Genomic DNA, 576716 nt, shown 5'->3' on the forward strand with positions numbered 1-576716 from the left:
GGAAGCAGGTTCTTAGTTTCCCAGATGAGGAGTCCTAACCACTGGACCACAGAAGCCAGCAATTAGGGCAAAGGTCCCTAGTCTTGCCTGCCTCCTCAAGAACGAATTCAGGAGAGGAGGCAGAAGGTAAAGAGTAAAGTAAAGAGTTTACTGAGAAGAAAAGTACATGCAGAAATGGGACAGGCGAACTCAGAGAGTCGCACCTTTGGCAAGTTGAAGCCCTTTCTAAGGGGGCAGGTTTCTGGGTCTCTGTTTCCCTCAGGCCAGTCATCTTGCTCTGTGCCCCCTCCCCTGGTTAATTTGTCTCAGAACCTGAGCTGTACATCCACACTTTAGACAAGAAGGATCTCGAAGCGAAGGCCTCTGGAAGGAGCAAGACTCATTATGGTCTGGAATTATCCCGTGACTTTTGACTCCAAGGAGCCTTTTGTGTACTGTCCCCCTTCCCCTTTGTTCAGACAGGGTTTTTGCCTCTTATTCCTTGCCAAGATCATTCCCTTGAGGTGTGTACGAGAGACAAACGCCGGCTATTTACCCTTGTTTCTGTTGTTGCTTCCATTTCTGAGGACAAACAGGGCTGATTGTGCGTTTCTAACCTGGAGCCCGTCTATCTCCCACCTTGCTTCCTCCCTGTGTGAGTACAGGTTGACTAGCTAAGGGACGGCAGTTTTCAGACTGCCTTTCAGCCAGAGGAGACTGTGAGACTAAGTTCTGGCAAAAGAGATATAAGAGGAAACCATAGCAGCTGAGCTTATAATAACTCTTCTTTATTTATTTATTTTTTATTGAAGGATAATTGCTTTACAGAATTTTGTTGTTTTCTGTCAAACCTCAACATGAATCAGCCATAGATATACATATATCCTCCCTTTTGAACCTCCCTTCCATCTCCCGCCCCATCCCACCCCTCTAGGTTGGTACAGAGCCCCTGTTTGAGTTTCCTGAGCCATACAGCAAATTCCCATTGGCTATCTATTTTACATATGGTAATGGAAGTTTCCAAGTTACTCTTTCCACACATCTCACCCTCTCCTTCCTTCTCCCCATGTCCATAAGTCTATTCTCTATGTCTGTTTCTCCATTGCTGCCCTGGAAATAAATTCTTCAGTACCATTTTTCTAGATTCCATATATGTGCATCATAATATGATATTTATCTTTCTCATTCTGACTCACTTCACTCTGTGTAACAGATTCTAGGTTCATCCACCTCATTAGAACTGACTCAAATGGATTCCTTTTTATGGCTGAGTAATATTCCATTTCCAAAATATACAAGCAGCTCATATAACTCAATGCTAGAAAAACAGACAACCAAAAGTTGAATCAAAAAGTGAGTAAAAGACCTAAACAGACATTTCTCCAAAGAAGACATACTTATGGCTAACAAACATTTGAAAAGACACTCAACATTGTTCATTACAGAGAAATGCAAATAAAAACCACAATGAGATATCACCTCACACTGGTCAGAATGGCCATCATCAAAAAATCTACAAAGAATAAATGCTGGAGAGGGTGTGGAGAAAGGGGAATGCTCGTGCACTGTTGGTGGGAATGTAAATTGATACAGCCTCTGTGGAAGATGGTATAGAGGTTCCTTCAAAAGCTAGGGATAAAACCACCATATGACCCAGCAATCCCACTCACAGGCATATACCCTGAGGAAACCAGGGTTGAAAAAGACACATGTATCCCATTGTTCATTGCAGCAGTATTTACAATAGCTAGAACATGGAAGCAGCCTAGATGTCCATTGACAGATGAATGGAAAAAGAAGTTGTGGTACATATACACAGTGTGATATTACTCAGCCATAAAAATAAGCAACAACTCTTAAAAGAGAGAAGACACAGCTTTTATTTTTCTCCATTCATCCTGTTTAGAATATGCACATGATAGCCAGCATTCAAGCAGCTACCTTGAACCAAGGGGAAAATAGTCTAAGGACTGTGGAACATCAAGATGGAAGGATGCCCACAGAGCCATCATATTTACGGCCTTTCTGAATTCTTTTACATGAGTGAGAAATTTTAATCTTGTTTCAGCCACTGATATTTGTGGGGGAAAGACTCTATTATGTTGCACTTAATACTAAGGCTGCACCTACCTCACAGGGTTTAAAAGAGGGTCCAAGTGTAAAACTTGTGGAAAAACATTGATTCATAATTTATATGCAACAAATGTCATTTCCTTCCCTGTCTTCCTCCCATATACTTGACTAGGCAGTGCCTACAACAATGTACTCCAGTCTTTCTCAAATTATTTAATGTTCTGCAACCTTCTTGGTAACAAATATTTGGAAAAGCAAGTTGCAGCATGGTCTCATCTCTGAGGGTGGAGGACCACTGCTGTGTGGATTAGGACAACCTCAAGCACAGGAAAGGGAGATGCACCTTTGGATAGCCCGTCTTCACAATAAAGGTAATTCAAGAGGAGGATATGCTTATGGAAAAGTTAAGCAACTACAGACACAAGAAGCAGTTGAGTTACAGTGGGATCCATTACATACCCATCGGGTTTCCCAGCGGGCACTAGTGGTAGAGAGCCAGCCTGCCAAGGCAGAAGACTCAGACTCAAGTTCGACCCCTGGGTCGGGAAGATCCCCTGGAGGAGGAAATGGCACCCCACTCCAGTACTCTTGCCTGGAGAATCCCATGGACAGAGGAGCCTGGCAGGCTACAGTCCATGGGGCCACAAAGAGTCAGACACAACTGATGCGACTTAGCACAAATACCCATTGGTGCTTTCAGCTGGAAGGTTCAGACAGGGAGTTTCCTTTCTCAATGGAATATGAAGCAAGAATGAGACTATTACACTATGTCAGGAATTCTGGATTTTTCATAACATTCAACCCTTATAGCAACAAAGCAGATCAGGTTATGATTCCCCACTTGTTAGTAAATGAGGCTCACCCAAGACAAGTAGAGCTAAGATAACAGGTGATGTACATCAAGATGCAAATCAGGAATGCAGGATTCCTAAATCCATGCTATTTCTTCTATATCCTATTCTTAACAAGGACCCTATATGAGCAAAATTAGAACAGCTAAACAGCAGCATCACTGTGAACCCACCTAACAGCCTCTGATGGAATCTGAGAGGCACTTGCCACTCAGAAACCTCTGCATCCTTGGCATCCCCCTTTTCCACGGCTGGAGGTGTTGGTGCCCCAGGCTGGACTCTGCACTGCAGGCACTTTGACCCTGCCCACTGAGAGAGAAGGCGGTGTACCGCCTTACTATCCAAGCAACACCTACAACGGGATAAGGAAGAAGGGGCAGGGAAGCCTATCATTTCAGAGGAAATACTTAGGCGGGGGTGGTTTATCCATGAGGACCACCCTGAGTAGAAGAGGACAGTGTCCTGCCTCCTTGCCTCCTTGATTTGCTGTGAGAATGCAGCCACTGGCATATGTCACTCAGCTCAAAGCAAACCTGTTTCCCCATCTCTGGTTCAGTGAAGGCTGCTCTCGGACCATGACGTGGACTCACTGTGGGGAGCAGTTAACTGAAATACCTCTCCCACCCTCCCTCACCTCCATGCTCACTGACTTCAAGCAGCTCCAACTTGCTGTTCTGGACTCACGCACACACTTGGGGACTGCTTGTCTCTCTTTCACTCTCATCCTCCAAATTTCTTGTCCTCTTTGCACCGAGTTTTCATGGCAAGCTTCCTAAAGCTCATATCCAGCTGGGTCTCTCATGGGCTTAAAAACATGCCCAGCCACCACGCTCCCCAGGAATGTCAGCATGACATTTATAGTCTGTCCCTGATTCTCACAGCTCCCCTCGTCCCCAGCTCTCCACTGCCCCACTCTCCCTGAGAATGGGTGGGCCTTGCGTATCCCATCACTTTACAAGCTTCTTCCCCAATCCTCCTGAGCATTCCTACTCATCTCTTGTCTTCTGGGAGTGCTTCCTTTTCTACAGCATCTTCTAGAATTCTCCAGTGGGAGTTTCTGTTCCCTTCTCTCATCCCACCTTCTGGGGGTCCTTGATTATAGCACAAGTCCCTTCACGTGGGTTGTACAGATGTGCTTGGGCTTTTTTCACTACCCCTCCACGCTGATGTCCTTCTAGTCAAAGCTATGGTTTTTCCTGTGGTCATGTGTGGATGTGAGAGTTGGACTATAAAGAAAGCTGAGTACCAAAGAACTGATGCTTTTGAACTGTGGTGCTGGAGAAGACTCTTGAGAGTCCCTTGGACTGCAAGGAGATCCAACCAGTCCATCCTAAAGGAAATCAGTCCTGAATAATCATTGTAAGGACTGATGTTGAAGCTGAAACTCCAATACTTTGGCCACCTGATATGAAGAAGCGACTCATTGGAAAAGACCCTGATGCTGGGAAAGATTGAAGGCGGGAGGAGAGGGAGATGACAGAGGATGAGATCGTTGGATGGCATCACTGACTCAATGGACATGAGTTTGAGTAAACTCCAGGAGTTGGTAATGAACAGGGAGGCCTGGCATGCTGTAGTCCATGGGGTCACAAAGAGTTGGACACGACTGAGCAACTGAACTGAACTGAACTCCAGGCTGATGGGTTTCTATGTCTCAACATCAGCCCAATGTTGTGAGAAAATGGGTGCTCAGTAAATTTTTGTTAAAGTCAGTAAATTAGAAAGCACGTGTGTGTGTGTGTGTGTGTGTGTGTGTTCAGTTGTTCAGTCATGTCCGACTCTTTGCAACCCTATGGACTGTAGCCTGCCAGTCTCCTCTGTCCATGGGATTTTCCAAGCAAGAATACTGGAGTGAGTTGCCATTTCCTCCTCCAGGGGATCTTCCTAACCCAGGGATTGAACCTGCATTGGCAGGTGGGCTCTTTATCTCTTTACCACCTGGGAAGCCCAGAAAGCATGTGAGTTGATCTCTTGTCAGTCTGCATACTTCTTATAATTGCTATATATTTACTATCTAATAGTTGGGAATAAATATGCATTATATCATTTCTCTAAACAAAATAACTAAATCAGGTCAGTTTAATACAATCTATAAATGACAAATTTGAAAAGTGCCTCTCTCTTTATAACCTAATTTGAGACAACTACTGGCATAAACGTAATGCAGTTTGAAAATAACTTCAAAGTGGCCTACTTTCCCCATAGGGGAAGTTACAGGATCACACATAGTAATCTTTATTTTCTTCTAAGTGATGAATTTGAGCATCTTGACAACTTTGCAAAAAAAAAAATAATGAGAAAGGCAGAACCAGAGTAGGAAAGAATGAAGTGAAGTTGCTCAGTCATGTGCAACTCTTTGTGATCCCATGGACTGTAGCTTACTAGGCTCCTTTGTCCGTGGAATTTTTCAGGCAAGAGTACTGAAGTGGGTTGCCTTCTCCAGGGGATCTTCCCGACCCAGGGATTGAACCTGGGTCTCCTATATCACAGGCAGATACTTTACCCCCTGAGCCACAGGAAAGGCCAAGAAAGAATGGGCAATACTGAATTGCATGATTATGCCAGCCATGACAAGGCTAGCTCACTGCTACCTCCAGGAGAAACATTATCTTAATGAGACCTGGAGTTGTTGTTCAATCACTAACTCGTGTCTGATTCTTTGTGACCCCATGGACTGTAGCACACCAGGTTCCTCTGTCCTCCACGATCTCCCTGAGTTTACTCAAATTCATGTCCATTGAGTCAGTGATGCTATCTAACCATCTCATCCTCTTCTTTTGCCCTCAATCTTTCCCAGCATCAGGGTCTTTTCCAATGAGTTGGCTCTTTGCATCAGTTGGCCAAAGTAGTGGAGCTTCAGCTACAGCATCAGTCCTTCCAGTGAATATTCAGGAGTGATTTCCTTTAGCATGGACTGGTTTGATCTCCTTGCAGTCCAAGGGACTCTCAAAAGTCTTCTCCAACACCACAGTTTAAAACCATCAGTTCTTCAGTGCTCAGCCTTCTTTATGGTTCCAACTCTCACATGCATACATGACCACTGGAAAAACCATAGCTTTGAGGACAGGGTTGTAACCATGAGAAAAACTATAAAAGAAGAAATGCATGTATTTTTATTCATTTATAATTGCACGAATGTTACAATTAATATTGCCTTTCTATTACTGCCAGTATGACAAAACAAAAACCTATACACCAGTTTATTTTTAGAAATCTACACTGCACAAAAAATAAGTATGTCAAATATGTATCCAATATGTCAACTTTGCTTTTCTCCTTTTATTGTATAGACTACGTATTAAAAATGCCAGAGGGAAACTTGTGGAAATAGCATGGAACTTCTTGTCGTTAACAACTCTCTAGGCAATGTATATGTTATTCCATCTCTGTATACCTTCCAAGGGGCAGAAACTCCTTTTGAAAAAATTCACACGATTAATGGCAGAATCTTTACTGAATTTACTCCAACCATGGGTTTTTAATTTTAATCCCATCAACCACTTCAAAATGGAACTAAAGTGCTGGTCTATTATCAGGAACTGTCCTTTTGTTGTTTGCACCGAAACCCACCTTCTCCAACATACAGCTCTTCTCTGGTGATAACTGTGAGATGCATATTATCATTTTACAGACAAAGAAACAGCAGCGCTGAAAGGGTACGTCTCACAGCTTGTACATTTTGTACATTTCACAGCCGCTTGTACATTTCACAACCACTAAACAGAGGGTTGAGGATCAAACCTAGGCAGTGAGTGTGAAAGTCGCTCAGTAGTGTCCGACCCTTTGCGACCCCATGGACTAAACAGTCCATGAAATTCTCTAGGCCAGAATACTGGAATGGGTAGCCTTTCCCTTCTCCAGGGGATCTTCTCAACCCAGGGATCAAACTCAGGTCTCCCATAATTGCAGACGGATTCTTTACCAGCTGAGCCACAGGGAAGCCCAGTGACTTGAAAGTCAAGTTCCATCAAGGACTCCAGGTTTGACACCTACGTGACATATGTCACAAGTCATCCGACACTCAACACACTCTGTGCAGCTCCCACTGTGGACCGAGCCTGTGCTAAGAAGGACACAGCTGTGAGCCCACACAAGGGTCCTCTCCTTTGTGGAGATTCCCCTCAGTCCCTGGCGTGCATGTCTGCTCAGGCCCTCAGTCGTGTCCAACTTTTGTGACCACATGGACTGTAGCCCACCATGTTCCTCTGTCCGTGGGTTTTCCCAGGCAAGGATACTGGCGTGGCTTGCCATTTCTTCCTCCAGGGGATCTTCCTGACCCAGGGATCGTGGATTCTTTACCACTGCGCCTCCTGGGAAGCCCTTTGGTCCCTGGCAGACAGCGTTAATTAACAGTGAGCTTACTCCTAGCCAGGAAGTGGTTTCATCACACTCACCAAAGCAGCACTGTCAACCAGGCAGAGAGGGCACTGTGGCATACCCAGACGACACTGTGCCGCCTCCTGAGGGGGGATGCGCAGACTAAGGACCAGAGTCATAGAAACAAATAGAAATGAATGTGACAGGGCTTCTGATCCATTTAGCAATGCCATCCTCAGTAGTGGCATGTTCATGTCAAGGAAGGGCAAAGACCAAAAGAAGCATCTTTAGTTCAGGATATTTCTAGAAAATGTAGCACATCAATTCCACCTCTTCTACCCACTGAACTGTTAGAGTTCCTTCAAAGTGATAGCTTACGGTGAACAGTGTCAGATTCGTGATCTCCGAAGAAGAAGGTTTAGCTTCAGGACCAGGGACCAGGCTTGATCACTCAAGAGCTTTTCTGTAGCAGAGTTTTATTAAAGTATAAAAATGGACAGAGAAAGCGTCTGACACAGACATCAGAAGGGGGGCGGAAAGTGCCCCACTCGCTAGTCTTTAGCAAGCAGATTATATACTTTTTAATTAGTTGTTACAGTAAATCAAAAGAATGTCTCAAGTTTGTGAAAATTTTACCAGACCCACTCCCACAATTTACATTTTAGGAAAACAGGATTAGAACTTAACAATAGAAAGATTCTACCAGACTCACTCCCATAATTTACATTCTAAAATATCAGGATTAGTCAGAAGATTTTCAGGAAGGAGAAATTATCCTCAAGCAGGATACAGGGTTGTTATATAATCCCTAGTACAGAGTTTAAACTGAGTTTGTTGTGTAATCATCAGTTCTGGGCTTCAAGAAAACCATTTTATGTGACTAAGACTAACGAATGTAGACAAAAAAATGTTTGTCCTTTCCTCTTCCTTGAGAATTCCATACCCCTACCTCCTCCTCGAGAACCCCAGATCCCTCTCTCCTCAGGGACCCCTGGACTTCTTATCAACCTGCCTATGAATTGACTCTCTCAAAAGCCCTTCCAGTCCAATGTCACCTCCTCCTGGAAGCCCTCCTGGATTCTCCAGCCAGTTTGTCTTCCGTGATCCTGAAATACTTTGTCCCACTAAGTGTTTTTCATAATTATCCCTAGTTAGTTAGCTGGATATATGGTGCCACTGTGAGCACACTTAAATCTAAGATTATCCTGGAATATGACCACTGCTGCTGAATCAGCTCTTGCTGCCGTGTTAGCCATGCCCTGGCCCTGCTCTGGGAACGTCTAAACTATGGAAATGAAAGCAGACACTCTTACCAGCATTCTAATAACCCAGTTCTCACCAGTTCAGGGGGTGGTGTGTGAAGCTGAGTAGTCTTGCATCTCCACTGTTGCTATATTTTCTGTCTTGGGTGTATCTATCACCCCATCCTCCACAGTTAAGACCTTGGGAAAGGGCCACTTCCCTATATTCAGTAGTTGCTGGGCACTGCTAGTGTGGCTCAACACTCTGAGCCCCTCACCCTATGCTCAGCTCTCAGAGCTTCTATAAGAGAAAGAGGGTTAACTTTCTTGCTCTCTGATCACTATTGTCTTCTTTTTGCCACTGGCCATTTTCTCTTGTTTTTGCAAGATTTTTGCATCATTAAGCAAAAGATCTTTCCCATTTAAATTCATGTTATTTCACGATTAAAAATCTCTGTCCCCTACTAGAAGGAAAGCTTCATGGGGCACACATGTTCCTATTTGTCCTCTGTTGTACCAGCATCTGGGTTTCCCATCCGGGCTTCCCAGATGGTGCAGTGGTAAAGAATTTGCCTGCCAGTGCAGGAAACGCAAGAGACTAGGGTTCGATGCCTGGGTCAGGAAGATCCTTGGAGAAGGAAATGACAGCCCACTCCAGTATTCTTGCCTGCAAAATTCCGTGGTCAGAGAAGCCTGTCAAGCTACAGTCCATAGGGTCACAAAGAGTCAGACATGACTGGGCATACACACACACACACACACACATACATACACCAGCATATGATGTACAGTGAATGCTCAATAGATGTTTGTTGGATGAGGGGATGGAAGGCTGAATGGATGGATTTATCTGTCTACACCAACCCTTGACTTTCACAGACCAAAGTACTATGGAACATTTGTCTTGAATTGATTCTCTCTGTCAGAGGCTCAGATGTCCACTGGCCCTTATATTTAATTTCTGCTCCAGAATTCCAGTCCCACTTTGAAACCTTTGCCCAGGTTTTCCATTCCTCTGGTGACCTAGTCCTCAAGTTACCTGTTCACCCTCTTTTCCAGGCCGTCCAGAAATTCCCTGGCAGCGGACAGACACTCTTTAAACAGCAAGATCACAGCATCTACATTTTAGTTAAACACACCCTCCCGCCCTCCATTTTCAACCACTCCAGGGACTACACTAATCATTGGCAAACACCCTGAAGAGTGTGGTCTTCTTAAAACGAGTATTATCATCATTAGCCATCATCTGGTGGGTAAATTACAGGCAGAAGATACAAGTTTAAGAGGTTGAAAATATGGTTGCTTTCCAAGGGTTAAACTAATTAAATCAATACATAATAGGAGGTGACAGAAATGACTTTGAGGCTCAGGGGAAAGTCACTCCACCATGGCCTGGTTATAATATTAACACATCTAAAAGGAAGAGTGAGGTAGAGATGGAAAACAGTCTGTGGGTGAGGGCTGTCTGCAAGCTCCCCCAGCCATGTCCAGCAGCAACCCTAATTCCTATGTTTAATGCTTGATTTTTGCCAACTCTGCTATTTATACTGATTTAGCACAGTGGTCCTCAGACTGACCAGGCATCAGAATCTTGGAAGGCTTTGTTAAAGCTCAGATCTCTGGGCCCACCCTGGCATTTTCCAGGCAGCACTGTAAGGGTGAGGGGTGGGGAGGGAGTCCCCAAGAACTTGACATTTCTCCAAACTCCCAGCCTTTGTTGCTGTTGCTGGTCCAAGAATGCGCTTTGAGGACCACTGGCTTAGGTAGATGTTTGGCCAGTGCTTTGGCAAAACTCAGAGAGGCTGCCCGGCTGCATTCAGCTTTTAGAGTTTAAATGAAATCCTTTCCCAGCCACACCAGATACCGTAAGGATGACATAATCGACATAAATCAAATACAAACTAGTTACAGGCCCTATAAAATGGGAAGTACTTATGGGCTTAGAATTTCAATTTCAACCCCTGTAAGGCTGATTATTTACCCCCAAGCCCTGATCCTCTCACTGTGATTACTGCCACCTGGTACCTAGTAAAATCTGGATATCAGCAAATTATTTAGAGGATTTCCTAGTATAAACAGTAAAAAGAGTAGTCCAGATTTTCAATTTATTTATTTAGTATTTATCTACTTTGTTGTTGTTGTTTAACATCCGCGACCCCATGGACTGTAGCCCGCCAGGCTCCTCTGTCCACAGGATTCTCCAGGCAAGAATACTGGAGTGGGTTGCCATGCCCTCCTCCAGGGGATCTTCCTGATCCAGGAATGGGACCTGCTTTTCTTACATCTCCTTCCTTAGCTGCCGGGTTCTTTACCACTAGCACCAGCTGGGAAGCTCCAAATAAAGTGTTATATCCCATCAATAACTCTTCAACATCACTTTGATGCTTTTAACTGCCCAGCTTAACTTCTTCACATTTTTTCAGAGAACATATTGACGCTAGATAAGTCAGCCTCTTACCAACCTAAGTATACCCTGCTCCTTAACAATAACGATGTTTTATTATTATAATGAAAGTAAACGGGTATTGTAGTGTGCTTCTGTTAGGTAACGTCCTTAATGAATCCTCCCCAGAGCCCAAGAAGTAAGATACGATTTCCTTCCAGTTTACTGGTGGTAAATCTGAGACTTTCAGAGTCTAGAAAGACTTGCCAGAGATCATGTGGCTACATGAGTGGCAGAGCTCAGATCTGCCCCATCCTCTCTTCTCAGTCAGAGTGGCAAGCCTCTCATTGTTGTATCACACGAGAATCACCTGTACAGACTTTACAGAAGCAAGAGCCAGAGGCAGAGTCTGGTTGAGGAGGACAGGGAGGGTATCAGCCCCGCTGGCGGCCCGGCTTGCTCCTGGGCCCCCTGTGACCTGGAGCCAGGCACGTCCTTCGTAATTCACGGGGCCTGTGGTTAAGGAGGCGGCAGCCCACACGACTTCTAAGGTCTATTCCAAACCTGAAGCTTACATTTCCCCTTCTGGATTGTTATTAAAGACCTTTCCAGTTCACCCAGACAGAAGACCTTCATTCAGTGGGTTTTCCCTGCCTCACTCCCTTACCTTCCATTCTCCAGCAGAAGACACCTCACATCTGTTTACCATGCATTCCATCAAAACATAAAGGCATATATCCAGTGATGCTCCACTATTTGGCAATGATTCAAAGATCGTTTTCATCTTTCTCTACTTTTTTTTTTTTTAATCTATATGCCTTTTCTTTTGAATGTATCACTAAATTTCTTCCACGAGTTTGACCTAGCCTTTTCCTCAATTTTTACCCCGCCCCCAAGGTCTCGGTGAGGGTACTGATCAATCACATTGTAAATTTCTAAAGGAAGGATGACCACTTACTGTTCATTTCTTCTCCTACATTGAGTCTAATCATAGCCCAGTTTCTACCAAAGACTAGCTAAGATGCTGTTTGTTTCAAATGTACTGATTTCTCAAAGTAAGCTGAAAGAGGGGGATGCCAGCCATCGATTTCTATCTCCCAAAGATGGTTTCGGGACTTATTTCCAAACTAGATATCTGCCATTCTAAGTATTTTCATGGATTCGCTTTGCCATTTGGCAGCTCTGAACCTGAAATGCTTCTGTCACTTCTTCCCTAAGTGCTTGTCATCAAAGGTCAAAGTGAATACGGGACTGGAGGGAGGGGGTGCGGAGGAGGATGGAGAAAAGAACATTTCATATCAACACTCAGATTTGATGTACAGTGTGTGTGGCAGGATCCAGGAGGTAAGGACGCTGCCAGCTGAGGTTCGAGATTCCAGAGGAAACAGCTGTTTGGAGATTAGAAGAACAAAGGAAGTTTCAGGCCGGAAGGAGAGCAGGAAGCCACTTCAGTTCCTCTGAGTGTCTGTTGTAACTACTCCTCCTACCAGGCCTGTGAGCCCTTCTCTCCCTGTTCCCTGAGACAAATTAATGTGGGGGAAAAAAAAATAAAGCAGCACACAAATTTTTTATTTGGCTAGGTTTAGGCTAATGGTCCCTGATTTTTGCAAGCTCAACTCACAACCCGGTTGCTTTGTGGAATGGGCCCCGCTGCCTTGGTAGCAGGTCATAAAACATTTTTAAAAACAGCTCCCTATGGTGAGAATGAAATTTTTGTTCAGTGAAGACGTTGCATTTTAAACTCTCTGCCACCCACGTACAGCTTTAGACTTCACCTACACATGTCTCTCCCTCACATCTGTTTTTCTTGTCCCTCTTAATAGAATCAAGAATCCTCTTAAAATATCAAGTAATTAAAGCTCTTCATGGGTGAACTCACCCATTGAGAGGGATCCTTTAGTATATGAAAAGGTGGTTCCATCAAATTCTAAATTTGTTTAAAAAAAACCCAACATATTAAAATATTGTTTTTCTGAGTTTTGCTGTAAAAGAACTACTGTAATTTGTTCCAACACTACATATATATATATATAAAATATATATATATTTTTTTTTCCTCTTAACTTGATGGCTTTATATTTCCAAGCTAATCTGTGGGAAAATTCCAGTTGACCAGAACAAGTTAGTGAGTGCTGAAATAACTCCCTATATTCATTTTTTTTTCTTGGGTTCAACTGTAATTTGTGTTTGCAGATAAATAGAGTGAGAAAGCAGGACTAGGAAAGTGAGAAGAAATGATGATAGGAAACAAATGGAGTTGCCTTTTTTTTTTTTAATTGCCTCCCTGTTACTTGGGTGGGTGGGTTGGTGGGGGACCCTCCTAGACAATACATTCAAGTCCTTGTCTGCTAATCGGGCTGTGATGTGTTTGACTTTAATTTGTGCAACCAGCCCCCCTCTCAGACCCTGTGCAGATGCCATGTCCTTTTAACATCAGCAGCCACTGGCCTCATTCTCATCCTCTGAAACATGTTCCCTGGAAGAATCTTACAACCAGCCAGAACGGGGAAGCAACCCTGAAAAATTCAGGCACAAGCAAATCGGGCTTGTGTTGAAATATGTAGCCAATTTTACTTTCAGTGAGACGCTTTCATTTTCCTCATTTGGGGGCTTACATATAAACAGAGAGTATGTTTAAGAAATAACTGTGGAAGGGAACTATATTTAATACCCTATGACAAACCATGAAGGAAGAGCATATAAAAAAGAATGAATCACTTTGCCATAGCCCAGAAATTAACACAACGTTGCAAGTCAACTGCACTTCAATTAAAAAAAAAAATTAACAAGGTAAAAATAAAATAAAAGCCACAGTCAGGAGCGATTTAATACCTGCTCCTGATGTGTGCATGCACAGTGTGAAGTTTCCACTTCCTGCAAAAGAAAATGGCAAGAAGGGGGACTGCCTCGGTGATCCAGTGACTAAGACTCCGCACTCCCCATGCGGGAAGGCCAGGGTCAATCCCTGGTCAGGGAACTAGATCCTGGGTGCCACGACTAAGACCTGGGGCAACCAAATAAATAAATGAATATTTTTTAAAAAATGGTGAGAAGGACAATTCTTTCACTGCCTTTACTGACGAGGAACCCAGGTGGATATTTTAAGATAATTCCTCAATTACAGTCAAAAGAAGGATGAATACAGGGAAATTGATTTCGAGCTATCTGTGAAAGAGCCCCAGAATAGAAGTCCATGTTGGTTTTCAGGCAATGACCAGCATATCAGAACATGCATTTGTGAAATGAAAATATCTCCTGCCATATCAATAAGAAATGTCACAGCCACCAGTGATTTCTGGCCTCCAAATGTGAGTGAGGGCTCCCCAAACTGCAATCCAGCCGATGCTGCCACCCTCCACGCTGACTGCTGAGGAGCTGGGGGAATGCAAGAAGCAACCATCTGCCACTCCTTAAGGTAAACATGGAAACAGGATTTGACCCCAGATGCCTGGAAAATCCCACGGGCAGAGGAGCCTGGTAGGCTGCAGTCCATGGGGTTGCTAAGAGTCGGACATGACTGAGCGACTTCACTTTATTTTTTTCACTTTCATGCATTGGAGAAGGAAATGGCAACCCACTCCAGTGTTCTTGCCTGGAGAATCCCAGGGACGGGGGAGCCTGGTGGGCTGCCATCTATGGGGTCGAACAGAGTCAGACACGACTGAAGTGACTTAGCAGCAGTAGCAGCAGCAGCTGAGGTGGCTAAGAAAGGAATGAATTCAGTGAGCCCAGAGGCTTGAATCCTCCCATATGCAGAATGTTAAATTCCTTAACTTGATATCTGATCTTTGGTGTTCAGACTGCTTGCTCCCTTTGTTGCAGACTTGTATATAGCCTGACTTCCTCCCTTCCTCCTTGGAGCAGTTTTCTCCGAGCTACTGAGATGCTGTCTCCTGGGCTCAGAATTCTAAACATTACCACCAAATAAAATAACTCTCTACTTTCAGGTTGTGATTATATTTTTTTGTGAACACATTCTAAAGTCATCTTACTCCTCTCAGGTGGATTTGACTTTTCTCCTCTTCCAGTGACTTTTCTCTTTAAACGCAAGGCTAACTAGAGTCAACCAATTGTTGGCAACTCTGATGCTGCATCAAGGTTGTAGATTGCTTTGGTTCCTGTAAGAGGTTGAGCAAAGAAGCCAAAAAAGGCGGGAGCGGGGGCAACCCTATGAGCACTCTAAGGGACTTCACATGCCATCTGGTCCTACAGCAGCATCTCACAGAGGAAGGGACGGAGCCAGGGAAGATGGAGTGGCAGTCAAAGTCCCAGCGCTGGACTGCGGGGCCAGGCTGCACCCATGCAACTGGTAAATCTGCCTTTGCAGGGCTCAAAGTGCCTTTCTCAGTGGGTTTCCACTTGTAGGTTCTCTCTGATGGGAAAGGAGGCTGAAACTACCAGTCAAAGAGTCAGATGAAGGAGGGCAGGAGAGATTGGAGGGACGAGGTGAAAGAGACACCAGGATTGCAGAGAAGCCTGTGTCCGGAGTCAGAGCCAGAAGGTTAGGCAGGGAAATCTACGTTTCCACTCTCCCTACTCTTTTTCCCATGATTACTTACAACAGCGGGAATTGGTTAACCTACATTTTGAGGCTTTTTTTTTTCCTTTTTCCTTGGATAGCAATAATTGGTTGTGTCAAGATGACTACTCGAATGACAATGTGATTTCAATGAGAAAAAGTTGCAGAATAAACTGTAATTATTTGGACAGTCATGTGATCAGGTTTTCTTTTCCTTGTCACATTTTAAATGATTTATGAAGTTACATGTGGGTGTCTGCTGAAGAGGTTACTTAACACGTTTTAAAGTCATTTTCTCTTATTCTTTTCCATTTCAAGTGCATAACAGTTTGGGGGGGTGCTTTTTTTTTCCCCCTTCACTTTCAGTTTGGTTTAGATAGAATAATAGGCCAGTTAAGCTAATTTAAACTCCGATGTCACTTGCTCCTAACATTAGCCATCTTAAAAAGTAGCATTTTTCTTTGTCAAGTATTCTGACATATGCGTTATTGCACCTAGCAACACTTTCACTACAGTAAATTACTTGAAGTGTTAGACCAGTAAAGATAGTCTCAGAGAGACTCAATTCCTAGTTTAAAAAAAAAAAAAAATTGAGAAAACAAAGTAAGTACATCCCCTTCTGAGAAGCAACATGCTACTTTGCATATTAAAGGTTCTGGGAAGTTCTGCATTTAATACAGCTCTTTGACAAAATTTAAATCAGCATTTCTCAAACTTTTTTGACCCAGAGTCTTTTGAGTTTCTTGGGCTTCCCTTGTGACTCAGCTGGTAAAAAATCCACCTGCAATGCAGGAGACATGGGTTCCATTCCTGGGTTGGGAAGACGCCCTGGAGAAGGCAAAGGCTACCCACTCCAGTATTCTGGCCTGGAGAATCCCATGGACTGTATAGTCCATGGGGTCACATGACTTTCACTTTTCACTTTCTCTTCAGTTTCTTTAATCTTACTAACATTGTGAGGGATTATGTTGTACCAGAAACACTTTGGAAATATGCTGATATATTTAGCTGATATATATTTAGCTGATATATACAAAATTCAGTTGTATAATGTTGATCCACTATCTTCCGCCAAACAAGAAAATCTAATGAGAAAGTGAGGACACCAGGGGTGAATGTTCCAAAAGCTGAAATACACGGTTTGACCATGGGAGGAATCACAGCTTTAAAGGAGGGCTCTGAAAAAATTTTGCCTTGAACATATTTTAGAGAGGTGTGAATCTGACGTAGTTTAATGGCAATTCTCAATACCCATCGAATCCATACTCTGCAGCTCCTAAGTCTTGCTTCGTAACAGAGCATTCCTGGATTCAAACAGGTCCTGCTACAGTCGATTTTAAGTGGCAGCTAGAAGAGTCGTTTATAATCAGTACACTTGGAGTTCAGTACCTGAGATGCTTGTACTGGTTAGAAAGGTCAAGTAACAAGGTTATGTGTATGAGCAAGCCGCAGTAAGGTCTTTGAATGGCAAGGGGATTGTTTCCCTTTTATCTTTTATTAAAGGGGATCAGGTGTTTGCCCATAAGAATTGCACTCCAAGCAACATGCAGTTCTATTCTGGAATATGCCCATAAACTAGAGATATGTCTGTTTAAATAAACATAAAATCATGAATATCCTACAGCCAAATGAAACAGTGGCATTTAGGAGTAGAGGCAGACAAAAACCCACTTACTTTACTTACTTTTTTTCCCCTTCCGGAATGAATGACTTAACTTTGAGATTATCTAGATTTTCCCAGAAAAAAAGAATGAATAATCACATACATCCTAATATTTACATGTGTCGCTCGGTACATTTTCTAATTTGCATCCTGCAAAAGAGCACATAAAGAGAGGATTTTTTTTAATTGAAGATCTTAAATATTGTCCCTGAAATGATATAAAATTTATCGACGAATTCAAGTCAGCATTCTTGCTCGGAATACTACGTATTCTTTACTTTTCAGTCCTCAGTCTCGCTCTCCTATTCTTCAAGTCAGACTAGAGGGGAATTATTTGTTGCACTAGCCTTGGAGTTCTTGTATCTACTTATTTTGAAACCTTTCATTTGTTGCGACAGCTGCAAGGTGTCCCTTCAAGGATTTTGCTTTTTTGATTTATACTTTTATACACTCAAATCTCAATTGAGATATCCACGCTTCATTCCATTTTCTGACCTTACACTATCAAGCCGGAGTGACCCCCAATCTCTTAGGACTGGGCTACATTCCAAACCAGGTTACGGAAGCACAAGGGCAGAGAATCAAAGCCACACATCACCCCGGGCCCCAAGGAGACACTTCTTGTAAAGCCGAGTGAAGGCCGGCCAATCAGCAGACCTCGTTTATTCACCCACGTGAGAATTCTCAACTCTCCACCCTTTGAACTTTTGACATTATTTTTGAGTGTGTGTAAGCCCTGTTTATTCCAAACACAAAAGACAGACAGATGCTCAGTTTGGCATGGAAATTGGCTTCATGGAAATAAATGTTCTTTCTTTTCCGATCCCTTTTTTTTTTTCCTGGTGGGGATGGATACTGCCTGACAAGCATGGTAGTTGCTGACATATTAGTGACCCTCCCTGCATCTGTTTCTGGCTATTGTTCTCCTCATGACACACCTGTCATTGTGCCCACGCAGTGAGGCGTTTCAGATAATAAAAACCCCTCCGAGCCTGGTCAAATGGACGTGGTAGTCAATATGGCTGTGTGCTAATGTATCTGGAAATCAACTGAGCATGAGTGCCCGAGCACTCCCCTGCCCTCCCAGCCCCCGTGTCAGCAGGACCGTGTTCACTTAAATGCTGTCTTGGTCAGAGAGGGAATGAGACTAGAATCCACCTTCCAACAGAAACCTTTTCAAAATGCTTCTTTCTCCTGAACACCAGGTTTGATTTTCGGCAGTGGGAAGGTATTGCTGCTGCTGCTGCTGCTGCTGCTGCTGCTGCTAAGTCGCTTCAGTCGTGTCTTACTCTGTGTGACCCCATAGACGGCAGCCCACCAGGCTCCCCCATCCCTGGGATTCTCCAGGCAAGAACACTGGAGTGGGTTGCCATTTCCTTCTCCAATGCATGAAAGTGAAAAAATAAAGTGAAGTCGCTCAGTCGTGTCTGACTTCTAGTGACCCCATGGACTGCAGCCCACCAGGCCCCTCCATCCATGGGATTTTCCAGGCAAGAGTACTGGAGTGGGGTGCCATCACCTTTCTCCAGGGAAGGTGTTAAACCTGCTTAAATACATATTTTAAAATATTCCTTACATTGATGTAAGAATGCAAATTTGAACTCTGCATGATGCATCCCTGTTTGTTATTGAGTTGCGGACATGAATGTTGAGCCCTGGGTACCATGCCTAGATGTGATGAACATTCAACACATTAAGTTGTTCTTTTTGTGATGGTCACAGTGAGTCTGATAACACCCCAGGGAATGAAACATCTGTTTATATTCATGGTTCACATGGCTCCTGGGGACGAAGTGATTTGCTCGCTCACATCACACCTCCAGTAAATGGAAGAAGCTGCTGCCTCCCACGCATGACAGGTGGGAGGTGGTGATGACATCTTTACAGTGGAGAAGCAGGGATGAGCACACTTCTTTGTAGTGTAAACCAGGTCCATGGTCCGTTTATGGCAGGCTAGCAAACAACTAAATGACCCCTAACAGTTGTTTAAATAGCAACTCGAGTTTGGGGACAGGTTATGTCTAAACCCCAATTTGTATCCTATTGAAGAGCCACCCTCCTCTGTGAATGAGATCAAGATTGGGAACAAAGGGAAATAGCACCCTCTCTCTTTTTAGAAAGAGGTTTGTGAATGTTGTGTCAGTTGAATTGTTCCATTTATAAGGCCTTTGTTTTTCCTTACTGTGAAACTCTTAAGGACACTCCATCGCCCGGTGCAATTCAATATGACTGGAGCTCTCAGGGGTCTTGATCTCCACGTACAGTACACCACAGGAGTGATTTATAAACCACAATCCGAGAGCATCCCAGGAACAGGAATGAATTGAGGCTTCTAAGTGAACACAAGTACTATGAATTCCAGTGTTAGACCAGCACAAGAAGTGTCCCTAAACTCATTTCCTGCAAGTGAGAATGAGGATGTGGTTGGAGGGAATTAGGGGGAAAGGCAAACCCCATAAGGAATGAGGTTGGTACCCAATTAGCTTCTTTTCATATTATGGGTTTAGGGAGGCCAAGTAATCCCAAGATGGCTCCAGTCATTTTCACGTTGGCAAAGAGGAACAATATCTCTTTATAACAGTGTGAGGTCGGAGGGAGAAAGGGCAGAGGAAGGAAAGGAGGGAGCTATACGCAAGAGGATTGCAAATGCTCGGAATTCCCTGGGCATGAACATTCTTGCAAACAAAAAAAAAGGAAGAAAGAAAAGATATTATAAAATTAATAACTTGAATGTGTGATCAATAAAAATAGTTATCCTTGCACAGTCCATTTTTCATAAAGCACTCAGTGGCCTGAAAGTAATTTTTGACATGGATACAGGAGCAAAGCACTTGAAATGCACAATTATCCCAAATTTTCTTTTTTTACAAAAGACTTTCCTGTTCAAATCTCAGTGTGTTTTTTCTTCCTGTCTTCTCCGCTCAACCGTTTGGTCTAAAGACAGTCAGGGAACTAAATATATATTAATTAGAACTCTTGGGGCTGGCATCAGTGAGATACAATTATACCAAACGGATGCCATTCCAGGCTCTGATAGCTTCATTTAAATTCCTGAATAAAACATGAAATATCTTTAATGAGAAATGAATATAGTTGTCAGTAGGGAGTAGTTCTGATACTGTTACTGGTTGAGATGGAGAAGATGAAGATGTAATGTGAATACCTCCCATTTTATATAAAAATGATGGTTGTTAGAAAAGACAGATCCCTCTTCGGAGACGTCATGTGTGCAACAACAACAAAAAAAAATTACAGAGCCTAACAGCACAATCTCCTCTCAAGGAGCTGCAGCTTCTGTGAATCTGCCGACACAAACCCGCTCTGTCACCAGGAAAAAGGATCACCTCCAGCAGCATCGGTGAAAATGAAGATGTGCAGCTCCAAAGAGCAGGTCACTTCTTCCTTGCGAGAAAGAGTTGGGTGTGATTTCACAGCCAGCAACATTCTGTTGAGAGCAAAAGAGCCCCAGGCACATGAGCATTTATCTTCAATCTCTGTCTTCCAAGATAGCCACTGCTGGAAACAGAGGGAAGTGGGTTCTTGAAATCACAGTCCAGGAGATAAGCTCTGCATGGCCAGGCCTTTTGGATCACAGGCCCTGGGCAGCCCAGGCCTGAGCCCCAGGCTCCAGAGAAAGCATGTTCTTCTGTTGGGCTATGGCTCGTGTTTGCTTCTCCTCTTCCCAGGGGCTTCCCTTTATTCATCTTGTCTTTGATCATTCAAATAGCAACATGCTGCCTTCCATTCCATTCGGACTACACCTGTCTTAATTCCAGGTCAACTTCAAGCACCTTAGAAACATGACCAACAATGGTCGGTTCTTGGTCCATGTACCATTGAAATGGGAGGGTCAGTCTTCAGACTGGGAGACTGGAAGACAGGAGGGGCAGAACTGGCGAGCAGTTGGTCTGGAGCCATAGAGGAAGAGAAGGATCGATAGTGACTCTGCATCACCCATCACAGTGCTGAGCTACTTTAAAGGACAAACAAAATGCCCCTCTGTTCTTTTACTTTCTAAGAGACAGACATGATACAACTCTGTCTTTACAAAGTAGATTGAGGCCAAGTGAAGCAGCTAGGATGATAGGTTGATAAAGAGCTTGTCTTCCTGTTAATTTGTGCAGCGCCCACTGGACAAAATCAATGGGTACCCACGTACAAAGTGCTACAGGGAGGTACTGAGATGAACTGGGCTGGGTCATCGCCTTTGTCGGACTTCTCGTTGTTGTTGTTTAGTTGCTAAGTTGTGTCCGACTCTTTGTGACCTCATGGACCGTAGCCCACCAGGCTCCTCTGTCCATGGGATTTCCCAGGAAAGAATGAATACTGGGGTGGGTTGTCATTTCCTTCTTCAGGGAATCTTCCCGACCACGGATCGAACCCACGTCTCCTAAGTCTCCTGCATTGGCAGGTGAGTTCCTTTGCCACAAACCCTCCCTGGGAAGCCCTGCAGCAATTTACAAACAATGCTCTTGTATACGAAGGCTCTCCAAGATCTGCCCCTCCCATCTCTGATCCATCTCACCCTGTAAGAGTGGAGGCTGCGATGCTGCCTTTCTAGCCGAGTTCCCAGATGATGCTGGCTTTGCTGGTCCCAATCCAGACTTTGAGTAGGAAGGATCTAGCTGGCTGAGCTCTCCAGACTCTTCCATGCCTCCAGGTCTTCAAGCCATCACTCTCTCTACCGAGACTGGCCTCCTCCCCTATCTGCCTCTCAGATGTGGCTGTGCTCTGTGCAGTTTTTCAACACTTCTCTTTCACTCCCAGGGACCCCAAGAGTCCTAAGGGCATCTTCTGCATCAAGTATGTATAACCACTTTTTTTTTTTCTACTTTTTGACTTGACCATTACTGCCTCATCTGCTAGGTTGAAAACTATCATTGAAAGAAATTATGCATGTTATGAGTCTAAGTTAGTGCCTGACACATAATAAGAGTTCAAGCATAAAAGCAAACTCATAGATACAGAGAATACAGTTGTAGTTGCCAGGGGGATGGGATGGGGCATGGAGTCAAATGGGTAACGGAGATCAGAGAGGACAGAGTTCCAGTTACAAAGTAAGCCATTCCTATGTCATGTGCAGCGTGGCAACTAAAATCGGTAATACTGCACTGCATATGCAAAATTTCTGAGAATAGATCATAAAAGTTCTCATCACAAGAAAAAGAAAATTCTGTAACTATGTATGGTGATAGACTTTAACTAGACTTATTGTGATTATTTTGTAATGGATACAAACATTGAATCATTATGCTGTATACCTGAAATTAATATAATGTTATAAATCAATCATAGATCCCAAAAAAAGTGTTCAAATAAACATTTGTTGACTAAATGGATTAAAAAAAAATAAATGACAAATAGATAATATAACCTGTTGAGCTTCTCTAGGTTTATACTTTCCTATGTAAAATACATCTAAAGATTTGTCCTGTCTAGGCTGGTATGAAACCAAAAAATCCGGATAAGTAGAAAAAACACATTAAATTTTATTTTTGACTTCCCTGAGACCAAATAACCATTTGGCTAATATGCTTTTGCTTTTCAATAGTGACTTTTATTTTTCCAAAATTGATTGAATCTATAATTTGCTTTGATCTTGCCCTTTGTTTTTAAGCCTGTTCTGTATGTGTCTTTTTGTTCAGGGATGGATCAGTGATAGTAATAACAGTCCTAGCTAACTTTTCCTGAGTTGTGCAGGAGTATTTCACGGGTGTTAGTACAATTCATCCTGTTCAGTTTCCACACCCCCATGAACAAAGAAACAAGAGAACTGGGAGGTTATTGTTCCTACCCAAAGTGCACTAATGGCCTAGTCATTATCTCTGCACAAAACAAGGCAAGAAATATGAATGATAAAATTGCATAGCATGAGCTTGAATTGATGTGGGGACAAGTTCCCCTGTCCTGACTTGCTGAGGCAACAAGATAGAAGAACCTTGGCTTCAAACAGTTCGACATAAAATAACATATATTTTAGGGCTTCCCTGGTAACTCTCTCAGTAAAGAATTCACCTACAATGCAGGAGACCCAGGTTCGATTCCTCGGTTGAGAAGATCCCCTGGAGAAGGAAATGGCAACCCACTCCAGTATTTTTTGCCTGGAGAATTCCATAGACAGAGGAGCCTGGTGGGCTACAGTCCATGGGGTGGCAAAGAGTCAGACATGACTTAGCAACTAAACAACAAAAATAACATAGGTGTTTAAGCATTTGTCAGCCTGGTCAGGAGATTGGGAAAGCTTGCATCTCATCCCAACATGTGACTCCATATTGTTGTCTCTCTCACAGGGTAAACGCAGGGTAACTGGGTGGGTCTGGTGGAAACTGTGCTTGTCTCGCTACCGGTTGGTTTGGCCTTGATGTCCTAAAGTCACCCTGCTCTGGCCGTTCTGGCCTTCCTCCCCCAAGGCTCTCTTCTATGGCAGCCTCCCTGACTCCATTGGATGCAGCTGGGCGTTGGTTTGTGGGTGCAGACCAAGGGGTCCCTCTGCATCAGTGGAGTGCCCAAAAGTCGCAGCTGCCCCCACTGCTTGCCATGTTTAAGCCAACATGGCTTTAAGACCCCCGCACATTCCCCTGTTACCTGCATACCCGCTGGGGCAGAAGCCGGCTCTGCTTGGCTCGGTATATTTATGCATGCATGTTCACTCGCTTCAATCGTGTCTGACTCTTTGTGACCCCATGGGCTATAGCCCACCAGGCTCCTCTGTCCATGGGATTCTCCAGGCAAGAATGCTGGACTGGGTTGCCCTTATGCCTCTGCCGTACATAAATATCACCCAACTCCGTACCAGCAAGACCGTTGGTCATGTAAAGTCTGACCATGACAACGGCTGTCATGTGCGTGCACCCTTTGTGATCAGCTGGATTCTGGTCATGGATTATCCTACTGGACCCTCAAGGAAACGAAAGACACCTTATGATCTGACACCACCAATTTCTACAGATTCCTGTCTCACTTTGTCTCCACTGAACAGTATTCCTCCAGCCACGCCAAACAGACTCTTGCATGCTCACATGTGTCCTATTGAGGCACCATTTTACAGATGAGTAGACTGAGGTTTGGAGTGAGAAGTAAGATTGCATAGTGAGAAGGTGACCGAAGTGAAGATCAAAGGTTCACTTTTAACTACCCTTAACCTATAAATTATACTACCAGAGGACCAAAAAAAATTTTTTTTCCAATTTTTCCCTCTTCCAAACACCAGGAAAGAGCACGTTCAAGGCATTCAGTGTTTTGAAGGACTGGGTTTGTGTATCCTGGTGTCTGTACATACCTCCATTAAACAGGCACACTGGGGACCCTAGGGGCGGCTGCTGCTGCTGTAAACAGTGGTCTAGACAGGAAGCAAGAACAATGTATGTCCCCCATTAATGAACACTTAACCTTCCGATTTCAGCAGTTTGGGCTGGAGCACCATGAGCTGCAAAGTTGCCTGTTTGGGGTGTGCGACCTCTGACTACAAAACGGAAAGTCTTTGCAGGAAGCTGTTGCCCATCTTAAGGGTTTTCCCTATTTCCTCCTCCCCTACAGAATGGAAGCCTGTGGTAATGGGGTTGAACTGCAGAAAGTAGGGGTGAAGACAGGGCTGGGACTAGGGAGAGGTGAGGGAGGTACTTGTATTGGGCATAACATTCAATAGATGCCCCAAACCGAGGTAATCAAGATAAGCAGTATTTTCATGCAATATTTCAAAAATTCAGAATTAATGCAAAAATCCATGACGAACAATCAAAATTGTAACTAAACACAGGATCAGTACTACTAATTTCCCCTTTTGTATTGGGATCCAAAATGGCTCTGCATGGCCCTGGGTAGGGATGAAATTGGTGAAGGAAATTTAAATTTGAGGTGCTTATAAAATCTTGACTAACAAGGCACTTTCTGACTCAGACTCAGTCAGAGAAGGCAGAAAATGCAATTATCTGAGTTTTTTATTATTATTTTTTTTTCTTTTGAGGTGTCACTGTTTATAAGAAGGAGGCAACTAATCTTTTCTCCCCAGAGCTCTGGCATAGACATTCTGGGACTGCAAACCTCCCCACCTGCCTGTAACCTTGAGCAGAACCTAAAGCTTCTCTAGTCATCACTCCTCAGTGAATAAAGCACCTGGTCACTTTCGAGTAATAAAATCTCTAGCCTAGGACCCCTTCAAACTTTCTTGCTCAGTGTACTGAACACCTCTCTGTCTGGCTGAGAATTCAATCCCTGAGCGGGAGAACTTGCGTAGGAAAAGAAGTCAGTGTCAGATTTTCCTCTTCTCTGAGCCACTGTCTCCTTCCCTTGCTGTTTTTGGTTTTGGACTCTCCAGGGATAGAACACAGAGGGGAGGAGAGGGGAGGTGTGGGAGAAGGCTTCTAACTTGGGGACAGTTGAAAGCCAGCATCGATAGCTTTTAGGTATGGCAGAAACCAGATATTGAATCTTTTTCTCATGGAACCACTTGGGGTGGGGGTCTTTGGGCTCCTCCTTGTTGTTCATTGTCATTTTTTAAAAAATTTAACTGCTCTGGGTCTTTGTTTGCAGCCCGTTGGCTTTCTCTAGTTGCCACAGGAGGGTTTAGTTGTCCTGAGGCATGTGGCATCTTAGGTCCTCTACCAGGAGTGGAACCACGTTCCCTGCATTGGAAAGCAGATTCTTAACCACTGGACAGCCAGGGAGGTTCCCTGTTCATGATCTTTAATCCCAGTTCCCTTGATATGGCCAAAGTTTCCTTCAGATGGACACTTAAGTCAACCGCAGTCCTGTTTCCATGGTTCCGCTCCCATAGTCCTCTTGGTTGGAGCTCTCCCAATAGGACTCAATCCTGCTTCCTTACAAGAGACCCTCGCCATACCTTGAGGATTTAAAGCTTGTGGGCGTAGCCAACCAAAGAGCACAGGCACCTCCCAGTACACCCTGGTCTCTTAGCTCTAATGCTCCTCAAGAGAAGCACTACATGTGGCATCCATCTGAGGATCAAATACATGTCCCCACTTCTAACACCCACACATACCCGTCAGTGGGCACAGGACAGACTTTCCAAGTGGTTCTCCTAAGGTACCTGCCAATCAGTCCAAGTGAAAGGAGAGGACACGGGCTTCCCAGTGGCTCAGCAGTAAAGAATCTACCTGCAATGCAGGAGACACAGGAGATGCAAGTTTGATCCCTGGGTGAGGAATATTCCTTGGAAGAGGGCATGGCAACACAGTCCAGTATTCTTGCATGCAGAATCCCATGGACAGAGGAGCCTGGAGGGATACAGCTCAGGGTTTCGCCAAGAATCGAACATGACTGAATGAGCATGCACACACACAAAAGGAAAAGACACACCCTCCTCTAAAACCGTGAGGTTGGGAATCACAAAGAGCAGACACCACTCTCTCTAAAGAAATTATTCAGTTTCCCAAATAATTCTTAGTTTTTTTCTTACATAGTCTAGAGCTGTTACCGTAATGTCACACCAAAAAGTCACATCAAAGATGTATTTTTAATTCTCCCTAAGCAATACAGGAGAACTCGTATATGGCTGAATTGTTCGCTTTAAACATAAAGTATAGGCTAAAAACAAGCACAATTCAATGTGGCATTATTAGAAATGGTGTCTTTCCTAGATATAGCGTGACCTTATACAGTGAAAATGATCACACACACACACAAACCTGAATACAAATGGAAGATATGAAAAGTTTAACACCACGTCATGTTCTCAGATCATGTGGGGGTAGTTTCTCTCAGCCAGATTTATGGATTTTTCTCTCAAAGCTAACATCTATTTGTTAATTTCTGTTCCTATCGCCCTCAGGCAAGACTCTGTCAACTCATGCCTGATCTGCTATGCACTGAGCCTCCAGCCTAGTCTTCTTGAATGTAGGTCACCTCCCCTCTTCTAGACCACCCTGGACACCTCTGCCTATGAAATCTTCCTAAAATAAAAGGTGATCCTGCCTTTTCCTTCTACAACCATCAATGGCTCCCTAGCACCTACTGAATAAATTTCGAATGTTTAGGCATGTTTTCCTTCCGTGACTTCATTTCTTGTTTCCTATATACAAAATAAACCTATCCAATCCAAATTTACTGTGGTCCCAAACAGCCACAATTTCCAAACTACACACACAATAGGTATGTAGTAAATGTGTTGAAGAAGGTTCTAAGTGTTCATGTTATTAAAAGATTATTGAGAGGGTAGTACTTAATGTGTAAAAGGTATTTAACAATGTCCATGAGTATAACTATCAGCTCTGGGCTCAACAGAGGAGTCAGTCTGCTTTCAAGCTGACTCGGTGGCTATTGGTGGGATTCAGTTCCTCGTCAGATCTTACACTGAAGGCTCAGGTCCTTACTGGCTGTTGACCGGAGGCTGCTCTCTGATCCTTGATGAGTGAACTCTCCATAGAGCAGCTCCCAACACGGTAGCTCAGCTCATCCATGTGAGACACCCAAGAAAAGCCTGGAAGAGAAGGTGAGCAAGCCAGAAGTCACGGTCATTTCTAACCCAGTCTCACAAGGACACCGCATCACATGTGCCATCATCTGTCCATGGAGAGCTAGGCAATAGGTCCAGCCAAACTCAAGGGAGGCAACTGCACAAGTGCGTGTGTATCAACAGATGGGAGATCACTGAGAACCTTTCTGGAAGTCTCCTAACACAGAGATCAAGGAAAAAAGACTACTGTAAACGCCTAAACTATACAAATTGAGTAATTGAGCAGGGCACTTAAATCAAGATTTGGTACACAACACTTTGGTGATGGAAGGGAGAAAGACAGAGGGGATTCAGGGGGATAAAGAAGTCAATGAAAGTTTGTTCAGCACATGGAGGGCATGAGGTTAAAGTGAAGATTGACTATGAACTGGGACGTTGCTGCTGAGATGCTGAAAATAGCCACACTGAAGAAGAAAATAAAATTAAAACCAGAGAGTGATTTTAGGGGGAAAGGCATTTTGCAAAGACTTCTATGGTGAGAATCACACACCTCTCACAAAGGTTAGTGCTGAGAATTCAGTGAGATGATGGATCTGAGATGCCCTGATTTGGCAGCAATCAGTGGCAGCTGGCAGTCCTTTAACGAGCTTCCCTGGTGGCCTGCATGGCTCCAGTCTGAGGACCCTGCTTGGAGGAGCAAAGAACCAGCAGAGTGCGGGGCCTGTGAAGATGCAATGAAAACCTTGTCTCAGTGGTCCTTACACTGGAGCGAGTATCACAGTGTCCTGGGGCTGTGTCACAAAGCACTCTGCTGGTCCCCACAACCAAGTTTGGGTTCAGCAGGTCCAGGGTGGGGGCTCCAGCCTTGAAAGATGGTAAGTGAGGAAGATATGCATTCATTCTGCCCTCGTGAATTTCTAATTTATAACTTGCAAGGCTTTTCTTCTCCTGTTGAGGAAAAGCTGTTTATAAACCCAGCCACCTCGAGTATAAGACACCTCAGAGCTATTAAAACACAGTAACGAATGCCTTAATTAGGGCAGGAACGGGGACTGTTGTAAATCTCTCCGGGTTCCCCTGAAAATAGCTTCCCACACTCATGCAGCCAAGAGTTCCTTTGCACTTTATAAACATTCCTGGAACAACAACATTAAAGCCCTCTAAAAAAGAGATTATAAACATTAAATGCTATTTATGACTCTCGTGATAGAAACTACAGTCAAATTCATTTTAATATCATCACTTAATAAATGTACTGCAGGTTTTTCTCTTCCCCTGTAAATTATTTCAAAGATCTTCAAAATACGAGTTCAGAAATAGGGTAAACTCAGATCCTGCATCACAAGAACTGGGGGAGGTACAAAACTCAACCACCTCTAGACCCTTCCTGCCCTTTCCTTGCCACCCCACCTTCAGGAGCCCCACACTTAGACCGTAAAAGGCAAACTGGAAGTCACCTGACAAAGTTCACTTCCAATCAGGCCTTTGTGTTGTGACCTTCTCTGCTGAAACATGCTGCCCTCTAAAATCTGCTGGGCCTCTACTGTTTCTCCCGCCCAACATTTCACCTGACCTGGTTTTCTTCCCAGAAGAGGAAAGATTTTGTATCAGACTGGGAGCTAAGGAAAGTTTCCCAAGAGATACTGATGGCAGCCTGGAGTGACTTGCGAGGAATAAGAAGGCATCTCTCAGGTGCTGAGGGAGAAGATGCGTGGTCCAGGCAGAAGGGAGAGCCTGGGTACAGACGCTGGAGGCCCATGAGGCATGTAGGTGCCCTGGTAGCACGTGTTGGGAGGTCAGGGAAGGGCTGCACAGTCCTGTGGAATTCTCACCTTTCTCTTAGTAGAATGTCTGGGTCACTGGAATAGAAATTTTTCTCTAACAAGAGTCTTCATTGCTTCCACCTCCATCCCTAATACAAAGCATGACACACAGAAAATGCTCAATAAATTTGTATTGAATGAGGGGCCCGTGGAACAGAGAAGATGGAGAGAATTGAGTCACAAGACGCTTGAGGCTTCCCTGGTGGTCCAGTGGTTAAGAATCCACCTGCCAGTGCAGGGGATTTGGGTTGGATCATTGGTCGGGGAGCTAAGACCCCCCGTGTCACAGAGCAAGTAAGCCTGAGAGTGGCAACTACTGAGCCAGGGCCCCGCTGCGAGCCGCAGCTAAAGAGCCCGCTCGACACCGTAAAGTCCCATATGCTGCAATTAAGGCCCATCGCAGCCAGATAAGTAAATCAATATTTTTTTTTTTAAAAGAAGATGCTGGAGAACCACCCTTTACTACCCCTCTCCTAAGAATAATCCCTCGCTCTTTTTTCACCCTAATTCACCTGCCATGAAGGGGCAATAGTACTAACATCATGGGAAAAGCCAATTCCCAGAGACAGGGTATGTGACGGAGGAGGAACCCACAGCGGGCTTGCCCCCATGGGTGTCAGGGCTGGCGGTGGGAACTCTCACTTTTTCTCCGGGCCAGGTTCACATCTGCAAGACAGCCTCTGCCTCTAACAGCTACCTCAGAGACCAGACAGGAGGCATTAAAAATTAAACACCGCAAGAGTCTATCGACTTTCAATCTCGAGTTTATGGACAAGAAAATGCTTAATGACAGGTGGTCTCTGTAACAGAGGTGGCCTCTGAGAGACATTGCTCTTGATTTTATTTTTTAATTAACTTTTGTTTTCAGTATTTTGTCCCTTTTTTCTGCTCCTGCTGGAATGATACATAAATGATAAAAGGCTCACCACTGCTTCTAGAGCAGCCCAGGTCACCTCACCGCCTGGCTGCGAGGGGGGAAATCTTTAAAGATCACTCTGTCTCAGAATTCTAATGTTGCCCAGTGCGCACACACATCTCATAATACGGCCCCAAATGAGGTTCTGAAAGCTAAAGAGTGCAGTACTTCACCGCTTCGCACTGACAGGCTCCTAATTACCCATTCTGAACCCTGGGAAACAGTATTCCTCCCAGTTAAGGATCACTACCATCTGATGCAAGACACATGAGTGAGTCGAATGTATTTTACTCAGCTATCAAGGGTGCAGGAATAGCAAAACAGATACAGTCCATGTCTTATGATGGGACAGTAAGATGAATATACTCTGACTTCAGTAGGGTCATGATTGAATTATATCTGTATATACATACATATACACACAGACACATATATAATACAGTCATTAAAAGCAGGAAGCAAGACATATCTCAAGGTCACTGCTTTCTCAAGACTGTGAGCTCATCTGATTCCCACGGTCACCCTGGGAGACAGCAGACCCATCCTAGTCATTTCACAGAAGTCAAAGCTAAGACTCAGAGAGATTGAGTAACTTGTCAAACGCCTCTCAACTCGTGAGTGTCGGGGCTGGGATGTGAACCCAGGTAGTCTGACTCTAGAGACTGTACTCTGAACTCCCTCACACATTGGAAGCATGTGGGTGTGCCCTGGAGAATAAAGGAAGGAGAAAGAAAAATAATTTGGGAAATGTAGCAAGAACTAGATTATGCAAGATCTCAAATGCCACCAGAAATCATTTGACTTTCATTCTTCATGTGTCGAGGAAATAACAAGGTTTGAATGTGAGATCTTTGAATAAAAGGACTGACAGTCAACTTTAATTCTCCAGTTTATCATTTTCTTACTATCAAAAATATACACACACACACACATTTGTTTGTTATGTACATATGTCTCTTCCTTTGCCTCATGAATAGGTTGTATCCTGATGCACCCTCAATGCCTGGCACATATAAGGCCCTTAATGAGCGAATAAGTCAAGGACACCAGGTATAAAGTCCCAATGCCACCCCACGCCTGGATCATCTGAATTCTTTGAAATAAACACACACCAGGCTCCCTACACAGCTTTCCCACAGAAATAGTGATCAAAACAACCTTCTGGCCTTGGATCTATCCAATTCTACTCATTGCTCACCCAGATTTGGACTAGAGATACCCTAGCCTCAGGTGTTCTGGTCCTCTGATTACAGGCTGCCTCTTTGGGTTATATATTTTATAGGGACTCCTAGCAAAAGAAGTCATCCTTGCCTATCTGCTGTTCAGTCTCCCTTTAATATTTAAAGTTGTATCACATAGTCTTATTTAAACAATAATAATAAAGGGAAAAAAATCCCAAAACCTTACATCTGAACTCACCCAACCTTGCTCACTCTGACCCTCGCTTCATTGCCTCTTCCACATCCTCTGCATTTAGTACAGAGCACTTAACCTTCCACAGGATATTTTTATGCTCCATTTTCTGTGCCATTATGAAAGGAGATGAAAGTAAATGGACTTGACTTTGGATGGGTGCTGGCATCATCCATGGATGTGCTTCCCCACCCTCCCTACTTCCCAAAAGGGAAGCACAGATGCAAAAAGAGTGAGGGGTTTCCAAATTAAATGCGTTTCAGAAAGTCAGGTAGGCAGGAACAAATGCCTTTGGTTGGGAATGCCAAACTAGGAAAGCACCTCCAGCTGACCCACACAGACAAGAAAATTTACTTAGTATCAGAATAGAGCAGGACAAGACCAGGTTAGCTGTCTTATTTTTTCTCCCTGGAGGTCTTGTACTTCTCGTTCCTATCACTTAGCACAATAACTACTTGTTTAATGCCTCCTTTCAAAGGCATTGTTATGGTTACCTATGCTCATGTAAACTTGAAGCTTAGAACAAAACCAGGCATTTGTTTGGCTCACAGATTGCGATTCAGGACAGGCTCATCAGCAACAGCGCATGTGAGCCCCCTACAGGGTCCGTAGTGTTAACTCCGCTGGAGAGTCAAGTTCCAAGATGGCTTCCTCAGAGCTGACAGCTTGGTCCTGGGGAACCAAGTCAGAGCTGTTGGCTGGGAGTCCCCAGTTCCTCTCTGATGGGCCTCTCCAGGAGGCCATTCACAACGTGGTAGCTAGTTTCTAAAAGATAGGAGGTAGAAGCGGACAGTCTTTTATGCCCAAATGCTAACTGTTGTGGACTGAATTGTGCTCCGTAGCAAAAGATGTATTGAAGTCTTAGCCACCAGTTTCTCACAATGTGACCTTATTTGGAAATAGGCTCTTGGCAAATATAGTCAACTTAAGATGAGGTTACTCAGGTGGACTTGAATCCAACATGGCTGGCATCCTCACATTAATAAAATAGGAAATCAGGGATTTCCCTAGGGGTCTAGTGGTTAAGAATCTGCCTGCCAGTATAGGAGACACAGGTTCAATCACGGGTTCAGGAAGATTCCATGTGCCCTGGGGGTAGCTAAGCCCATGCACCACAGCTACTGAGCTCCATGCCTCACAGCCTGTGCTCTGTAACAAGAGAAACCACTGCAGTGAGAAGCCCATACATCGCAACTAGAGAAGAGTCCCTGCTCACCACAACTAGAGAAAGCCCGTGTGTAGAAAGGAAGACCCAGTGCAGCCAAAACTAAATAAATGAAACAAATTAAAAGGGACACAGACAAGCACAAAGAGACCACAATGTAAAGACACACAGGGAAAATGTCTTGTGAAAGTAAATGCTGAGAATGGAGGATTGCATTTATAAGCCAAAGGCTGGTTGCAAACCACCAGACACCAAGGTGGAGGACTAGATCTCTCCCAAAGTTTTCAGAAGGAACCAACCTAAGCCAGCCGTTTATCCTGGATTTCTAATCTCCAGGGAGTACATGTCTGTTTTTAAGTTAACGGTTTATGATACTTTGTTACAGCAGCTCCAGGAACCTATACACTGACATGGAATTACTACTGGTCAAAACGATCAGGGACAGCCCAGATTCAGAATCTCAGAGTCAAAAAATTCTTGGCCATCATGAATTTTGGCCTTTGTCTTTACCACAAGACACTGAAGCAAAGGTCATGGTTATCTTGATTTCTGATGTTTTGCATGCATGCTCAGTCACTAAGTCGTGTCTGACTCTTTGCAACCCCTTGGACTGTAGTCCCCCAGGCTCCTCTGTCCATGGGATTTCCCAGGCAAGAATCCTGGAGTGGGTTGCCATTTCCTTCTCTAGGGGATTTTCTTGACCCAGGGATCAAACCTGCATCTCTTGCATTGGCAGGCAGATTCTGTACCACTGAGCCACCTGGGAAGTCTTTACCAGCACCTAATATGTAAGTAGTGCACAATGAATATTTGTTGAAAGAAAGAAAAGGAAGAAAGTTTCTATGCTTTGCTTTTCTGACTCAAAATGGTCTAAAGCTACCCTTCTTTAGTGTAATATTTCTTTCTGAAAAATCCTTCCTTTCATTAAGCAGACAAAATGGGACCACTGTTATCAGTGGAAGCTGCTTCATTTCTGCATTCCAAATCACAGCATTTCAAAGAAATATCTGACCTTTCTTCCTCTGAGCCCTTGGCCACTGGGTGTGAATAGGAAAGGGGGTTCAGAGCCTGGTCAACATCTTTAAATATTGAGAAACTGCCAGATAGTCATACTCACACTACGTTTATAGTTCCTTCTGCAATCATGATACCAAGGAATCTTTGTATCCTTTTGAGCAGATCTAATTGGAAAGCCAATCATCTGCACACAACAATGCCAAAGTCACCTTCAGCTGAGATCCCCATATGATGGGGCTCAGAACTGACCTTTATGCTCCACAGTTCCCAGAATTGCAACAAAACAACAAAAAAAGAATCACAATAATAAGAAAATTAAGAGGAAGAATATTCATTGACTGATGCTGAAGCTCCAATACTTTGGCCATCTGAGGCAAGAGTCAACTCATAGGAAAAGACCCTGATACTGGGAAAGATTGAGGACAGGAGGAGAAGGGGACAGCAGAGGATGAGATGGTTGGATGGCATCACCATGGACATGAGTTTGAGCAAACTCTGGGAGATGGTGAAGGACAGGAAGCCTGGCGTGCTGCAGTCCATGGGGTCGTGATAAGAAGGATGCAACTGTGCGACTAAACAAGAGAAGGAAGAAAGAAGAGGAGGAAGAAAAGAGAAAGAAGGACAAGAAGAAATAGGAGCAGGAGAACAGTCACCATGATGACCTTACCACCTACCTGATATTTTATGTCGGAGAGGGCAATGGCACCCCACTCCAGTACTTTGCCTGGAAAATCCCATGGATGGAGGAGCCTGGTGGGCTGCATTATTTAATTACCATGAAAAGCCTGAAAAAAGTGAAAGCTTTAGTCGCTTCAGTTATGTCTGACTCTTTGTGACCCTATGGACTGCAGCCTGCCAGGCTCCTCTGTCTATGGGCTTCTCCAGGCAAGAGTGGGTAGCCATTCCCTTCTCCAGGGGATCTTCCTGACCCAAGAAGGAGTTAAGCTCATTATTAAATTACCATAAAATGTCTCTGTCATAGGTATTCTTCTCCCTGTTGTCCAGCAGAGGAAACAGGCTCAGAGGAGTTACAAACTTGGACCCGGCAAGCACACTAGAGAATGGTGAGTTTGGGATTCAGATTCAAGTTCAAACAACTCTGAAGCTTGTGCTTCTCCACACTACCCTGAGCCACCCAGGCCAAGTGGATGGACTAAACCTACCACCACCAGGCACTGTGCAAAACGGAATGGCCAACACAGGAGGAGTTATCGAAAGGCACCTGTGGCGTAGCAAATGTGATGGAAAACTTAGGATTTGTTCATTGTTTGAAGACACTCTACCTTATCCTCTGAAATCAAAGAAGAAATTTTCCCCAAAGCGCATGAAGTCCTGCTGTACAATTTCATGTCAATTCACACACACACTTCCTCACTCGGTGCTATTCCTCTTAAATATACCATTGGCACTTTCTTAATAACTGAGGTCTCCTGGGGGAAATCACATGAAGTGTATCCGTTTCTATTTAAGACTGACAAAGGCAGGAGGAGAAAGGGGACCCTGACATTCCAGTAGCCTGCCGGCTGCCTTTTCCGGGCCAGCATGACTGGACACAATGGCTCAGGTTCGAGAAACGGTATTCATTATGTTCCCCTTGGCTCTCTCGGCTTGATGCTTGAGGCCTCGCAGTCTGGAGGAAGAAGGAAGCGGGGAGAGGGAGGGATTGGAGACAGGAGGACATCACTGATAAGAACAAAGGCCCAGCAGACTCCGGAAGCCCATGCACCAAGCAGCCAAGAGGAGCTGACTTCCAGCAACATGAAAAGACAAGTGAGAAGAGGATTACGGGAACTTCCTTTTCTTGCCGTGTGGCCGGGTCATTAGGGTGTTGTGGTTGCACAGCAAAGACTCGTTAAAGCAATAAATAAAACCACAATCGCTACAGCTAGGGGTTCTCTTTTCCAGCATGGTTTGCTGAGAGAGGCTGGGTGCCTGTCTCCTGCCATTGGCTAGCGGTGTTCCGGCAGCCAACTTGCCAATCTAGGGCAAGTTGAATTTAGAACAGCCAAGGAGATCAGAAATCCCTTTCACTCTTGTTATATTGTACAGAGATGAGGGTGAAGAGAGGCGCAGGTATTTAAGTATTCAAGAACAAGAATGGCCATTGGATCTTTCTGGATTATAATGAGGTCTCAATTTAGAGTGAAATTCCACCCTGATAGCCCAGCTTTCTTTGGGATCTATAGAAATGTCCTCTTCAAGGCTCTCACTCAAGAATCCCTGGGTGCATTTTCGAAATGCTCCCCTAGGCGGTCCGTGCATTTGAATTAATGAAAGAGACAGAAAGAAGAGCTGAAAGCAGGTAATTCAGTACAACCAGTTGACACATTAAAATGCCTTACTTCTCTAGGAACTTTTTCTGAACTCTTCTAAAATGCCAAACAGCCTCTTCTAAGATAGATACAAATAGCCCTACAGTCTCAACAATACAAGATTATAGGAGGATTTAATTCTAAATTGTCCATTTCTGAAAGGTACGTCTGATCAAACTTACAGTCTGATGACGGTAAGAGTCATCCAGGCTCTTCTCAATTATCATATAAATGCATGTCTCAAGCGTATTTGTTATTCCAAATCTTCAAATCACAATTTTTTCCCCAGCAGCACCAAGTGACATCCAAACTTTTCAGCCTGTCCTTGAAGAACTTTCAAGTTCAAGTTCTGGCCTGTCCTAGCTTTCAAGTCTTTCCCTAAGGGCAATCACAGAAACTAATGGGGATTTATCATTGTCTCCAAATAGGTCAAGAGTGTCTGCTTGGTGGAACCGCCTTCACCCTGGGACCCATCTCTACCACTCTACCTCATGGTGCTGACCCAAGGGCTAAGAGCATGAGTTTGAGAATCAGGCAGATCTGGAACTTAATTTTTGTCTCACTGCTTATCAGCAAGGTGATCTTAGGCAGAAAGAGTACTGACTTAGTTCAAAATGATAATAAGAGTATTTATATCATAGAATTCTTGCAAGGACTTAATGTGAAAATAAATTAAAAGAAGTCGGCAGAGCACTTGGCATAACGTAAGGATCAAATAAAGTGAGGTTGTTGTTCAGTCGCTCAGTCGTGTCCGACTCTTTGCGACCCCCTGGACTTCAGCACGCCAGCCTTCCCTGTCCATCACCAACTCCCGGAGCTTACTCAAACTTATGTTCATTGAGTCAGTGATGCCATCCAACCATCTCTCCCTCTGTCGCCTGCCTCCTGCCCTCAGTCTTTCCCAGCATCAGGGTCTTTTCCAATGCTTTTCCAAAGCGAGGTTATTGTTGCTACAAGTATTACTACCTGCAGTTGTCAAAATTCTTCCATCCAATCAAGACCCAAATGCAACCTCCAAGATTACTTCAGTTAAAAGCAACCTCTTTCTCTTCTGAGCCCCTAAATTGCATCTCACACAGAGTATTTAAGGTCATTATTTCAGTACAATAATAAAACTATCTGGTGCTTGGTGGTGATGGTTTAGTTTGCTAAGTCCGGTCCAGCTCTTGCAACTCCATGGACTGTAGCCCACTAGGCTACTCTGCCCATGGAATTTCCCAGGCAAGAATACTAGAGTGGCTTGCCATTTCTTTCTCCAGGGCCTCTTCCCAACCCAGGGATCAAAACCTGCATCTCCTGCATTGACAGGTGGATTCTTTACCACTGAGCCACCAGGAAAGCCCTCATTTAGAGCTTATATATATGTTAATCATGATGTTAAGCATTTCACAAACATTTGTTTGCATTCACTCCCCGCCAGAATTCTGTGAACCGTGTACTGTTATTATCCCCATTTTACTGATGAGGTACAGTGAGATGAAGCTATTTGTCTCACAGTTGCACAGCTATTTAAAGGGAACACTGGGATGCGAAGCCATCGACGCAGGCTCCGGGGCTGTGCTCTCAATTGGTATGTGCTACTTCGTCTCTGCTTCCACCTTATCAGGCTCCAATGAGCGTGACAGCCTCACTCCGGTCCTGGCCCTGTAATCTTCTGGAGAAGGAAAGGAGCTGAATTAAGGACTTGGCTTCAAACTCCATTGTAGCCACTGGATAACTCCTGGTAAAGAATTCGACTGCCAATGCAGGAGACATAAGAGACACAGGTTTGGTCCCTGGGTCAGGAAGACCCCTTGGAGAAGAAAATAGCCACCAACTCCAGGATTCCTGCCTGAGAAATCCCATGGACAGAGGAACCTGGCGGGCTACAGTCCACAGAGTCGCAAAAGAGTCAGACACTGCTAAGTATGCACACATGGATGAGCTGTGAGATTCTGGGCAGATCATTTAATATTTCAAATTTTTTCAAATTTAAATTTCATTTGCAAACCTGGAAAGTGGAAATTCTTAAAAGATTAGGAATAATATATATCAAACATATAGTATCCACCATACGGTAGGTACTCAACTAATATATTTTGTTAATATGTTTGAAGACTTTAGGTAGCAAGAATCATATTTTATATATTTTTTTATATCTTGTGAATCTCAGAAAGAATCCCATATATTCCCTTGCACAGAACAGCTCAGTGTACATTTTTGGCCTGAATAAGTCAGTGGATAAATCAATGCCTGCATGACACAAAGAGTTCTAGAAGAACATGGAAAATGGTGGGTTTTCCAGGTACCTGCAAACCTTACTAATGAAATAATACACATTGTTTCATGTGGCAGTGACATTTAGAGTTTCCCCTAATATAACAAGGGGTCTCTCCAACCCTGAGGCTGCCCTAGTTCAAGGCCAGGATCCAGTCTGAGATTCAGGCAAAGGTAAAGAGCACCACCTACTGAGCAGTGGTTTTCTGTATTCCAGAAGGCCACAATGTGAGCTCAGCAAGGCCACGTCCCAGCACTTATCTCCAAGTCTAAACAGAGCTTAAGCGAAAGCTACGTGATTGTGAAAAAGACAATGTCTCCAGGAAGCAAAGGGTCGTCTTGCTCACTCTGATGTCTATGCTGTGATGGGCCATTGTCAAAGTGTGTCAATGACTCTGGGAGGCAGGCAGCCCCGTGGCTCTGATCTTAGCCATCAGTGAGGGACCACATGGAAGTTTTGCAACACTCCTTTGCTGCCTAACGGCTGCACCTTACTAAGAAGTATAACTTTGTACAAACACTGACCGAGGTCACTGAGTCTTTTCTGAGGACTAAGGGTATTTAACCAAAACGTTCAGCAACACGATGGCCTTGGGTAAAGGGACATGTCACCATTGCCTGAAAATCTCTCTTCAATGAGTCACAAACAAACAACATTGGATTCTGACGTAGTTCTCTGTTCATCTCTTCTGCATCTGCCCACTTGCCTGCATGTCATTAATTAACGCGGAGAGGGGAAGAACCCAAACTTTAAGATCCTTTTATGTTGGACTTCCTACTCCCAAATCCCCTGAAGCATCCGCAGGTCCTAGCATATGTGTGTGTGCATGCTGTCACTTCAGTCGTGTCCAACTCTTTGGGACCCCATGGATTGTAGCCCGCAGGGTCCTCTGTCCATGGGATTCTCCAGGCAAGAATATTGGAGTGGGTTGCCAGGCCCTCCTCCAGGGAATCTTCCTGACCCAGGGATAGAATTCACATCTCTTAAGTCTCCTGCATTGGCAGGAGGGTTCTTAACCACTAGCGCCCCTGGGAAGCTCCCCTGGTATTTAGTAGATATTCTGTAAATGCCTGGTGCCTGGATGAGTGAAACTCACCAGCTCTCTGGCTGGAAAGTGTGAGGGGTCATCACACACTTGCCTACAGGCACTGCAGGAACCACACGGGCAGATCCCCTGGGAATACCACCTGACTTCTTTCTTTTCAGTATCTCAGCCTCTGGCTCCACTTCTCTGTCTCTACATTCTATGTATCGTGATCCTAGTGAACATCAGGTGTGAGACTTGGGGACAAAGATAGCCCTGAACCAGGTTCATTTCACTGATTTATTCCCAGTATCCCAAAAAAATGTTATAGAATGCAATAAGTCCTCAATGAATACTTGTAGAATGAGTGAGTGAATGCATGAATAAAAGGACTAGTGAAGAGATCCTTCACAGAAGGAAAGATGAGGGAGAGAGAGGAGCAGGTAGAAGGAAGGGAAGAGGCAAGGAGAACAAAGAGACGGGTGGACCTCTGGGGAGAAGGGAGGCAGGGCGGATGTGAGAGAGAAAGCCAGGATGTTTGTCTGCAGCTTGGCCAGGAGAAACTCTCATCCCTACTGCCTCTGGTTCTCTACCTGTCGAGGTCATCCCTTCCCCAGGCCTCCTTGGATCTCCATCCTCAGGGGAACCCCCCCTCCCACAGAGGGCTGGGGACCAACCATTCTCTCCATACCACCACCCTATGGCTAAAGCCCTGCTTTCCAGAGGGCCACGTTCTTTCTCCAGGGCTTCCCCGGTGGCTCAGCAGGTAAAGAATCTGCCTGCAATGTAGGAGGCACAGGAGATGCGGGTTTGATCCCTGGGTCAGGAAGATCCACTGAAGAAGGGAATGGCTACCCACTCCAGTATTCTTGCCTAGAGAATTCCATAGACAGAGGAACATGGCGGGCCACAGTCCATGGGGTCGCAAAGAGTGGGATATGATTAAAGAGACTAACACACACATATATATCTTTGTGTATATCCTCTTGTGGCTCAGCTGGTAAAGAATCCGCCTGCAATGCAGGAGACCTGGGTTCGATCCCTGGGTTGGAAAGGTCCCCTGGAGAAGGGAAAGGCTACCTATTCCAGTATTCTGGCCTGGAGAATCCCATGGACTGTATAGTTTATGAGGTCGCAGAGAGTCAGACACGACGGAGTGACTTTCACTTTCATATATATATATATATATATCTCTCTTTGTTCTTTGTCTCTGTCTTGCTGTTGCTACTGGTGGTGGTGGTTTAGTCACTTAGTCGTGTCTGACTCTTTGGGACCCCGTGGACTGCAGCCCACCAGGCTCCTCTGCCCATGGAATTTCCCAGGAAAGAATACTGGAGTGGGTTGCCATTCCCTTCTCCAGGGGCTCATCCCGACCTAGGGATCGAACCCGGGTCTCCTGCATTGCAGGCAGATTCTTTCCCAACTGAGCCACCAGGGAAGTCTTTGTCTCTGCTACTTTCTGCCAAACTGCTGTCTCCTTATACGTGTCTTGGTGACATCTTAAATATAAAACAACTGTGCCTTTCCTTCCCACTCCTCCCCTGAACCCAGGCTAAGATCCTTGGTCAAGGCTCTCTACACCACTTATTTCAATCACAGGATTGCAGAGTTCTTCACGTATCACCATCTTCTCTGCTTTGATAACATTGTGAAGGCCAGAAATACAATGTTCTGCACATACTTGACCTCACTGACTCTCCCTGGAATGTCCAGAGAAGTCATGAGTTCCTGGGTCATTTGGAAACTCCCTGAACTGTGCCCATCAGAGTGGCCTGGGCTCTGGGATGCGGGGTGAAGGAGGGGCTTGAGAGGGAAGGTTGTTAGGAAGATTTTGTCTTTGTGCCTCCCTGTGATACAGTCCGAGCTGACAGATAACTGGCAGCTCTCCCTCCCTGGAACCCGGCTTACCAGGCTGAGCCGCCCAGACAGCAGTTTAACCCGAGGGTCAGAGGGCAGCCAGGCGTTATCTACCAACTGGCTGCCTTCCTCCGCCTCGCTGAGCTCCGCCTTCCTGTACAGACACTGACAGGAGGGGTCCAGCCTCGGGGCTCCCCGGCAGGAGTCAGAGATGCGAAGAGCCTTTCCGACCTCCACTCCCATTTTTAAATGAATGAAACTCAACACAGATTCCTTATTAATAACATATACCGGAGGGTACATCCTGAGACCCAGGAGATGAGAGTGACAGCTCGTCAATGTGGGGTGTGCATCTCACACACACACACACACACACACACACACACACAAGTGTGCGTATCAAAGCCATCTTGCGAATCCAGTTGATTAAAGATGAGGATTGAAATGCATCTTAATAACCAGAAAATAACTTACAATCTAACATCTTGATTGTACTAGATTTCAAAGGGCAGCAAGATGTGTTGAAATGCACATATCTAATCACCAGTGGAATTAACAGATTTGCCAAAGTTATGCTTGAGAACATTATGTGTAGCTGTAACACAGCATAATCAAATTCCCACTTAATTTTATTAATGTTAAAATTCAGACTATTTGTACATGACCCTTTTTTTTTCCCCTCATTTTAATTTGGGGGTTCTGGAAAAAGCACGTTTAGATATTTTTAAAGCAGAATCACATGCATTCAGGACACATGATTCACTTGAGTGAGAGCATCCCCCACTCTGTTGTTTAACCTTGATCTCACAGACCAAGTCAGGTCTTTGGAAACCAAGTTGGGAAGCTACAAAAGCCTCGGGCTCCTAGTTCAGGAACTTGTGGCATGCATTCCTTTGGCTGTTTTTCTTTCTTCTTCCTCTGTCTGCCCACCACTCCCAGTCTGACTGTCAGCAATGTTTACACGTTCAACCCATTGTCCTTCGCCTGCTGGCAGGAGCCGGGGCTCTTTCCCTCTCCCTCTGCAGCTGGCCTGGCCTTGCGTCTCAGAAACACACATCCCAGAACACGCCTGTCACTCACCTGAGCCCTCCCTGGAACAGAATCCCCTTCCTGCTGTGCATCAGGTCCACCCTAGCTGGGAGGGGGATAGACACAGAGCAGAGGGTGAATTTTAAAACAGGAACTCACGTGACAAAAATAGCATCAGAATTTTATTTTTACAAAATAAGAAAGAAGGGATAGGAATTTGAGTAACAAATAGTCCGATGGTGTGGTAGTGGTTTTATTTAATGTACACTGCAGTCAGGCACATAGAAATCAAAATATTAATCCATTTATTGTGACTGGGCTTAACATCCAGGTCACTGGTTATGTGGGGTAAGTGAGGGATCCAGAGAAGGGAGGTGGAGGATAGGAACATGAAGGGAAAAAAAAGATGAGTCTTACTTCGATCACGTAGCAGAGTTTGAAACATCACATATAAAATAATCTCAAGATGGTCACACCTTTAGAAATGCCATTTTTCCTGTTCACTGGAGAACTGTTTCTTGGAGACAGAAGCTTTGGGTTCAAGTCTGCTTTTGTCACTTTGTAGCTGTGAAACGTTAGTGAAGAAACCTAGTCTCTTAGAGCCTTGAAAACGGCCTCTATGCAATCATAATAATTATAATGCCAGTTATCTAGAATTACTTCAGTAATTTTTTGAGAAGGATGATATATATCTTAGCACTCTGCAAAATATAAAGCCATACATATAAGGTGCTATAAATGTGTTATGTTTATTATTTAACATAATTCTGGATAAATGTACTTTTTTCACATTTTAAAAAATAGCATGTCTACATGATCTTCTTTTCTGCATAATGCCACCACAAGAGTCCTTTTTATTGCTACCATTGGCTGTTTTGACCTGAGACTTTGTAATTAACTTTTAAAAAATATTAATTTGACTGCCTTGGGTCTTAGCTGCAGCATGCAGGACCTTCGTTACATCCTGTGGGATCTTTCATTGTGGCCCATGGACTCTCTCGTTGTGGCCTGTGGGCTCCAGGGCTTGAGGGGCTCAGTAGTTTCGACACTTGGACTTAGTTGCTCCAGGGAATGTGGCATCTCAGTTCCCCGGTCAGGAATCAAACCCACATCCTCTGCATGCAAGGCAGATTCTTAACCACTGAACCAACAGGGAAGTCCCATAGGCAATATTTTATGATTGGAACACACAAAAACCTATTGGGATTTGGGACTGTCCTTCAGAATCATTCACACTGAGCTCTAATACCAGTCCATCCACCAACAAACTGAGCGACCTTGGCTCTTCCAAATAAGCTCTCCATGTGTCTGTTGTCTCAAAAGGAAAGAAGGATAATGCTCACTGCTTTGCTGGGGGATTACAGATAATGCAAAGCAAGCTGAGATGTAGAGACATTTTACACTGGTCAAAAGTCATATAGATATAAGTATTAGAAGCCAAATTTAAGTTGGTTCAAGGGAATTTATTGCCTCAACTCACTTGGAAGTTGGGTTTGGACACAGCTCCATCCCCAATCTAAAGCTGTATCATCAGGTCTTCTCTCTCAGCTTTGGCCCTCTAGTGCATTGGTCTCACTCTTTTCTGCTATAGGTGGCTTCTTCCTTATGGCCAGAGGCTGAGTGCAAAAGGAAGAGTCTTACATGTATATTTCATAACCCACTTAGTGGAAGGAGAACATTGCTTTTCACACACACATAAATATACAAACACGTGTGCTTTCATCCTTGGCCGTCCATCTACAGATAGATATCTATAGGCAAATAGGTGGATAAATAGAGAGACAATGGATAAGTAGATAAATGAAGAGAGAGAGAGAATAACTTGAATCCTATGCTCATTGCTTTGATCTGGAACTGTGCAGACTCCTGTGATGGAAGGTCCCGTTGAGTCATATAAATTGAGAGAAGAGTCAGTTCTCCCCAAGAGAAAGGGATATCAAGCGGACAAAACATTGCACATCCCCTACCATTCACCCCATGGCTACTCAGAATTCATGTACCTGCCATTTTACTTTATCTAGAACCATTTTCTTGAGGACAGGAACAACTGCAGCCCACTCTTCTCTTTTCCAAAAGGAGTCTGCACAAGGTAGATCCATTGCTTCATCTTGCTCAAAGGATCTACTCTCTGGGTGATACACATTCATTTTATTGTTTTGTTGTTGTTGTGCTCAGTCACGTACTACTCTTTGCTACTCAAAAACTGTAGCCTGTCAGGCTCCTCTATTTATGGGATTTCCCAGACAAGCATACTGGAGTGGGTTGCCATTTCCTCTTCCAGGGGATCTTTCTGACCCAGGGATCAAACCCACCTCTCCTGTGGCTCCTGTATTATAGGTGGATTCTTTACCCACTGAGGCCCCTGGGTTAGTTGGGTCCAAATGTGGAGGCCTCCAGTCTGGTAATCCGGGATAACTAAAAAATAAAATCCCTCTTTGAAGAAGGCAAACAGCACTGGTGCACAGGTCATTACTGTCCTTAAGGCTTGCTCCCAGCACCTGTAGATGAGGTCTTAGGCAATGGGCTGTACCGTGACTGTGAGGAGGGTCACATCATCCATCTATGACTATACCTGAGAAGGATAAGAGGGATCAGTCCCTTTAGGGGACTGAAGCACTTCAGCAGCAGCCATTTTCATTTAGTTAAGTTACCAAGACTGGGAGATTACTCTAGAAATGGAGCAATTGCAGGTCCCCAGTTGCTGAGTTTGGACTTTTTCTGGAAACACACTGCCTCAGCTTGATTTCTGGAGTCTTCTGGCTCTAATAAGTAACATCAAAAATCTTGTTGATTGTGTTTCTTGAATAAGTAGCCCACATTTGCACATGTCTCCTAGCAACATAACTGACGCTCTGGCCATCCCTCTCGCTTTCAGCTCACTGACTCCCTTTGTAGCTTGGGTCTCAGGATAATATAAAACATCATCTTCAGGGGGGTAAAGCAGGGCTAGCCATTACCCTTCATTCGCTCTCCTCCTCCTGGCTGGATCTGGTGGCCAGCACTTTATAGGCAGGGACAGCATATCGGCACATAAATTTAGGGAAATACATGGAGATCAGCCTTCCCAAAATTCTTTCTGGTGTGTCAACCACCAAGGCTGAATATGTTTTCCAGAACTTTCATTACATGTATGTTTCCTTTTGGGGTGAACGACAAGAGTTTCCTGTGAGAAATTACAAGTGAAACAGTGGCCATTCTGCAGCTCACACTCGGTGGTGGCGACCCACTGACCCTCCCTATGTGCCATGAGGCAGTAGCCAGCCAACAGGTTCAGCCTCCTCATGGATCCTCCAGGAACTTCTCTGATTCCTGGGCTGTGTGCATGGTTAGCTCCATGAAGTAGGACCCGCTTCTGCAGGACTCCATATCCACACCCACAAGGGCAGAAGCAACCAGGAGTCACACAGGCTACAATCCATCCTTGTGAGCTCTAGCTCATGACCGAGGGTTCCTGACTAGTTTGGCTCCCCTCATCTGGAATCCCCCCATCCATTTTTCCCTCGTCCTTTTCCCATGGTCATCAAGCTCCAGCAGCAGACAAAAAGGCCACAGGCCGCAGAGATCGCAACTGTGAATGGTCATATCATTGTACTGCTGCTGCTAAATCGCTTAAGTCATGTCCAACTCTGTGCGACCCCATTAGACAGCAGCCCACCAGGCTCCCCTGTCCCTGGGATTCTCCAGGCAAGAACACTGGAGTGGGTTGCCATTTCCTTCTCCAATGCATGAAAGTGGAAAGTGAAAGTGAAGTCGCTCAGTCATGTCCGACTCTTCGCGACCCCATGGACTGCAGCCCACCAGGCTCCTCGGTCCATGGGACTCTCCAGGCAAGAGTACTGGAGTGGGGTGCCATTGCCTTTTCCATATCATTGTACACTCCTCTACAAATATGTATCTACTAATATAGCTATCTATCTTAGTGGATCTACTTCTGATTGAAGCCTGACATTCCTTTCTCCATTCTAACTTTGCCCTCATTCTTTGTCTTTGATCACCTTTCACCCTGGGTTGAAATGTTGGCTTCTGCAATTCCAAAGGTGCTTGGCGTCCCATTCATCCTGGTTGCTGTTCACAGCACAGTGAGCCTCAGTTGTAACTCTGGACGCACTGCCCTCTGCTCCCAGAGTACTGACCTATGGGATTCTTCCATTCACCTGGAGAAGATGGCCATTGTTAGCCAGAGTTCTACATCCCTCCAGATTACCTGGGACTTTGAATTCCACTATTTCCAGCCATAAGGCTGTGTGTTCATATCAATGGAAACAATGTCTAGGTGCTTGTACTGAAGCTTTATGCAAATGATGGCTTGCAACCTAGGACAATGGGAAACTTCCAGTTAATCTTAAAAGAAGATGCTCACATGGTTGCTTTGAATGTTTTGTTTTCCATTAAACCACACGGGTTCTTAATTCCCTATTATGACCACTGATTGAAGTGTCATTACACTTGAAGTAATAAGTAATCCCTTATTAATGACATTAAGTTCAAATAGCTACTATCTCAACAAGCCATAGAGGGAATCTGTAGGAATCAAGGAATATACAGTCATTGTCTACAAAAATAGATGGCTTAATCTCCCCTTTGGGTTAGTAACTGACCTCAAGACCCTACATTAAGTTGAACCACAGGAAATTGCCTTTTTGTCAGTAACGAATCAGATATTGGCAATCACATTTGTTAACCTAACATAAAGTCCGTTAACCTAGCGTCTATAATTTGAATGTTTGTAAGAAAATAAGACAAGGAAACAACCAAAAAATAGCTCAAAGTTTGAGTGAAAAAAATAATTATGAAGAAGAAAAGCATCTCTACTATCAGACAGATAATTTAAGGAGGACAAAAATAGCAATACAAACACACACACACACACACACACAACCATTTATATTCCCAGAGACCAAGGTTAATTGTGAGGAAATTAAGAAAGTTTATTCTAGATTTTCAGCAAATTAATTTAACCCCAACATTAGTCTATTTCTTAAGACATTTACCTGCTTAACAGCAAAGCATATTCTCATCATACTTCCTAATAATTTAGCTGTCAGGATGACCCAAGGGACAATTATATGAAAAGATTCCGAGCACCCATACCATTGCAACTCAACTGGAACGCAGAATAATTACAATCCCTCCTTTATATTATTTTAAACATACATTTTTTAAAAGTCTGAATTTAGAGTGCAAGATTTATTGACTATCTCTCCCATCCTAACTTCACATCCAACTCAATGCAGCACATATTGTCAACTAACTCTCGCTTCACTCCAAGTTCACCCTTCTGAGTGAAATAGAATGGATGGTAATGGACTGAATGGATGGCAAAGAGACTTTAGTTACGATGCCAGAATTATGTGATGTGCTTTTAAACAGGTACTGCGTATGTAGTCGGAGAAGGCAAGGGCGCCCCACTCCAGTACTCTTGCCTGGAAAATCCCATGGATGGAGGAGCCTAGTAGGCTGCAGTCCATGGGGTTGCTAGGAGTCGGACACTTTGACTTTTCACTTTCATGCATTAGAGAAGGAAATGGCAACCCACTCCAGTGTTCTTCCCTGGAGAATCCCAGGGACGGGGGAGCCTGGTGGGCTTCTGTCTATGGGGTCACACAGAGTCAGACACAACTGAAGTGACTTAGCAGCAGCAGCAGCAGCATAAGTAATGGGCAAGTGGTTTTGTTTGTTTGTTTGTATTCCAAAAGAAATAGAAATGAAAAAGAAGAAAATGATTCCATAGCCATGGGCTCAAAAAGAAATTATCAAACCAGAATAACTAAAAGCCATTTGAATCTTCAGCTGTCATGATGGAGAAGCTCAGACAAGACATAGGGAGGAAGTCTGGTGGTGAGACAGGGCTGGGGAGGAGGAGAAAGAGAAGAAGGAGGAAGAGGAGAAGGAGGAAGAAGGGACCTCTCGCCTTCGCTGGACCTCAACTAGAACCAGGGCTCTCTTAGGACATGATCTATTTCCCAGGGAGGGGGTTGCTGACTGCCACGTGGCATCTCAGCACCCCAGCCAAGCAAGCTGGGGTTTAGGGTAGTGTCCCTGAGCCAGGGGGTCTATGAGAGTACATGGATGCGTGGCAGAGAGAGTTAGTTTGAGTAGCCAAGGAGAGTGTCACTGCAGTTTTGGGAAACTGGGCAAGACAGAGACAAGGAAACTGAGGCAGAGGCACAGGGGATATGTCTGTGGGTGCCTGTGATAACCACTTGTCATTAAATAAAGGATTTGCATGATGTAAAAAAATAAAAAAGATCATTTTCTCACTTCATTCCACCAGCCGTCACCCTTCAAAAGTACTCTGCTGCCTTCGGTTCTCCCCATTCATTCGATGAAATTCAGGGCAGGGCTCATGATTCTTCTAGCCACACCCCCAAAGCATTCTTCTGCCACATTACTCACTAAGACAGTCAGTGATTGGCCAGTCCAATATAATAATCAATATTTTGAACTTCCTCAAAACTTTCTCCACTCCCCAAGGCTGCAGCTTGAAATTAATAAGGTGGTATGTGATCAGTTTCTTCCCTCTGCCAGCTCCTCTCCTGAGATATGATTCCTTAAGATATGAGTCCAGTCCCCTGCTGCCTGCAGGCAACTACCCACCAACTGGCTCCCACCTGGCCCAGAGTGCCTACTGTCTGCTGGAGGAAGACCACTTCCCAAGCTCTCCACTCTGCTTCCCTAGCTGCTAAGGCCAGACTCACACCCTCAAGATTTTTTTTTTTTTTTTTTTTTTCCAGTTGAACCAGGCAACATAGGCTTTAGGCATGTATGGCAAATCCTCCAAGAGATCTTGACTCACTCACCCAGCTCGAGTCCCTCGAGAAGGACAGCCAGCCCATGTTTGCCCATCTCAAACTTCTCCTGTCTGGCTCTCTCCTACCTCTTCTATTAACAGGGGGTGGGTAGACAATTATAATGACTACCAATGGCTCAGCAGGTAAAGAATCTGCCTGCGATGCAAGAGACACAGGAAGAGCAGGTTCCATCCCTGGGTGGGGAAGATCCCCTGGAGAGGCAAACAGCAACCCACTCCAGTTTTCTTGCCTGGGAAATCCCATGGACAGAGGAGCCTGGCTGGGTACAGTCCAAAGGATCATCGAGAGCTGGACATGACTGAGTGACTAAGCATGCACGCATGCGCGTATGCACATACACACACATACACACACACACACACACAGAGTTATAATCCCCAAACCAGTATTCACTTTCCTCCTTTAGAAAATCTGTCTTAGAAGCTCTAGAACTGTTACTGATCAGGGTTCTTGACCTCCTTAATCAATAGAAATTGATAAGAGGCCAGACAAGTAATTCAGGCAAAACTTTATTGGAGACCCTGCTGTATCAGAGCAAAGTGAGAACAAGAAACAGGTTTCCTGACTTGCTTGGTCTCTGAGAAAGTGGGGCCGTGGGGCTGAGGGTCAAGCTGGTCCCTGACATGGGGTGAGGGTAGGGGCAGGTCCAGTGGCTTGGCTGGAGGCATGGATTTGTGGTCTACCTACCCCTTCGGTGGTGCTGAGGCAGGGGCCGTCCACAGTGCCCCGCTTTTGTTCCTGACATCCTGTTTTTGCTCCCAGTTCTTCAAAAGTGGCAGTTGGACATTTTGGTCTTTCTGTATCTTGCTGTCCAGAATTTGCCCCAAATGCACATGCAGTCTGTTACAGTTTCTTTGTATTTTGTTGCTCCAGAAGACGTTGGTCCAGGTGCAAGCATTGCAGCAAAGGGTCCCAGGTTCCAGTCTGTCTCAGAACCAAACTTTGTAATAAGGAGTAACTGGCACTCAGGATTGAGACTGCACCATTTTATCAGCCTGAAATCTGAACTCATTTGTAAGCGTGAAGATGGATCTACCACCCAGTCCATATCTGTGTCTAAAATGAAGTTTTATATCCTCCTTTTAATATCTGAAAACATTCTTCTGCCATGGTCCCTTTTGAGGAAGCATTTGGTTCAATACGAAATTCGATCACATTTATTTTTAATGACCTAATTATGGTATTTGAGCCCCGAGGTCTGACTGTTGAAAATTAATATTCCTCCAAGTGCCCTCCAGTTATTTCCTGGACCCCTTGAATCACTCTGTTTTGTAGTCTCCATACCACACCAGGCCTGCTCCCCATTCCTCCCCCAGCTGTCCACACCCGCTGTCCATCAGACCTCAGTCTGATCATTACTGCTCATCCTGGGACCTCGACACAGGATGCCAGATGCTCTGGAAGCTTCCACACCTTGGTTGCCAAACATCACTGTGTTCTTGAGACAGACTGTGACCTGGAACCTGGGACCCTTTGCTGCAGTGCTTGCACCAGAACAAACGTCTCCTGAAGCAACAAAACACAAAGAAATTATAAGGGACTAAAAGTAACCTTATGTATGTGCAGTTGGGGCAAATTATGAACAGCAAGATACAAAGAGACCAGAAAGTTCAACTGCTACTTTTGAAGAGCTGGGAGCAAAAGCAGAGTATTATGCATGCCCACTGCACACAATACCACCAAAGGGGTGGGCAAACCACCTAAGCCATCCCTCCAGGCCAACCCCGGGACATTTGCCTACCCTCACCCAAGAGGGAGCTAGTAAGCAAGGGAAATTATTACTTGTTCTCACTCCCCGCTGCTGCAGTAGGGCCCTCCCCAGGGCCTAAAGTTTTGCCTGAATTTCTTGTCTGGTATTTTGTCAATTTCTACTGATTAAGGAAGCCAAGAACCCTGGTCAGTAACATTCTAAGCAGAGATGGGGGAATAGCCTCTCTGACTGGGCACCGACAATCTGACTCAGACAGCCCACCTTCTGCCCCTAACAATTCTACCAGCTTCGAGCCATGGCCTTCATCTGAAATCTCCCAAAATATTTCATCAAGAACAGCTCCTTCAGTTACTCCCCATGTTGTCTTCTGAGAGGGCTCTACTCTAGCTCTAGAAGCTGGGAAAGTGTCAGGATTTCAGGTGGGGTGATCTGAAATGTTAGGGTTGGGGAATAAACTTTAAATTGGCTTTGGAGGATGGAGTAACAGGCCTGAAGATGGGGTTGGACTAGGAACATCGCAGTGGTTGCAATCACTCAGTCACTAATCGAGAGGTCCTTTCTCTGTTAGGTGGTGTTGTTGTTCAGTCATTAAGTCATGTCTGACTCTTTGAGACCCCATAGACTGCAGCACAGAGTCGGACACGACTGAAGTGACTTAGCAGCAGTAGCAGCAGACTGCAGCACGCCAGGCTTCCTTATCCTTCACTATCTCCTGGACTTTGCTCAAATTCATGTCCATGGCATTGGTGATACTATCTAATCATCTCATCCTCTGCCGCCCCCTTCTCCTTTTGCCTTCAATCTTTCCCAGCATCAGGGTCTTTTCCAATGCGTCAGCTCTTCACATTGGGTGGCCAAAGTATTAGAATTTCAGTTTCAATATCAGTCCTTCCAATGAATATTCAGGGTTGATTTCCTTTTGGATTGACTGGTTTTGTCTCTTTGTAGTCCAAGGGACTCTCAAGAGTCTTCTCCAGCACCACAATTTGAAAGCATCAATTCTTCAGTTCAGTTCAGTTCAGTTCAGTTGCTCACTCGTGCCCGACTCTTTGCGACCCCATGAATCGAAGCACACCAGGCCTCCCTGTCCACCACCAACTCCCAGAGTTCACCCAGACTCACATCCATTGAGTCAGTGATGCCATCCATCCATCTCATCCTCTGTCATTCCCTTCTCCTCCTGCCCCCAATCCCTCCCAGCATCAGAGTTTTTTCCAATGAGTCAACTCTTCGCATGAGGTGGCCAAAGTACTGGAGTTCAGCCTTTTTTATGGTCCAGTTTTCATGGGTTAGTAGGCATGGCTTAACCAGTTCCATCCCTGATTTTTTTTATGCCATTCCAAAAAGAATATGCCTGCCAATGCAGAAGACACAAAAGACACGGGTTCTATCCCTGGGTTGGGAAGGTCCCCTGGAGAAGGAAATGGAAACCCACTCCAGTATTCTTAGCTGGAAAACTCCGTGGACAGAGGAGATTGATGGGCTACAATCCATGTGGTTGCAAGAAGTCAGACATGACTGAGCACAGCACAGCACAGCAGAAAATGGCGATGCTCCCTAACTGGTATACATTCAGATATCTCATATCTAGGTATGGGGGCATTTGGATTGAGACTGGGTTCATAAAATTTGGAAGTTCTTACTCTGCTTTTCCATGCAACATCCTGGAAAGAAGGTACCATTATCAGATTCTCTCTCTCTCTCTCTCTCTCTCTTTTTTTTTTTGGATAAAGAAGAAGCTGAAGCATGGAGAGCCACTCATGTAGCTAGCATGTGACTGACCTGGGATTTTAACCCTTGCAGCCTGATTTTTAATATCCTATTCAGTAAAACAATTACCATGCTATTCGCCAGGGATGAAAAGATAACAAAGATTCTTCCCTTTGAGTTCAGGGTCTAGTGAACTCACATTTTTCTACCACTGGAGGGTGATTCACTGGAAACACACACTAATCTTAATGAATAAGAAACAAAAATTTGAGCTTGTGCAAGTTAAGTCACACTGAGTTCCTGCAGAAAAGCTGCCTAGTAACCAGGACTGTAAGATGCTCTTATAATGTATTGTTGTCTGTGGCATTTTTATCTAAGCTGAGAATGTCCTCAATCTATTAGAAATGCTGCCCTGGGAAAATTTCTAATAACTATCAGCATAAGAGTCAGTTAGATGGGCCTCAAATTGAGTCCAGTTGGAAATATTTTGGCCTCATGCCGTGATTTGTCCCAATGTCATGACCTTTCTCCTGTATCAGACATCTAATAAATCTGATCTTTAATGTCATATAATCACATAAATGATTAACCTTTAATCGAGGTTGCTTAATTCTGAATCCTAGTGAATGCTATTTCAAACTTATCTTGTCCAAACTCTATCCACAAGAGTGAAAATATTCAGCCCTACTTGACATCTTACAGGAGAGAAGAGGCACTATTTCTCCTGCCTTAAGTAACTCTCTAACCTCCTAAGAGGAGCTTGGGGCAGGTCTCCCTACACCTTGGGCACAGAGAGCACAGACAGAGGATGTCCCAGCACGTTCTCTGCTCAGGCTACAAGCTTGTGGCAAGATGGAGTGAACTCTCCCCTACCTCCCTGAGGAGGGCTTTCTCAAAAGGTGCCATTGCCTCCCATTCTCTGCTTAACCCACCGGGGTTTGGGATGCTGAACCTCTTCTGCAGCAGCCAGGAGCCCTAACACTGACCTTGTCCATGGACTGCGTAGAGCACTGGGGTCCCAACAGGAGTTCTGAGGGTATGCGGCAGCAGCGTGCTGTGTGGATCATGAGGATCTGGGGGCCTAACCTGGAGTAAATGACTGGGAGAGACAGCACGATTGTACTCGAGGACCTCAGGGTTCACATGTTCTTCACAGTGGTGAAGAGCCTCTGGCCACAGTGCCTTGCACAGGACCTGTGCTTCTGCTCCTCTACTCCTGTTCTCATTCTGTCACTGGTTCATTTGATCTTCCTCCTCTATTCTAGGCTGGCACAAAAGCATGCATTGAACATGCCATGGAAGAACACGGCATCCACCCTCATAAACCAAATGTTTTGCACAGCTGAAATCAGGTGGCATGGAGTAAAGAAAAGGGATTGGGGATGGGAGGTCGGGACCAGGCTGGACATTTTTGGAGATGGTAGGGAACCATCATTTTTCTTTCTTCCTGGGGATGATGGAACACCCCTGGTCTAGAAAAATGCCCAACATTGCTCTTCTGCATTCGACACAATGTATTAAAAATGTAAATGTTTCTGCACAAGAATAATAGATGAGTCCATACTTGAGAAGCACTTATTTCTCATTTTTAAATACAAAGGATGTCATTTTAGAGATCACTAGATATATATGATCATTTTGTGTATCAATTTGACTAGGCTGTAATCCCAGTTATGCAATGAAACTCTTATCTAGATGTAGCTGTGCAGGTATTTTGCAGACGTGATTAATATCTCTAACCAGCTGACTTTATGTCAAGGAGTTCATCTTGGATAATGTAGGTAAAACTGATCCTATCTCTTGAAAGGCCTTAAGAACAAAATGTTCTCCCTGGGGAAGAAGAAAGTCAGCCTGTGACTGTGGAGATAGCTCTTTGAGAGGACTTTCCTGCCTGGTCTTCCTGACTGCCAGCCATTCAGATTTCAAACTAGCCTAGCCAGCTCCATCAATAGCATACGCCAATTCCATGCAATAAATCTCTTCATAGACGTGCCTATCATACAGGCCCTGCATCTCTGATGGAACTCCATCTGATACAGTAAGCATCAAATTAACTTTATTGTTAAGTTGTATTGTGGCCTTGAATTTTTTATATCATTCAACATCATTTTTGTTTCTTCCTCCCTCCTTCCATTCATCCAATCCCTTCTCCTCCTCTTTCTCGGTCTCTGTCTTCTTTTCTCTCTTTCTCACTGTCTTCTTTTTTTGACCCTGTAGAAAAGTAGCAACTCTTGAGAGGCAAGTCATGTTCCTTTCTGGTCCCAAAGGACATTCTCTATTAAACTATATGGAATAATCTAAAAACATCATTCCCAGGTCTTTCCATGACTTCTTGCAGCTTAATGTGATCTCACATTGCTATTTACCTGAAAATATCAGTGTCAATCCAGTCTTTTCTTTGCCAAAGTTCACAAGGAAAGAGCATAGACAGGTTCTCACCTTTTCCAAGATCATCCTCACCCCTGAAGGACTGAGTGCACTCCTGAGCTTCAGCCTGACTTTGAGGGTGATGCTGAACGTGGCCGATGTCCTGGGTGACCATTATCTGGCTCACCCTTGCTGGGTCTGACCCAGCAGATCCACAAATGTCTCATTGACACCATGCTTGAAATTACTGTACTTTAATGGACACCAGCTAATCCAGCTGGGTCCTGGGAGCCAGACCTTGCCCGTGAGCCCTCAGGTCCCACCACTTCAGGCACAGACCATGAGCTTCATCCCAAATTCTTCCTCCCACAAGCTTGCCTGAGGTTTTGGAGCCATATCACCTCAGTTCCTAAAACCAGACTTTCATAAATCTAAGACACATATATTTTTACAACATTTCTCAAATCAGAATTCATCTTATTATTAAGCCGTTTTGTCTCCATTTTTTACTTTTGTTTTTATCCATTTGTTTTTCCACTCCCCCAACCTTCCCTCCTGCCCCGCCAAAAAAATCTATTATCATACTGGTTCATTTACAGTCAAAAGTGTCTAGGAATTGACACTTCTGCAAGAGATAAGGGGATCTGTAATGAGGGATACCCCTGTCCTGGCGTCCCAGCAGCCCTGACATAAACAGCCCCTAGCTTCGTGAGTTATTTTGATGAGCCCATCCCTGGTCGAGGTCCCCTCAGGTCCTCGTTAATGCAAGGAAACTTTGACCTCAGACCAGCATTGCAATTCCCCTTCTCTCTGCTTAGATTTGACAAACCTTCTTTTGTCGCTCTGCGTCAAACCACAGCCACACATATAGCACAAGTCTTAACTCAGATTAGGTATTACAGCGGCCTCTCTCCCGAGTGTCTTTATAGTCTTTCACAGGGAATCTCAGCATCTGTGTAGACACTTAGGCTAAAAGCCTTGGCTTGTTGGCATTTCTATAGATCTTGTATGTCAACTCCCCATATCAGCTCCTTGAAGCTCTCTGCTTTAGACCGTCACCATTCAGTAGGGATACAGTGACCACATAGCTTATTATTCAAATTGGAACACTCTAAGAGTGAAAAGGAGAGCTGTTAATTCTTCCAAGATAACATGGATACATCAGAATATTACTGGGTAAACTTGGATATCTGCAATCTCCTCAAGTATCAGCCACACTGGATAGACAAAGACTCTGTCCCCAGCCACTTCATTGAATCCTTACGGTCCACTGATGGGGCCTATTGCCCTTGGATTAAAGGTTTCTCTTTGGTCCTCAAAGGTCAGCAAAGATGTTGTGGCATCTAGTAAATAACATGACTATTGGTGTCCGAGGAACAATGATAATAAGTAACATTAACTGATCATGTGGGCTATGTACCAATGAGCTAAGTGCTTGAAGTGTAAACTCTCATTTGAACTTCATCACAAACCCATGAAATATGTACTTACTCTGTCTTTTGCAGATGAGGAAACTGAGGCAGAGAGAGGCTATGCAATTTGTGCAAGATCATTCAGATAGGAGGTGATGGAATCAAGACAACACCCAGAGACTGGTTCATAATATCCACTCCTCTCTCTTCCCTGCCTACTGGAATCCTTTCCTTCTTGAGGGTTATTTATCTCAGCAGAAAATGAGAAAAACTAGACTGTGAGAATGCTATCTTCAGAAGGGGGCTGAGGATGTGGGTAGGACTCAGAAAAACAGGTGTCTCCGGCTACACCAGAGTTGCACAATTATTATAGGCTTTAAATTATCTAGAGCAGAGGTCAGCAAGCTTTATAAATGTTCTAGATTTGATGACCATGTAGCCTCTGTTGTAACCGCTCGATTCTATTACCATAGCATGAAAGCGACCACAGGCAATACACAAATGTAGATGTATTCCAATAAAGCTTCATTTACAGGCGTATACCATCAGATTAATGGGAGACCGAAGCAGAAACTTCCAACAGCCAGTCTCTTTGGGTAAAGGCTTCAGGACAAAGTTGTCTCTGAAACGTTTCTGAGAAGAGGTCCAAGATAGACATCCATAAACGTGGTAGGGACAGGGGTGCCAGACAGGCCAGGGGGCGAATGGCACAGAGGGGATCCCGGGTGTGCAGAGGGTCACCTACTTCCTCTGCCTCTCCTTCCACCCTGTAGGAAACCCCAGTACCAAAACAGGCCAGCTGTGGGTGTGGAAGGAGAACGTTGTTAATCCTCTATGGCCCAAGAGAACTTCCCTTTGAATTTCAAATATTCCAGCAGCAGCTTAGAAATCAGACTCCACTCTCAGGAAGACACAACATGGCTAGAGCTGAGTGATGACCACAACTCCTCCAGCCAAATGACCTTCTAAGGAGATGGTGGAGGGGGTGGTTGAAGTGAATCAGCAGCTAAGAAATGCACTTTGCAACAGGGGAAAAATGCAGACCAAACAGATATAAATGCTACATTCTTACCCTCTCAGTCTTGAGGCTGAGACATTTCCAAAGGAAATGGGAAGGGGTTGGGGTGGTGGAAGCCAAGGAAAATATCCTTGCCCCATCTGGGAATCAGGCAAACAGCAGGCTCTGAGGGAGGGCAAAAACTGCAACACTTAATCCCACTCCTTAATCCCCCGCTACCACAGTCAGTTCTTTCTTGCCCCAAAGAGAGAAGCACCAATGAGTAAACATCCTCCAGCACCAAGGAAGCAACAGATGCCAAGCAAGGGTCCAAAACCTATGTGCAAACCTGGTGAGATTTGCCACCAGAGTAGGAGTTAAACGCTTCTACTTGAAATCGTTAATGAAAAGGGAGATTTACAATCAGAATCTTTGTAGATGAACTAGAAATGGATCTAAGTGCATCTCCATGTGTTTTCTCAACAATTCCTTCAAACTACAAGATTGAATCAAGGAAATTTAAGTTGTTCTCATAAACTTTCTTGGTTCATTTTCCTCACCAGAGGCTGGTACCGGTTTCTTATTTAAACTTTACAGGTATCTCTAAACATGCACACATTATGAACGGCCTTTAAAAAGAAAAGCAAAAACAAGAAACAGTATGCTTTATACCAACACCTCTTTCATTTAATAATATATTTTGAAGTTCCTTCTATAATACTTAATCTAGAACTGCCTTTTTCTTGTTTTTTTTTTTTCTTGCCTAGTTTTCAACTGTATGAATATGTCATAATTTGTTTAAAGTCCTTTATTTATGGCTATCTTATATTTTTACAGGCTTGTATAGACACACACCTAAACCATCCCTTCTGTAAATATCTTTGTGCCTATATAAATTCCTTTGTGCTTTTGTTAGTAGTATAAATTTCAAGAAGTCAAATTCCTGGATCAAGGAGTATATCCAAATATAGAACCGAACTGATTTTGCTCAGTTTGCCTCTTATAGTTGTACCCCTTTTTGTTTTCATCACGAGAGTCTGTGTTTTCCTTGACCTTCTTCAACCTCGAAATTTCTGATCTTTGCAAATCATACCTAGTAAAAGTTTTCCCGTCGTTTTAATTTGCATTTTTCTTATGGTACGAGTTACTGGCTGAGCAACTCTCCATAGGTCTAATAGTCGTGGGCACTTCATTTTCTGTTGGTTGTTTAAGTCTTGCTCTTTTAAGCTAAGTCTTACCCTTAGGGTCTTGGTCTTCCACTTTTGATTACCCAGACATAATATGTTAAGAAAGGCAGCTTTGAGTCTGTTATGAATTGCAAATATTTATTTTCCACTTTTGTGGTTTCTATTTTCTTTTGCTGGTCTTGTATTATTTTCATTTGATGGAGTAACTTTTGACCTTTATCTGTTTATGTTTATTGTTTTTTTCTAAAATCTGGGATTTTATCATTCTTAGAAGAACCTCCCCTGTGTCATAAAAATAAATTCCCCATGCTGTTTTCAGCATTTTATGGTTTTAGTATTTACTCTTAAAATTCTTATGTATCTAGAATCTATTTTGGTATAAAGTATAAGATGCAAATCCAGCCTTTTCCTTTTAATCCAGATTAGCATTCACTCTTCCTTCAGTCATTTGTATTTTGTTCACTAACATAGACTTCATTACACAAAATTCCTATATGCATTTCAGCTACTGCCAAACTTTCTGTTCTTCACACTGCCCTAATTATTATGATTTCTTAAGATAATAAGTGTGATGTCTAGTGTCGCTAGTTCGCCATTATTTTCTTTGAAAATTTTTTTTCTGAAAATTCTATTTATGTCTTCTAAATGATATCCTAGAATTTTTTTTCTGTAAAACAGGCTCACAGTAAGTCTATTTCCTGAATTCATGCGTGTTTGAAAGTGTTTTCCTGTTACATTTATGCAGGAATAACACTTCATCGCTGTTGTTTAGTCACAAAGTTGTGTCAGACTTACTCCATGGACTGTAGCCCCCCAGGCTCCTCTGTCCATGGCATTTCCCAGGCAAGAATCCTGGAGTGGGTTGCCATTTCCTTCTCCAGGGGAATCTTCCTGACCCAGGGATCAAACCTGCATCTCCTGCCTTGGCAGGTGGATTCTTTGCCAGTCAGCCACAAGGGAAGTTTTAATAGTACTTTGCTTGGATATAAAATTATATAATCACTTTTTCTTTTTTTCTTGATGTTATAACCTCTACTCTAATCTCCTGTTATGCATATTATATATACATATATGATAAAAAGTCTTAAATTTATATTACATTTTTGTATGAGCGATGAGGGGTTTGAGAGACAGATGGAAAGAGAATAAGAACTCTTAGGCCAGTCTGACTTTTGTTCTTTTTAGGAATTAGATTTTTTTTTTGCTTTTCCTTACTTTCTTTTTTTTTTAAATTTTATTATTATTATTATTTTTTACTTTACAATGTTGTATTGGTTCTAGCTGGAATTAGATATTTTTAACTGGTTTTCCAAAGACTATTTCTTTATCCTTGAAATGCAATAACTTTAGCAATATATATCTTACTGTTCCATTATTCTGTTAATTTTTTCACCTAGACACTATTTCTTAAATCTATAGCTCCAGGTGTTATTTTATTTACAGAATTAAAAATACATTTCTTTAAATAATTTTCATTTGTTTCATTAACTCAGCTTTCTATCTTGGAAGTACCAATAATACATGGACTGGATCTTCTTCTTTTCTTCTTATTGTCTCCCTAGGCCTTTTACCTCTTTTTTTATAAATTTTTCTTTTATTTTGTCTATTTTAATCAGCTACCACTTTTTATACCTTCACAAAGGCCTCTTTTCCTTTATATTCTTGGCAAGGTGACCTTCATTTCTGTGAGAGTTTATTATCTTTTTCTTCATGTCACTCCCAGAGTTTGCCAGATGAATGTTTTACCTCTTCCTATTGCCTGGCCATATCTTCCCTGAATACCTAAACCCCTTCTTGATATTCCTTTTTTTTTTTTTTTAAAGGACCACAACTTCATTAGAGCCAATTATTACTGTTATTGTTGTTGTTATTTCATAACAATATATTTTTTTAAAGTTTTCATATTCTTAAATGTTGTGATATTCAGGTAGAAAAAAGGGAAGACACCTTTACTATTTTAAAATCATCACCGCCATTTGTATTTCTTAATCATACCTTTATTTTTCCATTGATTTGACAAATTTGTATAAGCTGTACTATATGCTACATATTATATTAGATTCTATAGAAATAATTACAAAAACATAAAACTTTTTATTGTACAGACCTTATTTGTATACTACCTAACATAGTTTGTCAATAACTAATATGAGAAAAAATATTACTTGTAAATTTATGATTTTATTTGAGCTTTATGGTAATCTTATCCCTTCCTTCCCTATTCTCTTTCTTCTCAACAGGGAAAATTCATACATCCCAAGAATAAACATTAGTTAGATAATTAAATTAGCATTATATGATCATTGTAGGCAAGAAAACGAGAGGAACTTTCTATGTTCTCATCTTTCAGACCAAGTAAGAAAATGATACCCAAGATAAGATCCTAGTTTAAGCTTAAATAAATATGCTTCCTTGCCAACAATATGTTAAACTTCAACATCAGTGATCATGCCTTTCATTATCAATACAAAACAAATCATCCAAAAAAATTAAAAAACAATCCCCACCATGCTCTGCCTCTTGACTGCATGTTGTGCTACTTAATTCATGCCATCCTTTGACCCTCTTTTAACAGAACCACACATTTGCTTTGAGATTTATCTCCAAACTTTTGATAACAAAAGGCAGTGTCTTCGTATGTCTAAGAGCATGTAAACTATAGCACCATTACCAGAAAGTATAGAGACAGACTTCAGAAGAATGGACTCTCCCAATTAAATGTATGCAATTGACTGGATATGCTGGCAATTTATCGAAAAAATTAATCGGCCCGCTATGTGACATTAAATAGCCTTTTAACAACAGTGCACTTAGATCCCACACCAACTCGAACAAAATAAATAGCACTGAGTTGCCTAACAATCAAATAAGGATTTGTCTTCCATTTCAATTTAAATTACTCTGAAAGATAAGCAAACCTAAAAAGCTAATGGAGGAATAAATCCCTATCTATTATATTCTATTTGACACATATGTAACCCCGGCTGTCTTTGGGAAAATAAAGTCACGTTATTTATTTGTATTTTCCATAGACCAGTCATTAAGGCATTCTTAGTAAATAGCACTAAATGGAATACAATAAGGTTATAATATTGTCACCAGTGGGAAAGAAAGGGAGAAAAATGGGATGTTTCCAGAGAGAGGGACACTTCTTGTGCTGTGAAGGATGAACAAGAGTAAGACGGGGGGATATGAATTGATATTTGGAGATAGTAAAGAAGACAATTGACATAACTCAAGCCACATGGCTTGAAAAATCTTCATGAACCAAAGACCAGTTTATTCACCAAAAATGAAGACATTCATAGTGGGAGAGACACAGATGAAAAGAAGAGGGGAAGTTGCCTTAATAGTCACTGGAACAGGCACCGTGACGGCCATATGGATGGAAGGAAGATGATATGGAAGGAAGGTGATAGCAGTGACTACCCCGTAAAGTTATAGCCAGGTAGTGACTCAATAAACAATTTTTTCTCTTCCCCATTGTTTATCAACGCACACACACACACACACACAATAAAACTAGAAGAAAAAAAAAAGCACAGAGGAAATTAACCTGCAAGTTGGAAATGGCAAACAGTCAGGTGGGCATGAATTAGTAGATCACTGCCTTGATATGAAGGCCGAGAAAATAGAAGTGAGTAAAAGCAACATGTGTGATAGGGTAAGAGAAAAAGAAAGGATCAAGGGGTTCAAAGCACTGTAGAAGACAGTCATGCTGTTCCCACACCTCTCCCTCCCCGTTCCCTGTAGGAGAATTATATACTCTTGCCTTTGGCGATTGTCTAGTTATTCATTACCTGCCTCCACCTTTGAGACAAGTACAGTTCCACTCCAAGGATTCCCTGGGAGATCAGCTGGTAAAGAATCTGCCTGCGATGCAGGAGACCTTGGTTCGATTCCTGGGTTGGGAAGATCTGCTGGAGAAGGGATAGGCTACACACTCCAGTTTTCTTGGGCTTCCCTCTTGGCTTAGCTGGTAAAGAATCCATCTGCAATGTGGGAGACGCAGGTTTGATCCCTGGGTTGGGAAGACCCCCTGGAGAAGGGAAAGGCTACCCACCCCAGTATTCTGGCCTGGAGAATTCCACGAACTGTATAGTCCATGGGGTCGCGAAGAGTCGGACACCGTTGAGCAAATTTCACTTCACTTTACTTCACAGTTCCACTCCACTGATGTCAGGCCCAGCCATGCGTGTGACTTAATGTGACTCAATGTGATGTGAACAGGCTTATCCTATGCCATCTCCCGAAGACATAAGAACCTTTATTCATTTGGCTCTTACATTTTCCCCTCTACTGTACGAATAATATGTCCCAGGGTATAATCCAGATAGGGGCCGCCTGGACCCTGGAATAAGACATGAAAGAGAGCCATAACAACCTACAGACAACATAAAAAGAGGATCGTTATCTTTTCCTAGGATAGGATCTAAGAATGAGAAGAGTATCAGCAAATGAGTAAGAGCAGTTTTGGTGCAGTGGCTTCACAGATGACAAAATAACTAGAAGGTACTGATGTGCAGGTAGCATCTAAAGACCTCTTGAGAAATGTGACCAAGAAGGTGAGTAAAGTGAAATGGTGGTAGCTAGAGTGATGTGAGTTTCAAGGAAAGGTTCTAGTTTTCATGCCTGAGTTTGTTGATGTGAGAGCAGCAAGCAAACTTATCATCTGATGATGGGAAGATGATTAAGATATTGGGCAGAAAGAAAATAATAACATAGTGCAATTCCTGGGAGCCAACACTTGGGAAAATCTTCCTTTGATAGGATGGTGAGGTGTGAGCTGACAAGGGAAATAAAATACTTGCTAGATGATAATGAAAGCCCAGTTGAGGTAGGTTATTAAAAGATTATTAATCCATAATGATTGTAATCTGCTTAACTGTGTGATTTTTTCCCCCAGAAAGGCTTAATTTTTAGGATGGATGTGAGATGGAGGATGTGTGCTCATCTTCTCCTGCAAGAACTCCAAAATTACAACTCACTGCTGAACAACCATCCACAGGAGAATGTTGCTGCTGCTGCTGCTGCTAAGTCGCTTAGCAGCTAAGTCCGACTCTGTGTGACCCCATAGACGGCAGTCCACCAGGCTCCCCCGTCCCTGGGATTCTCCAGGCAAGAACACTGGAGTGGGTTGCCATTTCCTTCTCCAATGCATGAAAGTGAAAAGTGAAAGTGAAGTCACTCAGTCGTGTCCGGCTCTTAGCGACCCCATGGACTGCAGCCCACCAGGCTCCTCTGTCCATGGGATTTTCCAGGCAAGAGTACTGGAGTGGGGTGCCATTGCCTTCTCCGAGGAGAATGTTGGATCACACCAAAAAAAGAAACCCCATATCCAAGGACAAAGGACAAGCACCAGAAAGAAGGTAGAAGGAGTGAAATCACATTTAGAATTAAACCCCATACCTGCCAGAGATGCTTGAAGGGCCCAAACAAAATCTTGTGGCCACCAGAAGACCCCACAGAGACTGAGCCAGACCTGCTTTTGAGTGTTTGAGTGTCTCCTGGGGAGGTACAGGTCAGCAGGGGCCTGCCGCAGGGCAGGGGCTCTGGGTGCAGCAGACCTGGGTGTGACATAAGCCCTATTGAAGGAGGTCTCCATTAACCCCACCATAGAGCTGCCTGAACTTACACAGGACTGGGGAAACAGATTCTTGGAGGGCACAAACAAAACCTTGTATGCACCAGGACCCAGGAGAAAGGAACAGTCACTCCACAAGAGACTGACCCAGACTAGCCCATGAGTATCCAGGAGTCTCCAGCGGATGCGTGGGTCAGCGGTGGCCTGCTGCAGGGTCAGGGGAACTGAGTGCAGCAGTGCACACATGAGACTTTTTGAAGGAGGTCCCGTTATCTTCATTACCTCCACCATAGTTTGATATCAGGTCAAATGACAGGGAGGGAACACAGCCCCACCCAACAACAGAAAATTGGATTAAAGATTTTCTGAGCATGGCCCTGCCCATCAGAACAAGACCCAGTTCCCCCATAGTCAGTCTATCCCATTAGGAAGCTCCATAAACCTCTTATCCTTACCTGTCGCAGTGCAGTTCAGTTCAGTTCAGTTCAGTCCCTCAGTCATGTCTGACTCTTTGCAACCCCATGAATCGTAGCACGCCAGGCCTCCCTGTCCATCACCAACTCCTGGAGTTCACTCAGACTCATGTCCATCAAGTCAGTGATGCCATCCAGCCATCTCATCCTCTGCCGTCCCCTTCTCCTCCTGCCCCCAATCCCTCCCAGCATCAGAGTCTTTTCCAATGAGTCAACTCATTGCATGAGGTGGCCAAAGTACTGGAGTTTCAGCTTTAGCATCATTCCTTCCAAAGAAATCCCAGGGCTGATCTCCTTCAGAATGGACTGCTTGGATCTTGTTGCAGTCCAAGGGACTCGCAAGAGTTCAAAAGCATCAATTCTTCGGTGCTCAGCCTTCTTCACAGTCCAACTCTCACATCCATACATGACCACTGGAAAAACCATAGCCTTGACTAGATGGACTTTTGTTGGCAAAGTAATGTCTCTGCTTTTGAATATGCTATCTAGGTTGGTCATAACTTTTCTTCCAAGGAGTAAGCATCTTTTAATTTCATGACTGCAGTCACCATCTGCAGTGATTTTGGAGCCCCCAAAAATAAAGTCTGACACTGTTTCCACTGTGTCCACATCTATTTGCCATGAAGTGATGGGACCAGATGCCATGAACTTTGTTGCTGAATGTTGAGCTTTAAGCCAACTTTTTCACTCTCCTGTTTCACTTTCATCAAGAGGCTTTTGAGTTCCTCTTCACTTTCTGCCATAAGAGTGGTGTCATCTGCATATTTGAGGTTATTGTTATTTCTGCTGGCAATCTTGATTCCAGCTTGTGCTTCTTCCAGTCCAGCGTTTCTCATGAGGTACTCTGCATATAAGTTAAATAAGCAGGGTAACAATATACAGCTTGACGTACTCCTTTTCCTATATGGAACCAGTCTGTTGTTCCATGCCCAGTTCTAACTGTTGCTTCCTGACCTGCTTATAGGTTTCTCAAGAGGCAAGTCAGGTGGTCTGGTATTCTCATCTCTTTCAGAATTTTCCACAGTTTATTGTGATCTACACAGTCAAAGGCTTTGGCATAGTCAATAAGGCAGAAATAGATGTTTTTCTGGAACTCTCTTGCATTTTTGATGATCCAGTGGATTTTGGCAATTTGATCTCTGGTTCCTCTGCCTTTTCTAAAACCAGCTTGAACATCTGGAAGCTCATGATTCACATATTGCTGAAGCCTGGCTTGGAGAATTTTGAGCATTACTTTTACTAGTGTGTCAGAGGGCAGACAGAATGAAAACACAGTCACAGAAAACTAATCACACTGATTACATGGACCACAGCCTTGTCTAACTCAATGAAACTATAAGCCATGCTGTGTAGGGCCACCCAAGATGGATGGCTCATGGTGGAGCGTTCTGACAAAACGTGGTCCACCGGAGAAGGGAATGGCAAACCATGTCAATATTCTTGCCTTGTGAACCCCATTAACAGTATGAAAAGTCAAAAACATAGGACACTGAAAGATGAACTCCCCAGGTCGGTAGGTGCCCAATATGCTAGTGGAGAAGAGTGGAGAAATAACTGCAGAAAGAATGAAGAGATGGAGCCAAAGCAAAAACACCTAGTTGTAGATGTGACTGGTGATGGGAGTAGTCTAATGCGGTAAAGAGCAATGCTGCTTAGGAACCTGGAATATTAGGTCCATGAATCATGGTAAATTGGAATTGGTCAAATAGGAGGTGGAGAGAGTGAACATCGACATTTTAGAAATCAGTGGACTGGAACGGGTGAACTTAACTCAGATGACCATTATATTTACTACTGTAGGCAGGAATGCCTTAGAAGAAATGGAGTAGCCATCATAGTCAACAAAAGAGTCCGAAACGCAGTTTTAGGGTACAATCTCAAAAACAACAGAATGATCTCTGTTCATTTCCAAAGCAAATAATTCAATATCACAGTAAGCCAAGTCTATGCCCCAACTATATTGTTGAAGAAGCTGAAGCTGAACGGTTCTATGAAGACCTACAAAAGCTTCTAGAACTAACACCCAAAAAAGATGTCCTTTTCATTGTAGGGGACTGGAATGCAAAAGTATAAAGTCAAGAAATACCTGGAGTAACAGGCAAATTTGGCCTCGGAGTACAGAATGAAGCAGGGCAAAGGCTAATAGAGTTTTTCAAGAGAACTCACTGGTCATAGCAAACATCCTCTTCCAACAACACAAGAGAAAACTCTACACATGGACATCACCAGATGGTCAATGCTGAAATCAGATTGATTATATTCTTTGCAGCCAAAAATGGAGAAGCTCTACATGGTCAGGAAAACAAGACCAGGAGCTGACTGTGGCTCAGATCATGAACTCCTTATTGCAAAATTCAGACTTAAATTGAAGAAAGTAGGGAAAACCACTAGATCATTTGGGTATGACCTAAATCAAATCCCTTATGATTATATAGTGGAAGTGAGAAATAGATTCAAGGGATTAGATCTGATAGACAGAGTGCCTGAAGAACTGTGGGTGGAAGTTTTTTACATTGTACAGGAGACAGGGATCAAGACCATCCCCAAGAAAAAGAAATGCAAAAAGGCAAAATGGTTGTTTGAGGAGGCCTTACAAATAGCTGAAAAAGAAGTGAAGCTAAAGGCAAGGGAGAAAAGAAAAGATATAAGCATCTGAATGCAGAGTTCCAAAGAATAACAAGAAGAGATAAGAAAGCCTTCCTCAGTGATCAATGTGAAGGAATAGAGGAAAACAAAAGAATGGGAAAGACTAGAGATCTCTTCAAGAAAATCAGAGATACCAAGGGAACATTTCATGCAAAGATGAGCACAATAAAAGACAGAAATGGTATGGACCTAACAGAAGCAGAAGATATTAGAAGAGGTGGCAAGAATACACAGACGATCCGTACAAAAAAGATCTTAATAACCCAGATAACCACAACAGTGTGATCCCTCACTTAGAGCCATACATCCTGGAATGAGAAATCAAGTGGGCCTTAGGAACCATTACTATGAACAAAGCTAGTGGAGGTGGTGGAATTCCAGTTGAGCTATTTCAAATCCTGAAAGATGATACAGTGAAAGTGCTGCACTCATTACACCAGCAAATTTTGGAAAACTCAGCAGTGGCCACAGGACTGGAAAAGGTAAGTTTTCATTCCAATCCCAAAGAAAGGCAATGCCAAAGAATGCTCAAACTACCACACAGCTGCACTCATCTCACATGCTAGTTAGGTAATGCTCAAACTTCTCCAAGCCAGGCTTCAACAGTAAGTGAACTGTGAACTTCCAGATGTTCAAGCTGGATTTAGAAAGGACAGAGGAACCAGAGATCAAATTGCCAACATTTGTTGGATCAACAAAAAAGCAAGAGAGTTCCAGAAAAATATCTATTTCTGCTATATTGAGTATGCCAAAGCCTTTGACTGTGTGGAACACAACAAACTATGGAAAATGCTTAGGGATGGAAATACCAGACCACCTTACCTGTCTCCTGAGAAATCTGGAGGTATGCACATCAAGAAGCAACAGTTAGAACTGGACATGGAACCGACAGACTGGTTCCAAATCGGGAAGAGAGTACGTCAAGGCTGTATATTGTCACCCTGATCATTTAACTTACATGCAGAGTACATCATGCAAAATGCTGGGCTGGATGAAGCACAAGCTAGAATCAAGATTGCAGGAAGAAATATCAATAACCTCAGATTGCAGTAAGCAAAGAAGAACTAAAGAGCCTCTTGATGAAAGTGAAAGAGGAAAGTGAAAAAATTGGTTTAAAACTCAACATTCAGAAAACTAAGATCATGGCATCTGGTCCCATTACTTCATGGCAATTAGATGGGGAAACAATGAAAACAGTGAGAAGATAGTTTATTCTGGGGGACGGGGCTCCAAAATCACTGCAGATGGTGACTGCTGCCATGAAATTTAAAGTCGCTTGCTCCTTGGAAGAAAAGCTATGACCAACCTAGACAGAATATTAAAAAGCAGAGACGTTACTTTGCCGACAAAGGTTCATCTAGTAAAAGCTATGGTTTTTTCCAGTAGTCATACATGGATGTGAGAGTTGGACTATAAAGAAAGCTGGAGCACTGAAGAATTGATGCTTTTGAACTGTGGTGTTGGAGAAAACTCTTGAGAGTCTCTTGGACTGCAAGGATATCCAACCAGTCCATCCTAAAGGAGATCAGTCCTGAATATTCATTGGAAGGACTGATGCTGAAGCTAAAATGCCAATACTTTGGCCACCTGATGTGAAGAACTGACTCATTGGAAAAGACTCTGATGGTGGGAAAAATTGAAGGAGGGAGGAGAAGGGGATGACAGAAGATGAGATGGCTGGATGGCATCTCTGACTCAATGGACATGGGTTTAAGCAAGCTCTGAGAGTTGGTGATGGACAGGGAAACCCAACATGCTGCAGTCCATGGGGCAGCAAATAATCAGACACGACTGAGAGACTGAACTGAACTGAGATGGAGAATGTGAGTGATTGGGTTCACCTGGGTTGGGATTATGCTCTTGCTAAATGGACAGAGAGGGAAGAAAGATAAGCATAATTACCAAAGATTGTCTGCCTTAATGGAGCAGATGCTCTAAGCTGGATGCGTGCAAACTGGATAAGAGAAGCTGATTGATGGAGAGAATGTGGAGAGATCAAGATTGACACTCCAGGTGTGATAGTGTTGTAGTAGAGATACTTGGGCAGAGGCACGTGGAGGTTAAAGAGTTACCTTGGGGAAATGTCTAGACATTTCTATTGGTGATTTCAGAAATGGTGTAGTTTCTGCTAGTAAGGCTCAGGGTGAGAGAATGGAAGTGAGTGGCTGAGTTAGGGAGATGAGATCATTGGAAACGACAATGTCAAGATGAGAGGCTAGGATGGTCTTTGGTTAAAGGGAAGGAATTGAGATGGAAAGGGAGACTGTAGACAAGTTGCCCAAGTTTTCAGTGATTAAGGAGGCGTGACAAGGAGGATAGTAAAAGTTTGGCAAAAATAAACAAATGGGACCTAATTAACCTTAAAAGCTTCTGCACATCAAAGGAAACTATTAGCAAGGTGAAAAGACAGCCTTCAGAATGGGAGAAAATAATAGCAAATGAAACAACCGACAAACAACTAATCTCAAAAATATACAAGCAACTCCTACAGCTCAACTCCAGAAAAACAAATGACCCAATCAAAAAATGGGCCAAAGAACTAAATAGACATTTCTCCAAAGAAGACATACAGATGGCTAACAAACACATGAAAAGATGCTCAACATCACTCATTATCAGAGAAATGCAAATCAAAACCACTATGAGGTACCATTTCACACCAGTCAGAATGGCTGCAATCCAAAAGTCTACAAATAATAAATGCTGGAGAGGGTGTGGAGAAAAGGGAACCCTCTTACACTGTTGGTGGGAATGCAAACTAGTACAGCCACTATGGAGAACAGTGTGGAGATTCCTTAAAAAACTGGAAATAGAATTGCCTTATGATCCAGCAATCCCACTGCTGGGCATACACACTGAGGAAACCAGAAAGGAAAGAGACACGTGTACCCCAGTGTTCATCGCAGCACTGTTTATAATAGCCAGGACATGGAAGCAACCTAGATGTCCATCAGCAGATGAATGGATAAGAAAGCTGTGGTACATATACACAATGGAGTATTACTCAGCCATTAAAAAGAATACATTTGAATCAGTTCTAATGAGGTGGATGAAACTGGAGCCTATTATACAGAGTGAAGTAAGCCAGAAGGAAAAACATAAATACAGTATACTAACGCATATATATGGAATTTAGAAAGATGGTAACAATAACCCGGTGTACGAGACAGCAAAAGAGACACTGATGTATAGAACAGTCTTATGGACTCTGTGGAAGAGGGAGAGGGTGGGAAGATTTGGGAGAATGGCATTGAAACATGTAAAATATCATGTAAGAAACGAGTTGCCAGTCCAGGTTCGATGCACGATACTGGATGCTTGGGGCTGGTGCACTGGGATGACCCAGAGGGATGGTATGGGGAGGGAGGAGGGAGGAGGGTTCAGGATGGGGAACCCGTGTATACCTGTGGCGGATTCATTTTGATATTTGGCAAAACTAATACAATTATGTAAAGTTTAAAAATAAAATAAAATTAGAAAAAAAAAAGTTTGACATGGGAACAAAGAGAGGGATATATAGACAAGCCAAGAGCCTCAAAGATTAGAGTCTTAGGGAGAAAGCGAGGAGGACAATCACGTAAGAGCAGCAGTAGGGAGAAGGAGGACTCACATCCACAGCAGACCCTGATGTCCTACTGGGTGGAAGAATGCTCATTTTGCTTTAATCATTATTTTCTCTTACCCGTAGTCCTATGCCAATGCTCTTTCTGTGTGACTTAGCTTTAGCCTACTGCAGGCAACATGCCCAAGCCAGAAGGATCCCCCATCAACTTTACCTCTTGCCTCGTCATCTCCCGAAGTAGGCGTCTACCCCTGCCGCTGTCCCCAAACTGCTCTTACTCAATCAATGGCACTCTTCCCATTCTTAGATCCCATTCAAATCCTCTTTGAATGTTGCCTTCCCAACATGAAGGAGTCCCCTAACTTGCAATCTTTCAAGAAGGCAAAGGCAGGAGGTGGCTCTGCTTCCTGTTTATCAGCTACTGAAGAGGTCACTTCAATAGCACCCTCCAACTAGTGGATTATAAAATGGTGGTTTGGGGAATGAGGTTACCATTGCCTCTGGGTCCTCAAATTTGCAGCCTAGATACAGTCCCTGAGTATGAGGTGGCCTAACTTGGGGAATGTGCTTAATATTTCCTCTACTTAAGAATCAATTTAGTTGCTGATTAAAATGGAGGTTGCCAGGGTCCAATTCCAGAGACTGATCTAACACAACATTCTAAATCAATGATACTTCAATAAAATAAAATTTGAAATCCACCTTCCAGCACAAGCTCTGGGGCTGTATGGTCATGGGTGAGTCATATCATGTCCCTGAATCCAAGTCTTCTCACATGTACAACTGCTGTGTGTGGGTTAGACATAGGTTACATGGCTTATCACAGTAAGCTTCATCCAACCATCTGAAGTTAGAGAGAGCTTTGTTTTTCTCTCATAGCCAATAAAAATGGAGGAAGGTAGGACAGGGTAGATATGGCAGCTCCATGAGAGGCAGAGAACCTAGTTCCTTCCATCATCTTCCCTACTATTCTAGTTCTGGTTTCCATGACTTCTGGAGCTCCAGTCCTCATAAGTGAATTGAATTCCAGAAGAATTAGGAAGCAGAGTAGTATAGAAATAAGAAAAAAGGAAAGAAATTATCAGTTATACCTGAAAAAAATGTTTAAAGCTGAAATTTAAAGAAAAAAGGAAAACAAAAATGCCTTACTATTACATTTAAAGAAGTCTTTTAAAGTTACCAACAACTTTTCATAGTACCTTTTATTGGCCCAGCCAACTTGCAAAGAAGGCTGGGAATATAGGCAATATTTCAGATGACACAGAAACCAGTTACAGGTTGAGATTCTTTCACTAAGGAAGAATGGAGACAGGATATTGGGGAGCTAGCCTTATTTGCCCCATGGGTGTGATATCACTGTATTAGTTTTATGGGGCTGCTGTAACAAAGTCCCACTGACTGGACAGTTCCATCAACAAAATGCATATCTCACAGTTCTGGGGCTGGAAGCCCGAGATCAAGGTGTCAGCGTGCTCAGTTTCTCCCAGGAGCTCTAAAAGAGAATGTGTTCTTTCTCCCCTGGCTGCTGGGAGTTTGGTAACAATTTGTGGTGCTCCTTGACTTGTAGATGCATCGCTCCAATCTCTCCATTTATCTTCACAAGGTGTTCTCCCTGTGTCTATCTGCACATCCAAATGACCTAATGACCTCATCTTTGATAATTTGATAACCTGCAAAAGAAGGTCACAATCCATAGGTACTGAGTGTTAGAACTTCAATTTCTTTGAGGGAGACACAACTCAACCCATAAAACCTATTTAATAATAACCCTGAGATCCTGTGACTCAGCCTCTCTAATCTATCCTCTCTACTTGCTCCATAAATTTCTCCTTGTCCGGTCCTGTGGTATTCATCTCTATTTGCTTGCCATCCTTGATTCCTGGTTCTTAAAACTAGAAGCTCGGGGACTGACCACCTCTTTTTATTCCTTTGTGTGCATTTCAAAGGCTCAGACTGAGCTGGTCTTCATATCCAGCTTCTCACCTGCTTATTTCTGCTTCCACACACCCCTGTCCTAGATCCTAATGTCCCACTTGCATTTATTAGTCCTCCACCTTCGGCTAACCTCCCATCTGCGAACGCTGATTGCTCAGACTCTCGCCATCCTCAGACACCTCTGCCCCCTGGCACTACTGTCTGTGGTACTGCCTCACAGCTTGCCCTGCTCAAGCCTTACCTGACTCAGCACAGAAAAGGAGAACATCAGGCCATTGTTGCTGGGCAGGAGTATTATCATTTGCACCTGATAAAATAGCTCCCACTGGAAATAAAATAATCTTCACCCATGGTTTCCCAAATTGCCTACTGGGGTGGATTATATTGTTTTCAACATCAGAGGATGGTCTCAGGTAGGGATTAAGAAGCTGATGGACACCACAGCAGACCATATCCAGCTTTGATTCACACAGTTTCTGGAAATAAGGGATTGGAAGGAAAACAGGGAAGCCAAGAGAATCTATAAAGAAAGAAGTGACTCTGAATTAAATATTTCTCAATTTCTTGAAATCAGTACCAGTTGCTTGTTAAACATTAAGCAGAGAAATCTCCATCTGACAGTTACAGGAGTATTATTAGGGGAGGAGAGGCTGGTTTTCTAATCTCTGACATGGTGGGAGGGGGATAACAGGCCACAGAGCTGGGATAATTTATCAGAGGGGGGAAAAAAAAAAGCAGTGGTTTCCAGTAAAAGGTTCACAGATGCTGCCTTCTAATTAAAAATTTTTAATTTTAGAGTACAATTTTACAGTCTCTATATCTGCAGATGAATGCCTCATACCACATGGTGTCTCCCAGCGTACTGTGAAGTGAAAAGCCAGGGCAGCTTTCAATGGCTTATGCCTCACTCCATTCCCCTGATCTTCTGCTTCATGCTGCCAGAAACCAAAGAAGGGGAAATTAAATTAAAATAAAACACTAGGTGTCCTGTATGGATTTCAAAGTTATGTGGGCGAGGGAGATTGTGTTCTTTAAGATGGCAGAAGTTTCACAGGCTGCCTCTATTGCTTCTGAGGATTAAGGAGTCAATAAATGAGCCATGAGCCCAGGAAACAAGCATGGTGTTGCCAACCTCATCCAAAGGGAGGCTGCTTAGACAAAGAACAAGAAAAAGTGTGGGAAATTCATAGCGTCTTTCATCCTTGATCAAAAAATACATTTTTCCCTGAATCCACACATGACCTTAGTACTGTCAAGACTACACTCCAATAGCCACTAATAACTGATCAGATTTTGCAACTTAGACTGAGTGCATTTGTCATCCTTTGTCTAAGAGTTTGTTTTATTGAGGAAGCAAATTGGGATCCTGGGAATTTTAAAATGTGAAGAAGAGATCTAACCACCTTCCCATAGGATATGAAATAAGAAGGAAGTTAATACTTTTGAAGTGTTATTTTCTGTTCCCTACAGTAAGAATGCCAAATTGTCCTGAATACAAGTCATTATTTGAGATCACTTGAGAAGTGGCTTTGAAAATTATCTGGAGAAAAAAAATTACTTTGACATTTTTTTAGCAGTGTCTACCATGGTCGTGGAGGAAGAGAATGGTCTCTATCCAGAAAGAGTTATTCCTAAGTTTGTTGCATCATAAGAAGGGTATAGGCTCATTTGAAAAGACCCTGATCTGATGCTGGGAAAGATTGAAGGCAGGAGGAGAGGGGGACGACAGAGGATGAGGTGGTTGGATGGCATCATCTACTCAATGGACATGAGTTTGAGTAAACTCTGGGAGTTGGTGATGGACAGGGAGGCCTGGCGTGCTGCGGTCCATGGGGTCGCAAAGAGTCAGACATGACTGAGCAACTGAACTGAACTGAAGAAGGGTAGGAACCCAAGTTACAATTTAGATTGAGGATTTCAGACTAAGTCAAAGACAGAAACTCTTGACTCTGGTTTTTTGATTAGTGTCAGAGTCCCACCAAAAAACCCCATGCACATACTTGTGAAGAGGCTGAGTCCAAGAAAATTAGATTCCTAGCCTAAAGCCACTTACTTTCCATCCTCGATTCACAGGGACTGATAGTTAGGACTGAGCAGAGAAGGCAGGTTCCAATACTGGATCCTATCAGAAGCTAAAGTCTAATGGATGTCTCAATTCAGGGCACCATGTTAGCCATGGCACCCAGGCCTTAGTGATCTCCTTTCTCAGCTGGTCCTCTCAACCCAGGTTAGTTCTTACTGAGCCTGCAGCCAGTTGTGACAATGTCATGTTGGTCTTCAAACTTAGAAACTTTGTTAGGTTATGTCTTATAAAATATTTATTCAATAGAAAATGCTAGGTACTACATACCTCAGACACCCTTAAGGGAAACATTGGAACACAAAAAAATTTAATTTGACTTTGCTTATTTCACTTATAAAACAAAATATCTGTAGTCAGGTCTCTTACCATGATAAAGGTTAGTGAACAACTGTGGCAAGAGTGGATATCCTTGTCTTGTTCCTGCTCTTAGAGGAAATGTTTGAGGTTTTCACCATCAAGGATGACAGTTGCTGCGGGTTTGTCATATATACATGGCCTTTATTATGTTGAGGTATGTTCCTTCTATGCCCAATTTCTGGGGAATTTTTATCAGAAATTGGTGTTGGTTTTTGTCAAAAGTTTTTTCCTTCATTTATTGAGATGATCATAGGGTTTTTATTCTTCAATTCATTGATGCAGTGTATTGCGTTGATTGATTTGTGGATATTGAAAAATCCTTGCATTCCCTAGGATAAATCTCATTTGATCGTGGTATATGATCCTTTCAATGTATTGCTTGCTGGATTCAGTCTGCTAGTATTTTGTTGAGGATTTCTGTGTTTATGCTCATCGGTGATACTGGCCTATAATTTCCTTTCTCTGTGATATCTCTGTCTGGTTTTGTTCAGGGTGATAGTGGCCTGATAGCCATAAGCATGGAAGTGTTCTTTCCTTGACAGTTTTTTGGAAGAGTTTCAGAAGGGTTGATGTTAACTTGTTTCTAAATATTTGATAGAGTTCACCTGCGAAGCCATCTGATCCTGGACTTTTATTGGTGGGAAGATTTTAAATCAGTTTCAATTTCAATACTTGTGATTGGTCTGCTCATATTTCCTATTTCTTCCTGGTTTAGTCTTGGACGGTTGTATCTTTCTAAAACTTTGTCCATTTCTTCTAGGTTGTTCATTTTATTGGCTTATAGTTGCTTGTAGTACTCTCTCAGGATCTTTTGTATTTCCGTGGTGTCCGTTTTCATTTCTAATTTTATTGATTAGAATACAATTAGGTCTATCTGGTCTAACGTGTCATTTAAAGCTTGTGTTTCCTTGTTAGTTTTCTGTCTGGATGATCTATCTATTGGTGAAAGTGCGGTGTTAAAGTCCTCCACTATTATTCTGTTACTGTTGATTTCCCCTTTTATGGCTATTAGTTTTTGCCTTATCCACTGAGGTGCTCTAAGTGGAAAAACTGTATCTGTAAATAAATTTAAGTGAGACCAGTTTAAGATAGAACGTCAAATGTCACTTAGCAGTATAAAAGTAGCTAAAAATTAAATGTTTCAGTTTTCCCTCTCTCTCTCTTACCTGGATAAGTAAGAACATGAGTTCATCAAATTGATAGATTTCAAGCTACTCATTAGAAGTTCAGAATGGGATAGCATTTATGATATTACTTTGATGCCAGTTAAAAATACTGGCCAAACTTCCTCAAAAGAAAAGAGGATTCACTAATTTTAACTTTACTGATTTTCTGATCAAGTTAACGTGTACATTTTAGTTTGTTTTGACTCAATGTATCCTATAAAGAGTTTTGTATTTTTTCCTTAATGACCATAAATAACAAGCAATTTCTAGAAATAAATTTCTGTAAGAAAATGTCTCAAAATTATCCCCTCATAAACTCAGATATATCTTTACTTTCTTGCTCTCTTTAACGCTTACTTTTCATCATTCTGTCCTTGAGAATTCCAATAATCCAATAATTAGGCTGAGACTCTACAAGGAAAATTACATATGTATTAGTTTATTGATTAGAGTTTGTCATTTGGTTTCCAAAGAACAACCATTCTAAATGGTCTTTCAAGGTTTTGAGAGATAACTGACCTTCCTTACTTATATAGTCCAAAGACCCCATGGCTCTCCAAGGAGCAGCATAAACTAATAGTTCTAATGAGGACAAGAGACCTGAAATGATCAGGACATTTCAATGCCAAGTTGCTCTAATCATCACATGAACGTGTATACTGAGTTTCCAGCCCACAGATCAGGAGGATAGCCCCAGGTGTCCCTCTGGGGGTCTGATGTAGGCCAAGAGGAGAGGTCCACTCATCACAAGTTCCACAACACATGACAAAGGAGGTGACCAATTATTAAAATGAGAAATCCCCTAAACTGAGGTAGCTTTAAGCCACATGGCTTAAAAAAATGATTTTTCCCTGGAAATAAAACTCCTATGAATCTCACTGTGGAAACTTTCCAAAGTACAAGATAATGAGAAGCAAGTAATAAAGCTAATCATCTAGAAAATCTAGAGGTTTATCTGACACAACCAATTTTATCTTTTTTTTTTTTTTTTTTGCTTAATAGTTATATAACCATGAGTATGTGATCATATGGGCTTCCCTGGTGGCCCTGGTACTAATGAATGGACCTGCTAACACAGGAGATGCAGGACACACAGGTTCGATCCCCTGGGTCAGGAAGATCCCCTAGAGGAGGGCATGGCAACCCGCTCCAGTATTCTTGCATGGAGAATCCCATGGACAGAGGAGCCTGGTGGGCTACAGTCCATAGGGTCACAAGGAGTTGGGCACGACTGAATTGACTGAGCATGCATACATGTGATCATATGCTACATACAGTTTTATGCTTTTGTATTAAAATGTTTTTGTGTTTGTATTAAAATACTTCTGTGTTGTCAAAAATTCTTCAATTTTAGTGGTGTGTATTTGCTTATAAGGATATGGCATAATCTTTCATTCCTGATAAATATTTACTGATTACTGCTACATACCAGGAGCTTCTCTGATGGCTCAGATGGTAAAGAATTTGCCTGCAAAGCAGGAGACCCAGGTTCAATCCTTGGATTGGGAAGATCCCCTAGAGAAGGAAATGGCAACCCACTCCAGTATTCTTGCCTGGAAAACCCCATGGACAGAGGAGCCTGTTGTGCTACAGTCCATGGGGTTGCAGAGTCGGACATGACTAAGCAACTAATACTCACACTCACTCACATGTCAGGATGTATGCTAAACCCTAATAATATAGCACCATACATGTTTCTTATACCTAAAGATCTCCACTAAATAGCCATGAAGGAGGTGTGCATTAATGGATGATTCAAGGACATATACATACATTTATAACTAAGAGGTATAATGTAGTAAATGTACACTGGAACACGAAAGTGTGTGATGGAGGAATTGACCTAATTAGGAAATTTTCAAAAATGAAAAAAAAGTATTGAACTGATATCCAAAGGATCAAAGTGAAAAGGGAAAAAAAAAAAAAAACCAACCTGTTCCAAGCTGAGTGAAGGAATATGTTGTCAGAAGCCAATTGACAAGAGAGGTCTTGGAACATCTGAGAAGCTGAGAATAATAAAACTAAAACCCAAATGAGTAAATGATGAGAGACGAGGCTAGAGAGAGAGGTGGAGTTCACACCAGTTAGATCCTACAGATCCTGCCGAGAATTTCTTTTCATTCTGTGACGTGTGTTTAGACTGCTAAAGGCATCCATATGAGGAGGTATGGAGATGGAGGTGAGAAGATTTGAGTTTCAGAAGGATCACTCTGTCTTGAAGAGGATGGGCAGGAACAAAAATGGAAAGGGTCAATTAGAAGCCAATTTCAAGGGTTCATAAAATAGACTGGGTATCCAAGGTGGCTCATATTATAACAGAGACATGGAACTAACTAGAAAGTGTGGACAGAACCACGTAGAGTCAGGGGTTTGTCAGACACTGGACAGAGGAAATTGGTCAACATTGCCCAACCCTCTTGAATTCAGTTAATCTCCTGAGCATCTGTTTCTGGGCTCACAGATCTTTGGTGATTTATACTCATCACTTCATAAAGTGTCAAATCTGGTGGGTATTCACTAATTCTTGAATAAGTAAATATGTGAATAAATAAAGTTTTTCTTATGTAGAAGAAAGGTGAGTCCAGAAGACTGGGACTTATCCGTACCTATTTCAGTGTTAAGTAACTTCAGAGCTCCAGAGTGCTTACCTAGAAAATAAATATAATAGTGCCTTCCTTACCAACTTATTAAATTATTATTGAAGATATGAGAAAATGAGATACTTATTGGCATATAAGGATGAATTGTTTGATGAATATTAACTTTTTGTATGCTTACTCATTGGCTGGGAAGAGCTCATGGGAAGTGTGGTCCTGGTAGGAACAGGGCAATGGCCTTCAAAATACAGCAGCTGGGACTCTTGACAACTTAAACTCCATGAAATTGAACATCAGAAGGCTCGCTCTCACAGCCATCAAATTTACTTAGAGTATCTACTGACACTTTTAACTCATCACTATGGGCCAGCAGAATTAGTTTGTTGGGATGAAATTAATCCCTGAAAGTTTCAGAGAAGATGTGAACAGAATGAGACCACAATGCAAACCCAAAATGCCTTTAGCAGGCAATTCCAGAGTTATGTTAAATTTCCATAAACATAATTTTCTTCCTGAAAGTTTGAAGTTTTGGTCCAAACCATTCCACAAATACTCCTTATTCGTGGTCAGTTGTTCTTGCAATGGTTGTGCCACAGAAACACATTACTGCAATTGATATACCTCATCACAAGAAACCAAGAATAGATCACAGCTGACACAATGGTAAGACAGTAGAATGTAAAACACTTGGCAAAACCAACTCAGTTAGCTTTAGGTAGCACCTAGAGCTAGATTCCTTCTTGTAAATCTACTTGATAGAAAATACGCGTGTATGCTAACTTGCTTCAGTCATGTCCGACTCTTTGCAACACTATGGACCATAGCCCTCCAGGCTCCTCTGTCTGTGGGATTCTCTAGGCAAGAACACTGAAGCAGGTTGCCATGCCCTCCTCCAGGGGATCTTCCCAACCCAGGGATCAATCCTCCATCCCTTACATCTCCTGCATTGGCAAGCAAGTTCTTTACCACTAGCACCACTTGGGAAGCCTGATAGAAAATGCCAAGTATTTAATGGTTTTAGGTATCTGAAAGAAAAATGCGGTAAAAAAAAAATTATGAAAAAAGTGAAGTAAAGTTTTTGAAGTCATTCTTTGGAAGGAATGATGCTAAAGCTGAAACTCCAGTACTTTGGCCACCTCATGCAAAGAGTTGACTCATTGGAAAAGACTCTGATGCTGGGAGGGATTGGGGGCAGGAGGAGAAGGGGACAACAGAAGATGAGATGGCTGGATGGCATCACCGACTCGATGGACGTGAGTTTGAGTGAACTCCTGGAGTTGGTGATGGACAGGGAGGCCTGGCGTGCTGCGATTCATGGGGTCACAAAGAGTCGGACACGACTGAGCGACTGAACTGAACTGAACTGTACTAGCAATATCTATGATGACCATTCCAATAAAATTCAGAAAGGTCCACACTTCCTTACCTTAAAATCAGTGAAGTAGCAGCACCATGGGGAATTAACTGATGTTTCAGGTGAAGCTGACTGTCAGGCTTATTGCTGGTGTTGGCATATGGATACAGCACAGCCGTTCAGTTGGCATGTATTGCCTTCTCACAGAGGTGATCTAATGGGCGTTCTGTACCAACTTTCCCTGAATCGTCAAGTCATACCTGAGCGGAAGAGATGAAGAGAGGACAAGTACATGAGATGGGACTGACCTCCCGACATCCTCTCAAGTTGCCAGAAAGACGGTTATTTAAAATACAGCCGGGGTATGCTCATTTCAGCCACCCCCTGCAATAGGAAGAGCAAGTCAATACATCAACAAAATGGTTCCAATATGGTAATGATATTCCACATTCAGTAGCTCAAACAAGGACTTGTTTGTAACCAGTCAGACTTAGAAGAGACTGACTTAAGTTCTTATTTTCTCTCTGTGCTTTCTTTATACAAAAGACGTTTTCATTTAAAAAAATAAATAAATGAAAAATCTCAAACCATGCCCCTTAATTTCCCCTCAATAGACCCTCTACTTTTGGAAACTAAAAAAAAAAAAAAAATTAAGAAGTAAGGAAAATTGGGAGGGGGAGAATGAAGATAGAAGGAAAAAAAAGAAAGGAATAAAGGATGGATGGACAGACAGGAGGAGGAAGGTAGGGAAGAAGGAAGGAAGGAAAAGAAAGAAGAGAAAGACTGCTTTTGTAAAACTTCCCCGGGTATTTATATACCATTTTGTTTTTCATTCACACGAGGGAAATAACAAGAGGTCCTCTGATGAATGTTACAGATCGCCATGGTTACGGTTCAGAGATGCGGCAAAAAGCAATTATGGTAGAACAGAAGAAAGAAATGCACCTCTTTGTCAGAATTTCATAACAGCTGTAATAACACTAGAGCACCCAAATGAATGTAAAATAACTGAAATATTGTGGCATGTTAAATGCCAGCACATTAAAAAATTGTATTTCAATGTCACATTATTTAAAACGACAGGAAGCATTAATTCCAGCTGCACCAAGGAGCTTGTTAAGAGATACAGGGGTGGGGGGGGCGGGTAATCCAGCATCTACACAGGGAGATTTCCACACGATATATGAAACACAATTCTGTTTGGAGAGAAAAAAAATCAGGAATGTAAAAGAGCAAATTTAATCTGATACTCAGAATTAGTCTCTAATTCTTCATTATTGAGTTAAGCTCCCTCACCCCTGCCAAATCTTCTACCGAGTTAATCACCTACCCTTTCCTTGTACTGTGAGCCCCAAATATTTACATCAATTAAAAACTTTCCTGCTGAGGAATGTTATACCCATTTTATAGTAGAACTAAACGAGGCAATGATGCTCAGATCATTTACACTCATCCTTAGAAGCGGGACGTGTGAATGAAATCTTTCTGCAAGCAGCAGAGTTTAAGGATGCCTTTAGTTTCTGGGAGAGAGAATTCTTTAGATGCTGGGAGAGAGAATTTCATCTTGAATAGCTCTAAGTTCCTAGTTTTGAAATATTGGTAACAAAAGATATAGGATCTAACAGTTATGGGAAACTATCTCTCTATTGAGTATTCTTCAAGTATCATTCCCCTCAGAGTAAAAAAATTAAACAAATGAGACGTGCCTCGGTCACAAATATAGATTGCTCGGTTCTTCTGATACTCAGCCTGCTACTTCTTCTAATTAGAACCTGCGCTCACTGCCCAGCTCATATGCCGTCAGAACCAGATTCAAAGTGAGTCGTGCCTTATATTTCAGTGGCCAAATAGGATGGATATTCTCAACGATCTAGTCACTCTAGATATGCCTGTGGTGTCTTATAATATTAACTGGGCTATAAGACAAATGACTGTCAATAGGATCAGTATGAAATCAACTTCACCACAGAGAACATGTAACTCTTAAGAGTAGCTATTACATATGAAATGATTTAGTTTAGAAAGTTAATGTTTTCATACGCCTTACCAGGATTCTCTTTTTTTACTAGAATAGAACTTTATTTGTGGCATCAAAATTTTTTTAATGAATTTATAAAGTATACAATAAATTTTCATATATTAGTCTGTATATATTTTCCCATATGTGAGGATTTTTAAAACATCGAGTGGCTTACAATCAAAGCAAATTGTTTTTTTAAACTTTTATTGGCATATAGTTGATTGCAGTATAGCTGATTTACAATGTTGTGTTAGTTTCAGGTGTATAACAAAGTGAGTCAGTTTTGTGTGTGTGTGTGTGTGTGTGTGTGTGTGTATGCACACACTCAGTGACACTCTTTGCAACCTCATGGACTGTAGTCTGCCAGGCTCCTCTGTCCATGGGATTTTCCAGCAAAAATACTGAGGAGGGTTGCCATTCCTATCTCTATTCCTTTTCAGATTCTTTTCTCATAAGTATTATTACAGAAAGCTGAGTGGAGTTTCCTGTGCTATACAGTAGGTCCTTGTTAGTTACCTGTTTTATATATAGGCGTGTGTATGTGTTCATCCCAGCCTCCTAATTTATCCCCACTCCCTCCATGTTTCCCCTTAGGTGAGCATAACCGGGATTCTTACAACTCTGTGACTACTTTAGGGAAAGCACTGGAATTCCTCTCCAGGGGAATGGCTCAACTAAAGCTGAATTAGCAGCCACGTGTGGCATCAGAACCCACCCCTCTCTGGTACTGACTGCTCAAGACCTTTCCATCGCACACCTCAAGTGTGCCTCAGCCTTACACACAGAGTGCTCAGTCTCTCCAGCAGAATAACATTGACTACACATAATTAAATTTTAGATTTTTTTTTAGGTTCCTGATCTGATGCCTGTTGCTGTCATACAAACTACCACAATGATTCTTGATTTAAAATAACCATTGTATCATGCTCAGGGGTTGCATGGGCCAGGAATTCAGCAAGCACACCATGGGGATGACTAGTTCCTTACCATCTGGGGCTTTGACTGAGACGACTTAAGGTCTGGCATGGAAGGGGTTGACTTACTGCCTAGGACTGGAATCATCTGAAGGCTCCTTCCATTACATTGTCTGGTGTTCAATATGGAATGACTCAAAGATTTGCCATTTGGGACTCAGCCTCAGAACTTATATTATACTCTGTTGGTTTGAGGTGTGTTTGTGAGATGAGACAAGACACAGAACTTCTCAATGAGCAGAAATGTATAGGAATTCTGTGGTCATTTTAAAACCACTGCAGCTTCTAACCAAAATCAACTTCATCATCTTTGGATACATGGTCTTGACAAAATTGCTAAAGGGAATTCCAAACTAATGGCTCACTGGAATAATTAAACCCAAGATTGTATGTTGTATGGTGGTTAAAGATGTTCACATTTACTTCCAATACAAGTAGAATAATTTTTGAAACAGTACAGAGAACTTTGGGGAAATTATAAAGCAGGTGAGTTAGTATTAATGCTTCTGGAGAGACATAGGGCTGAGGGTGAGTGAGGGGTTCTGGTTGTTCCAAGTGGATCATATTTGTTCACCTCTGCACCGTCACCCAGGCTTCTCTCGGTGGCTCAGCAGTAAAGAATCATCCTGAAATGCAGGAGCTGCAGGAAACATGGGTTAAATCCCTGGATTGAGAAGATGCCCTGGAGGAGGGCATGGCAACCCACTCCAGTGTTCTTACCTGGAAAAGCCTATGGACAGAGGAGCCTGGCAGACTCCACAGAGTCACAAAGAGTTGGCCATGACGGAAGTGACTTAGCACTCACACTGTCACCCGTTTTAATGGGAAGGGTTTTATCAGCCCTTCCACAGAGCTGCTAGTCTTCATGAAGGTAAACGTTTTATTATCTTTCTTGTACAGATAAAACCAGTGAGAGAAGTGACTGCCATGTGATAGGGCCTGGAGACACCCTTCTATCCAGGCCATAAATCTAATTTTCCAAGGTTTTGCCCAAGCTACTTCTTCCTATGTTCCTAGAGTAAGGTTTGAAAAATATAAATTAAAACTCAACCACATTAGGTTTGAAATTCAAGGAAGACTGATCTAAGGGTACAGATACTTATGTAAACTTTAATTGAGATACAGGGAAAGGCCCAAATCATTGGTTTGATGCTTTTTCATACAGTGAACACAGGTGTGTAACCAAATGCACATCAAGAAACAGAACTGAGCTGCCGTATGATCTAGCAATCCCACTCTTGGGCATATATCTAGAGAAAACTGTAATTTGAAAAGATACATGCACTCCAGTTTTCATAGCAGCACTGTTTACAGTAGCCAAGGCCTGAAAGTAGCTTAAATGTCCTTCAACAGATGAATGGCTAAAGAAGATGAGGAATACGTATACACTGGATACAGAGCCACAAACGGAATGCAATAATGCCATTTGCAGGAACATGGATGAACCTAAAGATTATCAGGCTAAGTGAGGTAAGGCAGAGTGAGAAAGACAAATATGATATGATATCACTTACATGTAGAATCTAAAAGATGACACAAATAAAATTATTTACAAAACGGAAACAGACCCTCAGACATAGAAAACAAACAAACTTATGGTTACCAAAGGGGAGGAAGGGAGGAGTAAATTAGGAGTTTGGGATTAGCAGATATAAACTACTGTATGTAAAATAGATATACAAGAAGCTTCTACTGAACAGAACAGGGAACTATACTCAATATCCTGTAATAAACCATAATGGAAACGAATATGAAAAAGAATGTGTGTGTGTGTGTATATACACACACACACACACATATATATATATACACACACATTCTTCTTCATATGTATATACATATTTCAGAAAATATATATTTTTTCAGAATATATATATATATATATATTCTGAAACTAACACAGAATAACCAGAAACTAACACAATGTTGTAAACCAACTACACATCAACTTTTTAACAAGAGAAATGGAACTTAATCATCACCCTTAACCCCTTCCAGCCACCTTCTTCGCCCAGGTGGTGATACGGCATGTGCTCTTTTTTGGTCTGAATTCTTTATAGACCTTACTACACTTTCAAGATTCATCTAACTTCCTAATTTTCCCCTAAAACTCCTTAGCATCTTTACATTTCATGTGTATTACATTTCAATGCTTGTCAAAATGGTTTGATGAACTGAACATGTGACCAATATTATTTAATAATTCAATACTGTGTTTTTATTGGTTTGTTTGTTTTCTTCTTAAAGTCAATATGTATGGAGAAAATATTGCATTCTCAGAATAAAATGGAAGGTCTGAGTTTCTTTGCTACAATAAGCCCTTAACTGTCACTATGACCTTGAGTAAGTCACCCCCCATTTCCATTCTTGATCATCTCTTCAGAAAAGTCAGTATAGAAATATGTAATCCCCAATATTCTTTCCATCCTGAAACCATCTGCTGTTAAGCTATTCACACTAATTCCATGTTATCATACTTTATATCTTTCTGAGTTCCCTACACTGTTCACCTGAAACTATCACAACATTGTTAATTGGCTAAACCCCAGTACAAAATAAAGTTTTTTAAAAAATAAATAAAATGCAGAACAATGCTAAAAAAAAAAAAAAAAGCCAATATATATTCCATAAGTTCCCTCTTCTCAAAGAGATGACTATTCTGGGGGGGAAAAAAATACCTTGTAGAGACATTAGAATATTTGCAAACTGCAACATATAAAATATGATTGTTTGCTGTCCAATAAACAAATGTCCATTGATCGATGAATGACAACAAAATAAAAATGCTAATAATCTAGGCAAATGTGACAGTGTCAGTATAATGACTGACTATGTCACTCCTTGGCGTTGATTCCTTTCTGAGTTTAGCCGAATAGACTGGGGAGAGGAAGCAGTTTGAGCCTCTGCCCCTGGGTGCCTACTGAGGGCAGGAGTAGGATTGTCACAGCTTCTGTCGTGCTCTGGGATACTAGAGTTTAAACAGGGAGGTGGAAAACACTGGGTTTTCAGACCAAGCTTTCATTTTCGAGTGCTGGTGCCTCATCACTTCTTGTTTGCTGTATGCTCCTGTCGGATAAGTGGGCTTGAAAAGCACCTTAATTAGAATTGAGGGTTGTACTGTGCCAGAAGGCAGGGACAGCAGGCTTTATGGTGGGGACCAGACTCATCAGAACACTGGGCGGACTTGAGGGGTTCACTGGGGAAATAGACTTTAAGTAACACAAACTCCTTCTGCGTCTCTCCTGCTTCCAAAATCTATTAATAATTTCCCCCTTTTTTAATATCTGAAGGGAAAAGAATAATAACTGTTTTTTTTTTTTTCCTCCAAGAAGAAAGTCAAAAACCTTAGAATTCAGAGAGCATAAACCATCCTATGATTCCAGAGGTAGTAAGTTAGAGAAGCAGAAGGAAATATTTGTCTGCTGGATGGGAAATATTAGATTGTTGGTATTTCAGAATCCCTGGTGTCTCAGCTGGTAAAGAATCTCCTGCAATGCAGGAGACCTGAATTCAATCTCTGGGTTGGGAAGATCTCCTGGAGAAGGGAATGGCTACTCACTCCATTATTTTTACCTGGGAAATCCCATGGACAGAGGAGCCTGGTGGGCTACAGTCCATGGGTTTGCAGGAGAGTCAGGTACAACTTATTGACTAACCATCACCATAAATCTAGGTACTTCTTCAATTAGCACTACAAAAGTCAAAGTGTTAGTCGTTCAGTCATGTTGGACTCTTTGGGACTATAGTTGGTCATTAAAGAAGTTTCCCCCCACTGCCCCCCAGAGCTTCCCTCCTAGCTCAGTCAGTAAAAGAATCTGCCTGCAGTGCAGGAAACCTGGATTCGATTCCTGGGTCAGGAATATCCCCTGGAGAAGAAAATGGCAACCCACTCCAGTGTTCTTGCCTGGAGAATCTCATAGACAGAGAAGCCTGACAGGCTACCGTCCATGGGGTCACAAGAGTCGTAGTGACTAAACCACCAAAGAAGTTTTCCTACTACGTCTATACTCCTTATTAAGACAGATGCTTCCTGATACAAGGACCTGCTGCTGCTGCTGCTAAGTCACTTCAGTCGTGTCCGACTCTGTGCAACCCCATAGATGGCAGCCCACCAGGCTCCCCCGTCCCTGGGATTCTCCAGGCAAGAACACTGGAGTGGGTTGCCATTTCCTTCTCCAATGCATGAAAGTGAAAAGTGAAAGGGAAGTCGCTCAGTCGTATTCGACTCTTAGTGACCCCATGGACTACAGCCTACCAGGCTCCTCCATCCATGGGATTTTCCAGGCAAGAGTACTGGAGTGGGGTGCCATTGCCTTCTCCATATACAAGGACCAGGTGTCTCTTATTCTCTACTATATTCCCAGCATCTCTGATGACTCATGTTCTCTCCTCCCTGGTGGTGCTCCACACTTTACTAACTAATGATTTATATTGGTTGATACCAATCCTACAGAGATGAAAGAAAATACACTGTAATTTTCTGAGCAACAAGTTGTTCTATAGTTAATTGAGTAAACGTGTTTTAGAGGGACAATGCCCGAGGATGCTCTATTGAGGGACTTTCTTGGATGAACCAAAATATGTGTTTGACACCTCATTTTAGGAGTACTTTGGAAACCATTTTTGAAAAATAAGCGCTAGGTTCTGCTTCCATGTCACCAATGTATTTTGATTGTCTTGCTCTTATATTGAACAATAGAAGTTTCCAAGATGTCAATATACTGATTAGTTGCTACCTCAGGGTAATAATTATTAATGAGGGAAGTGAAAGTTGGAAAGGAAGCAGTAAGGTGAAGTAGGCCTCACAACTGCAGTGATGAAAGAAACAAGAGAGAAGAATCAAAATGCGGGGGGCTTTGACTGACTTCCTGCTGGTTTGGGGAGAAAGGAACCAAGATGTAGATGAGGGTCGGCTGGCTCCATGTCAGAGAGTTCCGAAGGTCTTTGATCTGATTTTGTCCATGGTGAAAGTGAAAAGTGTTAGTCACTCAGTCATGTCCTACTCTTTGTGACTCCATAGACTGTAGCCCGCCAGACTCCTCTGTCCATGGGATTCTCCAGGCAAGAATGCTGGAGAGGGTTGCCATGCCCTCCTCCAGGGTCCATGGTAGGTGATTCTGAAGAGAGGAGAAAGGGGTTCATGAGGGAAGCTTTGGTGAGGATATTGGTGAGTTTGATAGGTTTACATATCCCTACTTCCCTCTTTCCATCCCCCTTCCTTCACTCCCCCTTTTTTCTCTTTATCCTTTGCATCCTTTCCCTCCTTCCTTCCTACCATCCCTCCTTCCTTCCTCCATGTTCCCTTCTCCCTCTACTTCATCACACCCATATCACTTACATTTCCCTCTAGTTCCATGTAAAGTTGTACGTGAAGTCCACGAAGGAAGGACCTATTCTATATGTAGCTTAGTGCCTATACCAGGCCCTGCACAGAAAAAGAACTCAATACTGTTCAGTGGATGGGTAATTTCCACAGAAAGCAAGGTGGCTGTGCAATTTGAGGCAGAAATTAAATCTCAGGGGGCAAAATCCATCCCCTCTTATGTTAAAAGCAAAAAATCTCATTAATAATAAATAGCTATTCCCCAGATACGTAAACATTCCTAACGCCTACAAAATATGAACAAGCTAGTCTTGTTTTCTCTAGTCCCAGTTTAAATATCATTATTTTTCCTCATGTTGGACAAGCATCCAACATTAGGACTGAAGAGGAACTGTGTTCCCAGTGGCTTCTTCCTTCCATCGAAAAGTACAATAAGATAGGTTATTATTCAGGCCACTAAGCAAATACGTTGAGGAAGTAACATGCTAAATGATTTCTCTGAAAACATGAGTGGGAAGAGGCTCTTTCTGCCTCCAGCTTTCATTGGTTGACTCCTTGGCCAAGGTTTACCATTTAAGCAAATATAATTGTTTACTTACCACTGGCTTTCCAATTCCATCCAAAGAAAGAGGGTAATTTAATAAAGGAAAAGTGGGTCTGCCTCTCCAGGTCCCTCTATTGACTGAGAACACATAGAGAAGAACTGAACTGAATGGTCCCTGATAACCATCCTAGTTGATTTTAACAACATTGACTTGATGGACTTCTAGTAAAAAGGGCACAATAAGCATCAACGTCAAATGCTTTTTCAACTTTTCCTCTTACTCAAACATTGAAACTGCCTTTGCTACCTTCAGGTAGAAGGGCTAAGAGAATTCAAACAGTGATAACTGGTCAGTGCCATTTGTGTTTCTGGATGAAATGCTGTGTCTAGTAAACATTTTCAAATCTTAGGCTAATATTTTGAAGCTTAAAACACACCAGAGAACATCCACATCTAATTTTATCTAGTTGCTTCAGAGTTTCTTAAAAATAACATTGGTAATTCTCATTTTTGACCATCTTCATTTGTTAGCCCCTATTATATTCCTCACAAAGAAAATTTCAGTCCTGTGCCTGAAAACATGTGATGGAATCCATTTACCATTTAAGCACCTACTGTTGGGATTTCCAGGTTGTGCTAATAGTCAAGGACCTGTCTGTCAATGCAGGAGACATAAAAGATGCAAGATCGATTCCTGGGTAGGAAAGATCCCCTGGAGAAGGACATGGCATCCCACTGCAGTATTCCTGCCTGGAGAATCCCCATGGACAGAGGAGCTGGGCGGGCTACAGTCCACAGGGTCACAGAGTGTGACTCGACTAAAGCTACTTAGCAGACACATGCACGCACCTATCATTAAACAGCAATTACCTATGCTCATCCCAGTCTTGAAAGAGAAATGGCGTAGAGGATGTAAGAGAGGATTAAATTCATAAAAAATGAGGGAGGCAATACTAAAATCGACTTGGTTATAGAATTTTCAGATCAGACAATGGATTTGTCCCATAATCAATGAGAAATCATTTTTATAATTCTAATTCTGTGAATTTGAAAAACTACCTACACTATAGGTAGGGTGTCTCAGCATCCCAGTGAGCTAGGACCTGGGTGGTTGTCACTAAATGTTCTCCTTTTGAGCTCCATATATTTTCTGCTTCAAAGAGAACAAAGAAAAAAAAGCATACATGTAAAGAAAACCCAAAGACTGAGAAAAAATATATAGAGAGAGAAAGAAATCTAATACAAGTGTGGCTACAGTTTCAAGGGAACAAGGGATTGACAATGGGAGGACTGTTGATTTCTGATGCAATGTAAAGAAGGTCCTCCTTCCCAGCTGTGGAGAGTGCCGTGACTGACTAGCTGAGCACACACTGCCCAGGAGGTCTGTGTCTGGATCCACGACTGACAGCTGAGCTGGAGCAGGTATCATCATGCCCTGCCCAGACCTGAGTCCTCTCCGTTACAAGACATGCCAACGGCATCCTACCCAAGCATCTATATCCATGCTTCTTCCCAGGGCTTCCTCTTGGGAAAATTCCTGGGGATTGAACACCCCCTAGGAGAACCCATGGACAGAGGAGCCTGGCAGGCCATGGTCCACAGGGTGGCAGAGAGTCGGACATGACCGAAGCGACTCAGCACACAGAAGTAGTTTAAAGTCAGTAAGGAATGGGAAGTTGTGTGCAGATACTCCAGTTTTGTCCCTCATCTCCCAAATGTCCCTGGCAAGGTGGAGTTCCAGGTGTTGGCGGCTCATGCATGCACCTCACTGTCCTTCTTCTTCTGGATCACGCTGCCCATCTACTCTACTGGTGCTTCTTGGAAAACCATTTGCTCCTTGTCTCAGAGGCAGCTGAGCCCAAGACAGTGAAGCTAGTCAAAGACAATGACCAAGTTGCCCTCTCTGCTTTCATAACAATACTCCTGATTCCTTACTTAATGAGCTCTTGGTCTGACTAGACATGACCCCACATGGCCCCACGATCATTCTAAGACTGTGTTGACTTCTTCCACCATCAGCTCTCCTAGCCAGCTTTTGAGGTCAGGAATGTCACACTCCAAACAGTTCTATGATGATGGCAGAATCATACAGTCATATTTTCTCTCTTATCCTCCTCCTATATAATTTTGTTTTGTTTCCAACGGAGGTTAATTAAGGGCTAGGAAGTACAGAGAAAGCTTCATGAGCATGAAATATAGTCAACACATAACTGACTACACTGATTCATCAGCATAACTTTGTGTCAAAAGAAATGGTGGTTAGACTGAATGTTTGTCTCTCCCATCAAATTCATATGTTGAAACCTAACCCCCAAGGAGATGGTACTGAAGGTGGGGCCTTTGGGAGGGTATTAGGTCATGATGGTAGAATCTCCCTGAGTGGGGTTATTGCCCTGAAAAAGGAGGCCCCAGAGAGATTCCCCAACCCCTTCTGATACGAGGACATAGGAAGAGACCCTGTCTATGAACCAGAAAGAAGTGGAGGAGCCTGCTTGGCTGCAGTTCATGGGGTCACAAAGAGTCGGACATGACTGAGCGACTTCACTTTGATTTTTCACTCTCATGCATTGGAGAAGGAAATGGCAACCCACTCCAGTGTTCTTGCCTGGAGAACCCCAGGGACGGGGGAGCCTGGTGGGCTGCCATCTATGGGGTCACACAGAGTCGGACACAACTGAAGTGACTTAGCAGCAGCAGCAGCAGCAGCATAATGCATGATCTCTGTCTTAAGTGAGCCAGAAATTTAAGAGGCAAGAAAAAGGGGAAAAAAACAAAAAAACTAAATGGATGAGACACAAGGAGTATACTATGAGGAGCAGACTGTCTCAGTGGCCCTTAGCTGTGTTCCCACAGATCATTCTTGTTCCCGAAGATGATCAAAAATGCTAACTGTTGAAATCATATATAATCTTATTTTTACTAATTTATGGACAAGATTATGTTACTGGATACATTTTTATTTTTAAATTTTACTCTCTTATTTTTCTACTATCTTTGGTATCTAGTACTACTTGATCATTCTAGACTTAAGTATATAGCAAGGATTCTTGGCATTTTTTCCTTCATCCGACAGTTACGTGTACGATGCCTGCTACATGCGAGGCACTGTTTAAAACACTAAACTAGGGACTTAACCTGGCGGTCCACTGTATAAGAATCCACTTTGTGATGCAGGGGACGTGGGACGTGGATTCAATCCCTAGTTGGGTAAATAGATCCCACACGCCTAGGAGTAACTAAGTCCTATGCACCACAACCACTGAGCCTGCGTGCCGCAACTAGAGAGTCCATGTGCTGCAGCAAAAGATCACCCACGATGCAACAAAGATCCTGTGCACTGCAACTAAGACCCAATGCGGCCAAACGAATCAATAAATTTTAAGAAGAGACTGGGCTATAAAGGTGAACAAAATAGACAAGGTCCCTACTTCTAGGACATATTTATGCTATTTGTGTGATGTAAAATATTAAATATGCAAAACTAGTAAGTGAGCAAGATGATGGTAAATAGTCACTGCTGTGGAAAGAAATGAATTAGGGCAATATGACAAAGAATGACAGGGGTGTTGGCCATTTAAACTGGGTCATCAGGGAATACCTAAATGAAGTGACAGTGTTTGAAGTAAGAACTGAATGAGTAGAAGAGGCCAACTACGTGAAGCTCTGAGGACAGGCATTTTCTAGGCAGAAGGTGGAGCAAGCAGAGAAGAACTAGAGTATCACTGAGCTTGAGGAGTTTTATGATCATCAGGAAGAACTCCATATCTGAAGCTTGATGAGCAGTGGCAGAATATCCAGAAATGAGATCATGGAGGAAATCAATGCTACTCGAAATGTGGTCCCCAGATTCGTGTTGGTCCAAGAAGTGTTTGCTACTAATTCATGAAAAAAAAAAAAAAAACTACAGAAATTATGAGTAAGTATTTAGAAACTTTATTTTATATTTGACCAAAAAAATATTATGCTTATTGAACCTAAAGTCATAGTTTCCAAAGTGTGGGCTGACATGTCCTGAAGGTGGGGATGGGGAGAAGGGACAAGGAGGGGAATCAGTCATGGGGCACCATGGAACGTTTCAAAATCTCAAGGAAATCACAAAAAGACTCAGCATCCAGCTGGACACTGCAACATCAGGGTCAAAGCATGCCGCATTTCCCAATTAACTGGAGCTAGGTTTCTTTGGATGGCGTCACCTTTGCAAAGCTGGCTTTTCAACAGCTGCGACATCAAGCAAGCACTGTGTAGAATCAGTGTGGAAGGGTGAAACTGATGGTGATGGCAACCTGATCTTGAGGGATGTGTGGAGCTGGGTCGTGTCCCACTGGTCAGTGGTGAGGATTATTTCAGAATCAAATACAAACATTCTTTTTTCTGTCAAAACCACATGTATTACTATCTTGCATGACTACTAAGATGTCAGGACATCTATTCAAACCAGATTTAATTGTCGATTATGCAACCTGGGCACTGGGATTTTCCACAGCTCCCTGGTGATGGTAATGTGCAGGGGAAAAGGAGTACTCTGAAAATGGGTATAGGCTAGAGACAGAAAACACTCTAGACTGAGACTGTTTTGGAATCCCAATCCAGAAAGAGTCTTGCTCCGACAGAAATCTGCTTCTGTAGCAGATCAGTGACTCACGCAGGGAAAGGCTGGAAAGAGGACCACGATGGGAGGTTCTGCCGCCCTTTGCCGCAGGGAGACTCTACTATGGGATCTACTATGGAGCTACTCAGAGTACGTGTCTGTATAATGCAGCCTCCCTCGGGGGGCCTCGCAGAAATGCACAACATCAGGCCCCATCCCAGATCCATTAAGTCAGAGCCTGCATTTTAACAAGATTTTGAAGCAGTTCCTATGCATGTTGAAGTTGGAAAAGAACTGGTTTATAAGCCACATGCTGATTTTATGAAACAAACCCACACATGTTAATCAAGATAGAACCTCTGAAGGAGATGTCCATCCATTTCAACTTAGTACCTGCACCCTCCCACTCTCTCCCTGATCCTGCTGGTCAGAGGAAGATTCTATCACCATCTCCTACCATGGGAATCTTTAGCTTTGCCCCATCTACTGGTCCCTTTCACAGTGTTTAAAAGACCTAAAGATTCACCCCATATCTTTAAGATATTCCTTTTTAACCTTGACCTTGCAGGTTCCCTCTATTACCAAAAATCTCTTTCTCAAAGCTCTGGGGAAAAGTTGGTGATGCTGAAAGCTCAGCTTCTCTGTGCACCTTTGCTGAATTGAATCTTGGAGACAGAGTTTGGGGTGAAGTAGAAAAGGATAGCTTTATTGCTCTGCCAGGCAATGTACACAGGGAGCTCCTGCCTTGAAAAACTGTGTGTCCCAACCTGGGAGGACTTGATTAGGAGTTTTATACTTCCTGGGGTTGCAAAGAGTCTGACACTACTGAGCTGACACTACAGAACTGAACTGAATACTTCAAGGGTGGGGTTGCTGATTAGGTTGGGGTGTGTGCAGAGTCTTAGGTAGTCAGATCTCCTAATCCTAATGAGCTTCTCTGGCTCCTTTAATCTTGCCTCAAGTGGTTTCTTCATTGCTTCTTTCTTGATTCAGTTCAGTCACTCAATCATGTCTGACTCTTGCGACCCCATGGACTGCAGGATGCCAGGCTTCCCTGTCCATCACCAACACTCGGAGCTTGCTCAAACTCATATCCATCAAGTCGGTGATGCCATCCAACCATCTCATCCTGTTGTCCCCTTCTCCTCCTGTTTTCAATCTTTCCCTGCATCAGGGTCTTTTCCAATGAGTCAGTTCTTCACATCAGGTGACCAGTTTTGGAGCTTCAGCTTCAGCATCGATCCTTCCAATGAATATTCAGGACTGATTTCCTTTAGGATGAACTGGTTTGATCTTCTTGCTTTCCAAGGCACTCTCAAGAGTCTTCTTCAACACCACAGTTTAAAAGCATCAATTCTTTGGTGCTCAGTTTTCTTTATTGAATTCCCTCATAGCTCAGTCAGTAAAGAATCTGCCTACAATGCAGGAGACCCTGGTTCAATTCCTGAATGGGAAAGATCCGCTGGAGAAGGAAATGGCAACCCACTCCAGTATTCTTGCCTGGAGAATCTCATGGACAGAGGAGCCTGATGGGCTACAGTCCATGAGGTCACAAGAGTCACACATGACTTAGCAACTAAACCACCACCAGTTTTCTTTATGGTCCAACTCTCACATCCATACATGACTACTGGAAAAACCATAGCTTTGACTATATGTAACATGAAATTAAAAACTCTTACTCCTTGGAAGGAAAGTTATGACCAACCTAGATAGCATATTCAAAAGCAGAGATATTACTTTGCCAACAAAGGTCCGTCTAGTCAAGGATATGGTTTTCCCAGTGGTCATGTATGGATGTGAGAGTTGGACTGTGAAGAAAGCTGAGCACCGAAGAACTGATGCTCTTGAACTGTGGTGCTGGAGAAGACTCCTGAGAGTCCCTTGGACTGCAAGGAGATCCAACCAGTCCATCCTAAAGGAGATCAGTCCTGGGTGTTCATTGGAAGGACTGATGCTAAAGCTGAAACTCCAATACTTTGGCCACCTCATGCAAAGAGTTAACTCATTGGAAAAGACTCTTATGCTGGGAGGGATTGGGGGCAGGAGGAGAAGGGGACGACAGAGGATGAGATGGCTGGATGGCATCACCGACTCGATGGACATGAGTTTGAGTGAACTCCGGGAGTTGGTGATGGACAGGGAGGCCTGGCGTGTTGCAATTCATGGGGTCACAAAGAGTTGGACACGACTGAGCGACTGAACTGAACTGAACCTTTGTCTATAAAGTAATGTCTCTGCTTTTTAATAAGCTGTCTAGGTTGGTCATAGCTTTTCTTTCAAGGAGCAAGTGTCTTTTAATTTCATGCCTGCAGTCACCATCTGCAGTGATGTTGGAGCCCAAGAAAATACAGTCTATCCCTGTTTCCATTGTTCCCCATCTATTTACCATGCAGTGATGGCAACAGATGCCATGATCTTAGTTTTTTGAATGTTGAGTTTTAAGCCAGCTTTTTTACTCTCCTCTTTCACTTCATCAAGAGGCTCTTTAGTTCTTCTTCACTTTCTGCCATAAGGGTGGTATCATCTGAATATCTGATGTTATTGATATTTCTCCTGGCAATCTTGATTCCAGCTTGTGCTTCATTCAGTCCAGCATTTCACTACTGATGTACTCTGCATATAAGTTAATTAAAAAGTTTCCTTCTCTTGATTAGCAACTATTTGATAATTTGCCCTTTGGAACTCAAGGAAGGTCATGGAGGCTGGAATCTTTCCTACAAGAAATGGGGGACAAAAAGAGGCCTTTGTATCCAGGTCCCACTCAGTTTCCTTGACTGCACCTGTTAACAACATGTTATCTTTCCCATTCCTCAACTCCCTGACTTCACTCTCATCACCTCAACTTCTTCTCTGCTCTTAACTGTCGATGGCCTCCTACTTCTAGAACACCTTCTCCTACACTGATTTCTTATGAACTGTTTCATTCTTGACCAATCCTCCCTACTCCAACTTTAAGAAACACTTTCAAGTCTTGACTTTGATGACCTCTTCCTACCTCTCTGCTCTAACACACCATTTTCTCAGCAGAAGCTTCTTTCTAGCCCTATCCCTGGTCTTCTCCATAGTTTCCCACCAGGGTGGCCTTCTTACCTCATTGTCTGCATTATCCACTGGGACCTCATCTCTCTGTGAATGCATCCCTATGTCTCCACCCCAGATCTTAATCTTTCTCATCAGAGAGTCCTATTTGATTGTTGTCCTTGCAACCTTCAATCAATGGATGAAAAATGAAACTCATTTTCTTTTCCCATCCCATCCACATCAACCCTAGCCCACCTCTGATGTCCCTCGTGTTAGTGAAAGTCATCACCACACACCTATTGCACACACCATTGATCTGTAGCCAGCCTTGAGCCTTCTCTTCCTTATTCTCTGTATTCAGTCACTGAAGCCTGTGCTTCTATTCCTTAAACTGTTTCAAATCTACCTTTCTCTCCACATCATCACCCTTCAGGACACTCTCATCTCTTGAGTCGCTCACTTTGACAGCCACCTTACTGATATCCCTGCCTTTACTTGTTCCCTCCAGGTCATGCTTCCCATTAACCTCCACCAGTTCAGAGTGGTGCTTCTGGAATGGAAATAGTATCATCTACTTCTTGGATATCCGATGCCCAGAAGATAAAGTTCAAACTCCTTGGTATGATTTCCAAAGTCAGTTGTGACCTGGCCTTTCAAGCCACATTGTAAGTCTTCCTCCAGTACGATGTGACAGGAGACATTTCAGATTTTCTCTTATTCTTTTTCATTCTCTCTCCCCATCCTCCCCTCAGTCCTTTCTACCCATATTCATATATGTATATATTTTTTCAATAAAATGTAATACATATAATCTCTACCAGCAATATTCTTCCCTTCTTTGTCTCTGGCTAATTTCTATTCTCCTGTCGTGTCTTAAACCTTACTTCTCTTTGAAAGTCTTCCCTGACCCCTTAACACAAATTTAGGGGTTTCTTTAACTACACAATTTCCATAGTCAACTTGCATAACACTTATTTTGTTGTGTGTTTAATTGTCCCCGTGTGGGTAAAGATTGCGTCCATCTTTCTCACTATTTCTTCTGATACTGAGCACGGTTTCTAGTGCACACTAATGACATAGTATTTGATGTCAGATCTGACATTTATTTTGTACTTATTATGTACCTGATGCTCTTCTAAACATACTATGTAAATTTACTCATTTAATCTCACAACTAGCCCTTGAAGAGTCCAGTATTATCCCCACTTAGGGAAGGGTAAACAGCCACAGAGAAGCTAAGTGACATGTACAAACAGCTAATAAGTAACAGACCCAAGATTCAGATACAGACAGTCTGGCTACAGAGACCATGCTCTTAATGTTGATTCTTGATGAAACATCTGAGGATAAGTGAAGGGGTGGGAGTCTAGATAAAAGGTAGAGGGGTTAAATTTACTTCCCCACACCAGATGGCAGAGATGGGCTATAGCTACGGATGCCCTTTGAATCTTCCGACTCCAAATTTTATGCCTTTAGTGACTGTTCCGCACTGTCCCTTATATTTTTAATTGTTTTAAAAGCAAATGCAGTTTTGCTCTCTGTGGACACTGTTTTAATAAGCCTATTTAAATATTCATAATTCAAATGCAGAATCCCCTGCTGCAGTCTCCCATGAGTCACAGACTTCAGTCCGTGGCCTCTGCTCTCTCTGTACAGACCTGGTGAACTGGCTGGCCACCCATTTATGCCACTTCCTGTCTGATCAGACTCTGAACAGACTGCTGAGCCAGGGGGTTATGAGAATCTGTCATTGCTTCCAAAATATTAATTGGATGGTGATATTTTTGCTCAATAGACAGCTGGTTCATAACCTCACTGGGAAAGTGCAAAATGGTGATTAAAAAAAAAAAAAAAGTGGCTCAATTCTAGGAGAAATGAGAATGTTTCAGAATATCTCAGGAGTTAACTGAGCTGCTGATTTTTTTTTTTTTCTCTTCATTCTCTCAAATGCACATTTACTGAACATCATTCAATCCTGGAACAAGATGTTTGAATTCAAATCTGTGACTCTCAGGCATTTCTCAAACTTCTCCTGTATCCTCATTGAAATCAAATGTGGAATTCAGGTCCTACATTTTTTATCCAAAGTGTGAAGTGAAGTGTTCTGTCTGACTCTTTGACACCATTGGTATAGCCAGCCTGCCAGGCTCCTCTGTCCATGGAATTCGACAGGCAGGAATTCTCCTTCCATTTCCTTCTCCAGGGGATCTTCTCCATTCAAGGATGAAACCTGGGTCTTCCACACTGCAGGCAGATTCTTTACCGTCTGAGCCACCAGGGAAGCCTTTCTTAATTATCTTTGGTTTGGAGGTAAATTCTATTAAATTTTATATTCTTAGTGTCCACATTAATGCCACTTACATATCTTTTCCCTGAATAAACTCTGGAAAGATAGAAAGAAGAAAGGGAGGAAAGAAAGAAAGAAGGGAAAAAGGAAGGAAGGAAAAGTTTATCGTAAACCCTCAAAGGTCTTTCCTTTCTTTGTGTGTGTCTGGATGTGTGTGTGTGAGGGGAGAGAGAGATTGATTTAAGGACTTGGCTCATACAATTCTGAAGGCATAAAAGCTATCATCTCCAAAATATGCAGATCTGGCAGACTGCAGACTCAGGGAGTGTCAGTGCTGCAGTTTAAGTGTGAAGGCAGTCAGCTGGCAGAATTCCTTCTTGCTTGGGGGAGGTCAATTTTTTGTTCAATTGGGACCTTCAACTGATTGGACGAGGCCCACCCAGTCATGGATGGCAGTTTGCTTCACTCAAAATGCACAGATATAAGTGTTAATCTCATCCAAAAACATTCTTACAGAAACATCCAGAATAATATTTGACCACATAGGTGGGCACGATGGCCCAGTCGGATTGACACACGAAATTAACCATCATAGGTGGTATTCTCCAAACCCACCTCCTTTCCAGAACATCAGAATGTGGCCAAGGTTGGGAACAGGGCCCATTGAAGAAATACTTAGTTCAGATGATGTCCTAGTAGGGTAGAGAGGCCACCAGTACAATACGACTGGTGTCTTCCAGAGAAGAGAAAAGGGACTTCCCTGGAGATCTGGTGGTTAAGAATCCACCCTGCAATGCAGGGGACGTGGGTGAGATCCTTGGGTGGGGAACTAGGATCCTATATGCCACAGAGTAACCACACCTGCATGCCACAACTGAGTCCGTGACACAGCTAGAGAGTCCATGCACAGCAACAAAGATCCCACATGATAAAATGATGACCCAGCAAGCCGCAACTGAGACTCAACGCATCCAAATGAATAAATTAGCTAAAGTATAAATATTTTTTTAAAAGGAGAAGAGAAAATACAGAGCCAGAGATGCTTTGGGAGAACACTGAAAGTGTTAGTTGTTCAGACATGTCCAACCCTTTGCAACCTCATGGACTGTAGCCCACCAGGCTCCTCTGTCCATGGGATTTCCCAGGCAAGAATACTGGAGTGGGTTGCCATTTCCTTCCCCAGGGGAACTCCCCCACCCAGGGATCAAACTCAGGTCCCCTGCACTGCAGGCAGATTCTCTACCATCTTAGCCACCAGGTGTGATGACAAAAGGCAGAGATTGGAATGAGATGTCAACAAGCCAAGGACAACCAAGGATTTCTGGCCAGACCAGAAGTTAAATGATGGCAGGAAGCAGGTTCTCCCCTAGTGCCCGCAGAGAGAGCAGGGCCCTGCCAACCCTTGACTTCAGACTTCTGACCCCCAGATCTATGGGGGACTACCTTTCTGTTGCTGCAGGCCACCAGGTTCATGGCGCTTTATGATGGCAGCCCTAGGAAACAGATTCAATTGCTACACTACTATATATTAATAGCTTAAAGTGTGTAAAGGTAAAAAGTCTGTTTGAGGATGAAAGTAAATAAATCATTGGGATTTTCTCTCCTAAGGGTGGGGACGTAGGGGCATGACCCCTAACTGAGATGAGCTCTGGGACCTGTAGCGTGCAGACTGACAAAGCTGGGCTCCAGCAGAAAAGCCCCGACAGGAGAGGGCAGACAGTGAGATGGACCAGCAGGGTCATCTGCGAAAGGAACGATGCCAACTGATGATGGGAGGGGCAGACACCTTAGTCACTCTCTCTTTGATGCACGTAGTTGTTTTGGAAAGCCTTGCAGGGGGGTGTCTCAGAGTCACTCACAGGAGCCCAACGACACCTCCTGCAAAATCAGGAATACGAAAGAGAGTGCAAGCAGAGAGTCAGAGGGGTGGAGGGGAAGAACTGGATCCGCTGTCACTCTGGAAGGGAACAGGAAGCGTCAGATGGCAGCCAGTAAATAAGATGTTACAGAGAAGCTTGAAAAGCCGGGTTTCTTCTCCTTTGTAAAGACTCTGCCGGCATCCCATGAAGAGGCTCAGTGACAGACACATTAAAACACCATTAAAGTGTGAAATAGAACACAGTGTGAAAATAGATTTAACCTTCACAGCGTATCGATCGCTACCCTGCGCCATGGCCAGGTTCTTGGACAACTGTTTTATAATAGGTTTTACTTATTTTTCCTGTTGCTATTCTGACTTCCTCTGAGGAGGATGTGATTTCTGAAAGCTCCTGACAGCGGAGAGAAGCAGGCTTGCTTCTCGGGGAGCATCTGGCCTTGGAGTGCTCCCACCTGTGGCTCCATGAACAGAGACCCGTGAAAGCGAGGGATGATTCTGGGGTGGCCGCTGGGGTGGCAGACACCCAGGCCTGAGACGGGGAACATTGCCAACTTCCCAGGGAGGGGAAAGGAGGGAGCGTTGGGTCCATACAATTATAAATATGGCAGGAGTGGGCTACCCACATCTCATGTGATTTAATTTAGGCACCCAAGGATGATGGACTATTTCTGCCTTGTAAGATGGCTATGTTTGTTTGTTATTTTTTTTTCTTCAGAGTGTGTATACACACACACACACACACAACTTTTTTCATAATAAGCAAGAAAAGAGATTCAGTTCCCTATGACAAAAATGATCAAGGAGCTATAACTCTTTAAATAGTTTTCTGAATATTTTTTAGACCCACAAGAGAGGAGGTGAACGAGGAAGAACATAAGGACAGTAAAACCACCTACATTTCAAGGAAACATGCATATTTCATTTTTAAAAGTTATTCTTGATTGTGTTTCAATATTACCTCTGTTTTATGTTTTAGTTTTTTTAGCCTTGAGGCATGTGGATCTTAGCTTCCTGACCAGGGATTGAATCTGTACCCCCTGCATTGAAAGGTGAAGTTTTAACCATTGGCCCACCAGGGAAGCCCCTTATATTTGTAATGGCTCAGGGGACTCAGCAGATGGGAAGAGGCATTTGTATCTCAGAATTAATAATCATAAGCTCAAGTACCCCTCTACGTGGGACTTGTAACAGTGCTTTTCTTCAGCCATCTTATCTGTAAAATGAATATCTAAGGAATAGCCCTTTCTTAAAGTGTAGCAGAATCAGAGAAAAATTGTAATGAAAAGAGCAGTATGTGGCAAAGCATTCAATACACTTGCATTGTAGGCCATGGAATACCAAGGAGGCCAATACTGACTGATGCTCTCTGGGGCCCACTAGACTACAGCTCCAAAAAGGTGGGAAAACTACCCATGAGGCTTATGGAAAACAGTTTCGAGGTTCCATAAAAAACTAAAAATAGAGCTATCATGTGACCTTGAAGTCCCACTCCTGGGCTTGTATCCGGAGAAAAACATGGTCTGAAATGATCCATGCAGCCCAGTGTTCATTGCAGCCCTGTTTACAACAGCCAGGACATGGAAGCAACCTAAATGCCCATCAACAGAGGAATGGAAAAAGAAGCTGTGGTGCATATATACAATGGAATGTTACTCAGCCGTTAAAAAGAATGAAATAATGCCATTGCAGCAACATGAATGGATGTAGAGATTGTCATCCTGAGTGAAGTAAGTCAGACGGGCAAGGAGAAATATTGCACACACCTCTTATATGCAGAATCTAAAAAGAAATGATACAAATGAACTTATTTACAAAACAGAAACAGACTCACAGACTCAGAGAACTAACTTATGGTTCTCGGTGGGGGTCGGGGGGTGGGTGGGGGGAAAGGGTAGTTAGGGAGTTTGGGATGGACATGTACACACTGCTATATTTAAAATGAATACCCAACAAAGACCTACTGTCTGGCACAGGGAACTCTGTTCAACGTCATGCGGCAGCCTGGATGGGAGGGGAGTTTAGGAGAGAGTGGACACAGGTGTGTGTGTGGCTGAGCACTTGAAACTATCACACATTGTTAATCAGCCATGCTGCTGCTGCTGCTGAGTCACTTCAGTTGTGTCCGACTCTGTGTGACCCCATAGACGGCAGCCCACCAGGCTTCCCCGTCCCTGGGATTCTCCAGGCAAGAACACTGGAGTGGGTTGCCATTTCCTTCTCCAATGCATGAAAGTAAAAAGTGAAAGTGAAGTCGCTCAGTCGTGTCCGACTCTTATCGACCCCATGAACTGCAGCCTACCTGGCTCCTCTGTCCATGGATTTTCCAGGCAAGAGCTTAGAGACATGACAATTACCTATCCCATTTAACTGATGTTGTTTAGAATTCTTGTGTAAATAATAACTGCTAAATTAAATATAAATGAAGAATAACAACTCTAATAATGAAGGGGATTAAAAAAATGCTGTAGATCATATGATTTTCTAAGTAAAAAACTCAGTAAGATCTACTGAGGTCATTAAAATAATTGATTTAAATATATTTTCAATTAAAAAGTATATACAAAATACCAGTAATTTCCTGTATGAGAAATGTATCTGCTTTGGAAATAGAATAAGAAAAAGAACCCTCTCCCTCCAAAAAAGAGTGCATCCAATTGGGACCATAAATATTAAATAAAGTGTGAATAATTCTTATAGGAAATGTGTGGAACTCACATGAATAAAACTATAAAATATTATGTCATGTTCGCATATTGAGAGATTAATATTGTAAAGATCACAAATCATTCCAAATAATTTATGAATGTAATAAAATTCCAGTAGGATATTTCAGAGCATGAAAAATATCTTCAAAAAATATTATGTGGAAGAGTAAGTTGGGTAGATAGCTTGGGACTTTCTAAGACTGACATCGGTTGACATGACCATCATATGTCAATCATTCATTAAGTGAATACTTGATTGTGTATTTTGTTTAGGGGATGAAGGGAGAGAATGGGCATGTTTCCTGAGTTCAAGAAGTCTACGATCTAATGGGGATGGGGGGGAAAGGTAGTACAAAAAATAATGACACAAATATTATGAATAGTTAATTACAAGTTGTTTGAGTGAACTCTAGGAGTTGGTGATGGACAGGGAGGCCTGGCGTGCTGCAATTCATGGGGTCACAAAGAGTTGGACACGACTGAGCGACTGAACTGAACTGAACTGAACTCTAATGCATGCTTTAAAAGAAAGCTGCAGGCGTGGAGAGGCAGCACCTGGTGATCTGTTGGTGTCCTCCAAACCACAGGACACCACTCACTTTGGCACTCAGATGGTGTCACTGGCCTGGTGTGTTGCTCGTGCAGCCTGAAACATCAGTCTTACTGGTGAGAGTGGTATTTAACCCAGGTCAAGGGGTGGGAAGGGCGAGAGTTACTAGTAGAAAGAAAATGGTCTTAAGGTCCTGTCATGTAAAGATCTGGGCACAGTCAAGAAACGAAAGGGGTCCAATGTGGTCAAAACGTGGAACTCCAGAGCCAGACACAGGGTAGGCATGGAGATCATAGTAAGTGGGGGCCATGCGTCGACCATGTAAAATGGAATAAAGGCTGACTGCTGTGACCGTCTCCCCAAGGGCTCTGAACAGGGAAGCACATGATGTAATTCATGGTTTAAGGAGTTTATTTTTATTCCAGTTTGTGAAGAATGGTTTGGAATGGATGAAGAATGGACACAGTGAGATTAAATAGTGGACTATGCAGTAATCCAGGAGAAAGGTGGTAGTATAATTACCCAAGGCGAGGGCACTGGAAATGGAAAGGAAAGGATTTGATAAATATTTTGAAGATAGTGTTCATGAGAACTGGTGACTGAATGGGAAGTCCAAAGGCCTACATAAAGTTGATATAACTTACAGATGTTCATGGGTGTAAAGAAGACAAACTGATTGTTGGAACAGAACAAAAAAGCAGAAACAGATACATAAGTATTATACAATAAAGTTGGCATTTTAAAATAGTGGGAAAGAAGGGATTATCCAAAAAAATAAATGTAGGCAATTGATTAAATTTTAAGGGGAAGAAAGAGAGAACTGAAGAAAGTGGAGACGTTTTGCAATTTACACCAAATAAAAACAAAGCATTTGAGGCACTAGAAAATAATATAGGTTTGCATTTTTACTGCCTTATCTTACTTCACTTTTTTCGTTTTTGCTTTTGGACCTCAGCAACAAACATAATACATAAATACCCCTCAGTTCATGGCTCACTACCACCCACTGGCCTGTACAATATGCTCTCTTATTTTTTAATTCCTCCTCAGCCATCACTCCCATCTTAAATTCTTGGCTTCATACTCTCCAACCTCATAAAGTACCCACTCTAAGGTTCTACATAGAGTTAATGAGTAATACAAATGTTAATACATGAAAAGCCCATTAGAAAATATCAACCACTTTGTAACCAATGTTACAATTCTTAATATCAATGAATACTAATATTAAATTCATTACTAAGTTTTCCAATCCAAGAGTATACTTTATCTCTTCATTTAATCAAACATTTCTTTATGCTCTTTATTTCTTTTAGGATTTTTTCCATAAATGCTTATTCATTCTGTGTTAGTTAAAACTCTAGTCACTTTGTAGCTTGTGTTGATATTTTTTAAAAATCTTGGCTTTTATTTCATTTTCTGATTATCCCCAGTATGGAAGAATGCTACTGATTTTTTTTTTTTTTTTTTTTGCTACTGATTTTTAAATTTTATTTTTATGCTGAATTTGAAATAATCTTGGAGTAGGGAGAACTTTTTGTTTTTAACCCCTCACCCCCAGCACAGTGCCAAAGGCAGAACACATAAGAAAAATGTTTGCCAAGAAAACCTATTGAAGTCAAAATCATATGATAATTTAGGCAAAAAATTGCTACATATATGACAGAAAAGGAGCTTATACTCTAAATATATAAGATGTTATGACAAAACAAAAAGTAAAAATTGTCAAATATGGGTAAAGACCATGAAGAAACAATTCAAAATGAGAAACTGAAATATCTAGCACTTGAATTAATGTTCAGTTGTGCATGTAATCAAGGCCTGCAAATTAGTAGAAGACAGTAGTTCTTCACTATCATATCAGTAGTCAAGATTCGAGTCCTAGTGAAAGAATCTAAACACGATGTAAATTATGCAAAATGGGAAATCACTGGGTCAGTTCACTGGGAATATGGGGATGATTCTATCTTGAGTTCCGGGTGGAGCCAAAAGCTCATGGCTCACAGCTGTCACCTCCATTGGATTTTATTCCATAGGCTGATGTTGTCCACTTAGAGGGCAAGATTGCTGCCAGTGGCTCCTTCCAACCTAGCAAATGGAAATAAAAATCAAACAGTTCTCCTGAATGCCCACATATGAAAGCAAAGAAAACTTCTGATCCTGATTCATTCCTTCACCTATGCTGAAGGGAGAGTAACACTCTACAGACAAAAGGAAGCACATGAGAGGGTATTTTCCAATTCCTCAAAATTTAAAAACCACAGACTGTAATGAACAAACAAACAAAACTGAGTACACTGATTGAATGTGGAGAATGTCAGCTATGGATGATGCACTCTCTCTCAGGCACCAGGAAGACCTCATCACACTGAGCGTCACTGCCCACACCACTACCAAGGACCTGCAGGCTGGCTAGCGTGATTTGCTTGAGACCCTACATCATGGTCCTTGGAGAGCAAAATTGTTTGCAGAAAGAGAAGAAGCAATTCTATTTTGCAGGACAAAAGCAAGCATTACACAGGTCTGAGATGGGGAAAGGAGAAGGATGGTGGATCCAAACTCTGCAAATGTAAGTTTCTCACAGTGAACAACGTGGTGTGTGCTGAAGGTTAGTTATGAATACCATTTTGAGTAAGTGAGAAGCCCCTCTCACTTTTATTTTTTTGCCCTACCAATTGATAGCTTGGCAGGTTTATGGCCTGTGTCCTTTAGAAATCCCACCACACAGCTTAGAGATTTCATTCAGCCAAAAGGCAATCAGTAGCTCAAAGGCCATTCAGGGCCTCTACTGCAAAACGAAATGTTTTGTTTCAAGAAAAGTACAAAACACCAAGTAAATTGAGCCTACAAAGGGATGATCTAAAGACTGCAGAGAGCAAGTTAATGAAATTCCATACTCCCTTGGAACTTTTCAGAAAAGCTGAATTCCCTTTGACAACAAATCTGCCACCTTCTAAATTGAAAGACCTTCAAATGGGAAATGGCACTTGCAACTCTGCCTTGAAAGATGAGGCCTCCCTCAGGTTTGGAAAGTTTCTCTGGCCATATGGTTATCTACCTCCTGCTTTGAATGGGGGACGTCTGAGCACATAGAAAGAGAACTGACAAGTTGGTAAGAGTCTGCTAAGTCATAAAAGGAGAGGAGTCCTGGGACCATCTTCTTTCCACTGGTTGGCCCTGGACTTGGAGTTCCACGGAGGGTGTCACAGTTCCCTTAAAAGAAATTTACTAAATGTCACCTGCAGGTAAACACCCTGAAGGATTGAATATTATTTTCAATTTTCTTATTGGAAAGGCAGAACTACCTTATACCTCCATCATTTTGTCTTCATAACACCTAGCTACAAGACTTGGCGGGTAGCAGACTCTCATAAGTGTCGACCAGCTAATGGAATGCTATGCTATGCTAAGTCACTTCAGTCGTGTCCAACTCTGTGCGACCCCATAGACGGCAGCCCACCAGGCTCCCCCGTCCCTGGGATTCTCCAGGCAAGAACACTGGAGTGGGTTGCCATTTCCTTCTCCAATGCATGAAAGTGAAAAGTGAAAGTGAAGTCGCTCAGTCGTGTCTGACTCTTCTCGACCCCATGGACTGCAGCCTACCAGGCTCCTCCATCCATGGGATTTTCCAGGCAAGAGTACTGGAGTGGGGTGCCATTGCCTTCTCTGGCTAATGGAATGAATGAACATAAATGAATGACCTATATCTAGGCAGTGCTCACATTCCATTTAGCTTCATTCTGTTAAAATTAACATTCCTACTGTATGTCCACCTGCAAAGCCTCTGAGTTAGGTGAGAGGGTACCACAATTCAAATAGAGATGAGGTGACTATACGCATTGTTAAAATATAACGTGGAGGAACATAGGTGCCATCGGAAAGGACCAAGCTGATGTATGAGGTCAAAAGCTGACAGGCTTATGCACAGTTATGGGGATCAAAACACTTTCTTAAAAAAGTGAGATAAGCATACATTAATGCACATATGTGGAATCTAGAAAAATGGTATAGATGATCTTATTTACAAAGCAGAAATAGAGACACAGACATAGAGAACAAACATTAAAAGACACTTGCTCCTTGGAAGAAAAGTTACGACCAACCTAGAGAGCATATTAAAAAGCAGAGACATTACTTTGCCAACAAACGTCCATCTAGTCAAAGCTATGGTTTTCCTAGTAGTCATGTATGGATGTGAGAGTTGGACTATAAAGAAGGCTGAGCACCGAAGAATTGATGCTTTTGAACTGTGGTGTTGGAGAAGACTCTTGAGAGTCCCTTGGAGTGCAAGGAGATCCAACAAGTCCATCTTAAAGGAGATCAGTCCTGAATATTAATTGGAAGGACTGATGCTGAAGCTGAAATTCCAATACTTTGGTCACCTGCTGCAAAGTACTGACTCATTGGAAAAGACCCTGATGCTGGGAGGGATTGGGGGCAGGAGGAGAAGGGGACAACAGAGGATGAGATGGTGTTTGGATGGTGTCACCAACTCAATGGACATGAGTTTGAGTAAACTCTGGGAGTTGATGGTGGACAGGGAGGCCTGGTGTGCTGCAGTCCATGGGGTCACAAAGAGTCGGACACAACTGAGAAACTGAACTGAACTGAACCTGGGGGAAAGCGGGGGATGAATTGGGAGGTTGGGATTGACACATATGCACTATTTTTTTAAATACAGAGTTTAATCATCTTTTTCTAGAAGCTAACAGCCTAAATGTTCAATAAAGTAATTTTTTTACTCAATAGAAAGAGCATGATGTTGAGAAAAAAGGCTAACAATATTTCTTACACATTAGCAAATGACAGAGTCTAGTCATTTGGAAGAATGACAGGTAGCACTTGGGGCATCCTACAGACACGTATACACTATTGACACTGTGTATAAAATAGACAACTAACAAGAACCTACTGTCTAGCACAGGGCACCCTACTCAGTGCTCTGTGATGACCTAAATGGGAAGGAAGTCCAAAAAAAGATGGGATATATGTAAACATAGAGCTGATTCACTTTGCTGTTCAGCAAAAACTAACACAACATTGTAAAGCAGCTACTCTAATAAAGATTAATTTAAAAATACATAAATAAAAAATAAAGAATTGTGATATGGGAAAAAACACTAAAAATAACTTATTGCCAATAAGAGAGAGAGAGAGTGGAGGGTCTGCTAGATGCAGGCAAGCAGTGTGTTTAGGATTAAAAAGCAGTGAAGTTTGAATGGAATCAAACACATTTCTAAGGACTTAACCTATAGCTCAAATGGTAAAGAATCTACCTGCAATGGAGGAGACCAGGGTCTGATCCCTGGGTTGGGAAGATCATCTGGAGAAGGGAATGGCAATCTACTCCAGTAATCTTGTTTAGAGAATCCCATGGACAGAGAAGCCTGGTGGGCTACAGTCCATGGGGTCACAAAGAGTCGGATACAACTGATTGACTAATACACACACACACACACACACACACACACACAAACACATTGCTGGGAGATTGCTATTATGTGGGACTGGAAAGTTAGGTTGGAGCCAGGTACCTTACACCAACATGCTTCACTTACTGGAAAAGAAAGTTGATCATTTGTGTTATTATTGCTTTTTAAAAAATTATTATTGCTTATTTATTGCTCTATTTTTCATACTGGACTACAAGTTCCTTGAAAGCATGGACTAGATCCAGTTCCTGCCTGGCAGGAATCTCTATATGTATGTCTTCTAGTCCATACTTGTTTTTTTATTTGCTTAGTCGTGTCTGACTCTTTGCGACCCCATGGAAGGTAGCCCTCCAGACTCTTCTGTCCATGGGATTTTCCCAGCAAGAGTACTGGAGTGGGTTGCCACTTCCTTCTCCAGGGGATCTTCCCAACCCAGGATCGAACCCATGTCTCCTGCACTAGCAGATGGATTCTTCACCACTGAGCCACCAGGGAAACGTCCTAGCCTATAGTTGCTCAGTTACTAAGTCTTGTCCACCTCTTTGCGACCCCATGGACTGCAGCAGGCCATGCTTCCCTGTCCTTCAAAGCTCCTGGAATTTGCTGAAATTCACTTCCCTTGAGTTGGTGATGCTATCTAACCATCTTATCCTCTGCTCCCCGGTTCTCCTTTTGCCATCTCTCTTTCCCAGCAACAGGATCTTTTCCAATGAGTCGGCTCTTCCCATCAGGTGACCAAAGTATTGGAGCTTCAGCATCAGTCCTTCCAATGACTATTTAGGGTTGATTTCCTTTAGGATTGACTGGTTTGATCTGATCTCCTTGAAGTCAATCCTAGTCCATAGAGTTGCTCCTTATAGGGAGAGTCCTTGCCCAAGGCAACTGCTGAAGAGACTGCATTGAAGAGAACTGTTTAGAGCAGCGGTTCTGACCCAAGTCTCTATCAACACCCCTCCTCAGGGAGCAGGAAGGAAGCCAGCCACTCAGATCCATTTCCTTTCTTTGTCTTTGGCATCACCTTCCCTGCTGAGAATGGGGATTTTGTTTGCTCCTCTTCACCCCAAGTCTTAGAGGAGCAGGCTATGCCCATGTTCAGGAGGCCTCTGGTATCCAACACTTTCTGGGGCTGGCTGGAAAAGCCTAGTTACTTCTGGGGTTCAATATGAGGAAGCCCACTTGGCCTCATTCTTCAACAGTGGTATTAAGTATCTATTTTTATCTCCATTTGTTTGACTCCTCCAACTATTTCTTGGTGGTTTCTGAATTCAGGTGGAAAAGAAGATATGATAGCCCTCTTCATTGCTATCAAAAAAAAGTTTGTGTGCTGGAAAGAATGAATGCATGATTTATTTACTGAAGCCCAGTGGATGCAAGAGGCATCAGAGTCACCACACTGTCACTCAATTGCTCTGTCAAGGACCAGCTATGACCTCGTGCACTTGGTAATTGAATCTTACTGTGACATCCTTCTCCATGGGGTCGCTATGGGTCGGACACAACTGAGCGACTTCACTTTCACTTTTCACTTTCATGCATTGGAGGAGGAAATGGCAACCCACTCCAGTGTTCTTGCCTGGAGAATCCCAGGGACAGCGGGGCCTGGTGGGCTGCCATCTATGGCGTCACACAGAGTCGGACACGACTGAAGCGACTTAGCAGCAGCAGTAGCAGTGACATCCTTTGGGTCACCATTAATAGATCACTTACTCCTTCTTGCTTTGGAATATTTGATTATTTCCTTTTTCTCTTCTTTTATGTAAAGGCTGTTTCTCAATTCCTGGAAATAGTCCCATCACCTTTTACTCTTTGAATACCATTACCTCTCTTTCCCCACCAACACCACTTCCTACAGCTGTTACCTCAGTGACGTCTGGTGCCCATTTCTGAAGCCAGGAATTCTAACAATCCTTGAAATTAAGAATAAAGGAACTGATTGTTCCAGCATGGCCAGCAGCACAGGGACACACCTGTTACTCAGAATTTAGTGTTTGCAGTTTAGAGACCAAGCCCTTGTGTTCCTACTTCTTCCACATACTACTCACTGGGTGAATGTCATACTTCCTGGATTGAAGACCAAGAAGGTTCCTTTTCTGTTTTTTTAAAACTCACATTTGACTTGGATTTGTTTATTGCTACTTCTAAAAACTGGACATTGCATTTTATCAAGTACATGGCAACTAAATAAACTGACCTGCATTTCAAAGCATGTGTTTGAGGGTTCAAGTAGCTTTCTGAAATTGGATGGCCATCTCTAGTTCCAAAGTTTCTTTAAAAATGATGAAACCCGGGATCACTAGGAGTAAACTAAGCTGCAGGTTGGGAATATGACTGAAAAAGTGAAAAAGATTAAGAGCTCAGTTTCTACAGATGTCTGGATGGAAGTGACTGAGCATCAGCACAGGATTTTTTTTTTTAAGAGGCAGGTAGAGCCCACTGAAAATGGAAAAACAATTAAAAATATATTGAAAGTAGAAAGAAAAAGAGAAATCATTTCTAATTAATTCTGGTGCCCTGCTCAACCCCAGCCTCTTTGTAATCCTACTGGGAACATCTTTATTGATCTAGGGGTCCTGCAGCAGACTTCTGATGCTTATCTCAGCATAAAAACAGGCTCTTGTGATGAGCAGTGATTTAATTACATGACAATCACCATTAACAATGCATGGCGAATACCAAAAATACGCAGAGCAAACCTGGCAGTGATAAATGCAAAGAGGTGCCATTGACTTTCAGTCAAGTTTCTGGCTAAAATTCCACTGATATCTCTCTCATAGGAAAGAATGATACTCAGTGACTTGAAATATCTAAGAACTGACTTCACTGGTTCCTTTTTAGGTAACAAAAAGGAGGTTTAAATTTTAAAATATTAATTTGTATTATGTTAGTAAAACCTATTTCTAAAACCTGTGAAATAGACCTAGAGTTAAACTTTTCCACACAAATACGAGGCTTTAAAAGGCAGATAATTTATCTTTTCTTAGATCCTCAAGACTCACTTAGTTTTTAAGTCCCTAGTCAGTATTCAAAAATTATGGATGGAACTAGTGGAAATTGAATACATTTTCACAATAAGTATCCATTCAGAATAAAAGTTGAAGTGTCTTCAGATACATACACCTTGGCTTTTAGATATGTCAAAGCATGAATTTTAAGTCTAGACACACTGAAAACAGGAAAATACATTCCATTCTTTGTTACTATACTCAGTTGGATTAATCAAAGCTAATTATTAGTTTAGAAAGATTATATCATAATGTTAATTGATAGTTTGTTTTACAGCATTTGAGCAGATAAATATGATAAGGGCCAAAACTTTGTGCTTAATCAGGTTTCATAAAATCTTATTAACTGTTTTATATATAGCAGTGTGTATGTGTTAATTTCAACTCCCAATTTATGCCCCTCTGCCTTTCCCTTTTGGCAATCATAAATTTGTTTTTGAAGTCTATGATACAAATAAATTCATTCGTATCATTTTGTAGATTCCGTATTATAAGTGATATCATATAATATTTGTCTTTATCAGCAAGGACATACTGGAGAACTCTACTCAATATTCTATAATAACTTACATGAAAAAAGAATCTGAAAAACAACGGCTATATGTATTTGTATAACTGAATCACTTTGCTGTACACTTGAACTAACATAGCTTTGTAATATAGCCCAATATAAAATAAAAATTAAATTTAAAAACTCTGATTAATTGAACATGATAGAATTACTCAGCTGTCATGAGAGGTTAATAACATGAAAGCCTAGTACAGATGAGAGTAAACAAACAAGAGCTGAGAGAATGGAGGAAGAAGCTTTGCAGATGAAACCTGAAGAGAAGCGTCTCAATGAATGGAACACAGCAGTACCAAGGGGGAGAGGAATGCTGGACAGGAGAGCGCACCAGTGGGGTCATCCACAGCAGTGGAGTGGAGAAGGGAATTACTTTGCCTTTGGCATCCTTCAAATAGCTCAGCTTGGAGCCGACAGGGTATTAAGGGGCATGGGAAGAGTGTCAAGGAAGAGGGAAATTCACAGAAAGTTTAAACAGAGACACACCAGCATGATCTCAATTTATAAGCTGCTGGTTTCTCTTTTGAGAATACATGAAATTTCTAAAGAGAGTTAAGGTAGCACATGTTCTGGAGCCAGACTGGCTGGATATAAAGTTCAGCTCTGTTTCTTACAAGCCATGTGACCCTGAACAATTTCCTTAACCCTCTGAGCTTCTGTTTCCTAATGTGGGGGTAATAATAGTACTACTTCACAGTTCTTTTGAAGACCAATTAATTATCATGTTTAAAATATTTAGACTAGTGCCTGTTAAGTGTTAGCTATTAGTGGCATTGACATTTACAGTGTGGTATCCGCAAGCCCCGGAGAAGGCAATGGCACTCCACTCCAGTACTCTTGCTTGGAAAATCCCATGGACGGGGGAGCCTGGTGGGGTGCAGTCCATGGGGTCGCTAAGAGTCGGACCCGACTGAGCAACTTCACTTTCACTTTTCACTTTCATGCATTGGAGAAGGACATGGCAACCCACTCCAGTATTCTTGCCTGGAGAATCCCAGGGACGGGGGAGCCTGGTGGGCTGTCATCTCTGGGGTCGCACAGAGTCAGACACGACTGAAGTGATTTAGCATAGCATAGCATTGGCAAGCCCAGAACAACGTTTTCCTGATTCTGGAATTTGGGAAGACTCACAATCTATAACGGAACCTGCCTACTTGAACTAAAGTGTACTGCGGCCAGGCACCCTGTTCCCAGATTCACAGAGATTTCCTTTCAAAGACACATTAGCAGAAGAAACCCACAGCTCTTGCCTAGAACAGTCAATCCAATATTTCATTCCAAACTAAGAAGAATCAAAAATGAATCCACAGACCCATGAGGAAAGCAAGCAATGTGACAGAAGGACTGACATGGAAGAAATAGATGACTCAGGAAGACAGATAAAAATTCAAATTAAAAAAAGAACATTCTACTGTCTTCAGGTTTGACAAGATGATTTTTAAAAATAGATGGCTATGAAAAAAATTCAGTTCAGTCTCTCAGTCATGTCCGATTCTTCACCACCCCATGGACTGCAGCACACCAGGCTTCCCTGTCCTTCACCATCTCCTGGAGATTTTCAAACTCATGTCCATCAAGTCGGTGATACCATCCAACCATCTCATCCTCTGTCATCGTCTTCTCCCACTGCCTTCAATCTTCCCCAGCATCAGAGTCTTTTCCAATGAGTCAGTTCTTCACATCAGGTGGCCAAAGTACTGGAGCTCCTGCATAAGTCCTTCCAATGAATATTCAGGACTAATTTCCTTTAGGATTGACTGGTTGGATCTCCTTGCAGTCCAAGGGACTCTCAAGAGTTTTCTCCAACACCACAGTTCAAAAGCATCAATTCTTTGGCGCTCAGCTTTCTTTATGGTCCAACTCTCACATCTATACATGACTACTGGAAAAACCATAGCTTTGACTAGATGGACCTTTGTTGGTAAAGTAGTGTCTCTGCTTTTTAATATGCTGTCTAGGTTGGTCATAGCTTTTCTTCCAAGGAGCAAGTGTCTTTTAATTTCATGGCTGCAGTCACCATCTGTCGTGATTTTGGAGCCCAAGAAAATAAAGTCTCTCACTGTTTCCATTGTTTCCCCATCTATTTGCCATGAAGTAATGGGACTGGATGCTGTGATCTTCATTTTCTGAATGCTGAGTATTAAGCCAACTTTTTCACTCTCCTCTTTCACTTTCATCAAGAGGCTCTTTAGTTCTTCTTCACTTTCTACCATAAGGGTGGTGTCATCTGCATATCTCAGGTTATTGATATTTCTCCCAGCAGCCTGATTCCAGCTTGGGCTTCATCCAGCTGGCATTTTGCATGATGAACTCTGCATATAAGTTAAATAAGAAGGGTGACAATATAGAGCCTTGACGTACATTTAGGTAAATCTTGTGAATTTGCTAGGCAGAGATTTCAGAGATTAGGAGTAAAAATTCCTTTAAAAAACTAAGCTAATGAGAAAAGGAAGAGATTGTCGACAAAATCTGAATTAGTTAGCTAGGGAGCCCATTTCATGTCAGCCACTGGACTCAATGCCTTCAGAATTAATTCCAAAGGGAGAATTACTGTAAAAGCAGCACTGACCTACAACCTTTGAACCCTGGACAAATGTGAATGCTAAATAAATACATTTTCAGAAGGTAAAGGGCTAAAATACTTTACCTTCTGCATATTCTTTCTTAGAAAGCATTTTTTCTAGATGTATTTCAGCATACGAAAGAGAAGGACAGGGAGCCCAGGAACCCATAGGTAGGACGCAAGAGAGTAAGGAAGTGTTTGTTGTCTCTGGTAGGAGGCAGTTGTAGGTGTGGGAGAGCAAGGCAGGTGAGGGTGGGTGGGACAGTGGTGTTCTAATTCTAATCTTATATACAGAGGAGGGGAAACCCTGACTGAAGTTAACAGAACATGAAATCCAGGCAAGTAGTTGAAAGGATTAGAGAAAAATGAAGTTCATTTATAAGCTGGAATTACTTCACAATGCAGAAATCTACATATTAAACATAGATTATTCTAAATTAGCAAAAAAAGTATCATTTCTAATAATGATTAAAAAATACCTTGCACTTTTCCAAATTGCTTAAACAGCTGGCATCCCTCTCTTACTTCCTCTCTCCCCTGCTCTACTCTTTATCTGCGTGAAATCGCTAGTTTTTATCCATACAAAAATCTGCACTTTAAAAATTTTAATCCACACAGAAATCCAAGGCACAGCAAAATTATCTGACTTCAGTTCCCATAGCTAGGAAGTTAACTTTTCTCTTGGTCCAACATTAAAAACAAATCCTCCAGGATACTAATCCAGGCTAAATTTACATCCAAAAGGATAGTAGGTGGCAAGAGTGTATGCCAACGGGGGACCCTTCATTCATCAAGTACTAAAGTGCAAAAATGCACAAACTCACCTTTGTGGCAAATGATGACTGACGTAGTCCTTCACGTCAGTGTGAAAAACCTATTGATACGTGATGAATTCCTCGGGCGAATGCTTCTCATTAGCCTGACCTGTTGTCTATTTGCTGAAAAGCATATGTGCATTCCCAAATGTGCACACCTAACTTATATGCAGAGTACATCATGAGAAACGCTGGGCTGGAAGAAACACAAGCTGAAATCAAGATTGCGGGAGAAATATCAATAACCTCAGATATGCAGATGACACCACCCTTATGGCAGAAAGTGAAGAGGAACTCAAAAGCCTCTTGATGAAAGTGAAAGAGGAGAGTGAAAAAGTTGGCTTAAAGCTCAACATTCAGAAAACAAAGATCGTGGCATCCGGTCCCATCACTTCATGGGAAATAGATGGGGAAACAGTGGAAACAGTGTCAGACTTTATTTTGGGGGGCTCCAAAACCACTGCAGATGGTGACTGCAGCCATGAAATTAAAAGACGCTTACTCCTTGGAAGGAAAGTTATCACCAACCTAGATAGCATATTCAAAAGTAGAGATATTACTTTGCCAACAAAGATTCGTCTAGTCAAGGCTATGGTTTTTCCTGTGGTCATGTATGGATGTGAGAGTTGGACTGTGAAGAAGGCTGAGTGCCGAAGAATTGATGCTTTTGAACTGTGGTGTTGGAGAAGACTCTTGAGAGTCCCTTGGACTGCAAGGAGATCCAACCAGTCCATTCTGAAGGAGATCAGCCCTGGGATTTCTTTGGAGGGAATGATGCTGAAGCTGAAACTCCAGTACTTTGGCCACCTCGTGCGAAGAGTTGACTCATTGGAAAAGACTCCGATGCTGGGAGGGATTGGGGGCAAGAGGAGAAGGGGACGACAGAGAATGAGATGGCTGGATGGCATCACTGACTCGATGGATGTGAGTCTGAGTGAACTCCGGGAGTTGGTGATGATGGACAGGGAGGCCTGGCGTGCTGCGATTCATGGGGTCGCAAAGAGTTGGACACGACTGAGCGACTCATCTGATCTGATCTAATCTGAATAGCTCTTCGGCAGACTTAGTTCTCTGCAACTCACTAATATTAATAGAAAACAGACTCAGAGATCAGGCTCAGAAAGAAAAGAAAATCTACGAGTTGCCGTTGCTGTTTTTAGGTTTCAGCAGATTCAAATCTGCCTCTGCAACTCACAGCTTAATTGGTATTTCAATTATTATACAATTTCTAGCTTTATGGTTTCTAGTTCTGACATAATCATTTCCGAGTGTGAGTTAGAAGGAATTTGACTTTAAATATACTATTAATTTAAATATACTATCAATAAAATGATCAATTACTTCAATCCAATCATGGCCCAAATCCAGAGAGGAAAATTTCCCAAACCAATCAGTTTAAATTTTAGTTTTAAGCTTCTTTTTGACAGCTTGTTCCAAAAGAATTATGTAATTATGATTGCTAACTTGTAATTTTCTGAATTTATAGGAGACAAGTCTAACATTGATAATTGAAACTGAGAATTGGGGAACTATGAACCCAAATGACATCTAATGATTAGTTTCAATGTCCACTTTCATTGAACACTGAGGCAGTGTTTTTACAAAACCAGATTGGCTAATCCCATGCCAAGAGCTTAACATAATGCAAACATTTTATTCCCTGTTCCAGTGTTTAGGTTCTATTCCTAAATATTTCATCCTATTGCTTTAGCAGAGAAACTGCATTAGGGTGTATTGCAATTTTGCATTCAATATTTCAACAATTAGCATTAGTGACAAAGTAAAGAATTAGAGTTTGGGAGTTTGGCTCTTACTCCGCTGAGATGAGCTTCCTATCCAGGCCCCACTAAGGTAGGAGATACATGGGCTCCAGGCTGAACACTTTCCCCGCTCTGTGGACAAAACCTCCAAAATAATAGAAACTCCATAAAAGCAGGATGATGAAGGAGGCTGGGCCCTGCCCAGGTAAGAGATAAAATACTACATATTTCTCATTCTCAAAGTTAAGGAGACCTCCCCGACTACACATGTGTAGAAAGGTTCCTCAGAGGTTAGAAACGGTGGGGAGGCATCACTTGTCACTTCATAGTAAGTGATGTCAACTACCCATGAGCCTCTTTACCAGAATCCATCTTGGCTAAGAGATACATGCGCACACATGGGGATTTCCTGAGGTATTCCAAAGACGGCCTCAAGACCAGCCAAATCAAAATGATTGGCCACAGGAAACTCAGAGGAAATGGCCCACAAGACTCTCTCTAGGTCCACTCATGTGCCTATCCACCTAATAAACACTGCTCCTCCTAATAAACACTTCACTGGTTTCACTACTTCCCATCTCTGTGGGAATTTTTTTCTGCAAAGCCAAGGAGCCAGGACCTTGTTGCTGGTCTAGTGGATAGGATTTGGTGCTCTTATCACCATGACCGGCCTTAATCTCTGACCGGGAACTCGAAGCCTCACTTCAAGCTGCTGCGGGCCAAGGCCACTTGATTTCACTACCAAGTAAAAGAATTTCTTTTCTGCTAAATTGTTAAATTTAGGGTGGATTTATCTTCCTTCCATCCTTTCCCTCTGGAGCTGAGTATTCACTGGTCATGAGGCTCCTTAATGGAATTTCACAATGAAAAATGCTGTTGTTCAGTCACTAAGTCATGTCCAACTCTTTTGTGACCCCATGGACTATAGCCCACCAGGCTCCTCTGTCCATGGGAATTCCCAGGCAAGAATATTGGAGTGGATAGACATTTTCTTCTCCAGGAGGTCTTCCTGACCCAGAGGTCAAACCTGCATCTCCTGCATTGGCAAGTGGGTTCTTAACCACTGAGCCAACAGGGAAGCTCTGTGATGGAGAATACCTTTGAGATAAACAAATGCCCATGACTCTCTACAGAGCCTAATTATTACTACTAATAAAGTTTTATATTAAAGTTTATTAAAGGGCAGATTCAGGTCAGGAACATGGACTTTCTGATTCCTAGTTTGATTTTCTTTATATCAATTCATGCTGCATTTGGGCCATTATTAAGGAGGTTGTTCCATTATACATGGGATGTGGGTTTTTTCCACACACTATTGTTTTTCAGTGATACTCTGAATAAATCAGGAGTGTGATCATGTCTGTACGTGTGCATGCATGTGTAAATGTACAGGTGTAACAAGTATAAGAAATTCTGTTTTGAAAATAAGTATACATGACAGAATCTCCAAGAAAAAAAAAAATAGAAATGTACTCTTACCCAAACTGGTTAATTTATAGTAGAAAACCTTAGTGGATGTGATAGGCAGATTAACAGCACCTCATGAATATCTACATCCTCATCTCTAGAACCTGAAAATATGTTAGACTACATGGCAAGTGATTTCAGATTGCAGATGTCATTAAGTCACTAATCAACTGGCCTGAAATATGGACATTATCCTAGATTATCCAAGAGGGGCCAAAAAATTTACAAGAGTGAGTCCCTAAGAATAGGAGAAGGCCTTGGAAAACACATCAAGAAAAGATGGCAGAGTGAGAAAAACCCTTCCCAATTTCGCTAGCTTCAGACACAGAGGAAGGGGGACTTCCTTGGTGGCCCCAGTGGTAAAGTCTTCACCTTCCACCGCAGGGGGTGTGGATTCAATCCCTCCGTTCAGTTTAGTCGCTCAGTCATGTCCGACTCTTTGCGACCCCACGAATCGCATCATGCTAGGCCTCCCTGTCCATCACCAACTCCTGGAGTTCACTCAGACTCACGTCCATAGAGTCAGTGATGCCATCCAGCCATCTCATCCTCTGTCGTCCCCTTCTCCTCCTGCCCCCAATCCCTCCCAGCATCAGTCTTTTCCAATGAGTCAACTTTTCGCATGAGGTGGCCAAAGTACTGGAGTTTCAGCCGGAGCTAAAAATCCCACTTGCCTTGAGGCCAAAAAGTCAAAACATAAAACAGAAGCAATATTGTAACAAATTCAATGAAGACTTTAAACTAGGTCCCCATTTTTTAAAAAATCTTTAAAAGGAAGGATGGAAGAAGGGGTGCAGGAGCCACAATGCTGGAACGGCCTTTAGTAGCTGGAAAAGGTAAGGAAAGAATCCATCCCTAGAGCCTCCAGGAGGAACCCAGCCCTGCTGAGCCCTTGACTTTAGCCTAAGTGAGATCATTTCAAACTTCCAGCCTCCAGAACTGTAAGATACATTTGTATTACTTTAAGCCACTAAATTTATGGTCATTTGTTACAGCAGTCACAGAAACTAATACAACAGGACTCTCTTCGATGCAACTTAGCTTTTTTAACCTAGCGAGGAGACACTACACCGAAATTAAACCTCACTGAATATTTCTGCTTATCAGTCAGACTGCTTTCTTAATAACTCTAGGAGACTTTACACTTCCAGACAGTCTCACTCTGTTATTCTTTTAACTGATGGTAAAGGAAGGGAGAAAAATAATCTGGGGTATATAGTGTTTAGCCAATTTCCATAAAAATGTTTATCTCTGTAAATAGTTGTTTTGCTAATTCAGCTAATGTGTTATGGAATTTCAGTAATGTGTATTTTCTGTTACATATGAAATTTGGATATCTACATTAGAATACACAATATGAAAGCAGTTGTTTATCGTTTCTTGCATATTTGCATCATCTTCCCTCATATTATAACAACTGGCTATTATAAAGAAGATGAAAGTGATTCTTTGTTTTCTCAGATTCCTATTTTCTTTCATTATAACAAGTACTCAAACTTCCTGCTTTTACATAATTTAACACACAGTGATTAAGTTTACTAGAGCTTTACAATTTTTAAAATTGTGAAAACTGGGTAAACTATTTAGAACAGCCCTCCAATAGTTGTTGCTGTTTAGTTATTAAGTCGTGTCCGACTCTTTGCAACCCTATGAACTATAGCCCTTGAGGCTCCTCTGTCCATGGGATTTCCTATGCAAGAATACTGGAATGGGTTGTCATTTTTATCTCCAGGGGATCTTCCTGATTCTGGAATCAAACCCACATCTTCTGTGTCCCCTGCATTGGAAGGCAGATTCTTTACCACTCTGTTGTCTCTACTTTGAGTATACAAGTCTATTAAGGTCTTATGTACACTAGGGAACATGCCAGAGGGAATTATTTTTTAATGAGAAAAAGAAATATAGATATATAGATAGATCTTTACATATATGGAGACGGCAATGGCATCCCACTCCAGTACTCTTGCCTGAAGAATCCCATGGGCGGAGGAGCCTAGTAGGCTGCAGTCCATGGGGTCGCTAAGAGTCGGACATGACTGAGTGACTTCACCTTCAGTTTTCACTTTCATGCATTGGAGAAGGAAATGGCAACCCACTCCAGTGTTCTTGCCTGAAGAATCCCACGGACGGGGGAGACTGGTGGGCTGCCGTCTGTGGGGTTGCACAGAGTAGGACACGACTGAAGTGATTTAGTAGTAGTAGTTACATATACAGGTAGCGTACATATAGATACATTGAAATATGTATATATATATATGGAAGACTACATACATAATTTTTAATCTATAGACAGATACAATTTTCTCAAAGCATTTCATAAAGACATGCAGAAAAACTGCAATAGCATAATCAAAGCTCATGCAAAACGTCTCATCCAAACTAGATTATGTGACATCCTCATGAACCCCAAAATATAAACGAGTGAAGACAAACTACTGATAGCTTCAAAACCTACGTAGTGTCAACAGAGGAAGCACAGGGTATCTGATGGACCTGACATCAAAAGAACATCCAAACAGATACCCTGAGACATAGGGCAGGCAATGCAAAGATGGTAGCTGAAACTAGGAAAGACTTTGCACGCTCCAGTTTTGAGGTGAGTACATGATAAACTCTGAGGGAGCTGGAGCTGTCTGGGTACTATGAACTCTCCAATCTCAAAACTAATAGAAGAGCTTCCTTCCAGAACAAAATCTGCTAGTGAGTCAGAAACCTCTATGAATGAAAAACAAAATTGAGTGGGACAGAGGCCAATAGGGTGAAAGAAAGAGGTTTAGATTCCAGACATCAGGAGGAGCAGAGGCAGCAGAACTCAAATTGCAAAGTCACATCTTTTTAATCTCTTTGGACAATAGCTGCGAAGCTATCCTGACCCATGTCCCCACATAAAAACTTCAGGGAAAATAATTCTAAGTAAAAGTGAACAATAAGATGTCAATTTATATCAACTTGGAAAAATTAGGCATGATGAACCAACCTTATTTCATACTACATGTCAAACTAAATTCTGGATTGACTTTAGACTCGAGGGTGAAGGTAATTCAATAAAGGTTTTCACAGGCAAACCCAGGAAAAAATCTTCATGACTTTGGAGTAGAAAAAAATTTCTTTTTTTTTTTTTAAACCTTAATCTACTCAGATTTATTTTTTAATTTTAAATTTTATTTTATTTTTAAACTTTACAAAATTGTATTAGTTTTGCCAAATATCAAAATGAATCCGCCACAGGTATACATGTGTTCCCCATCCTGAACCCTCCTCCCTCCTCCCTCCCCATACCATCCCTCTGGGTCCTCCCAGTGCATTAGCCCCAAGCATCCAGTATCGTGCATCGAACCTGGACTGGCAACTCGTTTCATACATGATATTATACATGTTTCAATGCCATTCTCCCAAATCTTCCCACCCTCTCCCTCTCCAACAGAGTCCATAGGACTGTTCTATACATCAGTGTCTCTTTTGCTGTCTCGTACACCGGGTTATTGTTACCATCTTTCTAAATTCCATATATATGCGTTAGTATACTGTATTGGTGTTTTTCTTTCTGGCTTACTTCACTCTGTATAATAGGCTCCAGTTTCATCCACCTCATTAGAACTGATTCAAATGTATTCTTTTTAATGGCTGAGTAATACTCCATTGTGTATATGTACCACAGCTTTCTTATCCATTCATCTGCTGATGGACATCTAGGTTGCTTCCATGACCTGGCTATTATAAACAGTGCTGCAAACATTGGGGTACACGTGTCTCTTTCCCTTCTGGTTTCCTCAGTGTGTATGCCCAGCAGTGGGATTGCTGGATCATAAGGCAGTTCTATTTCCAGTTTTTTAAGGAGTCTCCACACTGTTCTCCATAGTGGCTGTACTAGTTTGCATTCCCACCAACAGTGCAAGAGGGTTCCCTTCTCTCCACACCCTCTCCAGCATTTATTATTTGTAGACTTTTGGATCGCAGCCATTCTGACTGGTGTGAAATGGTACCTCATAGTGGTTTTGATTTGCATTTCTCTGATAATGAGTGATGTTGAGCATCTTTTCATGTGTTTGTTAGCCATCTGTATGTCTTCTTTGGAGAAATGCCTATTTAGTTCTTTGGCCCATTTTTTGATTGGGTCATTTGTTTTTCTGGAGTTGAGCTGTAGGAGTTGCTTATATATTTTTGAGATTAGTTGTTTGTCAGTTGCTTCATTTGCTATTATTTTCTCCCATTCTGAAGGCTGCCTTTTCACCTTGCTAATAGTTTCCTTTGATGTGCAGAAGCTTTTAAGTTTAATTAGGTCCCATTTGCTTATTTTTGCTTTTATTTCCAATATTCTGGGAGATGGGTCATAGAGGATCCTGCTGTGATGTATGTCAGAGAGTGTTTTGCCTATGTTCTCCTCTAGGAGTTTTATAGTTTCTGGTCTTACGTTTAAATCTTTAATCCATTTTGAGTTTATTTTTGTGTATGGTGTTAGAAAGTGTTCTAGTTTCATTCTTTTACAAGTGGTTGACCAGATTTCCCAGCACCACTTGTTAAAGAGATTGTCTTTAATCCATTGTATATTCTTGCCTCCTTTGTCAAAGATAAGGTGTCCATATGTGCGTGGATTTATCTCTGGGCTTTCTATTTTGTTCCATTGATCTATATTTCTGTCTTTGTGCCAGTACCATGCTGTCTTGATGACTGTGGCTTTGTAGTAGAGCCTGAAGTCAGGTAGGTTGATTCCTCCAGTTCCATTCTTCTTTCTCAAGATAGCAAAAATTTCTTAAGCAAAATACAGAAAGCACAGATAATTTAAAAATCAATAAATTGTATGGCATCAAAATTTAGAACTTCTATCCATTAAAAGATACCATTGACAAGTCATAAAAGGCTGAAAAGGCAAGTCATAAACTGGAAGGACAATGCTCACAATATATATCTTTGACAAATGATTCATATGCAGACTATGCATAAAGAAATTCCATGAGACAATAAAAGAAAATCAAGATAATTGATTTTGGAAAAAATGGCAAAAGAGTTGAATAGACACTTAACAGAAAATAATATCTAAATGTCCAGGAAGTATATGAAAATTGCCCAACCTCTTTAGGTATCAGGGATATGCAGATTAAAACTACAGTGAGCTGCAACTGCATACACAGCTGATGGTTAAAACAAAAAGGGCAGAGATACCGTGTTTAAGAGAATGTGAAGCCACCAGAACTCTCTTACAATGCTGTTTGAAATGCAAACAGGCACACCCACTTTGGGAAATTGCAGGTATCTTCTAGAGCTTGATTTGCATATCCTATGACTCAGTAATTTTACTAGGATATTTCCAACAGAACCTATACTGACTTGATATTACATTTTGAAATACCCCTAGAAAACCCAACATGTAGAGATTTTTCTGGTAAGACTACTGGACTTCCAAGGAAAAATACAAGGAATAGTAAATCAGACTGATATACTTTTCAACAGCAACTTCCATGTCAGGAGGAAACAGATATTTAAATATAATAGTAAAAATCAATCAAGTATTAAAAAACAAGACAAAGAGTAAAAAAAGAAAAAAACAACCCCCAAAACATGGGTGAATTCTTCTATGACCTGTGAATGAGGAAAACTTCCTTATAAGTCTGGAAATAATATGGAAAACAATAGATAAAATGATTTTACTAAACATTAAAACAATTTTTGTGTGTAAATGCTGTTGCTGCTGCTAAGTCCCTTCAGTCGTGTCCAACTCTGTGCGACCCCATAGACTGCAGCCCACCAGGCTCCCCCGTCCCTGGGATTCTCCAGGCAACAACACTGGAGTGGGTTGCCATATCCTTCTCCAATGCATGAAAGTGAAAAGTGAAAGTGAAGTCGCTCAGTCGTGTCTGACCCTCAGCGACCCCATGGACTGCAGCCTACCAGGCTCCTCCATCCATGGGATTTTCCAGGCAAGAGTACTGGAGTGGGGTGCCATTGCCTTCTCTGTGCGTGTAAATGACACACTTGGAAAAATATTTTCAACTTATATCACAAATGAAGGGTTAATTGTTGCTGTTGTTGTTTCTCAGTTGCTAAGTCATGTCTGACTCTTTGCAAACCCATGAACTGAAGGGTTAATATTTCTGTGTAATTAACTTGTAATAATATTAAAAAAAAAAACAAAATCTCTGTATAAAAACAGGCTAAAGAAATGATCAGACAATTCACAGAAAAATAAATGCAAATAGATATTCAACATATGAAAATCATTTCTCACAATAAGAGAAATGCAAATTAAGACTAAACTAAAATAACATTTCTCACTTACCAGATTGGAAAACTTGAATTTAGTTTGTCAATCTTTTAGGATGATGAAATTTGTATGCAGATCATATATACCTGAGAAATCTGTATGCAGGTCAAGAAGCAACAGTTAGAACTGCACATGGAGCAACAAACTGGTTCCAAATCAGGAAAGGAGTACGTCAAGGCTCTATATTGTCACCTTGCTTATTTAATTTATATGCAGAGTACATCATGAGAAATGCTGGGCTGGAAGAAGCACAAGCTGGAATCAAGATTGCCAAGAGAAATATCAATAACCTCAGATATGCAGATGACACCAGCCTTATGGTAGAAAGTGAAGAAAAACTAAACAGCCTCTTGATGAAAGTGAAAGAGGAGAGTGAAAAAGTTGGCTTAAAACTCAACATTCAGAAAATGAAGATCATGGCATCTGGTCCCATCACTTTATGCAAGTAGTTGGGGAAACAATGGAAACAGTGACAGACTTTATTTTTGGGGGCTCCAAAATTAGTGCAGATGGTGATTTCAGCCACGAAGTTAAAAGACACTTGCTCCTTGGAGGAAAAGCTATGACCAACCTAGCCAGCTTATTAAAAAGCAGAGACATTACTTTGCCAACAAAGTATGGTTTGTACTTCAAAGCTATGGTTTTTCCAGTATTCATGTATGGATATGAGTTGGACTATAAAGAAAGCTGAGTGCAGAAGAATTGATGCTTTTGAAATGTGGTGTCGGAGAAGACTCTTGAGAGTCCCTTGGACTGCAAGGAGATCCAATCGGTCCATCCTGAAGGAGCTCAGTCCTGAGTGTTCATTGGAAGGACTGATGTTGAAACTGAAACTCCAATACTTTGGCCACCTCATGCGAAGAGCTGACTCATTGGAAAAGACCCTGATGCTGGGAAAGATTGAAGGTGAGAGGAGAAGGGGACAATGGAGGATGAGATGGTTGGATGGCATCACCGAATTAATGAACATGAGTTTGGGTAAACCCCGGGAGTTGGTAATGGACAGGGAGGCCTGGCGTGCTGTGGTTCATGGGGTCACAAAGAGTCAGACACGACTGAGCGACTGAACTGAACTGAACTAGGATGATGAGCCCAGGGGAAACAAGCATTGTCAAATATTACTTGGGAGAAGACAAAATTGAAAACTGTATAGAAGATTTAGCAATAACTAGCAAAATTACATACATATTTATTTTTTTTATCAATTAAACATCTAATAATCTATCTGAAAGAAACACTGGTAAAATTATAGATATGCAGAGCAACTCATTATAGGGTCATCTGTAAAAGCAATAGATGGAGAAAACCAAATAACTATTACTTGCTATATCTGCAGGTGCAAAACAGAAGAGAGAATATATAATATTTATATACTGCAATGGAGTGGTTTCCAGAACATGTTTTCCAGTGTAAAAAGTGAGTTGGATAAAAGTGTTTAGTAGAATACTAATTCTCTAAGAAGGAAGGAGAGGAGCATATGTATGTGTCTGTGTGTGCTCATGTTAAAATTTTTTTAATCCAACAAATGAGATGGAAAGAGGAAAAAAAAATTACTTTGGGAGGAAGGTGATAATACTTTGTTTTGTAGATTTGATTTTGGAAGAGATTAACTATTTTACCAATTATAAAACCAAATTAAATTTTAAAAGCAATCCCTGAAAGAAATAAAACAAATTAACTTACATGTGTATCCAATTGGTGGCATAATTCCAGAGAACTATTCTATGTAACTTAAAGACAATAATTTAAAGAACTACAAAAAGCTACATAAATAAATAATTACCTGTAATAATATTATTAGTGGTAGTGCTGGTTTTCTTATTCTGAGACTGCTGTGTTGTGGGATAAAGAGCATGCTTAATTTTGTAATGTTCTAATTTACATTAGGTATAATTGAAAACTGGGATTCTCCATAGAGGGAAATAAGACATAGAAGGAAGTTTAAAGAATTTAAGTAAAGACCCTGTAGTTGGAAGTATTAGCATCAGTTTATCATGTATTGTATTCGAAAAATTATTTTTTCGTATTGAAAAAGGCTAGAAACAATGAGAAACTCAGCTGTACTGAGCAATTTTAGTATCCAATGTGATGCTTAATTTTATGTCATCTGACTGGGCCACAGGCCACCCAGATGTTTGGTGAAACATTATTTGGGGTGTGTTTTATTTATTTATTTGTATTTTGGGCTGCGCTGGGTCTTCATTGCTGTGCTCAGGCTTTCTCTAGTTGTGGAAAGAGGGGCTGCTCTCTGGTTGCGGTGTATGAGCTTCTCATTGAGGTGCTTCTTCTGTTGAGGAACACCGGCCCTACGGTGCGCATGCTTCAGTAGCTGCGGCTCTCAGGCTCTAGAGCAGCGGCTCAGAAGTTGTGCTGCACGGGCTTTGTTGCCCTGCAGCAGGTAGAATCTTCCCAGACCAGGGATTGAACCCATGTCCCCTGCATTGGCAGGCAGATTCTTGACCACTGGACCATCAGGGATGTCCTATCTTGGGTGTCTTTGTAAGAATGATTTGGGATAAGATTAACATTTAAAATTGGTAGACTGTAGTAAGCAGACTGTTCTCCCTAATGTGGGTGGACTTCATTTAATCAGTTGAAGGCCTGAATAGAAAAAAAAAAAAAAAAAAGCTAACTCTCCCTGAGTAAGGGGCTTCCCTGATAGCTCAGTTGGTAAAGAATGGACCTGCAATGCAGGAGATCCCGGTTGGAGTCCTGGGTCGGAAAGATCCTCTGGAGAAGGGATAGGCTACCCACTCCAGAATTCTTGGGCTTCCCTGGTGGTTCACACAGTAAAGAATCTGCCTGCAATGCAGGAGACCTGGGTTATATCCCTGGGTTGGGAAGATCTCCTGGAGAAGGGAAAGGCTACCCACTCCCGTATTCTGGCCTAGAAAATTCCATGGACTGTATAGTCCATGAGGTCGCAAAGAGTCGGACATGACTGAGCAACTTTCACTTTCCCTTTCCCTAAGTAAGACAGGATTTTCCCTACTTTAGTGCCTTTGAATTGGAACATGGCCTTTTTTTCCTGTCTTCAGATTGGACCTGAAACTGTTCTTTCTGGGATTTAAGCCTGCAAGCCTTAAAGTGGAACTACATTATCGGTCCTCCTGAGTCACCAGCTTGCTCACCTGTGTCACCAGCTACTCACCCTAAGGACTTACCAGCCTCCATAACTGTCTGGACAAATTCTTTATCTTTATACATGTGGGAGCGCATGAGCATGCGTGCGTGCGCACGAGCGCGCGCACACACACACACACACACACACACACACACACACATCCTATTGGTTCTTTATCTTGCAAATCCTGGCAAGACACCCAGACTATGGTCCTGAAACACCATTTCCTACTTAAAAAAAAAAAAAAAAAAACCAGCACTTTTGGAGAAATGACTGATTCTAAGGCCTTAGTAAGGTAGGTGCTGGGTTTAACGTAGTTCATCATATCAGATACCAAGAGAAACTATCAAAAAATACTGAGATCATGTCAAAAAGAATCAGAAGCCAACTTAGATCTCATTAACACTTTGTCTATAAGGATAATAATAGAAATAAAAGGAGAAAAAGTGGAAGCCATGAGAGATTTTATTTTCTTGGGCTCCAAAATCACAGTGGACAGTGACTGCAACCATGAAATTAAAAGATGCTTGCTCCTTGGAAGGAAAGCTATGACAATCCTAGACAGCACATTAAAAAGCAGAGACATCATTCTGCTGATGAAGGTCCATCTAGTCAAAGCTATGGTTTTTCCAGTGGTCATGTATGGATATGAGAATTGGACTATAAAGAAGGTTGAGCACCAAAGAATTGATGCTTTCGAATTGTAGTGCTGGAGAAGACTCCTGAGAGTCCCTCGGACAGCAAGGGGATCAAACCAGTCAATTCTAAAAGAAATCAGTCCTGAATATTCATTGGAAGGACTGATGCTGAAGCTGAAGCTCCAATACTTTGGCCACCTGATGTGAAGAACTGACTCATTGGAAAAGACCCTGATGCTGGGAAAGATTGAAGGCAGGAGGAGAAGGGGGTGACAGAGGATGAGATATTTGGATGGTATCACCAACTCAATGGACATGAATTTGAGCAAACTCTGGGAGATATTGGAGGACAGAGGAGCCCGGTGTGCTAAGAGTTGGGCACGTCTTAGCAACAGAACAACAACAGGAAAATAAAGAGGAAACACTTGAATTTCTTATAAAAATTTTACTATTGAAGAGCCAAATAGGAGAATAAGGGATTCTGTCACTTGAAGTACAAGCTGATGAATATAGGAGAAACACTAGATGTAAAATATTTCCGTATGGTAGCCCTAATGAAGTAATGGATCTAGATTTATTCATTGCTAACATGATATGGCTCTTGATGGCAAAGTACAGCGGCACTATGAAATGACATCAGAAATCATCAAACCTTATTTTGTGTCAATCAATAGTAATGCTATCAGCTAGGAAGTTCTGGGAGCTCTCACCTTGGCCCATGGTGGGTCCCCATAGACATTTCCAATGTGGTGGCTGGACCAGCCCTTGTGATTTTTATTTTCATTGCAAGATGCCTGCAGACATCAGGAACAACCATCAGGGAACTTTGAAATAAACAAGATTTATTACTCACAGTTCCTGGAGGGTACACAGCATGCTTGAGGCCATACGACAAAGTCATGGGGAAAGAGAGAAAAGAGAGAATGGATCTAGAAGTTCTGCGTTTAAGGGGGTCAAGGGTGCGGTGTCTAGGGTTTTGCGATTTCACTATTTATTGGTGAATGCAAAACATAAGAGTGGGAATCAAAGTAGAAGGAAGGAAAATCAGTCACCAAAAAGGTCTGTTATCTGGGTCAACAAGGAATTTCTAGATGAAGAACTTCATGGGTGGGGTGGCCTGGCTCTTTACATAATGGTTAGTTGATAATGTGTCTATTCAAGAGCCATGTCTTTGAAGTGGGTGCATTTAATATCAGTCACTTAGATTACACCTTGACAGTCAAAAAAAAAAAAAAAAAGAACCTAATTGTCAGGCCCTTATACTACAAACTATATCTGTGACCCCATGGACTATACAGTCCATGGAATTATCCAGGCCAGAATACTGGAGTGGGTATCATTTCCCTTCTCCAGGAGATCATCCCAACCCAGGGATCGAACCCAGGTCTCCCACATTGCAGGTGGATTCTTTACCAGCTGAGCCACAGGGGAAGCCCATATCTGAGAACATCTCTTTGCAATTACCATCTATAGAGACTAGGAGGACAGAGAACAAATTAAATGACACCATGAGGATGCAATCATCTAAATTCAGATGATCAGAAAAGTTATAGAGCAAAAGGTCAGTTTCTTTAACAAATTGAGAGAAAACATACAGATTGGAGACATACAAGCTTAAAAGTGATTTCAGAGACATATGAACAATGAAATGTATGAACTTACTTGGAATCTGATTCAAACTATAAATAATGTTTACTGTAAAGCAATTAATACTAATATTATTCTTCATCTTGAACTTCCCAGCTTGCTTGTAGTACCAATCAAAGAAATAATTTCCGTTACTTTCAACTTTAATTTACACTAAAATATACAGGTTAATTAACATATTAATGTTGTCTGTTGCAAGTTACTTCAAATCTCTTTTTGGGAAAGGCCATAGAGTATTAAGTAAACATTCAAAATAAACTAGGGGGTAGTCATAAGGTACACGTATTTATAGCTTAATAAATCCTTAATAAATACAGCCAAAAGTTTTCCAAAGTAATTGAACCAATTTACACTTCTACTAGAAGAGGTTGATAGGAGCCAGGGAGAAATGGGAAGAGAAGCAAGACATTTGGGGCTCCAGGCTTGGGGAGGATGTGGATTTCAGAACTCCTAGGCAGTGAACCTACTGGGTAGCAGTTTGTACTCAGAAGTTTCTCTCAAATGCATGAGTCCCCACAGAGGAGGAAAGACAGAAAAGAGCAAGTGACGGCTCACACAGGAGGGGCCCTTCAGGACTTAGGTCCTAGTGGTGTAAAGATCAGAATATACCAGAGGGCCACACATTTTGCCAGCCCCCCCTCCCCTCCAATATGCCAAACATTTGGCAATATCTAGAGACTTTTTCTGGTTTCCCACACCATACGGCATGTGGAATCTAAGTTCCCAATCAGGGATTGAAATTGCGCCCCCTGCAGTGGAAGAGCCAAGTCTTACCCACTAGACCACTGGAGACATTTTTGACTGTCAGATTTTAGCAGAGTTGGGACATACCATAGGCAACTCACTGTCACAAGCCAGGGATGCTGCTCAACATTATGTGTACACTCTGTAACCAAGAAGTATCTGGCCCCAAAGACCAATAGTGTCAAGTCTGAGAAATCCTGCACGTACCCCTGAGGGCAGTCACGAAAAGAGGCACAGGAGAGGCTTCTGGGGTGCCGGCAACGTCAAGTTTCTTGACCTGGATGCTGGTTTCATAACGATATTCAGTTAGTAAAGATTCATCAAACTGCACCATTGATATATGCACATTGAAAAGCAGAGACATTACTTTGCCAACAAAGGTCCATCTAGTCAAGGCTGTGGTTTTTCCAGTGGTCATGTATGGATGTGAGAGTTGGACTGTGAAGAAAGCTGAGCCAAAGAATTGATGCTTTTGAAGTGTGGTGTTGGAGAAGACTCTTGAGGGTCCTGTGGACTGCAAGGAGATCCAACCAGTCCATTCTGAAGGAGATCAGCCCTGGGATTTCTTTGGAAGCAATGATGCTAAAGCTGAAACTCCAGTACTTTGGCCACCTCATGCTAAGAGTTGACTCACTGGAAAAGATTCTGATGCTGGGAGGGATTGGGGGCAGGAGGAGAAGGGGACGACAAAGGATGAGATGGCTGGATGGCATCACTGACTCGATGGACGTGAGTCTGAGTAAACTCCGGGAGTTGGTGATGGACAGGGAGGCCTGGCGTGCTGTGATTCATGGGGTCGCAAAGAGTTGAACATGACTGAGCGACTGAACTGAACTGATATATATATATATATACATACACATGTAAGAGTAGGCTCAGTCACTCAGTCGTGTCTAACTATTTGAGACCCTATGGACTATAGCCTGCCTGGCTACTCTGTCCATGGGATTCTCCAGGCAAGACTACTGGAGTGGGTTTCTATTTCCTCCTCTGGATAAGCACACACACACACATATACATAGGTATGTATCCTAATTTAATAAAAGCATACAATATGTGCCTGACACTGATGAGTTTCTGTATTCTTTATTCAAAAACCCCATCATTTGGGTTTTATTATTTCTAATCTAGGAATGGAGAAATTGGGGCTCCAGGAAGATAAATGTGTTTCTCAGAGACATACAGTAAATTACCACCATAGTACCCAGCTGTGAACTTGAACTTCTCTCTTCCTAGCTCCAGGTCAATGAGATCACCCAAGCCAATAATAATCAAATGTTAATGAAAGGCAGTTGGAGGAAGCAAAGTGGTTTTCATTTGAATATAGTCCAAATCTGGTCTCAACCAACCCTCTGAGCTCCCTCCACTCCCATTTTAAATTGCCTGTTTTAGAATCTGTGAAATATTTGCTGCCTCTGAGTCAGAAAATGGACAGCTGTAAAAGAGAGAAAGAGAGCAAAAAACAGATTAAATAAGGTAGCAGTTGTATAGCTTATCAGGACGTTGGAAGAGAAGTGCAAAACGATAAAGTTTAAAACTCAATGGCAAGTTTGAAGAGAACATGTGCATCTCATTCATGTTCCCATAGGACTATGAATAATCGAAATCTAGGCTGAAATCTAAGGGTTAGGAGAAAAGGGGGCATAAATTATTAAAACGAATGAGACACTATTCATTTGGAAATCTTTCACAGGAACAGTCAATATGAATACGTGATAGAAATGGCCACCTTGACCAAGTTACCATTTATAAGAAACACAGGAAAGAGCTGTCAAGTAACCTTATCCTTCAAGTCAATAGTCCTAAAATGACCCAGACCTCAGAGCTTTCACCACTGCCCCCTCCTCCCAGCCTCCTAACCAGGACCTTTCAAAGTGGTTCATGTAAAATCAAGAACTGAAGCACAGATCAAAACCCTAGGCCTAGACAGACCCTGTTAATTATGCAAAATATCTTTGTAATTGACTAAAACTATGATTTCTAAGTGCCTTGAATATCAATGACCATCAAGAAACAGTAGCTACTGGGATGTCTGTAATGACCCAGGGTTTTAAAAGCAAATTTACTACTATCAATTATGAAGCTTCAACTTGAGGATATTCAGTGAATGGAATTATCTGGAGAAGACCATGAGGTCTGTTTGCTATTTAAAATCAGTATAGAAGATTCAGTGGTATTTCACAAAGCTCCAATTTTAAGTTTAATTTGCTGAAAAAAAAAAATACAGACTGATTAGTTAAAACCAATCACTTCTTAAGACCGTAATTGCGATAAATGCTCCTGGATCTAGTTTAAAAGAAGTGTCTGATCAACTGGACTGAAGGGATCAATGTTACATGCTAACCTGTTCAAACACTTTTATTAATGCTTTGGAAGAGAAAAGAATATTCAGCACAAACATTTCAGATGATTATAAAATGGACTATATATAGTACATTATATATATATATATATTTTTTTTTATGCATATATATAGTACTGTGTCTGACTCTTTGCGACCCCATGGACTGTAGCCTACCAGGCTCCTCCGTCCATGTAATTTTCCAGGCAAGAATACTGGAGTGGGTTGCCATTCCCTTCTCCAGGGGATCTTCCCAGCCTGGGGATTGAACCCAGGTCTCCCACATTGCAGACAGACACTTCAACTTCTGGGCCACCAAAGGAGGTGTATATAGTACAGACGATATGAAAAAGAAGAAATAGTAATTTTTATATGATAAGGTATTTTTTCCAAGTGAGTCATAAGCCAGGTAACACTTGATTGGGGTAAAAGTTGCTGTGCCAAAAGGTGTCAGTAAACATAGGCAAGGGCAAAACTTTCGGAGTTTGAGACGACAGGAACCTGTGTACTCTCCCCAAGTAAGCTCAGCTCCGTCCAGATGTGATGGTGTTGCCGGACTAAAGCACCTGTCCCTGACCATTCATGTCCAACCCTTTCTCCCATCAGAGGCGGTGCTTCCCACTTGTTATACCAGATTCTCGTCTAGCAACTTCCATGCTGGGTGCAGCCCCACATGCAATGTAAATAGCATATAGGTGATTCATGCCTCGAATGAAAAAAAAAGTCTGTGGTCTCCCTTCAGTGTGCCAGGAATGTCCCACTGTTCTGTTAACTCTTCCTCGCTGGACTGCTTCTCTAAGTTGCGTGGGCCTTCTGGGGATAAAAATGCCCAAACAGAAGTAAACTCACCTCCAGCCTTTGCCGGGCAGATGCACACTGAGTCAGTTAGGGCAGCTGTTTATTATGCAGGCAAACAAATGATGTCATGTGTTTTCACTTTTCCAACCAGTTGTTTTGATCTAATAACGAAAATACATGGGTGATAGAAGCGTGCTGTTGTAATAAATTAAATGAATGGAAAACCAATTGAAATTTTAGGATTTTTCAGCCTATAAAACATTTCCCAGAGAAAACCTGGATCAGAAGTGAATGAGTCGGATTCTGGCAACGAGCAAGCTACTGATTTTGGGCTCCTAGAAAAACACTGCTGCACCCTGAGGTTTCAAACCAAGCAAGAGACAAACTTCCAATATTTTGCCTGAAAACACGATTCTTGGATTCTTAATTGGAATCTTTGGGTCAATTTTTGGAGATATGTAAAATTTCACAAATAAGTGTGACTATATGTGTGTACGTACATACATATTGAAGGAGTCCAGAATATACAATTGTGACACACAAATTATTTTGAGCTGAGAGCATTTGAAAATCAACAGATGAAATTTTTTCCTGAACTCCTTTATCTGACTAAAAGCAGAGACTCCCACAAAGAACTGAATTCTTTTAAATTCAGCCCAAGAGTACAGAGAAGGCAATGGCAACCCACCTACTCCAGTACTCTTGCCTGGAAAATCCCATGGACAGAGGAGCCTGGTAGGCTGCAGTCCATGGCGTCGGTGAGGGTCGGACATGACTGAGAGACTTCACTTTCAATTTTCACTTTCACTTTTCACTTCCATGCATTGGAGAAGGAAATGGCAACCCACTCCAGTGTTGTTGCCTGGAGAATCCCAGGGACGGGGGAGCCTGGTGGGCTGCCGTCTATGGGGTCGCACAGAGTCGGACACGACTGAAGCGACTTAGCAGCAGCAGCCCAAGAGTAACATAGGAAGGTAGACTCTTATCACCACGGACAACGGGAAGACACCTAGAGAGACATTGTCCCAAAACCATCCTGTCTCCCATCCCTCTCTTCTACTGAGGACCCATCTATTTTTCCTAAAAGTCACTAGTTTTCCATATACTATCCCTTCTTCCCCCCCTCTAACAAGTCATTTACCTTCCCATTTTACATGCCTTTCTCCTCCTTCCCTTCACCCCTTAAGATGGTGTTTAAGCCCCCCATTTTTTTTCTTTTCATATTTTCTTAATTTATTTTAAAATTTATTTTTAATTGGAGGATAATAGCTTTACAAGATTGTGTTGATTTCTGCCATGCATCAACTAGAATCAGCCCCACATGTCCCCTCCCTCCCTCCCACCCCTCTAGGTTGTCACAGAGCGCCAGATTTGAGCTCCCTGCATCATATAGCAAATTCCCACTGGCTGTCTATTTTACATATGATAATGCATATGTTTCAATGCTACTCTCTCAATTCGTCCTACCCTCTCCTTCCCTGTGTCCACAAGTCTCTTCTTTATGTCTTAAGCCCAGACTCTAACTGCCCACTTTGAGACACATTTCTTTGTGATCTGCCTTTTGTGCACACATGGTTAAATTCTGTTCTTTCTCTTGTAAATCTGTTAGGTGAGTTTAATTTGTAGGCCTCCAACTATTGAGCAAAGAAGGTAAAGTTTTCCATTTCAACTATATATATATATATATATATATACACACACACATATGTGCATATATATGTATATACACACACTCTCAACTGTATTATTGATTTCTATCTTCTATATATATCTGTCAATCATTCATCTCTCTTTCTTCCTATGGGAGAGAAGACACGTAGCCTTCCTATGGAACCAAAAAAAAAAAAAAATTCCATCATCTTTTTTCTCATAAGCTTTAATATATAAAAGAGGAAGAAAAATGAATGATTCATATAAGAGATGTCCTAGGATGCCAGGCTCAAGGAACCTGAGTACAAGCTGTAAAAAGGTTAAAATTTGGGGAACACAGGATCCTGCAGTTTCATGGGTCAGTTTGCTTACCGACTCGATGGACATGAGTCTGAGTGAACTCTGGGAGTTGGTGATGGACAGGGAGGCCTGGCGTGCTGCGATTCATGGGGTCGCAAAGAGTCAGACACGACTGAGCGACTGAACTGGACTGAACTAAACTTGCTCGTGTAAAGTGACTTTTTAATGATTCAGCATATGATCAGTTAGAAGCCGTTCTTAGTACTCCTGTTTATAAAGATTCAAAAAAAAATTGATGGTTGATTTAAGGTGAAATTGAATATTCAAAAGCAAAAAGATTAGGTAGAATAATCTTTGTCTTCTTTGGGTTTATTGTTCAAAAGGACTCTCAACTCTTAAACAATTTTAAAGGTTTATTGAAATAGGTTCTTTTTGTGTTTAAAATATTTTAACAGTGATTGGCCTCAGCTTTTTTCATTGTAAATTAGGGATAAAATTGTCATGCTCCATTGTTTTTCTTTTCTTTTTAGGAAACATGTAGGAAATTACATTAGTCATAGGTTATAGCTCAGGGAATTTCACAAAATGAACAAAAAGTTCATGTAACGAGAGCTCAAAGCAAAGCAACTGACCAGTAGCATCATTCCAGGAGTCCATTCAGTCACTATGCCCATAGCTTTCTGACTTCTAACACCACAGAATGTATTTTCCCTGTTTTTGAACGTCATATAAATGAAATCATACGTTGCTTTTGTCTGTGCGTGTGTCTTGTTTTGTTCAACAAAATGTGAAATTTATCTATGTTGTTGCATGTAACATTATTATTTATTTCATTTATCTATGTATTCCATGTAGAGTCAGTCACAGACTATGATTAATTCAGAGATTGCATATGCATGTATATATATTTATACATACATATAGACTACATATGTATGTCTGCAGACTTTTTACTTTGGAATTATATAAATACTGCTGCTGTGAGTATTTAAGGCATGTCTTTTATTAACAGGCACATGTCTACTGGTTGTACACCTAAGAGCAAAACTGGGGGAAAGGTCATAGGGTACGCATACAGTTAGCTTTAATAGATACTCCCAAATGGTTTTCCAAAGTAGTTGTACCAGTTGACTTTTCCATCCACCAGCAAGTATGAGAATTTTTTTCACATTCTTAACAACACTTAATATTGACTTTTCCATTTTAGTTATTCTATGTTCACTTGTATCATTTTGTGATTTCAATTTGCACTTGTCTAATAACTAATGATGTTGAGCACCTCTCTATATATTTGCTGGCCATTTAGATAGGCTCATTTACACAGTACCTGTTCAAGCCTCTTGCCCATTTTTCTACTGGGTTATCTGCCTTTTCATTGCAGATCTTTATGTGCTCTGGACGAGAATCCTTTGTCAGATTACAGGTAGAGTTTGCACATCTCCTCCCACTTTGTGGCTTATCTTTGCACTCAATCACATTTTTTGAGGAAAAGATTAATTGTAATGATCAACAGTTTAACAGTATTTTCCCTTTATGATTAGCATCTCATCTCCAGTTGAAGAAATTTTTGCATATCACCTAGATGTGAAAATATTTTCCTACATCTTTTTCTGAAATCTTTATTTTGCCATCCACTTTTGGCTCAGATGATAAAGTGTCTGCCTACAATGCGGGAGACCCGGGTTCAATCCCTGTGTTGGGAAGATCCCCTGGAGAAGGAAATGGCAACCCACTCCAGTATTTCTGCCTGGAAAATCCCATGGACAGAGGAGCCTGGTAGGCTATAGTCCATGGGGTTGCAAAGAGTTGGACATGACTGAGCGACTTCACTCACTTTGGATCTGCAAACTCATATGGAATTGATTCTTATAAATTGTATAAGGGAGAGATCAAGATTCATTTTATCCACATGGAAGCTAAAATGACCCAGTATCATTTTTCAAAAAGGTCTTTTCCCTACGCACTGCAAATATGTTACCTTTGACATAAATTAGGTCACAGGTTACCAGATATGTGTGGGTCTACTTCTTGTCTTTTCTACTTTGATCTACTTGTCTACCTTTGTGCCAACACCACATTGTCCTAGTTACAATGGCTTTGTAATACATCTGGACATCTGCTAGAGTTATTACCTGTAAGATTGCTTTGAATATTCTTGAACTCTCACATTTCTATATACATTTTGTAGTCAGTGGGTTAATTCCTGCAAAAAAAATTTTTTTCTAATTTTTATCAGGCTTATATTCAATCTATTGACATCTTAATATATTGAACTTTTAATCCATGAATCCCTTCATTTGTTTATCTTCCACCCCTCAATTTTTTTTTTCAGTGTAAAAGGCCTATATATCTTGCACAATTTTACATTTATGTACATAAGGGATTTTGGTCATTTTCCATTCTTGTATCATCTTGTGTAAGGGGATGACGAGTATATCAGCCTCATAAAATGTGTAGAAAAGTGTAATCTTTTTTGTTATTTTCTAAAACAGTTTACAGAAGATTGGTGGTGTTTTTTTTTTAAAGTAAGTATTTAGAAGCATATAGTAGTTGCTTTTTAAAAATTATTAAATGGGCTATTACATCTAAAGCACTTAGAAAGTATCTGGCAGTTGATAAGTGCTATAAAATGTTAACAATTCTGATGTGCTTGACCATCCATTTTCCCCATGTAAATCATTACATTAAAATGCCAGAACAGAACGGCAGGTTTTATACAAGGAGACCTATATAAAGAGGTAATGTGCTTTAAGCCATTCTTTAGAAGTCACCCTTGACTTCTACTCAATTATCAATTGACTACTCATAATATTTTCAGAGAATATTCTATTTCAATTTTTCAGCCATTTTTTTGCTATAAGAGCTAGATTAACGGCTTAAAAGCTCCATATTCAGAAAACTAAGATCATGGCATCTGGTCCCATCACTTCATGGGAAATAGATGGGGAAACAGTGTCAGACTATTTCTGGGGGCTCCAAAATCACAGCAGATGGTGACTGCAGCCATGAAATTAAAAGACGCTTACTCCTTGGAAGGAAAGTTATCACCAACCTAGATAGCATATTCAAAAGCAGAGATATTACTTTGCCAACAAAGGCCTGTCTAGTCAAGGCTATGGTTTTTTCAGTAGTATTGCTTGGATGTGAGAGTTGGACTGTGAAGAAAGCTGAGCACCGAAGAATTGATGCTTGTTTTGAACTGTGGTGTTGGAGAAGACTCTTGAGAGTCCCTTGGACTGCAAGGAGATCCAACCAGTCCATTCTGAAGGTGATCAGTCCTGGGTGTTCTTTGGAAGGAATGATGCTAAAGCTGAAACTCCAGTACTTTGGCCACCTCGTGCGAAGAGTTGACCCATTGGAAAAGACTCTGATGCTGTGAGGGATTGGAGACAGAAGAAGGGGATGACAGAGGATGAGATGGCTGGATGGCATCACCGACTCAATGGACATGAGTTTGAGTGAACTCCGGGAGTTGGTGATGGACAGGGAGGCCTGGCGTGCTGTGATTTATGGGATCGCAAAGAATCGGACATGACTGAGCGACTGAACTCAACTGAATACTACATAAAGAAGAGGTGGGTTTTGACAGAACATAATTTTAAATAATGAATATAGTAAACTTCGGAGAAGGCAATGGCACCCCACTCCAGTACTCTTCCCTGGAAAATCCCATGGATGGAGGAGCCTGGTGGGCTGCAGTCTATGGGGTCGCTAAGAGTCGGACACGACTGAGCAACTTCACTTTCACTTTTCACTTTCATGCACTGGAGAAGGAAATGGCAACCCACTCCAGTGTTCCTGCCTGGAGAATCCCAGGGACGGGGGAGCCTGGTGGGCTGCAGTCTGTGGGGTCACACAGAGTCGGTCACGACTGAAGTGACTTAGCATAGCATAGCATAGTCAACTTCAGGGCTTCCCAGTCTCGATGGCAAAGAACCCACCTGCCAATGCAGGTGATACAGGTTTGATCATGGGTTGAGAAGATCCCCTGGAGAAGGAAATGGCAACCCACTCCAGTATTCTTGGCTGGGAAATCCCATGGATAGAAGAGCCTGGTGGGCTACCGTTCATGGGGCCGCAAAGGAGTCGGACATAACTTAGCAACTAAGCAACAACATAATCAACTTCATCTCGTGCTCATGAGGAATTTTTTGTAGCTGATGCATATACACTAAGTTCATGACACATGCAATTTTTTTTCTTATTACAGTCTTCCTGTAAACTGTCTTTCATTCCCAATCTCTATTCTCTCTCCCTTTCTTGCAGTGAAACTTTCAGAGTTACCTCCATTCAGTCTCCATATCCAGACATCCACGCATGTTAATCCCTATCTGGTATCTCCTCCTACTACTCCACTGAAAAGACTCATTGCCAAGGTCCTCTCAACTACCACGTCATTTTAAGCTCATTATTCTGTCCTCAACCTACAGGATCTCAGTGGTATTCAGCACTATGGACCACGTCTGCTTTCTGGAAACATGCTCTCACCTCATATTCAATGACAATGTGCTCACTGCTTACCTATTTAATTCTATTCTATTTACAGTCTTTGCTAACTAAAGATTATATATATGTGACTATGAGTGTTGAGTTCAATCTCCTGAAGCATGTAACTTCATTTTCTATGACTGCTGGTCCTTAAATGTACCTCAAGTACCATGCATTTCTTCTTTTAGGTCCATTTTCATGTATCCAGTCACCCCTTAGACATTGCCATTTGGAGGCTTCTCAAGCATCTCAAATTCAACACTGTCTAGCACTGGGCTCCTGCAGTTCCTTCCCTGGCTGCTCTTGTAATTCTTTCTTGGTCAAAGGCAAGACCATCTTCTTAGATCCAGAGACAAGAGGACCAAGCACCATCCTTGATCTACCTACTCTCTCCCTCACCCCATAGTCAAGAAACTGTGAAATCCTGCTCACTTTAATCTCTTCTCTCCAATTTCACTTATGTATTTTTCTTTTTCTGGTACTGTCATTTGAAAGTCCAGCGTACCATCAGCTTATACACAGCCCTGCAACTGGCACTTCTCTGGGCATTCATATTTACTAATGTACCCACTACAGCCAGAATGCTCTTCTTAAAAGTTGAATCTGAGAATGTAATGCCATGATACTGCTTAAAAATATCCGTTTAATGTCTGGCTCTACTAAGGGAAGGTTCTCTGTTTCATTCAAGTGTATCATCAGCATTCAATATGTTTGTTCAATGATAAGAGTCAAAAATTGAGCTTAAGAAGAGAACCAAGAGAGCTTTGATTCATCTACAAATAAACATTATATTTCCCATTGACACGGAGGTAAGGACTTCTCCAAATATAAGACATTACTTAATTTAAAAGCTTATAATTAACACAGCCAGAGTTTATAAATAATGTCATAATCTAAGCTGTGTACTTAATGCAAGAAATTATTTCCTGGGATAGACCACACTAAATTATCCAGCTCAGCCCCCTGAGAATCACACATGAAAGGGCAGAGAAACAATAGGTCTCTATAACCTGATCTGTTAATCATGTATTTTCTAAGTGTCTATTAGGTGCCAGGTAGGATGGGCTACCCAGTAGAGGAAGGCAGGAGTTAAGGTCCCTGGTAATTAGGAGTCATGGCAGAATACAGCAGATGCCAGAAACACGTAAGACGAGGGGGTGTGAACAAGAACGGTGGCCTCTAACACAGCCAAGAAACTAATAATAAAGCATATGTGGGCACGGGACTTTTGAATGTTTTGAAGGCAGGTAGAATTAATCTGATAGAAACTGGGGAGAAAGTATTTCAAGGGAAAATACTAGTCTGAATGAAGACTGACCTGGCGTAAAGTAATTGGCACAGTTACCTTGACTTGTGAGAGCTTACAGAGGCCTCAGATTGGGCACAGGCTTGGGTGGTTGTGATCAGAAATGGACAAGATAACTTGCCAACACTAGATCTACCAGATTGTATAGGTTGGGAAACAGGAAAAACGCATGAGGACTGAAAAAAAAAAAGATGCCAAGAAAGATGCCTTGGAGAAGGAAATGGCAACCCACTCCAGTATTCTTGCCTGGGAAAACCCATGGGCAGCAGAGCCTGGAGGGTTATGGTCCATGGGCTTGCAAAAGAGTCGAATACAACTTAGATCTCAGCAACAAGGGGCCTCCCAACCTATAGGATGCCTGTGCCAGTAACGGAAATAACAAAGCTAGTAGGAGGTTGTGGAGTTCGGGGTCCTGAACACATGAATAATGCTAAATTCCTGACCTGCTGAGGAAGAGATGCCCGTTAAGACATCCAGGCAGGGCAGGGGATGGGCTTGTGAGCTCGAGCTTCTCAATGGGCTTGAGAAGAGAACCAGGAGAGTTTGGTTGGGCTTTCAACATTCCTACTAAATTATGTTTAATTATCACATGATGAAACCATAACCCATAAATCTTATCTACAAGGCATCCCCAAATCTTTCATATGTCATTTGACTACTTGTATGAATCTTAACATTTCACTTGCAGATAACATTCATTTTTAGCATCCCATTACTACTTAATCAATTAACAATTGTTTTCCATACAAAGTTATTAAAGGTTGATTCTGTCCTTGCTTTTGCATCTCAGCTGCTATTTGTGTCCTAAACTCAATGCTGAAAATTCCAATCGGACTACAGAAGAAATAAGTCTAACTAATGACGCCTTCTTTTCGGGCGAATTATTTCATTTTGAGATTCTATAGAAAAGAGCAACAATAAAGTATTGGTTCCACTTTTGAATAAATAAGGGGTTATTTTGCTGCTGAAAGTTTTCATTCAAATGACTGATCAGATCTCACGTGTCTGTTTAAAAACGTCTGACTTAGGTCATTACAAAATGACAGACTGTGATACACTGGGTGGTAGTTGGGAGTGAGACAATGAGGCATTGTTTACACAGAAGATTGAGTAACTGGTTTCACAAAAGAGGTTCTTGGATATCTATTGTATGTACAACTCAGAGATTTACTGGAGCTTTTATAATTTCTGCAAGGTTCTTTTTCAGCCAGCTTCATTAACTTGAAGTAAATCAAATCATGCAGAAATCTGGCTCAGCGAGAAAGCAACCCAGGAAGATAGAATATGAAGAAAAACAGACACGGGATGATAAGGTTTAGAATCTTTGGCATTTTTCATAAACATTTTGTTTGAAGATTATTAAATTACAACCCAGAGAGAGAGAGAAAAAAAAAAACACACACAGTAAAACTCACTATTGAATCGGATCTTTTTACTTCAATTTTTCTTTACAATACATATATTTATAGATATATACATATAAAACTGCACATACAAAGTATGTGTCAACAAAATATAGTCTTTACAACTTAAATATCATTTGAACAGAAAGATATTTGCATTCATTTTATATATGCACAAAAACTGGGATATTTACTTGGAGGAGGTTACAGCGAAATGGTAAAGTATATACTCAAAAAGACTTTGGGGATTGTACCTTTCTAGGAATGGGGTTCTGAGATACATGTTTTTATTGTGTGTAGCTTATTTTGCTTAGGAACAAAAGATCCACGTGGATTGCTACAGCATTTTTACTTTCTTAAAAGTGCAGGCAAGTGATTCATTCAGATCAGCAGCCACATTCACTGGTCCCTTGCTCCTCAGTCTATCTTTCTAAATACTCTCAGAATTCACTCCTTCACCCCCTCCCCCTCTTTCTCAAGCTATACTACTGAGATTACATTTGGGAAATAAGCAAAAAGTAACATCAGAAGAAATGGCTATTTGAAGCACCCAAATGTTTTCACTGAGTCCTTCACGTTTTGGGCGAATGATCGCTCCGAACTTTCTAGAGCATCCATTGCCAGCAGTGGACCAGGAGGCAGGCTGGCATCCAGCACCAAGCAGCTTACTGAAATTTTACATCTAGGTCTTTACTTGTTATGGCTGAAAGATCCCCAAAGAACTGGGATGATCCAGGTAATAATTTTAAAAAAAATCTATTTATAATATACATTATTTGAGTAGATGGTGGCTATCAAGGACTTGTTAACTCAGAGGGGGGAAAAAAAAGCAATCATCTGAAAGGAGGATGGGGGTGCGAGCGAATGTAACTGAATCTTGATGCGAAACTGTTAGAGATGTGAAAACAAGTTCAAAGTCACGCTTGCATCCAAGTGGCATCCTGGCTGTTCTTAAGGAGGGTGCTGAGACCCCTGGAAGCTTGCTTTAGTCTCCTGTTAGAAGAAGGGATGTTAGTCTTTTACAGCCTTTGGAGTGTTTCCTTTCACTGGGCTGACTCCAGATGCAAAGTTGATTACCCCTGCACACGGATGTGCCCATGGGCACGTGCATCTATGCCATGAAGACGGGGAGGGTAAAGACAGGGCTCAACACGGCACGCGTTTCAGAAAGACACCACGGCTACCACCGAACAGCAGAGAACACCGGTCTTGTCAGTCCAGCACGCCGTCGGCTGCTGGTGTCCAGAGTCAGGGTGTGTCCTAGAGCGCGCCGCGCTTCTTCCGAACGGGGCTCTGGCTACTGCCCGGCTTCAGCTCCGCGTACTGCACCTGTGAAAACAGACAGACGTGACGCTGGCGGGTAGGTAACCCTAGCTCACCACAGCGTGTTAATGGCTCCCCGAGGACACCGCACGGCAAAGGAAGGAAGGTTCAAAGGTAATGAATCATTTTCTAAACACAGGAACATGGAGGGATTAATTGCAGGAAGGATTTGAAGAGTCATGCATCATTTCTTGAAACCAAAATATTAAAAGCAGATTTTTCTAATGAGATGCATGGGTTTCTACCTGCTCTCAGGGCACTGCTAGATTTCAGTTCTCTGTGTGCCCGTGTTCGACCAGGAAAGGGGTTGATAACGGCCCCTTGGGAATGTTTATCTTAGTATATGATACAGCAACTTACTACAAATTATTCATTTAAAAGTATCTAAAATCTTGGGGAGAAAAAACTTCTGCCAATTATATCCATTTCTTTTGCCAGAGAGGGAAAGAATGTTGAAATGGATACCAGCCCCAGACTAATAAAGATTTCTCTTAAAAATGGATTTCATTTACAGTATAATGGCTAAAACATCTGCGACAAACATGTGCACGTGGGGAGTCCCCAGTGGCAAACTGCCTATTGTGTTAATAGCAAGTGTTCTTGGAGATACACGCAGATCTCACTGGCTTCCTGGGCGCTTCCCTCGAATGCTCTTTTGTTGCATCCTCAGTCTTCATGCCAACGCCAACTGGATGACCTCGCTGAGGGCTGGTCCCCAAACTGTGCATAGACAGCCCTTAGGGGGGCCTTGCTGGGAACTTCCTTTCTTCAAGGACGCAGGCACAAACACACGGTGTGACCCAAGTGAGGCTACGTTGCAATCACATGGCTTTGGTGTGCGGGCTCGGATAGGCTGACTGTGGAATGGCTTTGTGTAAAGTATTGTATCACAGACCACATGTGCTCACTATTTTGAGTATTTGTGCCAAATTCCCCAAGGACATCCTACCCCATCACATAAGCTGAGCTTGGTGGAAAGCAGATACGTGAAAAAGGCATGCTTTCCTTAGAGCTGTTTTGTGAAGGTCCCCCAGGGGATGATATGCCTGTCAATCTTCAAGGCACAACAAACAGGGGCCAAGTTCCTATTTCACAATCCTGTAATGTAATGTTAACCAGTAAATTCATATTAATATATTTTAATAGATAATTATATCATTAAATGGTTAAAGGAAAAAAAATAAAAAAAGCAACACAGAGTCTATTTTAATGTCTAGAACTTAGGAAGGGGAAAGAAACTCTCCGAGGCCTGTCAACCCTACATCTCTGCACTCCACCCAGAGGTGCTGGGAAATGAATTATGGTACTGCAGCCTGAGGATGGAATTGATGTTTGATTCTCTCACATAATAACAGATCGCCTCTTTGATCGTCCTGATGGTATTTCATGCCACTGTCTCCCCAACTACCTATTCTATGACCTCTGTTCTCCACTAGAAAGATCTATACCTGTGCCTGCCCTCCCCTCCTCTGGGTTACCACCAGCCTGATGCCTGAATGAGGCTGCTCTACAGACTTTCTGGTGCTGTTGTCTTGCTTCATCTCTACATATCCACAGAAACGGGACTAAGGGACCATCACCCGTGAGTAATGCTTCTGATTAATCTCAAATTATCGCACGCCGTCTCTGCCTTTATGTGTACTAGAGTAAGTGGGAGCTCTGTCCTCAGCATCTCTTAAGTCTTCACACAGGAGGGGAGAGGGGGGAGGCCCGGGAGAGATAATGGGGCAAAGAAGGATCAAAAGAATACTCCTCTTGTCCCCTACTTCCTGGAGAATGCCTGCCATCCGGAAGAGGAGGAAAATGCGCAAACCTCCCCCCGGCTCTGGGTTTCCTGTGTTCCCACTTGCTGAGCCCATCTGACCTCTTTGAGGAGGCAAACAGTCAGAAAAAGGACAAACCTCCCCGCACTGCAGCCTCGCAGTGTGAGTTCCAGATCATTCTTAAGTAGCTCTTTTTCAGGATAATTTTCCCCCATCATCTCATGCTTTGGACAAAGGTTTTGCTGGCCACCTCTCTGCCAGCCAGGCCACTTGAAGGCTTTTCTGATTCGTTATCTCAGTGCCTCACACAAGCACAGCCCCCTACTCTATGGCTCAGGGGCGGGGTGGGCAGGCCAGACTTTGGGGTTGGGGCCCCAGTTGGTGGTGGCTGTTCATTACGTACCTTTTGAACATCAGATGGTACCCTGGAGAGGAAGTCCAGAAGCTCGTTATTGTCAATGGCATAGGGGTTTCGAAGCTTCTTAGTGAATTTGTTTATGCCTGGAAAATAACATATCAGGAGATCTCTTTGTCTGTTGATCTCTCTCCATTTGTCTACCCATCTTTAAAAACTCACCCAACTGGGGGACGAGAAGCATTCACAAGTACAAATTAGTGTGAAAATAATCACTGGATCTCAAGTCATGCACCCGTTGCTGTCATGTGGAATCATTCAGAAATGTCTTTTCTTGGAGGGGGAAGGGGGGGATCGTTGGAGAGGGGCTGTGCCTTCTTCAGCTGTGAAAATCCCATTACAGTCCCAGCAGCAGGGCGGCAGAAACACACACTAAAACTGTGGAGCTCATTGGTTTTTTTGGACAACGCTGATTAACAGCCTCCTCGCCTAGGAAAACGAATGTCCCAGATGGGAAAAGGCCTTCATTAGCCCAAACAAGTCTCTGCTTGGGAGCTGAGGACCAGAGGCAGCAGTGGGAGCTGGAGGGCGGGAGTTGTTTTTTTTGTTGCTGTTAAAAAGAACCCGCAAGAAATCTATCTCCCCCCTTCCAACTCATTTTCACAGGTTTTCCTTCTCTCGCTGCAGAACAGAACTTGACATGTTGGTCGTACTTTGATGCTGCAGAAAACTGTGAAAAGTTATTATTGGAAAATTATCTTACTCTGGTTGCTAGCTTAATTTATGGACCACAGCGCTGGCGTGTGGGTTTGGCTAGGCCATGGAGTCATGCTGATTCAGGACAATGGTAATTAGAAGGGGATGAGATGTTTAAATCACCAACTCAATGCACATGAGTTTGGGTCAACTCTGGGAGTTGGTGATGGACACAGGGAGGCCTGGCATGCTGCAGTCCATGGGGTCACAAAGAGTCGGGGACAACTAAGCGACTGAACTGAAACGTTTAAGCTGTCCTTGGTGGGGGCACCCGGGCGTGTCCAGGACAAGCTCTGCCCAGAGGTTCCCCAGAGGGAGGCACCTCTCCACCAGCTTGGTCTCCTACTCTGCTCCTCGGAGCTCTTTCGAGGAGTAGGGGTGTGCCTATATAGCTCATGTACTATGATCTTTTCACCAAGTGTCAACTGCATTTTGTGCTGTGTTTTAAAAGCAGAAAGACAAGGTGGCCTCCTGAAGTCTGGCTACAGAGTGCTTGCTTATCAAGGACCGTAACTAAAGTCCTCGTCAGCCCCCACAATGCTGAGTGCTCCTGTGTGTTCTCCCACTGGTGCCTATGCCGAAGTCAAGGTAAGATTTATCTATTCAACAGTCCACAACACAGGAAAGGCTTGACATTTCGCTTCTTTCATTAAATATTACTTTGCTTTCATCTAAGAACTGGATTTTCTGCATGCCATTATTCCTGACACAATGCCGAAGTCCTGGTGGTTTCTTTAAGAGGGTCAGATTTACATCCACGTGGCAAATGGAAGCCAGACATGTTCCTAAGTCAAGGGTGGCTTGTTGCCTGGGCCGGGGAAGACTTCCTGCGAATAACCCACTTTTTCTCAAGTCAAAGCCTCGCTGTGCCTTCCTTTTTTCTCTGCCCCCACAGCCAGCTCCGTGTTTCTAGCTAAAATTTCCCCCAGTGTTCCTTTAAAATGCTCTCCACTGTGTTATTCTAAAGACATTTAATTGTAGCACGGGCTTCTTGGCAAAAGAAAACAGACAAGGCAAAATGACGAAGGGAGACAAAGACGTATTGAGAAGAGATATATCTTCTATTGTTAATTATATATAGTGTGAGCATCTGGAGTCTTTACAATGAACAGCCAGGCAGGGATAATATCACTGCTGATCAAAACACTGCATTCTTAGTCACTGAGAAGATTATAAACCTGCCCAGTAGCTCAAATACACCAATAAGGGCAGAAGGAAGTCCACAAAGCACTCCGACAGTCTCTGTTTGAAAAACTTTGTTAGGCTGAAAATTATAAGGAATTCAGACTGCATGCTACAAAACCACACCTTATCTTTTTAAGGTGTCATAAGCTCAAATGTCAGCAATTCTACCGTATTATCTACTGTGTGAAAGCGAGTGCCAACATGGCAGCAGAGATCGCATGGTCATCTCTGAAGAGCTACGGGGCAAGTAAGAAGGGCTTGGGGACAGGCATAGCTGGGTCCCGGTCTGGTTTCACCACGTATGATTAGCTGCGTGGTTTCAGACAACTTAATCTGTGTCTTAGATTTCTTATATTAAATGTTGAATAATAGAGGCCTGCCTTACATAGTACCATGCATTGAGAGGAGAATCACAAAGCATTCTAAAATCTGGAATTTCACCACAAGGAAGAGGGCTACCATCATTACTGTATATGTCAATAAGCCAAGAAAATAAAGAAGGTGGTGATGGCAGAGTATTTATACTGGCAGCATGTTATCACACACCCAATTTGGAAGTTGTATCTTTCTCTAGTAGCAGGTACCTTTAGATTTTTTAATCTAAACAATACAAACAGAGCATATATGCTGTGAATTTTTATTCTGTTTTCTTTTAGACAAAGAAAGAAAGTGGAATTTAAATTCCAAGGGATTAACATTTGGGAAAGGCTTTATCATTTAATGACCATAGATAGAATAGATCAGTAGATTGGAAAGACCCCTCCAGTTTAAAAAAAAAACAAAAACCCAAAACGGAGAATGAGAGACGAAGAACTACATGGCTGCTTTGCACATGTGGGGTCAGTAGGGAATAACCACTTGAAACTGAGTTAGATACAACGTTGTATGAGTGGCTGGCTTGTAACCCTGACTGCAATATATCGGTGGGGGTGGGTGAGGGGGGCAGAGGGTCCTTGCTTGCTCCTGTGTCAAGCTCTAAGTGTCTTACATGTAAGATATATTGTGCTATCAAATGGAGATACAAAGTTAATAAGTCATAGTTTCTTTTAAGATGCTCAAAATCTGCTTGGGATGTTCTAAATCTACTTGAGAAAACCAGAAGTGGCTCAGATCAGAACTGAAAAGCTACATTTAGAGCATCTATGATGAAGAACAGAATGGAAAGAATATGGGAAACCTTCCAAAAGATACAGAAAACCTATGTGGGATCTAATCCTCAAAGGTGCCTTGCCTTCTAGAAATACATATAACAAATAAATTACTGAAATTCAGCACTGAAAATTTAGTTTCCTAGAGAAAATTCTAGATATTCCTCTAAAACCACTTTTAACTTAATTTTCAAAAATTATACTCCCAAATAAGAGAGGTGGCAGGCTCAAAAAAATGCCATCTATGAGATCATAGGTATTAAACTTGCAGACTTATCCACTCATAAACTATTTGCAAAGTACTCACCAAAGATCTATTACCTTTGTGTAGCTTCCCTAGGAATTACATGGTAAAAAGGACACAAAGTATCTTGTCCTTTAAAACCTTACAGTGAAGTTAGTGAATCAAGGAATATTCCACATGGTCATCATGAAATTAGGCTATTTTCATAGGCTTATGTTAAATAATTGTGCTACTTAAGAAATATTTATATAAAAATGTTATTTGGATGTAAAGAATATGGAAATATAGTGGAATATATTCTAGAGGAACATAGAGTTAAATAATTTTGTTCCAAAAGATTAAAAACAGTGAACAAAAATTTTGAAGATTTTTATCTACCAATTTTAGGACTCAATGAAAATGAGTAAGTAACTTAGAATAAGAAATAGTCTTTTTTTTTTTTTTTTAGTCCTTCAGCTGTGCATTTATAACATGAATCGTATTCAAAGAGAAAAAGGTCTTGCCTCATATTAACTGGGCTGCTCACAATGAATGTCAAAATAAATACAAACATGTATGTTATATAATATAGGTACATTCAACGTATTTGTGATCACACTATACATGGATACAAAATATCCTTATTAAAAACATAATATAATATCATAATATAGTCTTCCTTGGTGGCTCAGAGGTAAAGAATCTGTCCGCCAATCCAGGAGATGTCAGTTTGATCCCTGGGTTGGGAAGATCCCCGGAGAAGGGAATGGTTACCCATTCCAGTATTCTTGCCTGGGAAATCCCATGGACAGAGGAGCCAGGCAGGCTAAAGTCCATGGGGTTGCAAAAGAGTCAGATACATAACTTATGGACTAAACAACAAAAATCATAATGTAAATGTATCATAAAAATACATCATAATGTAATATAATTTAATATCATCATATAATCATTTTCCCCTCAAACATAATTTTTACTGTGTACCTTGGGTAAATTTACCATAATGTGCTTAAATCATTTCTCTATTATTGAACATTTTTGATTATTTTAAATTAATTTACTACTATAAACAGTTTGGCAATGAACATTTTTTTTTTCATTTCCATCCTGAAAAACATAAAGAAATAGTCTTCTGAGCCTTAATAAGATTAAAGGGAACAACAGCAATTCAAGACATATAAAGTTTCCTTCTACATGCTAAATTCTCTGCCAAGAATATGATCATGTAAGAGATGTGCAAAGGAAAGCCCTGGGTCTGTGCTAGCTAATAACTAACTTGTCTTGCAAAATAATAAGTCCTAGTAGGATGGCAGACGGAGAAGGCAATGGCACCCCACTCCAGCACTCTTGCCTGGAAAATTCCATGGACGGAGGAGCCTGGTGGGCTGCAGTCCATGGAGTCGCTAAGAGTTGGACACGACTGAGCAACTTCACTTTCAGTTTTCACTTTCATGCATTGGAGAAGGAAATGGCAACCCACTCCAGTGTTCTTGCCTGGAGAATCCCAGGGACGGGGGAACCTGGTAGGCTGCTGTCTATGGGGTCACACAGAGTCGGACACGACTGAAGCGACTTAGCAGCAGCAGCAGCAGCAGCAGGATGGCAGAATATATTCCATGATAGTACAGCAGGTTTTAGATAATGAGAAGAGGCAAGAGATAATGTGATCGTCAAGGCTTTTGACTGTATTATCTATGGTAAACTCATCAATAAACTATAAACCTCTGTCTAGAATCTAAAACTAACAAATGAGACAATATAAAGCTCAAAGGATTACTTTCAGTCCAGGAGAGCATCATAAACTCGATGCTATTTCATAATTTCATTCACAAACTGAACAATAAATAGAACAATGTCTCATTAAGTGATGCAAAAAGTTGACATTGAAAGCTGTCAAGAACTTGGAGGATAAAACTAGAGGTCAAAGGGATTAGGAGTAAATTGAAAGAGGGATTGGAATCCCGAAATGTACAATCTAAGGAAGAAATACAATATAGTCTTCTTTGTCTAGGGTGAGGTGCAGGAAAGCATTCTCTACCAGAAGGATGAAGAAATAATGGGCAATGGTGTTTACCAAGCTGACCATGCTGTCGTCTTACATCATCTTAAAAATGAGGAAAACACTGATCCAAAATGACTGTAATTTTGGATCAAATTCTCATTAGGGACAGATCATAAAGAGTTTCAAAATCTGTGTTTTAAATGTGGAGAGTAAACGGACTGAGAAACTAGTACAAAAAAAGCAAGAAAGAATGAGATTATTCAGTCTACAGAGATAACATTCAGTATATGAGTATTCAGGAAAATACTTCTTATAAAACACATATTCCTTCTTAATCAATGGGCCCCTGAAAAGCTCCATGTTCTCTTTCCTAAGGGTCAAATATGGGTCAATGTAAAGTGAAAAACACAACAGAGGAACAAAACTAGGCATGGACATAAGAACTTTCTCAAATGGTGAGCATCACCTAGTATTAAAATGGACCCCTCAAGAGGAAGTTAGAAACGCTCTTCCTTTTCTTGGACTTGTTACAAAGGAGAGAAACTTCATGTGATAGAATTTTCACTTCCTGGACAAAACAGAGAATGAATGGATTATGCTCTGTTTCTGAAATGTTATGAGTTATTCTATTTTTCCTATGACTTTTCCCATCTCTTCATGTCCAGGTTTGGCCTTTCTCATCAGCAGCATTCTACCTTTGAGGGTTCTCTTTGGAAATGATCTACAACTAACGGTCTTAGAAATATCTTATAGCTCCCCTCACCCTGGCATTTGCAGGCTTTCAGCTTTTGCTTCAAGAGGAATGCATCTCAACACACATATTTGTAGCTTCCCTGAACCTCTTGACACCTGCAGATCCCTAGAGATGACTATGGTTAAGAACTGAGAAGTGGTCACAGGAGCCAAGCCATGGAAAACCAGAAGTGAGAGATTCTTCCAGAAGAGGGGTGATTGCTTAGTTAGTTAACTGCAGTGCACTCTCCTTATATCAACCCAGTGGCCACCCAGCAATAGACACAAATATTCAGAAAGCTGCTAGTAATTTTTCCAATTGTTAGCTTGAGTAGTAAGTCAAGTCCTGAAATTTATTTCCAGTATGCCATTTTTGTTTCTACTCTTTAAAAAGCAGCTGGACTCTATATAGGCTTACCATTTCCCCTAGTAAATAATAGCTTTCCCTTTCCTGTCAGGCACTGGTTAGGTAGCCACCGTGGGCCCCTCCCTTTCACCTCACTGCTTCTGGTTTTAAGTATTGGGTTAAGTTATTTTTTTTTCCTTCCAGGGGAGATGAAATGTCAGGAGCAGCCTAGGAGTGGCTAGATCTACTTTTATATAACATACAGGGCAAGATGCAGGTGTTTGCTCACTGTTTGAATAACAGCGTTTCCTGAAAGTTACCGGGCCACAACAGTATATTATTCAGGAGTATTTATGACTCTGAAAGCCCAAAGGGAAATAGCATGCACAATCACATTTTTATTTGATTGCAATTATGCAAGAGGCCTATAAGTATCTATACTGACCGTTCACGCCACTGGCCTTTTCAGGGAGGTCCTGGAAGTTTTTGATCCCCAAACGCTTTTCTTAATCTCATGTTTAATTGCCAACAAAAGCACATTTAAAGTTTATAGCTGCACTTAAAAATGAGTAATTGGTTCTTACCTGGAACTGATTGCTAGCAAAAGGACCGTGCCAAACTTACCCCAGATTAAAATGATGTACCGGAGTGGGATGAAATACAGCGTGATGGTGGCCACTGCCAGTATCAAACAGGCCAGGAATGAGAGGAACGGGACCGTCCAGTTAAACGTGCTGTAGACAGATCACATACACGTCATTGTCTCTGATGTTAAAGAAAAGCCGTCGATTCATTTTGCCATGCTTTTATTTCTTAGTTATACACATGAAAAAAGGCCTATCGGAGAAGCTGCTTCTCAAAACTGAGATGTAAAAGTCTGCCAGAATGACTGGACACTGGAAGGCAGTTTGGAGGTGAAGGTCACAGACCAATTGCCATCCAGCTCGTCTGGATCTTGGTGACTCTGCCTTCCTGGAACCGACAGTACTTAAGAGGAAACTCTGACTCTCAACAGTGATTAAACGCTTCAATATTGCCATGTGGCTCTGTGAACGCAGAGCTTCAAAATGAAAGGTGAGTTAGGTCACTTCAAAGTCAATATTTCTCTCTCAATTAACACATGCTTGCCAGTAAATATTTAGAGACGGGAGGCTATTATTACAGGGCTCTTGTGTTTTTCTAATAACTTATATTTAGAATTTCCAGACTCGTTGACTCCAGAAGGGTAAAGATGGGCTACGGAGCCCTGAAAATGGGCTACGGAGCTGCTGGCTATAAACCATTACACCGCCAACCCACCGATAACGCAGGGAATGTTGCGGTGTATCATTTTCACAGGGACCCTGGCTCCTTCTGTCCTATCTATTGCCTGTTTTGACTTGAGATCTAGAATATGAGATGTGGGACTGAATGTACTGTGGAAGTCCTTCCAGAATCCTAGAAAGCAGTCATTAAATGCACTGCCTTGATGAGAGCTCATGAGTGTCTAGAGTATTCTTCCAGGGATCTTCACTTAACATGTCTGTCTATTGACCCTTTGCCTTGCCTTGTGCTAGGAATAAACGAGATGAAAGATTTATTTCTGTTGTCTTTTTCTTTTGGGGGGTCATATCAGGGGATTTGGGCAGAGCAGCTTATAATAGTTATTGGGCACTTAGTAGGTGCCACTGTCCTAAGATATATATAAATATATACACTTTCACTTCTCACTTTCATGCACTGGAGAAGGAAATGGCAACCCACTCCAGTGTTCTTGCCTGGAGAATCCCAGGGACGGGGGAGCCTGATAGGCTGCCGTCTCTGGGGTCACACAGAGTCAGACACGACTGAAGCAACTTAGCAGCAGCATATACACACACACACACACACACACACACACACACACACACACAGATTGTAATGCTTAACAATAATTCTTTCAAGTAAGGATTATCTCCTTCTGACAGATGAGCAAATCAAGGCTGAAGTAAGGATTCTGGGATTAACATAATACTATAAATAAAACAAGTAAACAATAAGGACTTACTATATAGCACAGGGAAATATACTCAATATGTTATATTAACCTATAATGGAAAATAATCTGAAAAAATACAAATAAATGCACACATAACATTGTAAATTAACTATACTCAAAAAAAATAGAAAAATATAGGAGAAATTCAACTCACACCTCAATCTCTTGTTTAAGATTGCCTATGGGGAGACACAATACTACGTATGTATGTGTGTGTTTGCTATTTCATGCCCTTAAATTATAAGCAAGTTGAACACATTTTAATGTGACTGTTGATCATTTTGATGATCAGTGATATTCAGCTTATATCCTCACCAGGGGCAACTATTTAAGTATTTTAAAAAATTTACAAGCAAACTGGCATGGATTTGAGTTCAGGCTCTATCTCTGAAAAGCTAAGAAAGACAGGAAAGTCTTCAAATCAATCTGAACAATAATTTCTTTTCCACAGAATGGGAATAATAATAATACCCATAGCATAAAGTTTTGCTAGAATTATATAGGAACTGGCATTTAAAATGGTTAGCTCTTTATGTATATTACCATATGTAAAACAGATAGCTGTTTTACATATGGTGAAACATATGTAAAACTTCCCCCATAGCTGTGGAAAGTTGCTGTGTAACTCAGGGAGCTCAGCCCCAGTGCTCTGTGATAACCTAGAGGGGTGGGATGGGGTTGGGGGTGGGAGGGAGGTCCAAGAGGGAGGGGACATAAGTGTACCCATGGCTGATTCATGTTGTATAGCAGAAAGCAACACAACATTGTAAACAGATTATCCTCCAGTTAAAAATAAATTTAAAAAAATAGCTCTGGTAACACATGAAAGATGGAGAAGGCAATGGCACCCCACTCCAGTACTCTTGCCTGGAAAATCCCATGGACGGAGGAGCCGGGCAGGCTGCAGTGCATGGGGTGGCGAAGAGTTGGACATGACTGAGCGACTTCACTTTCCACTTTCCTGCATTGGAGAAGGAAATGGCAACCCACTCCAGTGTTCTTCCCTGGAGAATCCCAGGGATGGGGGAGCCTGGTGGGCTGCCGTCTATCGGGTCGCACAGAGTCGGACACGACTGAAGCGACTTAGCAGCAGCAGTAGCAACACATGAAAGATAGCTTAGTATTCAAATTAAATTTTTACCTTAAGTTTATTAAAAAAAAAAGTTCTATTTCTTGCATATTTTAACCACACACATATACATACAAAGAAGTTACTGCTTATCTGTTTTCCCTGGAACTTTGTTGCTGGATATTTTCCTCAAACAAAATCTCTTTGGAAACTAAAGAAATCAGTTCTTTGTCATATTTGTTGCAAACACTTTCAGTTTGTTCCCTTGTCTTTTAAAAAACGTTGTTTATAGTTTTTAAAGATAAGAATTATATATTTTACACTACCAACTTCATCAAAACTTCTGCATATAGTAGGTCCATTACTGACCATTCTCTTCCAAGTAGAACTTCTTAGGAGGCAACTTCACAATACTTGTGAAAATGTTGTGGACTCCATAATTGCTCCTGTTATGCCAGGGCAAGAAATGTAAGCTGCAAATATCTTTGCACAAGGATGCAGAGATGGTACATTAATGTCTGATGCAGTATGGTTTGTGAGTAGTTAAAAAGAAAAAAGCCTCAGTATCAAATAATATCTAAATAAAATCATAAACAAATAATTTTAGTACCTTGAAAAAAAAGAGAAAGCTACCACTAAACCGACTTAAAAATAAGAAAACAATAGAGTGTAAAAGATACTGTATTGCAAGAATTCTGGAGGTTACCAACTTTCAAAGTCAATTTCACTCCAATAATTTCTGCCAGATATTAAAATTTTGAACTTCTATATCTGTTAACTACGTGGGGGGCATAAGATAAATATAGCCTAGGGCTTCCACAAAAGAAGATTCAAGTAGAAGAACACCGCATAAAACTTACATATTCAGGGTAAGGATGAATTGAGAGAGACAAGTAGAAACACAGAGTGGAAAAGGATGAAAACAAGGGAAAACAAATCTACCATATACAAATAGATGCAAAGAACTCTCTGTGTCACGATGCTAGTACCAGGATTTATCATACAAGTTTATGCTGCTGCTGCTGCTAAGTCACTTCAGTCGTGTCCGACTCTGTGCGACCCCATAGACGGCAGCCCACCAGGCTCCCCCGTCCCTGGGATTCTCCAGGCAAGAACACTGGAGTGGGTTGCCATTTCCTTCTCCAATGCATGAAAGTAAAAACTGAAAGTGAAGTTGCTCAGTCGTGTTCGACTCCTAGCGACCCCATGGACTGCAGCCTACCAGGCTCCTCTGTCCATGGGATTTTCCAGGCAAGAGTACTGGAGTGGGGTGCCATTACCAGTACACTTTAAAAAAACCTCAGCAAAAATTTAATTAAAAAAAGAGATTCCAGGTTGAATCACCCCAAAGTGACTACAGCAGTAATCTTCTCTAAAGAAATGCATTATCAACCCATATATCTGAGTATACTCCACACACACTCACGCATACACACATGGAATATGAGCTCATAGACAGTTAAAACAGTAAAATATAAATGGATACAGAGCATCACGAGTAAAGCTATCAGAAGTAACAGCAAAACCCCGAACAGAAGACCTCATATACTGAGAGCAAACATAACACATTAAATAATAATGCTTAATACTTTAAAAGTCATAAAACAAGGGCTTAAAAATGGTCAAGGACGAGACTGTAAAAAACGACCAAGAAGATTTGAAAACAAAGCAAGTAAAACTTTAAAAAGAAACACAGTGATTAAAGTTAAGACCTCCATGCATGAATTAAACAGAATTTTAAATACCACAGAAAATAGTCATGCAAGACAGCCCAAAAAAGGACTTAAAAGGCATCACAAAGAGTAGAAAGATAGATGTCAAAAAGAAGAGATACAGAACATAGATTAAGAGGGTTCCTGAACTGACTGGGAAGATGCTGCAAGTAATGGTGAATATTAGACTGTGGAATGGCAAAAAGGTGCTCAGACCTGTGTTAGGCAAAAAGACCTGTGTTAGGTCTCTATTTTCTGACCATAAAACAATGCAGTTAAAAACCAGGAGCACAATTTAAATAAATAAATTTATATAAAAAAAAACCAGGAGCAAAAAGATAGCTAGAAAATCTTCATATACTTTGAAATTAAGCAATATACTTCACGTGAAGGAACAAATAAAAACAGAAATTATAAAGCAAGTTTTTACTAAATGTGAATTAATAATGAGTATCAGTGCCAAAATATTTGGCAGAGAGCTAAGCACCTAGGAAAATGTGGCGCCTTAAATGCTTATGTTAGGAACACAGAAAGACTGAAAATAAATGATCTAGCAATCCATCTTAAGAAGTTAAAATAAGAGTAAATTAATCTCAAAGAAAGTAGAAGGAAGAAAGTAATAAAGATAAGAGTAGTAATTAATGGAAAAGAAAACAGGCAACAGGGAGATTAACAAAGGTAAAGACAGTTCTTGCTAAAGAATAATATAGTTGATAAATGACTGTCAAGAAGAAGGGAAAACACAATTTTAAACATAAAGAAGTGGACAATGCTAGATTCCACTGTCATCGACGACAACAAGATTTTTTATATAAACAACTTTATGTCAAAAAGTAGAAAATTTTAAATGGACACTCTCTTAGAAAATGATACACAAACATATATGAGAAGAAATAGAATAGCTGAACAGGCCTATATATACCACAGAAACTGACTATTTGATTAAAATCTTTCCTGAAAGAAAACTTCAGACCCAGAGACTTAACCAGAAAATTCTATAAACTCTTAAAAGGAAGTAATGACACAAGATTTACACAAACTGCAGATAATGAGAGAATACTGCCCACTTATTGTATGAGTCTAGAATAACCTTCACGCTGTAAGGAATTTCCAAGAACTATATATCCAATCTCACGGATGATTAAAGCTGCAAAAATCATAAGTAAAAAAAACATTGTAAATAAAATCCCAGCATATATAAGGAGACTGGGTAGCAAGATGAAGCTGGCTTCATTCCAGAAATGTAAGATTGGTTTAATATTTGAAAATCAACAATAATAATACACATTAACAAAAATAGAACACCAAAAGATGATCTCAAAGAACACAGACAAAAGTTTGACAAAACTCAACCTACATTCACGATAAAAAATCTCAGCAAAATAGGAATAAACAGTAAATTCCTGAAGCTGATAAAGCATCTTTACAGAAAACAACATCATTAAGGGCAAAACGTTGAAAGGTTTCTCTCTGAAAAAGACAGGAGTATGAGAAAGAATGTTCGCTAAATACCACTTCTGTTGAACACTGTATTGGTGTTACTGCTGCTGCTGCTGCTGCTGCTGCTAAGTTGCTTCAGTCGTGTCCAATTCTGTGCGACCCCATAGACGGCAGCCCACCAGACTCCCCCGTCCCTGGGATTCTCTAGGCAAGAACACTGGAGTGGGTTGCCATTTCCTTCTCCAATGCATGAAAGTGAAAAGTGAAAGTGAAGTCGCTCAGTCGTGTCCGACTCCCCGTGACCCCATCATGGACTGTAGCCTACCAGGCTCCTCCACCCATGGGATTTTCCAGGCAAGAGTACTGGAGTGGGGTGCCATCGCCTTCTCCAATTGGCGTTACTAGCCAAGACAATAAAGCAAGAAAACAAAGTAAAATGTATAAGGACTGAAAAATAAGAAAGAAAAATATATTCCTAGACAATATGTTTATATAATACAACATCCAGAATAATAATCTTCATACGAAAATTAAGATAACTAAGTTTATCAAGGGTGACAGATACAAAGTCAATGTTGGAAAACAAATTTCACTTTTCTATCCTGTAACAAACAGGTGGAGATAAAACCTGAAAAAAAGAGGCCATTTAAAATAACTGAAACAAATCAAGTACTTCAGACTATATCTCACAAAAATGTGTCAAATATTTATGTATAAAACTCTTAAAGTAATATTGAAGATATTACTTCAATAAAGATAACCCAAATAGATGAAGGACTATATTACACTCATATATTAAAAAAATTTTTATCAAGATGTCAATTTTTCCCAATTAATGCAATCCTTATAAAGATCTCAATGATCATTTGCTCGTGTGCAAGTATGTGGTGAGTCATGTGTCTTTATCTGCTGGATGCTAAAAGTGAAGTTACGTACCAGACACATGTGCACACACCATGTTGGATTTGCCCTCCCAACATCCTAGTCAGTGAAGTCATGTATTTTTTTCCTAAGCAACCCACAGTTTTAGTAGTAAAATGGTTAAATGTTTCACAGGTTTTAAAAAGTTTAATACACAGAAAAAGAAAGTCAAAGCAATTTTACCAATATTCATAATCATGAAAAATTTTAAGTGATTACTACAGGCCACCCACTAGTTTAAACACATTACAGGCACTAAATCATCTAATTTTTCCAGATATGTTATGAATAGGAATTTCTGGTATGTCCATTCTACAGATGAGAACTTGAGTCAGGAGAGGTAGTAGTTGGCCACAAATCACTTCCAGTCTAAGTGACAGAGCTAGGATCTGAATCCAGAGAGCTGCTTCAAGAGCCCACACTCGGACTTCCCTGGTGGCGCAGTGGATAATCCCCCTGCCAATCTGGGGACATGGGTTCAATTCCGGGTCTGAGAAGATTCTACACGCCACGGAGCAACTAAGCCCTTGCACAATTACTAAGCCTGTGCTCTAGGGCCTGAAAGCCCCAACTACTGAAACCTGCATGCCTAGGACCTGTGCTTCACAACAAGAGGAGCCTCCACAACAAGAACCCCGCGTACCACAACGAAGGGTAGCCTCTGCTTAATGCAACTAGAGAAAGGCTGAACAAAGCACTGAAGATCCAGCACAGTCATAAATACAAATTGTAAAAAGAACCTACACTCACTGCTTGTACAGTAGACATTTCAGAAAATGTAAGAAGGTGGGTTTACTCATTTAATCCACTCAATATTCCTGCTTATAAAACTGAGGACTTAATTCAAAGATATTATATACTGGCTTTGCTGTTCAGTCGCTTAGTCGTGTCTGACTCTTTGTGACCCCATGGACCGCAGTACACCAGGCTCCCCTGTCTTGCACAGAGTTTGGACAAATTCTCTGGAAGTTTTATCTTCCAGAATTTGCTCAAATTCATGTCCATTGAGTCAGTGATGCTGTCTAACCATCTCATTCTCTGCCACTCCCTTCTCCTTTTGCTTTCAATCTTTCCCAGCATCAGGGTCTTTTCCAATGACTCAGCTCTTTGCATCAGGTGGCCAAAGTATTGGAGCTTCAGCTTCAGCATCAGTCCTTCCAATGAATATTCAGGACTGATTTCCTTTAGAATTGACTGGTTTGATCTCCTTGCTGTCCATGGGACTGTCAAGAGTCTTCTCCAACAATCACAGTTCAAAAGCATCAGTTCTTCAGTGCTGAGCCTTCTTTATGGTCCAATTGTCACATCCATACATGATTACTGGAAAAACCAAAGCTTTGACTATAGGGATCTTTGTCTGCAAAGTGACGTCTTTCCATTCAAGGAGCAAGCATCTTTTAATTTCATGGCTGCAGTCACCCTCAGCAGAGATTTTAGAGCTCAGAAAATAAAATTTGTTGCTGCTTCCAGCTTTTCTCCTCCTATTTGTCATGAAGTGACAGGACCAGATGCCATAATCTTAAGCTTTTTTAGTGTTGAGTAGCTCTATATAGCTTGTTGTGATCCACACAGTCAAAGGCTTTGGCATAGTCAATAAAGCAGAAATAGATGTTTTCCTGGAATTCTCTTGCTTTTTCTATGATCCAACAGATGTTGGCAATTTGATCTCTGGTTCCACTGCCTTTTCTAAATCCAGCTTGAACATTTGGAAGTTCATGGTTCATGTTGAAGCTTGGCTTGGAGAACTTTGAAACATAGAAAAACATCTACTTCTGCATATTGACTATACCAAAGCCTTTGGCTGTGTGGATCACAACAAACTGTGGAACATTCTTAAAGAGATGGGAATACCAGACCACCTGACCTGCCTCCTGAGAAATCTGTATGAAGGTCAAGAAGCAACAGTTAGGACTGGACATGGAACAACAGACTGGTTCCAAATAAGGAAAGGAGTACATCAAGGCTATATATTGTCACCCTGCTTATTTAACTTATATGCAGAGTATATCATGAGAAATGCTAGGCTGGATGAAGCACAAGCTGGAATCAAGATTGCCAAGAGAAGTATCAATAACCTCAGATACACAGATGACACCACCCTTATGACAGAAAGCAAAGAACTAAAGAGCCTCTTGAAGAAAGTGAAACAGGACAGTGAGAAAGTTGGCTCAAAACTCAACATTCAGAAAACTAAGATCATGGCATCTGGTCCCATCACTTCATGGCAAATAGGTGGGGAAACAATGGAAACAGTGAGAGACTTTTTTTTTTTTTTGGTTTTAAAAATCACTGCAGATGGTGATTGCAGCCATGAAATTAAAAGATGCTTGCTCCTTGGAAGACAAGCTATGACCAACCTAGACAGCATATTAAAAAGCAGAGGCATTACTCTGCCAACAAAGTTCTGCCTAGTCAAGGCTATGGTTTTTCCAGTAGTCATGTATGGATGTGAGAGTTGGACTATAAAGAAAGTTGAGCACTGAAGAATTGATGCTTTTGAACTGTGGTGTTGGAGAAGACTCTTGAGAATCCCTTGGCCTGCAAGGAGATACAACCAGTCTATCCTAAAGGAAATCAGTTCTGAATATTCATTGGAACGACTGATGCTGAAGCTGAAACTCCAATACTTTGGCCACCTGATGTGAAGAACTGACTCATTGCAAAAGACCCTGATGCTGGGAAAGATTGAAGGCAGGAGAAGAAGGGGATGACAGAGGATGAGATGCTCAGATGGCATCACCAACTCAATGGACATGAGTTTGAGCAAGCTCTGGGAGTTGGTGATGGACAGGGAAGCCTGGTGTGCTGCAGTCCATGGTGTCACAAAGACTCAGACACGATTGAGCAACTGAACTGAATTGAGTAGTATATAGTAGCACTAAGCCTCAAAACCTTACTAGACTCTTCACTCCAGTTACCATGGAAATATGTTGCAGTGCTGGTCTTTCAAAGAACATCCAAGATTGAAGAACTCTGGTAAGTCAAAGCTTTATATCTCAAAATTAAACAATCTGTTAAGCATTTTCATGGACTTTGATGGATTTCCTGACTTGGGAGCTCTCCATTAAATCCTAAGGGAATGCCCGACTTGAACATTTCAGTTAAGGAAAACATTCAAGGAATCTCCTTCATTCATTCAACTCTTCAGGTTCACTAACATATCCTAAGAATATCTTTGACAAAACCCACAAATAACTGTCTCAACACCCAGTAAGGTGGGAACAACTCCATTCTAGAGTTCCTCCCCCAACTGGGTACCACACTGGGTGACCTTTGTGTCAACAGAGTCATTATCTTCATTTCCTAGGCACAGAAAAAATGAAGTCCTTTGACTCTTCTATCCACAGAAACAGAGACACGGGCCACAAAAGCCTGCAGACTACTCTTTTGTGATTTACCTCACAGGATGCTCTCTGTCATGGTTTTCGCCCCAGTTTGTGAACTCACTCCCCACAGCTGGCCTTCTGCCCTCACCCCCGGTCATTCTGCCTTCATTCTCTGTCCCTTTCAACATGTAACTAAATATTCATTTGGCTGTGCTGAGTCTTAGTTGCAGCACATGGGATCTAGTTACCAGATGAGAGATTGAACCCAGGCCCCCTGTACTGAGAAAGCAGAGTCTTAGCCAACAGGCTACAAAGGAAGTCCCTCAACATGTAACTTTAGATTAAAAACAAGATACGTCAATTTGTCCTTCCTCTTGTGCTCACCTTCATCCAAACTTCATTTATCCTGCTTTCTCATCTTATAATATTTCACAGCATGACTTCAGAGTCAGAGAAGTTCTTCCTAGAAACATGCCTTCTAAGCCTTACTCCAGAACATCTGCAAGGACGACTCCCCTGTCCAAAGTCTACCTTAATCTCATTATCTTCTCTGCAGAGAGGAGATTTCCCTAACCACTCAAGGACACTAGTGCTGTAGCCAACACTTCATAGTAATAGGACAAATAATATACATTACTCTTCTGACCCACCCTGTCTGCTGCCTGGGATAATACAAATGCCACATGCTAAGCAAATATTAGCCTGATGTATACATACATTTGAAATCTGTATACAATGAGAAGGTAATTGGAGAATGTGGAGAAAAGAAAATACCATTCGCTCCAAGTGAATACAGAATCATCAGGGTCTTCTCTGCCAGTAACAAGGGAAGCCCGCTCTGAGAGATTTAAGCATGCTTATTTATTCTCTAGCTGCCAAAAGTTGGGTAAAAGTTTTCCTGGTCCTTATGCACTGAGTTACAATGGAATTCCAACAGAGTTACACATGATGTTGCGCTTGAATGCCCAGCGGGAACCTTAAGGTCACTGCAATAATGAATGGCTGAAGAATTAATAGGAGTTGAGCCTCATGCGCCTTCCTGTGTCACAGCTGGGCAGAACAGTGCTCTGTTCATGGCTGAAAATACGTCTCCAGACATGGCCACCACAGCTGTGTTGGGCACGGCCGCCGCCAAAAGGCACTGCAGAGCTGAGGGGCTGCTTAAATCACTCTGCCCTCTTCTCATCAGACACATTTCCTTGACCATTATCAACAGCACAACAGCCACATTTGTCTACTAACAGACATGCAAGCCCGGAGACAGTCTTACCAAAGGACATGGCCTTCCGTCCTCAGCCTTGCCCCCACTCCACATCCTCTTATCTTCTTTCCTGCCAGTCCATCTCTTGCTCACTTTTTTTTCATTGACTTTCTGCATCCACTCAAGGCCCGTGTGACCTGCCTCACCTCCAGGAACCGCCACATCCGTCCCCGGTGGCACAGACATGCTATTTCCCCTCCACCTCCCTCCATCGAGCACAGTCTTGGGCTTTGAGCCTTTGCACAAAGCCACCCAGCCACTGAAGCTCCCATTCATCAGCTCTATGCCCAGCTGGCTCTTCCCATCCTTAGAGATGCTGATAAGTTGTTGCTTCTTCAGAACTTTCCTCTGTCTCAATCTCTCTCCTACATCCTTCCGGGGATGCAGTACCCATCTCCACATCCCATCTAGCCTCTATCTAGCATCAATGTTATTTTAGCTGTCTTATTAGTGTTCTTTCCCTTCATTGGAAAATAGATTCCTATAGAGAAGAAAGTGGGGAGTACCAAGACATGGGGACAGGATTAAAAGGTACAATCTACCATGTTTAAAAGAAATAAGTTACAGGGATATACAAGTACAACACAGGGAATATACCCAATGTTTTATAATAACCTTAAATGGAATGTAATCTATAAAAACTTATTATTCTGTACATCTGAAACTAATATACTATTGTAATCAGCTATACCACAATAGAAAAACAAAACATAAAGGCAAACACACACTCACACACATACACAAAACAGATATCCAGAGGATAATGACACTATAGTATAAAGTGAGGCAGGCAGATTCAAATCCAAGCTCCAAGGCTTATTCACTGTGTGATCTGGGCTGCATGTTTAATCATTCTGTGCTTCAGTTTCCTCATCTGTAAAATGCGGATACTAACAATCCTTACTCTGCAGGGTTGTTGGAATCATTTAATCCAATTTCTCTAAATAACCCCTTAAAGAAGTTGCTACATGTCAAAGACTTAGAACAGTGTCTGGCTGGCACATGACATTGGTTGGTTTCTATCGTCATTGTTAATTTGGATGCACTTCTTATTCTTAAACCAAGTCAGTGCCTGAGATTCAAACACTGATAGTTGAATGAGTGAATGAGAAATTATAGTGCCCTCTTCATCACTGCACTATTTTTTACTGTCACTTATATTTTTGCTAAGCAACTTTGAGGGTATATTCAGTAGTCATTTTTCAATTTATATGAAACCTAGAGAGATAAAGCAGACATGTATCAATATACATGATCAAAAATCCTACTACTCCTTAATTTTTCTCGACACTGCTCATGAAAATAACGTGTAAATTCAATAAAAACTCACTAAACTTGTTTAAAGATAACTTTTAACCTGCCTTTTAAGCAAAAGAAACATGTTTTCTATGCCAATAATAAATGGATGTTCAAGGGCAATTTGTTATAATAAGTGACTGAGGAAGAAAATCAGTAACCACAGAAAGTTCCACATTAGCTGTTTATATTTCCTGATGTTAACCACCACTTATTGATTTCCCTACATCTTCATGGACAAAATTTCACTTGGCTTTTAGTACTAATTTTAATCTCTTCTTTACCCATGTAATTTCTAAAAAATATGTCCTTTATGTAAAGAAACTAGAATGGCCAATAAAATAAGAACAGTAGTTGCTCTTTAGAAAGAACAACGTGGCTGATACAACTCTGGATTTAAAGTAGGGAGCAATCACTTACTATTAAAAAAAAAAAACCTTCTCTGTTCATGGATATCAAATGAAGACCAAGTAACACAGAGTTAACAATGTGTAAAACAAAGTAAGCAAAAAAAAAAAAAAAAAAAAACCATGAATCACGGAGAGGCTTTCTCAATTGAGACTCCATTAGAGAATTAAATCTATGTTTTAATCTATAGTTTATCACTTAAACCAGAGTATGTTTAGAATAAAAAAGGCACTATTAATAATTATGCTCAGATAACTAGCATAAATTGGGTCACGTGGTCCACCCTTGTGAAGCTGACAAACCTGAAGAAGCAACCAACCAAAGTTAAGAGGCCCAAGACTATTGTTTCTGTTTTTTGTTTGCTTTTGTATTTTCTGATCCTACCCTCCCCAAGACCCTCCCCCTTGCTGGTCCAAGAACATGGCAGTTTTACTCCAAACACAATAATACAAATGCAGGACTTACTTTTTAATTCTTTCTCCAAAAGAGGCTAATTCCTCCAAGATGTTTTGAACAGTTGAGACAATATCCTGTACCATGTAGATTCTTTTAATTAAGCCCTTTTTCTCAGATTCCTAAGAAACATAAAAGATTGAACTCAGTTACTTCATTTTTATTGGTCTGCTATAGAAATCATTATGCCAGTATTATCGTAACCTGGTTATTAGCAACTGAGTGACTTCAGGAGATAAATTCACATTTTTTACAATTTACTTATCGGCTCCCCCAAGTTCCTGACTACTCATGAGATATGACTACTTGTCGTGTGCAAGCATGTCCCCATCTCAATATCATGAACTGATGAAGGGAACTCCACAGAAAAAAGAAATTCATTTCCCTGTAGAGTTGCTGCTTCTCTCAGAGAATTCTGTAACTTCTTTAACTGGCAGATCTTGAGTTGCTCTGTCTTCACAAGGTTAGCTTACTTATCTCTCTTCTGTTAGTTCCTCAGAAAGGCTTGCAGCAGATAGCAATAGGGTATGTTGGACATCCAGATGATATTCAGCTGTCTAAGAATATTATCCTTACTTTGATTAAAGAACACTTAAAATGCATTTTCCCATGTTAGGTTGTTGTTGTTCAGTCGCTAAGTTGTATCTGACTCTTTGGGACCCCACGGAATACAGCACACCAGGCTCCTCTGTCCTTCACTATCTCCCAAAATCTGCTCAAATTCATTTACACTGAGTCAGTGATGCTACCTAAGCATCTCATCCTCTGCCATCCCCTTGTCCTTTTGCCTCAATCCTTCCCAGCATCAGAGTCTTTTCCAGTGAGTCAACTCTTTGCATTAGGTGGCAAAAATATTGGAGCTTCACCTTCAGCATAAATATTCAGGGTTGATTCCTTTAAGACAGAATGGTTTGATCTCCTTGCAGTCCAAGGGACTCTCAGGAGTCTTCTCCAGCACCACATTTTGAAAGCATCAATTCTTTGGCACTCAGCCTTGTTTATGGTCCAACTTTCACACCCGTACAGGACTACTGGAAAAAACATAGCTTCAACTCACAGACCTTTGTTGGCCAAGTGATGTCTCTGCTTTTCATATGTTGTCTAGGTTGGTCATAACTTTCCTTCCAAGGAGCAAGCATCTTTTAATTTCATGGCTGCAATCACCATCAGCAGTGATTTTGGAGTGCAAGAAAATCAAGTCTGTCACTGCTTCCACGTTTTTCCCCTTCTATTTGCCATGAAGGGATGGATAGGACTGGATGCCATGATCTAACCATGTTAGGTAGCCAATGCTTATAAAACTAATCTTGAAATCACTCACATGTTGGATAAAAGATGATTCCCTAAAGAAGGGCATTTTCACACTATATCTTATATTCTGATACCATATTCTAGTTCCCTTATGAACTCTATTGTAACTGGGATTTAGTTACTAACTTCTTATCTCAGGCCAAGCTGAGTCACTGTAGCTGTTACATCTAATATGTAATACCTAAAATCACAAATAAACCTAACAAAACTTATTTTTTCTACCTAAAATTTTACTTAGGTTAGAATTATACTAAATTATCTTCTAAATCCAAGAGACAATTTCTATAATAATCTTCTTTGCAACAAAATTAAAAAAAAAAAATCATTCTCATCTTGTATTCTCTGTTCCATCAAAGTGGACCCATGGATGGAGGAAGGAAAACATACTACCTCACAGTGATTTCAATGACTCGTTGCTGCTACTGCTAAGTTGCTTCAGCCGTGTCCGACTCTGTGCGACCCCATAGATGGCAGCCCACCAGGATCCCCCGTCCCTGGGATTCTCCAGGCAAGAACACCGGATTGGGTTGCCATTTCCTTCTCCAATGCATGAAAGTGAAGAGTGAAAGTGAAGTCGCTCAGTCGTGCCCTACTCTTAGCGACCCCATGGACTGCAGCCTACCAGGCTCCTCCGTCCATGGGATTTTCCAGGCAAGAGTACTAGAGCGGGGTGCCATTGCCTTCTCTGAAAATAGCCTCTGGGTATATTAAAATTTTTTTTCACTGTCATATCATAAATACATGAAGGTCGTCTGCTGGGATGGCCTGAGTAATGTCTCACCATCTGTTCTGCACCCATTTATCCAATGATCCTGTATAGTAGGCGGTCATACTCATTGCTTCCTCTTGCAAAGTCAAACTTGCAAGACATTTTCACTTTTTTCAATCCAATTTTCTTTCTTATTTCCCTTACTCTCTAATTCTTCAAGTGGTCTGTATTAAAACTGGATATACTGCCAGAATAACTTAATTCATGTTCAGCAATCCACCAACATCTATTAATGGGCACAGTGGTGAAAACCCATCTCTGTCTGCTACAGAAATATTCACGTTTTTAAAGGAGGATTTGGAAGCACCAGGGAATTTGACCCAAAGGGCAAAAGTGGCTTCCTCTTTTCAACAGCATAGAATTTAGGTCAAAACAAGTTTTTTGGAAAATGACTCAAATTTCTATGTGGCTCCATTTCGTAACAATTTCCTACTTTAGTTGACTGATTTTTTTTCTTCCTCTTGAAACACCCCAAATGCAGAGATTCTGGGTTAGTACAACAAAATAATAAATGATTCTCACAAGATTCTCTCACTTTTTAATGAATTTGATGTTTTAGTTTGAATAATCAGTATTTAAAGACTAAGCTAAAAATTTCACTGTATCTAGGGTAACAAGATAATTTATGAACCATATCTGTATACTTTTAAGAGTAAAAGTAAACAGGACTATGTAATTTTTGAAGTATCTCTCAACTGACAACTCGCTTTATTGTATTAGTGGATCTATAAAATTATTTCATTTTTATTTTCGTAACGACATTGTTTCAAGATAAAAACATATATTTTACATACATAAGAACAAAAGAAACTTGCCCATATTATGTCAATTGTAAAATGATACATGAGAATGATTACTCATTCCATATATTCGTATATTTAATTGGTTTTCTAGTTATAGCTGTTTATAGTCCCATGTCAAAATTACTTTTCCACAAACGTAACATTATCTTTAATGTCATCTTTTCACTTACATTTCATAAAATTGTTCTTACCTATCTTCAGAGTTGCACTTAATCATTGTTAAATTGATACATTTAATTGACTCTACTGTAGACCATAATTTTAATTACAAAAATACTTTCTCTCCAGGGACTGAGGTACTTTGAAAATTCACAATAAAAATGTGATACATGATGAATATTCTTGATTCTGTTTTTTAAATATTAAAATCTGTATATATTTCAGCCCAAATAATTTCAAAGTCACTATATTCATTCATATGAACTTTATCAAACTTTTTTTTCAAGATAAAACTCTAAGTAAGTTGTCTGTATAATTTTTCAAATTCTTCTAAAGTTGAAATTCTTCAAATTTATGCTGAAAAATAAGTGGCTTCTCAATTTCCTTCCAATCCTGGGTAGAATTTATATTTATCCTATTAAAAATCAAAAGTTTTTTTAATCCCACAAACTGAGATAATCCAAAGTGTAACTTGTAAATTTAAACACCAAATCATGCATAGGATCTCACCTTACAGATTGCTTTGTTTTGAATATCCTTTGCTTTTGTAAAGAAAAAAAAATCGTTATTTTTGCCAGTTCTTTTAAAATTGATTTCTATCTACTAAAAGCTCCCAAAGATGAAGTTATTAGAATCTTCAGTTATCAAAAATTTTGATTAAAAATTTTCCAACTGATATGACGAAAATGCAACAAACACTGAAAAGATTTCTTTTTTTCCCCACATGAGTTCAATAGCTTTGGAGAATGTTTAAGTTGACTGAGAGTTCATCAAAGGTTTCAAACACTCTTAAAAGCAGACTGATAGATGGATGACTGGCAGCAAAAAGAAAGTGCACACAGCCATGCTGAATGAAATGTATTCTTATATCTGACATACCTTTGCCATGAAAACTTTGCTGTTGCTATCCCAACTCTGTATATATAAAATATTTATAAATGTGGACACTACAGCTGCTAATTCAATTGGTGGTGCATTATCACTTGTCTGTATGCAATCGTGGATAATAGGGTACCATGATCTATCACTTGTAAATTTATGCTTCAAAGATCCATTCAACTTACATGAGTATCTTATTAGCCATGGTGCTATGCTTCATCAAAATTTGCATTCATATTATCACTACAGAATTAAATAACCCTCAATGCTACACGTTCAAAATAAATTTACAATAGCATTCCTGATGTCAGAGATTTCATTTTTTGTAAAACTAACTTGTAAAAGCTCTATTTTGATTCCATACAGTGGATGAAAAAATATAACATTTCAGGTTGCCACAGCAGGGTACTGGAAAAGTTTTCAATTAGCAGTAATCACCCCTCAGATAAACCTCATTGGCTACAAAATTGCCACTGTGCAAAGCTACACGACTTCAGAATTAACTTACTTGATATTGTCTGAGTCATTTGATGGCATGCTGATAAGACTGGCATCATTTGACTCTTCACAGGGTCTTTGATACACTGATGCTACTGAAGTGAACCTATTAACGTGTACCTTGCCCTTTCTCATACACGCATAAGGAAACTTTGGAATGGAAGATGAGACAAGTGTGGAAGAACAGTCATTTGATCCAAACGGAAAGTCACGCCGCACACAAGGATGTGTAAACACATCTTTTGGGCTATATAATTTAAAACCATGTTTCCAGAAGTGGTCTTCTAAAAATAACTATTGACAGTTGAAGACTCTTCAGCAGGTTTGCAACTTAAGTTTACATGTATCAGTGATGTGATCATGGTCACAGTGGTAGACAGGCAATGTGAATAAGTTCATCAACAATTATCTTGAAACATGGATTATCAGTACCTGATTATCATTATTCATTAAACATGCAACTCTTTATTATTTACTCACTGAAAAAGCATCATCAAGAAGTAAAACAATGTGCAGATTTACTAAAAATAAAGATTGAAATAAAACATCATAGTAAAAATGTGCAGACTATTTTTTATTCTCCTATCCACAGGACTGGTTAAATTCTGTATGTATTTACTATATATCAATGCTATAGCTGCTGTCGTTTCCCATCTTTCTCATCACTGAGCACTCTGACCTGGCTGCTTGGACGTTTTATGCATCTCACTGGCCCTGGGCAGTGACCTTGCCACCACAGGCTGGCACACTGGGGTCATCACATACTTCTCCACAATTGCCTAAGAGCACTTTGTCTTATCAGGGACCACTCAAAAGCCTTCCTTTAAAGCTAAGTTTTATTTAGAAAGAATCAGGAAAATAGATGGGTCATCCCTGCTTGGACTTAACCTGGTATCAGTTCTCACTGTAGAACCCTTCTACTAACGCTCAGTTGCTAAAGTCACGCCTGACTCTTTGTGACCCCGTGGACTGGAGCCTGCCAGGCTCCTCTGTCCATGGATTTTCCAGGCAAGAATACTGGAGTGGGTTGTCATTTCCTCTTCCAGGGGATCTTCCTGACCCAGGGATCGAACCCATGTCTCCTGCATTACAGGAAGATTCTTTACCTGCTGAGCCATCAGGGAAGCCCAAGAACCCTTGTAACTGACATCTAAATCCTAGGCTATTAGTAAAGACTATAGTAGAGACTGAAAACACAAACTGAAAGCATGAGCAGCTTGTCCTGGCTTATTTTAATGGAAACAGTAAATATAATACTGAGTTTTATAAAAGGGGGAATATAAAAACAGTAAATGGAAATATTTGGGTAAATAGGAGCATGTGATGAACCTAAATCAGTTTTACCTAAAATTCATTAGCACAATAAGGGACCAATCATGTCCAAAGTATTCTTCTTGGACAGGGAGAAAAAGGCTTTTTCTTTTGTGGAAGTTTCTACCCTTCTCCCTAGAATCTCTGCACATGACATATGCTAGCCATAAATGAGAGGGAAAAATTCACCTGAGGGCAAGTACTCTCATGATTAGTGGTAAATGTCATTTTTGTTCTCTGAGTGGCTTTTATTGCCTTTGGGCAATGAATCTGTGTATTCAACAGGGCATGGTAGCTTCTATGCTATAAGACGATATTTACATTTACATAGCTGGAGTGCTTCATTAACACTGGAAGAAATGGGTCTTCTCTGCTGGTCCAGTGGCTAAGAAATCAGCTACCAATGCAGGGGAGATGGGTTCCATCCCCGGTCCAGGAAGATTCCACACGCCGTGGGCCAACTAAGCCTGCGCTGTGTAACTAACTACGGAAACCTGTGTGCCTAGAGCCCACGTTCTGCAACAAGAGAAGCCACTGCAGTGAGAAGACCACACACCCAACTAGGCACACCTAGGCTGTGAACAGCGATGAAGACCCAGAGTAGCCGAAAATAAATAAGCAAAATTTTAAAAAGATGTTAGAAGAGCCTCCTGTTCCCCTATGCCCTATTTGAATTGGTGGGCCAACCGATAAGACCAGACTGCCTTACCTCAACTTGTGCTCTCAGTACCAACAACTGTGGTAGGTACATCCTTAGTGCTGAGACAGTGTGTATTTGATGGAGAAATGAATGGGTAAAGAGGAAGAACAGAGGAAATCAGGTTTATATTAGTATCAAAAGATCATTTGCATCAACCCAGGAAACAAGTGCTTAGGGTTAAAGAGAAGATTTCAGGCCTCCCAACTCCAGCAGAATGACCTAAAGGTCCAACTTATATTCCCGGTCTCCATGAGACCTTTCCAGGGGATGCCAGTCCACAACAACTACTGTCTTTTTCTCTCAATTTGCATCACACCTCTATCCTTTTCATCACTCTAGCAGCAAACGTTCTTTTCACTCTCTACATTGCAAAGGCTACCTTTATAGCCAACGTCCTCATGTACAGGTGTGAGAGTTGCACCATGAAGACGGCTGAGTGCCAAAGAACTGACGCTTTCAAACTGTGGTGCTGGAGAAGATACTTGAGAGTCCCTTGGACAGCAAGATCAAACCAGTCAACCCTAAAGGAAATCAACCCTGAATATTCACTGGAAGGACTGATGTTGAAGCTGAGGCTCCAATACTTTGGCACCTACGGTGAAGAGCCTACACACTGGAAAAGACCCTGATGCTGGGAAAGACTGAGGGCAGGAGAAGAAGGGGGCAAGAGAGGATAAGATGGTTGGATGGCATCACTGACTGGATGGACATGAGCTGGAAAATTCTGGGAGACACTGAAGGCCAGGGAAGCCTGGTGTGCTGCAGTCCATGGGGTCAAAAAGAGTTGGATACAACTTAGCGACTGAAAACCAACTACTCTTGATGGGAATTTTCTCTAATTATATCTTCTGGTATACCAATGGACATGTTATATGGTCTTTGATATTACATTTCCATTAATAGGGAACCAAGGTCCAAAGAGGTTAAGTGAGGTGTCTGTGTCCACATATATGTGGCAATGGATTCCCAGTCCAGGATAATTAAGTCCAGAGCAAGTGTGGACATTTCAAAGGGGAGGCATTCAGCTCAACTTGTTGTTTTTGTCATTTGCTTCTTTGGTGTCTATGGCTCTCAACTTACTATAGAACACATGGTTCTTAGACATATTATTCAGTTACATACTTCTATCTAATGTTTATTTCCAGTATTCTTTGCCCAATTTTCATAAGAATGCATGTTAAATTACGCTTTTTGAAAATATTTGGAGAAAAACATTTCTTTCCATTCTTACTTTTTTAACTTGTCTTGTGAAACATTTAGCAAACTTTATGTGCAACTTGCAAAAAATACATACCATAATTTACAACATAATAAAATGCATCCATTCTTATTTAGGAGCTGAAGTAGCCAGGGTTTACAACAACAGATGAAAAGTTTGCAGCAGGGGTAGGGGGGACTTAAGATGTACCAAATCCTCAGGTCTGCATATTTTATTAATCACAGGCTATGGAGTCAGGAGAAAGTGAGTTCAACACTGGTCTTGTCACCTACTAGCACTGTGAACACCTCAAGTTCCTAATGGTTTCTGGAGTCACAATTCTGCTATCTGAAAAAGGGGGATCATAATCCTGACCCTAATTGGAGTGTTTGGAGAATTAACTATCATATGTCAAGCATTTGGTACACTCCAGGTGCTTCATAAATGTCAACTCCTTGCCCACTGAGAATGCAAAGAAATGAAAAGAAAAGAATCACCTTCTGTCTAGCTTAAAGAATCCTGGGGTTCGTTTACGTTTCCAAAGCAAGGATCTCCCAGGACAAGTTCACGCATGTTGCCCTGCATCGTATGAAAGATCATCTGGCAGCTCTATCTGCATCACGCTGGCTTTATTTACACGTTTCAGATTGAACCAGGGGACGTGGTGATAACGCAGTTTAGCAAACACAGCGTTCCATCTGCTGCTGCTACCAAATTGTCTGGGAAGAGTGATAGTGGCTCGTTCAGGAAGAGGAAACTGTTATTACATGTGCTTATATTTTTCCTTAACATACAAGCCTTCTCATTTATAGAGGGAAATGTGTAATAAAAACAGAGATGGCCACTGGTGTGATTAAACCAGTGAACCAGATAACTGCGGCTGCATGCACATTTTTAGATTCCTACATTTGAGAAAGAATGGGTTTTACTTCTCCATGCGAATTTCAGAAAACACCAAGGCACAGATAAAATTCACATGATTTAGGGTCTACTTCATGATTCCTGGGTTGGGAAGAACCCCTGGAGAAGGAAATGGCAACCCATTGCAGTGTGTTTGCCTGGAGAATTCCACGGACAGAGCCTGGCAGGCTACATACAGTCCATGGGGTCGCAAGGAGTCAGACACGACTGAGTGCCTTACACTTTCATGAGCAAATAGGTATCACCATGTAACAGAAGAGATGAAAGCATGGAACTTTTCAGATCCAGAACTCAAATTTCAAAAGGATCCTTTGTTTTATGCTATAGAGAATGATTATAAGAAAAATAATGTAACTATTATAATAATTTTAAGGAAAATAATTACAAATTCCAACTCTGTAACATTAAAATACATATTATTATATAAAATGTATTAAGAGTATTATTTTTTTCATTGACCATTTGCTTATAAAATGTCAAAAAAAAAAAAAAAAAAACCCACTGAGTCTTTCAGCTAAGTTTTAGAGACAGCTAAATGAAGAACAAATAATATGCCTGTGTTGCAGCATGGTTGTTCTTTAAAGAACAAAGCCAATAAATAATAAATAAATGAATAAATCAGGCAGTGGATTCTTCCTTCTTCGAGGCTTTGCTGGCTTCCCCAATATCTCCAAAGAGCACAGCATATAGGTGCAATAAAGTAGCTTTGAGCCTCTAGGAGAGAATTAACACCATCAAAATGAATTTACAGCTAAGAATTCATTATATAATCAGTGTGTTACTTTAAATCTTTCATACATGTTCTGAGTCAAGAAAATCTTTCTCTACTAATTACCTAAGCATAACCAAAGAGATAGTCCTAAAAATTTACCACATCAGGAAAGATCTTTGTGACATGCTTAAAAATTGGGTAGTATTTGTCACAGGATGCCCAGGATCCCCTAAAGGGAAAGATGCAACACTTCTATCTTAGGATCATCCCAATAATGCAAACCATCCAGAGCAAAGATGCAGAAATATGACTTCAGATTTTAAATGGGAATCTGTTTGGTCTACTTCATCCCACTGAATATTAAAAGCCTGCAACTTGAGAACTTGAAGAATTATAAACATCAGAAATAGACTGAGTGGCATTTAGCAGGGAGGGGGAAGCCTCTCAGCATCTGTCATAACAAAGAATAAAAAGTAATATTTCTGATATACGAGATTAAAAATTGTCCTCCAGGAATCTGGCTTAATACACTGGGAACTGTCTTTAAGGTTTCTTCCCATGAGATATGCCCTGTGTTCATGGACGGACACACACACACACGCACACACACCCTACTTCATGGTACACTTAAAATGAAGAAAAATCCCTGTCCTCTTTCAGGAGAGTACTTCCTTCTCAGGTAGTATTTTTGCTTTGGGAAATGAATATGAAGCAGATTGGATTTTGAATCAATATCATTTGAAGCAGTTATAAACTGCTCCCACGACCTGTTCATTACACAGAGTCCTTCCACACTGACTGATCTTTACCAACAGGTTTCTTTGGCCTGCAACAGGATTTTCATCAGGGATCAAACCAGAGGGCTAAAAAAGTAAAAGGAATAAACATCATCATCAAGAGGAAGATGTTGATAAAACACACCTTTGAAAAATTGGGAACACTGTGGAGACAATTATTTGGAATTTAGACCCTGGGAAGACTGACTTCCTTAAAAGTTTCTCTGAGCCAACTGCCGGGTGCCACGGTGTTACAGGGCAAACAGGCGGATGGTTCTTCCCAACTGTCACTCTCATAGGTTGAACACACAGTGTGCTGCAGTTGCTGGATTAGCTGTGTGTCCTCTGGCTTTCTGTGAGGTGTGGGGACTGAGGCGCGTAGAAGATAAAATAATTATCACCTAATACTCAGCACAAATATCACCTTTAAGCAGTCCTGACTTACCCAGGCACTGCATCTCTAACACCCAATGTAGTCTACAAATTTTGACAAAAAGGAGCCATCACAGATGCAGAGCAAACACTCCATAAATGTTATCAATAATAATGCGGAAAAACGGGCCAGTAAAGTAATAGTTTCCTTCGTATCAGCGTAACACAGTCCAAAATAAACAGGATTTAGATCAGAAGGACTGGATTTGAATCTTGCTCCTGGCTGGGAAATTTTCCAATGCATCGCTACATTTCTCTTAACCTGGGTTAGTTCATTCACAGATGGGGAAAATAATATCAAATTAAACAGTTTACTTTGAGTACTGAATGAGTTGAAGCACATAAAAACAGTCTGCAAATTGTAAACACTCTACAAATATGAATAATCTGGTCATTTAAATAATTCTCACTCAAAATGGTCTCTCTCTTTTTTAACTTTTTGGCTGTGTCCCACAGCATGTGGGATCTTACTGGCCCAACCAGGGATCGAACCGCACCCCTTGCAGTGGAAGTGTGGAGTCCTAACCACTGGACTGCCAGGGAAGTTCCAAAATGGTCTAATGTTAAATTACTGCTTTTATGTCATTTATTACTTATGCGAAATTACAAATTTTCCCTTGAGAAAATAGTGGTATCCTTACCTTTCTATCAAATATTTTGTAAATTATCTGTTAGTTACCTTGCAAACTCATTGGTTGATGGGGACTTAGGGCAAACCACACTGAAACAGAGGGGATTTCAATAGGAAAGACAAGAGGAATGGCTATTATCGTCAGGAAAATAATAACTTGTGGATAACTGAGATACAATGTCCAATGTCTTCTCTATTAGCATAATATAAAAATTTTAGGCAATGGCAAGATAAATATCCAGATGTATACTCTATAACATCAGAGCCTATTACTGTAAATTACTTAATAAGAGGATAATCCATGTAAATAGCATTTACAGTCTGGTAATATTTCACAATATTTGGGAGCAACATACAAGGAAAATCTTTACAGTAGGAGTCACAAAGAAAATCCACAAGTACTGGGTCTACCAGTGAGCCTGAGAGTAGTTGGCTGAATAATGCTTCAAAATATTAGATTAATAACATTTCTGGGTTCTTTCTGAAGGCAATGAAGCCAAACATCTTAAGGATGGACGTTTGATTTTTTAAAAGGGATCTGAGCAAGTCAATGTGTCAGGGAAAAGACTGTAAGAATAAGGAAGCCAATTCCTTTTAATTCAAAACATGTATAAACGTATTTAAGAATTGGCTGGAATCCATATTAATATTAAAATCTTGGAAGTAAGATGGTATGGTAGGAATGTTAGCAATTAAATCACTTCATCACTGAAAATAATATTAATTCAAATTAAAAGAAGTTACATCAGAACAACCATTTACTTTATTCCCCTGAAAATTATCCATAACGTTCTCTACAATATGTCCTGTTTATAGACTGTAGATGCCCTGAAAGTATGTGTGTGTGTATTCAATATTGTTAACTTTTCAAAGATATTATCTGATTTTTCATTTTCTTAAACATACCACACCATCTTAAAGTACCATGACTTAGTCAGCAGATTAAAAAAAAAAGTCACTAATCAAACTAATTTGCTGTGTTTTGGACATGCTTAAGAAGGCACAAACGAATCATAAACAAAACTACTCTCACTATTAAACTGCAAGGAGACTCCCTCCAAGAATGACAGTCTTCCCTGGCTGAGACACTACAGGCCATCTTCTCTTTCTGGAACAAGGAAAGACAGGGAATAAGGCATGCTGGTCCTGAACAACTTCACCCAAAGGACTACGTTAAGTGAACTCACAAGAGCTTCTAAATGTACCCACATTTCCTTCTCTCTCTAAGAAGGCTCTACCTGGGTGGTGATGAGTGGACTAATCATTTGGGAGGATAAAAAATCATTTGTAAAACTAGGATTGATTGTTTAAATATACTTAGATTTTAGTATATTTGTGAAATATAATATACTAAAATTTTCCTAATTTGTGAAAAGAGGATAGGGCTATAATATCTATTCACATTCTTTCATTACAAAATCATCGATCCACAAAAATGTAAGTCTCTTATTTTCTTAAAGGAAAAGCTCCACATGTTTTTCACCCATAATTGACATGAAAGAAGGATCTTTTCCCCTTCCACCAAACACTGTAAAGCAACTGTGAACTCACTGATAATCTCAAACAGCTGATTCAATCCTATTTCTGACAGCTGAGTTAAAACCAACCAAGCCACAATGCGGGCATCATGATGCAGTGTCTTTATGACAGCAACAGGCAGCTTTCTTTACTACATGCCCTTATTATTCTTTCTTCCTGTTGTTAATAGTAAATCCTGAAATATTCTATACAAGTGATTGTTGGGCTGGAAAAAAGAAAGAAACGCTAATGCAAGTATTTATACCTTCTGCAATGAAAACAAGATATTATTGCTTTGCTTGACCTTTCCTAAATACGGGATACAGCATTTTACACAATGGTTTCTTGGTTCATGCTTCAATTACTGACCTTTACTGTGTAGCAAATTAATGCAATTTTCATTGTAATCCATCCGTACAAATAAGGTCCACAAAGAATAATTTCACATACGGAATCTAATACAAATAGGAAATGTCAGCTGATTGCTGTTGGCTGAACTTAGCCATTATCTGTTTGTTCTGGGGCCCCCAGCAAACTATACTTGTAACAAGCAATTTCTTGCATGGGGCCATCAGGTCTAAGAAAGATTTCCTCTCTTCAAAGTTGAGTTTGTACCTTTAGCTTCCTAAAAGCTAAAAAACTAGTTACCCGAACATTCTACGTTGTAACTGAAAGCCCACCAAAGAAAGCAAGGCAAAACTGCGGAGTCTAATTTGGTTTCGAAAAACATACAGGACATTAACATGGACTTTTAACAATGAGAAGAAGCAAGAGGCTACGGTGATGTCATTTTACAGCCATCCCTGTTCAGACAATAAAAGGATGACAGACCCCAGACCGCGTCCTGGTCTGTGCAGCGGAAACAGACAGAATATGGGAACACGTCCATCTCCCGAGGAAGTTGTGCCAAGGGGCCCCCGGCACGCTTTCATCTTCCACGGTTGTCCGTGATGGTATTTGGTGGGAAGGGGCGCTGGCAATTAAGGAGTGTCACTTTCAAGATGGATAGTTTGAGTAGAAAGGAGTTCCCCTCCTCTCCTGGCTTGGAAGGAGACGGCTGGATGTTTATAATTTGTAAACAGTCCATCTCTCACTGGGTGTGTTACAGTTCCCAGAAGCCCGTCTGTCATGTCTAACACACAACAGAAGCCAGAAGGGCGCTGTGGGGAAGCCCCCGGAGTCAGCACTCCGTGGAGGGGCGTGGCCCAGGGCCTCCTTGCTTCAGGGACCAGCTCTGGGTGTGGAGGCTGCTCTACATGGAGAAGAAATAATAAAGCCTAATAATCTGTAGGTGGAGGTGTGCTCCGGAGGTCTTCCAGTTCAAAGTCCCTCTAGTTCTCACATCTCTTAGAGAAGTGACAGGGCAGAGATGTGGAAAAGGGCTGCAGTGCGTCAGTCTCCCCTCCCAACAGAAGGCCTGTGTTCAGCAGAAGAGGCCTAAACAGAAGGCAACCTTTCACTTCAGACCTGTGCCTTCAGAAGTTTCCATGTTGTCGCTGTTCAGTCGCTAAGTCGTGTCCCACTCGTTGCGATGGGGCCTGCAGCACGCCAGGCCTCCTTCATGGAGCACCGCCTTGTGGTGGCGAAGGGTTTGTGGAGCTCAGTGAAGCTACGAGCCATGCCGTGTAGGGCCACCCAGGACGGAGGAGTCACAGCACAGAGTTCTGACAAAACGTGGTCCATTGGAGGAGGGGACAGCAAACCACTCCAGTATCCTTGCCCCAAGAACCCCATCAACAGTATAAAAAGGCAAAAGGAAGTCTCCACAGAAGTATGAAATTGAGTAAGCAAAAGAAACAAAGCCATACAGTGCTATTAAAGGCCCTACAAATATACTACCATCAATCAAAGTATCTCAAGAATGGAACTGCCCTGGAGGAGGCGTGGAGACCCCAGTGCCAACATCCTCAGTGTGGGTGGGCTGACGTATCTGCTGTGAGGAGGGCCATGCTTAGTCAGAGGACTACAAGAGCTCCCAGGTTCATCCATGTAGATCACAGCCCAAGTGGTTTTCCCTCCACACCCCCAGACAGCCCTTAAGGTACCACAATGGAAAGTGAGATCATGCCAACCACTGCTCTAAACTTTCATGACTGATATTTGTAAACTGTTTTTGTTTGGCTGCACTGGGTCTTCCCTGTGGCATGCCGGATCTCTGATCTTCACTGCAGCACGTGAGATCTTTAGTTGCAGCACATACAAACTCTGAGATGCGGCATGTGGGATCTAGTCCCTTGACCAGGGATTGAACCTGGGGCCCCTGCATTGGGAGCTTGGAATCCCTTCATGGATGACTTTATTGCCTTCCTGCTTACTCGACCCACTCTTTCATTCATTACCTTCTTGTTGGATTTCTCTCTTAGGGGGGATAAAGCCCCACAGTCACAATGCTCTCTCTAGGGTGGGTGACGTCTTCATCCATGGGTGCCTTGTTTATACAGACTTGGCCAGAGGGAAAGAGAGCTTCCTCACTTCCAACCTTTGGTTAATAAAATTGATGATTACTCCTTGTGTAGCTTTAAAATAATTTCATTAAAGGTTGAAGGCAGGAGGAAAGGGGACGACAGAGGATGAGATGGTTGGATGGCATCACCTACTTGATGGACATGAGTTTGAACAAGCTCCAGGAGTTGGTGATGGACAGGGAGGCCTGGCGTGCTGCAGTCCATGGGGTCGCAAAGAGTTGGACACGACTGAGCGACTGAACTGAACCGTGTCTCCTTTGGTGAAACACCCCCTAAGGCACATTAATTTAACTGTGGCTACTTTTTAAAATAACTTCATTTATTTATTTCTGGCTGCACTGAGTCTTCACTGCGGTGGCTTCACTTGCTGCAGAGCACAGGCTCTGGAGCACAGGCTCAGTAATCGCAGCGCGTGGGCTTAGCTGCTCTGAAACATGTGGAATCTTCCGGGACCAGGGATTGAACCCAGCATTGGCACACAGATTCTTCACCACTGAGCTACCAGGGAAGTCCCTAGCTTTAACTATTCTTAATGTTCAAGGATTTACATCACTCAGAAGCCACTCACATCAATTCATCAAGAAGAAAGTTGCGTCATGGGACTTTCATTCTTGAAAGGGTCCCGATTCTCTTTTTAAAAAGGCACACTTTATTAGCTTGCTCTTAATGATCATTTTAGCACAACAAATAAGATTTACTTTGTAATCTGCCCAACTTCCCTCAAATGGGCAAAACCATCCTGCTCGCTTGATGGATTTTAAGGCTGTCTGTGTCATGAAGTTGGTGTTTTTGAGTTCATTTCTGTTTCCTGCACATTTTATATCAGATCCTTAACTTTTGCCTTTCCCTCTCTCGCCCCTCTCCTCTCCTGTCAACCTTCTACACGCTATTGCCCAGAGCCCTGCAGACCTACAGGATCTAGGGGACTGGGTGACTGTGAAGCTCGTAGCATCTCATTTGGCATTTTACTTTTTTTTTTTTCCATTTTATTCCAGAAGGTTTGTCTGAAAGCGTAATGACAACAAAGCAGCAGATTTGAGAGATTCTCCCAGGAGGAGAGAAAGGACAGATGTACCCAGACGTAGTGCTGAAAACGATGCCAGCAACAGCTGGGCAAGTGACAGATTCTGAAGCGGGTGACCCACCCCGCAGAGTGCAGACGTGAGCCTCAAGGAACAGCGACTGCACGTGATTTACTTTTGACTTCCTGGACTACCTTTCATCTACCTTTCATCCACCAAGGGAAAGGCTAAACTTTGCCTCAAATGACAGGACTCCTGGTTAACGTTTCAGTTATTCCTTGTATCACACCTCTTTTCATCTTCACTTAAAACTTGAAAAAGAGATAACTTTTACACATTATGAGAATTTGATCACTATATTGGTTACCCTATGGTGGTAAAACGATACAACAGAGCTTGACTCAACCGGCCAGAATGCCATCTACCAAAAGCATTCATGCTGCCTTTCTCGTCCTTTCTGGAGTACACCCACCTTGTCATCTTCATCGTCCTCCTCATCCACGTCAGGGCTCTCCTACAAGGAAAACCCACAACGTGTAAATACAACATCAACTGAAATGACCAAGTACAAACATACGCATACCCAGGCTTCAAGTTTTCCTACATCATTGAAATACTCGTCTTTTTGAAACACATTGTACCCTCTTAAAAAAGGACCCTTTGAAAGTTAAAGGATGCTGAAATAAGACTGTAAACAATATGCATAATCTACATAAAACTGTTAACTATAAATAAAGCTATTAGGCAAGTGCCCTTTGAAAGCAGCCAGCTTTAAAAACTGCACTGCCGAGTTGTACCTTCTGTAAACAGTTTTGTTCTTATTCTTGACAAATGAACCAGCTGCTGTGTTAAGGCTGAGAACACCATACTCCGTTTGTGCTGGGCTCATTGCTATAATGACTGCACTTTTCCTCTGGGGCCATTACCGAAACATTAGACAGTAGAAAATGCATTAGTCTGAATGTAATCAATCTCAAGAATAAGATACAGGTTTCTATACAGTATTATTGTTTTCCTTGGGCTCTGGAGTTGGGGGGGTGGCGCAGATGAGGGAAGGAAACTCCAGGTTCAGATCTGGGCTAAAGGGGGGCCTGCCTTTAGTTCTGGGGCCACAGCACTAGCAGCGCTGCACACAGAGACTTCTCCAAACTCGTTTCAAAATCCTGGCTAGTTGATGGGTACGTTTGAATCATATTACTGCTACATTTAAAAGCTAGCACGTGTTGGTACACAGTCCAATGATGTGGGAGCTCTGAAAGAACACTGGGTATACCAGAAAGCTCAGGTCTGTTTTCAGTTTAAACACTTACCTTTCCACTTAACCTTGCAAAGTTCAGACATACCAAATTAGCTGCCATTGTCCCAACAGAAAAAAGAATGGTCAACATCATGCTTGTACAAGGGAGTGACTCTGAAGTATCAGTACTCTGCTGTCCTCCATAAACCACTGAGCAATTCCTTCAGGCAGGGCTGGTACTGAATTACCTCCTCGAATTCCTACAAATGCCACCACGCGGTCTGTGGAATGCTTACTGATACTGGAGAACTAACTAACAAGCATGTTCCATGAGAGCAAATGGATAACAAAGGATAAAAATGAATACAACGAAAACCTGCTACGGGGTGAAAGAACTCTATAATTAGGAGTCTTCATTTGAGACAAAGTCTTCACCCGGAGACCTAGTCCCAGCCCTGTTTTGCTGTGCAACTTTGGGCAAATAACTTTGCCACTCTGAACCTTAGTTGCATCAAGCATGAAATGAAAATAGTAGTTCTTGACTCCTTCAGGGTTATGTTACCAAGTTTAAAATAGATAATGAATTACAAAATGTTTAGTAAATTAAAAAATATTTCATACACACACACACACACATATACACATTTATACACATATACACACAAGAACACTTATGTACTCATATTTACTTACACACACACAGACAAGGACTATAGCTTGCCAGACTCCTCTGTCCGTGGGATTCTCTAGGCAAGAATACTGGAGTGGGTTATGTGCCCTCCTCCAGGGGATCTTCCCAATCCAGGGATTGAACCCAGGTCTCTCATGTCTCCTGCATTGGCAGGTGGGTTCTTTACCAATAGCACCATCTGGGAAACCCATACAGATGTATCAAAGTGAAAGTAGTCACTCAGTTGTGTCTGACTCTTTTGCGACCCCATGGACTGTAGCCCGCCAGGCTCCTCTGCTCATGGAATTTTCTAGGCAAGAATCCTGGAGTGGATTGCCATTTCCTTCTCCAAGGGATCTTCCTGACCCAGGGATAAAACCTGGGTCTCTCACACTGCAGGTAGATTCTTTACCATCTGAGCCACAAGGAAAGTCCCTACCTGACTACAAACACACACACACACACATGCTATAAACAGGTACATCATATATATAACTGGAAACCTGATTAAAATTATTAAAATGTTAGTTGACACAGCACTTTTACATCAGATGTTTCTCTGTAAAAAGCTTCTTCATTTGTAGCTCCGTGAAACTTAATCCTTACATAAACTTGTATTTTAAGGCTATTTGTTAGTTGGTTCTAGCATCTTCAGGCGCCTCATTATTGATACAAGCACATGCTTACTGAACTACACGATCAAAAACCAAACAGAATTTTGAGTCTGTCTGATGTTTTACTCTGTGTCTTACACTCATTTCCCACCACCCCAAATAAAACCAGAAACATGCCTTGCTGCTGCTACTGCTGCTAAGTCGCTTCAGTCGTGTCCGACTCTGTGCGACCCCACAGACGGCAGCCCACCAGGCTCCCCGTCCCTGGGATTCTCCAGGCAAGAACACTGGAGTGGGTTGCCATTTCCTTCTCCAATGCATGAAAGTGAAAAGTGAAAGGGAAGTCGCTCAGTCGTGTCCGACTCTTTGCGACCCCATGGACTGCAGCCTACCAGGCTCTTCTGTCCATGGTATTTTCTAGGCAAGAATACTGGAGTGGGTTGCCGTGCCCTCCTCCAGGGGATCTTTATGACCCAGGGATCAAACCTGCATTATTTATGTCTCCTGAACTGGCAGGTGGGTTCTTTACCACTAGTACCACCTGGGAAGTGGAGAATCTTATTCCCAGGAACTCTATGGAGAACCAGATGGACACCCAGACAGGTGCTGCCTGCCTGGAAATGCTGACGAAAAACCAGATGGTTCACTCATGCTGAGGAGGCAGGCCGAGACACAGGAACACAGATGCTGTAGAAGGAAGACTCCAGATTACACACGATGAATATCTTCCTTGTACCATGAATACATGAGCATCGTTGTTCCTCCGAGTCTCAAATGCAGCGCATCAGGTCACGCTTTGGTGGCGGTGGTTTACTGCTAACACATTTTCTTTTCTAATCAACTGTCAGAATTATTGGAACCTGTGCTCACCTGGCTGTCCTGGATGCTGCCCACCTTCCCTCTTGTGGGTCCGATGGAATTGTAGACAAAGAGGAGCAATAAAGCCAGAGGGATCATGTAGAGTTCAAAATTCCAGACAGCGACGAGAAACACCTGATTGGAAGACAAAGAGCAAATGATTGCTTGCAAAAACAGTATGGGAACAATTGTCAGCTCCTACTCACTGACTTCAGGAGATTAAACCCAGCACTCTCTGTATAGTTCCAAGTAGATTAAAATACACACACACACACACACACAGGATCATTAGCACAGTTTTAGAACTAGTAGCAGAATGAGGAAAGCAGAGAAATGAGCTGGCCCATCACACTCTGGAACAGAGTTCCCATATTTGGAAACCTCATTACTCTACCAACCTCATTTAGTTTTTTGCTGCTGGATTTGGCATACCAGAATATAGGTAAAGTACACAGCATGGAAAATCCAAAGGTCACTAAGAGGGTACAGGCCAAATTTTACCAAGAGTGAGATTTATCTGAACTAGGGCCGTGTGCTGTGCTCAGTGGCCCAGTTGTGTCCGGCTCTTTGAGGCTCCATGGACTGTAGCCTGCCAGGCTCCTCTGTCCATGGGATTTCCCAGGCAAGAATTCTGGAGTGGGTTGCCATTTCCTCCTCCAGGGGATCTTCCCAACCCCAGCATCTAACCCCTGTCTCTTGTATCTCCTACATTGGCAGGTGGATTCTTTATTACCACTGCCACCCGGGAAGCCCCAGAGGGAATGATTCCTTTTCAAGCAGGCTGCCAGTGCTGAAAAATTCAAATACTTTGGATAAAAACTTTAGTTTTCTGAAATCTCTTTAAAATTTTTTATTTTTTTATTTATTTTCTTTTTATTTTTAAACTTTACAATATTGTATTAGTTTTGCCAAATATCGAAATGAATCTGCCACACGTATACCTGTGTTCCCCATCCTGAACCCTCCTCCCTCCTCCTTCCCCATACCCTCCCCTCTGGGTCGTCCCAGTGCACCAGCCCCAAGCATCCAGTATCGTGCATCGAACCTGGACTGGCAACTCGTTTCATATATGATATTATACTTGTTTCAATGCTATTCTCCCAAATCTCCCCACCCTCTCCCTCTCCCATAGAGTCCATAAGACTGATCTATATATCAGTGTCTCTTTTGCTGTCTCATACACAGGGTTATTGTTACCATCTTTCTAAATTCCATATATATGCGTTAGTATACTATATTGGTGTTTTTCTTTCTGGCTTACTTCACTCTGTATAATAGGTTCCAGTTTCATCCATCTCATTAGAACTGATTCAAATGTATTCTTTTTAATGGCTGAGTAATATTGAAATATAGCTGATTTACAATGCTATATTAATTTCTTCTGTACAACAAAATGACTCAGTTATACACATATATATTCTTTTTTCATATTCTTTTCCCTTATGATTTGTCACAAAATACTGAATACAGTTCTCTCTGTTATACAGTATGACCTTGTTGTTTATCCATAAAAATCTTAAAATCCTCCAATTTTGAGGCTAGATGGCCACAAGAAAATGATGATCAGTGTGAATCTTTAACACTTGAGGAGACCTAAGCTTTCTATCAGAAATAAACAGTGTCAAAATTTTGAGATCATTTTGGAACTTTTTAATACTATATTTTATAGATCTGTTGATGGCATATATAAATCAAGTATATTCATTCATGGTATATGGTACCCCATTACAATGAATGTTTTGCAATTTTTCCATTATATTCTCTTATCAATGAAAACCTAGGATGAAACAGTGGTTTTATTTTTTTTTAATGCAGTCAAATATATTAACCTTCGACTTGAGGATTTTTGCCCTTAATATTCAGTGTTCTACTTAAGAAATCTACGGTACCGTGAAGTGATAAAGTGATTTCTTGTCTCTTCTTTCAAAAGATAACTGTGAGTATGTGTGTATGTGCCTTCTCTTGGTTTATAGTTGGAAACAAGCACCCAATTTGAACTTCATCCTCATAGTTGATTTACAATGTTGTATTCGTTTCAGGTGTACGGCAAAGTGATTCTGTAATACACGTATATATATATATATATTTTTTTTTTCTAGATTCAAGTGATTCCGTAATACACGTATATATATATATTTTTCCAGATTATTTTTCCTTATAGGTTATTACAAAATATTGAGTATAGTCAACTTTTAGAATTCGATTACTGAAGGGCTCCATACTTTGCTCACTGATTCTACATTCCCACTCTGTCACACATCAGCTTCCCATATGACTGTTTATTGTCTACAGACCCTCTAAGTGTTAATTGCTCAGTTGTGCCCGACTCTTTGCGACCCCATGGACCGCAGCTCACTAGGCTCCTGTGTCCATGAGATGTTCCAGACAAGGATACTGGAGTGGGTTGTCACTTCCTTCTCCAAGGGATCTTCTCGACCCAGGGATCGAACCCAGGTCTCCCGCACTGCAGGCAGATTCTTTACCAACTGAGCTACAAGGGAAGCCCTACAGACCCTCTAATCCCTTCTACTGAATTACATTACTGTTCTTTCACCAGGACCACTCCAGGATTCTTGCCTGGGGAATCCCATGGACAGAGGAGTCCTGTGGGCTACAGTTCATGGGGTCACAAAAAGCTGGACACAACTGAGTGATTAACATGTTCACTTTCAGTAATCGGTATCTGAGAGCGTAAGTCAATATTTCACTTTCAAAATTACCTTGGATTGTTCTTTGACTATATCCTTCCACATGGATTTAAAAATCAGTTTGCAACATTCTACAAAATTCTTGGTGAAATTTTATTGGAAGAACCTTTAACATACTTATCAGTTTGAAGAGAACTGACATCCTGATATCGACCTTCTGAATTACAAGGAATGTTTATTTCTCCATATACTCAGAACTTCATCTTTTTTATTTCTTTTTTACATAATGATTTTGCATATGGTTTATTATTTTTTGGAAAGTAATTTAAGAGTTTTGATACTATTATGAATGGGATGATTTTCAAATTTATATTCTTTAGTTGGTTACTTACTTCTAGTTATAGGAACACTGATTTATATGTTTTTCACATTATTTCTGAGCCCTCTTATTACTTGTAGGGAATTGAAAATACATCATTTTGGAGATCTGGTGTGTAAAATCCTGTCAACTGTAAATCATGACATTTTCCTTTAGCCTCCCAATCTATATGTTATTTATATTTTCTTTTAGTGCTAAACCTCTACACATTTTTTAATAAGTATAGAACGTTTGAAATACTTTTTGAATCAATGTAGATCATTACATTACTGATATCTTCCAGTCTATTAACTGGATGGGCTTTAACAACTTTCTTTATTATTTCATAATATACACATATTCCTGTAATTTTCTAGATATTTAAAGGTTTCTTTTTCTTTTACTTTTTTTTTTTGTCATTCTTTTATTATGAACAACACAGAGAGAAGTTGAGAAAGTAGTAGAGCAATTTCTCTACTATGTAAAACTAGTAATCTTCTTCATTGTTACCTATTTCCCTTTCCCTGTTCTTAAAGTTCTTTTAAGATTAGAAGTTTTAATTATATTCTAAAGGGTTACTATTTCTTAATGTCTATCTATTGGATAAGTGGATTTTTTTTGTTCTTTCAAATTGCAAAATATAATTTCAAGTAAAAAGAGGCTGACCTAAAACTATTGAGAAAAAAAATAGGAAACAACATATTTTTATTTTCTTCATTATCAACTATTTATATAAGTCTTCAACAAAATTACTTTTACATGAACCGAAACTAGAGGGACAGCTGTGTCAGATAAACACCTTGTTTATCATATTTATCTCCCCAGGTATTGGTAAGTAAGCCCAGAAAGTGTTTTACAAAAAAAAGGGGGGGTCATTTACATATCATATTCAATGGACTTGAAATTCTTTAAGAGTAAGAAACCAGAACCTTCAGAAACATTTTTAAAATCAATGCGTAATTTTTACTTCTCTGCCTAATGAACTATGGAATGAGGTTCATGACTGTACAGGAGACAGGAATCAAGACCATCCCCATGGAAAAGAAATGCAAAAAAGCAAAATGGCTGTCTGGGGAGGCCTTACAAATAGCTGTGAAAAGAAGAGAAGCGAAAAGCAAAGGAGAAAAGGAAAGATATAAGCATCTGAATGCAGAGTTCCAAAGAACAGCAATAAGAGATAAGAAAGCCTTCTTCAGCAATCAATGCAAAGAAATAGAGGAAAACAACAGAATGGGAAAGACTAGAGATCTCTTCAAGAAAATTAGAGATAAGAAGGGAACATTTCATGCAAAGATGGGCTCGATAAAGGACAGAAATGGTATGGACCTAACAGAAGCAGAAGATATTAAGAAGAGGTGGCAAAAATACACAGAAGAACTGTTCAAAAAAGATCTTAATGACCCAGATAATCACGATGTTGTGATCACTGACCTAGAGCCAGACATCCTGGAATGTGAAGTCAAGTGGGCCTTAGAAAACATCACTACAAACAAAGCTAGTGGAGGTGATGGAATTCCAGTGGAGCTATTTCAAATCCTGAAAGATGATGCTGTGAAAGTGCTGCACTCAACATGCCAGCAAATTTGGAAAACTCAGCAGTGCCCACAGGACTGGAAAAGGTCAGTTTTCATTCCAATCCCAAAGAAAGGCAATGCCAAAGAATGCTCAAACTACCGCACAATTGCACTCATCTCACACACTAGTAAAGTCATGCTCAAAATTCTCCAAGCCAGGCTTCAGCAATATGTGAACCGTGAACTTCCTGATGTTCAAGCTGGTTTTAGAAAAGGCAGAGGAACCAGAGATCAAATTGCCAACATCCGCTGGATCATGGAAAAAGCAAGAGAGTTCCAGAAAAACATCTATTTCTGCTTTCTTGACTATGCCAAAGCCTTTGACTGTGTGGATCACAATAAACTGTGGAAAATTCTGAAAGAGATGGAAATACCAGACCATCTGATCTGCCTCTTGAGAAATCTGTATGCAGGTCAGGAAGCAACAGTTAGAACTGGACATGGAACAACAGACTGGTTCCAAATAGGAAAAGGAGTACATCAAGGCTGTATATTGTCACCCTGCTTATTTAACTTCTATGCAGAGTACATCATGAGAAATGCTGGACTGGAAGAAACACAAGCTGGAATCAAGATTGCTGGGAGAAATATCAATAATCTCAGATATGCAGATGACACCACCCTTATGGCAGAAAGTGAAGAGGAACTCAAAAGCCTCTTGATGAAAGTGAAAGTGGAGAGTGAAAAAGTTGGCTTAAAGCTCAACATTCAGAAAATGAAGATCATGGCATCCGGTCCCATCACTTCATGGGAAATAGATGGGGAAACAGTGGAAACAGTGTCAGACTTTATTTTTCTGGGCTCCAAAATCACTGCAGATGGTGACTGCAGCCATGAAATTAAAAGACGCTTACTCCTTGGAAGGAAAGTTATGACCAACCTAGGTAGCATATTCAAAAGCAGAGACATTACTTTGCCAACAAAGGTTCATCTAATCAAGGCTATGGTTTTTCCTGTGGTCATATATGGATGTGAGAGTTGGACTGTGAAGAAGGCTGAGCGCTGAAGAATTGATGCTTTTGAACTGTGGTGTTGGAGAAGACTCTTGAGAGTTCCTTGGACTGCAAGGAGATCCAACCAGTCCATTCTGAAGGAGCTCAGCCCTGGGATTTCTTTGGAAGGAATGATGCTAAAGCTGAAACTCCAGTACTTTGGCCACCTCATGTGAAGAGTTGACTCACTGGAAAAGACTCTGATGCTGGGAGGGATTGGGGGCAGGAGGAGAAGGGGACGACAGAGGATGAGATGGCTGGATGGCATCACTGACTCGATGGACATGAGTCTGGGTGAACTCCGGGAGTTGGTGATGATGGACAGGGAGGCCTGGCATGCTGCGATTCATGGGGTCGCAAAGAGTTGGACACGACTGAGCAACTGAACTGAACTGAACTGAATGATGGATTAAGTTTCTTAACAACATCATCTAGCAAAAACAGAAACCCTTTAGGACTGGAGGGGAGACAAAGTATTTGAGAGTATGAAACAAAGTTAATAAATTTTTCAGAGGAGTTGAAACCTTGGACAAAGAACTCAGATCTGCATGGGATCACATGAATAATTTTTGCATCTTTCGCTCAAGGAGTGTTGAAAACACAGAGATGGCACCAGTTGGTTAAAACTCAATAGAAAAATCTGCCAGTTTTCTGAATGCCTACGAAGGATGTAGGCAAAGGAGTCAGTGACAATCAGGGCCACCAGAGAACATACAAGCACACCAGAAGGGGAGAGTAAGCAAAGGAAAAGACCAAATTCTGTATGTGAACTCTGCTACCGTCTTTCCCACACACAGGGACCAGCCTCAAAGGCCTCTGAACTGGGACCAAAGCTGCCACTCATAGCAGGTGTGACTGAATGCTCGGTTTGAGTCTAACAGAAGTAAACACTTTCTTAAAAAACAAAATCAACCTTATTTGAAGCAATGTAGGATAATTTCGTGTTTTCACCACATAACCCTCCCAATGTCTAAGATACAATTCAACATCACTTGACATACAAAGAGTCAGGAATCATTATCAAGGAGAAGGCAATCAACAGATGTCAAGTTCAAGGTAATGCACATGTTAAAATTATCAGACAAGAGCTTCAGACCACCTATTAAAAATATGTTCAGTGAAACGAAGGAAAATGACATCATAATAAATAAGTCAGTAAATGCACAAAATAATAAAAGGGAAAACTGTCCAACTAAAAAATCAACATCTCAAACTAAATTAAAAAAATCAGTAAGTATGTTCAGGATCAGAATTAAAGAGAAAAACTTAAGGAACTTGAAGAGATATCAAAAGAAATCACCTTATCTGAAAGAGAGAAAATAGTATGGAAATAAATGGACTATTACTGCTCACTGAATAATTTCAAAAGTTCTAATATAGATATTCAGAATCTCAGAAAAAGAGGGAAGTTAGAAACATGTGAATAACTAATGGTTGAACACTTCCCAGAGAACTTCCAGCAGAATAAATTCAAAGAAATCAGGCTTAGGCAAATAAATATATATATTTATATATACATATTATATATTAATACACATATATTAGTTGCTCAGTTGTGTCTGACTCTTTGCAACCCCATGGAGTGTAGCCCACCAGGCTCCTCTGTCGATGGAATTCTCCAGTCAAGAAAACTGAAGTGGGTAGCCATTCCCTTCTCCAGAGGATCTTCCTGACCCAGGGATCAAACCTGCATCTCTTGCATTGGCAGGTAAAAGAACTATTTGCCAAAGCTCTTTGGTAAAGAACCTGCCTGCCAATGCAGGAGATTTAAGAGTATGCAGGCTTGATCCCTGGGTCAGGAAGATCCCCTGGAGGAGGGCATGGCAACCCACTCCAGTATTCTTGCCTGGAGAATCCCATGGACAGAGGAGCCTGGGCAACTACAGTCCACAGGGTCCCACAGAGGCAGACAAGACTGAAGTGATTTAGCATGCATGTATATATTTATCATAATCACAGTTCTGAAAAACAAAACTGATGAAATTCTGAAACCAACTAAAGATAAATGACACATTTTATATATGAACTTAATTATCTGAATGTTCATGAATTTCACATCAGAAACCATGGAAGCAAGGAGAAGTACAACAGCAATTTTAAAGTGTTAGGTAAAAGCAAAAGCAAAATTGTCAACCCAGGATTCTATATCCAATGAAAATATCTTTCAGGAGTGAAGGTGAAATAAAGACTCAGATAAGTGAAAATTAAAATAATCTTTCACCAGCATACATGAACAACAATTAAAGCTAAAGGATTTCTTCAGAACAAGGGAAATGAACCCTAATAGAACTCAAACTTCAGGAAGAAATGAAGAACATCAGAAATGGTAGATACATAGGTAAATACACAAGACAAGTTTTTCTTTTATTTCCTTTAGAACTCATATGATTGTTTAAAGCTATGCTTATAGCATCATCCTGGTGGTGTTTATAATGTATTTAAATGTAATATTAGACATATGAAAACTGAAATAAAAAGGACGGTAGGGATAGGTGGACAAATGGAGTTAGATGAGTTGCAATACTTCTATGTTTTAGGTGAAATGATAAAATTTTAACCCCAAATTGGGTGTCAAAAGTTAAGTGGAAATTACACATACAAACACTCAAACATACTTGCACACGTATGTTTTTATTTTTTATTTTTTTTTTCTTATAACTGCAGACCCTGGCTGTGGCGCCAGGCGTGCTGCAGGGGGCTGGGGAAGTGCCACGTGCTCTACTGTGACACCGCAGCTCCTGCAAGTGCCAGCGTTACCCGTAAGCCACACACCTGTTTTTAATCTCTAGAACAATCACCAAAGAACAAGCAGAGAATAGATAAAAAGTCAACAGATGAATTAAAACAGAATTATAAAAGATGAGAAGATGGAAACAGGAATAGGAAATGTAGAACATTCTATTGGAGGGAATGTTTCACAACTAATTTTATGAAGCCAGCTGTACCCTGATATGAAACACTGACAAAGCCATTAAGACAAAATAAATTATAGGCAAATATGCAACGGAACAAAGATGAAAGAATCCTTATGAAAATATAGCAAATCAAATCAAGAAATACATGGTAATACATTGCTTTAGTTGCTAAGTCCTGTTGACTCTTCTGCAACCCCATGGACTGTAGCCTGCTAGGTTCTTCTGTCCATGGGAAGAACACTGGAGTAAGTTGGTATTTCCTTCTCCAGGGATCAAACCCACATCTCCTGCATTGCAGGTGGATTCTTTACCATTGAGCCACTAGGGAAGGCCAAGAAACACAGCAGACAAATACAAAATAATAAAACAGTAACCAAATTTCAATACATCAATAATTACATTGAATGTTACTAGAATAAACACTGCAAGCATGAAAGGTAGAGATGAGAATAGAATGAATATCTCTGTGGCAAAGTAAAAAAAAAAAATCTTACCTCTTAAACAAGGGAAAAGGTACTGAAAAATACTGAACAAAATTGGACAAATGTCTCCATCAAGATATATTCAAAATTAAATGCTTTCACTGTTGAATTCTACCAAACATTCAAAGAAGAAAGAACATTCTACTGGAGGGGATATTTCACAATTAATTTTATGAAGCTAGTTTTACCCTGATATGAAACCCTGACAAAGCCATTATGACAAAATAAGTTACAGGCAAACATGCAACAGGAACAAAGATGCAAGAATCCTTAAGAAAACAATAACAAATCAAATCAAGAAATACATAAAAAACATATACTATAGTGTAACCAAGGAGAATATGGCCCAAGAATGTAAGATTTCACATTAAAAACAAATATAATCCACCATATTAACAGAATAAAGGAGAAAAAACATTCAATTATTTCAATAGATGTGGGAAAAAAAATTGACAAAAAACTCAACACTATTGTTTAATGAATACAAGAAAAATTACCTTGATTTGAGAAAGGACACTTAACAAAAATCTTATAGTTACCGTATTTGATCATATTTGGCAACAGTTTGTTGTATATAAATTATGCTTTGAGAAGCTGATTTTAAAAAATACATACTAAGAAGAAAACACTTAGGCATGCAGGCATATTAATATGTCTCAAAAACACACTGAGTGAAAGAAGTCTTATACAAAAAAGAGCACAAACTATATAATTCCACTTAGATGAAGTTATAGAACAGACAAAATGATTCTATGATGAGGATAACTGCACCACCTCCTTCTCAAATTAGGAACTAGGCAAGGGCATCTGCTCTCACTACTACTATTCAGTACTGAATTATATGTTCTAGCCACTGTAATAAAGGAAAGTATATGAAGTAAAAGGCATAAGTATAAGAAAGGATAAAAGCAAAACCATCACTCTTTATAGATGACCTGATTTTTACATAGAAAATGTTATGGAATCTACAAAGCAAATGCTGAAAATAACAATTAAATGCAGCATGAGTATAAAGTTACTTTTTAAAAATCAATTCTATTTTTAATACCAGAAGCAAAAATCTGAAAAATAAAACTTAAGATTTTTCATTTACAGTAGAATCAAAATCCATAAAATACAAGGAAATAAAATACACAAAATGAGAACAACTACACTGGAAATTATAAAGTATTACTGAGGAACATTATAGGATACCTAAAGAAATGTATAGAAATGCCACTAGTTCACGGATTTTAAGACTCAGTATTGCTAATATGATAGTTCTCCACAAATTGATCCACAGAAGCAAGCAATCCCAATTTTGAGGAAATTGACAAGCTGCTTTTGTAGAAACACTCCCAATTCAAAAAGATACATGTACTCCAATGTTCCCAATGTTCACTGTAGCACTGTTCACAATAACCAGAACATGGAAGCTACCTAAATGACTATCAACAGAGGAACGGATAAAGAAGCTGTACATATATACAACAGAGTATAACTCAGTCATAAAAAGAAACAAAACTGGCTCATTTATCGTGATGTGTATGAACCTAGAGTCTGTCATACAGAGTGAAGTAAGTCAGAAAGAGAAAAACAAATATCGCGTGTTCATGCATGTATATGGAATATAGGAAAACGGCACTTATGAACCTACTTGCAGGGCAGGAACAGAGAAGCAGACGGAGAGAAGGGACTCGTGGACACACAGGGGAAGGTGGGGGTGGGATAAACTGAAAGAGTAGCCCTGACAGTTATGTACCACTGTGCATACAAGAGGCAGCTAGTGGGGAGCTGCTGCATACAGAAGGAGCTCAGCTCGGCTCTCTGTGATGAGCAAAGCGGTGGGACGGGGGTGCGGGGGTGCGGGTGGGAGGGAGGTCCAAGAGGGAGGGCTATATATGTATACCTATAGCTGATCTACTTTGTTGTACAACAGAAACTAACACAAACTGTAAAGCAATTATACTATAGTAAAAAATAAATAAATAAATAAAAATAAAAATAAAACATTGCCAAGGTAATTCAATGGGAAAAATGAGAGTCTTTTCAACAAATGGCCCTGAAATGACTGAATATATATATGGAAAACAAAAATCATTATTCCTTACCAGACAAAAATTAACTCTAAATAAATCACAATATCTAAAACTAAACACTAAAACTTCAAAATATCTAGCAAAATAATATGAGAAAAACCTCTGGCATAAGGAAGGGTAGGTCAAAGATTTCTTAGGGCACAAAAAGCAGAACAAAATAATGTAAATAAGTGAAAAAAATAAACTATTAAAATTATTCTTCCCTTTTCTCTTTGGAAGACACTGTTAAGAAAAAGTCACAAAATGGGAGAAAATATTTTCTATATAAGTACTGAAAGAGAACATGTATCTGGAATATATAAAGAATTACTACAACTTGGTATGAAAACACCTCAATAAAAATTGGCAAAATATTTGATTCCAAAAAATTTGGAATATTACATGACAGTTTCTCAGAAAGTTGTGCATACACCTCTCTGATTCTGGAGTGATTCAAATATCACTCTGGTACATCACAAGAACACACCACAAAGACAGGGTAGAAGCGTGGGTTTCATTTAGAAAGCTATCCCAACGATCCAGGATAAAGCTGACTGTGGCTCAGAACCATGCTGGTAGCAGTGCAGCCAGTGAAAAGTGGCCACGCTGCTCTATTTAGAAAGTAGACCAAGAGGATTTTCAGACAATTTGAATGAGAAGATAAAAAATGGAATCATCAAGGATAATACTAAATTGTGAGGCTTAACAAACCGGAAGCCTGGAAGGGTTCATTAATGGAGATATAAGTCTGTGGGAAGAGCAGGTTTGGAGAAGGGGAGCCTGAGGCACCTTTTAGACATCTGGGTGGAGACAAAGAATAGACAATGGATAGAAGGTTTGGAGTTCAGACTAGAGGCTATCAGCATCCAGATAGTGTTTAAGGGTTTCAGACTGGGTAAGTTTAACAAGGAAATAATCATTGAGAGAAATGGCTCAGAAGTGTAGTGATCCCTGCTGCTGCTGCTACTGCTAAGTCGCTTCAGTCGTGTCCGACTCTGTGCGACCCCATAGACGGCAGCCTACCAGGCTTCCCCGTCCCTGGGATTCTCCAGGCAAGAACACTGGAGTGGGCTGTCATTTCCTTCTCCAATGCATGAAAGTGAAAACTGAAGTGAAGTTGCTCAGTTGTGTCCGACTCTAGCGACCCCATGGACTGCAGCCCACCAGGCTCCTCCATCCATGGGATTTTCCAGGCAAGAGTACTGGAGTGGGGTGCCATTGCCATCTCCGGTACTGATCCCTAGAAAAGTACAAATTTATGAGTTTGAGAAGATTAAAAGGAATCAGAAAAGGATACTGAGGAGCAGTCAGAGCAAAAGAGATAGTGTAGGAGACTGTGCTGTCCTAGGAAACAAGATACACAAAGATCTTTAAAGAGGAGGGCAAGAATGGGTGGCTCAGATGGTAAAGAATCTGCCTGCAATGCAAGAGATCCGTGTTGGATCCCTGGCTCAGTAAGATCCCCTGGAGGAGGGCAGGCGAACCACTCCAGTATTCTTGCCTGAAGAATCCCATGGACAGAGGAGCCTGAGGGACTACAGTCCATGGGGTCACACAGAGTAGTGACTAACACTTAGACACTTATCCTTAACAATAAATTTCTAAATAAGGCGTCCACTGGAAACTGATCCCTGGTGATTTGAAATGAGCAGTTGACTAGAGTGATAAAACAAAAATCAGATAAAAGTGAGTTTAAGAACAGAGAACTGTAGACAGTGATTAGGGACAACTCTGTGTTATAAAGAAGAGCAGAGAGGGACTTCCCTGGTGGCCCAGTGGCTAAGACTCTGCACTTCTAATGCAGGGGGCCTGGGTTCAATTCCTCGTCAGGGAACTAGATCCCAAATGCTGAAACTAAAGATCCTGCCTGCTACAACTAAAAGATCATGCATGCTGCAACTAAAAAAACAGATCATGCTTGCCACAACAAAGATCAACAATACTGCATGCTACAACTAAGACCCAGCACAACCTAGTAAGTAAGAACAGGGAAACGGGATGGAAGAGGATGTAGCAAGGACCAGGGGAGAGAGGGAGAAAAAAAATGATGGTGTAGGACACAGAAGAAAGAAGAGTTGGAACAGTATTTTTTAATCACTGGGTAGGGGTGTGATCCACTATATGGATGGAGAGTTGGTCTTAGGAAGCAACGATTCAGTGATTCAATAGTTACAGGACAGAGAGCAGAATACACAGGCAAAGATGTTGGCAGGGGGAGAGGTAGGCATGGCAGGGGCAAGACAGCAGTAAACGGGAACATGTGTCAACCATGGTCATGATCTGAGTGAGGACAGGGAGAAGGTATCAGAAAAGTAGGGCAGGAGTTATAAAATAGTCAAGAAGAGAGGATAATGGCTCAAAGAAATGTAATATACATGTCAGGAGGTACTGGCTGTTTCCCTCTACCCATGGTTATCTGAGGTTTTGCTAATCAAGTATAATGAAGCTAGAGAAGGCAAGGAGATTATTTTTAAAATGGACCATGGAAGGCTTCTCTGATGGTTCAATGGTAAAGAATCCACCGGCCAATGCAGGGCGACACAAGTTCGGTCCCTGCTGTGGGAAGACCCCATGTGCCTCGGAGCAACTAAGCCCATCTGCCGCAGCTACTGAGCCTGCGCTCTCGGGCCCCGGAGGCGTCCACTACTGACCACGTGCCACAACCACTGAACCTGCGCTCTCGGGCCCAGAGGCGTCCACTACTTACCATGTGCGCAACCACTGAGCCTGCGCTCTTGGGCCCCGGAGGCGTCCACTACTGAGCATGTGACTCAGCTACTAAGCCTGCGCTCTCGGCCCCAGAGGCGTCCACTACTGACCATGTGGCGCAACCACTGAGCCTGCGCTCTCGGGCCCCGGAGCCGTCACTACTGACCATGTGACGCAACCACTGAGCCTGCGCTCTCGGGCCCCAGAGGCGTCACTACTGACCACGTGACGCAGCTACTGCGCCTGCGCTCTCGGGCCCCGGAGGCGTCCACTACTGACCATGTGATGCAGCTAATGAAGCCCGTGTGCCCTGGAGCGAGAGGAGCCACCGCAACGCAAAGCCCACGCACCACAACTAGAGAAAATGTCTGCTCTGTGCAACTAGAAAAAAGCCAGCACAGACAACGAAGACCCAGCACAGCCTATACACAAATAAAATGGTTTAAAAAATGGATCATGGAAACTGGGCTGCATTTTTGCTGAGAAACATGAAGTGGAGATGATAAAATATAAACATAACGGTTGTTATTAACTAACAGGTTAAAAACAGAAGAGAACTAACAGAAAGGAAAATTACTGGACTGAAAAATAATTCCAAAGAAGTTCTTCAGAATGTATAGGACAGAAACAAAAATACAGATACATGAGTGGTCAAAGACGTGGATGATGTAAACAAGAAGGTCTAAGCACCTGATGGGTGTTGAAGGGGCAAAGAATTAATGAGAGAACAGGGAAGCAATATATTAAGATAAAACGCCTGCGGATTTTCCAGAATTGTTGAAATATATCAAATGGGAAAATCCAAATAAATCCTTAGTAGGATAAATTAAGAGGTATTTGGGCTTAAAAATATCACAGTAGAACTGAAAAATACTTGGGGAAAAAAGCAGAAACATTTACAAGCAGCTAGAGAGAAAAGACAATTCACGTGTGACGAAAAAGTAATATAAGTGACTTTATATCTCAATGCAACAAGCAAAACAAGAGAGCAGAAAAACTTAACATATATATGCTTTCAGCTTTTCAATTCAAAAACTTGTACCTAGCAAATTGTCTTAAGAGTTAAAGCAGAGACTTTTTCAGAAAAGCATGAGCCAGCAGTGCTTATCACCTGAAGATTCACTCATGAAAGTACATATAACAGATTTATTTCAAAGACAAAGGAAAACTGTTCCTGATATCAAAAGGCTGAATGTGAGAATGCATGTGCTCAAAAGCAATAGTAAATGTGCATACCAATCTAAATAAACATGGCCTTATTAGAAAGGTCTAATGTAGGTGTGCTGAAACAATTTAAAATGGGGCCAACAAATGTCCGTAAACTGGGAAACGTATAGTGAAGTCGTTCAGTCGTGTCCGACTCTTTGCGACTTCGTGGACTGTAGCCTACCAGGCTTCTCCGTCCATGGGATTCTCCAGGCAAGAATACTGGAGTGGGTTACCATTTCCTTCTCCAGGGGATCTTCCCGACCCAGGGATCGAACCCGGGTCTCCCGCATTGGAGGCAGACGCTTTTAACCTCTGAGCCACCAAGTGCTCAGGAAAGGTATGGGTTGATTTTAAAAAATTCTAAGATACCCTTGTTGTTAAGCCTGTATGTTAAGTAGACATGTAAACCAGCTTTTCAGGATGGAGCTGAGCTTGATCTCATTCTTTCTGCATAAAACAGTATCACCCACCGAAAACAAATGGAACCCCCTCCCCCGACCAAACGACTGTGGAAACTCAATAATCTATACAGACTCTGTTTGAAGACATTAGAGGGGAACAAGGGCATTCTGGATCTGAGGGGACAAGATCAAGGGTGACAGGCAAATATAATAAGGTACATCTTAGTTTGCCACTGCTCTGACTTCTTTATAGAGTTTTGTTACATTTTAGTTTTGCCAATTTACTAAGACAGCACACAGGAGCAGTTTAGAGCATGCTTCAATCTTAATAATCTAGGGAGGTAAAAACTGGGGTGCAAGGGAAGTATGGCAGCCAGAACTTGAGGAACAAAAGGAACAGCCAAGATTCAAGCCTGACACTCGAATGCATGTCTCCGTGAGAAATGTACTGTTTCTAGCACGTGTGCTTAGGATGAAAAACTGAGGCCAAGCAGAAAACGAGAACCAAAAGTTTTTGGCAATCTCACTGAGTTGGGGACTAAAAACTGGAGGTTAAGGACTCTTAAAAAAGAAGGGGTCTAGTAAACACTATAGGATTTTATTAAGACTCCTGAAGGACTATGCACTAAGCAAAGGGATAAAACCAGAATAAACCAGTCCTCAAGATGCTTGAAATCCTGTCTTGGGTCATCATTTCAATCCCTGATTGGATGATTCTGATTTGCTAGATCCTCAATGCCTTCTCTATATTCTCTTTGGTGGAAAATAACACATTCCATATCTTCTAAAGTGTTTTAATAAATTTTATCCAGTATTTGATTTAAAATATAATTTACAATGGTCAGGATTAAAAAACCAATGACCAAAAAATCAAGTGAAAAATGGACAATGAGAACAAAAAGCTAATTTAGATGTTAGAGTTACCAGATTTATATTTTAAAATAGCCATGATTAATATGTACGTATTTGTATCATAATTTGTAATATATATGGGCTTACCTGATGGATCAGATGGTAAAGAATCGGCCCGCAGTGTGGGAGACCTGAGTTCAGTCTCTGCGTTGGGAATATCCCCTGGAGGAGGGCATGGCAACCTATTCCAGTATTCTTGTCTGGAGAATCCCCATGGATTCTCCAGCCACAAAGAGTCAGACACGACTGAGTGACTAAGCACAGCATAGCACATGAAATATATATAGATGGATATTCATATATGAATATATGTACCATTAATATATACATGAAAATGGATTTAAAAAAACTATGGAGAATATCAGCAGAGAACTGGTATCTATAAAATAGAGTCCAATGGAAACCAAAAAAAATGTTTTTAAAAGATAAGCAAAACAAAGACCTTGCTAAATGAATTTAATAGCACAGCAGAAAAGAGAGCATTTGTGATTTGGAGTATTAGTAGAAAATACCTATGCTTAAAGCAGATATAAACATGATAATAAAATACAGCAAAAAAAGATATATGGCACATTTATAAAGGTTTAATTTATAGGTAAAAACTTGGGAGTCCAGAAAGAGACAAGAGAGAAACAGAAAAAAGCTATAAATGATATTGAATTAGAATTTCTAAAAAATCTAACATATAAGCTGTGAAGTTGCAGATTTAAAGAACCTCAAATAGGATGAAGGGGAGGAAAAATCACATGCAGCCACTTCATAGTAAAACTGCACATAATTCATGACCAAAAGAAAGTGGAAAGGCAGATAGTGAGGTTTAAAAAAAAAAAAATCACATTTACTCTGCAATGAACAACAATCTAAATGGTAACTGATTTTTCACCAGAAAAGCTAACAGCCAAAAGACAATTGAAAAGAATCTGTATAATATAGGATTTATCTGCTCCTGGAGTGTTTAGAAAAACCTTGTCTCTACAGTTTCTGGGGCCTACGTTTTGTTTTCTGGTGACATCAAACCACTGATCAAATTATTTAGTGGGTACAGGACTATTCAAGTTATTATTTTTCAGTCGTTTGGATACACTGCTCTACAAGTTTCACCTCTTTCATATATGTTTCATCATTTTAAGCATAAAACGTCATAATATCCTCTTTGTGTTTAATCCCTGCCTCATTTGAAATATCTCCCCTTCAATGCCTGCTGTTATTTATTTGTGTACTCTTTGTACATTGAAAACTCTCAGAAAAGAGTAACTTGTTTTGTTAGTTTTTAGAGACAGCTTTTAATTGCTATTCCTTTTACTTTATTTTAGCCATACAGATCTCAGTTCCTCAACCAGGGACCGAGCCTGTGTCCACGGCACACCACTGTGTGCTGTCTTAACCACTGGACTGCCAGGAAAGTCTTGGTTATTCCTTTTCATTTTACACATATATTCTACTTCAGTGATTTTTCTCTTATTTTTACTTCTAGTTAATTTGGCTTCCTTTTGCTGTTCTTTTCCAATGGTGTGATATTGAAAGCTAACTCAATAATTGTGATTCTGACTTAATTTTCCATATTGGTTTGGTCTTGTTCTTTGTGTCTATGAAACACGTCAATTCTATTATGTGGACAAGCAAAATATCCAGAAGAGCCTAGGCATTCTTGAAGAGCAAAAACAAATTGGGAAGGACAGTGCTAAATTCAAACGATGCTTGTGTAACACTGGTACAGGTGTAGACATGAGACCAATGAATGGAATGGACAAGTCCACCTATATAAGGTAACCTGGTTTATGATCTTGTGGAATTGTAGGTCTCTGAGGAAAAGCAGAATATTTAAGAAATGGTACTGGATCAGGTGGTACCCAGAATACAAAAATAAAATCTACTTACCTGCAGATTTTAAAATTTAATATAAAAAGTAAAACCATAAATAATATAAAGAGCATCTTTATGACTTTTAGGCTGGGAACAATCCCTCAGTAATGACATAAAATGCCCAAGCCATATCAAAAATAATTAATAAATTTGACATTAAATATAAGAATTTTGTTCATCAAAAAACACAGTGGGAAAAAACAAGCCACAAAATTGGAGAAGATATTTCTATTACAGTTTCTATCTAGATTATATAAAACACTTCTACAAATCAATAAAAAACGGTAAGAGGGAGGATAAAATTAGTCGAAAGGAGAAAAAAGTCCCCAAATGTATAAATATTATTAGTAATGAAGGAAATGGGAATTAAAATCACACCGAAGTGCGACTTCACTCATCGGACTGACACGATTTTGAGGTTAGAGCACGTTAAGAGTTTTCTAAGATGCAGAGCATTGATAATTGTATTGGATGCTGATGGTTCAGTAACCTGGCAAATGGCTGGCAGCAACTAATTAAGCAGAATGCGTATATCAGATCATATGCATATTCATTCCTAGGTATAAACTTGGGAGCAGCAGGTTTCAAACTTTAGCATGCAGGAAAAATGCCAGAGGACTGGTGTAGACAGAATCAATCTCTGGACTCCACCCCAAGTCCCTGGTTCAGCAGGTTTGGGGTGGGGCCCCAGAAATTCACTTCAGCAAAGTTCCTAGGTGATGCTGTCTCTGCCCTTCCCGCACCACATCCCGGGAGCCACTGCTCTGAACTGTGGCACGTGTCCACTGGACGATATGTCCAATGTTTACAAAAACACTTTTCATAACAGCCAAAATACTAGCAACCAACCAATCAAAACCCCCAACCAAGCCTGCAACCAATTCAAATGTGCTTCTAGAGTAGATGGGTAAATAACTCAGGTATCAAGTTAAATATCATAAAGAATAAAGATACTTGAAGGTCACGTATTGACCACATGGATGCAGGTCAAAAAGTGAGTGAACTGATTTGCAAGTCACACGGAAAGACCTAAAAGTATTACATGATCCCTTTATAAAGTCTTAAAAAAAGCAGACAAAATTGAATTACACTGTTCAAAGACAGATGCAAAGGTGGTAAAACCACAATAAGTAAATGACACAACATTCACTATTACTTCTGGGGATAAAGGAAGAAGGATTCAGTAGTAAAGAGGCGGAGGCTGATTCTTAAGTATGAAGTGGCAGACTTCTAAAGCAGTAAGAGCTTTAATTTTTTAAGCTGGGCGGAAGTAAACAAGGCGGCTTCCTGGGTGGCATGGCGGTAAAGGACCCACCTGCCAATACAGGAGATGCAAGAGATGTGGGGTCAGGAAGATCCCCTGGAGAAGGAAATGGTAACCCACTCCAGTGTTCTTGCCTGGAAAACCCCATGGATAGAGGAGCCTGGAAGCTACAGTCCATGGGGTCGCAAGGGTCAGACATGACTGAAGTGACTAAGCTCTGCCCAGGGTTACAGACCCATGTGCCCACAAGGGTCAGGGTAAAACATAAAGTACAGGAAGCCCGGGTGTCAGACCAGAAGGAGTGGTGGGGACCAGGGTACACGCAGACTGCAACTCTTTTCCAACTACAGCTGTTTTCATGTGAGATTAGGATTAGGTTTGATGTTACCCGGTACTTGGATTTTTCAAGGACTCAAGATAGGAGTGAACTCCTAATGCATGCAACTTGGACGGATCTGAAAGCCATTATAATGAGTGGGGAAAAATGCATCTGCGAAGGTTACCTAACCTAAGATTCCTTCTGTATGACAGTCAAGAAATGACAAAATTATCGTGATGATGATCCGTAAGTGGTTGCCAGGGCTACAGCAGGGGGTGTGTGCACATTAAGGGGTAATACAAATGAGCTTTTCACGATGCTAGAACTTTCCTCGAGACACAGGGAACAAGGCACTGAGAAGGAAAACATAGGCCAGTTTGTGGAAAGACCTGTGTGTCATGGTAGTAAGTTGAAGGTGTGATCCTAAACTAAATGGGAACGCGTTAACAGATTTTTAAAGAGAATAATAATAAGACCAAATATTTAACTAGATAGTGCTAGTAGTGAAGTGCCCTTAATTACGGAAATGTGTATGTGTGTGCCATGTGCTCAGTCGGGTCTGACTCTCTGCAACTCCATGGACTATATCCCGCCAGGTTTCTCTGTCCATGGAATTTTCCAGGCAAGAATACTGGAGTGGGTTGCCATTTCTTCCTCCAGGCAACCTTCCTGAACCAGGGTTTGAACCTGGGTCTCCCATATCTCCTGCACTACAGGAGGATTCTTTATGCACTGGGAGTCCTCAGGGTAACGCTGATGGGAATGGGGTAAGGAAATGAGAAGCAGAAAAATTCTATAAACAGAAATGGCCAAGGCAAATGGGCAAAATCACTTTTCTGGGATGCTGAAGGATGTTCTACAGAGAATATAGACTTTTTTGTTTCTTTAAACATGGATTCCCTCATGGCTAAACTGGTAAAGAATTTGCCTGCAATGTAGGAGACCTGGGTTCGATCCCTGGGTTGGGAAGATCCCCTGGAGAAAGGAAAGTATTGAGTCCATGGGTTCGCAAAGAGTCAGACATGACTGAGCCACTTTCACCTTCAAACATGGATTAGACTTTGATTCACTGTAGGGAATCAGGTATGGAAATGCCATGGATCTTATGCCCAGTAACATTCACTTACCAGGAATTACTTCTGAGTCTTAGACAAACCTTCAAGTTACTCCTTGTCCCCTTAGCCCATCTATTCCTCTCTCTGCTGGGGTTCTGATACCCAAGATCTGCTGTGTGAAGAGGGACACAGCTTCCTGCTAGATGTCTGACCCCACCTGCCACCCCCAACCCCCAGCTATACAATATCAGCCACAGGGAAACAGATTGAGCAAGTCATAAACACCAACAATCTTTCAAGTTACTAATCACATGTGACTTCTGTATATTTGTAACTACAATCCTCCCAGCCAATCTCAGATTAAAATTCCATAATATATAAACTCTTCCCCGCTCCTCCCAAACATATGCTAATTTTTATGCAAGGAAGCAGTACTTGCTTCAAAATCCCTTATCTATAAGAAAGCAACGTGAATAGAAGACAGTCATAACAGGTTGTGATAGGCAGGATAATGGTACCCCAAAGATATCCAAATCCTATTCCCCAGATCCTGTGACTGTGTTACACTGCAAAGGGGAATAAAGATTACTGCTGGAGTTAAGGCTGCTGATCATCTGACATTAACACAGGGATATCATCATGAATTATTTGGTTGAGTCTAATATAATTAGAGAGTCTTTAAAAGTGGAAGATTGAGGCAGAAAAAGAAATTCAGGAAACTATGTGAGGGAGAAGCAAGGTCAGAGTGCTGCCATGTAAGGGCTTAACCTTGTCCCCTTGCTGCATCTAACGATGGGAGAAGGTGCCATGAGCCAAGGGCAGCCTCTAGAAGCCGGAAAAGCAAAGGGAACATATTCTTCCCAGAATGGAACACAGCCTCTCCAACATTTGATTTTAGTGCAGTGAGACCATGTAGGTTTCTGACCTCCATCCAGAAGAGGAAGATAATAAATTTGTGTTGTCTTAAGCCACTCATGGGTATGGTGACTTGTAGCAGTAGAAAACTAATAAAGTAGTAAAATGTAAAAAATATGAACACACCTAGGGAAAGAAATTTTGATAGACTGACCAGAAAAACAATTCTACATCTTTGGAAGGAAGCAGTGGTCTAGGAGAGAATTTGTTCTTCCCAGTCTAGTCTCCACCTAGAAAGACCTAAGAGGAAGACAGCACCAGCACAGTTTTCTCCTCTGTCCTCTAATAAACCTTTGTATTTCAACCTGGACTTCTACATCATGCTTAGGTTACCATAGGTGGTGGTTATGGTATAGTCACTAGGCTGTGTCTGACTCTTGCGATCCTATGGACTATAGCCCACTACGCTCCTCTGTCCATGGGATTTCCCAGGCAAAAACACTGGAGTGGGTTGTCAAGCCCTCCTTCAGGGGATCTTTCTGACCCAGGGATCAAACCTGCGTCTCCTGCATTGCAGGCAGATTCTTCACCGCTGTGCCCCCAGGGAAGCCCAATACACCAAAGAAGTTTACCAGATCAACACTGATTAACTGCCTATTTTATTGGGCATTGGAATATACCATTTCTGGTGCTTGTTTGGTATTGCCTTTATTTCTACAAGACATGCAATGATATGGTCAGTTCATTGGGAGAAAATTCAAACTGGGTATCTTACCTTGTCTAATCTAAGTGACAAAACTCCATCAATTAACTCTTGTTTTGGGTAAGAATAATCACAAGGGGTAGTTTATTCTCAATACTTTTGTAGAAAGATATCTGTATTATGTGTTTCTTGCTTTTATTATCTTCTATAACCATTTAAATAAACAATGCATGTAATTTTCAAACTGCCAATGTCACAATTACATTAACTGAATATTTCTATGAAGAATGTAACTTATTCCATTCTGATTTAAGAGGACATCTCTACATAGAAAGCCCATATAGTACTAGTATTAAATATGAATTAAAGACTTTAAGACTGTATTTTTCTAGATAGAGTTTTTGTTAACATTCATTTTCCCCTTTTGACTGTGTAATGGGATTTTTTTTTGAAAACATAAAAAAATAATTCTAACTTGCATTTATGCACATGTTTCTTACTAAATACATCATCTTTTCCCTCTTTTAAATATAAAGTATTTATAAAAATCCCATCATGTTATCGGCTACTCTACACTTTACATTTCTTGATGATTCTGCATAAATGGGAACAAGTCAAACAAGTACCCATAGCCTAATAAAAATCCCCACACCACTCACAAAGGCAGAACAACTAGTTTTAAAAATAGAAAAGCACTAAGTTAATGAAAGGAAAAAAAACATGTAATGTGCTGTAACTATTGGCTTTTTCCCCTAGAATGATAATTCCATAATGATCATAATATCTAGAACCAGATAATAAATTCCTCATTATGCGTTTTTGCCAAAGCTGGTAATTGAGCAGTAGAAAGTCTGATTTTGGTAAACACATCTTTCAAAGCCATCAGCAAAATATCTGCTCTGATTAAATGGAGGGAGGAAAAAAAACATCACACATTTATTTATTCCCCATAAATCTGGGCATCTCAAGGAGGTCAAGAAAAAATTATATTAAATGTACCGATAAGTGTCTCGTTCATTTCAGAGGCGTAATTATTGGCACTGTGGGCACCCTCAGTGGGAGAAGTCCAGTGGGGCTCTAATTGTACTCTAAGTGGACAAAGCATTCTCTACAAGTGTTCGCTGACTTTGCTCACAAGAACGTCAAGCTGTAATTGTGACTAAAAACTTCAACACTGAAGACTTACTCCTTCATATTCATAGAAAGATTGGATCAGAATGAATACAGGAAAAATGCTCCAGGTAATAAAGCAAGTGTATCTAATTAGCATTAGCACAGTGATGGAATAAAGCAGTTCACTGTATTAACTTCCTCCACTTGCAGCTTTATTTCTGGCACTAAAATGAATCAGGGTTGCAATACACTCACATTAAGCCTGCAGTAGCTCTGTACGTGTTCAATGTGCTTAAAATAGACTAAGGTGCCTTAATTCGGAAAGCCTCCAACAGGGATTAGTGAGCGACGCTCTTTATAGCAAAGGACAATTCCTTTAGGGAACGGAATATGAATGTCTTGGATGGTCTCCCATTACTCGGATCAACTACCTATTTGCTTAATCAAAAAGAAGATTGTGCTTGTTTCAGAGCCACTAACAATAAAAAGGATGCCAAGTTTGGATCTTCCTTTCCCTTAAAAATGCTCTCAGGAGTCCTGAGTTTATTTTAATCCAAACAGATTTCTGACATCACTATAAACTGGGAAGAAACCTAAAATATGGTCTTTCAGCATGTATGTCCACACACACACTCATACACACACACTCATACACACACACTCACACACACACACACTCACTCATACACACACACACTCACTCATACACACACACACTCACACACACACATTCATACACACAAAAACATACATACACACACACTCATACACACACACACTCATACACACACACTCACACACACACACACTCACACACACTCACTCATACACACACACACTCACACACACACATTCATACACACAAAAACATACACACTCATACACACACACTCATACACACACACACTCATACACACACACACTCACACACACACACACTCACACACACACACATACACACACATACACACACACACTACACACACACACTCATACACACACACTCACACACACACACACTCACACACACTCACTCATACACACACACACTCACACACACACATTCATACACACAAAAACATACATACACACACACTCATACACACACACACTCATACACACACACTCACACACACACACACTCACACACACTCACTCATACACACACACACTCACACACACACATTCATACACACAAAAACATACATACACACACACTCATACACACACACACTCATACACACACACTCACACACACACACACACTCACACACACTCACTCATACACACACACACTCACACACACACATTCATACACACAAAAACACTCATACATACACACACACTCATACACACACACACTCATACACACACACACACACACACTCATAGACACACACACACACTCATACATACACACATGCATGCATATATACACACACACCCTCAAACATACACACACACACACTCATACACACACACTCATACACACACACCCCCTCAAACATACACACACACCCTCATACACACACACACTCATATATACACACACACCCCCTCAAACATACACATACACACTCATACATATACACACACCACTCACACTCAAACAAGCTTCTGCCCACCAAAACAATAGCTCAAATCAAAGCCCAGCAAGTACAAATTCAATTTTTGGCCTCTTACGTTTAAAATCTGTCGCATCATGTAAGCAAATGTGCCCAAAACAAGCACCAATATTCCTAAAACAAGCATGATCCTATTTAAAGATGCCGTGTGAATTTCAATGTTTTTCCTTTCAAACAAACAATAATAAGTTTAATGACACAAATAGAAAATAAAAGTCTTCCTCAGCTTTTTTAAGATCAGATCCATTTAAGTGCAGAGTGAAACTATTTTACAAGGCCCTTTAATATCCAAGAGGCAGATGTTCAGGTAAAAGCGAAGCCAGGAGATTGTTTATTTTAATAAAGCTATTATATGCTCCACTCCAAATTAGGAGTGGCATTGAGGCTAGGGCATGTCTAAACCATCGCCACCTGTTTGCCCTGAAAAATCAATTAAAGTCACACTTTCACAGCACAGCCTTTCTAACCAATAAAACTTAGACAGCTTCATCGTGAGACTTGAGTCGCTCAGAGGGAATGTACTTGAAACCTGAACCCTTAGTCTTACATTCCAGCCCTGCTTGCGTTCATATAAACCAACCACAGTAAAGCTAGCCTTCAGGGCCAGTGGGAGAAATCAGAGGGAGAAAGGGATGAAAACAGGAGAGAAGAAGAGAGAGACTCTGACTCCCATTGGTTTCATACTGAGCATCACACCTCCTTTTGGTGAATTCCAGTAATTTCTTCAAAGGCTCTTCCCCTCCACCCTTTTTTTTTTTTCCTCCTTCAAAACAGAATTCTGGGCTACATTTTCTGTGCAAGAGAAGAGATCCAACTTTGCAAGTTGAAAGCAAGGGCAGGAAAGCCATCCCAAGTGTTTTAGTAATTAAACGAATATGCATAATGAACCATATGCCCAAAGGGCCTGTTCTTCATGTGGGCCAGATTTTTGTTTGAATTTTTAATTTTTATATACAGATGAAACATTCAGTGCAATCTACCAACAGTGCAAGGGAACATACAGGAAGAAGAAGTGCGAGGGACAGTCCACGTAGGAGCAGGCACGGGAGACCCGGGAGAAATTCTTTCCCGAAGATATTGATTCAATTGCTGTTTTCCCGCCTCGAGCAATAGTTCTCGTCATCTGCTCGGAGGCTTCAGGAAACGCATGTAACGCATACACTGACAGCTTTACACAATATGAGTAAAATACAGTGCCGTCAGCTGAAAAGTGTGAAAGTCCCGTGGGACAAACAAGGATTTCTTTAAAAAAAAAAAAATATCCATCTACAGCCATCATTCAGACTACCATCGCGATTTACAGGGAATTCTCCCAAGTCTCTTCTGGAAGCAACATAAATATTATATTGCAGGCTCTAGGCCACATATATTAGCAATCTGAACTGATCTAAGAGGAATTCTTATCTCTCAATGATGCAACTGTACATGATGGGCAGAAAATGCTCAGGGTGAAATGTAAGCTTGCCCTCCCCACTCCTCCAGCAAGGCTGACTATGAATTTAAGGAGTGCAATATGGTGCCTGCAACATACAGAGCCCTAGGATTTCCTGCACTCCCATTATGGAAGAATTGATAAAAGCTTCCTTTAAGCTTTTCGGTGTTATTTAGAAAATGCTGAGTTAAAATCAAAGCAATGTAAGAGATACAGAGTCTGATTAAAATTATCATCTCAGCTTTCGGACACCACACAAGAATAAGGAAGCGTTCTTTAATGCAGAAAGGTGAGGTTTTAAAAAATAGGTTTGCACAACATATGAAATTTCCAGTGATGTTCTAGACAAAGTTATCAGGTCTGTATCAGGTCTATTGTACATGCCTAATTCAAGATAAGTATTTCAGAACTGAGTGTGTGTATGTGTTTGTGTGTTGGTGGGGGAAGCGGCAGAGAGGAAATGCTAAAGTCCATTATTCTTTACATCTGCCTTTACCGGAAATAACTTCAATGCAAAATGCCACACTGGCCCTTATGGCATTGAGAAAAGATTATGAAAACAAATCTGATCAAAAGTCAAAGTGAAGCCCTGGACTTCTTTCAGCCCCCCTTTTCTGAATACGGACATGCTGTCGTTTTCACAATGTAAACACCAGCGATGGAATGCAAAGCATTTAAAGAGCAAGTCATAATGGAGCTGTAAATAACATCTCTCATTGCTTTCACTCTTAATTCAGAGTTTATGCCTTTGACACTGGCGAGGCTACTTGATCTAGTGGTCTCAGCGGAAAGACAGATAAACTTCAACTGCAGGCAGAAGACAAAAACTGACAAGGAGCATCACCTTTCCTGAACTGTTTAAATCCTTTAAGGAAGTGTTGGAGCAATTAGAGAGGGAGTGTAATCTTTGCAGAGTGCATTAACACTCTCCGACCTCCCAGACAATAGATCAGACCTCAGACACATAATGCTTCCCTAAGGCTTTTTAGCCAGTATATTTGATCTCTTAGTCACTGCGTGCGTGTGACTATAGGTATCATCCACGTAGAAGGCATTATTCTACTGCCCACTGCCTCTGACACGGGAAGGTAATCAAGCAAAAAGCAGGAAAATCACCATAATCCATAGCAGTACTTCCTGCATCTTTAAGATGTGGGGGGGTGTGGTTTAAGGGTGAGTCTAGACTTTAGGAAAATCATCTTTCACCATTCTCTTATTATTTTTTCTTAAGCTACAGAGTTCATTCTGTAAAAGTGAATTTGTTTTATATGGATGCGTGTGTGTGTGGCGGGGGACAACCTCCAAAGTACTGGATGCTCTTTGTCTATAATATGAACTTCAGAATAGATTCGTTGAGAAAAACACGTGTGATAAACAACACTGTAATATGCAAAAGAAAGCAAAGGGAGGAAGTCATATAAACTCCTTGCACTGCAAGCTTTTAAATCTTCATCTATCCTGTAGGTTACATGGCAAGACACACTGTTAAGGCAGTAACCTATTTCCTGATGAACACATCCTGTTGCAACTGCTAATCTCACAGTAGAAGCTTGGCTTTTACCATTTATTATAAACATTTTCAAGAACTGCTTACCACGATATATTTTTTAATGGATTAGATTTGTGGTCAGTTGCTAACAGAGCAAAGAACTGAATATTCTTTACCTGAAAGCAGAAAAATAGGTTTTCCGAGAGTCTGACTTGCTATCCTGATGAGTAATTGGAACAGCAATTGAAATAGAATATAAGAAGGCTAGAAGGTTTCTTTTCTCTTCTCTTTTCCCCCCCTTTTAAGAAATTCTATATTTAAAAGTACAGCATACAAGACCTTATAAGTTCTGAACTTCACCACAAGACTTAGCGAAGTTCAGGAGAGAGACAAAGACTGAATTTCACACAATTTGCTCGAGACTATCATAGCTGTCTGTTGATGACACTCAACATCTACAGCCTAAAGCATTTAAACCAAAATAATTACATTTTCTGGAATCAAGGCAGTTCCCCTTGAAAATGTGCACTGCAAAGGTTTTTTAAATAAGGCTACATGAAAAGAGGAGAGCTGAAAATTAGCTTTATGTTTAAGCAAATCACTTTAGAGTTTGCATCTTCAAACCCAAACTTAAGGAAAAATGGCAAATGAAAATATATATTCACAAAAAGCAATTTAAGAACTTTTGAACGTTAACTAGCAGGGAAGAAATATCAACTGAATGTTTTAACTTTGCTTAAACAATGCCTGATATCTAAAATGAAATAATTAAAATAACTAAAAACTGTTATCATATCCACTATACAATTTATTGGAGAAGGAACTGGCAACCCACTCCAGTATTCTTGCCTGGAGAATCCCAGGGACGGAGGAGCTTGGTGGGCTGCCGTCTATGGGGTTGCGCAGAGTTGGACACGACTGAGCGACTTAACAGAGGCAGCACACAATTTCTAGTGTTCTCACAACAAATTGTTTATGTTGTGTTTTTATTGCTGGGTAAAATAAATAGCCTGTGAGTCCTCTCAGATTAAAACTACCCTTCAACAACTGGCTACAGAAGAAAATGCCCTATGGAAGCAACTGATTTTATCTTTTGACACACAAGAGGGTTCCCAAGTGGCTCAGTGGTAAAGTATCTGCCTGCCAATGCAGGAGACACAGGTTCACTCCCTGAGTTGGGAAGATCCTCTGGAGGAGGAAATTACACACAAGAAAACATACACATGCACACACACACACACACACACACACACACACACACACACACCACTAAACTTATGCAACTTAGCACTCAATAGCAAAAGACTTTATAAACCTAACCAATGGTACAGGCATCAAATTTTAGCTACAGGCTAAGAAAAGTAAAACAAAAAATTTTAAAAAGAGGCTTAAAATGGTTATTTGCCATATAAAATCTGTACCAGTTCAGCAGTAACCCAGATCTTATCTCTTGTGCATATACAGATGAACAAGCCACAGAATATCCGAGAAAATTTTTATAAAAACAGAGATTACATAACATGCGTATTCGAATTTTTTCTAATGTAATGATTTCTGCCTGTAGATGACTCTATCAAATTAAAAATAAATTACCAAAATTAAAATCCCCGAGAAACTGCACAGAAATTTACTTTGGGGCTTTTATCATTTATGAGTTTCTATCGCCACCTGCAGGACTGTCTTTAAGTAAACTCCAACAATGGAAAGGCTATCTGGGATTCTTTTTCTTTTCCTTTCTCCTCTTCCTCCTCTCCCAGTTCCCTCCTCTTCCCTTCCTTGGGTGTGGTCATGAATGTGTGTATGCACATGCACTAAATTTCCAGGCAACCAATTATTTTTCCCTTGAAACATGTCCATTACTAAAAGTTTAAAGATCACCAATGGAATGCAAAATAAAATTTACAGAAAGCAGCAAAGTTGACTGAGGCCTAGGTAGCTAATTTTTTAACAGCTAAACACACATCACATCTTCCTATTCTGCAAAGTAGAAACTGGAGGAGAAACAAGTCTGTGGAAATGTCCTCAATGTGAGGCCTTCAACACTTTCCAAGGAAAGGCTCTTTTATTATGGAATAGTTGAAAATAAAGTTTACAGGTGCATGTTCCTGGCTTATACCAGGGCAGAAGAAATGTTGCTGTTTGCAAATTCATACTTAGTATTCTGCTGCTCTTTAAAACAAGAGACAAATGCGAGACAATATTTCGCTAAAAGTGTTCAGTTCAGTCGCTCAGTTGTGTACTCTTTGTGACCCCATGGACTGCTGCAAGCCAGGCTTCCCTGTCCATCACCAACTAACTCCTGGAATTTGCTCAAACTCATGTCCATTGAGTCGGTGATGCCATCCGACTCATCCTCTGTCGTCCCTTTCTCCTCCTGCCTTCAATCTGAAAGTGTTGCTGTAGCCTAATAAAGTGAGAACAAGTTGAAGAGCAGAAGTCACAACTTAAACACCCAGAACATGCAAACACTGATGATCATCCTCCTCGGTTTCACCCCCAGCAGCAGCTCTGTCCCCATCAAGTCCTGCTGAGGAACACTCATCTGCTGTAAGCAAAGGGGCAGTCAAGGACTTCCTGGTGGTCCAGTGGATAAGAGTCCACCCACCAATGCAGGGGTCACAAGTTCGATCCCTGATCCGGGAAGATCCCACATGCCACGGGGCACCTAAGCCTGTGCCCCACAATTACTGAAGCCCGAGCTCTAGAGCCCACATGCGACAACCACTGAGCCCGCGTGCCCAGCACCTGTGCTCACAGCAGAAGCCCCCACGAGAAGCCCGAGCCCCACACGAGAGAGCAACTCCCATACGCTGCAACTCAAGAAAGCTCACGGGCAGCAAGGAAGACCCAGTGCAACTGAAAATAAAAACAAGTCAATAAATAAACAATCTTTTACAAAGACAAGAAAAGGGTCAGCTAAGCCCACACCAAGTAACATTATAGATATTCGTTCCTCCACGGCATATTGCCCCTCTGGGTAGCGACTCTCCAGACGCATATTTTCCAAAGGTAAGACTTGCAGAAAAGTGTGTTTTTAAAGAACTTTTAATAGCGCAATCTGTGGACACTGTGTAGATACAGCTCATACTCATGAAATGAAACCATCACTGCAAAATTTATGACCACCCAAGCCACACATTGTGAAAATGGCATCAGGGCTGACGATCCTCCATTCTAAAGCCCAGGAGGAAAAAATCACTCTCCCAATCCTTCAGTTTCTTCCCCTGTGAAAGAACATAGAGCTCCATGCTTTTCTAGACTTAAAATTGTAGCCATGGGGGTCTCGCTTTAGTACCAACCGAGCTAAGGAGTGTATTCCTTTCTTTTTACTTTTCCTTGACAAAATCAAGTATCTCTGGCAGTGAGTTAAAACCAAAATTTTAAAAAGCGAGGACAGAAATAGGCAAGTCTATTTTTAGGGGCCCAAAAACATGGATCTGGGTTATAAGAAAATCCCAAGGAGACTAAAATAGTCAGTAAACATTGAACAGGAATGGGGTTTAGATGATGACATAATAACCAGACATTTTTATTTAGCTGTCTTCCTATATTTTAAAATAAAAGTGGGAGAGACAGTATCAGTCCAATTAAAACATCACCCCCCCCAAATTAGCTCTATTATTTCAAAGGCCAATGACATGACTCCAAGCTCAGCAGAGAAGGAGCAAAACACACCTTCCTGAATTATAAATCAAATGGCAAAACTACAATACAATATAGTAAACCCTGACCAGACCACAAAGAAGGCTTCTCTCTATACACATCAGATCAGGCAGCTCGAATGATTACCATGCTCTCTTGTAACTGTCATCTGTGGTGGGTCTAATTACAGGCTGCCCGGCAAGCATGCCCACATCACACAGCAATAAAAGGGCCAGCGGCTCGCGGAGCCCAGCCAGACAACGGAGAGCACGCGCCACCTAATGGGGAGCCTCGAAGATCAGCCAGAGACACTAATAAAGATGACAGCTTCCAAACAAATGACAAAGCTCGGACCACCAAAAAGGCAATATCGAATTAGCTGGAAATGCAAGTGCTGAGCGTGGTTCTTCAACAGGTCAGAACTGAAGCAGGAAACCGGTCCTGTGTTCAGACACACGAGCACTCTACTCCTCTCTGCCCAAGCCCTCTCTTTTATTTCGAAATCTCCTTTTCCGTTTTTGCATCACACAAAATGTTTGCACATCCAGGTGTCATATATAGAAACAGATTAGGGGGGGACGCACTTGGCTCTGTAAGAATCAAAAATAAAATCCCTGCAGATTCAGGGGCTGTGGATCTGGGTTAGAGATTTGCCAGTTCCCCTCCTCCTCCCCCAGTTTTCCTACCCATGTCTTGTGGCCATTTAGCTGCAAATCAGCACCAGCCCCCACCCAACATGGATAGCCTTGAGAAAAAGTTGAGAAAACATACATCCAAAAACATTACAATGAAGCTATTTTTGGCTGTTTCTGAATCTTACCCTCTGGTGGGGTCACGGGTTGCTAAGGTCAGAATAGTAACTGGACTACAAACAGTATCTGATAACAGATGGTGTGCATGAGTTCCAGTACTCTTCTAAGAAGCATTGATTTGATGCCTGCAGTATACTCAATCCCGAGATAAGCAGTAAGGATGGGTACACAGATAAAAGACTGGGCCTCTGTCATTCAGTCCATAGCTCACAATGCCCTAACACAATCCTTCAATAATACGGCTAAGTTACACTGAATTTCTTAAGCATATGACATTACCCTGAAATATTAAAATAAACCCCCCCTTTTTGATATAAAGAACATAATTTATTAGGTCAAACATGAAAAGTACTATCATAGCCTGAAAGATAGAACCCCATGATTTGGCATTTGGCATTTCCATGCACATTAATCAGCCCTAGAGACAGCTGACTCTTAAACATTAATTACATAACACAGAAGACAATGCTTTGCATTTCAACCCCATCCTCAAACAGGTTCTTCACAACCTTTGCAATGAAACAGCAACCGTGTGTCTGTGTGCACACTTGTACCCACTTCAGTGAAGTTTTTCTCTGAGTTAGGGCAGCAACACCCAGCCTCTCAATAGCTATATTAGCTAATAATTCCTATCCACATTTGTTCAGTTCAGTTCAGTTGCTCACTCGTGTCCGACTCTGTGACCCCGTGAATTGCAGCACGCCAGGCCTCCCTGTCCATCACTAACTCCCAGAGTTCACTCAAACTCACGTCTATCGAGTTGGTGATGCCATCCAGCCATCTCATCCTCTGTCGTCCCCTTCTCCTCCTGCCCCCAATCCCTCCCAGCATCAGAGTCTTTTCCAATGAGTCAACTCTTCATATGAGGTGGCCAAAGTATTAGAGTTTCAGCTTCAGCATCAGTCCTTCCAAAGAACACCCAGGACTAATCTCCTTTAGAATGGACTGGTTGGATCTTCTTGCAGTCCAAGGGACTCTCAAGAGTCTTCTCCACCACCACAGTTCAAAAGCATCAATTCTTCGGCGCTCAGCTTTCTTCACAGACAAACTTTCACATCCATACATGACCACAGGAAAAACCATAGCCTTGATAGATGGACCTTTGCTGGCAAAGTAATGTCTCTGCTTTTCAATATGCTCTCTAGGTTGGTCATAACTTTCCTTCCAAGGAGTAAGCATCTTTTAATTTCATGGCTGCAATCACCACCTGCAGTGATTTTGGAGCCTAAAAACAGTCTGACACTGTTCCCACTGTTTCCCCATCTATTTCCCATGAAGTGATGGGACCAGATGCCATGATCTTAGTTTTCTGAATGTTGAGCTTTAAGCCAACTTTTTCACTCTCCTCTTTCACTTTCATCAAGAAGCCACATCTGTAGCTCACTTCATATGTTTAAAAATATTTGTTATTATTACTTAATTTTCTCTCTAAAGTGCAAGTTTAATTTTTCTTATGGTGTGCTTTAATAATTAAAAGGTTACCACTTTGGCTTCAAGTATAAGAGGAGCACACTGGAGGTAAGATAAGGGAAAGAAAGAAAGGGAGCAGCAAAAGAGGGGGGAAGGGATGCTGGGGAGAGGCTGGGGTGCAGGTGGATGGGGTGAGAAGGGAGGGAGGGACAGAAGGAGGGAGGGAGAGAAGAGAAGAGGAATCCACCAGGCTCCTCTGTCCACAGGATTCTCCAGGCAAGAAAGAATACTGGAGTGGGTTGCCATGCCCTCCTCCAGGGGATCTCTCTGACCCAGGTATTGAACCTGCATCTCCTGCGTTGGCAGATGGATTCTTTACCACTGAGCCACCAGGGAAGCCCAGGATAGATGGACAGGGGACTTACTATGATCATTTCATCTCTGCATCTCAATATCTAATACTGGACAGACAACAGTTGTGGAAAGGGAGGGAGGGAAGCAAGGAAGGAGGGAGACAGGCAAGCTTGAAGGAGGCCGTGAAACGCGGCCCGGGTCAAGGACTGACATGGTCACTGAAGTCTTTTCTTTCTCTAAGATTTAAGTTCCGAGAGTCAGGATCAAGTTCAAATTAACAGTAGGGTATCTCTAGACAGCAGAGTGAACTAGACTGAATTCTCTGGACTCTGCAAAGGACAACAGTCTCTAACCAGAAAATTCAGAGAAGGTGAAAAAGTGTGTGTTTACAAATACCTCCCAAGAAAAAGCACAGGAAAGCCACTGGGTAGAGATAAGAGAGTCCCCACCAGGGGCTGCGCCTACCAGAACCATTCAGTCATTACCCACAGGGCCGTGTGAAGACTGACAACATACGCTGTTCCAGAATTTTAAAAAATTAAGACCTAATGCTTACTAGTCAAAATGGGGATGCTCCAAAATACCAACTGATTTCATTCAGTATAGCTAGAATTCTGTCTGGAAATGTAATTCAATTATGAAATTGAAAATATAAACATGAAATATGCTAAACTAGCTAAGAGTGTCCTTTTAAATTTTCAACAGATAATCTTTTAATGCAATTACTGTAATTTTATTAAATGGCATAATTAGTTAATGCCTGAGAAGATGTCAATAGAAGGTGCAATTATGTTGTAAAAAATTACAAGCACAATGTACAATAATGGATTGTTCTTATGAAAAAAATTGCTGAAAAAGAACTTTACGGTATTTCTGAAAGTATGTTAGCTAGTCCTCTGTGAAAAGGAAGATTTTGGAGATCATGTTAAATAGAAAAATAATAAACTGGCACATATCTTAAGCATCCTATGTAACATACCTAGAGATGTTTGCATATAAGTATATGTTTTTGTAGCATTTAAGATGCCTAAATTTTTTTTTTCCAAGACAAAATGGTGATGGTAACTGTGAAAAAAATTTTTTTTTATAGTCGATTAACAAGGTTGTGATAGCTTCGGGTGCACAGCAGAGCAATTGGGCCATACACATACATGCATCTATTCTCCCCAAACTCCCTTCCCATCCAGGCTGCCACCTAACATTGAGCAGAGCTCCCTGTGCTAGACAGTGTGACCAGCACTATTTTAATAGGCTGATCTGAAAACAAACGTCCATTGTAGTCATTTGTACCAAAGCAAATTCAATCTGAATCCTGTGGGCGACAGAAGGGGCACTTCTCTAGGTCTCATGAAGTTTTTTCAAACTGTTCTCAGAAAACATTCAGCAGTATAACTTTTTGCTTCCCAAATGCCCTCTGCTTTTCAGTGCCGTGTGTGTGTGTGTGTGTGTGTGTACACACACTCATGCATGATGGAAAGGTTTGTTCTGTTACAGTTGCTGTTGTTTTTCAGCTTCAACGTGAAATCGTTTCACACTTCTCAAAATTATAGGATCCCTAAAAGCTAAGAATTCTGTATGTGTTAAGTAGAAGCTAGCAGTTTGAAAGTGGAGAACTGTATTTTAACCTCATGGGGTGGGGGTGATTGATGCTTTAAGTTATATATCATATTGCAGGACCTGTCAACTCTGAAGAATTAATTCTTCAGTTTCTTACAATCAAGAAATACAGGAAAAAAGTCACAGATGTTAAAAGCATAGCTTTATGAAGATACCCATTGATATATGGTAGACTTAGATTGCTTTTTAACATCAAAGATCCAAGTAAAAATTTAATAAATAAGGAATCCATCAAAAATGCCCCACAGACTTCTCTCCCTGATACAAGAGGTAAGTGCCTGAAAGATCGGTGGAAAGACAAAACTATATAAGTATAACTTTTTTTTTTAACAGCATTGGGAGATCTTTGCTATTTAAAATAATCTTCTGATGATGCCAATTGTCAAGCAAATATTTCCTGTCATATGAAAAAATCAATGTATTTATGCCATGATACAACCTTAGGTCTTTTTATAGACAAATACTGGGGCTTGTAAAATACAGTTACCTAAGAGAAAAACAAAAACTCAGACAAATGATTGAACAGTATAAGTTCAATATCAAGATACAAAATTATCTTTTTTAAAAAAATTCAATTCCTTTTAACTATCATCAAATAATGCGTTTGCACTAGACATGGGAATATACACTAGAAATATGGGCCCTCCCACACTAGAAAATCAGGCTAATGCCTCTGAAAGCTATGGCTTTAAGATATTCTGTAATAATATACTAATGTAGACAGTCACTCTTCTTGACTCCTAGCCCTTATTCTGAACAACTTGAAATACCTGAAGAAAATCTGAAAAGAACAGATTTCTTCCATGGTTCTTTCCTTCAGTTCTTTTCACTCTTCACTCCCTCCTCAAAAACCTTTCTACATCATCTAAGAGCTTCCTTCAAAAGCGGGAAAAGATAACTCAGTCCTCAATTGGGGGCTTAGTCTAGAACCAAGCACTGAGGTTTTCCAGACCATGAAGCTGAATTCCAAGGATGTCATAAGCATGTGATTCCCACAGTCAGGGACGTCCCCCAAAGAGGCTACAGACATTTCCACCTTTCGCTTCTTTTATTCCAGCTCTTGTGAATATAATGACTATATCTGAGAATTATTCTTACCCATATATTGATGCTTTCTTTCTCCCAAAGCATCTTGGGATAGGCTTAATTCCCATTCATAATATCTAGATACATATAGGAAGTGACTCATATGGTTGTTCCTGGAATTACTATGTGACTGTGTGGTGCTAAGTCACTTCAGTCTGACTTTTTGCAATACTATGGACTGTAACCCACCAGTCTTGTCTGTCCATGGGGTTCTCCAGGCAAGAATACTGGAGTGAGTTGCCATTCCCTTCTTCAGGGGATCCTCCTGACTCATCGATCAAACCCAGCCCTCTTATCTCTCTTGCATTGGCAGGCGAGTTCTTTACCACTAGCGCCACCTGGGAAAAGTCATTATCTATCTATCTATCTATCTATCTAAATACAAGGACCACAATTCACGTATTTGGCTCTAAGGACAAGGATCCTGGATACAAGGGTCCTTGAAATACAAAGACTACAATCACTGCATCTTTGGCATACATAAGAGGCAGTGTAGCCCAATGGTTAAGTGCAAGGACTCTAAATTCTGATGATCTGAGTTGAAATCTCAGCTCTGCCTCTTAAAAGCATATGAGCTCTGTCCCGTTATTATTAAACTTTATTTAACCTCCATTTAACCTCCATGGGCTCATTTTTCTTACCTGTAAAAAGAGGGAAATACTGTAATTGGCGCCTACACCTGGCAGGTTGTTGTAAGAACTAAACGAATGAACAGTTATGACATGCTTAGGACCGTACCTGACACGCAGTAAATACTGAAACAACATGAGCCATTAGTTATCCCTAGAGTTCAAAGCCCGTGACTGGGAATGATCATGAGCATGCATATAAAACACCATGTATATTTTAAAAATCCATTCATATGGAAATATACAGATGTGCTTCTTCTAGACATGATACTTCAGCTACATGTGGCCTCTGTCAATAAGCTGACACCTCATATGAACTTGTCTTTTAATTAGAGAAACTAGACTGTGAAATTTTGAGTGAAAAACAATTTAACTTAAAACATGTCAAGCTCAGAAAATATAACATAGTAAGAAAAAAAATCTAGAAAACTTAGGGGAGGAAGAAAGACTCAAAAGCAGTAATGAGCAAGATTTCCCCTAATTATCCTAACAACAACAACAACAAAAAAAAAAACCCCCTCAAGCCTATAGAAGTATGATTTAGAATTTGACTGCTGTAAAAAAGTTCACATTCAATGACCTACTGTACAGCACAGGGAACTATACTCAGTGTCTTGTAATAACCTATAAGGGAAAAGAATCTGAAAAAGAATAGACATATATACATATAAGGGAATCACTTTGATATACACCTGAAATTAACACAATATTGTAAATCATTGTAAAACTATATTTCAAGAAAAATTAAAGGAAAAGTCCACAATTAACTTCTCACAATAACAATGAATTAAACAGTATACAGCAACATTCACATAGCAGGTGTCAGGGAATTAAAGATAACTTTCTTCTTTTAGTATGGGGAATAGAACCACCCATCTTACATGGAGAGGGGATTCATCCCCAGTGGGGTAGGTTGATGCTTAGACAGCCTAAAAAGATACATTTCCTCATGTTTGTTCATCTACTTCTGACTGGATACCACATGGACCTAGATTTTCTTTTTCTCCTGTGATTCTGGACCTAGATCTCAACAGGCTGCTTTCCTTTAACTCCCGCTTTCAACAAGATATGATATATTCATATACACATCCACAGGATTCCTTAGAAAATGTATGGCTTGCTTTCATAATGTCTTAAAATTAACAGCCAGAATATCCTAAACATGATCCTATAACATTCCTGCTTTTTATCAGCTGAAAATAGACACACAGACATGATGTTAGTAATGTAGCTTTATGTTATCTGACAAAACAGAAGTGAACAAAAATTCCTAGAGCTCTGCCCTTAGCTTGCAGTGCTGCACCTCTAGGGGAAGGACAAGCCCCAGTGGAGACTGGTTCAACCAACCCGGTTCTTTTCACATCTGGGCAATGAACCCTCAAACAGCACTTATCCTAATTTCTAACAGAGAAAGGCTTCTACATGCAGTCCTACTGTTAAATAAATCCTCGCCTTAAGACCTTGCTTCAGGGATTTCCCTGGTGGCAAAGTGGTAGAGGATCCATCTTGCCACATGGGGGACGTGGGTTTGATCCCTGGTCAAGGAACTAAGATCCCACAAGCCACAGAGCAACTAAGCCCGAGCACACAACAGGAGAGTTCAGGGGCTGCCTCGAAAGGTTCTGCATGACACAGCGAAGACCCCAAATGCTGCAACTAAGATCCGACAGGGCTAAATAAATGAATAATTTTTTTTTAAGAAATTAAATTTTGCCATACATCAACATGAATCCGCCACGAGTGTACATGTGTTCCCAATCCTGAACCCCCCTCCATGTATGGCAAAACCAATACAATATTGTAAAGTAATTAGCCTCCAATTAAAATTTAAAAAATTAAATTAAAAAAAAAAAAAGACCTTGCTTCAGACAGCACAAAAATTGTTATGCCCCTGTAACATCAGGGCAAGTGGAAGAAGCATGAATTAAGGCATCACACAGATGAATCAAGACCAGGAGCAGAAGTCTGTCTTCAGCAGACTGTAGGAGAATGTTTGTACCATACCCGCCAAGACAAATATGATATTCCCAAGAGGGGATGGGAGGAGGCAGGCCAGGCTTCAGCATTACAGTCTCCCCTCCTCCCTGTCTGGCCCAGGTCACCAGGGGACCCAACATTCGGCAGAAAACCACCCTGAAGGGAGCCCTCCTGAGTCAGGGACACGGCCAGTGGCACCCCCTGGGGGTGGCTTCCCCCATCAGTCCTCCACAAGCAGCTGATGTTAAGTCTGTAAGCAAGAGCCACAAAAGCAAAATGTCTTTCGAAAAATAGGAAGGCTCGGCTACCCATAATCTTATTAAAAAAATAAATAAGGGAGGCTACGACACATTTTATATTTTATCCTAATAATGCATTTTCTTTAGGTGTTCTCGTGTTGAGGAGCATAAATGGTTTTGGAGTGACCATCATGATGGTAGCGACAAAAACATTCTTGAATGAAATCACACATCCGCAGCTTAGGGAAGGGAGATACGCACGTCTACATCTGCAGTATCTCTTGAGATCTGCCATGGCTGGTCAGGGTCAACGTGAGACAGTCATTCAAAAGTCGAACTCCAAAGGACAACAGAAAATTAAGTGTATCTGAGTGAAGCTCTCAAGACAACCCAGAGAGAGAGAGGGGACGCATGTATCACTGGTAATTGACTCTGCATTTTTCCAGTGAGGACCAGCAGAAAACATCCCCTTTTCCACATCGCCAGTGGGGCCTCTCACAGTCCTGGATGCCCCCAAGGGATTCCTGCAAAATCACATTTTGGCAAACCAGCAAGAAGAGCACCCCTGTATCTTTCATTCCGTGGGACTGAGGGGTGTTCAAAGACCTTGTGCCAGCCTGAGCCTGGCAGCCAGGCTGGCAGGGGACTCTGCAATGTGATGTCGGCAAGCAGGGTTCACTCAGGTCGCAGGCACTGCAGAAGCGGCCCCACTGCCAAGGCTCACTTCCCGGGTAGAAGCCCCCTCCATGAAACAACTTACTTGTATTCACTTGCGGTGATCTTTCTTCAGATCACGCTGACAGCCCATTAATCATTTCTGTCATTCCCTACATAATCCAGTGCAACAGATCTCTTGTTTTTCTAAAAATCCCAGTGCCAGAAACTAAGCTCCAGAAAGGGGAAACCCTTTCCTCTTCCCAGCGGCCGGCCCGGGTGCTGAGTGGAAGAAGCCACCAGAAGTGGTAACTGTTGCCCGGAATCACAGAGAACGTTCCCTGGAAAGTTGTAAAGAGAATTCAGGTGGGAAACAGAGTCAGGGAGGCTGAAGAGGAGCAGCCACCAGCTGAGGCAGAACGTGAGAAAGGAAAGTGGGCGAATCGACCCCCAAAGTCAGATAGGGATTAAAGAAACCCTTCTTCAGGGTGTAACCAAGGCCAATTGGTCGGGCAACTTTAAACCAAAGAAAAAGGACGTTAAAGGCCAAGGCTGCAGCCGTCACAGAACTTCTGCCTCCCAAACCAATGAAAAACTAGCATTAACTAAGGACAAAATAGAATGAGCCCCAATGGCTGAGAAAAGGCCTCTTGCGGAGCCAGTACACTGCTTACGTAATAAAAGTGGAAGTGACTTTGAACCCACTGACCTCTGGGACTGACTGTTTTTTTTCATGCAGATATGCCTGGTGGGTAGGAATGAGCCTAATGATAGGACGCAGGGGACAGAAGAGCCACGATCGTGACTCGACTGCTCACACAGGCATTAGGTCACACTGGGACCTGTACAGGGGACAGGAGTTAATTACATCACACAGGGGTCCCCAACATCTGGGATCTAATGCCTGATGACCTGAGGTGGAGCTGCTGTAATAAGAGAAATAAACCGCACAATAAATGTGATAAACTTGAATCATCCTGGAACATCCCCTCACCATCCACCCCTGGTCCACAGAAAAACTGTCTTCCATGAAACCAGTCCTTGGTATCAAAAAGGTTGGGTACCACTGGCACAATACAGAAGGCGCAAGAAGAGCAGCTGAGCACCTGTTTTCTTTTCTTCCTCCTCCCACGCCAGATGCTACCAATCTGATCAACGACAAGCTCCTTTACAGACAAGGGAGGATGCCCCAAGATGCAAAGTGAGGACACTGTGCTATTAATAACTCTCAAGTACCTACCAGATTCTGGGACTCTCGGAGGTTGACCCAGGTGGTTTTAAGATCACGTGCAGGTCTGAGATTCTGTGATTTTAGCACACTCATAAGGAAGGGCCGATAGTATTATAAAAGTGTATTTCACAGACATCATGGTTCTCCTCAGTGCTGTTGAGTCAACTTGTAGTAATCAGTTATGACTCAAGAGGTTTGATATGAACATATGTTTTTCATACCAAAGTCTGTCAATGATTTACTTAAAACATAAATTACAGCAAGGCAGTCTTCATTTAGTCATGTGATTTTTCATCTGCCATTTTTCAAAAAACACAAGCACTTACGGGCACAGAAGGAGAGAAACAGACCCATGTAGTGATTAAACAAATGGCCCCAGGAACATTCAGAGTCACGCTCGACTCATTGTCACAGTCCATGGAATTCTCCAGGCCAGAATACTATAGTGAGTAGCCTGTCCCTTCTCCAGGGGATCTTCCCAACCTAGGGATCGAACCCAGGTCTCCTGCATTACAGACGGATTCTTTACCAGCTGAGCCACAAGGAAAGCCCAAGAATACTAGAGTGGATAGCCTATCCCTTCTCCAGCAGATCTTCCCAACCCAGGAATTGAACAAGGGTGTCCTGCATTGCAAGTGGATTCTTTACCGAGTTACCAGGGAAGCCTATCAAGAGATAGTATATGAGTATGAGTTGGGTGGCTCAGTGGGTAAAGAATCTGCCTGCAGTGCAGGAGACCCAGGTTTGATCCCTCGGTTGGTCACCCACTCCAATATTCTTGCCTGGGACAATCCCATGGATAGAGGAGCCTGGAGGGCTACAGTCCATGGAGTTGCAAGAGTTGGACACGACTGAGTGACTAAATCATGAGTTGGGTAAGTTAAGGGATTTCCAAGGATAAATCTGATAAGGACGGTCTTAGAAAGAAACCTCCTACATAGTCTCCTATGTCTCCTACATAATATATTGTAAGAAGGTGGCTGTATATCCTTTATTGTTTAAGTTTCCTTACTGGTATAAACTTCAGCTTTGCTGAATGTGCACCATTCTGTTTCATCTAAGTACAATAAAACCCACCTGCCTTTGGATTTGGGACTCAGAGTAAATAATCTGATTTTTTTTTTTTTTAATAAAAAAAAAAGGAACCTTACCACGAATGCTACTGTACTTCTCAGCGTGGATTCCCACTGGAAGCAGCTTTTAAGGAACTGTATTGTATTCCATATAGCCATGGTGAGTCTCTTCACTCGGTCTACATCTCTGGATAAGATCTAATTTAAAAAAAATGGAAAACAGGGAATGAGATTTACACACTTCAATTATTCTCTTTAGACCAGACGGCTTGGTCATTTGAATTATATTCTGTATAGCCAATAATTAACAAAACAATAAAGAAGAGTCCTAAAATTTTTCTAGAATTCATTTTTAACATATGACCATTCAGGGAGGAAAAGAGAATCCAATGCATTTTATAGCTCCTTTAAAGGAGAACTGCTGCTGCTGCTGCTGCTAAGTCGCTTCAGTCGTGTCCGACTCTGTGTGACCCCATAGACAGCAGCCCACCAGGCTCCCCCGTCCCTGGGATTCTCCAGGCAAGAACACTGGAGTGGGTTGCCATTTCCTTCTCCAATGCATGAAAGTAAAAAGTGAAAGTGCAGTCGCTCAGTCGTGTCCGACTCTTCGCGACCCCGTGGACTGCAGCCTACCAGGCTCCTCCGTCCATGGGGTGTTCCAGGCAAGAGTACTGGAGTGGGGTGCCATAAAGGAGAACAGGCTGTTTCAATAATGTTCAACACAAAACTGAGCTGGTAAAAAATACAGCCATCAGGCATGTGATGTGTGTGAATTTGTGTGTGTGTGTTTAAGAGAGATAGAATAGAGTGAGGACTTGTGCTGTTCAGTTTTTAGTTTGGAAGGAACTGGGTAGTTTTAGTAGAAATCTCATATATTCTAGCTCATCACATCTAGAAGAAAAAGTCTATAAAGCTCCAATCCTTTGGCTACCTCATGGGAAGTGCCAACTCACTGGAGAAGACCCTGATGCTGGGAAAGACTGAGAGCAGGAGAAGGGGGTGACAGAGGAAGAGATGGTTGGAAGGCATCACCAGATCAATGAACATGAGTTTGAGCAAACTCTGGGAGATAGTGAAGGACAGGACAGCCTAGCGTGCTGCAGTCCATGGGGACGCAAAGAGTTGGACATGACTGAGTGAATGAACAACAGAAGCAACACAGCGAAGTAAATTCCTGGGGAGGGAATCCAGCTCTCCCACCTCTTTGCTGTGTGACGTTGGGCCAGTTTCTTAACCTCTCTTATTCAACAAGGTTGACATAGGAGTGCCAACCTTGGAGGTTGTGGAGACACTTGAAGGGCTTAGAACAGTGCCTGGCACATACCAAGAAATTTTAAGTAGCTGGGTCACAATTATAGGTTTCAACTTTGCAACCATCTGGGGATACTTAGTGGTGAGAGGCCCTGAGGGAGAAACCTAATATATCCCAGGGTCTCAGCCCCAAATCCCCTGGTGTTCCAACCTCCCAAAGCCATCCCACACGGAGGTGAAGGTCTTGTTTGGCATAGGCAAGGTCTTTTCTCCCAGATGTAGGTAGATTCATTTCAATCTGTTTGCAAAAACAGCAATGCCACCTACCTCAATTCAGGTTTTAATTTTTCAAGTAAACAGGGCAAAAGGCAATAATAATAACAATAATAAAGCCACTGACTCCGATTACACAAAATAAATATTACACTCAAATGTTGTGGCAGACCAAAACATTCGGATGCTCCTTTCAGAAGCAGATTAAGGCCTTTCCCCGGTGTGTCCAGAAGTTCATGGGAAACCAAAGGATGGTAAGCTGCCTTTATATTTAACTTGCTTTATGTAATCCCCAGCTGCTCACCCCACAGGAAGTGGTGGAAGTCATAAACACTTTAAAAAGGGGACACGCTGTTACACAACTGCAGAGGGACAATAAGTACAGAGTGAAATCCTGAACTACGCTGGACCAGAACAGGGAGGGGCTCTGAAAAGAACTGGAAAGGTCGTGGTAAGAAAAATGTGGAACTTCCTCTACTCAGCCCTGATCTTCACTTTCTGTTGAGCTGATGAGAGAGGAATTAAGGGCCCCTGGCAGGGGGAGTGAGGATTTATTCCACCGGGGGTAAAATGCTGATACATCTCAAATTTAGGCAAAACAGAAGTGGGAGGAACAGCTGTGGGTGAATCTGAGGCTGGACATCTTGAAAGAGTCACCAGCTTAACTGTATGACGGACGTCGTAAGCAAAATGCCTCTCTGAAACGTGCAAGGAGGGAGAAAAGCATGGCTGTGATGGAAGGAGGGCGGACGGGCCCAGGACACTCCGGAGGTTTATGGAGGCTTGGTGCTCAGAATTCCTGTTTACAAAACGGTTCTGGATGCATGGAGGGCCGACACTCCCTGCATCATCCAACAGATATGTTCTCAGTCTTTCCCTTCTTTACTGAACCCAACCCAAGTCCTCATCTAGGGAGGAAAGGGGAGATGATGGGGGGAAAAGTGGAGAGAGGGAGGAGGAATGGAGAGGGAGGGGAGGGGAGACCAAGTCATGAGCAGTAAGTACTCCAGGTGCTGGTGCTGAGTGTACCAACAAGCCAGGTTACTGCCCTGACCTACCTTTTTGGACAGCTTGCGGCCATCTTCAACAAACCGCTTTTCTCTGGGAGTAAAGGTCCGAATGCTTGCTTTGATCTAGAAAGAAACATCAGGGTTAAAAACAGAAGCATTGAGACGGATTTCACTCTCTCTCGAATGACTGAGAAGCCCTAGAAACCAACACCTTCTGACCCTAAGGGCCTGGGTAGGGGTGGGGAGCGGAGACTTAGGGGTGCCTTGGTGCTCTGCAAGGGCTTCTGGGTCTCACTTCATGAACATCACTGTCATGAGTGATGAGACGAGGTCAGACTGGAGACTTGTGGGGGCTCTTCCCACGCTGCAAACTGAAGAGATTTTTTTAAGCCACTGCAGAGACTGACTCACCAAGTCCTCCAACTAAAGCTTCTAAAAAGTCAAACTTCCCTTCAAATCATGGTTTTGCACTATCCCTTTGTCAGTAACACCTTGCAATGTGGAAATCAGTTTCCGGCTTATAAAAACATTTTTTTCCCATAGAGAATCTCATTTCCTCTCAATGATCCAGAAAAATAAGTACGTGAGTCACCTTAGTCCTGTTTTTAGGGAATAAACTGAGGGTCAGAGAGATTTTGTGGTTTGTCCAAATGACTATACTAAGGGAAAAACCTCAAAAGTAAAATTCAAGTCCTTTTCTTCTATATCAGATGGACAATTAGAACATTATTGAACTAACAGTTTTGGATTTAAGGCTGTTTCCTGCCTAAAACTCCAGTTTCACATGTATGCATATTCTATATACAAGTCCTTGCCAGAAGAAAACAGGAGATGCAGGGTGATCTAACATGCACCAGAGGTTCTCCTTGAAGGGAAGTGTTCAATGGGGAAGAAGAGGAAGTAACAGCAGACCTGCATACTGGAGCCTGTGCCCAGAGTGCTAACATTTCCAGGAATAAAACTTCCCTGCTACTGACTTTATGAATAATCTCTTAAACAAGGCAAAGAATCAGTAGTGTAGCATCAGGGAGAAGAGTCGGGAAGACCTGCATCTGGATCCTAACTCACTCATTTATTGGCAATCAGTTCTCCTCTTTAATTCTATTTGCTTATCATAAGATGACATTCATGATCGCTATGGACCAGGCTTCTTCTGGGAATGAAATGAAAGAGTATCAGAGCCTGGGACATTGTAGGTGGGTAATAAATGGCAGCCATTCTTCTAATTACTGTGAAGGTACCCCTATCCTATATTCATGGACCCCACTAACTAACCTGTGCTGTCCCTTCCCGTTCTAGAACCTGCTGCTGATACCATGACAAATGAATGCTCACAGCTAAGTAAGCCACATTCTCGCACGCCTAGGAATTTTTGCTCCCAACAGTTGAACTGTATATCCATCAGAACCAAATGCACTAATTTGTAAACCTATTTATGGCAATTTTGTCCAATACTGTAATTCTATATTTTAATTATCATAGAGATTATTGATATATTATACAAGTATTAGTTGCTCAGTTGTGTCCGACTCTTTTGAGACAACATGGACTGTAGCCCGCCAGGCTCCTCTGTCCACGGAATTCTCCAGGCAAGAATCCTGGAGTGGGTTGCCATTTCCTTCTCCAGGGGATCTTTCCGACCCAGGGATTGAACCCGGGTCTCCTGAGTTGCAGGCAGATTCTTTACTGCTGAGCCACCAGGGAAGCACTAATACAGATCAAAAGACTTGAAATCAATGTTGTTCTGGAAAGTGTTGAGAAAGGTCAGTTACTACAAAGATACTGCTACTGAGGCGATGATTTTATGGAAAAATAACCTAGAGGGATTCCACATTCAGACTGTTCTGTGTCTTTAAAGAATATTTCTACTTTCAAGAAACTGAAATTAGTATTTAAAGATGTTATAGGTGTATGTATGCAAGGAACACACTGTAGAACTAAAAATATTAAGTCTATGCTATTGGGAAAAAGGTTTCAGGCCTGCACCTAAAGACTGGTAGGGAATATATATTCATGTATTTTATCTTATGCTAAAAGTGCAAGATGCATTTTAAAAAATCCTCCTTTTACTGATGCTTTCCATTAACTATTTGTCCTGATAATGTATGATTGTAGAGCATCTACTATAATAGTTAAATAACATAGAGGCTTGAAAACATCTCTGTTCAATCATAAATGGAAGAAGGTTAAAGGTAATAAAGCCAAGAACCTAATTTTCCTCTTATTTCTTGTTGTTTTTTTTTTTTTTTAACATTGATTTATTGAGAATTACACACCATCAATTCTATTGGGCCAAAAGGATTAATATGAGACTGTCCAGCACTGATTTTTTTTTTGGCTAAGTTTCAAAACACTATTTTCTCTGTAGCTGTAAAAATTCTGAAACATTTTATAGTGATTTGACTCTCTTCAGGTTGGCCACCTTTTACTTTTGGTACAAAGAAGTTGGGAGGTAGTCTAGTTAGACTTACCGGATTATATATGAGGTCCATCTCCAAGTAAATAACTCCTTTAAAAGCTTGTTCTAAATCTTTATTCTTCAGCACGTAACAGTTTGTTTGTCCATCTCGAATCTGATAAACAATAGACAAAACACAAACTTCCTGTGAGGTTTAAACTGAACAAGCTGACAACACTGAGAATGTAAAATGCATACACAGTTGAAGCCAATATTAAACAAAATTAAACCATATAAATATTAATTATAAATCAATTTTTAATCCTAAAGTGCTTCTATAACTGATAAGAAGATAAAGTAACAATCACCAGGCTTCTCCAATAAAAAAATAAATGAATAAAAAAATAAAAGAAAAATTTAAAAAGAAATAATCACCAGGCTGAAACTGATATATGAGTGGAAAATTGGTGGTACAAACTATTACTAAGTCTACCAGGGCTTTCGTTCAAAAATCCCAGAGGTTAAACATTTTTGTTAAGAAGTGATGAATATTCTACAAAATTTCTGGCAAGTACTACTTGAGACTGCCAAGGTCATGGGAAAAAGGAAAACTTGGAAACTGTTGCAAGTCAGAAGACTAAGGAGATTAGATGACACAATGTGGTACCCTGGGCTGGATCCTGTAACAGAAAAAGGACATTTGTGGAAAAACTGGTGAAATCCAAATAAATAGCAGAGTGTAGTTAATAATAGTAATGGATAATGTCAGGTTTTTTTTTTTTTTTAGTTTTGATAAATCCATCATGGCAATGTAAGATGTCAACATAAGAAGAAACTCGGTGAAGGTGTATGGGAACTCTGTATCATCTTCGCAACATTTCTGTAAACTTACAGTTATTCCCAAAACAGGGTTGTAGGATAAAATGTCTTAATTATAATACAATATTTGATTTTATAAAAATATCAACTATAGCTTATAAAATTGTTGCTGTTCAGTCGCAAAGCAGCGTCTGACTGACTCTCTGCAACCCCATAGACTGCAGCATGCCAGGCTTCCCTGTCCTTCACTATCTCCCAGGGCTTGCTCAAACTCATGTCCATTGAGCTGGTGATGCTATCTCATCCACTCATCTGTTTCCCCTTCTCCTTTTGCCTTCAATCTTTTCCAGCATCAGGGTCATTTTCAGTGAGTCGGCTCTTCGATCAGGTGGCCAAAGTAGTGGAGCTTCAGCATCAGTCCTTCCAGTGAATATTCAGAACTGGTCTCCCTTAGGATGGACTGGTTGGATCTCCTTGCTGTCCAAGGGACTCTCAAGAGTCTTCTCCAACACCACAACTCAAAGGCATCAATTCTTCAGCACTCAGACTTCTTTATGGTCCAACTCTTAATCCATACATGACTTCTGGAAAAGACCATAGGTTTGACTAGATGGACCTTTGTTGGCAAAGTGATGTCTTTGCTTTATAATACACTGTCTAGGTTTGTCAGATTTCCTTCCATTTCACTGGAATGAAAACTGACTTTTTTCCAGTCCTGTGGCCACTGCTGATTTTCCCAAATTTGCTGACATATTGAGTGCAGCACTTTAACATCATCATCTTTTATGATTTTAAATAGCTCAGCTGGAATTCCATCACTTCCACCAGCTTTGTTCATAGTAATGCTTCCCAAGGCCCACTTGACTTTGCACTCCAGGATGTCTCGCTCTAGGTGAGTGATCACACCGTCATAGTTATCTGGGTCATTAAGAACTTTTTTGTGTGTAGTTCTTCTGTGTATTCTTGCCACTTCTTTTTGATTTCTTCTACTTCTATTAGGTCCTTACAATTTCTGTCCTTTATCTTCTAAAATAGTTTCATAAAATATTTATAAAATATAAAATATAATTTAAAGACATTATTTTATACAAATCTTACAAAATACTTTAAAGAAATGAATTAAGGAGCCAGTTTTTAAAGAACGACCAGTTTTTCACAGCCATGTTACAAAGCAAATTAAATAAACCAGTATAGCTAAAGTTGAGGTCAAAACTCAATACATTTTAAAAGAACAACATGCTGATAAGCCCTCAAAGTTTAAACAAGTTCCACTGATGGCCTCCCTCAGCCAGCATGTACATCAGTTCCATATATCAAACTACTTGTTTGATACTACCCCAGAAATTAAGGCATCTTAGAAAAACATTGCTGTATCATTTTGGAAATGACCTGACTCTCATTAAGGCATTTTCTTTTCAGATTTGATAGCAAGCAGCAATGCTTATACTGTACACAGGAGCAGCATATGTATTATTAAACTTCTGGCTTGTTCGAAACATCTCTGCTAACTCAAACAGGGCAGAGGCAAACTTGAGCTGACCAAAAGCTCCATTTGGGATTGTAATGATCAAAGATTTGGAATAACATAGGAAATTTGAGGGCATGACGTTTGAGCTATATTTTAAATGACTACTGCTGTACTACAAGCATTCAACACAAGTGTTCTTATAAACAGTGGTGGAAGTGAGTTGAATAAGTCACGGTGTGGGGCGGGTGGAGGACAGAGCCTTTCCACTTTACAAGGGAGAGGTCACCTTCCTTCCCGAAGTCACCCCACCTCTCTCAGATTGAATAGGTTTTAACAGAAAGATGGTTTTCCTGGCCAGTGGCGAAGAGGAAGGGGCTGCCCCATCAAGACCTGACTTCCTTCCTAAACGGTATCCAAACAGGATTCCAAGCTTCCTCTTGTATCCTCTGTCTCACTTAATAAATTGTGGGTGTTAAAGTTGAAAGAAATAAATACAAAGACAGCATGACAATTTGCCAAGCTGACTTTGGTCCAATTTAGCTTTGCTTCAACCCACAGTCATTGTACCGTTATCTTAAAATTTCCATGATTTCTTAATGCTTCGGGAAGGGCAACAGAAGAACAAGAGATATCTGTATAAAAAGAAACATTTCATAGTAAAAGAAGTTTTTTTTAATTATTATTTTGGGTAAATGATCGTTTCCTCTTTCTCAATGTCCTAGAATTGTGTCAGCAAAGCACAGAATCCACCTAGGACATTAATGCTGTTTTTAAAGCTAAAGATATAATTAAGGCTACTCATGTTTGGCACTTTAATATATTACTTTTTAAATATAGAAATTCCAAGTTTAAAAATGTGTAAAAAGATTGAAACACGACAGAAAAAAGTCCTTCTGGATGTCCATAAATACTACAATTCCTTCCTGGAGAAGGAAATTAGACAGGAATTTCTAAAATTTTTTGAGAATCTATATTCATTTTTATATTCTTGAGAAAAACGTATTTTAAATTTTTTGTGCTAAACTGAATATATTTTGCAGTTTCATTTTTTATCAATATGATTTGATAATGACTGTATTAGTATATTTCTCATTTATTTAAACTGCTATGTAGGTTTCACAATCTGAATAAACCACAATTTGCAAATCCTCTTATTTATGAACATTTGGTTGATTCTGCTGTTTTCAGTCTGTCCTCTATAATATCTCTGAGGAAAAGATAAACAGTGAGAGATAGAGAGGAAATAGACTATTTTGTGTCTGGGATATGCTTGAGTTAAGCACAGATCAATGCACTGAACATTTAGTGTTATAACTAACACTGAAATAGTAACCAAAGAAACTTTTAAAATATTTCCATTTCCCAAGGTTTATACATAATTGAACTTTCAACACATGAATACAGGATAAAAATTTCCACAACATCTCAACTTGCCAAACTCCTATATCACAGTATTTATATAATAAAAAAATAAAAGATAAATATATTTTTCCAGCTGAGGACTATATTTATTGTTTATACTTAACTGTGAAAATTATTTGTAGCAGTTTCTAATGTTAAAACCTCTATGAAAACAGACAAAACACAGCCAAAAGAAAACTTAGAGCAGAGAATCCATATATAATTTTATCTTTAGGTATGAGAAAGGCACTTCAATTAAGACCCAAGACCTCTGTCACCCAAGGCAAAAAGGAATGATACCATTTTCAATTTATGACAAAAGGAAGTCTCTCAGTTCAACAGGACAGTCTTCCTGGATTCATTTTGGAGGGGATTTCATTTCACTCAAACAGAAGAGTGAATAATGGATAATGTCTGTAACTTTAGTGTAACAAGAGAACTCTTCATAGGGACTTGTCACACACCTTTGCAATCTCACCTTTTCATAGGTAAGAAGCACAGATATCAAGCAATCATTTGGGGAAGGCAGCACTGTAGGATGGTAATACAGATGTAACCTAATTAGGAATAAAACTTCCACCATCAGGGAAATGGGCATTTCCATGTTGTTTTACCTTATTTTCAGAAACAAAATGATATATCAGCAGGCTTTTATCAAGAACATGAGTGTGTGCATGAGTGCTAAGTCGCTTCAGTCATGTCTGACTCTTTTGCAATGGTATGGACTGTAGCCTCACACTCCTCTGTCCATGCAATTTTCCAGACAAAAATACTGGAGTGGGTTCCCATGCCCTCCTCCAGGGGATCTTTCCAGCCTAGGGTTGAATCTGCATCTTTTATGTCTCCTGCATTGGCAGGTGGATTCTTTACCACAAGTGCCACCTGGGAAGCCTGATCAAGAACATGCTAACCACGAATTCCTGGTTAAATCAGTGAATGAAAGAGCACAGGAAGTCTGTGTCTGAGTAATAATTCAGGATTTCAGAGCCAGAGGACAAGTAACAGATTTTAATCTGACCTGAAATTACCTTTAAACTATGCAATTTTTCTCTGTATAAAAGAATTTTAAATCTGCTTACACAAGCTTTAAGCACAGTAAATATAAGGAACTTTTTAAAAGTTGGATGTTAAAACTAAGTTTTGTGTCAAAAAGATACTATCCGTTATATTAGAAAATGGAACTGTTTTAAATTGGCATATAAAAAAGTATGTGGGACACAGAAAAAAGCATTTTTCTTAGCTGAAACTCTTTTTAAAGAATTCTCATTATTATGCTTTAAAGTTCTTTGATGTAACTAGATATCAACTGATTCAACGGCAAAGTTAATCAAAATCAATATGAATAAAACCATCCGTTGGCTTAAGGAGGAAAGATACACACTTAAGATCTAAATCCAAACTCAAGAGTCATATTGATCCTCCCCCCTCCTCACTGTAACCTTCTTGTGAATAAAAGGAGAACATTTGGGTGTAAACAAGCCTTATTCTATCAGAAGCTTTTCACTGCATGCAAAAGGGAAAACATTCTCACATGACATCACAGTATAGCAGCTGGTTCCCACTGATGCACATGCAAAGTGACTCCAATAAAATGTGATATGGACAGACACATGGCTGGGAAAGAAGAAAGTGACTATCCTTTACTTGGTCGTGATTCTATTTCCGTCCCCGCTTGGAATCAGGCCTGTTTCCCATGGTAGAAGTCACAAACACCATGAGACTGCAAAACCCACGAGGTCGCGATTTGCCCTGATCAAGGCCACCGCTAACAGCAAAGGCAGCACCGAATTCATCAACCCAGCCCTCCTCATATACCACCTCTGTCTTCGAGCAAGGCAATCCAACCCACCCGTTTGTTGTCGTTCAGTCGCTCAGTCGTGTCCGACTCTTTGTGACCCCATGAACCGCAGCATGACAGGCTTCCCTGTCCTTCAACATCTCCCCTTCCCTGCTCAAACTCATGTCCGTAGAGTCGATGCCACCCAACCATCTCATCCTCTGTTGTCCCCTTCGCCTCCTGCCTTCAATCTTTCCCAGCATCAGGGTCTTTTCCAATGAGTCATCTCTTTGCATCAGGTGGCTAAAGTATTGGAGCTTCACTTCACCATCAGTCCTTCGAGTGAATATTCAGGACTGATTTCTTTTAGGATGGACTGGTTTGATCTCCTTGCTGTCTAAGGGACTCAAGAGTCTTCTCCAACACCACAGTTTAAAAGCATCAATTCTTCGGCACTCAGCTTTCTTTATGGTCCAACACTCACATCCAAACATGACTACTGGAAAAACCAGAGCTTTGACTACATGGACCTTTGTTGACAAAGTAACATCTCTGCTTTATAATATGCTGTCTAGGTTTGTTACAGCTTTTCTTCCAAGGAGCAAGCGTCCAGCCATTTCTGAATCCAAAACCCTACACTGAACTTTGAAAAAATCAGAAAACCTTGCTGTACCCAGCAAGTCTGTCAACTCTCTCCTTAAAATGTAAGCTGTCTTTACAAACTATTTTACACTAATTGTATAAATGCTGTACAGTTTACAAAAATAGCTTAAAAAAGAAAAAAATGTATTTTTTATCTTTTACATATTTGACAAACACACAGCTCTAATTTGTAATGTACTTTTAAATATGTATTTAACTTAAGAAAGTGACAGTCTGACTCTCTGCAACCCCATGGACCACAGCTCACCAGGCTTCTCTATCAGTGGAATTCTCCAGGAAAGAATACTAGAGTTGGTAGCCATTCCCTTCTCCAGGGAATCTTTCCAACCCAGGGACCAAACCTAGGTCTGCTGAAATGCAGGCAGATTCTTTACGGCCTGAGCCACCAAGAAAGCCCACCAACTCAGTGGACATGAGCTTAAGCCAACTCGAGATAGTGAAGGACAGGGAAGCCTGGTACGCTGCAGTCTATGGGCTTGCAAAGAGTTAGACACGACTTAGCAACTAAACAACATCTTAGGAAAATAAGATCACAGTGTACTGGATAAAGATTGGGGCTCTAGAGGCAGATGAAGTGAGTTTAAATTCTGGCTCTGGCTCAGAGTGGCTATTAAACTTTGGATAAGTTACATAACTTCTCTCCAGTTTCCTAATCTGTAAAGAGTGAATAAAAAAGATACATATCTCAGCAGCTCTTGTGAAATAATCAGCAAAAAGCAGTAAGAACAGTGACAAGTACATAGGAGCTGCCTATGAAATAACATTATTTTTTAGCTTTATTTTAATGTATATGCTTTTTAACCACTTGTGTTTTAAACTTGACAAAAAGTACGGGAAATATTCTCCATTGTAAAAATTTATTCTTCTCCGTAATTCAGAGGGGTTCTTTATCTTATGAATATTCCATAATTAACTTAACCAATCTGCCATTGGAAAAGAATATTCTGTAATTAACTTCACCAATCTTCCAGCTTCTTTCCATTGGAAAAGTCTTCCCTGATGTTGGGAAAGATTGAGGGCAGAAGAAGGGGTAGGCAGATGAAGTGGTTGGACGGCATCATCGACTCAATGGGCATGAGTTTGATCAAACCCCGCAGACACTGAAGGACTGGGAAGCCTGGCGTGCTGCAGTCCACGGGGTCATAAGGAGTCCAATGAGACTGAGCAACTGAACAAAAACAAATCTAAAGTTGCAACTAAGATTGTTTCCAATTTTTAACAGCTACAGACACATAGATAGTTTTATACATAGATATACTTATATTTCCATGATGCATTCTCCCCCAAAAAAATTTAGGTGGAATTATTGAGTAACAGGGTACAACTATTTTTACAGTTTCAGCAAGTACTGCCAACCTGCTCTCCTAAAATACTGTTAACTTCTACTCTCCTGGCTCCAGTGAGTAAGCCTGTCCACTTCCTTGCAACTTTGCCAACCACAGGCATTTTTATCTAATATACAGCAATTTCATAGGAATAAAATGGCCTCAGGTTGTTTTAATATGTGCTTTTTTATAACTAATGAAACTGAACATTTTCTGTCATATGTTTATTAACAATGGGCCATGGTAGGACCATGAAACCAGAGAGACTTCAATTCAATTCCCATATCTGGCATTTAGCATCTGTGTGACTATGGCTAATTACTGTATTTCTCCAAGCCCCAGTTACCTCTCTAAAATAGATATCTAGTACATAAATGCATAAAGATATGTCTATTAAATTTTAATCCAAAGTCTCCTCTAAGAGGCTTGTATCAGGTCATGCTCCCGCCAACTGCACTGGAGAGAGTCCTTCTGCTACACTTAATCATCACTGTTCTTGAAAAACCTTGACTATATTTGTTAATCTGATGGCTTAAACTAATTTAGTAATTTAAGCTACTAAAACAAGGTTTACACTTTAAGTGCTTACCGTGTGCTACTGAGTACTCTTTTTACATTCACTGAACTATGTGAATCCTCACCACAGATCTCCACTGCAAGTACTGTGATAATTATCATCATTTCATGGAGGATGACAGAGAGCCAGAGATGTTAAGTAAGGTGTCAAAAGTCACACAGCCAGTTTGGGGAGAAGTTCAGTTCACTTCAGTTCAGTTGCTCAGTCATGTCTGACTCTTTGTGACCCCATGAATCACAGCACACCAGGCCTCCCTGTCCATCACCAACTCCCGGAGTTCACTCAGACTCACGTCCATCGAGTCAGTGATGCCATCCAGCCATCTCATCCTTTGTCATCCCCTTCTCCTCCTGCCCTCATTCCCTCTCAGCATCAGAGTCTTTTCCAATGAGTCACTCTTCGCATGAGGTGGCCAAAGTATTAGAGTTTCAGCTTCAGCATCAGTCCTTCCAATGAACACCCAGGACTGATCTCCTTTAGAAAGGACTGGTTGGATTTCCTTGCAGTCCAAGGGACTCTCAAGAGTCTTCTTCAACACCACAGTTCAAAAGCATCAATTCTTCGGCGCTCAGCCTTCTTCACAGTCCAATGCTCACATCCATACATGACCACTGGAAAAACCATAGCCTTGACCAGATGGACCTTTGTTGGCAAAGTAATATCTCTGCTTTTCAATATGCTATCTAGGTTGGTCATAACTTTCCTTCCAAGGAGTAAGCGTCTTTTAATTTCATGGCTGCAGTCACCATCTGCAGTGATTTTGGAGCCCCAAAAATAAAGTCTGACACTGTTTCCACTGTGTCCACATCTATTTCCCATGAAGTGATGGGAGCAGATGCCATGATCTTCATTTTCTGAATGTTGAGCTTTAAGCCAACTTTTTCACTCTCCTCTTTCACTTCCATCAAGAGGCTTTTGAGTTCCTCTTCACTTTCTGCCATAAGGGTGGTGTCATCTGCATATCTGAGGTTATTGATATTTCTCCCGGCAATCTTGATTCCAGCTTGTGCTTCTTCCAGTCCAGCATTTCTCATGATGTACTCTGCATATAAGTTAAATAAGCTGGGTGACAATATACAGCATTGACGTACTCCTTTTCCTATTTGGAACCAGTATGTTGTTTCATGTCCAGTTCTAACTGTTGCTTCCTGACCTACATATAGGTTTCTCAAGAGGCAGGTCAGGTGGTCTGGTATTCCCATCTCTTTCAGAATTTTCCACAGTTTATTGTGATCCACACAGTCAAAGGCTTTGGCATAGTCAAGAAAGCAGAAATAGATGTTTTTCTGGAACTCTCTTGCTTTTTCCATGATCCAGCAGATGTTGGCAATTTGATCTCTGGTTCCTCTGCCTTTTCTAAAACCAGCTTGAACACCTGGAAGTTCGCGGTTCACGTATTGCTGAAGCCTAGCTTGGAGAATATTTTGAGCATTACTTTACTAGCACAATGACTGCAATGGTGCAATTAAGAATTCTTTGGCATTGCCTTTCTTTGGGATTGGAATGAAAACCGACCTTTTCCAGTCCTGTGGCCACTGCTGAGTTTCCCAAATTTGCTGGCATATTGAGTGCAGCACTTTCACAGCATCATCTTTCAGGATTTGAAATAGCTCAACTGGAATTCCATCACCTCCACTAGCTTTGTTCGTGATGCTTTCTAAGGCCCACTTGACTTCACATTCCAGGATGTCTGGCTCTAGGTGAGTGATCACACCATCATGATGATCTGGGTCATGAAGCTCTTTTTTGTACAGTTCTTCTGTGTATTCTTGCCACCTTTTCTTAATATCTTCTGCTTCTGTTAGGTCCATACTATTTCTGTCCTTTATCAAGCCCATCTTTGCATGAAATGTTCCCTTGTTATCTAATTTTCTTGAAGAGATCTCTAGTCTTTCCCATTTTGTTGTTTTCCTCTATTTCTTTGCATTGATCATTGAGGAAGGCTTTCTTATCTCTCCTTGCTATTCTTTGGAACTCTGCATTCAGATGCTTATATCTTTCCTTTTCTCCTTTCCTTTTCACTACTCTTCTTTTCACAGCTGTTTGTAAGGCCTCCCCAGACAGCCATTTTGCTTTCTTGCATTTCTTTTCCATGGGGATGGTCTTGATCCCTGTCTCCTGTACAATGTCACGAACCTCCATCCATAGATCATCAGGCACTCTGTCTATCAGATCTAGTCCCTTAAATCTATTTCTCACTTCCACTGTATAATCATAAGGGATTTGATTTAGGTCATACCTGAATGGTCTAGTGGTTTTCCCCACTTTCTTCAATTTAAGTCTGAATTTGGCAATAAGGAGTTCATGATCTGAGCCACAGTCAGCTCCCGGTCTTGTTTTTGTTGACTGTATAGAGCTTCTCCATCTTTGGCTGCAAAGAATATAATCAATCTGATTTCGGTGTTGACCATCTGGTGATGTCCATGTGTAGGGTCTTCTCTTGTGTTGTTGGAAGAGGGTGTTTGTATGACCAGTGCGTTCTCTTGGCAAAACTCTATTCTATGGGGAGAAGACTGGGTGTCAACCCAGGTGCTCTGGCTTCCTCTTCTGCAGTCTTAACAACCATGACGGTGGCTGAATAAAGCATGAGCCATTCATAGGCTTATTAGCTATTCAGATTTCTTCCTCTTTGATTTAAACTTTTTGCTAGATTGAATTATCTTTTGCTTGCTGATTAAAAAGAAACTTTATATTATTGCTGTCATCTATTTGTTTTTATGCTGCAAGTTTTTTTTTTTTTTAACCAACCTATCCTATGGCTTCTAATCTTCAAAGGAAATTTTTGCTTTCATTGTGACATCTTAAATCTAGTTCTGTTATCATTCCTGTTTTTCAGTTTGCTTGTAGAGCACTTTCCACTATTTTAATAGTTTTGTTTATGGGGTTTCTTTCAAGTGTTTGACCTTTAACTCCTCTTGTGTTTCGTGTAACTTGCTGATGTATTTTGCCCTGATGAATAAGCAACCAATTCACCCCACTAATACAGTGACCATTTAGTTTATCCTCTCAATGAGTTCATGTTTCAAGCTTTATATATTAAATGGTTCTCAACTAATTAGCTATTTAAATGATTATTTAGTGTTTTCATGTCCTTCAGTACAGTTCTAGAACTTCCTCACATAGTTTTTAAGCATTATAATAGTTTTTGTTTCTTGCTGTTACACTCTTTGGTGGTTTTATTTATTTTCTTTTTTTAGGTTTGTAAATGTTTTCTACTGGGTATGGCCACTGGTTTTCATTTTCTCAATTTTGATGTTTTTTACACATTACTGACTTTGTAAATTCCAATATATTGTCTATTAATTTTCTCTATATTTATAGATATTCTAAGATAACTAGTACTTGGAAATAATGTATTTCCTTCATTAAAACATCATTTATTTTTCTTATGCTTTTGCATTGGCTGGATCTTATATTAAAGGTTTCGTTTTAATAGTCAGTTCTTACGTATATAAGCAATCCTAGCAGTAGAAACTATCATTATCTTCATTTTAAAAATGAAGAACTAGAAGGGCTTGCCCGGTGGTCCAGTGGTTAAGACTCAGAGCTTCCACCAGGGGGCAGGGGTTCCATCCCTGTTTGGGGAAGTTCCCTATGCTGTATGGCAGCCAAGAAAAAAAAAAAGGTCAGATTATAATCTAATACAATTATAATTTTCTACTGCTTTTCATCATGAGCTTTACATATCTATATAACCTTTTTTTTTTTTTTAAATCTCTTAAAAAGATGAACAGAAACAAAATCTATGGCAGGATGGCTCACTGTCCTGGATTGTTTCAATTCTGACTTGTACCTGAGCACATGTATGTGCTTTGAACAATTCACCACCATTCATATATTGATTTTAGAATATGAATTTTAAGGGAGCCAAGAGTTACCCAATATATTCACCCTTATTAAAAGATATATTGAATTCAGAACAGGCTCTTTATTTAATAGGCTGAGATGCACTTAGCACATTACCAATTTGAGAGAGAGCAAAAGTTGAAGTACTTTGAATACTTAACACTTAGACATTTTAAAATGTAGTCTGTATTTTCTCTGAAAGGTAAGGCAAGTTTTAGTTTATAACCTGATTAAAGAAAATGTGAAATCACAAAAATTATGCACTCTAAGAAATACAATTTTTATTTTTAAACATGAGATAAGGTATGGTACTGGAGAAGACTCTTGAAGTCCAAGTCCCTTGGACAATAAGAAGATCAAACCAGTCAATCCTAAAGGAAATCAACCCTGAATATTCATTGGGAGGAGTGATGCTGAAGCAAAAGCTCCAATACTTTAGCCACCTGATGCAAAGAACTGAGTCACTGGAAAAGATCCCGATACAGGGAAAGAGTGAAGGCAGGAGGAGAAGGGGACGACAGAGGATGAGATTGTTGGATGGCATCACTGACTCGATGGACATGAGTCTGAGCAAACCCTAGGAGTTGGTGATGGACAGGGAAGCCTGGCGTGCTGCAGTCCACGGGGTCACAGAGAGTTGGACACAACTCAGCACGTGAACAACAACAAAGGTGTTTCCAGGTACCGTTCCAAATCCCTATAGAGATGATAGTGAAGCACCAACAAATCAAGTTTTATGATTTTCTCTGTATTAAACGAGCAGGGAAATAAATCCTTCTCCTAAGAGACACAGAACACAGAATTGGAGGATTTTCTCTGTGATGCTTATTTCTGGAGTTGCAACCAATTCCTCTAGGAAGTATTCTTCCCCTTTATCTTGCTTCACCCTGGAGCCACAACTTTCTAGCAAACTTCTGATATATCTATCCCAGGCCCATAGCCTTCAAGTAATCCCTGCTCAAAGAATAAGCCCCAAGCTCCCTCCACCACTCATGAGCTGCATTTTGCTGCCTCCTTGTCCACACTGCGTGCTAGGCACCGTCAGCTACAAATTAGCACTTGTCAGGCACTTGCCAGGGCTTCCCTGGTGGCTTAGTTGTGAAAGAATCCACCTGCAAAGCAGGAGACCTGGGTTTGATCCCTGGCTCAGGAAGATCCCCTGGAGAAGGAAATGGCAACCCACTCCAGTACTCTTGCCTGGAAAATCCCATGGACAGAGGAGCCTGGTGGGCTACAGTCTATGGGGTCTCAAAGAGTCGGACCCAACTACAACTTAGCAAATAAACCACCACCACCATGGCGCCTGAAATCTAATACAAGGATTAAATCATGTGCAGCTGCTGGTGGTTTTCAACACCCCTGGAAGGAGTTCAGGGTGGAGAACAGAAAGGAGGCACTCTGTACTCAGGGAAAGAGTGGCAGAACAGGTCTTCAGATAATCAGAAATTTCCAGGAGCTGATTTTATGAGCCTAATTCTTGCAGCTCCTCCTATCTAGAAAAGCACTAAAGTCTGTCACAGTGATGACTGCTCCTCGAAACTATCAGAAACCTCTGCAAAAATATTGCATTTGATTGCATGAACTCCCCCTTCACCAAAATCATATATATACTGACTGTCCCCCTCCCTCTTTGGAGCAGTTTCTCAGGGCTGTCTGATATGCTGTCTCCCAGGCTATGGTCCTCATTTTGCTCCCAAATAAAGCTTAACTTGCAACTCTCACAAAAAAAGGAGTACATCAAGGCAGTACATTGTCACCCTGCTTATTTAACTTATATGCAGAGTACATCATGTGAAATTCTGGGCTAGATGAATCACAAGCTGGAATCAAGACTGCTGGGAAAAATATCAACAATCTCAGATATGCAGATGATATCACTTTAATGGTAGAAAGTGAAGAGGAACTAAAGAGCCTCTTGATGAAAGTGAAAGAGGAGAGTGAAAAAGCTGGCTTAAAACTCAACATTCAAAAAACTAAGATCATAGCATCCAGTCCTATCACTTCATGGCAAATAGGTGGGAAAAATAAGGAAACAGTGTCCGATTTCATTTTCTTGGGCTCCAAACAATGTGGACAGCAACCGCAGCCACAAAATTAAAAGATGCTTGCTCCTTGGAAGAACAGCTATGTCAAACCTAGACTGTTTTAATAAGCATCACTTTGCTGACAAAGGTCCGAATATTCAAAGCTATCGTTTTTCCAGTAATCACGTATGGATGTGAGAGTGGGACCATAAAGAAGGCTGAGTGCTGAAGAACTGACGCTTTAAAACTGTGCTGCCGGAAGAAGACTCTTGAGAGTCCCTTGGATTGCAAAGAAATCAAACCAGTCCATCCTAAAGGATATCAACTCTGAATGTTCATTGGAAAGACTGATGCTGAAGCAGAATCTCAGTACTTTGGCCACCTAATGTGAAAAGCTGAGTCACTGGAAAAGACCCTGACGCTGGGAAAGACTGAAGGCAGCAGGAGAAGAGGGCAAGAGAGATGGTTGGATGGCATCACCGACTCAATGGATATGAGTTTGAGCAAACTCAGGGAGACAGTGATGGACAGAGAAGCCTGCCGTGCTGCAGTTCATGGGGTCACAAAGAGTGGGACATGACTCAGCGACTGAAGAACAACAACAACTCACATCGTGAATTCTTTTTTTAAGTCAGCAGCACCAAGGCTGCTCTTTGCTTCCAGACTGCAGCCTCTCCTCTGGCCCTCTCTTTCTCTGGTCAGGCTCTGCTTGGAATGGCCTTCATTCTACCTCATCCAGCTGTCCCTACCAACACTCTACTCCTTCTTGGCCAGCCCAGACACCCCGCTTCCTGAAGTCATCCCAAAGTTAAATTCAGCCCTTTCACCACGCATTTTCCTATTCCCTTTATATGGCACCTAACATTTCAGGTCTTTAATGTTTGCCTCATGGACATTACCCACGATATCCAAGCCTTTAACTCTGTGTCCCACCTGAATACCCGCCCTCTACCTCCATTGTGCTGAGCCTAGTGGTTGCACAAAACAGATATTGGTTATTGCTTTTGGCACAATATTTACTTAACAGCTACTCATTATAGCAGCAAATCTTCCTCTTAGGATGGCTGCTAGATGAGATTTCTTAATTCATACCTAGCCTTAGTACTTTCCAGCTATAGGACTCTTTCCTTGCCTCAGTGTCCTCATTTGTAAATGGGTGTAATAATAAAGCATGCCTCATTAGACTGTCACAGAATTAGCAATGTGCCATATGGTAAGTGCACAGCACAGTGCTATCTAGGTAAGCTTTGCTCACAGACATTAAATAAAGAAAAAACCTAGAGCTAAATAAATACATTTTAAAACACACCCTCTAAACCAGAATATAATATTTAAATATAATTTAAAGTAATTATAAACACTGAAAACTATCAAAATGAATACTATAAATTAAAAAATAAAATGAGCAATGAAATAAAATTTGCTGATTACAGATACTGAGGGTCATGGCCTTGCTTTCTACTGCATTTATACTTTCACTTTAGGTAGGGGATCAATTGATTTGGAGAAGGTATGTTGCAGGTGTATCAGGAAGAGCCACACAGATCCTGTATAAGGTATGATTGCTTCCCAACCTATTGGTCAAAGCACTGGAAATAAATCTGAACTGAAACACCACTGAACAATGGTGGCTGAAATGTCTTATTCAGCTCAACGTCTCTGGGCCCCTGAAGTCCCTAAGGGGAAAGTGGCTTGGGCCACCATGCAGATCTGGGCATTTTTCTCCACATGCTACATTTGTATAGAAACATGCAGTATAAACCAAATGAAGCACTCCCCAGCTAGACACCTCCCAGTAGTTTTGTTACCACTAAAGAAGAGCCAGCGTCCTTCTACCTCTCAAGCTTTGGGGTCTCACAAAAGGTCTTCTCACACGCCACCCTATCCCCCATCCTTTCCTATCCAACATCTGCTGTTCCCTACTCCATTCTATCTACACTGTCCACTCTGCTATTTTTAGAATCCGACAGCCAACGCCTGGCCTGGAGCCTTTGAACTTGAAGATTTCCTGCCTGAAATCTCCCCACATATCCCCTTCCTCACCTATTGAAGCTCTCTCTCCAATGTTCCCTATCCACTGATGCCCTCCCCGCCCAGATCACAGAGAATTGCATCCCTTCCCCACACACATCCTCTATAAGGCTCCTCCCCCTGCTTAATTTTCTGCTTAATTTTCTACATAGCACTTTTCACCAGCTAAGTACATGAAAGTTTTAGTTGCACATTGGTGTCTGACTCTTTGCAACCCCATGCACTGTAGCCCACCAGGCTCCTGTGACCATGGGATTTTCCAGCCAAGAATACTGGAGTGGGTAGCCATGCCCATTTCCAGGGGATATGCCTGACCCTGGGATCACACCTAGGTCTGTCTCCTGCACTGCAGGCAGATTCCTTACTGTCTGAGCCACCAGGGTGGCCCCTAACCTACTATCTAGCACTTTCGTTGATGTTGTTCTGGTTTGAATATTGCCTCTGATAATCCAAAGATAAGTTCCAAAAGAGGAGACAGCTTCACTGTGGTCATTGTTAGCACACTACAACCTACAATTCTTGGCACACACTGAACACTTATGATAGATATTTATCAAACAAATGAATACTTACATTGCAGGGCAGCTTATCAACAACGTGAAAAAACTTAAGGGGACTGGGGACTTGCATTCATTGAAATCAAATGAATCACTCTATCACAGATGACTCTATCTTGTATTTTGAAGGCTACAGTTTGGAAACTATTAATTTACATCAATGGTTCTCCAGTCCATCAGTAGTGATTCTGCCCCAGAACATTTGGGAATGTCTGCACAGACATATTTGGTTATCACAATAGTGATGGGTGGATGGGTACAACTGATATCTAGTGGATAGAGATCAGGGATGCTGTTAAACTTCCTGCATAGGCAAGTCTCAGCCAAGAATGATCCATCCAGCAATGTCAGAGGTGCTAAGGTTGAAAAACCCTAAATCTGATTTCTGAAGGGCTTCCTCAATGGTTCAAGCAGTAAAGAGTCTGCCTGTAATGCAGGAGACACAGGAGATACAGGTTCGATCCCTGGGTCTGGAAGATCCCCTGGAGAATCTGAAGTGAGTTGAATGGCAACCCACTCTAGTAGTCTTGCCTGTAAACTCTGATTTAGCCAGAGGTAATTTCTTAGATCTAACTCCACAGCATACAGTGATTGTACATTACAAGGGAAGGAGGAAAGAAAGTTGGGTTAACTTGTTGATATTCTAGAAAGACAGAATACACGAAATGTTAATAAATGAAACAGAGAGAGTTTAATAAAGATACTAAGTAGTGTTCACCCAGGCTTCCCTGGTAGCTCAACGGTAAAGAATCTGCCTGCAATGCAGGAGACCCAGGAGACGCAGGTTTGATCCCTGGCTCGGGAAGATCCCCTGCAGAAGGAAATAGCAACCCACTCCAGTATTCTTTGTGGAAAATTCCAGGACAGAGGAGCCTGGGGGTCTGTATTCATGGAGTCGTAAAGAGTCGACTGAGTAACTGAACATAAGCATGAGTGTTCACCCTTCAAGGGATCCAATATGCTACTAAGGATTTACCTATTAAAACAAGAGAAGAAATGTCCAAAATACATTAGAGAAAAAAGAATACTAAATTCTAAAGAAGAGCCCTGCTTTCCTGTACTTTTAGACCTCTTTAAAAATTGTACCCCATGTTCTTATCACATAAAGTCTTCCAGGAATAACTGACAAAGTTGTAATAAAAAAAGGAGGGGAGTCACAAATCACCGTGTCCTCTCTGAGAGCTGGCATGGCCTGCGGCTGACGGCTCAGAACAGTTGGCAGCAGCCGGAACTACAAGGGAACAGCTGCTCTACCACACTCTTCAAGTCACATCAGGGATATAAGAATTCGGGGAGAAATTAACCAAGCAATCAAAAAGAAAAGAGATACTGAGAGGTGCAGCGTTCTCCCCTCTGTAAACACCATGTGAGCTGGTCTAATCTTGGGGATAAGTTACAGACTGCTCTAACACGCGCTAAGAGCTGTGGGGAAATAAGTCTTTGGGAAGAAAAAAATAAATCCTTCTTGCCTGATAAAGGTCATAACAATTCTAGCATACACTGTATGAATGGCTGGATGAAAAAGTGAAATTCCCTCCTCTGGCTGCTGCTGCTAAATGGCATCAGTCATGTCCGGCTCTGTGCGACCCCATAGACAGCAGCCCACCATGCTCCCCCATCCCTGGGATTCTCCAGGCAAGAACACTGGAGGGGGTTGCCATTTCCTTCTCCAATGCATGAAAGTGAAAAGTGAAAGTGAAGTCACTCAGTTGTGTCCGACTCTTCGTGACCCCATGGACTGTAGCCCACCAGGCTCCTCCGTCCATGGGATTTTCCAGGCAAGACTACTGGAGTGGGTTGCCATTTCCTTCTCCAGGGGATTTTCCCAACCAGGGATTGAATCTGGGTATCTGTGTCTCCTGCATTGCTGGCAGATTCTTTACCACTGAGTTACCTAGGAAGCCTACCTTTTAATGGGACTATCAAAACAGTTATCTTTCTCCAAGAGAGTCTCTCTGCTTTCTTTCACAAATTATATTTGAAGACTGAAAACAAATAAGACTTCCAAAAAGGCCTACCCAGTGGCTCAGTGGTAAAGAACCTGCCTGCAGTGAGGGACATGCAAGATCGATCCCTGGCTCGGGAAGATCTACTGGAGGAAGAAATAGCAACCTGTTCCAGTATTCTTGCTGGGAAAATTCCACGGAGAGGAGCCTGGTGGGCTACAGTCCATGGGGTCTCAAAGAGTCAGACATGACTGAGCGGCTGAACACACACACACAAAGGCAAACACCTTTTGAGAAAATGGTCTTTAGTAGAACTGAGAACAACTGTGTCATTCCCAGCACATAATCTCTGAAGAAATGGGCAGGAAGAAGGTAATAAAGAAGAATATGTACGTTTTTCATTCACCAATAGAAAACCAGTCATAGATGTGTGTTCCCAGAAACCAAAGTGAAACGTCTATCTCAAGATGGAAAGAGCCGGGGTGGATTGAAAGAATGGTCAAAATATCTTGGTTGGTTAAATCAATATGGAATTGACACACACAGAGAGAAATTATGTGACTTTACATTGCAAATTACTGAAGGTACTGGAGAAGGATAAGGAATAAAACAGTTGTTTCCTGCTATAGCTGGGGGGAGGGGTGCATCCCAGGTGGTGCTGGTGGTAAAGAACCCACCTGCTAACACAGGCGACGTAAGAGAGGCAGGTTCCATCCCTGGCTCGGAAAGATCCCCTGAAGGAGGGCATGGCAACCTACTCCAGTATTCCTGCCTGGAGAATCTCATGGACAGAGAAGCCTGGTGGGCTACAGTCCATAGCATGGCACAGGGTCGGACATGGCTAAAGCAACTTAGCACAGCACAGCACATAGCTGGGGAGGGCTTTCCCCCTCCGCAGAGAACAAAGACAATGCAATTCTAGATCACAGAAACTTATCAACTGAAAAATGATTCATACATTGTGTATTAATGAAGGTAACTTACTGACAGCAAGGGAATGGCAACTTTTCCAAGAAAATCAGGAGGTTTATCTCCATCTTCATCAAACACTGTCACTTCCAAAACATCATGGATATCTTTAATGGGACTTAAGCAAGAAACACACCATGAATTAGATACAAAAACACACAAGTGAAGGCTGTTCCATGAAGATCTGAAAACACGTTTTCACTAATTAAGTCTGTATGTCCTCAGAGTATAAAACTACCATTTAATTAAATTCCAAAAATTAAATCAAACTGACTGTATTCCCAAACCTTCCATCAGCGAAGATTCAGACATCCATATGGAAAAAAAAAAGTCAACTTTTTTACTATGACATTTCCATGTATACGTGTACTCGGGGGCAGGACTGTTAAACAGAATAAAGAAAGAGAATAGGGGACAGAATAAGGACAACAAAGTGACTTCCGGATGAGAAGAGCACAAATAAGATTTTCTTTACTTTAAACTAATGAATTTCCTTTAAAAAACAAAGGTGGTCAAAATCACTATTTCCCAAGATCCCCTGAAAGCATCCTATTGTTGAAACACAAAATACTAAAAGGCCATGCATATTCACTTGTTTATAAATTTTTCAATGTCGACCAGAGCCAAACATCAGCTATAATGCAAACATGGAGCCATGGTCATTGGCAAGGTGTTGACCAACCAAGAGACTCTTGCAAACCTGGTTAGCACAGTTAACCTCTTCTCGTAGGTCCCCATAAACGTTCTGCTTGGGCGCCACCAATTTATATTCACAACAAACTATATTATTTTAGCTATAGGCACAGATAAAGCATCCTTCAGTGCTGTGAGGCAGTGTGCCACCATTTCACCCAGATTCAACAATGGATGAGCCTCCCTTTGATGGCCAGGTGCCTTGGAATCTAAAGCGACTAGCAAGATATCCAGCTTCCTAAACACCTGAGTCTAAAAAGTGGGCATCACTATAGAGTAGGTCATTCAGATAAGCTGGAATACAAGGGGCCTTGGGGAGTCTTTGAGGAATCACACATAATCTGTATGTTCCAAAAGCCTTCAGCAGAATGCAAGTCCTCTGATTTTAAAATACTGCTGTACAATATAAGCTCCTTGAATTTAAGACACGTCTACATTTGTAATTTCCTTTAACCCAGGAATGAATTAGTCTGGATATATGGAAGCTTTCTTCTACTCACAGATTAATTGAGTCACTAAGAGACCTACTTTACAAATGCCTCCTATAACACTCTCTTGCAGTTCCAAACGGTCTCTTCTATTATTAACACTATACTCTATAAAATGAAAGCATAAAAGGTTTTCAGAAGGAGAAAAACAATAAAATTCCTTCTTTGCCCATAAAAATGGACAGAACGTTCCACTCAAGAGCCCTAGACTGTCCCATACATATCAGGGATAATTGGTCTCTGAGTTAAAGCTGCTCTTTGATATTCCAGGGGCTAAAGTACTTACAATGTAAAAACTTTGTTCCACTCAGGGTTGAGGTTTTTGTAAATGGTATGTGTCTGAAGTCGGTCATTTCCTAACTCCAACAAGCAAAAGGGATCGCTCTTCCCTGCAAAGAGAAAATGGACAAGGGTCAGAAACAAAGGAATCTCCATGGTCAGAGGCAAATGAATCTCAAAAGTGACAGAGGCAAAATGAACAAAAATCATGCGGTTTTTTTTTTTTTCAATTACTATTCAATCCTAAAGAAAACCAATCCTGAATATTCATTGGAAGCACTGATGCTGAAGTAAAGCTACAATACTTTGGCCATGTGATGCGCACAGTGGCTCACTGAAAAGGACGCTGATGCTGGGAAAGATTGAGGGCAGGAGGAGAAGGCGGCAACAGAGGACGAGATGGTTGGATAGCATCATCAACCCAATGGACACGAGTTTAAGCAAGCTCTGGGAGGCGGTGAAGGACAGGGAAGCCTGGCATGATGCAGTCCATAGAGTTGCAAAGAGTAGGACATGACTGAGTGACTAAACAAAAACAATATTATTTTTTAATTATTTTATATTGGAGTTGATTTATAACATTGTATTAGTTTCCATATATCACAGTGATTCAGCTATACATATATCTACTCTTTCATAGATTCTTTTACTCTTTAGGTTATTACGGAATATTGAGCTCCCTGTGCTACACAGCAGGTCCTTGCTGATTATTTTATACGTAACAATGTGTATATGTTAATGCTAAACGCCTAATCCATCCCTCCCCTCACCTCAATCCCTTTGGCAACCCTAACTTTGTTTTCTAAGTCTGGGAATCTGTTTCTGTTTTGTAAATAAGTTCATTTGTACCGCATCTTAAGATTCCACATATTATAGTAATACAATTGTGCTAGCTGGTAAAGAACAGACTTGTGTTTGCCAAGGGGTAAGATGAGAGAAGGACGACGTGGGAGTTTGGGGTTAGCAGATGCAAAGTATTATACACAGGATGGATAAACAAGGCTCCCGTGCAGAGCACAGAGAACTATATTCAATATCCTGTGATAAACCATAGTAGGAAAGAGTATGAAAAAGAGGAGTATAAAACAGCATGAAAAGATGACTATAGGTATAACTGTCATTTTGCTGTACAACAGAAATTAATATGGCATTGTAAATCAACTATACTCCAATAAAAAAAAAACAAAAAACTGTGCTTGCTGAAAGATCAAAGGTGAGCTTCTTTTTTTAGAAAGCCCTGTAAACTCTGCATGGGAAAGCCAGGTGTCAGGGAACTTACAGGGCTGAGACTGACGTGCAACCCAGACGTGGCCTTGCGAGCAATGGCAACACAGGATTCACAAGAGCAGGTGTCGAAGTGGCACGTGACGGGGCCCACGTCTGTGTTTTGTTTGAAAACAGAAGCACATCTCTGTTTCCTTTCTAAATTCTCTTTGAGTGAATATAATTACTCATCTACAATTGGAAGTCTATGATAACTGACATGCTTCTACAGGGTGATGAGAAAAATGAGAAAAAGTATAATCACGGCTATTTTGGTGGCTCAACGATAAACAATCTCCCAATCTCTGGGTTGGGAGGATCCCCTGGAGGAGGAAATGGCAACCCATTCCGGTATTCTTGCCTGGGAAATCCCATGGATAGAGGAGCCTGGAGGGATACAGTCCATGGGGTAGCAAGAGTCGGACACAACTCAGCAACTAAACCACCACCATGATGGCTATTTAGCAGTTAAAACTCTGCTCTGGAATTGAGTGGCCATACACACATCTGATCTGAGATAGTCAATAAATAACGAAAATACACATGGGATACTTTTGGTGCTCAGAGACATGCAGAAGTCTAATTTCCCAAGGTAAATTCAAAGTTTTTAATCTTAAAAAATAACGAGGCTAAACCTTTACTTCTCCCATCTCACTTCTTTTTCCATCTCACCTCATACAGCATCCAAAAGAAAAAAAAATATATTAGAAAAACCAGAATTCAAAGGGGAACCCAGACAGTGACCATGTAAGAAGTCTCTCCCCTTTTGTTCAGCTTGACAGAGGGATCTAGAGAACCATCAGGGTCTCTTATATCCACAGGATGTGAACACATGGCCTGACTCTGCACACACAGGCGCTCTATAAAGCAGTGTGTACTGAATAAATTGGGGGCATAAAGACAGATGTACCTCCAACAAATGGCCGAGGAATCCAGACCAAGGCCTAACATGGACACTACTCGGGCCACATGACCTACTGGCTTACCATTCAGGCCAGTGAACCTACATTCAATGAACTTAATAACTAGGGGCTCTGAGGTGCTGCACATCCTTAGACAGACACGTGTGCAGACACTTGCATGAAGATATTTCAAAAACAGAAGACAAGAAGAGCAGCTGCCTGGCTAAGAGTCAGCTTTAACAGGATATTCCATTCAGCTGACTAGTGGCCTGGACACTTATATGACTGGCCAGACCTTTTAAGCCAAGACTATTATCTCAGTGGCCAGTAGACGGGGATCGAGCTGCGGACACAGATGAATGTGTCGGGGTTGTCAGTTACAAGCAGTGGAAAGGATCCCTGACTAAACTTAGCAGCAAAGGAATTTGTTAAAATAATAGCAAACAGCTCTCAGGATCAATCAATCCTAAAGGAAATCAACACCAAATATTCATTTGGAAGGGCTTTACGCTGAAGCTTAAGCTCCAGTACTTTGGCCATCTGATGAGAAGAGCCAACTCACTGAAAAAAGAGCGAGATGCTGGGAAAGATTGAGGGCAAAAGGAGGAGGAGGCAGCAGAGGATGAGATGGTTGGATGGCATCACCAACTCAATGGAAATGACCTTGAGCAAACTCCAGGAGATAGTGGAGGACAGAGGAGCCTGGTGTGTGCTGTCCATGCGGTCTCAAAGAGTTGCACAAGACTAGTGACTAAACAACAACTCAGGATCAGTGCACAGACTGGAAACTCAGGTTTGAAGTTACTGGAAACCAAACGCTGAGGGATACTCAGGCACAGAATCTCGGTAAATCTCTCTTCCCAGGAAAACTGGCCTCACAGAGATTTCTGATCCAAGAACTAAATGTTATTGTTTATTTGCTTAGTCATGTCTAACTCTTTGCGGTTCCATTGGACTGTAGCCCACCAGGCTCCTCTGTCCATGGGATTCTCCAGCCAAGAATACTGGAGTGGGTAGCCATTTCCTTCTCCAGGGACTCTTCATGACCCAGGGGTTAAACCCGCATCTCCTGCATTGCAAGTGGATTCTTTACTGCTGAGCCACCAGGGAGGCCCCCCTAAGTGTAGCTGCTTCTAATATGCATTCTCCAAGCCTGCTTCTTTGCCTCACTTGATGGAGATATAAAGGGACTGCCCTGCCTAACAAATCTCCATCTCCTAAATTCCAGGGCTCAGGAAGGGAGAACATACTGGCTTCCCACTGAATGAAAGCAAATCAGAATCCCTTCTCCAAAAGATACGAGAGAAGCACCCCAATCCTACAAGGGGTTTCAGATGTTGAGCAGCCCAAATCAAACACACACAAATCTATCTTCATTTTTAAAAAGTCTTGCTTCTTTAAGAAGTTTTTTACTCAGACATAAAAAAGTGAGATAATGCCATTTGAAGCAACATGATGGCCCTAAGGATTGTAATATTAAGCAAAGTCAGATAGAGGAAGACAAATACCATATGATATCACTTCCATGTGGAATCTGAAAATACCATGCCAAATACCAAATGATATCACATATGATATCACTTATATGTGGAATCTGGAAAAATGATACATTTCATAATTTTCCTTTTTTTCATTTTGGCCTTTTCTACCTAGAGAAGTTCCTTTGGTATCTGTTGTAAAGTTGGTTAAAAAAAAAATGATACAAATGAACTTACTTGCCAAATAGAAACAGACTCACAGACATAGAAAGCAAATGTATGGTTACTAAAGGGGATGGAAGTGGGGAGATAAACTAGGAGTCTGGGATTAACAGATGCACACTGTTTGCAGGGACGTTTGATGCGTGTTCAGTCGCATCAGGCTCTTTGTGACCCCATGGACTGTAGGCTGCCAGGATCCTCTTTCCATGGGATTTTCCCCGCAAGAATACTAGACAGGATTGTCATTTCCTCCTCCAGGAGATATTCCCAACCAAGGAATCAAACCTGTGCCTCCTGTATTACATGTGGATTCTTTACCACTGAGTCATCTGGGAAGCCTATTCATACTAATGAATTAGATAACCAGCAAGGACCTACTGTAGAGCATAGAAACAATACTTTGCAACAATCTCTAATGGAAAAGAATCTGAAAAGGAATATATACACACACACGTGTGGGTGTGCATGTGCATGTGTGTGCATGTGCGTGTGTGTGTATGTGTAACTGAATCATTTTGCTGTGCACCTGAAAGTAACACAACATGGTAAATTAACTATACTTGAATTAGAAAGGCAGGTCTTCCTCCGGGGCTGTGTCTCACAGGGTACAGGGTGGGGTTTCAGTGGGGAGGTACCTGACATAAAAAAGTGAGATACTGCCATTTGAAACAACATGATGGCCCTAAGGATTGTAATATTAAGCAAAGTCAGAAGAGAAGTCAGTGGAGTCAGTGGAGAAGTCAGAAGTCAGTGGAGAAGGTCACGACATCTCTTGAATAACTGTGAACTTTTGGCTTAACACTCTGGTAGACGATGCTGAGCTCCTCAACCCAAACTGAAACAGCTACTTAACCGTCCGTCAGACTGTTGGGAGGTGTCAGGGCTGCTCCTCTGGAGACACTGGCGTGACATTCCATCAGCACTGGCTTGGGGAAAGCCGTCTGACACTTGCACTGAAAGCCCTGGGGTCCCCCAGCAGGGAGTCAGGGGCCTGGCCTGCACAGGTGGGCTGAGTCCTGCCCACCCCGCTCTCGATCACACACTCTGCTGTCCCAGGTAATGAGCAACAGACTTCATTCCAGAAACTGGGAGCTTCCGTTGTGTGCCTCCGGGGAAGACACTGCACTGACTCTCTGACTCTCTGAAGATAATCCCATCAAAGCTCATTAAAATGCTGCATTTATTAATATTCCAGGAGAAACAGGCAGAGATGAGGAAAAAAAAGTAAAGACATTAAAACATCTATAGAGTAATGCATGCACACTTTAGGACTGATTTTTTGCCCTTCAAAGATTCCAGATAGACCTTCCCTGGTGGCCCAGTGGTTAAGACTCTGCCTTCCAATGAAGGGGGTGTGGGTTCAATCCCCAGTCAGGGAACTAAGATCCCATGTACCACAGGGTATAGCCAAAAAAATTAAAAATAAACAGGTAAGTAAATAAAATTTAAAAAAGAAGATTTCAGACAGATGGGGACTTTCAGTAAAATTTAAACAGTATTTTTATCTGATCATGATAAAATGATCTCCCATCACAAATGAAATATCCAAATGTTTCCCAAGAGAACCAAGCAAACAGTACCAGGCAAAAGGATATAGCTATACTTGGGTCCGCCCTCTTGTTCTTTGCTCCCCCTGTTTTTACAGGTGAAACATACAGATGACTTCTTCTGCATCCACATGCCAAGTCACCTTGACGCGGCTACACCACTGGTGATTCAGATTCACGGCGATGTTTCAGCGCCTTGCTCTCAACAGCCTTTGCTATTTTCGAACAGCACGCTAAAATCCATTTGTATTCCTCCAACAGCAAGTGGAGGTTTCACGTTTAAATAATTTTACCTTTATATCAGTTACAGAAGTTGATTGACAAGCAATAAAAGTATTTGAGAGGTCATATCATTCATCTGACAAATATTTATTAAACTCCCATTCTGCTCTTGGCACTGAACCAGGCCCTGATGTACATGGGCCACCAAGTCATTACCTTCAAGGAACTCTCAGAATAATCACGCTTTTCAGCAAATGTCACCTTTTCAGTGAAAACTTCCCTCACACCCTCTGCCAGCGGACTGAGCCTTTCTCCTCTGTGATCTCTGATTACATGTTGTCCTTATCTCCCTTCTATTGCTCATTTGTACATCTGTTCTATATTTAGCCCTGAATTTCATTTAAAGGACCCAATGCAGGCATAGCCAAGGTATGCATGGCCCCCCTCCCCTGTGAAGAGTGTCCTGGCCCAGTGGGAGGGGGCAGCTGGGGACTTTGGTGCCCAGGGATGGGTGTTGGCTGGAGGGAGCCAGGCTCTCCCAACTCCAGGTAAGAAACCACGCTTCATGCAGTTCTCCTTTAATCCTCATGCCCATTCTATACGGTGAAGAGTATTTGTGCCATTTTCCAGATGAGGAAACTAAAGTTCAGAGACATTTAATTTATCTGGCTTAAGTCCAGAAAGATTTCACAGTGGAGGTGAATTCTGAGCAAGGTTTGGGAGGTGGCTGACTTGGCCAGCAGAAATGGGTAGGTCCTTGCTAAGGAGACAGGGAGAAATCAGAGCATTACATTCATTAAGCAGACAGACAGATAGATACAGAGAAAGATACAGTGATAGAGAGACAGATATACACAGATAGAGAGATATATACATACATACATGGGCATAGATACAGAACCCACCTGCCAATGCAGGAGATGTTAAGAGACCTGGCTTTGATCCCTGGGCCAGGAAGATCCCCTGGAGGAGGGCATGGCAACTCACTCCAGTATTCTTGCCTGGAGAATCCCATGGACAGAGGTCCATGGGGTTGCAAAGAGTCAGACATGACTTAAGTGACTTACCGTGCATACACAGATACAGACAGGGATAAACACACACACACACACATACAGCTAAATAGTGGTGCTCAGGAAATGTAAGATACTGGTGGATAAAGGAAGAGATTGGTTGGAAGCCTGGAAGACCATGACCAGAGCATTTTTTTTTTAATTTATTTCTTTTTATTTATCTGGCAGCCAGGAACCACCACAGACTGTCAGTCAATACAAGGGGCAGGGCTAGAAGAAAGAATTTCTAGAAGAAGCTAATTTCTGAAGCTAATTGTGGCACATTATAGCCCAGGCTGGGGGTGCAGATAAGAGCAACAGCCACCCCAGTCTTCATTTCCAAAATCCCTCCCTTCAGTTCCATCATCATCTCTAATCATTTGTTGATAAACCTTACTATCACGTATTAGAGCCAACTCTGGTGCTCATCCTGGAAGTCTGTGTTCTCTCACAACTTACCCACACCATCCATCCTGATCTGACCCCGATCCTAAACCCTTTATCAAGGTTAGAGCATCTGTGCTACATCCCTGAGCAGCGCAGAGGTATGGGGCTCAGTCCTGCCTCTTATTCTGCATGTGGAATGGCTTCTCCTTCCAATGCTCTCCCAAGCCCCACACCTCTCCAAAAAAAAAATCAAAGACCAGCTAACCTCCAAGGCCTAGATCAAGATGTAGCATCTTCAAGGAACTTTCTTTGCCACCTTAAACTCCAGGGAGCTCCCCTCTCAACCTCCTATGATCATTTACTTTAGGTGTTATAATGCCATGTGCTATGATATGCCTGCTCCTTCCTTCAACAAGTAATTTATGGTTTCCTAAAATGTGGAAAATACTATGCTGGGCTCTGAGAGGGATTTTAACAGAAGAGAAAATCCTGATCTCTCTTCATTCTGGACCTAAATTTCATGGATCTCCTACTTTTCCGAGTGGGTTGCAAGCATCTCTGATCCAACTGATGGCCTCGGTGGCGTCCTGCAGATGAGGGCCTGATCACTTAGCAGTGGTGGATGTCCAGCCGGAAGTGGGGACAGATAGGTCTCGCTTCAGACTGTGAAGTCCACAAAGGAAGGGGACAATTTTGCTGAGATGTTTGCTTAACTACATTTCTGATGTTGCAATATTCCAGCACAAACAGAGCAAGAACTGGAGACATGAGAATTTTTCCTTCTAACTCTGTTCCCTGTGAGGGGCTTCCCTAGTGGCTCAGACTGTAGAGAATCTGCCTGCAATGCGGGAGACCTGGGTTTGATCCCCAGGCTGGGAAGATCCCCTGGAGGAGGGAATGGCAACCCACTCCAGTATTCTCACTCAAGCTCCATGAAACAGCACCATCCGAATTCGCCTAACATCTCCCCATGATTCACTCTTGCACCTCCAAAATGCTTGCTCTACACAGCCACCAGAATAAACTAGTATTTAAGTTCATATGAGATCACATCACTTCCCTACTTAGAAAGATCTGTAATTTCTTCCCCTGGACCGCATGTTCCTATATAATCCAGTCCCACCTAATACATTAGCCTTCTCACCTCTCAAGGTCACCATCCTCTGTTCTCCAGTCTCACCCGCCTCTCACACGTCTTGGAAAAGCCCTGCAGGCTTGGAATGTGTTGTTCCCTCACTTGAAAACGCTTTTTCTTCATCTTTACTGTGTTAACTGCTCCTCATCCCTGATGTCTCAGCTACAACCTGCAGGAACACCAGACAGGTGTCCCTTTAATAAACCCTGACACCCTATTCTTGACCTTGACAGTAGCACGGTCATTAGATACCACTGGGGGATTAGTAGTCACTCCATGTGAAGGCGGTGATTAATTTCTCCCCCTGCACTGTGTCACGAGGACCCAACACAGGCTCACACACAGGGGAGGTACATTGGTTGAATAAATAAATATCTTACTAGGAACACAACCAGTAGAACAAGCTGTTAATTCACAGAGCACCACAAATGAACTGAACTCATTCACTCTCAAGGTGCCAATAAGTTACACACGGCGGTATCTCCGATAGACTTGCATCTATCGGAGCTAGATGCATTGACTAGAGTTCATGTTCCTTGGCAGACCATTAAAGCAGATGGCCTGCCAAGGCAGATTTGTATCACTTTTGATGTGTTTTTTAAAAGTTGGTCTTGATTTGGGCTCAGCTAGCCATGAGGTTCTCATAAATTAAGAGCATTAAATGACTATCACTGAGCTTCCTAGAAATTGCAATTATAGTCAGTCCTTTGAAAATGGAGCATCTTTAAGAGGGGAGCTATTGTTAGGAACACAACTTTAAACAGCAGACAATGAAAACAAACTAGAAAATGGACATGTGATTTAAAAGTCCCAGTGAACAGTAACTATAAGACTATTTCCCTTCTGATACAAGCAGTCTTATATTTCAAAAAATAAACCCCCAAAACAACAAAAAACATACTGTTATAATTTATAAAAACTACTCAAAAGTCAGTATTATAGCATATGGCTGGAATATTTCTCCTCTACAATATGGTATCTAACTGCAGTATTTTGGTCAACAGTTTCTCAAAACAGCACTTTTATGCACAACAAAAATTGATGAGCCCACAAATATATTTTATATCAATAAAACTATTATCCATATTACAAAATGTGAATAGAAGCACTAAACTGGTTTTAGTATGAGAATTTTCCTACCATGAAGCATATTTTTTCTATACTTTATTAGGCAATAAAACAGAAACAAAAAAAATCACAGAGTGGTAACTATAGATTTCCAAAAGTGTTGAAAAGCTATTGTGATTAGCAATGATTGTTGATATTTCCAACATTATTTAAAATTCAGTAAAATTATGAACAAAATATCAAGAAGACAACCTGTGAAATTCCCCATGTCAACTACACTCTAGAAAAATAAATTTAACAAAGAATGGGAATAGCATTTAATGAGCATGTAATATGTGTTTAGTAAGCTCATTTAGGTTTTAACTTGTGTGTTAAGTCACTTCAGTTGAGTCCAACTCTTTGCTATGGACTGTAACCCGCCAGGCTCCTCTGTCCATGGGATTCTCCAGGCAAGAATACTGGCATGGGTTGCCATTTCCTCCTCCAGGGGATCTTCCCAGGGATCAAACCTGCATCTCTTATGTCTCCTGCATTGGCAGGCGGGTTCTTTACCACTACCACCACCAACTTAACTGTTAAAATACCCATGAGAAGCTAAAGGCTTAAGTGTACCCATGGCTAGAACGCGGTAGAACCAAGATTTGCATACCTGTTTCCATACATCTTCTATACCTCAGTATGTTGTTGTTGTTGTTCATTCACTAAGTCGTGTCTGACTCTTCACAACCCCACGGACTGCAGCACACCAGTCTTCCCGGTCCTGCACTGTCTCCTGGAGTTTGCTCAAACTCACGTCCATTGAGTGGGTGATGCCATCCAACCAAGTCATCCTTTGTTGTCTCCTTCTCCTCCCACCCTCAATCTTTCCCATAATATACAGGAATTAAAATGAAAGGCAGTTACCATAAAAATAAAGGACAAATCAAACAGGGACTAATCTTCATCTTCAATGAATGAACTGTTGAACTGAACACTGATTTATCCAAAGCATGAGTTGCAGTCTCTTGGGAAAGGATTAGGTACTTAAAGAAAGAATGAAGAATTTTACCAGCTATGGTGAAGTCTTAACCACTGGATTACCAGAAAAGTCCCTGAAATACAATTCTGGCCAGAAAATATTTCAGTCCCGTATTTTTCTATTTACCTATTAATTACTTGATTATCGTTTTATAGTCTATGAAAGAAACTCTGCATTGTTTTTGCTTGGCTTTTATTAATTTCTTCTCTAAACAGCTGAGTTTTGAGTGAAGGATGTTGGTCTTATTAAGCATTACAAACAGCTACACTCACCTTGAGTTTCAAAGTACAATTTATCATCTGTTTTCTGAATCAAGGCTATGGCCTTGTTTACTACAGAAGTACTGACATCAGACTGGATAACCTATTACTTAAAGATTTTAGGTTACATTGGGGCAAGGTGTTTGTGAGACAAATGCTTTAATAAAAATATCTGACAGGCTCTTGTATTAGAATAACTGCACATGGTTGTCCATATCTCATATTGCTACAGAGAACATTAAAATATCTTTCACCAATTTTAGAGGGATGGGCTACAAGGGAAATTAGATTACCTCTGATTCTTTAAAATAAAAGGTCTTCTCACTTATATACAAATGTCAGACACACATATAAAATGCAAAGTTATAAATAAATTTAAACTAATACCGAGTAGGTTCAATCATACAATAAAACAGTTTATCAAATATTTATCAAAGATTTGAGTTAGTTTGAAAAAGTTATAAATTTTTGTTATACTTTAGAACACTGAAGTCTTTATCTTTTGTAAATATCTTAACATTGGTAACTTGTAGATTTAGTTATTTATATCTTATAACATTTGGAAGGTTGCACTAATTTTTTTCTTTATATAAAAAGTTAAATTTATAATAGCAAAGAAATTCATCTCAGTGAATGTACATATATCATATCATATATATATATATGTATATGATATATAAATAATATATCATGTATATATATATGGGGCTTCCTGGGTGGCTCAGTGGTAAAGAATCTGCCTGCAATGCAGGAAATGCAGGTTTGATCCATGGATCAAGAATATCCCCTAGAGGAAGGCACAGCAACCCACTCCAGTATTCTTGCCTGGAGAATTTCATGGACAGAGGAGCGAAGAGTCAGACGCAACTGAAGCAACTTAGCACGTACACACACATGCTTCTATGTATGGTATACATACATATGGTATACATATGGTATACATATACATACATATAAAATATGTATACCATATAAATATATATAAATATTTATATATATAAAATATATATGTAAATATATATATAAAGTATATATAAATATACCATATATATATATATATATATATATGATATATTACATATAAGGGCTTCCCTAGTTGCTCAGATGGTAAAGAATCTGCAGTGTAGACACTGTTATGCAGGAGACCTGGGTTTGATCCCTGGGTAGGGAAGATACCCTGGAGGAAATGGCAACTCACTCCAGTATTGTTGCCTGGGAAATCTCATGGACAGAGGAGCCTGGTGGGTTACAGTCTATGGGACTGCAGCATCAGACAGGACTGAGCAACTAACATTGTATATCTCTCTTTCTATATATATATGATATATACATTATTCCAATGTTCTGAAATGCCAGGAAAGTAATGAGAATTCAACTTCTCCAAAGTTTCTTTTTATGGCCACATTATCAAAACATCAGTAACCACTAGTGAGGAACACCCTCCTAGCTTTGATCAGAGCCACGAGTGACGGGCATTTTCTTTTTCTAATTGCTACCTGCAAAGATACAACATTAAAATTAGCAAGCCCACTGATTGCAGAGCTGGCAAAAGCATTCGTTTCTCCTCTAGGACAACAGGTCCCTGCACTCTGCAAACTGTAACCTTCACCTCCTAGGGACCACTGCCAAGATCTGCCCCCATGGACTTTTGTTTTATCAGAGTCCCTGATTTTAGGTAAAACAAACTTGAAGCATCAGTTATCATGGTTATTTGGTATTGTTTCTAAGAAACAATTACAACAACAACAAACACAAACTATCATTTAAAAAAAGTAAGAAGGTTGGAAAATTCCATTTTGAAAGGACCATTATTCTTTGAGAAGGTCCCTGGCTATGCAGAGTAAATGCAGTTTTTTAATTAATTATTTTTAATTAATTTATTTATTTTAATTGGATGATAATTACTTTACAATATTGTGATTTTTTTTTTTTTTGCCATACATTGACATTGCAATAACTGATTATTTTTAAATGTAGTTCTTTTTTATTTGCAGGGGTGAATACTCTGTTTCCTGAGCAACTAAAATGAAATACTCATTAATAAATAAGGCTGACTGGAAAATGCTGGGTACAAATAGTTACTTATTTCTTAAATGTTCCTGGCACTGGCAATGATGTATACCTCTTCTAATCCATGATCAAGTGAAGCTGGATTTTTTTTTTACTGCATATCAAGAGAATTGGTAATAACAACAACAGTAATAAAAAGAGTGAGTTGCTACTGTATGATATAGTGGCTAACATCTTGGAGGTATTAATTACATCCTATTGCTACTTCACAGCAACCACAATTCACTTCTTCTTCCACAGAGAAAAGTTGCTTTAGAACTCTGGATTAGGTCCACTTTGTTGCCCTAAAGCAATACACCTTGGTGTGCAGCAGACTGAGTGAGTCTGTTCATCTATGAAGTGAGCCAGCCTATAAAGAACACAGACTGTGAGATCTGATTCTAACAATAAAGATCCATATGGTCTAAAGGCATGTTTAGCTAATGACAAGGATCTTTGCTTCAAATCAGAAGAGTGATAATTTTCTCATAGGTAATATAGAGACAGTAAAACATCAGGGCATTTAGTCAAAAAACATAGCATTATTTGATTTCTAACTACTTCTTTTGTTACTGGAATCTTCTAATACTCACCTTCACTCCAAAGCTACCTACTGCATATCTTGAATACAAAGAAAATGACCAATGGTAGCATTTTCTACCAATATTATTCTTCTGAAAAGAGGGTTTTGCCTTATAGACTGATCTTTACAAAAGCTTTCATCTTCCAGGTTTCTCTCCTATTAGCTGTAACTGAAAATACTCTTTGGAGAATTCACATTGGCCTGAAACAACCTCCATAAATCCTAGTTTTGAGGATGGTTTGTGGAAGTCACCTGATAGCAAGCATAAAATAAGGTAAGTTTTAAAAGAGTATTTCCACATAGGGATGTAGCTATACACAAGTCTTTTAATGCATTGCAATTAGTTCCTGGTGATCACAAAATATAAAACTACAAAAAGATTTTTCTGAAAATATTTCTTGAAAGCATATATGAGTTCCTGGGCCTTGAGATGATGTTACTGAGCCATCAACAATCACAGATTCAAAAAGTGCCGTATCGAAACACTGAGATGGAAGTAAGACACGATTTGCACTGAAAAACTGGTAAATAATTTTACATGCATTTTAGTGATGAAAACTAAAATTACTTCTGATGAAGGCACATGCAACATCTGAAATAAGTGTTTTCATAAAAGTTTCAAAAGAAAGGAAAATTTCTAAATCAATCTAAGCCTATATAAGCATTTGTAAGTAAACTGATGAATATCAGAAGCCCTTATTGAAGTATTTCATCCACAAACAGAATTTTTATATTCATATTGGGCAAAAAAGCATTTTTTAAATATTCTCACTGGACATTTCCTTAACACCGTGATCATCTTGTAGAATGATTTCCACTGGCTCATTTTTTGAAGGAGAATGAGGAGAACTCTTTTCTAAACTTATATATTCTATAATTTTTGTAATATAAAGTGCTTCTAATTAACAATCTCTTTTCCAGAGTTTGAGCTACCCCAGCCTCAGAAGTTGAGGTTACACAAATACAGAGAGTAGACCACATTCTAAAACTATAACAACAACAAAAATCCGCTACTGTATTAATAGATAGCTCCATGTTGTGTAACATTCTTCATATTCATCAGTTTACTTGGTAAGTAAACTGCCACAGAGGTGTTTAAACTGCTAGTACAAGGGTACAATTTAGCAAGGAGAGGAGAGCCATTGTCTAATCAGACACTGGAATGTCTGGATCATTCTCATCTTAGTCAAGCAGAATTCATCACAGAGCAGGTCTGCTCTAGCCTCTGTCTATAAGTTCCAATTCATGAAGCACCAAGAGAAATTTCATACAACACCATATCAATGGCAAAGTGGTTCCATGGCCCAGACTTTGGTTGCTGTTACAGAAACGTGCCAGCCAGTTGGACTGAGGATCCAGGCACTACACCATACACTCTGCCAAGGACGGAACACTATGTCCACAGTACGGCGAGAGAGAAGGACAGACGTCGGTCTGTCTTCCGATGTCCGCTTGAAAAACTTCAGACATTTAACTGGTAAAGAAGTCATGACACGAATCACCCACAAATATCTCTGAAAGCCAAAGGGACTAGCACATTACCTAATCACAGCAAGATTATTTGCAAAGGATAATGTGAAAAATGTAAAGTGAGAGAACCTGTTTGCACTTTTTCTTCTGACTCTGCTTGAAAGAGTATGATTTCTCTGTACATGCTTCTACTGAGTAAAACATTTCAGTTTGCCATCGGATCATTTCAAGTCAGGAAATAAATAAAAATGAAAAAAAAAAGATGAAAAAGATTTTTATACCTGAGAAATCTGCTGCTAAGAGATCTACCGCCTTTAAAACCTTCACTTGCAAAATGCCGACGTCCTTCATATCTTTCAGGGAGTTCTGTAAGCACTGCGGGAGGAAAGGAGATCCAATGAACACAGCTTTCTGATACCTTGTTTAATGCCACCAAGTCCTACAGGAAGTACCTTCTGGATTTATCATAACCTTTCTCATGCAAAGCTAGGAGAAGTTCCAAACCTCCTTATATCAGTCAACAGGGAACTTCAGCATTTGCAACAATCAGATTCAAACTGACTGAGAATTAATTAACTTCAGTTTTAAAATAAACAAATTACAAAGCACATGCAATCTCCTTTTAACATCACCCCCTGGTGATAGCACAGACATCCCACCAGGAAAATGGGTGTAAAATGACATTGATTCTCTGTTCCTTCTTCTTTCTCTATAATGAAACTTTTAAATCACCCTAAAAGGCAACATTATTCTGACTCAGCTAGAATAAAGTTTATGGGTATCAGAGAACTAAACTTGGACCCTTCCTGGATACATATTACCACCAGAAAGAGTGAAAGTGAAAGTGAAGTTGCTCAGTCCTGTCCGACTCTTTGCAACCCCGCGGATTATAGCCCGCCAGGCTCCTCCATCCATGGGATTCTCCAGGCAAGAATACTGGAGCGGGTTGCCGTTTCCTTCTCCAGGGGATCTTTCCGACCCAGGGATCGAACCCACGTCTCCCGCATTGTAGGCAGATGCTTTAACCTCCGAGCCGCCAGGGAAGCAGGATCTATTCATTAGAGACTGCACATCCAGTACTGCTCTATAATCACATTTACTTTAATTTTTAGTTGGCATGTGCCAAAGCTCTAATATACCTACTGATAATTCTTAAGCGTTTACAGAAATATTTAAATGTCTATCACACTACATCGTTTAGAAATTGTGCAAGAAAAAGATAAGCAGATAAATGCTCTTTGCCTGCCTCCAAAACACATCTGCTGAAAAAGATGTACTTTCAAACCTTTGGATACAATATTTCCATCATCATTAGATAACTAAAAACCTGTGATAAGTTGATCCCAGAGATTTATGGAAGGGTAGTAAAACCCCTATTATTTAGGCATTTCAGGTCAGAATCACAAAAGCTTAATAACAGTTAAGGTTTGCCTAACAAATATGCACCATTCCTAAGAACTTTTAGAAGCTGCTTTTTCAAATAGAATTTTCAATCTTAAAAAAAAACAACAACAACTAGTATTTAAGTTAAGATGGACACATTTGAAATAAAATATTTTCATAATTTTGAGGTGAAATGCCTTTGAAGATTATCTATTCTCAAAACCTAAAAAACAAATCCAGGGATCTGGAACTTGTATCTTACAATGCAGTGTTCTTTCCCTCTTAAACACTGGCCAGCTGTCTAGATCAAAAAACAAACAAACATTTGATCTTTTTATTTTGATTCTACCTTTTCAAACCTCTTTTAAATTAGTACTCCCCAAATCTTGAGGCATTATGCAAAGCAGTCATTTTGATCTTACCTAATGTCACCTTATAAATACATGAAACTCTTCATGAATTTGGAAAATTTTGCGATTTGTCCATGGGAAATTTGGGAGACTTTTGCTTTCTTTTCATTTGCTAAAGTAAAGTCATCAAAGAGAATATTAAAAGTGGATTTTGTCAAAACTTCTTTAAAGTATGTCAACCTTGCGTGCAGAATCTTGTGTTGTCAATAAGATGCGTGGCTAGACTTTGTAGTCCTGAAGATAAAGGACTATTCAATTAATCAATACACCTTGCACAGTGAAGGAGTCTGGAGACACTTAAGTTTACGCTGAGAATAATATTCCCATTAAATTGGGATTCATCTTTGCTTCATTTCCATGCCACTTTCTTAAAATGCACCTTTCATGTGTGTGGCAGTAAAATAAACGTATTGATTTACAAAGAAGATGGAATAAAACCAGAATGCAAATAAAGACACCGAGAAAGCAAGAGCACAAGAAATAATGACGAGGACAAACCCATTTGATTTAAAAATGCTGAGTGGACTTTTAAGAACATTGCAACTAGTTAGGCAAAAATTCAAAAGCAGTTCTTATCCAGGGGAGTGTGGAACAAGTCTCCCATGCCTCTCTAGGGCTTTGTTTTGCTTTAGAAGACACAAGTACTTTCTCACTTGATCTTAAGAGGGTCTAGAAACGTATGCCCAACATTGCAAACATTAATATTTGGTTTATAAAAAGCAATTTTTGTGAATTTATATTAAAATTCCTAAAAATAATATAAATTAATTTTTTTTAACAAAACAAAAACAGACTTACAGATTTCAAAAGCAAATTTATGGTTACCAAACAGGAAACTTAGGGGGAGGGGTAAATTAGGACTTTGGGAATAACATACACACACTACTCTATATAAAATAGATAGTCAACAAGGACCTACTGTATAGCACAGGGGACTTTACTCAACATTCAGCAATAACCTATGTGGGAGAAGAATCTGAAAACAAATGGATGTATGTACAAGTATAATTGAATAATTTTGCTGTAAACCTAAAACTAACACAACAGTGCATTAGTTTGACCAAAAAGTTCATTCAAATTTTTCCTAACATCCTATGGAAAAACCCAAACAAATGTTTCCTGGCCAACTCAGTAAATCGACTATACTTCAATATAAAATAAAAGTAAAAGACAAACAAAATAAAATAAAAATACCTATTCATATACACAAACATGCTAAACAACCTTCTGCCCCCTTGAGGATTTCAGTTTTCTCCAAAGAGATCCTGAATGGTAAAATATACAAACACTTTCTCTGGCTTTTAAATAGGAAAGCGAATTCTAAAATCTACTTTCACCTTTTCACTAGCCATTAACTTCCATGTCTGATGTCTTGTTTAGGAGAAATACCACTGAACTTTGGACAAAGATCTCTTTGGATGCAGTTTTTCAATTCCCAGACTTTGTTTCAGCTTAAAGGTGGAGTGGGCGTGGGGTGGGGAGGGGGCGTAGCAAGGCAGAGCACTCACAAAGCGCTGGGCGATCTGCTTTCTCTCGTTGGGGTCTGCCAAGGGGCACACACACAGATCTGAGACCGAGACCCCTGAACAGGGCGTGAGGGTGACCAGCATCAGAAGGGTCCCCTGGCAGCTTTCCAATGGCAGCTCCAAGCAGTTGGCTTGCTTGAGTGGGAGGGCTGAGATATCCACTTTACACCTGGAAAAGTTACCAGAAGCAGACAGAAAAGCGATTAATGCGTGGCGGCGCGGACCCTCCAAAGCACCTGATTTTCATTTCATCCCCCCATGAAACCTCCCGCTGTCTGGGCACTGGCTGGTTGAGCAGTGAAGGTTGCAGGGGCTCCCCTGGCTGCTAACACTCCCTCCCGACACACCACACCCTCAGTAAAGGAGAGAAAGATGTCAAGAAACTCAAAGAAAAGGCCGCGTGGAGAAAGTGGCAAACGAATTGAGAAGCAGCAAATCTCTGCCAGGTAAAGTCTGCAGAAAGCTGATGAGATCAAAAACTAGGAAGAAAAAAAGTTTCAGAGTTTCAGCACTATGGATGTGGGCTCTAGAAGGCTTCTTGGGTTGTGTCTTTTTTTTTTTTTTTAACCAGCCAAGAGAATAAGAGACGTTGGTTCAAAAAGAGGTGAAAAGACAGGAGCCTGTGCAAGCGGGAGAGGGTTAATGGAGAAACCATTTTCTTCCAGATTAATGCCAACTGGCGAGATTTTATTTAAAGAAATGTGTTAAGGTGTTTTCCTAATAGGCACCGTTCCGCGGGACTTCCCCAGGTGGGTTTCTGTTAGACAAATGGAGCATGAAGTGCTGTTGATTGATCCCATTTCTGCAGCACAGCCAAAAAAGGCTGCACCCATCTGCTATAAATTGCATGTTTTCTGCCTCTTAACAGTCAATGTTCTGGTGATGTTGAAAACCTCAAACACATTTAAATACAGAAGCAAACACTGAAAGGGGGGGCTGAGGTGCTAAGCCATTTATTTGCTTTAACACGGAAAATCCTGGGGTTGCTTGGACCACACTCGCTTCGTTCGAGTCCCGGTGGGTGAGGTGGCAGGGCTGAGTGGAGGGAAGGCGGGCACTGCGTGGTTTGCGTTCCCATTCGCCATCTCTAGTTACTAAGTCAGATGACTGTTCAAGACTTTATTACAAACACGGATGCACCGCCTCATAATGTCGGACAATAGAGTCTTACCCCACATCATTCATGCACTTTTGTAAGTTTGCAGACAATAGCCAACAGGCAAACCCACCTCATATATAAAGCCATGATGGTTTTGAGCCACATGGATATGGAAAAAGTTCCAGTTAAATAAATTTGAAAGAAAGCTTGCAATTCTTTTCCAATTAAAGAGAAAAACCTACCAATATTAAAAGTCTATGCCTATTTTTAGTACAGAATAAAAATATTTTTACAGTAAGGGATACGTACCCATAAAATTAAATTTATGTGGGTATTTATTTTCAAATTACCAAAAGTGATTCCAGTTATAAGAAGAGGTGGCAATTAGAGCTTTTACATGTAATAAATTCATCATGTGTTTCTGCTAGAGACATTAAAAAATATATTCATATATATTTAAATAACCCTCTATGGTTTGAATCAAAAATTTTTTTGTAGCAGTAAATAAGTTTACTACTGTGAACAGAGGGGTTAGTAAATTTTGTAAGCAAGTATATGAGTGGGGAGTTAATTTTGCTGGGCAAGAAATGTCAAGTGCTTTAACTGCGCCATTTCTACAAAACTGCTGCTGCTGCTAAGTCGCTTCAGTCGTGTTCGACTCTGTGCAACCCCATAGATGGCAGCCCACCAGGATCCCCCGTCCATGGGATTCTCCAGGCAAGAACACTGGTGTGGGTTGCCATTTCCTTCTCCAATGCATGAAAGTGAAAAGTGAAAGTGAAGTTGCTCAGTCGTGTCCGACTCTTCGAGACCCCATGGACTGCAGCCTACCAGGTTCCTCTGTCCATGGGATTTTCCAGGCAAGAGTACTGGAGTGGGGTGCCATTGCCTTTTCCGCCTACAAAACTAAGGACCTGAAAATTCTAAATAAGTATAGTAGTAGTACATCTGTTTAAGAATATTTGCTAAGCATTATTTTACACTGTTATACACACTTTCATTTAATAAAGCTCTTTCTATGGAAGGATGAATGATCCAAATTTGTTTAAGACTTTTCTCTGGTGGTAACCTTAAATAGGAGAGTATTTATTTATTTATTTACAGCTTCCTTGAACAGAGCAGTTTACTAATTTAAACAAGTGTGAATCACATCAAACTAAACATTTGGTTTTGTCTCAGAAATTACACATTTTCACAAACTTTTCAGTAATTTCTACCCACTATGAAACTTTTGCACCTATCTCATATTTAAAGTTTATTTTGATAACAAAGTAAGAATTCCTATACAAAAAAATAGCCTTGCCTATTTTAGATATAAGAGCCACATAAACACCAGATAAGGGAATTTCAGGACAAACCTAACGGATTCTACATTCTCAATTAATTAATGAGTGAATTCAATCAAATGCTTACTTTTCTTTTCTTAGTGACCTGAAAGAGCAAATTAAATTGATACATCAGCATCGGGTCAGTCAAAATTAAACCTTGTCCTTTTGTACACGGATTATGACCCCTGTCTCTTAGGGTCCCCATCCCATCATATGAATTAATCGATTCTTAAAACACCAACGTCTTTAGTCTTAAGAATTAATGTAAAGCGACCCTCTCCCTAGTGTTAACCACCAACTCTAAGGATGACTTTCTATGAACTTTCTAGAACTGAAGTGCTCTCTCCCCATCTCTTCTATCCAGCTGGCTGCCCCCTTCAATTCCACATTCTGGAAGAAAGGAGGAAAGAAGGGAGTAAGAAGAAATGACTCTCACACCAAACCCTTTCCTTCAGGCCTCCTATTTTTCTGTGTCAACCTCTGTCTCCATGGCTTCAGCTCATCTTCACGTTGGAAGGAGAACCAGAATGCTCTGGAGGTTAGTCAGAGGCAGAAGAAATACTTACATTAACCCCAAGCTAGGAACTGGTTACTGTATGACCAGCCAAAGTAGTGGAAGAAAAGATAAAAATAAGGACTTTTCTTCCAGAATTTCAGAACTCTTTTACCGTAACACTCAATTGAATCTTCTGAAGAGAGGTGAGTATCATGTAAACAAAATGACCTTCTTCAGGTGCAAGTAAATAAAATCTTTAAGATATAATCATTTTGAAATACATCCACCAAAGACAAGTTTAATACAAAAGTCTTAAAAGGAGACTCTGGGCTGCTTCATTCATTTTCTATAGGGTATCACATTCTACCCCGGGAAAAAAATAAATAATCTGGCCGGCGCCGCGCCTGAAGCACTAGCCAATCTGCTGTTCTTTCCCAAGACTTTCTGTTACCTGTTTAGTAACCAGTTGCAGGTGAAGTGCAGAGCTGGCCCCTGAGGATGCCTAGAAGAACGGATCCAGCGCAGATTCATTGCAACACAAAACACCCCCTCCTCCTTCCCTCCTGCCTGCTCATTCTTATAAACACTACTCACTCACTCATCAATTCTAGAATTTTACAGGTATTATCATATATTCTCTTTTCTCTTTTGTATCCTCTAAATTTCTTCCCAAACTCTACCCAAATGGCAACATTGTATGAGGCTTGATGAAACTAAGCTTACTACTCTAGATGCAATTTTCTTTTGAAAAATAAACTCAGTTTTTGGATATGTGGTTTAAAAGGCTCTCATAATTAATGTTCCAATTATCATTAAAAACCACACCAACATTAATAAATGATGGGGCACAAAGATCTTTCTTTGAAGGGCCAAAGAGTAAACAGTTTTAGTTTGGGGCTACATGGTCTCTGCTACAACTACTCAACTCTCCCCTTGTAGCATGAAAGCAATAATAGACAATGTAAAGAAATGAACAGTGCTCTTTTCCAATAAAACTTTACTCAAAAACAAGCAGCCTTCTGGACTTGACCCACGGGCCCTAGTTAGGTGACCCCTGATCTAAAGAAATGCTAATCATTCAACTGTGATGAATTACAGCAGGGTAAGTATTTAAAATTTTTCCCATAATAGTAGATGACAGTACAGACACATTGATAAAGGTATCAGAGATACTGACCTACAAACAATGTAAAACAAAAAATACCTGTTAACTCACCATAGCCCAAGAGACTCTGGCCAATATATCCAAAGATGTGTTTGTTAACAAAAACCGATGAAGCAATAAAACTTATGAAACTGTACTGAAAAAGACAATGTGGAAAGCACGTGTGCAGAGTGTCCATGCAAAACACATGAGTAACGAGCATTAGCCAATCAGGTCTGCTCTCAGGGCATCTCATGTGCGGCTCCACCAGCAGGGGGAGTGACCACGTATGGACCATAATTCAACAGGTGCTACCCACGGGCCCTTAGAGGACCAAGAACTCATCATTCTGAAGTCAGGTTGTAGATCATTCAGTCCATCAGAGGTCCACTGTGGTAACAAGTAGTGAACAGAAAGGAGCCGGGCACTGGTGTGTCTGGGTCTAGCCAAGTCCAGCCGTGGTTCACGGGCAGGAGATGGAATCCGACGGCTTTGTGACCTCACTTCCGCTTTCCGCTCTAGTCTGATCGAGTGACATCACCACTCTTTGCATTCCTTTCAAGTTTCTCAGACGTCTTCTCCCTCCTCTCTAAGTCTCTGCCCATTTGGTCCCATCTTCCTGAAACGTTCTTCCTCCAATCTGGTCAGGCTAACCACCACCCATGTGACAGGTCTCAGCTGAGACGCTCTTCTTCCAGAAAGCTGCCCACAACCTAGTGCCTGAGGACACGACCCACACGTGAACCCCCAGCTTTTGGTAGGATGTCTGATACATAACATGCTCAGTGGTTGTTGAGTAAAATGAACGAACAAACAAAATGAATCCTAGTGGCAAAATAAAATTCAAAGTCAAACACTCCAAATTATCAAGTCAGTGTTTCTCTTTTGTTAACCAACTGAATATCTTGTAGGGTCTATTTCCTCCTCTATATAAAAAAGAAAGGGAAAGAAATATATGTATGGATACCTCCCAGATTCAAATATCTGCATTTCTATTCACCTGGAGAAAACAAGGACTAAGTTACTTTTTTTTTTTCCCTCTGCAAGTTTTTTTTTTTTTTCTCTGCATATATTAAAGCCAGCCTCTCCAGCCCACAGGCAGTTAATGTGCTGATTTAGCATTGTTTCTGACCTCCTGTTCCTGTCTTTCTCCATTAATCCCACCGCATTTTAATGTTTTAATTCAACACATAATTTTTACCATATCAGTCAGCCAAACCTGCTAAGTTCCACTTGCCATGATAGCTTTTAACCTCTTATTCATTACCATAATTCTATGTTTTATATTATAGACTGGTCAGCTTTTAACTTAAATGCAAGGGGGCAGAAAAGAGTCCTAGAGTTTTAAAAGCTGTAAATCTCAGAGGCTAAGAACGGGGGTGAACAGGAAGGAAATGGTGACTGTGTCAAGCCTTGCTGTGAAAGCAGATCAGCAACATGGCGTGCAATCTGTCCAAAGAAATACCCTGATTCTCCTGCGCGTCGGAGTCACTGGTAAACGGGCAGCACATCAGAGCCACTTTCTAAGGCACCATGTGGGACTCGGGATTGGCTCTGCGGCAGCCCAGTTAAAATAAGCTTGTGCAATCTCATTCTTACCTTTTCCAAACTAAGTCTGCGTGCATCCATGCATGCATGCTCAGTCGTGTCCGACTATTTGCAACCCTGTGGACTGTAGCCCACCAGGCTCCTCTGTCCACATAATTTTCCAGGCAAGAATACTGGAGTGGGTTGCCATTTCCTCCTCCAGGGAATTTTCCTGATTCAGGGATTGAACTCACATCTCTTGCATCTCCTACACTCGCAGGCAGATTCCTTACCACTGGCACCACTTTGGAAGCTAGAATATTCTATAACAAATTAATCACCAGAATCACAGGGAAATATAAAATATACTTTAAGAAAATGGTATGATTATGTTGAAATGGTACAGGCTGACAAGAAGACTAATCTATATTTCTACTCTTGCCATTTTGTTTAAAAGTTGGAGCAGGTTATATTTAGCTTTATTTCTTACTCCTCCTAAAAATCCACTGTTTCTGCACCATAGATGGACTCAAAAGACTTTTTTTTTTTCTGTCCCATGAATAGTAGACACCCTGTACTGGGGGTTGGGGTGTTGGTTTGCCCAAGCACTTTTTTCTCACCAGCCCTGACCTCCTCAGGAGCTACCTGTGGCTTAGCGGAAGCCCACAGGTGGACCATAAGGACATAAGGAATTTCAGAAAGCTCCCCATGACTCAGAGAGCCTGGAGGAGGCTGGCTGCCATGGTGGTTGGGTAGGCAGGACAAGGCTGAACTATCACCAAGCTAGCAACAACCCACCAATGCCAACACAAATGCCAGTTATGACCATAACTGACCACTGCCCCGGTCTACCACCATCCACAGCTACAAAACCAATGTCGGTCAGGCTAATCGACACTGTTCAGTTCTTGAGTCAATAAATATCCTTCCCATCACATCCTGGAAGATAGTCACTGCTCACTTCCACCAAAACACACACACAAAAATCTCTATTCTGTTTTGAATAAACAAAACTGAGCTGAATTTTAACCAGTCATATCTCAAATACTTAAATAGCACAATTTAGTGGTGGGGATCTGTAGTTATTCTCCAGAAGAAAAAAAAATCTCAAAATTAATAGGAGTAATAATAGCAATCAACAATAGACATGGTTGCCAGTTGCCATGATGGCCTGCAAGTTGGCTGAAGACCCTGTTACGCAGATGGAAAAACCACAAGAAAGGCCACTGCCCAAGGTCTCGTAGCTCGCAAGTGTTGTGGTTACCAGACAGCCCAGGAAACACAACCCAGAGCGTTCCGTCCCTCCTCTCACGATGCCTGCCAGGGAAAGCTTCAGTGGGGGAAGAGTTTCTCACAGAGGCCATGCAGAACTTTAAACTGCTATCACCATCCAAAGACAAATTATGAGACAGGTCTGAGAACATTCAACATAGCCAAAGACCCTCCTGACACAACAAGGTATTTCCCAACAGTTGGGGGATAAAATAACTGATCCTTAACAATTACAACAAAGAACAGGAAAACAGAGAGTGAACCCTTTTATGCAAGAAGGAACAATAAGTAACAGGTCTGTGACATCCATATGCCAACACAATCTCTCCTTTCACTATGACAAGCAGTGGTATTTTAGGGGAAGTCTCACCCCACCTGGAAGTTCACTCTGGGTAACGCTGTGTAGTCAAAGCCCAAGAGACACTTCTGTTATCTTCTGTCCCTCAGGAGAGGAAAAAGGAAAAGGATACCCAAAAAAATTCCTTTAAAGTCCACGAAGAGGAAGGGCAGAATGGCTACTGGAGCAGGTAGACGTCTAAGTCACAAACAGGAAATAGCTCAAATAATAAATGAAGACCCAAATGACAAAACATGGCATAAGAGGGACATCTCCAATTATTTCCTGTGTCTGTAAAGAAACTTAACGCTCATTTGAAAAAGCATTTCCTACTATGTGAAGGAAACATGACGGCATGGTGACACACGAAACGAAAGGCCATTACTCTCTGCACCTACGAAAATAACACATGGGCCATCCATCACCGGGGGCTCAAAGGCCATCCATCAGATAACACTGCAGGACACAGAGTTCTCTGCATTGTGCACTGACGTGACTTATCCGTGCTCCGCTGGCTAGCACAACGCATCTGATCCTTCTGCTGTGGGTGTTGGCAGTGCACAGGGGTGTCGCGGCAGTGACCAGGGTGGGAGGCACTGAGAACACGCAGGCGTCTAAGTTATCCTGTGGAAACGGAGGAGCGGGGAGACTAGGAAAGCACCTGACAGAGAAAAATCTGTGCATTCTGGACCACAGGAAGACCTTTCTCCAGCGCAGAAGAGTGACAGGGCCTAGTTTGGTGCCCCAAACCACAAATCTGGCCCTGTAGATCTCCAGGGAAGTATGGCTATTACCTACCAGAGCAGCAGAGAACTGGGGTTGAGCAGGCTGCACAAAGCAACGGAACCGGGACCACAACACGCACACAGCAGGAAGAGCTCCCCGGTCTCAGCCGGAGGCAGCCTGGCCCTCCTAGCCAGTGTTTACACGGATGGATGAACTGTGTAGGTGCGTGTGCATGTTCCACATGATAAGTGGGCAAGAGTGCTGCCATCAGGTGAGTGAGAGCTCAGATTATTAAGTACCCTGGGACAAACCAGGCCATTCTGTCGACAGAATGCCACTGCAGACAAGCACGGGAGGAACATGCCATGGTCTCCAAAATTCCTCTTGTCTGTCTCAGGATAAGTTACTGAGATGGGATGGGATCAAAGGGCAAGTCGCTCAGTTGTGTCCGACTATTTGCGACCACATGGTCTATATTGTCCATGGAATTCTCCAGGCCAGAATACTGGAGTGGGTTCAGTTCAGTTCAGTTCAGTCGCTCAGTCGTGTCCAACTCTTTGCAACCCCATGAATCGAAGCACGCCAGGCCTCCCTGTCCATCACCAACTCCTGGAGTTCACTCAGATTCACGTCGATCGAGTCAGTGATGCCATCCAGCCATCTCATCCTCTGTCGTCCCCTTCTCCTCCTGCCCCCAATCCCTCCCAGCATCAGAGTCTTTTCCAATGAGTCAACTCTTCACATGAGGTGGCCAAAGTACTGGAGTTTCAGCTTTAGCATCATTGCTTCCAAAGAAATCCCAGGGCTGAGCTCCTTTAGAATGGACTGGTTGGATCTCCTTGTAGTCCAAGGGACTCTCAGGAGTCTTCTCCAACACCACAGTTCAAAAGCATCAATTCTTTGGCACTCAGCTTTCTTCACAGTCCAACTCTCACATCCGTACATGACCACAGGAAAAACCATAGCCTTGACCAGATGGACCTTTGTTGGCAAAGTAATATCTCTGCTTTTCAATATGCTATCTAGGTTGGTCATAACTTTCCTTCCAAGGAGTAAGCGTCTTTTAATTTCATGGCTGCAGTCACCATCTACAGTGATTTTGGAACCCAAAAAAATAAAGTCTTACACTGTATCCACTGTGTCCACATCTATTTCCCATGAAGTGATGGGACCGGATGCCATGATGTTAGTCTTCTGAATGTTGAGCTTTAAGCCAACTTTTTCACTCTCCTCTTTCACTTTCATCAAGAAGCTTTTGAGTTCCTCTTCACTTTCTGCCATAAGGGTCGTGTCATCTGCATATCTGAGGTTATTGATATTTCTCCCGGCAATCTTGATTCCAGCTTGTGCTTCTTCCAGTCCAGCGTTTCTCATGATGTACTCTGCATATAAGTTAAATAAGCAGGGTCACAGTATACAGCCTTGACGTACTCTTTTTCCTATTTGGAACCAGTCTGTTGTTTCATGTCTAGTTCTAACTGTTGCTTCCTGACCTGCATACAGATTTCTCAAGAGGCAGGTCAGGTGGTCTGAGATTCCCATCTCTTTCAGGATTTTCCACAGTTTATTGTGATCCACACAGTCAAAGGCTTTGGCATAGTCAAGAAAGCAGAAATAGATGCTTTTCTGGAACTCTCTTGCTTTTTCCATGATCCAGTGGATGTTGGCAATTTGGTCTCTGGTTCCTCTGCCTTTTCTAAAACCAGCTTGAACATCTGGAAGTTCACGGTTCACATATTACTGAAGCCTGACTTGGAGAATTTTGAGCATTACTTTACTAGCATGTGAGATGAGTGCAATTGTGCGGTAGTTTGAGCATTCTTCGGCATTGCCTTTTTGGGATTGGAATGAAAACTGACCTTTTCCAGTCCTGTGGCCACTGCTGAGTTTCCCAAATATGCTGGCATATTGAGTGCAGCACTTTCACAGCATCATCTTTCAGGATTTGAAATAGCTCAACTGGAATTCCATCACCTCCACTAGCTTTGTTCGTAGTGATGCTTTCTAAGGCCCACTTGACTTCACATTCTAGGATGTCTGGCTCTAGGTGAGTGATCACACCATCATGATTATCTGGATCATGAAGATCTTTTTTTGTACAGTTCTTCTGTGTATTCTTGCCACCTCTTCTTAATATCTTCTGCTTCTGTTAGGTACATACCATTTCTGTCCTTTATCGAGCCCATCTTTGCATGAAATGTACCCACTGGAGTGGGTAGCCTTTCCCTTCTCTAGGGGACCTTCCCAACCCAGGGATTGAACCAAGGTCTCCCGTATTGCAGGTGGATTCTTTACCAGCTGAGTCACAAGAGAAGCCCAAGAATACTAGGATGGGATAACAGCAGTGAAAAGAACTGATGTTTCATGCAACCGCCTCTGCTAAGCATTCTACACAGAAAAAAAGCACTGCATTGGGTTTTGGGTTAGCTGGGGCACAGCCTATTTTGGCCCCTAAATTCCTTGCTGATAGAAAAACGTAACATCTCTGGACCTCTGGACTTCCTCATCTGTAAAATGAAGGGGTTCTACTGGATGAAGGGCTTTCAATCTTTCGTGTTCAGCAGTAAAACTCTTGCCTGGAACAGAACCCCACCACAGAGCACAGGTAAAAGTGGAGATGCTCTGGTTTCAGAAGAAACTTGATTATCCTGAAAGCTGGCCCCAACACATCTCCCTGAACCCAGGGCTCCAGAGAACTTGGTTTGAAAAAGACCACAGACAGATGTTGAGAGCCGTTTAAATGCTGTATTCTAAATTTAGAATGGGTGGACAAACTGGATGCATATTGGCTGAACAAAACGCAGTAGTTTGGAAGAAAAAACTTGGGTCTTTGAAAACAGATAATCCTGAGTCTCGCATTCACTATTCTGCCAAGATTCTCAGCACTCCATTCCCTCATCCATAAAATAAGGATAATATTGTGAACTTGCAGCCTTCCCAGAAATATCAGAGATGTATGCCTCCACCAGCATATCCTTCATGCTTAAACTGGGGCAGCTACGATGCAGGCAGAATCGCATTTAACTATAGTCTTACTATAATCCTATATGGAAACTATTAATACTTACAGTATTTCTCATTATATACAAGTGAGCACCTCAATTAAGTTGGGAAGGTCTGAAGTATACAAATAAAACTGATCTGGCCTCAACAGGTTTCATTATGATTTGCCACAAAGTTCATAGAGGACAATGGAAAGGTTCCATCAATTTGGGACACCTAGCTTCATGGTGTTACTGAATTATTTGGTATTTTCACTAAATAGCAAAACCAAACTCATAGGGTGCATTGGAAACTGATACCAACATTTCCCAAAGAGTCTGAGATGGGACATTATCTTTCTTTAGAGAATCCCTGACACATAACGATTTTCTTCTATTGCAATCAATACTAAACAGCATATACCAATTAATAAATGAAAAAGTCTTCCCCAGGTTAAGGTCCAGCTAACTTATGGCTCCTTGGGGTGGGAATATGAGGTTTTACTCTAAGCTCAACCAGATAAGGACAATGCTATAGACCAGCCTCATGCAGACACGTCTCCCACCATTTAGAAAGCAGAAGAGACTCACGTGCCCAAACGTTCCTCATGCTTTTTGCTGTCCTTTCCCCACACTTCAATGTCCAAAATGCCCATCCTGTCAGAGAAGTAGTGAAAGTCAAACTGTTCCTGCCACTGCGGATTTGCACTCTTACACAGTGTCTAGAAAACATGCAGTTATAATATTTATTTTCTTAAAATGTCATTCATCACTATAGCAGCTACACATTCATTTATTTCTAAACAGCAGGAAGGCAATCATAATTATGGTTATGATCACTCTTACACAGTTAAAATTTTCCTTGTTGAAAATGAAAGGCATGTCAAGGTTTTAAGAATTGGCAAAACATCATACTCTTTTAGCTGACCCCAGATTCAGTCATTTATCCACCAAATTAGAAACAGCATTGTTATCCCCAAAGAAACAATCAATGTTATAGGTATACAAAATATATATTTTTGATACATGGGTAATATTTATTACACATATATAATAATGACTATTGAGCTGCACTCTCTATATAATATTATATCTCAATAGATATTTTATAACTCTTCTCTCTTACAAAAGATACTCCTAATTGGTTAATCAAATGGAAATAACATTTTTATTGGCACATCCATTTCAGCGCTGGCTTAAGAACTATATAAATTAACAATTTGGGATCTTAATTAACATCTGTCAGATGCATTACATGAGAAACCCATAACTTGTATGTGACTGCCTATTTCTAAATTCAAGTTTCCTGAATCCAGTCACTGGAGTCAGAGGAAGATTAGGAAATTCCACTACAGCCAAACCTAAAAATGAACATGCGTGGTTGGAAAACTCCACAAGTGTTTCCATGTTCTCCAAGAGTGATTTCAAACTGCTTATGTGTTTGATTCATTGGCAAGACTTTCATTTCTGTTTCGTTTACACAGAGATTCAATTTGTGAAGAAAAAGTGAGCAAAAATGCGGGCCACTAAATACCAGGAACTCAGGGCCAATGATGAAATCCTGGGGCCAAGTTTGCTCGCATGGGAAAAAATGAACTGCTTAGACCTCAACTGCAGCCAACACCATATAACATCATCTATGCTGTTTTTCATCATCGTTGAGTTTAAATATATCAGATCACAGAATTTAGAAACTATGCAGGAAAAAAAGCCCATTTGATCACAACTTAAGCGCAGTACTCCCCAAGGGGGAATGCAGCAGATACTGGACTCTTTCTACACTTCACCTTAGTCTAAAAGGGTAAGTGCGCTTAGTGATGAATAATTTTTCTATAAATCCTTACCCTGATGCTGGAGGGTTAAAGGAATCTTAATGGAGACCTGTGCTTATCCTGGATACACTTATTGTGAGGTACAGCCTAAAACTGCCTGCTTAAAATGATCATCTGTACATTTTGGCCATAACTTTGCTTCAATTTCTTGCATTTCTCATAATCAACAATTCTGCAACATGAACTTCGGTTCTCTGCTGCTTGCGCTGGAGTAAATGACCTTTAATATTTGATTCTGCAGTGAAAATTGTGCAGGAGAGACAACCTCCTGCCCCGCTAAGTCATTCTATAACTAGTCTGCTTCAGGTAAGTCCGCTACCCTGGAAAGCCCCAGCTGCAAATACCCTCGGGCCTATTTTCAAAGTCTTCCACTCTGATGTTTTTCTTCCTATGTGGCTTTTGGCAAGTGACTTAACTTTCAAGTACCCTAGTTCCCTCAATCCATAAAACATAGGAAATATTCCTGTCTGACAGTTATGTAAAACTAATTAATTACCATGGTTTGGAGACTAGGGTTTTTGAAATAAAAACCACACCGAATTACTGAGATTAAAAATTAAATGGAATTTGGATCAGTGGAATAAGATGATTGATTTTTAAAGACAGCTTTAAAAAAAAAAGCTATTACTTTTGTTCAAAACAAATCACTTTTAATACTTTTAGATAGCTTTAAAAAAAATCAGAGTAAGAAAACAGCAGTATTAGATGTCTATTTTTGGTGTTCATACCAACAAGTTAGAGAAATCCAGGAGTGTATAATTTTGAAAATATGTTTAGTTAGTTTAACTCAAGTATTTTAATTCAACTATAACATATTACACTATTTTATTTTTGTAGGATTTTTGAAAACACTTAGTAATTGTTTTCAGCACAATCTCTGAAACACAGTTGTTTATTTTCAAAATGAAAATAAGCCATGCATTCAAATCTATTGTTTAATAAACTTTCCCTAGCTCCAGTGACTATATTAAAATAAATGACACTAAGCAATCAAATGCCCCATATTAACAGACAGCATCTGTACATTTATTTTGTTTTCTGGGGTGCTCCTAATCCACACAGGAGAGTTAAAAATAAATTTTGTTCTTGCAAAGTTTAGAGGGGGAAAACATACATTTTTTTCCCATTGTTTTCATCTTAAAGACATTGTTCTCTTTAAGGAATTGACAGAACTTACCTTACTTTTATACCTCTGATCTCCCAGTTTTAACTGGACAAACATCTCTGCCACGCTTCCGCCTGAGACATTCCTTCCTTCCAACAAAGTTATACTTATAATCCCGTTCCAGAGTTGGTTCTTTTTCAAGGACTCTGAGAGCCGGAGGTTGCGTATCAAAGAGGACTAAAGCAAAGAAATAAAGATGACATATAAACTTGCTGATAATTCTTGAGTGTGACTTTGGTGATTAGAGGAGGTGGTCCAGCTTTCAATATTCATGAGAAATAGCACATCCTGCCTAGTGAATGTGTGAATGTTCTTCACTGGTTCTGCAAACCTGCAACCACAGCTATGTGACTTCCTTCTCAAGCACTGGGCTTGGAGCCTCCAGTGAAGGATGGATTCAAACAACACTGGCACCTGGCACTGGCCTCCCCACCCACACGTGCTCTTCCGTAGAATCTTCCAAATGGGCCTTTGGCTACTCTGATAGTAGGAAGGGAAGAGAGGCATTCTGGGAAACGGAGATATAAGAACCAGGCACTGCTCTGCAGGGAAACAAACTACCTCTGGGCATTTCAAAATTATGACTTTCAATTTATCCTTCACACTTGAATCCGTCCCCACCTCTCTTTATTTCTTGTGCTCAGTCACTAAGTCGTGTCCAACTCTTTTGCTAGCCCATGGGCTTCTTTGTCCATGGGATTTCCCAGGCAAGAATACTGGAGTGGGTTGCCATTTCCTCCTCCAGGGAATCTTCCCGACCCAGGGATCGAACCTGAGTCTCCTGTATCTCCTGCACTGCAGGCAGACTCTTTACTGCTGAGCCTTATCCCTTGCTGCTGCTGCTAAGTCGCTTTAGTCATGTCCAACTCTGGGTGACCCCATAGACGGCAGCCCACGAGGCTCCCCCATCCCTGGGATTTTCCAAAAAAAAGGAGAATCCCCTTTAGGGGACAACAAAAAAGCCTAATTGTAGTGCAAGATTCACAGGTCCAGAGACAGCTCATAATAGGCTTGACAGCCAAATGAGCTTTGCAGATCTGGTGGGAGGGGAACGTTGGATAAAGAACACAGACCAGGGCCTGGGACCAAGTAAGTGTTCAGTAACTGTTACCTTTTTTTTTTTTTTTTTCCTTTTCTACATCACACACAGCTTAAACAGAATATAGAAAAAGGCAAATATCCCCCAGAATTAAATTATGAAGAGGACAAGCACACTTTATTTTTAATGTTCATTATGTAAATCTTCAAACACACACACAGAGAGACCAGCACAACCAACCTCCACGTGCTTATTCATCACATTTTGTCATCTTATTACATCTTTCCCTGCTTCCCTAATGTTTCCTCTGGCTGAAATATCTGAAAGCAAAATACTTATCTGTTTTTACATAAGCACCATGCCATGATCACGCTCAACACAAGTAACGTCTATTCCTTTAACATTGTTAAATACCCTGAAGGTCTCAACAGTGTCTTTTTATGGTGAGTTTGTTTGAGTGAGAATCCCTGACCTGATCCACAGGCTGTATTTGGTTGGCAGAATTCATTCACATTCTCCACGCAGTACGTGAGATGGCACGAGGGTGGACGGCTTAATTTGAGGGAGAAATAAATGGGCTGAAGGATGGAGATGGTGTCGAGCATCACAGTAAAGCAATGAATTTCTAACACTATATATTCATTCCTGTCATCTGCTCACTATATCTTTGAGATCATTTAGGCATCAATTTGCTTGGACACCGGTTACTCACAATTTATCACAACGAACGGTATGTCAGCGCCGGGTTAATTACATGCCAGCTTACCTCATCCAACACACGTCACTCCACCCCTCTTAACAAATGATGCAGTAATGCCAAGCGTTTGGGTCATTTTATGATTTCCTTAAACAAAGCTATTTTATGGAAATGTATACTCCCAGTTTCATATCTGTGTTGCTTTTCTTTGGAAAATGGAATTCACACACACACACACACGCACACACACAGGTTTGAAGATGCAGATACAGAACAGGAAAGGGAGACGGGAAAATAATTTGTTTAAAAAAGAAAAAACCCTCTCCTCTTAAAAACAGGAACAATTCTTTCTCTAACTTCTATCAGAGGTTGGGTTATACAAAGAATACATTCAATCATGAAAATCTATGAAATAAGATTAAGTAACTTTGTATTTGTTAAAAACAATGCATACCATCGGAATGTATAGACAGGTACATATATAAATACATATGTAGCTGTGTTTATACTCTATGTGTGTGCATACAGATCCTTTTAAAACATTCTCTAGCTTACCAAGCACACAGGCGGAAAACTTCCATCTTTAAAAAGAAAATGAGAATTTGATTCATACATCCTGCTGCACTTTCTTTTTTTATGTTTCTTCTTCTTAAAGTTTGACTTGCCAACCAATAAGCTGAAGCATGACCTGTCCCAGGGCCATGCTTCAAAGTTCCGACAGATATATTCCTCCCTAAACACTGCAACTATTTCAAAATCCTTTTTATAAAGAAGGGAGTAATGTCCACAAGGGATCAAAGGGCATCCTACAGTCTGGCAATTGCCTAAGAAAAATGGCAGTGTTTCCATGAAATATGCCCTAAAATAATTTTGTGGCTTGGTATGTCCTAATTTCAAATTGGATGTTTATCTTGGAAAGGCTTCTATCTAACTTGTCCATAAAACAGCCCCACTTAGCTCTATGAGCTCTGTGAAAATGGAATCCAAAGCTGGTTATTAACGGGGCCCAGAGATAGGTTCCATATGGCGGAACAGCATGGGAGGGCAAGGGAGGGCAAGGCAAAGGCCTGCACCAGGCCCAGCTTGGCTGGAGCTCCTGATCAATCCAGGGACACTCGTTGCATTACACTCTAACATCTGGATTATTGCTTGTAATGTCCCTGGGAAATATCCACTTTCCATCAAAGCCTTTATCTATCTCAGTCGGACTTTGAACATTTTAGCATTTAACGCAGTCATGTTTGATGTGATGGACTTGCTCTTCACCGTCCAAGATTTTTTTTCCCTTGCTAAAGGCGGGGTAGGAAAAGAGAAGTGTTTATTGCACAGTTCACAGACAGAAAAGGACACAGGACCTTTATTCTACATACTTCTAAATATTTCTGCAAAGCCCTCTACAAGGTTATATCCAAAAAAAAGTTTCATCTGCAAGCGATGAGGTCTAGGATGTGAGCATGAGCTTTAAACACGTTTCTTAATCACTTTCACATTTCTCTTCCACCCTTGAGACTTGCGATGAGGTTTAAGAGGCAGGGTCTGGGGTTGGGGGGTAGCACCTGAGCCATCCCGTCTGTGCTCGGATGCAGAGCTGGGTTCTCCGGAACTTTCACGTTCTTCAAACACCCCTGTTCTCCCCACCATAAATCGACTCCTCTGCACTCACTCTGTTAGCTCAATAGCTCAAGTTTTCATGTCTGTGCCCGAGCCCTGTAAGTGAAATTTGTCATCTTAATGCAGCCTGGAATGTGAAAGGAGAGAAGGAAATGACCCATCAAAGGGAGAAGCCCACCCTACCTAAGCTGAAACAAACACCGGGAGATAGAGCAAAGCTTCTGGGTCCTGACCCTAATTTCTCAGCAGACATAATGGATAAAATACAGTCCAGCAGGGTTTTGCTATTTTTCTCCTTCCTCCCAGAGGATCAGAAACTTTTACTATTTCTATATGGATTCATTCATCGGCTCTCTTCCATGGCCCCCACCCCTGGAAAACCTACTCCCAGAAAGAGTGACTCTTTCCTGAAACATGCAACTTAGTTATGACTAAGGGAAAACAAGTTGGGATATTTAACTTAGAAACATACTAACTTTTGTAAAAAATGAAACAGATTCCAAAACATTGATTTACTCCAAGATCATGAAAATTTCACAGGAAGGGAAAGGAGAAAGGGAGAAAGATGGAAGGTACAGGCTGTGGGGCTTTTCTGCTCACTACCAGTAAGTGGAGAATTCTCAGGAGTTTCTGATCTAGGAATAGACTCTCCGAACAGTGGATGGGGCTTTCCTGGTGGTCCAGTGGTTAAGAATCCACCTGTCAATGTAGGGGATGGGGGTTCCATCCCTGGTCTGGAGAGATGCCACATGCTTGGGGCAACTAAGCCCATGTGCCACAGCTACTGAAGACTGCTCACCCTCAAGCCGTACTCCCAAGATGAGAAGCCACTGCAATGTGAAGGCCGTGCACCTCAACTAGAGACGAGCCTCCGGTCATCGCAGCTAGAGAAAGCCCATGCATAGCAATGATGACCAAGCAGAGCCCAAAAGAAGAAAACAGTGAATAGACTTGCCTTCCAGGGAAATAAAAAAAAAAAAGGATTACACACTGGCAAACATACATTATTGGAGGATTCTGGCCAAGCAGCATGCTGTGAAGATGGCAAAGTGGGTTCCAGGACAACTACTCAGCATGGTTACAGAGGAAACCCTAGGATGGTGGACATAACAGCTTGATGTGTCTGTCCATCCCAAGCCAGGAAGAACAGCAGAAAGTCAGGTATAAAGAAGGATCCTGACAGGGAGGCACAGAGTCCAGGAGCAGGGGAAACACCTACAGTCATCAGAAGCAATGTGATAGTCAGTGATTGCTGTTGTTTAGTCATTAAGTCACGTCTGACTCTTTGCAATCCTATGGACTGTAGCCCACCAGCCTCCTCTGTCCATGGGATTTTCTAGGCAAGAATACTGGAGTAGGTAGCCACTTCTTTCTCTAGTGATACCACCATTCATAATTAACTATGCGAATCAATACCATTGATTGGTAACAATTCAAAGCATTCCCTTGGGTGGCAAAAAATATCAAAACATTTTTAAAAAGTAAAATTAAAATTAGGGCCACTGAAAAAAACATTTTTACAAGGTTTTCCCAGTAGGCCTACCTTAGTGGCACCAATTACTGTACGGGTACTTTTTAGATCATCTCAGTGATGGAAATTTAAAAATACGTGTTCCCATGTTGCCAATACATCTTATTCTGATTCTCATTAATTATCTTTCCTGAGTCACTGTGAGGAAGTAGAGAGTCAATGGAGACAAATGCATAAACAAAAATGAACTAACTTTGTAAGCAAATTGAAGAGTAAAGCAAGATTCCAACTATATTGTCAATGCTTAGAAAAACGACGGGAGAAGACGCAGTCTATAAAAGCTTTCCATGAAATATTCCTTTCAAGCTTTTTCAACATGTAAAACTACTGCTCATTGTCAACAGCTTTTATAGCATGACATGAGAAGATCCATATACTCATGCAACAGGCTTCCAGAAAGCTCCTACTTGGCAGTTCCTTGTATCATTTGAAGAGAACCCTGGAGGCATAAATTCTCCTAGAATGACAAACAAATTTTTGGATGGGATATAAAGCAAGCCTTTTAAATTTCCCACAGAGGCATGGACATGGAAGATGAGACATATTTACAGATGAAAACTATATCATAGTTCCAAGGAGATGAATAATCTGTGTGTGCAAAGATATTAAAGGATTACATTATTTTTTAATTAAGAGGGACTATCCTCACTCGATGTTTGAAGTTAAAAATTAGATTATGAGAAGATTTTTAAAAAATTGATAAAGTCTATAAATACCCAATGACCCTCAGGGTTCTGGACCGAGGAGGAAAAAGATGACAGCCATGTGAGTAAATAAGATTTCCCTTTTCACCCTGACCTCTAGGAAGCTCAAAATTAAATGGCTGGTTCATCTGCGATAATCATCAACTAGTATTTCTTTTTTTTTATCTTTTCATTTTATATTGGAATATAGCCAATTAACAATGTTGTGATGGTTTCAGGTGGACAGCAAAGGGACTCAGTTATACATATACATGTATCCATTCTCCCCTAAACTCCCGTCCCATCCAGCCTGCCACATAAGAGTGAGCAGAGTTCCCTGTGCTCTGGAGTAGGCCTTTGTTATTTCTTGATTTGCAGGCCTTAACTCCTGTAGTCTGTATTTCTATGGCTCTCCTTCACTTAAAATAGGTCAAGGGGACCCCTAAGCAGGACTAGGACTAGGGTGAGGCGAGAGAGGCGTTCAGGATGAAACATTCAAGGAGGTGTTCATGCTCAGGCTTCTGTGAGGGCAGGGCTGGCCCCAGAGCCGTCTCACGTTTTATCCCAGGCACCTTGCCTGCCTCACTCTAACCCCAGGAATCTAAAATCCAGCAGCGCTCCCTGCAGTTCTACAAGGCCTGCCCCTCTGACATCCCTGGCTTCACCTCCTATTTTCCCAGCATCCCACGCCACCCCCTAGTCCACACCAGTGGTTCTCAAACATAAATATGCTTCCAGGTCACCCAGAAGGCTCACTAATAGGTGGCTGGGTCCCGTTTCCAGAGTTTCTGATCTGAGAGGCCTGAGATGGAGGCCCAGAAATATCTGCATTTAAACGATTTCTACTGATGCTGCTGGTTGAGAGAGCTCAACTTTGGAGCCAACACAGAGTCTGGAGTGCTTGCCACACACATTATTTTGTGAGCGTCATGTCTCAATGAACTTCCTCCTCCTCCTCACTTGGTGAGATTCACTCCTGTCTCCTTTCACTCAGTTCTCTAGCCTTCAACCCACCCCACCCACCTGCAAGGTCAAGATAAGGGTCTAGTCTCTGAATACCCCACCTCTCTACTCTCAGCTCTCCTAATCAGATCAGTTCAATTCAGTTCAGTTGCTCAGTCGTTGCGATCCTATTGACTGCAGCACACCAGGCCTCCCTGTCCATCACCAACTCCCAGAGCTTGCTCAAACTCATGTCCATCGAGTCAGTGATGCCACTCAACCATCTCATCCTCTGTCATCCCCTTCTCTTCCTGCCTTTAATTGTGCCAGCATCAGGGTCTTTTCCAGTGAGTCAGTTCTTCACATCAGGTGGCCAAAGTATTGGAGGTTCGGCTTCAGCATCAGTCCTTCCAATGAATATTCAGGACTGATCTCCTTTAGGATGGACTGGTTGGATCCCCTTGCAGTCCAAGGGACTCTCAAGAGTCTTGTCCAACATCACAGTAGAAAAGCATCAATTCTTCAGTGCTCAGCTTTCTTTATGGTCCAACTCTCACATCCATACATGACTACTGGAAAAACCATAACCTTGACTAGATGGATCTTTGTTGGCAAAGTAATGTCATTGTTTTTTAATATGCTGTCAAGGTTGATCATAGCTTTTCTTCCAAGGAGCAAGCATTTTTTAATTTCATGGCTGCAGTCACCATCTGCAGTTATTTGGGGGCCTAAGAAAATAGTCTGTCACTGTTTCCACTGCTCCATCTCTCGAACGCTGCATCAGTTATGATGTCCAAGTCTTACTAATCTCTGAAGTCTCAGGACGGCATTCCTGCCAATATAGTATGTGCTCAGTGAGAGAGTTTTGGACAAAAGTGATTCTAATGTCACTGAGATGACAGATTTGTGAAAAGTGGCTCTATTCTTCTGGGCTGGAGATACACCAGGTTTGAGGATTCTAATAAATTCATGGCCTTAGCTGAGCATGACTGAGGCCCCCAGAAATGAGGAAGACCTCTAGAAACTATTCTGTCTAGGATAATGCTGGCCTAGACTTTATAACAATGCAGCAGAAACATCAAGGTTAAGATATTCAGCAGTGTTACTTCTAGATGGAGAGGGAGATAATAAGTAGGTAGATAAGGGATAGATAGGCATATAGATAGATTAAAAAATAGGCAGATATATTAGATAGGAAGATAGAAATAAACAGATATATGAATATATATGGCTGTTTGGGATATACCATCCTCCAATCCTTTAAATTTAACCAAGAAAACAAAACAGTAAAAGGTGATACTATGGATAGGCATTTGAGTTCAGTGAATAATGTGTGAAAATAAAAAACAACAGAACAAAAAGCACTCTATTAATTGGGGAAGCAGTCCAGGCATGATACTCTCATTTTGGTTCCACAAACAGACCACACTTCTTGCAAAGGGTTTTGCTTGTACTACTTCCAGGACCAATAGTGTAATAAGGGTGAAATTGGTGAAATAACTCATTTCACCAATAGTGAAATGAGTTCAAGTAGGGAAAGAGGTGCAGTGACAGAAGGCATTTACCTCTAAGGTGGAGAAGAGGCATTGCTTCCACTTTAAGCAGCTTCTTCTCAACTCAAAACTATATGACAGACAAAACAACCATCAGAACTTCCTTCCGGTTCTCACCTGGGCTCTGCTCACCAAGCACATCAGGACAGACAGACAGACGGGTGTATCGATAGACAGGCAGACAGACTGAACAATCTTCTTTCCAAATTCTTTGACTGTCCTCTTTCAATTTAAGTTTCCCCAACTTCCCCGGTGGCTTAGACAGCCAAAAATCTGTCTGCAAATGCAAGAGACCTGGGTTCGATCCCTGGGTTGGGAAGATCTCCTGGAGAAGGGAAGGGCTACACACTCCAGTATTCTTGCCTGGAGAATTTCATGGACAGGCTATAGTCCATGGGGTCACAGAAGAGTCTGACACATCTGAGTGACTGAGCACACAATATATTTAATATAATCTAACATAACAGAATATAATACAGTGCTGGGATGCCAAATAGAACATATGAAGAAAGCTAAGGTTAGCGACAGCAGGAAGTGGCCAGCACTTTTAGGCCTGCGTTGGGCGGGGGGCGGGGGGGGGGGTGGTGCAGGCGTGGTGCAATTTTCTGTAAAGTTCCAGGTAGTAAGAATTAGGCTCTGTCCCAAGTACTCTGCTCCGCCCTGCCAGCCAGGGGCAGTGCACACACCCATGAGCACGACAACATTCCAATCAAATTGTATTTGCAGAAGCAGATACAGGGTTGGATTTTGCACTCAGGCTGCAATTCAGTGATCCCTGAGCTACAGAGAGAAAAAGAATAAATGCTTGGGTCAGAGGTACCTGGGAGAAGCAGAAACCACAGCAGGACTGGCTAGTGGAGGGGGCAAAAACAGACACCACATGAATCAGAGAAAGGGGAGAAAGACCCTGACTTCTCCCTTGTCCCCCCTGCAGCATCCTGCCCCTCCCTCTCAGCCAGTCAGAGGCTCCCTGGCAGGGGGACAGGAAAATGCTGTCCCTGTAGTGCTCAGCCTCTGTGACAACGCAGGAACCTTGCTAAACGAACATGAAGCCGAACACAGCAAACGGTGGAACCACTAATCAACTAACGTCACACCGAAAAAAATGTTGCCCTACACAGGGTGTCTTTTACCTGAAACGGCTGTCATATAACTGCATGAAACAATAGGTCAAAAGAGGACCCATATGACAATAAACATGTGGTGCAAATTATCTAAAATAAAGAAAACCCGTAACTCAAAGGGCACATGGTCACCCATAATACTGTCCCAAATCAAAGGGGGGTGTGTACTGCTGCAGATTTGCTGAAGACATCAGTGACCTACCAATTTCACTTTTTATCGGCATGTTTCTATCCCATTAGACTATTTGACATAAGAGAAGTAACTGCTGTTAATTTTCTAGCTCTGTAACTGTGATATACATTAGAGAGGAGGAAAGTATGGAAATAGATCTATTCACATAAAAGATTATGCAAAGGAAATGTCTGAAAAGAAGCAGGTATCTGATTCAGGCCCTTTTAGATCAGATTTTCAGCTCTCTCTTTAAAATGCTCACTTGAAGGTAAACAAAGGCTTTTGCATGAAAGCTAAAACTACTTTCACGTAGTTTTACAGTGAATACGTAGGCAATCTCTACGTATTCACTGTATTAAAACCAAGGTCAGTAACAAAACCCAGGAAACGGGGTAGTCCTTGGTATTCCAGTGGGTAGGACTCAATCCCTGGTCAGGGAACGAAGCCCACAAGCCGCTTGCTGCAGCCAAAATACATAATATATATATATATATATATATATATATATATATATATATATATATGAAACGCTTTAGAAGACAGTCCATAAAGACTGCCACTCTGGGTGATGCAAAATTATAAACTTATGAGTTTAAGAAGCAGTTATTTAAATAAAGTTATTATAAGAGTAAGATTGAGGTGAAAGAGTCAATGACATTTTATAGGTAATGCATCACTTAGAACTAGCAAAATTTTATACACTCACATTAAATAATCTTCTTTATGTTAAATTTCTGCTTTCTAATTTTTAAATGGAAATCCTAAAAAAAGCAGTTTATAGTTTAAAACTACCAAGAGAGACTGATCAGGGTATTTTAACTACTTTTACAGAGAGTTAATCACAGAGACTATAGATTTTCCCTGTGACTCACTTTTATGAGCTAAATGAGAAGTTATCTCACTTTTCCCTCTATAACTGCAGACTCTAAGTAGCAAAAAGTCACCCTAACAATTGAAATTCTGCACCAATCCATAAATTGTATCTCTCACCCATGATCATAAGTAGCTTTCGGTGACCTCTGTTCATCAAAGGTTTTACAAAACACTGTGTACCAGGCGCAGGCATTTATTAAGTCTCTGAGCCCAGCGCCCTGAAGTCAAAATTCTAGAAACTACAATGAGAGGGAAAGAAGAAGACAACAACGCAGTGGTAAGACGCCACTTCGCAGCACAGACATAAATACTGCTCTCCAGGATCCTCTGTTCCTTTCAGAGTTTTGATATCTTTATCCTTGCCGGCAACGTTTTTTCTCCCCTCTTCATTCCTTGGGCCATTCTTCCTAACCTCTCCTGTCCTCCCTGGACTCCAATATTCCCCAAGCTCACAATTTTTCTTTCTAGCCTTTATGTTCTTCCACAAACTGCCAGTGCTCTTCCACAGGCCGGAGCTCCCTAACTAAAGATGGTTATTGATGTACAGTACCAGTGTTTTAGTGCAGCAGCAGAATCAATAAACGAGAAAATACTGCTTTGTCAGGTTTCGCCGGAGCATGCTGGGAAACTTTACTGCTCTGGATGGTTACAGCAACGCTTAATACGCAAGAGGGAGAGCCAGCTCCCTTCTGCGGGGAGAATGATGTTCTCCTACCCTCTAGTGACTATAAAGGAGTAAGACAAAAGTTGGAGGGATTTTTGAGACGGCTTCACATGATTATTTATTGCCTCTTAATTTTATGTCTAAAAAGAACCAGAGTTCTGAAAACCCAGTGAACAGGTAGGATTAAAACAAAGCTAAATTAAAAAAAAAAAAAAAAAAAAAGCAAAAACCTTAGCCTGGTTATTTTTAAAGGGCTCCCAAAATGCAAAGGATATACATTTTAGGAAGAGTCAGAACTTTGATTCCTCTGGATTTTAAAAAGCAAGGTTTAGAAAGTTTGCCTTCCTAAATGACTACTCAGGTTACGGATCTCTCTCTCTCTCTGTTACATACACATGCTCTTGTAATGCACAAAATCTCTGTTTCAATCTCCTTATTTTACAGAGAAGTAAACAACTACAGGTTAGAAATGAGAACTGGTATACATCTGTGTACAGGTGTGTGTGTATAAATAAATGCATATACAGAGCTTGCCCATGCACCCTCCCCTAACACACAGGCCCATCACGGGCACCTGCATCTTGATCATTCCTCTTCTGGAAGTAGCAGAGCTGAAGGAAGTTATACAGAGTTTTTTGGGATTTGTTTACATTACATGAATTTTGACATTTAGTCACTTCAGTGACAATGTGTTACCTTCAGAACCTGATGAATTGATAACACATCCCTATCTTCAATTGCACACAATTATTTTTCATAGAGAAATCTTTAAAGAAACACTCACAAAAATAAACAAATAAATGGTAAAATAGAAATAGCATAAAAAAGATTTATAAAATATACCACATATTCCTCTCAATCTTTTCATTGCCCTTATAGTACCAAAATTAGCTTCTACCTAATGGTAAATAACTTTCTAAAGGACTAAGTCTAACTGCACTGCAACTACAAATAATTCAAGCTTAATGAAGTGTAACATTCTTTTTTTTAATTTATTTCTTTAATTGGAGGCTAATTACTCTACAATATTGTGGTTTTTGCTGTACATTGACATGAATCAGCGGTGTACATGTGTCCCCCATCCTGAAGTGTAACATTCTAACATGGCCAGCACATATAAAAGTTCACCTCTGAAACAAGCTAAGTCTAACATCTGGCTATGCTGTTATTAAATGAAATTTAAAAGAGCGTGTGTTTCCTTTTTATTCATATCAGCAGTCAGAGGGAACAGAAGCCTTTACATGGAAAGGTTGGATAGTATCATTCATGTCTACATTTGTCTTTGCTACAAAGAGGAACCACATGATGAAAAGAAAGAAAACAGCTATATTTACCTTGCTGGCACTTAACCGCTTCCGATTTGACCAACGCTAAGGATTGTGTCCATTGGATGGTGAAAACGGCAAAATAAGAGAGAGAAATGGAGCTGTTAACAACATGACCATGTTATTATGCTAGTTAGATGGTGCAGACTGCATTCAAACAACTGACACCCACATTCTGAGGTTAGAGAAAACACACAGAACAAGAAGATGGTTAGAAACCTAGGAAAACCACATTTCCATGGTTGTGTTACACCATTTTCTCACTGAATTCCAAAGTTAACAGAAAAGGACACATAACACTATTCAGTCCTTACAAGACACATTTATGTTTTTATTTGCCTGAAAACACTATAATTTTGCCTCTAAAAGCAAAGTGGAAAGGCAGATTTCTCTTACCTGAAATATTCAGAGAGCATTATGAAAATGTTTAAGAAGTTCATGGACAAAGTTAGTTCATGTTTAAGTTTCTGTAGTCTTAGATCAGGAAAAAAAAAATCATTCCATTTCCCTCTGCTGAGTAAATCTCAATGTTCAAAATAATAGGAAAAACAATGGGAGTCATTCCTGCACAGTTAAGAAAAACAAGCTAATGCAGCAGTGAGGGAGGGAAGGAAAAAAAATATTCTGAACAGCCGGTAACCTCACCACTGTTCTCTTTTTGATCTTTCATTTGTCGCGCTAAGGCTGCTGAATTCTGTCCATAATTAAAGTTATCTCCTAACAAAATCCCTCATTACCCCTGTCACCGGCCAGTCCTGCGAAGCTCTATTCTGGCTGGTTAACCAGCTAACTGGATAAATTTGGCAGATTATAACTCAATTATGAATCTAATTGAGCAGCTCATAGTAACTATTATGATTAAGGAAAAAAAATACCTTTAGGCAAATAACCTATCTGCTTTGTCAATACATCTCCCCAATAAATTACAAACCAGAAGACAAATCATCTTTGGGGGAAGTTCACTTATATTCCAGGGACCAACACCTAGAAATGCTGGTACAGAAATGTCTTGAAAATATTCTTCAGTAAAAACACTGCCTCTGGTGACACTGTGAGCTCAGCCACTCGGCATGTGACCCAGAGTTATAGACACTCCAACCTGGGTGTTAAAATCAGTTCTTTTTGTATTTTTCCAACAACATGTGGACAAATATTTTCACCCAGAACAAGCACTAAAACTAATCACTATCTTGTAAATACACATGGCTATTTCTAAACAGCCCTTTGAAATATAATTCATTTGATTTTTATATCCCCAAAGACTAAAAAATAGATAAGAAAATTAATGGAAAATGAGTACCACTGTTTGCTCACTATAATACTAACACTACCTTATATCAAGTGTCTGCTCCATGCTAGGCACTATTTTTTAGTCATCGTGATCTTCACAAAACTATAAAATAGATTTTTTTTAATCCCTATTTCACACATGAGGAACTTGTAGCTGAGAGAGGTTAAGCAATTCTGTGAATCTGACCTGATCACTTAACTTCTTAAAACTAAAAACAGGGGAGTTGGGATTCAAACCCACGCAGTCTGATGACAGAGCCCATGACTGCAACTCTAATCCAACTTTGTCAAGAAAGAGAGACAGAAGGCAGGCTGGTCAGTGCTCCAGCCGGTGTCTCACCTTCTAACTGCACCATGCCCACATGCCCTGGCCCCGAGGGTCAATTCACAGACATTTTGCACATGTTACGGTTTTTATCAGCTTGACTCTAAAGCTCTGCAATTTGAAATAAACTTTAACTGAAATGGCTCTCTTTAAAAACTCCAAATTTTGGCAATATTTCAATATATTTTAAATGCCAGTAGTATTGCTAAACATGATCCAATACACTACAGAAAAATCCACAAGTGGACTAAGCAGGCTGCTATTATGCAGCTCATTTCATGAAGTCTTTATCCAAATTTACAAACCCCATTTAAATCTGTAAGAAATTTTCAGAATATACCAGCTGATGTGGCAAACACAATGCTCATCTACACGGCATGTCCTTTTAACCTGGCATCCAGCTCATGGAACTGGTCACCTACTGGACACACGGACAGTGAATTCAACGGCAATGCCATCAAAACTATGAGAAGCTAAAGGAGATCCCTCCATCATTAGGTTGGATGGAAAAGTATTTATTTTCAACATCAATGTAAGACATTTTAACATCAAAATATCAGTGCTATTGAGGCCTCAGGTTTTAACCATGCCATTTCTTCATTAATAAACGGAGATCACTTTCCCAAAGTTATCGTCAAGTAAATGCTCATAAGTAAAGAATTCAAATTAAAAATAACAACTGTGCAGTTGACCCTCTGGCAACTGAAAAGTCACTGCGCAGTTTGTTTGTTTTTTAACTCCTTTAAGCTATCTTCAGTAAGTTCACTAGTAAATCACTCATGATTTTCATCATGAAAGTAAATTACAACCAACAGCAAAGGTGATGTCAAAATGAAGAATATTCTCCACACTGACCTCAGTGACTCAATTCAAGAAATATTATTGGAGGCTTAATTTAAAAGCAGGCTTCAGATTTTCATACCAGATTCTCAAGTTTAAATTTCAAGATATCTTAGTCCTTTCTCAAGTAGCTGCTTTTAATTGGCTTTTAAAATACCTTTCAAATAAATTACAATCAAGGATGCTTTCATTCTCATTTTCATTCTTGGAATTGTAACATATAATACCAAAATATAAAATAAGATTATGGTTTATATTCACATATTTGCTCCTAAAAACAGAGTGCCCATCATATTGTCACAAAAGCCAATGCTTTTTTCCTGATGCTATAGATATCTTTAATAGGTTGTACATTAACTAGAAATTTCCATGTAATTGACCAGAGAATATTAAAATGTGTATCTCCTCAGAAGGACTCTCAATAGAAAATGTGGTAGCTAAAAGAAAAAAGTTGAGATGGAAATGATGCACTGATCACCTTAATAATGTACATACAGCACAATGATTAAATCCTAGAAATTGCTTTTCATAACTGAATAATGCCTAAGTCATCTAGTACTTAAGAAAATGGTAAATAGAAACAGTAACACTAAGTAAAAGTGATATTTTGGATCATGTGTTACAAGTAAACCATAAGCAGTGTACATATTTAACAACAGCAATACATTCACATCCCTAGCCAGAACAGAGATCATTCCTTAATGGGTTTTTTCTTTCCAGATTTCCAAAAGAAAGGCTGTACATTATCACAGATAGATAACTTTAAGTCTCTATGCAATTTTCCCCCCTACTCAAATAATGACAAAAATGTCAGTCACCTGGTAACCCAATTATCAAAGAAAAATTGCAATGAAGAATTTTAAAAAGAACAAAAGGGTCAGACTCACGTGTCTCTTGAAATCACACTGTTTTACTACTAAGTTCAAATTTAATACGATCACTCCCATGTCATCTTCTAAACTGTTTGGATCTTCCAATTTTAAGATATGCTCAGTCGTTCTAAAAGCAAAAGGCAATGAATGATATTAGCATTTATTGGGGTAGTATTTTTTGCCTTAGAATACATCAGGTCCTTATTATAAAAATCTACCTCTAAGTAGGTCTAAGACATAAGTTAAAGAACACACCAAATTCAATGAAAATAAACCAATTTTTCAGGGTCAAGAAACGTACTGCCTAATTCAACAGATGGTCAACTGAGTCTTCTCCCCTACTGCCCAAAGAAAATGTAAATATTTGCTTTAATTTTAAGATAAGTAGGTTAATGAACCTGAATATTAACAAATAGAAGTACAAAATTCACCCCTTTTAAATTATGTTCACACCTTTTAAATTATAGAAGATTTAATGTCAGACCAATATATATTTGGGAGCTAAAAAGCAGAAATCATAGAAAAGCTCACATTTTAAAGCACTCTTTCATTTATTAAGATTTTTTCATTTTATTATCTTGAGTTACCTCTAAAATTCACTAATCACAATTTGGTAAAATTACAATACCTGTTAAGCTCAAGATCGCTCAAAATGACAAATGCAGAACCCATGAAATCAGATATAGTTAAATCTCGATCATATACCTACAAAGAGAAGGGGGGCCAGTAATGCATTAATATGGTAAACAAATTGAGTATATCACAGTATGGATAAATGCAATAGACTGGGAATTTTGAGTTCAATCTTCTAGATCTAAAAATAATTTGCACAATATAGTTAAAGAAGAATTTAGCCAAGCTGGTGAAGAGAACAAAACTATTCAAACCTGTCCATTTGGCTTACTATGGCCAAAATAGCAGAAAATACTTTTAAGGCAGTATTCATATGCATTAAGACATTATGCACAATGGACCACTCTCTGCAGTTTAAATGGTCTCTCATTAAAATTTAGTATTTTCCACTGTGGGCAACTCTGCCAATTAAATAGAAATTTGCGAAATATTCTACAGCAATCCCATCCTGTGCTCAACTCATGCAGTTTTAACCCAGATGTTAGAGCAATTGATGCTTATAACCGGTAGCTTAAAGCTCTATTAAGTATAAAGTTATTCCTAATGAGAAAGGCTTTAGTACTTGTCACCACTGCATTGGCAGTAATAATTCTTCCACATTCAGTTAAGTTTAAATACAATCAATGGGGATATTATTTTCACTCTGATTGATCTGAGAGTAACATACAGTTTTGAACCAAGGGTATAAAGAATTCCTTCTACACATATTTTTTAACCTAGGGCTTAGGAATTATACAAGAATGAATTTGGGGAAGTTGACTTTTAAGAAGGCAAAGATGCCTGAGAAGTGAATATTTTTAATCAAAGAGGAGGCCTGAACATCATCTGGGATTACCTTCACACGCAGCTTTTGATCAAGGCTTTGTATTGGCAATACGACTATCTCGTCCCAAACTGGGTTCAAGTTCTTATATACGACTTTACTTTTGTACAGGGTCTTCCCATTCAGCTTAAACTTCACATAGGGATCACTTGTGCCTTTAACAGAAAAAGAGAGCAGGACAGGTTTAAAAAATACATGTAGAAAGCCTAGGATCCCCTTTAAGTAAAGATTCTTCCCACACTCCAGACTCAAAGTGTATTACTGAGCACACTCAGAACAAATGTCTCCCTGCACAGAGACTAAGGGTTGAGAGTGGAGAGAAATGAAACAATTTGGGGAAAATGCTGATTCTTCTTTGCCTTTTGTGACTGAATATAAATAGGGTCCTTGAACTTTCTCTGTGTGGTTTCATTGTGGGAATGTCATCACTCTCCTACCCACAAAAAATTCAAGACGGAAAATCCACCAGCACCAGCCACCGACGTCAGGGGTCCTGGAGAGAAGCCCACCCCTCCCAAGGATGGCCGTGAGTCGGGGAAAAGGGAAAGAAACCGTTTTCAAACATTTGGCCAGATGGCTGACTCGAGAGAACCCTGTACTTTAGAATATAATCATAATAAATAAATCAATCTCTGGAACCATCGGCTCAAAAGATGGGGCCAAGGGACTCATACTGGAACAGGGGCCTCAGAGATTAAACTGACAAAGTTGCCATTCTTTGCCACCCCCACACCTGCAGCAAAGCAGAGAACACTGTTTCCCCCAGGCCAGCTGAAAGCCCCCTCGGCCAGGCCCTCAGCGGGCTGGGGCTGACACCCTGACCTGCGGCCTCCTCCCGGGGAGCTTTGAAACAGACGCCAAGAGGAATGAATAATGTGCCGCCAGAGCCACTGTGTCCAAAGCAGAAAGAGGGACCGATGACAGACCCTCCTCCACACTCCTGAGATCAACTGAAAAAAAAATAATGCCCATAAATAAAATACCAGGAGTATGTGCTATGCATGTGTGTTACACGCGTGCAAGTATACCACCACACTCAGGGCACAGAACATCCTTGTGCATCCTGGGACATCCTTGTGCACTACTCGTCAGTGAATGAGGAAGAAAGGAGGCAAGAATGAATGAATGAATAACCCACACGGGCAAAAATGAAGGCCAGCTGATCATGCTACAAAGAAAGAAAAAATAATTCTAATTTTGGGAGGTATGCTGGTATAATTCATTGTGAACCAGACTCTGAATAAGTCTGAGCTCAGAGCCCAATGGTCTGTTTTGTTCACTGACACATTCCAGGTGTCTTGGACAATGCCCAACTGAGGCCTTCACAGATTTACTGATGTGTGTTCTTGATATTAAAGTCAAGCTGATAGAGTCTAAGAATATTACACCAAAAATTAATTAGGCTACTCTCTCACAAATATTTCCAACTCCTTAATATCCACCATGAATCATTTCAATCTTTCTTTTTTTTTTTTCAGCACTTTCTGAGGTTTCTGCGGGATGGAAAACTCCTGAACATGAACGCAATCCTTATCCCGAAGATTTTAACTGGCAGTCACGTCATTCGAGGGTAAGATAGCACACACTGATTAAAAGTCCTAACAGAGGAACCAAGGTCCCCGAGTGTTAACTCAGCCATTCCAGAATGGCAAGGCTAGTAACTTTAAAACAAAGAAATCCAATGACAAACCCCCGCAGTTTAAGTCTGGCAACAAAGGCGCAGAAACCCAGCAGTCTTTATTTTGCTTTTTTAATTTTTCAATTCATTTTTTTAACTGGAGGAAGGCGGCTTTACAATGACGTGCTGGTTTCTGCCTCACAACTCGAATCAGTCATCACCATATAGACGAGCCTCCCCACCTCCCCAGGTCCTCACAGAGCGCAGAGCTGGGCTCCCAGGGCTATATAACAGCCTCCCCTAGCTATCTTTTACACACGATAGTGTCCATATGTCAATGCGACTTTCCCAAGAACCCAGCAGTATTTCTTTCAAACCTGGACACACATGCACGCAGGTCTGAGCAGGAGAGCAAAAACGAAGGCATTCCCAGCCACTCAGTGGCAGAGCCACGAGTGAGTGAGCAATCCGTCCCACCTCCCTCCCTTTTACAGTACAAGAGAACACCTCTGGCAAGTCAGATTTTAACAATCATTCTGATATATATATATAGATAAAAAAAGGGAGGGGGGACTCTAATAAAAAGAGGCCTTTAATTAAATGAAATTGCCACTCTGGGATCAGGCCTTCATGCCTGTCAGCGTGCTCTCAAAATAAACATCTCACAAGCCGGCCTCGGTGGTGTCGCTTTCTCAGAGGCAAAGCACGCTGGGTAATCCCCAGGCATCTTGACAGCTACATAATGTTCAAACTGTTTCACGGGTGAATGGCGGCAGCGCGTGAAAGAAAATATTAATGTCTGGAATTAACAGAAAAAAAGGGACCGGGGTTTACACAACCAAACAAGGAACCAGGGTGTCAAGTGAGTGCGGAGTTAATTGTTAGGGAAAATTTGAGAAACGGGGGGGTGGGGGCCTGGGGGGCACGTCGAGGTTTTTCTCTCAGCGCCTAAGTGCCTCACTGTCAGGCAAGTGACATCTTAACTAGGCCGGTTCTGAAAAGGGGTCGCCGCTCAGGAATGCAAGGCCCAGATGATACAAATGGTGAGATGACACCTGAATGGGTGGACTTTAACCTTCCCCGCCCCCCACGGGGCGCTTCATAAACAATGTGGCTCTCGGGAATAAAGAGGTGCTGTGGAACTTCAGAAGGAGAATGAAACCAGGAGGCCTGAGACGAGGCGTCCACCCTGGGTTACCACCGGCTCGGCCACGCGGACGCCATGGAATCACAGCCTCAGGTTTAGACCGTGTGAGTGTTAAGCATCCCTGGCCTGGGTTTCCTGCTCCCCTGCCAAACATGCTGTGGTGTTCTCTGTGTGCTCAGAGAGGGTGAGCCTCCAGAAACGCTGCACCGATTCACGCTCCAGACAACAGTGCAGGGCAGTCCCTATTTCTGTTCACACACCCCGATGGGCACGTCTCTGTGGGCCCAGTACCTGCCCGGCTGCTACCACCACTCACGGGCCGCGAACGCAGGTCACCTCGGACCACAGCCCACTGCTAGGTACCAGGGGGGACTGCAAGGGAAAATCCATCCAAAGCCTTTTCTTCTGAACCTGGCGGACAGCAGACGTGCGGCATGTATAACACCAGGTCCAAGAGGTAAGTGTCAAAAGAGAATAGAGCTTGGGGGTTCGATGCTCACTCACAGTGCTAACTGCAGTTATCAGTAGAGGCTGAAATAAAGGAGGTGGGATTGAAACATGCGTGAATCTGGCCACACAGAGAAGGACCAAGCCCATTTCGGCTGGAGGGATTGGCACTGCAAGGGGAAAGAGACCGACAATTAAGAAATGTCTGAATTTGTGTGGTGTCCAGCAAGCATTTTAATTCATCCAAAAGCTAAGGGAAAAAGTGTTTAATGAGAAAGTTAAAAAAATCTGGTTTTGAATCAGAGACTAAAATACCTTAAAATCACAAAATAAAAAGTTATGGGTTTGCTCTGTAAGAAATAAAAGGTGGTTTTGTTTTTCTTGTTCTCTTTTTTTTAATATAAAAATGTTTAAAAAGTGTAGTATACACATATGATTCTGAAAGGTATGAAAACGAAAACTCTCCACCCTCTTAATCTTTCCTCATTCCCATTCCTCTAATGCACCAGTTTCTAGAGTGTTTTACAGGAAAAAATACAAGAATTGTTTTTAACTTGAATGTAATCATATTAAATGCACTAATTTCACAATTAAAGTATCTTGAAGCTCTGTTTGTATCAACAATGCAGATTTCTCAGTTTTTTAACTCTTACCAACTATATACATTTTCACTGTGTTGTTGTATCTTAATTTATGCAATTAGTTATCAAATAATGAACATTTATTTCATTGACAATTTATTTTTACTAGTACAAACAATACTACAAGCATCCATGTATATCTATCTCGGAGTTCATATATGATTATATTTAAAAAAAAATGCAGGACAAATGAATATGTGTCTTTTCTGGTTCTGACAACCACAGTCAAATTATTCTTCCAAAATCTGTCAAAATTTACACTTCCACTAAAAGTATATGTTTTTTTTTTCTTTACATGCTCACCAATATTTGATATCATAAACTTTTACTTTGAACTAATTGCAGGTAAAAAAAAAAAACAGTATCTTTATTTTTCTCTGTCATTAACACTTTGAGTAAAGTTTAGGATATTTCATATTTTCATGACCTACATTTGTCTTTCTTTGTCAGGGAGATTCTCACTGATATCATTTGCCCATTTTTCTATGAGCTCATGGTTTTGTCTTCTGCTTATGGATTTGAATGAGCCCTTAATTACGGAAAGCAGCCACTGGCTATAAATCTTGTCATACTTTGTTTAGACTTACATTATTTCTTGCAATAAGTTATTTTCATTTTTTATTTAGGCAAATTTACCAGTTTTATTTATGACATCGTCATTTAACATTCTGCTTAGGAGAAGTTTCCTCACTTAAAGGATTTTAAATTAGTTCAGCCATGTTTCTTCCCACTGGTTTTTGTAGTTTTTCGTTTTTTACACTTAAGTCTTTGCTCCATCTGGAATTATTTTAGTGCAAGAGGGAAGGAAATTCAGATTTACTTATAAGCAGGGAAGCAGGATGATCAGAGCCAAGCTTTAGAGATATAAATCTGGCAGCAGCTTATAATTTAGAAGGAAGAAGAAACAGGCAAAAGCAAAGAAACCTGGTGGCTGAGATACTATAGCACCGGGGAGTTGAATAGAAAGCTATACCCAGAGCCTATGAAGCAGCGATGCGAGGTTTCACAAAGCATGATTCATGGGACACTCATATTTCACGATGCTCCACAGACAGAAAGGGTCTTGTCATAGGAACCACTGGGAAAAGCTGTTTACTCTTCCCTTACTTGGAACTTCCTATGTAGAGTAAAACACTAAACTGCAAAAGCCCAAGAAGTGCATTAATGACAAACAAAAGCAAACAATAACAACAGTCTGGGACGTCCCGGGTGGTCCAGTGGTTAAGAATCCACATTCCAATGCAGAGGACGAGGGTTTGATTCCTGGTCCAGGAACTAAGACCCCACATGCTACGGGGCATCTAAGCCTGTGTGCCGTAAGTACTGAGTCTGTGCGCCACTCGAGAGAAGCCCGTCCGCAGCAGCCAAGAGCCCGCAAAGGGCAGTGAAAGACCCCTCCTGCCACAGCCAAGACACAGCACAGCCAGGTTAGAGACACACACGTAGATTAAAATGTCTAAGAGAAAACAGGGTTCAACTTTTCAACTCTGTATTTCATAAAATTACTTAAATACAGAAAGCATTTTACTTGGGCAACTGAACACATAATATTAAACTCCTCCAAATCAAAGTTCTGGAAGGTAGGATGTATGCCCAGAGTTACCTAATATGCATAGTAGTTGAATTAGATGAAGATGTGACTAAATGAATGAATAAAGTAAGATGGGCATGGTGGGTTACAATCCCAGACCCTCCTTTTAATAACCATATCACCTTAGGCCTTACTATCTTCACCTGTAGAAGGAAGGAGCTGTCTGAATACTTTTGTCAGGGGGTCCTAAGAGTTCAGTTCCAAGTCAACAATTATTTACTAAGTCATTAGGGAACTTGAGATACATATAGATGAATTCACGCTGCATAAACAGTATTTGGACACATATCAAAAGCATACATTCAAATTTTTTCTATCCTCTGGCTTCAGAGTAATAAGTGACTATTATTTTATTTATGCACATACGCTTAGACTCTTTCCAATTCATACACTTATTTAGAATTCTCTTCTTGCCAGAAGGTTAAAAAAAAAAAAAGTAAATCTGAGCTGTTTTTATAAGGGATCCATAAGTTCTAACTTTCTCTGAGGCTGGCCAAATAAAAAACAGACCTGATTTGGAAAGAACAACCGAGTGATGATTTCTGAACAGCGGCTGCTGCCCTCTAGCAGTTACACTGGGATTTCCAGATTAAACTGCGTCCAACTGCAGCTGTAGTTTTAAATCGGAGCATAGTTGCTTTACAATGTTGTGTTAAGTCTCTGCTGTACAGCAAAGTGAATCGCCCTTCCTTGGGAGTGTGTGTGTGCGCATGTGCATGCATGTGTGTGTGTGTACCCCTTCTTTCTGGATTTCAGAGCACTGAGTAGAGTTCCCTGTACTTTACAGTAGGTTCTTATCAAGCTAACTATTTTATACATGAGATCAACAGTGTCTATACATCAATCCTCATCTCCCAATTCATCCTACTGACCCCCCTCCTCTTGGTATCTACGTTTGTTCTCTCTGTCTGCATCTCTGTTTCTGCTTTGCAAATAAGATCATATATACTATTTTCCTAGATTTCACTTATATGCATTAATATATATTTGCTTTTCTCTGACTGACTTCACTCTGTATGACATTTCAACTGTAAATTCCTTAACAGGCGCCTCCAGAGACCATAACAGGCTTTATGGAAATTCAAAGGCCACTCTTCCTCAGTCCCATGGGACAGGAGAAACAACTTTCCCTTAGTAGAGCACAGTCTGCTGCTGCTGCTGCTAAGTCGCTTCAGTCATGTCCGACTCTGTGCAACCCCATAGACGGCAGCCCACCAGGCTCCCCTGTCCCTGGGATTCTCCAGGGAAGAACACTGGAGTGGGTTGCCATTGCCTTCTCCAATGGGTGAACATGAAAAGTGAAAGTGAAGTCATTCAGTCATGTCCGACTCTTAGCGACCCCATGGACTGCAGCCCACCAGGCTCCTCTGTCCCTGGGATTCTCCAGGCAAGAGTACTGGAGTGGGGTGCCATTGCCTTCTCCGAGAGCACAGTCTAGTTTTCTTAAACAGAAGTAGGTTCAGGTCTAGCAGCCAGGTTCAAGCAGTAGATTCGGGTCCAGGAGAATTCCAAGCCGGGCTGCACCACTAAAATCGGATGAAGGGAACATGTATTCCCAGGATTGCTTTAACCCCTCCTTCTGCACGTGGGGGCCACATGCTTCTCTTCTTTTGGTACCCACCTCAGAAGAACAGGCTCCTCTTGGACCATCTAAGAGCCTTGCTGGCCATGTTTTCCCCCTTGGCACATCCGGGTTGAACTATTCCTGGGCTTTTCTCCCAGGGTGACTAACGCCCTCCTCCTGGGGAGCCCGGCACGTCTAACAGCCCGAGGACACCTTGGTCAAGGCTTGTCCACTGCTGGTCCCTGGCATGTCATTTACCAGAGTCACCAAATTCCGTTTATTGAAAGACCATCCCGAGGCCAACTCGCAGTGAGATCAAGGGTCGCAATTCACCACTGTTACCAAAACTGGCTTATTTTAAAATAAGTTTTACCAAACCTGCTATTTTTCACTATTTATAAAGTTCGTATGGAATAAATAATGGGAATTAAGAGAGCTATGCAAAGCGAGCTCCTCTTGGGGTCTTCAGATCCTCCCCCTCTACCATGGGCCCCCCAACTTCCTTCAGCTGACTCACCCCACCCCAAGACTCCTCTGCTTTCCCTACTCTCTGCCCCTCCCTAACTCTGTTACCTCTAACAGTCTCTCTCTTTCTGTTTTTGGTCATCCCTTTTCTGGGATCTGCAGCGTAAGCTGGGTCACTTCTGTTTCTTTTTATCATTTTTTTTTTTGACCTGAGACAAATTCAGTATTATTTAAGATGTTGTTTTGGCTTTGTCTTCGTAGCCAATTAACTAATATGACCCAGAGACCTTCAAAAGTTTTTTTTAAAGGTTTTCATCCAGTAACTTTATACACTAAATCTTATAAACAGATGGAGAAAAACACTGTCAATATGCTGACAAATTCAGTAAATGCACCATTTGGTAAATGGATTACTGAACAGGTTGGCCCTTGCTGAAGTGGTCACTGGAAGAGGTGCCTGCACCCCGCTTCTTGATCCCGTGATCAGAAACATGCAGAGATGTAAACTTCTGCTTAAAGACAGCATGCACAGTTGTCCCTGTAACACCAAAATAGGGGGAACCTGGGTAAAAGATAGAAGAAGGCATGACCACACAGAAAACAGGAGAGAAGAGCCAGGATATATCAATGTGAACAGAACTGAAAGCATGGGGGGACAAAAGGAAGTAAGAGTAAGCCGGAAAGGCAATCAGCGCAGCTGTCTGAGGTCGCTGGTCAAGCCTCCTAGATCTCTGTGTATATCAGCTCTCAGTGTTTCAGAAACCCACGCTGACAAAGCATATTGCAGCTACTGATGCCTTAACATTCTTTTTTTTATTCATAAAAATACTTGAAATGTCCCCAGCTCACAATACTGTTTAAGCATAATTTTAAGTCTAATGAAATGGACATCAGCCTTTACGGAAAAGGGACAACACTGCTGCAGTTCAGTATAACAACATTTACAGTAGGGGTGATCTCACTGAATCCTCCAAAAGCTGTGAAATAAACACCATTCATGTTGCCATTGTAAGGATGAGGATGGTGAGTGAGTTGCTAGACCCAAGCCTTAGTGCCAGACCCATTTCACTCTAACTTATTTTTTTAGTCACTCGGTTGTGTCCGACCCTTTGTGACCCCATGGACAAACCCAGCCAGGCTCCTCTGTCCATGGACTTCTCCAGGCAAGAATACTGGAGTGGGTCACCATTCCCTTCTCCAGGTAGCCATTCCCTTCCCAAACCAGGGATTGAACCCAGGTATCCTGCATTGCAGGCAGATTCTTTGTCATCTGAGTCACCAGAGAAGCCCCTACTTAAGTGCAGCCATACTTAATCCCCAAGCATAACTTCTGAAATTCTGACACTCCTCCCATCAAGGCCCCACCCCATCACCTGGTCAACCACTTTAACCAATGCAGGGAGGTGAAAGTAACACTGTGTTCCTTGCTAGACTGCGCTGTAACAAGTCACACGGCAGCCACCCTGTGCGCTGGACCTTCACGTCTAGAGCCCCGTGCTGTGACATAAGAAGGGTGAAGATTCTGAGAGCATCGGGCTGTGAGGAAGCCAGGCCTCGTGTGTGACAGCCCTTCTCTTCCAAGCATACACCTCAGGCCCCCAACACGCATGTGAACAGGTCTTTTAGTCCTTGGACAACGAAGTCCCTGCAGTCAAGTCACACCCTAAATCTCAAGTTTCCCAAGTGAGACCCCAGACCATGTGCAGCAAAGCCAAGCCACCCCTGTGGTGCTTCGTGCAAATCCATTCACCAGTCCTGGGCTGCTGAGATTGCAGGTAATTTGTTAGATGCTGACAGTCTCTAGAATAACACCCCTCGCCATCGGCCATCATGCTCCCCACCTCACATGCAGCATGTTGGAAAAACCCAAGGTGTAATGGCATGATGGAATTAGCTGCCCAGCGCTGTAGCCGACATCCAAATTAAACCACAAGGAAAATCACAGACACGTGGAGAGACACCCTCTGTGGACTTCAGCCTCCGTGCAAACCATGCACACACCCTTGAGCAGAACTCACCATAGCAACATCAGAACCCAACAAAGGAAGTAACAAGAACTACTCAAAACATAGCATGCCGTGTTGCACATATTACATCAGTATGGGAATGAAAAAGACCCAACCAGTCCTTACAGAGAAATCCCATTCAACCAAATGGAAGGCATCAGATATTCAAGTCAATGGTTTTGGATGGGGAGGTGGAAAGGCTGTTTGTTACAAGCAGTGGACACAGGAAGCAGGCCTGTCTTACTCCAGGATCCTTCACAGAAATGGAGATGGGGTCCCACCAAAGGGACAGATAACTAACCATCCAAAGCAGGGGAGGATGGCTACCTTCTGATCAACCAGTGAGAATACAGTTGTAGTTTTGTTGCTAAGTCATGTCCTACTCTTTGTGACTCCATGGGCTGTAGCCCGCCAGGCTCCTCTGTCCAAGGGATTTCCTACGTAAGAAGAGTGCAGTGGGTTGTCTTTTCCTTCGGCAGGGAACCTTCCCGACCCAGGGATCAAACCCACATCTCCTGAATTGGTTAAGTGGATTCTTCACCACCGAGCCACCTGGGAAGCCCGGGAAGATACAGCGTCAGCAAGAAAAACCTCCAGAGAAGAGCTTAGTTGTGAGAATCCCTTAAGGGCTATGGGCGGGGAGGGCTTCCAGGTGGCCTGGTGGTAAAAAAAACCCACCTGCCAATGCAGGAGACATGAGAGACACGGGTTCAATCCCTGGGTCAGGAAGACCCCCTGGAGGAGAGCACAGCAACCCAATGCAGTCTTCTTGCCTGGAGAATCCCACAGACAGAGGAGCCTGGCAGGCTACAGTCCACAGGGTTGCAAAGAGTCAGACACGACTGAGCTACTAACACACACTAACAGCTGTGGGGACAAAGACGGCCAACCGATGCCAGCCTGTATCTTAGTGGAAAGGGGGGGAAGCGAAGTCCATCCTGGTGAGATCAGGGCAGGCTACCAAAACCCCCCAAGTGGAGGAAATGTAACTGCTATCTGGATTTCAGGATGGGCACTTGCATCATTCTAGTTTCAACTTTGCTGCTGAATGTGCCTCTTTTTGAAGAAGCTGGCCAGATGTGTCTTGGTTCCTCCCACTCAAATATACCAATGAGGGCTTGCCACCTGGTGTTCAGGGGAGGGACTCCAACGCGAAGCAAAGCCCTAACTTTTGCAAAATAAAAAACTCGCTGTGACCTTTCGATACAGTCCGACTGCGACGTGGTGCTGGCACTGGAACAAGACCACACACCCACAGGAACCAAAGAGAAGTCCAAGAAGCAGACCCTCATGTGGCCTGCATCTTAAGACCCGATCAAAAGGTGGCCACCAAACCATTAGGGAAAGGAAAATTTAGTTCTAGTTAACTAAACAGCCATTTGGAAAGAAGTAAAACTAAGTTCTGACTCTAGGCCAGAAATCAAAATAAACCTGATACAAAGAGATAAGTGGAAAAACCAGACAGAAAAGAGACTAAATATAGGTAATTGCATATTTCTCCCAAGAGAGAAAAAGCCTTTCAAGGTACGAAAACCAAGGATGAAACTCAACAGAATAAAATTGTAAGACTGGAAAAGATGTTTGCAACAAAAACTTCGTAAACAAAATTAAAAGGCAAGTGACAAGTTAGAAAAATATCTGTGAACATATCCAAAAACCACACAAATTAGTCACAGAGATGGATGGAATTGGTTGTGTACAAAAGAGAAGCAAATCTCTCTTAAACAGATACATCTCAGGGACCAAATTTCTTCACACAAACTGAAACAGAACCAAGACGATACTTCTCTCTCAAAACTAACAGAGGTAATCTACACAGTGTAGGTGAGAAATGGGAAGTGCATAAATTGCATGCCCCTGGTGGGTGAGCCAAACAGGAGAGTTTCTCAAGAGTGAACTGGCAATTCTGTATAGAGAACCTCGAAATGTTCAGATCACGTGACCGAAACTATCCACTTTGCTGCAATAAATGGCCTGCCAAGATACGGTGTGACACACAGCAACGTGTACGGTAGCATTATTGCTACTTACTTAAACTCTGGAATGACAGCCTAATCGGGAATAGTAACTAAACAAAGAAGGGTGTACTATTAAGTGTTAAATTTCTTTTCAAAATAAAAAATTTATATAATACAGAAAAACATATGGGAGAAAACAACAGCAAATAATCAAGTTATTTGAAGCCAGATCCTATTTTACTTTAGAACTCAATGTTTTGTTTTTTTTTTAAATCAGGTCAGTGGAGAAGATTCAGTGAAACATTGCAACACCAAGGTTTTCCATGTTGGTTGCTATGAAACTTGAAGGATATTTTCTGAGTCACATTTAAGATGAAGAAAATAAAACCATCAATCCACAAGGGAGTTCTGACTCAAATACTGCACCACTAAAAACTAGTGTTCTTTCATTCCTCTTTCACATCAGCAAGAAAGCAGGAACTGGTCTTAGAAAACACCCTGAACCATCCATCTGCCCTGCTGGCAGCAGGCAGGGCATCGAGGGGGACAAATCTAAAGAGAAAAGCAAAAGGTATGCAAAAAGAGGGTCAAATTATCGAGAAACTGGGAAGAAACGCCATAATAACACTGGCAGCAATGCCACAAGTCACTGCCTTTCTCAGAGGGAAACAGAAATTAAACCCAAAGAGAAATAACTAGAACCAGACACAGCAACCATCGTGGCTCATGGTCCCGCACATGGGTCGCGTCAGCCCCCCGCGGCCACTGTGCACGGCTGCGTCAGTCCCATTGCACACCCCCACATGCCCACCCACCAAGTTCAGCCCCACAGTCACGGCTGGATGGTGTCTGAGCTGGTTTCCAAGCTCAGATGGTCGGTGCCCAGAGTCCGTCACTCTGAACTGCTTTCCGGTGCCCCCAACACTTTCCATCCTAGCACAAGAAGGTCACTTTTGAAGGACACCACTGGGTATAGAGAAGAGACTGCTGAGGAGCTGGTCCAAGCCAACAGAGCTGCCCAGAGGCAGAGGGATGAAGCCTCAGGGTACCCCATTTACAGCACGCCTGCTGGGATGCTCCTTGGTACATGACACAGAGTTCTAGAAGCACCCCATCTACTCCCTAATCACATCTGCAATGAGGAGCATGTTTCTCTTCAGGTCAAATACAAGAGCATCCTTTCCTTTTTAAAGAAGAAACGCAGAATCATAAAAATAAAAATCAGCCTACAGATTCATCGGAAAGACTGATACTGAAGCTGAAGCTTCAATACTTTGGCCACCAGATGGGAAAAGCCGACTCATTGGAAAAGACCCTGATGCTGGGAAAGACTGAGGATAGGAGGAAAGGGGGACAACAGAGGATGAGATGGTTGGATGGCATCACCAACTGAATGGACCTGAGTTTGAGCAAACTCTGGGAGATAGTGAAAGACAGGGAAGGCTGGTATGCTACAGTCCATGTGGTTGCAAAGAGTTATACAACTTAGCAACTGAATGACCACAACTGATAAACTGCAAGAGATAAACAGAATTCAAATCAGAGGTAACCAAATGACTTGTCACCAAATCACAGGTGACATTTGAACATTTTAGTAGCAGTTTAGTAATTTATTAAACCCCTTTTGCAAGGCCAACTTTTCACACTAGTGGGAGATCTTCCAACGCTCTCTTCCTTACAAAAGTACTTGATCCTGCTCTAAAAAACAAACAAAATAGAACTGGCCTCGTCTACCTAACCTGCATATAACCATTTCCTGGATGAATGAATGAGTCATGAATTTTCACTGCCTGAAACTCACAGCAAGAAGATGACCATGAGCCTTCAGCCCTACAGCTGTGTACATCCCAGTGATGCTATGAGCCCTGAGCCGCAATGGCCTTTTCCTTCCCTTTTGCAATACTGCAAAATAGCCACCAGAGGGCATCAACAACCTAATATGCCGCTGCTGCTGCTGCTGTTGCTGCTGCTGGTTCACGGCAAGGATACTATGTAACTGCTTTCACATCAATGGAAAGTAAAAGGATTTCACTCCACCAGCTGTTATTTTCAGGAATTAATGCTCCAGGATGTAAACATGGAGGGGAGCATTTTTCCAAAGAGGCCGGCCCATGTCACATGGTGCTCATGCCAGGTCTAGGAAACACGGCTGCTGGCATTAGCAATGTCAGTTTGAGGACACCAAAATATGTTCCTGCTCACACTACTTTTCATGGGAAACTGAGCCAGGGTTCAACTCTCACTGTCTATCAACCAAACTATGAAGCAGTCAGACTTAAAATGAATTGATCCTATCACATTTCCTTCTGCTTTACCAATCTCAAAATTATAGACCCCTAAGAGTTATTACCACAGGGGCTTGTTCCTCTGGTGGCTCAGTGGTAAAGAATCCGCCTGCCAATACAGGAGACACGGGTTCAATCCCCAGGTTGAAAAGATCCCACGGAGAAGAAAATGGCAACCCACTCCAGTGTGCTTGCCTGGAAAATCTAATGGACAGAAGAGTCTGGTGGGCTACAGTCCCAGGGTTGCAAAAGAGCTGGATATGACTTAGTGACTAAGCACCACCAACAAAGAGTTACCAGACAATGGCTCAGAGAACTTAAAATGGGTGTCTGGTTAGGTCAAAGACAATACAATCTGTAGAAACTCCCCCTGCTCAAAAAAAAAAAAGAAGAATATAAATGGAAAATATAAAAAAAGAGTAAAAGGAAAATATAAGAGTAAAAGGAAGAAGATGGGAGGAGGAAGAGGCGTAGAAAGGCAGAGCAAAGGAAAAATTAATGTCAGAAAAGGAGGGAAGCTGGGACCGACAGACAGGTGACAGGGAGTAACCAGGACAGGGCAGACAGTGAAGACAGGCTGAGGCTGCTCCTCAGAGACGGCTCAGGGAGGTGGGCTCAAGGTGGTGCCGAGGCCTCTGACAGCGTCCGAGAAAGGCTCAGTCCCAGGAAGACCACTGGAGCAACACGGGCTGCCCAGGGTCAGGGGAAAGGCTGCCTAAAGAGCACGGAACTCGCCAACAGTGGGCCAAGTGGAGACAGATTCGAAGGACCGCGTGTCAGGGAGTGGAAGAGACATTCCTGAGGAAAATACGCTCTAAGAGGCAATTTCCTCAAGGTGGCCACACTTGTAGAGCGACCACCTTAAAACCTGTCAGTGCTCCATGATACGACCCTTACGTCCACGGGGACTCACGGACAGACAGGCAGGTCCGTGACCACGAGGTAACTCTAGTCACTCACTAAGTCCAGTTCTCTTTAATGAGCTCTGGGTTCTGCTGGGTTTCCTCAGTGTACACACACACACACACACACACACACATACACTATACACACCACACACACACACCCCCCCACACACACACCACACACACACACACACACACACACACACACACACACACACACCACACACACACCACACACACACACCACACACACACATACCACACACACCACACCCACATACCACACACACCACACACACATACCACACACACCACACCCACATACCACACACACACACCACACACACACATACACACACCATACCCACACACACATGCACACATACACACACCACACCACACCCACACACACACACATACACCCCACACCCCTTATCTATATATTTTGTACGAGGAATAGAGTCGTTGACAGCTGAAGCCCCTGGGATGTTCCGGGTGGTGACTACATAACAGTGCATGCCTGACACCATTGCTAAGCCTGGGCATCGTTCAGAGTTAGCAACCTCGTAGTATAACAAACTTTATCCAGAAAAATCTCAAAATCCCACCTTGATCTACTTAACAAACCAGCCCTGTGCCTGGGACAGAGAAGTAAGAAATTTAGATAAAGTGTTCACAGCACTCTTTACACCAGGGAAGGCCTGTTCCTGGGAGGCTCCCCTCACTGTTTCTGGATGGGCCCAGTGACCAAGGGTCCAGTCCTCAATCATAAATGCTGGAGGGAAATATCCTTTCCTGAGATAAATATGATATTTCACTTTACTGTGAAAATATACCAGTGAAAATATACAGGGCAGGGGAGGGGGGGCAAGACTTCTTACCGCTCAACATCTCTAGATTTCTCTGCAGTATTACATGTCACCTTACTGAGATGCTTTCTAGACCCTTCATTTGAAAACATGAGCTTCACAACTTGGATCACACCTCCTCAACAGCTCATACCTCCTTATTTTAAATAAAGATGTACTTTGCTACTCTCAAGAGCAGTTTCTTCAAGGGAAATATCCAAAATCAGATCAGAATATTCTAGATCAAGGTCAACAAATTTTGGACAAGGATCAAATCCAGCCTAGTGTACAGCTGCATTGGAAAACGGTTATGTCCGCTGATTTACACACTGTCTATGGCTGTGTGCATGCTAAGCTGCATCAACTCATGTCTGACTTTGCGACTCCACGGACTGTAGCCCGCCAGGCTCCTCTGTCCATGGGATTCTCCAGGCAACAATACTGGAGTGCCCTCCTCCAGGGGATCTTCCCGACCCAGGGATCAAACCCGTGTCTCTTACATCTCCTGTCCTGGCAGGCGGGTTCTTTACCACCAGTGCCACCTGGGAAGCCACGCTGTTATCACACTTCTTGTTCTCAAATCTCCCAACTACATTTTAGGACAAGCTGCATCGTGCCCGTTCTGCAGATGGGTACATTCCATTTCCGAGTGAGTGAGTTGCCATAGGAAATCACAGCCAGGAAGTGGACTGTCACGCCCCAGTCCTCTTCTTGACCCCCAGAGCCACCCACTCTGCCAAGACCCGCCACAGCCACTGCCTCCCTGCAAGGCCCCGATGAAGTCTCTATACCTCAATCACCTGAACTAGGACTCCTGCTAAATGGGTTGAAGCTGGTGATCTGTGTGACATTTTAAAATTGTATATATGTCTTTTCTTTTTCTTTTCCGGACTTATCACCATGTCCCATGTCTTAAAGGCCAGAACTTAAGTTGGATTTCCCTAATGAAGAACTAAAATGCTTTAGAAGCATTGTGTGTATAAACCACCAGTCTGGCCACGGGGTTGCAAAGAATTGGACACGACTGAGCAATGCAACACGTGGCACTGCAGGACATATGAAGATCAATAAAGTGGTCACCCCGCTAATGCAGTACCAATGTTAACAGGGAGGATCAACCATTCATCCCACTAAGGTCTGTAGAGGTAAAACATTCATAGCACTGAGATGACAAGGAGCTTGTGTCTGTGAAGAACATAAAAGACTAGATAGAAGTTCCATTTGAACAGATCTTGAAGGACACTTAGTATTGAAACATTCAGCTACTGATCTTATATCCAGAAAATCAGAGACCATGGGATCAGTTCAGTTCAGTCCAGTCACTCAGTTGTGTCCAACTCTTTGCAACCCCATGAACTGCAGCACGCCAGGCTTCCCTGTCCTTCACCAACTCCCAGAGTTTACTCAAACTCAAGTCCATCTTGTTGGTGATGCCATCCAACCATCTCATCCTCTGTCATCCCCTTCTCCTCCTGCCTTCAATCTTTCCCAGCATCAGGGTCTTTTCCAGTGAGTCAGTTCTTCGCAACAGGTGGCCAAAGTATTGGAGTTTCAGCTTCAGCATCAGTCCTTCCAATGAATATTCAGGACTGATTTCCTTTAGGATGGACTGGTGGGATCTCCTTGCAGTCCAAGGGATATAGAATACATAGTGTAAATTTTGTCACATCACAATGCTCTTTGTACCTAATTATGTTAATTAGGTGAATACCAAATTAAATTATGTTCAGAGAATACAAATTAAGTAAGAGAGCAAATGTATAATGAGGTCCAACCCCAGGAAAAGAAAATGTTATATCTAAGACAGGACTGAAACTCTCCGTACCAGGAGAAGCACGCGTTTCTGCTCGCCTGCCTCGGCTCAGTGCCTGGAGCAGAGGTCCTCACAGCATGGTTTCTGGGCCAGCTGCATTGTGATTGCCTGGGAACCTGTTAGAACTGTAAGTTCTCGGGCTCCACATCAGACGTCCTCAATCAGAAACCTCTGCGGGTGGGCAATGTGTATTTTCACAAGTCCTCTAGGCTGCTCAGACATTCACTCAATTTTGGAAACTACTGGTCCAAAGGACTGCATTGGATAAAATTCTGAGTTGGGCTCCATAGAAAACATTGTCAGACCGATTAGACATGACAGACATGTGCCCTGCCTCCACACAAAGGAGCCAGGGCACAGGTGCAAAGAGTATGATCCCTGCAGAAATCAACAGTGGGCGTCCAACGTGCCCTGATCACACCCTAATACCTGTGAAAATCAAGCAGTAATGAATGCAGTCACAAACACTTTCTGGGAGGGGATGTTTTCTTAATGGATAATGATTAACCTTCCCAATAAATAAAAGAGACAGGAACAGTTACTACCGGTTATAAAAGACACAGGTGCTAGAACAGGTTATGACCTAGACTCCTTAGTAGGTATTTATCTTTGGATTATATTAGGTGTACAAAAGATAAAGCCAACCTGTCATCTGATGTTTAGCTCTGATGAAACCATAATGGCAGAGATGACTATGATAGGGTTAGAGCACAGACCCCAGCCTCTCCTTTGGCCCTGAAGCAGTGAGGTGTGGAGTAGCTCCGCATAAACCTTATTGTTTTGGTCCTTTTCTGATGCAGGCAATGGTTTCTCCATCATTTGCCAACTTGACTGAGCATCTATTGGGTGTCTGCTGTAAGTGTACCAGTGTGATACAGCAAGGCTGGTGTGGCCAGACCACTCACACAGATAAGGGATAAAACAGCGAGAACAGATGGCAAAACTGGAAAAGGGGGAGCTGGTCCTGGAAGAAGTCCAAGGTCTGGGCACATCTCCAAAGTGACAGACTTTTGGAGTGTTTCAAAAATTCAGAATAGGACATGTATTTTACAGGTTTACAGCACTTTCTTTCAAGTCAGGTTAAATGAACTCTCTGTGGAACATATTTCTAATCTCCAGATGAGTTGTCCCCAGTCAAGCTCTAAAATGATCACCATTTCATGGAAGCATCCACCAGACACCATGGGTTCCCAACAAGAGTTGGGATATTCGTGGGTGGGCAGTTACCTGACTCTGGTTTATGATCGTGTCCCTCAGATGTGATTCCAGGTACGAAATGCTATCTACCCCAAACCTTTCAAAATAACCTTAAGAGAGCTACCTAATACAGCACAGACATTTTATAATAAGAGTACACAATACCACTACCCAAGAAGTTGCACAATTGATAGATAAGAAATTATAACTTTGATAGAAACACTATTTCCCAACAAGGAGAAAATGAGATTTGTTAGCTATTTTGAAATCCTGAGACATTACAATAAGAGCTAATTTTGTTTTAAAAAACTCCACCCTAAAAGATGGTAGTCGACTGAGATCAGGTGGATGGAAGACACCACACTCCTAAACGGGAGCAGTAGAAAGAAAGTCACAGCACAAAAAGTTTCAGGGACAGAGGTGAGGCAAGAGGATAGGATGGCAGGAAAACCAGGGACGCTCCAAGCGTCGCAGCAACAGAGGCAGGAAGCAGAAAATGGCCTGAGCAAGTACCAGCGTGACTGGCTGGCACAGCACTCAGAGCAGCTGGGCAGGCCAGCACTGCCCTGTTCCTCTGGGGCTGAGCCGTGTCAGCAAAGGCACTTGCAAGCAGGAATGGTGAGCATGGGCACGAAGGCAGAGAGGAAGGCCTTCCATGACAGGGGAGAACCAGGAGCTGCTGGTAACTGGGAGGGATGGGAAGGACCTGGCCTCAAGGACTGGCTCTCCCTGTCCAGATGCACTCCACTGCTGCTCCGTGAAGACAGGACACGGTACCCCAAAACAGCATCTACAGACGGCAACAGGGACACATAAACAAAAAGAGGAGTGGAAAGCACAGCAAGAGGACCTCCAAGGGAGGAAGCTCCAAGCAGGAGATTTTTAATGTATACTTAACACTCTCAAAGCTGACGGCAATATCCTATGCGTGAAACAAACACGCTGTGTGCTCAGTCACTGCAGTCGTGTCTGACTCTTTGCAACCCTATGGACTGTAGCCCGCCAGGCTCCTCTGTCCATGCGATTCTCCACCAAGAATACTGGAGCGGGTTGCCATGCCCTCCTCCAGGGGATCTTCTCAACCCCGGCAGAGATCAAACCCACGTCTCCTGAGTCTCCTGCACTGCAGGCAGATTCTTTACCACTGAGCCCCCAGGGAAGCCCAAAACAAACATAGACTGTTCTAAACAATTTTTTAAAAAGACAACTCAAAAGATGAACAGAATAGCACAATGGTCATAACAATTAATGAGAAAATGAGTGAGCTGGAAGGCCCAGCTAAGGAATTCTTCCTGAAAAAAAAAAGTAATGGTAATAATGAGAAAGAAAGGTAAGAGACAGAGAAGACAGACAGAAGGGTGACCCTTCCCTCTTTTCATAGCTGTTCCAAAATAAGAGTAGAGAGGAACCAGCAAAAACCCAAAGAAAGACACAAAATTCTTTAGATAAAAAGACTGCACCTTCTAGACAAAATAATGAGAAAAGATAACAAAGGAAAAACAGATATATCCTTCTCCAGGGGGATGTTCCTGACCCAGGGATCGAACCTACATCTCCTACATTGCAGGTGGATTCTTTACCACTGAGCTACCAGGGAAGCCCCATAAAGCACTTATAGCGATGTTTCCGCCTACAACTTTATGTGGTTATTCATATTTGATGATGATTATTAATATAATCAGAGAAAAGGACGGTAAGATTTTATGTGTTTCAATAACTCACTGCAAATACCTTAATACTTGGAGAAATTTAGATTGAGAGCTCCAGTCTACCACCAGTCGTGCTGAGACAGAAAAGGCTGACTCGCAGGCTTGACAGAGGGTAGAGAGGAAGAGGTCCCCAGGTTACCGACAGCGCACAGGGCCAGGCCTTACCACAGCGATCCCGGACCACCAGGTTCCGACCTTCCTTCAGGTGGATGGTGAGGAGGTAGGCAAAAGGGCTGGGCAGGTTACTCAAGCCATCGCCAGCTTCCCTGAGACCCTGCACAGATGGAGAAGTAAGTGAAGTCAGTTGTCTTGGGCCCGAGAACAGAATGTGGAAATGCTTCTTCATTTAAGCACAAAGGATGCTTGCGATCATGGCAATCTTCTAGCATCATCCTCCACCCCAACCTACTTCGATGCTTACCCTGTTCTTTATCTTTCTCCCAGAGGGATTCTATGAGAATTCATGACAAGAGTTTTGAAATATTAACTTTTCAAGAAGAAGTATTAATAGATAAGTTGCATGCTGACAACTGACATCCCCTTAAACTCACTCATGTCCTGCAGGATCCTTGATCCTACAGCTTCCGGTGGAGCATCTAGAGAGGACTCAGCACGCAGAGGTCCAGCCATGGGGTGGGCTCCCACGGGCCTGGTCCACACCTCCAAGCTCAGATGTGGGATGTCTCCCTCCTCTTCTCCCCTTGCCCACCACCCCTCACCAGTTCATGTGTAATAGAAAGATTCTAGTTCACGACGACTCAGATGACAGCCTGCTGATCCATGGCCACTAACACATGTCCCTCCCTGGGTCCCCACAGGAGACACTTCCTCTCTGGGCCATATTTTTCTTTCATATGAGAGTCTCACCTCTCCCAAGTTCCCTTCCCTCTCCAGGAACACAGCAACTTCTATAAGCCATTATATCAAATTCGAGTCTGTTTCTGAATATTTATTAACTGAATCCAATTCAGGTTTTGAAAAGAGCAAAGGTGTGTCTTTGGGAAGAAAATGTACAGATAAAATGATGTGTTGTTCACTTATTTGACTTTCAATTAATCGATCTGTGGCTAAGTCACTCTCAACCTGCCTTCTTTTCAAAGTTTCTTGGTCCACATTTCAAAGCACTTCAAAATGGCTTTGTCTCCTGCACCATCTCCCTCATTCTCATGGCTCTGTATTTTTAGAAGAATCTATTCCACTCTGACAAATCAATAGACACTGAATTCATCTCTTCCAGCCACAATTTGCAGGGCCTGTCTTTGTGGGTGACTACAGTTCCACATCCTTTAGAAGTAAAAAGAGGCAAAGATCCAAACCTTTGATAGGAAATATTTATAGTACTTAGTGTTTGTTTTTAAGGAATGTCACTTACAGATTGCTCTTCAGAATGTTGAGATGTCAGAGCAGCATTCAGATCACCACTTCCACAGAGATTCTGTCAACAAGAAGAAAAAAAAGAATAACAACCCTGCTTTAAAAAAGCAAAAGAATATCCACCCACAAGGATACCCTTTATCAGGTCTTTCCCTTTGAAGCTGCCATTTGCATATTCAGTTTCAGATGTGCGGGCTGCCTTCCAGAGCGTGTGGTGAGTCTTGGCAGTAAAAGGCTGACTCACTGGAGTCCATGAGGCTGCAGCCTCTGCCCTCTTAGTCACTGATCAGCGTGTAAATAAGGCCGATTCTAATCTCCTGTGGGGCAGCCAGCACATCTGTAGTTCATGCAAGTCATCAGCATGCCAGCAGCTTTGTCCCAGGGGAGGACCAAGGGCCATCCTGCCAGGTGCCTCCATCGGGGACCTGCCTAGACCCCGGCCATAAAGGAGAAAAGGGTAGAACAGGTACCAGAGACCTGAGCTCGTCAGTCAGGTAGGACCCGTTTCAAACGTGATCAAAAAGATGTTCCTCCAACCATAACCTCATGAACAAGAACCAATAAGGAAATGCAAGTTCTCTACAAACGATCTCAGATGGGGAGGTGTCTATATTTCCCAATTTAAATATGCCTCCAATAACCAGGAAATGATGCCAAGGGGCAATGACGTGAGTATGGCTCAGCAGTAAGTACAGGACACAGTAGACATCTGCACTCTTATCAGCTTTCTCTGTACAAGTGTGAGGTCCCCAGGAGCTCTGGGATTCTATGAAGGTTCTGGGCTCGATGTGAGGCTAGATGCCTACGTGAAAAGGCACAGACAGTGGAAGGGAAACGGGCAAAAGGCCTCCCAGCACTTGGGGTGTGTCCCCGTTTGTTGGACCCATTGGCTGGGGCTCATTTCCTGTGGGAAAACGCGATTTCTCCCTCCAAACAAGGCTGAGTAACTCTGAAGTTGTGGGTAAATTTACACACAGGCAGAGATTGCTCAGATGACCCTGAAGCTGGTGACCCTGAAGAGGTGAAGGTGAGGACCAGATGCACTGTGGTCATTGATCCTTGGCACAGCAGGCTCAATTCAGAGAGCCTGCCTGAATGGAAGGCAGACTGGCTCCAGGACACCGCGTCTCTCTCTCCCTCTCTTTCGAGTGGAGCTTAGGCAAACAGAACCTGAATTCTAGAGCAAAAGGGCATTTCTTCAGATGCTACAAGGGCCAATCAAGGGCTGCAAACAAGCAGGGGCTTTCTGGTCCACCCCCTGTACACACACTGACACCACCAAGTGCTACAGGAACGAGCCCCGATCACATCACGTGGGGCCTCGTAAGCCCACACCAGCGAGCACAGGGGCGCTCCTACAGACGTCTGCACCTGAGCGTCTCCCTCACCAGCGAGCACAGGGGCGCTCCTACAGATGTCTGCACCTGAGCGTCGCCCTCACCAGCGAGCACAGGGTGCTCCTACAGATGTCTGCACCTGAGCGTCGCCCTCACCAGTGAGCACAGGGCGCTCCTACAGATGTCTGCACCTGAGCGTCGCCCTCACCAGCGAGCACAGGGGTGCTCCTACAGATGTCTGCACCTGAGCGTCGCCCTCACCAGTGAGCACAGGGGCGCTCCTACAGATGTCTGCACCTGAGCATCGCCCACACCAGCGAGCACAGGGGCGCTCCTACAGATGTCTGCACCTGACCTTCTCCGATCACATCTGCCTCTTCTCCCAGTCTTAGTCAAATGTCCCTCAACTGTGAATACATTTCATGCAGGACCCAGGGTCATGGCAGGCACTTGGACCTTGCTCTAAGGACCCTAGCACTTCAGTCACTGGAAGCCCCAGCTGTGGAGGGACCACGACCACCCATCTCTCCCAATGTGAGCTTGACCCCAGTAGCAGACAAGGAAAGGAGCAGCTGGGCCTCCGGTCACCTCTCATCTGGTTGGTTAACATCTACTTGTGTTATGTGTAAAATGACACCCAGGAGAGCGAGACAGGACAGCCTGCAGGCTGCTTTATGAGGACGGTCAATATATCAAACTCAACTCTCTCAAGTTCAGAAGATGTCTCCTCATGCCTTTTACACTATGGCATTCCCCCACGGTCATCTCCTGGAAGCTCAGCAATTCCTCCTCTACCTGATCTGCAAAACCAACAATGGCCCGATCAGGTCTTCATGTGCAGAACCAACAAGTAACATCTGCTGTGTGATCACCCCGTTAGTGTCTCCAGTTTCATGAAGCAAATCAACACCCCACTGAATCAATCCTATTTGAAGGCAGTTCTGCAAAACCACTGCCGCTGGGATCAGAATTCCTGTTTAGAGTGAGTGGTTATGAACTGAGTAACAGGGGGCCCAGTATCTTCCACGACCCAACAGGAGAGAGAATGTTCCCTAAGAAGCAGCATTCCTCAACCAGCACACCTACACACTCTCCCAAAAGAGGCCTCCCTGCACTTAATGGTAACTGATGAAGTGACAGCTAATGATAATGCTCATGGAGTGACAAATGAGCCCACATCATCACCATCATTTACATGCTATCAGAAACGATCACGGGGCTTTCCTTCAAATACACGATAAGTCTTCTGCTTAGAATAACATGGAAATTAAATGTGAAGAATGACATTAATTCAATATGATGGCTGGTTTTACTCACAGAAAAGTCACAGAACTTAAAGTTATGGTTCCCATGGCCCCTGTAACTGTCACCCGTTGTATATACCCACCAAGGAAGGAAAGTGATCACCATAAAGAAGACAGGAAAGGCCTACAGAAGCAAGGGAGGACCGGGTTACAGCCACTGGGGGACACATAACTGAACATTTCCTTATGCTCTGCATGGAGCCAAAGGATTTATTCATTGAGTAAAAACTGCATTATTTTCAGCTTTTTTGTAAACCAACTAACAAATTGGTAACTTTTTCATTAAAAAATTACAATTAGTATTTTTCTTGTAGGAATACTTGGTATCTGCCATCTTGAGATTTTTGTTGTTGTTCTCAACAAGCATAATCAAGCACTCTAATTTTTCTTTTCAAATTTTACTTTAAAAAAGTTAACACATAGTGAAACTGGCTTCTTACATGTGAGTATAGTATGATGACATTTTAATACACGTATGTATTCATGTAACTACCACCAGTATTAGGACACAGAACAGTTCCCCCCCAAAAAAATCCTGCATGTGATCCGACTGTGATCCAGGTGTTCCCTCTCCCAACTCCATGGCAGTCACTGACCTATTCTTACCCTACAGCTTCATCTTTTTTCAGAATATCATACGTATGCAAACTTTTGACACTGGCTAACACTGAAACCTGTATGCAGGTCAGGAAGCAACAGTTAGAACTGGACATGGAACAACAGACTGGTTCCAAACAGGAAAAGGAGTACATCAAGGCTGTATATTGTCACCCTGCTTATGTAACTTATATGCAGAGTACATCATGAGAAACACTGGGCTGGAAGAAGCACAAGCTGGAATCAAGATTGCTGGGAGAAATATAAATAACTGCAGATATGCAGATGACACCACCCTTATGGCAGAAAGTGAAGAAAACCTAAAGAGCTTCTTGATGAAAGTGAAACAGGAGAGTGAAAAAGTTGGCTTAAAGCTCAACATTCAGAAAACTAAGATCATGACATCCTGTGCAATCACTTCATGGCAAATAGATGGGGAAACAATGGAAACAGTGGCTGACTTTATTTTTCTGGGCTCCCAAATCACTGCAGATGGTGACTGCAGCCATGAAATTAAAAGACACTTACTCCTTGGAAGGAAAGTTATGACCAAGCTAGACAGCATATTAAAAAGCAGAGACATTACTCTGCCAACAAAGGTCTATCTAGTCAAGGCTATGGTTTTTCCAGTAGTCATGTATGGATGTGAGAGTTGAACTATAAAGCTGAGCACAGAAGAATTGACGCTTTTGAACTGTGGTGTTGGAGAAGACTCTTGAGAGTCCTTTGGACTACAAGGAGATCCAACCAGTCCATCCTAAAGGAGATCAGTCCTTTAGGTGTTCCTTGGAAGGACTGATGTTGAAGCTGAAACTCCAACACTTTGGCCACCTGATGCAAAGAGCTGACTCATTTGAAAAGACCCTGATGCTGGCAACGATTGAAGGCAGGAGGAGAAGGAGACAACAGAGGATGAGATGGCTGGATGGCATCACCGACTCGATGGACGTGAGTTTGAGTGAACTCCAGGAGCTGGTGATGGACAGGGAAGCCTGGCGTGCTGCAGTTCATGGGGTCGCAAAGAGCTGGACATGACTGAGCAACTGAACTGAAATGAACATCTTTCACTCAGCATAGTGCCTCTGAAATCCATTCAAACTGGCAATTTTTTAAATTGCTGAATGCTATTCCACAATTATGAGTGTACTATAATTTGTTTATGCATTAAGCACTGGTTTTAACCATTTTAAACAAATGTTTCCAAGGGCATACTCAGGAAAAGACAAATAATCTTGAGTATCATTAGTGATGAAAAGTCTTCATATGATAAAGCTCTCTAATTATATACAACATCCAGAAACTCAGCACTAACATGTTGGCAGAAGGCCAGTCATCTCTCACACAACTCCTCCTCTCACCTTTCGGGTAAGTGGAATTTGTGTGTGTTTGCATGTGTGTGTGCGTGCGCGTATGTTTTCTTTTTTTAATGACAGCAAATTTACATCAATATTTCCATTTTATCTTGCTTTAAGGTATAATTTATGGAAAAGTAAAACATACAAAACTGCACAACTTATTAAAATAAGGAGATATTTGCATGGATGGCTCAATTGTTTAAAAAAGGAAAAGAAAATCTCCAGTCACCAAGGATCTTAAGAGCAAGACACTGATGTGAAAAAACCAACATTTTCTTTTGTTTACACTATGTGTGATCTTGTACAAATATCACTTCCCATGCGGCTGTCTGAAGGATCTTACCACGAGGAATACACAGGAAGTCTAATAACAAGCAAAGTAAACAATCGTTGACTGTTTAAAACTTTAGTGGAAGGAGATGTAAACCCACATGCAGGAAAGCTAAATAAGAGTAACAAGCTGGCTGAGAAGATCACCTGGATGGTCTCTGGGAAATACTCTATCCAAGGACATGAGTATAGCAAATGATATATATAATACATATAGAATTAATCACTTAACCCACATCTATTATTGGATGGGCCAAAAAGTTTGCTTGGGTTTTTCCATAGGATATAATGGGAGGAAAGGGACATAGGAATACCTATGGCTGAACCAAGTTGATATATGACAGAAACCAACACAACATTGTAATTATCCTTCAATTAAAAATAAATAAAGTAAGAAAAAAAAGATGTGATGGAAAAACCCGAATGACCTTCTTGGCCAAGCCACCATTAAGACTGTGAGTACTCAGGATGAGTGTAGTCAGAGACACAAATACCTACAGGGAAAGGAAGTAGCAAGAAGGGCAGAGGGCAGATGGCTAGACAGACCATTACGTGATGCTTGAAAACAGTGACGGAATTAAAAAAACTCAGGTGGCAGTCAGAGGTCACAGTAAGGACGCCTGTTCAGAAAAATTCAGGTCCACCAAATGGCTGAGTCCACGTGTATGCAATTTTCATATAACTTTTCAGGAGGTTATTGATCACACAATCATGGTATACACATTTATATTCCCCCACTCCCAGAATTATTTAAAATGTTATCTAATACACAAAATATGAGTCAAGTATGTGCATCTGTGTGAATATTCACTGCCTGTACCAGCAAATTAAAGCCCAACACTTGTCTTTATAAAGTTTAAACAGTGAAACACAGCCCCATCTATCCATTTGTGTATTGCCTATGTATATATTTGGAGAAGGCAATGGCACCCCACTCCAATACTCTTGCCTGGAAAATCCCATGGATGGAGGAGCCTGGTGGGCTGCAGTCCATGGGGTCACTAAGAGTTGGACACAACTGAGCAACTTCACTTTCACTTTTCACTTCCATGCATTGGAGAAGGAAATGGCAACCCCCTCCAGTGTTCTTGCCTGGAGAATCCCAGGGACAGGGGAGCCTGGTGGGCTGCCGTCTATGGGGCTGCACAAAGTCGGACACAACTGAGGCAACTTAGCAGCGGTATGGATATATTTATACACTTTCTATGGCTAATTTCAGGTTACAACACCAGGGTTGGGTAGTTGCTACAGAGCAGGGGCTATGGTTCACAAAACTGTACCTATTTATTACCTGGCCCTTTATAGAAAAAGTTTGCCAACCTTGATATAGGGAACTTCTCTTACCACATTCAGTAACATGTGCCCACTGACCTTCCATAATCATTTTCAAGACTGCTAGCAGTAGGTACTTTAGAAATAGCAATGGTCCCCTCTTTACTCTGGCTAGCACTTCATAATCGACAAATACACACTTCTGTTAACTTCTTATACGAAGTCCATGGACTGTCGCTAGTAATTCACCAATTTACAAATTGAGAGCCAGAGCTAAGAGGTTAGTTGGTTGCCGAAGAGAAGCAAGAAAGGTTAATTAGCCCTTCACCTGGTTTCTGCTCTTCAGTGCACACAACTGCGCCCAGAACCAGGAGAATCTAAGAGCAGAACCTTCACGTGACGTGCACAACAGTCAGCTCTGATCAGTAGTATACAGAGACCTGGAGCTACAAACACCTAAGTCTGAATCCCACTTCTGCTACGTCCTGGCTTTGTGGCCTTGAAAAGTTCACTTAAGTTCACGGCCACAGGAGCATCTCTCAAAGGGGCAAAAAAATCTATTACCCTTACAGGCTGTGAGGAGAAAAATTCATTCCTTCAGAGATACCTGTCCGAGTTCCTTCTTTGGCCCAGTCACTGTACAAGGCTCTCTGTATAAGGAGTGAGTCCAGCAGGTGTGGCCCAATGAGACTACATTTACACAGCACTTAGCAGAGTTCCTTGCACACAACCTCTCAGGGTGCTATTAAATCGGTGTTGCCATTCTATTATTTTTTATTACTATGAAGACAGTGGATGTGTTCGGGAAGACTGAAGAAAACAACTCAATGAAGGTGGTCAGTAACCCAAGTCCACCCCTTCAATCTGACCATCCCTTCCCCACCGACACTCTTATGATGGCAGATAGACCATCAAGGTAGGGGCTTCCAAAGTGGTGCAGTGATGAAGAATCTGCCTCCAATGCAGAAGATGTAGGAGATGTGGGTTTGATCCCTGGGTCAGGAGGATCCCCTGGAGGAGGAAATAGCAACCCACTCTAGTATGCTTTGGCTCCATCACTTCATTCTCTCTGGAGTTATCTCTCCACTGATCTCCAGGAGCATACTGGGCACCTACCGACCTGGGGAGTTCATATTTCATGTACTATCTTTTTGCCTTTTCATACTGTTCATGGGGTTCTCAAGGCAAGAAGTGGTTTGCCATTCCCTTCTCAAGCGGTCCACGTTTTATCAGAACTCTCCACCATGACCTGTCCTTCTTGGGTGTCCCTACACGGCATGGCTCATAGTTTCATTGAGTTAGACAAGGCTGTGGTCCATGTGATCAGATTGGTTAGTTTCCTGTGACTGTGGTTTTCAGTCTGTCTGCCCTCTGATGGAGAAGGATAAGACGCTTATGGAAGCTTCCTGATGGGAGAGACTGGCTGAAGGGAAAACTGGGTCTTGTTCTGATGAGCGGGGCCATGCTCAGTAAAACTTTAATTCAATTTTCTGTTGATGGGTGGGGTTGTCCTGTTATTTACAGGAGACAAACTGGTGGAGGTAATGAAGATGATGGTGGCCTCCTTCAAAAGGCATGCACTGCTACACTCAGTGCCCCCAGCCCTGCAGCAGGCCGCCACCAGTCCACACCTCTGCTGGAGGCTCCTGGACACTCATGGGCAAGTCTGGGTCAGTCTCTTGTGGGGTCACTGCTTCTTTCTCCTGGGTCCTGGTGCACACAAAGTTCTGCAAGGAGATCCAACCAATCCATCCAAAAGGAAATCAGTCTTGAATGTTCATGGGAAGGACTGATGCTCAAGCTGAAACTCCAATATTTTGGCCAGCTGATGCGAAGAACTGACTCATCTAAAAAGACCCTGATGCTGGGAAAGATTGAAGGCAAGAAGAGAAGGGGATGACAGAGGATGAGATGGTTGGATGGCATCACCTACTCAATGGACATGAGTTTGAGTAAACTCTGGGAGTTGGTGATGGACAGGGAGGCCTGGCATGCTGCAGTCTATGGGGTCACAAAGAGTCGGACACGACTGAGTGACTGAACTGAACCAGTATGCTTGCCTGGACAATCCCATGGACAGAGGAGCCTGGCGGGCTGCAGTTCACAGGATTGCATAGAGTCAGACACGACGTAGCGACTATCACACACATACATACACAATCAAGGCAGATCTCAGGATGGAGCCGTCTTCCTCTCTTCTCTCAGCTTATTAACTTGTACCTGCTTCCCCCACAACTCCAATCTGAGGCAAACTCACTTTTTGCTATTCCCAGTGTCCACAGCAGGTATAGCAAGCATCACTGCATGCTACTGATCCATCCTGCCCTGCCTGTGAGCAAACACAGCACCCAGCCCACAGGGTACCTTGCATCTGCTCATCCAGTATCCCGGGTGGTTGCTATGGTAGCAGTCACCTGGCAGGATGGGAAAGCCCCTGTGCTACGTCCTCAGAAATAACTCTGACACCTCCCACCATCCTCTCCAGTCACACTGCTTCCCTACTGTCTCTGACATACACCAGGCACACTCCTACCTCACCGGAATCTGTATGCTGTATCTTTGTCTACTTCAGGAATGCTTTTTCTCCCAACACATGTACAACTTACTTTCTCACCTCCTCTAGGTCTTGTATAAATGTTTTCTCCTCAGAAGAGAGATTTCCTGACCACTGCGTTCAAAATGGTCACACCTCCATCTCAGCACTCCTAAATGCTTCCTCTGCTTTATTTTTCTCCATCCAATCTATCACTTTTTGAGTAGATCTGAAGCCCCCCACCATCTAGAATAGGATCCACAGGAGGAAGTACACTGTGGTCTGCTTTGTCAGCTACTGTGTTCCCAGTGTCTCAGGGCAGGATCGGCACAGAGCAGGTATGGGAAGAAGGGAGGGAAAAAGAAAAACGGGAACACTTCCATGAAGGACCCTGGGGCACGGTTCACACGCTTGTCTCACTGGCATCATTTATGTTGAGCAATGATTTCTGACATAAAACAAAAATAGTAAAGAACACATAACTGAAGTGTCGAGAAGCCGACGCCCTTGTTTAATTCTGCAGACTGTCGGTTGTTTCCTTGCCTCTGTGGTTTGACATCTTGCTTCTCTGTGGTCACTAAACTGAAGCTCTGTGGTTGCCAAGCAGAGTTTCTGGAACTATCCCAATAAGGTACTCCTCTAAACCACTCAACTCATCCATGTAAGCTTGCACCAAAGTGGGCTGTTTAAAACTCCAACTTTCAGAGTGTTAGGGAAGGAGGGACCCCATTGTGGGGTTACATCAGTGGTGGGGCAGGGATGGTATTAATCCTTCCATTCAGGATTATTGGCTACAGACCATGATAATAAACCATTCCTTCACTGTAACTTAAAGGAGGATTTAAAAGGGCACAGTGGACACTGAAAAACAAATACCTTCCTTTGATGATCAACTCTTTCTAGATCACCAGCTCTGAGTTCTCCTGAACTGCAGATCTACATTTCTCTAAACCCGGGGCATCCTGGTGGGCTGCCATCTATGGGGTCGCACAGAGTCGGACACAACTGAAGTGACTCAGCAGCAGCAGCAGCAAACCCCTAATATATACAGAGTTTTGCACACGGACTTTAGATTCAAACAATCCTCGATTTAGTTCCTGGCTCTGACACTTACTAGCTGGATATTAGGCAAGTCTTTCAACCTCTTTGGCCTTCGACTTCATGCTGAAAACGTAATGATAAAAATAATAACAGTAATAAATACAACCATAATCTTAGTAGAGTCCTCATTGGGCACTTGTGATTGCCACGTACTGGGCTATGAGCATTCTATTTTTCTAGTGTCATAAACAACAACCTTAACTACTTGGATTTATCCCCCACCTATCTGAGTCTTAGCCTCAAAACGCATCCGCTTCAGGCCTTTCCGGCCACAAACTCGGAGCAATCTCTCTGCTCCCCTTTCACCTCAAATGGCTTGTTATCTCACACTGTCTAGAGACTGCCTCAGAGTGCTGGTCACTGTTTCCAGTAATCGGGTCTCGTCTCAACTCCATCATCAACACCAAGGACGAGAACCAGAGGTGACTCTGTATTTTCTCAATTCTTAACCATGAAAAAGTACCTTGTAAAATATCCACTGGGGGGAATGCTGACAGGAGAAAGAAGCAAGAAAAAAACAGCAAGATAAAAAGAAGAAAATATAAGTGACTCTCCCTTTGAGTCTCCCTAATTTTATCTTCTTCATATAAAAGGAGACATTTGGGAATGCCTTCAGAACTCACCTACCTACTCAAGGTCTCCATGGGTCAGCATTTCCCCCAAGCAAATTGAATTTCTATGGCCACCCCCAGCACACAGCCGTCAACTTCAGACACAAAGTGAATCAATATATTTTACATAAGTTAGGTTTGCAGAAAGACTGGGGAAAAAGGAAGAAGACATTATCTCTGCTCTTCCAGTCTAACAAGAGAGACTGACTTCTACACAGCTGGCCGAACACACAATGGTGGTGGTGGTGTGGGGCTACAGCATGAGATGCCGTTTTAGCATCTCGAGCCCCGAGTCATGGTGATGAGAGCAACGGGAAAGAGTTTCATCCATCAGAGGGGGGACATACATAGTCACATATGGGAGGCACTCTGGTTGCCAGGCAACCATGACAGATTATCACTTTGAGTGAAAAAAGTACAACTAATAAAATGTCAATCATAAAAAGGGACAAGTCTCGCATGGAAGTGTCGCAAAATGACCTGCCCATTTGAACCTGTAGACAGGAGAGGAAGCGTATCCCATAGGACATTAAGAATCTCAGCTTCATTAGCAAGTGAGACAAATCCCAGCGCAGGCCTTAGACCATGGATGCTCCATCCCTCACCTCCTTGGGAAAGCTACCCATGAAATAAGCTACACCAAGGATACCGGCAATCATTGATTTTGTTGTGCACTGGGTATGTCACATGCCAACCCATACCTTCCTCCTCAGTTCCCACCCATTTCGTAAAAGCAATAGAATGCTGTCTGCTACTCATTAGAAGAAACAGATAAACCAGATCTGAGACAAGGATTGTTGTTGTTGTTCAACCACTCAGTCATGTCTGACTCTTTGCAACCTCATGGACTGCAGCATGCCAGGCTTCCCTGTCCTTCACTATCTCCCAGAGTTTGCTCAAACTCATGGCCATTCAGTCAGTGATGGCATACAACCATATCCTCTCATCCCCTTCTCCTCCTGCTTTCAATCCTTCCCAGTATCAGGGTCTTTTCAAATGAGTCAGCTTTTCCCATCAGGTGGCCAAAGTATTGGAGCTTCAGTTTCAGCATCAGTCCTTCCAATGAAAATCCAGGGTTAATTTCCTTTAGGATTGACTGGCTTGATCTCCTTGCAGTCCAAGGGACTCTCAAGAATCTTTTCCAACACCACAGTTCAAAAGCATCAATTCTTCGGTCCTCAATCTTTTTTATAGTCCAGCTCTCACACCCATACATAACTACTGGAAAAACCATAGCCTTGACTATATGGACCTCTGTAGTCAATGTCTCTGCTTCTCAATATGCTATCGAGATTTGTCATTGCTTTTCTTCCAAGAAGCAAGTGTCTTTTAATTTCATGGCTGCAGTCACCATCCACAGTGATTTCGGAATCCAAGAACATAAGGTCTGTCACTGTTTTCATTCTTTCCTCATCTATCTGGCATGAAGTGATGAAACCTGATGCCATGATCTTCATTTTTTGAATGTTGAATTTTAATCCGGCTTCTTCACTCTCCTCTTTCATCTTCATCAAGAGGCTCTTTAATTCCTCTTAATTTCTGCCATAAGGGTGGTATCATCTGTATATCTGAGGTTACTGATATTCCTCCCCACAATCTTGATCCCAGCTTGTGCTTCATCCAGCCCAGCATTTCACATGATGTACTCTGCATGTAAGTTAAATAAGCAGGGTGACAATATACAGCCTTGATGCACCCCCCTTCCCAATTTGGAACCAGTCTGTTGTTCCATGTCCAATTCTAACTGTTGCTTCCTGACCTGCACAAAGGTTTCTCCTTTCACAAAGGAGCAAGGTAAGGCGGTCTGGTATTCCCATCTCTTTAAGAATTTTCTACAGTTTGTTGTGGTCTACACAATCAAAGGCATTAACATAGTCAATGAAGAACAAGTAGATGTTTTTCTGGAATTCACTAGCTTTTTCTATGATCCAATGGATTTTGGCAATTTGATCTCTGGTTCATCTGCCTTTTCTAAATCCAGCTTGTACATCTGGAAATTCCTGGTTCACATACTGTTGAAGCCTAGCTTGAAGGATTTTGAACATTACTTTCCTAGCCTGTGAGATGAGTGCAATTGTGTGGTAGTTTGAACATTCCTTGGGATTGCCCTTCTTTGGGACTGGAATGAAAACTGACCTTTTCCAGTCCTGTGGCCACTGCTGAGTTTTCCAAATTTGCTGGCATATTGAGTGCAGCACTTTCACAGCATCATCTCTTAGGATTTGAAATCGCTTAGCTGGAATTCCAACACCTCCACTAGCTTTGTTCAAAGTGATGTTTCCTTAGGCCCACTTGACTTCACATTCCAGGATGTCTGGCTCTAGGTGAGTGATCACACCATCATGGTTATCCGGGTCATTAAGATCTTTTCTGTATAGTTCTTCTGTGTATTCTTGCCACCTCTTCTTAATATTTTCTGTTGGGGCCATAGCGTTTCTGTCCTTTATTTTGCCCATCTTTGCATGAAATGTTCCCTCACAGATCACATGACTTCAGCAGGACTCCCATTCATTTAAAAAATATGTAAGGACAGACTTGTGGTTGCCAAGGGTAAGTGGGTGGGGAAGGGAAGGAATGGGAGTTTGTAGGTAGGAGATGCAAGTTTTTATATACAGAATGGATCAAAACAAGGTCCAACTATATGGCATAAAGAGCTACATTCAATATTCTGTAACAAATCATAATGGAAAAGAGTATTTAAAAAAAACAATGTGAGTGTAAATATACATATATACATATATACATATATATATATATATAACTGAATCATTCTGTTGTACAGCAAAAATAAACACAACAGTGAAAATCAACTATATTTCAACAAAAAAATGTAATTCATTGATAACAAAGGCTCTACACCTTTCTAAATCTGAAACTCCAGTACTTTGGCCACCTCATGCAAAGAGTTGACTCATTGGAAAAGACTCTGATGCTGGGAGGGACTGGGGGCAGGAGGAGAAGGGGACGACAGAGGATGAGATGGCTGGATGGCATCAGTGACTCGATGGACGTGAGTCTGGGTGAACTCCAGGAGTTGGTGATGGACAGGGAGGCCTGGCGTGCTGCGATTCATGGGGTCGCAAAGAGTGAGACAGGACTGAGCGACTGAACTGAACTGAACTGAACTGTTTCACAATGCTGTGTTGGTTTCTGATGTACAGTGTGAATCAATCAGAATTATACATAACTGCCTCCTTCTTGAGGCTGCATACCACCCTTCTAAGTCATTACAGAGCACTCGGCTGAGCTCCCTGTGTTACATAGCAACTCTCCCAACATGAGGCCTACACCAGCCACTGGACCAGCCTACCGCTAAGGGCAGAGACCAAAGCAAGAAGAACTATGACCCTGTAGCCCGGGGAAAGGAGACCTCAAATGCAGTCAGTTAGCCAAAATGAAATGACAAAAGTATTGTGCAGATGAAGGAACGAGGTAAAAACCCACAAGACCCAATGAATGAAGAGAAAAGAGCCAAACTATCTGTAAAAGAATTCAGTTATAATAGTAACGATGATCCAAAATCTCAAGACAGAATAGAGAGAACGCAAGAATCACTTAACATATTTAACAAGGACCTAGAAAAAATAAAGAATAAACAAGCAGTGATGAACAGTGAAATTTCAGAAATTAAAAATAGTCTGCAAGGAATCAACAGCAGAATAATGAGGCAGAACAGATAAATAAGCTGGAAGGTAGAATGGTGGAGATAACTAGCAAAGTGCAGAATAAAAAAAAGCTAATGAAAATAATTAAAGACAGTCTTGGAGACCTCTAGGAAAACATTAAATGCATCAACATTCAAATTAAAGGGGTTCCAGAAGACGAAAAAGTCAGAATCTCAGAAAATATTTGAAGAGACTATAGTCAAAAACTTCCCTAACATGGGAAAAAATAGTCAATCAAGTCCAAAAAAGCACAGAGTCCCATAAAGGAAAAAACCCAAGGAGAAACATGCCAAAACACATATTAATCAAACCAACAAATTAAATACAAAGAAAATATATTAAAAGCAGCAAGGGAAAAGCAATAAGTAACATACAAGGGGATTCTCACAAGGTTAACAGCTAATCTTTCAGCAGAAACTCTGCAGGCCAGAAGGGAGTGGCAGGATATATCTAAAGTAATGAAACGTAAAAACCTAACAAGAAAGATTACTCTAGGAGTTACTCCAGAAAGGACCTCATTCAAAATCGAGGGAAAAATCAAAAGCTTCACAGGTAAGCAAAAATTAAGGGAATCAGCACCACCAAACCAGCTTTACAACAAATGCTAAAGGGACTTCTCTAGAAAGGAAACACAGAGAAGGACAAGACCTACAAAAACAAACCCAAAACAATTAATAAAATGCTAAAAGGAATATATACATATATACCAATAATTACTTTAAATATAAATGGATTAAATGCTCCAACCAAAAGACAAAGACTGCCTAAGTGGATATAAAAAGAAGAATCATATATCTGCTGTCCACAAGAGACCCACTTCAGATCTAGGGAGACGTACAGACTGAAAGTGAGGGGATGGAAAAAGATATTGCATGCAAATGGAAATCGCAAGAAAGCTGGAATAGCAATTACCACATCAGACAAAACAGACTTAAAGAATATTATAAGAGACAAGGAAGGACATTACATGATATTGAAGGATCAACCCAAGAAGACATGACTTCAAACCATAAAATGAAGAGAACTTGAAGAGAAAACACCAAGAAGAGCCTTATGAACCTGAATGCATACACTGTCATCACCAATTTCTGTATTTAAAAAAAAACAAAGAACAACAACACTGAGCACCTACCAGGGGCCAGGCATGGAGCTGGGCCCTGAGAAAACCAAAACAAGTTAGACAAGACTCCTCCAGTCACGCCCACCCTCCAGTTAACATAGCCTAGTGCAAAACATTAGCAAGGGAGGGGCTCACTTCCGCACCATGTGATAAACTGGATCCTCAGGTAGTGAGAAGCCCACAGGATACAGGGGGAGGCGGGGCGAGGAGGTGAGTACTGCAGCTGACCACAAGTGATCCTGCAGGTCTGATGAGCTGCAGCCCAGTCTCTCCATCCTCTGCAAACAGCTGACCACACTGACAAATGGCAATGAGTGGCCACAGAAGGAAGATACAACCTCAGTTCAGTTCAGTCGCTCAGTCATGTCCGACTCTTTGTGACCCCATGAATTGCAGCACACCAGGCCTTCCTGTCCATCACCAATTCCCGGAGTTCACCCAGACTCACGTCCATCGAGTCAGTGATGCCATCCAGCCATCTCATCCTCTGTCGTCCCCTTCTCCTCCTGCCCCTAATCCCTCCCAGCATCAGAGTCTTTTCCAATGAGTCAACTCTTCGTATGAGGTGGCCAAAGTACTGGAGTTTCAGCTTTAGCATCATTCCCTCCAAAGAAATCCCAGGGCTGATCTCCTACAGCCTCAGTCTATGTCAATTATGCTTAGGGAAGGAAAAAACAGGCAGAAGATTCTTTCCCAAGCAAGAAGTTTTTGTTGTCGTTACTGCTGTTTGCTTAATGGCTGAGTTTCATCAGATTACCCGGAATTATTTACTCTTAAAAAAACTGTACCATCCAGGCTTTTTTGCATTAATGGTAAAAGAATAACCACTACCAACCACCCATCTGCAATCCATCCATTTGCCATCACATCACTGACCAGCCCTCCACACAGCCCACGGCCACTACAGACACACATCACAGACGCCCCGTCAGAAAGCTCCCCAAGCCTTCATTCCAGGCAGAGCAGAATGCTTCCCACTTTTGGCCTCCCCCATCCACACTGGGACTTCCTTGGTGGCTCAGCTGGTAAAGAATCCCCCTACAATACAGGAGACCTGGATTTGATCCCTGGGCCAAGAAGATCCCCTGGAGAATGAAATGACAACCCACTCCAGTATTCTTGCCTAGGAAATCACATGGACAGAGAGGTCTGGCAGGCAACAGTCCACGGGGTCACAGAGTCAGACACGACTGAGTGACTAAACCACCACCACCCAGACCCACACCCACACTTCAGGCCTGTGTTTGTCACGTTGCCTTACCTGTCAAATCCTACTTATCCTCTGGGCCAGCCTGCAGACTGCCTCCCACAGGACATGTCCCTGGATCCCCCCATGTGATCTCAGCTCACAGAGGCCTGGATGCACACGCAGTCCTGATGTCCGTCTACCTCTTACGCTACACTTAATGCTGTGCAAAGCTATGTCCCCGTGGGCCGAATCCTGAAGGCAGAGTTACGTTCTCAACCATCTCTTCTTTACAACAGAGTCTCTACGGTGCCCCAGATAGTGCGTGTGTGCTAAGTCGATTCAGTCGTGTCCGATTCTTTGTGACTCTATGGTTTGTAGCCTGGCAGGCTCCTCTGTCCGTGGGATGGATAGAGTAGGCACTAAATATGTATAGTCAGTGAAACAGTTTAACAGCACCAACTTTTAAAACAACTTATTCTAATTTGAGTTTGTTAGCCTATCAAGGCCAAGGAACCCACTTATTTTTTCCTTGTCAATAAATAAATAGCAAGAAGATAAGATTAACCTGAGTATATAATTTAACATCTTACCTCCTTCATACTGAACTATGAATTATGTTTAATAACTCAATTTATATTTTGGTTAATGGAAACATATTTCAAATTCACAAATAATAGTAGAAAAAAATCACAAAATTTTTACAAAAAGGGCTTCATAAATGTTAATGGTAATGAAACAAATAGGTATCATTTAATGGTCAATGGTATCCTAACTGGTAATGCTTCCCAAAAAATAAGGCCTTCAAATATCCACAATCCCATCCTCCAATGAAATCTGAACATATGGCATAAATAACAGGCTTTGGTTCTAGAAATAAAATCAAAAATCCTAGTTGAATAACCAGTTTTCCACACAATTAGAATACTAATCTCAAATATAGAAAAATTAAGCCATTACCTGAACACTGAAACCTATTTCATGTGCCATTAATGGAAGATATTTAAAAAAATAACTGATCAAATTGATTATCCAAATCATAGCTTGGTAACCTCATAACTACATTTAAATTAAATTCATCCTAGAAATGTAGTATTTGTCTCATAATTATATTTGGTTATTTTATCATAAAGAAATACTAAGGCTTTATAAAAATTCCTGAATGGATAAGAATTTGTTTCCTTTAGGGTTCAGCTTGTTTTTAGATATCTGGTATTTATTCATTCATTTATTTGAGTTCGCTGGTCTTAGCCGCACCATGCAGGATCTTCTAACTGCACCATGCAAACTCTAACTTGCAGCACATGGGATCTAGTTCCCTGACAAAGGATTGATCCCAGGCCCTTGCACTGGGAGCACAGAGTCGAATTATCTGGCAGTCAAGAGGAGATACATATATTCTTACATTTTTTAGGAATGTGAATGTGCATTTTTGTCTGTGGGTAGGACCGGGCAATGGAGGAGACAGAGAGACAGAATCAGACATACATTTCAGCAAAAAGTTAAAGGAAAAGTTATGCTCTTGATTTCTTTGCCAGGAGATGGAAAAATGAAAACACGTCCAACGGGGCTTTTAATGCCTTAAAGTGCTCTAGGAAGGTCATCTGTAATACTTTTAAGATACACAGAGGTCAACCCCAAAATGAAGGGGAACACTGGGTACAATCAATATTACCTTCATTTAAATGGTTATAAATGACATCCTCTCTGTCCAAACTAACCACAAAAATAAATCCTAACCAAAATTTCCAAGGGCACTGAAGGCACTTAGGAAGAAGAAAAATAGAAAAACGGGAAAGCGCCCAGGCCGGGCCTCACCTCTGGCCCTTCGGGGGCGTCCTCTCCAGGGGGCGTTTTCTGGGGGAGACCCAAGGTGCCGTTGCTGGAAGCTCTCCTGTCCTCGGTGGGAGAGGTGAAAGTCTCCTCGGAGTCTGTTTCTATCACGTGGAAGGCGCCCACTTCCTCCTGACTCCAATCCAGTTCTTCTTCAGACTGTTTCAAAGAGCTACTGCTGCTCTTGGGAACGATGCCGGCCGTCGACAGGCTGCTGGGCACCGAGGTGTAGGACGACTGGGGGCCGGAGTAAGGCCGCCCCTCAGGGGCCAGGGCCTCAGCCTCCAGGAGGTCCGGGACGGACAGGCTCAGGCGGCGGTCCAGGTGATGCTGGGCCCGTAAGTCCAGGGCTTTGCTCGAGGTCTTCTTCACCTTCCTCTTGCTCAGGTTGATCAACAAAGGCCTGGTCCGCTGTTTTAATGAGCCCCAGACAGACGGTTTATCCAGGTCCATGGCTGCATGAAGACACAGGCAGTCCCTCTGGGGAAGAGTATGTCTCTGTGGGACACTCAGTGACTCCTAGGAAACAGAAGACACGGAGAAAGGATATGAAGCTTCTCTGTGCTGTCAGAGCACATCAAAGTAGGAAATGTGACTCAAGGAATCTTACTCTTCCCACTAAGTGATCAAGACCAAAACATCTAATCAGTAACATCTACAAAAAAATAATTGGGAAAATCTATCCTGGTGGCTCAGAGAGTAAAGCATCTGCCTGCAATGCGGGAGACCCGGGTTCGATCCCTGGGTTGGGAAGATCCCCTGGAGGAGGGAATGGCCACCTACTCTTTCCTGGAGAATCCCATGGACGGAGGAGACTGGTGGGTTACAGTCCACAGGAACACAAAGAGTCAGACACAACTGAAGCGACTTAGCATGCATAACAATGTATATCCCCATCAATAGTAAGTAAGAGTTCCCAGTTCTCCACATCCTCAACAGCACTCATCTCTTTGTCTTTTTTATTTTTATAATCACCATGTATTCTTGAAATTTGCTAAGGGTATAGATCTTTAGGTTTCTATCCCCCTACACAAATACAAACATAAAAATGGCAAGTACAAGAAGTGACGGGAGATATTAACTTGATTGTGGTAATAATTTTGTAATATATATGTGTATTAAACTGACCACCATATATCTTAAATATATGCAAATTTTACTTGTCAATTATACCTTAATAAATCTTGGGAAAAAAAATAAAAATAAAAAATTACAAAAGAGGGCTTCTTTCTTATTTCCTCTCAAAAGAAAGCAGAGCAAAAGACATTTACTAGAAAAATAACAGCATCTTTTAACCATTATGTTCAAGGGAATGCTTTTCTGTTTCTAAACCCAAAGTCAGCAAACAATTTCTGAACAAGGCCAGTTAGTAAATATTATAGACTGAGAGTCAGACAGTTCAAACTACTCAATCCTATTGTTATGACACCAGAGGAGACATGTATGATACCGAAATGAAAGCGTACCTGTGGTCCCAGTAAAACTTTATTTATAAAAACAGGCAACAGACTATAGTTTGCCAATCCTGCTTTAATTTATCCTCTTCCTTTCTAGAGTTAAGTGTGCATTTTGAAGGACAAATACACGCTCATATCAACTAGGATTCCATCTAGTATCTTCAAAATTTATATTAAAATAAGAGTAACTAAAGAGAAAAACATTTATAAAAGTGAGAGTCTGCCCTTAGTCCAATGTTCCAGACCAGAAGAACTATGGAAGATTCTACAATGGAAATCCTAAGAAAAGCAAACTTCAGAGCTTCAGTTGGAGAATGAAAGAGAGAAAATGTTTCCCACAAACAGGTGTGAGTGACAGGAATGCTTCACAAACAAATATCATACAGTCTGCTGAATGCTATGCAGGAAGGGGAGAAATTTAAGATATAATAGGTTGGACTCATTAGGAAATCGGATTAAAATCAAATAACCCTCACTCGATGTGTCAAGTGCCTCCTGATAAATCTTTCCAATATGAAAAAGTACAGTGTGGTCAAGTCAGTCTAAGCTGGCCAATACTCACGTGTCACATTTGTCTAATGACAAAAAAGGCTAAGAACTATGATAAAAAGCATTTTCCAAAATCAAGGACACCATGCATTTGTACCCAGCCCGGGATATTTAGTCATTAGGAGGTCACTGCTGAAGATCAGGACTAGGTGACAGTCCTCCAGCTCTGGACTGATGACCATCAGCTCGAAGGATGAACTTGGTATCTTCCATAGGCAATGCAGAGATGAAGCCCTTGGATCCTAGAGACAGACTCCGTGATTGGAATTTTAATTTTTTATGTTCTGCTCAGGTATACTATCAGACTAAATCTCAACTTTTTCACCTATTCACTAGGGAATATATCACCCAGCTTAAAAACAAAATAAGATAAAGTCCCAGTGTCTGAGTATCTGATGCAGAGAAAGGGCAGTCAGGAAAAGCTATGTTTTCATTCTTACTGATGATACCATCATAAAGTCATATTTTGATATCTTAAGTCACTTTAGAGTTCTGTGTCTCATTACAGTTTCCATTTTTTTCAGCTTTTTAAAAATTTATTTTTAATTGGAAGATAATTGCTTTACAATATTGTACTGGTTTTATTTCCATTTTATACATAAATTTAACCATAACTACCTCACAGGGCTCTTGTGAGAACTGAATGAATTTGTCCATATAAAACGATTAGAAAACTGCTTCACAAAGAGTAAATTTTTAATACAATGTTATCCAGCTTTAAAATTATCATTATTTCAATTATATAATATTGGGTCATTCAGCTTTAAATTTTAAAAATGTTTTACAATTCTTTGCTGCTTTTAAAAATGCTACTATAAACATAAACATACTTCACATTAGCAGGACACAAATACATTATTTAATTCACATCTTACAGTTTAACTTGCACATAGGTCCAAAATGCTTGTTTCCACGTTCATCTGAAAATATTTTAGTCTATTTGCCTTTAATGGAGTGTTACATTGTTGCTGTTGTTTAGTTGCTAAGTCCTGTCTGACTCTTTTATGACCCCATGGACTATAGCCCACCAGGCTCCTCTGTCCATGGAATTTCCCAGGCAAGAATACTGGAGCCATTTCCTTCTCAACGGGATCTTCCCCACCCAGGATGGAACCCACATCTCCTGCACTGGCAGGTGAACTCTTGACCACTGTGCCACCAGGGAAGCCCGGAGTGTTATATAGGTGTCTGTTAATCTAGTTGGTTAATGGTTTAGTTTTTTATACTCTACTCCTTATGCTACTTAAAGAGGGGTGTTTGCTTTTCAACTATAATTGTGAATTTGTCTATTTCTCCTATCAGTTACATCATTTTTTGCTTCTGTATTTTGAAGACCTGTTGTTATCTGCAAACATGTTACAACTAAAACAGTTGTCTTCTTGCTATTTAAATACAATCTGACGATCTCTATCCTTTAGTTGGTTTAGACCATTAATGGCTTCCCTGGTGGCTCAGCTAGTAAGGGTTCAATCCCTGCATTGGGAAGATCCCCTGGAGAAGGGAACGGCTACCCACTCCAGTATTCTGGCCTGGAGAATTCCAGGGACTGTATAGTCCATGGGGTCGCAAAGAGTCGGACAAGACTGAGCGACTTTCACTTTTTAGACTATTAATATCTAATGTGATGATATGTCTGTACTTAGGTCGAGCATTTTGTTTGCTGTTTGTTTCCTCTACTGCTTGTTCTAGTTCCCCTTTCCTGCATTGGTTAGGTTTATTTAGCGTTCCATTTTAACTCAAATTATCATTCTTTTTGCTATACTTTTGTGTCAATTTTTAGTGGTTGGTATAGCTAGGGATTACAACATGCAAAGTTAACCTTTTACCCTTTACTTGGAATCAATAGTTCAGCACTCCAACCGGAATAGAAAAACCAAACCACAGGTGTTTGTTTCCTACTGCTGCTATAAAAAGCTACAATCTTAGTGGCTTATTAAGATAAATTCATTATTTTTCAATTCTGGAGGCCAAAAGTCTAATACATATTTCATCAAATTAAACCAAGGTGTTGACAAGACTGCATAATTTCTTGGAAGCTCCAGAGATAAATCTGTTTCTCGGTCATTCCAGACCAAAAAGTTCTCATTTTCTTGCTGGCTGACCGTGGAGGGCCTTTTGCAACTGTGGAGGCTGCCCACATGCCTGGGCCCTCTTCTCCACTTTTAAAGCCACCAAGAGTACGGAAAGTCATCCTCAATTCTACATCTCTCTGATCCTCTCTTCCATCTTCCTCTTCCATTCTTAAGGACTCGTGATATAACTGGCTCCATCAGGACAGTACATCTCAAGATTTACAGCCATAATCGCATCTACAAAGTTCTTTTTGCCATTTACTGTACCATATTCACAGAATTTGGGTAATAGAATGTGGACATTTGTGGGGGACAGGAAGTAGATTATTCTGCCTTCCATACTACCATATAGGTTTCCTCATCATTTCCTTTTCATAGACTTGTTTTATACATATATATATATATATATATATATATATATATATATATACACTGAAAATTCCCATCAGACAGTGTTTTACTTGGTATTTCAGTGATGAATCATTTTTTCATAATTTAAGAAAAAAATTCTGTTATATTTACCACCTCCTCCATTCTTGATATTCTAAATTTCCTTCTTGTATTATTTCCCGTTTTTCCAAGGAATTTCCTTACCTAGCTATTTCTTAGAAGGTCTGTTCTCTTGGTTTTCCTTCATCTGAGATTGTCTTCATTTCACTTTCAAGGGTATTTTCACTGGATACAGGATTCCACACTTCTATTTCAGCACTTTAAACATGATGTGACGTTTCTTTCTGCCCTCTGTGATTTCTGATGAGAAATTCAGTCATTTCAATCACTGTTTTCCTATAGATAAGGTCACTTTTCTCTGACTGCTTTCAAGATTTTGTCTTTGTCATTAAATTTGCAGCAGTTATGATGTGACTCAGTGTATATATTTTTTATCTGTTTGGGATTAGCTTAGCTTCTGGAATTTATAGGTTTATTTATTTCACCAAACTTGGAAAGTTTTCAGCCATTATTTCTTGGAGTTTTTTTTTAGCCACACACTCTTCTTTCATTCAGAGCCTCTGATCATACAAACATTATGTCTTTTTGCAATCCTTCAATAGTTCTAGGGTCTCTACAATATTTTGCCTCTCCCATATTCACAGTAGATAATTTCTACTGATTTATTTTCAAGTTTCCCAATTCTTTCTTCTGTTGTTTCCATTTTGCTACTGAATCCATATAGTGAGGTTGTTGTTTTGTTTTTGGTGGGGTGGGGGCACAAGGTAGAGAGGCTATTTTTTAAATTATAAATTTGCCATTTGCTTTTACTTTATATTTCTTACTTCTTTACCGATACTTCCTATTCTAACTTTTATTTCAGGACTGAAGATTATTCATTTGGGCACTTTTATAATAGTTTCCATAAAGTCATCTTTTCATTGTCTTCTGCTGTCTGTTCCCATGTGACTTGAGATTTCTGTACTACTTCATATGCCAATATAAATTATATCCTGAACATCCTGAATGTTCTTATAAAATCTTGTGCCATATTTAAATATATGGTGAATGTTGATATTATTTATTATCAAGCACCTGATTTGGTCAGCTTCTGGCCATTAATTCCAACCTACCTTCTATGGGTTCTAGTTCCCATGTCAGTTTCATTTTCAAAAGCTATGCAAAGCCATTCAGATTTGCACTGGGTGTGCACCATGTAGAGATAAGTCTGGGACTTGAGTGAATTTCTATTAGTCAGTTCCACCTTCACTTGCTATGTGAATAAGAAGGATCAGATCCATTCATATGCAGACTGTAGTCAGCCTAGGAGTTCACAAATAGATTTATGGGATCAATCCCAAGCTCCTTCTCACTGGCCTCCTCTGACACCTTCTAGTACCCTGGAACTCCCTGTTACCTCATCAGTCAACAGCAACCCACTTCTATGACTGCACCAGTGTACTAGGAGGACTGGGGTGCGAGAAGCAAGCCATACTGCAGCCCTGCCTTTCATAATGATGTCTTTACCGACAGGATGGTCCCTCAACTTATTGCCCTGGCTCTTGCAATTTCCCACTGCCAGCTGTTCTTGCTGCTGCTGCCTCTGCCACAAGATTGTCAGGGAGCTGGGGCACGACAAAACTGAGGAAAAGGAGACCAAAAAAGATCAGAGATTTCTCTCTTTTCTCCAAGCTTTAAGGCTTCTCTTTCCTACTCTTTGAGTCAGAACTAGAAGAGTCTCCTTGACTTCTGTTCCAACACTGACTTCTAGACTTTGGACTGCACTGATTTCAAGCTGGGGGGATTAGCAGAGAGAAAAATTGTAAGCCCACCTCTAGTTTAGTGATGACTCATACTAATATTCTTCCCTACACGTCCCTGGAGGCTCAGTAGTAAAGAATCCGTCTGTCGATGTTGGAGACACAGGTTCGATCCCTGGGTCAGGAAGATCCCTTGGAGAAGGAAATGGCAACCCACTCCAGTCTTCTCGCCAGGGAAATACCATGGACAGACGGAGCCTGTAGGCTACGGTCCACAGGGTTGCCAAAGAGCCAGACATGACTTAGAGACTAAACAGCAACAATTCTTCCCTAGTCCACATGCTAATATTTACTTTTCAGAGATCTCAACCAGCTTCACCTGGCACTTCATCCAGATTCATGTTTGTGTTCATTGGGGAAAACAGGTTGGAGTGGCTTTATTCAATTTCACCTGGAACCAGAATTATTTTAATAAGTTTCACAAAAGCATTTTTACCAATTTCCCCAAATGTCCAATGCCTGGTGTGCAGAACCGCAAACATATAAACACAAAAGGTATGTGCCCAGGAAAAAAAGTAAATCTTAAAAGTGTACATAAAGCTTATAATACATGTTGGCCTGTGGTCTCTTTGATGCCTAAAAATGTCATCCCACCAAGTCATAATGCATTGTTCAGAATAAAAGAAACTTATTAGAGTAAATCTAATATTTGAAGAAAATGGTGGTGAGGTAAATCCAACTTGAGTATTAGATATAAAATATATATATCAGATATAAATATCTAAAATATATATATTTAAAATATATCTACAATATATATCAGATATAAATATCTAAAATATATATATTTAAAATATATCTAATATATATTAGATATAAAAATAGTATCAGGTATAAATATATATATTAGATATAAAATACATACATAAAATATAGTATATAAAATATACTGAGTTTTCTTCATTTCAAAGGATATTTAAAAACAAACACCTGTTCCATTTTCTACAATGAAAAAAGTTCATAGGCTATTTTCACAATCACCCAATGGGCCACAAGCTGAAACATAACCCAGGCTTTGCAAACCATCAACCCTAGAAGCAGAATCTCTTTGCAAAACAAGATACCTAGGCTACCCGACCTGCTAAACTTCAGTTTTCATTTATTGAACGAAAGTAAGTATTCTGCTTCATCAAACCACCAAAGTCAGGACAAAGTTTGTACAGGAAACAAGCCCCAAGCCAAGGAGCCTAATGGAAGTTCCATTTATCATGGTTTTAACCCAGACATCCACCCGAGCTGGCTGCTAGCGACTGGCCAGATGGAAAAAGAGCTAACCTTCTAAATGTCAGCTCAAAAGTTTCTGATGGAACCTGGACCACAACCACTCACTGAGTGAGAAACACAAGCAAGGAAAGACGTTCTGAGCGTAAGTTACCATCATGCGCATTAGAGTTATTCAGTGACACTGACTCAAACTGTGATTCTCAAAGCTCTCCTTTAGTGTAAATGTGATGAAAAGGGTTTCCTTTCACAATATAAGCATCAATTCCAATGACAGAGCAGGAAGCAGTTATTACAAGTCAGAATGTGTTACCAATATTACTGAGGTCTCTTTTTAGTTAACTGCAGTTTCTTTTCTCTTACCAGTAGAAAGAAAATTTCCTATTTATAGGTTGGCCAGAAAGTTGGTTCCATAAGATGTTACGGAAAAACCTGAACAAACTTTCTGGGCAACCCAATATATTCTCTTAAAATAGCGGGGGGGGAAATCTAAACTAAATTCAATAAAAGTAAAAATCTGATGATGTATATGCTTATCTAATGGTGAAAGATAAAGGCAAACAAAATTCTAAAGAAGGATTATTCAGCATTCTGATAGAACAGGATGAGTTTGTACCCCTAGGTATATTTAATTATACTTGAAACAGAAACAAATCACTGCAGATGGTGACTGCAGCCATGAAACTAAAAGATGCTTGCTCCTTGAAAGAAAAGTTATGACCAACATAGACAGCATATTAAAAAGCAAAGACATTACTTTGCCAACAAAGGTCCATCTAGTCAAAGCTATGGTTTTTCCAGTAGTCATGTATGGATGTGAGAGTTGGACTATAAAGAAAGCTGAGCACCGAAGAATTGATGCTTTTGAACTGTGGTGTTGGAGAAGACTCTTGAGAGTCCCTTGGACTGCAAGGAGACCCAACCAGTCAATCCTAAAGGAAATCAGTCCTGAATATTCATTGCAAGGACAGATGCTCAAGCTGAAACTCCAATATTTCGGCCACCTGATGGGAAAAGCTGATTCATTTGAAAAGACCCTGATGCTGGGAAAGACTGAAGGCCAGAGGAGAAGGGAATGACAGAGGATGAGATGGCTGGATAGCATCACTGACTCAATGGACATGAGTTTGAGTAAACTCCAGGAGTTGGCGATGGGCAGGGAGGCCTGGCATGCTGCAGTCCATGGGATGGCAAAGAGTCAAACACAACTGAGTGACTGAACTGTAGCAGAAAAACCCCTACCTCATTTATCTAAAAGATATTATCCTTAATGGAAAGGTCTCCAAATCAGTTTCATAAAAAGAACAAACGATTTCTCTGCTTTTACAGTCAATTGGCTTTTTTCTTCTAAAATCTTCCCAATCTATCATCTAACTTGTTACTAAATTTGTAAGCCAGTTGAGGGAAGGGAAATTATTCCACATACCAAACATCTATTAAAAGTATATATATATATATGATGGAGATGGGATTCTCTGGTGGCTCAGTGGTAAAGAATCCACCTGCCAATGCAGGAGATGCAAGAGATGTGGGTTCAATTCCTGGGTCAGGAAGATTCTCTGGAGAAGGAAATAGCAACCCACTCTAGTATTCTTGCCTCAGAAATCCCATGGACAGAGGAGCCTGGAAGCCACAATCCATGCTAAGTCAGACACAGCTTAGCAACTAAATTAAAACGACAATATCATGGAGACAGAAACCTCTCTATAACTGAGATCAACCACAAGGACTGGATGCACTTTTAGTCCCCCTACATATGTTCTTGGAAAGAAAAAAAAAAAAAAAACAGAGAAGTAGGTTCTATCTCCTCTGGTTAATGACATGCCCTGCCAACACGACTGTTCTCTTAAAAATCTCATCTACAGAAAAAAAAAAATCTCAGAATTTCTTACCTCTTTACCAATCACTCCTAATTCATAGTCCGTGCTTGGAGAAGACTAGAGGAAAGGAGAGGAAGGGGCAAGATTATCCGAAGCATCAGATAACTGTAGTTTCACTTTAATTCCATCTCTGACAGCATATCCTGGGAGGGATTGGGGGCAGGAGGAGAAGGGGACGACAGAGGATGAGATGGCTGGATGGCATCACTGACTCGATGGACATGAGTCTGAGTGAACTCTGGGAGTTGGTGATGGACAGGGAGGCTTGGCGTGCTGCGATTCATGGGGTCGCAAAGAGTCGGACACGACTGAGCGACTGAACTGAACTGAACTGACAGCATATCCACAGTTATTATCTTGCCCTGCAATGACCAGAAGACCAAAAGGTATACATGGTTTTTAAATGAGCCCTGGGTTAACACTCCATTCCAAAAGAATAAAGAAATCGCACAGAAAAGCAGAAGTAGCAGATCTGAGATTGCTATCTTTTAAAAGACCTACTGAGGGCAGGAGGAGAAGGGGATGACAGAGGACGAGATGGCTGGATGGCATCACCAACTCAATGGACATGGGTTTGAGTGAACTCCAGGAGTTGGTGATGGACAGGGAGGCCTGGCATGCTGCGGTTCATGGGGTCGCCAAGAGTCGGACACGACTGAGCGACTGAACTGAACTGAAAAGACCTATGTGCACGGTTATTCCTGGGGTAGCATCTAGGAACCTAGATGCTTCCCACCATCCTGAGTGACAAGAGCATCTCACTGTCCCTAAACCATGTATGCAAACCATTTGTCTTATGCTGAATACCGGCTTCCCATCTAAAAGTCTGGACATGTAATATATGCTAGGTAGAGGGTGCCTATGTGACCAGTTCCCAACACAAATCTACTTCAAAAATCTCTCCAATGGCAGCTGCGGTGAAGTGAAGAGTTAAACACCAGCAGAGCATCTAAGGATGAAGATGCTTTTGACAACAGGGACTGTCACCCTGGAGGCCAGTCCAGTGACAGCAGAGCCAGAGATGCTCCTGTTTGCGAGATAAAATGTTGGCTGTGACAGAGCCTCCAATTTTGGTCCACTTAGTCTATTTCTTCAGCCCTCCCTTACATCCAGAGATCCGTGTACTACCGTCTAAATTCTGGGTAGCCAGAAAAATATTTCTCTAATGAGTTTCCCTGGTAGACAACATTTCGCAGGTGCCATCACATCTCCTTGTTAGAGGAATCAAGCCTGTCCTAAGTGATTCTTCACAGGGGAATCTGTATGCATTTTTCTTCTATGCATTTTTCTCTTCACTGATTTTGCTGAGCATCCTTTCCCTTAGGAAATCATAGCTATGAGCATGACCAAATGCTGAGTCCTTCTAGAGAGCCACCTGACCTGGGGGCAGTCTTTGGAATCCCTGACATAGAAATGTTATTAAGAATGCCAATGCTTTAACATAAGCTGTCAAAACGAACAGATATGGAAGAAATGGAGACTGTCTAAATTATTCTGATTCGTTTTTAGCAAGAGTAACTGCAAGAAAACAAAGCAGATTTTTCTTTAAAAAAGAGAAACCAAAAAGAAAGAAAAAAATGAAATCTCAAAGTTAAAATTTTTAAAAGTATAAACATGAAAAGAGTCAGCTCAACTTAAAAAACAATAAGTGGGTGGGTCTGCAGGGAGTGTAGGAAGAAAACGAGATGAGAAAAGGTCAGTTAAATCAGTGGAATTCTATGGGCTTCCCTCACCAGAGAAGGTAGGTGAGGGTCAAGAAGGTAAAGAATGTGTCTGCCAACACAGGAGACCTGGATTCGATCCCTGCGTCTGGAAGATCTCCTGGAGAAGGAAATGGCAACACACTCCAGTATTCCTGTCTGGAGACATCCATGGACAGAGGAGCTTGCTGGGCTACAGCCCAAGGAGGCGCAAAGAGTCAGATGCAACCAACACTTTCATGTTTCACTTTCATTCTTTCATCACTTTCAAGGCCAGGCTGAACTGTGAGCAGCATCCTCCCATCCAGAAGCATTCAAGAGGAACCAGAGACCTAACAGCTAAGGAGGCCTAACTCAACTTAAAGGGGCAGGTGGTGCTCTGACAGTAAAAGCTGGGCCAGCCTGATGCTGGACATCCTGAAAAGAAAATCTCAGTGTTATCAGGGAACACAGAGACCATGAGGACCTTTATCCTACCCAAGGGTTTCTACCATCTGCTGCTGCTGCTAAGTCGCTTCAGTCGTGTCCAACTCTGTGTGACCCCATAGACAGCAGCCCACCAGGCTCCGCCGTCCCTGGGATTCTCCAGGCAAGAATACTGGAGTGGGATAGGTGACCTAAATAACAGTCTGCTATTTGGGGATTTCCCCTTTATCCCATGAGAAATGGGAGAGAGAAGGGAGGGAAGGCAACAGTGATTACCAGGCACTCATCATTTCTGGTAGCTTTCAATGCTCTATAGTCAGCATGAACACTGACCCTCAGGTTTCACAAATGCAAATTTCTTCAGCACTCTTGTGTTTTCACTTTAACTGCACCTAGAGAAAGGAAATCAATCGAACAAACTAAGGAGCTCAGCACCACGTTAAGTACCAGTCCCTCCTCACGTGCCATCTCTCATTTGTTTAACTGGAGAGTAACAGCTTTACAATATCATGTTAGTTTCTGCTGTAGGATGAAGTGAATCAGCTATGCGTGCGTGCCCGTCAAGTCGCTTCAGTGGTGTCCGGCTCTGAGTGGTCCTGTGGACTGCAGCCCGCCAGGCTCCTCTGGCCGTGAGCTTCTTCAGGCTGTGTACACATACATCTCCTCCCTCCTGAGCCGCGCTCCCAGCCACCATCCCGACCACCATCCCACGCCTCTGAGTCGTCACAGAGTACCAAGCTGAGCTCCCTGTGCTACCCAGCAGGTTCCCGCTAGCTATCTATTTCACACAGGGTAATGCATCTATGTCAATCCCAACCTCCCAATTCATCCCATACCTTCCTTCGCCTATCCCCACATGTCCTCTCTCTACATGTGCGTCTCTTGTTTTATTGTCAAATTCTGTGTCACGATCCAGTGAGATCATACCATCAAAGTGCTTTGCAAACATTAAATAAATACTAAGTGGGTTTTAACATTATATCTCCTACCCTAAGGTCTTCTAAACCTTTCCTGATTTTCCTTGATCTAAAGAATTTACGTTATTAATTGTTCTGTTTATTGAATAATTTGTTGATTTCACCCTGACACTGTTTATATACACACCTCAGTTCATAATCATTTTCAGATCTCTGGACCTCATAGCAACACTCAGATATTCTCAGCAGTGGTTATGTATTCCTACACCCCTTCTTGTTGCTGGTTTGTTTGTTTCAAACTTTGTTTTCTTTTGTAACTTTCTAAAAAAGAAAAAATTAGCCCTATGAATATGTATAGAAAATTATGTAACACCAAGGTACTGGTGAAATAAAAACTTAGCTGCAACAACACTACCTGTGCAGTTCTTTCTGATGACTTTCCCCTCATGCCCTGTCAGAAGGAACCACTATTCTAAATTATATTTATCATAATACAGTTATTTTGTTAGAGGTCATTCAGGGGTATGTAACATAGTACTATTTTTCATAATTAGAAACTTTATTGCAAGCTTTATATAAATTGTATATTACCCCAAACTTTTATATTTTTAACAGTAATGCATATTTATTTTATCATGTCAAACAATTCAGAGGTACCTGAGGGACATAATAATCTTCCTCTATCCTTTTCCTCAATTTTTAAAATATTTTATACAATTTTAAAAGGCTACTTTCCACTTACAGACATTAAAAAATATTGACTATACTCCTCATTTTAGACAGTACGTCCTTGAGCCATGCTTTTAAGTCAACATTTCTTTCAAGAACTTTATCCATAATGATAAACGTAGTTTTATTAGAGAGATTTTTAACAGTCATATCCTATTTCCATTTTCAGAAGATTCCACAATTTGATTTTCCTGCTGATGGATCCTTAAGATGCTTACCATGTTTTACAACTACATAGTTACACAAAGCTTTAAAGAAGATTCTTAGACATATCTTCTGATGCATAAGTCAATTTCTCTCAGGGTTTTCAATCAGCCATGGACTCCTCCGTTAGAAAGTGAAAGTGTTAGTCACTCAGCCACGTCTGACTCTTGGTGCTACCATGGACTGTAGCCCTCCAGGCTCCTCTGTCCGTGCAATTCTCCAGGCAAGAGTACTGGAGTGGGTTGTCATTCCCTCTCCAGGGGATCTCAACTCAGGGATCAAACCTGCGTCTCCTGCATTGTAGGCAGATTCTTTACCATCTGAACCAGGGAAGCCCCATTAGAAGTGATCAGAAATGTCTGAAGAATGTTTGGATGCTTGAATGACCACAGTAGGAGACATAACTCACACACAGTGGGTGTGACTCAGAGATATGGATGACACCCCAGAAGAGAGGCTTGCCCTGCCCAAAGTACCAGTAAGGTCCCATTGAGAAACACCGTATCTCAGAGTTGAGTTATTGGTTTGCAGGTTATGTGAATCCTATACTTGACTCACGAGGTATTGTCAAATTGTTCTTCAAAGTAGATATATTAATTAATATATCTAACATCAGCCAATAATTTCCTATTGTGCAATTTTTGCCTGCACCTACCATTGCAAGATTTTTCTAACATGTGCCTATCTGAAATTGTGAAAGGGGATTGATCCATTATTCTCTTAGCATGATAGCTTCAGAGTTTTTTTCTTATTTATTTGAAATGGTACTTTAAACAATCTAATAATAATGCTTTCTTTGTATTTTTGTTGTAAATCTCTTCACCCAGTATCTAGCCTTAAAAAAAGAAAGATTTCTATTAAGGTACCAAGATTCACATGTATAAAAAATTTAATGAGCTGAATTTATAAGTATTTTTCTTTGCATATTGTATATTTGTGTGTGGCATTTATCCCAGGGGTATGGTTTAAAACCCTCAAGGTCACACATACATTCTCATATATCTTCCTGGAAAAGCTCTGAAGTTTTGCTTTTCACAATCTTTATCCTGAATTGTTTACTTATGGTTTGAGGTGGGTATGATATTTTATTTTTTATCCATATGGATAACCAAACTTTAAAGCACTTTTTATTGATAAGACCTACCCTAACTCCCAACGACCTTCACCTGTATCAGATATATAATTTCCATTCCTAAGATCTCTATCTATCTATACCTGTGCCAGTATCTCATAATAATTAATTCCTACATAGATTTGTAGTAAGTCTTGATATCCAATAACGTAAGGCTCCCAACTTGCTGTGGTCCTTCGGATTAATTTTTTTTCTTTGTTCTTCTATGTAAATTTCAGAATTCAAAAGTCTAATACCCCCACCTCTAAATAAAAGCAGTGGAGATTTTGACTGTGACCTGCTTTACAACTTAATCTGAAAACAGCTTTGTATTGTTCTCTTTCTAGCTATGAATATGGTTACTTTCTATATATCTTTTTTTTTGATAATAGATTTAAATTTTTAGAGCAATTTTATACAGAGTATTTTTAAAGTATAGAGTAATCTCATATCTCCTCTTCCTCCCTATATACAACATCCCCAGTTATTAAGATCTAGCACTAATATAGTTATAATTGATGGACTATTATTGATACATTTATTATTAACTTAGGTGTATAATTTACCTTAGTATTTACTTCTGTATTGTATAGTTCTATTAGCTTGGACAGATGCATAAGGTCATGTGTCTACCACCATAGCCTCATATACAATCGTCTCAGTGTTGTAAAAATCACCTGACCATCCCTTCCCTCCTCTCCCCTCCTTAAACATGGCAATCATTAATCTTTTCACTATCCACAGTTGGAAACACACTTTACATAGCCTTCTCAGACTGACTTCTTTCACTTGGTAATATGCATTTAAATGTTCTCCATGCCTTTTTGTGGCTAGATAGCTCCTTTATTTTTGCTGCTGAATAATATTCCATAGTGTGGATATGCCACAGTTCATTTATACATTCATCTTTTCTAAAATAAGTATTTTTTCTTCTTTCACTGCTCAGAGTTTCCAATTCAATATGGAATAATATATTGGTAATATGCTTTATCTCTTATTTTCTTGATCAGTCTTAAGGGGTTTATTAGTTTTTAATATTTCTAAAATTAACTTTGGGGTTTATTAGTTTTTAATATTTCTAAAATTAACTTTTGTTGATTTATTTACTGATTCCTGTTCCATATGTTACTTTTTCCTTCTTCCTATACCCTCTGGGTTTAAGTTTCTTTTTTTCATTTAGATTCTTGACATGGAAAACTAGATATTGATTTTCAGACTAGCTGCATCCCACAAATCTTATGTCAAATCATTATGTCAAAATCATTACCATTTAATTCAAAATACTTCCTAATTTCTATCTTGAGTTCTTCTATGATACACAGGTTTTCCTAGAGGTGCATGCATGTGTGCAAAGTCACTTCAGTCATATCTGACTCTGTGCGACCCTATGGACTGCAGCCTGCCAGGCTCCTCTGTCCATGGGATTCTCCAGGCAAGAATACTGGAGTGGGTTGCCAGGCCTTCTTCCAGATCTTCCTGACCTAGTGATCAAACTCGTGTCTCTCATGCCTCCTGCTTTGGCAGGTGGGTTCTTTACCACTGAACCACCAGGGAAGTCCCTTTCCTAGAGGTATAGAGCTTAACTTCTTAAAAAAAAAAAATGGGGAATTCCCTGATGGCTCAGTGGTAAAGAATCTGCCTACCAATGCAGGAGACATGGGTTAGATCCCTGATCCAGGAAGATCCCACGTGCTGCAGAGCAACTAAGCCCATGCTCCACAACTACTGAGCCCGCTCTCTAGAGCCTTGGAGCTGCAACACTGACCTCCAGTGCCTCAATGACTGAAGCCCTCGAGCCCCAGAGCCCACACTCCACAACAAGAGAAGCCTCTGCAGTGAGAAGCCCACACGCTGCAACCCGAGAAAGCCCTCCTACTCGGCAACAGGAGAAAAGCCTGGGCAGTACTGAAGACCCAGCACAGCCAGTAAATAAACAAAATTATAAGCAATGGGATTGTCTAGTTATCTTTACATTATTGAGTTCTATCTTGACTCCTAATGGTTAAATGAGAAGGAAAATCCTCATGTTTCCTCTTTATTGAAAGAGGAATGGCAGCACTCTTTATTGCCTAGCCACAGTCAGTCAGTTCTGCAGTTCGGGGTTCTATACATGCCAATCAGCTGAAGTCATCAGACTGTTGTTCAGATCTGTCTTCTGACTCTTCTGTCTTCTTGTTTTAGTAGAGAAAAGAGGACTGAGAAACAGCAATGATGTTGAGTTGACAGGACTTGATAAAGGGATGAGAAAGACAGGACGTCAGCATTGAGTCCATCCAATTAAAGAGTCCCAGGGCCATCCACTCAAATGTCCAGATTTTGAAGGAAATTCCTGAGTCTTAACAATACACACTAGGTATGTGTGTGTTAGTCACTCAATTGTGTCTGACTCTTTACGACTCTATGAACTGTAGCCCACCAGGCTCCTCTATCCACGGAATTCTCCAGGAAAGAACACTGGAGTGTGTTGCCATTCCCTTCTTCACAGGATCTTTTTGACCCAGATGGAATCCTGGTCTCCTACACTGCAGGTGGATTCTTTTACCTTCTGAGCCACCAGGGAAGCCCACCACTAGGTATAAAGGAATGTGCTTCATGTTTTCACACAGCTGAGCTTAATGGTCCCATGTTAAACCACACACAGAGATATCTTAACCAGTACCTACATTTGAAAACAACTGCCAAGCCTCAAATGTCCTGTCCATCATTATTACATGTAAAGATTGCCTTGTCTGGAAATTATCTGTAGAAATAGAATACCTGAAGTATATTTAGGACTTCACTGGCAGAGGGATAGTATGAGAGAGATTTAATAGCCAGTAAAAATATCATCCCACCTGGGGAAAGTGCATATTGCAGAAGCTATTTTAGGACACAAAATACAATTAAAAGGTTAGCCTAAAGACACAATAATTTAAAACTGAGGAAACCTTACACATATCTTCCTGTGTCATTTCTTGCTTGGAACAGAGCCTGTTTAACAATCTGTGCTTACTCATAAGTCACCAAATCAACACAAATTTTTCAGAATACAAAACAACACCTATCAGAGAAATAGTTGGACCAATCAACTACAAGAAGGAAATTTCACTTATGAAAACTCTCTTTTAAATAGGCATCTCACACAGCTTATCATTCCCCTGGTCCCAAAACATCAAGCCAGTGGGTTTTTTTTAAATAACGCAACCCTTAAAAGCATTTCCCAAGTCTATACCTATAAGAAGCAGTAAATATCTATCATCTAGCCAAAGAACAATTACACCTCCTCCAAGCAGATAAGAAAACTCAAATCATTCTAAGGTGCTATGGGTAATAATATTGATGACCTTTAGGGATCTGCAACCAATTTAAAAACACACAAAGAATAATCACATCATTATATCCTTAAAACAGTCTCTTATCAAAAATAAAAGTATCATGCTTTCCTCAATTAAAAGTAAAGGAAGAATCACAGAGTTGAGTGAGTAGAGAGTAGAGAAATCCGATTACGACAACCTGGTCTCTTACCTCTTACACTATTTCTCAAAACTGTTTAGATGGAGAGATTTCTGTAATTGATTAATTCCACCATCTGGATTAGAAACTATTAGAAAGTATAACTTTATTACACACACACAGTCTCTCTCTCTTACACACAACATATGTATACAAACCAATTATAATTTCTTTTCTTTGCTATCTTTAATAATTCATTCATTCAATAAAAGTTTATTGGCATCTATGTCCTAGGGGATATTACAGCCATTAGGGATTCATCAGTGAACAAAACAGAGTCCCTGCTTTCATGAAACGTATGTTCCACTTGAAAAAGACTGACAATAAGCCAAAAAATATTTAATATATTGAGTGATGGTAAGGGAAAGAACAAGAGCTGAGGGGAAGAGGTGGCTGCTGAGAGCCAGGCTGCCATTTCTGCATAACAGGAAAGCCTCCCTCAGATCAAGTGGGTGGAGGAGGAAAGGAAGAAAGTGGGGGTGGAGCATGCAGTGGACACAGGGAGAGAAGGAGCCTGCCCACAGAAGAAGGAACAAGTGCAGGAGGTCCAGAGGCGGGCAGCTCTCTCAGGGAGACAGAGAAACCACAAGGAGTCCAGTGTGTGACTGGAGAGGCAGGACAGAGAACCACAGGAGATGAGTTTCGAGAGGAGCAGGTCGAATCAGGCAAGTTCCTGCTGGTCCCTGCCAGGACCCTGGATTTTACCCTGAGCTGGTTGGAAAGCCACTCCAGCCAGCCACGCTCTGCTAATTTTACTATGTATCTGGTGCTGTGTTCACTGCTTCACTTACATCATCAGCAATGCTCACAATGATCTTATGTGTGTGTGGGCACACTCAGTCACTCAATCGTGTCCAACTCTTTTGTGACACCCTGGACTATACCCATCAGGCTCCCCTGTCCATGGAATTTTCCAGGCAAGAACACCGGAGTGAGTTGCCATTTACTCCTCCTCCTCCAGGGGATCTACCCAACCTACAGATCGAACCTGCATCTCTTGAGTCTCCTGTATTGACAGGTAGATTCTTTACCACTGCGCCACCTGAGAAGCCCCCAGTGATATTAGACAGTAAGCATTTTCACTCCAGCTTTCCTCCAAGTTGATGAGGAAAATGCAACTTGTTCAGGTCCACAGTTCTGGAAACTGAAACCCAGACTGATCCAGATCAGCATTGTTTAACAGGGATGGAAGAGGGGATTACTAGCATTCGGGGCAAGACCATTCATTCATTCTTTATGTCTTCTTTAAGACAAGACATTCAAATCTTTATAATACAACCAATGAAATGATATGATCCAAGATAACCAAAGTCGCAAGAAAAAATTAGTATTATCTAAAACATTAATTATACTTACAACTGAATTTGGAGAGAGCTTGAAAATTGGCAGAATTTGAAACCAAGCCCAACCAAACCTAACTGCTTCAATAGGAGACATTTCAACGGACACTTCAGAAGTGGCAAACTCAATGAAGAACACATAGTAATGAAGCCAATTTAACAAGCAATTTAAAAGCCCTCATATCAGTAGCTTAAATAATAATATCAATAACAGGGTTTTGCCAATTGATACCCAATTCAGAACTGAAAATCTGACAAATAGGCTTCTCTTAGATCCAAAAATACACCAAAAGATTATAAATTAGAGTCTTTTAAAATAATTTTTTCAAGACTGATTCTATTTTTCTTATCCCCTACAACCCAAGCAACAGAGAGCATTACCTGAGTGGCTCTTGGTTCTTATCAGAACAAGGCCCACCCATAAGTTCATGATCTAACGGTAAGGGCGGAGCAAGGAGCAGAGTGCTGTTAAACCACCGCAAATGTGCAGAGAGACCTGGAACGGTATTTAATGAGGCACGAATCCCACGGTCTATACAAATGAAGCCAGTGAAGAGGAAAAGCAAGATGGAAGACTTCCTCAAGAAAAGGAGAAGTGACAATGAAAAGTAAAGAATCAAGAAGAGAAAAATGAACAGAAGACCGTGCCCGTACCCTGACACTCAGGACGAAACCAGCTCTCTTCTACAGTGACAAAAACCAAGCAAGCAAGTGCAAAACACGGGCAGCGCAAGTGCGGGCAGGGCTGCTGAGCAACTGGAGCTTTCCTGTTTGCTGACAGTCTGGCGGTTTCCTATACATTTAAACATATACTTACCATACGGCCCAACACCACCACTTATAGGCATTCACTCGAAAAAGAATTCAAACAGATATCCATTCTACTGAAACATATCTGTTTATGAAAGCTGTATTCAAAAATCATCAAAAACTTAACCCAACTCTCCCAAAACCAGTAAATAGCTTTTAATGAAAAGTGAAAGTCAAGTAAAGATAGGGCACATTCATATGATGGAACACCATGCAGCAATAAAAAGGAATAAACTTCTAATATATGCAACAACATGGATATCGACGTAAAAACGTTAAGTGCAAGAAGCGAAACACAAAAGGCTATATACTGTCTGATACCATCTTTTATGACATTCTAGGAAAGGGAAAACTGGACGGAAGAAAGAAGATCAGTGGTGGCTGGGGAAAGAAGACAACTACAAAAGGGAGCAGGGAACTTTGGTGGGTGATAAGAAACAGTGTATATCATGATCTGTGGTGGTGGTTGCATGACTGTTTCTCAAACTCAAGACAACTATTTATCTCCAAAGGGTAAATTTTAGCCTATATTACACCTCAATAAAACTGGTCATAAAAAAACTGAACGAACTGGATTTTACCCAAGCTGCAGGGCAGTTCTTCAAAACAAACCAAAATGATGCAATTCACCCGAGTACTTCCTGGTCCCTGCCAGCCCTGCTGCTGTGGAGAGTCAGTGGTTGAGCACAGTGTCACGCTTTCAATCTTAAAATCCCTCAAACACCACCAGCAGTCCTTTGCACTGTATTTCAAGAATGCCTCACGATGTTCTAAAGAGGGATTTGTTGTGTTGCTGTTGCTTAGTCGCTCAGTCGTGTCTCTTTGTGACCTCATGGACTGTAGCGCATCAGGCTCCTCCGTTTAGGAGGCAAGAATAATGGAGTGCATTGCCATATCCTTCTCCAGGGGATCTTCCCATCTAAGGGATCAAACTCACGTCTCTTGCATTGCAGGCGGATTCTTTACCACTGAGCCACCAGAGAAACACGATACTGATAAAGTACGTGTGTGCTTAGTCGCTCCATCATGTCTGAATCTTTGAGACCCCATAAAGACTGTAGCCCACCAGGCTCCTCTGTCCAGGGGATTTTTCAGGCAAGAATACTGGAGTGGGCTGCCATTTCCTCCCCAGGAGATCTTCACAACCCAGGGATCGAATCTGCATCTCCTATATCTTCTGCATTGCATGCAGATTCTTTACCCCCTGAGCTATGGGGGAGCCCACTGGTAAAATGGATCTGATCCAGATGCCGGAAGAGAGTCTGATCTCCCAGTGAAGCATATTTCTTAGTGGCCCCAAGCTTTCACCTCCTCCCTGCTCCTCACAGTCCACCCACTCACAGGTAGTGGTCTCTGAAGGTGAGTGCATTCATCTCAGTGTGGGCAGGAATTAAGAACAGAACTTCTACATATATTTATCTTTATTTTTAAATTGAGAAGCATTAATTATTGCTAAAATTTAATATGCAGGTTGATTCACTCACTTGACAATATTTATTGAACCAAGAATTTGTGCTAGGAATGGGTCAAAGTGCTAGCAAGGCCACAATGAACTGAAGTCCCTGGACTCAGGAGGTGTGTGTCCTGAAGAAGTGGACAGATAAAAAATTATAATAAAAATACAGCACAAACAAACCAAAAAGTATTTGCATGCAATTCCCCTAGTGAAAGGCACTAATAAAGCCATGAAAGGGAAGAGAATGTGGTCCCCACACCTAATCCTCTGAGGGAAAAATGGAAATTTCACAGTATGGAGATCACAGGCTCTCAGGATATGTGTGCTGCAAAGTGAAAGGTAAGGTGTGTGCGTGTGTACACATGTGTGTCACACACCTGGCTAAAGAAATTTTAAAATGTTATCAAGTTTCCCTGAAAAAGATCCTTGCAAAGAAACTACAGACTAAAGAGAACGCTGATAATTAAGTACCGGCAAAAGCAATAGAGAGTGGTAATTACACTCCTAAAGTGAGCTTTCTTTTTAATTAAACAATTAAGTGATTAAAATAATTTAAGATTCCATGTTTAACCACACTGCTCTTAGTAATAAGTATTTAGTTCTCCATAACTCAGGTGAGAGTAAAAGGGTTCTTGATATTTATAATAGGTTTTGAGATGTTTAGATACTGAAAATTCCATCTCCATCTCATCCTTCCTTTTTTAGACTTTTTTATGAAGGCCTAATTTATAGAATAGAAAATTCACCCATTTTTAAGTGCATAATTGAGTGAATAATATTAGTGAATTTTTATAGCTATGTAATTATCTCCATAATCTCCTTTGAGAACAGTCATCCTTCCTTTTCAACCTCTTTTTAATGCTAATTACAATGTATATAGGGCCTCCCTGGTAGCTCAGCTGGTAAAGAACCCGCCTGCAATGCAGGAGACCCAAGTTTGATTCCTAGGTCAGAAAGATGCCCTGGAGAAGGGGTAGGCTACCCACTCCAGTATTCTTGGGCTTCCCTGGTAGCTCAGGCGGCAATGAAGCCACCTGCAATATGGGAGACCTGGGTTCGATCCCTGGATTGGGAAGATCCCCTGGAGGAGGGCATGGAAACCCACTCCAGTGTTCCTGCCTGGAGAACCCCCATGGACACACAGCTGAGTTACTAAGCACAGCACACAGCATATAAGAGCCATGTATATGCAGTCTGTGGGTGAACAAATGCATACGCAGAGGGAGGTGTTTTAACATACTGAATACTCAAGAGGCATGAACCAAAAGCATGCAGTATATGGCATTAGGGCCCCAGTCACTGTGGCCCCATACACAAGCCACCCTGGACTTGGTCCTTTCTCTTCCTTTTACGCCTTCATTATCTCTATACAACACCCAATGCCTTTCTCTGCACTAGAGTAGCGTGCCTGTGATCCACGATAAAATCAGGGGAAGAACACACACAGGGCCCTTGTAGAGACAAGTGTTTGGCAATCACACCATCACAAGCGGACTCTGCAGCAGAGTTAGTGTCTCCAGGCTAGACCTGGAGATCTGAAGTCAATGCGGTAAGATAACACCCAGCCTCCAAGATACCAGGGTGAGAGAGCGACGTGGGTACACACAAATGCGTTACAAACCAGCGTGACTGGCATCTGCTACCAAGCAGTCTTACGAATAATCAACAAAGAAACCACTCGGTCCAGAAACTGCCGCGCACCTCCTGAACAACAGCTTTTACGTAAAGGGTAATGAGAAGCAGGCCTTCCTTTTGGGGAACTGATCAAAACTCAGGACTAAATTCAGAGTCCCTCTCTCCCCTAACCTAACCTAGCAGTCTGTTCCAGTATCATTTCAGCTTCACCTTTTTACAGCTTTCACCTTTTACCTTTTTGCTACCTTTCACCTTCATTCTTTTCCTTAAAAAGAAAATTTTGGAGCAGGGCTTGTATTTATTGGTGGCGTATCATAAAATCCTTAAGAAAAATGAAAAGGCCAGTTGGGTATGGATAACCGGGTGGATTAACAGCTTACCTCTGAGGGCTTATAAACTACCTCCTGTCTTAAATATCTGACACACGAAATACATAGTGTCTCAACAACTAACATAACCAGGTAGCCAATGTTATTATTCCCATTTTACAGAGAAGAAAAGAATGTGCAGAGAAGCTAAGTAGTCCTGCCGGAGGGCAGGGAGTTAGTAAGTGTCAGAGGCAGAATGGGAACCCAGGACATGGGAAACCACAGCTTGCTTTCTTAATCACACATTCTAATCTCTCCCAACTCAGAGACCAGGATAGGATGGGGATGCTAACTGCAGGGCCATGGCAGGCCAATGGCAACTCACTTACACAAGTGGAGGCAGGCACTGGGACCCAGGAGAGGCAAGGCGCATCTGACAGGTCTCCATCAGCTAGAGAACCCAGCCACTCCAGGCAGGAAAGCTTGGATCTACTCACTGTTACCAGATCCAGCTCTTGGGAAGCAACAGTTTAACTACTCAACTCATCATTCAAGGCACACATGTGGTCTCAACATTATGCTAACTACAGCTGAGTCCCATCACTCATGACTTCTGTACTTGTGACTTTGCCCAGTAGCACTTTCTAGGTCCGTTCACGAACACACACAGGGTGACAAAAAATTGGAGTTGCCCAACGCGCACATTCCCAACCAAGGCTGAACAAGGCAACGCTCTCCCTTCTTGTCTCAGATCTCACACTGTAAAACTGTAAACAAATAACCTTTTCGAAGTCTACTAGGTGTCAGTTTTTCAGTTTTTGCTTTTTCTTGGTCATCCTGTTGTTTGTAACAACCCCAGACATAGTGTTATATGAATAATGAGAATCAACTATATGTCTCTTTGGATAGACAGAATGTGTCCTGTTCTGATCCACCAACAGGTTTATGGTCACAAAGATTTAAGTCAAGATTCTATTTGCACTATAAAGAAGAAAAAAATAATCTGTTTTTCCATAAAACAATACAAACCTTTATTGAAAAGCAGAGACATTACTTTGCCAACAAAGGTCCGTCTAGTCAAGGCTATGGTTTTTCCTGTGGTCATGTATGGATGTGAGAATTGGACTATGAAGAAGGTTGAGTGCTGAAGAATTGATGCTTTTGAACTGTGGTGTTGGAGAAGACTCTTGAGAGTCCCTTGGACTGCAAGGAGATCCAACCAGTCCATTCTGAAGGAGATCAGCCCTGGGATTTCTTTGGAAGGACTGATGCTAAAGCTGAAACTCCAGTACTTTGGCCACCTCATGTGAAGAGTTGACTCATTGGAAAAGACTCTGATGCTGGGATGGAGTCGGGGCAGGAGAAGGGGATGACAGAGAATGAGATGGCTGGATGGCATCACTGACTCGATGCACATGAGTCTGAGTGAACTCCCGGAGTTGGTGATGGACAGGGAGGCCTGGCGTGCTGCGATTCATGGGGTCACAAAGAGTCGGACACGACTGAGCGACTGAACTGTACTGAACTGAAAATACACTTTAAGAAGCAATAAATATTTTAAATGCATATTAAATGGAATCTATAAACACAGCAGCTATGACTTATATAAATCTTGTAATCACTGCTTAATTTGTTTTCACAATGAAAATTAGGAGCCAGTTTACAGGACATTAATTTTGACCATTGATCTAGGACAATACGTTTCCGGCAACGTCCTGGTCATCTCCCAAAAGAAAAAGTTCATATTATAAGTTGCTATATGACAGACCAGGGAATACAACACCTAGAACACAGGTCCATACACACCCACTGCACAAAGTAAAAGTGCAACCTTCAAACAATTCTTAGCAGAGCAAGCTCAGTTAGCAAACACTACACATGTTCAGTTCAGTTCAGTCACTCAGTCGTGTCTGACTCTTTGCGACCCCATGAATTGCAGCATGCCAGGCCTCCCTGTCCATCGCCAACTCCGGGAGTTCATTGAGACTCACGTCCATTGAGTCAGTGATGCCATCCAGCCATCATCCTCTGTCGTCCCCTTCTCCTCCTGCCCCAACTCCATCCCAGCATCAGAGTCTTTTCCAATGAGTCAACTCTTCGTATGAGGTGGCCAAAGTACTGGAGTTTCAGCTTTAGCATCATTCCTTCCAAAGAAATCCCAGGGCTGATCTCTTTCAGAATGGACTGGTTGGATCTCCTTTGCAGTCCAAGGGACTCTCAAGAGTCTTCTCCAACACCACAGTTCAAAAGCATCAATTCTTTGGTGCTCTTCTTCACAGTCCAACTCTCACATCCATACATGACCACTGGAAAGACCATAGCCTTGACTAGACGGACCTTTGTTGGCAAAGTAATGTCTCTGCTTTTGAATATACTATCTAGGTTGGTCATAACTTTCCTTAAAGGATACCAAGAAATAATGTAATGATAACTGTGTAATAATAATACAAAGTTTTACTTACTGATACTTAATAACACTAAAGTAGTTTATGTGACATTAACCAAAAATTCATTAAGTATAATTAATTTTTTTATGTTTAAAATAAGCTAAGTTGGGACCTCCCTGGTGCTGCAATGTCTTAGACTCCACGCTCAAAGCAGGGGGCTTGGGTTCAATCCCTGGTGGGGGAACTAGATCCCACACACTGAAACCAAAAGAACCCACGTGCCCCAACTAAGACCCAGTGCGACCAAATAAATAAATAATATTTTTTAAAAAGAATAGCAGCTAAATTTCTCTGAATAAAAAATAGATTATATTGCTCAAGGAAAATGTATAATGACAATAATTAAAGAGAAAGAATATAAGTCATTAACTTATTAATTTCCAAAAATTAATGAAATATTTGTTCAATCAGATGGATTGACCTATACAAGAAATTATGTTTTTCCAACTTCTGAAATAAATACTTTTTCCTATTCAACAAAGTTTTATAACCTCACATAGAGCACAGTCTTAAACGAGATGTTCCATCCAAAGTTATGCATAATGGGAAACACGTTTATCTCTAGTTTTACACTTGACCGTGGCTCAAAGGCCAAGAAGTGATTATCATCAGTTTTAAACTATGGCACAAATTCATTCCTAAAAGGCATAAATACCTGTTAAGCAGGGATTTTATTTAATAGCCTAGTATACGATTAGCAAAACTACTCCTTTTATTAGCATGATCTAATACTGTCTATGTCCATTAACACAGACGCTATTTGGAATATCAAAGAATCAACCTCGGATGCTACGGTTTCACAAGATTGGGCAACAGTACAGACACCTCATGGTTGGGTGGAAGAGAATAAGCAACAGTTCCTGGATGGGTACTATGTTCCTGGTACTCAGTACATGTCACCAACTTAATTTATATGATAGTCATAAAGATCCTGCAGGAATTATGAGCAATCATTGAAGTCTCTACTTAACACATTAACTTGCCCTCTGTCAGCAGATCTGCCTTCACTGGCAGAATTGTCACTAAAACCCGTAGCTGCCTAGCTCAGGACCCATGTGCTCTGTACTCCGCCAGAGCATTTTACCAGTCAAGTAATAAACTCATCAACTAAATTAACATTTTGAAGTTGGAATGAAATACGGAGCTTTCTCTGAGTCTCTGCCTCTTTCCCAAGCCTCTGTGCTCTGCAATCTCTCTTGTGCAACCCCAGAGCGAGGGTCTTAGCAAAGGAGAGACAGAATTCCCTGTAAAGGCTCCTGCACTGCCTGCAGGGAAAAGTTCAGTCCTTCATGTGGCATTTGAAACCCCACTGACTCCTTGGCTACAACCTCTATGCCCAGGCATCCCACAGGAGGTGAAAAGCAAGAGAAGATGAGGGGTCAGACAGAAAAGGACAGGAACAGTCAAGAAGGACACCAGCCTATTAAGAGGGCTCTGCCCTATGATTGAGAGATGAGGAGATGATGCCAACAGCTGAACAGCAGGAATGCAGAGTTTGCCTTGTCTCAGTGGGCAGCCTGCAGCTGTGGGAAGGACAGATAAAGGCCATGGAGCATTCTCGAATTGAATACAGCATGCTGGAGGAAGCCCCACTGGATACAGAGTTGGAGAGTAATTTTTCACAGACTTAATATCTCCACTGAGATCCTCAGTGACCAGAATCACCAGAAAGAGTCCAGCAAGATTCTGCAGGTAGACACAACAGAGATGAAGGGGGTAGAAGATGGGCTGACTAAAGTAGGGCCAGGGATAGAAGCAGCGTGGCATCTTTTCATATATTCCTGAGATAAGGCAAATGACCTAGCTGGTGACCAGCACAAGGGAGCCAGAGGGACTGAGAGAGAGAAAAGACAGTGAGGTCAGAGGCTGCTTACCAAAGGTAAGGGATCTGGAAAGGGCAATAATCTGGCAATTACAGGTTACACTAGAATCATCTGGTTTCCCTGGAGGCTCGACAGCAAAGAATCCGCCTGCAAGGTGGAAGACCTGGGTTTGATCCCTGGATTGGTACGATTCCCCTGGAGAAGGGAATGGCGACCCACTCCAGTATTCTTGCCTGGAAAAGTCCATGGACAGAGGAGGCTGGTGGGCTACAGTCTACTCTCCTATCCCACAGTAAGGCAGAAATGACTTCATTGGCACAAGTGACCAAGTAAGCGCAGGTATGCTCTTTTCAGTGGCAGAGATTTTTGAGTCAGTCTTTTTAAGTAATCAAAACCCTCAAAACTCAGGTATCCTTACTCAGGTCTTACAGCAAGACCCTGAACAACAGGGTGATTAGGTTTCAAAGAAGCAGGAACAGCACATTTGCACATTCCTTATGTGAAAACCTTAGACCAGAGTGGTTCCAGAATATAGAACTTAAAATTTTAGAAAGTGTTGTATGTTAAACAACCGAAACGGTATTTGAGTAAGCATCCCATAGTTAAACAAAATAAGATTCACCCTAAATGTGATAGAAACCAAACAGCTTCCTAAGAGTAAAGATCAAGAATTTGCTACCAAATGGCTCAGACTTACAAGAATCAGCCTGCAACGCACGAGACCTGGGTTTAATTCCTGGGTCAGGAAGATCCCCTAAAGAAGGGCATGGTAACCCACTCCAGTATTCTGGCCTAGAGAATTCCATGGACTGAAGAGCCTAGCAAGCTACAGTTCATGGGGTCACAAAGAATCAGACACAACCGAGCAATTAACATACATAATTTTTTAAAAAAGAGAGAACTTGCCATTAAAAAAAAAAAATCAGTTTTGAAATTCTGGATAAGACTTAAGAAGCATCAGTAGCAGCTGCAGGAATAGAAACAGAAACAGGTGTGAAATGTGAACTTTTTCATCCTGGTCACCACCCCGTACCAGGCACTGAACACACTATAACATGTCATGGCGAATGGAGAAGTCAGCGAGTTTAGCATGACCATTAATGGAAGACTCTCCTTCCAGCCTCCCTGTGTGGCATCTGAGCACCTTCTCGGGGTGCATTTGCATGGAGATCCTGCAAACCCAAGGACACTGGACTGGGGCAGGGAGTTCCCAGGGTGGACTGAGCAAGCCCCGTGAGGGACCAACGCAGCCTTGGGACGTGCACAGAAAACACTCGAACGTCCATTCTGACCCATCTCATGTGTCTTTTTTTAATTTCTATTTTTGTGAATGTTTAATAATATATGTACTGTCACTATCACAGCACACGTACATAATTTATAAGTAAATATTGGGTGTGCCTGCTCAAAAAGTGTCTGCTGATAGGATGTATGATCAAAAAAGCAAGGTAAGAACATTTCTAGAGCTCCTGGACAATGAAATGCTTTAATCTGCTGGGGAAAAAAAAATGCCTGCAATACTAAGAAAAGAATTTGTTTCTCCCCTTTAGGCAAGTACTATTTTCAGAACTGTGTCTCTTCTTTCAGAAAAAAAACTACCAGGTAACAACATAATACAAACCAGACAGACAAGCTAAAACAGGCAACACGCTGGTTTAAAAAAAAAAAAAATCCAAGTGTGGCCTCAAACAGGTAAGCACTGCTGCCACCTCTGCTAAAGGGTGTTTCCCTTGAGGAATTTTAATAAATATCTCAAATTTCAAATTGCAAAAACTTGTCTCAAATTTACTCTAACATTTACAGACTACACTATACACTGTTCCTGTTGTTTCTTCCGGCCCATTCATATAATTTGCATTTTCACAAGTAGACACAGATGTCCTTCTCTGTACCCAGGTGATGAGGCAGAAGTAGGAAAAAAAAAAAAAATAGATTTGCATCTCCTTTGAGAGAGAAGGGGGCTTCCCCAATGGCTCAACAGGTAAGGAATCTGCCTGCAATGCAGAAAACCCAGGTTTGATCCCTGGGTTGCAAAGATCCCCTCTAGAAGGGAATGGCAACCCACTCGAATTTTCTTGCCTGAAAAACCCCATGGACAGAGGAGCCTGGTGGGCTACAGTCCATGGGGTTGCAAACTGTCAGACACAACTGAGCGACTAAGCACAACTAAGAGAGGTCACTCATTATTAGAGCAGGAATTCAAGCTCACATCACGAATCTATTTACCATAAAGGAGTTAGAGAAATCTGGTTCACTGAAGCCTTAATTTAGCTGTGGCATCGTGAATTACACACATGGTTAGAAACCCTCACCAGCTGAGGCACACTAAAAGGTCAACATGCCAAACGGACCATAAACATTCCTTCAAGGATGACATTTCCAAAACAAAACAAGTTTTCTTTGTAATGCTTTCAGTTCATGGCCATGAACACATGGCCCCGATGCAGATGCAAAATATGTAGAAGATAAGGTTGAATTCAGTCTGGTGTATCATACACTCTGAAAGTTCTTTTAAATGGACTCCCAGGAGCAGCTTCCCAAGCCTACTTGACCTCTTGTATTATATCCATCAATTCAGAAGCCAGGTCAATGAGGAGCATCTGCTCTCTTGAAGTGGGCTGTATATGCATGGGGGGGGTGGGGTGGTCGACACAGCCACTTCACAGAGGAAGGGGGAACACAGAAGCAGACCTCCAAGTGACCGGGAGGAGAAGAAACACTGGCTACTTGGGGAAGAGAATTCCAGACAGACAGGAGAGCCCATGCAAAGCCCAAATCCAGAAGCATGCTCCCTGTTACCTAGGAAGAGCAAAGAAGTCAATACAACCAGACCTGCAGGACCCAGTGGCAGCAGGTAGAGATGACATCAGAGAAGAGGCTGGCCCAACTAAGACTTTAGATTTTAAGTGAGCTGGGAAGTCCGCACAGCAGGGAGGGACAGATGATGGAAGGTGGGTCAGAGTTTAGATCTTCTGTGGTATGTAATCTAAGGATCACACTGGGTGCTGTGGAGACTGTCCCACACAAGAGTCAGAGGAGTGAGATGAGCTTAAAGGATCAAAGGTTTTTTGGTTTACTTCCCTTTTACATTTTGGGTTTGCTGGTTATTCAAATTTCAGTAACGCTTAAGGAAATGGCAACCCACTCTAGTATTCTTGCCTGGAAAATCCCATGGAGGAGGCTGGCGGGCTACAGTCCACGGGGTCGCACAAAAGTTGGACACGACCTAGTGACTAAACAGCAAACAATAAACCCCATATACCACATCTTACATTACCCACTGTCTAATCCATCCACGCAGGAAATGAGAACATGAGAGTTACACTTCCTCTGAAAAAGGTCCACGCAGGAAATACAAACCTGAGAAAGTCACACTTTCTCTCAACCTCGCTGAGAATTACTCTCACTGAAAATACACCAATCCCTGAGCCAGCTGCCTTCCTGATATTCACTAGTGATATTTTAACAGCCCATCAACCTAGACAATGCCATGCAAATGTTTACAAGTTATTTACAGGGGCTTTTCTTTTTGTATGAAAGGACCCTGTATTTTGTAGAGGAATAGCTTCAGGACAAAGAAAAGTATTTCATCAATAAAAGCTGTTATTCCTCCAACAGACATGGGAGGAGGGGACGGTTGTGTGTATTTTACTCCTACCATCTGTCAAAAATTGCTCTGGACACTAGAATGCAGTCGTGAGGAGAAGACAAAACTCTTCACGGGAAGAAAAGCAGATTTGTCCCTCATGAAACTCACACTGTTAAATATCCACAGAGAGAAGTCCAGCAGCAAAGTCAACAGAGAACATGTTGCCAAGATCATGCCATCGCTGCCAAATAGTGTAGTAACCCCTAACTGCTGAGTGATTATTCCTTCATAACAGCTCCCCCAACTTTGTTCTTCCTGTCTCCTGTGCAAAGATTGCTGGAACAGCCAGTTGTTAAACTGCCCTGGTTTCAGGGTGGCACCCAGCATGGAGGTGGTCCCAGCCTCCACTGGCTCTTCCTTAAAACCATCCAGCATAAAGCCCAGGGACCTGCTGCAGTTCCTCCTAGTGAAACACCCCAGGATTCCTCATCACAGTGTACACACTCCCTACTTGGAGGTCTTCATCTAAATGGAATTTATCACTACCCAGGGGCTTCCCAGGTGGCTCAGTGGGTAAAGAAACTACCTGCAATGCGGGAGACCTGGGTTCGATCCCTGGGTCGGGAAGATCCCCTGGAGAAGGGAAAGGCAACCCACTCCAGTAACTCTTGCCTGGAGAAGTCCATGGACAGAGGAGCCCAGTCGTCCATAGCGTCGCAGAGTCAGACACTACTGAGCCGCGAACCACACAGGGAAAACAGGTACAAATAAAATAAATAATTATCAAAACATTACTATGTCAAATGGTAATAGGGTTATGACACAAACAAAACTGCTAAAAAAAAAAAAAACACACAGTTAACTTTATAGCCATTTGTATCTAAATGGTTGTTAATAAAAAGATCTCCCTCCCACAGAAGAAAATCTCTCTACTTGAAACAGTAACAAATCTAAAAAAGACTTTCTGCTTCTCTCTCAGGTCTCCAAGGTGTCTGGCTGGCGAAACTTGAAACTTCGCAGCCTTTGGTAAAGATATATTAGAAATCATTTCAGTCAACAGTCCTGATTAGACGGATCATCTCCCCAGGAAACGCAGTGTGCAGCTATAAGATGAAAATGTTAGGGACTATTTTAAAAGTATTAACCAGTGCTATCTTCTGAGAGTCGTCTTTAGAAAGAGGAGGAAGAACATGTCTGATCCCCCAGTGGGTGATTCAGAAAAGTTATGTTTCCATCGATCTCAGCTTTGCCATGCCTGGCATCACATTACTGACCTTACCCAAGTGTAATTCATCTTTTATAAAAATGCCAGATTAAACCTATCTGAAAATCTCAAGTTTTAGAAAAGGGGTAGAGTGACACTTGAAATGACAAGCAATGCAACAGAATTTGAACATTCTCTCTGGTTAAAGCCATTAGTTTCTAAATGAAGAGTCATCAATCATCCAAGCGTTGTGTTCAGTGATAAAGCAATGTTTGCTCTTAAAAGGACAAGAATGACAATTTAAATTCATTCATTCACTCCTCCATCCAACAAATATGTCTACAACTTAGTATTTACCAGAATAAAAGCTGTGTTTTCTTAACATTAGTACAGCTTGAGCTTTGTTGATTTCAATCTCATCCACATATGAAATAACTGCTAATTAAAAAGTGATGGAACTTAAATATGCTATGAAACAAGAGCAATAATAAGCAGAAGCAATTAGAAAGTAACTAAAAGAACCTCCAAATGCTATGATGAAAGTGCTGTCACCAAGCCACCATTGAGGTATTTAACACCTTCGGTCACGTCACCCACCACCGCCCCATCTTCCCAGCACACACATGTGCAACCTTGACTTACACAGTTTGAAATTCGAGTCACTGAAGGTCAAAGTGAACAGTGAGTTCCAGAGCATAAAGAGCCACATTAAAAGCAGATGTTGGTTTCAACCCACCAATGAGCTAAAATTACACCAGAGAAACTTCCTTTTTCCATCTTTGGATTTTAAGAGTTACAACTGTATGAATACTGCAAAAGAATTAGATCTGTGACATGAAAAGACAAGGAGCTAGCATACTATTCATGCTGCATGACTTTTTTTTTTAAACTAGGTACACTGGGCTTCCTGGTGGCTCAGAGGTTAAAGCGTCTGCCTGTGTCTGCCCACAATGCGGGAAACCTGGGTTCGATTCCTGGGTCAGGAAGATCCCCTGGAGAAGGAAATGGCCACCCACTCCAGTATTCTTGCCTGGAGAATCCCATGGACAGAGGAGCCTGGTGGGCTGCAGTCCACAGGGTTGCAAAGAGTCAGACACAACTGAACGACTTCACATGCCATGCCATGAAGACCTACGATGGTAATGAGGATATGATATTTTCCCTTAGGTTTTAGTTCAAGGAATAAAATATACACATAATCATTCTGATGCACTCAATTCGGTACAATTTCAATACAGTGTCATCCATGAGGTATTAAGGATAAGATGCTGGTGGAGCACTTCAGATGGATCAACCCATCATGGTAAGAGCACTGACCAAGGAAATGGTAACTGGAATGGAGATGAAGGGACTGGCCCAGAAAGTGAATTATGTGATCTGTTGCTTATCTGTGTTGGGTGGGGAGGAGTAAGCCAAAAGCAGATGTGAAAAATGTCTTGACTGGCAGCAGGGAATCCAGTGGAAACTACCAGTGAACACAAGGAAATAAGAACAAGAGCCGTTTACTGAAAACAAGACGAATTCCACACTGAATATCTTCTACTGACAAGTTATCAAACCTCTCTTGAGAGAGACTAAATAGCCTAACTGGTTGTCCAAACTTGAGAGTTTAAGAACAAGGTTTGGATAAAAATGAGGAGGACAGGCTTTCCTGGTGGCTCAGTGGTAAAGAATCCACCTGTCAATGCAGAGGACAAGGGTTTGATCCCTGGTCTGGAGAATTCTACATGCCGAGGAGCAACTAAGCCTGTGCGCCACAACTGCTGAGGCCTGTGCACCCTGGAGCCCGCGCTCCACCAGAGGAGGTACCACCACCACAAGAAGCCCCTGCACTGCAACTGAAGAAAAGTCCACACAGCAAGGAAGACCCAGCACAGCCAAGAAGTCAATAAGCAAAATTATCTTTAAAAAATAGAAAAGAAACAGAGGAAGATAGGATCCTCCCCTCTTCCCAATCCAGTACGTAAGGTAAAAAGAAAACAGAATTAAGGACACAACCACTGGGATCACATATTTCCAACAGCAGCATAGAGAAAAGAGAATTCACAATACAAGCTGAGCACTCTCCAAGAGAGTCAGGCAGGAAGAGGGAACAGAATCAAAGAAGTTGAAAGAGGGAACAGTTTCAAAGAGGGAATGACCAACCATTTCAAGTATTCCAGAGAAGTAACCTGGAGAAAGCTAAGTGGCATCCACCGTTGGGCTCAGCTGCAGAGAATCTGCCTGCAATGCAGAAGCCACAGGAGATGCAGGTTTGATCCCTGGGCTGGAAAGATTCCCCTGGAGGAGGAAATGGCCACCCACTCCAGTATTCTTGCCTGGAAAATTCCATGGACAGAATCGTGGGCTGTCCACAAGCTGGTGGGCTAGAGTCCATGGGGTCGCAAAGAGTCAGCTAAGACTGAGGAACTGAGCAGACATACACAGAGCCCTCAGTGACACGGACGCCAGAAGACAGAGAGATGAGAAAGCCGAGAAAGCCAGAAGCCAAGACATGACAAGAGGCACCCTCCTGAGAAGCTTGGCTGTGAAGAGGAGAGAAATTTGTTTGCAGTATTATGCCAGTGGGGGATTCGCAGGTGGTGCTGGTCATAAGGAACTCACCTGCCAATGCAAAAGATGTAAGAGATGCAGGTTCGATCCCTGGGTCAGGAAGATTCCCCGGAGGAGGGCATGGCAACCCACTCCAGTATTCTTGCCTGGAGAATCCCATGGACAGAAGAGCCTGGAGGGCTACAGTCCACAAGGTCACAGAGAGTCAGACATGACTGAAGTGACGTAGCACACAGCGCAGCACATTATGCCAGGGACAATGTAATAAACAGCATCATTTGACTAAAACAGGTTAAATGTTCAAACATAAAACTCCTAAATTAAGACTAAGTGAAAGCTGTAAAAATATAAAATTCAGATTTTAATCAGAACCCCCCCTCAAAAATCTCACAATTTCCTTTTCCCCTCTACATTATAGTTTTCATATCTTATTTTGATGGCAGGCAACACCACCTAGCCTGAAGAGACTCTGGGTGATACTTATATCCTTAGATCACAGGTTAAAAACTTCAGAATCACAAAGATTCCCACTGTTTTACTTTCAGAGACAAGAAAACTTATAAACCAGAGGCACAAATGGGAAAACTGTGATTTACTTTTCTCCTCCCCTGGCATCCAGCGCAGCAATCAGCACTGGGCAGAGGCCCAATTAACGGAACTGAAGGTCACATGGCTAATTAGGCTAGAGATTTGGCTAGTATCCAGTTCTTTTGATTCTCCAGGTAATTTTCTTTCAATGACAACTCATTCCTCCTCACACCTACAGTAAACCTTTAAACCATCTTTAATTCTTAGAGAAATGCAAATCAAAATTATAATGAAACACCACCTCACACCCATTAGGATGGCCACTACTTAAAACACAACAGAAATAACAAGTGTTGGCGAGGATCTAGGGAAACTGGAATCCTTGGCCCCTGCTGCAAAATGGTGCAACTGTTTCTATATACTACAGGAAACAGTAAAATGCCTCCTCAAAAACATCAAATGCAGAATTACCATTTGCTCCAGCAATTCCACTTTAGAAAATATATCTGAAAAAAGTGAAAGCAGATACTCGAAAAGGCATGTGTACAACCATCTTCAGGGCAGCATCATTAGCAATAGCCAAAAGATAGATAACCCAACTGTCCCTCAGCTGATTGAATGGAAAAGCAAATTGAGGAAAATTATTCAGCCTGAAAAGGGAAGGAAATTTTGACAGATGCTAAACCATCTGTGAACCTTGAGGACATTATGCTAAGTGAAATAAGCCAGTCACAAAAGGACAAATACTACGTGATTCCACTTATGTAAGGCATAGGAGAAGGAAATGGCAACCCACTCCAGTGTTCTTGCCTGGAGAATCACAGGGACAGGGGAGCTTGGTGGGCTGTCTGTCTATGGGGTCGCACAGAGTCGGACATGACTGAAACGACTTAGAAGCAGCAGCAGCAGCAAGGTACCTAGAGTAGTCAAATTGAGAGAAAGAAAGCAGAATGGTGGTGGTTTCCAAGGTCTGTGGAGAGGAAAAGATGATAAGCAGCTGTTGAATGGTACAGAGTTTCAGTTCTGCAAGATGAAAAGAGTTCTGGAGACAGATGGTAGTGATGGCTAAGAGCATGAATGTACTTAATGCCACTGACCTGTATACTCAGAAATGGTTAGGGAGGTAAATCTTATGTTTGTATGTTTTCTGACAATTAAAACTTTTTAATTTAGTTATAAAATTGATTTTTAAGCTTAGTGGGAGTGGATGTACGGATCCATAAAATGACACCTTTTAAGAGGATATATTAGGTAAAATTGCCAAGTGTTTCTGTAGCAGGGTCAACATTTCCGGTGATCATGGACGTCACAGAAGAAAAACAGGAATGCAGGCAGGTGAGTTGTGGTGGAGGACGAGGCAAGCTAGAGAAAGCACAGGACTCCCCGAGCAAAGGCCCTCCTCACTGCGGCCTCATCTCACCTCACAACTCAAGTGTGCTGACGCTCTGAGTTTCCAAGTGATGCTCCCAGCCCAAATATCTATGTGAAATTTCCACACACTGTCAATCAAATGAAAGTCACCCACAGGCCACTATTTTCAATCAATTTCCATAGTCGTGTTACTATGTCAGTATATCAGTATCAACGTATAACTTCTAACTTGGGTAAGACACTTGCTAAAACTTGACTACAGGGACATTTTCTGCTTCTCCATAAATACTGAACACCAATTCACATTTATTATCACACAATGAAGATAGCTTTTTCCCCCCACAAAGGATCACTTTTTATACTAAAATTGTTGGACTATGTTGTCAGTTTTGCTCTCTGGTTCCCTTCATGCTAGATTCTATAAGTAGGCATAAAAATCAAATGCTTTGTTTCAGGCCACATCTCCTTTAATTTTATGATTGTTCTGTGAGTGATATCACCATGCAGAGCTCACGATATTTAATGCAACTCAGATACAAAGATCCTCCCTGAGCTAATAAAAGGGAAAATACATAACTCCCAGTCCCCATCGTGGGGTATAAATTCACTTAAATTTGTTTGCAAGGTTATTCCACAGGGTCAGTTCTTTAAAGACCCCAGCAATTTGCCTTAATGTGTGTTTAGATTCGCACTATATTAAAGAAAATCCACACAAAAACACATATTCATATCCTTCTCTACTAACTCCCTATGCATGCTCACCACATGAAATTTTAAATTACCCCTTGATCACAGGTAAAGAATAGAATGCACAGTTTGCATAAGGTGACAATCACATTAATATAAAATATAAATGTACTACAAGCCCAGGGCATTTAGCACAGAATACATATTATTTCAGAGATATAGTTGTAGAGATACACGCACATAGTGAACAGAAATATGAACCACTAATCTTCATCAATGCCACCATTAAAGATTAATTCTCTGATCTATGTAACCACCTGGAAAATGCTTTATGATATAATTTTAAAAGGAAAACACAAACTCTGAAATTGTACCTAACTTATGTTTGTAGCCCTAGAAAATGATGTATTAAGTATGGACTAGGCCAGAAGTCCATACTTATAGAAAAACTGTTAAAGGCTAGGTTTTTCAATGCAGAAAATACTTGCTTTCTTCATAAATTTTAATGTGTATTCACTTTAGTATTGACATCCTGCTGTCTGTGCAATCCACATAAAAATATGTACAACGTATCTTGTGGATGTGTGTGTCTGTGTGTGCTTTTCCCCAACATAAAGGAAAAGATCAATCCCAAATTATCTTGAATGACAGCTAGGTTTCTGATGAGCAGCTCAAATCAATTGATGGCAGCTGCCAGAAGAGCTGTTATTGCAAAGGATGCTGAGGCTCGGTGGGGAAGACAATGTCAACAGCACAAACATCTGCCCTGGGTTTTGGAAGGGGAGCAATGGCTCCATACCAGCGATTCGCCAACTCTGTCTCAGCACTAACATCAAAAACATGGATTCTGTAGAAGGACCAAGACTATTCTATGGCTTCCTGTACAACAACCAACTCAACAGGCCTTGGCAACTCAAAACATGACATAGCTAATGAGTTCTTATCTAACTAATTAGATAACAATATAGAGAAGTCCATGCATATCATTTTCAATATTCTAAAACTCAACTCTTAAAAATGAACACAGTCGCTTCACTGACATGGCACAGACACGTGCTCTGGAATCAGGACAGACACCTACTTAATCTGTCTTATTATTAGGAGGCTGTAATTCCTACTTGTGCGTGCCTACATGCTCAGTCACTTCAGTCATGTCCAACTCTTTGCAACCCTATGGACTGCAGCCCACCAGGCTCCTCTGTCCATGGAATTCTCCAGATAAGAATACTGGAGTGGGTTGCCATGCCCTCCTGCAGGGGATCTTCCCAACTCATGGATCGAATCCAGGTCTCCTGCATTGCAGGCAGATTCATTACCATCTGAGCCACCAGGTAAACCCAATTCCTATTTGTTTGCAATAAAATGTTCTAATGTTTTGCCTCTACATAGTACAGAGCCTTCAAAGAGAGAAGAGCCCGAGTAAACATCTATTTACATGGCTTGAGCACCATCTAAGTTTGGGGTTAATACTTTACTTAATAAATGTCTGCTTTCCTACAAGGTTATAATTCTGTATAACCATTCTTTTCTATCGTAAAGGAGCAAATGGTACTGTCCTGTACTTAAAGCTAATCAACAAGAAACACAGGGAACCAGGCCAAGCCACAGTGGCAGGGCTGACATCACTCAGCGAGTTCCCTGACCATAAAGGGTTCTTGATTCAGACACTTGAACCCACGCTAAGCCTCACTGGCTGCTTTCATTCGTTTTCTATAAATGTACAGGACAATCCAAACTTCATAAAAAATAGAAAAAGGCTAAAAATAATCCACAGTTGAAAAGAAACTGAAAAAAAAAGAGGAAGCTCTAATTTCCAGCAGGTGTCTTAACACCCGGGGGCAGAATCTTGACCATGTGAGAACAAGGCAGGCTCGTGTGTCATTTACAGAAAGCTAAAGGCACAGGTGAGATCTCACATGGATTAGCCATGAGAGGAAAGTTGAAGTAAGCTCTGGGCTTATTAACCAGCCGGGATAATAGAAGAGTAAACACAGAAGAGCTCTTACTCGGGGCAAAGTTCAGTCGACGTGGGTTGTGTGCCAAGAGGAAACCTCACCAACCCACAGAGAACATCTGGCCTGGGAGAGGTCAGCATTTCCAAATGCTCAGTTTTAGCAGGTGTAACACAAGTACCCTAATGAAGAGAACACTGCAGCCGCAGAGCAAGGGGGGAAATGGGAGTAGCAAAGACTTAGGAGAAAAATCCACTTCTGCTTGATTGACTACGCCAAAGCCTTTGACTGTGTGGATCACAGCAAACTGAGGAAAATTCTTGAAGAGATGGGAATACCAGACCACCTCACCTGCCTCCTGAGAAATCTGTATGCAGGTCAAGAAGCAACAGTTAGAACTGGACATGGAACAACAGACTGGTTCCAAACAGGAAAAGGAGTATGTCAAGGCTGTATATTGTCACCCTGCTTATTTAACTTATATGCAGAGTTCATCATGACGGGCTGGATGAAGCACAAGCTGGAATCAAGATTGCTGGGAGGAATATAAATAACCTCAGATATGCAGATGACACCACCCTTATGGCAAAAAGCAAAGAGGAACTGAAGAGCCTTTTGATGAAAGTGAAAGAGGAGAGTGAAAAAGTTGGCTTAAAACTCTACATTCAAAAAACGAAGATCATGGCATCCGGTCCCATCATTTCATGACAAATAGATGGGGAAACAGTGGACAATGGCTGACTTTATTTTTGGGGGCTCCAAAATCACTGCAGACGGTGACTGAAGTCAAGAAATTAAAAGATGCTCACTCCTTGGAAGTGAAAAGCTGTGACCAACCTAGACAGCATATTAAAAAGCAGAGACATTACTTTGCCAACAAAGATCCATCTAATCAAAGCTATGGTTTTTCCAGTAGTCATGTATGGAGGTAAGAGCTGGACTATAAAGAAAGCTGAGCACTGAAGAATTGATGCTGTGGTGCTGGAGAAGACTCTTGAGAGTCCCTTGGACTGCAAGAAGATCCAACCAGTCCATCCTAAAGGAAATCAGTCCTGAATATTCATTGGAAGGACTGATGCTGAAGCTGAAGCTCCAATACTTTGGCCATTTGATACAAAGAAGTGATTCCTTGGAAAAGACCCAGATGCTGGGAAAAATTGAAGGCAGGAGGAGAAGGGGATGACAGAGGATGAGATGGTTGGATGGCATCACCAACTGGATAGACATGAGTTTGAGCAAGCTCCAGGAGATGGTGATGGACAGGGAAGCCTGGCGTGGTACAATCCATGGGGTTACAAAAAGCTTGACACGACTAAGCGACTGGACTGAACTGAAACATTTAGGTTGAAGGTCTAGGGAGCCTGTGCTTTTGGGGCAGTAACATAATCTGTTCTCCCCACTTATCAAACACTGGCTCTTTCAGGTTCCAGATCGAGCATCACTTCCTTACAAGCCTGACCCTGACCCTAATCCAGACTCTGACCTTCTGGTATAAAGTTTCATTTCTGTACCATAATCTCTGTCACATGTGACATTCAGCATGGCCTTGATGATCAAAATTATCTCATCAGTTTGTTCACTTAGTCTCCCCAATCCTCCACCCACTCCCCAACCATAATTAAGTCCTCTGACGGGGCTGTATTGACCACGTCCACATCTGCATCTTCAGCACAATACCTGGCACAGGGCAGTTAAGCCTGGATGGATGGGTGGCAGGAAAAAAGGAAGGAAGAGAAGGAGGGACAGAGGGCCTTAGAGGGCAACTCCTTCTACTGTATCGTGAATGAATATTTTCCAGAACTCTATGCCTGCCTAGAGACCAGTAATACTCCATCAACCTGAAGAGTCTCAAAGTGCTTTTAAGTTCTTTAATACATGTTTAATCACTAATTAAATAACATTGGGCAATATATTTATTGCTCTGTGATAAGGCGTGTTAGCAGGTTCCTGTACCATATACAGAGGGTTAATTCAGTAACCACCACTAGCCCTGACACAGCCTCCTTAGAGAGCCAGGTGTCACCTTGCTGAGAGGAAAAGCATGCGCATCATTTCTGGCTTTCCCCATTCATTTCATAATGGAATGATCCACTGTTTATTAACTGTATAAAATCATGGCCAGCAAGTTGACAGTGAAGCCCTTGAGCTCCACCACAGGATGAAGCCCACATAATTCATCTCTGAAACTCTCAACCAAGAACTGCAAGATCCGAGCACTGGGCATGACTACAAAAGCCTGCAAACCCAGCCCCCTTCATCTCATCCCATCAATATTTGGATTTCAGTCATCTACAATGCCCCTTAATCCTGAGGCTCTTGGAAACAATGTGCCCCCAGCATGTCAGGATCAAGTAAAGATAACAAGTGAGGCTTCCAAGATGTGTTTATGAAGAACAGATGTATGTGCACCTAATCATCTCTGAACTAATCCAAATGTCCAAATCAAGTGAGGAAAACTGTTGGAAATGAATTAAAATTCATAACACACATACACACACATGCACACACCAAGCACCGAGCCGTTCCTTGACTGATGAAGATTTTTAAGGACGGATAAATTAAGAGTTTGGGATTGACATTTACACACTACTACTACTATTTAAAATAGATAACCAGCAAAGACCTATTGCATCACACAGAGAACTATACTCAAGATTTTGTAATAACTTACAAGGGAAAAGAATTGATACATATATATGCATAACTGAATCACTTTGCTATACACCTAAAAACTAACATAATTTTGTTGTTGTTGTTCAGTCACTCAGTCATGTCTCTTTAAGTCCCCATGGTTTGCAGCACGCCAAGCTTCCTGTCCTTCACTATCTGCTGGAGTTTGCTCAAACTCATGTCCACTGAGTCTATGATGCCATCTAGCCATCTCATCCTCTGTCATTCCCTTCTCTCTTGCTCTCAGTCTTCCCCAGAATCAGGGTTTTTTCCCCAGTGAGTCAGCTCTTGTTGTATAATAAATCAATGATACTTCAACTTTAAAAATAAAATAAAATCTAGCTCAAAACAGAACTGTTAATATTAAAAAACTCTTTAAAAAGGTTTTTAAAATACAGATTAATGACTATTTCCCACACTCATGTGAAACATTCTTTATTTGAAGAATATATTTCTAAATCTCTCTGTTGTGCATTACAGAGACATTTGCCCAGATCACAGAACCTTTTGTCTCAAAATACCCAAAGGGACCGCTCACTCTCAAAATGCAGTCAGCACACATTAGTATTTATAAAGCATTCCATTATAGCAGCATCTCTCAAATGAAAAGGCAAAGAACACTATTATCAATATTAAAACCATCTATCTTTTAAAAAGGCTACATTGATTTTCCCCACCACTCTGATTCCATCAATGCCAGTGTCAGCTCCATGAAGTGGCCACTATTATGTAACAGCTTATATTGATAATTCCCAAATGAACTTTCCTAATTTTCTATAGTTTCTCAACCCATGCACTATGCAACTCATTTACTAGGACATCAGCTAGGAAAAGGCTTGGAGTGATCAGAAATACCCAAACCAGTCTTCCCACGGAGCTAACATACTGCAAGTGCATTTTTATTTATTTTTTCATTGTTTGCTATATGTGACTTTATTTTTTTTAATTTACATTTATTTATTTTAACTGGAGGCTAATTACTTTACAATATTGTATTGGTTTTGCCATACATCAACATGAATCCGCCACAGGTGTACACGTGTTCCCCATCCTGAACCCCCCTCCCACCTCCCTCCCCATACCATCCCTCTGGGTCACTTTTAAATATGAAGCAACTTTGAGGTTCTATTAAGAAGGGCAAACAGGACAACTTCTGGTTCATTTCAGCTAAAATGAGCCTCCCCACCATCAATGTCAGGCTTCCAGGTAGCTCAGTGGTAAAGAATCTGCCTGCCAATGCAGGAGCCACAGGAGACGTGGGTTCGATCTTGGTCAGGAAGATCCCCTGGAGGAGGAAATGGCAACCCACTGCAGTATTCTTGCCTGGAGAATTCCATGGAGAGAGGAGCCTGGCGGGCTACAGTTCATGGGGTCACAAAGAGTTGGACATGTCTGCGATCATCGATGTTATAAAAACAGCAGCAGTAGTAGCTGCTGTGGCTCCTCCATGAGGAGTACAGGGGGCATTAGGTGCAATAGACATCATGTAGCAACCGCTTTAAGCATACTGTCATTTAATCCTCACAGCCCTATAGTGGAGGTGTGGAGTCCTATCCCAAGGCCACAGGAGCGGAGCCCAGAACCAAGGTCATCTCAGGAACTGAGTCTCTATAACCCCTGCTAAAAGCTCCTCAATCATCACCAGCAATTTTCCAAATGAGGCAAAAATGCCCACGTCGGTAGTCACCCTATAGAGTCCTAACCAATCACTTAACGCCACCCTTCCAGGAGGAATTTTCTTAATCTGGAGGCTATAAAAAATTGGCTATGCAAGGAGACGCAGGTTTGATCCCTGGGTTGGACAGGTTCCCTGGAGGAGGAAATGGCAACCCACTCCAGAATTCTTGCCTGGAAAATCCCATGGACAGAGGACCCTGGCAGCTACAGTCCCTGAGGTCACAAAGAGTTAGACAGCACTAAGCTTGCACACACACACACACTCACACACACACACACAAAGCATCTCCCTGGCCTGTCAGGAGATCAGCGGCTACGCTCTCAGTACCCATATTATCTCTGCTCTTTGTTCTTAATAAACTCACTCCCTTCTGGAATGCTCTAGGGCTGGAAATTCTTTTCCCGCCCGTGCTCAGACTGCCAGGGCAGTAAGTACCATTAGAAGCCTCCATCACTGACGGGCACACTAGGGCCCAGAGAGCTTAAGTAACTTCCGGGCATCATAAAGCCAACACTCAGCAGAACCAAGACTCAGGTCCAGCGGCCCAACTCCATGTTCCTGCCCTTTACACACCTTGCCCCCTAATCTCTGTTACTTCACCTCTTGCCTCACAGTATCCAGCCCTAAAACAAGCAGCATTGCAAAGGGTCCTTCAGTCCAATCGCAAGCGGCCAGACTATGAAAGGAGCAGAGATCAACAGTGAGATGTCTCCTGGCGACCTCCACAAGCCTCTCAGGGTTACTGCCTCTCCATCCTTCCAAGCTCAGCTCACATTTCCCCTCTCCATCAGCCTAAACAGACCTCACCTGCCTTTAAAAAAAAAAAAAAAATCCTCTCTGCTCCCAAGAGGGTACTACTAATAATCTTTTCACAAAGATGGATCTTGACTCTCCAAGGAGATAAGTTTTATGAAACTTGGAACCACTCCTATTTTTTCTCTTGCCCTATATAAACAGGAAATCATGGATAATCCTTTTTTCTTTCTTTTTTCCTGCAACCAGAAATGTAGCCACATAAATTCAATAAAGCCATTGATTAGCTGTCACCTTCCAAAGACAGCTGTCCAAGGTATTCGTTCATCCATATATATTTACGAAACATTGTCAGGTTTTCCCCAGGAGTGGCTGGGCTTTCATCAAATCATACCATAATCACCAAGAAAATGCTAAATCCAGCACAATCAATAGAACGTGTACAATATCCATTTTCTGCTCTCAAGACTTAATTAAAAATGCAAAAGGAAAAAACATCTTAAAAGTGAAACTTAACATCCAAAAAGAAATTTTTTTTAAAGGAAAAGTGATGTCTCATCTCTAAAGAGAATGGCCTCAAGTTGGATAAAAAAAAGACTGCGTTGGATAAATTTTACTGCTCCCTAAAATGTGTCTCCAGGTATTTTTTGAAATACTGTCATTTAGTAGCAGCTCCTACTCCTGCTGGAGAAGGCAATGGCAACCCACTCCAGGACTCTTGTCTGGAGGATCACAGGGATGGGGGAGCCTGGTGGGCTGCCGTCTATGGGGTCGCACAGAGTCGGACGCGACTGACGTGACTTAGCAGCAGCAGCTCCTATTCCTGCTTCCTGACTGCCCTCCTCTTACTCTTATTCTGGTTGGAAGAAAATACAGAACAAAACATCAGCTATAAAGGGGTCTGATCTTCAGGTAAAAGCTCCCATAACATGTGGGCACTCACTCACCCAAACCTCTGCAGGCTTACTCATTATGAAGTAGCCAGACTTCCTCTTTTCCTTGAATAACAGGAATTTGCTGCTGTTGTTGTTGAGTCGCTAAGTCGTGTCTGGACTCTTTGCAACCCTATGGACTGTAGCCCACCAGACTCCTCTGTCCATGGGATTTCCCAGGCAAGAAGACTAGAGTAGGTTGCCATTTCTTTCTCCAGAGGATCTTCCCGACCCAGGGATCAAACCCATGTCTCTTGTATTGGCAGGCAGATTCTTTACCACTGAGCCACCAGAGAAGCTCTAAGAGGAATTTATAAAGTACTTATTATTCACAAGGCACTCTTCAGGGATTATTATTATTAAGCATCACAGCAGCCCAAGGTAAGTATTTTCATCTCCATTTTAAAATAATGAGCCCAAGCTTTGGACATGACAAAGTCCTACAAACGTCAGAGTGGCTTCCAGGAAGGCTCACTGAGTAGATAAAATTTTGAAAATTTTTCTCTGCTTAATCATTTCAACTATCAGACACTGTAATGTTTCTGGATCTCTAATGGAAAAGATGTTTGGCTGATAAAATCTAACAAAAGATACTAAAGACTTTTTAAAAGCCTTAAAATGTTAAACAAATTCAAAGTGTTTTTAATATTCTCATGTCCAAGGAGTTTTAATGACATCTTAAATACATTAATAAAAGACCTATCATCTCACCATCCAATTAACCATGGGGATATTTTTTCCACATGTGCCTTTAAGAAATTGTAATCGTGCAGAGAGGCACGTAATGAAAAGTGACTCAGCCCCGAATAGACCATTTCCATAAAGCAACCACTAGTAAGTTTCTAGTGCTCATCTCCAAAACGACAAAAAATACACACACGTTCATATACTGTCGGCTGCTGTGTCCAGGTGTGTCTGACTGTTTTCAACCCCATGGACTGTAGCCCTCCAGGCTCCTCTGTCCATGGGATTCTCCAGGCAAGAATACTGGAGTGGGTTGTCATTTCCTTCTCCAGGGGATCTTCCTGACCCAGGGATCGAACCCACACCTCCTACACTGCAGGCAGATTCTTTACCGTCTTGAGCCACCAGGGAAGCTTCACTCATATATCTGCACATAGTAACAGTGTAAATATACGTGTATGTAAAAGGGATTTTGCTCTACACGGTTTCACACCATGCTTTATCACATAACACTAAAAGCAACAATAAAACCAGTGCTTTATAAGTTCTCACTGAGTTAGCCCTGACTCATAGCCATTACCAAAAAAACAACATTTCAAGGCAAGGTTGTTGGTTTTCCAACTGGCTAGATTCAGGATGTCATTACACCAGAAAACTACCAAAATCACACTGACAAGACATCCAGAACTGGTCAGCAAAATCTGCATTAAAAAAAAAAAAAACAGTTTAACCAAAGCGCCAACCTATCTTTCCTGACATATATGAATGTCGGTATGGCTTCCTACTGGAATGAAAGCAGATGACTTTGATGAGTGTTCTGTTCAAAAGCACCGGATGCTGTGCACAGGACTTCAGTTTGCAGGGTGCTATGGAGTCCTCCTTACACCCTCTCCATTCCGACTGCCACCGTATCAACTGCATCAGCTGCTATTGCACCTCACGAGGCCACAGACTCAACCTCCACTAGAGGAGGGTACCTAGGTGGTATGTCAGAAGCTCCCAGGGGCACAAGCGGAATGTCCAGCACAAGTCAGTCCAGTTTCCCCAAGACCACATCAAACAAAACATCAACCTCATTGGCATACTGTCAACCCTTGAAAGATCTATTTGACAGATGCACCTAATGCTTTGAAATGAACGAATGAGTAATAAAAAAGCATCAATCACTTGCTCAGCAGGAATTTTATCCACATTGTGAAATGTCAACATCTGCATGTATTTAAAAGCTCACGTCAATTTAAAAAGACAAGAACACCAGGAAGCAGTTCTCCCGTGAACACTCAGGAACGACGCAAGGCGTTTGGTGGAAGGGACCACCTGCTTTACTCCACAAATCTATGACGACAATTGCATGTTTTATGCATCACTCAAGTCAGATAAAGGAGAGAGACCCTTTCAAAATATCCAACTTTGCGTATTTGTAATCTTTGGGCAAGAAACTGCTCTGAAGGGGTGTATTTATCGAACCATGTCAAATCCGTCCTCAGAGGAGGGTCTAGCAGAATTCCAGGGCTTCATGGCTGCGCTGAAAGCAGCCTCTGAGGTGAGTAGAAGCCTCTACTCCGCCTTCACCCTGGGATGAGAGGAACAGCTGCTTCCAATCCCAGGATGCAGGGAAATTCCTGGAGTCTTATTCGGAACAGACCCTAGTCTTGTGGTTAAACAGCTTCACTGGGAAGCGAGGCAGAGTAGAATGGTTGAAAGCACTGGATGGAATGGAAGAGTTGGGGAAAAGGGAAGATTCCATCCCAGTGGGTGGTCCTGGGCTTCTCTGAGTCTCAGCGCTTTCTTCTATTAAACAGGGATGACCCCTGCCTAGGAGGGGCTCCCCAGGCGGCTCAGCAGCAAAGAATCCACCTGCCAATGCAGGAGACCCAAGAGGTGCAGGTTCCATCCCTGGGTTGGGGAGATCCTCTGGAGTAGGAAATGGCAAGCTACTGCAGTATTCAAATGGCAAACCACTTGAGAATCCCATGGACTGAGGAACATGGTGAGCTATAGTCCGTGGAGTTGCAAAGAGTCGGACAGAGCTGAGCACACACGCACGCTACCTAGGAGGGTCCCTGACAGGATTAGAATGAATAAAATAATGCTGCCACCTAACAGAACGCAGCAATGGCAGGCTGCTGGCACATTAAATGAAATACAGCAGCTGAGCCTGTATGTCCTAAAAACTAGGAAAAGCCGAAAGCATCTTCTATTCAAGGGAAAAAAAAAAAAACCCACTATCAATGAAAAGGCACATATTGGCCAATGAACCCTAAAACTAAGCAATAAATTAATGACTTAGGATCTTGAGCTTATGGTGATAAAGCCAAAAATGACATACAACTGGAAGTTGGAAAGGAAGTAATTAATAGAGCAACTCAAATACTAAGCCGTTCTTAATGACCAGGACTAGGCCTCTTGTGTTTAAACTTTTATTTGTGTGTGTCTCACACACAGAGTTCATGACATTTAAAAAACAATTTGTCATGTACCTTTTCACTTCTGCTGTCTCTTCTGGTTCAAATATTAACACAGGAAACTTTACGGGAACCTTCTTTCTCATTCTTGACTAAAGCTAAGTATCTCTGTGCCAGCTCACCTGAGATTAGAGAGAGTGAAAGAAATTTCAGAGAAACTCTACTTGTTTCAACAGGCCTAAAATATGGAAGGCAACTTCTGCAAAAGCTTTTTAACAAGGTCCTGAAACAATAGATAAGATATACCCATTTGAATGCAGAGTTCCAAAGAATAGCAAGAAGAGATAAGAAAGGCTTCCTCAGTGATCAATGCAAAGAAATAGACGAAAACAATAGAATGGGAAAGACTAGAGATCTCTTCAAGAAAATGAGAGATACCAAGGGAACATTTCATGCAAAGATGGGCTCAATAAAGGACAGAAATGGTATAGACCTAAAAGAAGCAGAAGATATTAAGAAAATGTGGCAAGAATACACAGAAGAACTATACACAAAAGATCTTCATGTCCCAGATAACCACGATGGTGTGATCACTCACCTAGAGCCAGACATTCTGGAATAGGAAGTCGAGTGGGCCTTAGGAAGCATCACTACGAAAAAAGCTAGTGGAGGTGATGGAATTCCAGTTGAGCTACTTCAACTCCTAAAAGATGATGCTGTGAAAGTCCTGCACTCAATGTGCCAGCAAATTTGGAAAACTCAGCAGTGGCCACAGGACTGGAAAAGGTCAGTTTTCATTCCAATCCCAAAGAAAGGCAATGCCAAAGAATGCTCAAACTACCGCACAATTGCACTCATCTCACATGCTAGCAAAGTAATGATCAAAATTCTCCAAGCCAGGATTCAACAGTATGTGAACTGTGAATTTCCAGATATTCAAGCTGGATTTAGAAATGGCAGAGGAACCAGCGATCAAATTACCAACATCCACTGGATCATGGAAAAAGCAAAAGAGTTCCAGGAAAACATCTACTTCTGCTTTACTGACTATGCCAAAGCCTTTAACTGTGTAAATCACAACAAACCGTGGAAAATTCTTAAAGAGATGGGAATACCAGACCAACTTACCTGCTTCCTCAGAAATCTGTATGCAAATCAGGAAGCAACAGTTAGAACTGGACATGGAACAACAGACTGGTTCCAAATAGGGAAAGGAGTACATCAAGGCTGTATATTGTCACCCTGATTATTTAACTTACATGCAGAGTACATCATGAGAAATGCTGGGCTGGAAGAAGCACAAGCTGGAATCAAGATTCCTGGGAGAAATATCAATAACCTCAGATATGCAGATCACACCACCCTTATGGCAGAAAGTGAAGAGGAACTAAAGAGCCTCTTGATGAAAGTAAAAGAGGAGAGTGAAAAAGTTGGCTTAAAACTCAACATTCAAAAAACTAAGATCATGGCATCTGGTCCCATGACTTCATGGCAAACAGATGGAGAAACGATGGAAATAGTGACAGACTATTTTTCGGGCTCCAAAATCACTACAGATGGTGACTGCAGCCATGAAATTAAAAGACACTTACTTCTTGGAAGGAAAGTTACGACCAACCTAGATAGCATATTCAAAAGCAGAGACATTACTTTGCCAACAAAGGTCCATCTAGTCAAAGCTATGGTTTTTCCAGTAGTCATGTATGGATGTGAGAGTTGGACTATAAAGAAAGCTGAGTGCTGAAAAATTGATGCTTTTGAACTGTGGTGTTGGAGAAGACTGTTGAGAGTCCCTTGGACTGCAAGGAGATCCAACCAGTCCATTCTAAAGGAGATCAGTCCTGGGTGTTCATTGGAACAACTGATGCTGAAGCTGAAGCTGCAATACTCACTGGCCACCTGATGCAAAGAACTGACTCACTGGAAAAGACCCTGATGCTGGGAAAGATTGAAGGCAGGAGGAGAAGGGTACGACAGAGGATGAGATGGGTGGATGGCATCACTGACTCAATGGACATGAGTTTGATTAAACTCTGGGAGTTGGTGATAGACAGGGAAACCTGGCATCCAGGGGGTCACAAAGAGTTGGACAGGACTGAGAGATTGAACTGAACTGAAACAGTGAATTAGGTAGGAAGAAACCCGCATGACAAAAAAGGAGATAAGGAAAGGGTTGGAGGGAATCTGTGGGGATAAAGAGTCAGAGAAGATGAGGATATTGAATTTCAGGGCCTGATCCTGCAACAGACAAGAAACTGTAGGACAAAGATTAATAGATACACGGTACAGGGCGTACAGGGCATTTTGTTACCAATGAGAGGGTAAACAAGTCTCCAAAATCTCTAGGACCCAAATTCTCATAAGGGCCACGCAGCAGCGAAAGGGCTGAAACCCTAAAGGCATTTCCAGACTACAAGCCTATACAGCTACACTAATTTTATATATTTAAATCTAATCTTCCATATTACACAAGACTATCTTAACAATAATGCCAGTTACTGTTCAAGTAATACAATGTTCTTCTCTGACATACTACCTAAGTTTTCAGACTAACTCTGAACTTCTTTCATAATGCTAAAAGGTCCATCCTCAATCAAAACCAGAAAGTATTACATAATCATTATTTGTTTGTGGTTTCATTGGACTTTGGGAGGCTTGAGGGGTTTTCGTTGTTGTTTGCTTTTGCCCCTTGGCTCTGAACATAGTCATGGTCACACAGACATAAGTTTGATTCTTTTGGTTTTTCCTGATCAGCTCATAGGTCTCTCATGAACATTCTCCTTTATTAGCTGGTTTAAGTTGGAGTATGGTTGCTTTACAAAGTCGTGTTGGTTTCTGCTATTCAACACAGTGAATCAGATATACGTATGCATACCTCCCGTTCTTCTTAGACCTCCCTCCTATATCCCCACCCCGCTCATCGCAGAGCACTGAGCAGAGCTCCCTGCCCTAAACAGCAGCTTCCCACTGCTGCTGCTGCCACTGCTAAGTCGCTTCAGTCGTGTCCGACTCTGTGCAACCCCATAGACGGCAGCCCACCAGGCTCCCCTGTCCCTGGGATTCTCCAGGCAAGAACACTGGAGTGGGTTGCCATTTCCTTCTCCAATGCATGAAAGTGAAAAGTGAAAGTGAAGTCAATCAGTCATGCCCGACCCTCAGCGACCCCATGGACTGCAGCCCACCAGGTTCCTCCGTCCATGGGATTTTCCAGGCAAGAGTACTGGAGTGGGGTGCCATTGCCTTCTCCGCTGCAACTCAGCTAGCTCCTTGCAAAGTCATGTAGGTTACATAGCTTTGGGAAGACAGAAACTTGCAACAATGCTAGCAGCTGAAACTTACCTCACTCACCCTTGTCAGTTGCCCGGCCTCTGTGCTCCTGCATAACCATGTTTGTTTGTGTAAAGTTCGGGCATCCCCACTGCTGTGTCCTAACCACCCACATGCAGGAAACCCCTACTCTGAACTAGCCTACTCACAGTCAGCACTGCCCACTGAAGTCTGGTGCCATGCACTGTCTATAAAAACTCTGTAACTCCTTTGTTTGGGGCTCAGAGCTGGAAGTGTTAACTCCTCTGGGCCCACCAGTGTAATAAACCTGAGTTCTCCAACTCTCCAAGTGTGGTGTTTGGTTTCCCAACAGACCGACTTCTGCAACAAATATACAACATGTGTTTTGCTCTCTCTGACTTACTTCACTCTGTATGACAGACTCTAGGCACCTCCATGTCTCTACAAATGACCCAATTTTGTTCCTTTTTATGAGTGATTTTTAACAAACAAAGTTGAAACAGGCTATCCGAAACTTTCAGTTTCTCAAAAGCATCCATCCATCAATTTCTCAAAACAATCTCTTTTTTCCAAATCTTCCTCCAGGCTGATGTGCCTGCCCATTCCTCCCGCTAAGTGCTGGCAGTCCTACCTCTGGAGGCCACCCTTCACTGCTTGCCTCCTATAACCCCTACCCTATCCCACCCCACCCCACCCCACGCCTCACCCTCACCTGGTGGTGGTTTCCTCGCTAAGTTGTGTCCCACCCTTGCAACCCCATGTAGCCCACCAGGATCCTCTGTCCATGGGATTTCCCAGGCAAGAACACTGGAATGGGTTGCCATTTCCTTCCCCAGGGGATCTTCCCAACCCAGGAATTGAACCCAGGTCTCTCTGCATTGCAGGCAGATTATTTACCAACTGAGCTACAAGGGTGGGCTAAAGTATTCACCTGTCAAGCTGCCTGACTTCCTGTCTAGGCTCTAAAGAGACAGGGAACTCTCTGCTTTATTCACATGGAAAATTCTAGCACATAGCAAACATGACACACAGCTTTTGGATAAAATAATAAATACGTATTCCAGCTACATTCTAACACATGTTTTAAACAAGCCTTCTGCTTAACTCTGAGCACCTAGAAAAACCTACATCCTCTATACAAAAAAGGAATCTTTTAACATCTGTAGCAGCTACAAAACAGCCCTGGGCAATCTACATAATATATACAAACAACCTATATGTATGTGTATGTATGTGTATATGTATGTATATATGTGTGTATGCATGTATATGTGTGTGTGCATGTGTATGCATGTGTATATGTGTGTGTATGTATGTGTATGTATGTGTATGACTCTTTGCGACCCCATGGAATGTAGCCCACCAGGCTCCTCTGTCCAAGGGATTTTCCAGGCAAGAATACTGGAGTGGGTCACCACTTCCTCCTCCAGGGGATCTTCCCATCCCAGGCATGGAACCCACATCTCCCGTGTCTCCTGCACTGACTGGTGGATTCTCTACCACTGCACCAGCTGGGAAGCCCCATGTATATGTATATATACGGCCTCCCACATGATGCAATTCATTTACAATAAACATAATACACATAAATGATAAATGAGTGTTTTTTAACAACACAGCATAACAAATTAAGAGGAAAGATGGTAAGTCATTTTAACTTGTAACAGTAAGATGGGCTGAAAATCTGACCAAGCCCCTGTCACTCACCCACCCAGCCTGCTTTTCCACACTGAGGGCCTCCTCCCACGGAGTAGAGCTCAGGCTATCAAACATGCAAAAGGCCAGAGGCAGTGGAGGATTCATCTCCACGCTGGAAAGAATGCGCGGAGGTAAACCTTGATGTCTTCCACATCAAAGGAACGAGTGAATTGCTATCCCGCCCACCCAGGAGAAATGCCCACATTCCTCCCTGAACGTCTTCTCCCCACTCTCAAGAGAGGACATATTTAGCTGTTTGATATTATTCCATCCATTGAATTTATTCAGTTCTCATATCAGCTGCATTATTCCATCTGCCTACCCAAATCTCTATCTTGGAGTCATCCACACATTTCAAACTCACGACATCCATTATTCTGTAGAAAACAGTCTTCTCTAGTCCTGTCCTATGCTCCTGACACCATCCTAGGGGTCCAAGACACAGATCTCAGCCCTGACAACCCCTCTCACCACCCACATCCACCTGGTCACTTCTGTAATCTCCTAGATCTCTCTCAGATCTTTCCACACCTCTGCTTCCCTACTGCCTTAAACCGTGCCCCATACATCACTTCTGAACTTGGACAACTTCTTAACTCCTCTCCTAACAACCCGCTGCCAGAATTAGGGCATCTAACTCCGCTCACCCAAGTGTTTTTCTACTAGTCTGCAGGGATCATGTCTGGCTAGTCACCATTGTATTTCCCTCCAGCACCTAAATGAATGCTGAGCATAACCGAAGAGGCAAAAATGACCATATGAATGAATGACCACATGAGAAAGACGGTCAGTACTCGCAGAATTAGATTTCACCGCCTGCCATAAGCTCAAAGTGACAGTGTCTAAACGTCTGTCTCTGAAGCAGAGGTAAAAAGACTTATTAATCCGAGGCCCACATCCAAAGGTAAATCATCATTTCACACACTGCCACATGCACTCATAATATAATTACACATTCTTTTATGCTGCCTGACATGTTGGAGCTCTTTCATGATAAAATGTATAGAATCATGAAGAATGATCTTTCTTTCCCAGAAGGAAAAGAAAAACTATGAAAATGCAAAGCACAGGTCTCCTCGACACCTTCCAGGACACACGAACAAGCACACCATCATCTTCAAGTCCTCCGTGGCCTGAGGAGGGGGTCCACTAATACCCAGATCAAATCCCAGAATTACCAAACAAGGCCACTTTTCACCATCACCTATTGGGGAAATCCACGTGAGCCCATTATCCAGCTGGGGAAAGAGGTACTCGACGTTAGGTAATCACATATGCAATCACGCCCATTTGCTTACGAAATTTCAAAGTTTGCACTAAGACTGAAGGACAACAACATTCTTCCTCTCTCATCGGGCAATTGTTACCGAAAGAGAAACGTGTTAACCCTGAGTGGTCGGCAAGTAGGGCCATGCCAAGAAGACCCACGCCCGCCTTCCAGGCCTCTCCCACAAGACCAACATAAAACAAAGGCAGGGAGAGCCTTCCCAGAGAGGGAAGGCGGGTACTGTAACCTCACTGCCTGCGCGTGAATCCTGGCTGAAGCGGTGTGGCCTGGGACAACACCCTTGTCTCTGTGATACAGCTTTCTCACATTTAAATGGAGCAATCTTCACGTCCATTTCAACAGAGGATGGGACCTCAGGAAATAGCAACAGTTAACAGAAAGGCAGATGAGAAGGAGCCCAAGGGGAAAAAAGTAAACATCAAGGTCCTACTATATGGCACAAGGAACAGCATTCAACTTCCTGTAATAAACCATAATGGGAAAGAAAATGATACAGTATAATATGTATAACTGTATCATTTTGCTGTACGTCAGAAACTAACAAAACACTGTAAATCAACTATATACTTCAATTTTTTTAAAAAGGAAGCTGTGCTGTGCTTAGCGACTCAGTCATGTCCGACTCTTTGAGATCCTATGAACTGTAGCCTGCCAGGCTCCTCTGTCCATGGGGATCCTCCAGGCTAGAATACTGGGGTGGGTTATCATGCCCTCCTCCAGAGGATCTTTCCAATCCAGGAATCAACCCCAGGTCTCCCGCATTGCGGGCAGATTCTTACCGTCTGAGCCACCAGGGAAGCCCCCCACCCCCCATCAAAAAAAAAAAAAAGAATCCAAATATATAAATTTAAATAAATTACTGGAGTGATAATAGCTCTCAGGTGGTGGTGGTCTCTGAGTTGCTCAGTCGTGTCCAACTCTTTGCAATCAGGGGTTGCATTGATGATTAAAGGAATTAATATTTCTTATCACAATGCCTTATCACATAGAGCACAGTATCTAAGTGCTCTATCAATATAACTATATTACAACAATAATATATAAACCTTAGTACTAATCTCACTCCTCTCATCTTCCCAAGGGATTCTATGCCCTACCAGTTCTCTTAAACACTAAAAGCAGTGGTTCTCAAACTTTATAGCATGCGCCTGAATCATCTGGAAGGCTTCTTAAAACAGACTGCTGTGCCATAGACACAGAGCTGCTGATTCAGGTGGCCTGGGATAGGGCCTGAGAACATGCATTTTTAAGAAGTTCATCACAGGTACATGGGTGCAGGTGCTGCTGGTCTGGAAAGACTTGTGAAAAATACTGACTACGGGCTTCTCTGCATCAGTGGAGGACGGTGTACAGGTCCAAACTTCCAGGGTTTCCTACAGCCGTCATCCCATACGCTCTTCCACCTCAGCATCTCCACCCATGATTCCAAACTCAGCTCAAGCATCAGGACCTCGGAACTGGCACCAACGCCATACTGTCATCAATGAAATAAGCTCCAGGAGACCAGGAGCTCCCCGGCATCAGAACCTGGCCTTACTCAGTGCACAGGACATGGAAAACCTTCAATAAATGGCGCCAACACTCAAAGGCAGACCTGGAGAACCAACTAAAGCGAAAGGTCTTAGGGACCAATGGGAGCTTCCTCTCACAACTATTCAGTGGAAAGGAAGGGCCCTGAGACCACAATGAACCCACCAGCAGCTTCTCTGCTCAGTGGACCATTAATTCTTTGCCTCAAACCACAGTGGGTGCTCCCACGCTTTGAAGGTAAGCGAGCTTCAGTTTCTGGTCTCTCACTGGCATAGCGCACCCCACCCCGAGGGCTTCAAGCCTCTCTTTAGGAGATGCTGCGTGTTCTTAGGGACAAGGTTGCAATCAGAAAGCATTTTTATGTAAGCTTTTCTGGTAAATGGCCCCAAAAGATCTCAGCAGAAACAAGAAAGCAATCACCAGCAAATGGTTGTAATTTTTTTCCGTTCTAGGTAAGCATTCACTTTCATAGCTAATTTGGTATTATTTTTCCTAATGAGGATGCCCTTACTGTTTACCTTTCAGGTATCACAAAATCTGGAACTGCTCCTTTCACACGCCATGCACATGCTTCTCCTTGGCCCTTTGGCTGTTCTGTGAATTTCTCCAAAACATCATCCATCCTGCCCCTTCCTTACAGCATCTTAACCAAGCCAACCACACGTTTATAAACACCAGCCAGGTAGGACTTCAAATGCTTTTAAGAAGTTCAAGGTGTCTTGTCGATTTCTCTATACAATGAGGATGGGATGGGGGCGAAATGTGCCAAACACAATCCAGGCAGAATATTTACCTGATCCTCCCAACACAGGGAAAAAGCTTTTCTTCAACAGAAAACACTTTCTTCTACACCTGAAGATAATTTCAACATGAAACCCCTCAATTTTCTTAGGTAATTACCAGCAATTGCAAGGAAGGTTTTAAGAAACCAAGTGCTCTCCATGTCAGAAGATAGTATTTAAAATTCTAAGTACTATTTTCATTCTCATCCTAAACAGTATAATAACTTTAATTTGAAAATCACTTGTGTGGTTTACATGCACTTAAAGAAATCATCCGTTGAGCTGTTATGGATCATTCATTCAAAAGGCTAAATTGGTATTTTAGGATTCTCTCCTAAATAAGCATGTTGGAGTACTCTGTACTTCTAGAGAGACATTTAAGGAATAATAGATATATCTTTTAAAATAAATATTATATATATTCAGCAATGGTTATAGATTTATACATACACACAAAGTCCTTTCTAGGTGGCAACAGTGACCTCTATTTACCTATAAACTATGGGTAGAAATCAAGATGAAATACATTAAAGCATATGAATAATATGAAAATTAGCTGATACTTCAATATGTAATACACACAGGATATATATAAAGTTTTACTAATTTGCCCAACTTGGCTATGCTGCTGCTGCTGCTGCTAAGTTGCTTCAGTCATGTCCAACTCTGTGCGACCCCGTAGACAGCAGCCCACCAGGCTCCCCCATCCCTGGGATTCTCCAGGCAAGAACACTAGAGTGGGTTGTCATTTCCTTCTCCAATCAACTTGGCTATATTAGGTCCTTAAAAATATCTTAAGGAAGACAATAAAATTTCTGTTTTTTAAAATACTGTTCATCTTGTCCCAGATTGGTCTCAGTTTAACAACCCAAAAAAAATGAAAACAATGTTCATTTTATTCACGATGACTTTCCCAGGTGACTCAGTGGCAAATAATCCACCTGGAAAGCAGGAGACTTGAGTTTGATCCCTCGGTTGGGAAGATCCCCTGGAAAAGGAAATGGCAACCCACTCCAGTATTCTTGCCTGGGAAATCCCACGGGCAGAGGAGCCTGGTGGGCTACAGTCCATAGGGTCGCAGAGCCTATCACTACGTAGCAACTAAATGACAACAACTTTAACTCTCAGGATGTGTAATTCTGATTTCTCATTTCTATTAAATCTGCAGATTTACACTGTCTCACAGTAACTTGGAATAGTGAAAAAGCATGGATTCTGACTCAGAAATATCCACGCTCAACTCCCAGGTCCACCAGTTCCTATGAACAAATTCCTGGATTTTTCCCTGCCTTAGTTTCTCATCTGTTCAGAGCTAGTAACATCCCCTTGGCAACATTTTAAGGAAAGTGACTAGCATGGTGCTTGGTACAGAGCTGACTTTTCTTGAGAGTCCCTTGGACGGCAAGGAGATCAAATAGGTCAGTCCTAAAGGAAATCAACTCTGAACATCCATTGGAAGGACTGATGCTGAAGCGCCAATACTTTGGCCACCTTATGCGAAGAGTTGACTCATTGGAAAAGACCCTGATGCTGGGAAAGGCTGAGGGCTGGAGGAGAAGGTGGCAGCAGAGGATAAGATGGCTGGATGGCATCAAAGACTCAATGAACATGAGTTTTAGCAAACTCCAGGAGATAGTGGAGGACAGAGGAGCCTGGTGTTGCTGTCGGTGGAGTTGCAAAGAATCAGACGCGATTTTGCAACTGAACAACAAAACTAACCTTATTTTAAGTATGGTTTGGAGAATCCTTGCCACTTGGATGTGACCAGGCTAACGATAAATATCCTCTGAAGATTTTCCTTTTCCCTACATTTAAAATGCTTATTACCAGAGATCAAAGAGGTGCCGCAAAAACAAAAGCACAATGTGCCACTGCTATCTAAACAGCCACCTGTGAGAAAGGACTGCCCAAAAATTCCCTTTTGTATCCACACCTGTGCTACCACACAGCACACCAGCCTGTGTGCTCTCCTAGAGGTTCCCCCCTTGACAGACGTGCAGCTAACGTCAGTTACGTGGAAATGCTGCTGATCCAAGCAAAAAGTGATTGCTAATGGGAATCGTAATCCATAGACCTGTTTGTGATTTGGTGCGTCGGTGAAGCAGGTTTTCTAGAGTCCCCAGGTTCACCGCGAGGCTTTTCAGTAACTCCAAGTGCCCGAGGCCGATGAAATTTCTAGAGCAGGCTCCGGTAAGCACCGAGGCACGGGTGAAACCCCCACACACAGCGCACAAGTTGCTTCAGACGCTCTAACCCACTTCGTGGAAACTCAACCAGATTTACCAGCCACCAATGCACCATTTGCTTAACAAATGGACAGTGAGCTGGGGAACTAATTGCTGAAGCAATTGCCTCTCGAGTTCGCCACCACTACCGCCGTATTTTTTTTTTTTTTTTATGTTACGAGACACTCTGTAACCTATACACAATTATCAGTGGGCTCTCTGCGCAAGGAACCCAAGCGGATTCTCCGGGTTTCCACGAAGGGGGTGCATCCAATTCCGCCCAAATGAGGGACTGGCCTCTGCAGAAAGGAGTCCCCAAGGAGACCAAACGTTGGTCCTTCAAAATGCAGAGATTCTGGGGCAGGCTGCGGTGCGCCCTCCCGCACCCCGATGCTCGGCGTACCTTTCTGACTCCTGAACCGGCAACTCCACTGGCTTCCCTTCCCGGCCGCTCAGGATCCCCAGTTCTGTTGGCAGCGGACACCCCTGCCCTCCTCGCACGAGCAAGGAGCAGCCCGGTCGCCCCGCTTGCCCGCGCGGCTTCACCTGTCAGAGGCCAAGTCCCAGGAGCTGCAGAGGGGCCGGAGCGAGCCCCTTACCTGCGCGGGCACAGCCTTCGGGGCTGCTGCCGCCGCCACTCGCGAGCTCCGAGAGCCGCCGGGACACGGCGGGGGCCGGGGCATCGCCGGGAGCAGCGCGACTTCCTCGGCCCCGCCTCCCGCCGGCCCCGCCTTCGCGCCCCGCCCCCGCCGGCCCCGCCTCCGGAGCGGGGAGGCGGCGGCGCACCGCCCTGGAACCCCCGCCCTGGCGTCCCGGCGCCCGAGCCGGGCAGAGAAGCTCCGCGGGGTGAGGGGAGGAGGCTCTGCCGCCGGCTTCTGGCTCGGTGAAGAGGAAGCGGTTACGTTTATCTCCTTCGTCTGAGTTGATTCACAGGAAAAAGATGTGTCCAAAAAGTCTGGCTAAGGGAGTTGAGACTCCTCGCGTTGTAGTGCAGGATAAGAACGAAGTGTGGGCCAGTGTGGCTGGGAAACCTGTAATTAATTAATCGCTTGTCTCGCTGATGCGCACACCGTGTCTCTCCCTAAATGGCTCAGACGGTAAAGAACCCGCCTGCAATGCAGGAGCCTGGGTTAGATCCCTGGGTTGGGAAGATCCCCCGGAGGAGGGCTTGGCAACCCTCTCCAGTATTCTTGCCTGGAGAATCCCACGGACAGAAGAGCCTGGTGGGCTACATTCCATAGGGTCGCAGAGAGTCGGACACAACTGAGCGACTAAGCAGCAGCAGCAGCAAAGGTTCAGTGGGAGGGGAACCGCCTCCGTTTTTACCACGCAGACCCTAAGAGGTGCCAGAGGCAGGCGTCCCATGAAACCGATGCCACGTGCGCGCGATTGAGGGTGGAAGTCGGCCAACCAGATACACGGAGCTCCGTTTCTCATCTTTAAAGTGAGGTGACATTCTCGAGCTGCCGGAACACTTAAGAGTCTCTTAAAGATCCCTAAGTGCGATGACTGGCACTAAGGCGTTCAGTAAACATTGGCTTTTGTTCCTTACCCGTGAATTTTTTCTACTTCTTCCTTTTTCTTTTCCTCCTGCTATAACCTTGCACTGTATTTACTCTTTATCTCTGCCCTGTCACTTTATCTTCTTACTAAGCCTTCATCTACGGGGCTCCGAGTCTGTGCCCTGCAAGGCGTTGGGTGCTTAGGAGATGGTTCTGTGAGATCCCTGCCCGCTGGGAGGTCGGGAATTCACAAGACATCCCCACCACCCACAGGAAAATAGCTTTGAAATTAGATACAAGACAGTTAAACAGGCTAAACTGGCTGTGAGACCGACCTGGCATTCAATAGGTTGTTGTGGGTCTGTGAGCTGGTAAGGAGTATAATTGATGTAATTGGTGGCTTAGAAGAGCTCCACTGAAGCTGGAGTCAGAATGACCTCAAATCCAATCCTGGCTTGGCAACTGGTTGTGTAAGCAGTAACTTCACTTAAAGTCTGAAATTCAACTCTCCCTTAAAAAAAAAAAAAAACAACCTGGAATTAATGTAATAAACTTGCATAGATTCTGAGCAATGATTCATTTATATAAAGTACTTAACACAGTGTTCTAGCCTATGTTTAGCACTTAAGAGAGGTTAGGTGATGATAAGAGTAGAGTAGGAAATGGAGGCTGGGGAGATAAAAAGTTAGAAAACGTGAAAACTTAGGAAATTTTAGGAGTGCTGCCATCATGGTGAAAAGCACACTTCTCATTAACAGCTCATTAGTGAGCAAAACTGGTCACCAGTTTCTGTGCTTGGCATGAAACACGTGATCATGTTTAATGTTCACAAATCTGAGAGAAAGTTCATAGCATCCCTCAGATAGGATGAGGAAAGTTAACCTCAGAACCATGAAATAACCGGCCTGAAGGAATGAACCAAGTGAGGAGTGGACTCAGAGAAACCTGAGTTAGAGGGCAAACCTGGGCTTTTTCCCACTGTTTTCCACACAGCTACAGCCCCTCCCTGCGAGAGCCCAGGAAACAGGGAGAATGACGTAGGAAATGAAGAGGCACACTGGGTAGGAGAAATCGCAGCCACACCTTTAAAGGAGACTAAGGATACAACCGAGTTAAAATAGTAAATGAACCCACAGGAAAAGCTTTTTGCTTCTAAAACGCCTGCCGCAGTGGAGTTCCTGTTCTGTGGTTCCTGTAGCCTAACCACAAGTTGAAAATGACTAACAGCATTTTTCAATCATTAAATGCTACAGAAAGTGAAACATCAAAAGATCATAGAAATCTAAGGTCATGTCTCTTCTCTCTCACCACAGTACCTTCTTCTGTCCATCTCCCTTGAGTTTTTGGCTTTTAATTGCCCATACATGTCATCTGCCTCTTTCTAATATATTTCACCCAGTGAGTAAATACTCCTGTTGTTTTAACCAGTGTAACTTCACGGCATAACCACAAGCAGCACTTAGAACAGCAGCTGGACTTGTATAAGTGGCTGATTTCCATACACTGTTGTTACAATGACTTGCTTGATTTGAAAAGGGTTTGAACCAAGTCTTACAGGCATTGTTAACCATGTCATAGTTCTTTAAAATAAAAAAATAGAACTCCTTGCATTTTTTTTTCATTTTTATTGGAGTATAGTTGCTTCATAACGCTGTGTTCGTTTCTACTGTACAACAAAGTGAATCAGCAAGCATATACATATGCTCCCTCTGTTTTGAATTTCCTTCCCATTTAGGTCACCACAGAACATTGAGTCGAGTTCCCTGTGCTATACAGTAGGTTCTTATTACTTACCTATTTTATGCATAGTAGTGTATATATTGGAGAAGGAAATGGCAACCCACTCCAGTGTTCTTGCCTGGAGAATCCCAGGGACGGGGGAGCCTGGTGGGCTGCCGTCTACGGGGTCGCACAGAGTCGGACACGACTGAAGTGACGCAGCAGCAGCAGTGTATACATGTCAATCTCAATCTCACAGTTTTTCCCCCCAGCACCAACCCCCCCGCCGACCTTTCCCACTTGGTATCCATACATTTGTTCTTTACATCTGTGTCTCTATTTCTGCTTTGTAAATAAGATCGACTATACCAATTTTTTCAAACCTTGCTTGTTAATTCTCATGAGCAACAAGATATTTGACCTCTGAAGAAACAGCCCTGTTGTCAGTATGGTGATTGAACATATGCTTGGTTGCAAGACACTCTAAAAACTTCACTTTTTAAAACTGTGAAATGGCAGCTGTGTCTTCTGTGGGTCGCATGTGCTACTTTGCTGTCAGAGCTGTTGTGCCCTCAGAAGCCCTGTCATGGAGGGATGTTAGCAATGTGGTGCCTGTTCAAATGAGCCAGAGCAATTTAAACAGGACGAGGTTTGTGGTCACCTAGAACCTCTGCCCAGGGTGTTAAAGTGTTCTCTAAAAGAGAGAAAACTATGTCTGTAAATGCAGAGGCGCAAGAACTCCAGCTCTTTGTAGGAAATCATGGCAGGCCTCCTCATGTCTTCCTGACGGAGCTGGCCAGATGGTCAGACCAGTCCAGCTCGAACTGAAGGGCTCAAGGCTAATCCTGGGAGGACAACTCCCTTGAATGCCCAAGAAAGAGGTTTCTGAGCTCTACTGACAAAGATATTAAGGGCTTGGTGCCTAGCATCTCTTATCTCTGTTGGTGCGTCTTATCATTTCTGGGCCAACAAAAGCTGAAGTAGAAAATCAATTGCAGTATAAACATGTAAGTCTAGAACTCTTAGGCCGTGAAGCTGATGCCAGGGTTAAGGCAAAATTTAGTCTATGGTCCAGGTGGCCGATGTTTAGTGTGTGTTCTAAGGAGGATGCTTGTGGACCTTGTTACATGGCATTGAGAAAACGGCATTTCTTTTATTGTTCATGCAAATAGGCTTTGTTATTATATTTACTCAGGGATTTTTTTTTCTGTCTTGTAATTGTCATGGCAGATTATAGAAAGCATATGCCCTTTTTATAGTGGCAGTTGTGGAAAGATCAAATTTAGTGACTCGCCGCAGGCTTGGCTCTGCCAACTAGATGTGTGTTTTCCTGCAGGCGGCTGGTAGGGTTTCAGTGTTTTGAAGAAAGGTGTGCCTCCAACAGAAATGAGTGTTACTTTCTAATTACTCAGAAAGAAGACTTACTGTAAAGCCTTTCTTTGGAAACCAACTGTTGGTCATATTAATAGTAAGTTTACATAGCAAATGATTGGGTTGGCCAAGAAGTTCGTTCTTCTGGAACATGAAAACCCAAAAGAAGTTTTTGGCCAACCCAGTATTTAAACTGCTAGTGTCAGTCAATCAGTCGTGTCCATCTCTTTGCGACCCCGTGGACTGTAGACCGCCAGACTCCTCTGTCCTTAGAATTCTCCAGGCAAGACTACTGGAGTGAGTTGCCATGCCCTTCTCCTGGGGAATATTCCTGACCCAGGGATCAAACCTGAGTCTCCCTCATTGCAGGCAGATCCTTTACCATCTGAGCCACCAGGGAAGCCCTCTCACAGCCACCACAAGCTATTTAGCTGGGAATATTTATAGGTGTCAGCTTCCTCAAAGTTCCACTTTTATGGATATTATGCTTTCTACAGGTGAGAATTTCTATGACCAGTGTGAACACATGCTAATAGTTGCTTTTAAAATGTTAAATAAATGAATAAAAATTAAATGCAAATGTTAAAATCATTATAGAGACATGAGAGTAAACCTTAAGAACCTTAATCCCGGTTCATTAGATGGCTCAAACAGACCCAAACTTACTGCTTTCGTGGGAAACTTGGCCTGGCTCAGGGCTGTCCTTTATCGCCAACTGGTGATGTGAGTTACATCCATTTAGCTGGGTGCTTCAACACTCTTCCAGACTGAACCGGAACAGGAGAGTGTTTCACCCTGTACATCATTGCTGTGGCCCCTTGTGGAATCACTTCTCTAGAATGTGCTCTATTGTGTGTCCATTGGCTGTAGTGAGGCGTGTCTTAGGATCAGTCCAGAGAAGCAGCTTCTTGAATTTACACTTGAAATGTTAGCCAGGATCATTGCTTTTAAAATTCCAGTGATCAAGGCAGAAGTTGTGTATCATCTCAGGAAGGCAAATCTAGGCTTTCCTGAAGCAGTTGGCTTGTTTGCATCCTCTGGGTTCCACAAGTAACTCATGTGGGTCTGTTTTCCTGCCTAATGTTTTTTGTTCCTTTGTTTGTAAAATCAGAGGATAATTGCTTTACAATATTGTATCGTTTTCTGCCATCCATCAGCATGAATCAGCCACAGGTATGTATATACCCTCCCCACCCCACCCCTGTAGGTGGTCACAGAGCACTGGGTTGAACTCCCGTGTCACACAGCAAATTCCCACTTGCTGTCTATTTTACATTTGGACCCTGAGAATGGAAGAAAATAATTCCAAATGAAACAACTGACAAAATTATATATTTCCAAAATACACAAGCAACTCATGCAACTCAATACCAAAAACAAACAACCCATTCAAAAAAAAAGAAAAAAAAAATGGGCAGGAGACTTAAACAGACATTTCTCCAAAGAAGACAGATGGCCAACAAACACATGAAAATATGCTCAGCATCACTCCTTGTTACTACTACTACTACTAAGTCACTTCAGTCGTGTCCAACTCTGTGTGACCCCATAGGCGGCAGCCCACCAGGCTCCCCGTCCCTGGGATTCTCCAGGCAAGAACACTGGAGTGGGTTGCCATTTCCTTCTCCAATGTGTGAAAGTGAAGTTGCTCAGTCGTGTCCGACTCCTAGCAACCCCATGGACTGCAGCCCACCAGGCTCCTCCATATACGGGATTTTCCAGGCAAGAGTACTGGAGTGGGGTGCTGTTGCCTTCTCCGCACTCCTTATTAGAGAACTGCAAATCAAAGCTACAATGAGGTATCACCTCACACCCATCCGAATGTCCGTCATTAAAATATCTACAAACAATTTGGAGAGGATGTGGAGAAAAGAGAAGCTTCTTGTGCTGTTGGTAAGAATGTAAATTGATACAGCCACTATGGAGAACAGTAGATGGAGATTCCTTTAAAAACTAGGAGTAGCGCTACCATATGACTCAACAGTCCCACCACTGGGAATATACCCTGAGAAAACCACAACTGAAAGAGGCATACCCCCATGTTCGTCACAGCACTTTTTACAATAGCTAGAACATGGAAGCAACCTAGATGTCCTGTCTAATTTGACTTTGAGAATGCTCAGGGTGACCCATCTCTTTCAAACATTTCAGAAATGCTTTTTCATACATTGTGTAATAGACTTATATTCTTCTGACTTGCCCTAGGCCTGAAAATAAAGGGATTTTCAAGGTCAGGGTATTAAGATAATGTTTTTCCATGCAATGAGACACACACCTATCGAGACAGTTACCTGCATAACTAGTATCCAGTGAGCAGCTACAACCAGGACCACACATTAGGATGCTCACAGGGACCAAGGTGGTGAGCTCAACAGGTGACTGTGGCCACATTCAAGAAAATAGAGACTGTCCAAACCTGCCGAGCAAGGGTTCACCTGCTGCTGCTGCTAAGTCGCTTCAGTCGTGTCCGACTCTGTGCGACCCCATAGATGGCAGCCCACCTGGCTCCCCCATCTGTGGGATTCTCCAGACAAGAACACTGGGGTGAGTTGCCATTTCCTTCTCCAATGCATGAATGTGAAACGTGAAAGTGAAGTCGCTCAGTTGTGCCCAACTCTTAGCGACCCCATGGACTGCAGCCTACCAGGCTCCTCTGTCCATGGGATTTTCCAGGCAAGAGTACTGGAGTGGGGTGCCATTGCCTTCTCCACGGGCTCACCTAAAGGCATTCAAATTCTATTCTTGTTAACTTCCGTGCTGGCCAAAGCATGCAGGTGGCCAGCTGCCAGGTAGCCATTTGTGTTCCCTGATCAACAATGTGTCCAAGCTCTAAGATAAACACTATGGATAGAAGATAAATAAAATATGATAGTTTCTGCCCTCCAGGGGTTCACAGTTGGGTACAGGAGAAAACCATGTAAACAAGCAGGATAAATTTTCAAAGGGAGGAGTTTCTAACAGCAGTACCTGCAGGGCCCAGCATCAGGTGCAGGAGATCAAGTAGAAAATATCTAAGAGAATTAGCAGGAGCGGTGACTCCTCGGAGCCCTAAGTGCTGAGAAAGGAGATCCTGATGTGGGAAGCCTAGCTCACAGCCCTGGAATGAACCCACACTCAACAGAAGAGTGAAGATCAATTCAGGCAATGAAACCAGACCTGCTCAGCCATATTTCCCTAATTGTTCACTCAGGCAATCCTAAAATTTAAATACAGAGACATAGAAATAATAACAACATTTTTGGTTAAAGACATTAATAAGTTTTGGACTTCAAGCCTCCAGTCTATCTTTGTGACCTGGGATGTATAATTTGATTTAAGTTTTAATTCATGCAGCCTCCAATTACTGGTTGTAGCAATGACCTACAAAGAAAATACAGAATCACTAATGAATGGATTGAAGAGTAGTCAGAAAACACATGGGGCTTTATTAAATGTGTAATAACGATATTTTCAGGCTGGCTCAGTGTACAATTATCTGCTTTACTGATATTTAAGGTGCATCTTTAAAATGACTGTTGCTGCCACTTTCTGAAAAAATCTGGGTCCAAAATAGAGAATAAAACAGTAAGAAATCTGATCTCAAAACCAGTTTCTTATTCTCCAGTATACAGAAGTAAAATCTTTTGTATTATTGGAAAATACCTAACTATGTATACTGAAAAATTATAGCTTCTGCAAAGCACTTATTCTTTTTAAAAATAGCTTTGTTAGTTGGAACTTACTATTAGGTTGATTTTAAAATGAGGAATAGGAAGGATAAAGCCCTATTTAGTTCAACACAAAATATATTTTCGATCATTTAACAGGAAGGGAGCCTATTTTTCTCAGCCTATTCGCTCAGTGTCAGACTTATTTAGTTGTAGCTTTGAATTTTTTTTACAATGATCTTTGCACCCACCCTCAGAATAGACTGTGACCTGTCTCTCCTGATGGCTTTTGGTGAAGAGAAAACCTGCTTGATGAATTTTCAAAACACGATTCTACTTTAGAACCTCTTATTTGAACATCCCAACTTTATATTTCAAACTGAACATGCTTCACCCTGCACATTCATTGGTAAGATATGCTCAGGAATTCCATAAAACTAAGGTGGGAATTCAAGTTACATGCTGGTGCAGGAGATTAAAACATTCCATGGTTTTGTTACACTTTGTGTCCATTTTGCCTCATTTCTGACACTTTCTTCCCCAGCAATGAAATCACTTCTCTGGAGAATGAATAAAATCCCAACAAGACACCATTTCAATGGAATAAACTGTATTTGAGTGTATTACAGGAAATTTAATTTTGTTAAATTGAATACTTTTGTTAACTGGAGTTTTGTTAATCGACTGTTTCTCTAAATTGTAGAGTCAGAGGGAGTAGGCTCAGAGGGCCAGCGTTCAAAATGCTTGTTGAAGACGTTGTCATGTTACCTGCACGTGTTTTTCATAGCCCTGAAGTGCTCATCTCAGCAAGGTGTGCTGGGGGTGACTTGTGGCTCCAACAAGCTGGAAGCTTCCATGGTCTCTTAGTGATGAAACACGGCAGGAGAGTAAAGGACAGAATTAGAAGCACCGTAGGAAGTGCGAATGGATGTCTAAAGGGCGGAAATTAAAAATGAAAAAGCAAGTGATCAATGAAGAGTGTTGATTTTAAAGCAAGCTGGAATTTAACTTGGTAAGGAAAAACTGCTATAAACCATGGACAAGAAAATCAGAAAGTGTGAAGCTCGATAGACAGTAAATCAAATGGGCCCAATATGATCAAAGTTCATAACACTTGTAGCTGTAAGTCAGACAAGAAAATAGATTTTTCTTCTTTGTGATCACACCTCTCTCTAGGTGTAGCTGTCACTGCTGCTTTTTGAAATACAGTGATACTCTGCTTCATGAAGAGATTAGTAGGTTACCGTTCTGCTTTATCTGACTTCTCTGAGAATAAGAAAATTCATTATTAGCTCATCCCTGTCCATTCAACTCAAGTATGTGCATATGCTCCATGTTTCTAAAGAGTGTGGTGGTAAAGAGTTCTTTGCAAGAATTAATGTTTTGTGTTAATATGTGATATCTTTATCACATGAGCCTAAGACTGAAGTTACAATTATCTATGTACAAAAAAGCATCTTTTATTCCATCAGTGTCTTTTTTCTCATTTTCTCACACTGCATTCTGCTCATGGCTTAGTATACAAATCCCTTGATTCCTCATCTTTCCTATTACCTGACTGACTCACTCTGAGTATCTAGACGCGTTGCAGCCAAACTCTGTCCCCCTCAAAGCTCACATAAAATACTGTCTCCTCTGTAAATACCCATGTCTCATCCTGGAGCAGTCCATCTCATAGCAACGTCCTTACCAATCTTAAAAAGCTTCAATCAAGAACCTCCTCATGATGTCCCTGGCAATCAGGTGGTTAAGATTTCATCTTCTAATGCTGGGGGTGTGGGTTCGATCCCTAGTCAGGGAGCTGAGATCCCACATTCCTTTCAGCCAAAAATAAAAGAAACAAAACCTCAAAACATAAAAATCAGAAGCAATATTGTAACAAATGCAATAAAGACTTTAAAAATGGTCCATGAAAAGTGAAAGTCACTCAGTTCTATCCAACTCTTTGGGACCCCAGGGACTGTAGCCCGCCAGGCCCCTCTGTCCATGGAATACTGGGGTGGGTAGCCAGTCCCTTCTCCAGGGGAATCTTCCTGACCCAGGGATCAAACCTGGGTCTCCCGCGTTGCAGGTGGATTCTTTACCTTCTGAGCCACCGGGAAAGCCCAAGAATATTGGAGTGGGTAGCCTTTCCTTCTCCAGGGGATCTTCCCAACCCAGGAATCAACCCGGGATCTCCTGCATTGCAGGCAGATTCTTTACCAGCTAAGCTACCAGGGCTACATAAAAAGAACCTTTAAAAAAAATTGTCTCTATCTTTATAAAATAGTTGAGATATGTGTGTGTGTGTATACACACTATATATGTGAGTGTAAATATACTATATGTAAGTATATGTATAGTATATGTGTATACTTATATGTAAGTATATATGTGTTAAATTTATATACATATATACATACATATATTTATATACATATATACATTTATATACATATATACATTTATATTTATATATGTGTGTATAAAGCCTTATCTTTTAAACATTCATTTGTTTTGCAGATATTTCTGGAATATTACTTGGAGGACAATCTATAGAAAGTGTTTTATTTCTGATTCATGTGTGTGTGTATATACATATATGTACATGAATATATATATATATACCCCCAATATATTAGTTATCCATCAATGTGTAACCGCTTACCCCAAAACTCAGTGGCTGAAAGCAAAAGGCGTCCATTATCACAGAATTTCTACAGGACAAGTGTCCTGAGGTGGCTTAGGTGGGTGCTTCTGGCTCCAGATCTCTCATGAGGCTGCAGTCAAGCTGTCTTCCAGGAATGCAAGTCCCCTCAAGGCTCAAACAGGGCTAGAGAATTTCTTCCAAACTCACTCACGTGATTAAGGGCAGACCACAGTTTCTAGCCATGTGGGCTGCCTGCCTGGTGGCTATGTGTCCTGCATCATGGGGACTGGTGATCAAAGGGAGAAAGAAAGAGACCAAGGTGGAAACCATCATCCTTTTATAACCTAGTCATGGAAATGACATCTCATTTCCACTTCTGCCTCGCTGTCTGCACTAGACACAAATCAATCAGTTCATCACATATGCAGTGGGTAGAGATTACACCAGGGCATGAGCACCAGGAGGCCAGGATTATAAATTCAGAGGCTGCCTATCACACCCAATTAGCACTGCAAATATACAGAAAGTATCTCATGAATCATCTCTCTAGGGTTTGCTGAGATGCTTCAACTGGAAAGTTATAGTTGTCATCAAGTTTGAAAAATTGAAAAAATTTTCATCATTTCTTAAAATATTTTCATCACCTTCCATTCTTTTTTCTTTTTGGACACCCATTCAATCCTTGTTCTCCTACAGCTCACAAATGCTCTGTTCATCTTTTTTTTTTTTTCCTTCTTCTTTAGCCTTCTGTTCTCTGTATGTCTCATTTTGCATAGTTTCCATTTTTATATAGTGAAACTAATTTTCCCCCCCACAATGTCTTATCTGATGTCAATTCTGTCCAACGTGTTTCTCATCACAGACATTTTGTTTTTCTTCTTGAGAATTTGTACTTTGTTTTTTTGTATGTCTTTTATGTTTCTTATGCTTTCTGCTACTTTGTTGAATGTGGAGAGTATATTGTAATACTGTTTTATCCTGCTTGTATACTAATTCTTATTTTCTGCTTCATTTTTTCCTATTGATTAATTTTTCTGTTTGTTGTGGGAAGTTCTTCCCAGGCTCCTCTGCGTGCCTAGTAAATCTTGATTCAATGCCATGCAATATGAATTTTATGTTTTTGGGTGCTGAATTTTTAAAAAATGTTATCCTTTGAATATCTGAGGGCTTTTTACTGAAATGCAGATGAGTTTCTTAGAAATAACTTTATTCTCTTGAGAGTTTTTTTGTTTTTTGTTTAAAGCGTTGTTGGATAGATCCAAAACAGTGTCTAGTCTAGAGTTACACTCGCTAAGGATTCTACTCCATGGGTTAGGGCATCTTTTCTTACTGTCTTAGGGGAACTTGAACTGTCCCGACCCTCTATGAATTTCAAGGGTTGTTTGACCTATTCCTTCTGCTGGATCTTTCCTCACCTTGGCAGTTTCCTTATGTGTGTTAAGTCACCTCAGTCATGTCCAACACTTTGCAACCCTATGGACTGGGGCCTGCCAGGCTCCTCTATCCATGGGACACTCCAGGCAAGAATATTGGAGTGGGTTGTCATGCCCTCTTGCAGGGGACCTTGCTGACCCAGGGATCAAACTTGCCTCTCTTCTGTCTCCTGCATTGGCAGGTGGGTTCTTTACCGCTAGCACCACCTGGAAAGCTCCTGTTTCCTTATGCACAGGAGCTAATCAGTATTTGGCCAAACGCTTGAGAGAATCCTTTGCAGATCTCTGCATCTCTCCTGTCTTCCTCTTTTCCTCTTTCCCTGTTGGTCTTCCCTCTGTCTATTTCCCCTGTAAATGGTGGGCACCTCGGCCTCTCTAATCTCTTCTCAAATCAGAGAAACTCCAGGCTCTACTTGATCTCCCATCCTTGGGCTGTGACCTGTAAACTCTCCAGGTGGTAGAGGGGGCAATACTAGGGCTTACCTCATTGTATCCTTTCCCTCAGAGGCCATGGTACTGTGCTGTTCTTTGTCTAATGCCTGAAAAACACTGTTTTATAAATTTCGGTTATCTTTTTTTTCCCCCAGGTATACGAAGGCAAATCCACTTTCTTTCTTTTTTTTTTTTTTTTTAAGGATAATTTTTTTTAATAGAACAAAATGCAATTATTGGAGGACAACTGATCTACAATAGTGTGTGAGCCTTTGCCACGTATCAGCACTAATCAGCCATGGTACACATGTCTCCTTCCACCTGAGTTTCCCTCCCATCTCCCTCCCCATCCCACCCTTCTGCTGCTGCTGCTAAGTCGCTTCAGTCGTGTCCGACTCTGTGTGACCCCATAGACGGCAGCCCACCAGGCTCCCCGTCCCTGGGATTCTCCAGGCAAGAACACTGGAGTGGGTTGCCATTTCCTTCTCCAATGCATGAAAGTGAAAAGTGAAAGTGAAGTCGCTCAGTCATGTCCGACTCTTAGCGGCCCCATGGACTGCAGCCCACCAGGCTCCTCCGTCCATGGGATTTTCCAGGCAAGAGTACTGGAGTGGGGTGCCGTTGCCTTCTCCGATCCCACCCTTCTAGGTTATCACAGAGCACTGAATTGAGTTCCCTGTTTTACACAGCGAATTCTCACCTGCTCTCTGTTTTATATATGATAATGTATGTGTTTCCCTGCTATTCTGTTTCTTTTATTCCCTCATGGCCAGAAGCTAAAGTCCAGGCCTATAGATAACTGATTTGATCTCAAACATATAACCTCTCAGTAACCTGTACGACGTTTATTGTATACAAAAGAAAAACCTGACAGAACATTTTTACATGGAAAATTTTATTCGAGCAAAATTGAGGATTATAGTCTGAGAACAGCCTCTCAGAAAGTTCTGAGAATGATTATGGGAAATAAACTAAAATTTTTAAAAGTCACAGAGAAATACAGGTCAGGATATCTGAGTTGATAACTGTTTATCATATTATAATGTCATTTTTTTTTTTTTTTGGATCAGTCAATTGCTTGAAGAAATTGAGCCAGATCAGAGTTTTTAGTATTTTCACCCCAAAGTGTCCTGTATTACTATTATTTTCAATTTAGTTACAATGAATACCTTCCTGGCTGCTCTGATAAGCGGGTCCCACCCTCGTATAAACGTCTGATGACCAATCTCTGTAGGGCTTGTTGAGCTTCTTAAACCTGAGGGTCCATCAGCACCCAGTCAGAGAGCTGGTGCCCATGACATCAGTGTTGATTCGCCGAGTTGGTCCAGTTTCAGCCAAAGGCAAGGAAGCAGCATTTTAGCCTCTACTATCTCATTATGGGAAATAATCTGTCCTTAAATACAAGGCTGGGGCTTCCCAGGTGGCCCTAGTGGTAACCCACCTGGCAATTTAGGTGACCCAAGAGACGCAGGTTCAATCCCTGGGTTGGGAAGTTCCCCTGGAGCAGGAAATGGCTCCAGTATTCTTGCCTCGAGAATTCCATGGACAGAGGAGCCTGACAGGCTACAGTCCATAGGGCCGCAAAGAATCCAACATGACTAAGCGACTGAGCATGCGCACACGCAAATGGAAGCCTTTATGGAGTCTAGGGCTCAACTCTTAGTCTTTGCCTCAGTAAGTAGTATCTTTACTTTAACTAGAGTTCTTTTTTTTTAAGATTTGGCTCACCACCCAATCTTTTTAATATCAATTGGACAAATTTCCAGGTCTCAGTGATACCTAGCAAAACTTCTAAATCAGGATACTGCTTCCTATTCTTTTTTTAAAATAAACCGAGAACATGCTGATTTTTTTCTCAAGACCCTTGGTTGAACAAGATCTCAATGCATTCTAGATTAACATAACCTAAAGTGATTTGGTCATCAACCGTGAAGTCACTGAGCAACTTCACCTTTCAAGGTAACTGGCAGATAATCAAAGCGATGACTCATGACTCAAAGCAGCCTTATTTACCTTTCATTTGCAAGCTGAATAAAGGTGCAAATTTATAATCAAAAGAGTTGTATGAAAGTGGCAGGCTCTATAGCACTGTATGCAGATGAGTTACTCCAGTGCGTGGACGCTGTCTTTGGCTGACAGTGTTCTTTCCCTTCCCAAATCCAATCCAGTGGTTCCTGTTATGCAATTGGACTTCACCACGTCTAAAGCTGCTTACAACTTAAGCAATATCAGTCATGCACATTTTCACTTCAAATTTACTCTCTGTCCGGATTTACCACATATTTCCATGGAATTATTACTCACGTTGATCATTCCTTTTGCTATTTACCCAATGTATCCTATAATCTGAATGACAGAATTTCAAACTTGAGTCTCTAGAACTTTGTACTCTATCTTAGTTGTTTTTTTGACCCACTGTGGTCATAAACAATAGCCTTGTGCAATCGGCATAGCAATAGAGAGCAAACACAGTAATAAGCAAATAACAAATAGAAGATACTAGGATAGAATATAAGCTCAAGTTCAGCCACTTACCCGCTAGTGACTTTCAGCAAATTCATTTCTCTTATGTGTTTTGGAAATACTATTCCCGTCAGACTAGGGTAAAGATAGTCAGTACTTTAACTATGTTAAAGCCAAAGCAGATTTTCAATAAATGGAATATTTAGATATTATAGTGATGATAATGATGAGGAAGATGATAAAGTTCATTTTGTATAATTCTCTTTTTCTCAAATTCATTGGTTTTTTTCAACATTTTATTATGAAAACTTTCAAACATACCTGTAAGATTTACCATGAAAACCTGCCTGTGTACCACCTAGCTTTTACTGCACATTTTGTGATACACCTGTACAACTATATCTCTCTGTCCATTGACCAACCTGTTTAATTGTGGACACATGTCAAAATCAGTTGCAGACATTCTTACCCATTACCCCCATGTGTACTTTTAAACTAGAGTTCTTTTTTACTTTGACTAGATTTTTTTGTGTGTAATTCTTACATACATCCAAGTGTACAAGTATTAAGTATACATCCTGAGTTTGATTAATAAGTACATCTCTGCAGCCAAGAGCCGAGGACATTGCCTTCATCCTCCAAAATTACTTTGTGTTCCTCCCAAGTCAGTATTTCACACATACACACACATATATACATGCACAAACAAATATGCTTACACCTACAGCACTCACCGGAGAAGGCAGTGGCACCCCACTCCAGTACTTTTGCCTGGAAAATCCCATGGACGGAGGAGCCTGGTAGGCTGCAGTCCATGGGGTCGCTAGAGTCAGACACGACTGAGCGACTTCACTTTCACTTTTCACTTTCATGCATTGGAGAAGGAAATGGCAACCCATTCCAGTGTTCTTGCCTGGAGAATCCCAGGGACAGGGAAGCCTGGTGGGCTGCCGTCTATGGGGTCGCACAGAGTCGGACATGACTGAAGCGACTTAGCAGCAGCAGCAGCACAGCACTCACAGACACACACAGACAGCCTGCCTCAGCTCAGATACTTTGTTCATCACAGATTAGTTCTGCCTGTTGTCTAGAACAGGGGTCTTCAACCCCCGTGTCAGTCTGTGGCCGGTTAGGAACCCGGCCGCATGGCAGGCAGTGGACAGCAGGTGAGCAAGCAGAGCTTCTTCTGTATTTACAGTCACTCCCGTCACTCGAATGACCGCCTGCATGCTGCCTCCTGTCACATCGGCGGCGACACACGATTCTCAAAGCAGCACGAACCCTAGCGTGAACGCGCATGGGAGGATCGAGGTTGCACATTCCTGATGAGTCTGAAACCATCCCCCCAACCCAGGCTATGGAAAAATTGTCTTTCTTGAAACCAGTCCTTGGTGCCAAAAAGGTTGGATGATCACCAGTCTAGAACGTAAAATAAACAGGGTAATGTATTTGTATTCTTTTGTGTAAAGGTCCTCTTTCACGTCTCATAGTGTTTGAGATTTCATCCATTCTGCCATGCGTATCAGTAGTTTGTTCTTCAGTTGCTGAGTAATATTCTATTATAGGAATATGTCATACTTGTTTATCCATTCTGTTAGTGAATTCCTGACTGTTGCCAGATCCCCACTACTCTGAATAAAGTTACCGTGAACATGTTTGAATAAGACTTTGTGTGGACATATATGGTTCTTTATTAGGTTCTTAGTTCATAGGGATTATACTTTGTTCCTTTCTGTTTTATTCCTCAAATACCTACATAATGCTGAACACATGTACAAACACACACACACTTAATTGCAAGACTAAAAGAAGAAAAGGTGACTAATTCTTTCACCTCTATTCCAGGAAGGCCTTTTATGAGCTAATGAGCATATAAATGCCAGGTTTTTAATTTCTATAATTTTGTGAAGTGTTGCAGTCTTAATCCTATAATGAATGGGTAAGCATTCCCCTCTGTTTCAGAACGTGATCCGATATCATTGCTTAGTTAATAAATTTTATAAAAATAGTTTATCTAATTGACAAGGAGCCAAGAAGTCAACTACCTGAAGCCATTCAAGTCATTGACCTTGTACAAAATTTTAGGGGCCTCAGGTTCAGAATACTGGTCTCAGGTTCACCGAGAATGACACCCAGATCCTCCTGCACTCAATGTTTCATCATCCCTTTTTATATTTTTCTCTGAAATAGTCCCCCAACCAGGGATCAAACCTGAGCCCGTGGCAGTAAAAGCCTGGAGTCCCAACCACTGGGCAGCCAGGGAATTCCCTATTGAAGTATAATTGATGTACAGTATTATGTGTTACAGGTATACAATGATTCACAATTTCTAAACTATACTTCTTTTATAGTTATAAAATATTGGCTATACTCCTTGTGCTGTACAATATATCCTTGTAGCTTATTTTATATATAATAATATTTGAAGCAGAAAGCTGCCCTTTTGCCATCTGACTGGGACTTGGGAGTTGGTGCAGGATTTCAGAGAGTCCTGAGTCTGGAGGTCTAACTTCGACTAATAAAACTGAAACTGATACTCACTTAACATCTCACTTTGGAAAAGCCCTTCACCAACTCCCAGCGGCTTCAACTTTCCAATAGTAATTCGGGGATAGGGGCTGAATGATCATTAAATAATAATGGTGATTAATGAAGGAAATTTTAGAATATAATTGCAAATGAAATAACTACACTCCATCCTGTTTTCTCTTTTGAATTTCTTTGGGATTTTTGATCTATCTTAGACTTCCCTGGTGGCTCAGTGGTAAAGAATTTGCCTACCAACGTAGGAGACGTGGGTTCAACCCCTGGGTCGGGAAGATCCCCTGGAGAAGGAAATGGCAACCACTCCAGTATTCTTGCCTGGAAAACCCCATGGACAGAGGAGCCTGGTGGGCTACAGTTCATGTGGTCACAAAGAGTTGGACATGACTTAGCAACTAAACAACTTTATCTCAGTTATCCAGTAATTGTAAGAGTTACTTTTATTGAGCAATGCTGTGTGCTAGACCCAGGTTTCCATGCAAATTCCCCTCCTAGTTCTGTGATCATGTAGCCAATACATGCAAGAGTTTGAACCTAGTTTGGTGTGAATCTAAAAGATGTGTTATTAAGCATTGCCTTTGGGTAATGCTTCGTATAGGTCTCTGGGAATAGCATGAGCCCTTTGACTATTTGTGTAGTTAGCAGGTATGCATTAAAGATTACTATTGCTGATGGTAAACCACCTCTGCTACAGCCTTCTTAGCGTCCTTTAAGTGGCAATGATTACTTTTGGTAATGGCTTCAAGGTAATACCTGAAGCCATTCAAGTGGTCAACCTTGTACAAAATTTTAGGTGCCCCAGGTTCAGAATGCTGGTCTCAGATTACCATGACTGATACCCAGGTCCTCTTGCACTCAAAGTTGCTCATCCTTTTTCATATTTTTCTCTAAACTAGTTCCCTTAGCAGGGATCAAATGGCCTATGGCAGTAAAAGTATGGAGTGAAGTAGCTACTTTTCCTTGTAAGTAAAGACTGGCTGTTTTCTGGGTCTTAATGGATAAGGCTACAGCTGCCTCCCACAGGAAAATACCACTGACCTTACACTGGAACTTTCATCCTTCTTTACAGCTCTATGAAGACCTTCAGTAGGCATCCCAATGTCTTCATCAAATTTCATCTCAGTTTGCAAGATTTCTTCCTTGCATTTTTGAAATAGTATCAATTCTTTTCTACATTTATTCATTTAGTACACATCATCAATCAGGATAGACACTGAGAATACAGAGATGAGTAAAATAAAATGCATACCCTTATTATACGATAATTTTCCCCAGATGATAAATTGTAACTCCTCTACAGATGTCAAGTGACCATGTGTTCAGAGATTTTTATTTAACCGCTTATTAATAAGAGGAGCCTGCTAAAATGTTACAACAGTTAAAAGAGAAAAACCAAAGCAATAAATAAAACCGACATGGATGTTGGCTTGCAAACTGGACCCCATACACAGAGGACAGGCCACATCACAGTGGTCGCTAGCATGTTTAATAAGCAAGGGAACTTGTCTTGGGTGGCTACAGATCCAGTGTACTATCTCCTTACCTGCCTGCCTTCTTTCTTTATGGTCCAACCATAAAGAAGGCTGAGCACTGAAGTAGTGATGTTTTCTAATTGTGGTGCTGGAAAAGACTCTTGAGAGTCCCTTGGACAGCAAGGAGATCAAACAGGTCAATCCTAAAGGAAATAAACCCTAAATATTCTTGGGAAGGATTGATGCTGAAGCTGAAGCGCCTTGGCCATCTGATGCGAAGAGCCTAGTCATTGGAAAAGACACTGATGCTGGGAAAGAATGAAGGCAAAAGGAGAAGGGGGTGGCAGAGGGTGAGATGGTTGGATGGCCGTGAACTTGGGCAAACTCTGAGTGATAGTGAAGGACAGGGAAACCTGGCGTGCTGCAGTTCATGAGGTTGCAGAGAGTTAGACAGAACTTAATGACTGAACAACAATAGCAGCAACAACCACCTCCCTGCCAGAATCTTAAAAGTTTATATAGAGGCCTTAATGGGATTCAGAATGTCTCAGCAACACCTTATTCTCTCAAGGTTACATCCTTGAAAATGGTTCCACTATGGGAATGATGGGCAGAGCTACAATTCAACAACAGGGGAGCTATGAGGAGCCTCTGTTTGCCCAGGTCTAGCTCGAGGGTCAACTTGTGGTCACATACTCTCAATGACCTCCTCCAACAATGGAGTCAAAAAATCTTGAATTTACAGTTGGATACAAAACCACCTTTTCCAAAGGTGAAGGGGAGAGTGACCCCTCCACTGGACAGAATTAATTTGCATAACTCTACAGAAGGATCTGGAGAAGGCAATGGCACCCCACTCCAGTACTCTTATCTGGAAAATCCCATGGACAGAGGAGCCTGGAAGGCTGCAGTCCATGGGGTCGCTAAGAGTCGGACACGACTGAGCGACTTCACTTTCACTTTTCACTTTCATGCATTGGAGAAGGAAATGGCAACCCACTCCAGTGTTCTTGCCTGGAAAATCCCAGGGACGGGGGAGCCTGGTGGGCTGCCGTCTATGGGGTCGCACAGAGTTGGACATGACTGAAGCGACTTAGCAGCAGCAGCAGCACAGAAGGATCACTTTGCATTGCGACGAATTACCTAAAAATAATCAAGTTATAAAATAGATCAAGGGCAGTGAGAGGCTAATATCAGATAATGTGGAAGGATTTGCTATAGGCAGTGCAGAGTTTTCCATGGAAACATATTTTTTTTTTCTTTTCACCCTAATGAAAAATATCACTATCTTGTGACATTCATTGAGTACCTGCGAAATACACCTAGACGCATTGGAAGATTAGCTAGTAGAACCTAATGTGATTAAAGCACAATTTGGATAAATGTTTAAAGTCCCTACTAAAAAGTTGGAAAAGTTGGGATTTATTTATGTTATATCTAATGATGCTAAATGGCTTCCCTGGTAGCTCAGACAGTAAAGAATCTGGCTGCAATGCAGGAGACCCAGATTTAATCCCTGGGTCAGGGAGATCCCCTGAAGAAGGGAATGACAACCCACTCCAGTGTTCTTGCCTGGAGAATCCCACGGACAGAGGAGCCTGGCAGGCTACAGTCTATGGGTCTCAAAGAGCTGGATGTGAATGAGTGACCAATACACACACACCAATGATTCTAAAGACTACTTTCAACCTATAGAACACTGCCTTACAAGGAAATCAAGCTGTAATGGACAGAACAGTTGTGTAAACATTAACCATATGCTATGCGTTACATTGGATGTGTTTGCACACAGGTGTAAGGGCACAGAAAAAAATCCATTGTTGCGTTTTCCCTGTGTAGCTCTTCATGTCACATAGACTTGGTGGAGGCTTACATTTTTCTAAAGGCTTTCCTTTTTAAATTCAAATTGCTTGTTAGTTTCACTGGACTTTCCAGCTTTTCTTTTGGAAGCCAACAATGAAATTTACAGCAGAAAAGGCAACGATTTAAGAACGTCATCTGCTTAGATAATTTTACCAGCTTCATTTATTCACCCATCATCCTTGTCAGCTCTAAATATTTTCTTTTTAGACACTTATTTCAACAAGGTACAAACATCCTTTCTCAGAAATATTTTTGAGCTTTATAATAGATTTCTATTTAGGGTAACTTTCACAGAACAGTTGCAAAGGTAGTATAGAGTTCCTGAACACCTTCCATCCTGATTCCCTCATTAGCTGTCACAACTCCTCCATCTCTGGTCTGTGACAGTTTCCTGGTTTTGACCTTCACAATCTTGAGGAGTGCTGGCCAGGCATGCTTAGAACATCCTTCAGTCTGGGTTGGTCTGGTTTTTTTTTTCTTTCGATTAGTTGTTGTTGAGTCACTAAGTTGTGTCTGACTCTTTTGGGACCCCATGGACTGTCAGTGATAGCTTATGGTGAACAATGTCAGATTCGTGATCTCTGAAGAAGAAGATTTAGCTTTGGGACCAGGAACCAGGCTTGATCGCTCAAGAGCTTTTGTGTAGCAGTGTTTTATTAAAGTATAAAAAGGACAGAGAAAGCTTCTGACACAGACATCAGAAGCCGGATGGAGAATGTCCCACTTGCTAGTCTTCTCAAGGCCTGATATACTTTTACCAGACCTATTCCCACAGCATAAGTCTTAAGATAACAAGATTAGTCAGAAGGTTCATATTAAGAAGGAGAAACATGTCCTCAAGCAAGATACATTGTCTTTATATAATCATTAGTGCAGAGGTTAAGGAAAAATATACCCTTGAACCATTCAGTTCAGTTCAGTCCCTCAGTCGTGTCCGACTCTTTGCGACCCCATGAATTGCAGCACATGAGGCCTCCCTGTCCATCACCAAAACCCAGAGTTCACTGAGACTCACGTCCATCGAGTCAGTGATGCCATCCAGCCATCTCATCCTCTGTCGTCCCCTTCTCCTCCTGCCCCCAATCCCTCCCAGCATCAGAGTCTTTTCCAATGAGTCAATTCTTTGCATGAGGTGGCCAAAGTACTGGAGTTTCAGCTTTAGCATCATTCCTTCCAAAGAAATCCCAGGGCTGATCTCCTTTAGAATGGACTGGTTGGATCTCCTTGCAGTCCAAGGGACTCTCAAGAGTCTTCTCCAGCACCACAGTTCAAAAGCATCCATTCTTTGGTGCTCAGCTTTCTTCACAGTCCAACTCTCACAGCCATACTTGACTACTGGAAAAACCATAGCTTTGACTAGACGAAACTTTGTTGGCAAAGTAATGTCTCTGCTTTTGAATATGCTATCTAGGTTGGTCATAACTTTCCTTCCAAGGAGTAAGTGTCTTTTAATTTCATGGCTGCAGTCACCATCTGCAGTGATTTGGGAGCCCAGAAAAATAAAGTCTGACACTGTTTCCACTGTTTCCCCATCTATTTGCCATGAAGTGATGGGACTGGATGCCATGATCTTAGTTTTCTGAATGTTGAGCTTTAAGCCAACGTTTTCACTCTCCTCTTTCTCTTTCATCAAGAGGCTTTTTAGTTCCTCTTCACTTTCTGCCATAAGGGTGGTGTCATCTGCATATCTGAGGTTATTGATATTTCTCCCGGCAATCTTGATTCCAGCTTGTGCTTCTTCCAGTCCAGCGTTTCTCATGATGTACTCGGCATAGAAGTTAAATAAGCAGGGTGACAATATACAGCCTTGATGTACTCCTTTTCCTATTTGGAACCAGTCTGTGTTCCATGTCCAGTTCTAACTGTTGCTTCCTGACCTGCATATACGTTTCTCAGCTCTGGGCTTAAAAAAGTTAGTCTTAAAGACTGTTGTCATAACAACTCAGTTAAAAAAAAAAAAATGTCTTATGTGACTAAGACAAACCAATGAAGAAAAAGATGATTGTCCTTTTCTCCTCCTTGAGAGCCCTTGACCCCTTCCTCCTTGAGGGCCCTGGACCCTTATTCACCTACCTAAGAATTAACTCTCTCAATGGGATTCCCAGGCAAAAATACTAGGGCTGTTTGCCAGGGGATCTTCAGACCAAGAGATTGAAGCTGCATCTCCTGCTTGGTGGGCGAGTTCTTCATCACTGAGCCACCTGGGAAGACTTTTAATTAGACTGGGATCTAGTTTTTGGTTTGGGGGGTTGTGTGTGTGTGTGTGTGTGTGTGACACAAGTGAAATCCCTTTTTTCGTCACATCACATTGGGAGTTGTACAGGATAGTGTGAGTGATATCCACATGATGTCACTGGAGCTGTTAACCTTTATTATGCTGTAGTTTCTCAGAAATTTTAAGAATAACTGTGGGTCTTGTGTGAGTACTTTATCACTGCTGTGAAGAGCCTGAAGTTTTGGAGCTGGGTATCCTTCTCCCCTCTGCACTCCGGCGTTTCCACTGTATATGAGTCAGTGACCTGGCATGCTCTACTGTCAATATCCGTCTCCAAACAAGAAAGGACAAGAAAAATCATGGCCCTATTAGATGGTGCTGGATTTACTCTTGCACAAGCCAGAGCAGGAAGAACGCTCGGGCTTCCAGTAATCTGCAAGGAAGCTCTGCTAAGTCATGCCTCACCCCTCCTCCAGCAAGTCCTATAAAGTGTGACAGCAAGTGGGGCAGAGGCACAGCCCCATTACAATGACATAAAAGGCTAGGCAAGCTTCAAAATTAGAGACCCAGCTGTCTCAGGGACTCAGCCCCTCCCACTCGTTTTGGACTCATCCTGTGGTTCTTGGGGCTTCCCAGGTGGCACTAGTGGTAAAGAACACACCTGCCAATGCAGGAGGCATAAGAGACCTGGGTTTGATCCCTGGGTTGGGAAGATCCCCTGGAGGAGGAAACGGCAACCCACACCAGTATTCTTGCCTGGAGAATTCCATGGACAGAGGAGCCTTCTGTCCATAGGGTTGCAAAGAGTCGGACACGACTGAAGCAGCTTTGCAAGGATGCAGCATGTTACCCATAGGTAACATGTTCTGTTGCTCTCTTTTCAAGAGTGAAAGGATTACATCTCAGACAGACTCTCTTTCATGAATTCATATGGCAAAGGTGTTTCTAAAATACATGTACAATGATCTAAAAATCATCTCTTTTTAAGGCTCATCTTGTTTTCTTATATGGCTATACATAAGCAGTTTTTCTTTATAGAGATGCCAGATTTTAAGGAAATAAATCTCTGTATGCATGAATCTTTTCATATAAAACAGCTCTTTTACTTCTAGGTAAGTTTAAGAGAGCATAAGGAAGACAGGGAAGTAAACGTATATTTTTATTTGCTTATTTTACAGGTGGTTTAAAATAGGCTCTGTCAACTTCCTCTTAGGAGAAACACCAAAGGAGGCTGAATGCCCCATATTAAAGGAATATACTTGAATAATTAAAGTTTGGCATTAGGCTGCTGTCTCCTACTCCAGCTCCTCACAGGCTGAAGCTCAGAGGAGGGAGGGGCCAAGGATTTGCAAATGACAAGGATTTGTTGCCAAGGATTATAGATAGCTTCACTAAGGGACACAAATCCCAGTGGTATCTACAGATGGGCTTTCGTTGCATTTGCTGTTTTAATTGAACAATAGAAGACTTGTACAGAACCATTTAACTATATCTTAAAATTTTAAAAAAAGTGTTTAGTGAGTCCCCTAACTGTTTCAGTTACAGAGACTAATTTAGAAGGAATTGTCAAAGCATTCTTTCACAGTAAACTTGAAAATCAATTTCACAGGGTTTGAGTGTATTAAATATGTCACTATTAGAAATGGATCCTACAGTGGTATTTGCTGTAAGTCCTACAATTAAAAAATTGAGATGTGGTTGATACATAATACATGCTTCTTAAGTATACCTATTAAGGGGCTTCCCTGATGGCTCAGCAGTAAAGAATTTACCTGCAATGCAGGAGATGCAGGAGACATGGGTTCCATCCTCGGGTTGGAAAGATCCCCTGGAGGAGGGCATGGCAACCCACTCCAGTATTCTTGCCTGGAGAATCCCGTGGACTGGGGAGCATGGTGGGCTACAGTCCACTGGGTTGCAAAGAGTCAGACATGACTGAGCGTCTGAGCATGCATGCACACATACCTATTAAGGTGCACAATTCAGTAAGTTTTGATCTATTTATATATCACTGCAATCAAAGCTTGAATATAGTGTCATCCCCAGTATTTCCCTGTGCTCCTTGGCAATTCCTTCCTTGCTTTCTATAGCTATAGATTAATTTGCATTTCCTAGAGATTATGAAATGGAATCACACATATATTTTATCTGGTTTCTTTTGCTCAGGATTATTCTTCAAGATTCATCTGTGCTAAAGTGTCTACCAATAGCCAATTTATTATTGCTGAGTTATTTCCGTGGTATGAATGTACTACAGTTTGTTTATCCAGTTACTGATGATGGACATTTGAGTTCTTTCCAATTTATAGCAATAACAAATAAAGCTGCTATGGACAATCGTGTGCAAATATTTGGCAGAACGTGGGCTTCGTATTTTCTTGACCAAATAGCTAGGAGTAGACTGAATGGATCTTATGGTACATGTGTATTTAATTTTTAAAGTAATCTCCAATTATTTCCCAAAGTGAAGGTACCGTTTTGGGGGTGCTGTGCTTGGTCCTCGTTGCCGTGCGGGCTTGCTCTAGTTGCATGGAGAGTGGGGGCTACTCTCTAGGTGCGGTGTGCAGGCTTCTCATTGGTGTGGAGCTCAGGCTCTAGGGAGTTCGAGCCTCTTTATTGGCATGTGGGCTCCAGTAGCTGTGGCTCCCAGGCTCTAGAGCACAAGCTCAGTATTTGTGCCCAGCATGTGAGACCTTCCTGGATCAGGGATCGAACCCGTGTCTCCTGCGTTAGCAGGCTGATTCTTTACTACTGAGCCCTGGATATACCATTTCACATTCCCAATGGCAGTGTATGAACACTCCAGTGTTCTCTACCTACTTTTCAGCACTTGATATGGTTTTAGAATTTAGCCGTTCTAATAGGTATGCAGTGGCTTTACTTTACATAGTCTCAATGGCTTGCAATGTTTAGCATGTTGGCATGTACTAAGCGGCCATTTACATAGCGAGTATGATAAAGTGTTTGAGCAAGTTTTTGCCCACTTACAAAATTGTGTTATTTGTTATTGTGGAGTTTTGAGAGCTCTTCATGTATTCTGGATTCTAGTGCTTTATCAAATCTAGGTTTTACAATTGTATATTTTTTCACCCAATAGTTAATTGAAGAGCAGATATTTAAATTTTTAATGAGATCAGTTTAAAAAATAATTTATTTATAATTATGCTTTGATGTTGTATCTAAAAAAACTTGCCTAATCCTAGGTCACAAAGACTTTCTCCTATGTTTTCTTCTCAAAGTTTCATAGTCTTAGGTTTTACGCTTAGATGCATGATCAGTTTTGTCTTAAATTTTTAGTGTGTGTTAAGGATCAGTGTTCTTTCGGTATTTATTTTGCATTCATATATCCACTTTTTTCGGGTTTTTCTTTCTCTACTGAATGATTTTACAGCTTTGTCAAAAACCAGTGGTGCACATATGTGTCCACATAGCTCTCTGGGTTCTATTGTGTTTCATTGATCCATTTGTTTATCTTGATACTAATACCAAAATGTGGATTTCTGGAGCTTATGATGAGCCCTAAAATTAGGAGGTGTTAGTGCACCAAATTTATTGTTCTTTTCCAAAGCTGTTTTAGACGTCTAGGTTCTTTGTATTTGCATATGAGTTTAAGAATCGGCTTGTCCTTTTTACAAAGAAGCCTGCTGAAATTTTGATTGGCATTGTTCTAAATCTATAGGTCAATTTGGAGAGAGCAACAGTTTAAAATAATTGAGTCTTCCAACACATAAATAAGAAAATATGTCTCTATTTTTTAGATCTCCTTTAATTTCTCTCAGTAAGGTTTTGTGGTTTTCAAGATACAAATCCTATACATCTTTGGTTAGATTTATCCCTAAATGTTTCAATGTATATGTTATTCACTGTATATGCTATTGTTTTTTAAATTTCAATTTTTGATTGTTTGTTGTTAGTATATATGTGTGTGTGTATATATATATATATACACACACACACGTGTGTGTGTGCTGTGCTTTGTCGTTCCGTCATGTCTGACTCTCTGCCATCTCATGGGCTGTAGTCCACCAGGCTCTTTATCCATGGGATGCTTGAGGCAATTATACTGGTGTGGTAGCCATTCCTTTCACTAGGGGATTTTCTCGACTCAGGGATTGAACCTGGGTCTCCTGCCTTGCAGGTGCATTCTTTAACATCTGAACCACCAGGGAAGCCCCCACTCCCAAAAAATGTTTGCTGGGCCTGCAAAGACCACGGGACACAGAGAGGAATTTAACAGACAAGGTCCTCCCCATCTGCACGTCTAGTTCATACTATGAACGCTCAGTTGCTCAGTTGTGTTCAACTCTTTTCAGCTCCATGGACTGCCCACCAAGCTCCTCAGCCCAAGAAATTATCCAGGCAAGAATACTGGAGTGGGGTGCCATTTCCTCCTCCAGGGGATCTTCCTTACCCAGGGATTGAAACAATCTATTGCGTCTCCTGCATTGGCAAGCAGATTCTTTACCACTAGCACCACCTGGGAAGCCCATAAATACATATATTAATATACATATGTAAATACATATACAGAGTCAATTAAGTTTTTCACATAGACACAGGTAAATACATATGCGGAGTCAATTAAGTTTTCCACATAGGTGGAATCACCCAGGAATTAAAACTGTTTTTCCTTTTTTTTCAAATTGGGTAGATTTTATTTCTCTTCTGGTTTTATTGCATTGGAAAGAGTCCCCTGTTTCCTGTTGAATATAAATGATAAGAGCAGACATCTTTCTTTGTCTTTTCCCAGACTTATAGGAGCAACATTCAGTATTTAACCATTAAGTGTTATGTTAGCTATAGAATATCAGGTTGAAGAAGTTCCCTTCTAGTCCTAATTTGCTAAAGGTTCCTTAAGCCAAGAATGGATGTTGAATTTTGTCAGATGCTTTTTCTGCATTTATTGAGATTGTTCCTTTTTTCTTTTTAAATTGATCAACATAGCTGTCTATATTCATTGGTTTTCATGTGTTAGACCAACCATGCATATCTGGATAAACCCTTCTGGTCATGGGCGATTATCCTTTTTATATATTGTTAGATTCAGTTTGTTAAACTTTGTTTAAAAACTTTTGCATCACTGAGCATGAAGGATATTAATCAGTTACCTTCTTTTCTTTTCTTATAATGCCTTTGTCTGGTTTTACTGCCAGGGTAAGGGTGACCTCATAGAATCATTTGGAAAGTATTAGTTTTCTATTGCTGCATAAAAAATAAGTGCATGCTTCATGGTTAAAATGATCTAATTTATTAGCTCAGCATTCCATCATGGGCTGGCTGCATACTGTCCTTGTCTATCACGAGACTGGAAGCAAGATATTGCCTGGACTGGGATCTTATCCAGAGGCTCAGGGGGAGACCTCAACTTCCAAGTTCATCCTTTCTGTTAAGATTCAGTTCCTGCAGTTGTAGGACTGATGTCTCTGTTTTCTTGTGAGATGTTAGACAGGCCACTCTCATCTCCTAGATGCTCACCATATTCCTTGCCACATGCCCTCCTCTATCTTCAAGCCAGCAACAGTGCATCAGGTCGTATTTCTGTTCCAAGTCTCTCTGATTTCTCCTCTGTGACTTGCCTGGGAAACATCTCTAGCTCTAAAGGCCTGCCCAGATAATCTTCCATCTTAAAGTCAACTAATTCAGCACCTTGATTGCATTCTGTCACAGTAACGCCTAGATTATTGTTTGAATAATTGGGACAAGGTGTGTGTATACTAGGGGCTGGGAATCTTTAGGGCCACCTTGACATTCTGTCTACTATAGATAGCTTGTGCACACATATTCTTACAAAGTTCATTTCTCTTAGGCAGCATAAAGGTGGATCTTGCTTTTTTATTGAAACTAACATTTCGCTTTTTAGTTGGAATGTTTGGACTATTTATATTCACTGTGATTATAGATATAATTCGATTTAAATTTGTTATCTTACTATTTGTTTTCTATTTGTCCCATCTGTTCATTGTTCCCTTTCTCTCTTTTTCTACCTTCTTTGGAATTAATTGAATATATTATTGTAATTCCTTTTGGGTCATTTAGCTGTACTATTTATTTTGTTATTTCAGTCATTGCTTTAAGGTTTGTCTTGAACTTATACAGTATACCTTCAAGTGATGTCATACCATAGTACATGTGGTATAAAACCTTCCACTTCTAGCCTCCTGCCTTTGTGTTATTGTTATACTTTTTATTTAATAAATTGAACAAAAGTAAACGTAAGAAGGAATGAGGGAGGCAGGGAAGGAAAGAATGAAGGAAGGAAGGAAGAGTGGGCAGGAAGAGAGGAAAAAACTATAATCACTTATCTGCAATTATAAAACACAAGAAGCTTTGCAAACCAGAAGATATTTATGATGCACATTACAGCAATATCTGAACTAATCTGAGTTGATTTGGTGGCAAAGCTTGATGTAAAGTTACATGAAGCTAGTTTTGGCCTCTCTCACTGTTAGTGTAATTATTCATATATTTTGCCACAGAAAGTTGAGTGGAAAGAGTTCAGAGTCAGGCCTGAACTGCACTCCTTAGAAAGCCGGCTTGCAAGGTGGTGCCTTGACTGTCATCTGGGAACTTGGATTCAGGAGGGTGCTTCCATTCCATGACAGGTGAGTGGCTTACTTGAACAGTAAGTTCCATGGAATCCCAGTTCCCAGATGACAGTCAAGGTACCACCTCGCAAGCCGGCTTTCTAAGGAGTGCAGTTCAGAGCACAGTAAGTCACTCACGTGTGGTGGAATGGAAGCACCCACCTGAATCCCAGTTCCCAGATGACAGTCAAGGCACCACCTTGCAAGCAGGCTTTCTAAGGCGTGCAGTTCAGGCCTGACTCTAAACTCTTTCCATGCAACAGCGAACTGTTCATGGAAACCATGTGGTGTGTGCTGAAAATCTGTTTTAAAAAATCTGTTTTTTCCCTCCTAGGAGTGGAACATACTCCTAGGTATGTGCTGGGCAGAGGGTGTTTATGTGTCGAGTCCCCAATAAAAACCCTAGGCACTGAGTCTCTAATGATTGTATGTGAGAGATAACATTTCACATGTGCTGTGGTTTTTTGTAGCTGGAGAAATTGAGAACACGTGCTGTGTGACTCGACCGGAAGCTGATGCCTGGTTTCCTCTGGACTTTGCCTCTTGAGCCTGTTCCCATTGCTGATTGTGCTTTGTGTTCTTTTGTCTTAATGAATCGTAGACATGGGCATGACTATACACTGAGTCCTGTGAGTCTTACTAGCAAATCGCCAGTCCTGGAGGTGGTCCTGGGAACCCCTGACATGAAAACGGATGTGACTGATTGTGGGGTGCTTCTCCAGAACTTGCTGGGATTGTCATGTGGCATATGCTGCATGTGCTGTATAACTTACCGAAAATCCCAAATTCCAAATTCGGAGTTCCAGTGTATGTGAACTGTGATTTTGGATACTAAGGTTGTATAACCTTGTCCACAAACACACATACAATAAAATAAAATATAAATAGTTTACACATGTATTTGAGATGGGGCTTCCCTGGTGGCTCAGTCAGTAAAGAATCCACTTGCAATTCAGGCGATTGCCTGCAGTGCAAGAAGCATGGGTTTAATCCCTGGATTGGAAAGATCCCTTGGGGAAGGGAATGGCAACCCACTCCAGTATTCTTGCCTGGGAAATCCCAGGGACAGAAGAGTGTGGCAGGCTACAGTCCATGGGGTCACACAGAGTCAGACACAACCGAGCGGCTAAACCATCACATAGTTGAGATGGTATACTCATCCTTTCCAGGGAGGATAAACCATGATAACTTAAGCCCAGATGATGATGAAAGAAGTGCTAGTGATGTTATAATAGAAATAACAACAACAATAGCAGCAATATTTCTTAAATGTTCATGCTCAGTGTCACACACTGTTTCCAGGCTCCATAATAACTCAGCAAAGTATTATAAAAAAGCATTATATTATTTTATAGTGTATGTTTCAACTCCTTTTTTTTTCTGTTGAAAATAAACTAAGGCTCAAAGAGGGTATGCAGTGTGACCAACATCAAAAATTCGGAAGGTTTGGGGATGGGATGTCAACCCAGGTTCACCTGGCTGGGTGTCTGAGACCTAATCACAATACCACAGGAAGAGACTCTGCTCTCTACAAACCTCATTTCCTTGTTTCACAGACTCAGCTCCCTTCTGGGATCTCCACTAGCCTGTTCCTTGAGTTTATTGACAGCAGCGCACACAGACCACTTGCTTCTCTCGGTGCTGCTCGTCGGCAGCAGAAGAGGTGCTTTCGTGTTCCCTCGCTGGGCTTTGCTCCTTCACTAGGTGATCACTGCTATCTGTCCTGTACCCTTTCACAGCTGACCTTGTATCGTATTAAATAATTTCCTGAGTGCAGACAAAGGCAACCTTCATCAAGCCCACTTGGAGGGAAAGGAACCAAATCACAGAGCAGAGGAGAAAAGTAAGGGAGTTAGAATGGAAGCTGGAACTTGGGGCTTAGCCTTGGGTAAGACTAAGGCTTAGCCTTGACAGCCAGTCAGATGGGTTTAAGGTTGAACTGACTTCTGCATGCAGGTGGCTCATAGCTCTCTGGGAAGGTCATTTATGCTGGTATGAAAAGCAGAATAAGAGACTTATGGGGAAAGACTCACAGAAGAGAGGGCACGGAACCAAGATTCAAGAGGTTAAATCACATCAGTGAAATTCTACTTCCTTTTGGTGTTGCAGAAAGTGGTGGTGGGGGTGGGGTGCCCTGGTGGCTCAACAATAAAGAATCCGCCTGGAATGCAGGAGATGCAGGAGACGTGGGTTCGATCTCTGGGTTGGGAAGATCCCCTGGAGGAGAGCTCAGCCACCCACTCCAGTGTTCTTGCCTGGAGAATCCCATGGCTGGAGAAACCTGGCGGACTACAGTCCATGGGGTCTCAAAGAGTCAGACATGACTGAGCACACACTCATGCACTCAAGAAGGAGGACCACTTCCAGGACCTGAGAGTGGACTTTTGTCTAACACTTGGAAATGTATTGTCTGAGGAGACACGTGCTGAAAACAAGAGACTTTATTGGGAGGGGGCGTCTGAGGGGAGGAAACAGGAGGCTAAGGGAGCCCAGGAGGTTCACTCTGCCACGTGGCTCACGGTCTTGGGTTTTATGGTGATGCAGTTCATTTCTGGGTTGTCTCTGGCCCGGCATTCTGACTCAGCATCCTTCCTGGTGGGTGCACATCCCTCAGCCCAGATGGATGCCAGCGAAGAGGATTCTGGGGGGTTGGTAGGACATATGGGCTGGCGTCTCCTCTCTCTCCTTTTGACCCTTCCTGAATTACTCTAGTTTGTGGTAGATTGATAGCTCCTCATCTGTTACCAGGACTTTCTGTTGTTGCCAGGGCAGGTGGTTTCAGCGTGTTTCCCCTAAGAGTGTGACCTGGGGCGTGTCGTGTAGCTTTACCCCCTGACAACACAACAGGGTTCTTCTGACTTACCTCTGAAGTCCTCCAACTCCAAAACTCTCTGATCATCCAAAATAAACTTTCTGGGTCAAAATGGATTTCATGAGAGAAATCTGAAAGAAAGAAAGGCTACTTTGTCAGTTAGATCGGTATCTGGGGCAGGTAAGGCCTCTATCCCCATTCTCTGAGGCTTGTGTTTTTGTCAAATGTCCTCTAATCTTCACACGGTTTTGGAGGGTCTGAGAGAAAAATGCCAGTCCTAATGCCATAGGAGGCAGCAAGTTTGGTCTTAAGTGCATCACTTACAAAAGGATAGATAGGAAAAAATTCTTATTTTATCTTCTTTGGGGAATAAATTATTTCGTCCTTAGTAAGGACGTTTAGAGAAATATTTCAATATTTAAAACCACATAAGGCGTTTTGTTTCAAAGCTGTCCTGGGGACAGAGAAGACAGGACACCAGAGACCATAAATTACAGCTAAGAAAGCACTAGACTTGGAGAAAATGACAGGGTTTGGCTGCGCACGACTTGGCTTATGAACTATGTGACGTGAGGCGATGACTTACTACCCTGTGTGACTGACCCCCTGCTCAGATAGTCAGGGGGCCAGCTCTGCCTGTCTTGCCGAGTTGTTGAGATGGATAAAGTGGGGTGCTCCATGGGACCCATGTGTGGGTGCAGCTCACAGAGTGGGTCCCATGAGGTTCAATTCTAATGTCTGTGAGCAAGTGCTCCTTGGAAAGACCTTCAGGACAGGAATTATAAGTGTTCATTTTTCTGTCTAGAATGTTACCTGTTTCAGTTTGGACACGTGATGGTTAATTTTATGGGTCAATTAGACTGGCCATGAGATGCCCAGGTTATACACTATTTCTGGGTGTGCCTGTGAGGGTGTTTCCAGGAGAGATTGGCATTTGAATTGGAAAGCTGAGTAAGGCAGATCACCTCCCCGACGAGAGAGCATCACTCAATCTGTGACATCCTGAATGGAACAGAAAGACAGAAGTTTGAATTCCCTCATTGCCTGACTGCTGAGCTGGGATATCGATCTTCTCTTGTCCTCGGAACTCCTGCTTCTCTGGCCTTCAGACCCAAACTTCAATCTACACCATCAGCTCTCAGGCCTTTCAATTACTTCACTGGCTTTCCTGGGTCTCCAGCATGTCAATTTCAGCGTGCATAACCACATCAGTCAATTCCTTATAAGAAATCATCAATACATGGGGTCACAAAAGAGTTGGATACAACTCAGTGACTAAACAACAACAAAACTTGCATATATATATGTAGCATAAATTTTATATATATATATATAGTGTGTGTGTGTGTGTGTGTGTGTTAGTTGCTCAGTCCATGTCCAACTCTTCACAATTCCATGGACTGTAGCCTGCCAGGTTCCCCTGTCCATGAGATTCTCCAGGCAAGAATACTGGAGTGGGTTGTCATTTCCTTCTCCAGGAGATCTTCCCGCCCCAGGGATTGAACCCAGGTCTCCTGCGTTGCAGGCAGATTCTTTACCAACTGAGCCGTCAGGGAAAAGGGAAGCCCTATATATATATAGGGAACCTCCTCTGGGGAACAGGCGGGCAGAGGGTCCAGCATGACTTTACTGCTCATGCTTCAGATCGCAGTGCCAGGCACAGCCTCTCTGCACATGGCCCACTGCCGTATCTGTCTATCCATATATGTCTAGATAGTGGATTCCCTGGCAGCTTATATCTATCTATCTATCTATCTATCTATCTATATCTCCTTGATGGGTTCTCTTTCTCCGGAGAACCTAATACAGACATCAAGCAGGAAGTGAAAGTCCAGAATAATTGGGCAATTAATGATTCAAGGAATTATTAATAATGCTGACGTTAATAACAGCAGTAGCTAGTTAAATGAATGTTTAGTACATGCTTCCCAAAGCTTAATCCTTCAGCGACATTAAAATGTTTAACTTATAATGATGCATGGAGTAGGTTACTACCTCTGCTAGATTCTGCATTTAACAGAAGAGGATTTTTTTCATTTATTTTCGCTGAAGTATAGTTGAATTATAATGCTGTATTGCACACTGCCGTACAGCACAGTGACTCAGTCATACATGCATGCGCATTCTTTTTCATGTTCTTTCTCATTATGGTTTATTACAGGATACTGAATAGGGTTCCCTGTGCTATGCAGTTAAACCTTGCTATTTACCCATCCTATATGTAACAGTTCTCATCTGCTAATCCCAGACTTCCGCCTCTACCCTCTCCCGCTCCCCTCCCCCTCGGGAACCGCCAGTCTGTTCTCCATGGTCTGATTTTCTGAAACAGAATATATTCTGCTTTTTAAAATGTTTTCTTACAAATATTTTATTTTAATGAAGTCCGTGGTAGAACTATATTTCCAACTGAGGTCTGATTTTAGGGTCCATTTTGATACACAGAGCAAGCAGCCAGCCTCTGGCAAGAACAGCTATGGGAAGCAGTCATCCTCCGAGATAATAAGACTAAAATCTTGATTTTTAAAACTTTGAGAACTGAGAGTCTACGGACCTACAAGTGATTCTGATGCAATGAATCTAAATCCCAGGGCAAAGAGAATTTAGACAAAAAAGAGAATTGTACGTAGAATACAGTAACAGCTCTTGTCATGTTCTTTCTGGTTAAGAGTCATTACCTTCTTATTAAGGAGCCGATTAATATCTGTATCAGAGCTTCACTTGAGCGGGCACAGCTTGTCTTATCGTGTGTTACTTCACTGTGTTTTGTGGATACTGCATTACTTGCAGATTAAAGTTTTGTGGCCACCTGGGCAAGTCTACTGGAGCCGTCTTTCAAACAGATTTTCCTCGCTTCAGGTCCTTGTGTACATTTTGGTTATTCTTGCAATAATTCAAACTTTTTCAGTATTTTTATATTGGTTATGATGATCTGTGATCAGTGATCTTTGATGTTACTATCGCAAAAAGATTACAACTTGCTGAAGGATCACATAATAATTAGCATTTTTATCAATAAAATATTTTTATTCAAGATATATAAACTTTTGGGACATGATGCTATTGCACGTCTAATAGACTACAATGAAAACACAACTTTATATGCACTGGGAAACAAACAAAAAAATGTGTGACTCTCATTTTACTCCAATATTCACTTTATTGCAATGGTTTGGAATGCAATGCACAGTATCTCTGAGATGTGCTTGTTAAAGCCATTTTATACCAGTCAATCATATAATGATATATGTATAGTACTTAGTTCAGATGTAGGTTTGGTCATCCCTAATGAATCCTTTTGGAGAAGGCAATGGCAACCCACTCCAGTACTCTTGCCTGGAAAAGCCCATGGGCGGAGGAGCCTGGTGGGCTGCAGTCCATGGGGTCATGAAGAGTCAGACACGACTGAACGACTTCACTTTCACTTTTCACTTTCATGCATTGGAGAAGGAAATGGCAACCCACTCCAGTGTTCTTGCCTGGAGAATCCCAGGGATGGGGGAGTCTGGTGGGCTGCTGCCTATGGGGTCACACAGAGTCAGACATGACTGAATCGACTTAGCAGCAGCAGCAGCAATGAATCCTCTAGCTATCTTTGCACAGAGCTCCTCTTCAAGATCTCCTCCAGGTGATGTGATCAGGGGTTGACACACTTTTTCTGTAAAGAACCAAACACTAAATACGTTCACCTTTTCAGGCCATACAGTCTCACAGTGATTCAACTCTTCCAGTGCAATTGAAATCAACCACAGACCATCCATAAGTGAATGGCTGTGCCTATGTTCCAAAAAAGCTTTATTTACAAGGAATAGGCAACATGTCACTTGCCAACCCTTGGTATATGATAGCTATTTGTATTAGGTAAGGTGACCAATTCATCCCATTTTGCTCAGAACTGTTTCAAGTTCAGCACTGAAATTCCTATGTTCCATGAAACCCCTCATTCTGAGACAAAGCAGGAAGGTTGGTTAGCATGGACTATTAAATGGATTCTGCTTATAATTTATGATCAAGTTCTGAGGCTAGAATACACCAAAGATGGTAAGAATCACTCCTTTTCCTTTAAAAATGCTTTGTCTAAGCTTATATCTATCAGCGTGAAGTTATAAATTACGAGTGCATTCTGTAAACCCCCACATTTATGGACATAATGCCATCAATTATGTACATACAAGGGCAGGAACCAGATCAAATTTTCCTTTCCTATATCTGCTTTGGCACAGGGTTTTCCCACTTCCTTTCATCGTGGGTGCCACCTTCAAACAAAGCTCCAATCTGAATGTTGCAAAGTGTCTGGACATCTCAGGAGATAAAAGTCGAGTTATAATAGAACTGTCATTCTTGAACTAATTATTCTTGTTCCATGTTAGTGCAAGCCCCAGAGAGTCTGCTGAATTTCAGTTGATAAGTGAGAGTATCTTCAGGGACTGAGGTCATACAGAGGAAAATCAACCCCACGCAGAGCATGGATGGACTGTCTCCAACTGTACTTCCAAATGTGTCTGTTTCTTCTCTAATGGAGATTTTAGTTGTCTTTAGTGAGAGCAACAGGGAAGAAAACATCTAGTCTTATCTTCCCCAAAGTGGAAATACTCCTTTCCCTGGTGTTTATAATAGAAAAATAACTCTTGGTCTAGAGAATAGAGGCCTAATTTGAATCAAAATTTGCCTAATTCCCAGATGGGTTTCCTTTGAGGACAGGTTTTGAAAAAAAAAAAAATTCAGAAGTACACATATTGAAACTTTTACCCAGCATTCCTGAAGCTATTATCAGGGCCATTGTTTCCCTTAGGAAAGTGAGATTGGACTTTTGAGGATCGCTGGACACTAGCTCTTTGTTGTTGTTTTTAGACACTAAGTCGTGTCCAACTCCTTGCAACCGCATAAACCACAGCACACCAGGCTCCTCTGTCCTCCATTGTCTCTCAGAGTTTGCTTAGACTCATGTCCATTGAGTCAGTGATGCCATCCAACCATCTCATCCTCTGTCGTCCCCTTCTCCTCCTGCCCTCAATCTTTCCCAGCATCAGGGTCTTTTCCAGTGAGTCAGGTCTAGCTATATGTTACACCAGGTCTTAGGAACTCAGAAGACCACTGTTTTCCATCAGTCAGAATCATGTCCTACAAGGGTCAATGGAGGTTTCATCCACAAACACCTCTCACAATTCTGCATGCTAAGTCGCTTCAGTCATGTCCAACTCTTTGTGACCCTATGGACTGTAGCCCACCAGGCTCCTTGGTCCACGGGATTCTCCAGGCAAGAATACTGGAGTGGGTGGCCATGCCCTCCTCTGCTGCTAAGTCACTTCAGTCGTGTCCGACACTGTGCGACCCCATAGAAGGCAGCCCACCAGGCTCCCCCGTCCCCGTCCCAGGGATTCTCCAGGCAAGAACACTGGAGTGGGTTGCCATTTCCTTCTCCAATGCATGAAAGTGAAAAGTGAAAGTGAAGTCGCTCAGTTGTGTCTGACTCTTAGCGACCCCATGGACTGCAGCCTACTAGGCTCCTCCGTCCATGGGATTTTCCAGGCAAGAGTACTGGAGTGGGGTGCCATTGCCTTCTCCAATGCCCTCCTCTAGTAGGTCACAAACCGTTTTTGTCATCAATTATCTGGTTCATGAGCATACAGTTGCTACATATGTCCTCTATCATGGACAAATGTGTTCTCTCTTTTAAAAAGAATATTTATTTATTTGTGTTTGGCTATGCTGGGTCTTATTTACAGCATTTAGGATTTTTTAGTTGTGGCCTGCAGGATCTTTAGTTGCATCAGGTGGGATTGAATTTCCTGACCAGGGACTGAACCCAAGATACCTGCATTGGGAGCGTGGGGTCTTAGCCACTGGGCCACCAGGGAAGTCCCTTGCATCCCCTGGCCCACCAGGGAAGTCCTTGCTTATATAATATAATATAAATATTATATTACATTTAATAGAAGGGCTATTAAGGTAGGAAGAGCCAAGTTGAAGCCCCTGAAGCTCCCTCTAACTACCAAATAATAATGCAAAAGTGTTAAAATTTCCATGGAGAAGTTCCTGAAGTTAATGCTATCATAAAAATTCTCAAAAGGTACAGGGATCGTGATTTCTATTTTATTTTTACTTAACTCTCAAATTTGTCCAGAGTCAGTTGGTCTTAGGCTGGTCTTAGAGATGAAAATAAATTCTTCTAAGCTTAGCATGTAGCAATTTCAGTTGCATCTTCTACTTGGATATAATCTTATTCAAGGAGCAAATCAATAAAAAGTCCTCCTATTGATCCACTGGAATATTTTAACTTAATTAGCTAGATACCCTCCAGTGTGCCATTTCCCTCTTATCTTGGAATGATTTCAACTGTTTGGCTCTTCCCACAACTTAATATACAGAGATGTGACCATCTTACCTACTCATATGATATCATACAGGTCAAATATATTGGTGACCTGAGCTCCTAGATTCCAAAGAGAAGCAAATTCTTTGGTATTAATGAAACTCATGCATGTCATGGTGTGAGAAATCAATTCTGTGAAAATATAACTTCTACTTCATAGTCAGAGATAGGTTGGGATATGTTTTTTTCCAAAGTAAAGAACACGTTATTTCACCTTGAACTGTATATTATTAAGAACACATACTTTATTTGGACGAATACCTAAAACTAATAATTGACTAATCAGAAAGATTTCTGTAGTTGACTGAAATATGCACCTGTGTCCTAAGGATCTGTGAATATGAGCTTAGTTGGGAAAAGGGTCTTTGCAGATGTAATTAAGTCAAGGATCTTGAGATGAGATCATCCTGGATTTAGGGCATGCCCTAAATCAAGGACAGTGTCCTTATGAGAAAGGGGAAGATATAAGCAGACATAGAGGGAAAAGCAGCCTGAACACAGAGGCAGATATTGGAGCGTTACGTCTGCAAACCAAGGAGTGCACAGGATTTCTGTGACCATCAGAAGCTAGAGAGAGGCATGGAATAGATTCTCCCTCAACGTCTCCAGGAGGAACCAACTCTGTGAGCTCTTTGATTTTTGCCTCTGGCCTCCAGGCCTGGGAGAGAATAAATCCCTGTTGTCAAGGCACCAAGTCTGTGGCGACTTGTTACAATGACTGTAGGAACCTGATACGACTTCCCAATCTGAATGGGGCCCAGCACAAAAGAAGTTCCGCCAGACAGTCCAGATTGCAGTGTAAGTAGATCTAGTGAATGGGTGCGGAGAAGGAGATGGCACCCCACTCCAGTACTCTTGCCTGGAAAATCCCATGGATGGAGGAGCCTGGAAGGCTGCAGTCCATGGGGTCGCTGAGGGTCAGACACGACTGAGCGACTTCACTTTCACTTTTCACTTTTCCCTTTCATGCATTGGAGAAGGAAATGGCAACCCACTCCAGTATTCTTGCCTGGAGAATCCCAGGGACGGGGGAGCCTGGTGGCCTGCCGTCTATGGGGTCACACAGAGTCGGACACGACTGACGCAACTTAGCAGCAGTTAGCAGCAGTGAATGGGTGCATGGCAACCCACACGAGTATCGTTGCCTAGAGAATCCCATGGACACAGGAGCCTGGGCAGGCTGCAGTCCATGGGGTTGCACTGAGTCGGACACGACTGAAGCAACTTAGCACACAGCACACATGCACAGACACACAGAGTGGACGGTACTTAGAATTTTGGAAGTCGATCAAGGTGTTGTATGAGACTATGACAACCTCCAGTAGGAGAATCTCAGACCACTGGGGTTTTAGTAGAGTTATTCTTCAATAGGAAGTTATTTTCCTTTACAGAAAGAGCTTTTGTTTTGCCACTGAGCCTGAATAAAAGTTCATTTCCTGGTTATGCAAAACCAGGTGACCATAAGCCCAGAGTTACTTACTATGATCTGCATATCTATTCTACTTAGCAAGCATCATCATGTGGAATTACATAAAGGTTAGGTCTCAGCAGGCTCCGAAGGCGCAGATAAATTGTATCAGGATATGACTCACGTCTCATGCCTACTTCTGCCATAACATATTAAGCCAAATTCTCCAACACGCAGAGGCTAAATATTAATACTCCCATCCCAAGCTGTGTCCTAGAGATGAAAACAAGTCCTGATTCAGACCAGCTTTAAGTGACAGAAAGCACACATTCTCCTGAGACACAGAAAAAGCAGCCTATGATTTTGTTCTTGCTTGTAAACTGGATTATAGTAATGAGACCAGCACAATGCTGGGGAAAAAATTCAAAGCGAACAGCACAGAAAAATGTAGAATATCAGGGGGTATGAATGAAGAATGTCATGAGAGAAAGAGATCAAAGTGTGGAAGGAAAAGGTAAAGAAGACTTGAGGAGAGTGTGAGAGGGCCCCATGGAAGGAAGAATAAAATGATATTCTATGTACCTCAATATAACAAAGGCCATATATGACACGCCCACAGCTAACATCACACTCTGTGATGACAAACTGAAAGCTTTTCCTCTAAGGTCAGGAGCATAAGGAGGACGCCCCCTTTCACCACCTTTATTTGACATAATAATGAAAACAGGATTGGAAGTCCTAGCTAGAGCAATTAGGCAATAAAAAGAAATAAAAGGCATTCAAATCAGAAAGGAAGAAGTAAAATTGTAAGTATTTGCATATGACTTGATATCATATATAGAAAACCCTGGAGACTCTACCAAAATACTATTAGAACTAATAAGTAAATTCAATAAAGGTGGAGGATACAAAGTCAATATACAAAAGCCTGTTGCATTTCTATATACTCACAACAAACTATCAGAAAGACAAATTAAGAAAATGACCTCATTCACATTTGCAGCTCAGTTAACTCATTCCAGGTGGTTTTCTTGGTGGAATGCTTGGTAATTTTTCTGAAGGAATTTTGGGAGTAGAAGAAGGCATAGTAGAAATGGTAGGAGTATCTGGGCATAATAAAAACCTTAGTAATGCTAACGTTCTTAGAGCTATGCGAGCTCCAGAAGTTATGAAGATCTTCCATGATGGCCTAAAATCTTCCAAAGAAGTTGAAATAATGGAATAACCCAATGATTACCACCATAGTTTATGATATTGGTATACGTATATGATTTGAATTGTGCTACAGATGCAAAGAGTTGGACACAACTTAGTGACTGAACAGCAACAACAACAATACGATGTTGGTATTCCCACCAGATCTCCCTGCTTCCTTTCTTTCTATTGCTTGGATCCAAGTCTTTAGTGAGCTTTTGCTCTCAATAACCAGCACCTGTAGCTTTTTTTTTTTTTTTTTAAACAGACTGTCTTTGGCAGGGTCTGGGAATTTCCTTGCCTCTAAGCCAATGACTGATGAATTTGGGAGTTGGAAAGCTCTGTGCCCTTTGCCTGGGGTCAAACAGGGGCTGAGGTGCAAATTGCACCCTAGAGATCTTCCTTGGGTAAACTGAACTGAATTTCTGTAAAACTTTGCCTGAAACCATGCCTTTATTTGGCTTCCTTCCCTTCTTTTTCCTGCTTTCATCACGTTCTCCCAAGTTTTCCCTTGGGATTACTTCATTCATAAATCTCCTGTATGGTGCTCTCTCCAAGTCATATTTGGGAGCTGTTGACTTAAGACACTTAAATGGATATGCTCAGTAAATGACCAGTTAAATTTGGAAGTCAAGCCTGACACCCTTAAACAAATAAAGCTTTTCCTGAAAGGAAAACAACTCAGATAAATTAAGTTCAGAATAATACAACCAGCAAACATCTGGTCTTCTAATCAAGTAACTTGGGGGACTTTAAAGATGATCCTTACAGCCTACCCCAAAGGAGCAGAAACATTTTAAAATTGATTTGCCATTGGGCTTTTTTGAGTATGCTTTCTTACTAAGAATTATAAAATTTATACACTTGTGATATGTGAAAAATATTTAAAACACCAATAAATGCACCCTTTTTTCTTTGCTAATGGCTTTGTTGGTTTCTTTGAATTGGTTGCTGTATGAGTTTGCCAGGGCTGTTGTAACAAAGTGTCACCGAGTGGGGGACTTAAGCAACAGAAATTAGTTTTTTCATAGTTCTGGAGGCTGGAGGTCCAAGACCAAGCTGTGGTTTGTTTTTTTCTAAGGTTTGGCTTTTCTCTAAAATGCCTCTCCTCAGCTTGCAGGTGACTGCCTTCTCACTGCGCCGAGAGGTCCTTGGTGTGTCTGTACGTGTTCACATTTCTTCTTATAAGGACCTCAGTCAGATCATATTAGACTCACCCTAACTGCTTCGCTTCAACTTACTTTTTAAAAGGCCAAATAGACTCACATTCTGAGGTACTGGGGGTTAGAACTTCAACATATGAATAAGGGGCACAATATAGTCCATAACCACTGCATATAGCATAAGAATTTTGAGTGTGAAATTCTTCCTAATCTGTTTTGAATCCGACAATCGCTCAGTCATGTCCGACTCTGCGACCCCATGAACCACAGCACGCCAGGCCTCCCTGTCCATCACCAACTCTCGGAGTCCACCCAAACCCATGTCCATTGAGTTGGTGATGCCATCCAACAATCTCATCCTCTGTCGTACCCTTCTCCTCCCGCCTTCAATCTTTCCCAGCATCAGGGTCTTTTCCAATGAGTCAGTTCTTTGCATCAGGTGGCCAGAGTATTGGAGTTTCAGCTTCAGCATCAGTCATTCCAATGAATACCCAGGACTGATCTCGCTTAGGATGGACTGGTTGGATCTCCTTGCAGCCCAAGGGACTCTCAAGAGTCTTCCCCAACACCACAGTTCAAAAGCATCAATTCATCGGCACTCAGCTTTCTTTACAGTCCAACTCTCACATCCACACATGACCACTGGAAAAACCATAGCCTGGGCTAGACAGACCTTTGTCGGCAAAGTAATGTCTCTGCTTTTGAATATGCTGTCTAGGTTGGTCATAACTTTCCTTCCAAGGAATAAGTGTCTTTTAATTTCATGGCTGCAGTCACCATCTTCAGTGATTTTGGAGCCCCCAAAAATAAAGTCAGCCACGGTTTCCACTGTTTCCCCATCTATTTGCCATGAAGTGATAGAACTGGATGCCATGATCTTAGTTTTCTGAATGTTGACCTTTAAGCCAACTTTTTCACTCTCCTCTTTCACTTTCATCAAGAGACTACTCTGAATAGAAAACAGTTTAATCAGAGCAAAGCAAATATGATTCACTATCTACCTAGGTAAAACCAAGGTTTGGTTTAAGGCTATGGAGTTATCTCTATTTGTTATTAAACATGCTTTTGTTAAAAGCGTTTATTTTGATAATAAATAGTTGGGACCACTTGTGTAGAATTTGAGTGGGGACTTAAATTACTTACTGGGAATACAGCCATCTTTTTTTACAATTTTATGTTACATAAGCCTTCCTGAAGAAATCAGGAATAGGCTGGCTTATAATTAAAATCTTACAGTGTGATTCTTTACTGTCTGAGCCACCAGGGAAGCCCCATGGTAAAGGATATCATTTTATAATTATACAGTGGGGCTTATTTAATATCATGTAATCTCTTCTCTGTTCTTATCCAAAGCATAACTGAAGTATTTTGTTTTTTTTTTTAAAGAGAGTGAAAAAGTTAGTGAAAGACAGTTGAAGGACTGTTGTAACCCTACACATGCAGGACTCCTAGGCACTAAAATACTTACTTGTGACATTTTGAGTCACTCCAGATACCAAAGTGTGGCAGAAAGTAGAGAAGACATGGAGCAGTGAGCTGTGGCATAGATAAGCCATTAATATTCGGTAAGGAATCCGCCTGCAATGCAGGAGACCCCGATTGGATTCCTGGGTCGGGTAGATGCACTGGAGAAGGGATAGGCTACTCACTCCAGTATTCTTGGGCTTCCCTGGTGGCTCAGCTGGTAAGGAATCTGCCTGCAATGCAAAAGGCCTGGGTTCAATCCCTGGGTTGGGAAGATCCTCTAAAGAAGGGAATGGCAACCCTCTCCAGTATTCTGGCCTGGAGAACTCCATGGACTATCTGGGGTCACCAAGAGTCGGACACAACTGAGTGACTTTCACATACACACATCACAGACCTGTTGCAGAGAAAATGCCTGGAGTCATTACCCAGAATTTCCTTCCTCATTTTATCATGTAAATATTTCAACTAACTTCCTTATTTTTGTCTGTTTCCATCAAGATTGCATATACATTTGTAATGTTGACTGAAAAAAAAAAGTACAATCTAAAAGTTTGACAATTATGTTTTATTTGTTTTATTCCTCAGACAAACTGAGGACTTAAGTCTGGGACATTCTGAAGAGGTAATTGTTGAGCCAGGATATATATAACAATTTTTGCAGCAAAAATCAGGTAGTCAGAACATCTTAACATGTTAATCGTAGAAAATTAGTCATCTCAAGTTAGTGAACTTAGTGCTTTCTTACACATGGGAAGATACGATAGTTTGGGCTCACTGAAATCATTCCTTTGATAGCACCTCAACTATCTGGGAGAAGGCGATGACACCCCAATCCAGTACTCTTGCCTGGAAAATCCCATGGACGGAGGAGCCTGGTAGGCTGCAGTCCATGGGGTCGCGAAGAGTCGGACACGACTGAGCGACTTCACTTTGACTTTTCACTTTCCTGCATTGGAGAAGGAAACGGCAACCCACTCCAGTGTTCTTGCCTGGAGAATCCCAGGGATGGGGGAGCCTGGTGGGCTGCCGTCTCTGGGGTCACACGGTGTTGGACACGACTGAGGTGACTTAGCAGCAGCAGCAGCAGCAACTCTCTGGGGCCAGTATCCTGCGTTTTTCCCATCATGAGTCTCCCCGGAGTGTACCCTTGGGGGTGGTACCATGGCTGATGGCGTGACAGCAGACATCCTGTTTCTGCCCTGAGTTCCTTCAGGGCTCACCATCAGGCCACTTCAATGCGATAGCTTGAGGGCTGCAACATCTTTTGTGTACTGATATGGCAGGGAACATTTTTTTTTTTTTCCACTCACGGTCATTATTTTGTGGTTTTCAATACATCAGAATCGAATTGCTACAAAACCAAAATGAAAGGAATAGATATTAGCCAGGGGCCTTGGGGAGTGGAGCGTGATTAAAAAGGAGAGATTTTATTGACTTGGTCTGGGGAGCAGAATACTTTCAGTTGTACAAGGGTGAGTTGGCATTAAGTTAGGCAGAGGCCTTTTGCCTTTGTGTGCTTTGTTCTGCTTTGGCTTTCGAACTGCAGGTCTGGAAGGTGGTAAGGTGACGGACGTGCGGGGGATGTGTTTCTCTTCTCTTGGCTACTTCTGGCTATAAAAGCCTTACAATTTGAGGGGATTTTTCACCCTGGGTGTCCTGGTAGGACACTGAGTATGCCTCAGCTCTGACTGCCGAAGCAGGAGAGTCAAGTACGTTTACATTCCCAGCAATGAGGGAGTGAGGTGATGGAGGTTTAGCCAGTAAGATACGTGCCACCAGGCTTTTGAGTCATGGGACAAGAGTTGCGGGTTTCACAGTTTTGAGTTGTCGGTAAGTGTGGAAGGATGATACCTGTGCTGTTAGTGTGAGTGTCCAGTGGCAGCCACACCAGCAGTGGTGGTCTAACCTAAGTTCATTCTGTGGTGTGAAACCAATCTCCCTTGGCTCAGCCCTTTTCTGAGCCTAGCTATCTGATCTTCCTGTGAATTTTGATAGTTGCCCCCAGTTCTTCCAAATGCACTGCTGTTTGCGTGTTAACTAATTTTTAGTAATATGTTTGGCTCATAAATTCTCCTTTAACATTTATCCTCACATCTTTCTTTCCTAACGTTGTTGTTGTTACTGTTTAGCTGCTAAGTCGTCTCTGATGCTTTTTCGACCCCATGGACTGTGGCCCTCCAGACTCCTCTGTCCATGGGATTTCCCAGGCAAGAACAGTGGAGTAGGTTGCCGTTTTCACAAAGAGTCAGACGCGATGAAGCAACTAAGCCTTTCACTTTCATTTTTCTGCCTCTTTGGCCTTGTTCCTCTGTCCTCACCACTTCCTCATCCTTCCTGTTTACATCCATCTCAGGGCCTATTCTTCAGTCTTCACAAACTTCCTTATTTATTGACTTGTATATCATCTAAAGGACCTGTTGCAAATGTAATGACTTAGGCTAACTGCAGCCACACTCCAAGGCTCAGCCCAAGCCTGGCCATTCCTCATTCTGTCTCAGCTCCATCTGAAACCATTCTGTCTCATCAGGATGTCTTTATCTCTGGATCCAAGCTCTCATTTGTGTATTTCAACATAGGTTCCATCCTTTCTACAAATATTCACGGTATCATTGTTACTCTAATCCATTTGTACTGAAGTCTCAGAAGCACCTCTGGTGCATTCCTAAAGCCCACCAATCTTCACCTTCAACATTGCTCCTCTCTCTTCCTTTTCATCTCTCTATCACTTCTTCTTTGTCTTCATTTGACATTAGGATAATTTCTAAAATAATTATATCTTTTTTTCTGATGAACTTTGCTCTAATTTTTCTTCCTCAAGGCAATAAAGATTCATGATCAAAAATATAATGACCATGATAGGAATATTTAATAATTAGGTACTCATTTACCTTAAGATAAACTCTATCCTTGTTCAAATTATCATCACGTTATTCCAGCATGAATTACTTTGTGGGAAGCTTATTACTAAGCACTAAGTGTGAATAGACTATCTCATCGATACTATTGGGCATTGTAGAGGGATTTTGGGGAAGATAAGGAGGCCAACATTTTGTATTATAGAGGACTTTGTTTTATTCCAAGTCAACGGATAAAATAGTCCCCCACAGCTATGAAACTGGGTTTTAGAACTGGAAAGGACCTTAAAGGTTATTTAGATCAGTTTCCTCAATAAGTAAGAAAAATGAAACCAAAAAAAAAAAAGGTAAAGTCATTTGTCAAAAACAGAGCTAATATTTAACTCCCCACCACTTGCCTCCCATTGCTTTATTTTTATTGTTAAAATTGTGGTTAAAAAACACAACATAAAATGAACCATGTTATCTATTTTTTCTCTGCTTCACTTTTTAAAATGTTTGTTTTTATTGTTTATTTTTAATTGAATGAAAGATGCTTTAAATTCTGTAGTAACTTACAATTTTTAAAAGTTTCAACATAATTTATACAATCCCATAATAACCCTTCTTTTTCCCCTTCCCCCTGTTTTTTCCCTGCCCCCTTCCCTCTCCCCACAGGTAACCACCAGTTTGTTCTCTATGTGAGTCTGCGTTTTTGTTTTATCCACTAGTTGGTTGTATATTTTAATCCCACATACAAGTGATATCTGCTTGATACCCTCATATCTGTCTTTCTCCACCTGACTTATTTCACTTAGTATAATGTCTTTCAAGTCTATCCATGTCGCTGAAAATGCAAAATGTCACTCTTTTTCCATTCAGTCTGAGTAGAATTTCATTGTGTGTGTGTGTGTATATATATATATATATATACACATACATATGCATATATAGATCACATTATTTTCCACCTATTCATCTGTTGATGGACACTTAGGTTGATTCTGTGCCTTGGGGATTGTAAATGCTGCTATAAACATGGAAGTACATGTATCTTTTCAAATTAGTGTTTTTGTTTCTTTCAGATACCTACCCAGGAGTGGAATTCTTGGATCAAAGAGTAGTTCTGGTTTTTAATTTTTTGAGAAACCTCCATACTGTCTTCCACCTGGACTGTCCCAATTCCCATTCTCATCAACAGTGTATAAGGATTCCCTTTCCTCCACCTCCTACCAACATTTGTTATTTGTGTTCTTTTTGATGATAGCCATTCTGACTGGTGTGAGGTGGTATCTTGTGGTTTTGATTTGCACTTCACTGATGACAAGTGTTATTGAACACCTTTTCACATGCCTGTTGTCCATCTGCATTTCCTCTTTGGGAAAATGTTATTTAATTCTGCCCATTTTTTCAGTTAAGTTGTTTGTTTTTTGATGTTTTTGGTATTGAGTTATGTGACCTGTTTATATCTGTTGGATATAATCCTTTATTAACCAAATCACTTGCAAATATTTCTCCTTTTCAGTAGGTTTTTTTTTTTCCTTTCCTCTGCAAAATCTTTTAAGTTTAATTAGATCCCATTTGTTTATTTATGCTTTTGTTTCTTTACCTTAGGAGATGGATCAAAAACGATACTGCTGTGATTTATGTCAGAGAGAATTCTGCTTATGGTTTTCCTCTAGTTTTACAGTATATAGTCTTACATTTAGATCTTTAATCCATTTTTGTACATAGAGTTAGAGAATGTTCTAGTTTCACCCTTCTACATGGAGCTGTCCAATTTTCCAGCACCCCTGGGACTGAAAAGAAAAGACCGTCTTTTCTCCATTATATTCTTGATTCTTTTTGTTGTATACTAATCGACCATAAGTGTATTGGTTTATTTCTGGGCTATTTCTGTTCCACTGATCTGTGTATCTGTTTTTTTTGCCAATACCATATCATTTTGATTACTGTAGCTTTGTAGTACAGCCTAACGTCAGGGAGACAGTGACTCTTCCAACTCTGTTCTTCCTTCTCAAGCTTGTTTTGGGTATTTGGGGGTTTTTTGTACTTCCATAAAAATTTTAAAATTCTTTCCTCCAGTTCTGTGAAACATGCCATTGGTAATATTGATAAGGATTGCATTAGTCTGTAGATTGCCTGGGCTTCCCAGGTGGTGCTAGTGATAAAGAACCTGCCCGCCAATGCAGGAAAACCTGCTCTGGGTAATATGGTCATTTTGACAATATTGATCCTTCCAACCCAAGAACACAGTATTTCTTCCCATGTTTGTGTCGTCTTCAAGTTCTTTCATCAGTGTCTCACCATTTGCTGAGTAGTGATCTTTTGCCTCTTTAGGTAGGTTTATTCCTGGGTATTCTATTCTTTTCCAGTCAATGATAAATAGAACTGTTTCTTTGTTTTCTCTTTTAGCTAGTGTTGTTAATGTATAGAAATGCAACAGATTTCTGTCTATTAATTTTGTATCCTGCAACTTTGCCAAATTCACTGCTGAGCTCTAGTAGTTTCTGGTGGTGTCTCTAGGATTTTCTATGTATAGTATCATGTCATTTGCAAACTGTGACAGTTTTATTTCTTCCTTTCCAATTTGGATTCCTTTTATTTGTTTTTCTTCTTTGACTTCTGTGGCTAGGACTTCCAGAACTATTACGTTAAAATGGTGATAGTTGATATCCCTGTCTTATTCCTGATTTTAGAGGAAATACTTTCAGCTTTTCACCATTGAGCATGATATTAGCTGTAGTTTTCTTGTATATGGCTTTATTATGTTATTTTCCCTCTATGCCCACTTTATTGAGTCTTTTTTTAATTATAAATAAATGTTGAACTATATCAAAAGCTTTTTCTGCATTTATTGAGATGCTCATATGGTTTTTATTCTTCAACTTATTGATGTGATATATCAAATTGGTTTATTTGTGGATGTTGAAAAATTCTTACATCCCTGGAATAAATTCTGTTTGATCATAGTGTGTGATCCTTTTAAGGTATTGTTGCATGCAATTGGCTAGTCTTTTGTTGAGGATTTTTGCATCTATGTTCATCAGTGATATTGGCCTATAGTTTCTTTTTTCTGGTATCATTGTCTGGTTTTGGTATCCAGATGATGCAAATCTCATGGAATGAGTTCAGAAGTGTTCCTTTTTTTTTTTTTTTGACTAATTTCAGAAGGATAGAGATTAACTCTTCTCTAAGTCTTTGGTAGAATTCACCTGTGAAGTCACCTGCTCCTGGCCTTTTGGTTTTGGGGAGTTTGTAAAAATTACTGATTCAATTTCAATACTGGTTATTGAACTGTTCATATTTTCTATTTTTGGTTTGATTTTTGGAGATTGTACTTTTCTAGCAACTTGTCCATTTTATTGGCATATAGTTGCTCATGCTCCGCCGGCTGTGACGAACTGCGTGGCAGAAGCTCACCAGCTGCGACAGACCATGCAGAAGCGTGGCTGAGAGGAGCTACCCCTTGCCCAAGGTCAGGGTAGCAGCTGGGAGGAGATACCCCACGCCCGAGGTCAGGGGCGGCAGCCAGGAGGAGATACCCCACGCCCGAGGTCAGGGGCGGCAGCCAAGAGGAGCAACCCCACGTGCAAGGAGCGGTGGCTGCAGGGGCGCAGGAGGGCCAAGAGGAACTACTCCATGTTCTAGGTCAGGAGGGCCGGTGGTGAGGAGATAACCCTCGTTCAAGGTAAGGAGCAGCAGCTGTGCTTTGCTGGAGCAGCCATGAAGAGATACCCCACGTCCAAGATAAGAGAAACCCAAGTAAGACGGTAGGTGTTGCAAGAGGCATCAGAGGGCAGACACACAAACCATAATCACAGAAACTAGTCAATCTAATCACATGGACCACAGCCTTGTCTAACTCAGTGAAACTAAGACATGCCGTGTGGGGCCACCCAAGATGGGCAGATCATGGTGGAGAGGTCTGACAGAATGTGGTCCACTGGAGAAGGGAATGGTAAACCACTTCAGTATTCTTGCCTTGAGAACCCCATGAACAGTATGAAAAGGCAAAATGATAGGATACTGAAAGAGAAACTCACCAGGTTGGTAGGTGCCCAATATGCTACTGGAGATCAGTGAAGAAATAACTCCAGAAAGAGTGAAGGGATGGAGCCAAAGCAAAAACAATACCCAGTTGTGGATGTGACTGGTACTAGAAGCAAGGTCTAATGCTGTAAAGAACAATATTGCATAGGAATCTGGAATGTTAGGTCCATGAATCAAGGCAAATTGGAAGTAGTCAAACAGGAGATGGCACAAGGAGTGAACATCGACGTTTTAGGAATCACTGAACTAATTGGACTGGAATGGGTGAATTTAACTCAGATGACCATTATGTCTACTACTGCGGGCAGGAATCCCTCAGAAGAAATGGAGTAGCTATCATGGTCAACAAAAGAGTCTGAAATGCAGTACTTGGATGCAATCTCAAAAACGACAGAATGATCTCTGTTTGTTTCCAAGGCAAACCATTCAATATCACAGTAATCCAAGTCTATGCCCCAAACAGTAATGCTGAAGAAGCTGAAGTTGAACAGTTCTATGAAGACCTCCAAGACCTTTTAGAATTAACACCCAAAAAAAGATGTCCTTTTCATTATAGGGGACTGGAATGCAAAAGTAGGAAGTCAAGAAACACCTGGAGTAACAGGCAAATTTGGCCTTGGAATACGGAATGAAGCAGGGCAAAGACTGATAGAGTTTTGCCAAGAAAATGCACTGGTCATAACAAACACCCTCTTCCAACAACACAAGAGAAGACTCTACACATGGACATCACCAGATGGTCAACACCGAAATCAGATTGATTATATTCTTTGCAGCCAAAGATGGAGAAGCTCTATACAGTCAGCAAAAACAAGACTGGGAGCTGACTGTGGCTCAGATCATGAGCTCCTTATTGCCAAATTCAGATTAAATTGAATAAAGTAGGGAAAACCACTAGACCATTCAGGTATGACCTAAATCAAATTCCTTATAATTATACAATGGAAGTGAGAAATAGATTTAAGGGACTAGATCTGAAAGATAGAGTGCCTGAAGAACTATGGACGGAGGTTCGTGACATTGTACAGGAGACAGGGATCAAGACCATCCCCATGGAAAAGAAATGCAAAAAACCAAAATGGCTGTCTAGGGAGGCCTTACAAATAGCTGTGAAAAGAAGAGAAGCAAAAAGCAAAGGAGAAATGGAAAGATATAAGCACCTGAATGCAGAGTTCCAAAGAATAACAAGAAGAGATAAGAAAGCCTTCCTCAGTGATCAATGCAAAGAAATAGAGGAAAACAACAGAATGGGAAAGACTAGAGATCTCTTCAAGAAGATTAGAGATATTAAGGGAATATTTCATGCAAAGATGGGCTCAATAAAGGACAGAAATAGTATGGACCTAACAGAAGCAAAAGGTATTAAGAAGAGGTGGCAAGAATACACAGAAGAACAGATAATCACGATGGTGTGATCACTCACCTAGAGCCAGACATCCTGGAATGTGAAGTCAAGTGGGCCTTAGAAAGCATCAGTATAAACAAAGCTAGTGGAGGTGATGGAATTCCAGTTGAGCTATTCCAAATCCTGGAAGATGATGCTGTGAAAGTGCTGCACTCAATATGCCAGCAAATTTGGAAAACTCAGCAGTGGCCACAGTACTGGAAAAGGTCAGTTTTCATTCCAATCCCAAAGAAAGGCAATGCCAAAGAATGCTCCTCAAACTACCACATAATTGCACTCATCTCACATGCTAGTAAAGTAATGCTCAAAATTTTCCAAGCCAGGCTTCAGCAATATGTGAACCGTAAACTTCCAGATGTTCAAGCTGGTTTTATAAAAAGGCAGAGGAACCAGAGATCAAATTGCCAACATCTGCTGGATCATGGAAAAAGGAAGAAAGTTCCAGAAAAGCATGTATTTCTGCTTTATCACCTTTGACTGTGTGGATCACAATAAACTGTGGGAAATTCTGAAAGAGATGGGAATCCAAGACCACCTGACCTGCCTCTTGAGAAACCTATATGCAGGTCAGGAAGCAACAGTTAGAACTGGACATGGAACAACAGACTGGTTCCAAATAGGGAAAGGAGTACGTCAAGGCTGTATATTGTCACCCTGCTTATTTAACTTATATGCAGAGTACATCATGAGAATCGCTGGGCTGGAAGAAGCACAAACTGGAATCAAGATTGCCAGGAGAACTATCAATAACCTCAGATATGCAGATGACACCACCCTAATGGCAGAAAGTGAAGAGAAACTAAAAAGCCTCTTGATGAAAGTGAAAGAGGAGAGTGAAAAGTTGGCTTAAAGCTCAACATTCAGAAAACGAAGATCATGGCATCCGGTCCCATCACTTCTTGACAAATAGATGGGGAAACACTGGATACAGAGATAGACTTCATTTTGGGGGGCTCCCAAATCACTGCAGATTATGACTGCAGCCATGAAATTAAAAGACACTTGCTCCTTGAAAGAAAAGCTATGAGTGACCTAGACAGCATATTTAAAAGCAGAGACATTACTTTACCAACAAAGGTCCGTCTAGTCAAACTATGAAACATTTTCTCTAGCTATTTTCCTATAATGTGATATTGATCACAAGACCAAATTAAGTTAGAAAAAAAATCAACTAAAGTGTATTTATTGTTTGTGAGCATGGCTGTATGGACGAAATATGAGCCAGAATCTAATCAGAAAAAAGAGAGAGGGATTCATTTACTCATAGATGTATAGATTTATTTAAAGCAAACCTCTAAGGCAGTGCTTTTCAAATTTTATTATGCATCACCTGAAGGGTTTGTTAAAACACAGATTTTTATCACTCTTCCCTCCACCTTTCTGATTCTATAGTTTGGTGTTGAATGTTCATTTCAAAGAAAATGAGAGTAATGTTGAAGCTGAATGCTCATAAGACCACAATTTGAGAACTACTGCCATGACTGATTTCGGGGAGCCTTAAAAGATACTGATACATTTGCACAAATTAAATATAACTTCCCCAGGGAATATCAGTTGCAGTATATTTTAGAAAAGAGGCATTCAATTATTCCTACAAGAAATACCAGTTGAATATTCATATAATCCCAGCCCTATGTTAGGTGCTTGGGGGTACAGATATAAATAAGACAGGGAGAAATACTGCCACCATGATACCTAATGAAATGACAGGCTACCAATGAACATATACACAGAGAGTTGCTAAGGGCTGTATGTGGAAGCGATGAGGTTTAAGTGGGAAAAGGCTACACTGAGGACCTGGACCTGAAGAATGAGCATATTCTATGGGCAGAGAATAGGAGTAAGAACATTTCAAGAAGAGACCTGGGTTTGGGGATGGAGGCTGTGTTTTCATAGGTGTACTCAGGTAACTGGAGCCTGGCATAGACAGATAGGAAGGAAGTTGGGAGGAGGAGGGGGGCTTCCAATGTGGCTCAGCTGGTAAAGAATCTGCCTGCAATGCAGGAGATCTGGGTTCAATCCCTGGGTTGGAAAGATCCCCGGAGAAAGGAGAGGCTACTTACTTCAGTATTCTGGCCTGGAGAATTCCATGGGCTGTATAGTCCATGGGATTGTAAAGAGTCAGACATGACTGAGCAACTTGCACTCTGAAGGAAGTAGGGGAAGTGGTCTAGAATCAGATTTTCAGTCTGAGACTTCATTCTATGAACCCTGGAGAGGTAGCTGAAGAGTCTAGGAAGAAAGTAATACAAATAGATTTGATCAGCAGCTTCCTCAAGAGGTCAGAAGACCTACCTGAGAAATATTCTTTAGACAGGATAATCTCTATTTTGGAATTATATCTAGAATATTTTTCAGATAGACATAACACCAGAGCATCCTAGAATAATCAAGGCACCAAATTCCTTCTCTTTAGCTAACTCTCAAGCCTCTGATTTGAGTTTTGAGGGAAAAGAAGGATGCATTTATTTCTATTCCAAGTCTACCAGTTTTGGACTTTGAAAATATGGGTGAAGAGTTAATGGGTAGAAAGAAGGTATCAGAAAGGATGGAAGCAGAGGGAAATGGGATGGAAATGATACTGGGGATTGAACCGGCACAGAAGTGGCTGATAAACATTAATGCCGTGCAGACAAGTTTCCCATCTGCATCTGGTCCTCTGAAACTGGTACCCAAGAAGGCCAAAGGCCATATCCAGTGGCCTGCACTGCCACCTGCAGGCAAAAGTCCTAAATAGCAACAATAGGTCTCCGCCTGAACTTTATCCTTGACTTTGAACATGACCAGAACATGCGCTGTGCACTACCATCAGTTTGCTCTGAAGCTGGGTCATCATGAGATGTCTCAATTTTTAATATTTCCATCCAACTTTTAAATGACCATTTTTCATGATTCTTAAAAGGTACTTTTTTTCCCCTACATGGTTACATTTCTGAAGTCAGGATGTGTCTTGGAATTGTCAGTTGAATTGGCAGATTTGTGATACATGAAGGTGCGTCTTACAGCTGACGGCATTTGATACTTGGAGAAGCATGGCAATATTTAGTTTGTGTATATCGGAGGTGTGGTTCGATGGAAAAGACGTGGGCTTTTGAGTGTGTAAGGTCTGCTGCCAACCATGAATCGCGAATATTTCTTCTTTCTTAAATTCTGAATCTCTGCTATTTACCAGTTGTTTGATTTTTGGCAAGTTAATTATCTCTCTGAGTCTTGATTTCTTCATCCTTAATATTACGTATTTTAGATGGTTTTCTGAGAATTAAAGGACGTAGTATAAACAGTCCTTGAATAGTTTCTACCTGGTACCTTAAAGTACTCAATAAATAATGATTATCATTTCTAAATTAAATTTGCAAACACCGATAGCTGCCCCTGTTACTACCCAAGTGAAAAGGATCCAGACAAAAACACTGTTTATTTTTCCCCTCAGAATGTGCTGTTGAATTGTGAATACAATGTGTGTGCTTTAATCCTTGGAATTTATGAGAACTACTGCTGAGCGGCTTGCTTTATGTTGATAACAAAAGGCATGAGACGTTTATTTTATGGGGACGTTTATTTTAAATGCACCTATTGGAAAGTTTAAAGTCTTAAGCTGAACCTGCCTATCTTTGCCTACTATAATTCAAAACCTCTGGCCACCAAACCATGTTTTTCCCTGAGCCCTTAAAACTACTCCATCTGATTTCTGCTCTATTCTGATAAATCTGGCAGTGCAGAGCCCAGCCTTTTAAGTGAAACTGTCTTTCCAGTATTTAAGGCGGCTAAACATAAATGAAATCAAAATTGACGGTGATAGCAGGTAATGCTGTCACTGCCCGCTGGACTCTGTTTGCAGCTCTCCCTAGCAATCACAGGATAAAATAAAGCCCCACGCTGAAGGGCAGCTCCTCTAATTGCTGCCATGGGATATAATCAGCCTTATTTCGAAGCTTCTGTTAGCTCTGCAGGGGGGCAGTATCCCCTGTGGGGATGGAGCTTATAAAGATGTCTTGGAACAGGCTTTCATGTTTGCCAAGTGGCTGCCCCTTGAACTGTCTAATATCTCTTCTTTCTTAAACGATGTGAAATTGTACAGTTCAAGTTCTTAGCTCAAGTCCCAAGGAGACAGAAGCAGCAATAGAAAGAGGAAGAAATCAAAGCTTTTCCTGGTAGCTGCCCCTTGCTTTCTCTCCCTCGTACATCATTGCATTCCTGGGGCTTATGTTGGGAGGAGGAGTTGTAGAGGGAAGCATGGGGATCCTCAAATTCACCCCCTGCCCAGACCCTGCCTCTCTATGTCAGGTTGCCTCCCTTCCTGACTATTATTCAATTTTACATTCACAGCATTTTTACGTAGGTATTAAGTTCATTTTCTATTAATACATTGGCATCTCATTTAGATTGACTTGCTGCTGTTGTTTAGTCACTAATTCGTATCTGACTTTTTGCAGTCCCATGGACTGTAGCCCACCTGTCCAGGCTCCTCTGTCCATGGGATTTCCCAGGTAAGAAAACTGGAGTGCATTGCCATTTCCTTTTCCAGGGGATCTTCCTGACCCAAGGATCAAACCCCAGTCTCCTGCATGACAGGCAGATTCTTTACCAAATGAGCCACCTGGGAAGTTCTTGAGTATCTTGCTAGTATGTGATAAAGTTGTGGTTTTAATCCAGATTGATGGGATATCAACACCTGTGTGTATATTTGTGTGTGTGTGTGTGTTAATTGAACATTCCAGGGTGACCACTTTCTCACCCCAGCATAAACCACATCTTCATTCAAATCTACCCTCCACCTAGGCCAGGCTCCTCTGTCCATGGGATCTCCTAGGCACGAATATTGGAGTAGGTTGCTATTCCCTTCTCCAGGATCAGGATCAGGATCAGGAAGATCCAGGGATCCAACTCCTGTCTCCTGCATTGCCAGGTATATTCTTTACCACTGAGTCACCAGGGAAGTCCGTAGGTAGAATAGGTTTATACTATTAAATTATGTTCAGTTCAGTTTAGTTCAGTTCAGTCACTCAGTTGTGTCCGACTCTGCGACCCCATGAATCACAGCACGCCAGGCCTCCCTGTCCATCACCAACTCCTGGAGTTCACTCAAACTCACGTCCATCAAGTTGGTGATGTCATCGCCATCTCATCCTCTGTCGTCTCCTTCTCCTCCTGCCCCCAACCCCTCCCAGCATCAGGGTCTTTTCCAGTGAGCCAACTCTTTGCATGAGGTGGCCAAAGTATTGGAGTTTCAGCTTCAGCATCAGTCCTTCCAATGAACACCCAGGACTGGTCTCCTTTAGGGTGGACTGGTTGGATCTCCTTGCAGTCCAAGGGACTCGCAAGAATCTTCTCCAGCATCACAGTTACAAAGCATCAATTCTTCAGCTACTAATTTATTTACTTATGTTCTGCAACAGACTGGTGAGATAAAGCCATTAGGCCCATTTATAAATGACCCCAAAGAGGTGAAGAAACTTGTGCAAGGTTAGACAGGTCGTACTTAGGGAAACTCATATCCTAGCCCAGATTTTACAGTGACAAGTCTCACATGTTTCCAGTAAGGCACAAAGTCCCAGTGCATAAAAAAAACACACAAATATATCATTTCTAAGAATATCATATTTTGGTGGCCCCAAAGGCTAATACTTTAAGATTTATACTAAAAAATGATGAATTGCTGAGTTGGGAGAGATGGTGATAATTATTTAATAAACTCTGAAGTTCCTTTTCATCCAACTTGGGTTCTGATTTGCCAGTTTATGTACATCTTTGTCGATGTTTTTCTTTATCTGTATTGAAAATTATAAAAATTTAATTTAAGTACTCCATGAGATTTTGAGGGGACATCTAATAGATCTCTGAGGTCTTATGAGGCTTTCTTGTCCCCCTTGCTAAGATAATGAAATCATAGAAATGGTGGGGGAAATGTTGAATATACTGCCCTGATCAAGGCTGCTAGGGTGGCAGGAAGAATTGTGTCTTGGCACTTTTTCTGTAGACCTTTATGACTGGAGCAAATCATGGTGTCCTTATACTGTCTGAAATGCTGATGTGGGCCAGAAAAATGATATTACTTAATGGCCTGTGACCACATCCTCCAAGGAGGGGCCGAGCGTGTCTTGGGAAGAGCTGGAAGGAGGCTGGGAAGCCAGAGACCTAGCATTGAATTCCAGTGCATCCTCTCCCTGGGTTCATGACATCTGGTCCTTTCTCTTCTCATTGGTGAAGCCAGTCCAGTTGTCTCGACCCTGTAGGATGGTTGTGAATGTGAAATGAGATCATATTTGGAACCAGCTGCAGCATTTATTCTTCAGACCCACCTGCCGGGAGCCAGCGTGAGGAACTCCACCCATGGCAAAGGTCATGAAGAAGGAGGCTTGGCATATGCAAAGGTGGGATCAGGCCTCAGGAGTCCCCCTGGAAATTCTCGAGCATCTACCCCCAAAACCAGAGTCTGCCTACTTTACTGCTTTGTGCTCTCACCTACACCACTGACTTTACAGGGGGCTGTCCCCCACCACCTCTTTCAGAGAAGGAGTTAACTTAGAGCTCCAGTTACTAATAATTCCTGGGCGTGACAGGAGTGTTTCAACCTACAAACTCCTCTGAAGGTTCTCTAGCCTGCCTGACAGGCTTGTCCGGCCACATGTGATTGTTCACAGCCTCCCAACCGTGAGAGGCACGAGATGCTCTAAACCTTCTAAAAACAGATTTTTTTGAGAAGTTAGGAAATTATTAGTGTAGTATAGTGGGCTGATTAGAAATTGTATTGGTGAAGGGTTTTTCATTTGTTGAGCCAATGTTTGCTGCTAAGTCTCCATATCCCCTGCCCTTATACACATTAATGAATATATAGAAGAAATAAGTATTAACCTTTGATATTAATCACGTTAGACTTTAGGCTAAGCAGATTCTTTCCTTAATTAAAACCCACTGCACCCTACCCTATAGGAATGTAACTTTATCACCACCTTTGGAAGGTGGCATCTGTTTTAAGAATAATCACCCCTGGAGAAATAAGTGTTCTGGTTGACTGATGGCTGTTACAAGGAGAGGGTCATAAATTGTCAGCAGGCCCCCTGGCCAGAAGATGATGTAACACCCCTAAGACCTTTGTATACATTTGTATGAAGCACCTGATTTTGATAAAAGTCAGGACTGCTGACCCTGCATGACTTCTGTATTACATCTCTGTGTATAAAAGCAGACCCTGGAAAATAAAAAATGGGATCAGTTCCTAGAAAGACAGGTCTCCCCATGTCATTCTTTCTCTCACCTCCTGGCTGAATTCCCATCTGGAGCGTGGAGGCTTGTCAAGCCTACTAATTATGCCTGAGCTTCTAAGATCTGACTGGGGAGGCCTTAGTGTCTCCTCTCCTTTGGGAGAACAGGAAGATGCCTGTGGCCTACGTAGGTGATGCAAATTCCTTGTCTGGAATTTTATTGGCTTTCCACATAAACCAAGTTATTCAGCCTCTTTTCTTCACTGAATTTCTTTGCTGAGCTATCCTTATTTAACCACTCTTTATATCTTTAATTAACGCTTAATTGGAAACAGTGTCAGACTTTATTTTTCTGGGCTCCAAAATCACTGCAGATGGTGACTGCAGCCATGGAATTAAAAGATGCTTACTCCTTGGAAGGAAAGTTATGACCAACCTAGATAGCATATGCAAAAGCAGAGACATTACTTTGCCAACAGAGGTTCATCTAGTCAAGGCTGTGGTTTTTCCAGGGGTCATGTATGGATGTGAGAGTTGGACTGTGAAGAAGGCTGAGCGCCGAAGGATTGATGCTTTTGAACTGTGGTGTTGGAGAAGACTCTTTTTTTTTTTGATTGGAGAAGACTCTTGAGAGTCCCTTGGACTGCAAGGAGATCAGCCCTGGGATTTCTTTGGAAGGAATGATACTAAAGCTGAAACTCCAGTACTTTGGCCACCTCATGTGAAGAGTTGACTCATTGGAAAAGACTCTGATGCTGGGAGGGATTGGGGGCAAGAGGAGAAGGGGACGATAGAGGATGAGATGGCTGGATGGCATCACTGACTCGATGGACATGAGTCTGAGTGAACTCCAGGAGTTGGTGATGGACAGGGAGGCCTGGCGTGCTGCGATTCATGGGGTTGCAAAGAGTTGGACATGACTGAGCGACTGAACTGAACTGAACTGAACTGAGTCTGGTGTCTACATGCTTATGGGTGTGCGTGGATGCTCAGTCTTGTCTGACTCTTTGCAACCCCATGGACTGCAGCCCACCAGGTTCCCCCATCCATGGGATTTTCTAGGCAAGAATACTAGATTGGGTTGTGATTTCCTCCTCCAGGGGATCTTCCTGACCCAGGGATTTAACCCTTGTCTCCTGAATTGGCAGGCAGATTCTCTACCACTGAGCCACCAGCATACCTCTAATTTCTCCCATGTGATTGGGTTTCAGTGTCTGCAAAACAGCTCAAAGATATTGTTATAAATATCCCTTGAGGGAGAACCAAGACCTGTCCCAAGGTTGCACGACTGTTTCTTTTGACTGTTCCTTCCTTGTCTCCTCATCTCCTCTGTTTCCTTATTAGCAACTGTTGAACTCAGGGAAAGTCATGGAAGCTGAATGAAGCCTATTTCCTGTAATCAAGAAATGAGAATCACAGAAAGGCTTTTGTACTCAGGAGCCCCACAGAGTCCTTCTTGCTGAGAGAGCTCCAGGGACCTTGAACTTTCAGTGCTAAAATCAGCACAGTTCCTGGCAAACTGGGACGAGTTGGTCACTCTACTTTTCAGTCTTCTTTTTCTTTCTATACCTTTCTTATCAGATGGCACTGGAAAAAAAAAACACTCAAGGGTTTATGAGATCTGGCAGAGGGGAGGCAGAGTAAGGTTAAGTTTCTTTAGTTTAGGCTTAGTGGGGTATATGTCTGTGGTTTGTAATTATTTTGTGTTAAGTTAGTGGTGCCGGCCTGTAGGTAGGACCAGCCTCTAGGAAGGACCAGCCTCTAGGAAGCTAGCGCTGTCTACCACGCTGACCCACTCAGCATTCTCTCACTGGATACGGGACCATGGCTTGTACCACGCTCTAATCACATCCTACTGTGCCTGGCTCCAGAAGAACAGGGGGAATGGAGGAGAGACTAGATTTGGACTACGTGGGGCCAGAACTCAATGTGTGGAAATGTCTTCAAATAATCAATCGTTCAATATACACTTGATAGTGGAAGATGGGATTCTCACTGAAGTATCAAATGTAGTCAAAATAATAGTTCTCCCTTCCTACGAACTAATAGGAGAACACAGTGTGTATGATTACAAAGGCACCATATTTTCTTTTTTATCATTGCTAGAATTGAACGAAATGCATTTTTCAGATTTCCGGTTTGAAATGACAACCACATAGCGGTCCTACAGTGAGTATTGATTGTGTCTGAACTCATGTGGTTTACACATCTTGACTGTCAATAAGAAACAATTTTTGATCAGCTCTACTAAAGGGAAGACTTTTTATTCTCTCCATAGAAAATATTATACAATTGCAGTTATATGGAGAGGTGATCAAAAAATATGAAGCCAAAAAAATATAAAAAAGTGAAAGCACTATAGAGAGAGGTTAAGCCGTCAGTTACTAAAAATATTGTCATTCTTCTGGATTTGGGGAATGTTTCGGGTATAAACATTTTTAATGTAGTACATTTTTCATTTTAACTTAATATGTATTAAAATTTTATTGTTAAAATTAAATAATTTTAAATAAAGTATTAAAAATCAATGTATTAAAATTTTCATTCTGTTGTGACTTCTTTTCACATTTTGAACAAATATTCAACTTTGTATTTGATCTTCATGTTTGCATTTTTTCTTAAAAAAGATCTTTTGACAGTTAAAATTTTATGAAATTTATTCCTCAAACCTGGATCTTACCCTGATAAAAATGTATAGAAACCCTTCAAGAGCATATAGGAGTCTCTGTGCACGTTTACGGCACTAGAATCTGTCTTGGGAAATAGAGAATCCTAAAACATTAAAAGAAAAGCAAGTTTCCTTCTATAAATATTAAGTAAAAATATTTGTAAGGTGAAAGATGATTTCAACATAGCCAATAAAAAAATAGTAGATTTGGAACAATATGTTTGCAACCCAGATAGCAGAGAGAGTGTTAATATCTCAACTACACAAAGAGATGTTGAAATTGATAAGAAGGAAACATACAAACCAGTTGAAAAAACTGACAGAGGATATGAAGAAACAGCATTTGTTTCAAGCACATGTTTTAGACCAGAAGTCACATTTCCACAATTAACACACCTTTCCTATCATACAGCCCCCAATGTCTGATAACAGTAAGTTAGAAAATGATGACAGAATAACCAAAAGAGCCTATTTACCTGGAAATGTGAAACACACATCTAAATAGTTCATGAGTCAAAGGCTTTCTCATGGAAATTAAGCAATTATTTAAAATTGGGCAATAATGAAAAGACGTATTAAATGCTGTAGGAATCTGCCTAAAGGTAGAATCTTTATTGGAAAAGAAAGACAGAATGAATGAGCTAAGTGTCTACCTCAAGGAAAATTTTTATCAAAGATAATTTACCCAAAGAGGTCAGAAAGAAGAAAAAAATATGATTACAAATTAGTAGGATAGAAAATTATTGTTCAAAAATCAGAGGTGCTTGTTTACCTTGAATTGATGAATAAAATGGAAAATTCTGATGCAAGTAAGGCAGAAAAGGAAGAAAAGGTACAATTAAACAGTATTAGGAGCTAGGGTGGGTGCACAGTTAGATACAATGTGGACACTAGTAAGAGCCCGCTACAGATGCATTTATACTAATTAATTAAAGACTAAGATAAATTGATTACTTTTTAGAAATTACCTATTTGTTGTTATTTTATTCAGTTTTCATGTTATATGTGTATATATATTTATAAAATTTTAAAAATGTGGGTCAAGAAGAAATAGAAACCAGACTTGACATTTAACCATTAAATTTTTTAAAAAATCAGTAAATAAAAGTTTATCCCCCCAGATAATAAAAGGCTCTTCTGGATCAGATGTTTCTGCAAAAATCAAGAAATAAATTTGGAGTATTACTCAGCCATTAAAAAGAATACATTTGAATCAGTTCTGATGAGGTGGATGAAACTGGAGCCTATTATACAGAGTGAAGTAAGCCAGAAGGAAAAACACCAATACAGTATACTAACGCATATATATGGAATTTAGAAAGATGGTAACGATAACCCTGTATACGAGACAGCAAAAGAGACACTGATGTATAGAACAGGCTTATGGACTCTGTGGGAGAGGGAGAGGGTGGGAAGATTTGGGAGAATGGCATTGAAACATGTGAAATGTCATGTATGAAACGAGATGCCAGTCCAGGTTCAATGCACGATGCTGGATGCTTGGGGCTGGTGCACTGGGATGACCCAGAGGGATGGTATGGGGAGGGAGGAGGGAGGAGGGTTCAGGATGGGGAACACATGAGAAATAAAGGAATAAAAAATTAAAAAAAAAAAAAGAAATAAATTATCTGCATTTTATACATAATATTTCAGGGAGTTAGAGGAAAGCAAAAAGGCTCTATAATTCATTCTCTGAGGCTGGTGATAACTCTGACACCAAACTGAGAAAGAACAGCATAAAAAATTTCCCCTGCATTGGGAGCTTGGAGTCTTGGCCACATGACCATCAGGGAAGTTCATCAGGCAGGTTATATTAATGCATGAAGCAAAATGGCCAAAAAAAAAAAAAAAAAAAGTGTTCAGTAGTGTTCTGGGCAGGATGATTCTGTGAAGATCTGTTACTAAAGGAATTGTGAGAAAGCTGGCCAAATTGCACCAGATCTCCTAATTTTTCAAGACATGTCAATAACTCAGATTTTGATGTGAATTCTGTACATTTTTAAATGGTGACTTTGACCCACCTCCCAGAAAATTGGAAATAAAAGCAAAAATAAACAAATGGGACCTAATTAAACTTAAAAGCTTCTGCACATCAAAGGAAACTATTAGCAAGGTGAAAAGGCAGCCTTCAGAATGGGAGAAAGTAATAGTAAATGAAGCAACTGACAAACAACTAATCTCAAAAATATACAAGCAACTCCTACAGCTCAACTCCAGAAAAATAAATGACCCAATCAAAAAATGGGCCAAAGAACTAAATAGACATTTCTCCAAAGAAGACATACAGATGGCTAACAAACACATGGAAGGATGCTCAACATCACTCATTATCAGAGAAATGCAAATCAAAACCACTATGAGGTACCATTTCACACCAGTCAGAATGGCTGCGATCCAAAAGTCTACAAACAGTAAATGCTGGAGAGGGTGTGGAGAAAAGGGAACCCTCTTACACTGTTAGTGGGAATGCAAACTAGTACAGCCACTATGGAGAACAGTGTGGAGATTCCTTAAAAAACTGGAAATAGAACTGCCTTATGATCCAGCAATCCCACTGCTGGGCATACACACCGAGAAAACCAGAAGGGAAAGAGACACGTGTACCCCAATATTCATCGCAGCACTGTTTATAATAGCCAGGACATGGAAGCAACCTAGATGCCCATCAGCAGATGAATGGATAAGAAAGCTGTGGTATATATACACAATGGAGTATTATTCAGCCATTAAAAAGAATACATGTGAATCAGTTCTAATGAGGTGGACGAAACTGGAGCCTATTATACAGAGTGAAGTAAGCCAGAAAGAAAAACACCAATACAGTATACTAACGCATATATATGGAATTTAGAAAGATGGTAACAATAACCCTGTGTACGAAACAGCAGAAGAGACGCTGATGTATAGATCAGTCTTATGGACTCTGTGGGAGAGGGAGAGGGTGGGAAGATTTGGGAGAATGGCATTGAAACATGTATAATATCATGTATGAAACGAGATGCCAGTCCAGGTTCGATGCACGATGCTGGATGCTTGGGGCTGGTGCACTGGGACGACCCAGAGGGGTGGTATGGGGAGGGAGGAGGGAGGAGGGTTCAGGATGGGGAGGACGGGTATACCTGTGGCGGATTCATTTTGATATTTGCCAAAACTAATACAATATTGTAAAGTTTAAAAATAAAATAAAATTTTAAAAAAATTTAAATGACGGTGTGATGAAGCCAACCCTCTGTTGTCCAAATTAACGCATAGTCCAGGTGGATCCAAAGGCCCACAGTTTGATACCTGCTGGGTGGAGCTGGACCAGGTAGCTGACTCATCATTGTCATCTAGATGCTGGTGCCCAGGTGAGCCGCCCAGGTGAGCCACTCCTTCATCAAAAGGCTGCCTTCTGAGTCTGTTTGCAAAAAAGTGCTCTTTCTGCAAGCCTTTAAAATATTTTTTTATTATTTATTTATTTTTGACCGCCCAGGCTTCCTCTAGTTGCGCAAGTAGTGGCTACTTTCAGTGTGATGGCCCCTCATTACCTTGGCTTCTCTTGTTGCAGAGCAGGGCTCTAGGGTGCGTGGGCTCAGAAGCTGTGCCTTAGCTGCCCTGTGGCATGTGGAATCTTCCCAGACTGGGGATCGAACCCGTGTCCCCTGCATTGCAGGCAGATTCTTTACCGTCTGAGCCACCAGGGAAGCAGGATACAGAACTAGGGGTCAGAATACATAAGATACTCCATTTACAAAGGGAGTGTTTATACACTTGACCCCTCCCGCATCCTTGAAAGTTTTCCATGATACCTTCACCACGCAGTGCATTTTCATGGCCTCTCAGGTGCTGAAATTCTCTGAAAGTATCCCTCTCCATCCCCAGTGTAAAATACTTGGTCATTTAAAAAAAAAAAAATCTATATGGGCCACACACTCTAATCAATTGAAGAATTTACTAACAAAAAGCCATCCCAGATGCTAAGGGATTCACTTGATCGGTTGTAGTCTTTCTAGACCAGCAAAACTTGGAAAGTACTCCAGGGCGATCACCTGCCTGGAGACCACTCTTAGCTTCAAGCCTCAGAGAACCGAGGGGAATCCAGTGGAGAAGGGCTTAGATGTAAGGGGTGTGTGTGTATGCTCAGTTGTGTCTGACTTTCTGTGACCCCATGGCCAGGCTGCTCTGTTGGTGGAATTTTCCAGGCAAGAATACTGGAGTGGGTTGCCCTTTCCTACTCCAGGGATGTGGGTTGCCTTTTCCTACTCCAGGGAATCTTCCCGACTCGGATTGAACCTTGAGTCTCTGATGTTTCCTGCGTTGGCAGGTGGATTCTTCACCACTGGTGCCACCTGGGAAGCCCTGTAACTCAAATCCCAATCTCACTGTTCTTGAGTGGGGAAGAATTTGAGACAATTTTTCCAATAAACGGACATAGAACGGGTGAAACCATTCTGCCCATGCAGAACAGACAGTATGAAAACTAAGGGAAGTTTTCCTAGAAATGCCTTACATCCGACAGGTGTTTACAGAGTTCACTTAACTTCAATAAAATGCAATTCATTGGTTACAATTACTTTCTGGAGGCAGGTTTTTGCCTAGCTCAAATAGTCCAAGTTCAAAATAGAATAGAAAGTAGCCAGGAAATTTTTATCACCTCAAAATTGCCTTCTAAATCAAGGTTGCGGTGAAGATTCTAAGAATAAATGTTAAAATGAAGAAAATCTTTGAAAACCAAAGTGTGAATACAAATAGGAGAATGGAATTTTTGTACCTGAAAAAAGACAGATTGCTTTTTATAACTGGGCTTCTTGTGATTCAGTGTCTTTGGTTTAAGGTTAACTTAATAAAGTAGATTAAAATGTCCACAATAACTCTACACAGTTAGGATGACAATGGTTAGAATTTAACTGAAGACTGTTTTTGTCTCCAATTTTTAGTGATGAGTCAAGTGAGAACCATATCAAAGTTGGTCTAAATAACCAACATTAATTGAAATAGATGACCCACTGGATACATCCATTAGTAATGTTTTTTTTCACCTTGTACCTCACATTTTTCTTTGTCTCCAGGATGAACTTGCAACATAAATAAAGTTGTGAGTTTCTGAAGGGAAAATAAGTTATTTTTCTCAAGACGCAAATTCATAGAACTGTCATTTATTTAGCAAAGGAAAGTCCTGGGATCTGTTGGTCTCTGTCTTAAACTGTGTAAGCAAAGGCTCTGCTTCTTTGCCTGATGTCATTGTCCCCAAGAGCAGAGGTGCAGACTATTGTATGACCAGCATGAGGCTGCATGTTAAGGAGCTTCAGCTATGTCTGACTCTGATACCCCGTGGATTGTAGCCCACCAGGCTCCTCTGTCCATGGGATTCTCCAGGCAAGAATACAGAGTGGGTAGCCACGCCTTCCTCCAGGGCATCTTTCCAACCCAGGGATGGAAACTTTGTCTCCTGTGGCTCCTGCATTGCAGGTGGATTCTTTACCCTTGAGCTACAGGCGAAGCCCCATGACCAGGATGAATCTACAACAGAATGAGAGGGGGGAAAATATCTATATAGAGCTAACTATTCATTTTCTAAACTATTTTTTATTGAGATTTTATTCTGAAATTAATGAATAGTAAGGAGTAAGTGGACTTTTAATGTGAGTGTGTGTCTGTACTTGGCACAGTTTGAATCTGTATCTTCTTTTCATCCTCTAGGTTTTCTTTAAAAAACATATTTTCCTGAGAAAATCCAAAGTTTAAAGACAACTGACCTAAAAATATTCTTTTCTTTCTTTGTTCTCTTTTCAAGACACTGCACCTGACCTCAGCTATGGTTGAACTAAATTTTGCAGAAAGTCTCCCCTAGATTATTAGGATAAATGATCAAATAACACATCAAAAAGTCCAGTTGTATCAATGTGTCAGAAGTTTAAAAGGTTTACTTATACCCAGTGGCAGGCATGCTTTTCCACCATTTCTATTTTCAGGGCAAAATTGAAATTCTCAACTTAGCAGAAAAAGTTAAAGACCTGTGAAGACGTGGTGGGGAATTTGTCATTGCTCAAATCTGGTGCTCAGCCTTGGGCTGAGTTTAGTACAATCTTGATAGAGTCATGTTTGCAGAGGGACAGAGAATAAAAAAAATGTGCCAAGGATTTATTGAGCTTGCTATTAAAAAATCCATTATTCTGTAGCACTATTTTTCTTCTGCAATAGATGATTAGGGAAGGAAGGAAAAGAAAAGCTTAAAATTGGTGTCAAGATCTTTAGTTCACCCATTGGGGATTCACTGGAAGATAAATACGTCTGTTTATAATGTATCACTTCTGATGAAGTAGAAAAGGTGGAAGGGAGGAAGTATCAAGCAGGCAGGGGTCTGTGAGAATTTAACCCAAGTCCTTACACTGAATTTTGTCAAGCAGCAGTGGACTCCCAGTGAATGTTTACCGACTGAATTGGATACACACATGGAGTGCAGCCCCTAACCAGTTCTGTAAGTTTGATGAGAGAATATCACTGTTTCCTGCTTAAGATTTACACATAAAGGCATTTTAAAAAATCTGTTTACAAAACCTATGATACGGGAACGTATTTATCTTTGTCAAATCTGTGGGCTTGTGCTAAATTGCAATTGTGAAATTAAACTAGTAGGCTGTTTCTTCTTGTTCCTATGTGAACACTACTCACATTTTTATTTTAAAGAGAGGCTTCAAAAATTGTCCGTTGTTCTACCAAGCACTGTGTTGAGTCAAGCAGTGTAATTTGAGACAAGATGGTAGCCATTCAGACTCATTTCTAATTATCCCAGGATGCTCCCATCTTATTGTGAATTGGGGTGTTTAGTGCTTAGCTCTTTACTTTGCACATATTAATGCTGCCTGCCTCAGGTAAACCTCTGCATCCAGTATTGGTGAATCTCCCAGGGACGGCGGAGCCTGGTGGCCTGCCGTCTATGGTGTTGCACAGAGTCGGACACGAATGAAGCGACTTAGCAGCAGCAGCAACAAGGAAGTTACAAGAGAAGAGGAGTACAGTGGGACATATGTGTTCGTGGTCTTGTTGGTCCTGAGTGCAGAGGACCATCCAGGTCCAGGTGGCTTCCCAGGCGGCTCAGTGATAAAGAATCCACCTGCCAATGCAGGAGACGTGGGTTTGATCCCTGGGCCGGGAAGATCCCCTGGAGAAGAAATGGCAACCCACTCCAGTACTGTTGCCTAGGAAAGCCCATCACAGGAGCCTGGTGGGCTATAGTACATGGAACTGCATGTTGTTTAGTCACCAAGTAGCGACTTAACAACAGAAAGATATGTCCCAACTCCCTGAAGTGTTCCAGTTTATATCCCCCAATGAAGCCAGAGCCTCCTTGACCTCTTCTTCCTCCTTCTCCTTCTTTTTTAGAGGAAAGAGAAAAGGCTTTATTCAGGTATAAAATGAACTAAAACAAAAACTATTATCTGCCTGACTTTTTGAATCATGAAGACTTTTTTTTCACTGCACTTGGCTTAGTGGGTTAAGAATCTGCTTGCAGTGCAGGAGACACAGGAGATGTGGGTTCGATCCCTGGGTCGGGAAGCTCCCCTGGAGGAGGAAATGGCAACCCACTCCAGTGATCAAACCCATGTCTTCTGTATTGGCAGGCTAATTCTTTACCACTGAGCCATCAGGGAAGCCTCAGAAACTATAGTTTATAGTCTGTGGCATTGCTTGTCCAATTCCTCCTTAAGCAATCAAATCAAACCTCTATCAGCATCTTACAGAATGTGACGTATGTTATAGGCATTCTCCAAGATGGTTAGCATCCAGGGTCTTGAACACTGCTGTCCACCCCAGTGTTTCTTGATTGAGGAGCTCTTTTTAATGCCAAATATTTCACATGATTTAAGCTATTTCCTATTAAGAAGTTTATCACTTTCTAAGATAATACACTTTTTAAGGCCTGAGATTGAAAAATATTTGATTGAAAAATATTTCATATAGTTCATATAGCCAGAGGAAATTCCTAGAAGCAACAGATTCTATGACCCTTTCCCCACCTCCACACACAGAAAAACACACACATGACTTTTTAAACATCTCCCAGACTCCAAACGTGTAGTGCCAGAAAGGGATCTTACTGAATTCTTTTCAAATCTGCAGTAAATATAACAGAAATTGTCTGAGTTCAGCAGTTGATTTTTAAAGAGTTGGAAGAAGGCAGGAGCTATACTTAAGGAGCCTTACAGTAGGATATTTGTGTTGGTTAGTCATGTCTGACTCTGTGCAACCCCATGGACTATAACCCACCAGCCTCTGTCCATGGAATTCTCCAGGCAAGAATACTGGAGTGGGTTGCCACCTCCTTCTCCACAAGGAGAGGTGGGGGAAAAATGAGATACTAATGCAGTAAGAGCAGTGTTTTCCACTGAGGGTTATTGTGCTGATTTGGGTAGCTTCCTTCATTATATTCCAAATTTTCTCTATGACAGGTAGTGATTTGGGGTTAATTCAGGATTATTAATTCCATCACAATCTTGCTTAAAATTCCATCTCAGGCTTTTCCTCTCTTCCTTCTGACTCCTAACCAGAGGTGCACTAACAAGGCAGAAACAAGAGAATCCACTTGCTCTTATCACAGGCATCATTCACAAGCAGGTGCCTCCAGCAACGAAGGTTCCAAGGGAAGATATTCTTAGAATACATTCTGAGCCAAGACATCTAAACAAGATCTATGAGGTGCAGAGCTTTCTAGGGTCCATGCTGGTATTTATATGTTATGTCTCACCTGCCTGTTCCATTGTTCCCCATGTTCCCAGGGGCACTGGTAGTCTCAGAGACTTCTGCTCTCAGGCTGTGTCTGGGTCACACTCACTGCCAACACACTCAGTTCTCAGGGACTCCTCCGTCATTCTCTCTTGTCCCCACTCTGCGAGGGAGTGAGCGAAAACTGCTGAGTCCCCTACTCTCCTGATGTTCCTTCTTCCTCCCTTTCCTTTGTATCCCTTCACTGTGTGTCCACCTTCAGCCCAAAGATCTCTGCATAAGGGAGTGATGAATGCAAAGTCATTACAAAACCAGTGGACCTTCAAATCTCAGCCTCACCCTTGAGTTCCTACTGCAGAAGCTGAGACCCTCCATATACTAGTCCCTACAAAAGAAACTGAGGATCTAATTTCTGGACAGAGAAAAAGATAATGCACACTGTGGGATGTTCCAGGTTTAAACAGACGTAAGAGAGTAGGGCAGCAGAGGATGAGATGGTTAGACAGCATCGACTACTCAGTGGACACAAACTTGAGCAAACTCTGGGAGGAGGACAGGGAAGCCCGGCATGCTACAGTCCATGGGTCCCAGAGAGTTGGCCACAACTTAGTAACTAAACAGCAGGAGAGCGGTTGATAGGGTAATGTGTGGATATCAAGTGACTCGGTTCAAATCTTAGCTTTGCTACCTACAAGTGGGGTGTGTGTGTGTATGCTCAGTCATGTCTGACTCTTTCCTACCTCATGAACTGTAGCCTGCCAGGCTCCTCTGTCCAGGGAATTGTCCAGGTAAGAAATACTGGAGCGAGTTGCCATTTCCTCCTCCAGGAAATCCCCCTGACCCAGGGATCGAACCTGCATCTCTTGTGGTTCCTGTGCTGGCAGGCATATTCTTGACCACTGTGGCACCTGCGAACCTGCATCTCTTGTGGTTCCTGCACTGGCAGGCATATTCTTGACCACTGTGGCACCTGGGAAGCCCTACTAGTGTGCCTTTGTCCAATCTATAACGTATCTAACTTGCCCGTGCCTCAGCTTCTCCATCTGTAAAGTAAGAGTGGAAATGGTTCCTACTTCCTAGGACGCTTTAGAGGATTAACCACATTTTTTTTTTATACACAGGACTGTCAACTAAGAGCAACAGATGTATAAGGTGTTCAGTAATTATTAGCAGTTGTGATTCATCGGTTTTATTACCAGCTAGTATATCATGCTGCCACACATCTTTATCTTTACTGCACATATCATGCCAAATATTAGAGTTGAAAGGTCAAATGTAATTTAGCAAATCTCAGCACGCACTTAGGTTCTCACCAACCTTTATAAGGAGTGCAGATAAATGTAGTATGGGTTAGGTGGGTGAGGCGTGTGGTGTCCTCACACAAGACCGGCTGAACAGTGCTGCTGGCCTACCCTCCCAGGCACAAACACCACTCCTTAGTCACAGCTGATCTTTTACATAGAACTGCTGACCACCTTGCAATCTAGAAACTCCAAAAGTTCAATGGCAGGCATGTTCTTTGGGGAATATTATTTATCCAAACAGCTATTTGAAACTTATAAAGAAATGGTAGTGGTGGGAGAAGAACTGGAAAGATTTAAGCAAGTTAAGAGCATGTCAGTATAAATTCAAGGAAGTACACTTTAGCGATTGAGTTAAATTTATACCTGTGTCCGCATATTAAACATTCACTCTTTGAAAATCTTTAGCCAACCATTCATCTGGAACCAAAGAATAGATTACAAAGAAGGAATTCATCGTAGAAAGATAGCTGGTCTGGATTATTGGCTTTTCCATTGTCAAAATTTATATGAAGAACATTAAAACTAAAATGAATATTCAGAATATTGGAGCTAAAGGGCAGATTGTTATCAGGCCAGTAAGTCTACTAAGCTTAGTAGAATTATCTTGACACAGATATCAGGACTTGACAAAACCCTAATTTGAAAAGATGCATGCACCCCAATGTTCATGGCAAAGTATTTACCATAGTTAAGCTGTGGTAACAACACAAACATCCACTGAGAGATGAATGGATAAATAAGATATGGTACATATATTCAATGGAATATTACGCAGCCATCAAAAGAATGAAATAATGCCATTTACAACAGAGTGGATGGACCTAGGGATTATCATACTAACTGAACTAAGTCAGAAAGAGAAAGACAAATGCCAAAAGATATCATGTATGTGGAATTTAAAATATGACACAAACGAAGTTATTTATGAAACAGAAACAGGCTCATAGAGAACAGACTTGCGGTTGCCAAGGGGGAGGGATGGATGGGGAGTTTGAGATTAGCAGATACAAACTATTGTATGTATATATAATTACATCACTTTGCTGTATACCAGAAACTAACACAATATTGTACATTATGCTTCAATAAAAAGATGACTTGGTTTGTAAGTAATGTGAGCATTATTCTTTGCAAGTTTAGGAACTACTCCATTCATCTCTAATGGCCTTTCATAACTCAGGTACTCATCTAGTTTAAGATTGAAGAGTCAACCCTTCTTATACCACAACTAGAGGGTCCATGCTCTGCAATGAAAGATCTTCGTGCTGCAACTAAGACCCAATGCAATCAAATAAATAAATATTAAAAAAAAATCTACACTTAAAATTAATTCCTATAAAGTTGTAAATAAAATTATAAAATTTTAAGTTATAAGTAAAATTTTATAAAGGTTATAATCATGTAATGCATCTCTTGAAATATATCTTTTTTTTTTTCCTCTGATTTTCTTGTCTTTCCCTTCTTCTCTGTCTCCCATGTCAGCCTACCTTATCCTCCCCTGTTCCTGGGCTTCCAGGGAACCCCTGCTAACAAAACACATGCCCCTTAATGGCATTCCTCAGTGTAATGTATAAATATGTGTGCTCACATTCACATATTTTAAAAATTGTATTCATATATCTGTATTCCCATTTAATGTCTCAAAACAAGCGCTTAAGTCAAGTGGCATAGGTATATTCTTTTTAAAGGCAGCATACTACTTTGTCTCCTGGATACACCTTAATTTATTCAGTCATAGGCTTATGAATTGAAGCATATTTACTCTGTTTTAAAACTTTTGCTCCCATAGACAGTGGTACTATAAGCATCTTAGTGCACATACCATAAACAATGCCAAAAGAGAGTAGTTTATTTTCTCATTTTACAAATGATGAAACTATAGCTAGGAAAAGTACAAATGGTCACACCATCCATCCTGTTTTTCTCTAATCTCGTGTTTCACAAAACCATGTGACACTCTTTCTTTCTTATCCTAACTTCTTAAAAATTATAGGTCATTAAGTGAAAACACATGTGACTCCAAGTCACCTAAGAGATCAAGTACCTGGCAGTTAAATAGAACTTTGAAATTTAAGAAGAAAAGATGATTTTACATTTATTTTTATAAACGAGTCTCAAAGTACCATGGTTTATTACAGACTTAGGTTTATTACACATTTAGGTTTTGGGGAGGAAGTATGGCAAAGTAGAATTTTAAAGAAACAGTTTTCAGCACAGGATACTTTAAATCGCCAGATAAAACATACTGAGCATTGCACATTTCTGGTTTGGGGACAGATGGATGATTTTGAATGGGACTAAACCTCCCACTGAGAACTCCACATAAAACACTCCTGGAGCTCATGGAAAGAAAATAGCTGAAGCAGGACCAGCGTGACTTTGGTCTCTGGGAAGAGAGATGCACACAGGAGGCTCCACGCTTATCCTGCTTTTCCCATTAAGACATTTTTTCCAGTTTTCTTTGGAGGAAAACAGAGGCCAAGCAGGAAGTGGTTGTCTGACTGAAGAAAAGATATGAAGTCAGGATTCCAAGCTGACACACCAGCTGAGATCTGCAGGGCAAACTCCTGGAGAACAGAAAAGTACAGAGAAGCTCCCCAACCCCTAAATCTTATCAAGTCATCAGCAATTCTTAAGCTAAAAATAGCAGATCATATGGTTAGGATTAGGTATTAATGATATATTGATTACATCATTAATATAATCTCCCTCCTCCAAAAAAAAGCCTTTATTTTCCAAACTTTCCAAAAGAAAAATATCGTTTAGTACATATTATGTATCTAGCAATAAAAGAAGCAGATTACAAATAGCAAATAATGTGATCTCCTTAACTAATTTGAGATACGAGTTTTTCAAATTATAACACATCAAAAAGTATTATTGAAATAAGATTATGGAAATAAGTTATTAGAAAATGCCATGAAGAGAGGACAGCAAATAATAGGAAACATGAAAATAATTGTTTACTTCATTTATATTTTTAAAAGGTGTAAGCACAAAATCAGTCTCAGCAAAGATGCTATTAACCTAGTAACAAGTAAGTTTTCATTTTAAAAATCAAGCTAAAAGTTTCCAAAATAATCTAAGAGTTTAAGCTCATTTTAAACAATCAGAAAAAATGGATAAAATTATATGAGAGAATGTCTAAGGGAATTAGTAATTGGGATGTTGGAGAAAAACAGATTATTAAGATACACTAATTTCTCTGTACTTAGTAAACTGATGTTTCAGGTTTTTCTTATTTCATGAGAAAGTTTCTTTATCAGAATATAAGGTGAGGACTTCCCTGGTGGTCCAGTGGGTAAGAGTCTTTCTTGCAATGCAGGGGGTGTGAGTTCGATCCCTGGTTGTGGAACTAAGATCCCACATGCGCCGGAACAATGAAGCCTGTGTGCCGCAGTTAGAGAATCCATTCCCCACAAAGAAAGATCCCACATGAGGTTCCAAATGCTGTAACTAAGACCTGATGCAGCAAAATAAATATGTGAAAGTGAAAGTTGATCAGTTGTGTCCAACTCTTTGCAACCTCATGGACTACAGAGTCCATGGAATTCTCCAGGCCAAAATACTGGAGTGGGTAGCCTTTCCCATCTCCAGGGGATCTTCCCAACCCAGGGATTGAACCCAGGTCTCCCACATTGCAGGTGGATTCTTTACCAGCTGAGCCACAAGGGAAACCCAAGAATACTGGAGTGGGTAGTCTATCCCTTCTCCAGCGGATCTTCCCAATCCAGGAAAGGAACAGGGGTCTCCTGCATTGCAGGCGGATTCTTTACCAACTGAGCTATCAGGAAGTCCAAAAGATTATGTAATAATTATGAAAAAAAAGGGAGATGCCCCTAGCAGGGATTTGGGGTGCTGGTAATATTTCAGAATCTGCATTGTCAAATGCTGGCAAAAAATGAGTTGTGGTTAAAGTGTTGATGAGAAGGCAGAGCAACAGGAAGTCAAAAGTGCTGCTGATAGAAATGCTAAATGGTATTGCCACCCTGGAATACCACTGTCAGTGGATCGGAGGTAGGGTGGGGAGAGTCTGAATACAGTGGGGCAGAGTGAGAGAATTCTCTGGGATATTAGAATTGTTCTGCATCTTCTCTCTAGTACAGAGATACATACATACTCTCTATACATACTGATCTATACGTGTGTAAAAACACATGTAGTTCTATGTATGTAAACACAGTACACACGTAATTTTTTTTTAAGGAAGAAATAAAAGTGAACAAAACAAAAATGTGTGGTATAAATGGAAGATTATCCTTTGACTCACCAGAAGGTGATCTGGGCAGAAGTTTCCAGTGAGGTTGGTGGGAGTAGCATGGATGAGTTGATTTCGTGTCCAGTAAGTTCAAGTTAAGAAGAATGAAAGTAGAAGGACATGTCCTTTTATAAATGCATGGTACTCCAATCCTGTGTTTGTGTATTCAGTTGCTCATTCGTGTTTGACTCTTCGTGCCCTCATGGACCATAGCCCACCAGGCTCCTGTGCCTGTGGAATTATCCATGCAAGAATACTGGGGTGGGTTACCATGCCCTCCTCCAGGGATCTTCCCATCCCAGGGATTGAACCCATGTCTCTTGTGTCTCCTGCATTGGCAGGCGGATTCTTTCCACTGTGGCTCAAGGGGTAAAGAATCTGCCTGCAATGCAGGAGCTGCAGTAAACACGGGTTTGATACTGGGTCGGGAAGATCCCTTGGAGAAGGGAATGGAAACCCACTCTAGTATTCTTGCCTGGAGAATCCCATGGACAGATGGGCTATATTTCATGACTGAAGAGACTTAGCATGCAAGCACAGTGGGAAATAGCTAAATGCCCTTGGGGTAAGGAGGAGGTGGTCCCAGTGTGGGACTTGAGTAAATCTATGCAGACATTCGCTATGGTCAGGGTATCTAGGAAAGTTCATCCTGACCACAGTGCATTGCGTACCCTAAGTGTGCACTCTAAGACTCTAAGGATGGGACTCTAAGACTCTACTGGGCTGAGTGTTGATAAGCTGTACTCTTCAGAAGTGCATTCTTAGGTGGTCTCCCCAGATTCCACAACACCCATTTCCACAGAACCATTTTGGATATTTGGAGGTTCTGTGCTCTAAGTGTTGCAAAGGCTGATTGTTCCTAGAACATCTCTGTCTGCTATCTGAACAGTAGCTGTGTATGTTCCAGGGCTTTCTAAAGGATCCTAAGCTATAGATAGAAGTTAAACAGAAATTGAGTTATGTCAGCCTTTCCAAGATCATGAAATATGGGCTTATCTGATCTCCTGCAGCCAGAGAATGGTCTCTGGATTAGTTGTTTCCCTAGATTCATGGTGTTCTAGACTCTGTTTCTTTTCTAGGAGACCACTTGGATATGCATAGGGCAGACAATGTGTAGACTGGAACAAGGAGCAAGGGGGAGAGAGACAGAGATTGTATCTTTCAGAGGGTGCAGATGTCATAGGTCAACAAGGTCTTCAGTCAAAGGGCTAGAAGTAAAAAACTTGAGTACTGAAGCCAACTAAGTCTAAGAAGCAGTGGAGGAATGGATATACGGCATGCTCCTGATTCATTTTACAGGTAAAATTTCAGTTCTAAAATTGGGTCCTTATACAGCCTTTCAGCTTGGGGAAAGCAAGTCATTTAAAGGTTTGGGGACTGGACAGATGGACACAAGCTGGACTTTAAGATCTCATCTCAGGGACTCCTTTAAGCTGGGCACCACATGTATCTCTATAGATTGTGGCGGGGACAATTCCAATGGCATCATTCATAAGAATGACCCCTAGGAGGGCTGTGATCAATTGTGGGTTGCTCCAGTGTCTCTTAGAAGCCAGGTTTCAAGAACATGGGAAGACAGATATTAAATGTCTTTAGTGATGGCAGGAAATATGGAGAGAGGAGAGTTGGAAGGAGAGGAAAAGAAAAGAGAAAGAGAGAAGAAAGAGGAGGAGAAAAAAGAACACTTGAGTGACAGTTACAATGACCACATGGTGTATTGTCAAAACTGGGATACTTTTGAAAGGAAAAGGGATACTATCATAACTGCACAAGGGCAGCATTTAAAGCAAGTCTATTTTGGGCAAGCAGTAATTGTCCATTCACCCCAGAAATAGGGCAAAGTTCTCTTGACTGCATTTGACTTAGAAGTTACTCTTTTTGCTACTTCTAACCACAGATGGCTGGGATATGTCACCCAAAGAGGCAGCAGAGGGCATCTGACACAGATGGCAGGGACACAGCCAGGATATACAATTCTGGTCCTTCCTGCATTGATCACGTTCAAGGCAGAGCCATTTGCCTTCATTCCTTGTAGGTACATCTTGCAGAGCCCCCACCATCCCCTTGCTGCTGGGATGAGCTGCCATCCAACAAGACTCCTCAGAGTCCGATGCCTAGAGAATGTTTTCTTAATTGTCTTGAATAGGCCTGACTGCAGATGGACTCTCTTCTCCATCCCTGGGATAACTGACATCTTCATGAAACTTTGGTGATATTTTGCCTTTTCTCTTCTCCTCTGATGTTATAATGACTAGGATGGTGTTTGACTGGCAAAAAGCCTGGTGAGCTACAGTCCATGGGGTTGCAAAGAGTCAGACATGACTTGAGCGACTAACCCACTTTTCTGTATACAGCATGGTACTAGATACATGCCAACTGCCTGGCACATCACAGGGACTGCTGTGTTGAAGGTTACTTTCATCTGATATGCTCTCAGGCTCAGTGTGCAGGAGACTTGAGGTGGCTGCTTATCTCTCTTCAGTGAGAGCCACTGAAATCATGTGTGAGGTCTTGAAAAAGCGAGGACCATGGCCCTCTGAGGTGAATGTGCATTCAAATTGTTTGAAGGGCTTGTTAAAACACAGCCTGCAGAGCTCTGCACCTAGAGTTCCTGATTCAGTAGATCTGAGGAGGGGCTTAAGGTACATTTCTAGAAAGTTCCTAGGTGCTACTGTTGCACTATTATAGAGACCACACTTTGGGACCATTGTCTTAAAATGAAAGTGAAAGTGAAGTCGCTCAGTCGTGTCCAACTCTTTGGGACCCCACGGACTGCAGCCTATCAGGCTCCTCCGTCCATGGGATTTTCCAGGCAAGAGTGCTGGAGTGGGGTGCCACTTCCTTCTCCAGGGGATCTTCCCAACCCAGGAATTGAACCCGGGGTCTTCCGCATTGCAGGCAGACGCTTTACCATCTGAGCCACCAGGGAAGCCACTGATTCCATAATAACCTCCCCACCACAATTATTGTGATTTCTTCCCTCTTTTGAAAACATTAGTAGTTGTCTTTATTTTTTGAGATAGCAAACTAAATGACAAACTTATCGTTACCAAAAGTGGGGTCTGGCTGTTCACCGCTCAAAATCTAATAAAGCAGCAAGGTTGGTGGAAAGGAAAGTTTGGTTTGTTTTGGAGGTTGGCAACTGGGATGGCATGGGGAGTGGGGAGAAATGGACTGTCAAAATGCCGATTCCCCCCATCCCCACCAGCAATCACTGAGCTTTTATAGGCTGAGGGAGGGGACTTCATGCAGAAACAGCTGCTCTGACAGCTATCCTGAAATCTCATATGGTTATCTAATCTGTTTTTTTAAATTAATTTATTGAGGATAATTACTTTACAATGTTGTGATGGTTTTTTGCCATACATCAACATGAATCAGCTGCCTCTTGACTGTTTCAAGTACAGATAGTCTTCAGTTCCAGGGTCAGTTTGTTCCGGTTCTTGAAATTGTGGCAGCTCATGCCATGGCTACAGTCTGGTCATCGTGTGTTTAACTCCTTCCACCTGGTGGGTTTAAGTATCTTCAAAACAGCTCAAAGGATATGGCTCAGAATATTGTCTGTAGCCTTTGAGGAGAAATGAGAGGTCCTTGAATTTGTTTAATAACTTAACTATTGTTATTTGGTCTTGTTTGTTTTCCTTTGCTTCTGCATTTTCTCACTTCTCTGATTAAACATATTCTTTGACTAAAGTTTTTCTACAGACAAAAGGAAGACTGAAGACATGGGGGAAAGGACCATGCCGTCCTGCTCTTTTTCATTGTCATTTAGCACGGCACCAACTTAATAGTGGTAGGAGCATTCCTTGAATTCATGCAAACTTAACCTCATGAGTGAAATAAACAATTGAATGGACCTACTCGAATAAATTAAAATATTTATTGAGAACTTACTCTGAGCCAGGCACTGTGGTATGAACCTAAAAAGGAGCCAGACGCTGTTTTGTCTTAGGGAAATGTACAGTGTGAGGACCATACCTTAGGGCTCCGACTGAGAGTTACACTAGTAAAAGCCTCATACAGTGGGGTGGGATTCACATGAACTATCGAAGAAATCCAAGAGATGGTCAGTTATCAAGAGGCTGATGAGTCTGAGAAAATTTGATACTGTCTCAGTATGACATGGTAGAAAAGAGGAAAGATTATAAAACAGAAATTGAAGGTCTAATCAATTGCATTATCATCTGTTTGCAGAAAGAATGCCTGGACAGAAAGATGGCCAGCACAAATACAGAAGTACCATGACACTGATTCCCTAACTATGCCCTTAGACTTCATCTTCTTTGCATTTGACAGACAAAACCTTTTGATGGAGGTGGATCAATTTGAGCGGCATAGGCTGATACTGAGTTTTAAACCCCCCTTTTCACTTTCCTCTTTCACCTTCATCAGGAGGCTCTTTAGTTCCTCTTCACTTTCTGCCATAATATGGATGGTGTAATCTGAATATCTGAGGTTATCGATATTGCTCTCTGCAATCTTGATTCCAGCTTGAGCTTCATCCAGCTTGGCTTTTCATAAGATGTACTCTGCATTTAAGTTTAATAAGCAGGGTGACAATATACAGCCTTGACATACTCCTTTACCAATTTTGAACCAGTTCATTGTTCCATGTCCAGTTCTGACTGTTGCTTCTTGACCTACATACAGGTTTCTCAGGAGGCAGGTAAGGTGGTCTGGTATTCCTATCTCTTTAAGAATTTCCCACAGTTTGTTGATTCACACAATCAAAGTCTTTAGCATAAGCAATGCAGCAGAAGTAGGTGTTTTTCTGGAATTCCCTGATAAGACGAGCCAACTCATTGAAAAAGGCCCCAATGCTGGGAAAGATTGAGGGCAGGAGGAGAAGGGAGCAACAGAAGATAAAAGGGTTGGGTGGCACCATTGACTTCTCCACCATTGAGTAGAGAAGACTCTTGAGAGTCCCTTGGACTGCAAGGAGATCCAACCAGTCCATCCTAAAAGAAATTAGTTCTGAATATTCATTGGAAGGACTGATGCTGAAGCTGAAACTCCAATACCTTGTCCACTTGCTGCGAAGAGCTGACTCATTGGAAAAGATCCTGATGCTGGGAAAGATTGAAGGTGGGAGGTGAAGGGGACGACAGAGGATGAGATGGCTGGATGGCATCACCAACTCGATGGACATGAGTTTGAGCCAACTCTGGGAGATAGTGAAGGACAGGGAGGCCTGGCGTGCTGCAGTCCATGGAGTTGCAAAGAGTTGGATGTGACTGACTGAACAACAGCAACAAGAAGGCTGATGCTAGTAATTATTTTTGTTCATATAACTAACACCTTCCATCCCTCCCCTTAATTCTTGTAGACATCTTACTGTACAGATATCTGAGCATGCCAAATATTAGTTATTGTAAATGAGTAAGTTTCCATTCTGAGTACTTTTAAAAATTTCATGAAATTAATATGAGCCTTCCTAAATTGAATTCCCATGCCTGTGACCCTGAGGACCAGTTTCTAGAATGTGTGGATATAGCTGAGTGTGCAGGAGTAGGAGGTGAACTTGGGAAGCACTTGGCAGTCAGCCTGAAAACTGATAATACCCCAGCTCTGTCTCATTCTTCCTTGAAAATGAAACCCTGTTCATAAATAGAAAGAAGACATAGACACAAATAGCGATAAGAATTGTAATGGATGTTTACAAGTAAGTGATACAGGGACTCAACAGAGAAGATTCGATTGGTTCCGAGTGTCTCCAAAGACTTAATGTAGAAATTGACATTTGAGATGTACCCAACTGGATGCAACAATTTTCTACAGGCAAAGATGGAGGAGTGAGGTTTCAGACAGAAGGAACAGTTCCGTTCAGTTCAGTTGCTCAGTCGTGTCGGACTCTGCGATACCGTGGACGGCAGCCCACCAGGCCTCCCTGTCCATCACCAACTCCCAGAGCTTACTCAAACCCATGTCCATCGAGTCAGTGATGCCATCCAACCATCTCATCCTCTGTCATCCCCTTCACCTCCCACCTTCAATCTTTCCTAGCATCTTTTTTTTCCTAGGATCTTTTCCAATAAGTCAGCTCTTCACATCAGGTGGACAAAGTATTGGAGTTTTAGCTTCAGCATCAGTCCTTCCAATGAATATTCAGAACTGATTTCTTTTAGGATGGACTTGTTGGATCTCCTGCAGTCCAAGGGACTCTCAAGAGTCTTCTCCAACACCACAGTTCAAAAGCATCAATTCTTCAGCATTCAGCTTTCTTTATAGTCCAACTCCCACATTCATACATGACTACTGGAAAAACCATAGCTTGACTAGATGGACCTTTGTTGGGAAAGTAATGCCTCTGCTTTTTAATATGCTGTCAAGGTTGGTCATCACTTTACTTCCAAGGAGCAAGCATCTTTTAATTTCATGGCTGCAGTCACCATCTTCAGTGATTTTGGAGCACAAAAAAATAAAATCTGCCACTGTTTCCACTGTTTCCCTGTCTATTTGCCATGAAGTGATGGGACCAGATTCCATGATCTTTATACTCTGAATTTTGAGTTTTAAGCCAACTTTTTCACTCTCCTCTTTTACTTTCATTAAGAGGCACTTTAGTTTCTCTTCACTTTCTGCCATAAAGGTGGTATCATCTGCATACCTGACATTATTGATATTTCTCCCAGAAATCTTGATTCCAGCTTGGGCTTCATCCAGCCCAGCATTTCTGATGATGTACTCTGTATATAAGTTAAATAAACAGGTTGACAATATACAGCCTTGACGTACTCCTTTCCTGATTTGGAACCAGTTTGTTGTTTCATGTCCAGTTCTAACTGTTGCTTCCTGACCTGCATACAGATTTCTCAAGAGGCAGTTTAGGTGGTCTGATATTCCCATCTCTTGAAGAATTTTCCACAATTTGTTGTGATCTACACAGTCAAAGTCTTTGGTGTAGTCAATAAAGCCAAAGTAGATGTTTTTCTGGAACTCTCTTGCTTTTTCGATGAGCCAATGGATGGATGGTGGCAATTTGACCTCTGATTCCTCTGCCTTTTCTAAATCTAGCTTTAACATCTGGAAGTTCATGGTTCACAAACTGCTGAAGCCTCACTTGGAGAATTTTGAGCATTACTTTGCTAGTGTGTGAGATGAATGCAATTGTGCAGTAGTTTGAGCATTCTTTGGCATTGCCTTTCTTTGGGACTGGAATGAAAACTGACCTTTTTCAGTCCTGTGGCCACTGCTGAGTCTTCCAAATTTGCTGGCATATTGAGTGCAGGACTTTCAAAGCATCATCTTTTAGTATTTGAAACAGCTCAACTGGAATTCCGTCACCTCCACTAGCTTTGTTCATAGTGATGCTTCCTAAGGCCCACTTGACTTCACATTCCAGGATGTCTGGCTCTAGGTGAGTGATCACACCATCGTTGTTATCTGGGTCATGAAGATCTTTTGTGTATTGTTCTTCTTCATATTGTTGCCACCTCTTATCAATATTTTCTGCTTCTGTTAGGTCCATACCACTTCTGTCCTTTATTGTGCCCATCTTTGCATGAAATGTTCCCTTGGTATCTTGAATTTTCTTGAAGAGATCTCTGCTGCTGCTGCTGCTAAGTCACTTCAGTCGTGTCCGACTCTGTGCGACCCTATAGACGGCAGCCCACCAGGCTCCGCCGTCCCTGAGATTCTCCAGAACACTGGAGTGGGTTGCCATTTCCTTCTCCAATGCATGAAAGTGAAAAGTGAAAGTGAAGTCGCTCAGTTGTGCCTGACTTTTAGCGACCCCATGGACTGCAGCCTACCAGGCTCCTCCATCCATGGGATTCTCCAGGCAACAGTACTGGAGTGGGGTGCCATTGCCTTCTCCAGTCTTTCCCATTCTATTGCTTTCCACTATTTCTTTACATTGATTACCGAAGAAGGCTTTCTTATCTCTCCTTGCTATTCTTTGGAACTCTTCATTCAAATGGGTATTTCTTTCCTTTTCTCCTTTGTTTTTCACTTCTCTTCTTTCCACAGCTATTTGTAAGGCCTTCTCAGAGAGCCATTTTGCTTTTTCACATTTCTTTTTCTTGGGGATGTTCTTGCTCCCTGTCTCCTGTACAGTGTCATGAACCTCCATCCATAGTTCTTCAGGCACTCTATTAGATCTAATCCCTTGAATCTGTTTGTCACCTCCACTGTATAATTGTAAGGGATTTGATTTAGGTCATACCTGAATAGTCTAGTGGTTTTCCCCACTTTCTTCAATTTAAGTCTTAATTTGGCAATAAGGAGTTCATGATCTAAGCCACAGTCGGCTCCCTGTCTTGTTTTTGCTGACTGTATAGAGCCTTTCCATCCTTGGCTGCAAAGAATATAATCAGTCTGATTTCAGTATTGATTATCTGGTGATGTTCATGTGTAGAGTCTTCTCTTGTGTTGTTGGAAGAGGGTGTTTGCTATGGCCAGTATGTTCTCTTGGCAAAACTCTGTTAGCCTTTGCCCTGCTTCTTTTGTACTCCAAGGCCAAATTTTCCTGTTACTCCAGGTATCTCTTGACTTCCTACTTTTGCATTCCAGTCCCCTATGATGTGTTAGTTCTAGAAGGTCTTATAGGTCTTTATAGAACTATAACTTCAGCTTCTTCAGCATTACTGGTTGGGGCATAGACTTGGACTACCGTGAAACCAAATGGATTGCCTTGGAAATGAACAGAGATCATTCTGTCACTTTTGAGATTGCATCCAAGTACTGCATTTCGGACTCTTTTGTTGACTATGATGGCTACTCTATGTCTTCTAAAGGATTCTTGCCTACTGTAGTAGATACAATGGTCATCTGAGTTAAATTCACCCATTCCAGTCCATTTTAGTTCACTGATTCCTAAAATGTTGATGTTTGGTCTTGCCATCTCCTGTTTGACCACTTCCAATTTACCTTGATTCATGCATCTCATTCCAGGTTCCTATGCAATATTGCTCTTTACAGCATCGGGCTTTACTTGCATCACCAGCCACATCCACAACTGGGCATTGTTTTTGCTTTGGCTCCATCTCTTCGTTCTTTCTGCAGTTATTTTTCCATTCTTGTCCAGTAGCATATTGGGCACCTACCGACCTGGGGAGTTCATCTTTCAGTGTCCTAAGTTTTTGCCTTTTCATACTGTCCATGGGGTTCTCCAGGCAAGAATACTGAGGTGGTTTGCCATTCCCTTCTCCAGTGGACCACATTTTGTCAGAACTCTCCACCGTGACCTGTCTGTCTTGAGTGGCCCTACACGGCATGGCTCATAGATTCATTGAGTTACACTAGGCTGTGGTCCATGTGATCAATCTGATTAGTTTTCTGTGATTTTGGTTTTCATTCTGTCTTCCCTTTGATGGAGAAGGATAAGATGCTTATGGAAGCTTCCTGATTGGAGAGACTGACTCAGAGGGAAACTGGGTCTTGTTCTGATTGGCAGGGCCATGCTCAGTAAATCTTTAATCCAATTTTCTGTTGATAGACTGGGCTGTGTTCCCTCCCTGTTGTTTGACCTGAGTAATGAAGATAATTGTGACCTCCTTCAAAAGGTCCATTTCAGCCCCAGACCCTGCAGCAGGCCACTGCTGACCCACGCCTCCACCAGAGACTCCTGGACACTCACGGGCAAGTCTGGGTCGGTCTCTTGTGGGGTCACTGCTCCTTCCTCCTGAGTCCTGGTGCACACAAGGTTTTGTTTGTGCCTTCCAAGAGTCTGTTTCCCAGTCCTGTGTAAGTTCTGAAGGCTCTATGGTGGGTTAATGCTGACCTCCTCCAAGAGGGCTTATGCCATACCCAGGTCTGCTGAACCCAGAGCCCCTGCCCCTGTGGCAGGCCACTGCTGACCCATGCCTCTGCAGGAGATACTCAAACACTCAAAGGCAGGTCTGGCTCAGTTTCCGTGGGGTCTCTTGGTGGGCACAAGGTTTTTTTGTGAGCCCTCTGAGCATCCCTGGTGGGTATGGGGTTTGATTCTAAACGTGATTTTGCCCCTCCTACCATCTTGTTGGGGTTTCTCCTTTGCCCTTGGATGGGTTGGGTTCTGATAATTCCTTTTGCAGGAATAAATGTTACTGTTAGGTAAAATGGTTGTTTAGTTGATTACATCCTATGTTCTGGAAGAGCTGGGAAGCCTTATGCTGGAGGGCTAGGGTTTTATCATGAAAGATGTCATGGGATCTTTGAATGCGTGTATTTTTCCTTGGTCACTCCTTGAAGCAATGTGACTTGGGGTGAAGCAGAGAACGGCAATCTACCAGGAAACTAAGGACTATATAGTAGTCAACTGACCCATTAAGCAAATGGTAGCCATACCTAGAAAGGAAATATAATAGGGAAGATTTTACTTAGTGAAAGAGACAGATATGAGCTCCTTGTTGTATTTTCAAGTATGGGACACCAGATATGATGACAAGTTGGTTGGTGTCAGTTAGTGGAAAAGACTAAATCATTCACTGATTTCCTCTGGCTTCATTCTCCAGAGATGTGAAGATCTCAGCTTGAATATGTTTTGAGAACAAGAAAGACTTGAGGAGTGGGATTTATTGGATGAACAACTCTCAAACTGGCTGAAACTCTTGAATTCTTACAAGATCTAGGGAGAGATGATTTGAGAGAATAGCACTGAAACATGTACATTATTACCATTTGTAAAATAGATGACTGGTGCAAGTTCGATGCATGAAGCAGGGCACTCAAAGCCAGTGCTCTGGGACAACCCAGAGGGATGGGGGTGGGAAAGGAGGTGGGAGGGGGTTCAGGATGTGGGGACATATGTGCACCGTGGCTGAGTCACGTCAATGTATGTCAGAATTCACCACAATATTGTAAAGTAATTATCCTCCAATTTAGTTAATTAATTAAAAAAAAGAGATCATCTTAACATTTCTTTTGGTTTCTTCCATGGTCTTTAGTTGATATCTTATTATAACCTGTAATGAAAGGGAACCTCAAAAAATTATATGTATATGACTCAATCGCTTTGTTGTACACTTGCTGCTGCTAAGTTGCTTCAGTCGTGTCTGATTCTGTGCGACCCTATAGACGGTGGCCCACCTCTGTCCATGGGATTTCCCAAGCAAGTATGTTGGAGTGGGTTGCCATTTACCCCTCCAAAGGATTTTCCCAACCCAGGGATCAAACCCAGGTCTCCTGCATCACAGGCAGATACTTTTCTGACTGAGCTACCAGAGAAGCCCCCATCATTAAAAACATCATGGCTCAGGAATAAATGAGTTCTTATCCATTCTCAGCGATAATGTGTGTCTGCAAACCTCTGCCCCTCTGTGCATGCATTGTCTTTACCTAGAATGATATTTTACTTCCATTCTTACAGGTCTCCTGACACCTGCCTGGACCTTTATATACCTCCCTGGAAAGCCACACTCTCCTTGCTGGAGAAAACTTATGGGGAATCCCTACTGTTTCTTTCTGCTATATTTTGGGCATTCTTGCAGGAACTAGATTGCTTCATTTATTCCAACTGCATGCTTGTTCACCATTTAATAGTGTGCATCCTGAAACAGACAGGGTTCTTTACTTTGAAGTCAAACCTAACTCAGCACACTGCACCCAAACATGCAAGAACACTGGAATGAATGCATGAGTGCAATGGTGCCCCAGGTGACCTGTCACCTAGGGGTTCATGAGTCAGGGTCACCGAGGAGCTCTCATAAATACAGTTTCCAAGTATTTCTGAGTTAGGACCCAAGACCCAGATTTCTAATAAGCTCCCCAGTTGTTTTTTAAGCATCCAGAAGAAAGTGTTGCTCAGATTCATGAATGTCTTCTCTTATTCTCAAAGAAACCTGGTGCCCCGCTCCCTGGGTAAAAATTTGCATCTGTTTCTAGCACCAAGATTCCATGACATCACAGATATTAAACTGGCCATGCGGCAACTATCTACAGATAATTAGGCACTGTGAACAGTCACACATCCACAATTTGATGGATAGTTCATTTGTATTCTGGCCCTGAGAACTCTTTGTACATGTCCTGAAATCTCAGGATAGCCCAGCAGATGGCAACATTACCTAGGGAAATGATGTTGGGCCATTTCATAGCTGTAGCCGCAAGGTGGCAGCATTGCACAGTGTTCCGAGTTACCAAAGCCCAGAAGTCATGCTTAGACCATTTTCACCATTGAAAAGAGTAGTATCTCTATAAATAGTATCTCTTTATCTTCTCAGGATGCTAAAGATGATTATTCAAGAGGTTTCATCCACTGTTATTTGCATTATTTTGGGTAAAACAGTAAATAGGAAAAAGATTTGACGGTTGATATCTGAAATGTAGGCAGAAACTCTTTATAGCTTGACTTTTTCATACATCTTTATCAATCATTAGTGACGTAAGATGAAGCAGAGTTTAAAGGTTTTGAAGGGTTTGTAAAGCACAAGATGTGGTCAAATCCCTTCCCCAGGGCGACGCTACACGCAGGGCACCAAGGACCCCAGGAGCTGGAGGACTCTGAAATCAGGTCTACCAGAGTCCCCAGATATTCAAGAAGATCTGGACATTTTTACGTGAAGTCTCCCAATTCTCCAGTATTGACAAGTAATTCAAATAATTTCCAATAAGTCCCCTATACATGAGTTCCATTCCAAGAGAGTGTTCAAAAGTCCATTTTGTTGTTAAGGCCAACAGACATAGCCTCAGCTCAGTTCAGTCTCTCAGTCGTGTCTGACTCTTTGAGACTCCATGGACTGCAGCACGCCAGGCCTCCCTGTCCATCACCAACTCCCAGAGTTTACTCAAACTCATGTCCATCGCGTGGGTGATGCCATCCAACCATCTCATCCTCTGTCATCCCCTTTTCCTCTTGCCTTCAATCTTTCCCAGCATCAGGGTCTTTTCAAATAAGTCAGTTCTTCACATCAGGTGGCCGAAGTATTAGAGTTTCAGCTTCAGCATCAGTCCTTCCAGTGAATATTCAGGACTGATTTCCTTTAGGATGGACTGGTCTAGGGACCCAGATAACACAATTGGCCATATAGTACTCTACCGTATATAATAGGTTTATAATACTTTTCACACAAATAGTATATAAAAAACAAACACAAAAATATAGAAAACATTTTTAATCTTAGAGTGCAGTGCCTTGAAAAGTACAGTAGCATGGTACAACAGCTGGCATGCAGGAGCTGGCATCAAGTGAACAGACAAGAATTACTGATGGAGGAGGGAGCGGAGGTGGGAGATGGTAGAGCTGAAGGGTCGTCAGCAGTAGGAGACGGAGGGCAAGCTGCGGTGTCACTCAGGCTTGACATTGATGGAATGCACATTTGCATCTTTGAAAGTTTGAAACTTGAGGGTTCCTATGTAGGGGACCTACTGTAAACAAGTGACAGCTGTGAGCCCAGTGCAGTGGTTGCCTGCCAGCCAGCAGCTCAAGGGTTCCTGGAAGAGTTAGCAAGGGCAGGAGGGAAGCTAGAAGGGGCCAGAAAGGGATGCTGGGGGCCAGGACCACCACAAAATTTCACTCTGGGTTTTGCCCCTTGAAAATGAGAGCGTTGGTCCTTCAGTTGTGTCTGACTCTGTGCAACCCCATGGGCTGTAGCCCACCAGGCTCCTCTGTCCATGGAATTCTCCAGGCAAGAACACTGGAGTGGGAAGCCATTCCCTTCTCCAGGGGATCTTCCTGACCCAGGGATTGAACCTGCCTCTCGTGCACTGGCAAGAATTCTTTAATCTCCAGAACATTTGTCACTAAAAAAGAATGCAGGTTTCTATGAAAGAGTTATTTTCTTCAAAGAGCATCCCCCAAAGAAGTAGTCACTATTTGAACATTTAGATAGTACTAAATCTACTCCCTTAGATTGTTTTCTTTGGCTTTATTGGCAGGGAAATCATTCTTCTACTTGTGCCATAGAAATATTTTCATAAATAATGATTGCCATAATATTTCTAAGTGACTCATCTAATTTTTGTATCTATTGGAAATTTGTTATTTTTTCTGATGATGGGAAAGTAATATTTGCCCTTTGGGGGCAGGAAGTGGGGGACCTCAAACACTATGTGGACACTTTCTAACCCATAAAAAATCTGTTTCCTCTCATAGTGCTCCCCTTCCCCATCATGGTGTCAGGGTTGAATATGCTTTACAGACTTTCTTATGAGTCTTTAACACATATAAATAGTAGATAAATATGCAAATCTAAGTACTCATAGTTTGTTTTACCAACATGGATGATACTGGTTTGTAATCCACTTTTCACATAATGATATAATTTGATAAATTTATTGACTTGTTGATCGGATTCTTGGAGGTCATCATCCCCAACAGACTTAGAATTTGTGTTCAAATGGTAACCCTACCATTTACCAATAGTAATAGATGACATCCTGATCTTATTTCTGTCTTTAATAGAAATATTTCTGTTTTTTCGTAATTGAGCATAAAACTGGCTTTGGTTTACTATGTGTAATATTTTTAACATGTCCAAGAAATATTCATTTATTTCTATTTAGAAATGATTGATTTTATTTTAAATCATGGATGGACATCAGCTCTTATTAAAATACCATCTTGACATCTGTTGAGACATTTATGATTTTTTTTCACTTTATAGTATTAATTATTGTAATAGATTTCCTTTTTAAGGATCTATCTTTGCATCTTGGCACAAGCTTTACTTCACTATAGCATATTTTTCTTATAATGTTCTCCACAATTATCTTTTATAGGACGTGGGATTAGCCTGTGGTTTTCTTTTCTTCAGGATTCACTTTTATTGTAATTCTGGTGTGAAAATTAATAAAAGGAAACTTCAATTAAAGAAAAAAATTATTAGGCTTCCCAGGTGGCGCTAGTGGTAAAGAATCTGCCTGCCAACGCTGGAGACACAAGCGAGGCGGGTTCAGTCCCTGGGTCAGCAAGATCCCCTGGAGGAGGAAATGGCAACCCACTCCAGTATTTTTGCCTGGACAGAGGAACCTGGTGGGCTATAGTCCGTAGGGTCAAAAAGACTTGGACACGACTAAAGTGACATAACACAACTAAAATTGGAGTCAGGAAGACCTACAGAGGGAACTCTCACGCCCTACCGTTCATGTCAATTACTGCCAACAGGAAGATGTCAGTGACTCCAACAGGAAGAAGTCAGTTATGCATCTCAGCAGGAAAAGAGGTACCTTATACTCCGCAAAAGAAAGTGGAGCTACTTTACTACCCTGGCAAGAGAGAAGAAGACTTCCTTCTCACTCAGCAACAAGCCCAGCCAATGGAAAATGCCGCAGCTCAGCCAATGAGAAACCACCATCACCCGAGCCTTTCATTTCCTCTAGTGAACATCCATGTTTTCTTAGCTGATGACTTTATTTCCTTGTCCATTCCTCCTTACTGTGAAAGCTGTCCTGTTGTATAACCCTTCAGAGCATGTGTGTGCCAAAAGACATATCCAAGAAGTTCATAGCATTTATATTCATAGTAGCCCCAAACTGGAAATAAGTCAAATATCCATCAGCTGTAGAATAAATACTGACATAGACTGTGCATACTATACATTTGTGAAAACAAATTAACTACATCCAGCTGCAAAAATGTGAATGAATTTCACAAATATAATGGTCAAGAAAAAAAAAAATCCAGGGGACAAAGAATATGTACTTTAGGATTTTAAAAAATGAAGTTCAAAAGCTGGCAATACTAATGATAGAAATTTAGACAATGCTTGGGTAAAATGAAGAGAGAGCATTAAAGAGGCTCAGTTGTGGTAAGAACAGTATTCTTTAAAAAAAAATTTTGGCTGTGCCGCACAGCACTCAGAATCTTAGTTTCACTACCAGGGATTGAACCCATGCCCCACAGAGTGGAAGTGCAGAGTCTTAACCACTGGACCACCGGGGAAGTCCCAGGGGTAATGTTATATATCTCCATTTGTACTATAACTACATAGATTTTTCTTATGTTGTGCTTTTTATTGCCAAAAATAAAGACTTTTTAAAAATTTTAATTATTTTTTAATTGAACGATAATTGCTGTACATAATTTTGTTGGTTTCCGCCAAACAAAAATAAAAGCTTTTAAAAGACAAGTACTGTTAATAAATATCCTTACTTTTCTGTACAAAATCTCTGGTTTTCTCCAGGCTTCTCTCACCAGGCTGCTAATTAAGTGCATTGGGTATATTGCTGCCATTTTGTATAATGTCTTCCATTTCCCTGATAGCTCAGTTGGTAAAGAATCTGCTTGCAATGTGGGAGACCTGGGTTCAGTCCCTGGGTTGGGAAGATCCCCTGGAGAAGGGATCGGCTACCCACTCCAGTATTCTGGCCTGGAGAATTCCATGGACTGTTTAGTCCATGAGGTCACAAAGAGTCAGACACTACTGAGTGACTTTTGCTTTCATATCTTGTTAGTTTAAAACAACAATAATAATTTATTAACTCACAGTATCAGTACATCAGGGATTCAGAGGGGGCACAGCAGGCAGTGTGCTTCTGTATAATATCTGGAGCCTTAGCTGAAAAACTTACAAGTGGAGGCTTGGAATCATCTGGTGACTTGAGTGGGGTGGAAAGATTTGCTCCCAGGTATAAACTCATGGGGGTGCTTGAATGTCTTTTTATTTATTTATTTTTATTTCTTAACTTTTTTTTTCACATTGTAGCTTGTGTTTTATTTAACTTTTTATTATGGAAACTTTTAAACATTTGCAGAAGAATATGGCCTAATAAATCCCCATACACCTAATTGAGCTTCAACAATTAACAACCAACTCATAGTCAATCTTGCTTCACCTCTACTCCCCAGTCAACTCTCCCCCATATAATTTTGGAGCAAACATCAGGAATCATATAATTTAATTCTTAAATTTTTCATTGTGTGTGTGTGTGTGTGTGTTAGTCACTCAGTTGCATCTGAGTCTTTGCGACCCTGTGGACTGTAGCCCACCAGGCTACATTCCTTTGTTGGAGGAATTCTCCAGGCAAGAATACTGGAGTAGGTAGCCATTTCTTTCTCCAGGGATCTTCCCAAGCCAGGGATCGAACCCAGGTCTCCCACATTGCAGAAGGATTCTTTACCATCTGTGCCACTAGGGAAGCTCAAATTTTCAATATGTATCTCTAAAAGGTAGGGGCCTTCCCAGGTGGTAAGGATTTTGAAAAAAAATCTCTACAGCATGATGACACTCAAAATAAAATTAATGGTAACTCCTTAATATCATCAAAACACATTCAGTGTGTGTTCCAATTTCCAACTATTTTATAATATAATTCTTGCAGTGTATTTCATTTGATATTTAAATAAGGCCCACACATTACGATTTGTCAAAATGCCTCTTAATTCTATTTTAATCTGTAATTCTCTCTCTTTTCTCCCCCTTATAATTTATTTGTTGAAGAAACTGGGTCATTTGTCCTGTGGTCTCATCTACAGTCTAGATGTTACTGAGTGCATCTTTTGATATAGTTTAATATGGTTTGCAGTCCTATGTGTTTCCTGAATACTACTAGTTGGAAATATAATCACATGGAACATCTTTTTTATTTTTTATTTTCACATTCACAGGCGGCATTGTTTTTTTTTTATTAGATTACTTAAATTTTTTTTTAAATTTCAGTAAAGTTGATCTCCAATGTTGTTTGTTTCAGGTGTATAGCAGAATGAATCAGATGTACATACACATATATCTACTCTTTTGGGGATATACTGGGAGGCTGGGATTGACGCATACACACTGCTATATATAAAATAGATAACTAATAAGGACCTGCTATATAGCACAGGGAACTTTGCTCAAAACTCTGAAATTAAGTGTTTTTTTTTAGATTATGACTTCTCCCAAGAGACCAAGGCAGAAGTGACAATATCTTTTATAATCTAGCCTTGGAAGCCATACAATATTCCTTCCAAAGTATTGTACTGGTTACACAGTCCAGCAATAATTCAATGAGTACGGAAATACTCCAGGTGTGACTATCAGGAGGAGAGGAAGGTTGAGACTTACTGGTTAGAGCAGGGCTAAACAATAAGGTGTTCACTTGGCCACTTCCTGTACTTCCCTGTAGATATGCTGGACTTCAACACAACATTCCCTTGAAATAAATTTTTATTAATGTTACTTAGAAAATAGCAGCAATGAGTGAACCAAGAGGGAAAGCCTATTTTTAGATGTTTTTAATATTATTGTGATAGAATGAAACCAAATGCACTATGTCATCAGCTCAGATTCTTCAATGTGGGCCTAAAGAGAGTATCTGCCTCACTGAACTCTTTTGAGGTTTAAAGAACTTATTATTCTTATGAGAATAATGATTCTTTGAAAAATTATAATAAGGCAAGAAAACTCAGATACATTTATTAGCAAAGGATAAGCATGAGGACACATGAAGCAGTCGAGCAGGTTTTAAATCCTGTGATAACAAAATGAAAGTGTTAGTGTGTCTGACTCTTTGTGACCCCACGGACTGTAGCCCAACAGGCTCCTCTGTCCATGGGATTCTCCAGGTAAGAATACTGTCCTAGGTAGGCATTCCCTTCTTCGGGGGATCTTCCCGACCCAGGGATCAAACCGAGGTCTCCTCCATAGCAGGCAGATTCTTTATCTTCTGAGTCACCAGGGAAGCCCAAAGAACAAAATAGTCACATCTAATATTTTCCAAAAATTTTAAATGTGTGTTTCCGAAAATATAAACAAAATTAGCAAAACTTTATCAAGGGAACAGAACCTAAACAAAGCAACCAGCATTGAAAAGTAGCTGCATATTTTGTCTTAAATAAAGTTTTCAACCTGATGGCTTCTTCCCATATCCCCGGATTCTTAGAGAACTTTCTTGTTTGTAAGTTCTTTTCATGGTCTTTACCTCATTGCCCTCACAAACATATAGAGAGTCAGGCCAGTAGGTGCATTTCTAATTTTACTAAGAAAGCAGCAGAGGATCAGAAAAGTTACATAATTTGTGGACTTTCACAAGCTGGTAAGTCTCTGAGCACGAACTCTCATTTAACATCTTATTATTACATTACCTTCAATAGAACAATGTGAATTTAGACTTAAATTGCCACAAAAAACTAAATTTAATGTTCCAAATGGTATGCATGATGAAGGCAGAAAAATGCACGTACTGTTTCAGAAAGACGTTAAGTAAAAATTCATAAGCATCATTTAAACACTTGTTAATTGAAATAATCCAGGGTAATTCAAATACTGAAAACTCTCAAAGCTTAACTTTTTCCAATAACATTTTCAGGGAAAGCAGCTGAATGGTCAATTTAGAATGCTGACAGTTTATGAATTATTCTTGAGTTTACTTAAATAAACTTTCCTGGTGGCTCAGATGGTAAAGAATCTGTCTGCAATACAAGAGACTTGTCCCAGGTCAGAAAGATCCTCTGGAGAAGAGAATGGCTACCCACTCCAGTATTCTTGCCCAGGAGAATCCCATGGACAGAGGAGCCTGGCAGACTACAGCCCATGGACACGACTGAGCAACTAACGCTTACTTAAATGAGCCTGAAAATGTGATTTTTCTAGACTGGTCATTTCATGCTTGTAGACTAAGGTAGACTTGGTAATTCTCAGCAATTTTACACCAGTAGAAAATGTTATGGTCTGTCGTAAACAACAATCACCCCAGACGTTGCAGAAAATCCAGGCTCAGGAAGGTTTTTGTTATGTTTTACTCTCTCGAATTTTGTGTAAGATTTCGTTTTTGTCTCATCATATGTGTTTTGCATTCTCTCCTTCTGTTTTTCTGGTCTGCTTAAAGCAAGCAGAGGTTTCTGCATCCACAGAACCCAGCAAGTCTTAACCATGTTTACATTCTCTCCTGCATATTTCTTCACCCAGCAGCGCCTCAGCCCTGAAGAGTGTTCAAGGGTAAACACGATTCTTTATATGGGCTTGAAGAAGAGGTAACCCAAGCAAATATCATGTGACTCCAAGCCTTTGAAAGCTAATATTTAGCAACCTCTTGTGTTCTTCACTTTCAAAATATTTGTCTCTTGAAATAATGTGAGAATGAGTTTGTTAAGGGGAAGTCAAAGTGGACGAGACCCAGTACTCAGATGTTTCTCTCTTGGTGTCTGAGACTTGGACAGATCAAAGGGATGCCCTCCATCACCTGTGGTGATTCTGCAACAACAAAGTCTGTAACCTGAGATGCAAACTCTACACCTCAGTCACTTGCAGAGGAATGGCAGCTTAGGATTAATTTAGGGAATTTCAAAAATCATAAATAAAAATGTGGCATCAATACTAGGTCACACTTTGCCAAATTTAAGGTTATTTCCAATGTTGGGATTGCAAGCCCAATAGTTTAAAAGTAAAAACAAACTTTTCGATGATAATAAAAAACAGATCCTGACTTTCAGATTTGCTTTTTAGTAATTGAAACGTTGATTGTTGATGGTTTGAGTTGAATGAAGCATACACTTTATGTTTACATCAGATGTTAAATAACCTTTTGAAAAAACGTTGATAAGTCCAATAGAACATAGTCTTTGAAACACACTTAAAAATACGTATTAAAAGATCATTAAAGTCAGTTTAAGAGGTTGACAAATTTAAGATGATCACAAGATATAGGTGACGAATTCTTTATTTTGAAGAGCTAACTGAACTCAAATCCATTTTTACCATTATGCTTGACAATGAAGAATCAAAAATAAGCCACATCTTTAAAGAGAGATTTAGTGATCTTACTAAATTCCTTGCAAGTTTAAAAATTAAGAAGAAGTCTCATCCAAATACTTGGTTATTAATATTTCCATTAGAGGCTACAAAGTATAAATCTATGCTGTAAATCATGTATGGATGTGAGAGTTGGACTGTGAAGAAGGCTGAGCGCCGAAGAATTGATGCTTTTGAACTGTGGTGTTGGAGAAGACTCTCGAGAGTCCCTTGGACTGCAAGGAGATCCAACCAGTCCATTCTAAAGGAGATCAGCCCTGGGATTTCTTTGGAAGGAATGATGCTAAAGCTGAAACTCCAGTACTTTGGCCACCTCATGCAAAGAGTTGACTCATTGGAAAAGACTCTGATGCTGGGAGGGATTGGGGGCAGGAGGAGAAGACGACGACAGAGGATGAGATGGCTGGATGGCATCACTGACTCGATGGACGTGGGTCTGAGTGAACTCTGGGAGTTGGTGATGGACAGGGAGGCCTGGCGTGCTGCGATTCATGGAGTTGCAAAGAGTCGGACACGACTGAGTGACTGATCTGATCTGATCTGATCTGATGCCGTAAATCAAAAATTCATTTATTTAACAAGTCTTTAATGGGTACCATGTACCAAGTTCAATGCAGAGGATTTGGGTAAAGTGCTGAATAGCGAAGTCTCTTTTCTCATGGGCCTGAGCGTCTAGCAGAGAAACATTAGACAGAATTGAATGCTATAATTAGAGACTGGAAGGACCCACAATGGAGTATACAACCATCCACAGGTGTCATGGAAGTAGTATTCAGGAGGGTTATTCAGACGAAGGCTCATTAGGAGGAAGCCAGGTGAAGGGGGAAATGTTTCTACGCTTCATCTCCTTCTCCAGGGGAAAACACCAAGTTCCCCACTGAGTTCTCTGGATTAGTAAAGAGACCTCCTCCTAGTGAGGAGCTTGGTGTTGGTACACGGTCACCCTACTTTAGGACGAGGCATGTTTGGACCTCAGAGAGAGGAGATGACACAGGATGTCGGCAAGTTCCAAGATGCCCAGGGTGTTAGAGGGATCTGTGTCCTCCGAGGCTTATATCCAGGGCTAGAAAGTAGATCTCATTCCAGGTGTCCATGTTCCCAGGGGCTTGGGCAATTCAGTCTCATTCAGGCTGACCGGTGAGTGGATATGTCTTGGTTTTCAGTTCAGTTCAGTTCAGTCGCTCAGTCATGTCCGACTCTTTGCAACCCCATGAATCACAGCACGCCAGGCCTCCCTGTCCATCACCAACTTCCAGAGTTCACTCAGACTCACGTCCATCGAGTCAGTGATGCCATCCAGCCATCTCATCTTCTGTCGTCCCCTTCTCCTCCTGCCCCCAATCCCTCCCAGTATCAGAGTCTTTTCCAATGAGTCAACTTTTCACATCAGGTGGCCAAAGTACTGGAGTTTCAATTTTAGCATCATTCCTTCCAAAGAAATCCCAGGGCTGATCTCTTTCAGAATGGACTGGTTGGATCTCCTTGCAGTCCAAGGGGCTCTTAAGAGTCTTTTCCAACACCACAGTTCAAAAGCATCCATTCTTTGTCGCTCTTGGTTTTAGTGAAACTCAATATGCGGTAAGAACCTGATGATTATGGTATGGCCAACGACTGGCAAATGGGAGGAACTAAATGGAGGGAGAAGACAGAAGGATCCAGACTGTGTAGAGAAGAGGTTATCAAGAGTCACACAGATAGTCACTGCTTAACAGATAACCTCACTGGGGTTCCAGTGGATTCCTCAGTCTAGCCCAGAAAAAAGCCAACCACCAAGGATGGTTTAAGAAACTCAGGGAATTGGGGCTGGGAGAGCAGGGACTTGACAAGGAGAGGTGATCCAACTTCATTCTGCTCAAGCTTCACTTGAACAAAGGTTTATTTAGCTCTTAAAACATGTGAAAAGCTCACATCTAGTCGTTGAGATATGCGTCTTAATTTAGTCACCCAGTAGCTGTGAATCCTTGGGAAATGTAGCCTCTCTTGGTTTAGTATTCTCTTGTGAGACTGTAGACAATAGCACCTACCTTATAGGGCTGTTGTGAGGGTTACATGATCAGCAACAGGTAAAGTGACTCAGGAACGCTGGGAAGGTCACCATATGTGGTTGTGTAGATTGGCTACTGTACAACTCTGGACAAATGTCTATTTGATGGTGTTCTTGCCTGGAGAATCCCAGGGAGTGGGGAGCCTGGTGGGCTGCAGTCCATGGGGTCGCTAGGAGTCGGACATGACTGAGCGACTTCACTTTCACTTTTCACTTTCATGCATTGGAGAAGGCAATGGCAACCCACTCCAGTGTTCTTGCCTGGAGAATCCCAGGGATGGTGGAGCCTGGTGGGCTGCCGTCTATGGGGTCGCACAGAGTCGGACACGACTGAAGTGACTTAGCAGCAGCAGCAGCAGCTGTGTTATGTTACGGAGCTCAGAATTGATCCGTCCTTACATTAGTATCTGGGCTTCCCTGGTGGCTCAGCTGGTAAAGAATCTGCCTGCAATGTGTGAGACCTGGGTTCGGTCCCTGGGTTGGGAAGATCCCCTGGAGAAGGGAACAGCTACCCACTCCAGTATTCTGGCCTGGAGAATCCCATGGACTGTATAGTCCAGGGGGTCTCAAAGAGTCAGACATGACTAAACGACTTTCTCTTCACTATATTAATATCAGCTCTGGCAGAGACAGAGTGGGAAGGTGATAATGGTTGATGAAGAGGCAAAATGTGTTGATGAGGAGGCAGAAACCTTGCTGAAGAGGGAAATAAATACTGCGGGAAGGAGGAAATGTTGCAACAATTTGGGGTGGGGAGGATAAAGCTGGCCAGGGCACAGCCCAGCCACAGCAATACTGAACTAGAGCAGTGTGATGAAACCAGGCTTCACTGGCTGGTCCATCTGAGCTCAGCTCGAGGGTTGGGCAGAACAGAGTCATGTTGGTCATTCCAGTTGTTGAGAGGCTCCAGAACCAGTGTTCAGGGAACCTCTGTCTAATCTTCCTTTGAAGAAAGGCCTGGAAGACATGGATGATTTCTATGGTGCTTTCGAACCCTAGTAGACAAAGTAGTTTTTGGAATTGGGATGCTGGGACAATGGCCCATTTGACTTTGTGGAGGGAGCCCAGACTTAGAAGGTGACCCTTGCAAGCCCAATGTCGGTCGGTCAGAATGTCCACCCAGCTTGTAGGTAACAGAGCTGCTCTCATCACGAGACTCTGTGGTCAGTGGCAGGTTACCAAGGCGACGTGCAGCAGATGCATTAGGTCTTTGTCTAATGACCTGGCTTCTCCTGTAGGAATCAGCAAGGCTCCTTTTGCAAAGCTCTTATTTCAACAGATTATTTTACTCTCTGAACAAGTTCACAATGAGAGTGAGGAAGAAAAAATATAAAAAGTGAGGAAATCAACCAAAATACTCATAGGCTGTTTTACATATATTTGGATTAAGGAAAGTGCCTGACCAATGAATACTCATAGGCTATTTTATATATATTTGGATTAAGGAAAGTGCCTGACCAATTAATACGAGATGGTAGGAAAAGAAATAGGGTATATGCTGTAATCACAGCTAGTTTTTCATTCCAATATCAGCTTCCACGTCACTGGGCTTTCACACAAAAATTAGGAATGAAACATCACTCTTGCTGAGGTATGGCTACTGTGCGTGTTTGTGTCTGTGTGTATATGACACACCAATCAACAATGATCATTTGGATGTAAGCGTGGCCTTCTGAGATTATAAAACTTTGAAGAGTAGAATCTTTATAAAACAGTTTTTGGAAAAAGAAACAATCATCTTCACTTCATTGCCATGAAATGACCTTAGATTTGATCCAGTTTAATCTCTTTATTTAAAAATAGGAAACCATGATATCCAGAAAGGAGAAGAAACTTCTGGAAAGATTAGAGGATTTAAATCTGTAAAGATGCTGTAAAGATTCTTTGTAAGGATTAGAGCAGGTGGGAAGTGATGATTGGTCTCATATTTCTGCACATCTTATGACAAGTCAGGTTGACTGTCTTCATTTCATACTATCTCAAAATAGTGTATTTGTTCAGCAAACAGCCTTGGAAGAAAAAGACAGTATATTCTGGAATAAGGAATTTGTTGTTATTGTTATTGTTGTTTTAGTCGCAAAGATACGTGCAACTCTTTTGCAACCCCAAGAATGATAGCCCACCAGGCTTCCCTGTTCATGGGATTTCCCAGGCAAGAATACTGGAGTATGTTGCCATTTTCTCCTCTAAGTGATAGTCCTAACCCAGGAGTTGAACCTGCGTCTCCTGCTTTGGCAGGCAGATTCTTTACCACTGAACCACCTGGGAAGCCCAGGAATATGACATCCTTATTCCACATTATAAAAGGTTCAGATTCTCTCAGGTCAAGGTATGTCTGTCGCAACAATGCACTGTGTGCGTGTGGCCAACTGGTTCCATCTTGCCTTGCCCACTGGGACTTGGCGGCCCAGAGAAACTGACATGAATGTGCTGAAGTGCATGCTGCCTGTTGTGCTGGGTGATCACATCTCTTGTCTCTGACCTGGGAGTTATGTTTTCTGCCTGCATCCGTGAAAAACGTGGCAAGCTAACATGCTCACTTGCAAATGGGATGAAATCCCAGACCCTTCACTGTTGTGCATGAGAGTCAGAGGCTAAAGCAGGAATTCTAATCCAGAATCAGAGGCTGTGGTCTTGGCAATACTCAAAGTATTTGCCAAGTGCTGCTTTTCCTAAAGCATGTTTTCTAAATGCATGAAAGCAAAGGCATAGCTTCAAATAGGCTACAGGTGGTAAGATTCTGTAGAGAAATTAGGACACATTCAAGATCATTCTAATACCTTGGATTGCAAACCAAGCTATAAATTGATCCATGCCAAGTGAACAGTGAAAGTGTTAGTCACTCAGTCGTGTCCAACTCTTTGCAACCCTGTAGACTGTAGCCCAGCAGGCTCCTCTGTCCATGGAATTCTCCGGGCCAGAATACTGGAGTGGGTTGCCATTCCCTTCTCCAGGGAATCTTCCCGACCCAGGGATTGAACCCGGGTCTTCTGCATTACCGGCAGATTTTTTACCATCTGATCCATGCCAAGTGTCTGTTAAAGTTTTGAACATTTCCTCTTTGGAATTTAACATCAGGAGTCTGTGTGCCTCATCCTTCATCCTCACAGTGCTGCTATTTTTAACTTCATTTCTTTGGCATGTGTCTGTGATTTCATTCTCCTTTCCCCATCACTCTACCAAGAACTTCTTCTCATGGCTCTTCACCTCTAACCCTTTCAAAGTCATTTTTGCTCACAGAGACTTGCATCTCCCCCGTTTTTCTGTCTCAGCAGTGCTTGTCCTAGGCTTTGAGGCTTTCGTGGGTGACCTCAACGGGGCCACCACCACCATAACTGCTCTGAATTGAAGGCTGCCCCATTTCTCTGTTCTCCTGTGTGTCTCTGCTGTAAATCCCGGGGAGTTCATTTGCCTTTTCTCCTCCCCTGATACGCTTCTTGGTATTCAGAGCAGCAGCCTGGGTGCCTTTCTACCTCGAGGCCTTTGTCTGGTCTGCTCAAGCCGGGGCAGGTGCCTTTATCAACACGACTCACGGTCTGCCTTCACCCCGTCCCTCCATCCCCGGCAGGCGGTTTAATTCGGGAGATCTGCCTCATGAGAGAACAAGGAAGTCGGAGCTGCCGGACTGAGAGAAAGAAGGGCTCTTGAGGTGACTGCAGAGATCTTCTAGGAATAATGAGGGAAGATTGGATTGTGCACAGGCATCTGTACTGCTTGGCATTCCAGAAACACCTTGGTCAGAACACCCAGACCAGCCCAGACCAATAAACCCTGGAGCCGCAGTTTCAAGAACAGGCAGTAATTCAGGCTCTTGAACTGAGAAGCAAAGGCACACCAATGATCGTCAGTTTTGGCGTCTCTTCTAACCTTTCAAATCCATTTTCAGACAAGAGCACACTTTTATTTTTCTGTCTCTCGGGGCTCTCTTAGGACTCATGAATGTTTAATAAACAGAAAGTTGAGCATTGAAAACGAAGGTAGGACATGGCCATGGATGTCTCAAAATACTCTATTTTTGGGTGCATAAACCAGGATGTTCCCTGGACAGAAAAAGTAATTACTTATTACATGCGATAGTAATTCTATTCAGTCTGCGCATGACTTTTCTCTCCCAAAGGGCTGTTCACTCTTTTGGGCAAGAAGAGTGTTCCAGTTATATACTTTGTAAAACCACCCTGCTATCTTCCTTTTGCAAAAGGGAAGCTTAATAGATGTTGTTGTTAGCTTGGAAAATGGATACACTTTAGGGTCTCCGAGGCTAATCCTGACAATGTCCACTGAGGGACATTTTGCTTGTTTCTCAATAGACCACACTTTTGTGTCTGATAGATGGGGTGTTGCCAGTGGGTCTGCTGCAACTGCGGACTGTGCTGTTGCAATGAGACCCTCTGAGATTCTCACTAGATCTCAGCTGAATCAGCTGCCCTTAACTCCCAGGTAGCTGACAATGCTCCACAGGACTACAGTTGCAAAAGTCCGTTTTTTTGCTTTCAGTGATGACATTGTCCCATCTCTTAATATATGCATTGATGCTTATTTAACAAGGCCAGCCCTTCCCTTCCCTTCCCATGACCGCGTTTCTCCAAGGAGGGTGAATTAGACTTTTAAGGGATGTAGTTGTAGAAGTTCTCCCTATCCCTCTTCCTCCCCTTCAGCATACACACACACACACACACACACACACACACACACACACAGAGTTATTGAATTCCAGGCATTTCTGAGGATGAAGCTGAGGTTATTCAGGACCCTCGTGGATATATTGAGCTCGTGATTTATGGCTTCTCTCACTCACACCTCCTGATTAAAACCTCCTATGCATGATTTTATAAGATCATCTGTTTGGAAAAGAACACAAACAGCTCTGATTGAATTTGTTCTTCTCCTTCCAGATAAGGAATAGTTTAGGTTCTGTCTCCTGTGATTTAAGAGAGCACCATGTCATCTCTAGCAGTCCCTTGAAAGAGAGTAGATTATGTTAGTTATCTGCTTTATTAGAAGATTTGAGTTAGAGTATTTGCATGTTCAGAACAATGTGGGGAAAATGTGCAGTGTCCAAGAAATTGAATCCTTTGACAAGAGCCTGCTACTTCATCCATACAGTCTCATGGTTATATGCCCGAGGCACCTCCAGAAAAGACGGACAGGACCAAACAGACTTTATAATGAACAAATCCTTCTTAATCCCTAGCTTAACCCTATCGCCTCTGCGGCCACCTAAGCCTGTTTTCTTTCTTCCTGTTCTAGACCTGCTGGCAATAGAGAGCAACTAGTCTGCCTTTCTTCTTGGGAGTCATGAAGCCAGTGAACCTTTTCTCTCTCTTTGTGTGATTCCAGGTCTTCTCTTTTCCAGTCTGGGCAAGCACCACACCTGGTGTTCAGCATCTGGGTGCATGTATCGGTGACTGACAACACTTGTAGTGTCAAGCTGGGAATTCACCAGCAAACAAGGCTGTCTCCTGGGGTCTCTGCATTCGAGGCAGAATCAAGGGACATGGGACTTCAGTAGAAGTCCCACAGCAGTTTCAGAAAAAGGCTCCTCATTTACACGTTGAGTCTTCTACAGTTCACACAGAAGGCATCCCAAAGAACACCACTCTCTCTGTGTCTGTCCCCACTGCGTGTGCGCTTGCTAACAGAAATCAACAATGCAATCAAGCTGAGGGAAGCCAACCCTACTAGAATGCGGTCTTCAGCTCTTTTTTGATTTGCTACTTTTTCTTCTTGATTCTTCCTTTCTCAACACCTTTTTGTGTATAATGATGATTAAGGATCTCTAACCAGGTTAATCTTTTGCCAAGTAAAAGCCCCACCCTACTTCCTAGACCATGTGTTCAGTTCAGTTCAGTCACTCAGTTGTGTCCAACTCTCTACCACCCCATGGACTGCAGCACACCAGGCCTCCCTGTCCATCACCAACTCCCAGAGCTTACTCAAACTCACGTCCATTGAGTTGGTGATGCCATCCAACCATCTCATGCTCTGTCATCCCCTTCTCCTCCTGCCTTCAATCTTTCCAAGCACCATTGTCTTTTGCAATGAGTCAGTTCTTCACATCAGGTGGCCAAAGTATTGAGTTTCAGCTTCAGCATCAGTCCTTCCAATGAATATTCAGGACTGATTTCCTTTAGGATGGACTGGTTGGGTCTCCTTGCAGACCATGTGTTACATGGAATTAATTCTCTTAGGACAGTTCAACTTTTACAATCTAGTTCAGTTGTCACCACCTGCGTTACACTGTCTCTGTGATGGGTCACAGAATGTTGTCATATGTCTCTCGTGTGGAAGATTCTCAGTCTCCTTGTTGTGTATGTTTTCACTACAATCTTAGAAATATTCTCTTACACTGAGTCACACTGAGGCCTCCCTGCTGCTGCTGCCGCTGCTGCTAAATCGCTTCAGTCATGTCCGACTCTGTGCAACCCCACAGACAGCAGCCCACCAGGCTCCCCTGTCCCTGGGATTCTCCAGGCAAGAACACTGAGTGGGTTGCCATTTCCTTCTCCAATGCAGGAAAGTGAAAAGTGAAAAGTGAAAGTGAAGTCACTCAGTCGTGTCTGACTCTTTGCGACCCCATGGACTGCAGCCTACCAGGCTCCTCTGTCCATGGGGTATTCCAGGCAAGAGTACTGGAGTGTGGTGCCATCGCAGATCTTTCAAATACTGCTTCTAACCTTGTCCTGTTTGCTTTGTAGATTTTTGGAATTTTTTGGAGCCCATTGCACAGCTCTGTGTTTATTATGGTTAAATTTAATCCTTTTTCAATTCAGCAGTTTTTGTGTCTGCTGCTGCTGCTACTAAGTCGCGTCAGTTGTGTCCGACTCTGTACGACCCCATAGATGGCAGCCCACCAGGCTCCCCTGTCCCTGGGATTCTCAGGCAAGAACACTGGAGTGGGTTGCCATTTCCTTCTCCAATGCATGAAAATGAAAAATGAAAGTGAAGTCGCTCAGTCATGTCTAACTCTTATCGACCCCACGGACTGCAGCCTACCAGGCTCTGCCATCCATGGGATTCTCCAGGCAAGAGTACTGGAATGGGGTGCCATCATCCTCTCTGAGTCTAGTAGGGGTATAATTCACTCTCAAATAAACTAGCTCTTTCATCTCTCCCAACTCCATTTCATTTGCAAGTTTGTTCAACATGAAGTCAATGTCATTATTATGTAGTGGATAAAAATGCTGACCAGAACAAGCCTGAGGATGAGTTTAGGGTAAGTTTGCAGTTACTCAACATTGCGAGGGACCAGGTGAGAATGAAAGGAGAATTAAAAAAATATGCTAATCATGGTGGCATGCAAACATCTAGAAGGTTGGAACTTCTGACTATGGGAAGAAAATACTCTCTTTCTACTATTTTGTAAGAGACTAAAGTGGGAAATTACCCAAAGTTAACAGCAGAACAATTAGACTCCAATGAGGCATCTGTTTTGAAAGTTCTCAGAACCCCATTAACATAACCCAAACCTAGCACTTCCAGAACATTTTTACAGGATGTCAACACAAATTCCTTGCAAAAAAATATAGTCAGCAAAAAAGTCTGGAAAATGCTGGCTTAGGCAAAGCGAAGCAGATTTCTTTCATTGCTAGACTTCAGTTTTTAATAAGCTTGTTTGCCAAGTAAGTTTCTTAACATTCTGTTAATAATACAAGATTCTTACAATTTATTTGCTGAGAGGTTCCCCCTTTTTTTTAGGAGCACCTTGAAGGGCTGTTGTTCCCATGAGCAGAGCTGAGTGGTTGGGGTGGGACCAGGATTGGACAAGGGAGGCATCTGCCCTCGCACACCTGGAAGTGATCACTTCCTGCAATTGTGCTCCTACGTGCCTTATTTACTTCCTCCTCATCCTGATCCTCTCTGAACTGTGGGTTGTGGTGCAGGTGCCCGGGGAGAAGCTTCTGGGTTTATGCACAAAGCCATGCCACAGTATGCCTGCTGCAATTGGCTGGCTACTCAAGGGTTTCCCAAACTAATGAATTTAAAGTAAAGGGAAGCAGTGTTACTCTTGACTACTAGCATCAGGGAGCAAGCTGGCAATCTGATATCAACAGTCATCTTGTGACAACCCTTTCTGTCCACAGTCTACACTGTGTGTGCATGCATGTGTGCTCACACGCACACACACACGGAATCTGGAATATCAAACTACAGTCTTGCCCTGGCCCAGCATGGCCGTGGTTCTGCCTAAACACGACTGTACCTAACAGTACATCTCACCCCCCATAGGCCTCCTGAAGCGTGGCAGGACTTGAAGAAACATGAGAATTCTGGGTTCAAGCTGGGAGGCTGCTGCCTCCATCCACGGTACATGCCTTTGATTTCTACTTTCCCATCCCTGGAAGGGAATCCTCAACGGGGGCTGCTTGAAGACCAGCAGTTCCTGTATTGGGCAGAAGCCCCTCCTCCACGGTTCTCTATCCTTCATACTTTATGACCAAGCCATTCTTTATTTTCCTCCACGTCCTAGAGAGTTAAACTTTACAGCCTAGCCCAGGGTGGAATGATGACACTCCATGTTTACTCTGCCAAGGTGGAAAGTTCACTCCGCTTCCCAATCTTTCATCCCTATTTCCCCCTTTGACTCTCCCCCTTCCCTTGCAACTCCTTAGCTACACTGACTTGTCTTATCATTCCTGTGGACCTCGCCACATTTCCAAGTTGATGTTGTAAGTATCAGAAGTGAATATGGGTGTATATGTAATACATGCTTTCCCTATTTGAAATGTCTATGTGGTCAGTTTGTAGATGTCCTTTCTTGGAGGGTCGTAATTGGCTCTTTCTGCCCTGGTCAGAGTGCCATGTTGCCAGGGCACCAAGAATGATCGCCTGATTCTCTACTTTAAGTACCATATGGGGAAAGGGGCTCTGTAAGCTGTCATGGATAATAGAGGAAAAAACCTTGTCTCCTTTCTGGAGATGGTTATTGAAGTGTTTATTGCCATTCCTAAGGCTGTGACACCACCTGTTACAAACCAAATGGGGAGTGTGCTCTCAGGACAGTGAGTGGCAGTAATCAGGATGACAGCCCTTAAATTCCCTGCAAGTTGATTAAATACAAACCATGCATATAGTGAACCACACTCAATGGGATGCTATTATGAAAGACTCAGCAGAAACAAACTCATAATATTGGGCCACAAGAATTTCAAGGAAGAAATCCTGGCTAGTCAAAAGTCAGAGAGAGGAAGACAAATATTGTATATTAATGTATATATGGGCTTCCCTGGTGACTCAGTGGTAAAGAATCTGCCCGCCAGTGCAGGAGATGTGGATTTAATCCATGAGTCAGAAAGATCCCCTGGAGAAGGAGTAGCCTGGGAAATCCCATGGACAGAGGAGCCTGGTAGGCTGCAGTCCATGGGGTCCCAAGGAGTCGGACACAACTTAGCAAGTAAACAACAATATCGCATATATATGGAATCTAGAAAAATGGCACTGATATACCTATGTGAAGAGCAGAAGAAGAGACACTGACGTGGAGAATGAACTTGAGGACACAGCGAGGGAAGGAGAGAATGGGACAAATTGACGAGTAGCATTGAAATACACACAGTATCATGTGTAAAATAGCTAGCTAGTGGGAAGCTGCTGTGTGACACAGGGAGCTCAGCCCAGTGCTCTGTGATGACCTGGAGGCCTGAGACGGTGGGTGGGATGGGAGGCACGTGCAAGAGAGAGGGGATATGTACGTACTTATAGCTGACTCATGTTGTCATATAGCAGGAACTAACAACATTGTAAAGCAGATCCCCTCCAATTAAAAATAAAAATGAAAAAAAAAAAAAAAGGATCATAGAAGTGCTCCCAGGATAAACATAATGGGAAACAACATTTTTCAATTAATTCAGTGGTAACAGCCTTGGGATGGAAATTTTAAGTCTTTTAAGAGTACTAAAAGTAAGCAATGCTTCCCTGGTGGCTCAGACAGTAAAGAGTCTCCTTGCAACGTGGGAGACTCAGGTTCAATCCCTGGCTTGGGAAGATCCCCTGGAGAAGGAAACGGCAACCCACTCCAGTCTTCTTGCCTGGGAAATCCCATGGACAGAGGAGCCTGGCAGGCTACAGTCCATGGGGTCGCAAAGAGTCGGACATGACTGAGCGACTAACACACACACACAAATGCAAGCAAGCAATTTGCAAGATGCTGGAGGGACAGGAGACCAGTAAACAAGACTGAGATCTTCTAAACTGACCTCATTAAACTGAGTTGAGAATGTCTCCCACAGATTCCTAGGGTAGGAGTCTTGGTGTAGATGCAGTCCTCAATGGATTCAGCCCAATGAACTTAGCTGTACTTCCGAGAAACGAACAGATTTGACATTTGATGTTGTATACTAGTACTGGTCCTGGTTTGTTCTGGCCAGCGTCTTTATTGGATGCTTAGTAGAAATGGCTAAAATATAAATATTACTCATTTGACTCTTCAAGCATGCAAATTTAATACACAAAAAAGTGCTACATTGTAGGAACAGAGATTACTTAGCTGGGAATCTAAATATTGGAGCCATTTATACAAGGAAAGCATGATGGTGGTGGAATCCAGTGGCCTAGTTTGTGATGTCTGTATCTCTTAACCATAATATAAACTGGGAGATTTAGGGCTACTTTGTGCTGTGAACATTTCATAAATTTTGTGTTTCAAAACAAAGCTATAGCAAAAGAAAACAGATGTTGCTGACAAAATTGTTCATAGGAGATCGTCTACTCCTTCAGTTTCTCTACATGTCAGTTGTTCATCAACAAAATTCTTTTAAATTGCAGAGAGATCCACTGAGATAATGTATTCACTTAATAAGGCTTTCCTGATGGCTCAGTGGGTAAAGAATCTGCCCGCAATGCAGGAGATACAGAAAGTGCAGGTTCGATCCCTGGGTCGGGAAGATCCTCTGGAGGAGGAAATGTGTATTCTTGCCTAAAAAAATCCCCATGGACAGAAGAGTCTGGCAGGCTATAGTCCACAGGGTTGCAAAGAACTGGATACGATTGAGCATACATTCCTTATTCCTCATTCACTTTGTAAATTCAGATATTCTGATTGAAAATTGCTAGTTTTATATTAGTTTTGTAGCTAAGTATTTAAGTTTTATGCAACATGTTATCTTTCCATTTTCAGAACTATCAATTAATGACAACAATGACAGGTCTTTAACACATCCCTTGGTAACCTTATGTGATTTATTTATGTTCAACTAACATGTTAAAGATATAGATACCTAATTTTATTTTAAAGTTGAGAGTTATGTTTTATTCAGTGGACATATCTCAATATGAACTTAAGCCCAGGAGACACTTGGGTAACATTGAGAGAACTGCTGTGAGGAGGTGAGGTGGGTAGCCAGGATATATAGAATATATAGGAGTTTTACAACAATGTGCAGTAGAAACAAAAGATCATTGTTTTGAAAAGAAAACTAGACATCTCAAGTTAAGGAATTTAACACTTTTCCATGTATGGGAAGATGCCAGAGTCTGTGCTCCTGAAATCACTCCTTTGATAGGTGCCTCGGCTACCTGAGGCCAGTGTTCCGTGTTTTCACATCCTGAGTCTCCTCAGGGCGCTCTGTACACACTGACTACAGTCTGACGGCTGCTAGCTGGCAAGTATTCTTTGTTTCCTTCCTGAATATACAGATTCTTTCAATGTCATAAAGCTTTAACTATATTTTATACACCATATTCTAAGCTATACTTTGCACACCAAAAAAAAAAATCCCCATTTTTTCACCCTGGTTTTTTTCTGGCTTATACATATCTAAACTCTATAAATATCGTTCATTTGGCAAAGCTTGGGGTTGGGACTTTTTTCAGAGTTTAGTCAGGTCCCACAGAAAACAGATGGCACATTCTAACTGCATGATCTTCAGAGAGCTTAGTAAAGAGACGCCTTGTGAAGATCAAGGCAAAGTGTAGAGAAACACCAAGAGACAGGGCAGCAGCCTAGGGCAGGTGCCCCTCCGCACCTGAAGTGGCTAGGGGGCATGTGAGCATGGAACGTGGGGAGAAAGAAAGCGGGCTCACAGTATGAGCTGCACAGGCAAAAGTTGCAGTAAGCCCATGAAATGCGGAGTCAAGTGACTAAATGTCTAGTCTCCATTCTCCTTGCCCGCTCCAGACACCTGCTGGTGTTCCTCATCGGCAGACTCAGTGGTAAGCCCACACTGATCCTGACCCTAGAGGTCAGCCTCCCATTTCTTATCACAGATTGGAGTTATCCAGAAGGATTAGAAACATCACATAAATATTCTTCTATATGTGACCTTAGACTTCCCTGGTGGCTCAGTCAGTAAAGAATCTGCTTGGAATGCATGAGACAGCTTGCAATGTAGGAGACCCAGGTTGGTAGGATCCCCTGGAGAGGGAGTCTCAACTACAGGAATACCTATATTTTTCTTGAGTTTCTATTTTATTTTGTCATATAGATCTTCCAAGTCACAGTAATAATTGCAGACAATTTTTGTTATTTAGTGAAAATTCTTAGAACTAGATTTTGGCCCAACTTAGTTGTACCTGTCTGCTATTTTCTAAACATTTTTGTCTTATTAATTCCTTTGAAATATAACCAATTTTATCTTTAGCTTGTATATTGCATGTATATTTCAAGAACACCTTCAATTTGATTAATTGAATTTAATCAATTGAAATATTGAAAAATAGCAACTTTGAATGAAGAAAGGACAGAATTCCTCTGCTTTCCATTCTTATGAAAATTGGTTTTCATATACCCTATCCTTGAATTTTCATGAATGATTTAAGTTTCTCTGTTTATATTCTGTGATGCTCTAATAATATGCCTGATGTGTACAGTTAAAATTTACAAAGTACCTTTCTACCTATTATTGCATTTGACCTCCACAAAATTCTGAAATAAGTAAGGTAGCTCATTATCTTGATGATACAAACATATATATATTAAAATGTCTACCTAGAATAATAGGGAATATTAATTTTCTCATTTCACTGTTACAGACATGAAATTTCCATTCTTTCCATCTGACTACTGTCAACCAGATTTAATGACAAGGGGCAAAAATTGCCCTCCATTTTCATGTTGTTCTATTTTCTTTCTGCACAGTGTCAGTTGCAAATATTTTAACATAATGAATTTTTGAAGCAGGAAAGGCCAAGGCCCTTCTGGGTTATGCACAGATTCATCATCAAAGCCTTTTCAAGGTAGGTAAAAAATCATGTTAATATATTTTGTACAATCTCCTATTGCCCAAGGCAAGCCATTTGAAAAGATATTTGATATGTCAAATCTTAAGCACAACAATTTGGGATAAATGTTTCTGATTTAAAGTCCAAGTCTTTTCTAAGTTGAAATCACTCTAACTTCAATCTGAGGAATAAAATGTCAACTAGCAAAAGAGTACACAAAATATTTTATAATCTATACAACTGAACTATTGATCCAAGAGTCTTGGGGCTAATGCACTGTGCATTAGTAGAAGAATAGGTAATAATTCAAAGAAAGGAACCTAGTTAATTTTCAGTGAGTTTATTTCTTGGCAGGCGAACTGCTGATAGTAATTTTTGTAGGCGACCTCCTTCTTGCTTGCCTTCAGCCTCTCTGTTAGACAAGTCCAAGTCAGCACGTGGCATTGGTCAAAGTGGCTAAATGAGCTCTTGTTTATGGGTAATGATCTGTTATATTTATGACATTCTCTGACTGACGCTGCATGCTCCTTTGTAGGTATCACTGAATTTTGATCACTGTTATCTCAATGGATTCATTAATTCAGCTTAAAAGAAGATGCTAAGATGAAGCAAATTAGAAGCACAAGAAGATATCAGCTATTCAAATTAAGATGGGAAAGTCAGGCTGAGTTAGTATGTCCATTATAACTATATTGAAAAAGAAATTTACTGTTATGAAAGAATAGAAGCAATTTGTCCCCTTAACAAAAAAGAGATTTCACTAAATATGTTTTAATAAACTATTTTAAAAACAGAGACTGTCAGAATAGACATAGATGCTCTTAAAATATTTGAAAATAGTTTAAGCTTTTTAAGAATTTATATATATATTTAAAGAGCCCAAAAAGAAAATATTAGTCACTCAGTCATATCAGACTCTTTGCAACCCCATGGACTGTAGCCCACCAGGCTCCACTGTCCAGGCAAGAATCGTGGAGTGGGTTGCCTTTTCCTTCTCTGGGGGATCTTCCCAGCCCAGGGATCAAACCTGGGTCTCCTGCATTGCATGCAGATTTTATGTATTTATTTATTTTTTACTGTCTGAGCTATTGGGAAAGCCAAAATAAAAAGTGAACTTGAAAGTCACTTAGTCATGTCTGACTCTTTCCAACCCCACAGACTGCAACTACAGTCCATGGACTTCTCCAGGCCAGAATACTGGAGTGGGTAGCCTTTCCCTTCTCCAGGGGATCTTCCCAACCCAGGGCTCAAACCCAGGTCTCCCATGTTGCTGGCAGATTCTTTACAACTGAGCTATGAGGGAAGCGTGGGGAAGACAAAAGTTCACTGAATTTAGAGCCTGACTACTCAAAGTACTCTAAAGACCCATGGCATCAATCTCACCTGGGAGTTTGTTAGAAATGTTGACCCTTGAGTCTCACACTAGGTTATTGAATTATTCTTTCTTTCTTCTTTTTACTTGCTGTTTTTCAAGTTGGTACTTTTTATTGCTCTGTCTTCAATTTTGTTAATTATTTCTTCTGTCATCTCAAAATTGCTGTTGAGGTCCTTTAGTGATTTTTTTTAAATTTTACTCTTCAGCTCCAGAATGTTTATTTCGTTGTTTTGGCTTTAAAAAAAAAAAATAATTTCTATCTCTTGATTGATGTTCTCTATTTGATGAATAATTTTTACTTTATTTCTTTAAAAGTTATTTCCTTTTAGTTCTTTGAAGATATTTATAATGGCTGCTTATCAGACTATCTGATAAGTCTAACATTTTGGGTGCTCTCAGAAGACCTTCCCTTGTGGCTCAGCTGGTAAAGAATCTGCCTGCAGTGCGGGAGACCTGGGTTCAATCCCTGGTTTGGGAATATCCCCCGGAGAAGACAAAGGCTTCCCATCCCAGTATTCTGGACTGGAGAATTCCATGGAGTTGCAAAGAGTCAGGCATGACTGAGCAACTTTCACTTTCAGATGAGCCACCCTAGTTGCCTGTTTTTTTTGCTTATCTTGTATTTTTGTTGTTGTTGAAAACTGGGAATTTTTATTTATCAATTGTCGCAACTCTGGATTTTTATCACTCTCCACACCCTCCTGCAACAGGCTGGGATGGCTGATATTTATTTCTTTTAGGACGTGCTTGGACTAATTCTGTGGACTTTATTTGTCAGCAGTGTATTGCCTCTGATTTCGCTGATAAATACTTCTTTTATCTCTTTATTTTCAAGACTGACTTCTTTAGGATTTGCCCCTGAAGGTGCCCAATATGCTACTGTGAAAGAGCAAAGGACAATTACTAATAGCTGCGGTAAGAATGAAGCTACTCACTAAATACATGTGTGTGTGTTTAATATATTAATTCGATTCTTTTGAATTGTGGTGCCAGAGAAGACTCTTGAGAGTTCCTTGGACTTCAAGGAGATCAGATCAGTCAATCCTAAAGGAAATAAATCCTGAATACTCACTGGAAGGACTGTTGCTGAAGCTGAAGCTCCAATACTTGGGCCACCTGATGTAAAGAGCTGACTCATTGGAAAAGACCCTGATGCTGGGAAAGATTGAAGGCAGGAGAAGGGAGTTGCAGAGAATGAGATGATTAGATAGCATCACTGACTCAATGGACATGATTTGAGCAGACTCCTGGAGATAGTGGAGGACAAAGGAGCCCTGGCAGGCTGCAGTCCATGGGGTTGCAAAGAGTCAGATGTGACTTAGCCACTGAACAACAACAACAATAACAACAACATTATGACACTAGCCTGAGCCATATTTATGTATTTCCTGTACTATGATGAGAGCTTACTGTCTACCTGGCCCTTCTTCTCCCACTCTTTCTTCCTTTTGGTCTATTCTTCATCCTGATGCTATATTGATTCTTTTAAAACATACAATAAACCCTTTGGTTCTCTTAGTATCTTTGGTTTTCAGTTAGAATTCCTGCAAATCGATATAAGAGTCTGTGGAATGGCAATCTGATGGGGTTATGGCAGGGGAAAAAGCTCAGACGTACTGAAGCACTGTTTACATGGCATTTTATCTGATTTTGAGGAAACATTCATTGTTCATATCAAACATTAATATTCTAGAAATGTACATGAAGCAGATTTGCACTTGGCCACAGTTTCCTTTCAAGGACATGACCTCCCTTATAACTCTTAGATAGGATCTGGAAAGGAATACAGTGCTGGCTCCTTATAAGACTAGATGAAAGGAGAAAGATGTTTCACAATGATTGAATCATGCATTGCATGCTCTTGTTTTTCCCCTCACGGTCTTCACTTGGTACCATAAATCTTGGTTCCACTTAGGGACACATTGTGCTGTATACAAATTCCTGAATAAAGAAATGCATGTCTGATGAGTACAGATTGGCTCTTTGTTCTGTTGAATCTTTAAAAAGGTCCTTTTATTTTTCCCAGAAAATATGCAAAGTGCCTGAAAGACTCTTTTCAGCTCTTATTTATGTGCAAGTAAATATCTACCATTATTTCTAAAGGGTGAAAGTGAGGAGTGTTAATCATGGGATTGGAGAGTGGGAAGCATAAAACTCAGGCTTTAACATGAAAAGAGTTAGGACAATCTGATCCTGGGAAGTCTGGTGTGAAAAAGACTGGATAATGCTAAAGTCAGAAGAAATGAAAGTGCAAACCAAATTTTAGTGAGCAATGAAATCTGGTCATGTCTATAGTATTCCCTAGTGGCTCATATGGTAAAGAATCTGCCTGCAACGCAGGAGGCCTGGGTTTGATCCCTGGGTGAGGAAGATCCCCTGGAGAAGGGAATGGTTATCCACTTGAGTATTCCTGCCTGGAGAATTCCATAGAATTCTGGTGGGCTACAGTCCATGGGATCACAAAGAGTTGGACACGACTGAGTGACTAACACTTTCATAGCAGGACGTCCAGTGACAAAGAATCAGCCTGCCCATGCAGGAGACGTAGGAGGCCCAAGTTCAATCCCTGGGTCAGGAAGATCCTCTGAAGGAGGAAATGTCAGCCCACTCCAGTATTCTTGCCTGGAGAATCTCATGGACAGAGAAGCCTGACAGGCTACAGTCTATGGGGTCACAGAGTTGGACACGACTGAGCGACTGAGCACATGTGCATAGCATTAAATCACGGTTACTTTTTCTAATACCAGTACCACCTCTTACCATGGTGATTGTTCATGGATATCATGATGGGTAAAACAACCAAAATCATTTTTTGTTGTTGGCTTCAGGTTCTGTGATATGTGTGGTCTTTCTATGTGTGTGTGTGTGTTTAGTCACTCAGTCATGTCCGAGTCTGTGACTCCACGGACTGTAGCCTACCAGGCTCCTCTGTCCATGGGATTTTCCTGGCAAGAATACTCCTCTGTTCATGAGATGCTTCTGGCAAGAATACTGGAGTGGGTTGCCATTTCTCCTTCAGGGTGTCTTCCCAACCCAGGGATCTAACCGCATCTCCTGCATTGGCAGGTGGGCTCTTTACCACTGTGCCATCTGGGAAGCCCATGCATGAACTTTCTACTAAGAGTCATAGCTTCAGTGGTTTTGCTTATTACCTTATACTACTAAATGGATTCAGCCAGTGATGATTAAAAATAACAATAATACACACAAGGGTGGTTATCTCAGTTTTATTTATAATAATTGAAAACTTCAAATGACCTACAGCAGTGTCTCCAAACAAGAGGTTATTTAGCTAAATTATATCACAACACTGTAGCGGAATGCATCCTTAAAAAGTAGTGATATACGAGATCACACAATAATGTGAAAAGATGCTCACACTATATACTGCTGGGTAAGAATGGGTTAGGGTGTGTCATAGGCCTGTTGGGATGATTATAAAAAGTAAGAGAAAGCCCAAGGATAAAAAACTAGAAGTGTTCCAAGTCATATCTGACTCTTTGTGACCCCATTGACTATAACCCACCAGGCTTCCCTGTCCATGGGATTCTCCAGGCAAGAATATTGGAGTGGGTTGCCATTTCCTTCTCCAGGGGATCTTCCTGACTAAGGGATTGAACTTGAGTCTCTGAAGTCTCCTGCATCGGCAGACAGGTTCTTTACCGCTAGCACCAGCTGGGAAGTCCCAGAGGATGAATACCTAAATGCTAAATGACCTCTACAGGTTGGGATTATGAGTGAGTTACGAGTTTATTTGTTGCCTTATATTTGCCTGTTTTATAAATTTCTAAATAGACATATTTCTTTTTAAAGAAGAAAAATAAGTTATGGAAAAAAAAAGAAGACAGAGCCTGCCATACATATGTGCATAGGAAAATAAACTGTTCTTTTATTCATAGTATTTCTTTTTTACATTTTATTGAAGTGCAGTTGATTTACAATGTTGTGTTACTTTCTGCTGTATTGCAAAGCGACTCAGGTATATATACATATATATAGTGTATATATATATGTATGTATGTATATACATATAGATATATGTATGTATATGTTGGTGGTGATTTAGTCACTAATTTGTGTCTGACTCTTGCAACCCCCATAGGCTGTAGCCTGCCAGGCTCCTCTGTCCATGGGATTTCCCAGGCAGGAATACTGGAGTGGATTGCCATTTCCTTCTCCAAAACATACCACAGCTTAAACATATGTATATATGCATGTATATATGTATGCATATATGTGTACATGGGCTTCTCTGGTGGCTCAGATGCTAAAGAATCTGCCTGTAATGCAGGAGACCTGGGATCGGTCCTTGGGTTGGGAAGATCCCCTGGAGAAGGGAAAGGCTATCCACTCCAGTATTCTTGCCTGGAGAATCCCATGGACAGAGGAGCCTAATGGGCTGCAGTCCATGCGGCTGCAAAGAGTCAGACATGATTCTTACTGCTTAGAGACTAAGTACTCGTATATGTGTATATAGGTATGTATATATGTGTGTGGATATATGTCTGCATATATGTATGTATATACACACACGTATATATGTGTGTGTGTGTGTGTGTGTATTCCTACTACTGCTTATCACAGGATATTGAATCTAGTTCCCTGTGCTATACGGTAGGACCTTGTTGTTTATCCATCCTGTATATAATAGGGTGCATCTGCTAATCCCAAACTCTCAATCCTTCCCTCAAACTCATGGAATTTCCAATCCTGACAGTAATCCAGGAAGGTAGATACTCTTATTCCAACTTTACAGGTGAGAAAAAGAGTCCTAAGGAAGCTTTGCGACTTGTTGCAAGACACGTGGCTGGCAGGTGCTGGAGCTGCCAACCTCAGCCTCTCTCCTCACGCCCCTTTGGAGTTCCTGTGTGTGCTTTTAAAAGCTTTCCTCTTTCGCTACTTTCTTCACATGGATGGCATCATCTTTTCCTTCTCTCCATCTTTTGCAGCCCCTTTCTATTGACTTTCTCACCAGCTCACTCACTCAGCAAATACTCATTGAACACTGCTGCTGCTGCTGCTGCTGCTAAGTTGCTTCAGTCGTATCTGACACTGTGCGACTCCATAGACGGAAGCCCACCAGGCTCCCCCATCCCTAAGATTCTCCAGGCAAGAACACTGGAGTGGGTTGCCATTTCCTTCTTCAATGCATGAAAGCGAAAAGTGAAAGGGAAGTTGCTCAGTCGTGTCTGACTCTTAGCAACCCCATGGACTGCAGCCTACCAAGCTCCTCCATCCATGGAATTTTCCAGGCAAGAGCACTGGAGTGGGGTGCCATTGACTTCTCCACACTGAACACTAACTAATCTATATATACAAGAGATGGAGTTATGTGTGGGTGATATGGAGATAAACTAGACATAAATCCAAGTCTTAGTGGGGTCATGGCTCAAACTGATAGGTAAACACAGCTTTCATTGACCAAAGGCTTTGGGTAGGGGGAAGGGTCTGGTGTGCGGCATGAAGTAGAAATCAGATGATTTTAATAGAATGTGCCTAAAATAAAAGGAAGCACATGCTGAGGTCCTCAAGTGCCAGGGCAGGGACACTGGGGCATCTAGGTATTCACCTACGTGACAATGTTTTAGTGCCTTTGGGTTCTTGATGTTATTGGCCACTACTGTATTTTGTTGTGTGGTCTTCTTGTTGAATTTTGCCCTCTTTTGGGAGGAAGGAATATTTTCATCATAGTTTAACCCCCCAAATTAAAGGAAATCAAATGTGTGGATAAAAATGATCCCCGAAGGGAATTTGTGAATTCTTACATTTAGAAATAAGTACTTTTTCTTATAAGGTTACTAAAAGAAAATAACAGAATTATTTAAATTTTAAACAGTCAGAATTATTTCTTGTATTAAAAAACACAAACTTAATCCTTTAAAAATCTTATGAGAAATAATACTGTTGTTGTTTCAGACTTAACTTTAAAAATACAGTGATTTCCTTTTTGATAATTTAATTTGCACTTCCTCCCAACAGTTAGTTCTTTCTAGTCTTTAATTTCCTGATCAGGCTAGCATAATGAATCCCTGAAATGTTCACTCTATTTTCCACAGTTTGAGTTGATTGCTTAGAAATGCTTGGGGAATGCTCCTTTGTTGTTGTTGTTGTTATTTGTTTCTCTGTGAAAGCCACCTTGAAAAAAATGTAGATCTTGCTGTGAAAGACAAAGGTTCAGTACCTTCTCCATTTAATCATTTCATCTTAATGAGCTATGCAGGTCATTATTCAAAGATATTAATGGGTTTGATGATTGTTGAATCATCTGGTGTTTAAAATAATACTGTTGAGGAACTGCTAATGTTCAATCAACACATATGGCTTAAGTTCTCAGACATGTCAAGCTTTCAGCTGAAGAAGTCAATCTCGATTGCAAAAGCTGTGGAAAGTCCAATTTATTCAGAGTAACGGCTTTTTTGTTCGTTTGTTTGTTTCAGTATAACATATTTCAGGAACCTGGCATAACTACATGACAAGCAGTGTTTTGTGCTGAAAAATCTTTAACTTATATTTTCAAGTTAAAATAAGTTAAGAATCTTTAACTTATTTTCACCATTTTCCTTTGGTTTCTCAAAAAAAAAAAAAAAGTGAATATGCTTTCACTGGAATCTTGAGATGTGTTTAACTTGAGCTATTTTTTTTTACACTGGAAAATGGCCATTTCCCTTCATTTAAGTGCTCGCAATATAGAAACAGTTTCCTGAATCAATATCCCTCAAAAGCTGAAAGAATACACTTTAGAAATAATAGAGGAACTGGGTGCTTATGTTTGAAATGCATGACTCCAGTGCTACGATGGCCATGGTGAGGAAGGAGAGACGATAGTAGAGACGCTAGGGTTCAAATCCTACTTCTGCACTCCTGGCTCTGTGCTTTGGGACAAATCTCTTAACTTCTCTAACACTCAAGTATCTCATCAATGAAATGGAGAATACAACAGTATCTGGCTGTGATTTGAGGACCGAATGACAGGTTGTAGATAATGCTTGTAGCCTGGAGTCAAGTACACTGTCAACAACCTTAATCAAAGTCAGCGCATACTGTTTGTTTAAAGGAAAGTGTGTAATCATTCGGTTGCTTTATTTTTATCTTGCCTTTGTCCCTTAGCACTTATAGGATTTGAAGGCATGTCACCACACTTTGAGGGGTTTCCCAGGTGGTGCTAGTGGTAAAGAACCCACCTGCCAATGCAGGACATGCAAGAGATGTGGGTTCGATCCCTGGATCAGGAAGATCCCCTGGAGGAGGAAATGGCAACCCACTCCAGTATTCTTGCCTGGAAAATCCCATGGACAGAGGAGCTTGACTGGCTACTGTCCATAGGGTTGCAGAGAGTCATACACAACTGAAGTGACTTAGTGTGCATGCACGCACTACACTTGGTTGATCTTTACTGTTTTTTATTGGAATGATGTAATTATCTAAAAACCTGATCTGCCTACCTCAATATTGCTGTTTACCTGCAAGATTCTGTCAAATCTGGATGAAAAGTGACTCTCCAGAAAGAAGAGCCCTTAGCTGGGCAGACATGCAAATGTGCAGATCTTGACCAAGCTGTCCAATTGCGAGAATAGTTATGCGACAGCTGACGTCTTGGTAATCTCAAGGGTAGTCCCACACCAGTGACCTGGCCAGTAACCCAGGAAGGCAGGGAGGTAGCCAAGGTCAGACCCTCCTTGGGTGGCCCTCAGCCAATGAGTGAGCAAGCACTAATGCGAGGGACTGGCCACTTCTGCCCCACGTGGAGCCCTCTAGTGGACATTCTTCGCTTGGAGAAGCCCTCAGGGGAAGCTGGCGAAAACAGCGGATGTTCAACCTACAGGACAGCTCCCACGGCCCAACCAGAGAACCACACTTGAGGCAGGAGCAAAGGACAAAAACTCAAGAGATTCCAAAACAGTCGCCAGGTTTGAGCAGGGTGCTGAGGTGGACACTGACTATCAGATGAGAGGAGAAGGTCAAGCTAGACTGGAGTAGAGTGGATCAGTGCTGAGGATAAGCTAAGGCTAAGGTCCGAGGGATGGGTGGGCGGGGTCGGCAAGGAGCACCTTGGAGGGATTCCCCAGGGCGGGGGTCCTCATTTGTTTAGTCGCTAAGTCCTGTTTGACTCCTTTACAACCCTATGGACTGTAACCCACCAGGCTCTTTTGTCCACAGGATTTTACAAACAAGAATACCGGATGGATTGCTGTTTTCTTCTCCAGGGGATTTCCGCAAGGGATTGAACCCGTGTCTCCTGCTTTGGCAGGCGGATTCTTTATCGCTGAGCCATCAGGGAAGCCCCTGGTTCTTCACTGGGAGCATCAAACCATCTGGTTAATCTCAAAAAGCTCTGCACACTTCAAAGTGCTCTCCAAATGTAAGCAATTTGGCAATGCATTGTTCTGCCCTCTGGAGCATCAGGACACCTTTCTAGCAAGATTTTGGGGGTATTGGGCACCTTTTTCAGTCTTTCCTCTATTGGCAAAGTTGGTATAATTTTCAAAAGCCGTCTGCTGTGTTTGTTCTCCATTTCCTCAAATCTGCTGTGTTTGTTCTCCATTTCCTCAAATCTCCATTTCCTCAAATTCCTGGCAACTGGGAAAAGTTGCCAGAGGTGCACCAGGTTGGGCCCACTTCTAGCCTCCAAGCCTTTAGGGGGCGCTCCAACATCTGGTAAGATTGTTCACCCCGCCGTCATCAGCATCTCATGCCAGAATCCGGCTGTCAATACTCTCTCCGGTGGGAATGGGGGTGGGGCACGATCCCACAATTATCCCCTAATGTGGACACTGACCTTTTGTCCATATAAGCAGAATGATTCATGCCTAGTCTGTCGTTACAAACTTTACACCTAAGAGCTAATGCAACAGCAGTAAAATTCAGACTGTATAGAAGGAACACTGGGTCTTTGAGGCACTTGGAGTTCAGGGTTTTTCTCTGGGTGGCAAGCTCCAGATTCTTACCTTAAGGAAAAACACACTTCTCGTGTTTCAATGACCTGTGTTTATGCAACAGAAAATAAGAATGTAGAATTGTTGGAATTTGGCCTTAATATAAATCCATCTCTCTGTATTGGTGCTTTATGAGGAAGCTTGTTGAAAAATAAACAGATACATTATTAATAGTCCAGAAACAACAGAACAGATTTATGGCCATCTCATGCAGCCTAAACTTCAATGAACATTTGGTAAAAGGTACAGGAGAGAAAAATGCCCTGTTATATTCATTGCTTTTGAGCTCATTTTCTTTCAGCTATATAACTATCTTGGCTTCACTATATCTGTAAGATATATATATATATATATATATATATATATATGCCTTTTTTTAAACCTAGGAGCCCCTTTCTTGACCATGTTTTATAGAACCTCTCATGTTAAATGTGTAGCAGGACAAATTAACTATAATGGTTGGCCATATCCATTCTGCCCTGTTTTCCACTATAAAGATACACCTCAACACTTTACACTAAGGACTTGAAAAATAAAAAATGTTCAAATCACTGGGACGAAGAAAATCTGTATGTTCAGTCTTGAGAAGTTTGAAATCAGTAGGAAAAGATGCAAAGATGTCAAGTTGCTAATTAGGACATGCTGCTGCTGCTGCTAAGTCCCTTCAGTCGTGTCCGACTCTGTGCGACCCCATAGATGGCAGCCCACCAGGCTCCCCCGTCCTTGGGATTCTCCAGGCAAGAACGCTGGAGTGGGTTGCCATTTCCTTCTCCAATTCATGAAAGTGAAAAGTGAAAATGAAGTCTCTCAGTCGTGTCTGACTCTTCTCGACCCTATGGACTGCAGCCTACCAGGCTCCTCCGCCCATGGGATTTTCCAGGCAAGAGTACTGGAGTGGGTTGCCATTGCCTTCTCCGAATCAGGACATAAAAGTTGTGAAATTTGCTTTACTTGTCATATTTGATATACTAAATTCGAAGTATAATAACATTGAAAAATATTGTTATTTATTATAGTATAGATTTTCCAGTTGAATTTACTTTCTATTAAATTTCATGTTTGTTACGACTGGACCTTTAGTCATATTCTGAGAATCAAAACTGAATTGTAGAGTATACCCTGCATGCCATCAGCTTAAATATCAGTAAATTACTTTGAAAAAAACTGAAAACGTTAGTCGCTCAATCATGTGTGATTCTTTGTGATCCCGTGGACTGTAGCCTGCCAGGCTCCTCTGTCCATGAAATTCTCCAGGCAAGAATATTGGAGTGGGTTGCCACTCCCTTTTCCAGGGTATTTTCCCTTGGATCTCCCACATTGCAGGCACATTCTTTACCATCTGAGCCATCAGGGAAGCCCCAAATTAACTTGAATTCTAACCTTTTTCTCTTTATCATTAATGGGAAAACACATATGGAAGAACAATTTTTAAAAAAAGAAAAAAACTTAAAATTTTCACCTTTGCTTAATCCACTAGATTCTGTAGCTACCACTACCAAAAGTTATTTTTTGACACACTTTTATAATTTTTGCCAAATTTGCCACAGGGTTACCCACTCCAGTACTCTTGCCTGGAAAATCCCATGGGCGGAGCCAGGTAGGCTGCAGTCCATGGTGTCCCTAAGAGTCGGACACGACTGAGCAACTTCACTTTTACTTTTCACTTTCATGCATTGGAGAAGAAAATGTCAACCCACTCCAGTGTTCTTGCCTGGAGAATCCCAGGGACAGGAGAGCCTAGTGGGCTGCTGTCTATAGGGTCGCACAGAGTCGGACATGACTGAAGTGACTTAGCAGCAGCAGCAGCAGCAGCAGCAGCAGCCACAGGGTTTTATTTGCTAGGGACAAGGCTGTTGCTGTTGCAGTAGATGCTAAGTCGTATCCTACTCTTTGCGATCCCGTGGACTGCAGCAGACCAGGCTTCTCTGTCCTCCACTTACCTCCCAGAGTTGTTCACATTCATGTCCATTGAGTCTGTGATGCTATCTAACCATCTTATCCTCTGCCACCCCTTCTCCTTTTGCCTTTAATCTTTTCCAGCATCAAGGTTGTTTCCAATGAATTGGCTCTTCACATCATGTGGCAGAATAATTGACGCTTCCACTTCAGCATCAGTCCTTCCAGTGAATTTTCAGGGTTGATTTTCTTTAGGATTGACTGGTTCGATCTCCTTGGAGTTCAAGTGACTCTCAAGAGTCTTTTCCACAATAGGGACTGGTTACCATGAGGGGTACACCTAGACCTAGTTATTGCTGCCAATGAGTTCTGTGACCAGGCCTATCTGTAGACCTTACTTTCAAGTTTCCTTATGTTTAGATTGAGGAGTTAATACTAGATGGGCTGAAAAAGTCACTTACTCTGACATTTTATGAATCCCTACTCTTTTCCATGTTTATTATTTCTGAAATCTGTACATTTACAAACACAGATAAATTTTTTTTACATAAAACAGAAGCCTGAGGTGTCTGAAGCAAACTTCTAAAGGGATCTGAAACTCTATTATATTAAATCCCTGCCACTGTGGGCCAACTACAGTTGTAGACAGACCCTTAAGAGTCCTAACACCCCCTAACCTTTGAAAGTAACTTTTGCAGCATCAAATCCTGGGGGTTCCTGCACGTTTCACAATCCCTACAAAGGCAGTAGAAGTGGAATCTCACTTTCGTTACTTTGTGCCTTGAATTCAAGAGACTCGCAGCAGTATGAATTTTGTGACAGCAAAATTATTCTCTTTTCCTAATAGGCTTTGGACTTGGCTTTGCTTTGTTCTTGTAAGCAGAGATACACTTGGATTAGCTGGGTCATTTGGGAAAGAATGTCTGACAGATGTGCACTGTAGGATTCAGATATTGTTATTGTTGAAGACATACTTTTTTTTTTCATCTTCAGCGAGTTTGACAGTTGAATCCAAACACATTTTCATTGATTGCTGTATTTGTTATATTTCCAGATACTTTAAGAGCCCCAACGATGACTGTTTCATAAAGAGTTTCTTTTTTCTTCAGTGAGTTCTCGTAGGGCAATGATGTTCTTCCCCAACGAGTGCCTATAGAATTGGAGTGATGCTGTGTGCTCAACTTCTTTGAATTGATCATTCTTAAGACAGCTTCTAGAAAAGACAACCGATAGATGTCTATAAACTAAGAAAGATCTGACGTTTTTTGTTTGTTTGTTTCTTAAGTGAAATAGTCAGGACTCTCTGAAGACCAAAATTCATTTGGCTTTGTATATCAAGAAGTATATTTTTTTGTTCCTCTTCTACCTAGAGGTTATATTGATCTAGTGCTGTGTATGATTTTCCACTTGCATGGGGTCATGAGTGATTTGTATAAATGGTATAAATATATATTCTGGAAATAGCACAAATGTTTGGGATGGTACGTGACCTGTCTAAGAGTCAACCTGTGCATCTGTGACCTTTACTGCCTCCCAGCATTCCTGTAGGAATGAAATGAAGGCATGTATGTGAATTCATAGAGCAGTGCCAAGCAAATACAAATTAAATGATTATTTTGGCATGCAGAAACATCCTATTAACTACATTGTCTGAATCGTGTTAACCATTTTAAATAATATTTTATAATCAAACTTTAAAATGTTGGTAAGTAAAGATTTGACAACATATATTGCTCTGGACATTTTCCTTTTTATTTTGGGAACAATGCACTTTAATGTGGAGAAGGAAATGGCAACCCACTCCAGTGTTCTTGCCTGGAGAATCCCAGGGACAGAGGAGCCTGGTGGGCTGCCATCTGTGGGGTCGCACAGAGTCGGACACGACTGAAGCGACTTAGCAGCAGCAGCAGCACTTTAATGACCAACTGATGAGTGAACTTGGTACGGGTCATTGGAAATGCCATTTTTCTCCCCTGTTCTTGGTATTAGAAAAAGTTTTAAACTCTTTCCTTCTTTTTTAAAGTGTCTTAAGGGCAGATAAGTGTAAATTAACTCATTATTACCTTGTAAATGCTTATTACCAATGTAATTATGGCTTACTACATTGACACTAAGCATTGAAACATAACTTTTAAATCCAGGGGAAATTATTGCGTGCTAAATAGAAAGAAATCTCAGTTTTTTAAGATTAAAAAAATAACAAGATACATGCTTAGAGCTAGTGTGAATGAGATATTATCAGAATCAGTGACTCCTTAATTATTCCAAAGCACAAATAACATGCTTTCATTTTTATAGGCTTGATAAAGTTCAGACAAGCTGAGTTGAAACCTTTACAGATAAACTTTTTCAGGTTTACAAAGTTTCAGCCAATAAAAAAAGCTTAAAGGATTATGAGAAAACCACTCCCTTGAAAACATTTCTAAAATAAATCTATCTGCCAAATATCACTTGGTGAAATTGTGTTTAATGTAGACACAGAATTTAAGAGGCTGACTTGTCCCTGATGCTGAGAAAGATTTAAGGCAAAAGGAGAAGGGACAGCAGAGGATGAGATGGTTAGATAGCATCACCAACTCAGTGGACATGAATCTGAGAAAACTCCAGGAGATAGTGAAGGACAGGGAAGCCTGACGTGCTGCAGTCCGTGAGGTCACAGAGTCAGACATGACTCAGCAACTGAACAACAACAGCATTAGCCACTTATCAAGTAAGGATCAAAGATGTAAGACTGGGTCTCAGGTGAGGCTGGAGGGTTTTTTATGGGGTAGTTTTATGGGGTATACTCTGCAAAGATTCCTTTTAGGAGAGTAGATATGAAAATAAACTCATTTTTAAGTTTCCCGAGTTCCTCATAGAAGTTGAGAAAGTAGGGCAGGATGTGGTTCATGTCCAGTGGTGTGTTGTTAAACACTACACAGCTGGCTTTCAAAGTGGGTAATGGGGAGGCCCTAACTTACAGTGTTTGCCGACTTCTGTGAATAATTCATGCAGCAGGTTTCATGCTATCAGCGTGAAATCACTGAACACATAGATGAGTAGAGACACGGAGAATTGGCTCCTGCAAGCTGGCGTCACTGGGCTTCAGCACATCATTGACGCTCTGAATAATGCTGGCCTGTCTGTGCCTTACTCCCTTGCTGTTGGTTAGTTGCCCAGGCATGCCTGACTCTTTTGCAACCCCATGGATTGGGAATTTCCAGGCAGGAATACTGGAGTGGGTTGCCATTTCCTTTCTCCAGGGGATCTTCCCGACCCAGGGATCAAACCCATGTCTCCGGCCTGATTCTCCTGCATTGCAGGCAGATTCTTTACCGCTGAGCCGCTAAAGAAGCCCCTACTTTCTTGTTGGCTCATCATAAAATGGAAACTCAGGGAGATGGCAATAAATTCGGTTGAAGCTGATGGCTCAGAAGTGGCACACTGCATAACTTGGAGGGTGGTGGCGGAGGCTGCCCCCTGAAGTTGTGCAGGAGAAAAGCCTGCACAGCCGTATATGCAAATGGAAGAGCTGCCACAGGTTCATTTGCTTCACTTTTCTCCCTGCAAACACACTGAGCAACTCACGGACCTCACAGCATATCTACTGCTCTGTGCCAGGATGCTAGGCCAGCCCACTCCCCTCCTCCAATCTAAACTTGACCTGCTTCTGTTTGGGCTCTGGTATTCCTGGCCCTCTTCATGGGCTGTGTGAGCAGGACTAGAGGTGAATTGAGGTCGTGGGGGCATCTGATGGCTGTCTTCAGAAGTGTAAAGGTGTTCCAGGAAACAGTCTGGGAGGGAGGCTGGAGAAATCCCAGGGTGCCCACAGCCCTGACACCAGCCGAGGAGCCCTCAGGCACAGCGTCCATTTTCTGGGGGAGGAACAAGAATAAATCAGCGCTCCATGTGCAGCTGAATTACCCCGAGGAGACCTCACAGCTCAGCTGGCTTCCCCAGTGAGTCATGGCTGCCTGAACCCCCGGGGGCCTGATGAACTCTGTGGGTGGCTTTGCACGGGCAGTCACCCAGGGCTCATCCCCACTTGGTGGACAGGAGCTTTTAAATAGAAGAGCAGCAAGCTTGGTTGATGGATGGTGTTGTTTTAGCCTTTCTGGAGGGAAAAATTCACTTTGGGAGGACAGGGGAAACAGATTCACCTCATGGTGCTCAGCGCTCACAAACTCAGGGATGGTCCTAGAGGGCAGGCCATTGTGTGCCCAGCCATCTAGGGGCGCTGATGGAAGCGTCATTGGAAAGATAGCAATTCAGGGGTCCTGGGAGCAAGCAGGGCCAGGCTCTGCTGAGGGCACAGATCTCAGGGTGGTCTGTATCTGCGGACCTTGTCCCAGCCACCTCCTTCCTCCCTGCCACCTCCTTCCTCCCCACCACACAACTTACACAGGCTCGTCACTTCTTCCAAGGAGGAGGAATCAAAAATGAACAATAATGGAGGTGTGAATGCACAGCATCATGGCTACCACGATTTCCCTGCTAAAAATGCCCAAGGAGGTGGTCCTTATACTTATGCTCTGAGATTAGGGAATTCTTTAAAGAGAATGTCAAGCTATAAGCGTCTGCAGAATATGTGCACCATATATAGTATATAGACGCTTTCGGTTGCAAGTACCATGAGACTGACTTGGAGGCAGCCTAAGAGAAAGAACAAAGGAATGATGGTGGGGTGGGGGCAGCCAATGGGGGAAAGAGGTCATTGGCAGGTTGTGAGACCATTTCACAGAAAGCAAAGCAGAGAGGCTGCCGGGGCTGTAGACTGCAGCCAGCACAGGAGCTTGGGGGACCCTGTGTGCTACCGAGTTATGCTTCTCTAGCTGCAGAAGAGGCCTCTGCACATAGAGCCACAGGACAACAGAGCGTGTCCTGAATTTGCCACATTCCAGGACAGGCAAGGAGATTTCTCTTTCCATCGGTGTCTACAAGAGGTTCCTAGTCAGGTCAGGTGCCAGCCCTGCTCGGTCAGCTGTGGAAAAGGCACAGTGTCTGGGCAAAGATTCTAATTTCATCTAACTGAGGTCTCTGCAGCCTGAAAATGTCAGTTCCGTTTTGCTTTCTACTGGAATCCCTCTTCATCCATGAAAACATACATCAGAATGGAAAAGCCAGGGACTTGAATCATGCAAATCTGGGCACAGACCTCATTTTCCCTCTTATTAGTTGTTTAACAAATAATGACCTGCTTTGAAACTCAATTTTGTCTTTATCCTAACATGAGATTCATGTTCTCGGGCCCAGAGGTCCTCAGAGTCCTGGGACCCTCAACATCAGCCAGCTCTGAGAACTTGCTAGAAGCGCAGATTCTCAGGCTCCACCCAGGACTGGCTGCACCAGAGACTGGGGGTGGGGCTCACTGACCCCAAGGCCTTTTAACAAGGCCTCCCTGAGGACACACGCTGTGTGTGAGAGCCTCTGGCCCAGGGCTCTGCAGAGCGCCTCTGCGTCCTGGACGGCGGACCACAGGGTCCTGGCTGAGGTCGCTTTGGGCCTGCCACTGCACTTCCATCTTCTCCCACAACGGTCTATACAAGCAAACCCTAGGGAGGAAGCCTTTGAAGTCCAAAATCTTTGTATTTTTCACAGGGATAAGTGGGGTCTCTCTACCCTAAATCAATTGAGGATTAAAACCTGGAGGTATTTGAAGGAATAGGGCCTTCAGTGGCCGAGGAGGGCATGGCAACCCACTCCAGTATTCTTGCCTGGAGAATCCCGTGGACAGAGGAGCCTGGCAGGCTACAGTCTATGGGGTGGCAAAGAGTAGGACATGACTGAAGTGATTTAGCACGTACGCACACATCTCCTGGCCAAGTGCTTTTTGAGCTACAGAAAATTGCAGGCCCAGCCTGACGTTAGCAGAGTTGAAGGAAGTTCTCAGGAAAATGTCTCTGCCCTCCTAGAGCTCCTAAATCCTGAAGGAGGAGAGGAAGCAGAGGGAAACTGCAGACCATATCTCTTCTGCACCAAAGGAGAGGCGAACCAGACAGGAGAGTGGAAGCCCGTGGCTTCAGACAGGACGGGACAAAACTCTAAATCCTGTGCTGCCACTATGCCAGTAACCGGGGGTAAATGGAAGTGCTGGGATGAGACCCAGATGGATTTGTGGCTTTGAAAGGATGTGGACAAACAGGGTTGACAGCAATCGCAGGAAAAAATACATGAGGGTGTTTGAGATTCTCTTTGGAATATACATAAGCATCATGGGTGCTCTATAAGGAGCTGCCACTTTCTGAGTGTCTGTGTGAGCCAGACTCTTTCTAAAGCAAAGACAGAAGGTGACATGAAATTTTCATGAACACTTTGAGGAGTTTATTCTAATTCGTATGCTACACGGAAGGATGTGAACGTTCGGGGAGGGGTACTAAGTGGCCAAAAGCTGCACAGATAAGTAGCGGTGCCCAGCGGAGTCAGGGCCCCCATGCACAGCTTGCTGACCCCAAAGCCAAGTTGCAGCCACTGCTTTTGCATGGGAGTGATTCTAACAGCACATTAATCCCTAAATCGGGGACAGTACTCATTTCCTTCTGGGAAGCAGTCCCTGAGCTTTGCAGATTGCAGTTCATCAGCCCACGTGAATCCCACACAGGGGCCCTGGCCAGAGAGTCTGGGAGACTCACAGACCTGCTCTTTGAGAGCCAGAAGGCCACTTTGCTGAGCCGGCATGTATGTGGCCCTGTTTTGCTACTTGGAATTCAAGCGAAGATGAAGTCCCACAGCTCAGTTTTGCTCCTCAGGCAAAGCTCTAGACAGCCCCTAGGAAAGGGCCTTGCCATAGAAAGGCCACTGAGTCCCTGGGCTCCATTCAGAAGGGCAGCCACCGTGGGTCTCTTTGGGGGCAGGGGGCATCCTCCAACCCTGTGAGCTTAATCAGAGCCATTCATTGCCTTGGTCTCTCCCTCACACACACACACCCGTTTATGAGCATGAATCACAGATTTCCAAATAACAAGCATGAACTATTTTAATTTTTTTCGCACCCACTGCAAAGCCCAGCTCCTTCCCAGCCTCCCTTCCAGCTGTCTGCGTGTCAAGTAGATTCTGACTCTCTGAGGGGAGGAGCAGGGCTGGTGGAGCTATTCAGTCAGCTCCCAGGAGGTTCGACACTTGCAACAATTTGTAGTGAAATTACCAGCTGAAGTTGGTTTAGATCCTGGCTGGAGCCCTCCCTGAAGGGTGTGGTGTGAGAGCCCAGCAGTAGGTGAGAGTCTTACAGAGGAGGACTTAGCTGAAGATCAGGTTGGGGAGACAGAGGGATGGGGTTTGGACCATCGAGGCTGTCAGCCCCCGGATGCTGTGCTTGGGGTCTTCATAGTTCTTTTGCTATTCATTTTGATAAAACTAGGAGATGCACAGGCTGGCTGGGATCAGACCATCTCATGGGTCAAATCTATGCAGGGGGATAGAGGAATGGAATCTGTAGGCTCAACTGTGCTCTAGATCTTCATAGATTTAAGTCAATTTAATTAAGATTTGGGGATTCCCTGGTGGCTCAGACAGTAAAGTATCTGCCTGCAATTTGGGAGACCTGAGTTTGATCCCTGGATTGGGAAGACACCCTGGAGTAGAGAATGGCTACTCACTCCAGTATTCTTGCCTGGAGAATCCCATGGACAGAGGAGCCTGGGCTACAGTCCTTGGGGTCACAAAGAGTTGGACACAACTGAGTGACTCAACTTCGATTAAGATTTAATTCCTAAAATAGGAATTAATGCTCACCCTTCATGCTTGTAATTTTGTAGCTGCTGTAGATGAAATGCTATCTGAAATACTGTTGAAGCTGAACCTGACCTCTGTATGCTGTTGACTAAAAATATATATATCACAAACTAAAAGCTGAGCATTATGTTTTATTCCACAGGAATTTTTAGGACTTCAAGCCCAGGAATCAGTATCTCAAGTGACCCTGAGAGTACTGCTCTGAGGAGGTGAGGGGAAAGCCAGGATATGTATATAGGAGTTTTGCAACAAAGGGCAGGTAGTCTGAACATCAAAAGATTATTCTTGATTAAGGAAAATCAGATATCTCAATTTAAGGAATTTTAGCACTTTCTTCTGTATGGAAAGATGCAAGGGTCTGGGCTCACTGAAAGCATTCCTTTCATATGCATCTCAGCTATCTGGGGCCAGTATCCTGTTTTCACATCCTGAGTTTCCTCAGGGCTCACCCTAGGGTAGTTTGCTGTCTGCTAGATGGCAGGTGTTCTTTCCTTTCCTGAATTCCCTCAGGGGCTCACCAGCTTGCCAACGGCTGTGGCTGCAATTGCTGATGATTGTGACATCCTTTGTTTACTGATACAGCAGGCAGTGTTCCATTTATCAGGGCTCCCCAGGTGGCAGTAGCAGTAAGGAACCTGCCTGCCAGGGCAGGAGGTGTAAGAGATGCAGGTTCAGTCCCTGAGTTGGAAAGATTCCCCTGGAAAAGGGAATGGCAACCCACTCCAGGGTTCTTGCCTGGAGAATCCCATGGACAGAGGAACCTGGCAGGCGATAGTTGATGGGGTCGCAAAGACTCAGACTTGACTGCAGCAACTTAGAAGCAGCAGCAGCAGGATTCCATTTATCAACCCCTGCTGCCGCTGCTGCTGCTAAGTCACTTCATTCATGTCCGACTCTGTGTGGCCCCATAGATGGCAGCCCACCAGGCTTCCCCGTCCCTGGGATTCTCCAGGCAAGAACACTGGAGTGGGTTGCCATTTCCTCCTCCAATGCATGAAAGTGAAAAGTGAAAGTGAAGTCGCTCAGTCGTCTCCGACTCTTAGTGACCCCATGGACTGCAGCCTACCAGGCTCCTCCATCCATGGGATTTGCCAGGCAAGAGTACTGGAGTGGGGTGCCATTGCCTTCTCCTATCAACCCCTACACTGAGTTAAATCTCAGTTAATTCTCAGGCGGAGCTTTGGGTGAAGTAAAAAAGAAAAGCTTTATTGCTTTGCCAGGCAAGTGGGGACACATTGGGCTAATGCTCTCAAAACTGTGTCCCCACCTGGAGGGGTAGTGAAGAGTTTTATAGTAATGGTTCAAAGAGGGTGTGATCAGCTCATGAACATTCTTCTGATTGTTTGTTGGTAAGGTAAGTGGGACACAGTATCATCAGTCTTCTGGTTCCAACCGGTCTGGGGGTCTACCTGCTTGTGGGCAGCACACGGTTACCTTCTTCTGCCTGGTAGGGGTTTCAGTATCTGCAAAATGGCTCAAAGATATTGCTATGTATATCCCTTGAGGGGCACCAGGATCCTGCCCAAGGGTGCACTATTGTTTCTAAACTGTTCCTCCCTTGTGTCTGCATCCCCTCCCTTCCCCGATTAGCATCTGTTTGAACCTACCCAACTTTGGGGGAGAGCCTGATTCTGAGGGGTGAGTCCATGCTCTGGGCCTGGTGGGGAGGAGAAGGGCTCAACTGAGGCTTACTGGAGAGACTTAACCAGCCTTCTGTTCAGATGGAGACTATGTAAATCTTTTTAGCTGCTAACTTAGCTTCCTACCAGTTTTTCAACTCTAGACTTTTTTTCCTTAAGAGGCTCGGTTCAGTTCAGTTCAGTCACTCAGTCGTGTCCGACTCTTTGTGACCCCATGAATCACAGCACGCCAGGCCTCCCTGTCCATCATCAACTCCCAGAGTTCACCCAGACTCACGTCCATCGAGTCAGTGATGCCATCCAGCCATCTCATCCTCTGTCGTCCTCTTCTCCTCCTGCCCCCAATCCCTCCCAGCATCAGAGTCTTTTCCAATGAGTCAACTCTTCGCATGAGGTGGTCAAAGTACTGGAGTTTCAGCTTTAGCATCATTCCTTCCAAAGAAATCCCAGGGCTGATCTCCTTCAGAATGGACTGGTTGGATCTCCTTGCAGTTCAAGGGACTCTCAAGAATCTTCTCCAACACCACAGTTCAAAAGCATCAATTCTTTGGCACTCAGCCTTCTTCACAGTCCAACTCTCACATCCATACATGACCTAGGAGGCATCAAACCTCAGGGGACCTCTCTCCTTGTCTCAGTGGGAGCTGTGGCCCAGGCACTGGGCTCCAGTGGTAACTGCCTGCTTGCCATAGGTTCTTTATAACCTTGTTTACTTCTCCCTACAAAAGAAAAGAGGCTTCCCTGGTGGCTCAGTGGTAAACAATCTGCCTGCCAATGCAAGAGATATGGGTTCAACTCCTGGTCCAGGAAGATCCCTTGGAGTAGGAGGTGGTGACCCACTCTAGTATTCTTGCCTGGAAAATCCAGGGACAGAGGAGCCTGGCATGCTATACAGTCCATAAGGTCACAAAGAGGCAGACATGACTGAGTGACTGGACACCAAAATTGAAACTCAGGGAAGATCATGGAGGCTGAATGAAGCCTATTTCCTGTAGTCAGAAAATGAGGTAACTTTTCTGACTTTTGTGCCCTGGAGTCCCATGGAGTTCTGCTTAGTATTACTATCTCATTTAATATCTACAACTAACCTGAGTTAGGTGCTTGTAAGTCTCATCTGACAAAAGAGCAAAAAAGAAAATCCAAACATTTGGGCAAGCACAGTAATGGATGGCATAAAAATCAATGTTGAGGGCTTTGTCTAGTATGTTAATCATTATCATTACTAGAAAATATTTCATGTCATATCTTTTAAGAATTTATGTTCAGGAAAAAAATTCCACAAAAGAGCCTATTTCCTTCCTTGAGTCGATGTATCTGATTAAGTGGTCACTCAGCTCGTCCTGTTTCCCTTTTCCCTCAGGCTTCCAGGAAGACCAGAGCAATAATCAGTAGTCAGTGACTGTAATCAGCGCACATGCTTAGCATTGTTTCTTTCTCCTTTCTTTTAGTTGCTTTGTTTTCTCTATACAACTTGTTTATACAGGGAGACCTCAGAGTCTTTGGGAACTGGAGGTCAGCTGTGAATAAATACAAGAAAGAAAGAAAGTGAAGTTGCTCAGTTGTGTCTGACTTTTTGCAACGCCATGGACTGTAGCCTACCAGGCTCCTCTGTCCATGGGATTTTCCAAGCAAGAGTACTACAGTGGGTTGCCATTTCCTTCTCCAGGGGATCTTCCTGACCCAGGGATCGAACCCAGGTCTCCCACATTACAGGCAGACGCTTTACTGTCTGTGCCACCAGGGAAGCCAAATACAGGACTATAATAATAATAATAATAAAAAGCAAACCAACAGAACCACGTAAGTGGCAGAGCCTGACCTGGGCAGAACCTCTAATTCAAAAAACATCTCTACACTGCCCTTTCTGTTGGTCCTGGTGTGATTCTGAAGGAGGATACCCGGAGGGCTAGGCAGGCTTTTGGTTCCTGAGATGTGGTGGCTGAGGACTGGGACCACTATGTCCCCACCGCAGTGCCCTCACCTGCCTGGACCGCAGGGAGCTCAAGCCTTATCAGGGCAGAATGGTCTGGCAGTGGCTGGCCACATGCCACTGACTTTCTCTCTGAAAAGCAACGCAGCAGGCTTTCCTTGATGGGGAAATTTAATTACCAGAAATTAACAAACATATTTGGAAAGAAAGGTAGAGCAGTTATTCTTCAATTAGAGAAAAGCCAGTTTTAATCACCTTCCTGCCAGATGTCCCCTTGGGAGGTGGGTGCTCGTGCAAAGGAAGGCTGGAGCAGGGAATTAGAAAAGGAGCTTAGGGTCTGGGTGTCCCTCCCAGTTGTATCAGCTACCAGGTTAAACCCCAGATTCAAGGCTTACTCACGAAGGCAAGCTATTTTCAGGTCTCCAAATCTTCCTTCCATAAATACAACGTTGCTTCAAGTCTGCTGGAGCCAGGGAGTGTCAGCAGAGTCGATTATTTCGTCTGCGGCCACCCCTGGCCAGAACAGCAGGCGGGTTCAACCATCTTCTGCTGAAAAATGCCATCCTCCTCACACCCACCTCCCAGGAAAGAATCCTGTGTGTGGCTGTGTACATTTCAGAGTGTGTTTGCACATGTGTATTAGTGAGCACGTGTGTGTGATGGTGTGCATTAAGGTGGGTGAGTTCATATCTGTGTGCCTCATGAGGAAATGTGTGTGAATGTGTGGTGGCGTCTATCGATATGTGTGTGGGTGAGTGAGCATGTGATTGTATCAATAAGTGTATCAATGAGTTGGCACATACATGTGTTTTTGTGTGCCTGTGTGTGCATTTGAACTGCATGAGTGAGAATACATGTGTGAGTCCCTATGAGTGTGTGCTTGAGTGAGTTTTTGAATGTGCGTGGATGTGAGTGCGTGTGTCAGTGTGTTCCTGTGTGTTTGATGGAGTCTCTGCAGCTGCTTTGGCAGGAGGCGTGGAGGGAGGAGACAGAACCCCAGCGGTCAGATTGCTTGACCTTGCCCTGAACTGATAGAAAAGAGAGCATGGAGCTAACATGATTGACTTCAAAGGAGATGCCTTCCCATCTCCCTCACACACACATCTGCCCGTAAATAAATAAGGGACAGCAGACAGACGCAGAAAATAAGATTATGGTGTAATCTTTCCATTAAAGCTTCCCACACGGGGCTCCACAGCTAATCAGGCACATGGAGTAGCCCACAGCCAGGTTCCCGAACAGTTCTGGACTGCCCTAGCTTGTTCTGAATTTCAAAGTTGGGGTTCTGGAGCAGGAGGCATGTTAGGGACCAGCAGGACGCGGACATCATCTTAGTTGTTAAAGAGTAAAGTCCACGAGAGGGATCTGGTTTCCCTTATATCCTGAGGACACAGAGTGAACCCACGGCAGGCCTGGGGCTGAGATCCAAGTTCCTGGTGTCCAGACAGAATGTGGTTTATCCGGGTTTCCTCAGGGATGCTGCTGCCCTCTCATGCCTTGCCCTGCCTCCGTGTTGATCCCTGCTTTGCCAGCCCTTCTAGCTTGTGGCCAGATTATTTACATGAGGCTATGACCTTTCCCCTTTTTAACCTCACTCTATCCATCACTACCTTCATCAACTTTAAAATTCCCTTGACTGTGTTACTCCTCTATTGAGAGATAGTCAGTGGCTTCCTATTACCTAGAAAATAAAATCCAAGATATTTAATTTCATCCAAGATCCATTGCAGTCTAATTTCTACCTTCCTTATTTCCTACGTACCTTCCTTGATTAAACTGGTTTACTAATTGCACTAAGAATGTGCTCTATTTATTCTCACTTTCATTCAACAAATATATATTTAGTGACCTTCCATGTCCCAGTCAATATGATAGACACCATAATAATAACATACACTTAACAAGTGCCTACTAGGTGCCACTACACTTCTAAATTCTGTAGATGAAATAATGTACACGGCTTCTACATGTACAACAGCAGGGGGCGCCATATACATAGAGGACAATGGATGGTGACTTTTGGTTCTTGAAACAGCACTACATGTAATCTTCACAAAGAAATGGTTATATTTAACTCACAGCTAGTAAGAGCTTTTGGGGTTTCCTAGTTAGTGCTAGTGGTAAAGAATCTACCTGCCAATGCAGGAGATGAAAGAGACACAGGTTTGATCCCTGGGTTGGGAAGATCCCCTGAGTAGGAAATGGCAATCCACTTCAGTATTCTTGCCTGGAAAACCCCATGGACAGAGGGGCCTGGAGGGCTACAGTTGATGGGGTCTTAAAGTCGGACATGACTGAGCGACTGAGCATGCATGCACGCACAGTTGAAGGAACTAAACCACATTGATATTAAAAGACAGGTTCATTACAGAGTAAGTTTCAGTGTGGGCGTTGAAACTTGAGGCTTGGCTTTAGAACCCTTACGCCTCACCTCTACGCCACCATCCCTCCAAATGTATATTATCTCATTTAATACCCACAACTGTGCAGTGAGGAAGTTGTATCAATATTACACGGATTAAAAAAAATACAAGGCTCAGAAAAAGTAAAATGATTTGCAGATATGTTTCTAGCCCAGATTTGAACCCAGGCTATGTCAGTTTTCTAAAGCCAACAGAGAATCATTCTAATTTTTGTTAGTGTTTATTTTGGCAAAAACACTAAGTTTGGACCCCCAAAATCACAGACTGTGACCTTGCCAGTGTCCAGTCCTGGTGCCTCTTCTCTCTGCAACTTAGTGCCCTCATTATAAATATAAAAGGATTTGGCGACACCAGCACTTCTCAACCTTGGATGTACCATAGAAGGATCTGGGGGGGGGTGGTGGTCTCAAAAAATACACCTATCTGGAGTGTGCACCTAAAAGTTGACTTAATTGATTCATGTATGGGCTCAGGCATTAATGGTTCTCTATAGCTCCCCAGGGATTTAAAGGTCAGGGTTGAGACTCTTGGATATGCTATAATCACCACCTTGGGAGACTGACTTCTGTTGTTTTCCTCACTTCAGCATCTTTTTTTTTTTTTGGTGCTCAAATCAATGTGTGGTTTCTACTTGAAAGGCATGGTTCTTGGGCATGACATTAGGCAGGATCAACTAGGTTGTGCTGCAACGCAAATGACCTTGACGTTTCTCCTACATTCTATTTCTCACTCGTTGCAGCTTGGCTGAAGCTTTAGTCCATGTTGCTTTCACTCTTGGGCCCCAACTGACATAAAGGCACCTATCTGGAAGATCACTAACAGATGAAAAAGATGACAAAAGATGTGCATGGAAAAGTGGAGAAACCCTGAGAGTGCTAACTGCCAGTATTAGACTAGAGTAGTCAATGTTGTTTTCCAGAATCACTTGGTAAGTAATGAAACCACAGACTGGAACCCAATTCATCCTGTTCTCAGAGCTTGAAAATATTACCTCTACCTTCAACAAAAGCTGTTCCAAGAGTGCAAAGGAATCTTGTGGGAGGCTGACAGGCCCAGCCTGTGTTATTTTGATTCAATGTGACTAAGCAAAAAAGCAGAAATCTGCATTTTAAAAAGCCTCTCCCCACCCCCAGGGGATTCTTTTTTTAAAAAGTTTTTTATTGGAGTATAGTTGCTTTACAGTGTTGTTTGTTTCTGCTGCACAGCAAAGTGAATCAGCTATACATATACAATGCTGTTGTTTAGTCCCTAAGTCACGTCTGACTTTTTTGCAACCCCATGGACTATAGCACATGAGGTTCCTCTGCCATGGGATTTTCCAGGCAAGAATACTGCAGTGGGTTGCCATTTTCTTCTCCAGGAGATCTTCACGAGCCAGGGATAGAACACAAGTCTTCTGTCGTGTCTCCTGCCGTGCCTCCTGTATTGCAGGCTAATTCTTTACCAGGGAGCCACTGGGGAAGCCATATGTATACATGCATTTCTTCTTTTTTGGATTTCTTTCCCATTTAGGTCACCACGGAGCATTGAGATTCTCATTAGTTATCTATGTTATACATGGTAGTGTTTATCTGTTGATCCCAATCTCCTGAATCATCCCACCGTCCTTTACCCCCTTGGTGTATATATATTTATTCTCTACATCTGTATCTCTATTTCTCCTTTGAAAATAGGTTCATCTGTACCATTTTTCTAGGTTCCACATATATGCATTAATATATGGTTTTGCTTTTCTCTTTTTGACTTATAATACTTAACTTTGTATTCCAGTCTCTAGATCCATCCATATTTCTGCAAATAGCACAATTCTGTTCCTTTTTATGGTTGAGTAATAATCCATTGTGTGTGTGTATATATATACACACACACATATATCACATCTTATTTATCCACTCCCCTGTTATGAACATTTAGGTTACTTCTTTGCATGGCTATTGTTAATAATGCTGCAATGAACATTGGACTGTATGTGTCTTTTTGAATTCTGGTTTTCTCTGGGTATAAATACCCAGGAGTGGGAATATTCCCTGGTGGCTCAGATGGTAAAGAATCCACTTGCAATGCAGGAGACCCGTGTTCTATCCCTGGTTTGGGAAGACCTCCTGGATAAGTGAATGGCTACCCACTTCAGTATTCTTGCCTGGAGAATTCCATAGACAGAGGAGCCTGGTGGGCTACAGTCCATGGGGTCACAGAGGCGGACATGACTGAGTGACTAATACTTTCACACTTTCAACCAAATTACAGATCCATTCATTCTGGAGCCTGGTGTTATTAGGTCTAATTCTTTCTCATGAACTTCTCAGCTCCATACTGATCCAACCACCTTATTCCCCCCTCTCATATCCCTTCTCCAATCTCTATGTCTAGTCCCTGCCAGCTACAAGCTATGTAGACAGGAACATTCCCAGGTTCTGGGAGCCCATAAAGAAAACCTCCCCTTTTAATCTTTGGTTAAATGGAATTCTCTCCCAGCAGAGAGGGTTTCTGTTCACAATTCTGCTTCCCATGATCTACATGATTCTACATGATCTGCTCCCTGGTTCCCTCCCAAAGTCGTCTTCTAGCATACTGTCCCTCCCCCACCCCCACTATTTGCTAAGATGGTTGCAGTGGCTGTCTTTCCATATATTGCAGCACATCTAAAGAGTTCTCTCTCAATTTATTAAAAAGACCTTTTCATACATGAGGTGATCACTGTCCTGATGTGAGAGAGAGTATGGGATAGCAGAAGGTCTTGGGCTTTTTAAGCACATGATGGCTGCTGACAGCAGAGTACTGAATGAGCCTGCCTGGCTAAGAACCCTAGTTGTGCTATGCAGCAGCCATAGCAACATATGTAAGTTACTTAGCCTTATGGGGTCCCACTTTTATTACCCATAAAATGCAGATAATGGTAGGACTGTTCTAAGCATTACATGAAAACACAGGTAAATGTTTGCTGTTACATTGGAAGCCAGGCAGACTTGGATTAAAGACCCCCTTCCGTAGTGTGCTTGAAGTTAACTGCAGGAAATCTCAGATTCCCCATGGAAAAAATAAATGTAAATTTGTCTGCCTCCTAGGGAGTGATGTGGATAGAGTATAAATGTTGATGTTTAGAAAATTCCCTGAACATTTTCTGGAATTTAGGAAATGCTTCAAACACAGTCCAGGAACCTGCATTGCTGATGAACCCAGGTCTTGTGGCCTCCTAGAACCCCAGATGCCTGATATACCTAGACTGCTGGAGAGAATGTGGTTGGCACAGGGAGGGCCTGCAGAATTTTCATCTACTGAATGACTATGGGGTCCCAGGAAAGTGTAGTACATACCACAATCACATTGAAAGAACGATTCTCTTTTGGGAGAGGGATTGATTGAGAGTTTGGCATGGACATATACACACCACTGTATTTAAAATATATACCTATAAAGACCTACTGTATAGCACAGAGAACTGCTTAACATTCTGTAATAACCTAAATAGGGAAAGAAGATTTGAAAAAGAGTAGATATTTGTATAACTGGTTCACTTTGCTGTACACGTGAAGCTAACACAACATGGTTAATCAACTACATGTGTGTGTTTGTTGCTCAGTCATGTCCAACTCTTTGTGAACCCATGGGCCATAACCCACCAGCTTCTCTGTCCATGGAATTCTCCAGGCAAGAATACTGGGGTGAGTTGCCATTCTCTTCTCCAGGGGATCACCCCAACCCAGGGATTGAACCCAGGTCTCCCACATTGCAGGCTGATTCTTTACTCTCTGAGCAACCAGGGAAGTCCCATTAATCAACTATACTCTGATATAAAATAAAAAAATTAAAACTCCAGAAAAAATAAAATCAGAAAACTGCTTACAACATCTTTCAGGAAATGACCTCCACTGTGCCTACCTCTCGCTCACAGTCTTAGCAAGATTGCACGTGCCTAGTGTACATGTGACTCTCACCCCAGGTCATTGTTTCTGGCTGAGTCTATTGACTATAGTCACAGAATCCTTTTTTAACATGGCACTTCATAACAAAGCATTGATTAATCAGTGTTTGCAAGCCTGCTGAAACCCATTTACTCTTTCTCCAGGAAGAGATCCCTGAGCTGAACATTGGTCTCCATCCGTCACACATCATGCCCTGAGAGTCTTGTCTCAGAGCCCTGACCCTGGCCTTTTGTTGGCATCGCCTTTGTCACGTCTATAGTGATTTTATTACATCACTGTCAGCCGAAAGGACTCAGTGGGTCCAAGTGAACCAGCGATGTATTTCCTCCCCTTTATCTTCTTCAAACCTTTGTCTAAGAACAGCAAAAGGGGGTAAAAAAAAAAAAAAAAAGCCAACAACAACAACCAGAATTTGGAGTCTTCATCCCTGCTTACTTTACTGCCTGAATGTAATTTGAGGAGATGCACTAAAAACGTCAAAAATGAACAGATTGGAATGAGTGTTTCAGTCCTTCAGGGATGAGATGGACTCACCAGGAGGTGATCTTTAAAATGTTTGGGATTGACCGTGTTGCTTTTAACCCTCAGAGCAATGGTTCTTGTCCTCATCCTTGGATGCAAAACTGCCCACTGAAGTACCCTGGGCAGAAAGTCCTTCTTTTCTGATTCTACCTCCACAGCAGAGGCCCCCATGGCAGAGGCATCTCTGTGGCCTGTGTGTGCCATTTCTGGGCTTGGTGCCTTCATGTCTTCAAGCCGTTCATCTGACTGGTCAAGGCTGATTTGGAGGACCGAGTTCCTGACCACCAAGGATGTCCTATGCCAAGCCAGAAAATGTCTGTCTCCACTCTTCACAAGGGAGTCTGAAAATTTGTAAGAAAAATATCCCAGCAACATTCCAGCGTGTCTGCTCATGCTGCCACCTCCTGCTGCCCTTGAAGTTTCAGCTGGACCCAGGATTCCTTTTCACTTCCTGCTCTAAGCCATTGTCCGATGCTCATTACCCACCAGCTGTGGCCCAGCTGTTACATTCCACATCAAAGGTGGCAGCGTGCACCTGGCATGTGAGCTGATTTCCCCACTGCTTCTTACCATGGTGCATTAAGCCTTCTGTGTCTTCATTTTGCAAGCAGCTCTATAAATGTCAAATATTATTAACTGTGCATTTGAGAGGTGGGAAAGTCAAAGGGTTTGAGAAGACTGTAAAATGGAATAAAACTTTGAAAATATTTTTTTTCCTTTTCTCTGCACCCTTGTTCTTTGTTTTTCTGGCTGCCACTTTAATTCAGATACCGAGACTAGCAATCAAAGCATTGCAATGACCATCCCCATAAACACGGAAGCTGACACACATCTGAAGCATTAACCATTTTGAAAGAAAACCTTGAGAGTCTTGGACTCTCAAGGAGATCAAATGTCAACGCTAAAGGAAATCAACCCTGAATGTTCATTGTAAAAACTGAGGCTGAAGCTGAAGCTCCAATACTCTGGGCACCTGATGAGAAGAGCCAACTCATTGGCCTAGGCTCAGATGCTGGGAAAGATTGAGGGCAAGAGGAGAAGGGGTCGGCAGAGGATGAAATGGTTGGATGGCATCACTGACTCAATGGACATGAATTTGAGCAAACTCTGGGAGACAATGAAGGATAGAGGAGCCTAGTGTGCAGTCCTTAAAGTTGTAAAGAGCTGGGCATGACTTAGCCACTGAACAACAAGATGATTATTATTGCTCATATTAGCAATGATTTTAACATATAAGATAGAAATGTAGGCCAATGTGATTTACTATATTTAAAGAGCTTTCAGTCTACAGAGACAACGAAGGAGAGGGGAGCCTAGTGTGCTGCAGTCCTTGAAGTTGTAAAGAATTGGGTATGACTTAGCCACTGAACAAAAAGATGATGATGATTATTATTGCTCATATTAGCAATGATTTTAACATATAAGATAGAACTGTAGGCCAACGTGATTTATTATATTTAAAGAGCTTTCAGTCTACTAACATGAAAAATGAAACCCACAGTATACATGGTGTCAATTTGACCAGGAATAGTTCTGTTTTCTCCAAGGTGGCTAAGTACGCCAGTGCACAGATATCTGATCTTGCTAGACATCAGAGATGTTTCTACAATAATCTCTTAACTCTTCACTTTTAGTCTCATTCTTTCTGATACATCCTCTGATTTCCAAGTGATAGCCTTTAAATGCAAGTCATATTAATTAATTTTCTTATTATTTTTGTTAAAATCCTTTGAGGAGATAGAGGAAAGAAAGACAGCTCACTTGAGTGTAAGCTGAATCTTTCTGAATTCAACCTTTCAAAGTTAAAAATTCTTTAAAAAAACAACATTTGGCTTTGTTGATTTTTGCTATGGTCTCTTTTGTTTCTTTTACATTTATTTCTGCCCTAATTTTTAAGATTTCTTTCCTTCTACTAACCCTGGGGTTCTTCATTTCTTCCTTTTCTAGTTGCTTTAGGTGTAGAGTTAGGTTATTTATTTGACTTTTTTCTTGTTTCTTGAGGTATGCCTGTATTGCTATGAACTTTCCCCTTAGGACTGCTTTTACAGTGTCCCACAGGTTTTGGGTTGTTGTGTTTTCATTTTCATTCGTTTCTATGCAAATTTTGATTTCTTTTTTGATTTGTTGGTTATTCAGCAGCGTGTTGTTCAGCCTCCATATGTTGGAATTTTTAATAGTTTTTCTCCTGTAATTGAGATCTAATATTACTGCATTGTGATCAGAAAAGATGTTTGGAATGATTTCAATTTTTTTGAATTTATCAAGGCTAGATTTATGGCCCAGGATGTGATCTATCCTGGAGAAGGTTCTGTGTGCACTTGAGAAAATTGACAAACCATTACCCAGACTCATCAAGAAACAAAGGGAGAAAAATCAAATCAATAAACTTAGAAATGAAAATGGAGAGATCACAATAGACAACACAGAAATACAAAGGATCATAAGAGACTACTATCAGCAATTATATGCCAATAAAATGGACAACGTGGAAGAAAGGGACAAATTCTTAGAAAAGTACAACTTTCCAAAACTGGACCAGGAAGAAATAGAAAATCTTAAAAGACTCATCACAAGCACAGAAATTGAAACTGTAATCAGAAATCTTCCAGCAAACAAAAGCCCAGGTCCAGACGGCTTCAAAGCTGAATTCTACCAAAAATTTAGAGAAGAGCTAACACTTATCCTACTCAAACTCTTCCAGAAAATTTCAGAGGAAGGTAAACTTCCAAACTCATTCTATGAGGCCACCATCACCCTAATACCAAAACCTGACAAAGATGCCACAAAAAAGGAAAACTACAGGCCAAGATCACTGATGAACATAGATGCAAAAATCCTTAACAAAATTCTAGCAATCAGAATCCAACAACACATTAAAAAGATCATACACCATGACCAGGTGGGCTTTATCCCAGGGATGCAAGGATTCTTCAATATCCGCAAATCAATCAATGTAATACACCACATTAACAAATTGAAAAATAAAAACCATATGATTATCTCAATAGATGCAGAGAAAGCCTTTGACAAAATTCAACACCCATTTATGATAAAAAAAAAAAAAACTCTCCAGAAAGCAGGAATAGAAGGAACATACCTCAACATAATAAAAGCTATATATGACAAACCCACAGCAAGCATTATCCTCAATGGTGAAAAATTGAAACCATTTCCCCTAAAGTCAGGAACAAGACAAGGGTGCCCACTTTCACCATTACTATTCAACATAGTTTTGGAAGTTTTGGCCACAGCAATCAGAGCAGAAAAAGAAATAAAAGGAATCCAAATTCGAAAAGAAGAAGTAAAGCTCTTACTGTTTGCAGATAACATGATCCTCTACATAGAAAACCCTAAAGACTCCACCAGAAAATTACTAGAACTAATCAATGAATATAGTAAAGTTGGAGGATATAAAATCAACACACAGAAATCCCTTGCATTCCTATGCACTAATAATGAGAAAATAGAAAGAGAAATTAAGGAAACAATTCCATTCACCATTGCAACGAAAAGAATAAAATACTTAGGAATATATCTACCTAAAGAAACTAAAGACCTATATATAGAAAACTATAAAACACTGGTGAAAGAAATCGAAGAGAGCACTAATAGATGGAGAAATATACCATGTTCATGGATTGGAAGAATCAATATAGTGAAAATGAGTATACTACCTAAAGCAATTTATAGATTCAATGCAATCCCTATCAAGCTACCAATGGTATTCTTCACAGAGCTAGAACAATTTGTATGGAAATACAAAAAACCTCGAATAGCCAAAGCAATCTTGAGAAAGAAGAATGGAACTGGAGGAATCAACCTGCCTGACTTCAGGCTCTACTACAAAGCCACAGTCATCAAGACAGTATGGTATTGGCACAAAGACAGAAATATAGATCAATGGAACAAAATAGAAAGCCCAGAGATAAATCCATGCACCTATGGACACCTTATCTTTGACAAAGGAGGCAAGAATATACAATGGATTAAAGACAATCTCTTTAACAAGTGGTGCTGGGAAAACTGGTCAACCACTTGTGAAAGAATGAAACCAGAACACTTTCTAGCACCATACACAAAAATAAACTCAAAATGGATTAAAGATCTAAACGTAAGTCTAGAAACTATAAAACTCCTAGAAGAGAACATAGGCAAAACACTCTCCAACATACATCACAGCAGGATCCTCTATGACCCACCTCCCAGAATATTGGAAATAAAAGCAAATATAAACAAATGGGACCTAATTAAACTTAAAAGCTTCTGCACAACAAAGGAAACTATAAGCAAGGTGAAAAGACAGCCTTCAGAATGGGAGAAAATAATAGCAAATGAAGCAACTGACAAACAACTAATCTCAAAAATATACAAGCAACTCCTACAGCTCAATTCCAGAAAAATAAATGACCCAATCAAAAAATGGGCCAAAGAACTAAATAGGCATTTCTCCAAAGAAGACATACAGATGGCTAACAAACACATGAAAAGATGCTCAACATCACTCATTATCAGAGAAATGCAAATCAAAACAACTATGAGGTACCATTTCATGCCAGTCAGAATGGCTGCGATCCAAAAGTCTACAAGTAAATGCTGGAGAGGATGTGGAGAAAAGGGAACCCTCTTACCCTGTTGGTGGGGATGCAAACTAGTACAGCCACTATGGAGAACAGTGTGGAGATTCCTTAAAAAACTGGAAATAGAACTGCCTGATGACTCAGCAATCCCACTGCTGGGCATACACACTGAGGAAACCAGAATTGAAAGAGACACGTGTACCCCAATGTTCATTGCAGCACTGTTTATAATAGCCAGGAATGGAAGCAACCTAGATGTCCATCAGCAGATGAATGGATAAGAAAGCAGTGGTACATATACAGAATGGAGTATTACTCAGCCATTAAAAAGAATACATTTGAATCGGATCTAATGAGGTGGATTAAACTGGAGCCTATTACACAGAGTGAAGTAAGCCAGAAAGAAAAACACCAATACAGTATACTAATGCATATATATGGAATTTAGAAAAATGCTAACAACAACCCTGTATACAAGACAGCAAAAGAGACACTGATGTATAGAACAGTCTTTTGGACTCTGTGGGAGAGGGAGAGGGTGGGATGATTTGGGGGAATGGCATTGAAACATGTATAACATCATATATGAAACGAGTCACCAGTCCAGTTTTGATGCAGGATACAGGATGCTTGGGGCTGGTGCACTGGGATGACCCAGAGGGATGGTACGGGGAGGGAGGAGGGAGGAGGGTTCAGGATGGGGAACACGTGTATACTTGTGGCAGATTCATGTTGATATATGGCAAAACCAATACAATATTGTAAAGTTAAAAATAAAATTAAAAAAAATATATATATAAAATAAAAAAGCCAGATATAATTCCAAAAAAAAAGAACAACAAACACACAACCACATGAGCTTCGTTGGCATTGGTGGCTTAGTGGTAAAGAATCTGCTTGCCAATGCAGGTGACACGGGTTCGACCCCTGATCCAGGAAGATCCCACATGCTGCGGAGCATCTAAGCCCGTGAGCCACATCTATTGATCCTGTGCTCTAGAACTGGGGAGCAGCAAATACTGAGCCCAAGTGCCACAACTACTGAAGATCATGTGTCTAGAGCCTGTGCTCTGCAACAAGAGAAGCCCCTGCAAGGAGAAGCCCACACACCACAACCAGAGAGTAGCCTCCACTTGCCGCAACTAGAGGAAAGCGCCACACAGCAACCAGGACCCAGCACAGCCAAAAAGAGAAAAAAACTGTTAATTTATCGACCATTTATGGATGGTTTAGACAGATAAAATGTTTGTCCCAAGAGCAGAAAACTTTCAAAAATATATGGATATAATGCCTCGTTTTTAAAATCAGATCAGATCAGATCAGATCAGCCGCTCAGTCATGTCCGACTCTGCAACCCCATGAATCGCAGCACACCAGGCTTCCCTGTCCATCACCAACTCCCGGAGTTCACCCGGCCTCACATCCATCGAGTCAGTGATGCCATCCAGCCATCTCATCCTCTGTCGTCTCCTTCTCCTCCTGCCCCCAATCCCTCCCAGTATCAGAGTCTTTTCCAATGAGTCAGCTCTTCGCATGAGGTGGCCAAAGTTCTGGAGTTTCAGCTTTAGCATCATTCCTTCCAAAGAAATCCCAGGGCTGATCTCCTTCAGAATGGACTGGTTGGATCTTCTTGCAGTCCAAGGGACTCTCAAGAGTCTTCTCCAACACCACAGTTCAAAAGCATCAATTCTTCAGCACTCAGCTTTCTTCACTGTCCAACTCTCACATCCATACATGACCACAGGAAAAACCATAGCCTTGACTAGACAGACCTTTGTTGGCAAAGTAACGTCTGTGCTTTTCAATATGCTATCTAGGTTGGTCATAACTTTCCTTCCAAGGAGTAAGTGTCTTTTAATTTCATGGCTTCAGTCACCATCTGCAGTGATTTTGGAGCCCAGAAAAATAAAGTCTGACACTGTTTCCACTGTTTCCCCATCTATTTCCCATGAAGTGATGGGACCGGATGCCATGATCTTCATTTTCTGAATGTTGAGCTTTAAGCCAACTTTTTCACTCTCCACTTTCACTTTCATCAAGAGGCTTTTTAGTTCCTCTTCACTTTCTGCCATAAGGGTGGTGTCATCTGCATATCTGAGGTTATTGATATTTCTCCCGGCAATCTTGATTCCAGCTTGTGTTTCTTCCAGTCCAGCGTTTCTCATGATGTACTCTGCATAGAAGTTAAATGAGCAGGGTGACAGTATACAGCCTTGACGTACTCCTTTTCCTATTTGGAACCAGTCTGTTTTTCCATGTCCAGTTCTAACTGTTGCTTCCTGACCTGCATATAGGTTTCTCAAGCGGCAGGTCAGGTGGTCTGGTATTCCCATCTCTTTCAGAATTTTCCACAGTTTATTGTGATCCACACAGTCAAAGGCTTTGGCATAGTCAATAAAGCAGAAATAGATGTTTTTCTGGAACTCTCTTGCTTTTTCAATGATCCAGCAGATGTTGGCAATTTGATTTCTGGTTCCTCTGCCTTGTCTAAAACCAGCTTGAACATCAGGAAGTTCACGGTTCACATATTGCTGAAGCTTGGCTTGGAGAATTTTGAGCATTACTTTACTAGCGTGTGAGATGAGTGCAATTGTGTGGTAGTTTGAACATTCTTTGGCATTGCCTTTCTTTGGGATTGGAATGAATACTGACTTTTCCAGTCCTGTGGCCACTGCTGAGTTTTCCAAATTTGCTGGCATATTGAGTGCAGCACTTTCACAGCATCATCTTTCAGGATTTGGAATAGCTCAACTGGAATTCTATCACCTTCGGTAGCTTTGTTCATAGTGATGCTTTCTAAGGCCCACTTGACTTCACATTCTAGGATGTCTGCCTTTACGTCAGTGATCACACCATCGTGATTACCTGGGTCATGAAGATCTTTTTTATACAGTTCTTCTGTGTATTCTTGCCATCTCTTCTTAATATCTTCTGCTTCTGTTAGGTCCATACCATTTCTGTCCTTTATAGAGCCCACCTTTGCATGAAATGTTCTTTTGGTATCTCTGATTTTCTTGAAGAGATCTCTAGTCTTTCCCATTCTGTTGTTTTTAAAATAGAGTTTTGATTTTTGGAAGGGATTTTGTGAATGTGCATACCTTCCACTAACTCATTTCATTCATTGATAGCCAATATGTTAAACGTAGAAGAAATTATTTATTTTCCTGGTGTTTTGCCTTCCTTGGAATGTAAATATTCAATAACCAAACCCAAGGGAGTATTAATAAGTGAAAGCTTTCAAAGTGCAAGATGTCACATGAGCACTGGGTTATTTATGTTATTTAGCTGAGTATTTAAACCCATTCGAGCTTTTCCCTTTAATTGATCACAGCTAAAATCCTGGGGATATCTGGCTGGATTCCAAGCCTGCTGGATTAATTTTAGCAGGGCCAGGCTTCTCCCAAAGGGAACACTTGCTGGTAAGCTAAGAGTTATTTACCTCATACAAATTTCTAAACACATTTTCAAAATTGATTTCAATAAGCACCACACTTTGAGTTACTATCTGAATATGATTTATAGTTAAACAAAGGTTTATACTACATACACATACTATATTGTATGAATTATCGATTGCTGGTATAACAAATTACCATAATTTTAATGACTTACAAAAGCAAATATGAATTTATTATCTTAGAGCTCTAGAATCCCTTGGACTGCAAGGAGATCCAACAAATCCATCCTAAAGGAGATCAGTCCTGGGTGTTCATTGGAAGGACTGATGCTGAAGATGAAACTCCAATACTTTGACAACCTCATGCGAAGAACTGACTCATTTGAAAAGACCCTGATGCTGGGAAAGATTGAAGGCAGGAGGAGAAGGGGACGACAGAGGATGAGATGGCTGGATGGCATCACCAACTCAATGGACATAAGTTTGAGTGAACTCTGGGAGTTGGTGATGGACAGGGAGGCCTGGCAGGCTGCGGTCCATGGCGTCACAAAGAGTCAGACACAAGTGAGTGACTGAACTAACTGACTAGAGGTCAGAAGTTCCAAATGGGTTTCACTGGGCTCAAGTTAAGGTGTCAGCAAGGCTGTGTTGGGCTTCCCAGATGGCTCAGTGGTTAAGAATCCACCTGCCGATGGGAGTTTGATCCCTAGATTGGGACGATCCCCTGGAGGAGGAAATGGCAACCCAGTAATTTTGCTGGAAAATACCATGGACAGAGGAGCCTGGCTGGCTGCAATCCACGGGGTCACAAAGAGTCAGACCCAACTGAGCACACACACACACAGGGCTGTGTAACTTCTTGAGACTCTAGAGAATTCCTTTCCTTACCTGACCCGGCTTTCAGAAACTTTCTGAATTCCTTCTTTCATGGCCTCGTTCCTTCATCTTCAGAATCAGTAATGTTGAGCCAAGGCCTTTGGACCTCTCTGGATAATTCCGGATAATATCTCTACATTAAGGTCAGCTAATAGGCAATCTTATTTCCATTTGTAACATTAAATCCTCTTTGTCATGTAAAGGAACATATTCACAGGATCCAGGCATTGGCATGTGGAGTTTTCAGGGGCCAATATTCTGTCTACCATACCTTTTAGTAGGCATTTGAGGTTTCAAGTCAACCAGTTGAGGAAAAAAGTCAATCTTTAGTGAAATTCAGCAAAGAAGAATAAGGCTAGAAGTAGATTAAAACAGAATAAATGGTTTGAGTGCTCTGTGAATCTCAGATCCCGGTGTGGACCCGTGCTGTGATTTTGAACAAGCATCTCCTCAGTACCAGAATTTGTTGAATCTGTGCATGATCTAAAAATAAATAGGAGTCTCTGTATGCCCTCAGGGAGCTTGCCAATGGGAGGGAGGAACAAGAACGTCAGCAACATATAAAAGGTAGAAGATGCTGACTCCTGTGGTCCAAAGCAAGGACTGCTTCATCCCAGTGATGGCATTTGAAAAGCTCCTCACAGTAAGGGCATGAATGGGGCTGGATATTTATCAATGAATGAATTAACAAAGATGTGAATGAAGGAAGTCCAAACCAGAGGGAATATATGTATATGTAGGGCTTTCCTGGTGGTTCAATCGGTAAAGAATTTGCCTGTAATGCAGGAGATGCGGTTTCCAAACCAGGGTCAGGAAGATCCCCTGGAGCAGGAAATGGCAACCCACTCCAGTATTCTTGCCTGGAAAACCCGATGGACAGAGGAGCCTGGCAGGCTACAGTCCATGGGGTGGCAAAGAGTCAGACATGACTTACCAACTAAACCACCACATCACAATATGGATATGTATGGCTGATTAATTTTGCTGTACAATAGAAATTAATACAACATTGTAAAATAATAATACTCCAGTAAAAATTTACTAAAAAAAATAAGACATGGATAGAGAGGCATTCATTTTGAGGGAATTCTAAATGCAAAGATTATTAGATAGGAGAAGATTCAGGTTTTGTGGGGTCTGAAACTTATACAATATTGGGGACCCTTCTTAAGAGGAATATAAAATCATGAAAGATTGAAGGCAGGAGGAAAAGGGGATGACAGAGGATGAGATGGTTGGATGGCATCACTGACTCAATGGACATGAGCTTGAGCAAGCTCTGGGAGATGGTGAAGGGCAGGGAAGCCTGGCATGCTGCAGTCCATGGGGTCACAGTCAGACGTGACAGAGCAACTGAACAACAACAAAAATCATGAATGCAAAATTAAGCCAAAAATTAAATATTATTTAGGAAGAGAGAATGCTACAAAAAATTGGAAAACATTGTAAGCATCACAAAATCTGGAGTTATAGCATAATATAGTTTTCATTAAGTAACTAACAATTAAACCTCTCTAATACATTTCCCCTTTATTTTTGGCTGTATAGTCTTTCATCATTACTCAATTGTGATTGACCTATAACATTATATCAGTTTCAGATATAGGTCATGATGATTAGATAGATATATAGATACACACAATGAGACTTGATCACAACAATAAGTGAGATGCTTTTCCCACATTGAGATGCCTATAGGATTTTTATTCTTAATTTGGTTAATGTGGTATATCACACTGATTGATTTGCATATTTGAATCATCCTTGCATTCTTGGAATAAATTCCACTTGATCATGGTGTATGATCATATTAATGTATTATTGAATTTGTCTTGCTAATATTTTGTTGAGAATTTTTACATGTAAGTTTATTAGAAATATTGTATAATGTTCTTTTCTTGTGGCATACTTGTCTGGTTTGGGTTTGCCTTGTAAGATGAATTTGGAAGCATTCCTTCTGTTTTTTGGAAGAGTCTGAGAATGATTGATAGTAATTCTTCTTCGAATGTTTGGAAGAATTCACAAGCAAAGACATCTGGTCCTGGACATTTGTTTTTTGGGAGGTTTTTGATTATTGATTCAGTCTTCTTACTTGTAATCAATCTGTTAAGATATTCTGTTTCTTTTATTTCTTTTCAGTCATGCTGCATGGCTTTCTGGATCTTAGTTTCCCCATCAGGGATTGAATGTATATCCCCCTGCAGTGGAAATAGAGTCCTAACCACTGGGCAACCAGGGCATTCTCAAGACTTTCTATTTTTTTATGATTCATTTTCAGTGGGTTGTGTGTTTCTAGGAATTTCTCTAATTCTTCTAGGCTGTCAAACTTGTTGGTAAATAGTTAGTTCATAGTAGTCTCTTTGCATTTCTGTGGTATCAGTTCTAACGTTTCTTCTTTCATTTCTTATTTTATTTGAGCTCTGGTTCTTTTATCCTTCATGATTTAGGATGAAGGATAGTTACAGGCTTTTCAATTTTGCTTATTTTTTTTTAATGCTCTTTTTTTCCTTGATCCTTTCTATTTTCTTCTTATTTACTACTTTACTCATTTCTGCTCTCATCTTTGTTATTTCATTCTCTCTAACTTGGGTTTCGTTTGTCCTTCTGCGTCTAGGTCCTTGAGGTGTGAAGTTAGATTGTTTACTCGATCCTTTACACTTGTTTCCATACTTCGGCATTTATCACTATGAACTTCCCTCTTAGACCTGCTTTTGCTGCCTCCCGTAAATTTTGGTATGTTGCAATTTCATTTTGTTTGTCTAAAGGATATATCCCCCTAAACAAGCTCAAATCTATAACTGAAACCTATATAATTGTTTTTCTTGTCTGTCCTTGCGTCTCTCTTATTGTCAAACTATTCACCTGAACTTAATTGTAAGTAGATGTTTCAGAATTGAGACATTTATTGGTTTTTTATTTGTCATCCTTAGAAATGTTATATATTTTATATTGATAATATAAATGTATGTACAATGTGTACATGTATACATTTTAGGGTGTGAAAGGATTGTGCTTTGTACATGAAGGTTTCTGTGTCATCATGATAAATATGTTCTTTTAGGAAAAAAAGTAACCTAATAAACCTCTCTATAACATTTTTTTGGCTGTGTATGCCTTTACCATTTCTTCATATTACAATCCTTTCATTATATTACTTTAATAAAAGTATTTGAAAAATATTTTTTCCTACATGGTTGATTTTTTTCATTAAATTTCTTAGTTAGCATATAAAAAACATGTGATTTCCCACACAGATATATTCTTTATTTGTGGTAGTACCATAGGATATTCTACTCTGAATAGGGGAGTTTTGTTAAATTATATTTTGTGTAACTCCTATAAAAAAGAGAAGTATGATGGGCTTGAAATTTTATACACCATATTATTATATATATTTCTGGTAATAGAGAACCTCCTGATTTTGACTGGGTATTAGTGAGAAAAGAATCTTCCACTTAAAATCTTACACGTTTGAATGAGGGAGATTTCCACAAACTGTTCTGGCTATTCTGACTTTGTGGTTTATACCTTGTTTCTCCTACTTGGTCTATATGTTGTCAGTTTCCAAAGTACATGTTATTATTGTGACCTAGCTATTGGCTTTATGTCTTGACGCTATATGAGTTGCTATAGTGGGTTATATAGAAAATTTGGGAGCCGTACTTAGGCTGAGAGAGCTGTAAGTAATTTATCTATACACAGTATTGGCTGCAAAGCCCATAAATATTTTCCAGTTACCGAAAGCTACAAGTATTCCCAAAATATCCCTTACTAATCCTCCAAATGCCCATGGCTATTCCAGTGCCACTCAACACTAGAAGAAATGTAATGGATAAGAAATAAGAATGAAAAGATGTTATCTGTTGTGGCAAAACAAATCACCCCCAAACTTAGCGGCTTGAAACAAACATTATGCCTTGATTCCTGCAGCTCAAGAATTCAGACGGGGCACAGAAGTGATGGCTTATCTCTGCTTGATGATGTCAGAGCTTCAGCTGGAAGATTAAGAGTTGGGCTGGAGAATCAACTTCTATGTTGGCTCATTTACATGGAGGGCAATTTGGTACTGACAAAAAGGTTTCTGTACACGTGGGTCTCTAAAGAGGGCTGCTTGAGTGCCATTTTATTGTGACTGGTTTTCTGCTAAGCTATCCAGGAGTACAAGATAGAAGCAGGAATGTCCTCTATGACTTGCTCACAAAAGCCACACTCACACATGGTTGCAGAAGTAGACTTATTCATTATAGAAAAACAACACATGGAAATAAACACTAAGAGATAAGGATCAATGATTATTATGGACTCAAGGTATGCATCTCTCCAGGTTCCTGTGTTGAGGTTCTGACCTCCATGGGGTGATATTAGGAGACGGGACCTTTGGGAGATGATTCAGTTTAGATGAAATCATATTGATGATGAGATTAGAGTCCTTGAAGAGAAAGGGAAACCAGAGCGCTCTTTCTTTCCACCGTGTGAGAAGGTACACACAGTGAGAAGGCAGCTCTCTGCAAGCCAGTATCTCCCTGGGAACTGAATCTGGCTGGCACCTTAATGCTGGCCTTTCCAGGCCTCACAACTATGAGAAATGAATCTCGTTTAAGCCAATTAGCTCTACTGAATTTTATGATAGCAGTTGGAGGTGACTAAGACATTTGGGAACCACCTTGGGAGCTTGCCAACACAGAGACATGATAATTATAAACACCTAAAATTAAGTTTTCTCATGTTAACATATTCAAACAATTATACGACCATGTGACCACATTGTTTTGGCTTCTATCGGATCTTTAGAAGGGGGAACTATGAAAACTGATGCATCAGGCTTCTTTGTCTCTTCTGACATCTGGCTTTGGTCTGCTACTCAGTTCAATTCCTGCAAGGATTCTCACTCATTGAATAGTTTTTTCTCACATACAGCAAACTCAATTTTTATTACTACCATAAGCCTGAGATCCAGGGAAGTTCAGGGTAAATACTAATAATGAGATGCCATAATTTTTTTATACCATTGAGGTTAATTTTAAAAGAATCCATGGGTAGCCTTAAAGGAGAAAAGAAGTTGGACGATGGTGGCCTAGAGCTTGAGGTTAGGTTTTTGGAAGTACAAAATGGCAGTCCAATGTGAGGCCATGAAACTTGGATCTTGTTTTGGACACTACGGTTCAGGCTGCTAATTATCCTCCAGAATCCATTCTCCCAGCCTTGCTCTTAGAATGGAAGCCTTACCCTACAAACTACACGTCACTTTTATCAAAGCACTTGGCTTTTTGGCTACAGATCCCACATTGCACAGCTCCCTTGAAGATAGGTGTGTGCTTAAGTTCTTGCCAAAGGAATATTTGGAGAAGTGGTGTGTGTGTGACATGATGTCATTTCCTTTAAGGAACATCTCCTAGTTCCCCACTTCCTCTCTTTTACCCTTTCTTCCTTTAGGGAAGAAATGGAGACAGTCACCTTGGATTCTAACATGGAAGCCACCTGTGGAGGATAAAGAACTACTCTCTCCTCTCTAGAACACTCATCACCTCTGGATCCTTTTGAGTGGGGGTTGGGGAAGAGAGAAAACTACCTTTTGCTTTATTTATCATGGAAATTTGAGGTTTCTTTGTTACAGCTCTTTAGACTGATTCTTCAAGTATCAAAATAACACGTTTAGGACTCATTACCTGTCAAGGAAACATGTTTTTTCTTCATTGACCAGATACTTGATGGAAAATGACCCCAAACTGAACTTGGAACAATCCATAAATTTCCTCGGTGTTCCCATGTTCTGTTCCAGCCTTGAACAAGTGGTCCTTTCTCAACCCCATCATCTGAATGTGAAAAGACTGTGAGAGTGATTATTTCACTGCTGTTATCTCCTCTTTGTAGAATTGAGTGCTTTGCCTGTGAAATTCTCATGATGGGCACTTATACTATTCTCTTCTGCTCACCTGCATTTTTTTTTTTTTTTGGAAGGCTCAAACCTTGTAGTGGAAGAAAACCTGTCAGTGTGTGTGGGTGACAAGCACGAGGTGAGAACTGGATGTATGGTCTGAGGTTACAGGAAATGGTTGTTTATGTAGCCCCATTGGTACTCAGGGGATTGCAACATGAGTGTTAAATTCAAATGTTCTGACTCACTATTCCCTTGAGAGAAGGACTTCAGAAAACACAGGTGTGCGGTCTACTGAGCTGGTGGTTTCCTTTGCAGTTTATTCCTGTAGAAACAAACTTTGACATTCTACCCCAGGGGTTGCAAAGTTTTGTCTCCCAAAGAGACCCCTGGGGTACTGTGTATTTTAGAAACCTCAGATGTGAACTTGTATTTAGGTGGGATTTACCTCTGGTGACATTACTCATTCCCAGTTTTCCTCCATCCTCACTAGATGGTGCTTCCTGGCCTTCCCTCTGGCTCCTTCTTTTCTTCTGACTGTGAACGCTGACTTCTGGATCAGCCTTGGGTCTCAACTGTAAACTGGGCCCCACGGCTTTAAATATCATCCACACTTCAGTGGCACTGACCTCTGAAAATTCCCACCCCTGACCTCTCCCTGGAGTCCCAGACTTAACATTCCAAGTGCTAACAAGTCTTTCTTCTTATCTAACAGGCATCTTGAACCTAACAAACAAAAAAAATAGTGAAACACTCCCAATTTTGCTTCCCTCTTTTCCAAAACTATTTCTCATTTTAGTTAAGGTAATACTGTAAAGGCTTCCCAGGTGGCTCAGTGGTTAAAGAATCTGCCTGCAATGCAGGAGACAAAGTCAGACATGAGTTTGATCTCCGGGCTGGGAAGATCTCTTAGAGAAGGGATTGACAGCCCCCTCCAGTCTTCTTGCCTGGAGAATTCCATGGACAGAGGAGCCTGGTGGGCTACATAAGGTCACAAAGAGTCTGACACAACTGAAGTGACTGAGCATGCACGCACACATGTAATGATGTAAAAACCCCACAATGTTCCAAGAACAAGAGAAGTGTTTCTCATTCAGTTAAAGCTAAAAAAAGGTGTTCCTGATCAGCAGTGGCTCATTTCAAAGTGGTGTTTAAGGGTTCTAATCTCATCGTTCTACCATCTAGAACAGATAATTAGTGAGATCTCCGTGTCCATCCTTATCAAGGAGACAGAAGGAAAAAAAAAAAAAGCATGGAGGACCATGCAGGGAAGATTTCTATGGACAGTCCTAAAGGTCACAGAGATCACTGGTAACTACATTTCATGGAAAATTTTATTTCACTTTTAAAAATATTTATGTGTTTATTTGGCTGCATTAGGTTCAAGCTGTGGCATACAGGACCTTCCTTGTGTCATTGTGAGGTATTTTGTTGTAGTGCACAGATTCTCCAGCCATGATCCCTGGGCTCCGGAGCATGAAGGAGCTCAGGGTTTTGGCACATGGCTTCCAGAGTGTGAGCTCCAGCAGTTCGGGCTTGCAGGCTCTCCAGCTGCAGCACTTGGGCTCAGTTGTTCTGAGGCATGTGGGATCCTAGTTCCCCCACCAGGAATTGAACCCCCATCCCCAGCGTTGCAACGTGGACTGTTAACCACTGGGCCACCTGGGAAGTCCCTCATGGCCAAATTTTAAACTGAATTGCCAAAGAGAAAGGGATGAAGAGAACACTACCTAGTTTCTATATGTTTCACCTTTTTGGCCAGAACATATCCATTTCCTCCTCGTCCTCTGATGCAAAGCAGTGTTCAAAATCCAGAATCTCTAGTTGTGCAAATGTCTTTATTGGATCTCAGATGGGGTTGAGTGGGGATACCGTATCAACCGCTCTTCCAGTCATATGGCTTGTCAAACTCTGGAAAATCCACAATCTCTTAATTCTCTATTTGCATGTTAGTTTCTGCTTGCAAACAGCTAGTTCTCACCTGAGCTCATGTCTTCTTTCTAATACTTCTCAAAAGACAGCCTAACAGTAATCAACACATACGAATGCATTAAATTTTGCCAACCAATTGCCCCAGAGATGTGCTGTGCTGTGTTTAGACACTCAGTGGTGGCCGACTCTTTGTGACCCCATGGACTGTAGCCCGCCAGGCTCCTGTGTCCATGGGGATTCTCCAGGCAAGAGTGCTGGAGTGGGTAGCCTATCCCTTCTCCAGGGGATCTTTCTGACCTGGGAATTGAACCAGGGTCTCCTTCATTTGCAGGTGGATTCTTCACTAGCTGAGCTACCAGGGAAACCCAGAGCTACAAGTTCAGAAAGACTTTTTATCAAATGTCTCACAATGCATAGCATGAATCTCCACCTTTCCTTTCTCTGACATGCCATTCCTAAAAGCCTTCCCACTGTGACAACACCACTTACTTATTTCTTATGGCTACTTTTCCTCTTGGAATAACTTCTGTACTGTAGCAAGCAAACTAAAGAAATGTAAAACATTTTGAAAATGTTGAGCTCTTTTCCTATCTCAATAATTTTTCCTTCCTTCCCCCCAGTGCTTTCTCTGCTTCAAACTCCCCAGTAGATTTCTGTTGGATTTAAAATAGACTCTACCATGAGTTACTAAACGCTGTGTTATGCATTTAGCATCTACATATTCAGTCTCCTCTGCCACCACTTTTATCTTATGCCACATTTACTTAGAATCATTTTCTGTTTTTTGAACATGACCAGCTCCTATCTTTGTATTAGTTGATCTCGTTGCCTATGAAGGACCTTCCTTCCTTCTTTGTTTCCTTTCTTTTCTTCCCTCCCTCCTTCCTTCTTTCGTCCCCTCTGTTAGAACATAGAGTCCGTGAGACTAAAAACTGATTCACTCTTATTCAATGACTATTATATACACAGGCAAGAACAGTGACTGAGCCTTCATAACTGTCTAATACATATTTACTGAATGAATGAATGACCTCTTCTGGAGGAATTGACAGTAATAAATTTTACAACTAATCCTTGATATCTAGAACTAGGAGCGACTTTATTGACAACTGAGTATGTCCCATCCCCCAACTTAATAGGTAAATAATTGAGTAATGGAAGATGCAAAATTGAGACTATTTGAAACATTGGCTTTTCTACCTACATATACTGTGATTCTATAAAGTTATTTATTCCAGGTATCCAACCAGTTATTCTCAGGGACCAAGAATTGCTATATTATATTTCATTTGGAGTCAATGACTGAATGACAGTTGTTGCTGTATAGAAGATCTTCTCTTTGCTCAAAATAATTAATCAGTGGAATCAAAGATAAACATAAATAGTGACATGGTAACTCTCAGAAGATTTCAATAAAGATGAGATAGAACATTTTTGCTGTTCAATATTAAGCTCTGTGGCTAGTAAAGCAGTAGTTTGCACACTGCAGTCATGAGCCACATGTAGTCCACCCACTTTTGTAAGTAAAGATTTATTGGAACAAAATAATACTCATTCATGTGTGTACTGTCTTTGGCTGCGTTGTACTACAAAGGCAGAAACTACTCACAGTTGCAGAGACAGATGGTTCCTCAAAGCCTAAAATATTTACTATTTGGCCCTTAAAAGTTTTTGTCCATACCTATAAGTAAACTGCTCTCCCTAGAACCTCCTTGCCCCATCCCTTATCCCCACACCACAAATCTGTATTAACTTTATTAAAATATGGAACTGTCTCACTGAGAAATTTTAAAAATACATGCTACTTCTTATTCAAATGCAGAATTATGCCTCCTTTTAACCATTGTCTCTATTGCTAAGCATCCTTCTTTAGCAGGATTCTGACACATGAAGATGTTTCACAAGAAAATTTAAAAAATAACACTGAGCTAATGAAAGATTGTATGGAGATCAAGAAACAACAGTTAGAACTGGATATGGAAAACAGACTGGTTCCAAATCAAGAAAGGAGTATGTCAAGGCTGTATATTGTCACCCTGCTTATTTAACTTATATGCAGAGTACATCATGAGAAACGCTGGGCTGGGTGAAGCACAAGCTGGAATCAAGATTGCCAAGAGAAATATCAATAACCTCAGATACGCAGATGACACTGCCCTTATGGCAGAAAGCAAAGAAGAACTAAAGAGCCTCTTGATGAAAGTGAAAGAGGAGAGTGGAAAAGTTGGCTTAAAACTCAACATTCAGCAAACTAAGATCATGATATCCAGTCCCATCACTTTATGGCAAATAGATGGGGAAACAATGGAAACAGTGACAGACTTTATTTTTTGGGATCCAAAATAACTTCAGATGGTGACTGCAGCCATGAAATTAAAAGACACTTGCTCCTTGGAAGAAAAGCTATGACCAACCTAGACAGCATATTTAAAAGCAAAGACATTACTTTGCCAACACAGGTCCATCTAGTCAAGGCTATGGTTTTTCCAGTAGTCATGTATGGATGTGAGGGTTGGACTATAAAGAAAGCTGAGCACTGAAGAATTGATGCTTTTGAACTATGGTATTGAAGAAGACTTTTGAGAGTCCCTTGGACTCAAGGAGATCCAACCAGTCCATCCTAAAGGAGATTAGTCCTGAGTGTTCATTGGAAGGACTGATGTTGAAGCTGAAACTCCAATACTTTTGGCCACCAGATGCGAAGAGCTGACTCATTTGAAAAGACCCTGATGTTGGGAAGGATTGAAGGTGGGAGGTGAAGGGGATGACAGAGGATGAGATGGCTGGATGGCATCACCAACTCGATGGACATGAGTTTGAGCCAACTCCGGGAGATAGTGAAGGACAGGGAGGCCTGGCAGGCTGCAGTCCATGGAGTTGCAAAGAGGTGGACATGACTGAACAACTGAACTGAACTGAAAAGGGTAATAATTACAGTATTAAAAGTTCTCATTCAATTATAGAACACCGAATAGTGTGTAAAATTACTCCCTATCTCACTGAAGCATCCTCTTACACATTTTATGAGAAAAAGTTAGGTTCTGAGAGAGAAGTGTGTAGAATATCACGAAAATTGGATGGAACTTGAGACTGATTACAAAGCAGAATCTAGAACAGATGTATTGAAAGCCTGACCCAAAGTCCAAAGAAAATGAAGATATGAGCAATTTGTCATCTTTTAAGGTTTTGATTTTTTTTTGTCCCTAGTCATTTAATAGTGATAACAAGTACAAGACCAGTAGCATTTATTGAGTGCACACAGTTGCATAAGTCTGCATGAGAGACACTTGATAGTTAATACCTTATTTACCTTTTCTAACATTTCACTTTTAAAATATAGAAACTGAAGCTAACAACATTTGTGTTTCCAGGGAAACACATTCACTGAGTGAATTTTATTGCATAGGGAGATTTATTTTCAGTCTTTGTTTGCTCCTAAGACTGTAACCTTTGCAATCAGTTGTACTGTTCCCACAGAGTCAGGCTTCTTTCATGTCAACTGCCTGTAAAGCGCTTTGAAACCTCTTAGTTTTTCTTCATAAGAAAACACAACAGGGTTCTGTGATTTGAATGATTTGAGGTTGGCAACCCTTACACAACTTCTGGATCTCCGTGTTTCGTGGTCATCAATCCCTGATTTCTTTTATTAGTATTAATTAAGACTTACCAGATTCTGAAAGAGATGAACACTAATACCAGGTGAATGGAGAAGCTACAGTAATTAATCAGAAGTGTGAGGTAAATTTTGTTAACCCATCCTTCCAGATTGGGAAAGAAAAGAACAGAGGTGGTAAAAAAAAAAAAAAAAAAAAAAAAAACTTTCTCAAATTTACAAAGGAAGGATTGCTTAGAGCCTCTATTCAGATCAAAGTCAATATGTTTCTGATAAAAATAATGCTACTTGGGTGGTCCCCAGTGAACCAGATCTTCTGGTATGCCCGCTTTTGTGTGATTTCCTCCCATATTGACTGAGCTTGGCCACGAATGTAGCTTTAGTGTGTGTGTGTGTGTATGTGTGTGTTGTGTGTTAGTCACTCAGCCATGTCCAGCTCTCTGCGACTCCATGGACTGTAGCTCACCAAGCTCCTTGGTCAGTGGAATTCTGCAGGCAAGAATACTGGAATGGGTTGCCATTCCCTTCTCCAGGGGATCTTCCTGACCCAGGGATCAAACCTGGGTCTCCCGCATTCCAGGCAGATTCTTGACCATGTGAGGCACCAGGGAAGCCCCAGCTTTAGTGTACTGCTAGTGTAACGTAAGCTGAGGCTTGGTCTGTGTTTGCGCAGTGGGTCCTGTTCTTTTGAATTTAGCTCTTGGGACACTTCCTGTCAGAACCCAGGTCTCATCCTGAGGGAAGTCCAACTACCATATGGAGACCATTTGGGGACAATTCCAGGCTCAAGCTGAGCTCCCAGGGGACGGCCAGCACCAACTTGAGAAGTGCCATGTGCATGAGCCATCTTGAAAGCAGATCTGTTGGCCAGAGTCAAACTGTCCCATCAGATGCTATAAGTCATGAAGACTGCAGCCCGAGCCAAATTCCAAAATTGTGGGCAAATAAATGCTGTTTTTCTATGTTTAGATCTCTAAGTTTGGGGTGATTCATTCTCCAGCAATAAATAACCAAACATTTCTGAGTCATTTTCTGCTATATTGCAACACTCTGGCTCACAAGCAAAATGGCCAAGGTTTTTTATACCAAGATCCCATCAACACCTTACCATTCTTGGTCTAGAAAAACCTTAAACCTAATAGCATGCATTCTGTGCATTGTTTAATAGAAAAATAATGTAACTCACTCACTGACATTAAGATGTGTGCCTGTCTCTTTCTCTACATCCTGATGGTAGGGAAAGGTCCCAGAGGTTCCAAAGTGGGAAGGAGCCAGGTGGGCATGAGGCTGGATCTGCCTACCAGTCTGTGGCCTTGGCCAAGGCACTGAACCTACCTGATCATCTGTTTGCTTGTCTCTAAACTGCACAAGATGATCATTCTCAGCTTGTAAGATGGATCAACATAAATGTGTGTAGATGATTCTATTATCATCTTTGCCCTATGAAAGTGTTCGTCAAGCAGTTGTGTCCGACTCTTTGTGACCCCATGGACTGCAGCCCACCAGGTTCCTCAGTCCGTGGAATTCTCCAGGCAAGAATCCTGGAGTGGGTAGCCATGCCCTTCTCTATGGGATCCTCCCAACTCAGGGTTTGAATCCAGGTCTCCTGCACTGCGGGCAGATTCTTTACCGGCTGATACCCACGGAAGGGATACCCATAGAAGGTCTTTAACACATGGTAGTTTCTATTGCTACTTTTTGCAGGCAGTAAACAATATCTTTCTTTGTAAAAAATTTGAAAGAATTGCAATTCTCCTAGAATTGACCAGCTGATTAAGATCTACAGTTTATGCCAGGGGGGCAAGTTTTTAGGCATAAAGCTCTAGCTCTGATAACTTGAGGCAAAAAAAAATGCAACAGTTATTCTAGAAATAGGGAATAGAAGTCAGCCTTGCCAGTAATATCTTCCTTGGCTTCCCCATTTCATGCAATGACCCCCTTGGAACTTCAGAGCCCAGAATCTGAAAGCCAAATTGGAGACTTCTCTTAAAAAGCATTTTCCCCTCAATTACTCCTTCCATGTCAATTTTATTCTGGCATAATTCAACTCTCAAGAGATGCGAATGATTTCTTCCTTCTTCCTCCTGAACTATTGTTGATAGGTGGAAACTTTGGGAAAGAAAGCCCTGAAGAGGTTTGACATCAGTGAAGCAGATAAAGACATCATTGGAGAACGGTGCAGAATTCGGGCAGGGGACACTCAACAGTCTCAGAACGGCACATGAAATCACCAGTGACTGTGAAGTGAGATTTCGTAATTCCCTTTGTAAAGTGCTCCTCTTTAAACTGTGCTCCTCTTTAAAGTCTCCATGTTTAAAGAATGCTCTTTCTCTTCACCAGGGGAGCTCAGGAAGAAGATACAGCAATGAATAATCAATGCACACTTCAAAGCATGGAACACTAGGAAATGATTGATGTGTGACAGCACTCACATGTCAGGTTCCCCTCCATGACATTAACATGCAATCTGCAAAATAAGCCTTGTTTAAGATGTTCACCGATCAGAGCACAGGGGAAAAAAAAAAAAAAATATATATATATATATATATATATCTGATACTTTCTGCAAAGAAGGGACTTTATCTCAAACCTATAGCAGGCAAGAAGAAAACAGGAAATCAAACATTAAATGTTGAAATGTTGGTGACAGCTTAAAGTGAGCAAAAAATAAAAAAAATACAGCACATCTGGAGAGTTTATTCTAAGACCATTACTGAGCCTTTCTCCTCCTTCCTTCCATCTCCCTCACCACTTTGTGACAGACTGGGATCAAGGGAGCTCTACCTTCAATAGGTCAAACCCAGGAATGTCTTGTAAAAGTATTCATTGTTCTGTGCTGGGTTTTGTTGTGAGCTAGACATCTTACTGGAAAGTCGAAACTGAAATTCATAGAGTATATCAAGGAACCAGAGTGAGGAAAGGGATATGGTGACTGTCCTCCTGCAGAGGTCTGGAGGATAACTCTGTTTCTATAGGAGACCAGTGTGGAGAGTCAGTGATGTATCTGGGATAAAAAATTAAAGTTTAACATAGCATAGAATGTCCTTCAAGGGAGAAGTTATGTGACAGTTTTTGGAAGGAGAGTGGCTTATAGATTGCATATTTTCTCTGAAATATGGACAACTGAGGCTTTGCTGATTTATATTTAGTTGATATTTCTTTACAGTGGATGCAAAGGTAAATTGAACTGGATATAATAAATGGTTATTGAGCATCTGCTGAGTGTCTGGTGTGGGAATCAGCTCAAATAATACAGTGGCAGTTGCAAGGAAAAACCATGAACAGAGGAGTTCCCGGTTATCCCAGCAGGTGGTTCAGATGGGCTTGTGAACTGGTCTGCAGCCAGGCTTCAAGGGCAAGTTCTCCTGCCCATGCTGCCCCTGCCTGACAGACTCCGGGCCCCTGTCTGATGCATTCATTGCTGTCCTCACCGGCAGCAGCATTAGTGCAGCTGTCAGGATGCCACTGTCCCCTGTGTTCCCTGGCCAAGTGGAAAAAAAAGAGAATGTTCCTTCCTGTGTTTAAGTAGGACAGTTCCTGTCTTATATTTTAAAGAAATTTATGAAGCAGTGTTACCAGATGGTACTTATTGAACTTCCCCATCTCTTTATCAACATTCGCTCCTACTCTAGGTCCCAAAACAGATCCTTGAAGCCAGGCTGAGGTCACGCGAGACTATCAGAAACCACATTGTGTTCGGAATCACTGATTCCTCCAGCAACCAAGACTCACCTCCAGAGCTGATCACTTCATGCCTGGCTCCTTCTTTCCTTTGAAATGTTTCCCTTCATATTTCCCCATCCCAGCCCTTGAATGGATGTGCTCTTGGCAGATCTGCCCAACAGACTGCTGTCAGATAGGCTTAGATTTGTAAATTGCCTAGGCATGTCTAGGGTAGTTGATCCAGAAATATTTGAGGGATGTGTACTTTGAGCACTGTGTAGGACTCTTTCTAACAGTCACATCCCTATGACCCTTGCCCATCTGTGTAACCTCATTTCCAGTGCTTGTCATATTCATCCTACCTTCTACCCGACCCACCCACACTCTACGCCATACACTTTTTTACCTCTGGGCATTTGCCTATGCTGTTCTTCATAACATGTCTTTTTCCCCTTTCATTACTTAATAACGACTTTCTTATCTTTCAAGACAGTGGACTGTACTCTGTGATGACCTAGAGAAGTGAGCTGGCGGGGGAGGTGGGGGCAGGGGTGAGAGGGAGGCTCGCAAGGGAAGGGATAAATGTATACCTACAGCTGATCCACATTTTGTACAAAAGAAACTAACACAACATGGTGAAGCAATTATACTCCAATTAAAAAAAATTAAAAAAGAGTTGAAACACTTCACACTCTCTTCATCTGATAACGTGCTCACAGTGCTTCCTCAGTGTCTTGTGAACACCTGCATATATCATGGAGCCCATCACAAGGCTAACTCTGTTTTTGCTTGTTTATCCCCTTTGTTAAATCCTGAGTTCCTCAAGAACAAAATCCGTCTTCTTTTATTCCCTATGCTGGGTATGTAATTAAACCCGAGTAACTGCTTGATAGTTGTTGAATGAAAGTCAAGACAGATGTTCATGTTTTCACATCAAACAAAACAATAACTGTAAATATCACCTGGAGTTATCAAGGAAAGCCACTGAAAAGAGATTGTCTCTCCTCTGGGAAGCACATGAAGAAACGTAAGTGGCGAATGCATGTTTGCTCTACTGATTTCAATTCAGTGTCAAAGCCAGTGTCGAGAATGTGGGGCTTTATCTGATCCTTGAGTACAGCAGGGAAAATAAAGGCAAAAGTGACTGTGGCTATCTATATCTGGGCCCTGGGCTCTTTGAAACTCTTAGAGACTGTGTAAATCCCCCTTAGCAAATTATAATATTGATAGCCACTTGATATAAGTAAACTCAGAGAAAAAGCAGACGTGCTATGTTGAAGAATCACAAGAAACTTCCCTGCAATCTCTTGAGAAGTGACCACAACTGGTGAACAAACAAACCACTCAAATGATAAGTCAAAGCAAAGCAGCACAAGACAAGGCAAAACAAATACTCAAAGCTTAACAGCACTTTCACAAAAATGAAGGTGGTACGAAGCTGAAGCGGTGCTGGTGATTGAATCACTGAGTTTTGTCTGACTCTTGCGACCCCATGCACTGTAGCCCACCAGGCTCTTCTGTCCATAGGATTTCCCAGGCAAGAATACTAGAGTGGGTTGCCGTTTCCTTCTCCAGGGGATCTTCTCAACCCAGGGATTGAATCTGGGTCTCCGGCACTGCAGGTGGATTCTTTACTCACTGAGCCACCAGGGAAGCGTGGAAACTTCTAAAGTCTCATGTGATTTTTCTGTTCTGACAGTGGTGGTCAGATGTTCTGGGAGACTCATTTCTCCAAGACACAGTCTAGAAAAGATGGTGCTAGTTTTGGCCTGGTTGGTGTGGGAAGTCAAATTGCTAGATCTGAAGTTACCAAGACACTGGCACTCAGAGCCTTAAACAAAAGTTTGGCTGTGACTTTTCACATATTTCTTCACAATCCCGTCTTCAATATGTGTCATTTATATTCCTTAAATTGTAGATGATACAATTTTGCTCAAGTGCCTTTTATAGGAAAAAAGGGAAAGCAGATGCTCCTATTTTTTTGCAATGCTTTTCTAAAGAGAAGAAATGAGGCTATTTCTTAACTAAGTTTATGAGTCATGATATTGGTAAATCATAAACATATGGATTCTCATCTTCTGCAACAAATGATTTCTTGTGTCTTTGTAAAATAATGGTTACATATAAAGAATTGCTTTATCTTTTTAACATTTTATTTAAATAAAAATTTCAAACATATACAAGAGAAGAAATAGAAGGTAAACAAATATGCATATAATCATCCCACAGCTCAACAATTATCAATTTATAACCAATTTAGCATTATCTCTCCCTTGACTCACTTTCCCCTTTGCACATATATTATTTTGAAGCAAATCTATGACATATCATTTCACTAGTAAGTATTTCAGTATGTATGAGTTACTTTAATATGAACTGAAACATTTTTTAGTTCACTACATTAAAAAAAATAATCTTTACCCACAAAAGAAAGAAAAGTATTGATCCAATTAAGTAGTCTGCTTCCTGTCAATAATAAGGACACCTATCTCTATTTCAACTGATGTCTTCATTCCATTTGATGTATCAATAGCTATCGAAAGAAAGAGTCCTGAAATGAATTATTACCCTTAGGGGACATGCTAAGAGGACTTCCCTGATAGCTCAGTTGGTAAAGAATCTTCCTGCAATGCAGGAGACCCCAGTTCAATTCCTGGGTTGGGAAGATCCGCTGGAGGAGAGATAAGCTACCCACTCCAGTATTCTTGGGCTTTCCCTGTGGCTCAACTGGTAAAGAATCTGCCTGCAATGCGGGAGACCTGGATTTGGTCCCTGGGTTGGGAAGATCCCCTGGAGAAGGGAAAGGCTACCCACTCTAGTATTCTGGCCTGGAGAATTCCATGGACTGTATAGTCCATGGGGTCACAAAGAGTCGGACATGACTGAGCGAAATATGCTAAGTACTGAATGACCCTTGTTCATTCCTGTTTAACATTTGCTTCTTTAACATTTTTCATTGATTAACTGATTCATTCAGTCATGCATAAATGGTATACTGAGGACCTGTTATGGACCAGGCAGCAATACTTAATTCTGAAAGTTTATTAGGACTTTTGCCTTGTGGGAACTTGGACCCTTGTAGGAGAGGTGAGCAAAAAGATAACTGCAACGCAGTATAAGGACTACTGGGCTATCGGGGCTAAGGACAACCTTTAGGTATATAGGTCTTAGTCGCTTCCTTCTTTGCCTCCCTGAGTTAATAAGGGTTTTCATGAATCTCTGTGAAGATGCAACTTAAGGGTATCTTCTTGGTGTTCTTGGTACCGCTCCCTGATTACCTAAAAGGTAGTCAGACTTTCTGCAGATTTCGTGAAAGAAGAATATTCCCCATTCCTCATGTTAGCAGTTCCAAAGTATACAATGTTACTGTGTGTGTGTATGAGCTTAGTCACTCAGTCGTATCCAACTCTTTACGACCCCATGGACTGTAGCCTGCTAGGCTCCTTTGCGCATGGGATTCTCCAAGCAAGAATACTGGAGTGGGTTGCCATGCCCTCTTCCAGGGGATCTTCCCAATCCAGGGCTCAAAGCCAGGTCTCCTGCATTGCCAATAGATTCTTTACCATATGAGCAACCAGGGAGACTCCTATACATTTTATAGAGGTTGGTGTGAATTATCAACCTATTTCCAATAGAAAAAAAAAATACATCCTTTCTTCTTTTTTAGAAGTCATGTACCTTAGCCTTAAAATAAGGCAAGTCTCCCAGAAAAAAAAAAAATAGCTCCATTACTTTCAAATTAGGGGAACACAATTTTCACATGCTATTGATTTAGGGCATTCTCATTATCAAAGGGCAATTATTTCTGTCCAGAAGAAACATCTGGGGACATTTTGAGAGAAAAGAAGACAGATCCTTTTGGGTTCTGGATGAAGGGAGCAGAATCTTTTGGGAGAAATCTTGGGTGGAGTACAGGAGGAGAGGGGCGGAGTACCCACAGGGAGGGAGACACAGGATCAAAGTAACAGCCTCATCTGAGGTTACAGAACTCCAAGAGAAGTACTGTGACATGGAGCACTGCTAGGGTGTGCCCAAAGCCTGGATGACACCAGAGACTCTCATCAACTAACAACCTAACTTCCTTATTTTTTAAAAAATTAAAAACCTGAAAAAAATGAAACAGTAAAGAGCTTAAGGTAGCAAGAATACATTGACCCACCACTCAGAATAAAATAAAAACCAAGTAATTTAAATAATAACTTGGCATATTTGCCTCATATGTTTGTTTCTAAAAATACATAGCGCATATGCAACACATGTGTAACAACTATGTAATATGGGTGGGGACACTACAGAAGACATTATCCATTCCGCCACTAATAATCATTTTAAAACTATGAGTAAAATCACAACATGACTGTTATCCGCATCATATATATCTCTAGGTGCCAATTGTGAGGGGCTTCCCAGGTGGCTCAGTGGGTAAAGAACCTGCCTGCCAATGCAAAATATGAAAGAGATGAGCGTTGGGTTCCTGGGTCGGGAAGATCCCCTGGAAGCGGGCATGACAACCCACTTGAGTACTCTTGCCTGGAGAATCCTGTGGACAGGGGAGCCTGGTGGGCTACAGTCCATGGGATCACAAAGAGTCAGATGCGACTGAAGCGACTTAGTACAGGAGGACGTCAATTGTGAGAGTTTTTTAAAGGTGTCTTCTGAGGGAGAGAATTGGCTTCTGGCGTAAATAAAAATGCATTTTTTTAACCTACCTTCAAGATTACGGTTTCTTTCCTCTGCATGTCCTGTCTATTGATGACTCCCTTAAAGATATTCTTCATACTTGTTGCTGTATTTTAAAATTTTATTTGTAGCGTTCCTTTTGATTCTCCTTTAGATTTCCACTTCTTTCCTGATATTACTTATTTGGTCTTGTGTGTTGCCTGCTTTTTCCACTATATCCTTTAAAGTATTCATTGTAGTTACTTTAAATTTGCTCATTTGTAGCATTTCTTTTTAGATTCCACATATAAGGAACGCAATACAGTATTTTTCCTCTGTCTAAATGACTTCACTCAGTATGATGATGTCTAGGTTCATCCATTGGAGAAGGCAATGGCACCCCACTCCAGTACTCTTGCCTGGAAAATCCCATGGATGGAGGAGCCTGGTGGGCTGCAGTCCGAGGGATCGCTAAGAGTCAGACACGACTGACTGACTTCACTTTGACTTTTTACTTTCATGCATTGGAGAAGGAAATGGCAACCCACTCCAGTGTTCTTGCCTGGAGAATCCCAGGGATGGGGGAGCCTGGTGGGCTGCCATCTCTGTGGTCGCACAGAGTCAGACACAACTGAAGCGACTTAGCAGCAGCAGCGGCAGGTTCATCCATGTTGCTGCAATTTTGGTATTATTTCATTCTTTTTAATGACTGAGTAATAGTTCATTGTATATATATACAACAGTACAACACCTTCTTTATCCATTCCTTTGTTAATGGGCATTGAGGTTGCTTCCATGTCTTGGCTGCTATAACCAGTGCTACAAT

The 576716-nt window shown here is 41.7% G+C and overlaps 1 protein-coding gene, 1 non-coding gene and 1 pseudogene across 8 annotated transcripts; 1 reads left to right on the forward strand and 2 right to left on the reverse strand.

Annotated features, from left to right (window-relative positions):
• Positions 1-144407: 144407 nt before the first annotated feature.
• On the reverse strand, positions 144408-405132 carry MCTP2 (multiple C2 and transmembrane domain containing 2). 7 transcript variants are annotated; one of them, XM_061394290.1, is made up of 25 exons: positions 404851-405131; positions 356635-356750; positions 354245-354289; positions 344790-345323; positions 326559-326621; positions 325352-325460; positions 305005-305147; positions 304165-304241; positions 303552-303663; positions 300219-300254; positions 288008-288172; positions 285590-285720; positions 274071-274257; positions 271051-271144; positions 256121-256223; positions 254669-254771; positions 235324-235425; positions 232901-232975; positions 230397-230516; positions 187632-187754; positions 184713-184754; positions 168148-168257; positions 154857-154966; positions 147889-147986; positions 144408-145728 (listed from the first exon to the last, which is right to left on the reverse strand). In XM_061394290.1, the coding sequence occupies exons 4-25, from the start codon at positions 345255-345257 to the stop codon at positions 145660-145662; spliced, it is 2640 nt and encodes an 879-aa protein (XP_061250274.1). In that variant the 5' UTR covers positions 345258-345323; positions 354245-354289; positions 356635-356750; positions 404851-405131; the 3' UTR covers positions 144408-145659. The 7 variants fall into 7 exon arrangements, with proteins under 7 accessions (XP_061250274.1, XP_061250271.1, XP_061250276.1 ...); XM_061394287.1 differs by lacking the exon at positions 354245-354289; XM_061394292.1 differs by lacking the exons at positions 184713-184754; positions 354245-354289 and having other exon boundaries at positions 404851-405132.
• LOC133234842 (U4 spliceosomal RNA) lies at positions 172414-172541 on the reverse strand (annotated as a pseudogene).
• Positions 200407-200479, forward strand: TRNAR-UCU (transfer RNA arginine (anticodon UCU)). Its single transcript has one exon. It is a non-coding gene; the product is annotated as a tRNA-Arg (tRNA).
• Positions 405133-576716: the final 171584 nt, after the last annotated feature.

The sequence above is a fragment of the Bos javanicus genome, chromosome 21 (assembly GCF_032452875.1).
Source record: "Bos javanicus breed banteng chromosome 21, ARS-OSU_banteng_1.0, whole genome shotgun sequence".
Lineage (NCBI taxonomy): Eukaryota > Metazoa > Chordata > Mammalia > Artiodactyla > Bovidae > Bos > Bos javanicus.

Excerpts from the sequence above, each read along its gene's own strand:
- MCTP2 (XM_061394289.1), bottom strand. The coding sequence starts at position 345,257 with ATGGACCTGGATAAACCGTCTGTCTGGGGCTCATTAAAACAGCGGACC. Across the intron at positions 187,755-230,396 it reads GAAGTACAGTAGCATTCGTG|GTGTTTCTCGTCGCTGTCTG; the intron begins GTAAGGTTCCTT and ends TCTTCCAATCAG. Across the intron at positions 154,967-168,147 it reads TTTGGAGAAAGAATTAAAAA|CACGTTTAACTGGACGGTCC; the intron begins GTAAGTCCTGCA and ends ATCTGTCTACAG.